The 472,828-nt window shown below is 42.2% G+C and overlaps 5 protein-coding genes across 22 annotated transcripts; all 5 read right to left on the bottom strand.

Annotated features, from left to right (window-relative positions):
- Positions 1-18,300: 18,300 nt before the first annotated feature.
- On the bottom strand, positions 18,301-76,482 carry CCDC138 (coiled-coil domain containing 138). Of its 6 annotated transcripts, XM_054010678.1 has the most exons (16): positions 76,333-76,347; positions 72,475-72,535; positions 71,701-71,794; positions 70,245-70,383; positions 67,696-67,820; positions 66,661-66,845; positions 65,308-65,466; positions 62,745-62,864; positions 59,710-59,787; positions 59,520-59,630; positions 57,680-57,832; positions 56,761-56,877; positions 54,569-54,761; positions 42,760-42,936; positions 21,127-21,265; positions 18,301-19,941 (listed from the first exon to the last, which is right to left on the bottom strand). In XM_054010678.1, the coding sequence occupies exons 4-16, from the start codon at positions 70,349-70,351 to the stop codon at positions 19,770-19,772; spliced, it is 1,836 nt and encodes a 611-aa protein (XP_053866653.1). In that variant the 5' UTR covers positions 70,352-70,383; positions 71,701-71,794; positions 72,475-72,535; positions 76,333-76,347; the 3' UTR covers positions 18,301-19,769. The 6 variants fall into 6 exon arrangements, with proteins under 6 accessions (XP_053866653.1, XP_053866642.1, XP_053866664.1 ...); XM_054010667.1 differs by lacking the exon at positions 71,701-71,794 and having other exon boundaries at positions 76,333-76,482; XM_054010689.1 differs by lacking the exon at positions 76,333-76,347 and having other exon boundaries at positions 72,475-76,217.
- An 8,917-nt stretch (positions 76,483-85,399) lies between these two features.
- On the bottom strand, positions 85,400-150,361 carry RGPD4 (RANBP2 like and GRIP domain containing 4). 2 transcript variants are annotated; one of them, XM_054010653.1, is made up of 30 exons: positions 150,198-150,361; positions 145,737-145,804; positions 145,066-145,177; positions 143,570-143,722; positions 139,419-139,649; positions 138,823-138,968; positions 136,870-137,062; positions 136,056-136,146; positions 134,901-135,110; positions 129,235-129,413; positions 128,977-129,152; positions 127,640-127,763; positions 127,024-127,185; positions 122,951-123,088; positions 122,730-122,876; positions 121,664-121,846; positions 121,499-121,582; positions 120,115-120,253; positions 119,805-119,902; positions 114,152-119,243; positions 104,196-104,360; positions 102,747-102,839; positions 97,955-98,157; positions 96,528-96,581; positions 96,338-96,497; positions 95,669-95,764; positions 91,069-91,214; positions 88,861-89,134; positions 88,399-88,733; positions 85,400-86,725 (listed from the first exon to the last, which is right to left on the bottom strand). In XM_054010653.1, exons 1-30 carry the CDS (start codon positions 150,267-150,269, stop codon positions 86,423-86,425), a joined length of 9,627 nt encoding a protein of 3,208 aa, XP_053866628.1. In that variant the 5' UTR covers positions 150,270-150,361; the 3' UTR covers positions 85,400-86,422. The 2 variants fall into 2 exon arrangements, with proteins under 2 accessions (XP_053866628.1, XP_053866618.1); XM_054010643.1 differs by having other exon boundaries at positions 96,338-96,581.
- A 3,956-nt stretch (positions 150,362-154,317) lies between these two features.
- LIMS1 (LIM zinc finger domain containing 1) lies at positions 154,318-297,839 on the bottom strand. Of its 8 annotated transcripts, XM_054010586.1 has the most exons (12): positions 231,941-232,154; positions 226,582-226,665; positions 211,007-211,166; positions 184,117-184,183; positions 176,185-176,305; positions 174,185-174,334; positions 171,395-171,545; positions 168,605-168,697; positions 167,197-167,245; positions 163,038-163,113; positions 162,562-162,754; positions 155,867-155,955 (listed from the first exon to the last, which is right to left on the bottom strand). In XM_054010586.1, exons 1-11 carry the CDS (start codon positions 232,045-232,047, stop codon positions 162,607-162,609), a joined length of 1,206 nt encoding a protein of 401 aa, XP_053866561.1. In that variant the 5' UTR covers positions 232,048-232,154; the 3' UTR covers positions 155,867-155,955; positions 162,562-162,606. The 8 variants fall into 8 exon arrangements, with proteins under 8 accessions (XP_053866587.1, XP_053866570.1, XP_053866561.1 ...); XM_054010622.1 differs by lacking the exons at positions 226,582-226,665; positions 231,941-232,154 and adding an exon at positions 297,638-297,839; XM_054010604.1 differs by lacking the exon at positions 226,582-226,665 and having other exon boundaries at positions 231,941-232,153.
- A 10,304-nt stretch (positions 297,840-308,143) lies between these two features.
- GCC2 (GRIP and coiled-coil domain containing 2) lies at positions 308,144-352,301 on the bottom strand. Of its 2 annotated transcripts, none has more exons than XM_054010554.1 (23): positions 352,222-352,301; positions 348,879-348,941; positions 348,061-348,145; positions 345,797-345,861; positions 344,814-344,918; positions 339,458-341,956; positions 338,668-338,737; positions 337,213-337,313; positions 337,030-337,128; positions 335,438-335,557; positions 333,898-334,062; positions 333,358-333,462; positions 332,646-332,808; positions 331,923-332,023; positions 331,718-331,795; positions 329,702-329,839; positions 325,332-325,453; positions 321,727-321,903; positions 320,640-320,857; positions 318,570-318,764; positions 316,218-316,357; positions 314,697-314,898; positions 308,144-312,501 (listed from the first exon to the last, which is right to left on the bottom strand). In XM_054010554.1, exons 1-23 carry the CDS (start codon positions 352,225-352,227, stop codon positions 312,431-312,433), a joined length of 5,088 nt encoding a protein of 1,695 aa, XP_053866529.1. In that variant the 5' UTR covers positions 352,228-352,301; the 3' UTR covers positions 308,144-312,430. The 2 variants fall into 2 exon arrangements, with proteins under 2 accessions (XP_053866529.1, XP_053866538.1); XM_054010563.1 differs by having other exon boundaries at positions 318,570-318,680.
- Positions 352,302-371,808: 19,507 nt separating this feature from the next.
- On the bottom strand, positions 371,809-380,684 carry SULT1C4 (sulfotransferase family 1C member 4). Of its 4 annotated transcripts, XM_054016544.1 has the most exons (7): positions 380,513-380,684; positions 378,472-378,609; positions 376,475-376,572; positions 376,024-376,150; positions 374,192-374,286; positions 373,784-373,964; positions 371,809-373,034 (listed from the first exon to the last, which is right to left on the bottom strand). In XM_054016544.1, the coding sequence occupies exons 1-7, from the start codon at positions 380,682-380,684 to the stop codon at positions 372,922-372,924; spliced, it is 924 nt and encodes a 307-aa protein (XP_053872519.1). In that variant the 3' UTR covers positions 371,809-372,921. The 4 variants fall into 4 exon arrangements, with proteins under 4 accessions (XP_053872519.1, XP_053872520.1, XP_053872521.1 ...); XM_054016545.1 differs by lacking the exon at positions 380,513-380,684 and having other exon boundaries at positions 376,475-376,560; positions 378,466-378,595; XM_054016546.1 differs by lacking the exon at positions 380,513-380,684 and having other exon boundaries at positions 376,475-376,560; positions 378,472-378,595.
- Positions 380,685-472,828: the final 92,144 nt, after the last annotated feature.

Here is a 472,828-nt window from a genome sequence, read left to right as displayed (position 1 = left end):
GAAACAGTCAAATGAAACAGAGTCCCATTCAATTACATCATGTAATGAGAGACAGCTAAAAAGTGGCAAGTTTTTAAAGTGCTTATACTAGAAGTCTAAATAATAAGATGGGTGAACTAGAGTGCCCCGTATTAAATGAGGATATTGATATAATAGGGAATGGCATCACAGAAACTTGGTGGAATGAGGCTAATCAATGGGACACAGTAATACCAGGGTACAAAATATATTGGAAGGACAGAATAGGTCATGCTGGTGGGGGAGTGGCACTGTATGTGAAAGAAAGCACAGAATCAAATGAAGCAAAAATCTTAAATGAACCAAACTGTACCATAGAATCTTTATGGATAGTAATTCCATGGTCGAATAATAAGAATATAGCAGTAGGGATATATTACCGACCACCTGACCAGGATGGTGATAGTGACTGTGAAATGCTCAGGGATATTAGAGAGGCCATTAAAATAAAAAACTCAGTAATAATGAGGGATTTCAACTATCCCCATATTGACTGGGTACATGTCACCTCAGGACGGGATACAGAGATAGAAGTTTCTTGACACCTCAAATGACTGCTTTTTTTAATAGATTCATAGATTCTAGGACTGGAAGGGACCTCGAGAGATCATCGAGTCCAGTCCCCTGCCCGCATGACAGGACCAAATACTGTCTAGACCATCCCTGATAGACATTTATCTAACCTACTCTTAAATATCTCCAGAGATGGAGATTCCACAACCTCCCTAGGCAATTTATTCCAGTGTTTAACCACCCTGACAGTTAGGAACTTTTTCCTAATGTCCAACCTAGACCTCCCTTGCTGCAGTTTAAGCCCATTGCTTCTTGTTCTATCCTTAGAGGCTAAGGTGAACAAGTTTTCTCCCTCCTCCTTATGGCACCCTTTTAGATACCTGAAAACTGCTATCATGTCCCCTCTCAGTCTTCTCTTTTCCAAACTAAACAAACCCAATTCTTTCAGCCTTCCTTCATAGGTCATGTTCTCAAGACCTTTAATCATTCTTGTTGCTCTTCTCTGGACTCTCTCCAATTTCTCCACATCTTTCTTGAAATGCGGTGCCCAGAACTGGACACAATACTCCAGCTGAGGCCTAACCAGCGCAGCTGGTCCTGGAACCCACAAGAGGAGAGGGAATTCTTGATTTAGTCCTAAGTGGAGCACAGGATCTGCGCCAAGAGGTGAATATAGCTGGACTGCTTGGTAATAGTTACCATAATATAATTAAATTTAGCATCACTGTGGTGGGGAAAACACCACAGCAGCCCAACACTGTAGCATTTAATTTCAGAAAGGGGAACTACACAAAAATGAGGAGATTAGTTAAACAGCAATTAAAAGGTACAGCACCAAAAGTAAAATCCCAACAAGCTGCATGGAAACTTTGTAAAGACACCATAATAGAGGCTCAACTTAAATGTATATCCCAAATTAAAAAACATAGTAAGAGAACCAAAAAAGAGCCACTGTGGCTAAACAACAAAGTAAGCAGTGAGAGGCAAAAAGGCATCCTTTAAAAAGTGGAAGTTAAATCCCAGTGAGGAAAATAGAAAGGAGCACAAACTCTGGTAAATGAAGTGTAAAAATATAATTAGGAAGGCAACAAAAGAATTTGAGAACAGCTAGCCAAAGACTAATAGCAAAAAACATTTTAAGTACATAAGAAGCAGGAAGCCTGCTAAACAACCAGTGGGGCACTGGACTATGCTAAAGGAGCACTCAAGGACGGTAAGGCCAATGCAGAGAAACTAAGTGAATTTTTGCATCGGTCTTCAGAGTTGAGGATGTGAGGGAGATTCCCAAACCTGAGCCATTTTTTTTTTAGGTGACAAATCTGAGGAATTGTCCCAGATTGAGGTGTCACTACAGGAGGTTTTGAAACAAATTGATACTCTAAGGCCTGGTCCACACTAACCCCCCACTTCGGACTAAGGTATGCAAATTCAGCTATGTTAATAACGTAGCTGAATTCGAAGTACCTTAGTCCGAACTTACCGCGGGTCCAGACGTGGCAGGCAGACTCCCCTGTCGATGCCGCGTACTCCTCTCGCTGAGCTAGAGTACCAGCGTCGACGGCGAGCACTTCCGGGATCAATTTTATCGCGTCTTGTCTAGACACGATAAATCGATCCCAGAAGATCGATCGCTTACATCCGGACCAGGAAGTAAGTATAGACGTACCCTTTACAGTAATAAATCACCAGGACCAGATGGTATTCACCCAAGATTTCTGAAGGAACTCAAATATGAAACTGCAGGACTACTGTCATCTGTAACCTATCATTTAAATCAGCTTCTGCACCAAATGACTGGAGAATAGCTAATGTGACGTCAATTTTTAAAAAGGACTCCAGAGGTGACCCCGGCAATTACAGGCTGGTAAGCCTGACTTCAGTATTCGGCAAACTGGTTGAAACTATAGTAAAGAACAAAATTGTCAGACACATAGAGGAACATAATTTGTTGGAGAATAGTCAACATGGTTTTTGTAAAGGGAAATCATGCCTCACCACTCTACTAGAATTCTTTGAGGGGGTCCAGTCTGTACTTAGATTTTCAGAAAGCCTTTGACAAGGTCCCTCACCAAAGGTTCTTAAGCAAAGTAAGCTGCCATGGGATAAGAGGGAAGGTCCTCTCATGGATTGGTAACTGGTTAAAAGGGTAGAAATAAATGGCCAGTTTTCAGAATGGAGAGAGGTAAATTGTCCCCCCAGGGTCTGTACTGGGCCCAGTCCTATTCAACATATTCATAAATGGTCTGGAAAAAGGGGTAGACAGTGAGGTGGCACAATTTGCAGATAATACAAAACTACTCAAGATAGTTAAGTCCCAGGCAGACTGCAAAGAGATACAAAAGGATCTCTCAAAACTGGGTGACTGGGCAACAAAATGGCACATTAAATTCAATGTTGATAAATGCAAAGTAATGCACATTGGAGAACATAATCCCAACTATACATATAAATTAGCTGTTACCACTCAAGAAAGAGATCTTGGAGTCATTGTGGATAGTACTCTGAAAATATCCACTCAATGTGCAGTGGCAGTCAAAAAAGTGAACAGAATGTTAGGAATCATTAAGAAAGGGATAGATAATAAGACAGCAAATATCATATTGCCTCTATATAAATCTGTGGTACGCCCACATCTTTAATACTGCATGCAGAGGTGGTCGCCCCATCTCAAAAAAGATATACTGGAATTTGAAAAGGTTCAGAAAAGGGCAACAAAAATTATTAGGGGTATGGAACGGCTGCCGTATGAGGAGAGATTAATAAGACTGGGACTTTTCAGCTTGGAAAAGAGATGACTAAGGGGGTATGTGATAGAGGTCTATAAAATCATGACTGGTGTGGAGAAAGTAAATAAGGAAGTGTTATTTATCCCTTCTCATAACACAAGAACTAGGGGCCACCAAATGAAATTAATAGGCAGCTAGTTTAAAACAAACAAAAGGAAGTATTTTGTCACACAATGCACAGTCAAACTGTGGAACTCCTTGCCAGAAGATGTTGTGAAGGCCAAGACTATAACAGGGTTCAAAAAAGAACTAGATAAATTAATGGAGAATGGGTCCATCAATGGCTATTAGCCAGGATGGGCAGGGATGGTGTCCCTAGCCTCTGTTTGCCAGAAGCTGGGAATGGGTGACAGGGGATGAATCACTTGATGATTACCTGTTCTGTTCGTTCCCTCTGGGGAACCTGGCATTAGCCACTGTCAGAAGACAGGATACTGGGCTAGATGGACCTTTGGTCTGACCCAGTATGGACCTTCTTATGTTCTTATGAATCAACCATAGCTTACTTTGAATAACTTACATATAATTCCTTGAATCTCATCTATAGTTCATTAAAGTAATGGGTTCTCTCCCATGCCCACCTGGTTATTATTTTGACCCACAGAAATTGGGGTCAGAACTTCTCATAAAAGCTAAATGCAAAATTCAGGAGCATCCATTCAGCAAAGGGAGCTACAAGTCTAACAATAAGTAGCTTTGTCCAAAGTTACCTCTCCTATGAGTCATGAGATAATCATAGTCATGCACAGTATTTCCTCTCCATGTTTCCTCTGTGGAACACTATCAGCCTCATAAAAAGGAATATACTCTTATAATTGGGCACAAGACTGTGGATTGAAGACCTGTACCAAAGCAAGTTGTCTTGGGCTGCACTGTTAGAGACACCATACTTCACATGAGAAGACACCTTTCCCATCAATGGCAGTTGTCCAGGTAGAAGTTAAAGATCATATGATACATTTTAGAAAGGGAAGAGACAACACTGATGTGCCGGCCTACTTCTCCATTCTTAATAATAATTGTAGAAAGTTATAGAAATGTGTGAGCATTAAACTCTTGCTGAGAAAATAATGGCTCCCACAGTTACTGCACTATCATAGCCCAACTTCTGGCCACCAAGAAATAGGAGATCAAATTATTTGACAAACCACTGAGCTTTCAGAAGCTACCAATCTGGGCCAGATTTGAATGGGTTATCTAGACCTAAAAGGCTCTGTATCAGATTATCAATCCCTCAAGCCTTTCAGTTCTATGGAAGAAAAACCTCAGCCTATAATTATAGGATGCAATGTCACAGCTGTGAATTATGAATTTTGCTCACAGCTCTTTTTTAATTTGATGTGATAAATTAAACTATACATAGTAGACACTGATGCTTATTGTGAATGAAAGCTCTTAAGGAAAAAATATTGCTATAGGCATATCTTTTAGCTTTCAGTTTAATTTATCTGCTTAAAAAAATCTTTTTCTTTTAATTTATTGTTAAATCCATTTATTTAAAACTTAAAAATAGAAAACTGACTCATATACAGTGAAGTTGGTAGGTAACTATGAATTACCATTATGAAAGGGAGACATTTGATTGGCTGGCAACGGTTAAAACTATGTAGGTATACGATACAATTGTTCAGGCCAGGACTTGTTAGCCTATTTATTTCCCTGAATCCACTGTGTTTATGAAGAAGCAACAACCCCCATGCATCCCAAACAGCAGCAACATCTCTTTAAAATGTTCACTTACTTTGTTTATATTTTTTATCAAAGTTTGTAGCTCAAACACAAAATATCTATTTGCCCACTTCTTAATGGGAAGTGGGAAGCTTTTCATGGTGAGCATGGTGTAGTAAGACATGAAATTCTGCAAAAAGTAACACATTTTTTAAACAAAGTTTCTAGCCTTTGTTGTGAAGTAAACTTTCCAAGTTACCAAATGCAGTGCCTCTTCTGACATGGCCTCTGTAGTGGCTCACAGCTTCACCAAACAGCAGCAGAGTGAAATTAATCCAACCGTGGTCAGTTTCACAGCTTCCAAATCTGGTGGGTGCCACAAAAGAGACAGGAAACTTACCAGCTTCATGCTAGCGATGCTGATAGCTCACAACACTATGAGGTGCAGCCAAGGCAGGCTAGTGGTGAGCTATTCACAGAGGACAAACAAAAACAAATCACAGGAGGAGGAGGAGGGAGGCTAGAGCTGCAGCCACCTCTTTTCAACCCCTTCTTGCTGCAGACAGAGTGATGTGGGCGAAGGGTAGAATAGTAGAAACTCTCCCGCTTTCTCACAGCACTCAACATGCTGTGGAACGAACTGAGAGAGGAAGCTCCCTCTCCCCTCCAGCAGCTAGAAGTCAATGGAGATTTAAGCTTAAGGGTATCTTGAAGGTAGGACAAGGCAGGTACCCTAGTGCCATTTATCTATTCCTGACCTGACACTAGTTTCCTCTCGGACATGGGATGTATCTCAACGTGTGCTGCCATTACCCCATCTGTAACGTGGGCTCAATAATTAAAGCTGTTTGAAAATTTGTCAGAATGATTTTCCAATTAAAAAAATGCCCTTTTTGCAAAAGCCAAAATTTTTCACAAGATTTTTCCCCCCCAGTTTTGTCCACCTGGAAGGCTTGTCTCTGTTTCACTGTCTGCCAGTCTCCCTCACAGCTCTGGGAGACAAAGGAGCACAGCGCCCAGGTGCTCAGCCTGCCCTGCAACTCCAGGAGCCCCAGGGGCAGAGCGCCCCAGTGCTCTGCCTCCCCACCTCTCGGAGCCTAAGAGCCAGCCAGCCAAGGCGCTTTACCTCCCTGCCTCCCTCTCAGCTCGGGAACTGTGTGTGCCGACTGCCGTCAGGCCCATAAACCTCGGTCTTCTGGGGTCTGCAGCTCTAGGCCTCCCTGCTGTGGAACTAGGAGCTTGAAAGCCCTAGGATCCTTGGCTCTGTGGGAGGGAGCCTGGAAGCTGGGTCTCTCAGGGCTTCCACACTCCCTGCCACAGAGCTGGAAAGTCCTGGGACAGATTTCCAGGATCCGATGCAGTCTGCATGGGGGGGCTGTCGGCAGCTACCCAGTGAAACTGACAAGAATGTGAATTTGATTTAACAGCAATGGGTCCTAGGGAGCAGATTTTGTTTTGGAAACAATATGTGTCAGTGTTTCCTAAACTAATTTTGGGGGATTTCCAGTTTGCATGACATTTAAAAAACTGGTTTCATTCCAATTCGGAAAAGCAACAATCGCCAAACCAAATTTTGAAACAGCAAAATTCCTTCTGAACCAGAAATCCCAAGTTTCAGCCAGCTTTACTGATACTTTCTTACCTGCCCCCCAAAGGCTGCTATGAAATTAGCTGATGTGTGTGAAGCACTTTAAAGATGAAAAAGTAGGTATTATGCTGGCTCACATTTCCATAGAAACAGATATCAAAAATTGAAAACGGGAGTGAAAGACTTAAAAACAATCAAAATGGTTAATATTTTAACAGCATCTTACTCTGTTTTCAGTGACATAGCATCCATAACTAGATAAAAAGGAATAACACATAGCTATTGAAAACAAATCTAATTATACTTCAAATAATTCCCTTTTTGTCTTGAATTTGACTGCAGTGTGTTTTCCTTCTTTTCTTAATATATTTTTAATTTGAAATTTCTATAAAGGAAAATAAGACCATTGTCTCAGCCCTTTCCCCTCCTCTTCTCCCTCCCCCCCGGACAGCCAAATTCCCAAGGTTTAACCATTTTGTTTTGAGATATTTTGTTCTTATTAATTCTAATTTCTTCCATATGCTGGCTAATTCTATACATTGTTCTTTGTTTACTCCTGTCAATTTACAGCATTCACTTACGGAAACTAGTAAATGCATGTAATGAAGTGTCCACCCCACACAGGACAGGAAGGGGTTAAGATGTCCAGGTGGGTCAATTAACTCCACAGGCTGCGGGTGGAGGATGAGCCAGGGAGCAGACAATTGATTCCAAACAGGTTCAGCTGTGCAGGAATAGGGGGGGGCTATAAAACCAGGAAGCTAACCACAGATGAGGGTGACTGCCGGGAAGGAGGAGTGTTTGTAGGCTGCAGTCACTCACTGGGAAGAGGGTTTGGAGCTTGTACACCCAGAGCATGGAGGGGAACCAGTTGTGGGAAGCAGTCCAGGGAAGGAGCAGGAAGGGCTGGGAGAGGAAAGCCCAGAAGTGCTGGACTGGAACCCAGAGTACACGGCAGGCCCGGTTACCCCTACTAGCTACTGAAGGAGTGGCACCTGAGGCAGTGAATGGGAAGATGGGCTAGGACTGCTGAAGGAAAGGCTTTGATATACCTGGAAGGGAGGAACACAGTGACCTGGTCAGAGGGCTGAGTCAGGAAGAAGACACTGCAGTTCCTGGAGTGAAAGAGGAGCTGCAGATCAGAGAGATGGAGTGACAGCATGCAATCACAGGAATGGGCATTGCCCTGATAAACTAATCCCCAGAGTGGCCAGGAGGAGGTGCCAGACAAGTGGTGAGTGGTGTGCCCGGTCACAATGCAATATAAGAGTTTTATTGGAGAAGTGTATATTTATATACACTGATAGAATCTCGCCTTTCTTGCTCATTTTTTATATTGTGCTCTTACCCATGTTCCCTGTTAAACAGAGAAGATGATGCCTCTGTTATTGTAAATCATCTTTAGTGGAACTTTGGTCCTCCCTGAATAAAATATTGAAATGTGTATATGTATTGTAGATGAACAGTTAAGACTGTCTTACACTTTCCTCTATAAATCTCTGTTTCAGATAGTTAAAATACTGACAAATCTTACCCATTTGGGCATGCTACATGCTTACTATCTGTCTCAGATTTAAAGTTTTGGAAAGCTTGAGCAATAATAGTGTGTCAAGAATGAGGCTAGTGAAAAAGAGTATCAGCACTGTAAAAAAAATCCTATATTATTTTTGAACTGCTCTAGTGCCTAAGGGTTTTCTACTAGAAACTTGAGGCTTGGCAGCAGGAAAGTACATAGGTCAGAGAAGTGTCTTTCAAAAACTTTTCGGCTTTGACAGAGTTACAAGATGTGGGGGGGGGGGGGGGAATCACCATTTGTACATGCTCTGTAGAAGTTGCTAGGTGCCTGCTTTTAATTTTCGGAATGTTCCAACTCCACTGAGCATGCTCTTAGTCCCTAATGAGCCTCTATAGTGTTTTCAAACAAACCGCTCTAGGCTGGATATAAGCAAAACATATAATCCTGCTCCTTCTCACCTCCATTAAGCTAGCATTTGGCATAGGGTGGGGGAAATCAGGCACAAAGCACAAGCAAAAAGATCAGGATGATAAACACATGATGCTGCTTACATATTTGATTCCCCTCTCATCCTCTCTCCACCATTAAATCTGCACACAGCAATCCTCTGCTTCAATTGCAGCATTCTTTTGCCTCTCCCTTCCAACAACGATGCCTTTCCTCAGGGAAAAATAAGCAGTACACTCAATTTTTTTAAAAAAAGACCCATAATTTAAGAACCTAAATGACTTTGGAACCCAAGTCTCATTTTCAAAAGTGATTTAGCATTTAAGTTCCTAAATCCCATTGATTTAGTGTTTCAACTCTACATATGCTCTCCCTGCTGGCTCATCTGGCTGCTGTACTGGAGGGTCTCATGTGCTCTTGGCTTGCTGGTGATGGGCAGCACTTGCCTTCTGGCTGTACCTCAAGGCACATACTTCAGGGGCAGATCCAGTTTCTGATACCCCTCTTGGCACTGAAGATCTCACAGTCCAATTACCTGGGCCCTGAAACTAGTGCCGGCTTGCCCAAGCCTCCTTGGTAGCTGCTGCACACTCCCAGAGTTGCACCGAAGCCGGGGTCCTCTGGTTTAGTTTCCCTTTTCAAGGGCTGTGACTGTGTAAGCAAGTAACATACAGACTCTGCAAATGAATTTCGAAACACCCCCCCACCCCTTTAGTCACAAAGAAAGCACAAGAGGCATACCGATCTATAGAAAAATAAACCCCTGCACACAAGACCCAGACTCAGTTTCCTCATCCATCCTGACCCCATCCTCTGGGTCTTAATCAGCATCTTCCAGAGCATCTAGAATTCTTCTTCACCCCCACTTCCCAAACAGTCTCATCTTCTGGTTCTGATCTCTCTCTGTTTGAACAAGCACATAGAAGCCCTCCCACTTATACACAGTTTTTGATCATGAGTCCCAGCTTAAGACCTCATGCCCTAGCCTTGCTGCATTCATATGCATTACCCCCTTAGTCACAGAGAAGGTGGTAGAGCTGATGGGACACATTAGCAAATTAACATGGTTCTTTCAGAGAGTTCCTATTGTCCTGTTAGGGCAAGTTTATTCAGTGGTTGATGGTCTTTAAGCTGTGTGATTAAGGAGCAGACCCCTAGCTGCCAACCCCATCCATTCAACACACAAGAGCTATGATGCTGTGTAGTGGTTTAGCGGTTGGTTCCTCCACTCTGGCTCAGTGGGAGGCTCCTCTGCCTCACTACGTCACGAGGCCACCGACAATCAGGGAATTAGCAGGAGAATAAATAGTCTGTGGCTCTAGCCCTTAGTTGGGGCAGAACAAATAGTTAGGGGAATAGCAGTCTAGGAACCCCTTGGACCTTAGGCAGAGCTGGGCACCAACAGTTGAGGGGGCTCTGGCCTACAGTTAGGGCAGTTGTCAGCCTAGGCCTCAGGCAGGAGGGGGAGTACTACCACCCCAGGAGTTGGATGGCAGGAGTTGGGGGATACAGGCCCACGCAACTCCACTGGGTCCCAGCCCAAGGCCACCCCGCCATTGAGTCAGCAGGGATTGTGACCGCAACATGCTAACCTAGTCTCTGGCATGCGCTGCAGCCAGACTGGAGTCGGCTGCCCCGAGACACTTCCTCCCCTCTCCTGGGGGTGTACCTGACTCTGTGGAGTCCTCTGACTCCTTGGGGTAGATATCTGGCAACAGCCCCAGCCACTCTTCCATGCACAGGTCCGTTGGCAACAGCAGCAACTCTGGCCAATCTTCGGCCAGGGTTCTCCTCAGGCTCTAACTTCCGGAGCAGACGGGAGGCATCGGTCTCCTCCAGCCACTTGGCATCAACTGAGCTAGTATAAGTATAGTATAGTAAAGGTTCAGCCTTTATACTTCCTGTCCCGACCATTGACTTCTAGGGGGCGGGGTGAGACTAGTTTGGCTCTGCCCACCCTGGGTTAGCAGTTGGCTCCTCCTCCTCTGGCTCAGTGGGAGGCCACTCTGCCTCATCACATGAAGGAAGACAGTAAAAGACAACCACAAGGGTATAAACATACACACATTCATAAAATCAAACTAAAATTCATGTTCAGACAGATTTCCAAATTGTCACACTTAGTCTGTATCCGCAAAAAGAACAGGAGTACTTGTGGCACCTTAGAGACTAACAAATTTATTAGAGCATAAGCTTTTGTGGGCTACTGCCCACTTCTTCATCCGAACTATCCCTTTCTGTAGCTGCGGTACCACCAGTGTGTTGCGGGGCAGGTGGGAGAAAAAAAATTCAACTTCCTTGATGAGGATATAATAGCACCTCTTGACACTTTTAGGTGTGGGGATGCAGGATGCTGGAGTGTGCCAGACCAAGCTAGCCTGCTCCAGGATGGCCTCATTAACTGGAAGCACCACCTTACTTGGGCCTACAGGTTGCAAAATATTTAAGAGCTAGTGGTGTGGGTCCTGCACCTCCTCCAGTGTTATCTGGAGGTTACTAGCAATCCTGTACAATAGCTCCTGATACTGCCTCTGATTGTCCAGCGGGGAGAGAAAAGAAGGAGTGACTGCTTTGTCGCAAGACAAGGATGAGATTTCCCATCGGTATCAGAGGATCTGAGTCAACATCCTCCTCCTCATACTCCAACGGATCTGGTTGGTGCCAAGACGACATGTTTAAATTTCTGGACAGGTCCTTGGCATCTGCCATAGGGATCCCCTGGGCCCCAATAAGGCCAAAAAAAGGTGCTATCGGGTACCAGCCATCCCTGGAGAAGTCCTATTTGGTGGGGGTAGCATCCAGATCTCCTTGACTAACTGCTGTTCAGTGCTCAGCTCACTCTGAGGAGGTGGCACAGAGGTCAGAACATGACTCATCCAAGTCTGAAAACTGCTCCCTTTCCAATGGTGGGACCGTCCGTTCTGGGACACTTCTAACCGATGGTCAGAGATGAGACACTGAAGTAGTTTCATTCTCTGGTATAGTAATGTCCCTTAGGAGGGCCAGACCAGAGAGTATGGGAGACTGCAGATAAGGGAGGAAGACATTCACCGGTATTGTATATGTCCCCATATATCCTAATGTCCAAAGAGTTCTGACACATCTCAGGAGGTAGACAAGCAAGTTGATACAGATGACAAGTCTGGATCTGCACTCTTAGATGGAATCAGTAGATGATGGTCCTTGTATTTTGGAGTTGGAGTCACTAACAGACCTGGCAGATCTTTCCTCTTGCACGCTTTACCCTCCAGCCCAGGGAGTTTCAGTGGTGCTGTTGTCCTTTAGGATCTGCATGCGAAAGTTCACCCAACCTCAATGGTCTCGAGGAGAGATTGCATCTCTTGTGAAAAGTACTGGACTGGAATCTGTCCTTTCAACCATGAGACTGCACCCTACTTGTATGCAAAGCTCTGAGGAAGAATCCTTGGGCTTAGGAGCTGCAAACTCGGCTACGAAATTTGTGCTTGGAGAGGCATCACTTGCATGTTGGGGTTGATGTACAGGGTGATCTCTCTGGCCCAAATCAGAGTGGGGCCTCAGCCTTCTACATAAGGTGTTTCCTTAGATGAAGCTCACAAGCTTCATGAGTTCTTAGTGGAAACGAGTGAAATACTGCACTTCGCAGAGATCTGCAACTCATCCAAGCAGTAGAGGCAGCATTGGTGATTGTCACTCACGGAGAAGGAGTAAGGGCAGAAGACACAATTTTTGAACTCTGGGCATAGTCCCCATATGGGGAAAAAACAATCCATAGTAACTATACTAATATGAAATCTATGAAATATAAAAACTATTTACACATCTATTTACAGTTCTATCAAGAGAAAAAAAGCTGGAGAAATCGGTGAATACAGGGATTCTGACTCAGGCCATGCAGCAGTAAGAAGGAACTGAAGAGACATTAGCCTATATTGATTCTTATGCCCTCTTTAGGGAGCACAAGATCTACCTGACATTTTAAGATGTAGCAAATACTCTAAATAAACAGACTAGATATTAAGGATCTCTATTACTGATTATCCATAATAAAAAGCCTTTCTATTCATATGCACAACATCTACATGTGGATCCTTTCCCTGCATTAATCAAGACATTTTGTACTTCTGAAGAAAAGACTGCCTAAGAGTCTCAAAGTCCTATTGTCCATGCCGTTAGATGAAGCAACTGAGGATCTGAGTGATATGCTTTCCCTTCCTGTTGTGACAAGTCAAGTCTACATATCCCCTTGGACAGATGAATCCAGTCCAGATACCACTGCTGCCTGGGTCAACCTGGTATTATCAAAATCATTTTGGCTTTGTTCTGTTTCATCATGCTCTGAACGAGAGGGACGGGTGGAAATGCATATTGGAGATCCTGTTCTCAGTCCACCAGAAATGCATCCAAAATAGATTCCTTGTTTCCTCCTGCCCTTACATAAAGCTTTCAACACTTCATGTTATATTTGAATGCAAAGAGGTCTATTTTTGGTCAATCCCACAATTTGAAGATTTCATTTGCCATAGGAGCCTTCAAGAACCACTTATGTATACGTGATTTTTTTTTTTTTTTGCATAAGTAATCCATGAGATTGTTGCTTTCTCCAGCTACCTGAATGGTCACTGGGTAAATTTCTTGTTCTATACATCATCCCCAAAGATGGATTGCTTCCCTGCACAACTGAGGGGACTATGCACTCTTCTTATTTGTTCAGAAAGTATATTACTATTGTATTGTCAGTCGCTACCTGAACAACCTTGTGACTGATTTGAGAAAATAATGATTTAAAAGCCCATTGGATAGTTCTCAATTCCAGTATAGTGATGTGCATCTTCCTTTCTGCTGAGGACCAATCACCTTAGTGTCACAATGTTGTTAAAATGAGTCCCCTAGCCTAGAATGGAAGTAAAAAGTAACGAATATTGATGGTATTAGAGAACTGAAGGGAATCCCTTTCATGACACTCAAATCCTGTGCCCACATTAGTGATACATTCTAGGAGACCATCAATTTTTGATGCATGCATGGTTTGTAACTGCTGCAAAGCAACATTGTAAGCTTGTCATTCAAAGACGAGCACATGGGGTCACAACCATGGTTGACATTATGAGACTCATCAGTTTGAAGAATGGTTTCAGAGTAGCAGCCGTGTTAGTCTGTATCCGCAAAAAGAAGAACAGGAGTACTTGTGGCACCTTAGAGACTAACAAATTTATTAGAGCATAAGCTTTCGTGGACTGCAGCCCACTTCTTCGGATGCATATCAATATATGTTCCATTCTATATGCATCCGAAGAAGTGGGCTGTAGTCCACGAAAGCTTATGCTCTAATAAATTTGTTAGTCTCTAAGGTGCCACAAGTACTCCTGTTCTTCTTTTTGCAGTTTGAAGAAATTTTCTGCTCCAGAGAATGTAGAAGCAGGGCTCTCTCTCATTTTATCTTTGGATTACTTTCTTCTGGGAAACAAGCTCTGCCAACCAGTGCCCAGTGCAGTCCCTGTGAAAAGAATCTTCTGAGCAGGCTTATAAGTGACTTCGCTCAATTTACTCACAATTTCAGATTGGCAAAAAGGAAACAAATCTGCATTATATCCAACTTCTCTCTTTGACAAGCCAATTGTCTAGGTAAAGATAGAGAAAAATCCCTTGCTTCCTGAGATATATAGCCACTATGGAATTGCACTTTGTAACGACCATTGGGCAATGGAAAGGCCAAAGGGAAGACCTTGCACTAGCAGTGGTCCCTTCCTACTATAAAACATTGATATTCCTGATGAGATGGTCAGACTGAAATGTGAAAATAAACCTCCTTTATAGCAAGAATCATACAAATGTAGGGCTGGAAGGGACCTCAAGAGATCATCTAGTCTAGTCCACTGTGCTTAAGCAGGCTCAAGTAAACTAGATCATCTCCGACAGGTGTTTGTATGACCTGATACCTCCTGTCAAATGCATTAAGCTTCCCAAGATCTAAAATGGGTTGAAGGCTCTCACCCATTTTTGGATATAGGAAGCATCTTGAATAAAAACTCTTTCCCCTGTACTATTGTGATACCTCTTGTATACTCCAGCTCTGTTCACAACAGGGTCTCATGAGATAGGTCCCTGAAGAGGACTGGGGGGGAGGAGGAGGAGGAGGCTTGGAAGGAGGAAGGGTTTAGAACTGGTTAGCTGAGCCACTGAGAATAATCTCTAGAATCCATCGGTCTGATGTTATAGACTGCCAATGTTTGTGGAATTGTGACAGGCAGTTCCCCAAATAGGGTAGGAAAGGTATTGGATAGGACTGGTTTAGTTCTTCTGTCCTCATGTCAAACTTGACGTTGAAGCTGAATCCCAAAGGAAGATGTAGCTGATAGTACGAGGCTTAAACAGTTCCCTACTCTGTTGCTGAGGACACTTCTGGTGTTGATAACACTGGTCTACAATTTTTGAGAAGTCGCCTGCTTCAGAGATAAAATGTGCTATTTATTATGTATTTTGATGTGCTGAATTCAAATATGACAATTAAAACAACTGATTGGCTACTGTTTCTAAGATATTTAAGTTTTTACATTTTATGTCTATGTATATTGTGTAGATAGAGTTTTAATCATAAATTGTAAACCTAGGTCTTTTCATGTGTTTATGGTTGCTTTATGTGATATTTCACCTGTCCTGTTTATGTAACACTTTAAAAATCAGCAAAAGGGTTATATAAATAAAATTTATAATGAAACAAAAGGCAAAAAACTATTATGTACATAGTTTAGTCCTATTCAGCGTCCACTCGGCGCTTCTTGGCTTGTCTCTTGTATTCATTAAATGGAGCATCTCTTGTCACTGTCCAGCAATAGTCTGCAAGCATTGATGGGCTCCATTTGCCCTGATAGCGTTTCTCCATTGTTGCAATGTCCTGGTGAAATCGCTCGCTGTGCTCGTCGCTCACTGCTCCGCAGTTCGGTGGAAAAAAATCAAGATGAGTGCAAAAAATGTATCTTTAGTGACATGTTCCAACCAAGGCTTTTGTATGCCTTGAGGAGGTTTTCCACCAACAACCTGTAGTTGTCTGCCTTGTTGTTTCCGAGAAAATTTATTGCCACTAACTGGAAGGCTTTCCATGCCGTCTTTTCCTTGCCACGCAGTGCATGGTCAAATGCATCATCTCGAAGAAGTTCACGAAATCTGAGGACCAACAAAGACACCTTTCTTTATCTTAGCTTCACTTAACCTTGGAAATTTTCCACGGAGGTACTTGAAAGCTGCTTGTGTTTTGTCAATGGCCTTGACAAAGTTCTTCATCGGAACCAGCTTGATGTGTAAGGGTGGTAACAAAATCTTCCTTGATTCAACAAGTGGATGCTGAACACTTTTCCTCCCACGCTCCAATGACTGTCGGAGTGGCCAATCTTTCTTGATGTAGTGGGAATCTCTTGCACGACTATCCCATTCGCAGAGAAAACAGCAGTACTTTGTGTATCCAGTCTGCAGACCAAGCAAGAGAGCAACAACCTTCAAATCGCCACAAAGTTGCCACTGATGTTGGTCATAGTTTATGCACCTCAAAAGTTGTTTCATGTTGTCATAGGTTTCCTTCATATGGACTGCATGACCAACTGGAATTGATGGCAAAACATTGCCATTATGCAGTAAAACAGCTTTAAGACTCGTCTTTGATGAATCAATGAACAGTCTCCACTCATCTGGATCGTGAACGATGTTGAGGGCTGCCATCACACCATCGATGTTGTTGCAGGCTACAAGCTCTCCTTCCATGAAGAAGAATGGGACAAGATCCTTTTGACGGTCACGGAACATGGAAACCCTAACATCACCTGCCAGGAGATTCCACTGCTGTAGTCTGGAGCCCAACAGCTCTGCCTTACTCTTGGGTAGTTCCAAATCCCTGACAAGGTCATTCAGTTCACCTTGTGTTATGAGGTGTGGTTCAGAGGAGGAGGATGGGAGAAAATGTGGGTCCTGTGACATTGATGGTTCAGGACCAGAAGTTTCATCCTCTTCCTCGTCTGACTCAAGTGAGAAGGATTCTGGTGCATCAGGAACCGGCAGTGCTTCTCTGTGGGGTACTGGGCGTATAGCTGATGGAATGTTTGAATAATGCACAGTCCACTTTTTCTTCTTTGACACACCTTTCCCAACTGGAGGCACCATGCAGAAGTAACAATTGCTGGTATGATCTGTTGGCTCTCTCCAAATCATTGGCACTGCAAAAGGCATAGATTTTCTTTTCCTGTTCAACCACTGGCGAAGATTTGTTGCACAAGTGTTGCAGCATATGTGTGGGGTTCACCTCTTGTCCTGATCTCCAATTTTGCAGCCAAACTAAAGGTGATAGGCTTTCTTAACCATAGTGGTTATACTGCGCTTTTGTGATGCAAAAGTCACTTCACCACAAACATAGCAGAAGTTATCTGAACTGTTCACACAAGTACAAGGCATCTCTGCTCACTTTGGCTAAACAGAAATGTGTCCCTTTGCAAAATCAAACACTGACAAATAAGAGAGCACGACACTGTATGATTTCTAGAGCTGATATAGGGCAATTTGTTCAGCAGAGTAATGTAAGCTTTGTTATGATTGCATCATCCATGACTACTAGGAATTACATGATGCAATTCATATCATGTATGACGCAATACCAGCTTCAGATTGCATCATTCATTGTTTTGCCAAAAAGCATGTACTGTCCAAACCCAGTCATAGATTTATTCATAGATCCAGTCAAAGATGTATTTTAGTCATTTCTGGTTTAAATTGAGATCCCTTCCCTTTATAACTCACTTATCCTCCGCCATTCCCAAGTCAAGGGTCGTATATACTGACCCAATAACATATCTTGAAAACTAGAGCCAAACAAAAATTTTAAGCATCATTTTCGTTCTCAGTGACCCAGAATTAGTAAAATTTGACTACATTTATTTCAGAAGCATTTTGGCTGTAGAGTAGTGTAATTCCTCCTTTGATAAAAACTGGACAAAGATTATCACAGAGGGTACCTAAACAAAGATACAGTAGAGCTCCTCATCAGCTGGAAGACCCCTAAGGATCTGGCCATCGATTTAATAATCAAGAGTTAGTACAGATCCATCTCCTTGAGCTGGGAATCACTACCCTCGCTCAAAGTGTAGATATAGCCTTATTCTTCTTGGAGCTAGCTGACTGAGTATGTGCTCAGGCAGCTAGCCCAAGCTTCCACCATGGCCCATGCTACTCCCAGCTACACTTTTCAGAGCCATTTTCAGAGCACTACCTCTAGCAGAGCTAGCATAGCTGTCTACCCATGCTGGGAAGTACACTCACAGCTGCATGTAGACATACCCTTAGTAGCATATGCCCTCTTCTCCACCCACAGGCACATCCCCTTAACATTACTGTAACTACAATACACCATAGACCAGGCATGGCAACCTTAGTTCAGTCCTTCTCAATCCCCCCTTCTGCAAACACCTCTTTATGAAACTATAACCTACTGCTATTAGTAGTTTTGGATGTTTAGTGCAGTACTTGTTTGTATTGGGAGGGAGTAGTAGCTTAGTAAATGGAGTGATGGAAGGCCGACAACCCTGCAGGAGCAGAATTAACAATGAGGTGTGTGTAGCAACTGTAACATCTTCACAAATCAATTTTTTGTACATTAATTTCTGAGCATTTTTAATGCTTAAGCAGGAGTAGAAGATTATGTTGGGCAGGGTGGAACAGATCATGAGTAGAAGAAATGCGGCTGCTAACAGAAAATTGGCACGTAAAACCTTCTCTGTTGTGAAATAAAATTTGACAAAAATATATCTGCTGCGGGAGAAGTTTTTATTCGAAGATTTAATCCATCAGCAATCATTGGCACAAACTTTCAGCTATGATGAATAATAGCTAAAAGCTATCTGAAATCTCCCCTCCCCCCCTTTTTTTTTTTAAATTATACGTTGCACTAGATACACTCAGGATTTCCCGTCTACCATATTTGGTGTAGAATGATGTCTTAAAAAAACATTAACAAAAGGTCAGACTGCAATGGACATATTTCTGTCAGAGCCCTAATTCAAAGACTTTGTAGTAAGAAACCAAACAAAACCTGCACAGAAAACTCAAAGGGCATTAAAGCTAATCTTGTATGAAGTTTCACATGGACTGGTCACAAAGTTAATCAAACACAGACTTATTATAAAGCAGGTTCTTAAATTATAATCACAGCTTCAATTATATAATTACAAGGAGTTGCGAAGAATACATCTTGTAGTTCTACAGAATGGCATAATCAAACACAAACATTAGAAATGAAAGACTTGTTGGGCCAAGTGACTCATATTGTTTACATATGCATTTTTTTTGAGTACTGATACCTATGCATATAAATGACAAAATTAATTGACTGTTAGTGTTTGAAAAGTACGTATGGAAAAGTGCGTGCATAAGTAGGAGACTGGACTACGGCCCTTTTGGACATTAATAAAATAGAAAATAGATTCATTTTATTAAAAGATTATGGCTTTTAACTGAAGTAATATTATTCCAAAAAATTTAATACTTTATATTTTCAGAAATATTACAATCAAAATCCATAAAAAATACAAAACCAGTATCATGAGTTAATAAAGCACAGCGATGTACCGCAAATACATATAAGTAAAGAGATAACAGTGAACAGCGATTCCTGTAAATACTGGATATTGCAGACCAGAGAAAATTTCTCATTCAACATATACCTAATATACATCAAGTTCAATTGCATCACAATTTGACTTCAGTACATTAAAACAATCATTTTCCTGAAATACATTTGCAAAAAGACTAATGTTTCCATGTTATGTGCCACCTGTACAACAAAAAAAATAATAATAAATGTTGGTAAAACACTGAAGAATTTTAATTTTTAATATTTTTAAGGTTAACTCATATTTCACAACTTTGTGAGGAAAGTAGGTACTAGTGGTGTGTCTAGCAAGCAGGTGCCAGTTGTGTTGAACAGGTCAGTTTTCTAGAACAGCACAGCACTATCCCTGTAGTATATTTCAGCTACATTTAAAATTTAAAAACAAAGAAGGCCTCTTGAAGATTGTGCAATTTTCCACCTTCTCTTTCAACGAATACACTGATTGTAAGGGAGGGTAACATGACAAATTCTAACCCATGCTGTAATAAATGAGCTATTGATGTTCTTGTTAGCGAGTTTGCACTATCTTTTGCTAGTTTTTATAAATAAATATAATCTTGTTTGTACAAATTATACAGAACATAAACCATAATAAAATACCATTTGTTAGTGACTTGTGCTTAGACTGGAGATAAGAGAGTTGGTCTTTGTTAAGCCCAAATTAAAGAGAATTGAATTGAGGTTAATACAGAGAAAAGCATGATTTGGATGTGTTGTCCTCTGCAGCTCTTGGATCATTAGATGAATAGTAAACAATTCAAACATCTTCTTATTACTTCTGCAAAAGATTTTCATATAAAATTAGTCAGTGACAAAAATTCATTGGATTACTTTCAAGTATGGGAAGAGAATTTCAAAATCACTATTCTGGAGAGACTGACTTTTTTATGGAACCAAAATTTGTGTTGTATTTTATATTCCATGAATGTGATTCTTTACATTGTCAGTGATAATGGCAATCTCTCTAAACTGCTATGGTTTTGCTGCAGTGTGACAAAAAAAAAAACAACATGGCCCCAGGCAGAAGTATCCTTTCCCACAGATAAATGGCTTTTAAATGTAGCCCAAGGAAACCTTAAGGAAGAGATGAAGCAAGTTTTCATAGCTGTGAAAGAGGGATAGGGTAGTAGACTAAGTGGTGGGGGGAGTGCAGGGGGAGAGAGACAGCCCTGGAAATACAGACAGAAAGAAACGATACTTAAAAATATTGTAGACAGATCCAACACTGGAAGATCCAACAGCTGATAGGGATGTGAGGGTTTTCTTTTTTTCAGTCTACAAATTTTTAAGCAATTTTGTTTGAAAAAAAATCACAATTTATTAAATTCTAACTTATCTCCAATGAAAAATAGTTTTTTTCTTTCAACTTAGAAACTTATCTTGTTTTCCCCACCTAGAGTTATAGGGTTTGTTTGTTTGTTTTTTATCCTCAAGAAGATCAAAACTAATCTATATATCCCTAATTTTCTGGGGGAAAAAAGTGTCCAGTACCTAATGTGAATAAAATACTTTAATTTAGGTCTCTGTTGTTTTATAAGAGAAGTAATCAAATCAAATAATCCACTGGCATAATTCAGTACAATGTGTGATATCATTAGGCAGGTGAGAATTTCTGTTGCAATAAATTTGTAAAGCAACAAGCACAGAGAAAGATCCTTAGAAAGGGTCAAATTTAAGAGTCTAAATTCCCTTTTCAAAAATGACTTCTGGGCACTTAGAAGCTTAACTGTCACAGCAAGTGGATAAGACTTAAGGCTTCTAAGTGCCTAAATCACTTTTGAATATAGGATCTAGATTCCTATGTCACATCGGCCCTTTTGTAAATTTCAACCCAGAAAAACTGTTACAAAGTAACTCAGCAAAACTTAGGGTCAAGGAGAGAAAATGAAGTCAGAAAGCTTATGAGGAGGAATACAAAACAGCAATTTTTGATAACTAGGACTACAAAATAAAAAATATTTACTTGATTCTGGAGAGTTTTTGCAGTATAATGCTGAGTTTTTCCACTATCAGTAGATCGAGTTTAGGATTTCGAAGCAACACAGAACAAGTACGGAAAAAGGTCTCATTGCTGCAGGCTTCTAGGAAAGGCTGCAAAAAACCTGTAAAGTAATAATGTAATGTTCTCATCAATTAATTTGGTAGAAAAAATCCAATACTATAGTTAATAAAAGAAGAAGTGCACTTTATACTTGCAATGTAACAAGACAAACGACATAACTTTTTGGCTTCTACTGCACTTTTGACATAAAACTCTGTCAGAATCAGAAACTACAGAACCTGAGCTACAATGCTGTGCTGACATTACCAATAACACTTGAATATAAAACAAGGTAGTAAACACAGTAAAAGAATTTTGCTTTCTCAACAATAAAAAATGGCAGGAGGGAGGGAGGGCTACTTTTAACTAAAGTGATAATTCTGCATCTTTGACACACCTATCTGAAACTCACATATCAGCAGTGCACATCATGTGATCAGCAGGCAGAAGCACTAAGCAGTGTCAAAGGTGGTTCACCAAGGAGTATTGCTTTAAGAAGCTGCAAAAGTACATGTCAGCAGATGATACTGAAACACTTATAGAAGCTAATGTGAAACTAAGAAATCTGTCATCAAAATGTTTGTTTAGTAGTACTCAGCTTCGAGACAGGTGCAATAAAAACTGAGCAAAAAAAAGATTGATCCATATAAATATTAATATAACTCCCCTAATGCTGCATACCTAAAGCTTTTGGTCAAGTCATGCTGCATTTCTATTCACTTTTGTTCTCTTCTCCACAATCTTATTGCTCATATATACACAATGAAATCTGTCCACATTTCATCACATTTTCGTACCTAACAAATTAGTTTATAATTACAAACCATCAAATTCTGTGTTTAAGAGTTCAAAAAACTAATAAGAACACCAAGGGTGAACAATTCATTTTTTTGGCCTGACAGGGCAAAGAGAATACAAATACACCACTACCTCGATATAACGCGACCCGATATAACACGAATTCGGATATAACGCGGTAAAGCAGTGCTCTGGGGTGGCGGGACTGCGCATTCCAGTGGATCAAAGCAAGTTCAATATAACGCGGTTTCACCTATAACGCGGTATGCTTTTTTGGCTCCCGAGGACAGCGTTATATCGAGGTAGAGGTGTACAAATACATGCATCATATTGCTAAGTCCCCCCCCCCCCTTGTGAAATGGGCATGAACGTGCATTTGTTCCACCCAAAGGTAGATGATGTTTTTTAAAAATTAAAAACTCAGTTTAGTTTTTATTTAAGTCAATTTTTATTTAAATTAAATATTTTTCTTTTTTAAAATAAACCTACTTCAAATTACATTTGAAATTATGTCAATTTACATTAAGACCTAAGCCTACTTTAGTCCATTAAAATAATTTAAATAAAAAAAAAATACAGCAGCATCAATAAGCCCTCCTCAAATTACAACGAGATAAAGTGTGCCTATTTTTAAATTGTATAACTGGGGTAAATAGCTGACTTTTTAGGTCAACTCAAGGTTTATAAATTATCAAAATGTTGTGTACTACATTAAGTAGCCTTTTTTTTTCCCCATTCTTTACAAGGGAGCAAATATTGGTATTTACATTTTTCCAAATGTAAGTACTATAGTTTCTGTTCTGCATTTTTAGGGCTTTGTCTATATGGTGGGGTAAGGTGCTCTACAGAGGTATGGCTTCTAAAGTGCACTAGCGCGTTGTGCATTAATTGGTCAATGTAGACCCGGCTGATGCACACTAAAGGTTCCCCAATGAGCTTTAACATCGTGCTGTTTCTAACATGTGCTGTTTCTAACAGCACTACATTAAAGTGCACCAGCAGGGTCTACATGGATCAAGTAATGTGCAACATGTTAGTGCGCTTTAGAAATCACCCCATCTCCCACCCACCCACCGTAGAATACATTACCCACCCCACCATGTAGACAAGCCCTTAAGCACCTAAATACTTTAAAATATCTGTCAATTCACTAACTCCAGGTAATACTTCCTTTGTTTAATAAATTTTAAATGCAAAATATTCTCTGATAAACTTGTTTTCTTTCTTATGTTTCTTGCATATATAAGGTAACTTTATGCATCTAATAAAAAACAAATGTAAAATGTTGCTTTTGTACACTTTTAATTCCAATTTCCATCTAAATGCAGCTTGGCACAAATCCTGGGTAAAAAAATATCAAATGTTTACCAGTCACCATTTTCTAACATAAAAAAATGTTAAAATTGAGAATTCAAATAAATGTAGGTTAACCTATATAATTGTTTAAATACATATGTAATATACAGTATATTCTTCCAGTTAGCAAAAGGAAGTACCAAATTGAGCGTAAAGGCTATATTTGGTTGCAAATCAACATGTTCCAATGGTTATAACAGCCAATGAGAATGAACTTTTCTTTAGGACAATAACCAAAAAGTACAAATGCAAAACCAGACTAAAACCAATTATTTAAATCAAGGTTTCCTGCTTGTTGATTTAAACCATGATTAAAATAAGTGCGGCTCCGGTGTGGGTGGGCATCCCAAGCAAGGTCCTTTACCCAGTGGCCCTTGATCCGGCTTGCTCAGTGCCGGGTCCCTCTTCTTAGGCACCAGCGAAGGGGACCAATGCCGGTAGGAGCCCGGTGCACTGCGCAGAGGCCGAAGTGCTTGGCATTACATCAGGCCGGGCTGGCTCCGAGGCTGGATAAAGAGCGGCCTCCATAAGGAGGGCCCTCAAGCAAATGTCTCATTCTTTCTGTGTCCTGGGACGAAAGAGCTTACAGATATGACACTTCTCTTTAACGTGGGATTCCCCAAGGCATTTCAAACAGCTACCATGCGAGTCACTAACAGTCATAGAGGCCTGTTGCAATCAAAGCAGGGCTTTAAACCCAGAGACCAGGGCATGCCTCGCTTGGGGCAAAGTCCACACAGTCACCCTAACTGACTAACTACAGGACTTAACAGCTACTAACTAATCTATTACAAACAAAACTATTTACAGCTGGCACACAAGGTTCGGGAGTAGGAGAAAACTGCTGACCACCGAGAAGCAAGGGAAAGAGGCACTCCGACCAACCACCACAGGTGGTAAGAAGGAACTGAGAGGGCGTAGGGCCAGCGGTGCCTGATATACCGACGCATGAGCGTGGCACTCAAGGGGGCACCACAGCCGATACTACAGATACCACCAAGGCAAGTCTCCAACAATTGTGCATGTGGGCGCACGCACACCTAGAATGGAATCGATGTGCACAAGCACTCAAAGAAGAAAGTGTATTTCTTTTGAAAGTTCCTTTGCATGTGTGTTGAGCAAAGTACTTTATAAATGAAATGTCAAGGTGCTGCTATCAATTTAGTGAAGATGCATCTTTGTTTAAAAAAACAAGGACATATATATTTTTATTAGTCATAATAGATAGCCTGGGAGTGAATACAAGATTGTAATTTATTTCAGGAGCTTTACTGAACCCAGTATAAACTAATCCCAGAAAGCACAACTCAAGCAACCTAACACCATTTCGAACAATGGCTGAAAAAAATCTACTTGGCAGTGACAAGTGGGAGTCTTTCCCTTGTCAGCATGAAGGTCTAACTCATCAATTTCTGCAGAATTTAAGCTTTCGTTTATTTATAGTTTCTAGCCCATATGATTGTGAAGATACCCTTCCAAAAGTAACCTCTATGCAAAGCAATGCAATGTTGCCTTCCTGCGTATGCAAACATATGACTCCAGTGCCTTTTTCTGCTTCCTATAGCTTTATTTAACAGCACCAAGTGAAATTAACAAGATTTGTCAGTTTCATGCTGCTACTCTGTGGACAGTAGTGATACTAACAAGGACTGTCAGTTTCATGCTGTTGGATGAGAATGCTGAGGAATAGCAAAAGCACAGACCATGGAGTTACTCATGATAGAAGGCTGACAAAACATAGGCTAATAGAGTGGAAGAGTAACAGAAACCCTCCTCGTTTACAGGCCCCATGAAGAGGTAGATGAAAGGATTAATTCTTGTAATTCTGCTTTGAAAGTATCATTTCACTGGATTCCTACCCTTGGGCTTCCCTACAGTGAAACAGGCTGACATCCTTTAGCTGTCAATGAATTTTGGCTCTTTAAGACTCCTTGATGAACCTGACACAGAGAAGTTCCTAAATTGCAAAAGTAATGTGTACAAATATTTATGATCGGATCATCAGAAAAAAATCAACAATTGAAAGGACAGTGAAAAGGTGAGTAGAAATCAAAGGTATCTTCAGAGAAGCAAAATTACAAGTGGGTAATTCTCTCTCTCTCTCAAGTTACCATTATTATGTTATGGTAGTGCTTAGGGTCCCCAGTCAAGAATCAGGGCCCTAGTGATTGAGACATTGCACAAAGTTCCCCTGCCTCAGAGAGCTCACAATCTAGGTTTGTGACAAGACATAACAGAAGAATAAAACAGGCAAATGTGGAGCAGAGGAATAGGGCTGGGTTTCTACTAAAGAGTAGACAAACTCTCAGATTCTCCAATCACACAGGGGGAAAAAATACTGTCTGAGGCAGGTTCACATCCCAGGAGAATCATGGAGTCATCCAAAATTCCCATCCACAACAGGAGATGGGAGGACTAGAGGGGAATTTTGAATAGGAGATGATCAGAGGTAAGAATGTATATTCCTCTATATGAAGATAATATGGTTTGTAATACAAGGCAAATTTAAAAAAAAGGAAATTCAGGCTCTGGAACATACACTTGTAAAGCGTCTGAAGACTTTACTATACCGGACATCATAACAAGACAGCAGAAAGCCAGTTTCATAAAGATCTACAAAAACATCCTCCTGGAGGAAAATATATAGTTCAGGAAAGGAATATCATTCCAGCACACAATTCAACACCCAACACAATCTGACAAAGGGAACTTAGGTTCCAACGTGAAAACAATTTTCATTTTCTAAGGTAATTGTGTCCAGAGAGGAACAGCTATAGACCATTTCTGTCAGCTATCGAGCAATGTCACTATCCATCTGATTCTGTCCTTAATGTGACTGTCCAGGTCGACCATATACCCAAAGTGTACCTCTGGTCTTTCTACAGGTACTTTACTTTTGAGACAATAGGGATCATTGTGGAAAAAAAATTGAAATCAAGATCTCAGGGCCATGTAATTTGAGGCAGACAGATCCTGAGTAGATCTACGCAGGAAATTCTTTTTCCATCCTGCTAAAGTGTTCACAATTTTAAAAAGTTTTCCTATTGAGCACTGAGACAAAACCAAAACAATGTGCATTTTCTGAAAAAACAGAGGAAGAGAACCCCAGAACAATCAGCAGCCTAGAGGTTAGCGCTCTCATCTCAAGTGGGAGACACAAGTCCCAGCTCTGAATCTCCCATATCCTAGCTGAGTACCCTGAGCACCAGAAGGTTGGCTATTCTGGGGTCTCAGTTTCTCCTGTTAGAAGTGTTCCACTTTGAATAAATAATTAAATATCCATTTGGCCAGAGAGAGAAATTGACTCTACAGCCTGTGGGTTATGGCACTCGCCTGGGATGTGGGAGAGCCAGGTTCAAGTCCCTAACCACCAGCTATTAGCTATTCTGGGATGGGGGGGAAAGCGTGTCTCTTTGACCAGAAATTTCATCCTGGATCTCATAAACCCTTCCTGCTGAAAGTTCAGTTGAAACTGTTACAGTCCCATGAAAAATTTTGATTCTAACAAATTGGCACTTTTCAACAAAAATATTCTGTCAAAAAATTCATAAACAGCTCTATTCCTGAGGACTGCTCAGGGATGTATATGCTACTCTTAAAATGAGTAATATGGGATTACAGAGACAAGGTGGGTGAAGTAATATCTTATATTTGGACCAACTTCTGTTGGTGAGAGAGAGACAAGCTTTCAAGCTACAGAGGGAGCTCTGTGGGACCGACAATAGCTACAACACTGAATATAATATGGAACTGACATATAGAATTATACCAAAGGTCCTTTATCTAGCCAAGAAAAATATTTAGTTGAAACATTGCAGTTGTTACAGAGATATGGCAAAATATTAAATCTGGAAAGAAAGATCATCTATCCCAGAAATCCTAGTAACACTGTAAAGATCATGGCTAAGGTGAGTCTAACTTGTTAAATTCTTAAAGATAGGCCCCAAGACTACAGATGTAGCCTCAGTCTCAGACAGATGTGTGCAATCAATGTACACTGCTAGCATATTTGCAAGGAGCTTAAAGTGAGCAAAGGAAAGGGAAGCTCACCTAGCATACTGAAAGAACTGATCTCCCAGAGAATTTCAGTTCAACTTCTGTACTCTTGTCACATAAGCCACTTCTAGGAATTTTGACCTAGAAAGGTACTAACTTTTCTCTTGAGCAAAAATGCTTAACAGATTGTGTTAGTTACTAGGCAGCAATTGAAGCAAGACCGATTGAAATTCTTATAGTGTCCCAGGGACGCAAGAAATGAGTACACATTTCCAAGTTATGATAAGGACAGCAGCCCTCCCAGTCTACGTTACAACAATGAAGAAGTGATGTGAATTATTTCATAATAATGGGAAGCTGAAGAATACCTTGTTTACCAAGGGAGTTACTCCTAAGAACAGGTAACAGGAAGGTGCGGCAGGAAAGCTAGTGAAAACACAGTAAGTATTATCAAATATAGATGAATAAGACTACTAGCATCCACAAACTAATTTATAAACAAAGTTTGTTTAAATAAATATGTCTTCAGACAAGAGAAAATTAAGTGAGTATAAAGACATTCGTGACATGACATATGCCTTCAAGCTCAGACTGAATGCATTTTGTGCAGATGATGGTGGCAAGCTCTCCCCACTGACTTGAAGATCGGAGTCACCTCTAAATACATTATTATTATTAGTAGTAGTAGTAGTAGTATTGCTGTAGCACCAAAAAGCCCTAGTTACGGATTAGAGCCCTATTGTGCTAGGCGCCATACAGAAAGATATTCCTTGCCTCAAACTGCTTACAAACAAAAATAATTGATCCCTAATTTGAGACACCAAGGAAGCACACCTCTGCAGACACACACAGTACCCTACTTAACCGGCTCTGTACTCACAGGATATAAAGCCAGGGAAATCTTCTTACGACCTCCCTATGTTATTCCTTTTGAAATAAAATTTAATTTTAAAGAAAAAAAAAGAGTTAATATTTTGATAAAGTTTATAACACAGAATATAAGGCATAAGTTAAAAATACTATAGAAAAGATTGACTACTTTAATAAAATAGAACCACCATCAAAGTGGAAAGAATTGCTCGGTTTCACAGAATATAATTAGCTGGAAGTAGAGCAATCAAAAATAGTTTATGTATTTTAAGAGAATTTTTTTATAAACTAAATTTACAAAATCTCTTAGTAACTTCTTCTGGAAGGATATTACTGAAAATTGTTAGAAAGCCCATGTTAATGTAATACATTTAAATGCACATTTATGTGAAAAATAATTGTGAAGGTGAACAAGTGCTTCTAAAACATATTTGAAAAATTTCTATTTTGGTGGTCTGTGGTTGTAGTAATTATATTTAATTTTTCTTGTAAATTTTTGGTGATTATGAAGTGTATATCTGTCATGTCAGGAATTTTGTACAAGTTATAATATTCTGTACAAGCCTGCACAGGTATCCTTAGACATTTGTACCAACTTGCAGTAGTAGTTCAGTTTCAAAAGTACACTGCAATAGACAATAAGCAATTAATTATTGTGATCAGTCACCAACAGTCATAAAATCTCACAGGCTGTTATTGTCTTTAAAAAAACTCCCTTCTAAACTTAGATATACATCATTTTCGAAAATGAACACAGACAGAAAGCATATTTGTGAGAGTCTCATGCTGAATAATTAAACAGTAGGGGTTTTGCCTCCACTTCATGTGGAGATGTAACGTTTACTAGCATCAGTGGCTAATGTACATACACACCAATGGGAGGGAGAAGAGATGGCAGCAATGCAAGTGAGTGAGAGTACTGACAACATGACTGACCGTTTGGAGAAGTCCCTCACTATGATTATGAAACAGCAAAGAACTTAGGAGGAAATGAAATTGTTTCCCTGTTGCATACAGTCACCTGCAGTAATTTATTTATAAAAGAGAGGGGAACAACTTGCTAAGTTAAGTTCCTGTATCTTATTGATGAATGACAACAGTTGTTTGGAACCAGTATTTAAAATGTATCTGATGTAGTATTGCTTAATTATTATTTTTATTGTTGTAGTGCCCAAACTTTGCTAGGTGGTTTCCACACCTGAGAAAGGTAGTTCCTGCATGATAGAGCAAACAATCAAAAAAGCCAGAGACAGATGCAAGGCAGAAGAATGGGAAAGAAACAAAATGATCACAGCAATTAGAGGCACACATCTTGGTAGCTACAAATTTCTTTAGGATATATCTATTTATTTTAAGTTACAGACTAAATTCTCTTTCCTGCATCATCCTTCCATCATTCAATCCCCAGCTGCAATTTCAGTGTTCTTATGGCTATCACAAAATCTGACGCCCAATTCATCACAAAGTATAACAAGGAAAGATTTGCTTTTGATGTTTATCTGTTAAAGGAAAACTGAACCCATTTAGTTAAGTTCAGCCATTTGAAAATTCATAAAGCAAGAGGATGTTTTGAGTGAAGTATTTGGACAAGCTACTTAGAATTTCCTTTTCTGAAGCTGCCACTGTAAGCAACCATTATGGCTTGAAGAAAAAAAAAAATCACCTAGAAATTATAGTTTGTTATTTAAAAATGTCAAAGCATAATATTTAAACAAAGCACAGTATTTATACTTATTTCTCTTTATTTGCATTTTTTAAAAAGTTTTCTATAGTAAGGTCAGTTGGAGACTTGTTTACAACTGCTTGCATAGGGTTCTCACACTCAGTGAGTAACATGATTTTAATTTTCAGCAAGATGGTCAATGCCAATGTAAGAGTCTAAACTATTTGTGCAAACCTCTAGTGTAGATAGCGTAGTACAGCTAACACCAGAGAGCAGGTAAGGATTAATTTTTTCTCTTTTCTAATTTTCATCCTATTACTTGTAATTATGTCAGAATATAATTAGCATAATAAATGTTTCTGTGTGTTTATTTGCAGTATTGTAGATTGTTATGCCCTAAATAGACATCTAAGCAACGTATATTAGACAGACAAGGTAGGTGAGGTAATATTTTTATTGGACCAACTTCTGTTGATAAGACAGACAAGCTTTCGAACTACACACAGCTCTTTCTCAATGTAGCTCAAAAGCTTGTCTTTCTGACCAAAAGAAGTTGGTCCAATCAAAGATATTCCATCACCCACCTTGTCTGTCTAATATCCTGGGACTTTGACACAGCTAAAACAACACTGCATATGCAAGGTATATATATTTCTCTCTTAATTCTTCGATATAAATCCATCTTTATAATCTCCATCCATTTTTGTTGCTCTTTTCTTCACTCCCTCCAAATATGTCAATACCATTCAGGTAATAAGCTGCCCAGAATGGAACACAATATTTCAAATGCCCTCAAACCACAATCATACAGAAAAGACCTATTACCTCCCCATGTTCTATGACAAAATGTCCTTACATATTCAACCCAAAACTCAACTGGTGTTTTATGCTGCCACATCACATTGCAAATGTATCTCTAAATGCAATTATGAGAATGCATAGATGCCATTCAAGACCATATAAATGATCCAGAATGGCCTTCAGTAAAATAACCATAGCAAATATATTGGCGTCCTTTTAGAGTATGATTTGTTCAATTGCAGAATTGCACTAAATTCTTTTATTGTGGTTATAAGGTACGAAGGAGAATAATTCTAAAAATTCTGCTAACTTCTGCTTAAAAGTTCTGCCTAATATGAGAATAAAAATAAACTTAAAAAAAAACCACCACACACTGGTGACTGTTTCCAATGGTATTTACAAACTTGACAGTTTATTCTTTCAGTAATGCATACTGAATATATCCATTTGAACTTTTATGTTCCCATCCTGCAAATAGTTACACATGAGACATTTCGTTGACTTTAATGGGGCTACTCACATAGGAGAAGTGAAGCACATATGCAACTATTTGCAGAATTGGGACCTTAAGTAGAAAAAATGTTCAAAAACTATCAACGTTTATAAACTAAAAAAATTAACTTTATATTTATCTGTTTACAGAGACCAAGTATGTTTGTACCTAAATTCTGCAGGCCTTCTATTCTTGAAAAATATCAAAATCTCACGATTCAAGAAAAGTCAGATATAAACAAAAAAGGGTTAGTGCAAAATGGAGGAAATAAAAAAAGTTACTCATCTGTAACTGGACTTCCAGATGACAAAATAATTCCTCACCTTTTCAAAACTGTTGTTCTTCAAGATGTGCTGCATATGTCTATTATATTGTAGATGTGTGCGCATCTCATGCGCCAGCATTGGAGAGTTTTCCCTAGCTCCTTGTGCTCTGTACCGAGTGTTTGAAGGGTGAAGCCATCCTGCCCCTCCTTCAGTTCCTTTGCATCAGAACGCTGATGTGTAGGGGAAAGAGAGTGGGCTGGCTAATGGACATATGCCACACATCTCAAAGAACTACAGTTATGAGAAGGTGGCTAATCATTTTTTCTTCAAGTACTTGCATATGTCCATTACACTATAGGTGACTCCCAAGGTGTTATTAAAGTTGGTGGAGTTTGGAGAAAAGGGACTGCAAGATTGCTTTTTCCACCTTCACATGCTTTCTTGATGGAGTGGTAAGAGCATAATGACTGGTAAATGTATGGACAGAAGACCATGTCACTGCTCTGCCTATGTCTGCAATAGAGACCTGCCCCACGAACACTGCCAAGGCTGCATGCACTCTGGTAGCGTGTACTGTCAACTTCTCAGATGGCATCCTGTCCATAGTAGCATAAAACATAGTGATGAAACTGGTAATCCATTTTGAGAGTCTGAGTCATAACCTTTTATATGTTCTGTGTAGGACATGAATAACTGGGTAGAGACCTGCAAAGATTTCGTCCTGTCCAGATAAAAAGCCAAAGCTCAACGCACATCAAAGGTGTGCAGCTTTTGTTCACCCTTGTGAGCATACAGCTTTGGGAAAATAACAGGAAAGTACATAGGCTGACCAAGATGGAAATCAGAAACCATCTTTGACAAAAATATAGGATGAATCCTAAGCTAAAATTATTTTTTATAAAAAAACAGTGTATGGTGGCTCTGTGGCAAGCACCTACAATTCCCCCACTCTCCTGGCTGAGGTGATGGCCATCAGGTAGGCTATCTTCAAGGACAGACACAGGAGCTCTGGGCCTGAATGGGGGACTCAGAACAGCAGGCAATACTAAATTTAACTCTCACATAGGCATTGGGCCTCAAAACAGGAGGGAACAATCTATACAGACCTTTGAAGAATCTGGTCATGACAGGATTAGTACACAGTTTTAACATTGATTTTAGGATGAAATGTTTAAATTGTGGCCCCATGATTCCTAAGGGAGCTGTGGGATACATTAGATTGCTTGAGGTGCAGGAGATAGTCCACAGTTTCTTGAATCCATGTGTGTTGGCGGCAGATTTTGGGAAACTGCCCAGATAAAGAAACATTTCCACTAATTCAGGTGAGTAGCTACTGTAGTAGAAGGCTTCCTGCTTTAAGTAGGACAACCCCGTCTGCCACTGAGCAATGAACTTCTGCATCTAACCACTGATGAACCACACTGTGAGGGGCAGCACATGCCCATGGTTCTATGTGATTAAGTATTTGATTAATGGCAGAAGCAGAGGCTTCTGGTGAACAGCTGGCTGAGTTCTGAATACCAGGGTTGTCTCAACCAAGCTAGAGCTATCAGTATCATTCTGCCCCCATCTTGCTTCAGTCTGAGGATGAGAATTAGGAAGACTGGCGAGTAAGCATATGGCAAGACAGTCCCAGGGAAGGAAGAATGTATCCAAGACTGACCTTAGGCTGTGACCTCCCCAGAGCAAAACTGGGGACATTTCCTGTCTATTAGGTTGCAAACAGGTCCATCTTTGGGGGAAAAAAACTCTATAGGAGATACCTCAGACAGGATGTCTGAGTTGAGAGACCATTTGTGGTTTGGGTGAAAGACTGGATCAAATGGTCCGCCAGTGTGTTCTGAACTCCTGGTAAGTGTGACGCCCTGAGAGGTAGGAGTTCTGAATGCAGAAATTCCATAACTTGAAAATCTTTTGGCACAGTCTGTTTGACCTGGTACCCCCTTGTTTGTTGTCATAAAACACCGCTGTGATGTTGTCAATGAATACCTAGAGAATCTTGCCCCAAACATGAGATAGAAAATGTTGGCATGCAGCAAAAAATCACTTGCTGCTCAAGGACAATTATATGTAACCTGGCTTCTTGGGGGGGACCAAAGCCCCTGGGCTTGGAGGCAATCTAGATACTCTCCCCACCCCATGGTTGACGTAGCCTTACTAGAGTAATGGATGGAGTAAGGGGAGCAAATAGGACTTCATGGTTCATCCACCAGTCCAGTGAGGACAGCACCTTGATCAGGATGCTTATTGTTTGTGCAAATGGTGAACTGCACAAATCGATCACTGAACTGCACTAAGCCCAGTCTGCATTGCTCTGAGGTGCTGTCTGGCATGGGGCAGATGGGATCACATATGTACATATGACTCAGAAGTCTAAGGCAATTCCTTGCAATAATTCTTGAGTGATCCTTGAGGGACACAAATAGAGATCCTGAATAGCATGGAACCTGGGAAGGTGTAGAAGACCTCTGGAGATGGTGGAATCCAGAATAACTCCAATGAACTCCACCCTCTGTATGGGAGATAATATCAACCTTTCCTTGATTATTTTCAGGCCTAAAAAACTGAACAATTGGAGAATTCAATGTAAAACAATCTCTACCTGTTTAAATGACCTCAAATCAACCAATCATCCATGTAAGAATACACCTAGACATCCCTGTGCTGAAGGTAAGCCACTACCACGGACTTACAGTTGGTAAAAACCCCTTGTGCCAATAATAGACCAAAAGGCAGAACAGTGAATTGGTAGTGATCTTGACCTATCACAAACCTTAGCGATGGATTGCCATATGGAAACAGGCATCCCTGAAAGTCGAGGGTAGCATAACAGTCTCCTGGAGCTACGGTAGGAATAACAGCAGTGACATACACTATACTGAACTTTAACTTCTTGATGTATTTGTTTAAGTTCCGAAGGTCTGGGATGGGTTTAAGACCTCATCTGGCCTCGGGTCTTAGGCAATATTGAGAACAGAACCCTCTTCCCTTAATGAGGCTGGGGCACTTCTTTCACAGCTCCCAAAGTATGTAGAGTCTGCACTTATAGTCTTAGGGCAGACCTCGGAGAAGGTTCCCTAAAGAGGGTCAGGGAAGGTGGGATAGAAAGAAATTGCAGGGTATAATCAGATTCCACCATGCTTAGCACCAACTTGTCCAAATTAATAGCCTGCCATACATGTAGGAAGTAGGAAAACCTGCCCAGGAAGGAAAAGGCCAGTAGAATCCAGGCTGCTGAGTACACTGTCCTCGATATAGCAGTCAAGCCAGCTGCTTTGAGGCCTGGGTATGCCTATTTGATGAAAACAAAGAAGCAGGAGCTCGAAACCTCCATCTTTGTGATCTTTGCCTCCTCTTAGATTAGTCTGGCTGTCAAAAAAAGAAATACTACCGCTTGGTTGTGCATGATATTTGGTCCTTCTTGTAGATAGTGCATAGAGAGCCCTAAGAATTTCAGAACAGCTCTAGAATCCTGTGAGGTGTAAAGTGCTTTATCTATCCTGTATGATAATAAATCAGGTACCTCAAAAGTGAGGTCTTCATTTGTTTGTTGTACTGTACCTCCAGAGACCTGCCGCCAAGAAGAACAGTTCATGGCGACAGCTGTCACCATGGATCTGGCTGCCAAATCTGCCACATCCAGTGATGTCTGCAGTGCTGAACAAGCAACCAATTGGTGGTCTATAACCAAGGCTCAGAACTGCTCTTTAGAGCTCCCCAGAAGTTTGTCTGTAAACTAAGAGATTGCCCACCAGTTAATATAGTTGTATCTGGACAGTAAGACCCGATAGTTAGCTGTGAAGTTGTAATCCTAATGTGAAAAAACTCTTCCTCCCAAACAGATACAGTTTCTTTGCATGTTTTCCTTTGGAGGTGGCTTTAGACTGTCCCTGGAGACCCCTCTCATTCACAGTGCCTCTACCTGTGACCCTAGAATGGGACACATATAGAAATGTTCAACCCTCCCCCAGACAGAACTTGGTATTTCTCTTCAATGAGTTTGGCCACTGGTGGAATGGATGAGGGGGTCTGGCACGGAGTCTTAATAGGCTGCATGATATCCATGTCCATCAACAATGCTATCTTTCCTGTTGTAGCAAGGTGGAGAATATCAATAACCTTATGGCTGCTCTCTCCTACAAGCTTAACTTGTTTTTCAAGCGAAGCTGCCATCCATCTAAGGAGCTTTTGGTATACTCTGAAATCATCCAGTACCAGGGATGACATCTCCAGTAGCAGGGCCTCATGCAGTGATGAGGACAAAGCATTAAGAGGGGGCACTGGAGAGACTTTCTAAGGCTGATCCTGCACTGAGACAGCGTGCTGTTCCACGAACTGTTGGGGTAGCCTTGGTGATGCCAATCTCGAAGGTCGGTCAGTACCCCCACCACCTGTCTCTAGATATCAGTGGGCGAGACTTTCCTCCTGGCTTTTGTGACTTTACAAGGGGGTGGAGAAGGTGACCTGGAAGCTAGAGATGTCCCTCATGGCATCCAATATGACCACTGAGGGGGAGAGAATGGCACTGGACCCCAAGAATGCCAGGTCCAAGTCTCCCAGTTCTGTGCTCTGCCCCTGTCTGAGATCACTTGCAGAACTGAAAGCATGATCTAGAGGATGCCCCACTGTGTCTGTAACATGTAATCAGCAAGCCATCTTTAGACTCCAAGACAGACCTGGGGTAGTCTGAAGCCCACAGCAGTGTGGTACTGGGGGTTGTCTTTGAAGACTGGGATCTGGATCATTGCATCAAAGGAAGCATGGATGACTTCCTGACTGCTGGTACCGTACAACAAATCAGCATCAGCACTGGTGCTGAGGTCAAGTGTGATATAGAGTTGGACAGTGGTGGAGCCACTGTGAAATGTACCATAGCTAAGACATGTAGTACCTGTGGTGGTGCCAAATGAGAGTCCTTGCCCTGAACAAGAGGTGACAAACCGTGTTACTGAGAGATTCTAAAGGTCTCTGCTGCAGCATAAGCTTCTAGTGTTGTCAGTAAAGAGAGACACGGTTGTTCCACCAAGATCAGAGAAGACTGACCCAATGTCTCTGCTAGAGCAAGAGCTAGTCTCGATGGCCCCTGAAAGGACACCAGAGTCAACAGCTCAACATCAAGAAACACAGCATGAGCTAGTATTTGAGAACAGTAAACTGAAGAGCGCACTTTACTGTCGGTACCGGAGGAGCTTTCTGAGGAGGAATGTCTCCTTTGAGACTCTGACTAATCTGATACTGACTTCTTATGCTTCTGAAGCTGAGAAAGCTCAGAAGCTCTTAGCCTCCCAAAAGGCAGCTCTGGCAACAATGAACTCCTGCATCCATCAATGCGTAAAGCAGGGGAAGTACTTCTGGAAAAAGTCTGAGACAAGGCCCCTTTTGAAGAATTAGGGCAGCCTCCATGAGAAAATACCAGGATCATTCGTCTATAAAGGAGAAGGAGAGTGCGTCGTGAAATGGACAAGTGCAACATCTCGAAGGTCAGTAACTTTTTTTTCTTCTCTGAGTGATTGCACATGCCCATTCTACTTCAAGTGACTCGCAAGCAGTCTGGGGGTGGATTTTCTAATCTACTCGAAGAGTGACTGAAGGACTACTCATCCGAACTTGGCATCATCTCTGGAATGCTGAGGTATAGCATAAATTGTAAAAGTATGTACCGACAATCAAACTGCTGCTCTACAAATACCTGTTATAGGTACTTAAGGCAGAAGCTTAAGGAAGCTGCTTGAGATCTTGTAGTGTGCCCTACTACTCTACCCGGAGGGGTTACATTAGCAATGTCATAGCACAGATACATTTAGGAGGAAATCCAGGATGAGATTCTCTGAGTCAAGACAAGAACGCTTTGCACCCTGTCTGCAATTGCCATGAATGGCTGGGAGGATGACAAACAAACAATCTAGTTCTGTTCAAATAAAAAGTTCAAAATAAAAAGTTACTGCTCTTCTAACATCCACGGTATAAAGTCTCCTTCCTTATGAGAATGGGGCTTAGGAAAAAGTTGATAAGTACACCACTTGATTGAGGTGGAATCCCAACACTACTTTAGTCAAAAAAATTTGATGCAGATGTAAGTACTTTGTCTTTATAAAAGATTGTGTAGGGAGCATGAGCTACCAATGCTCATAATTCTGCCTCTCTTTCTTGCAAAAGAAATAGCTACCAAAAAATGCTACTTTCACGAGTCGATGGAGTCAAGAGCAGGTAGCCATCAGTTTAAAGAGTGGACCCATCAAACTTTGTTAGCAGTTTCCGCCCTTTTTTCTAGGGTGGTCAGACTGCCTAAGCATGAAATGCAGGTATCGTTGGTACGACTGAGGGCAGAATTGTTTCTTTTTACGGAATAGAGTGTAAAATCCCAGTGTTTTCAATGTAGCCTTCAAGTCTTTTGAGACTGTGAAACTTCTCATCAGTCTGCTGAGAGAATAGGGTTGAACCTTCCCAGGGGAAATCCTGAATAGTCTGCTGGACCTCCCATGGAAGACTCAAGGCTTGACTCATGAACAACTACACATCATTACTGCAGCTCTGGTTGCTGAATCTACCTCATCGAATGCATCTTGGGGGACGGGGGGGACAGAGAGAGAGGTCCTACCCATGAGTTTGCGCTCTTCCAAGATGGCCCAGAATGCTTTCCTGGCATCCTCTGGTAACTTGTCAATGAACTTGAAAACACTGCCCTACAGAGAAAAATCATATCTGACCAGCAAGGCCTGCTGATCAGATATATGAAACTGCAGGCTAGCAGTAGAATATATCTTACCAAAAAGGTTGAGTCTTTTTGCATCTTTATCCTTTGGGGTAGACGATGGCCGTCCCTGACGTGCTCTTTCATTTACTGTCGAATCAACCAAAGAACCTGGCAAGGGATGAGTGTAGAAAGGTTCAAAGCCCTGAGAAGGGGCATGGTACCTGAACTTAGTTCTCGTGGCTGTCAGCAGCAGAGACAATGGCATTTGCCACAGTAATCTTGTGGGCTCTGGTATGACTTCATTTATAGGTAGAGTCACACTGGAAGGTCTTGCTGACCCCAGTATGTCTCCCAATTTGTGAGAACTCTCTTGAACTACCTCAACCTGGATGTCAAGCTCATTAGGAGCTCTTGGTAGGCCTGGTAGTCATCCTGAAGAGAGGAGGACTTCCGAGACATCACTACCTCATCGATCAGGTGATGAGGAGGAGGTGTGCAAAGAAGGTTGAGCAGGAGCTTTCTGTACCTCCCCAGATGGAAATTGTGGTATGTAATGTTCCTGCTTGCTACTGGCATTGGGTACCACAGGTAACCTTGAAATTCCACATGTGAACTATCCTGACGTCTGCTTGGGGATCTGGAGGGCAGAGGAACTGGGGAGGATCTGGTGGTGGGGAGGAACCCCAATTGTTTCAATACGGCCATTGGTAGGATACAGGACCCCAATCTCTATCAGCCCAAGGATGTGTGTCCCTGGACCACCACGGGAGCTCTTCTGGATACCAGGAGTGGAATCTTCACAATGAAGTTGAATGATGCCTTCTATCCTGGGAGCGAGAGCCAAAGGAACCTACATCAGGCACCAAAGAAGAGTCACATAGCCAGGGAGATGTGGTACCATGTGGTATCGTGGACAGGTGCCATGCCTCTGGAGACACTGATACCAGGGACAACATACTGAGTTTACATCTGGATGGCACCAGGCAAGGCACCAAGGATTGGACCTTACTGATAGGTAAGCCAGATGAAGTCTGAAGATCAATCAGTACAGGATGGGGTATCTTGCATATAGCATGGTAGGTCCTCCAGGAGAGTCACATTGGGGACCACTGTCAAATCTGCAGGGACTTCAAGCCCCAGACAGGACAGAATCATACAACTATAGGACTGGAAGGGACCTCATGAAGTCCTCAAATACAGCTCTGAGGAAGGACCAGTAAACCTAGAACATCCCTGACAGGTGTTTTGTCTAACCTGTTCTTAAAAATCTCCAATGACGGGCACTCTACATCCTCCATTTGAAGCCTATTCCGGAGCTTAACTACCCTTATCGTTAGAATAACGATTTTCCTCATATCTAACCTAAATCTCCCTTGCTGCAGATTAAGTCCCCCCGTTACTACTTGTCCTACATTCAGTGGAGTTCAATGGAGAACAATTGATCACTTTCCTCTTTATAACAGCCCTTAACATATATGAAGTCTTATCAGTTCCCCCCAGTTTTCTTTTCTCAAGACTAAACATGCCCAATTTTTTTAATCTTTCCTCATTGGTCAGGTTTTCTAAACCTTTTACCACTTTTGTTGCTCTCCTCTGGACTCTTCAATTTGCTCATATCTTTTCTAAGGGCTGGTCTACATGGGCGGGGGGGAAGGAGGAAGAGGGGAATCGATCTAAGATACGCAACTTCAGCTACGTGAATAGCGTAGTTGAAGTCGAAGTATCTTAGATCATTTACCTCAGGTCCTCACAGCGCGGGATCGATGGCCACGGCTCCCCCGTTGACTCTGCTACCACCTCTCACTCTGGTGGAGTTCCGGAGTCGAGGGGAAGCGCGTTTGGGGATCGATTTATTGCGTCTAAGATGAAACGTGATAGATTGATTACTACCCACCGATCCGGCGGGTAGTGAAGACATACCCTAAAGGTTGGTGCCCACAATTGGGCACAGCACTCCAGCTGAGACCTCTCCAGTGGTGAGTGAGTGAGACAGTTACCTCCTGTGTCTTACATTTGTGTTAATATATCCCAGATTGATATTATCCTTTTTTCCAACTGCACCACATTGTTGACTCTGATTCAATTTGTGATCCACTATAACTTCTAGATTCTTTTCCCAGAAAGGTGGAAACCAACACTCTAAATAAAAATTAAGTAAAATGACAAATTAAATTTACTCCAAAATTCTAACTAACTATAGACAAGTACACTAACTACATAAAAAAAAAAAAAAAAATAGATTTTCTGAAAGGGAGAACACTTGCAGAGCAAAGCAACATGCTCTGACTACCAGTCACGAGCAGTAAGAAGCAACTGAGGGAGGCTGAGGATGGGTCATGCAACAGCACGAGACAGCAAACGGTGCATGCGCTGCCATGACAGATATCATTATGGGAAATATCTCTGGCTCTGGTGCACTGGGCATATACATACCTGAAATGTGCAATCACTCAAAGAAGAACCTTAACTCTTCCCCCACAAACACTACCAGCTGTCAAAATCTTTAACCATTATTCTGAATACAACTCCTTATCAAACTATCCTCTCCCAACACAACCAACAACTACTTCACCGAACAGCTACAACTATTAGTGTCAGGGAAAATAATGTAGTAAAGGGTGTAGGCCTTACTGGAGCCCTAGGCCTGGTTAAAAGTATGAACCAAGGCTGTGAGCCAATGTAGGCCTTATCAGAACAGCAAGGCTAGGTATCAGCTAATCAAGTACATTCCTAAAGGGATGATACAGGAAGTCACAGATCCCTTGTGAGATAAGGAGGGAATGACAGGATAATGGAGGAGGATGCTTTGTTCAAACTATCAGATACAAGGTACAAGAATGGTAGCTAACAACATCTAGAGTGTAATAAGTAACTTGTTTGTACCAATGTATAAAAGAAAAAGTCATAAGAGGGGCAGTTTTGTATTGGCCTAGCAAACAATATTATGTTGATTGAGCCAATACCTTGTCACAGACATACATATGTTAGTGAACCTGCTTGGTATGAGGGGCCCTAGTACCGTGCTTTGAAGACAATAAACCTGGCCAATCCTTTGTCACTGAACGAAGCTTGTGGTCTTTCTTTATGAGTAATGTCAAGGTCTGCTGAATCAACATTAGCTGCAAGCTATACTGGTGCAGCAAACACCGTAGCTTCAGAAATAACACTGCAACACTAGCAGCACAGGGGTGTGTGAAGAAGGGAAGGATGGGAGGGTTGAAGAGAGAGGGGTAGAGTTAAAATCAGGTAAACACATGTGACATTCATCTCATTATGCTATTTGATGCTGTTCAGCCTTCCACCAGTAATATTTTTAAGAGTATCTTTTTTAAGGCAGAGCAAACAGTCCCGTTTCCACCAGCACAGACAAAGATACAATGGGGAGTTTGGTTTGAAATTTAAGTTCTTGGAGAAACCAAAACAGTATGTATGTAAAAATGCCCAGCTGACTACCTTCAATATTTAAAACCCAGTGGCATTCCCCTCTTGGTCTAAAAACCCAGACATTTTTACAAATCAAAAAAGGTTTATGTACCAGGGATCCCCCAATACAGCATCTGACCCATCCCCTGCCTCCTTCCTGAACCCACCAATAACTGCACATAAGCTCTCGTTTGTTGAAAAACACCCTTTCTTGGGGTCAGTTTTATTAAAATAATATCACAGTTCAATGTCAACTTAAATTAAAAACAGACTTTCTCCAACTATACATTTCCTTAGTCCCTTGTTCAATAGTTCTTTTCCAAAACCCAGGTCCTGCTGTTTGGTGCTTCCTAAAGCCTCTTCCACTTAAGGGTTCTGCCCTTGTCCCACACATGCCTGGCACAGAAGGCCTCTTTCTCCAGGTCCTCTCTAACCCTTGGTCTCCTGCAGAAGCCTTCCTGCAGGTTTCTCATCCTCCGAGTAACCTTTCATATAGGGAAGCAGTGCCTCTTACCTGAGCATCAGGGGACCATCTGATCGCTAACCTCAACACCAATCACTTGGGGATGCAGTTTAAAAGTGGCACAGGTAAGGCTGAGCCCCACCCCCCCCTTAAAGGGCCAGGTCATCCAGTAACAGTAAACAAAAACAAAATGTCACCAAACCATCTAGAAAAGTCACTTTTACTTATTAGAAATGGAAAAACTGAGCAGCATCAGCTACTCACTCAAATTATAAAGAGAGTTCATACAAGAGCCTGGCTATTTTCATGTCTCCACCTGATGGCAGAAGGACTTGCATCCAATGTCTGTTCTAGCATAGACTGACTTCAGAGAAACTAGAAATGTGCCCATCACCTACAGGAGCAATGGAAAAACCTTAAAATGAGTTGCAAAATGTAACAGGGATAAATCAGAAAACAGATCTGACAATATGCTGCATATATTTAAGAAATAAAAAAAAATCCCAAAAGAATTGACTTATACATAAAGAATGAGAAACAGCTAACTCATGCAGCTAGGGAACAGCTTCACAACTGCTGTATTTATATGACAAAAAGATACGTACTACTTGCTACTACATATTACATCAGAAAGAAAGTACGTATTGTTTTTCACTTGGGATTTAAGTTTCATCGCATTTGTTTTTCATTTAATAATCCTATATTTTTATTTTTAAAATTAAGCGAATTTACCAGATTCCATTGTCATCTGAAGTAAACCATCAATGGCATTGGAAAGCAGACCTCTACTGGATATTCTTAAGTGACTTAATATAACAGGCACAGATTGGTACTCCAAAAACAAGGCCTTCCCTTCATCTGTCTTCAAGTCCACGCAAAGGGAATCAAATGCCTGAGCCAGATAATCAGCTGAAAGAGACATTAAAATGCAAACAATTTTATAATCACAGTTCTAATGTCTGATCTATAAAGTTTAGTATAAATAGTTACTTTGAGATTAATAATTATACAGCTATAAAAAATGTAACAAAATTAGAAGATTAAATGGATCAAGATATTAAGGTTTAAATTGTTAGACCTTTATTTTAATATTTCCTATATTTCTAATTGACGATTTACTGTGCCTTGGTTTAAAGTAGGGAACAGGGAAGTTGGGGGCAGCCCACATTTTTAAAAGTATGACTTATAAAGGTTAGATTTAAGTATTTTGCTAAAGAGATGAAGTGAGCCCTCTCCTGCACTCAATAAAGATTTATAATCCAGGTTAAAATTAACAGAAATGCTTATTTCTATACTGCATGAATGATGAATGTAGAAATTCAATTTTATTCTCAATATCATTATTCCCAATATTAACAATAAACAGATCTACAGAATCAGTGAAATCCCAATCCCTATTGCTATGAACATTATTTTTTTTCACATCACCGAATACTTCAAAGTGTAACACTGTTTGCTTTATGGCTTTGAAACAGAAACATGCTGCACTGGTTTTGAATTCTGAGTTAGTCTATCGCCCCAGCTTTGTTTCCTCTCCTCCTCCAAGTTTCTCAGCAAGTGCTACATAAATTCCAATAAATACAAATTTTAACTAGTTTCATGATCCAACTTTAATTTTTTTTTATACAAATTAAACCATGAAAGGGAAGGACAAGGCTAGGATAACTTTAAAGCCTGCTTATGTACAAATCTATTGTTTACTTTTCTTCAAATTTTACATAAAATATTTAAGACATACTGCGCCAATTTCCTAAAAATACACATGAATGTTGAAGATAAAAATAGTCAGAAAGTGACACAAATGTGACTTTTGTTCTTGTATTGTATTCTTGTTCCAGCAGTAATTAAATGGACAACCTGAACTTCTCTCATACCTATTAGGGCCTTTATTCAGGACAATACTTATGCACACGCAACTTTAATACACAAAGTAGTCCACTGACTTCAAAGGGATTACTTATGTGCTTGAAGTTAGTCACATGCTTTTGTATCTTACTAAATTAGGGCTGTAGATACATTAGAGGGTTTTTTCTTCTGAAATGTGGTATAATGAATAAATCTGCCTAGCTTGAGACTATGTGTTCCTCAACATTTGGGAGACATCTACTAATGTGCTCAGAGATGAAGGAGAAGAATACTGGATAAAGACAAAGATCACAACTACTCCATTCCCATTTACTTTCACGAGGATTTGCTCGGAGGAGAAGTTTAATCTTTCAGTTTATATGCTGATTACCCCTCTACAGTATATTAAAATATACAGGGACTTGAGACTCACAGTTAAATAATGAACTCATCTAAGTGCCTTAAATAACCACAGGTCCTATATTTCAGATCTCCCTATTTCAAATTCCTATTTAGGACTAAAAACACACTACTCAGTTACAGGATGAAATAATTAAATATAATGGAGCCATTCTGTAGTAAGAAAAGTTTAGTTACAGTGCCACCTCCTGGATTTACGACACTTTAGAAGAAAAAAGTAATCTTACTGAAGCTCTTGCATTATGAATAGAAGAAAATCAGTGCTTTACTTTCAATGTGTGATCAAAATTAGTATACAGTAATTTCACGAATGTGCTTTTTATTACTGCAGATCATACTTAACCATAGCATATAAACTAACAGTAAAAATCAATAATGAGAAGTTAAAAAGTTTTACCATTGTAAGTATTGGCTTTAGCTGTTTAGCTTGATTAATGACAACTTAGTATGGCAACTATTCATGTTGGGGTTTGTTTTTTAATATCAGGAGGGACCTCTTATCAATGTGATTCTCATTTTAAGAATATATTTCACATTAGTTTATTAGATAGAATAACATTCTTCTAATTATTAGAACCTGTATCTGTTTTAAAAACTTCAAAAACCAAACCTAAGACACACCTTTATCAGGAATTTTAGTCTTAAAACAAATATAGCACAAACAGTGACAGAGTAAACTTTCACATAATGTCACACTAATGTGATTCCTACCTAGTCTGGAGAGATTGCATCTGTAAATATGAAAGCACAGTTCAATCTCCAGAGTTATTTAATCCTTAGCCTCCCTGATTAGTAGTTTTGTGATGTGGACATCTGCCTACTGAGAACTGGCCTGAAATCACTAACACATTTCACGGAAGCCACTGAATAGCCACCCAATAGATCTCAGGATAGATGGTTAACAAAAGTTGACATTGGGGATGGATTTATATTGGCAGCTGAAAGGTGAAAATCTCTATAGCGCATTACCAGTTCTCCAAAATACATAGTCCCCCTGTCCCTCTATTCTCTATAACAGATGTTTTAAAATTTGGAAACATTCTACAAAACAAAGAATGGGTTTTATTTGCACAATCCACATTTAAAATCAGGAGTCAAAGAATAGGTGGTAGTACTCTCTCAAGCTCTATCAACTAATTCTTTTCTCCAGATGCTCAGATAATAATGAACACTACCTCAACGCATAGATGAAACAGAACAAGGATAAATTTAAACAATTAGCAATTTAACAGTAAATTAAATTACCCCAATGGTGTAAACCTGCAAGGGATGTCAATAGCAGAAACATGGCATACCCTCCATCTAGGGACGAATGTCCCCATAGGGGACCACAAATTCACTGAACTGGGTGTCTAAGATTCAAGTGCTCTGTCTCTCTCTCTCTTGCCCCAATACTGGATACGCTGGGAGGCTCAGGTCCCCTTGTGTGGAAGGGCAGGAGGAAGGAAGGTGTATTAATTTAGATGGAATATATAGGCCAAAAGTGTTAACATTACCCAGTGATTGTCCAACATTAAACAGTGTTAAACAAGGTTTGGGGTTTGGTGTACAGAGATCTCAGCTTGCTTAGTACCATGGCAAACACACCATTAAAAATCCTTTTAACATTTTAACAAAGATACAGAAAAAGAAAGAAAAACAATTAAAGCATTTTAAATGTAAAATATTAAATTAGGTTTTCATTATAACAACATCCCTTGTTCCCCCCTTAGCTGAAGAGAATTTTTAGGAGGAAAAATCCTCATTTGACAGTCTCTTAGATGGTATCAAAGATGGTAATACTTTCTTTTCCCCAAAAAAGACAGTTAAGTTAGTTGAGATGAGCTGGAGTGAAGCCACATGCAAAAAGCAGGGAGAAAAGAACAGCAGAGATTGAAATTCAGGTTCGGTCTCTGATATTGACTCTCACTTAGAATCTCACTACTGCAAAAACACAGTCTTATTAGCCACTCCGAGACCAACTTAAACCAGCATTGGGGTGTTTAGGGCATTGCTTTTAGTTACCTCTTTCTGGTCAGAGGCTTACAGAGCTGTAGTAATGAATACAGTCTTGGCTGGCTAAACCAGATTCCTAGTAAAGAGAAGGAAAAAGTCGAGGGATAGGAAAGGTAAGAAATAAGGTAGGGAAGGAAAAGGATGCACGGGGAATGGGGAGGTCACAAAGTCTCACATCCCATGGTGTTTGGGATTCAGCTGGAGCCAGCAGAGGTGCCAATGTCATCTGGGTCCCGCTCTCTGGCCCAGTCTGGTCAGGACATCTCTCAGGATTAGGACAAAGAAGGTCTGTGGTCCCAGGAAATGGTGGGGGTGGCAGCCATGATGGTGAAGCTCCCTCCGATAGAGACTTTCGGAGAAAAATGGGCTTTAAGGACCCTACAAACGAGTGGTGGGTGGAACAGGGTAAATTTGTAGGCCCAGTTATCACAACATGGGGTGTGTGTCCTGCCCAGAGTAGATTATCCTTTCCTTGGCTGTTGCGAGGGTTATGTTGATCCCGGACAGGATTCTCCCTTCCATGAGCAGCGGCTCCTTCTTCCTGGTCACAGAGGGCATTGTGGTGCTCCAGAGCAGCTACAGGAAGGTAGCAACCACTCTCAATACTTCCTCCTAATGATATATGCCTGGAAACTCCTCTGGCTTCCCACTTAGAGGAAAAGGACTCTGGCAATGGCTCCTCCTCCGGCTCTCTTTCAATAGTGGTGCTGCTCCCCCTGCTAACAGCTGCTTGAAAGTACAGTTACTTAACCTATAGTAATTGGTTCTTCAAGATGTGTGGTCCACAGAGATTCCACTCTTAGCACTCATGCAACCCATGCACATGAGATTGGATTCTTGTTGGCTACGAGTGTTCATTGGAGCTGTGCCCTAAGCTGCCAGAGCTCTAGTAGAATAAGCTCTCTTGTGGCTAGAAAGATCTCTTCTAACTAACTCATAAGTTCTTGTGTGGTCAGAAACCCACCTGGATAGCCTCTGAGTGGATACAGGTTGGCTCCTGACCCTGTAAACAAAAGTCATGAATAGCCTAGGTGTTCTCCTGGATGATTTTTTTCTATCTAAATAAACTGAATTCTGATACCACCTTAGGCAGGAATTTAGGGGAAAATCTAAGAGTAACCCTGTACTTCTGAAACGCTAGAGGGTGCCAGATACGAGAGCCATGAATCTCTTCTACCCTCCTAGCTGACAAAATGGCCACCAGGAAATGAATTTTCATGGACAGGTGGCAAAGGGAACAAGATGTTATGGTCTCAAAGGGGGAACCTGTCGACACTGCTTATACTATACTCGGGTTCCAAGAGTGGGCTTCTGAAAGGGGGGGGGGGAGGGGAAGAGGGAGATGAGATGAGACCCTTCAGGAAATGTATTACTGTTTGGTGGAAATAGGAGTTTAATTCACATATTGCTGCCAGATGGACTCTTATGTTGATGGAAAACCCAGATTGCTTCAGGGCTAACAAAAAGTCCAGTATTGATTAAACTGGTACTATCAGGGAGAAATTGGGTGCTGAGATGCCAAAATAGAAAAGCTCTTCCATTTAGCTCTATAAGTCAGTCTGGTTGAATGTTTCTTTATCCAGCGTAGAATGTTCTGAACCTCTGCGGATGTCATCCAGCCCACACCCAAGCCGTCAGGTGTAAAGTTTTTGGACCAGATAGAGGAGCTGACCACTGTTCTGAGAGACTGTGTCAGGCAAATGGGTAAGATGGCTATGTTGGTAGGTTTAGAAGATCTGAATACCAGAACTGCCATGTCCATGCGGGGGCTACCATGCTCATTTGCTCAATATCTTGCTTCAGTTTCCTTGAGACGCTAGGAATCTGAGGATCAATGGAAACATGAACATCAAACACACAGTCCAAAGGATGAGGAAGATGTCTATTAGTGAGCTGAGCTTGTGCTCCTCTTGGAGCAGAATGTCTGATACTTGTTGTAGTTTGCTGTGAGCAAGTCTAAATTTGGGAACCCCCATTTGAAGAAAATATTCTGTACGACTGTGTCTTTGAGAGACTACTTGTGGTTTTCAAAAGTCTCTTCTGAAATGATATCCCAGTATGTTCTGTAGGACTATTGGTGTGACAATGTAGAATGCACCACTCCTATAGATGTATGGCCTTCTGACAGAGGTAGTGATGACCTTGCTTCTCCCCTTGCCTATTGATATAGTGCACTGCTGTGGTGTGGTCTGCCAGGACCTGAATTATTGTTCCCAAAGAGTAGACCAAAAGCCTTGCATGCCAGGTGGATGGCTCTGAGCTCTAAAATATGCATGTGTGTGCGCGGACCATCATACCTGAATAGTCAAATGATCCGGATGAGATCCCTACCCAAGTAGGGGCATCTGTTATCACAATCTTTACAGGAGGGGTATGGAAAAGGGAACTAACTCTGCTGCACAGATGAAGTGGTCTCTACATGAGTTTAACAAGGAGAGGACTTTTTGCAGTTTTTGCTATCATCATGGATTCACAGAAATGTAGAGCTGGAGAGGTCATCTAGTTTAACCCCCTGTGCTGAGTCATGACCAAGTATGCCTAGACCATCCTTGACAGGTGTTTGTCTAACCTGATCTTAAACACCTCCAATGGATGAAGATTCTACAAATTTTCTTGGTAACTTAGTCCAATGCTTAACTATCTCTATAGTTAGAAAGCTTTTACTAGTATTCAACCTAAATCTCCCTTGCTGCAGATTAAGGCCATTATTTCTTGCCCTACTTTCAGTGGACATGGAGAGCAACGGATTACCGTCTTCTTTGTAACAGCCCTTAACATATCTGCAGACTTATCAGGTCCCCACTCAGTCTTATTTTCTCAAGACTAAACATGCCCATTTTGTATTTGTTCATTTGATTTTTCCTTCCTAAATGTAGTACTTTATATCTGGCTTTACTGTTGATTTAAGACCAATACTCCTATTTATCAAGGTAATTTTAATTTCTAATCCTATGCTCCAAAGTGCTTACCACTTCTTCCAGCATGGTGTTATCCACATATTTTATAAGCTCCACTTCATTATCCCAGTCATTAATGAAAATTCTGACTAGTGCCGGATGCAGGACAGATCCCTGCAGAACTTCACTGATATGTCTTCCCAATTTGATAGCAAACCATTGATAGCTACTCTGAATAGTTTTTCAATCGTTTGTGCACCAACCTTACAATACTTACAGCTAGACCACATTTCTCGAGTTTGCTTATAAGAATGTCATGTGGAACTGTGTCAAAAACCTTACTAAAATCAGGTCCACTGCTTCCCTCATCCACTAGGCCAAATACATGCACTGTCTGCTGGGTCGATACACTAATCTCCATCATCTTTGCATGGATCAAAGGTGAAGTCTGTCATGCTGTGTGACAAACACACATGACTACGTATCCTAGAAGTCTGAGACACGTTCTTGGGTGGGGCTGAAGTTGACTGATGAGGTCCAATATTGCCTGAAACCTTCTCTGTGGAAAGCTCGAGCTGTTTTGGAGTCTGAACATTACTCCTAATAACTCTATTTTCTGCTTCAAAAATCAGTGTGGATTTTGTCTCTGTTGACCTTGAGACCTAACGAGATGAAGAGTTTTAGGATTGTCTGTACTGGGTTGGTCGCCTGTTGTGGTGATCTTCCTCACATTAGCCAGACATCGAAGGTACCTGGATTCCTTTTGTTTTTAGGTGAGTTTTCACTACCAACAGATACTTGGTGAAAATCCTTGGAGCTGTACAAAAGCTAAAGGGCTGGGACTCTGTACCAGTAGTGTGATGTTCCTACCAGATATCTCAGGTATTTCCAGTGGAGATGTGAAAATAGACATCTTGTGGGTCAAGAGCCATGGACCAGTCCATAGGATCTAATGAAGGGATTAAAGAACCTAGGGTTACCATTCTGAACTTAAAACAATGGATGAAAGTGTTGAGACATCAAATATCAAGGAGGGGTCTCCAGCACCCTTTCTTCTTTGGAATTAAGGAGTGGGAGCAAAAGCCCTGGTGCCTGAACTCCAAGGACACAAGTAGGAACAATAGAAGTTGTAAAAGGGACTCCACCTCCTGCTTCAATTGTCTCTCATGAGAAGGGTCTCTGAAAAGGAATGGGAAATGGGAGAGGGGATTGAAAGGAATTGTGAGGCAAATGTGCCGCCAGATCAGGCATGCTGCAGCAACTCACCTGCAATGACTCATCCCTCCAACAGAGCCTGCAGTGATTCAGCCCTCAGGCATGCTGCAGCAACCTATCCCTGAGCAGGGCGTGGGTCACATGACCCCTAGGTACAGGTATTTCACTGACCCCGTCAGAGCTGCAAGTTAGTAGTACTGTTGCACAGACCCAGCCTGGAAACCTCCTCCTGCCTCACAGTGTAGCAGACTCCCTAGGCTTCCAGCCTGCGCTTGATGCAGTTCCTGTTCCTGTCCCAGCCTGCCCAAGCCTTACTCTAGCTCTGTTACTGACCTGCTCCAGCCCTGCATCCACCTCCTGACCCCCGGACTCACAACTAGGCTTCAACCCTTGGCCTGCACCTCGACTCCAACTACAATACTAATTTGGCTTGTCTATGGACTCTGACCTCAGCTCTGACCCATGGCCTCTCCCTACACCCCGGTTTCACCATTGCTCTTGGCCTGGCAGCCAACTTCGACCATCTCTCTTAACCACCAGCCTGACTGCCCGGAACTAGAGCCTGATAGGGACTGAAAGTGAATGGGATACCCGTTGGTCACAATCTCAAGAACCCACCAGATTGAGGTAATGCCAAAGATGTTGGGGGGGAGAGAGAGACTAGAGCAGAAAAGATCCTGTAGAAGTCCAAGCAGACTACTGACATTCGTGTCAAACCTGCTGCCCATTTGAAACACCTTACTATGGGCAGCCAAGGACAAAAGAAAGGGTAACCTCCGGTGAAGTCTCTGCCTCTTCTTCAGTGGCTCAGAAGACCTTGCTGGATGAACATCGTCTTGTGTCAAGTAGTGCTGCCTGAAACATGTTTGGTGTCATGGTTGCTTCCCTTTCTGAGTTGGGATACAAAATCCCAAGCAGCATAGGATAGTTCTGGAATCTTTTAAAGTATGGATGGCTTCATCAGTTCCCCTACTGAAGAAGTCAATTCCCTCAAAATGGGAGGTCCTAAATTGTCACCTTGCCTCCCTAGAAATACTGAATGATTGGGGAGCCATGGCAACCTTCTCATGGGTATTGCAGAGGCCACTGTTCGCACCAGTCAGACATGTTCAACAGTCTGTAGTGCTGTCCAAGCTGTCAGTTGGCTCTCTGACATAAGAGATTTAAGCTCTGCTTGGTGCTCCTATCAACAAAACTAGATTTGTCCTATTTTAAGAAATCCTACCTTGAGCGCGTGCACAGTAATATGCTAGCCTCATTTGCACTTCTGAATGAGTAGACCTTCCAGCCAAAAAGATTCAATGTTTTTGTTCCTTTTCAGTGGGGACAGATTTCAGAGGACTTTGCTGCTTTGTCCTCTCCCGTTTACAGCTTGCACAAGTAGAGAGACAGGTGCAGGATGTCAGGAAAAAAAAATATTCCAATCCTTTTGCAGGGACTTGAAGTCTTCTGTCTCTTCTCAGAACCAGGCTAAGACAGAAGCAGGCAAATGACAGATGGAAATGACAAGCTCCTGCAGGGCATCAATTATTGCCATGGTTAACCACCCTGGTATTGCAAAGCATAATATGTTCAAGAACTTGTGCTGTTTCTCTAGCATAATCTTAAGGGGAATATCGTCATGCATTTTATTAAGTCTTAGAGAACCCTGAATACACCTAGAGAGGCCAGTGTAGGTGGGATCATGGCCTCACTGGGAGGAGGAGGAAAATTCAGCCCGAACTTGATGCTCTTCCTCTAGAGAATTTTTTTTTTATGTTCTCCTCCTCTGGTCTTTTCAGCAGCTGTGGTTGGAGCAACAGAGTTGCCAAAGGGAGACCTAGCCCTGTACACAGTGGAGGAGGCAGGTTTCCTGAAACAGTGTTGAACATCTGAAGGGGGTGGTCCAGTATGGTCAGGAAATGAATTAATATGGGTAGGATTAGTGCAGTGGAGGGCACATGGGGGGGGGGGGGGGGATACCTAATTGGGTGACCCCTCTGAGATCCTGACCTCTTTCTAGCTCCTTTGAAATTCTTCCCTGGAATCTGTCTCAGATTCTCACTGAGCTATCCTGGGGGAAGATAAAAGGCAAGCGGATGATGATTCTCTGCTGTGCTCAACAGTAGAGGAGAAAAAAAGGGTTTGCCTCTTCTAGGAGAAAGGCAGTCCTATCAGGTATAACCTGTATATAGATTATGTTGGTATACGGGATACCTCTCCAGCCAAGCATGGTGGCTGTACTTCAGGGAGCTATGTACTGACCTTCCTAAGTATTTCCAGCAAAGTTGTTCTCCTATCAACACTGAGAGGTTGCTTACTACCATCTGTTGTTTTGGTGCTAAGGTAGTCGGGACCAATGTATCAGGTACTGTAGAGTTAGTCAATACTAAGAAATGGAAAACTGCTACTTCTGAGGATGTACTTAGTGCAGAGGAACTAGATATCAAGGTGCTCTGTACCATATTTGGTACCATAGGCAGCTCTGCCCTTAGATTTAGATGGTATCATATAAGCTGCCTTAGAAATTGGTATTGGAATGGGCCCTCTTGCTCTTATGACCCTTTGCCAACTGAGCCCAGGCAAGTCATAGTGACTTTTCCGCCTCTTGCTAAGTGCCAGGAAAGTTGACCTAGGCTCATCTTTGCAGTGGTGCTCCTTACTGCACATGAAAGATGTCAACGCTAACGTACCAGCAGATGAAGGAGGCCTCTACAAGGAAGCCACCCAAAATCAAGTCGCAGCTCATGGAGGTCAGAGATGGACTGACAGTGACATTGAGGATTCTCTGAAGATCTCCTTGAGTCTGAGGAGACCTGCATCGACTTCTCCAGCAGGAATAATTTCAGCCTGACCTCCATTGCTCTCTCTGTGCTTGGAGAAAGAGCAACACAAGGAACAATGTTCCAAAATGTGTCCTTCACCAAGACATATCGAGCATTGAGCGTGACCATCGTTGATGGGTATCACAGTGTCACATGAAAGACAGGTCTTAAACCTTAGTGACTTAACTTCTGCCATGATCCTAGTACTCCTGTATGTGGGTGTTGGGCTAGAAACTTACTGATTGACTATGCTAAATATAATACAGTCTTGTTTTTTAATAGACCAACAGACAAAAGAAAACAATTACTCTAACACGAATACTAAAACAATCTAAACTAGCTAAGCTAATTCTCACAGTGTGCAAGAGAAGCAGACATTGCCACGGGTTCCATCCTGCAATCATGGAGATAAAAAACTGGAAAGGGCCCACTCTGCCCTTTATGCCCTCAGATGGGGATTGTGATGCAAGGGTACTTAATGTGGAATATGTGGATGATCACTTGAAGAACTGATGCTTTCCTGCCCCAGCCTCAGGCAGTATGGTTCTGACTGGCCTTTGGCAGTGGAGAGAGGATGGGAGTAAAGCAAGATAGCAGGCAGCTAAGATAAGGGCTGCATGGTGTACGGGTGTGTACCAGCCCCAATTTCAGCACAGCTAAAAATGACCTAGCAATTTAGAACATATCTTCTGCCCCAATTCTATTTCACTATCATTTGTCCTTCAGTTAGGGAAGTCACCTACAAAATTACCACCATGCCTACTTAATAGATATGTCATCAACAAGGACAATGCAGCTCACCATCCACTCAGAGGACACGCAAATGACTACCAGAGCATGCTTGATACTACTAGCCTGAACATGAAACATGTGGTCTCCTTAAAAAGCAGTGCAAAAACAACTGCTTATTTATTTCAGCTATAAAAAATCCCCAGCTATCTGAATCAACCATAACATCCCCCAAAAAACAAAATTCAACTGTTGAACTTTGAATAAAACTTCATTTATTCCTGTATCATTTTTATCCTTTTGAATAGCTAAACATGTGAAATATACAACCACCAACATGTCTATTTTCCACTTCCCTTTTTGCTGTGGATCCACCTTGACAATGTCAATTTATATCATACTCTACATATGAACATCTTAATATAATTCAAACTATAACTTTAGAAAGCCTTCTGTTTGCTGCAGCATACTTTGTTTCTTAATAACGTAAAACTTCAAGAACATATTCCTCACTTTACAATTACAAGGGACTTCAGACACAGATACAATACAATCCATTTGATGGACTTTGTGTATTTGGTTTTTGCCCAGACAAAGGCTATTTACTAAATGCAATAAAAACATTTAAGAACTTACCTTGTGTTACTGTTTTGAGTACAATTAAAGTTGATACAAATCTCAAAGGTAAAATGGAACTCTTAAAGAAAGCTGCTATCTTTGGTTTACTTTCAGCAGATTGCTCAGAAGAGCCATGTTGGTTTCCCTTAGTTACTATGCCTTTGAATATGTCTTCACCAAGCCTCCTCATAGTCGATATCATAGTTGAATGCTGTTGTAAACATTGTATCCATTTTATAAGAGTAGTAAATGTAATCACACAACTTAAAGCAGTCTATTTTAAAATACTATATTTATAGAACTGTACATTCTGAGGGATGTTATATAAACAGGTGGCAGTAAATTAAAAATATTACAATTAAACTTAGCCAGTATTAAAACAGCATTGAGAGACAAATAAATCTAGTAAACCCAGACTGTAACAGAATCAACCTTTAAATTATCCTGTTTTGCCTAGATACTATGGGATAGCAACCTAAAAGCAGTTACTGTTCTGTTAAATCTAGTAGAATACAATATTTGCAATGTACCCATAAAGACAATTTAAAGACACAATTTAAATAAAAAAAAATTAAATTACTAAACTATCAATCTGCACTTACTCTCCCACATTGAGTGACAACATAAAATTAGTAGAGAAGGAAGCACTGAATACGAGATTAATTTCTTTACGAACATTGTAAATGATGTCAATTTCAAGATTCAGACATTCACATGTCAATTTTCTGTAACGAACCAGGCCATGTGAGATTGAAGTAAATTAGGTAATGAATGCAAAAAGAGTGATGTAGTTTAAGATCATTTATTGGTGAAAAGTAAAATTATAAATGAAAACAAAAAGAAAAAAATTGGCTGTGGGATGACATTCTATACCCAATGTTTCAGCACAATAACATTTAAAAGTGACAAGCGAATTCTCTTTTCATCCACAGCTATCAAATATATTCCCATATGGAAAATGTTCAAAATTAAAGCTAAGCTTAAAGGAGAGGATTTTCAAAGTTGCCTAAGGCAATTAGATGCTCAAGTCCTATTGAAACTCAATAGCAGTAGACACCAAAATTCTTTTAAGAGCCTTTGAAAATCCCAACCAAAAGCGGGATGGATTTTGGAAACACTAAACTACTTAATTATGGTATAGTGTTGCAATAAAATGCCTCCAAAGTTTAAGGAAATGATCACTCATGTATATAATGCTATGTTACTCTTTTGCTAGGGGACACTCTTAAAACCCTAGTAGCCTTTATAACAGTTCATATTCATTTTTTTTTCTAGGACTAACCCACTATATGTTTCTGTATTAAAGAAAATCAATATATTAAGTAATTACAATTATGTAAAATTAAATAAGGAGAATTTATGCATAATACACTGGCATATTATACAAGTGTTCACCAGCAAAGGAAAAAGTATTTTATTATTGGAGTTCATGTCACTGAATTGGAAAGGTAAAACTGGGGGGCAGAATATATTCTTCACACTGTTAATGTAATGCATCTTTAATGTGATCCAAATTAAAAAAAATACAGATGCTCATGTAAAAACAATCTGCTTTGTAACTTCAGCATCATTTATTAGAATCTAAGGCTCCAGTCCTGCAAAGATTTAGACACCTGCCTAGCTTTGCAATCAAAGAGACTACTCAGAGTATACAAGTTAGGCATGTGCATAAAATTTTGCAGGATTGGATCTTAAGGTATGACACCATTTATGCTGCTACAGTACGGTTCTGTAAGAACTTCCATTACATACTGGATGAAAACATTTACTTCAGGATTAAACAATACAAGTTTTCACTTAGGTAGCATCTTTTGTTTAACATCCATAAAAATGGGGATTTCCTTCTCTAGCTAAGAAGGATGTTGTGAAGATAAATTCAAGGTTTGTGAGGTTCTCAGATGATATTACAATGGGGGCTACATAAGCATGGATCAGATCTATAATATAAAACTAAATACAGAGTTGATAAAAACAGTTGTGACATAAAGCAGTTTTAAATTACTATCTTAATTTTTTTCCCTTTGCCTCATATCTGCAGAAATTATTTGAATTTGAATGTTGTGAAGGCTGATGGGTTTTTTAAAACTATACTCAGTACATTGAAAAGCATCTATTTATCTTATATAATAGTATCTGAGCATCTTCTGAGAATGAGCATTCTGAACATGAAATATTAAAGAATTATTCTGTAAGTAGAATACATGTTTTACCTGTTTCCCACAGTCTAGCTGCCTTATAGCCCAGTAAGTAAATTTAATTACAGGCATATGTAGTTTAGGGTTCACAAGTGGCATCCACTGGAGTTGTTCAGCAACAATAGGTAAAAGCTGGAAAAATGTACAGTGGTATAGTTTTATACAGCATCTGTCACTGAGTAAACAATTTAAATTCCTGGATGATAATGGATTGCACATGCAAATACTTATCTGGCAGATCCAGTGCATTGAATACATTTAGGACACGCACAGCAAGTACATAAAAATTACATAATTATAGGTTAATAGCATGTAACTCAGATTATTATTTTTAAAAAGGCTGACTTCTCAAATTGACTCAAAATGGGGCATAAATTCCTGTTTTTCTCAAAAAGTATGCGCCCAATCCATGTGAAATTTCACACAGGGTTAGGATTTATGCCCTATGAATTCTCCGTGTAGTTTGTTTGATTTCTCTTTGTAAAATGCACTGACACCTTAACTCTGCCTCCAAAGGAAAAAAATGGTTACTGATCTCTATGGTAAATGTTGTTCGTCAAGATGTATTGTGCACATATACATTCCACTGTATGTGTGCATGTGCACCCAGTGCACTTGAATCAAAGACTTTTGCCAGCAGTACTTGGACGTCTTTGTGCATGCAGCTGAGTGTATAAAAGGCGGAGTCATCCTGATTCCCTCTCAGCTCCTTTGCAGCAGAAAAACAATGACACTTCCAAATTACAATAAAGGAAGGCCTGTATTTTTGGAGCTATAAGTGTCAAAACGCTCACTAAATATTACTGTCTGAATGAATACTGAACTGTTAACTATGCACAATTATTTCTGTTTTGAGAATAGTATTCAAACTATATAAATAAAACTGGCACACACTAGCCACAAGGTTTAAAAAACCCAATCCAAACCCGTTTACCTTTGCACACTTTTCTTGTGTGTAATTTTTGTGGGAGTACGTTTGTGTTTGATTGTCTCTTCCTTCTTCCTCTATTTTCGTTTTGAGGAATTGATCTGAGATCCAATCCATAAGAACAGTTAAAAGCTCATAAACATGTGAATTAAGTGGTACCTGTAACAACCATAACATTAAATAAGATTATGAAGCTTTTCCAAAACATATGGTATAGTATTAGAGCCACTCAAAGAAAACAGATTGGTATGTCAGAATATGAAAACAGTTTTAACATTATATGTACACCTCTAACTCAATATAACTCTGTCCTCGGGAGCCAAAAAAATCTTACTGCGTTATAGGTGAAACCGTGTTATATCGAACTTGCTTTGATCTACCAGAGTGCGCAGCCCTGCCACCCCGGAGCACTGCTTTACCGCATTATATCCAAATTTGTGTTATATTGGGTCGCGTTATATCGGGGTAGAGGTATATTTGGAGTAGGATGTCGGAATGCCTGAGAAAAATTAGGAGTTTAGACCATTATTTGTGGTGATTATTGGTTGGCAGAAAACATACAGGTACGAAATTTATATAAAGTCCTAGAAAAACATCTTCTAGAAAAACCCAAAGAATGAGTCCGTTTTATCAAGTTTGGTCGTAAGAATGTGAGAACGTGAAAGACAACTGCATAGTTCACAGGTATTATCAACATGTGGTAATTTTTATGTGGGAAATGTTAGATGCACTAAACAATTCATGTCACTGTCTTGTATGTAGCCCACTGCTTTTAAAATTTACCTCATTAACTACAACTGAATAATGTTCATTCCAATAATGAATAAATTAAAAGAATTAAGAACAAGACTTCAGAAGAACAACCCTGCCCCCACATCTCCTAATTTGCCTTCTCCAATACATTAACTAAGAATCCCAAAGTGGACCAAATTTTTTTAGGCTTGTCAGAAAAAAAAAAAAAAAAAAAAAGCAGATGCATTCAAGGAAGTTTCTAGGGTAAGCCCTCAGAGGGAAAAATCTAGTTCCCTTAAAGCAAAGAGAAAGTTGTGTATAATATTTCAAACAATATTCCAAGTAATTTTATTGTTAGATGTCATAATTACCAGAAGGGATATAATGGTAGAAAACTGACAGAAGGCACACTATTAAATAGGACAAAACTGCAATAAGAAATATTATTTACAAAAGCAAAAGAGAATGCTTCAAGACAGAAGGAAGGAAGGAAGGTGACCATATTGCAATCATGTATGAAACATGTCAGCATTTACTCAGTTTTTGCCTCACTAGAGGCTTTTTCTACTATAAGCACTAAAAGCATAATTACCTACGGCTTACAAGCTAATCTTCCTATATCTGACATCACTTACCAGTTTTTCTTTTCAGTTAACTATAGAAAGCTATACATAGAGATATTATTTACATTGTGGAGTAATCAAAATGTGCTAAGAACTTTCCAAACAGTGGAAGAAACAGACATACAATTTAAAAAGATGGACAGATTAAAAGAGGGGTGATGAGATGCAACATAAAAGCAAAGTGATCAGGATGACAATAAGTGCACTTCTTTTTAGTGACATATTCAAATGTAATTCTTTTTCCAGTTAAACACACTAAATTTTCCCCAATGCAATCCCACTGCTTACAATTCCACTGTTCTTATTCCCTGAACACTTTAAGCCCTTTCCTAGTATAACTGAGTAGTTCACTCATAAATAAATGACATGAGTAAATGACTTCACTAGTTTCCTGAAGGCATAGGAAAAGTGGGTCTTCTAGAAAGATATTCCAATATCTAATATTCTTTAATTAAGACAGAAGTTTCCTTTCCTCCTTGCTTATGCCTTACCTTACAAATTTTTGATGTTGCTGCCATTTTTTCCTGCTTCACAGATTTAATTTCTTGCATTGCTTGAGAAACATCTTTAGATTTCTGTATTGTTAAAAATTCATGCTTCCTCTGCAACAGGATATATTAAATAAATTAGATTTGACTTATTTCTTACAAGGGAAGAAGTAATAAGGAAAATAAGTCTCACTTGTAAATTCTCTAAACGTGCTTGTACTTTTCTTGCTTGAACTTCCATCTTCTTGTTCTGCTCACTTACATCACTTAACTAAAAGAATTGGAAAATATGTTTAAAATATTTGTGGATTCAAAACAGGTTTAAACTCATTCTTTACTTCATATAAAGGTTGTTCAAAAATCATTAGTTATAGGCAGCTAGATTTATTAAAGTGCAAGTTTATCTGCTCGTCGTGTGAACAAAGCAATGATCATTCACCTCTTTATAAAGAGAGTCAGCTAGTAAGAGCTCTGCTAACTGTTCAGCGTAATGTATAATAAGCTATGTCCTGTGAATTGAAAATTCAACTTGCAAGCCAAACACTGGGCTCACATTACATACAGACACACCCAAATTCAGAAACCACACCTTTAAGAGTGAGATTTTCTGAAGAAGACATATACAATTAATTTGAAATTATCTGTGTGCATAGCTCTATGCATTATATTAATGAGTGTACAGTGACAGTTATAGGTATCTTTACGGCTTCAGAGCACTATCTGCATAACTAATTTCTCTAGAGCAGTCTCTCTGGACAAGCGTCTATATGGTGGAATAAAGTCAGACTGCAGTGACTATGTAGAATTACAGAAGTGTACACTACACACAAACTTACACTGGTGCTCTGAAATGCAACTGAGAATTCCATTTTCAGATGCTTGACTGGTTGGTTCTTGCTCATGCTCAGAGTCTAACTGATCACCATATGTGGAGTCTGGAAGGCATTTTCCCCTCATACCAGACCGGCAGAGAGCTTGGGGTTTTTTGCCTTCCTCTGCAGCATGGAGCACAAATCACTTGCTAGGATCCTCAGGGTCTCTCTCATTTAATCAATCCCCTGCTATGGCAGGGACTTCAGGCATGGTCTCACATTGATCCCTCCTGTTCTCTATCTAAGGGCTTGGCTACACTTGTGAGTTACAGCGCAATAAAGGAGCCCCGGGCACACTAGCTCACTACCCATCCAGACTGGCAAGGCACGTAGAGCGCTCTGACTCCGCGGCTACAACGCTGCTGGTACTCCACCTCGGCAAGTGGAATAACGTTTGCTGCGCCCCCGCTGGAGCGCCGCGGCACCAGTGTGAACAGGGTGTTGCATTACTGCGCTCTGATCAGCCTCTGGAAACGTCCCATAATCCCCTTAAGTCAAGTGGCATTCTTGTCTGTTTTGAATCACAGCAGGAATGCGGATATGCCCTTTGAAAGCTCTGTTTCTGACAGCCAACTGCTTATCTGCCCCAAGACAAAGCAATCATTAGCGTGGAATGCTGTGAGTGAGAGAGAGGTGGGGGCGGGGGAGATAGGGGGTCTGCTGCTATCTGAACTTACAAGACAGCATGCTAACATGATCTCAGCCCCCCCAAAAACCCACTCTCTGCCCCCACATACACACAACACACTCCACCCCACCCCACTCCCCCATTTGAAAAGCACGTTGCAGTCACTTGCATGCTGGGATAGCTGCCCATAATGCACCGCTCCCAATGCCGCTGCAAATGCCATAAATGTGGCCATGCCAGTGCACTTGAAGCTGTCAGTGTGGACAGACTGCATCGCTTTCCCTACTGCGCTCTATGAAGGCTGGTTTAACTCAGAGCGCTCTACATCTGCAAGTGTAGCCATGCCCTAAGACACACAACAGTTTAGTCTTCTGAGGGCAGTAATATTTTTGTTAATTCTGGTTTTTGGGTTTAGCTAGCAGTCGCTAGGGTGTTTTAGTGGCCTGTGATATACAGGAGATAGACTAGATGATCTGGTAGTCCCTTCTGGCCTTAAACTTTAAAAATTTGACTAACATTTTGTCAACTGCCTTAACTTTTTCTCACCACACTGGCATAAAGGAGAAGGACATCACAAAAATGCTATTTTACCTTTTCACCTTTTCATGACTGATTATGGAGCATATGTACTCTCGCTTTCCCTCCCCAGAGGCTGAAATAATTCACTATAAATCATTCGTAGCAAAGCCAGCCTGAGGTAACTAATTGAATCTCCCACTTGGTAACTATCACTGCCTCTATCATTTTGTATTTCAGGATAAACTGAACCTAAATTCTGCAGCAAGGTCACTAGATTTTTCTTCAGCACACCGGTACAACAAATTGAAAATTGTGCATCATCTCCAATTAAACTTTACAAAAATGATTTAACTGAATCTGAAAATGAGCAATATAAATCAGTATGGTACCCCTTGGGTTATTTAATTTTATCCTGCCCCCACATTTTGAATATGCCACAGATTTTTGTACTGCAAACATATACAACTGCATTGCAGAAGCTGTCCTAAGGAAAAACAAAGGATTTGGCAGTTGGGAAGGAAACAGATTTTTAGCACCTGATGAGCATGAGAGGTAGTTTAAGATTATGGGGTAAACATGTTACTGGAAGATCCACAGTGAAATATAGTTTAGAGATGACAATTATAACAACATTTTAGGCTTGAAAATTAACAGCTCAGTGAGATGAACAGAACATTTGACACTATTCTGAATAGTTGTTTCCGGTTGTCTTTCTGGGTCTAAAGACAACACTATTATTGTTTACACTTGGCTTATATTTTCAAAGTTATATTTACAATTATATATTGTATTTAAAAGCTTAAATTCAGTAGCACAATTCAGCAGCAAAGAATAGATTCCACAACATTATGGAATACACAAAGATTTGCCCATGCTATTAACTAGATCAGGGCTGCATTCTGAATTTTAGAAGGCTATCTATCCTTGCCGTCTCAACTTCCTTGGCAGGATATTGAAATGTTTCTTTTCTTATGAGTGACCTGTTGCTGGCTATTTAGAAGAGTAATTCAAACTTTACCAGTATTTGAGATTATAAAAAAAAAAAAAAGACACCAACCAGTTAAAAGAAAAACCAAGTTGTAGGAAAGGAACAAGAGTCATTTCTTGTTTAACAGGACTGCAAATACAATCAGTCAACTTGCCAAAAATAATTTAAATTGATTTTAATATTTACAATTTTTCTTGAATAGGTATGAAAATGGATCTTGCCTGTTTTTTTAAAGAGTCATTCATTTCCTTCAAGGTGTCAAATGATGATTTGAGCCTCTTGCTTTCTTTAGTCTTCTCTCTCAAGGTTTCTGACAGCTGTTTAACTTCTGCCTCGTGTTGCTATAGAAAAATATGATTAATGATATACCAACTAGAAACAACTTCTGCAATCAGTATATTAAAACACAAGGTCTAATTTTCAGAGTGTCAGGTGTGCAATTTTGCATGCCCAAGTGTGCCTGCACTTTTTGCCCATGATCTTTTGAAAATCAAGACTGTGACAAATGTGAGTAGGAGAGAGAAGGGAAAATTTGCCTTAATCTGAGAATTACCATCTTTTGTACTAGTCTTCAAATAGCATTCAAGTGTTTGGTAAAATTTGAGTAAGTGTCTACTAAATTTTTCTAGCCCTGCTTTCATGCTCCTATAAAGCCAAGCTGAAAAATGTGTCTTACAAGCATCTTAAAAGCTAAAATCTCTGAATGTAACCTATAGGCATAGAAAACAAACACGAGCGCCAAAAGCCTTTAGCAGGAATGTTCTGGCATACCCTCAGAAGTTCAATCCTGGAGACAGTATAAAAAAAAAGAATTCCAACTGATCATAACAGCAAAGAGCTAGTCTCAAAAAATATAACTCACCTTCTTAACTGAAAAGGAACCAGTTGCCTGCAAGACACTGTTAAGTAGAGTAGCCATGCTGGCAGGGAACCATAGAACTTCAAAGAAAATCATGAACTTCTCCAAGCTACTATGTTTTACAGGTTGGCTAGACCATATAACATACTAAGAAAATTTACTAGGAGGTTTTAGTTTTGTGACATGCCTGCCAGAACTTCTCAGGAAACCAGACTTCAAAAGAGAAATGCTAAATCCTTAAAAATATTTCCTCCTTCTTGGCTCTACAGCACTTCAGAGGCAGTCAAAAAAGCTGTGGAAATGCTGAATTTTAGAGTTTTGTTGTTTTTTTTAAAAAAAATGTATTTCAAAAGATAGATCAAGAGCTTATTAAATCACTGCTGAAAGTATATCTGGGTTCAGGGGGACAGGAAAAAGTTTAAGAGTCCAGGAATCTTAGGAAAGTAGTTTAAAAATAAGTTTAAACAACATAAATTATTTTTCCTGACTATTTTCTCTCATCCTTACACTGCAAAATTATTTTTATAGTAAAAAGATATATTGCATATAATAATAAACAAAAGAAGTCATACTAAAAATTACTGCAGGAAATGAATTTTAAATGGCATATTTTAAAATAAAATAGCATTAAAACACTCCAGACTGTTGTTTCATGCTTCATTAATACATGTCTCAAATGGCTGAAGATATATTACCTCGCTACCTTCAGCTTTCTGTCTCACAATCAATGTTCTCATCTCTTTTCCTTAAATACAGAATTACTACCTAAGGTTAAGTTTAAACTGTTTGAGAGCAGTTTTTCCTAATTCCATTCCATCCTGCTCTTACCCTATCCCATTCCTCATTAGAAGGCTTCATCCAAAGCCCATTGAAGCCATTGAAAAGACTCTAGTGGACTTCAATGAGCTTTGGATCAGGCTCTCAGGGCACATCTTCACTACCCGCCGAATAGGCGGGTAGCAATCGATCTACTGAGGATCGACTTATTGCGTCTAGTCGAGACACGATAAAATCAATCCCCGATGGCTCTTCCGTCGACTCCGGAAATCCACCGCGGCAAGAGGTGGAAGTGGAGTCGACGGCGGCGCGGCAGCGGTTGACTCGCCGCCGTCCTCACAGCCAGGTAAGTCGACCTAAAAAACGCCACTTCAGCTACGCTATTCACGTAGCTGAAGTTGCATATCTTAGGTCGACCCCCCCGTAGGGTAGACCTAGCCTCAGTCTCTTTCTTCATTCACTTATTATTACAGCTGGTCAGGGGACAATTCTGTTTTGAAGAAACTTTCAAGGTTTCAAAATTTCAGAGCAGAGTTTTTCATCCCAGATCTCTCTGAAACAGGCAGAGCAGGAACTCGAACCTAGGTCTCCCATAACTCAGGCCACAGAGCGTGTGTCTCTTTCTTTCTCCCCTCACCCTAGACCCCCAACCTTCTGACGTTTTTGTCAAAATCAATATAGCGCCACAAAATATTTCGGCTTCGGTGAATCATATTAACAAAATTTCATTTAGTTGAAAATGTTCTGACCAACTATTTCCTAATGTATCACAAAATTTTAGACGAGTTATCTCCAACCATTCTTTCTGATATACAGAACAAAGTCACACACATGGTTACATTTAATTATTCTTTTAGAAATGGATAATATTGTTCTCCAAATTATAACAGCAAAAGGCAACCCTTGAACCAGACTGTTAGTTGCTTTCTCAGAAAGATGAGTTTACTAATAACCAAAATACATAGCAATATTACTTTACCCTTGTATATCAACGTTTCATCTGAGGATCTCAAAGCTCTTTACAAAAATGAGAATTACCTCCATTGTGACATCCAGGTGACGAAATTGAGGGACTGAAGAAATAAGTGAAATGGCTTGCCCCAGATAACGCTTGCCCAAGAAAATAATTCTAATACAAATTACTGTACCTCCTTTATAATTTGAAATTTTGCATGAACTTCCTCTTCCACACCTCTTATCTTAGTCAAAGCAGCTTCATGTTTGAAAAGCAATGCTTCTCTTTCAGCTAAAAAATGTTCTCGTTTCTGAAGTTGCAGAGCATACTCCTGCTGTGCTGAATTTTCTTGCTGTGTCAGAAAAAAAGGAGAATTTTAAAAAGGTATAAAAATGAAAGTATTATAACTTATATTTAAATACAGTCATTTTATCAGGGATACTTTCAGTTTTATGGAAATGTATATAACAGATCGCATGTATGGTTCACTGAGTATAAGCACCACCTTGGTGTACTGGGACACAATGCTGAAAGCAGACTACTTTCAGCACCTCAACACAGTGATCCAACTGACTCCCATCAGGGATGGGATTGTTTGGCCTCTGAAAATCAGGCCACTTCTACTTAGGTAACCAGGGTTCAGAACTGGGGTAGGCAACCTATGACACGCGTGCCAAAGGCGGCATGCGAGCTAATTTTCAGTGGCACTCACACTGCCTGGGTCCTGGCCACCGGTCCGGGAGCATGGGGGGAGAGAAGGTGGCTCTACATTTTAATTTAATTTTAAATGACCCTTTTTAAACATTTTAAAAACCTTATTTACATACAATAATAGTTTAGCTATATATTATAGACTTATAGAAAGAGGTCTTCTAAAAACGTTAAAATGTATTACTGGCACGTGACACCTTAAATTAGAGTGAATAAATCAGTGTTTCTCAAACTGGGGTCGCCGCTTGCATAGGGAAAGCCCCTGGCGGGCCGGGCCGGTTTTTTTTACCTGCCCCGTCCGATCGCGGCTCCCACTGGCCGTGGTTCGCCGCTGCAGGCAATGGGAGCTGCTGGAAGCGGCGGCCAGTAAGTCCCTCGGCCTGCGCCACTTCCAGCAGCCCCCATTGCCTGCAGCGGCGAACCGCGGCCAGTGGGAGCCGCGATCGGCCGGACCTGCGGATGGGGCAGGTAAACAAACCGGCCCGGCCCGCCAGGGGCTTTCCCTACGCAAGCGGCGACCCCAGTTTGAGAAACACTGGAATAAATGAAGACTCGGCACACCACTTCTGAAAGGTTGCCAACCCCTGGTTTAGAAACTTGACTTTAGGCACCTAGATCTGAAATTTTTGGTTAATACTAGTTATTGTAATACATTGCCTTTTATCTGAAGATTTCAAGCCCCCTCCTTTATCCATAAGAGAGCACTGCCTCATTAGACAAGTTGTTAAAGCCTCTTGCAATACAACAGCTTACATTATGCTGTAGAATGATACGAAGAGCAGCTTTAAAAAAAAAAAAATACTCTAAATATTCTAAAGTCATTTCCAGTTCCTACCTGCAGTTTCTGATGTATGACATATAGCTCATCATAAATCTGGTTGATGTGAGATGGTATTAATCTTTGACCACTCAATACCTGAGTTTCAGGCTTGCTCACGATCTTCCTAACCAGACCACTACTGATATCATGGTCACTACATGTTACTGTGTTTGCAGCCAAATTGGATGGTAGGGTGACATCTAAGAAATGAAAAGAACACGTTTTATAAAAATTATTCTTGCAGTTTAGATTAATAAATCAGATGACCAGTTATTGTTACATAAAAGTAGAAACACGTTAGGCTTTTGTGATTAAATAGCAGTATACCAGGTACTAAAGTGAAAAGTTAGTCTGAGTATCTCCTGAGATACTATGAGTATTTGTTCAAAACCTTTATCATCTATTTCCTGTGATTCATTTTGGACTATTATTATTATTAGTTTTCTGATCAGTGCAGTTTAATACATAAATTATATCCTAAGCCTACACGCAGAAGTCCAACAGACATCACTAGAAGATCTGTGCGCAGACTGAAAGCAAAATATAGCTATTAAGCAGTAACTATTTCTCAGTGTTTTGACTGGTTCTTTTGGTGATGGTGGGAGAACATGAAGGAACATTATGAGAGATGTTTTTATGTGGAAGTCAAATAATGTCTTGGAACAGTGCTATTTAATCAGACCACCTATTCTTAACATTGAAAATGTTTCATTTTATAAACTGAAAATACTGTGTTAATAATGGCTGGCTTTTTCTTTTTCTCTATTTCTTGATCCATAACATACAATAATCAGAACTGCATTGCCTGAGTCTTAAAAAGGCCAATCTTTTAGAAAAGAATTTGTCTTGTTTATATATAATACAATTATGACTAGATCTACTAAAACATTACATCTCAAAACTAAAATATAGTTTACTCACTCAATTAATTTTATTAATTGGATTATGAAAAAGATTCAGTTGAAACCTGAATAAAGGTTTTATTTTTCATACATATAAGTCAAAAGTTATGTGATAAATTGAAGGTGAATTTAATATTTTTCTGATTACCTGTTTCTGTATATGTGTACGTGACTGTATTTGGAATTGCATCAGTTGCAGAGACATTTACAATGACCTCTTCCTCTAGTTCTAGCTGACTTGAATCATAGAGCGAATCCAGCTCATCATCAAAGCTAAAAAATACAAATGGATGTCATGAATCTGAAATTATTCAGTGCCATTCTAAAATGTTATGCATGTAAAGAAGATTTGCATATTAATACAACTGTTTCTCATTCCAGCATATTTACATTTGACTGAATGCAAAGAGACAACACTAAGTAATTTGAAAAGCACTTTGAGATCCCTTCAGAATGAAAAGCACTCATAAAATAAGATATTAACTACAGTCAAACAATGAAATTGATGACTTCGCAAAACCCGTGGAACAAGTAAGCGATCTAATTTTCATAAATTACATGCATGCAACAACTAAACCACTTTTATAACAGATCAAAGCACAACTTTTTTTCTTCCAAACAGGATATCCAGAGAAGAAAATAAAAGGTGCGATGTATGTTCTCTTTCAGGTTGGTGCATTGGAGCATTAAGATTATCTCTCTGGAGTCTTCTAAATAGATTTAAGACTATCTTGTCAACTCTGGCTGTCTCCCTTTCTCCTCACTTGTTTAGTCCCTTATACGTCTTAATCCCTGCATCCCACAAGCTGAGCCCTGTACATATAGTTATCTCAAGTAAGTGGATGAACTGCCCTACCCAAAATCAGTGTTCACATTTAAGGCTGCCGATTAATTGCAATTAACTCACGCGATTAACTCAAAAAATTTAATCGCTATTAAAAAATTTAATCGTGATGAATTGCACTGTTAAACAATAGAATACCAATTGAAATTTACTAAATATTTTTGGATTTTTTTTTCTAAATTTTCAAATATATTGATTTCTATTACAACATAGAATACAAAGTGTACAGTGCTCACTTTCTATTATTTTTTATTACAAATATTTACACTGTAAAAATTATAAACAAAAGAAATAGTATTTTTCAGTTCACCTCACACAAGTGCTGTAGTGCAATCTCTTTATCCTGGAAGTGTAACTTACAAATGTAGATTTTTTTTTGTTACATAACTGCACTCAGAAACAAAACAATGTAAAACTTTAGTGCCTTCAAGTCTGCTCAGTCCTACTTCTTGTTCAGCCAATTGCTAAAACAAACAAGTTTGTTTACATTTATGGGAAATACTGCTGCCTACTTCTTATTTATAATGTCACCTGAAAGTGAGAACAGGCATTCGCATGGCACTTTTGTAGCCGGTGTTGCAAGGTATTTACGTGCCAGATATGCTAAACATTTGAATGCCCCTTCATGCTTTGGCCACCATTCCAGAGAACATGCTTCCATGCTGACGATGCTCATTAAAAAATAATGCGTTAATTACATTTGTGACTGAACTCCTTGGGGGAGAACTATATGCCTTTGGCTCTTTTTTATCCAGATTCTGCCATATATTTCATGTTATAGCAGTCTCAGATGATGACCCAGCACATGTTCATTTTAAGAACACTTTATCTACAGATTTGACAAAACGCAAAGAAGGTACCAATGTGAGATTTTTAAAAATAGTATTGGCACTAGACCCAAGGTTTAAGAATCTGAAGTGCCGTCCAAAAATCTGAAAGGGACAAGGTATGAGCATACTTTCAGAAGTCTTAAACAAGCAACACTCAAATGCGGAAACTACAGAACCCAAACCACCAAAAAAAAAAAAAATAATAATAATAATAATAATAAATCAACCTTCTGACTCAGATGATGAAAATGAACATGCGTTGGTCCACACTGCTTTGGATTGTTATTGAGCAGAACACATCATCAGCAAGGACGCATGTCCTCTGGAATGGTGGTTGAAACATCAAGGGACATGTGAATCTTTAGTGTATCTGGCACGTAAATATCGTGCCATGCGAATGCCGGTTCTCACTTTCAGCTGACTGGCTGAAGTAGGACTGAGTGGACTTGTAGGCTCTAAAGTTTTACATTGTTTTATTTTGAATGCAGTTACATTTTGTATACAATTCTAGATTTGTAAGTTCAACTTTCATGATAAAGAAAATCATGCACTACAGTACTGTATTAGGTGAATTGAAAAATACTTTTTTTTTTTAATTGAAAAATGTTAGTGCTAATATTTGTAATACAAAATAAATAATAAGTAAGCACTGTATTTTGTATTCTTGTTGTAATTGAAATCAATATATTTGAAAATGTAGAAAACATCCAAAAATATTTTTTAAAATGTTATTCTATTATTGTTTAACACCACGATTATTTTTTTAATCGCTTGACAGCCCTATTCACATTATTACATTAGTCAGACAGAAGCTGATCCTTACTGACCACGAAAGTATGAGTATACAAAAACTGTGAAAGCTATGCCTTGCACATGGCAACCTGCTACTGGATCCGTCTGAAAATCCTACATAATGTATTAAGGGTTAACTCATGATTTGTTTAGATTTTGGGTTTAAGGGGAGGATGGGAGGAAGAAAAAGGGGTCTATGGACATATGAGGGAATGAGGGTTCATCTCTTACCAATCCAAGTTTTTGAAACTCTTGAACAAGTCACTAAGAGGTTTGCTATAGTGCTTTCTTCCATTGTGGGTCCTTTTTGATTGTGAAAAATTTATGGACAAAGGCATAATTGTATTATCTGATGAACTGTCCAAGTTACCTATAAAATAATTCAAATATTAAATATTTCATTTTGCAGTTGAAAAGCACACATTAAAAAAATCCAGAATGATTTAATTAATATATTTTGTACTCTGTAAGGGTTATTGCTTAAGAGAACAAAACTCAGAATCAGAACATATTAGAAGGAGCTCTGACAAGTTAGGAATTAAATTTAGAGAAATACAAAATACTAGCTAAATTGTATTTTAATAATAATTTAAAACTGAAAAGTTTTATAGATGACTAAAAAAATTAAGTCCTAAAAAAGTCCTAACAAAATTAAACCTGAAGAACAGTTCTATGTAAGCTCAAAAGTTTGTCTCTCTCACCAACAAAAGTTGTTCCAATAGAAGATATTACCTTACCACCTTGCATTTCTAAAACCATTAAGTCAATTTTAAAGAACATTCAAACTTATTACATTTTTGAGAATCTTTTTAAAAGCTTAGTTCTGTTACTAAAAACATTTTAGAAACCTCAACTTTGTTTTCAAGTCACATCTGTCTTCCTGAAGTTTTACAATTTGCATGCATATGTTAATTGCTATGCAAATTTGAAGTTTGAACAACATAGCCTGTTACTTGCTTATCATGAGCATCAGCATGGGAACATGCATTTCTCTGGAACCCCACCTGCATTAAGTTCATATCTGTACATTTAAAAAGTGAATGTATATAAAAGTCTTAGATTATATAACCTAAAACTTTTTAAAAGATTTTAAGTTTCCTGTTTTAATTTTATTTTTTATAATTTGCGTCATGCGATGTTTAACTGCGTCCCCTCCAGTTAGCAATCCTAGGCACCTGCATGTACTGTACACGCAAGGCCAACCTTAGGGAAACTGGTGCCCTAGAGGAACTTGTATTTTGGCACTCTGGCCCCCATGGGTGTCCCCCCCCATTGTCCCTGTCCCCCGTGGGTGCCCCCTTGTAACCCAGCCCCTAACACCTGCAATCCCTCCTGCACCCACATGGGGAAGCTGCCACACGGAGCGTCCTTGACCACCGGGCACCCTGGGCGGCTGCCCGGGTGATCCACCCCTAAGGACAGCCCTGTGCACATGGCTATAAAAGCAACATATTGCCACATAGGGAGCTACCCAATACCACCCACCTCAAAGAATTTCCCACAAACCGACCCCCTCTCAACAAGACACTTACTCCATCCCACGCAATCCAACTGATGGCAGCCAGTTCTCATATATGTGCCAATGATAACCAAATGCTTCTCTCTGCCACATCCCAATAGCAGCCAATCCTCACCTTCTCAAACATATAGAATAAGATGGTCATACATATACTAGAACCTTACTTACCGTGAGTGGGGTGTGCATGTAGCTGATTTTCATTCTATGGATGAAAGTAAGGGTACGTCTCCACTAGCCATGTTACAACACGGCCGCAGCAGCACTGTGACGTGGGCAGTGTAGACACGCGTTATCGCCAGGGGAGAAATCGCCCGGTGATAAACACCCCAAACAAGCAGTGTAGCTTTATCGCCCCGAGATAAAGCACTGTCTATACTGGCGCTTTTCAGCGCTAAAACTTTTATCACTTGGGGGGGGGGGTTTCACACCCCTGAACAACAAAAGTTTTAGCACTGAAAGTGGCAGTGTAGACACAGCCTAAGACTCTATTGCAGTACTGGGCCATTATAGTCACCTTCCCCCGCCCCCAAAAGGTTATTGGTACTAGTTTTCGCTTTAATGCCCAGCTAGTGGAGCTTTCTTTTTAGACACTGTGGGAGCAATACTCTTTTTTACCCATATCTTCCTTACCAGCAGCCCTCCTTCTCACAGGGAAGATACATAAGCATTAGCAATTCCTCTCCTGCCAACCCACCCGCAACTGCAACGCAAGGAGATTTCCTAGAGTACTCCTGTAGAATCCATACATATGTATACACTTCCAGGCTGGTGCCCAAGTTTCACAAACACAAACCAATGTCTGCCTACTTAAAATACACTTGGAGAAAATATAAAACTACTCCCCCAAAGCACAGGAATTCTTAAGATAAATTTAAAGAATAGTGAATTTGAACTGATGTTCCTTTTAACAAAGATATCCAAAACATCCTTTTTGTGTATTACCTGTGTATGTTAGGGAGTTTCCTTTTTTACATTTGGTCTGTAATGAACCTGAAAGACAATCCTAAGAGAAAACAGAAAAAAAGTCCCTACTATTTTTAATTCCATTATAATGTACGTTACAATGTATCTGTTTACAGTTTATAGTGCCTTTACTAAGGAATTGCTGTTAAAAGATGTTTGCTTTGAGCAGAGGATGATTTTTCCTAAACAAAAATGTAAGTGAAACCTCACACGAACATAAGCGAAGAAACAAAAAAACACTATAAACTAATCAAGCTACTTCCCCATAAGCTACAAATGAAAGATTGCTAACATTATTTCTATTTTTGAAAACTTGAGAGACCCTCAAATACCTCAGTGATAAGGGCCATTCAAGTAAATAGGTGTAAGTAGATTAGGTAGCCATAGAAACAGCTCCATCCAGTCCTACATTTCAGCCTATTACTCCAACATTTCCTACCTTATGTCTTGCCATCAACCTATAACTATACACTTTAAAAAAATTACATTAAAGTATTATTAGGTTGCAAATTCAAGCACTTGAATGTTAAGAAATGCTAGATTTAAGGTGGCTCCTGCAACCCTCATTCTACCCTACTGTGCATCCAGTCTGTGCTCTTGTGGAAAAAAATAGTACGTGATCATGTAATAAAAGACTGTATCATAACTACAGATACGATTCTGCCACAGAGGTCACAGATTCCATGACTTTCCGGGACTTCTTCTGGAGAAGGAGCTACCAGCTGCGGGGCTGTAAGAGCAGAGGCCCCCATCCCACTGGAGCAGTGGCTTGGGCTGGGTCAGCCCCTCTGTCTACCCCTGCCCTGCCCCAGGGTATTTTTAGTAAGAGTCAGGAACAAGTCACGAGCTTCCATGAATTTTTGTTTATTGCCCACGACCTGTCCGTGACTTTTACTAAAAATACCCGTGACAGAATCTTAATCATAACACATATGCACAAAGGGGCAGAACTGAGGTTTCACAGACAACTGTAAATCTAGCATTTCCCAACTTCAATAATGTTCTTTTAAGGTAATTTTTGCATGCAGCTCCGTGTGTTATTTTTTAAGGAAAAAAAGTAAAAACGAATTATATTATGTGCAACTGTAACATTTCCCCCCTTTCCAACAGGCATCATCAACAGAGGTTGAACTCTGAACCTTCAACATTGCAGTATGGATTGGTACTACTTGAGCTACAGAACTACCTCACCAGGCAGCAGAAGGTTGTTATCCCAGAGGGAGGATGGACTAGTACAATCAGGAGATTGGCTCCCCACTGACAAACTCTGGGAGTTGGAAGGGCTCCAGTCCCATGTAGTACCCCAGGGGCTGGGGAGGGAGACCGGGGAAGTGGATCCAGGTGGATTTATGGGATGGAGAAACCCAGACTGATTACTGCCCCCCTCTGATGCTCCAAGGAGGCAGAATAGGCCACTGGGGCCATCCATTTGTCTTTAGTCTGGAGAGCCCTCCTCTCCACCTGTCCCATCCACTCTGGCTGCTCCCAGCTAGTACAGCTTACTATTGTCGCTTTGGCATGATCTTGGACTTAGAATGTACGTGTGTTCAATTACTTGGGCACACTGCCAATGTTTTTCCTGGGCCATGCAAGTGAGAGAAGGGATGTCAATCTTTAATAGTTCATATCTTGGCAAAAGATGAACTGAATTTCATGGGACAAAGAAAAGGTAAATGGGTAGCCTGAAGGTGTTCTCTCAGTCAAATATCAAAGGCTTTTGGCAAACACTAAAGGTGTGTGAGCTCCTCAAAGAAAAGGTCCCAAGAATGGAAAGCATTAAGCATTCTTAATATAGGGATCACTAACAGCTCTCCCCACCTCTATAATATGGCCCTAGCTCAACAGCAACCCTTTCCACTGCCCCTTTATTGTCAACTGTTGATAACATCACTATCCTTTCCATCAATTAGGCTTGGTCTACACTACCCCCCCCAATTCGAACTAAGGTACGCAACTTCAGCTACGTGAATAACGTAGCTGAAGTCGAAGTACCTTAGTTCGAACTTACCTTGGTCCACACGCGGCAGGCAGGCTCCCCCGTCGACTCCGCGGTACTCCTCTCGCCGAGCTGGAGTACCGCAGTCGACGGCGAGCACTTCCGGGTTCGACTTATCGCGTCCAGACTAGACGCGATAAGTCGAACCCAGAACTTCGATTTCCAGCCGTCGAACTACCTGGTAAGTGTAGCCAAGGCCTTAGACTTTTAACTTCACAGACATCTTCAACTCTTCCTGCTCTCTTGCTCCCAGGTTCTCTCCAAATTGTCAGTTTCTTACATGTCATTTCTAATATCTGACCTTTCTTTCTGTCCAGATAACTAGGACTCTCATCCAGGCCCTAATCTCTTCTCTTGATTACTGCAGTTTCCTCCTCTCTGGCCTTTCTGACAACCATATCTTTCCACCTCACCCTCAATCAATACAAACTGCAGCTGCTATAATCATCTATTACTGCCCATTACTCTAGCCCACACTGTCCATCTCTTTCAATCTCTCCATCACACCTATTCCATGATACAGCCATGCTGGAGGAGCTGCCAGCACGGGGCACTAGCTCCTGGGAGCAGCAGCCCACCAGGCTGCTGCTTTCATTGCTGCGGTTCCCGTTAGAGCTCTGCAGCTCTGTGGATACCGATTTGCATCCGCGGATATAAGTGTACAGGGCTCTATCCATAATATCAAGTTCTTGTTCTAATCTTCTAGGCCCTTCATTATTCTGCGCTCTCATCCTTATCCATGTTCTTCCTACCACTTTCCACCCCCCACCCAGCCACCACATATGTTCTTTTGCTTTCTTCAACACTGTCCTTATGCATGAAATGACCTGCCTGAACTGATCCTCCTCCAAATCCCTCCCCAAAACCCACTTATGTTGCTGTGTCACAAGTCAACCAACTAGCGGTCACTTCCCATTTTATTGTTACACAGGTTTGAATATTTATTTAGTAAGTCCTTAGGTAATATGATGATAGGTGCTACAGAGTACCCTAAAATAGACTAATATAGAATGCGCCTCATGTCCCACAGCCATTAGGGCTCACTCATTGCCCAAAGTGTTTAGCAGATTCTGGCGCTCCATACACTCCCTCACAAGCTATTATTTTAACCGGCTGCCTGTAAAGAGGGAAAGAAAACACAAAGGGGTGCACATTTCCAATGCCACACCACTCCATCATGCCAAAGCCTGAAGGTGAGACACAACACGTGACAAAAACCTAAAAGGAGGATAACACAAAACCTCCACAGGATTAATTCCCTTCATGTGAATGGCCCCCCATAGCCCCCACATCGCGATTCTTTCTTTCTGAAGTAACTAATGTTCAGCAGTAAGAGACGGAGGACGCTCCCTCCCGGTGCAACGCTGATAACTTTGGGGTAACTCCCCTCCCCACAGGGGGCACCAGGGAGCCTGCCCAATGCCACAGGCTGGGGGCGGGACCCCTCCTCATGCCCCACAGATAGGGTGACCAGATGTCCCGATTTTAGAGGGACAGTCCCGATTTTGGGTCTTTTTCTTATATAGGCTCCTATTGCCCCCCACCCCCATCCTGACTGTTCACACTTGCTGTCTGGGCGCCCTACCCACAGATGAGGCTGGTACATTGGGGGCTATTACAGAGCCCCTCACCAAGGAGACCAGGAGCCTCCGCCTGGGGGGCAGGGAACACGCTGCTGCCAGGGAGCCTGGATCTTCAGAGGGGCCCAAGCACCGACCCAGCAGCTCACGACCTGACCCCACGTTTTCCTACACGCGCCCCCCACCCGGGCGGCCCCCACCACTCCTGCTGCCCGCTCCATCCACGCCCCCTCCTGCCCTGGCCGCCTCAGCGCCTCTCACCCCCGCGGGCCTCGGCTCCCCGCGCAGGTAGCGCCGCTTCAGACGCTCCACGGAGCTGCTCAGAGCCGGGCTCGCCATGAGCCGCCCCGCTCGCGCCTCCGCCACTGGCCACAAGCGCCCCGCGCTAAGCCGCTGCGGCGCGGCAGTTGGCCGCCGAGGCGGCACTGAGCATGCGCTGGCTGACGGAGCCAGCTCCGTGACGCCTGCTGACGCCGCTGCCCGTAGTGGAGGGGCGGGCGCGCGGGGGGGCAGCGCGCCCCCTGCTGGCCGCGGGCTCACAGGGCGCAGCTCGGCGGGCGGAACGCTCCGGGTGTGGGGGCAACCAGCTGGCGCCAGGGGGAAGAGCGGAGCCAAAATCAGGGCCGGGGGTAGGAGCCGGGCTTGAGGCGCTGCTAGATGGTGGCAGAAGCGGGGAACAGTTACCCTAGGCGGGGTCAGCTGCCTGCAGCGGGGGGAGGAAAGAGGAGCTCCCCCGCCCCTTGCAGGACGGGGCATCTCAGCACCCGCTTCCCAGGGCTGCGCTCTTATGCCCAAGGCTGCAAGGGAGCGTTGCCCTGTCTGAAGCCAGGTCCCGAGCTGCTAACGGAGACTTGGATCAGTGAAATAGTTTATAAACACCCCCCCCCCCCAATAATAATGCAGTGTTTAAAAGAAGCCCGGGTCAGTTTGTATAAAGCCCCACAAATGTATCTTCTCGGCTGTTCGCATTGCCTGAACTGGCCTGACTTTTCCTTGCTAGCCACTGTAAATAGCACTGCCTGTCTGTACATTACTGACTTTTTAAAATGTTATTTTTGTTACTTTTGGCACTTCATCATTCACCTTCCTTAACACTGTGCAGGTGGATGGCACTGTGCTATGTAATTGATGTATTAATAGCAATAATCATTTAAAATAGTAATAGCTGCTGGCAGGGACGGCTCTGGCTTTTTTGCCGCCCCACGCAAAAAAGCCTTCGGCCGCCTCCCCCCCCCCCGCCAGCGCGGCAGGGGAGGGCGGCCAGAGCGCCAGGGGGAGAGCGGCGAGCCCCGGCCGGGGCTCCGCTCTCCCCGGCAGCGAGTCCCAGTCGGGGCTCCGCTGTCCCCGGTGGCCAGAGCGCCGAGGGGAGGGCGGCGAGCCCGCCCGGGGCTCCGCTCTCCCCGGCGGCCGGAGCCGGAGCACCGCACCGCCTCCCTCCAGGTGCCGCCCCAAGCACAAGCTTGGTGGGCTGGTGCCTGGAGCCGGCCCTGGCTGCTAGTAGCTTCAGCAGTCACATCTCAGTGTTTCAAATATAGCACATCCTGTTTGTATTACAACACTCGTTTTTAATTCTAAATTTTTCTTTTTTTCATACACAAATTTATTCTTTGGGATCATATGATATCAAGACTGACTGACTTTCCCGGTTGATGTCAAATCTTCAGTTTCCTTTAATCTGACCATCTGGGCTAATAGCCATAGATAGACCTATCCTCTATGAACTTATCTAGGCCTAGGTCTCTACAAAGTTTGGATCAGATCACCTGTGAGGAAGTAAAAAGAAGAACAGGAGTACTTGTGGCACCTTAGAGACTAACAAATTTATTAGAGCATAAGCTTTCGTGGACTACAGCCCACTTCTTCGGATGCATCCGAAGAAGTGGGCTGTAGTCCACGAAAGCTTATGCTCTAATAAATTTGTTAGTCTCTAAGGTGCCACAAGTACTCCTGTTCTTCTTTTTGCGGATACAGACTAACACGGCTGTTACTCTGAAACTTGTGAGGAAGTAGAACACCTTGCAAGAATGCTAGCATCTGCCATACGGCTCTGGGAGCAGGAGGACGTATTGGAAGTCAGGGCACAGGAATGCTATCACACTGCTACTTTCTGCCCCACTCTCTTAGTTTCTTATCTGTGGTGATGCTGCCTGTTACTATGCGCAGCTGAAAAGCAGCAGCTTCTTTGTGAGCCTAGTGCGGCCTGCAGACTGCTGGCATACAGCAGAGTGAATAACTGCACTATTCCTATCAGTTCTCTTCGTCAGAAGAGGATCTAGACTACTCTAATATGTGGTAACTCCCTCAAGTTACAGATAAGGAGCATCTGTTTGTGAACCAAGTGGCCTGATGAAGAGCTCACCTGATATTTTGCAAAACAGAGCAACTGTATACAAGAGGAACTTGTTGTATTTACATTCCCATCACGTTAACCATCCCACATCTCTCAGAATTTGGCCCCACCACAAATGATGAAAAGAGAGAAGATGTGATGAATATTCAAGCCACCCTCTGTAGAATAGGAAAATCAAGGTTTCCTTTAAAGAAATTAACCTGTCAGCCTCCCTGAAAAATGTAACAATCCACCTGATCCTCAAAAAGCCAACACTTGATGCAGAATACATTTTCTCCATCTCTAACCTTTCATTCCTAGGCTAAATAATTGCAAAATAGTGACAAAAAAACTGTAACATGGGACATCTGCCAGCATCCTCGATGCCTTACCAGTGGACTTCATTTTGGGACACAACATGAGACAAACCTTAGTGGGGCTAAGAGATCACCTCCCCGTGGCAATATCAAAGGAGAGCAGTACCTGGTGAAGAACTTAAAATCAACCTGGGCAAGATTAAAGTGATACTTCAGGGAGGCAGAAATGCTTTGAAAAATAGCTACATCACTGCCCTCCCCTTCCATCACAGAGATTTCCTACTGTTCATCAAAGTAGCATGAAACCTCAAGGCTGTCGTCAACTCAATATTTAGCCTACTAGATCAGGTTCTCCCATCACCAGCTTGCAAAGAAACTTCACCTCTTCCTCCCAGATGAGGATCCTGTCGGTCACATCTATCCATGGATTTGTAACCTCCAGCCAGGATTACTGTTACTCACCATATCTGGGTTTGCAGGTAGCAGCAATGTGGAGGCTCCCACTTGTGCAGAATGTGGCACCCTGCCTGCTCAACAGAAAGATATGCCAAAAGCCTGTTACTTCTGTTCCAATCCCTCTGCTGATTTCCAGACTACTTCTGTGACCAGTTCAAAGCCAAGAACCATCTACTGTAATGACTTATGACCTGTCAAATCAGTGACACTGGGACAAGGCAGCTCACGAAACTTAGGACAAAGTAGGAGAGCCAGAGATAAATAATTCTGGTGAAAGGATGTCAGCTGTGCAACAAACATCATGATCAGATGAAACCAGAGTCTAATGACTTTTCAGGCTGTTCTGCCAAACTCTCTTCATGGATAAGAGTTTCCCAACATAATGAAATTAAACTTTTGAATGTTCACAAAAAGCAAACACAGAAGGGGGCAAATACATTCAAATCAACATTTGCTTTTGAATTTGATAATTTGCGTGCATTTTTTCCATTATTCACTTCACTCTAGTCATAATGTACTAGCACATTTATATTAGTGTAGCCTTACCACTACTGATGATTTTTTTTAACAATGTGAAGTCCTTTGGATAGGGCCTGCCTTTCCCCCCCCATACATGGGAACATAGTCATGCACATTTACTTACTTCACTAGGTAGTATTTACGGCGGTCTCTCCTCATTTCTACTGAGATGTTTTAGAAATCAACACAGGAAATGTTCCATAAATCAAGTGACTTAATTGACAAAGCAAAAGCCTACATGTGGGGCTAGTATAAAAGCAAACAAACAGAAACGCTGTAATGGACATTGCAGTGCTACAGCAGGTAGATATGTTGATTCATGTTCTTTGGAGACCAAAACATACAAATGGAATTTTTAAAAATGAAGATAAGGTTCATTTAAAGTAATGTATGTATTTATCTCAGTCTACATTTTTAATTCTTCCAAAACTTTTTTAAAATGGAGAATTTTTTCATCAGTTATGTCGAATACTAAAATGACTTCATTTGGAAGTGTAAACAGTACATTCCCTGCCTTGAGTTTGGTACTTTGAGTAGGGAGAGTGCAGGTGCTGTATCCACTTTCTTAAAACTTCAAGGCCGCAGCCTGTTTGATAAGTGCATGTTCCATGTGCTAGTAAAGGGGGAAAGGAGAGAGGAGTTGGAGCAGGGTGCCAGGGGCCTCATTACACAAAATAGTAAAGATTTAGTTTTTCTAAATCAAGATGCTAAGTGTATAATAAACTTTTGAGCATGTCAAAAGCACTGTTTTATATGTATTCTATGCATTGATTATACATCTACAAAGAATACAAATTAACCAATTCAGAATTTTTGTACAAGATGGAATAAATGCAGTTTATTAGTCACAGTGCATCTGGCAAACTCTGCTCATACAGGAAATGAGAATTTCTCTTATTTTGCTAATGCTGATTTCCACCGCCCCTAAATTCTGTACAAAACCAAATTTATGAATCGCCTCCAGTGGAGTAAACCATCCATAATTATGGCATGGGCAGTAATTTCAGGAATGTTCCAGCATGAGAAGTGCAGTCCTTTGGTGGTAGTTTCATGGCATTAGGGGTAAAAATTAGAGGTGGTCAGGAATTTTTCAACTAAACTTTATGGGAAAAGGCCAATTCATCAAAACCAAAATTCTTCACAATAACCTATCACTTTTGATTAAACTTCAGTGATTAGAGATTTCTCAGGTCCAGAATAGCATTTCTTGTCAAGATGAGAGAAAGACCCCCGCCCCTTCCCCCCAGAACAGCCCAGGATTCAGATGTGAAAGACCCAACTTCAAGTACCTACTCTGCCATTTGCTCACATCCTAGGTGAATGGCTTAACCACCAGCCTATTAGCTAGTCTAGAATGGGTTTCGCAATTTCTCCTGTTGGAGCGGTTCCACTTTAATTGGAGCAGGGACTGGAATGTAGGTCTCCCACTTTTCAAGTGAGTGTCCTGGCCACCGGGCTATGCAAGGGTGGGGCTCGAGCTTTTTGCAAATGACATCAGAAGGTTCACAGTTCATCCTGATGCAGGAAAACTGTTCCCTGCCTCCAGGGCCGGCTCCAGGGACCAGCTTCTCAAGCAGGTTCTTGGGGCGGCCGCTCTGGAGAGGGGCGGCAGGTCCAGGTATTCGGCGGCAATTCGGCGGACGGTCCCTCACTCCACCTGGGAGCGAAGGACCTCCCGCCGAATTGCCGCCGCTTTTGTTTGTTTGTTTGTTTGTTTTGGCTGCTTGGGGCAGCCAAAACCCTGGAGCCGGCCCTGCTTGCCTCGCTCTAGTTGCTACTTCAGTTTCATGCTCCAGTATTCCCAGGGCCTCAAACATGCAAATTGGGGTTGATCATTTTCAGCTATGAGTGTATGCAGTAGTTGCAAGTGCTGAGGGTTAGTTTTGTTCGCACATGCTCACCTTCATTCTCATTCCCGTATCGTATGCTTCAGATTTTTATCTATGTCCAGAGTCCATATGTACATCATATTACGGAGGAATGTTGCAGGTTCTGTGGAACTTAAGTTTAAACGATCAGTAGGGGGCCCCTGCTGTTCTTGCACCTCTCCAAACTACTTACACTCCATGTTCTGACAGCTTTTCAGTGGTGAGAGACTAATGAAAAAAAGTTACATTGCACTTTGGAAGTCTCATCACATGATTGTTAGAGTAATAACTTGCTTAAATAAAGAATGCTACTTATATCCAGCCAATGCTGACCTTGAAAATATACATAAAATATCTTCTCATTGCCCTTGTATTACCAGGCTTAATGCTTCAAAGCTGGGCATAGTGGCCAGTTGTTCAGCTGATCAGCTTTGAGCCTGCTGATAAGGAATTCCTCAAAACAGACTGAAGTCTTTAAATAGATTGCTTGTAGTAGGTTACTGAATTGCTTGTTACCATGCCCCACTTGTCATGCTTGACTACAACCATGTAGGATGCAGAATCAAGCTAAAAACTTGCAGAAAACTAAACTGTAACTGAGGGCTGGTCTACACTGGGGGGCGAGGGGGAAATCGATCCAAGATACACAACTTCAGCTACGCGAATAGCATAGCTGAAGTCGAAGTATCTTGGATTGAATTACCTGGGGTCCACACGGCGTGGGATCGACGGCTGTGGCTCCCCTGTCGACTGTGCTACTGCCGCTCGCTCTGGTGGAGTTCCGGAGTCGACGGTGAGCGCGTTCGTGGATCGATATAGCGCGTCTTAACGAGACGCACTATATCGATCCCAGATAAATCGATTGCTACCCACCGATACGGCGGGTAGTGAAGACATAGCCTGAGTTTGAGAAAGACTGTCTAAATAACTGAATAAATGCAAATTAGGACATTCTCCAGCCAAAATGAGTGCAAAAAGGTTTATGGATAGTTACCGTGCCATTGATACCTTTTTCAGTTCCAGTCTGCTCCACTCTAACTAAACCAAAGATAAGCAAAAAAGGAGAATACGAATCAGGGGTTGAAGGAACATAGCATTAGCTGAAGTATTTTCAATTCTTTACAGGGCTAGCCCCAGCCCCACTGGGATCAGAAGTATGCTAGCAACAACTGTGTTTAAAAGATGGTTGCTGGTAGTAGGGTTGCAGCATAGTTTCCATGACTAGTACAGATGGGATTTTTTTGTTTTTGCCTGTATACTCCTATTGACTAGCAGAGAGAGACATACGATAACAGACCTTCAGTGGATTGTTTTGGTACTCTGCAAAGCTGAAGTGGCATATGTACAGCCAATTAGTAGACAGTATAGCTTTGTTTTTATTCCAGAAATCAGAAAAAGCCACCACCTCCTGATCAGATTTTGTTAATTTTTGTAAAGTGAAATATAAGACAAGATGTTTAATTTCAGCAGTTTCCTCATACGATTTTATAAACTAAATCTATTGATAAGTTATAAACCATGTTCATAACTCCTGCTGCTAATATAGTTATTTCATAAATGTGTATAGATTGAATATTTGGCCAGACCACTTTATTTAAGCTCTCATGTTTTAAGTGACGATACCATGGCAGCAGAGCCGGTGGAAGGATGTTTCGTGCCCTAGGCGAAACTTCCACCTTGTGCCCCCCATCCCCAAACCCCTGCCCTGAGGCACCCCCCACAGCAGCTCCCGCCCTGAGGCGCCGCCTCCCCCGGGGCAGCTCCCCACCCCCCACTCTGAGGTACCCCCCTCACCCCAGTTCACGCCTGCTCTGCCTCCTCCCTGAGCATGCCATAGCTGCTTCACGTCTTCCGCCTCCCAGGCTTGCAGTGCCAATCAGCTTAGGTGCCGCAAGCCTGGGAGGCGGGAGACGTGAAGCAGCCACCACGTGCTCGGAAAGGAGGCGGGGTAGGGGTGAACTGGGGCGGGGAGTTCCCCTGCATGCCGCCCCCACTCCCCCTTGCTGCAGGCGGCCCTCCCTGCGCTCCACTGCCCCAGCTCCCTCCGCCTAAATGCTGGCGGCAACCAGGGTGGCCGAAGATCCGGCTGCTGCTGAAGAAAATGGCGCCCCCCTAGGTCGCCTAAACCGCCTAGGTCGCCTAAATGGTTGCACCGGCCCTGCATGGCAGCCATACCCTTCTTAGTTTACTTTTAACCATCGCAAAGGAAGATTGAGATATCAAACATTTGTGCAACAGCACAACTTGATTCATACTGTAAAAGTGGTGATTTTGCCAAACTGATGTTTTAAGAACTAAAAAAAGCTTTGCAAAAGTGACAATTTGCTTTTCAGGTATTTAAGATTATCTACTTAGTTCACAGCAAGTTTAATGATTAAACTATTAATTTTATTATACACAGAGAGAGCAATTGCATGTGGACAATACAAGCAATGAAAGGTTTCGGGAAAATAGCCTTGAGTCAGCTAGATGTCTACACAGCAATTAAAAGCCCACAGCTGGCCTGTGCCACCTGACTCAAGATCATGGGGTTGTTTATTGCAGTGTAGACATTTGGGCTTGGGCTGAAGCCACAGCTATGAGACCCTCCCACCTTGCAGCTCCTAGAGCTTGGCTCCAGCATGAGTCTGAATGTCTACAGTACAATTAAACAGCCCCACAGCCTGTGCACCATGAGCCTGAGGCAGCAGACATGGTCCATCTGCCAGTTTTTAATTGCAGTTTCTTGGCTGCATTCTGATGCCAGATGGTTGGTTAAAGAAAATTGGCTAGGGCTGATAACCAAACCAGTTTTGTTGGTTGCAGGGCGCTTGTAATAATTCTCTTGGTGTGAGTAAGTATGTCCAGTAGTCGAGAGTGGGCAAAGTTTAACCAAACTGGGGCACTGTGTTCCCACTGAGCAGCAGAGAAGGAGCCCTGAACAACGCCCTGTTTGCACACGGGCTCTCAATGCGGACACTACCAGTTTGTTCATCAGAGTGTTTCTGCTCTTTATCTTTTGAAGTACTTTAGTGAAATGGTATTTGTATGCAAGTGTGATATCTAGATCAGTAGTTCTCAACCTTTATGGGATCAGGACCCATTTGTAAATGTTTATGACCTCTCATGAACCAGTAAATAGGCTGAGGGTGGAGACTCTGGGATAGTTTTAGTCAGGTCTTGCCTGGCACTCACCCCGCCGTGGAGGTTCTTGTGCTGTGGAGCTGGCAGGGCTTAGCTGTCAGCCCTAGGCATTGCAACCTCCCAGGTTACAGCACTGCTTTACCCCACCCCTGACTGGAACAAATTTGTGAGAGTGAAGTTGTGACCTGGCTCATGGGACTGCAGTGCCACCACTCAAATTTGGCTGACGTGGACTCCTGTCATCATGATGGCTGGGCCAAACCTGAGTGGTTCTGGGACCCTGGACCAGGGAGGCAAGCCCAGTCAGCCCTATGGGACAGAAGCAAGAGGAGCTGCCATGTGATCCTTTGAAAAATTCTGGCGGCCTAATTTTAGGTCCATTCCCCATATTGAGAAACCCTGATCTAGGGGGACCTTTAGATATCCTGGCTTTGAATTGTGTGCCCATCACTGAAAATACTATATGCAGTGTTGTAACTATGCTGGTCTCAGGATATTAGAGAGAGAAGATAGGTGAGGTAATACCTTTTCTTAGACCAACTTCTGTTAGTGCGAGACAAGTTTTCAAGCCTACACAGAGCTCTTCAGCTTAAAAGCCTGTCTCTCTCACCAACAGACGTTGGTCCAGTGAAAGATTGCTTTTCTCACCTTACCACTCAAAATACTGTTAAGCTTGCATTGGATCTGAACATAATATTGCTATTTATAAGACATGCTTTAAGTTCGCAGAATTCTATTTAATATAGTGAAATGTAGTTACTCAGTTCTGAATTTAGCAGACATTTACCAGAGCTGAAAAAACAGGATATCATAAAAAGCAACAAAAAACTAACAGCATTTGGACCAAAAAGGTCACTAACAGTAGATGCAAAAACACGTTATTTTTCATTTAAGATCCAGAGTTTACCAGTTTTTTTTCCCCACCCAATAAGCTTTACAAGTTCTTTATTTATCCAATTGCCCTTACAAATATTTTTGCAATCACTCTCCTATATACAAAGCACCGATACAAGCAGCGGCTCTCAAAGCATATTAATTTATACCACAGGAAGATCACAAGTTCTCAGTCGGATTTTTACAAGAACTTATGTTAAGATAGTATACAGGCAATAGTTCAATAACTTCAGGGTTCAGGTACCCAAAGACTGTTTCACAAACAAGCCACCCAGTAGAAAACACACGTTTTCTTCAACTTAGGACAGATAACTTCCATCTAGAGAGAAAGATGGTAACTTATATTTGCAGCTGAATGCTCTTAAGAAGGGTAAGGAGAATGAATTGCCACTTTGCTTTTTGTTCTTCTGTACATCAGTGGGAAGAGGAGGAAATAGTTCTCACATAGAGCTACTTTAGTTTGGAAGCATGATCGCTAATTCTGTATTCAAAATACTGATACATCAGAGTAGCAAATCAAAATAACTGAAAATAGATTATGCATGTAATAGTCCTTGTACAAACCAAAGTGAAGAAAAGACAATTGCTTTAACAAGACTAGGATTTAATTTTAAATTTTTCACATTTAAAACAAATGTCAGGATAACATATGCCAGTGTTTGAACTTTTATTTCACAACATGCAAAGTCAATTAACACATAAAAAAGTACTTTTCTATAAGTTGTAATTTTACATTTATACATCAGAAATGTCAATTTTAAAAAAGCTGAACATAATTAGTCTACAACAGCCCAACTTTGATTTATGCTGTTAGTGCACATATCTGTAGAATCCCTACTTAGACATTATATTTGCCCACAGTCTGTGATGACAATTCTATTCACCAACCCTTTGGGAGAACCAAAAGATTCAATTTTTTTCACAACATCCATGCCATCCTTCACAAACCCAAATACCACATGTTTAAAGTCCAGGTGTTCTGCTTTTTTAAGAGTGATGAAAAACTGAGAATTATTGGTGTCCCGGCCACGATTTGCCATCGACAGTAATCCAGGACCAGTGTGTTTCACTTCAAAGTTCTCATCCTCAAATGCATCTCCATAAATGGACCGTCCACCTGTTCCATCATGCCTAGTAATATCTCCTCCCTGAAAATATTAATCATTTATAGAATTAACTCATTACTAACCCATAAATATCTACCAAGTAGAAAGCTTGCTGTATGTTTTCCTCTAAGAATAACTGAATTAGAAAAACATTAAGAGCTCAGATGTCTGGATATTGACAAAATAAGACCGAATGGTCTCTCATTCTTAGTTTTAGCCATAAATGTGATCATCTAACAAGCGAACAGAAAACTGAAAATATTAATCGCTCATGGCAAGGATAAAGTTTTCATATGTGCTAATTTGTGGCCTAACTGTGAAAGGTACAGAGTGTCCTCTGAGAATTACTGGTGTCCTTTCTGTTTTCTAGTTGAATCTACTCAACTTTGAGGTCGGCACCTTACAAAATTGGGCAGGTAAGAAGTTCTTTGGGCTTATCACAGGGACATCCAGGAAAATTAATCCCACTTAACTAGAGGTGTGAATCTGAAGTGAACCCCACTAAATCCCTGTGTGGATACAGCTTTTGAAATTCAAGTGGCCTTAGTTCAGTTTAGAGTGAATTAAACTAAGCCAAATTAAAGGCTACTTCAGTTCTGAATGAGGGTGTTCACACTAGGGTTTAATATGATTAAACTAATCCACTTCAAATTCACAACTTTAGTCAATTTGGATTAACCTTCCGGGATGTCTATGTAGACAAGCCATTCATATGTTGGCCATGTGTTCTTAACAAGCAAACAAAAATGAAAATATTTACTGCTAAGGGCACCCTGCAGCTAATACGAGCCACTCTAATGCCCTTCAGAATCAGGCAACTAGTTTTTCTAGTCCACAGCTATACTAGCCTGGGCCAGTGTTTGGGTATTAACAAGCAAATGGGTCATTACTAGCCCTACGGAGCATACCAGTTGAGATCACCACATACAGGAGTAAAACCAAAGTGAAACGAATTCAAATAAAAATCAGTGTAAAGAATGGAATTAACAAGTACATATTTTAGTCAAGTATGAAGTATATGGAGACTTCAAGCATGCTTATTAAACTGGGAAATGGAAGCGCCATACTCCAATGCAATAGGATCGGTTGACAACTTGAATTCTTTGACTCAGTGTTATACAAAGGTAGCCTCTACCCGCCAGTTTAGGTTCTCAGTCAGAGAACTGAAGTAGCTGTACTAATTACCAACCACCACATTGGCTGGGCATCCAGATAAAAAACAGTACTCATTAGTATACTGTCACTGTTTGCCAAAGATTGAATCTGCAGAAGTTGGTGCATCAAGTCTGCACGGATGAGAAAAGAGTGCAAATCAGTTTGAGAAAAGTGAAATTATCCATGGCAAGTGGCAATTGCCTTGATGCATCTGGCCTAGAGAATCTTTATTACTGGCGATACACTGAGCCAGAAAGAACACAGCCTGAGTTTTAGATGCAGGTTATATTTGAAGACCTAGTATTTAGAGAAAAAAAATACTTATAAATGAGCAAATTTGATATGGAAATCATTGAGGTACAATAAGAGGAATCCTACAACTTTTTAAAATAAAACAACAACCACTTTTCAGACAAGAAGTACACTCAAACTAGGGAGTAAGTCAGTCCACTGAATCAAAATCTTTGGTAACCTCCTCACTCCATGTAACAAATGGTCTTTGCTGTAAGAAATGAAAATAGGTTTTATTCTAAGAAAAAAAATCTTCAACTTGCACTTACCTGACACACAAAGTCAGGAACTATTCTGTGAAATATAGAGTTCTTGAATCCAAATCCTTTTTCCCCTGTGCACAGGGCCCTGAAATTTTCAGCAGTTCGAGGAACAATATTTGAAAATAGTTCCATGGTTATGTGTCCTAAAGGTTCGTCGTCAGCAGAAACCTCAAAATACACTACAGGGTTGGTTTCCTTTGACAGTTCTGCTGCCAAGGATACATGTGCTCTCTGAAGTTCTGACAAATTTTGTTGGCATTCTTCAAATCTCCTCTTGAAGGAATCAGCCATTTCTTGGCTTTTAAATCGAACTGCAAGTTGTTCTACTTTTGCTTCGCCATCTGAAATTAAATTCCCAAAGAGATTATCATAGCCTATTCAGCATCAGTTACAGTTTTATTTGTCATATACATGAAGAAAAAAATTTTCAAGCAACCTACACAAAACACGGTATCTTTTCAAACTCACCAGCATAATCTGTGGCAGTCCATACTAACGCATTGTTTGATGTATTCAAGGGCTTTAAATTCATTGTTTTTGTGATTACATGATTTGCACACACTTTGAGAACTTGGTCCCTTCTCATTAAAATTCTGTAATATTTCTTCTGTGTATGGAAGAGAATTTTTATCTCTCCAACTCCACGCTCTTTCCACTGATTGACTTCTCTGTCCCATCGATAGAGTTTTGCCCTCTCTTTGAAGAGAATTTCTTCATCCTCTTCTCCAGATTTCACTTCCACCTAGAAAGCAGCAAAAACAGCATATTCATGCATTTCCTAGACAGTCACAGTCACCAGGAATCTACTAATGCATTAGAGAGAATGGGTAATAGCTTTCTATTATCTTGATTTTACACCCTTCTCTCCCTTTAAAAACTTCCTCCAAAACACACTTTCTATTTGAAATTCTGCATGGGCAGGTCTGTAGCCAGAGGAGATATATTCCCAACTTTGTGGTGAGGTAAGTTTTTGAGATAGGGAGCTGAAAAGTGAGGTTTATTTCACAGTTTAGAAAGTTAACTTTTTATAAAGTCAGCTCTCAAATACTGCTTCACCTAGAAAATTTAAATTTGCTCTAAGAGTCCTTGACATGTTCTGGGGATAGTTTCTGGCACAGAAGTTCTTTTCTACATGTTTGCTGAATGCTTTGGAAGTGGTCCCACCCAAATGTATAAGCTTTGCTAGGATACAAGTGTGCTGGAGGAGTTTGCATTATTTTGTATACAGCATTACATAGCGCTGTGTGTTATTTTTAGTAGTGTGCTATGCTTTCTGCAGACAAGAGAATGATCTCAAAGTACTTGCTTTCTATAACTAGACCACAAACAAGTAGAAGGTGCAGGATTAGTCATGTGCATGAAGGATATGTATTTGCTTTATTTGGCTGTGCATATTTCAAGTTTCTGATCTCTTTACAAATGTTAAAAATGACAATTGTTAGAGTTCTCTTTTGGAACAAATGAAAGCTTGAGAAGATCAGGCAGTATAAACAAGCGAGATGGTGAATGGAGGAAAGGTTGTTTGTGGGAGGACATGTTTAAAAAAAGGAAGGGGAAATAGAAGGGGCAAGGGAGATTAAAAGGAGACACAAGGTGAAAGATGAGTGAGGCTGTGCAGGATTTTAGAGAAATGTTACCATGGATACTGTTACACCATGTCTATAATTAAAGCAAAATCAAGTTTGTCTTTAGAAAAGATTTTAAATACAACCCAAATAGACACCTTATTAACATTTCTAATATGGTTTAAACATCACCAGTTACCAGACTACATTCAGTGTAGATTAAAAAATTGGTGCTAGAATAATCTGAATAATAGTTTTCTCCACTATTCTACCCACCTTCCACTATAGGACTACTACGTCCTGCCAACTCTTGAACATCTTTCATTTGCCTACTGTGCTATTCATCTTCAGATTAATTTAGCTCTGATTGTGCTATTAATTCCTTATTGCTCAGTGGTCCTGTCAAGTTTTCACCCAGATTTAGAGGGGGGAGAACAGAATACATGGTGTAGTATAACAGTTTTATTATTAGCAAGAGTTTTGGATGGCTGCATCACTAATAAGTGGTAAAGCCATAAGCGAGTTCTACAGGTCAAAGCAGCACTCTAACAAGTGTATTCCAATCATTTATTTTGAATACGCCACATATTTCACAGAATAATCTTGAACCATCTGAGCTCTTAAAAGAGTTACTGGTAGTATTGTGCATTTTTGCACACAAACTCTAGGTCCCTTGTATAAGTCAAGCTGTACAGGCTTCAAAGTAGTTAAAGTAATTTCAGAAGCTTTAAAAATATATGCCTAAGGCAGCTTTTCCATACAATGTTGCAATTTGAACAGGGTTATTAGAATCATGTGTTTCACCCTAGTGAAAACCAGGGAGACTCCCTAAAAATGTTTAGCTCTGAGAGTATCTAATACCGTGTAGCCTATTTTTTCCTCTGGTGGTGAATTGATATTTGTGCATCTGGGGCTTCAGAAAAGCAAAAATTATTATTTTTTAGAAGCAGCAGATGTTGACATCCAAGTTGAATGAAATGCAAAGCCTGCTAAAGTGGGGCTAATTTAGAGTTATAGAATACTTTCAGTTTTACTAATCAAAATGTGGTGTTAGTTTCATGGACATGCCTGTTTTAACAGAGTCTCTAAACGATGATCAAAAACATCTCACCTCTGGTAAGGACACTATAGGTTCGAAGTGGATATCATCACTATGTACAACTTCTTCATCACTACCATCTTCATCTTCATCTCCTTTACTGGCTGGCTGTACTCCAAATACAGCTGCTCCTGTATTTTCCCATTTGAAGTTTTTATCTAGTTTTGAAAAGAGTTTAAAGTTTCAGATATCTTTCCAGACACTCCAATAAACACTTTTGTATTATATACAAAGTTTCTTAATTTTCATAAACAATACCATTTCTAGAAAGAGACATTTCGTTTACATGCATCTGTTGCTTACAATTTAGTACCTTATGAACTAGGGTGACCAGATTGCAAGAGTGAAATGTCAGGACACATTGGGCGAGCGCGTGGTGGGGGGTGGGGGAAGAGGAGGAGGAGAGAGAGAGGACGACGACAGACACAGGTACACAGAGCCATGAGAGGGGGCCCTAGGAAGCTGCGAGAGGGGTTGTACGGCCCCTGCTGCAGTCCGCACCACAAGCCACAGGGCAAGGACACCTATTGAATTCAATGAGAATTTTGCATGTGAATTGATGTACCTAGTTCTGAGATTATAAAGCCAGAAGGGATCTGGGGATCACCTGGTCTCACCGCCTGTATAGCACAGACATAGAACTTTCCCAAAATAATTCCTAGAGGATAGCTTTTAGAAAAAGCTTTTAGAAAAACACCATGACCCTTAGTATATTGTTAATTACTCTCACCATTGAAAAGGTATGCCTTATATCCAGTCTGAATTTGTCTAGCTGCAACTTCCAATTGTTGGTTCATGCTCTACCTTTCTCTGCTAGACTGAAGTGCCCATTATTAACTATTTGTTCCCCATGTAGATACTTACAGTCTATAACCAAGTCACTTCTTAACCTTCTTTTTGTTAAGCTAAATAGATTGAGGTCCTTGAGTCGATCACTATAAGGCATGTTTTATAATCCGTTAATCAGTCTTGTGACTCTTCTCTGAACACTCTCCAATTTATCAATATCCTTCTTAAATTGTGCACACCAGAACTGGACATAATATTCCAGCAGTAGTTGCACCAGTGCCAAATAGAGAGATAAAATAACCTCTCTACTCCTGCTTGAGATTCCACTATTTAGGCATCTGGTCACCCTATTTCTGTATGCATTTCCCTAGGTTTTTTGTAAAAATCAAAACTGAACTGCCCCAGAAATTCTGTCATGTGGAATCATCGTGAAACTCACATGGCTCCAACCCTGCCGATGAACCTTTAGATCCACTGCACAGACTTCTGCCATTTGAGCTAATGGAGTAAATGATGGCAGAGGCAGTAGGTTGTCATCCTATATGTGATAGATCAGTTCTATGGGGGATGCGATACTTTTTTTGCCACTGGGTTTCACAGATATCTGCTGACAGAAGAGGAACTGTGAAACTCAGGAATCCTGGGTCTATTCCAGGCTCCTGAACAGAGTGGTCTCTAGTAGTCAAAGACCCTTCTTCCCCATCCCCTCCAGTCTATGTCTATCCTATTGCTGTCTAACTCGCTCCAGCTCCTCATCTGATTTCAACTGCCCCCCACTTCCGCTCTGGATTCCTTGTCCCAGTTTCCTGGTCCTGTCTCACTCTCCTCTCTCCCTGCCCCCATCCCTCAGATGGGATGTTCGTTCCGGACTGGCAAAATTATAAGGCTTCCCAACATTTCAACACTTCCCAGTCTAAATTTTCGGTTGCTTAACTGTAGGCTAGCTCTGCCTACAACAAAGCATATTCAGAACCTCTGATTAAAAGGGATAATAAGTGTAGCAACCTCCATCATAGCTAGTCACCAAAGATTGAACCCGAGCCATCCAGACTTAAAAGCATGAGCTTCTACTACTTGAGTTCAAGATATAACTCCCTTAGCTGGTAGCTATACAGTTATCCTCTAAAAATCCACCAGAGGAGGGCACAAAACACATGTTGGACAGTGAATTACAAAAGTGCCAAATATTATTAGACTGGCAATACTTTTCACAATGAACATCAGCGGGGGATAAACTGGGAGTTTAAGAATATTTGGAAAACAATTTTAGAATAACATTCAGTGTTGTGGTTTAAAAGAAAAAAAAACCTGTTAGAACTCATAACTTAATAGCATTCAGTGTTTGGAGAAAAAAAAAAAAAAAAAAACTTCTAGGAGCTATGGGATACAAGTTAAGAATGTTGAAACAGGAAGATGTTATGCTTAGTTACCACTTGGGCCAGGCGGCGTGCTATGTAATACTTGCAAGATTTCACTGTAATATTTTACAATATATAGCAGCGCAATGCTGATATTGTTGAGCAATTCATGCTGATTTTATTTCAGCCCACATCTTAATAGTTTTGAATACTGTAGATCACAATTTTCAGCTCAGTTGGTCTGAACATGCAGAGCTTTAAAATTGTTATGCTCTAAACTACAATTTTATAAACCTGCATGTCAGAGAACTGTGTGCCACTACTACTAGACAGTGGCACAAGGCAATTCAGTGTGAATCACAGAAATATAGGACCGGAAGGGACATCAACAGGTCATCTAGTCAAACCCCTGCACTGAGGCAGGACTGAGTAATAACAACTAGACCATCCTTGACAGGTATTTGTCTAACCTCTTAAAAAACTCCAATGACTGCTATTCCATAACCTCTCTAGGTAATTTGTCCAGTGCTTAACTTCCTTTACAGTTAGGAAGTTTTTCCTAATGTCTAACCTAAATCTCCCTTGCTACAATTTAAGCCCATTGCTTCTTTTTCCTGCATGTCCTGAGTGGGACGGGGGTGAGTCTAGGCAGTGCGATTGGGGGGAGGGAGGTCGAGGGAGTCGGTGGGTGTGTGGGGATGGACCGGGGGAAGTAGGGTGGACGAACTGAGGGGGACAGGACTGGGGGAGTTGGGGTGGGGCTGAGGGGAGCATGAATGGGACAGGTAGAGAGAGATGTGTAGAGTGGGGCGGGGGAGACAATGGGGCTGAGTTGGGGAGGGTCAGGGGGTTGGGAAGAGGGACAGGGTCTGGAGGGGATGAGAGAGAGGGGAACAGGACTGGAATGGGGGGGAAGTTGAGGGGGTGGGACAGTAGGGGGAGCGATAGGGGTGGGATGACGGGGGAGGCTGAAGAAGAGATTTGGGGTAGGACAAGGCTGAGGGCAGTGGGTTGGGGGAAGCAGGGGGACTGTGGGGAAGGCTGTTGGAATGGGGGCAGGGACTGAGGGCAGTGGGTTTGGGGTGGGAGGTACAGGGGGGGACTGCGGGAGAGGCTGAGGGAACAGGGTCAGGGTGGGGGCTGAGGGCAGTGGGTCGGGTCTACACTGGCACCTCTCAGCATTGCTGTGCTGGGCGGCAGACCTGCACCAGCGCTACCCTGGCGATGGAAGAGTCCTCAGTTGAAATGCAGACTTCATGACACAGACCCTCCTCATCACTTCAAACCTGGCGCTGCTCTGGTCAGTCGCTAGGCTCTTGTCACTTTCAAACCCATGCAGGGTATCTGGCACTTTTTCAGTTCTCAGGTTAAGAAAAGCCTCTGCATTTTGTGAGGGTTTCAGCATTCACTTTCCTACTTGACAAACTGTCTGCCTGACACATTGCTCCCAGGGCATTCATCTTTATTCGTTATCGGCAGGTCCATTAGATTAACGAGCAACATAGGGGGAAGCAACACAATGGTGTCATGGATTTTTAATTTTTCAAACCACTTTGGCCTCAACAGGGATAACAGCAAATCTGGACAGAGCAGATGGGTGTCAGGATGGGTTAGGGTATTTATTTATTTATTTTTAAGTGAAAATGTTTGGGTCTGAGCAAAGGCTGCAAACTTCCCTTTGGAAACCTCTACTGATCTTTTGCCCCAGGGGCTAACAACAGCCTGGAATCCGGGACAGATTTCCACATCCATGCAGGGTGAGATGGTTGGGGGGGGGGGGGGGGGGGAAGAGAGGGACTGTGGAGGAGGCAGAGGGAACAGGGTCAGGGGGGGCTGAGGGCAGTGGATTGAGGGTGGGGGGCACAGGGGGCACACTGCGGGGGAGGCTGAGGGAACAGGGTCAGGGTGGGGGCTGAGGGCAGTGGGTCTGAGGGGAGGGGTTATCTGGAGCGGCTCCCAGGAAGCATCCAGCACGCAGGTCCCTCCCAGTTTCTCTGGCTCCTTCCTAGGGTAGGGTTGGGTCGAGGGGAGGGGGCTCTCTGCCCAGCCCCCACTGCCTGTTGCCGGAGTCTACAAGCCCCGCCCCGCTGCAGCACACAGGGGAGTGAGACCTCCTCGCTGCCTCTCTGTGTGCCCGGTGTAGGGGCAGGGCTGTACTCTGCAGGCTCCTGCCGGCCGGGCGGCAGGCCCCATGGGCTGGTGCCGCCGCGCCGGGAGCTGCGCGCTGCCCCAGGGAGGAACGGTGAGTGGCGCCGGCAGTGCCGGCTTGCCGCGGTCCCCCTCATATAGGGTGACCAGACGTCCCGATCAATGTAACGTCAGGACGCAGGACAAGTCCCCTAATATCGGGACATCTGGTCACCCTATTATGAACTAGTAGAGATTCAATGCACATAAATACTTGGCATAAAGTTACATCAAAAGTAATTCCAGTGTGAGTTTATCATCAAAAGTTTGTATCTGACCTTTAGAACCAAAAGCAAAATCCCCAGAATTTGAAGCCAGATCTGCAAATGACAAGCCAGAAGTAGTGTCAAATCCAAATGCGACTGTTCTGCTTCCTATCACAATGAGAGAAAGGTGTAAGAGAAAAGAGCATGGCAAGGATGACTTTCCCCACTGCATACTCATAACTTTATAACTGTACATAACACCAAGATCCAGAAAGTGGCTAATATAGCTATAAATCCAGGGATTACAGCAAATGTATATCTCCTCTTCTTTTTCACATGAATGCCAATGTATAGGGACACTCCAAAGTGACAAGTGGCTCCTTAAACATTTATCCTAATAAAAGAATAATATATTGGTTCTTTTGGGCCCCCATAGAACAATTTACGTGACAAATTACCACCCTTTCTTTGCAAAACTGCAGAGCCTTAATTACTACTAACTTTGCCACACCCCCTAATTTGTACACAATGGACAATTAGTCAATGTTTAATAGCAGCATGCAGTAGTGTTGGCTCTCATAATAGTAGAATTACCTTTGATGCACATGTTCATTTTTCATTTATTCCTTTGATCAGTACAATGATTACAAGTAGCTAAGCAGAATTAGTACCATTCTAAATCAATCTTGTTTACATACACTTCGCAGAGAGATGTGACTTTAAGCCCCAAAAGTACATTACCTTGGTTTGTGGACTCTGTTAAATTTGGATCATTTTCTTTTTTAGTTGACAAATCAACAGGTTTGTCATCAGTTCCTAACAAAGTCTGTGATGTGGGGGTGGATTCTGTGGTCGAGTCTGGTTCTTCACATTTAGTGGTTGATGGAAGAGATACTTCAGCCTCACTGGTTGATGGAAGAGATACTTCAGCCTCACTGGTACAGACTATATCAGTTGAACTGGTAACTTCATTTTCCAAAAACTCCTAAAAAAGAAAACGTGTTTCCAATAAATGCCTTAAAAGAGCGAAGTATTCAGAACATTTAGAAAACACCTGCTTAAATGCTTTTGAAAGCTGCCAGAATAGCAGCATTAGATAATGGATTCTCCTCTCCCCTACCCCCGAACAGGAACACTGCAGAAAGGTGGGAGTGTCAGAAAACTATATAAAAGCTAGCACACTGATTTTCAAAGCTAAAGCACCTATAGCTCCTACTGACCTCAATGGGGTTTGTGGGTAATCAACATCTTTGGGAAAAAATAAGGCCATAAATGCTCATGGGATTAGAAGGAAGAGGGGCAAGGAACAAGATTGCAACCCAACATCTCTGCTGCTTATAAAATGTTTATTTTCCCCCCCAAGTCGAAAAGTTTTTGGGATCCAGGGCCCACCCTTTGACACTAACAAATATACCAAGTAACAATATTAATAACAATTAATAGCCAAGGTGTTTGAACAAGGTTACAGACTTCTAAAGATTTCAGAAATAATTTTTTGTTAATGTAATGAACTTAACATTTAAATCACTTAACACTACTGATTAACTTGGCAAAGTGTCCTTATGTTCACATTCTTAAAAAAATACTGTTAGATCATTTACTTTTTCTGAATCTTTGAAATTAGTTCTTGCACACTCAAAAGGTATGAAGTGCTTAGGATTTGACCCTATTGTGGACAGAGAATGGGGAAAAAAGTAGTCTGGACAGAAGAATGAACATGAGGCTAGGAGACACAAGGTCTAAGTTCTAGTTCCAGGTCTGCCATGGACAAATCAAACAGTTCTTCCTGTGAAATCCTCAGTTCTATAAAATGTCAACCACACTAAGTTTACAGGGAGTTTGAGGATTAGTGATTTTGTGACTTTGAAAATATGAAGTGGTAGAGTGCTTAGAAATCCTCTCTCTCTCACACACACACACACACTTTATTTTAAATACATCTTATTGTGCACAAATTAATTTTTTAATTCTGCAATTTAAGCTTTTTAAAAAATGGTCTCTACAAACAGCTTCAAAAATTTTGTCTGAGATTAGATTTGTTATTTGCTTTAAAAAAAAATCTCAAGGGAAACCTGAGGATACTAACCCACTGGGACTGAAATGGAAAGGAAATGTTTCATAAATGATCCCAAAATTTCAGATGGCTCTACCACAGATTTGATTGGCACCCTACTTAGCTTATTTCAGTACAGGGGAAACTATTTTGCTCTTACTTCTTAGCGTACACCAGACATTTGATTGTAAAAAGCTAAAATTACTTCAATAAATGTACAGGGTATTCATAATGCTATTTCAGTGTTAAGAGTTAGTGCCACCAAAATGAATTAGAAAAGTCATGCTTTGAGTTTTAGTTCCTACTTTGGCTTCTTGAACTTTTTTAAGTTCTGTCTGAAAGTCTTCCAGATTGTCATTGTCCTCATCAGTATCACTACCAACACCACAGAAAAACGTAGAAGGAAGCTTTAGAGTCTCTGCTTTAGCCTTTTCTTCAGGAGTTGGTTTCTTTTCCCAAACAATAACACACTCTCTCTCATTCTCTGGTTCAGTTTCTCCCATGATACCTAGAGAGACAGCACATCAGAAGTTACTGAAAAGTAGCAAACAGAGCCGAGTTCTGAAGCAAAGTTTCTGGGACACAGAGTATGAGTAATCAGTCAATTCCTACTTTAAGTATCACAAAAAGGAGGTTTGGATAAATAATTTTTTTATTTCTATTTTAACTTTTACAAATTGCACATCAGATTTTCTTGCTTTATTTAACTCTAGTAACTTGAGCCAATTGGAAATAATACTCCACCGATTTTAGAGCCCTCATTTGGTAGTAGAAGCTTTTCATTTAATTGGAACATAAAAGATGGTAAATTTGCAATTACTTTGCCAGCAGCCAATTTGAGTAGTTTGGCTCGGGAAGAATCTTCACAAAAAGGCTTGTCTGATATACCCTCTCTTCCTAATGCCCAAACCCCTTCCACCTCCTACCTCAAGAAAAAAACCTCATACACCTAGATGTTATAATGGGTTTTAAAAACAAGTTTCCAAATTATACTGCCAGAACCAAGTAATAAGCAGGGCAAAATAAATCCAAACAAGATGCGTGCCAATTGGATGCTGAAGTTTTCTACAAAAATGACATTTCTTGCCCTTACTTTTGGTACCACTAACTTTCAGATCATTAATTTACACACTCATTTGTGCCTACAGATCAAGTCTATTAATGAAAGGTGCCATATAATTTTGGAACTGAAGCTATTAACTTCAAGGCTATGATTTCTCTGTTCTGATTGAATCCCTCAAAGTTCGGTTATAAAAATTTGGTGGAGAGATGGAAGCCTCGAGATGGGAAGGAACATGATGGTATGTCCTGTCAGCTTGTTTTGATATAGCTGAAATGGATGCTGGTGTGTGCCTCAGGTCCTTCGTGAGTTCCAGTTGTCCATTATTTAGTGATGGGGGGCCTGCAGTGTGTGGAAGGGTGTAAGGTGTCCAGGAGTTTGTGGTTTCTCCTTTTACCGCTTTCTGTGGTATGTCCTGGATCATCTTTGCCATTCACCTAATGATATCTTAGAACACTTTGAAGTCATCCACCAAGGCAGGCAAAGGGGAGTCACTGCCTCATCAAGGGAGAATGAGATCATCACACCAAGGACCAGTTCTTCAGCAGGCAGCTGATGCTCTTCTTCACTTTCCTCCTCTTGCCTCTCCTGTAACTGAGTCTGCACTAGCTGGTTTTACTAAGATGCCCTACAGTCTCTCTTTGGGTAAGGGGATTTGGCCCCAGAAACAGTAGAGGATGTAGACTTTCTAGAGTATAGCTGCACACCCCAGGGTGTCCAGTAGGGTCATTAATATTGAGATGGGGGACACATGAGGGTCAGGGGGAAAGTTCCAGGAGGGGTATTCTATACGAGTCCCAAGTATCTTCCCGCTACCTCTCATGGTGTTTTGTCTAGAATCCCTATCCAAGGAGAGGAAGGTGGAAGTGTGCATGATGAGTTGCTGCTGTGTTTACATGATGACAAAAAGGAATATGATTCCTCTAATGGAGGGCTCATTCTATCCAGAGTGCCCTGCCTTTGAAGGGGGAGAGGTGGGTACTGGGTATACCTCTTTAATCTGATGTAATGATAACTCTGGAGAGGTGCTTGGATATCACCATCCTCAAGGAGAGGCGACTTGGTACCAGACCCACAGATCAGTCACTTGGTAGTACAGTGATTGCTTTGGGTATCAACTTAGCTGGTATTGAGGAAAATTGTTCAGAGGTGCCTCTCAGAAGTGGCTGGAACAAGTCTTCAGGAACTGAGGCATTGGGTACCGACATACCCAGTGCTGAGAGAAATGCGGTCCACCGACTTAGTGGATAAAAACTGCTCTCCTGTTACAGAGGCACCTGAAGAGGGCTTGTCAGGTTTTTGACCTGTAGGAAGTTGAGTTCAAAATGTCATAAGTTTGGTGGCTCTTGTGTATTAGCTTATTAGGCATCAGAGAAGGTAATTTGTGCCTTGTTCCTCACTGGAGCAGCACTCCTTTCTGCCCATTAGTGATGTCAATGCCAGAATGGTGGCAATTGACTGGAGCCTCTTAGATGAGGCCAAAGAGCTAGGGGTGGAATCTCTGCTCACAGGAAATCGAGAGGGACAGACTAGATGAATAGTTCTCAACCTTTTAGGGCTCAGGACCATCTGTAAACCTTGATGGCCTGTCATGACCCACAGGAGTCCATCGGGGAGGGGGAGGACATGCAGGATGCTCAGAGCGAAGATTCCAGATGCTCTAGCCAGATATGGACAGGTGTGGAACACCGTCTTCTCCCCCCCACCCCGCACCAGCAGCTGGGGGAGGGACGTGAGCGGAGACATCCTCCAAAAATACACAGCCATGCCAGGAGGCAGAAGGTAAAGTGTGGAGGGGATCAGGGGCCTGGAGACAAGATGGGGAGATTACGGAACCAGAGGGGGTAGTGAGGAAGGAGATGGGGATTCAGGGAGGAGGCAGGGGAAAGAATTGGGGGCACAGGAGCCTGGGGGAGGGGTAGCAAACCAATAGATCCCAAAATATCACAACCCACCCCCATGTCCTGGGGCGGGGGGGGAGGGAAGGAGAGGGAAGAGGGTAAAGGGGATTTGAAATTCTGCGGGCAAAATGAGGAGTCTGGGGAACAGAATGGCCTAGAGGTGCAGTGGGGAAACATCTGGGGACCAGGACTGATGGGGGAGTACCTGGCTGTGGGGTGGGGAATTGATGTCTGGGAGGGGGTTCCTTAGAGAATATGACACCAACTACATCCTCTTGGCTTCTGTCCTGCGGGGCAGGCTGGGCTCACCTCCCACTGAGGTTGCAATACTCAGTGACGGTTGCATCTCAGTGGCTCACCAGACCAAATTTGAGAGAGTTGTTGCTGCAACGTGATGCATGGGGATACTGCGTGACTCACTCAAATGTTGCCCAGCTGGCCCCCCCATTGTCATGGTGGAAGGGTAGCTGGGTCAAACTTGAGCAGCACTATGACTCAGTGCATCATTGCAGCACCTAGAATGGGGAGCTGAGCCCAGCCAGCATTGTGGCCCTTTGATGCATTCTGGCAACCCAATTTTGGGTCGCGATCCACAGGTTGAGAAACTCTGGACTAGATATGGAGATATACCTATCTAATAGAACTGAAAGGGACCCTGAAAGGTCATCTAGTTCAGCCCCCTGCCTTCACTAGACGGACCAAGTACTGATTTTGCCCCAGATCCCTAAATGGCCTCAAGGATTGAGCTCACAACCTTGGGTTTAGCAGGCCAATGCTCAAACCACTGAGCTATCCCTCCCCCGCCACTGGTCTAGTGCCCTCTATTAGAGTGTCCTCTCCAAGAAAGCTTGCATTGAGCTCTCATGGAGGAAGAGCTTCAGATGGTCTTCTCTAGATTTCTGAGTGCACCTGGAGAATGAGCGACCACTTAGGAATGTGTCCTTCTAGTCTGAGTAGACATCAGGAGTCGCCATCCTCAACAGGTGTCACACCTTCACATGAAGAACGGGTCTTGAATTTCAAATTTAGCTTCTGCTATGGTGCTAGGGCCCTGTATAGGGGAGGAAGACTGTCTATTGTAACAAACTTAAGTGCAAATTATTTTGGGGGGCTTTTCTGCCAGTGGGCAGATACTAACGAACCCCAAACCAACTAATTAGGTAACAGTAGCACAGTGTGCAAAGAAGAAGGTTGCCACTGCAGGGGTTCCATCCCACTGCCACAGATGTTAAGGAATGGATAGCTAGTTGGACCTGCTTCAACCTTTACGTCCTCAGGTGGCGCTGGGGTAGGGCAAGAAGACATCTAGGGCACAGGTGCAGCCCAAATACACACCGCTGGCCACACGAAGAATGGAATCCATGTGAACAGTCACTGGAAGACTAGGGAGAATTTACTTCCTTAGAAGCTTACCTTCCTTACTTTGTAACCCTAAGGATGAAAATATTACTGCTGAGATTGCAAAGTTTAAAATTTATTCAGAGAAGTTATTGAGATTTACAGGAAGAAACTTCTGCTGGTTTCTGACAGATAGTACCGTTAAGACAACCTGGAGAAAAAAATGCTCCACCAGCTTTATAGTGTGTAGTTCTAAAGCCTCAAGGGCTTAGTGTTCATTTTTATTATATTCCAGAGAACAGCTGTTTCTATTAGAAACCGGAAGCCTATGCAATTCTAAATAGAATAACTTCTTTAATGTTTCAATCATTATGGAATTTTGAGTATGTCAGTGTATTCCATTCTGCCATAAATTTAGTAAGTACAATGTAGGTCCTGATAAGTTATTCCTGTGTACAAATTTGCCTAAATATACATATACATATCAATTACATACCATAGTTTGCATAAAAAGTTCAATACCAGGATAATTAAAGAAACTGCTATAACTTGTGCCCAATTTTAGGTTGCTCTTCTAGACTTCGTATCTTAAATTATTTTTGGAAGTGAAGTGCGTGTTGTATCTATCTATCACCTTCCACAAAGGTGCAACACTGATGGAATACAAGGTATGGCAGCTTTTAAGATTTGATTACTCTAATATTTAGACATGAAAAAGCAGTGTTAAGAGGTTGTAAGTTAAGCAGCAGTTTAGAGTTACACTTTCAAATCAGAGGGTGTAGCTGAAAATTCTGTTACCTTGCACAGGATCTTTTGATGTTTTATGCTCTTTAGGATCATCAGGATATAGCTTTCCATTAAGTTTCTTAACAGCCATTTCATAATCTTCATCTTAAAGATACAAAATTGAAGAGTCAGTGATTTCACACCACTTACCCTCTGGGAACCATCAATTCTAGTTACCCTATCCAGACTTGCAAGTCACTCAGGTTAGGGAATCATGAGCTGCGTATTCACGTTAGCTTCTAATTTTTAGGAAGGGAACAGCCAAACAGGAAAAATTTAATCTAAATATTTCTTGTTGTGTACATATTTGTTGATGTAGTTAAATGTTGAAACCCTCCTTCAATATAGACAGTTCTGATTTTGGGGCAAATTCAGTCTATGTTTCATGATGCCCAAAATAATTTCATATCAAGTAGCTTCACAGCAGGATTAAGAGATGAACAAGGAAAAAATTACACATACACAGCTGTTAATTAGCAAAATTGGATAAGGAATCAGAAAGGAAATGGATATTTAAATGTGTTGATTTATAAATATGCTACAAAGTCTTTATGAAGTATGTATTTCTCAGGGCAAACTTTTGTTAAGTTAGACAATCACAGTCCTCAACAGCAACCAGATTAATAAATGTACTGAAACATTTAGCATCTTAACATTCGGATTTTCAGAAAATTAGTTATTTTTAAAAAGCCATTTACTTTAAGAGGATGTTGGAGGACCCCTTCTGTTACTTTTCCATAACATTTTTTTTAAAGTTTTGGGATACAAAAGGCATGTGTTCATAATTTCATGTTTTCCCAGAACTGCCTCCCAAATAGGGAGGTCAGAAGAAGAGCAGAAGACATTTAATTTGTGGTTCCATTAGTCTATCCAGCCAATTGAGATTCAGCAAGATAGGGGCCATTCTTGGTGCTTCTGGTGTCAGACCCATGAGGTCCTGAGAATACTCCACTGAATCCCCTTTTATCGTTCCAAGAGTTAGATTAATTGTATGGCTGAGTTGAGCTACACTACAGTAATGTGACGATCTCATTACACAATCTCTGGCCACAAGAGATGGGAGCACTGTCTTCAGAACAGGGCAGTGTTTCTCAAACAGTGGTTCGCCGCTGCAAGCCAATGGGAGCTGCTGGAAGCAGCGCGGGCCGAGGGACGTACTGGCCGCCGCTTCCAGCGGCTCCCATTGGCCTGCAGCAGCGAACCGCGCCAGTGGGAGCCGTGATCAGCTGGACCTGTGGACGGGACAGGTAAACAAACCGGCCCGGCCTGCCAGGGGCTTTCCCTACACAAGCGGTGACCCTAGGGTGAGAAACACTGGAATAGGGATAATGCTTCCTCAGAGCACAAGAGACCTGCCCTGCCCCCACCCCCAAAAGGTAAATTTCTATTAGTCGGGCCCAAGTATACTACTGTTGCTCCACAGTTAACCCAGAGTGGATGAACAAATTTCCAGCCCCTTACCATCATCCTCTTCACTTAAATAGCCAGGCTTATTCTTGTAGCAGAAGAATGTTGAAGGTAGTTTAAGAGAGTCAGCAAGAGCTCTTTGTCCAGGGGTAGGTGTTAGCTCATAAACAATGAGTACATCAGAGGGAAGTTCTACATCGGTTTCCTTTTTCCTCTCAACTGTTACAAAACCAAAAAGATTAACAGGATCAAAATGAAGATGCTTGAGAACAAATCTGAAAATAGCCTCTACAGCTAAAGTCATTCTGAAGACAAAGTTAGACAACACATGTAAGCTGCAAATATACATAGCCACAAGAAACTAAGCATTAAAATTATGACAGAACACTAAGAGAAAGGGATTTAGTATGAAGAAAGAAATGTGTCCTTCCAACATCAACACACACTAGTAAATACTTAGGTGTCACACCATGCTTTTCACTAGGCATAAAGCTAGGGTTGCCAACTTTCTAACAGCAGAAAACCAAACAACCTTGCCCCGTCCGCTGCCCATTCTCCAAGGTCCCACCCCCCCTCACTTCATCCCCCCTCCCTCCCTCGCTCTCCCCCCACCCTCACTCACTAGCTCATTTTCACTGGGCCGGTGAAGGAAGATGGGGTGCAGGAGGGGATGAGGGGTTAGGCTGGGGTGTAAGCTCTGGGGTTCGGCCAGGGATGAGGGGTTTGGGGTGCAGGAGGGGGCTCCAGGCCAGAGGTGTGGGAGGAGGTATAGGCTCTGGGCTGGGGGTATGGGCTCTGGGCCTGGATGAGGAGTTTGTAGTTCAGGATGGGGCTCCAGGCTGGGACCGAAGGATTTGGAGTACGTAAGGGCCTCTGGGCTGGGGTGCGGGAGGGAGCACAAGCTCCAGCTGGGGGTGCAGGCTCTGGGCTGGGGGGTTCAGAGTGCAGGAGGAGGCTCCAGACTGGGGCAGGGGGTTGAGGTGTGGTAGGGGGTGCGGGCTCCAGGAGAGAGTTCAGTTGCGGAAAGGGGCTCAGGGCTGGGGTGCGGGCTCCGGGAGGGAGTTTGGGTGCGGAAGGGGGCTCACGGTTGGGGCAGAGGGTTGGGGTGCGGGCTCCGGGAGGGAGTTCGGGTGCGGGAGGGGGCTGGGGTGCAGGAGGGAGCTCAGGGCACTTACCTTGGGTGGCTCCCCAGAAGCTCCCTCTGACTCCTAGATGGAGGCGTGGCCAGGCCAATGGGAGCTGCGGGGACAGTGCGCCGAGCCCCCATGGCCACCCCTAGGCCTAGGAGCCGAACATGCCGGCAGCTTCCCAAGAGCTGCACAGAGCTGGGTAGGGAGCCTGCCTGCGTTACCAACTGGACTTAACAGCAGTGCTGACCAGAGCCACCAAGGTCCCTTTTCGAGTGGGTGTTCCAGTCGAAAACTGGACACCTGGCAAGCCTTTATAAAGCATGCTTCAGTCTTCAGAGTCCTTACTTCTGTTTATTTTCATCACACAACTTAAGTTAGACCCAACTGCTGCATGCATTTTAATTTTTAAATTCAGAAAGTTATTTAAATAGTAAAGTGTAGGTACTTTTGGCAAAATGAGTACTATGAATTAGAGCAGGGGTCGGCAATGTCTGGCACCCTGGCAGGCCGGGCCAGTTTTATTTACCTGCTGACGCGGCAGGTTCGGCCGATCGCGGCCCCCACTGGCTTTGGTTCGCCGTCCCGGGCCAATGGGGGCGGCGAGAAGCCGCGGCCAGCACATCGCTCGCCCGCACCGCTTCTCGCCGCCCCCATTGGCCCGGGACGGCGAACCGCGGCCAGTGGGGGCCGCGATCGGCCGAACCTGCCGTGTCAGCAGGTAAATAAAACTGGCCCGGCCCGCCAGGGTGATTACCCCGGCGAGCCGCGTGCCGAACGTTGCCGACCCCTGAATTAGAGCAATGGAGCATAATTTTATTAAAATTTACTTTTAAAGATGCAATGTAGAGACTGAGAACTAAATTGAATGCCAAATTTTATCTACTATTCTCTTGCACTTTTGCAAGTGTAACTACCCAACTGATTTTTCTCTTGTGCCAGAAGCACATTAAAGTAACAATCCTGCAACCGGAATTGCACAGGTGGCCCACAGGCACATTCAGAGCCCCACCAGATTCCGTCCACACAGATCCAATTATATGATTGAGACCTAAATTTACTGACAAAAACTTGAACTTGTCTACAAGGAAGTGTTGCCAGATGAATTAAAAGTCTCTCCAAATGGGATTTAATTCCTGAAAAACCTCAAGCAGGAGCTCAATATTTTACATATTAGACTTTCTATATTAAAAAACTAGGCTTCTTGTTAGCTACTCCATCGATAGATTTGATGGAGTAATAAGGCGGGCTATGCAACCAATACGTGCAAATTTCAAGTTAAAATTATTCTTATTCCCCTTCTCTGTTTGGAAGAACAGGATCATATTAAGCATACAACTTTAATAAGTACTGATTTTCAGCCCATTTTAATTAACTATTTTCTCCAGCTACAATGACTGCCACATCTACCTTCGTCCACCCCCATCTTTTCTGGGCATCCCTTTGATTTTACTTCTACCCCCTCCCCAACATTTGTACTACCAAACCTGCCCATTCTGCTTTTACTAAGAAAGCACTGGTTAAGAGAATGTGGCAGCTGACTGTTAGCTATTCATTGTTGCAACTTTTATTGCTTTAGGAATCAGAAAATCAGAAAATCTGCTACCATGCTACAACAGAGACAAACTTGAATCAAGATTGTTGGCAGTGAATACTTTCCGTAAGAAAGGGTTTAAGCCCAGCTTGTGTGTACTTTTGCCTAGGTAAATAAAAATGGCTAAAACCCAGGCCTGAAGTAAGTAAGTGGGAGTTCTGATGTTGACCTGAGAGCCAGGATTTCATCTAACATCTTTAAAGAAGTTTAGAAGCTTCTTCCTGGTCCTTTAACTTTTAGAATTACGTTTTTCACCAATTCTTCTTTTCCTGCTTGTGTAGTTTAAGGTCTACTGTTCACAAAAGAAATTGGGTCACATTGGGAAATACATCTAAGTCTGTATAATGTGCCACACCCATGGCTTTTGGCCCCTTGATATGTATGTTGAAGCAACACCGAATTAGTAAGTAAAGCTCCACTAGTACATTGAAATAGAACAATGTCAAATTCATAGAAGTAAACAGATTGAGCCAGCCAAGCTTTATTGGACTTCCAAAAATCTATTTAAACCTTAAAACCAAAACCACAAAACAAGCAGTCAGCAAAAATCTCATTAAAAAACACTCCCTTGTTCTCAATCACAATTATACCCTTTCAGGCTTTTAGATGCTACAGAGATGATGACACCTCAATCCTGAACTGCAACAGTCATTGCTCATCACTGGGACTTGGGCATCCGAGGAATTATCCTGTTTGTCCAGATCTTACTTTACTTCCACTATACTATTAGCACTAGTTTAACACAGCTTCCGAAGAGCAGTGCAGATGAAATCTAAAGAGTAGCTGCTGCTAGACAGTTAAGTTTCCATGTGCTTTATGTGTTCTAAAAAAGGAGAACAGTTTGCATAGCACATCTTTTGAAGATTCCGCCCCCTCCCCCCAAAAAAGAGTAATTAGTTCAAGAATTAAACATCCAGGCTGGGTTTAAAGCCATAGCTGTTGAGATCCAAGTACCAAAAACATCCTACTTTTTAGTTCATGCTCCAACTACTCAAATAGAGCTACACCAAGTTTCATACTTGACATGAAAGTTTCCTCTGAGCAAGCTCACCTCAGGATGTTTCAGCACAAGTGCTCATCAGTCATATCTGGTTAAAACCATGGTTTGTTGTAGGGTTATATTGAGATTAACTCTCAAAAGAGAGAATAGAGAATTTGGTACATATAGCCTTAGAGGTGTGTCCTCAGGAACAAAGCTGAGGTAGAGTGGGAAAGTTCATGCTGCTACTGGCCATGCTGCACCTATTCAATGGCTAGCTATAGGATTTTAGTTCCAATGTTGCCAATCCAGCATCTTTCATGAGCACCAAGCTTCCAGTAAACCATCATTAAATCTAACATGCAGAAAACATACATTACTTCCATGCAATAAAGCAAGTAATGAAATAAGTTCAAGGTACACAGTAGTGTACTAAACAGAAAAGTCTATTCAGATTAAGCAAGGTGGTGGCCAAAATCATCCAAGAATGAGTCTAATATTTGTTTGACATCATTGCATCATTAGTATTCCAATCCCCACTTCACAAAATGCATGGTTCAAAAGACAAGTTACAAAACGGGTACACCTCTACCCCGATAGAACGCTGTCCTCGGGAGCCAAAAAAATCTTACCGTGCTATAGGTGAAACCGCGTTATATCGAACTTTCTTTGATCTGCCAGAGTGCGCAGCCCCTGGAACACTGCTTTACCACGTTATAACACAAATTCGGATCGCGTTATATCAAGGTAGAGGTGTATTGCAGACAACTGACCTAAAATCTAGCCAGATTTGGTTGTTTTAGAAGAGTCAATTTGTCCTTGTTTCATGTTTTGCTATTAACATTCCAAAATCTGATTTTCCCATTAATTATATGAATAGACATGGCTGAGCTATTTATAACATTTCCAACATAGCTATAAAACAAATGAGAGAAATTTTATACGCCAATGTTTAATTAACTACCACAAAACCACAGTTAGATTCTGCAGACTGAGCAGATACAAGGAAAATAATTATGATCCATCAATAATGTTCATTCCATAACATTAGAAAAGAGGCATTACTCATCCAAAGCAGCTCTCCATTGCTGTCCTAGCATTTTGCTTTTCTTTTACTTACTGATGTCAAGACTAGTTAGAACTAAGTATCTGCTGGTGTGGACTGCTAGTGTTTGATAGCTGTGAACTGATTTTTGTTCAATGATACTAAAGATTTTGTAGACCTGAAGATTATTTATAAAGAAAACTTAATTACTTTGATATCATTAGGACACGTTACTGAAAGACTCAGAGGCTGGTTTCCAGAGGGCTTATATTAACAAATATCCCTGCTTTGCTCTAAGGGTGATCATTTTGGCAGGGGGGTTAGAACTACTATATTCTGTTAATAGTTAAATTTTTCTAGAGGGTTGCCTTTTTCTGAGGCTGGAAGGAAAGAGCTAGACTTTCTAACTTGTTTCTAAAAAGAAATATCACCATCAGTAATCCTTGACTACATTTTTAATGGGTTGGATTTGAAAGGCAGATTTTAGACGTGTCCTCTATTAATCTTCCCCCCACCCCATCACATCAGTACATCCGAAGGCTCAGCTGTAGTCAAATGTGGATTTTGATATTTTGTATCATCAATTTTTAAAAAAGAATAAAATTCACACCATATTTCCAAGGTCTGTAATGCAGAAGATTGAACTAGATCTTGTAGAGTGGTATAGTCTCTAGCTGTGGAAGTTAAGAACAGTTTGAAACTTCCAAAAATATATGGGTTCTTTGTGTTTTCCATGTAACAATACACCTTAATGGAGCATCACAAAAGTAAATTTTGAGGTAGAAGCTTCATTTTAAGATCAGAGAATATTTTGTGCAACTTAATCCTGTGAATGTGAAATCAGAAAGTATCAGAGGGGTAGCCGTGTTAGTCTGAATCTGTAAAAAGCAACAGAGGGTCCTGTGGCACCTTTGAGACTAACAGAAGTACTGGGAGCATAAGCTTTCGTGGGTAAGAACCTCACTTCTTCAGATGCAAGTCATCTGAAGAAGTGAGGTTCTTACCCACGAAAGCTTATGCTCCCAGTACTTCTGTTAGTCTCAAAGGTGCCACAGGACCCTCTGTTGCTTAAATCAGAAAGTGTTTTCTATTTTAGTTTTTCCTCTTTTACAAACTAATCATATCAAGTTATGGGTACTCAACATTTTAAAATATCAACTGCACTATATATTCATCACTTTTTCCTCTGTAACGGAAGAAGATTAAGATAAAGAACAAATTTAGCCTTAGCCAGGGGAAAGAATCAAGGATATTTACTTTATTTCACAAACAAATGAGACTAACTGAAGGTTTTATATTTAGAATCTGATTAAATTTGGAAGTAGCAATATTGTTCTTTTAACAAATAAAGAGTTAGTATTGGTGGAAGCACGTAATATACCTTTTCAGATTATAATGATGGAAAACACTTTTTGGATGCTATAGGAACTAATATTGTTTGAACAATGAGCAGTATTTGTTTTATGGAGAGAACATTTGACCAAGTTATTCTTAATCTAGGTAGAACTGCATGTATTTAGGTTATACCATGCGTTTGTTGTAAGATCTGGTTATATATATTTCGTACTGAGGACTGTTGCAGCACTCAAGTAATAGACATTCTGTGTATCTTTGTATTTTCTTTTTTTTTAAAAACTTGGACAATGTATACAGATTATCATCTATAGTTATATTATTATTTTAAAGGAAAAAAAAATAAAGGTTCCAAAAGTTCTCACCAACTTGGTTTATTCAGCAAGTAGTCAGCCACCCAACAAAAGCCTATTTTTAAAAGAAATTAGGTGCAGAGCAACTCCTTATGCAGCCACACACTGGGTGAGTAGAGAGCACTGGCCCCCCAATCTGAGAATGTGACTTAATTATGAAAAGGGCAAGAAGTAAAAAATTAGGGGAGTAGTGAGTGAACTTTTGAACAATTCCAGTAGCAGACAGGTGGATTCAATTCAGACACTAGCTGGAAAAACTCAAGAGTTCAGGAGATCTGTTTCTGCCCTCCATTTCACAGATGCTTATTTTTAAGGATATACAGTTCTTACTGGTTAGACCAGAGGTGGGCAAACTACGGCCCGGGACCGTCCTGCCTGGCCCTTGAGCTCCCGGCTGGGGAGGCTTGCCCCCACCCCCTCCCCTGCTGACCCCCCCGCCCCCGCAGCCTCAGCGCAACGGGATGCCAGCGTGGGAGGGGGCTGCAGTGCAGGGGCAGGGGAGAGCAGGAAGGGAGGCTCACCTGCAGGCTCAGGGAAGCTGGTGGGTGGATGGCGTGAGCAAGGCCGGAGGACTCAGGAGGAGCACCGGGCGGCTGCACAGCCAGCCAGAGAGAAGCGGTGGTTTGAAGGGGAATCCGCCGCTTCTCTCTGGCTGCGCGGCTGCCCTGCTCCTCCTGCATCATCCGCCCATGTTCGCAGGGCCGCATTCTGAAAGGGGCTGGGGGGGTTGGATAGGCGGTGGGGTTCCAGGGGGGCTGTCAGGGGGCAAGGGTGTGGATAGGGGTCATAGCAGTCAGGGAGCGGGGGGGAGTCCCAGGTGGGGGCGGTCAGGGGACAAGGAGCAGGGAGGGTTGGATGGGTCAGGGGTTCCGAGGGGGGCCGGAAGTGGGACGGGGCGGATAGGGTTAGGGTTTGGGGAGGCACAGCCTTCCCTACCCGGCCCTCTATACAGTTTTGGAACCCTGATGTGGCCCTCAGGCCAAAAAAAGTTTGCCCACCCCTGAGTTAAGACACTGGGAATGGAACTGAGCCAGTCTGAAACCCTCTTCATAAGGAATTCCAACATCCTGAGCATACTCAGTGAAATTTCTCATACTTCTCCTCATCTTCCTAGGGAAGATTATAGCAAGCAGATCTGGAGTCCCTATGGTAAATCTGAAGCAGTACAAAAACCAAAAGTCTACAAAGTTGAGCACGCCAAGACCACCAGTTGTGTGAATTAAAAAAAACCTAAACTAACAGAGGGCAGGGAGACATTCTTTTGCTATGAGAGGTACAAAGTACTAATTCTAACTACTGCTCTTCAGCATGCATATTAAATTTGTTTAAATTTTCATACCATTATATAGCCAACTGCTTTGCCACAACTGGGCAATTGTCAGTACCAGCTAAAAAGTGATTTCATCACACATTCAGTGCAGTGTGTAAATACCTTTACTATCAGGTTGGAAGGAAGGTGTGCTGGTCCAAAAGGCCATTGGATTAGATTTAAAAAGACTAAAATTAAATCCTAGAAAATAAATTGTGGGTTTAAGTGTTTATTTGGACTTTTAGAGGGGCATAAACATATCTATGTTCTTAGGTGTATGTCTCCAATATCTAGAGATCACAATCAGCTAATAAATATTTGCATTGCCTGCTGTACCTGTTTATCAATCTATCCAATAGATGTAAACAAGCACCAGCTATCAAGTTTTTCCTACCAGAATTCTTTACTACATAGATCAGCATACTTTTCATAATTCTGAAATCCACTTTTAGTCCAAAATTCTGCATTGTCCAATTTTGACTGCAATTTAGTCAAAGTATTTCTATTTAACAAAACTGATTTGACTGCCCCCCCATTCCTTTTTTAAATGCCAATACAATCATATGCTTCATATAGTATGTAGGGCCCTACCAAATTCATGGCCATGAAAACCGCGTCACGGACCGTGAAATCTGGTCTTTTGAGTGCTTTTACCCTATACTATACAGATTTCACAGGGAAGACCAGCGTTTCTCAAATTGGGGGTCCTGACCCAAAAGGGAGTTGCAGGGGGAATCACAAGGTTATTTTAGGGGGGGGGGGGGAGGTCACGGTATTGCCACCCTTACTTCTGCACTGCCTTCAGAGCTGGGCAGCCAGTGAGTGGTGGCTGTTGGCCAGGTGCCCAGCTCTGAAGACAGCGCCCTGCCAGCAGCAGCACAGAAGTAAGGGTGGCAATACCATACCATGCCACCCTTATTTCTGCACTGCTGCTGGCAGGAGATCTGCCTTCAGAGCTGGGTTCCTGACTAGCAGCCACTGCTCTCCAGTTGCCCAGCCCTGAAGGCAGCACCACCACTAGCAGTAGCGCAGAAGTAAGAGTAGCAGTACTGCAAAACCCGCTCCCCCCCCCCCCCCCTCAACAATCTTGCAACTACCCCACAACTCCGGTTTGGGTCAGGATCCCTAAAATTAGAACACTGTGAAATTTCAGATTTAAATAGCTGAAATCATGAAATTTATTATTTTTAAAATCTGATGACTGTGAAATTGACCAAAATGGACCGTGAATTTGATAAGGCCCTAATATGTTAAACATTACTAGCTATATAATACAATGAAATATTCAGTTTCTACTGTAAAGTTGTAGGTGGCTATTTAAAGGTGAAGCTCAAGAGTTTTCCCAGCAGAAGATACAAATAAATCACAAAGTTACATCATTCATTCTCTGTCTGCTAAGACAACAGACCAATATCAGGATTTGTGCAGCCTCTTCAAGCCAGACCTCTGAAGTGACTGGCTGTAGGCTGCAGTTTGATCTCACAAGAAACTGGAGTCCAATTTCATCTACCATACAATTGTCTTCAAGCAAGATATTTCCCTGACTTAAATATTTCACTCTGCTGCTGAAAAATGTAGGAATCAGATAAGAAAAAGCAGTAAGACAAAAATCTAGTTTACACCATTCTACTAATACCACCTCATCAAAATACATCAGCAGCACTCAAGTTCTTATGTTATGGCAGGTTTCAGCTAAACCACTGTGCCTCTTCATAAAGAAATGGAAACCAAAGTTTTCAAACATGATTGTCTAAAGACAGGTCCCTGTATCTGTACTCAAGTACCAAAATAAAAGCCATAATTTCAGAAGTGTTGACAAGACTACCTACTTAGGTACAAGTCCAACTTATGGATTCCAGTTCCAAGACTTTAGGCAACCACATTTGAAAATTTTGGCCCGAATGCATAGGTAATTACTAGCTTGTCTGATTTCCGAGATATGGGCAGAGTTATGCTGACATATCACAGTAGTTCAGACATCCCTTGCCCCCTCACCATGCACAAAGAGAACAATTGTAAGCGAAGGACAAAACCATAAGATTTTAAGCTAAAGAGGTATTTGCAAGAATCATGAAGTTTGCATTCAACTACTGAAGAGAACAGTTTACTCTTATTACTGGGACACAATATACAGTATTTTCATTGAATTGCAACAAAAAGCCACTAACTGCCTTCCATGACAAATTTTTCAATAATCTTCTCAAAGTAAAATACTTAGTATAAATAGTTGCCAATTCAGACAATGCTTACCTTTTTCTAGTGTTTTAAATGTGTAATTTGAGGATCCTGCTGCTGATGTAACCAAGTAATTTTCTCCCTTGCTGTCTGTAGGCTTCTGATTGGCAGTGTAGCTTTCCTGAGGCTCAGTTACTGTAAGCTCTAGTTCTCTCTGCATTATGGTTTGAGACACTGAACTATCCTCTTCACTTCTGCTTTTTGAAGGAGAGTTAAAGCTGAAACCGAATAGAGATCCTGTAGCTGAAGTATTTCCAAATGTGAATGGCTTTGACTTTTCACTACTGAAAATGCTCTTGACCGATTCTGAACCAAATACAAACTTCGGAGGAGAAACCACTGTTTTTGTTGGCGTTTCAGAAGTGCTCGACACCTCTGAAACGTCTACAGTCACATCAGAGGTATCGCCATCCTGGTTCAGATCAGTTCTCTCCCTGGTAGTTTCCTCCAGTACAGCTACAGCAATTCTGCCACATGGAGACTCTCTTGGTGTACTGGCACGTGAAGAAAGAGGTGTAATCAAGGTGTCTTTTTCTTGGGCATGCTTTGCTTCATCAAAAATTTGCTTAAATGACTCTGCAACATCTTGTAGTTTAAATCGCACAGCTAAGAGCTCTACTTTTCTTTCCCCATCCGCAAAGTCACATGCAGTCCATACCCAGGCTCTTTCAGTTCCTTTCATCTGTTGCATGTTCATGTCTGGTGTTATTCTATGATTGGCACAGAGTTTTAATACCTGGTCTCTTCTCATTACGATACGAACTTGTTTATTGTCATAATTCTGCAAGATCTTTATATCCCCAATGCCCCTTTCTTTCCATTGATTGGCATCTTTATCATATCTGTAGAGTTTAGCTCTATGACTGAAGACAACTTGCTCATTTTCTTCACCACTTGCCACTTCTACAAGGTCAGGTAAAGGTACCACAGGTTCAAAGTACTGTCCATCTCTTTCTTCTTCTTGAGTAAGATCAGACTCTTCATCTGTTCCCACAGACAACCTGCTCTGATTCTGTTTGGCAGGAGATTTTGATGGGCTCAAGGCAGATTTGAAACTAAAATTAAATCCTGTTGTAGACTCCCCAAATCTAAATAGGTTTTTTCTCACAGGGCTACTTGCCAGAGGTGAGGCATACACAGAGCTACTTACACTATCATCCAAGGCTTCTTCACGTAAATCATAGTTATCCCACTCCAGAGTAGGCCCAGTGCTTTCAGCATGTGGCTTTATAATTAAATCAGAGGTACTACTGGCTGAAGCTGAGTTTTTATTCTCTTCTTCTGTCAATTTAGTTTTATCATCTGTCAAGAAGGTTTTGAGATCTTTCAACCCACTTTTCATTTCTTCTGCTTTCTGTATGAGTTGAGCTGTTCTACCAGTATCCACAAGTTTATGTGGGGTCTGCAGTGGTATATCCAACAGCAGCCTCTGACATTCTTCAAACTTCTGTTTGAATTCCTCAGCCTGCTCCGTCGTCTTGAATTTAGCTGCCAGCTGCTCCAATTTTGCATCTCCATCAGAAAAGTCACTGGCTAACCACATCCATGCTTTGTCTGAACCAGACAGAGATTTCAAGTTCATGGTAGTTGTTATCCAATGGTTTGCACATACTTTCAGTACCTGTTCACGTCGCATTAACATTCTTAGTTTCCCATTAACTTCATTTTTAAGAATTTTCAAGTTGCCAACACCACGTTCTTTCCACTGGCTTGTTTCTGGATCAAACCTAAATAGTTTTATTCTTTGTGAATAGAGCACTGTCTCATCCTCTTCCCCTGTCACTAGTTCCACTTTTTCAGGCATCTGGACTACAGGTTCAAAATGGATATCATCATTGTCCTCTGTCTTATATGCATCATCCTCCTTCTCAAGATCAACAGAAGTATTAGCCTTGTGAGCCACTTTAGAACTCTGTGAGGAAAATAACTTTTCGCCTGCACCTGAAAAACCCTTGAAGTTTGGATCTTTTTTACCAAACTGAAATTCTTCTTCAGAAGTAGTTTTTGCAAGGTCAGCAAAAGTGAAAGTGCTGCTATTCTGGCCAAAAACTAAATCACTGTTCTGTTTGTTAGAGACGTTATGAAACTGGATACCAGTTACACCCTTTGAGGAATTCTCCTTTTTCTCTTTTTCATCACCACTGTTTAAGAAGCCATTGGTACTTTCTTTGGGTGGCTCATCCTTTTTTGTGATATTTTTACTAGGCTCCTGTATGCCAAATTTAAATCCACCCGCAGGAACAGGCATTGAAAAGCTAAATCCTTCTTTTGCAGATTTAACTTCAGTATCTGAAGGAATCTGAAAGGTGAAGGAAGAAGGTGCTTTTCCTTGTTCTGTATGGCCAAATTTAAAACCTTTTTCAGAAAAGTCACACTTAAAACCTGTTCCCAGTTGTCCTACAGCCGGTTCAGATAATTTGCTTTTAAGGCCAAATGTAAGAGTTGATGGGGCGTCAACAACAGGCTTATTACATGGATTTGGTGCTTGACAAGCTGCACAGGTTACTGAAGAGCCTTCATTTCGTACCAAGCAAACACTGCAATCCCATTGCCCTTCCTTTCTAGTGAAAAGTCCCTCAAATCCACTTTTCTGGGGTTTACTTGCATCAGTGGCAGAACCAAATCTGGGAGCAGGAGATGCCTGAATAGTAGATGTAGACATATTAGGCTGACTTGGTGACTTGGGATTCTGACAAGCAACACAATTTACAGCTCTTGCTTCATTTCTGACTAGGCACACACTGCAATCCCACTGACCTTCTTTTTTAGAGAACGCAGCTCCAAAATCATTTTGTGTAGCCTTCAGGATGTCTCCTTGGCCAATTTTAAATGTAGCTTGCTGATCAAATACTGGCATGTTAGTTCTATTTGGATTCTGGCAGGCAGCACATTTAGATGCAGTGGGCTCATTTCGTACTAAGCAAACATTGCAATCCCACTGCCCTTCCTTTCTAGTGAAGAGTCCCTCAAATCCACTTTTCTGGGGTTTACTTGCATCAGTGGTAGAACCAACTCCAGGAGTAGGAGATGCTTGACTAGTAGATTCAGACATATCAGGCTGACTTGGTGAATTGGGATTCTGACAAGCAACACAATTTACAGCTCTTGCTTCATTTCTGACTAGGCACACACTGCAATCCCACTGACCTTCTTTTTTAGAGAACGCAGCTCCAAAATCGTTTTGTGTAGCCTTCGGAACATCTCCTTGGCCAATTTTAAATGAAGCTTGCTGACCAAATACTGGCATGTTAGTTCTATTTGGATTCTGGCAGGCAACACATTTAGATGCAGTGGGCTCGTTTCTTACTAAGCATACATTGCAATCCCAGTGACCTCCTTTTTTAGCAAAAAATGATCCAAATTTCTCCTGTGTGTCATCAGTGTTGGGTTTGAAAGCTGCAAAAGTTTCAGGTAATGGTACAGCATGCATTTCCTTGTTTCTTGGATTCGGACTTTGGCATGCTGAGCAGTTCTTATCAGTAGCTTCATTTCGAACCAGACACACATTACAAGCCCACTGATCTTTCTTCAACATAAACTGTTCCCCAAATCCACTAGTAGTACAGGTGGATGGGATTTCCCTACCAAAGGAAAAGGATATTGGTGTAGATGCAGCTGATGTAACTGTAAAATTGCTTTTGCCATCAGGTCCCTTTACAGAACTGCTTGTATTTTGGATGGGAGCCTGGCAAGCACTACAATGGGAAGCAGTTAAACTGTTTTTCACTAAGCAGACATTACACTGCCACATCTCCTCTTTCTTAAATTGAAATCCAAAATTCAGAGTTCCAGGAGTAGTTTTGCAAGGCTCCTTGCTATCCTGATTTGCTATTTCTCTTGTAGTCCCAACACTCTGCATGGCTGATGTACCAACATTTGATCCTGAGGTTCTCAAAATATTCTGCACCTCTTCAAACTTATGCTTGAAAAGCATTGCTTCCTCTAGTGTTTTGAATCTAATGGCAAGCTGCTCAGGTTTTGGAAACTCATCTGCATAATCTAAAGCATGCCATACAAATGACTTTTCTGAACCTGCATTTAGTTGCAGTTTCATATCTGTATTTATATAGTGATTTGCACAGATTTTCAAAATCTGCTCCCGCCTCATAAGGAGCCGAATCTTCCCAGATATTTTATGCCTCAATATTTTCACATTCCCAATGCCCCTTTCTTTCCATTCTTTAGATTCTGTGTCAAAACGGAACAGCTTTGCTCTGTTGCAAAAGAATTCCTCTTCATCTTCCTCGCCTGTCTTTACTTCAACCTTGTCAGGGAGTGGCACTACAGGCTCAAAGTGTGGACCATCGTCATCATCATCAGCACCATGGATGCTTCCTCCATCAGTTTCATGACTTCTATTGGCCAGATCTGAACTTGGGGTTCCAAACACTGGTTTTCCAGGATCTTGGAAATTGAACATGTCACCCTTGCCAAAACCTGAGGTTTTAGGTTGGTTTTGTCCCATGTTTTCTGTAAATGAAATGCCTGAAATATTTTTGTTACCAAAATTGAAAGCATTTCTCTGGCCAGTTGTATGATCATGAACTGTTTTTTGCCCCATGTATCGATCATCTTGCAAAGGTTTATCTGATGTTAGAAGACCCAAGAGGCTTTCACTGCTATTAAAAGCTGCACTGGGGGGCTGGGCTACAATCTGAGGTGATGAAAATGTGAAGTCTCCATCATTAGATTTGAAATTAGAGTTAAATTTAAAAGTGGTTGGTTGAGTTGATTGCGCAGGCGTTGTGAAAGAGGATTTTGTTCCTTCTGCTGGTACAGGCTGCCCAAAGGTAGATTTCCCAAATTCTATCACCTTTGATTCTGCAGACTTTGGAATCAGAGGACCAATTGAAGGTTTTGTGAAATAGCCTGGCTCAGGCAATGGTGGATTTGTGCTTGCTTGTGGAACACTGTAATTGTAATACTCATCACCAGCACGTGGAGACAGAATTCCAGTAGCAGGAGAATCAAAACGCAAAGGAGCACCATACATTTCTTGGGAAAATATGCAGGCAGAGGTGTTCTGCAGTGGTGGTGTATGCATTGGCTGTTGATAAGCATATATATGTTGCTGAGGTGTAAGCCTGTTCATACCATAGACAGGAGCCTAAAAACAGAAAGATTATTATTTTCTATTTGTACTATGATAATGCCTGTACAAACATAAGACAATCCCTGCCCTGAAAAGTTTGTTGATGTTTTCGTTTTTATATCTTAAAGATGTATAGACCTTAATATTAAGTGAAGCAGAACAGCTACAAAGATTTCCTTTTTATAGAAACACCTAGCTGCTTGAGAAGATACTGCTTGTTTCTTCTCTATTCCTTCCTACTACTCCCAAAACTTCTTCCCATCCTACAGAGAAACGGATCTTAGATTTGTCAAAGCTTTTCTCAATAGAAGATAACTTATAGTGAGCATGTATACTTCAAATATGAATGTAAGAGGTTGCTCTTGATGGTTCTCTCCCCTCCCGCACCATCAGAATCTGAGACAACTCACTCAGTATGTCATCCACATTTGGGCATTGAGCATAATCCACATAAGTGTGAATATCACACAAAGTTATCCCTAAAAGTCTTCATTGGAAGATTCAGTTTCACATATAGAAGCTGAAAATTGTTAAAGACTATAGTTCAAAGCAGTAAATTAACAGATCTCTCCTCACCTTTGTTGGCGTTACATTGGTTGCAGCTGTTCTGAGAAGATACTGAGAGTTATATGCAGGCGATTGACTGTAGTAAACTGATGGGCCAGTGGTAGCAACTAAAAGAACACAAAAAAGAGTGTAATTCTATTTTGCCATTACCCAAAAGAGAACCATCTTCAAAAGGTAATGCTTTTCAACAGAAAGGTATTTTTAAACTCATTTGCACTGTTTAAACCTTAAATGCCTAATTTATAGCAATTTTAAAAGCTGACCAAGGTCTTCTGAAAACAAGATACAGTAACTTATTAAACTCTCAACACCAGTTTACCGGTTAGTGGAGCTCCATGAAAGTTCTGTGTTCCCTGATAGCCATCTGACATTGTATCTGTGCCATAGCCTTCAGCAGGCCACCGATGAGATGACAAGTTGGAGTTGGAATTATTGAGTTTCATTTCATGCATCTCATTCTATCAGGAGAGAGTATTTATATAGTGTTACATTAAAATTAAAGACAGGTATTGTTGCATATTAAAGCAGATGTTTACTTTGAGGTAAGTACTATCTATGCAAAGCCTTAAAAATTCTCAGTTTTACTTTGGTATTTAACAAACTCTGATTTTTATCCAGATACCCTTGACACCCAAGCCTCAGTTTTGAAGGAAGAGATTACTATAGCTGGTTTTGTTCATCATATACAGCAATTTATACTGAAGAGGTCTCTTTGTATGAATTAATATAGTCTACTACCGAGTCAGTACACAAAACCAATTATGTAAGATAAAAAAAAAGTACTAGCAAAAAATGAACTGAACACATCCGAAGTGCCATATTCAACATTATATAAATATCTAGAGATGGCAATAAAAAGACAGCGAGACAATCTGAAAGACTGTGTCCTATTTTAACAAAGGCCCTTTAAAAGGGAGAAACAATTGCTTGTCTGGCAAGTGTAATTTTACAAGGCTAACATAGGAAATAGGGAATGAATAAGAATTTTCTATCAGGTCAGCAGCAGTGCGATTGTTAGGAAAATTATTAAAATATGGAGAAAGGTCAGTGATAATTTAATCACCATTAACTATATTTCAAACAACAAAAATTAATTTCTTGTTTTTACTTTTGGACTTTCATAACTTTACTGCTTATGTGCAAGATAAAATAAACTGGTAAAAGAACCAATCTGGCACAGAATAGGCTGAACAAATTAAACCCATTTTTAGATGTCAGTACTAGCTACCCCATTCAATGTTAAGTACATTTGAAACTAATACCTTACATAGTGCTTCTGTCCTGCCTCTATAACCATCCAACAAAAGCCATCTTTCTCTTATCATTTTTGGCTTGAGCGGTGCAAGAAGAAAAGTCTTGTTTTAGAAATACAAGAGTCTTCTCTTAAGTCAACAGAATTCACATGCTCAGTGTATGGTCCCACAGAAGGATGCCTTTATCTGCTTATGCACTAATTTCATAGATTCTGAAATTAAATTTCTATACAGTGACACTTGTCCCCATACTCTTCAAATTATACAGAGATTTAACCACTTTAATTCCATTGATATAACTGGAAATCTCATCACACACTGGAAGTTTAACTTGAATTTTTAACAGCCTGAGCTTTGTAATCTAATGTTAACTTTAGTACCAAATCCAATGTTAGAAGTACTCTTCACTACATATTTGTTGATACAATAACTCAATTAGGATTTATTTACCTTAATGGCTTCTACTTGCTGACAGATCATCTGAAGTAAAGATTTCTGATCCTCTGCCCAACGAGGGGGAGTTTTGGGAGAGAACTGAAAGAACAATGATTGACTCTTATCACATTAATTAAAAACAATACATTTCAGAAGAATTTTGTGTGTTATTTGATATACCTTGTAGCTTTTACTTGGTGATAAAGAAAATTTTGTTGGTGATGGAGTGGAGTGTTTAAATTCTGAATCTACAGTTCGGGATAGGCCATTCTTGAAGACAGGACTTCCTTCTTCGCCATAATCCCCAAGTTCTTGAATTACTGTATCCAGCATCTCCTTAACAGTTTCTATTGACACTGGTAACTGGGAGAGAATTACAGTGCACAAAGAGGTTTAGGGATATACTCTCATTTTGAGTTCAAGTGCAACTGGAGTAATAAAGCACTATTAGCAAAACAGAATTTCATGTAAAAATACCACGTATCAAGATGACCATTTCTCTATCTGAACAAATAGATTCCAAATATTTTTACTAACGCAAAACCTGAACATCCTAGCTTTTAATATGCTAATCTTTCTTGTCAGTTTCCCACAACTTTTGCCATTGTCAACTACTATTGTTTACATGACATATGACTTATTGTCTCTTCCAAAACTCAATGCCCACTCTGGATGTATGTCATTACTATATATAGGACAAAAATATTAAATGATATAATTCTGCATGAACTTCTGTAGAAAGAGTCATCTAACCAGAAGTAGTATATAAATGTGGCTTTTCCTGATTCCTCAGCCCCACCTGAGTATTTGTAAGCAATGACTGATTAGGATTAAGTCAAAGATATAGAGTTAAATGCAGTCAGATATTTAATCTCCACTCTAACCTTGGCCTAATGTTTGTCCAAAAATAAAAGTTCCTTTTATTTTAGTTCAATTTCAGAATCTTGACTACAGTATTGATTCACAATTGTTTTAAATAAAGCTTTTTAAAAAGTGCGCATAACAAAATATTTCCAAAATAGAAAAGAACTGTTGCCACCTGCATTTTAGGAACAAACTACACAGAGTCCTTTTGAATGCACAGTTCATTCTTAAATACTGAATTTGGTTTGTAAAGAAAAACACTTCACCGAAGAAAATGTTAATGCCCTATCAAATTTTGAAAGGATAATTTAAAACATGAGATTTCCTGCTGACGCAAAGGATTCCATCAGTAATGAACGATAAAGCAAACCAAATTACATACCTTCTCAATTACTGAAGTGTCTGTAAAACTTTCATCAATGATCTTTAATAGATAGTCTTTGCTCTTCTGCAAGTGACTTTTGCACTCTTCTTGTTCTTGTGGTGAGAGTACATCGGTCTCAATTTCTTCAGCCTTTCTCTGGAAAATCTATCCAACAAAGTAGTGATTTTTACCATACAGTATTAAGAATATAAAAATTAAAATAAAAGAGTTACACCTACTAGTGCAAGATTCCAATAAGAAACAACGTTTTTAATAGCTTCAAGTGCTAGCAAAGCATCCTCGGTTTTTCCATCAACTGCATCCAACATAGCAAATGCTATATATGCCTCCTCTTCGTATTCTGCAACCTGAGAAACCTACAAAGAGAAGTTTTGTCAAAAACTAAAAGTAAAGCTTACATCCTCTAGGCAACTGCTTGATACAAAGTACATTTAACCTCACGCTCTTGGAAGTGCTTTAAAAAAGCATTCCTACTGGAAGTTTATTTCCCCTTACTTAAAAAAAAAAAAAAAAACAACAGATGCCAATGTGTCCTTTTTGTATTTTTGAGAGCAGTTTGATAGTCACAATAATATTTCTAAAACATTTATTGCTGCACAGGGAATATAAAAAAAAAAAAAAAAAAAAACCCACCACAACCCACACACGTTTGAGTCACATGAAATTAGCTGGAAAAAAGTTAAGAATGGAAATCCAATTGAATTGTCCCCACTGTGTAACATTTTGAAAAGATGTTATCAACTTTAAAAATATCTAAACATTTAAGCTTTCCATTGGACTATTACCATTTAAGATTACTGAAACTGAAAGAAAACTTGTTTGACTTGTTTACTTTGTGCAGCTGACAGCAATTTGAGTCTACTCAATTTCAGTTTCTATATGAATCTGGGGATAAAAGTTATAAGGGGAGCTGGTAGCACTACCAATAACTAAGGAGAATGTCAGGCAACCATAAGACCCTGTTTTCAGTTGCTTATAAATTTTGCCAAACTAATTGTTGAGGCTGAAATTTTACATGCTCGTGTCTACCTCCAGCGGAATTTTTTGGAAAATTTCAACACAAATGTTCCAGCCATTTCCAAGAACAAGGTTAGGAAACGTACATTGTTTTGCCCATGATAAAAAATTCCTTACAACTTTTTAATCCAACACTTCTACTGCCTCCATGCTTTTGAGCAGAAACTTGAAATTTGGCAGACTGTTGGCCTGTGTGTCAGAGATGTGCTTTTTTAAGATACCGGTGAAAAACAGCCCAAATTTGGCCAAATTACAAGCCATTAAGAACAGTAGTTTGCATGTATTAAGAATATAAAAAGCTCAATGGAGACTTGCTGCGACTTTGCTGCCACAGTTCTTGACGATTCCACCTGTTCTGAACAAGCTGAGGTTCAGTGCCACAGGAGCTAAGCAGAATTTACCTTGCAGTTTGCCTTTTTAAAAGCTAGGAAATTACATACACAACCCTACATTAAAAACATTAAGGTTGCAAATTCAGGCACTAAATTTAGGAAATGCCTTTGCAACCTTAGTTCAGCCCCGCCCCTTAAGCATATGTATTAGGACAGTCTTTATTTTCATGACCACAATATTTTTTCCACACAATCCCTGTCTTGTTCTGTGCTCAGGATGAACACTGCACAATGAATGAGTAGCTATTCCACATTGTTTTTTCCTTATACCTTCTTTACTAGACACACTACTCAAACTCTGCACTTAATATGGAATTATTTCTTCATGGGCTTTTCCATACCCACCATAGTATGAGAGTGCTTCACAAACACTAAAGAATTTATTTTCACAACATCCCAGTGATGAGGGGGGCTTTATCCCTATTTTACAGATTACTGAATCAAAAGGGTTTTCCTCCCACACCTAGATGCTATTCAGGTTCTCATATCATGGCATCTCTATACCAGACTGTAAGAGAGTCGATGCCCTAAACGGTTTTAAGGCAATAGCTTAACCTCTGGCAAACTGACTTCACATCTCACTGAGTTTTACTAGCAGAGAATTTGGCCCAAGTGTTGAATTGCTGACACTTGGGAGCTCACATGAAGTTACTTACATGCTCTAGAAAGGGGAGAATTAAGAATATTCCTTGCAAAGAGTTGGCTGAACTCTGTATGCCATAAATTCAAGCAACAATGTATCCAGGAGCCTTATGTCATCCAACACAATACAGTACAGAAATGGAAGACAAGAAAATAAGGAAAGAAAGAGGGGAAAAGCCTAATAACAGAGTTATATGGAACAAAATCTAGAGTATTGAGAAATTATAAACATGACAAACAGTGAGGATTCAGTACTCATACTACAGTGATGGGCAGCAGCATAAATCCTTAAGGTACATCTATCTACTACTTTTCCCTAAGGCCTGAAGGTCTCTAATAAGAACAATGATGTAATCATTTATTTTTACAAAGCCTTTGGAAGACTAACTAGACTGCTGTAAGCTCTGGGCTTTTCAGTAAAAAAAAATGGATTAAACTAGAATCCAAACAAAAACAAAAAAAGTCACAAAGATAATAGATTATGCCTTATGCATAGGGCCCTACAAAATTCATGGTCCATTTTGGTCAATTTCATGGTCATAGGATTTTAAAAATCATAAACCTCATGATTTCAATGATATAAATCTTGAAATTTCACAGTGTTGTAATTGTAGGAGTCCTGACACAAAGAGGAGTTGGGGGAGGGGGGGGGGTCTCGCTAGGTTATTGTAGGGAGGTTGCGGTACTGCTACCCTTACTTCTGCGAGGCTGCTGGCGGAGACGCCACCTTCATAGCTGGGCGCCCAACCAACAGCTGCCGCTCTCTGGCCACCCAGCTCTGAAGGCAGTGCAGAAGTAAGGCTGGCAATACCCCTAAAATAACCTTGTGACACCCTCCCCCCCCCGCTTCCTTTAACTCCCTTTTGGGTCAGGGACCCCAATTTAAGAAATACTGGTCTCCTCGGTGAAATTTGTATAGTATAGGATAAAAGCACACGAGAGACCAGATTTCATGGTCTGTGACGCATTTTTCATGGCCGTGAATTTGGTAGGGCCCCACTCATGCAACATGAAGATCAAATTATTTTACTTATCACAAGAGAGGACACAGTATAAAGGCATAAAAATTTGTAATTTTTCAAAAATAAAGAAAGGAAGGTACTACTCTAATAGCACAGTTTATGTACACAAGACAATGAGCAACAGCTTGACATTGGAAGATCAAGCTTAAACGAGGCATTAGGAAAAATTTATGACAAGGTTATTAAAGCTGCTAAGAAATTAAGGCAGTAACCAAGTCATGGAAATGTACAAAACTCTACCAGAAATCAGAACTCTGCACTCATTTGAAGCATTAGAGTAAAGCTGGGTCAAGTTTTTCAATCAAAAAAATTTTTTTAGCTGAAAAAGGCAGATTCAAGTTGAGGGAAACATTTTGTGAATTTGTGTCTATTTCAACTAATTGTTTCAGTCAAAAAACAGTTTTCGAAGTGGGGGAGGTAATATCTTTTATTAGACCAAGTTCTGTTGGTGTGAGAGACAAGCTTTTGAGCTTACACAGGTCTTGAACTCTGGGTGAACTAGAAAGCTTGTCTCTCTCACCAACAGAGAAAGCTTGTCTCTCTCACTAATAAAAGATATTACCTGACCCACCCTCTCTAATATCCTGGAACCAATCTGGCTACAGCTACACTGCATACATAGTTTTGTAAGTGTCAAGCTAGAGTCACAAAACCCCTTTTACTCAACAGCCCAGGGGTTAGGGCACTCACCCAGGATGTGGGAGACCCAGATCCCTATTGTAGCTGTTCTACTTAGTATAAATCAATAGTCACTAAACCAAAGAGACACTGAGAATGACACTATGGCCTGATGGTTACGGCACTGGCCCAGGAGGGAGAACACCTGGGTTCCAATCCCCACTCTGGGGAGGTGATTCAAATCTGGGTCTCCCACATCCCAGGTGAGTACCTAACCATTAGGCTATTAGGTAAATGTGGCCACCAGTACTACTTCCTCTGGGATTTTATGAATCTAGCCCAAAATTTCATTTCCTTTTATTTAAAAGTTAACGGTGCCCAAAATCAAAACAAAACATTTTGGTTGACCCAAAATGAAGTCCCTTCCAACTTTAGTTCACAAAATATTGTGCTTTGGATTGACACAAAACAAGATTTCAGAACTGCCAGTGAATCACCTCTCTCCCTTCCTCAACAACAGTTATTTACACAGCTCTACAACAGAGTAGGTTTCAGGTTGCTTCCAGCCCCTCAATCTAATCCAGCTAGTTATGTTAGTACCTGAATATCTGCACTATGGAAGTGTTTGAACAAAGGATCAATAGGTTCAGGAACACTATTCTTCTTTTTGATGATTTCCAGCATAGGCAAAACTTTTTTCCAATAATAAACACTTCGTCCAATGTATTCCCTTTGGTCATAGAAAGAATTTAGACTACTGCCCTGTGAAGGAAGCACAATAGAAGAGTGTTTATTTTAAGGAATTTCAGCTATTACTAGATATTATTCAAACTGTTAACTTGCTTCAACTACAGACAGTCTTCAAAAGCTCTGGTTTTGTCTTATGCACCTCTGACTCCTCAGGTGAGTCTCATCCAGTCTCTGTACAAGCCTACATAACGCATGCAATACATGTAGCTAGAAAAAAAAGTGAGATTTTAAAAGGATACCAAATGACTATTGGAAAAAGGAATGCAAAAAGTTATTTCGTTTGGCATAACATGATCAAGTGAATATTTACTACATTTTCAGTTTATTTCTACTAATTGCTAAATTGTAAAATATTTTATCATTCTTAGCACAACACGCCAAACAGAAATATGTAAGTTATAAAGATTAAGTTACAGCGTTAATTATTTAAGTTATAATAAAGGTAAAAATATTTTTGGCAACTTACTGTTTTATGAAGACATTTTGCCCAGTGAACAATTAGGGCAGGTTGAAGTCCATGTTTCCCCAGTGCTCTGAGAGTGTTTATTTCATGCTGGACTAGAAGTCTTAATTTTGCTGCTGTTCCTGGTCTGAAAAGTAATGGACACATTGCCTAATTAGCCTGCTCTGTTTTATGGAAAACTTTTGCTTGTCAATCCATTACAATAATGCAGATAAATTATTATCATGCAGATTATTGGTTTTAATCCCTTTTTTGCCTCCCATTTGCCATATATCTGCAGAACTATCCTGATCAAGGTGTGCACCCCACACAGGCCCTGAAGGATTTAGATAGGCCTGTGAGGCCAATTAACATACTGGTAGTACCTGACAGAAAGAGAAAGCCAGGTATAATTGATAATGAAGCCCTATAGGAGCGGGACTGGGTGGTAATTATAAAGCCAGTAAGTTTGCAGCAGAAAAGGGCTTCAGGGAAAGAGTCTGCAAGCACTGTCTGGGGAATAAAAGATGTAGGAAGCAGTCCAGGGAGGCAGGAAGGAGTCTGAGGGAGTAGACCTTGGTTGCCAGCTACAGGGTCTGTAGAGGATGGGTCTGGGTTCCTCTACCAGCCACAGAGGAAGGTGAAGTGAAACCTCCTGAGGTAAGGGGTGTAAGAACAGAGCCCAGTGACAGATGGAAGATCTGCTATAACGTCATCGGACTCTTACACAGGAAGGGATGGACTAAAATGTAACCTGGTTGAAGGGCTAAGTTGCGGGAAGAGAGACCACTGAAGCGACAATGGGCAGGGGTCACCACACAGGGAGTCAGCTGCTATGCCACGCCCAGCCACAAGGAGATGCTCCTGCATTGAGTGAATCCCTTTACATACACCAATCCATTTCTAAAGGTATGTTGCCACTGCAACTACAGCTGTGATTGTACCACAGGTAGGTATACTGTACTAGCTTTAATCATGCGTAACAACAATTGTGAAGAGGCATGGACTTGTATTTGGGCTAGCTGCCCAAGTGTTACTTGTGTTACTATCCTGCGCTGGAGTCCGTGACACCACATTTTCAGTACTATTGTTACCCTTACTGGTTAGTTTAAAGATAGCCTACCCATGGTACAACGACACCTTCACTTGCAGCATAGAAATACCATAGAAGTCTCTTTCAAAACTCTCAGAAATGTTTACTATCAAAATTCGAGTGTCTAAGATTGAAGGTGTTGAAATAATGAAGTACATGCTACAAGAGTCTACAGTCATCTGATTAGTAGTACTAAGATTCTCATGCTGGAAGTGACTTAGATTTAGTAAAATGTTAAAAAAAATAAATAAATAAGAACACCACTTACATTGTTTTTTTGTGAATAAGGTTATTAACAGCATCCCACCAGGATCTCTGCCTTTCACTACAGAGCTGTTTGCTCACTGGCAGAGGTAAAAATTGAGGCTGATGTGAACTGTAGTGAGTATTAAATGTCTCTTGTAATTGTAAGTGGCTAGTAAATATCACTCCAAGTAGAAATACCTGTTTTCATAAAATAAATACATGTTATACTGTGCAATTCTCCATAGCGTAGTAAATTTCAGTGCTTAAACTGTTTCCTTACTTCAAGGTCCAATATACAGATTGTTTCAGGAGCATTGGTCTCAAGTCTTGATGTTTCCTGGGGCAAGTGGAAAAGTTGTTTTAACCATTTGCGTATTTCAGGTAAGATTGACATGGAGTTCCACTGTAAACCAAGCCACGTAAGGTGCTGGAGACAACCATTGTGCACTCGAATTGCGCCTAAACAGAAACAAATGATTGTTTACTTCTAAAGTCTGTATCAGCAGTATCCGCGCAAACAGTAATCTTATCAAAACTGCATTTTATTCCATTAAAAAATTATTAAGTTATGAAATCTTTAAAAAATGATAATCCAGCCAAACATTTTGGTTTCCTGCCTTTGAATCTACTTCTCTTTCTATGACTAAGCCCCCAAGTCCATTCCTCAGAGGCAAATAGATCCCATGTGTTATCTCTGGAGAATAATTTTATTTTAAATATAAAAATGCCATCACCATCTTATCTATGCAGTATTGTTGTAGCCGTGTCGGTCCCAGGTTATGAGAGAGACAAGGTAAGTGAAGTAATATCTTTTATTGGACCAACTTTCTGTTAGGCCTTGGCTACACTCGGGAATTCACAGCGCTGCCGCGGCAGCGCTGCCGCAGCAGCAATATGAAGTGCAAGTGTAGTCGCGCCGCCAGCGCTGTGAGAACTCTCGCAGCGCTGTATGTACTCCACCTCTCCGAGGGGAGTAGCTTGCAGCGCTGCAGGCTCTGATCACACTGGTGCTTTACAGCGCTGCACTCGGGGGTGGGGGGGGACACACACAGTGTTTTCACATCCCTGAGCGCAACAAGTTGCAGTGCTGTACAGCGCCAGTGTAGACAAGGCCTTAGTGAGACACACAAGCTTTTGAGCTCACATAGAGTTCTTCTTCAGGTCTGGGAAATGTACTCAGAGCATCACAGCTAAATACAAGGTGGAACAGATTGCTTAGCATAAGTAGTTAACATATTTCCAGGGACCATTCAAGGTAAAGTGGCCCATTAATATCCCTCCAGTCATAGGGGAGAAAGGAAGGAGGGGGAAGCAGCTGCGGACATTGCTAGTGGGTTACAGGATGGGTGAATGCTTTTCATAAAGCAATCACTCTATATTTGACCTATCAATCCCCATCTGCAAAGGAAACGTGCACAACACTTTCAAAAGACGAGACTGGGAGTGTAAATTCATAACTTTGTTAGACACTAAAAATCACAGACTGAACTGAGACTCACTTTATGGTTTACAACCCCCCAAGCTGCTCCCCCCGCCCTGTGACTGGAGGGGTGTTAACAGGCCACTTCACCTTGAAAGGGGTTAACTACTTATGCCAAACAAACAATCTGTTCTACCTTGTATTTAGCTGTAACACTCTGGGTAAGTCTACACTGCAATTAAACACAAGTGGCTGGCCCGTACCACCTCACTCGGGTTTGCGGGGCTCAGGCTGCAGGACTGTTTCACTGCAGTATAGATTCCCAGGCATGGGCTGGAACCTGGGCTCTAGGATCCAGCAAGGTGGAAGGATCCCAGAGCTTGGGCTCCAGCCTAAGCCTGAAAGTCTGCACTTCGGTGAAACAGCCCCATAGCACTGGTCTACAATTTTTGAGAAGTCGTCTGCTTCAGAGATAAAACGTGCTACTATGTATTTTGATGTGCTGAATTCAAATATGACAATTAAAACAACTGATTGGCTACTGTTTCTAAGATATTTAAGTTTTTACATTTTATGTTTATGTATATTATGTAGATAGTAGAGTTTTAATCATAAATTGTAAACCTAGGTCTTTTCATGTGTTTATGGTTGCTTTATGTGATAATATTTCACCTGTCCTGTTTATGTAACACTTTAAAAATCAGCAAAAGGGTTATATAAATAAAATTTATTATGAAACAAAAGGCAAAATACTATTATGTACATAGTTTAGTCCTATTCAGTGTCTACTCGGCGCTTCTTGGCTTGTCTCTTGTATTCATTAAATGGAGCATCTCTTGTCACTGTCCAGCAATAGTCTGCAAGCATTGATGGGCTCCATTTGCTCTGATAGCGTTTCTCCATTGTTGCAATGTCCTGGTGAAATCGCTCGCCGTGCTCGTCGTTCACTGCTCTGCAGTTCGGTGGAAAAAAATCTGTGAGATGAGAGTGCAAAAAATGTATCTTTAGTGACATGTTGCAACCAAGGCTTTTGTATGCCTTGACGAGGTTTTCCACCAACAACCTGTAGTTGTCTGCCTTGTTGTTTCCGAGAAAATTTATTGCCACTAACTGGAAGGCTTTCCATGCCATCTTTTCCTTGCCACGCAGTACATGGTCAAATGCATCATCTTGAAGAAGTTCACGAATCTGAGGACCAACGAAGACACCTTCCTTTATCTTAGCTTCACTTAACCTTGGAAATTTTCCACGGAGGTACTTGAAAGCTGCTTGTGTTTTGTCAATGGCCTTGACAAAGTTCTTCATCAGACCCATCTTGACCTGTAAGGGTGGTAATAAAATCTTCCTTGATTCAACAAGTGGTGGATGCTGAACACTTTTCCTCCCAGGCTCCAATGACTGTCGGAGTGGCCAATCTTTCTTGATGTAGTGGGAATCTCTTGCACGACTATCCCATTCACAGAGAAAACAGCAGTACTTTGTGTATCCAGTCTGCAGACCAAGCAAGAGAGCAACAACCTTCAAATCGCCACAAAGCTGCCACTGATGTTGGTCATAGTTTATGCACCTCGAAAGTTGTTTCATGTTGTCATAGGTTTCCTTCATATGGACTGCATGACCAACTGGAATTGATGGCAAAACATTGCCATTATGCAGTAAAACAGCTTTAAGACTCGTCTTTGATGACTCAATGAACAGTCTCCACTCATCTGGATCGTGAACGATGTTGAGGGCTGCCATCACACCATCGATGTTGTTGCAGGCTACAAGATCACCTTCCATGAAGAAGAATGGGACAAGATCCTTTTGACGGTCACGGAACATGGAAACCCTAACATCACCTGCCAGGAGATTCCACTGCTGTAGTCTGGAGCCCAACAGCTCTGCCTTACTCTTGGGTAGTTCCAAATCCCTGACAAGGTCATTCAGTTCACCTGGTGTTATGAGGTGTGGTTCAGAGGAGGAGGATGGGAGAAAATGTGGGTCCTGTGACATTGATGGTTCAGGACCAGAAGTTTCATCCTCTTCCTCGTCTGACTCAAGTGAGAATGATTCTGGTGCATCAGGAACCGGCAGTCCTTCTCCGTGGGGTACTGGTCGTATAGCTGATGGAATGTTTGGATAATGCACAGTCCACTTTTTCTTCTTTGACACACCTTTCCCAACTGGAAGCACCATGCAGAAGTAACAATTGCTGGTATGATCTGTTGGCTCTCTCCAAATCATTGGCACTGCAAAAGGCATAGATTTCCTTTTCCTGTTCAACCACTGGTGAAGATCTGTTGCACAAGTGTTGCAGCATATGTGTGGGGCCCGCCTCTTGTCCTGATCTCCAATTTTGCAGCCAAAATAAAGGTGATAGGCTTTCTTAACCATAGTGGTTATACTGTGCTTTTGTGATGCAAAAGTCACTTCACCACAAACATAGCAGAAGTTATTTGCACTGTTCACACAAGTACAAGGCATCTCTGCTCACTTGGCTAAACAGAAATGTGTCCCTTTGCAAAATCAAACACTGACAAATAAGAGAGCACGACACTGTATGATTTCTAGAGCTGATCTAGGGCAATTTGTTCAGCAGAATGATGTAAGCTTCGTTATGATTGCATCATCCATGACTTCTAGGAATAACATGATGCAATTCATATCATGTATGACGCAATACCAGCTTCAGATTGCATCATTCATTGTTTTGCCTAAAAAGGAAGTACTGTCCAAACCCAGTCAGATTTATTCATATATCCAGTCAAAGATGTATTTTAGTCATTTCTGGTTTAAATTGAGATCCCTTCCCTTTATAACACACTTATCCTCTGCCATTCCCAAGTCAAGGGTCATATATACTGACCCAATAGCATATCTTGAAAACTAGAGCCAATCAACAATTTTAAGCATCATTTTCGTTCTCAGTGACCCAGAATTAGTAAAGTTTGACTACATTTATTTCAGAGGCATTCTGGCTGTAGAGCAGTGTAGCCCGAGCCCCATAAGCCCAAGTCATGTCACGGGAGTTTAACGGCAGTGTAGACATTCACTCAGATTACATTTCCCAGACCTGAAGCAGAGCTCTAAGTAAGCTCGAAAGCTTGCCTCTCTCACCAACAGAAGTTGGTCCAATCAAAGATCTTACCCACCTTGTCTCTCTATTCAGTATCTTAATCGATTCTGTCTATGTTTGCATTTCTAAGCACTCAAAAAATTATCTATGCTTTGAGGAAAGTAAGTTTGGCAGAAGGGGGCCATGAGCAGGTGACAGAGCATGAAAACTCCAAGCTACACTGCAAATGAAGTCTTATTACCTCCATGATTTTGCTCTAAAAGTTCTGATATTGTAGAATTAGATGGAGTGTTTCAGACGTCACTTCAGGCATCGTAAGTGTACATGCTGCATCAGCCTTAGAGGTTAACAACAGTCACTTGGCAGCATCCTAACATTTATTTCGTTTTAACCACCCCACATTCCCAATCGCCACTTTTTTGCACTATATAAAATGAATGTAAAAAGAGTAAGTGTGCTTATTTTAGCTATCAGGTGAATAATGTATGTTTATACTGGGGCAAATAAGTTTATAGTTTAAGACCAACAGCTGCATTATACATTTCATAAATAGACTAAATGTGAGCTAGCTGGAAGCTGTCAAAGCAGTTTAATCAATTGAATTGGGTTTTTGGTTTTTGTTTTGTTTTTTTTTAATTAAGACAGTGCTTGAATACAGACAGGTATAAAGGATTTACCTAAATCACCAAATTTTCCGAAGCTAGACAGACTCCACAAGCAGAAGTGTTGGTTTGTAGCTAACAGTGCTATCTTAACTGTAAGTTTTTAATTTAGAAGCAAACAATTAAAATATATCTATTTAGATGAGCTTTTTATTTCTTCAATTCCCTTTTTTGAAGCAAGATATGTGTAAGTACGTATTCTGGTAGAATAAAGCTGCTTGACCAACTCTCCGAAGTAACTACCATTTCAAACTGACCATCCAGCGAGGACAGGCCAGTAAGTCTGCACAACACACGGTTAAGATGAAAGTAGGGATGCTAGAGAATGGTATTTAGAACTGTAAACTCACTTGCCTATGGAATACCTTTCCTCTAGATCTAGGTGTCATTTCTGTAATACTGCATACATTACCACCATCAGAAGTTCCTGAGTTAGCAGTCCTTTATTTTAACAAAGGGGTTGCTAATAGATTATCCTCTTCAAAGAGCTATGGCTCTTGAACTTACTTCCTCTCTTTTTTGTCTCACAGCCAGGTTTAATGATCTTCTACAGATACTTCAAGGCTAATATATTTCCCCTCTGACATTTCTGTGAGAAATGGGTTGCTTGCCTGAGGCATCTGTTTTAATATTTGATAAAGTCTATGTTATAGCCATGTTGTAGATTGTCAAAGCTGCTATTTGTATAAAGGCCATTTATACTTGGTTGCAGTCTATTATCTGCAGGATTTTTCTTCAAATCAGAAGAAACATCACACCAAGATATAGAAAGTAAGTGTAAAGTGTTCTTAAGCGATGCTTCTTACCAATATCATATCTGCCTAGCTCCACACGGTCTGGTCCCTGTATACAGACATTTCTGATATTATCAGTGCCAAGGAAAGTTCTCTCTCTGGGAGCTCCATTCTCAAAGAGTGCATCAAATAAAGTAGATTGCCCACTTTCGTTTGCGAAAGACTCCACAATCTCTTTGTAGAAGTCTTGCTTGCCATGGCTTAAGTTTAGCAGCATGTGACCTGTAAAGCAAAACATATTCACACAGAATTATTTTAAATACGAGTAGTGCAATTAAGATTGTTTAGTAGCAAGCATGTCTCAGAGCATTAATCCAACATGTCAAGAATTAAAGATTATGGGTGAAATCCATGCCCCAATGAAGTCCATGGAAAAACTCCAACAGACATCAATTGGGCCAGGATTTAAGCCCCACACGTTTTCAAGTCTTTTTCATGCTACCCTTTGTGAGGCAGTCAGACCAAAGAATTCTTAAATTCAATCATCTAAACATAAAGATATGGAAATCTTTGTAGGACTAGTATAGCAAATAGGAAAGCCATAATTCTTGGTATTCCAGGGGCCCTGGAATTACCTTCAATATGAATAGCTATGGCTTAAGTAGAATGGTCCCTTCCATAGCAAGGAAATTTCTGAAAAGCACCCCATCCTAAAGTCGTTTAACCACAACGCATTCCTACAGCACAGTCCCTAGCCTAGAATTCACAACTTAAATTAATGACAAAGAAAAAGGTGGCTCAGAAACAACAGATGTTGTGGTGGGGAAGGAAGACATGGTAATAATAATAGGAGCAGGGCATAACAGGTAGTGTCTGTAGGGGCTACGGCAGAAAGGATTTTAAGGTGACTGAGGTAGCAACTTCAAAAGTTTTATAATCTATTCAAAAATGTGAAGAACAGTTTCTGTAGTTTAAGAATGTTGAAACAGTTAAAAAATGAGTGCTAAGTTAAGAGGAAGATATGGGAACTTAAGTGTATCATGATCAGACTTGCTTTTTATACAAACCTACTTGAAGCTTTGAACATTTTTCATGAATTTAAACAGCAAAATGTTTAATTATGTATCAATTTCAAATCACTAAAAAACCCATCTCTTGTATATACCATTTGGGAAAGAACATATTACTAGTTTTGTTTTAAACAGTTGAAATTAATATTCTTGTTACCAGACTGGCTCTGTCGATCACAGGCTAACATTTCCAGCATATCTTGTCCAGCTTGATCTGCCTTTATTAGTTTTGTCTTTGGTCTAGGGACCTGGTGGGAATTACACAAGAGTCAGGAACCAAGAAGTTACTGCTTCAAAAGTTAAACTCCCCTCTAGCTTTTTGTTAGTAAAATAAAAAAATCCAAAATTTATAATTTATTGAACATGAAGGAAGTTTAATATCATCATGGCAAGTTACTATTTTTCAGTTACCAGACACCACTTTCCGGCCCCCCAAAAAGTTCTTCTTAATTAACGTTTAAGTCTGTCTTTTTGCTAGACATCTCTGGGAAGTGTAAATTAATAGCAAGATTAAGCTGGCATGAATACAGACTATTCCCAGATTACAGGTGCCAAGGTGGAAGGAGATATTTTGATTTAATAAGGTGAAGGATTGAGCCCAAATTCTCTGCTGTGTCCACAACACACTGGGTGTGGGGCAAACACATAAAAGGATCTGTACCTCCTCAAGGCTGGGGCCAATTTTACACTGGCAGGTACATGGTGTAGTTGTAGTCAGAGCAAAGGTGATACATCCAAGGTGATAAAAATGCTAACCCATTACAGCCTTACTTCTGATAAGAGCAAGAGCTAAAACGTGCACTCACCTACCCCAGATTTTCTACAACAAACTGAAAGGTCGTAAAATATTGTTTAACAGCTGTAAGACATGTACATAGAAGTGCTGCTCATCTGAGAACTACAGTTCAAAATAAAATAAAAATGAGTTCTATATCAACTAATGCATAATACAAAAACTGAAAACAGCTTACTTGAAAAGCTATAAGGTAACACAAAGCTGCCAGTTCAGATACAGCTCTCCATTGCTTCTCACTGTGCTGGGCCATTTTCAACAAGAGAGTTCCAGCATACATGTAAAAGTGACCTCTCATTTCCAAGAATGTAATAGACAGCTCATCATTCCCATTCACATATGGTTTCACAGACTGAAGAGCGTGATCAAAACTATAGTACAAACAAAAAGTCATTAAAACTAGGGACAACTGTATACTAGTGGTTTGAGACTTGTCGTTATGTCAGTAAGATTATTGAATTAGTATGTTTGCATGATAGTGAATCAAATGGCTCGATGCACCAGAATCTCAAGTTTTCAATGCTCTAAAGTTGTTTTTTTAAGTACATTCTACTCCCATTAGTAAATCTTATGCTTTGATATCTTGTCCCTCCACTCTCAAAACCACTTCTTTAGCAAGAACACAATCCCTCAATGCATTCCTTGAGTCAGTTCTCCCATTGGCATTGCCTCAAAAATAAAAGGAATTCTTCAAGAGACATGGCTGCACCTCGTAAGCGGGTGTTGAGATGGAGAGAGAGGAGTGAATCATTTGGGGCAAGATTAGAATGAAACAAACAGTAAGTGGTGGTAAAAGGGACATACAGAAGGTGATTGGAACCAAGTGAGCATATGATCCGAATTAACCAAAGCCATGGTCAATTTCATGATATCAGATATTTACATCTGAAATTTCATGGTGTTGTAACTGTGGGGGTCCTGATTCAAGCGGGGGGGGGGGGGGGGAGACACACAAGCTGTTGTAGGGGGGTTGCAGGATTGCCATAGTCACTTCTATGCTGCCTTCAGAGCCCAGCTCTGAAGATAGCAGCTGCGTAGTTTCCTGAAGCTGGAGGAGGCTCCTGGAGGAGGAGGTAGGTCCAATCTTCCAGTGCTGCTGGGAGTGCCCCAATCAGGGGCTCCTAGCTGCTAGTCAGGCCCAGTGGTGGATTAACGCGTGGGATCATGGGGCCCATGCCCAGGGGCCCTGGACATTTTGAAAAATGGGTACCCCAGCCCTGGCAGCCCCAAGTCCAGGTGCCCGGAGCCGGGGAGGGGGCAGAAGCCCCGGAGCTCAAGCATCCGGAGCCTGGGCAGAAGCCGGGGGTGGAGGGAAGGGAGCAGAAGCCCCAGAGATGGAGTGTGGCCTGGGTAGGAGCTGGAGCTGCAGCTGCAAGGGATGGCAGTCCCGAGCCCCAGCTGGAGCCCATGCATCCCCCAGCCCTGGCAAGACTTGCGGGTGGGAGGGAGTGAGAGAGAGAGAGAGAACGAACAGCAGCCCAGAGCTGCGGCAGGAGCCCAGCAACAGCCGTGGGAGCGGCAGCCCAGAGCCCAACTCTGGGGCTGCTGCAGCGTAGAAGCGAGGATGGTACACCCTCTTCTGCTCTGCCTATGGAGGTGGGTCTGATCTCCCTCCGATAACAGCCGTGCAGGGGAAGGACAAGTCCTGTTCCTCCCCAGCCTGCCTGATTTCGTGGAGATCAGATTTCACAGGGAAAGGCCTATTTCACAGCCGTGAAATTGGTAGGGCCCTACCTATGCTGCTTGAGCAATATGAAGACACACATTGGTTACTGTACGGTTATGAAGTGTTCTTTCTTACTAGATAAGAGACAAGCAAGGGACCATGTATAAGCTTATGGGAAAAATATTGCTCTGGGTCTTCAAGCCTAGATTAAAGTGAAGAGATACTCATCAGTTCCAGCCTAGCAGCCAGCATCCTGAAGGCAGATGCACAGCATCAGTCAGGATCACACAGGACAGAAGTACCAGCCTCAGTGACTACTACAGAATTGTTTTTAAAGTTAGTCGTTTCCCTCAACCACCTGTACACTGAAAGAAGTCTGTTTGATGCTCCATGGCACAGAATGACACCCCTTGACAAGAGATTACTCAGAAGTCTTTTACAGTAGGAATGTGATGAAGATAGTACCTTGCAAGTGATTCTCTGCTTTCTTGAACATCTCTAGTAGAAAGTGTCATTATCACAAGGTTGGAGTAGGCCAACAGCAGATCTCTGTTGGTGTTTCTCCAAATACTTTTTTCAGACTCGGAGTCCTGTGCAAATTCCAGATATTCCTAGAAAAGATGTATTAGAAGACATAATTTAGTCACCTTTCTTGAGGTGGTAATAGTACCACCCCTAGAGCATGTTAGTTACATTCACAGAATATTCCAATTTGCAAGGTGGGACCTTAACATCCAGTTCTCCCCCAGATTCTCCAGCAACAAAGCCTCTCTACAAAGATTGAAGTGCTACGCCAAATCTGTTCAAGAGACAAACCCAACAGTCTTATGTATAAACATTAAGAACAAATGTAATAAAGTATGGAGAGTAAACTGAAGTGTGTTGTACCTCCTTTTGTTTTGGTGGAGTTTAGTTTAAAAAAAAGAGAACTCTTCCATAGACCCTGTGCTGTCCCTTAGTCCCCAACTACTTGGAGGATAGACACTAGTTCCACTAAAGAACCAGCCTAGTATAGAAAACACAAGAGATTTTCCCAAAACCACAGTACGGATTTAACAAACCTTAAGTGTCTGTACAACACACGAACACCACTGCAAGCTTGATCGCCTAGTAATCTTCTTTTCTGCCTCTCGACAGTGAGCCACAGCATCCTTCAATCTTTTATTTGAACGGTAGAGCTCTACTAGCCTGATGTTTACATAGACATCATCTGGTCTTGCATAGAGTTCCGATTGTATCAGGTCAAAAAGCTGATTCCATCCATCTTCACCTTTACAATCCAATAACTGTTCCTATTAAAAACAAAGGCAGTGTGTTTTTAGTATCTCCTTTTCCATTTAAACTTTTTTTTTTTAATCACTGACCATATGACAGGACAGTTTCCTTTGTTATCCCTATTCTTAGCAACCTGATTATGCATAGACCAAGTGGTTGAGAGTATGTCAGGTTTTATTTATATTGACATTTATATAGCAAATTATACAAACACTCATTTGATAAGACTTAATAGCATTATTTGAGATATTTTAAAAATATTTTTAAAATGTTTCTTTATTGAAGTAAGTGCACAAGGAGTCTCAGAGAATCCAGTCAGATCTAGTAGGATTTTGGTTTTACAGAATATTCTTTTCATTATATTCCTATTCTATACCACTGTATCTAGTCAAGGATTCATTTTTGTTAAAAAAGCAGTTAACTTTTTAAAAAGACGGACAATTTGAACTATGTTATTGCTGGCATACATTAGAAAACTAATGCATTCATACACCAGTCAGGCCACAGATGCTTAGTTACCTGAAAAGAGCAAACTTCATTACTCTCATTCATAAGAATGGGAGTGAAGATACAGACTCCATGTTGGAAAGGAAAAGCAGCAACAATTTTTTTTTTTTTAAAGCAAATATTTATCCAAGTGTTTATTCAAGAGTACAGAAAGTAGGAAACTAGCCCAATGCCATCAAAAAAGCTGCTGCACACTAATCCCTCAGATAGGAAAAGCTACACAAAAAAGTCAGTGTCTGTTATGGACTTCTGTGATGGACTTCAGACATTTAAGTGAAAACAATATTTTTATAGATCTATAATCAATACAGAATTAGGGATTCTAACGAATTGAGATGTCCATAATTGTTCCCAGAAAACTCAAAAACAAATAAGCAAAGCGTGAGACTTACTGAGGTTGGGCCTGGTACTTGCTAGGTAGTCAGCCATAAACCCAGATCAGAAAATATATCACTAGACAAAGAAACCAGTAACAGTTTAAAGGTCTGCTACTTGTCAGAACTAGAAGTGCTGTCATGGACCAGGAAGTTCTCCCTACATCAAGTTCTGAAGTAACTCAAATATGAAATTGCAGAACTACTAACTGTGGTATGTAACCTATAATTTAAAGCAACTTCTGAACCAGATGACTGGAGGATAGCTAATGTGATGCCTATTTTTTAAAAAAGCTCCAGAGGCGATCCCAGCAATTACAGGCTAATAAGCCTAACTTCAATACCAGGCAAATTGAAACTATAGTAAAGACTAGAATTACCAGACACAAGTGAACACAGTATGTTGGGGAAGAGTCAACATGGCTTTTATAAAGAGAAATCATGCCTCACCAATCTATTAGAATTCTTTGAGGGGGTCAATATACATTTGGACAAAGGCAATCCAGTGGATATAGTGTACTTAAACTTTCAGAAAGCCTTTGACGAGGTTCCTCACCAAAGGCTCTTAAGCAAGGTAAGCAGTCATGAGATACGAGGGAAGTTCCACTCATGAATCAGTAACTGGTTAAAAGATAGGAAACAAAGGGTAGGAATAAAAAGTCAGTTTTCAGAATAGAGAGAGGTAAATAGTGGTGTCCACCAGAGGCCTGTACTGCAACCAGTGCTGTTTAACATTCATAAATGATCTGGAAAAAGTGGTAACGTGAGATGGCAAAATTTGCAGACGATACAAAATTACTCAAGATAGTTAACTCCAGAGTGGACTGCGAAGAGTTACAAAGGGATCTCACTAAACTGGGCGACTGGGCAACAAAATGGCAGATGAAATTCAATGTTGATAAATGCAAAGTAATGCATATTGGATGACCGTTATGTTCTTATCTGCAACATTACCACCACCACAATACTAGGAATAGAACTGGGACAACTTTTCCAGCAGTTTCAAAAATCTGTCAAATATTTAGACTGAACAGGAAGGAAGGAAAAAAAAATGAAACGCTTCAGTAATGTTGAAATAAACTTGTTTCAACCCAACCGAAAAAATTTCACGTCAATTTCAGGCATTTTGACAAAAGGATAGCAGACTAAATTTACAAAAAAAGAGGGGTGCCTCCCTTATAAGCTTTATCCCAATAGTTAGAGTACTCACCTGAGATGTGGGACATCCCCCCCACCCGACAGCCTGACATAGAGGAGGGATTGGAACTTGGATTTCTCACATTGCAGGAGTGTGCCCTTGCCACTGGGCTATGGGATATTCTGGTATGGGGCTCTCAATCTCTCCTGTTGAAGCTATTCCACTTTCTATAACGACATATTAATGGGGACTTGAACTTGTGTCTCCCACGTCCTATGTGACTGCTTCAACAGGAGAGATTGAGCGTGCCTAAAAGGGAGGAAGCTCACCCCCAGACCTCCTGCCCTTTTGTGAATCGAGCTCTTTCTTTTTATCAAAATGTCTGAAATCTACATGAAATGTTTTGAGTTAGGTCAAAACAAAATATTCTGAACCAACATTTCTGACTTTTCAAAAAAAAAAAAAATCCCCAAAATTTTTGAATAAATTTGTTTTCTGTTCAACCCAAAACAAAAATTTTTGGAACTGTCAATGAACTAAAAAAATCCATCATTTGCACAGCTCTACCTAGGAACCTAGACATGGCCTAGAATATCACCGGGAGAGGTGTTGTGCAGATACAGAAAGTAAAGATGGTCCATGCCACGATAGTAATACTGAAGATCAACCTCAACACATCACAAAGACTTCAAAATTTGCGGATCTTCAGTGATCAAAGAATATGAAGAGAGAATCTCAGATTACAGAAGAACAAATCTCAGATTACAGAAGAACAAGAGTAAGACTCAAGATATGTGATGACTCCTAAACTACTTAGACCATGGTTTCTCAACCTGTGGGTCATGACCCAAAACTGGGTCACCAGAATGCATGAAAGGGTCACGATCCTGGCTGGGCTCAGCTCCCCATTCTGGGTGCTGTGACACAGTGCACTGAGTCACAGTGCTGCTCAGGTTTGACCCAGCCGCCCCTCCACCATGACGACGGGGCCAGCTGGGCAAAATTTGAGTGGCACAGTGATCCCATGCACCAGGCTGCAGCAACAACTCAGACAAATTTGGCCCAGCTGAAGTTGCAATACCTGGTGATGGGAGGCGAGCCCAGCCAGCCTCACAGGACAGGAGCCGGGAGGATGTGGTTGATGTCACGTTCTCAGTTAAGTACCCCACTCCCCAATACCCTGCCCCACAGCCAACTGAACCCCTCTCCCCCCGGTCATAACATCCATCCTGGTCCCCAGATGTTTCCCCACTGCACCCATAGGCCCTTGTCCTCCAAACTCCCCACTTTGCCCCAGGACTCCAAATCACCTCACCACTTTACCCTCTGCCCACCAAGGGGCATGTATGGGGGCTGTGGTATTTTGGGAACTATCAGCTTGCTGCCCTTCCCCATGGCTCCTATGCCCCCATATCCTTCCCCCAACCCTCCCACTGCTGCCCCCCCGCTTTCCCCACTCCACTCCCAGACCTCCTAATCTCCCCACCTCACCTCCAGGCCCCCTGATCCCCTCCACACTTTAACTTCCACGCCCCCCTGCCCCCAGGCCATGTGAGAGGGCTGTGTGTTTCTGGAGGATGGCTCAATTCACTTGCCCTCCCCCAGGTGCCAGTGGGGTGTTCCCCATCTATTCACATCTGGCTGGAGTATCTGGAATCTTAGCTCCACGAATTCTGCCCCCATCCCCTGATGGACCCCTGTGGGAAAGAGAAGCATTGGCCTGTCATGAGCCACTGATCCATCAAGGTATACAAATGGGTTCCTGAGCCACAAAGATTAAGAACCACTGATTTAGACTAACCAAAAAAGCTAGAGGTGAGATGGAATGGACAGGCCAATCTGTCTTGGTCCTAGCTTAAAATAACTGCATGCAAGTTAGAACTTAGTGATTATAGCACACCTCAAAATTTCAGTTTACCTTCAGTCTGTAAACAGCAGGGCTTCCGGGGAAGAGTTTAGAAGCTCTCTCAACCCAGTATTTTGTTCTTCCATCTGTAACATCGTTGTCACACAATAATTCCGCAATCTTCAGTACAAGATCTTTTTGTGTTGGGTTCAACTCCACTGAACGCTAATATTTCACCACCACCACAAAAAAACCAAACAGCTGTTATTTTTTGTAGTTAGTATGAAATAGGAATATTTCAGCATATAACTAGATAAACAGAAAAAACTACTCAGATTACTCAGCAATACTCATCAGCACATACTTTTACAGTTTTAAGTGTTCAATGAAAGCAGCTTCAAAAATCTGTTATAGTACTACACTACGCAAGATGTTTTGGACATGTTTGTAATAAGCTTATTTTTCAAAAAGTTATTAGGTGAAGAAACGTATGCTGGTAGTTTTACACTTTTATATGCTTATGGAACAAGTCAGACCAACAAGTTTTGGTCCTGATTCTGCAATGCAGTTTACTAGCAATTGGAATCCACACCATAAAGTTATAGGGAACCCTGTTAGGGAATCCCAGGGCAAACTTGATGCCTTATTTTAAAAAGTATTCTACCAGCCTAAACTCCCTATTAATCAATTTTCAGTGTGGGAAGAAGTTAATGGTAGGGTTTCTTAAACATCAGCTCTAGGACAGATACAGTATACAGTTACTTCTGTTTGAATTTTCTTTACACTTATAGCTATTGCATCAATAGTAAGATCAGGTGACGAATTTCCTCGATTTCTTTCAATGTTTTTAATTTGTGCATTTGACAGTACTGACCATAGTCAATTTTGTTTTCCCAGGGATAGCAAGTTAGTTTCCTTCTTTGGTTTTGCTGGTCTTTAACACAGCACCAGGGAAGAGAATACACATTTTGAGAGAGAGAAAGAGAGGAAAATATAACAAGAATCACAAAAAGCTGTCTCACAAACTCAGTGCTGCAAGAAACTGAGCTAAAAGTCTTATTACAATTCATTAAAGGGCTAGATATTTATATGAATATCCAGTTACATTAGATAGGATAAAGTTCATAAGGACTAAATCCTCATGCTTTAGAACATAAGCCAGTCAATCACCCAAGGTTAGAAGTAAATATTCCCCCATAGGCATGTTACTTCTTAACTGTTCATTTGAAGGAGGGTGAGCAGAGAGTTATACCTGTCCCTGAAATAATAGCCATTGTCCAGAACCAGAGCTATCACTGGTATGATTCGTCACAGTTATTTTTATAATGCACATTAGGTGAACTAATGTCAGACCTAAGTCTGCTTTTCTACAGATATGCCAGAATGTTTTCCAATTCGTAGAAGATTTTTTTCAGAGTTAACTTAGCATATGCTTAGGTTCATGGGTTATAAAATTGAGGCTATCTAGTAACTTAAGCTGGGAAAGAGAAATAAGAAGTGACACAAAACCCTTCTGGGATTTGTCCATAATTCAAGAATCACTTGATTTGATCACTTTTACTTCCTACCTTATAGCAACCCACAGCTTTTTCTATGTTATCTTCAGCTTCATAGAGCTGGCCTAGAAATTTGTGTGCCTTGGGATCTCTCTCTTGAACATTAAGATAAGTAGATATGTACCTGTAAGAAAGCAGTTACCATGTCAGTATGTAATGAATAATTCTGAAACAAAACCTGAAACAGACGGTCAAACAACGTAACATAGTTCACTGGTGCTCTGCACTACGAGGATAAAGAGCAAGCAGAGTGTTTAGTTCCAGGTATCTGTTCTGGGGCCTCAAAAAATAAAAATAAAAAAATTAACCAACATTATTCTGATATGGGCCATCATTACCTGTTTGCCAGCAAATGTGTGTCTAAAATACTGGAGACTTATGTCTGTGAATCACTTAGAAACAGTAACTTACGGAAACTAAAAGATAAAGTTCCGCTATGCTGTTTGAATGACAGCTGTCTGAATAAAGAACACTTTTCAGTCCCCCATTTCCAATTTTTCTTCAGGTTTCCCCATTAGCGATTCAATGGATCTGTATCAAGTAAGTGCTATCAGCACTGTCTGGAAATAACAGTTTTGATCATTCAGTAGTAGGTATCAGAAATTGCTTTGTAACAATTCCAGTATCCATTTAATTTCTATAGCAGTAAAGCTCTTTGGAAAACAGAACAACACATACTTTACCTTTTAGCAAGTTCATACTCTTTCGCTTCATAATAGAGTTTAGCAAAAAAGAATCCTTTCATTGATTTCTGGAGGGGAAAAAACATTGTTATGATAAATATGCTTAAAATATATAATACGTCTATATTTTTGACACAAAATGGCTTAGACAATGTTCCCAGTTAACATATACTGTACTAACTGACTAAACTTCAGACACATTAGTTATCAACCCTAGTCCAGTTTTTCATTATGGTCTGTAATATTCTCCCCCATAACATCTTTGTAGAGAAAGACCTAATACCATACAGATGGCATACAGTTGGGAAATTAAGGCTACCTAGTGAACCAGAGAAATCCACTGCTTGGTTGTAATAGGAGCACCACAATATAATACCCTTGCTGCCAGAAAAGCTTGTTATGCATCCATCCACCAGTAGGGAGATGATTAATTTTTTTAATTATACACTGCAACAGGTCTGTCATCAAACACTGATGTTTAAATATGGCATAGGAATCCCATAGTATTCCCAAACTACACTACTCTTGATTACCCCCTGATAGTTCTCCCCAAAGGGAAAATTTCTGCTTGTGCCACAAAGACATAGTTGTGAGCTGATATTAATACAGATGTTCTGCAAGGGAAGGGAGAAGCAACCAAAAGTACTTTCTCTCCATTCTACCACCCACTGTATCTCTAACAGTGGAAGATCATCCTTGTGCCTCAGTTGCTCCTATACAGTATTGCTGGAGCAGGAACATGAGTGAAACTGACTAGCTCCTGTCATGGCTCCTGTGCAACAGAGAAACAGGCACTTCTTGACAAAAGAAAGAAGAAAACAGAGATGAAGGGTAACAAAAAGGATGAGAGATGAGAAAAAGCAGATCCTTTCTCCCTGGACCAATAGAGGTGACATGCACCTGCAGATACTACAAAAACAGGCATGAAGGGGAATGAGGGAGCACCTTATCATTTCTGTAGCAACTCATTTTGGTTAAGTGGAGGATCAACACCGATGGGATAATGAAAAAAAATCCACCTCCAGACCTTCTAGGTGAGAGAAAGTATCACTTCAAAAAAAGGGTTGTTGGTAAATGAACAAGATAAAAAGATAAAATGGAAGTCTTTGAAAAGTCTCAAAGAAAAAAGTAAAACCAGAAGAGGTGAAAGATGCAGAGAAGCAAGGAGGAAATAAATAAATGACACTAGTGAAATCATTCCAAAAAGAAGGGGGTAAAAAAATGACAACATAAATGAATTGCTAAGTTTGAATTTTTGTATTTTTTGCTACAAACTTAATTTTACTTGGAACTGTAGCAAAACAAACAAACCAAACATACACCCTTTTCATCTGTAAGACCCTGCAGGAGAATGGTTCAGAACATACAGCCAGAAGCAGCAGATGGGGCCAAAGTCACAGCGAAAATCCACAATAGATACCAATCTCTGTTTAAAAGGATATTTAGTACAAAAGCTTATCCCCTCTTAAGTTTGCCCTGGGATTTATTTTGTCTTTGTTTGACTGTAAGCTCCTTGGAGCACAGACCAAAAAAATCTGTGTGCTCAAACAACAATGTGTCTATAGGGTATGGAAACAACTGATAATTGCTCTTTTTTTCAGCCAACAGTAATTTCTACTCCTCTATCAAGGAAGACAGAAGTAGAAATAAATGTTTTAGATATAATGAAGTTCTGGACTTTTACATGCAAATTGGGTCCAGCCATCAGCTACTGGCAAGCCTCTAATATGCACCAACTGGAAAGGGCCAAGTATTTCTCCTTCCAAAAGCATATCCATCAATGCTAACAAAACCAAGCTATCATATTTCTACTGGAAGTCCAAGTAACTTATTTCTGAAATACTGGTATCAGCTCTGGAATCTTTACATTTTCGCAAATGTTTTAATAGTTCACAAAAAGATTGTATTATGGATCACTTCCCATATTCACAATTGGGAAACATCCCTGTGTCAGCTACAGAAATTGCTTACGAGAGAGTGCGACACTAGAAAGATTCAATGTATTTTTAAATTTTCTTTAATGCAATTTAGGAACTGGAAACAAGGAGAGTCAAAAATCACGTGACCAGCCAGATCTCTGCAAGCCACCAGCAAATGCTCTGAGGAACACTGGTGGTCCACAGACCACAGCTCGAGAACCACTGCATTTGTAGCAAATAAAGACAACCCAAAAATTATCTATAAAGCATGTAGGGACAAGGTTTTATTGGACACGGAGTGCTTCTGTGAAAAGTGGATGAACTATGGAGGCAGAACATAAGAACGGCCATACTGGGTCAGATCAAAGGTCCATCCAGCCCAGTATCCTGTCTACCCGACAGTGGCTAATGCCTGGTGCCCCAGAGGAAGTGAACCTAACAGGTAATGATCAAATTAAGAACGGTCAGAATTTCTTGGTTTGTTTGTATTAAGTTCTCAACCACAATTTTTTTATTTTTTTTAAGAAAGAAAAAACACAACTTTAATCACATTTAAGATCTGGGGCAAATGTAAGATGACCCATTACATTCTAAGCACTACAGCAGACCCTAGCTAGAACACGCGCCTATATAGCGCAAATTCTTTTAGAATGCAGTCGCAGCCATGGCTCCCAAATGTAATTATTTACATTGGTAGTCATGGTAACGCGGTCCCCACGTTACTGCGCATGGATCCTGAATCCTGCGTTCTAGCGGGGGTCCGGTGTATTTCCAATCCCTCAACTCTCTCAAATCACACACTAGATATTAAGTTTCTCTCTTGGTGTTTCAGCACAAAGATTATTTATTTTTGAACAAAAGCATGCATTTTATTTTTTTTTACCCTTTAATAAGACACGTTTAGTTTTTAATCTTCTCCATAAATACTATGTTATTGGACAAATATGTTTGATAAGTTTGAAAAGGTCTGGTGAGTCACATTTCTTTACAATTTCAAGGGATAGTTAATTTCAGTCCCTTCTTAATTTTACAATACAGAAGATCAGGACAAAGGAAGAATGAGAAGTATCTATTTTCCATTATTTACTTTGTGTACACACTGTACAATCAGCTACAACGTTACCCACGTAAAGTCAGCATTCCCTGTTTATGTGTGGGTCTTTCATACAGCGAACAGGAGCAAACATTTAAAAAAGTGTGATGTAACAACAAATAGGTGGTAGGTGTAACTTTTAAATTGAGTAGATTTGTTGACATTGTCTCGGTTGTAAAAGGCATCTGAATCCTATGACTTCCACGATCAACAAAATCTCTGCATGTGTATTTCAATGAGATAGTACCTATGTTTTGTGCACAAATCCTGCCTAAAAAGCTTATTATATATTAAACGCACAGATATGGCTATGAAGCAGTATATAACACTGTTAAATTTCCTGCCACAGAAACATAGAGCAATTACTGATCAGACTAAAACTATAGAACAAATGTTAACAGTTAGGTTTTAAGCATTAGACTGACCTCTGGCTCTCCAGAATTAAATGCCTATGTTAAACTATATCAGTTTAGACCACTGGTGATCTGGAGAGCATCTTCTGGGGTCTGCAGAGAGATAACTGGTGACATAGAACTAGCTATAATTTTCATTTCCAAAGTGCATTACCAGATAAGAATGTAATGCATTCTTAGCTAATTCCATGTAAACAATTGTGGTAGTAGCAATGGGGATGTTACAAGCCCATGATCAAGCAGGGAGATAAGTCAGCCACTTTTTATTAAAATGTGATCCAAGTTTTGTGAAAAAAGTTTGGGCCCTTGAATTACTGCCCTACAAATTAATAACCCTGAAAGCTAAATTGCATGTTTTTTTCCTTGATAGCAATACCAGTGTTTATCAGACAAATCAAATCTGCAGCATTGCATTAGCGACTTAAATCCTTTACTTAGCAGAAGCAGCAGGACGAGATTCCCTGCACGATCCCATCGCTCTCCCTCAACTCAACTCAACCCAACCGCGGAGGGAAGGTCTAAGGGCTGAAGGAAAAGCGCCCACATCCAAGAGGATGGCTCAGACCCGTCTCCGTTAGAGTCAGGGGACCCGGCTGCTACGCTCGTCTCCCAGCCCCGCCCCCACAGCCAGGGGCCCGGCGTTTGCAACCGGCCCGCACAGGGAGAGAGGCAGGCGGGCCCCTCCCACACCGAATGAGGCCAGGCCGGGGCAGCGGCGTTGAACGCCGGGCTCCTGTCAGACACGGCCCGTGACTCGCTGCCCCTCCAGCCTCCCTGGCGCGGGCGGGGCCTGCTCCGTGGGGCCCCGCCGGTGCCAGATCGGGGCAGCCACCCTGCCCCGGCCGCCCCTCGCAGGCACCAAGTCCCTTCAGCCCCCTCCATCGCCAAGGGGCGCCAGTAGTAGAACGCGCCCAGCAGCGACCCAGGCACCCGATGGACTCGCCCCGTTCCGCGGCCCTCACTACTGGAGAACAAGCCGCCACCCCAGCCCCGGCATCACCCGGGCGGCAGGCGGGGACACCGGCGGGCCGCTCACCTCTTTGGGGGAGGGGGCCGCGGCCTGCACCGAGGCGATGTACCGCTCCACCTCGGCCTTGCTGCGCCTCATGGTCGTGGCGCGCGCTGGGCTCCGCGCGCCGCTCACTCACTGAGCGAAACCGAAACGCCGCCTCGAACCCCCTGCTCGCCAGCTTCGCTCGCGCTGCGCCTACAGGCGTAAGATGGGGGGGGGGCGGACGGCTCGCGCGCGGCGCGCTACGTATGTGTGCGTCGTCACCGCTTGCGGAAGCGGAAATTACGTATGTCAGCTTGCGCGCCCCTCCTTTCCTGTCCTGTCTCGTCTCTGGCCCTTCCCCTTCGCCTGTCCTGGCGGCGGCGCCCTCCCGGCGCGTTCTTTGTCTAGTCACAGTCACCGGGAGCCAATCGCAGCGAGCGTTGGGGGGGGGGGGCGGAAGAGTGGGTGCGCGTGCCCAGAACCCACCTGTACAACTGCCAACCACCATTGCTACTGGACATCTTCAGGGATAACGGCGTGGGGGAGGGGAAGGCCAAGGCCTGTCACCTCTGGCTGCAGGGCCGGCTTTAGGCCAATTCAACCGATTCCCCTGAATCCGGCCCTGCGCCTAAGAGGGCCCCGCGCCCAAGCCCCGGTACAGTGTACCAGGGTGTCCAAGTTTCCCCAGGGGGCTGTTTAAAGGGCTTGGGGCTCCCAGCTGCCTCTGCTGCACCCCCCTGCCTTGCCTGCAGCCAGCCCCTGTCTCCAGCCAGCCCTGCCCCCTCTGCCCGCTGCCAGCCTCTGCTGCACCCCTCAGCCTGCCTACACCAGCCCTGCAACCCCTGTCCTGCCCGCACCAGCCCCGTCCCCTCCTGCCCTGCCGGCAGCCAGCCCTGCACCCCCTGCCCACAGCCAACCCTTGCCGCACCCTCTGCCCGAGGCCGGCCAGCCCCCCCCACACCCCTGCCCGTGCCAGCTCTGCACCCCCTGCCCAGTCTCCAGCCATCCCCTGCCGCACCCCCCCCCAACCTGGCCTGAAGCCAGCCAGTCCCGCACTCCTCTGTCTCCAGCCTTGCCCCACGCTCCTGTGGCCCTGCCTGAAGCCAGCCAGCCCGCCCCACACACCCCTGTCTCCAGCCAGCCCCGCACCCCTTGCCCTGCCTGCAGCCAGCCCTTACCTCCAGTCAGCCCCTGCCCTGCCTCCAGCCAGCCCCATGTCCACTGGTGCCCTGCAGTTCCCAGGGCAGTAACCCTGCCCACCTGCTTCAATGAGGGAGTCTGGGAGCAGCTAGGACCCACACATGTGCACACACACCCCCCCAGGGAGTGGCGGGGACCCACACATGTGAAACAGAGCTCATTAATAACCGATCAACAGCATATATGATGCAATGTACATAATATATAATTTTATTTATATAGTTATGGAAAGTAAATAATACATAAAAAGAAGAACAGGAGTACTTGTGGCACCTTAGAAACTAACAAATTTATTAGAGCATAAGCTTTCGTGGACTACAACCCATTTCTTCGGATGGAAGTGGGCTGTAGTCCACGAAAGCTTATGCTCTAATAAATTTGTTAGTCTCTAAGGTGCCACAAGTACTCCTGTTCTTCTTTTTGCGGATACAAACTAACATGGCTGCTACTCTGAAACCTGTAAATAATACATGGAAGAAATTAAAAGTTTTTTTTTTTTTTTTTTTAAGTCATCCCTGCCAGGACCCCGCCAAAAATGTTCAAATTGGGCCCCGCACTTCCTAAAGCTGGCCCTGGCTGGCTGGCCTGTAAATCGTGGGGTGGGGGCTAGTACGAAGAGGAGGGTTATCAGTTGTCCATGGCCACTGGTGGCAGGACAAGAAGTAACGGGGGCTTAATCTGCAGCGGGGGTGAGGGAGGGGGTTAGGTTAGATCTAAGATAAAACTTTTTTTAACGTTAAGGGAAGTTGAACTGTGCAACAGGCGTCCAAGGGCGGTCCTGGTGTCCCTGCCATTGGAGGTTTTTAAGACCAGGTTGCACAAGCACCTGTCAGGGGTGGCCTAGGCTAACTCAGTCCTGCCTCAGCGTTAAGGAGCTGGACTTGAGGACGTCTCAAGGTCCCCTAAAGCCCTGCATTTCCATGATACAAAAGGGATGACGAGAGGCTGGGTAGGGCTCATGTGAACTCTGTGTCACAGAACTGTGTTTGTCCATGAGATCAGCATGGTAGAGGTTTATGTCTGTGACATCAATTGTTTTCCACTATGGCCATCTTCATCTTCAATTAATATTCTTCTGAGATTAGAATTTATACAGAATAGGATTAATCCTCAGACCAAGCCTGTGACTGACTACCTGGAGCCATTATGATGTGTTTATCATGAGTCCAAGTTACTTCAACAACTGTATAACTCTGTTTCCTTCAGCTCTCTCTGTACAGACCCTGACCAGCAAAATTATCCAGGAAGAAAGCGGAGTCAATTTCCTTCTTCCTTAAAGCCATTGAGACAACTCAGGACAACTGCTGACTTTGCCTCAGCACCTTGGATTTGTTCAAGCTATGACTTGCAAAGTGGTATTCTCTTTCATACTGCAGAGGCTGTTTCAACTTGCCAAATGACCTGCATTCCTTTCTATAGCATCTGGCAGGAGCCAGGATTGTACATCTGGTTTTGTGATGATTCTGAATAGCTCCACTTTCCATAAAGTTTCCCACTGTAGCGCTAAGACAGTTTAGGAACTGATTTGCCTGAGTTGTCTGATCTCAGTAACTAGACCCTGTATATCTGCATTAAAGAGATAGGACCCCATATATTTTTCAGGGAGAAGCTGTTTGGCTATGGGATTTTTTAAATTGTAGACGACCTTGTGTTACTGTCCACCCATGTTAGCAATTCTTGTGACTGCACATTGTGTGTCAAATAACATTTAATACTTCTATTTGTTTTTATTGATTGTCATTATTGCAGGGCTCATGCTGGCAGATTTCATACTCAGGGGAGGGAGATGAGGTGACACCTGCTTCAATGTGGCTGCCTGTAAAAGGCCTGTTTAGTGAAGAAGCCACTCTTTCAGGTAAAAAAGAAAATCCTGTTTGAAACACTGAGTCCCTCACAACCAGGGAAGATAGCCATGTTTATCTTTAGTCGTGACACCGCTGGGGCAGCAGATAAAACCAGAAGGAACTTCAAGGAGAGCCAGTGACAGACAGGTCAGGTTCTGCCGCCAAGCTGCCCCCCATGCTAAAATACCTGTTGTAATTGATCTGTGGATCTTAGCATGATAAAGAGGAGTGACTAGGACTAAATGGCAGGTCAAGGTATGCTACCAATTATGTACATATATTATAACATTTACACAGTATTGCTGCCACACAATGATGTCCTCAGTGATGCCCAGGTCTTTTTCCTGAATTGTTACAGTTAACTTAGAACACAATAAGTGTATGGATTTAACTTACTTTTCAATGTTTATTACTTTGCATTTGTCATCAGTGAATTTCATATGGGATCATGCATCCGACGAAGTGGGTATTCACCCACGAAAGCTTATGCTCCAATACGTCTGTTAGTCCATAAGGTGCCACAGGACTCTTCGTCGCATTTTACAGATTCAGACGAACATGGTTACCCCCTGATATGGGATCATGTTAGCCACTCACTAGCTAGAGTTGGGCCCTCTGAAGTTCCTTGGTCTTTTCTAGTTTTGATTATAATGAGTAAGATAAATTTATCTATTCTGCATAGTTGTTAAATATCAAATGTGACCCGTGTGCTAATGTGAAAATGTGTGGTGGCGGATTGTCTGTGTTGGATGGGGATGGGCGACGTTTGGGGTAAATTTCAAAACTAGCCTATTTAAATTATTTTATTCTAGGAAAAGTTAGCAACTATTTTATGCGAAACATTTCCTAGACAATTCAACTATCCACTGAGCGGTATTTGAAATTTAAAAGCTAAATTTAATTTATTAAAGTGGGAAATAGACAGACTGTAGTTCTGCTTTAAGGGAAAAGTACAGTAAGGGAAATACAGCCTTAACTATGGAGCCACTTCTGACAGTTCAATAATACAACAGAAACTGGGCTGTATTCCGTGTAGCACTAATAAGGCTAATTAGAGAACATATACGGGGTCTCTCACCTTCACCACCAAACATCCCTTTAAGAAAAAGTCAGACAAGTTATATTCTATAGCCTTTATTAATCACACTGGGAAGCTTAGCATTTAAACCAACTAGGGATATTTTTTCTTCAAGATATGAAAAGAGACTTTAGTTGATAGAATATAATCCTATACAATCTGTTTAGGTTGCTATAGTAAAGGAAAAAAAAAGATTTATTAATTTTGTTAAACAAGTTTGCCATACTACTGCACTTTTATAAAGGAAGGGAAAAAAAACCCTAGATTCTTTATGAATACAAATGAATAGCATAAGACTTAAAAGTATGTTATAGGGAATTCTGATCAGTTTGGACCCAGTCCTTCAAGGCTGACATGGAAGCTGAAGGTGCTCAGCACCTTCTGGGATAGACCATTTATATATCCACTCACTGGTGTAAAAGTAACATTCAGAGATGAAAGAGAATTATTTCATGTACTATTAAAAAATTAATTCAGCCTAGAAGCAACATGATGTATTTTTTAAAATTCAGGTGTTCTCAATATTTGAAAAACAAACAAACAAACAAACAAACTTCATACGTCCTATAGAGTTGAAGTAGTTAAAGCATATTATCTCTTACAATACCTGGTATACATTTTCTGCATAAAAATATAAAATAAAAATAAAACTGTATATATATTTAATGCATCAATTTTTTTGAATACTATTGTGAAAGATACAGAAGAATAAGGCACAAAAAGTAAGTAAAATACAAAAACACTCATGAATGTTATTGGATTATTTTAAACGGAACATAGCAAAATTCAGGTAGCTCTGAATATGCATATTTCTTGCAACAGGAATATGTTTTCTATATTTCTATTACAACTTTTAAGTCTGATATACAAAGATTAATTATGTAAGAATTATCTATTAAAGGCACTACACTTTTGCAGTGGTTGTACTTAGAAGTTTGACTTTCTTCAGAGACATTTAAAATAAGGCTTCATAATGACTACTTGGATCTGAATCTAAAAATGAATAGTTCCATAAAAAGTGATGCTACAGTCATTTAAAGACTTACAAACATGCTTAATTCTGTGCACGAGTATTACCATTAACTTCAACGGCACTATTTGTGTACAGAAAGCTAGGCTTGTCTGTTAAGTCCTTGCAGGATATGCACAAGCAGATCTTATGTCTGCACAGAATCCCACTGATATCAGTGGGCACAAGGCAGATCCAACTGCAGTACCAGAGCCATAAGAGTTTAACATGAATTTGTATCTACAATTTACTATGCAAGTACAATCTACATATCAACAAATATGTATACATGTAAATATCAAATACAGAATTGAAGATATATTTTGTTTTTGCTAGTAATGAGGTTTATATAAAATGCAGAGGGTTTTTAGATGCATGTTTTGCGGGAGATAAGAGGAAAGTACTTTAGTATGAAGCTAGTCATGCATCAAGGAAACTCATTTTCTTTGCTTATGTATTGCTGATTGCAGCCTCAAAGAAAAATAAAATAAAAGTCAAGTAACATCTGTAATATTTTCTCTTTTTGCACAGGAAGATGAGATTAGAAGGAGGCTTTACTTCCTCCCTAAAGTTTCAGCTAGTTTCTTCAATCTTTTCTTCAGCTCCAAAGGAAACTTCTCATAGCATTTCTTGCAGACAGGCTTCATATCAAATTCAACAAATTTGTTCCTACAAATGATATAAAAGGAAAAATATCTTTAGTGAAAGAGATTTCAAAGAGTATTTGAAGCATGCCATATTGACATAGTACAGGCAGCAAAATAATGCTTTTTCAGTATTTTGCTCAATATATACATGGAGCTAAGATTATAAATGATATAGCAAGACAGCAAATGTAGATGTATACTTGAATCTATTTTTTTAGGATACATACAATTATATTTGTTATTAGCAGTACCCAGCTTTGTTACTGGGTGCCAACATTCAGGAAGGAAAACCCAAATTCAGGAGAGACTTTTTATTTTTTTAACCGTGGCAGGTTAAGTACAGGTGAATTTGCTAAAGGTGACAGATTTGAGTTTTGAAAGATTGAGATGGCCAGTCATTGCACATATAGTCAATATTTATGCGAAAGAGACATGAAAGTAAATAGCGGAAGTGAAAGAAACAACTGTACAGGAAAACAGAAACAAAAACAGAGAACTTTTGGATACTGAGGAAAATTGTTTTATGCAATACTGTATGTTGTGCAACCACTGAATTGTAAACCTAACAGTAAAGATACACTCTATATTTTCAGAAGTCTGTAGACACCAGCGTTATGGACCTACAGATATCTGATGTGGGTGTAGGCAAGGACTTTTATTTAGAAGATGCTATGAATTTCCATACTGGATCAGAGCAGTGGCCATATATAATTATCCTGTCTCTGACAGTTGCAAGTACTAGCTGCTTCAGAGGAAAATGGAAAAAACCCTTACAGACAGCAGTTATGAGCCAGTTTGCCCATGAGACAGGAAGTGCCACTGTATCCACAAAACACAAATTGCTATCAAATGCACAATAAACAAACAAAAACCAGAAAAATAAAATGCCATTTAATTTCTTTCAATTGTAGTAATCTCGAGTTACTTAAAACAATACATACTAAATTTTCAGATGGAAATATAATTTTCAAGTTGACGGTGTCTGATATTTTAACAAGTCTTTTCAATAACTAAACAATAAAAAACTCTTCTGTTTATCAATCCATATTGGACATGATTTTCTGATCTCCAATGGGATTCCTTGAGCTGTTAATTTAAATGTCACTTTGCAGCAATATGATGGATTATAACAGGAGACTCAGTCCAATGTGAATTATAAAATTTATTTAAAAAAAATCAAAAACCTTCTCACTATAAAGAACTTTTGGAGAACTCCAAAAAACAAAATATAAACTCTTTATAAACTGTAAGAAACAAGTCAATTACTATTCAAAGGGCATCTTGACAGAGTTTGCAAAAAACGGTTACCCACCTTTTTGTAACAGTTGTTCTTCGAGATGTGTTGCTCATGTCCATTCCATTATAGGTGTGTACACGCACACGTGTGCAGCCATCGGAAACTTTTGCTTTAGTGGTACCCGTAGGGCCGGCTGCGACACCCTCTGGAGTGCCGCACTCATGGCATGGTGTATCAGGCGCCGTCGGTTCCTTCTTGCCGACAACTCCAACAGAGGGGCAGGAGGGCGGGTAATGGAATGGACATGAGCAACACATCTTGAAGAACAACCGTTACAAAAAGGTGGGGGTAACCATTTTTTCTTTGTTGAGTGCTTGCTCATGTCGATTCCATTGTAGGTGACTTATAGGCAGAATCCCAGGAGGTGGGCTTGAAGTTCACAATCTTGCAGATTGTAGTACTGCTCTGCCAAAACGAGCATCAGCCTGAGCCTGCTGGATCGGCGCATAGTGCGAGGCAAATGTGTGGACGGACGACCAGGTTGCGGCATGGCAAATTTCCTGGTTCGGCACCGGAGTGAGGAAGGCCGCCGCCCGAGTGGAGTGGACCATCACAATCGGTGGCGGAGGCACATTCACCAGCTCATAGCAGTAGCAGATACAAGCTGTGATCCAGGACAAGATCCTTTGGGTGGACACTGGAAAACCCTTCATTTGGTCTGTGACAGCAACAAACAGCTGCGGAGACTTACGGAATCGCTTCATTCTATGTTGAAGGCCAGAGCTCCCCTAATGTCCAAGGTGTGCAGCCTGCGTTCCTCATCCCTCGCATGAGGCTTAGGGCAAAGGACTGGAAGATATATGTCCTGACTCGCGTGGAACTGAGAGACGACCTTGGGCAGAAAGGCCAGGTGCAGACGCAGCTGGACTTGTCCTTATAGAAGATCGTATATGTAGAAGCTTGGACATGAGCGCCCTGATCTCAGACACCCTACGGGATGAAGTTATAGCGACCAAAAAGGAGACATTCCAGGATAACAGCAGAAGGGAGCAGGAAGCCAGGAGCTCAAAGGGGGGCCCTGTGAGCCTGGAGAACACAAGGTTCGGGTCCCAAGGAGGGACCGGGTCTCGGACATGCGGGTAAAGGCACTCCAGACCTTTCAGAAACCGGGCTGTCATGGGATGGGCAAAGACCGACCTGCCTTGAAACGGAGGGTGGAAAGTCGAAATGGCCGCCAGGTGCACCTTGATCGAGGACAGCAACAGGTCCTGGAGCTTCAGGTGTAGTAAATAGTCCAGGACATCCTGCAGGTGGGCCTCTTCCAACCCAGATATGGCAATCCGTGGCTCAACACGTGAACTGATTCCATTTCAATACATAGGTAGCCCTAGTGGGGGGCTTCCTGCTACTCAGCAAGACTTGCTGGACACTGGCAGAACACTGCCGCTCCTCCCTGCAGAAACCACGCCGTCAGGTGCAGGACCACCATGTTCGGGTGTAGCAGATTGCCATGGTTGTGGGACAGTAGATCTGGCCGAAGAGGCAGCTGTAATAAGGTGGCTGCTGAAAGGCTCAGGAGCATGGCAAACCAGTGCTGAGAGGTCATGCCGGGGCTATGAGGATGACTGAAGCTTTGTCTTGCTTCACCTTGAGCAGGACCTTGTGGATCAGCGGCACCGGCAGAAAGGCGTACATGAGTGCTCCCGACCATGGGATCAGGAAGGCGTCTGACAGGAAGCCCTTGTCCCTGCCCGGCAGAGAACAGAACTGTGGCACTTCCTGTTCTGTCTGGACGTGAAAAGATGCAGGTGGGGCGTCCCCCACCGTCGGAAGATCAGGTTGACCACCTCCGAATTGAGCGGCCATTCATTGTGAGACAAGAAACTCCTGCTTAGGCGATCCGCCAGGATGTTCTTGGTACCGGGCAGGTGGGCGGCCACCAAGTGAACGTCCTGCTGCTCACAAAAGTCCCAAAGGCTGAGCGCTTCCTGAAAGAGGGCCGAAGACCTGGCACCACTCTGCCTGTTCATGTAGTACATTGCGGCAGTATTGTCTGTCAGGACCTGCACCACCTTGCCTTCCAGGTGGGGCAGGAAAGCTTGGCATGCCAGGTGAACCGCTCGGAGTTCCCTGACATTGATATGAAGGGCTAGGTTGTGTTGCAGCCAACAGCCCCCCAGACCAGGTCTGACGCAACTGAGACCACGGTGAGCAAGTGTGACGGCGTTACGAAAGGGACTCCCCGCAGCGCCAACTTGGGATCCTGCCACCAGTTGAGCCGTGAGAGGACATGACTCAGCACTGTGACCACTCGGTCCAGGGGGTGCCTGCTGGGAATGTAGATTGAGGCCAGCTACATTTGTAGGGGCCTCAGATGAAGCCAGGCGTGGCTTACGACGTAGGTGCATGTGGCCCATCAGTTGCAGGCACGTGTGGGTCGTGGTGAGCGGTTGGCTCTGTATGTGGGTGATCAGGTTTGACATGGCTTGAAAACGCGCTTCTGGCAGGAATGCCCTGGCCCGCCTGGAGTCGAGAACTGCACAGATGAACTCTATGCGTTGAACCAGTGCTAATGTGGATTTTTCTGTGTTTATTAGGAGACCCAAGTTGCTGCAGATGGAGCACACAAGATCGAGGCTCCTCTGGACCTCCTCTGAAGACCTGCGCTTGTTGAGCCGGTTGTCGAGATATGGGACGATCTGAACCCCTTGACACCTCAGGTAAGCCACCACCAACGCCATGCATTTCGTGAAGACCCTGGTGGCTGAGGACAGGCCAAAGCGCAGCGCCATAAACTGGAAGTGGCGCCCTGCCACTATAAAGGGCAGGAAACGTCTGTGCCCCGGGAAGATAGAGACATGAAAGTAAGCGTCTTGTAAGTCGAGAGCAGCGTACCAGACCCCCGGACCCAGAGAAGGGATGATGGAAGCCAGGGATACCATGTGGAACTTCAACAAAGACATGTTAAGGCCCCGTAGGTCCAGGATGGCTCTGAGCCTCCCATTTGCCTTTGGGATTAGGAAGTAGCGGGAGTAGAATCCTCTTCCTTGCATATCCCGAGGAAGCTCCTCCACAGCCCCCAGGCGTAGGAGGTTCTCAACCTCCTGAATAAGGAGCTTGTGTGTGTGTGTGTACGTGTGTACACGCAGAACATGGGGTGGCCAAAAATTGCAGGGTGTAGCCCCAAGCCACTATGTCCAGGACCCAACGGTCTGAGATAACCCGCAACCAGGCCGGTCAGAGAAAAGGCGGTCAAGGAAAGGGCAGGAAGGATCCGGGCAGTTGGCTAGTGCGTCGCTCCCAAGCACACTGGTGTTTTGCCAGACCAGGCTGCGCAGGAGATCGGGATTATGAAGGACAGCGGCGGTTGAACCCAGTGTCCCTTTTCCTTCTAGGTCCCTGCTGAGGCTGCCACTGCCTAGGAGGTGGGGAGGCCGGAATGGCTGCCTAGACGACTGAGGCGTGTGCATCCCCAGGAGTGGAGGGTCGCCTTTGTGTCCTGTAAGTCATGCAGACGCGCATCTGTTTGATCAGAAAACAGGCTGACACCGTCAAATGGAAGGTCCTGGAGCTGCGCGCATGATCACCGCTGAGGTGACCACTCGGGCAGCTGAATCGGCAGCATCCTAGGCCATCTGGAGAGAGGACCGAGCAGCCGCGGTCCCTTCCTCGACCAGGGTGGCAAATTCCTGGGCCGCTTCCTTGGACATGAACTTTAGGAGAGAGCCCCACAAGTTAAAATTGTAGCGGCCCAAGAGGGCATGGTGATTTGCCACCCGAAACTGGAGCCTAGCCATAGAAAAAAATCTTTCGGCCAAGTAAGTCCAGTCTTTTCGCCTCTTTATTCTTAGGGGTAGAACTGGAGTCGGAGGCGGGTCCTTTCTGGGGGAGGAACCCCCCCATGGCCGAACCCTTCAACGGGTCTGGAGTGGGCGTAAGGTGCGAAAAGAGTCCCTTGCCCGGAGTGGGCGTAAGGTGCGAAAAGAGTCCCTTGCCCGGTCTTGGCTGGTGCCGTCTTCTTAGGCTTCTTTTTTGGCACTGGTGACGGGGATCGGTGCTGGGAGGACCCCGGTGCCGGAGGTGTGCTACACACCGAAGTTGAAGCGCTAGATGCCAGTTCGGGTCACAGCAGCTCCGAAGCTGGACGCAGGGCACCCTGCATCTGGAGGGCCCTGAGGCAGATGTCGTTCTCCTTCTGAGTCTGTGGATGAAAGTACTGGCACATATGATAATATATGGGTTTCCCAGAGGCACTGTAAACAGCTCTTCTGTGGGTCACTAACAGGCATAGGCCTGTTACAGGATGAGCAGGGCTTGAAACATGGAGATCGGGGCATGCCCTCCGCAGGTGAAGTTCCCGCTTGGACACTATCTAACTAAACACTTAACGGGTACTTAACTACTAACTAACAATGCTTAAAACTATTTACAGAGAAGCACAAGGCTAAACAGATGAAGAAAAACCACTGACCACTTGCGAAGCAAGGGACAGAGGCACTCCGATTAACCACCATGGGCGGTAAGAAGGAACTGAGAAGGCGCAGGGCTGGCGGCACTCCAGAGGGCACCACAGCTGGCCCTACAGGTACCGCTAAGGCAAAAGTCTCCAACGGCTGCGCACACGGGCGCGCGCACACCTACCATGGAATGGACATTAGCAAGCACTCAAAGAAGAATATGTGGATTTGCATACACCCATCGCTGCTACTGAATTATGGTTATATGTCTAATTGAGTGCTGTTGTGATAAGTAATTTAAAAATGGAGCAAAATGTTAATGTCAGTGAAAAACTAACTAACTAATGTTAATGTTAGTAAAACAAGAAAATGTACTCTGCATACAATATTGTTTTCAGGGACTGACATTTTATATTAGCTTAAAAACTATTTTGTGGGATGTTAAAATGGAAGCACAAGGCATTTACTAAAAGTGGAATTTCAAAACTATCAGGTTTTCACAGCTAGCTTCTAAATCTGCATTCCCCAAGTTTTCTAAGCATAATCCTGCATCTGAGCATGCAGATAGGCAGGTGGACAGCTAACTATTCAGCCTGCATGCACACAAATGCCTACTGGCATATGTAATTAACTATATGCACAAAATATATGAAATTTGGGAATCTGGAATGAAATCAGAGCTATACGGTAGTCTAAAACAGTCTGTTCAGCAAGGTACGGATTTTTCTCCGAGAAGTCCAAAATTTATGAATTTTGCTGTTTAAGAAACCTTGCAAGCTCAATTTCAGAGCACAATGGCCTAAACTTAACATATTAAAATGTAGTGTTCAAAATTTCAAATCATAGATATGTGGAAATTAATAGTTGTTCTATCTTTGATTATCACAAACACATGCAGAAAACCCAAAGAAAAATACATGTCCTAAACACTGACCAAAGAAGAAAGGAGCAGAGATGGTGATAGGAGGAAAAGAAAAGTTTACAAACAGACTGGCTTTTTCTTTTTCAGCTTGTCTTTATCCTTTGCGTCTCGCTCCCGTTTGGCAAGTCGACGTTTAAATTCTTCTGGCATTTTCTCATAACAGTGTTTGCAGACAGGTTTTAGATCAATTTCAACAAACTTATCCCTTTAGATAAGACACAGAGGAAACAGTGGAAAGAACAGGAAAAGATTTAAGAATAAGTCATAGCTGAAAGAAGAATTGAACACAAAGCAAAAATAGATTTTAAAGTAGTAAATGGAGCAACAGGAACGAATACCTATATCATTTACAAGAAGTTGTCTATAAAGGTTATATACCATTACAGTTAAACTATGACTATAACAGCTGTGCTTGAAAGGTGACTATTGATCTGTTCTGAAGAGATCACAACTGTTTTCCATCTTCTTAAACTATCTGATAAACTTACTTGAGAGTTAACTTAGTGTTGCAAGTGGAACAAGCGAAACAGTTCACACACCATGCCTTATTCAGAGCAGAGACAACTAGGGGGAGGGGGAAAAAGACAATATTAGCAGTGTAATAAACAAAGGCATTTGTTAAAAACTTCTGAAATTTACACATTCATAAGACGTACAGGAAAAGGTGATTATTTTTAAACCTATTTTTCAATTAGGGATAAAATTAGGCTCCATAATAATGAAAATGAAGTGAGGGTAAGGAGACACACATACACATATACTGTAGGTAAGTGCTGTGTAGGAGGCATAGATGCCTCTAAATTACTTCAGTGTTTAAGCTGATGCTTAACATTTAGTTCTACTCTTTGTTTTGCGATAGCTCTGCTCTGGAAGAGCTCCATTTTGATCTTGAATCAAAGTTGCCTTTCTTTCCCCCTTTGTTTATGTCAATCTCTACTTCCTCTTCCTTTGTATCTCTTCCCATCCTGCTTTCTTTACATAGGGTTGCTGAGAATTAAGAAAGCATGCTTTATTAGGAAAAAACGAAACTAAACTTAGAGAAATGAAACATAGAGCCTTTGTTAGCAAGGAATGATTCATGGGAGGAGAAGTTCCTCTAACATTTGCAGATATGATAGAGATGAGTGAAATATTGTGAGGGAAGTCCTTCAAGTCCTGGGGCATTTGCCAGCAAACTGGTCAAGCACTGTTCTAACCAGTTTTGACAAAGGTGAATACCTAAAACTCAGTGATGTCAGATATGTAGGCCTGTTTATTGTAAGATATAAAAGAGGGAAGGGAATAGGTGGGACTACGTGCTAGTGCCTGCTTGTTTAGCTGAAGCCAGCCAATATGGGTTTGAGCATCCCGGGCCTAATCCTGTTGTAAGTATCCGATCAATACTTATGATTGATAGCTATTATACGGATACATGCTTAAAGTAACCATATAAAAGCCAATTTGGTCTTTGGATTAATAAAGAAATCTTTGGCTGAAATCTGGTGTTGGTCCATTTGAACATTCAAATAAAGATCTCAACACTTTCTACCTCTTCCCTTGCCAAAAAATGGTCTATTTCCTCTTCTTAGTTCAGGTCAACACGTGCAGCTCCACTATAAAAGTGCACCCAAGGTTGCCTACTAGGATTGCCAACTGTTTAATCACACAAACCCCAACACCTTTGCCCCGCCCCTTTCTCGAGGCCCCTCCCCACTCACTCCATTCCCCCCCTCCCTCTTTCGCTTGCTCTCCCCCACCTCACTCACTTTCACTGGACTGGGGCAAGGGGTTGAGGTATGGACTCTGGGCTGGGGCAGAGGGCTTTGGCTAAGCCTGGGGCTGAGGTGTAGGAGGGAGTGCGGGCTCTGGGAGGGAGTTTGGGTGCAGGAGGGGGGTCGGGGCTGGGGTGCAGGAGGGGGTGAGGGGAGCAGGCTCTGGCCAGGCAGCACAGCGGGGCTAAGGCAGGCTCCCTGTCTGCCCTTGCCCTGTGCTGCTCCCAGAAGCAGCCGGCACGTCCCCTGCAGCCGTGGGGGAGGGAGGCAGAGAGCTCCAAGTGCTGCCCGTGCCAGCAAATGCCACCCCCACAGCTCCCATTGGCCGCAGTTCTCAGCCAATGGGAGCTGCAGAGTCAGCGCTCGGGGAGGAGACAGCGCAGAGAGGCCCCAGGGCCCTCCCCCCCTTAGGGGTCGCAGGAACATGATGGCCACTTTTAGGAGCGATGCAGGGCCAGGGCAGGCAGGGAGCCCGCCTTAGCCCCACTGCGCCGCTGGACTTTTAGCGCCAAAATCTCCCAGTTTGGCTGCAGTAGCCTCTGGGAGATAGCGTCTAATTCCAGGAGACTCCCGGTGAAACCGGGAGGGTTGGCAACCCAACTGCCTACTATGAATGAAACGGACTATTGCCAGACAGCTGCAGTCATGTTCAATTATAGTAGCTGTCACCCTTGGTCAAGCACTTCTCTCCAACTTCTGGGTGCTAGTTGTTCAATAAGTGTCATTTTGGAGAAAGGTACTCTGCTGTTTGTCAGAACCATCCTAATCAGATAGATAATTGATGTATTGCTCCATAGATCAGGGGTTCTCGCAACAAATTTTTTGATGGCCTCAGAGTGCGGCCACTAACTCTTGCTGGTGGCCGCACTGACACTTTTTCCTAAAATTATTTATTTTTCCTAAAGTTAATAAAGTAATATGCACATATATACATCCAAATCGTAATTTATTTATGTAAGGTTTTGGGGTTTTTTTGCAGACTCAATAATAAAAATCATGCACAGTTATCTCTATTCTTTACTGGACCTAACAGAATAAAAACACAAATAATGTGCTTTGCACATTCTTGTCTTTTTTATTATTTCTTTTGCTTTTCTGGTAAAAGTGGCTGTCTGTATAACAATTCTGAAGTAAATTTAAAAATGCTTTGACATAATAGAAGTCCAAATAACAATGAAAAACACATCTGGGTGGCTTGGGTCTGGGGAGGGGAGGCACGGCTGTGGCTGGAAGCCGGGGCTCCTCCGGGCAGGTGGGGGGGCTCGGGGCTTCAGCCAGCCAGGGGCTCCTCCAGGAAAGTGTGTGTGTGTGTGTGTGGTGGGGGGGAGGGGAGGGAAGAAGGTCTTAGGGCCTCCCCTCCCACCCACCTCCTCACCCTGCTGCTGGCTCACCGCTCGCCTCCTCACTCCTCTGCCAGGTCCCCCCCGCCTGCTCGCCTCACCACTCACCTTCTCACCCCCTCCTTGCTGCCACATCTTGCTCCTTATGCGTTGTGTCCCACCTGTGTCTCCAGAAAGGCAGTGCATGCAGGAGCAGCAGGGACAAAGGGGAGGGGCTGATGCTTCCCCCCACTGTCCAGGAAACTGCTGTGGCTGCAGGGAAACCCCCTGGTGGCCGCATTTGAGAAACAATGCCACAGATGATCCCTCTGAGGCAGACAACCATATAGATCCTGCTATGGTTAACTGGCTGCCTGACATGTTCACCCCCCCTCTCTCTCTTTGGTAGAATAATGCTGGACACACTCATTATTTGTGACTGCAATGTTTTGTTTGAATGTGTATGGAGGAATGAAAGAATAAATTTAAAACAATTATTAAAAATTACATCAAGGGCAATGAAATGGCATACTACAATTTGCTCAGTTTGGCGACCAGAACATACAGTATGAGGCAGCCAGATTACATGTACCTAGTTATCATACAAAGCTGAAGTTACCTGTTTCACTAGATTTTTATTTGGTTTTGGAGGATTTTAATGCAGGTGAGCAGAATATTTCCTTCAAGAAGACTCCTAAATTGTAGTTTTATAGGTAGAGTGTAGTCTTGAAACTATATGGAAAGCACATCATTTGAATCTAGAACTCATCCTTTAGTGTCATGATTATAATCCATGATGTCCTTTTGAAGTGTCTGGGCCTTATGCCACTTGATTACTGGTTTTGGTTTAGCTGGTGCTATTACTGGTACAGGGTATTGGTTCAGATAGGTGTTGTAAGGTAGGTATAACTTTTGTGTTGCCTCATATTAAATTATCTGCTTTCTCTACCATCCTGTCCCACTTGGTTGTCAACAGCCATACTCCAGATTAATGGTCACCTGGATTGTCTTTATAGATGCATTGTTTTGCTGAATGCTAATCCTTTGGCAGTGTTTGTGACAGCCTCACTTCTACAGACTTAAGGCCAGATTTTTTTTTAATAAGATATGTAGGTGCCTAGAGATGCAGATAGCAACCTAGTGGGATTTCAAAGCTCCTAGCTGCCTAATTTGCATTAAAATCATGGAAATTAGGTGTCTATGAGTTTTTAAAAATCCCACTAGGCACCTGCCTCTTTAGGCACCTAAATATCTTTAAAATCAGGCCCTTAGGCCCTAATTCTGTAATGAGGTGCATGCATGTGGATTATTGCACTTGCATTGAGGTCTATTAAAGTCAGTAGGGTTCCACACAGGTAAAGGAAGCTGCCTGTGTAAAACTCACTAAGGGATTGGGGCCTTGCCATTTTACACTCTTATTTCACTCACAGAAACTCTGAAGAATTTAGAAAAAGGCATTATGGGAATCAGCATTTCAAAAGGGATTCAACACCAGTCTTCCCTTTCCCTGGTGCCTCTTTTAGTAAGTGCTTCCTACTGAAGTGACATAAAAAAAATGCAATTTAAGAAATGCTTACCATCTCCTTCAATCACACGATTACAGTGGAAACAAACGTCACCAAACAGCTGTGGTTAGGGGGAAAATACAAATTTTTAACTTTAAAAATTTATCGTGGATAGAATTTTAGAAACAAAATAATTGCAGCTCAGCATATGGACATAGCAACTTTTCTAACAAACTCAGTAAGATTAAAGGAATGCATACTGTCAAATTACTTAATTCTTTTTTTTAAAGTCACCTTTCCATTCCCATTACAAATAAGACCCTTCATTATTAAAGATGAAAAATAATGTTTAATTTTTTTTCTCTACTAATTATGTTTTGTTTCCTTTTTGCATTTCTTTCATCTTGGAAAATTAAGCTAGACAGTTTCACTTTTGTATATCACTTGTTTCTAGTCAATCTGAACTTTCAGGTTCTAGAACAATGCCTTGCTGTTTCTGTTGCATAGTTTCAATTTTTATGTACACACCCATCCACCCTCCCATTCTACTTTTGGCCCAAATTTTACCTAACATCTGTAGTGCTTTGGCATTTATCATTTACAGCTGTACTATCAATATTTCAAACATCAAACCTTCAAAACTGAATATTCAGGAATCTGTAATTAATACATGCCATAGAACTATGGAGCTTATTACCCACTTTTTATGTGCCAAAAGGTGTGTGCATGTGATACTTTGCAGTTTGCTCATGTTTAAAATAGTTGCAACAAGTTTATTTTAACAGTTAACAGAATACACACACAAAAATCTTTTGTTTATTCATTCATCCAGATGTTTCAACTATACTCCTCACTGTGGTATCTGAGTGACTATAAAAAAGGGATCTGTAGGGAAAAGGAACATTGACTATAATCCATGTATGAAAATAAAAGTAGTCACTAGGTGGTGTTCTCTGACAAATGCATTTGGTGTTTGTAGTCTTAGATGGAGAAAAAGTGAGTCAAGCTGGGTTACACAGTCTATCTTCATGTAAAGTCCTATTATCATGCGGTAGCAGCTGTAAGGAAAGCCACTCTATTAACTAAGGCCTAGTGTTAAACCCTAGACAGTGAGTGACAAATTTTCCTTAGATTCTTGGAAAAGTTGGGTGTCATTAGTAGCATTGAACAGGTGCACTGACCTTGCAGTTCACAGCCAATAGTCCTACAGTCATTAGTAATTATGGATTTGAAGTCAGAGTATATACTGAATGTTTTGTTAAGTCCTTAACAGTTTTCTATTGAAATACTTGAACCATTTGCAGAAAAATGTTAAAATGTTTAAGGAATTACAATACTTCAGACACTACTTTTCAAGACATAGATGGTTGTCAGAAGGCAAAACTAGTTCCTTAGTGTTAATATTTTTCTCTCTGACAAATATAAGTGAGTTGATGAATCATGAATTTATTAATGGCTAAGATACAAAATTCAACCTTACCTGATTGTAATGGGTTTCACAATATGCCAAGCCCTTCCTCTCATAGTGACGATGACCAAGAAATGGCTTTTCACACTTTGCACAAACAAAATGCTGCAAAGAAAATGATATGAATTGTCTCTGGATTGGTTGAGTTAATGGCATTTCTTTGGAAACAGATACACAAACCTCAGGACTGAGCATTATTGAAGGATAGTCTGCTTGTAATTAAAATTAAAAACAACACTTTTATTATTTTTAGATTTAAAACATAAAAAAACAAAATATTGCTCATTTTAAAGTCTTATATTTTAAAGAAAATAGACTAAAGAAAAAAATAAACTGAAGAAAAGGTTTTGGATTCATTATTAGTTGATAAATTGCATTGATATCGTGGAAAATTCTTAAACTAACTTAAAGAAACTTTATTGTTATGCTTCTTGTTTGACAGTCACAATAACCTGGTCAATGGTGGTGTGTTTTTTATTTATTTATTTAAAGATATCTGAGGAGGAAGGATAATCTTGTGATTAAGGGAGCGAGACTAAGCAGGTTTGGATTCCATTTATAACCCTGCGCCTTTGGGAGTCACTTAATTTCTTTTTGCCTCAATTCTCCCATCCATAAGATGGGCATAATAATACTTGCCTGCCTCACCGGAATGTGGTGTAAGGATAAATTTATTGATTGAGATTTTCAAAGCAGTTTAAAGGATTTAGCTACATATATTCCATTAAATTTAATGAAAGATGTATGGCTAAATCTCCTGCACTTCTTTGAAACGCTCAACAGTTGTTTGTGAAATGCTTTATGATTTTCAAATAGAAGGTGTCATAAATGGCAAAGTAGTATTATGGAACTCTGTAACAGAATCATAGAAATGTAGGACTGGAAGGGACCTCAACAGGTCATCTGGTCTAGTCCCTTGCACTAAGACAGAACTAATTATCTTTAGACCATCTCTAACAGGTGTTTGTCTAATCTGTTCTTAAAAACCTTCAATGATAGAGATTCCACAACCTCCCTAGGTAATTTGTTCCAGTGCTTAACTACTCTTACAATTAAGAAGATGTTCCTAATGTCTAAACCAATGGTCTTCAACCTTTTTTCATTTGCAGACCCCTAAAAAATTTCAAATGACAGTGCGGCCCCCTTTCGAAATACAACCTGTTGTCTGCAGACCCCTACCAAAGAAGTCTTAGACTGAAAACTGACTGAACAGAATTCAAATATAAACGTTGCATGTGCTCAGCACAGCATTTGATGCAGCGTGAGAAAGGGTTTGCTAAACTGTGGGTTTCTATGGTAATGACAATACTTCTGGGTTTTGACCTGTAGGTGGGGGTAGTCACATATTTTTGATTGATGAGAAAAATTGAATGCTTTTTCTGGGATCTAAAACTTTATTTTCATAGTCCTTTCACGGACCCTTTAGACCAGGGGGTTCACCAACTGGGGGTCATGATGCCTCAGTGGGTTGCAAGGTTATTATGTGGGGTCACAAGCTGTCAGCCTCCACCCCCATATCCCACTTCGCCTCCAGCATTTATAATAGTGTTAAATATATAAAAGGTTTTTAATTTATAAGGGGAGGTCACACCCAGAGGGATCACCAAAACAAAAGGTTGAGAACCACTGCCTTACATGTAGTGGGTGGACACACAGGGGAAAATCACTGAGCTAACCTAAATCTCCCTTGCTGTAATTTAAGCCCATTACTTCTTGTCCTGTCCTCAGTGGATAAGGAGAAAAAATTATCCCCCCTCCCCCTCCCACACACTTTACAGCAACCTTTTATGTACTTGAAGACTTATCACGTTGCCTCTCAGTCGTCTCTTTTCTAGACTAAACCAACCCAATTTTTTCGATCTTTCCTCATAGGTCATAGTTTCTAGATCTTTAATCGTTTTTGTTGCTCTCCTCTGGACTTGCCCCAATCTATCCACATCTTTCCTGAAGTGTGGTTTCCTGAAGTTTCCAGAACTGGACCCAGTACTTCTACTGAGGCCTTATCAGTAGAGTGAAATAATTATTTCTCATGTCTTGCTTACAACATTCTTGCTAATACATCCCAGAATGCTGTTTGCTTTTTTGCAGCAGTATTACATTGTTGACTCATATTTAGTTTGTGATCTACTATAACCCCAGATCCTTTTCTGGGGTACTCCTTCGTAGGCAGTCATTTCCCATTTTGTAATTGTACAATTGATTATTCCTTCCTATGTGTAGTCATTACTGAATTTCATCCTATTTATTTCAAACCAATTCTCCAGTTTGTAATGAATAGTATTTATGCAAAATATTACTACATTTCTGTATAATACTTTGCGCTTCTTTAGCGCTTTCCAAGGATCTCAAAACACCTTTTTGAACAGTGAACTTAACTTCATACACAGCCTGTAAAGTAGGCAATGTCATTATTATCCCCATTTTACAGATGGCTATGCAGACACAGAGAGATTAAATAATTTGCCCAAGACCACACAGGAAATTTGTGGCAGCTAAACCATACTTTCATGTCAGTGTCCTAGTGTATATAGACATTTAAAAAGTTTCTGTTGACTTAAGAGATATTTTGAGTTCTACAACTATTTCTCATCTGAAATATAGGGAATCTCTCTCAAAATGCAGAATTTTTCAAAATGGAATAAACTGTGTGTGTGATTACAACTGAAGACATGCTCTACAATTTACTTTACCAACCATTTCTGTAGAATTTTCTAATCCTTTCTATTGAAACTGACTCAAAATTCCAGACCTAGTATATTCATGCCAATATTTATAAAATATAATACACTCTTTGACATTTACCTCCACATGCCACTGTTTCCCCATAGCATTCACCACTCGTCCTTCAATTGGTCTCCTACATGCACCACAAATGGGGACACCCATTTTATCATGGCATGGTAAACAATATAATTCTCCCTTCAACTCACGAGCATCAGCAGTAAGTTCCTTCCTGTTCAAAAATTAATGAATCAAACATGAACACACAGAATCTGAGAATACAGAGAATGATTTTAGTTAATGGGACGTTTTGAAGGCATGACTTTATTGTTATGAATTTATTTCAAAAGTTTTATTTACACTCCATTATGCGATTTGTATACTAGTGTTCAAAATAGCCTGGTTCAGTGGATTTTATCTTGAAGATTGAATGTTTGCATTGTATAATGCATGAAGTTTTTTACTTTCTCTAAATATCTGATTTACAATAGTTTCATCATTTTCTTACATGCCATTGACAATGAACACAAAGTCATTTGTAAGATCTAGGGCTTGTCTTCACTATGGGCTAAATCGGTGCTGCTACGATCGATACAGAGGCATTGATTTAGCGAGTCTGGTAAAGACGCGGATACATTGATGGGAGAGTGCCTCTCGCCAACATAGCATGGTGTAGACACCGCTGTAAATCGATCTAAGCTACCTTGATTTCAGCTACATAACTTACGTAACTTAGATTGACTAACCTCGTTAGTGTAGACAAGGTCCTAGATACACTGGGCTAACTTCTGTTCTCAGTGACACTAGTATAATCCACTATAGTCATATGATTTCCTCCGGATTAACATCAGTATAACTGATACTGGAATTTAGTGCTCTAGGGCCAAGTCAATCATGCATGCCTTTATAGGGTTCAGGGATAAAGAAAAATATGCACCTATATGTGACAGTCATGTATATTCTTACTATCTCAGAATCTCTGTACGCTACTTTGTTTTAACCACTAAATTGGATGATCTGAATCCAATCTGAATAATTATGTTATTAAGAACAGTTAAATGACATTGTCAGAATTAAGCTTTAAAATGGACTACAGGTTGAACCTCTCTAGTCCAGCACCCTACAAACCTGACCGGTGCCAAACCAGAGAATTTGCTGAACCACGGGAGGTCCATATTGTAGCGAGCGGGTCTCTTTTTATTTTTATCTTGCCGAGGTGAATAATGGAACAACGCTTGCAATGCTGCCTAGCCAAGACTTACCGGCTCTCTTCATAACAAAGTGTTAGTATTGTTACACAATATTACTGTATTGGCACAAGTAAATAAGTAAATAAAGCATAAAAAACATAAAATAAAATCATGCTGGGTCATGGATGTTGCCGGACCAGAGAGTGCCGGACTAGAGAGGTTCAACCTGTATAATCAATGGTGGTCTCATTTGGTTGCTCTTGCTTTAGGATTACAGATTCTTTTTAAACTGATCTTTGCTGTAGCACTAAATATCTAAAGTGAAAACTTCCCTACTGTTGTAGCTGGATGGTCAGCTACAAACTAGTGCACCTGTGTTATCTCCCATAATACCTCCAATCCAGCATCTCTGTGCAGGACATGGAAATTGGGGGAAAATCTGTGTTTACCCACTGCTAATATCCATGCAAGCTTTAGTCCCTCCAGGGGATGGGAAATTGCCTTTTCCAGCTGCTGCAGAGGCCACTTTGAAAATCCACAGATTCTCTGCAGAGCTGTTTGAAGCAGAAATACTCTCTCCTCAGAATTGCCCCAAGAGCTATAGGGTTTCTGCTGTATAGTGTTGACACAGCTGCCATTGCAGCCTGTAAAAATTGGGGAAGTGGCTCAGTCCTGAAGACAAGGACCAGCTGCCACAGTTGAAGACACATTGTTTCAAAGAAAAAGGAGGGAAGAATTTACAATTTCCTTTTAAAAACCAGAGGAGGCAGAGGAATAAGTTAAGCAGCAAAAGATGGAAGCAAGTGGGAGGGGTGAAGGGGCTGCACTTTTTATTTTTTTTAAACAAGTGAAGAAAAATAGAAAAGTCACTGGGATTTCTTAGTTTATCATTAAGATTACTGCTAAGTAGCAGTTCATTCAGCCTACGGTTTGGGGCATTTTGACTTTTTTATTCCTTCAGGCCACAGTGCTTATAATCTTAAATCCTAGTTAATATTATGTGCCACACAAACTTGAGTGTCTTTTAATCAGATCACTGATAAGTCTGATAACATTTCAAGTGAACCAGAAACTACCACTGTTCCAGTGGTTTATTACCCTCACTGTTACAAATGGTTCGATTATTTTAAAGGATTGCATGGGGTGAGGTTCTGTCCAGTCTCACATCTTCTATCACCATTTCAAACTCAATCTCTTTCCAAATGAAATTCTCATCTTTCATCTTAATTCCTCTTCACTTCATCCTCTATCTCTTTTGTCACTTGTAACTGGACTATCCTCCAAGGAATGCAACCTTAGTGTCATCTTCAACTCCTGTTCTCCCCTGCATCCAATCTCTCAGTAGGTCACTTCTGAAACCCTCATCTGTGCCCAGAGCTAGAATTGGGGGTACACACAGTGATACTACAACCTCTCCGAAGATACCATCTTGTTCTACAGAACCTCAGCTTTCATTTAAGCTTGTCTGAGAGAGGACTGCACCCCAGATTTCTGTAATCTATGAGCCCAGAGGTAATGGCGGACTCAAACCTCCATACATGGTCTAGCTATTAGAGGGGACAAAGAATCACACTCTGATAACATGGATTACATCAATACAGCTGACTTTAAATTTAAACAGACAAAACAAATGAAAATCAGCATTTTCTTAAAGTTTTTTTCTTCTATAAAATACAATTACCCGCAGTTGGCACAGTTGAAATGATCAGGATGATAGGGATCATTCTTGAATATAAGCGGTTGTTCATCAATAATGGCATGGCACTTCTGGCAGATGTATTTTCCCAGACCCCTTGCTTTCTCCCGGTTGTGACAAGGACGGCAAAGATGCCTAAAAACAGAGAAAAAAGAAAAACAGTAACAGTAATAAATACTTTTTGGAATCTTACCACACAATAAAAACACAAACAAAATCTATTAGGATCTCAATTCAATCTGTTACTTGAATAAATCATATGAGCAGTACCCTTAAGGGAAACCCAAGCTCAAGAGAAGGGAAAAAATAGTCAATTTACTTCCATCCAGCCCAGGGGCTCATTCTTCTGTTCTCTTGCATTTAATGTACGTGTAAAAGTAAAAAAGGAATTAGAATTTTCTATAGATTTTTGTTTCCAAGTGTTTTACTCTGTGAATCTCAGAAGTTTAGATGGGAAGCTAAATGCTCACTTAGGCCCTGATTCTGCAAATACTTATGCATGAACGTCACTTTTACCATGTGAAGTCACATGCTTAAAGTTAAGCATGTATCTGTTTGCAAGATAGTGGCCATAGGGCTGTAGTACCTTTACTCACATTGAAAAATATTTTACTCTAGGAATAGTCCCACTGAAGTTAAGGGGACTAACTCCAGGAGTAAGGTGCTGCTAATAAGTCAGAGTAAGTCCACAATGGCCTCGAAAGAGCTTGCAAATGAGAGGAACATTTTTATGTATGAACCAAACTACTACTTTTTCCAGGCTCCCTAATATAAAATCATCTCAGTCAGGTAAAATCCACACACAAAAAAGGATTAAAAACAGAAAATAAAAAGCACTGACTGTAGCAATGCACTTTATTCTAGAGAAGTGCCATCAGAATTCCAAAGGTGCCACAAGTACTCCTGTTCTTCTTTTATCAGAATTCCAAAGTGGTGCAAGGTAGGTGTGTGCACTTTTATCTAAATTTTTAGTACCTCAGCACCACTGGTTGTGATGCATGAATTGCTGGAATCACACCAGAAAAAAATCTGATATTTCATGTGAAAGAATTAATGGGGTACATTTATCTACCTCTGATACACTACTTTCAAAATGTTCTCCCTCTATCATATCTCAAAGCACCACTGCCACTGAGCCATATAAGGTAACAGATATACCCAGAAGATGACCCTGATGGAAAGTATGAAGGTATAGTGGAACATTCGTTAAATGCTTTTGTAAGTATTAAAAAAAAATCATTATTTAATGTTTACATTTCATTTTTGAGCTGTGTTCTCTGCAGATGAGAGACTTGCTTGAACCCTGCCCCATAAAGGTACCTTACATGTAAACAGAGATACTTCAGGTTTCAGAGTGGTAGCCGTGTTAGTCTGTAGCAGCAAAAACAACGAGCAGTCCTTGTGGCATCTTTGAGACTAACAAATTTATTTGGGCATAAGCTTTCATGGGCTAAAACCCACTTCATCAGATGCATGGAGTGAAAAATACAGTAAAAGGAATACATATTCTAGCACATGAAAAGATGGGAGTTGCCTTACGAAGGGGGGGGGGGGTCAGTGCTAACGAGCCAATTCAATTAAGGTGGAAGTGGCCTATTCTCAATAGTTGACAAGAAGGGGTGAATACCAAGGGAGGGAAAATTACTTTTGTAGTGCTAATGAGGACAATGCAATCAAGGTGGCCCATTTCCAACAGTTGACAAGAAGTTGTCACTTCAACCTTAACTGAATTGTATTTTTCACTCCGTGCATCTGATGAAGTGGGTTTTAGCCCACAAAAGCTTATGCCCAAATAAATTTATTAGTCTCTAAGGAGCCACAAGGACTCCTCGTTTTTTTGAGAGATACTTCAGTTACTCCTTTAACTGTGTTTTATTAAAAAGGTTACCTCATGTCAGCTAAAGATTTTTAGAAGCCTTAATAAACTGTAAACCCCAACATAACCACTTTGCTTACGATCAATACAGAAGGGGGTGAAGATCTACCTGCCAGCGTTCTTGACAAATCCAATATCTGCCAGTACTTGTTGGCAGAGGTCACAACAGAAGCATTCTGGATGCCAGCTATTATTCATAGCTTTAATAACACGACCGATAATGAATTCACCTATAGGTAAATAAAATATCTGGATGTTAAAAAATAAAATAAAGTTGTTTTAAATACCAAAGTGATTTAAGTAACACTGTATCAGACAAAGTAAAATAAACCCAAAACTCCAAGCTTGTGGGTTCAGGTATATGGCTCCTGGGGCTCTGGTTCTCAACCTTATTCTTGGTTACAAATCCAAAGCAAATTTCCTTACTAACAAAGCACTTCCCCTTCTAGCTAACACTTTATTTACTCACCCTCCTTCATACACTTCATTTTCTGTATATCTGTGTTTTTCTTTTACCATCCCTCACCTTTTCCAGTCATCTGATCTCTTATGCTGTTTTGGTATTCATGCAGTTCTTTATTCTGCATGACTTTTTCCTAATTACTTTCTCCTTTCTGCTTTGAGTAAACCAGCAGATTACCAGGATTTTTGTTTTTATTTATACTCTAGTAGTTCCCAAAAGGCTCAAGGCACTTTACAAATGTGGAGAAAGACTCAGTCCCAGCTCTGAAGAGCATACCATCTACTGAAGGATGGGGGAATGGGATACAACACAAATCAGGTGATGATAGATGCAATTTTTGCTGGCCAAGCAAAATGAGGCTTCACACTCAACTTGATGTCATTTCTCTATTGATCTGTCTAACATGGTAACTTTTGAAGACCATATCCAATTTTGCTGACACTTAGAAAAACTGGAAAAAAGAAAGTTACTTATATTTAGTAACTGGAGGTTCTTCAAGATGTGTGGTCTCTATCTGTAGTCCACTGTGGGGTATGCATGTGCTCCTTGTGCCCAGAGCTGGAAAATTTTGAAAGCAGTGTCTGTAGGTCTTCACGTGCACCCAGGCTCACCTTCTGCCTCCAACCGAGGAGCTCAAGGGCAGGACCACCTCTCCAGTTCCTTCTCCACGGCAAATCAGAGAAGATCTAAAGCAGAGGGGAAGGAGGGCAGGTAGTGGAATATAGATAGGGACCACACATCTCAAAGAACCTCCAGTTACTATAAGGTAAGTAACTTTCTGTTCTGAGCGCTGGTTCCTATGTGTATTCCACTGTGGGTAATTGACAAGAAGTACTCAAATAGGAGAGTGAGAGGTTGTAGATGGCAGAGCCGAACAAAGGACTGCTGTTCCAAAAGATGCATCAGCAGAGGAGTCCCGTACCACGGCATAGTACAATAATACTACAATAATTGTACCACACGTCTAATAAACCTGTGGACTGAGCGCCATATACCTGCCTTACAACTATCAAGTAGAGGCACCTACTGAAAAGAAGCCATAGATGTTGCTTGCGTTCTTGCAGAATGAGCTCTTACCCCATGAGGAGGGGGAAGATTTGCTCTGATATCAGTTGTCTAAGTACAGGCCAACATCCAATTTGAGATTCTTTGAGAGAATATAACCTGATCCTTGGCCCTGTCCATTATGGTGACAAATAGTCTGTTTGAAAACAGACTCCAAAGAGAGACTGCAGAGCTAGAATTGATATGCAAACTAGACACAATCAACTCCGGTTTGAATAAGGACTGGGAATGGCTGAGCCATTACAAATGTTGACTATCTCCCCTTGTAAGTACTCTCACACTTCTTATCACACTGTCTGTACTCGGCTAGCTTGATTATCACTTCAAAAGTTTTTTTTTTTTTTTTTTTTTTTTTTCTCTTAATTAATTGGCCTCTCAGAGTTGGTAAGACAACTCCCACCTGTTTATGCTCTCTGTATGTGTGTATATATATCTCCTCATTATATGTTCCATTCTATATGCATCCGAAAAAGTGGGCTGTAGTCCACGAAAGCTTATGCTCTAATAAATTAGTTAGTCTCTAAGGTGCCACAAGTATGATTGCTATCTTTAAATATATCAGAGGGGTTAATACAAGGGAGGGAGAGGAATTATTCCAGTTTAGTACTAATGTGGACACGAGAACGAATGGATACAAACTGGCCGGGGGGAAGTTTAGGCTAGAAATTAGACGAAGGTTTCTGACCGTCAGAGGGGTGAAATATTGGAACGGCCTTCCGAGGGAAACGGTGGGGGCGACGGACCTGTCTGGTTTTAAGATTAAGTTGGATAAGTTTATGGAGGGAATGGTTTAATGATAAAACATAGTAGCCAAGGAAAACCAAGCAATGGTACATGAACAACATAATGGCCAACAAGGGTCAGGCTAGAGACTCTTGCCTATATGCTCGGGGTATTACTGATCGCCATATTTGGGGTCGGGAAGGAATTTTCCTCCAGGGTAGATTGGCTGAGCCTCTGGAGGTTTTTCGCCTTCCTCCGCAGCATGGGGCAGGGATCACTAGCAGGAGGGTCTCAGCCGATTGAAGTCACTAAAACACAGGACTGGGGACTTCAACGGTAGAGTACAGGGAAGGGTCTTGCGGCCTGCAGCATGCAGGGGGTCAGACCAGATGATCATAATGGTCCCTTCTGACCTTAATGTCTATGAGTCTATGAGTCTAAGTACTCCTGTTCTTCTTTTTGCGGATACAGACTAACACGGCTGTTACTCTGAAACTTGCTCTTAGGGGTTGCTCATAAGGTCTCAGGTGGAAGAACTGTTGAGCCATCAATCTAAACTTGTATTACTGAAGGTGGAATTTTCTCTTCAGGGTATGTGCATATATTCCTAAGGAGCAGAGGATGCCCCTGGAGTCCTTTAAAGTGTGTAAGGATTCATCCATCCTCTGATTAAACAGACGAGTCTCACCGAAGGGAAGATCCTCTGTGGTGTACTGGACTTCCCTGGGATGCGCTAAAGTATGGAACCATGACTCCCTGTGCATCACAATGATAGTAGCCATTGCCCTGGAAGATGTATCAGGTCTATCTACTGCTGATTGGAGAGTGGTCATGGCAACCATTTAAGAGCCTGGAAATGAGCTATGTCCTGCTGTGGGAGACTGTCAAAGTCTGCAAATTTTGAATAGTTCAGGAAGACGTACTTAGCCAGTAGTGGTTGGTAGTTGGCTATCCTGAACTGGAGACTAGAAGAAGAAAAGATCTTCCTTCCCAATAAGTTGAAACACTTGTTGTCCTTTTAAGTCAGGGTCGATCTGGGGTGTTGCAGCCTACATTTCTCTGCAGTGGCTTGGACCACTACAGAATTGGGAGCAGGGTGAGAGAACAGAAATTTCGCACCTTTGGCTGAGACATAGTACCATTTCTCTGCCCTCTTAGGGGTAGGGGTGCAGGTAGCTTGGGTATGCCAGACTACTCTAGCTGACTCCAGGCTTTGTTAACCAAGAGCACTATTCTACTGGAGCTGGAGGACTGAAGGATGTCCAGGAGCTTGTGTTGAAGATCCTGAGCCTCCTCAAGAGGAATCTTCAGCTCCCGTGCAATTCTGCAAAGGAGTTCCTGGAACAGCTTATAGTCTTTGGGGAGCAGGGTGGGGCAGGATGGAGACATCAGAGTCAGCACCTCATCTGGCAATAAAAACACCAATCTTATCAGATCCACTGGAACCACCGGATCCGGAGCATACTCTTCCGCAGCAGGATCTGAGGACAGCTCCTGTTGTCTCCTCAAAGAGAAGGAAAGGGGTGACTCCCTAGCAGACTGGGCCAACTACAAGAGTATGGCCAATAGGATGGATTGAACAGGGGATTGAGGTGGTCCCCATGGCATGGGGTACCAACAATTCTGAGGCGGATGAGGAGGCAGAGGTTGGTCCCAAGCTGGGGCAAGTCTTCTGACTGGGAAGGTGTGTCTTGGAGGAAGAAGGCATAGTGGGTCAGTGTGATTCAGAATCTCCCGATGAGAAGAAAGCCAATTCCAGTTCCAACGGTGGTACCGACAGTGCCACTGGAGGAAAATCACAGCCTGAAGATGGAATAGGAGACAGATTCCTCCCAAAGCCAGCTCCTCTGGTGGAGTTATAACCTTTCTCAAAACAGGGGGAGCCGATGGAGTGAGAGACTCCGGGTCTGGCAGAGCGAATCTGTCCTCAGGTCTTGGTTCTTCCTGGAGAGAGAGGTGTCCTGTCCACCCAAACCCCGAGAGCTGCAATAGAGACAGTCTGTGCCAAAGCCACTGAAGGCAGAGATGGTACCATGAGTAACTGATGCTCTTGGCAACTCGTATTTGTCAGTGCTGGCAGATCCCGGGATTTGTGCTTGGGAGGTACTGGAGGGCCCAGTATATCATGCCTCTGAGACTTAGGACATACTAAGTTCTCTTGGGCTGAGCTAGTGGTCAGTTTAGGCAGGACTGAATTAAACTTTTTCGAAGTGGATTTGGAGGAAGACTCAGACTCATGCTTATGCTCCCTTCTTCCCTGACAAGATCCTGACAAGGGATTTTGGGGGTAAACTTCTTTGCTCCTGAGTTGGACCGCATGGCAGGGGGTGTGCTCCTTGCTATATCAGTTCAATGTACAGGGAGGGGTACCTGGCCTGGGTCCAATTGCAGCTTTGTGGCCTTTTCTATTAGATGCTTCCTGCATACGGCTGGGGAACAAACAGCAGATACTGCACCTTACTGTGATGGGGGCTTCCCTGAAGCAGTATAAGCACTGTTGGTGGTCATCACTGACTGAAAAGGATTGCAGGCAGGAAGCAGAAATTTTGAAGCCCGAAGTCCTGGGCATAGTCCAGTACCCAAATGGGGGTATTGGCATGGGGGCATGCTCCCCAGGTCAGGGAAGACTAACTATAAAACGCTAAAACTGTCAGATAAAAACTGGAATATAAAAAAGCTGTTTACAGATATCTAAATATATTTTCACAGATAAAGAAGCTAGCGCTTCGGATACTGAAGGTTCCAATCTGGACCAAGAGGCAGTGAGAAGGAACTGGAGAGGCAATTGGTCAGCCCCACCCTTTATTTCCTAAGTGGGAGGCACAAGGTGAGCCAGGATGCATGAGTGGACCAACAGATGCTGCTTTCACAATTCTCTGGTTCTGGATGCATGGAGTGCATGCAAACCCACAGTGGAATACAGACAGGGACCAGCACTCGAAGAAGCAGCCTGAGTTGCACACAATGCCCATACAGTGCTCCAGGCAGAGAAGCGTTGTGAGATTAGAGGTAACTCAGCCAGTCATTACTCGCTCTGTCCATTGCATTTTCATACTTCAATCCGGGGCTTAAATTCAGCCGGAGCCATCCAGAGTGGAGCTCCAGTAAATATTTTAAAACCTGCAGAAGCCCCGGGTGTGCCCTGTGGGGCAGAGCCACGCGCCCTGCGGGGCAGAAGCCCCATGCCCAGTGCCTCCCGTGGGGCTGAAGTTCAAGGCTCCAGGAAATACTGGGAAGGAATTTAAGCCTTGCTTCAATTCCATTGGTGAAATGAATCAGCAAATGGAACTGTTGGTCAGGACTGAGGTGCTTTGCTAGACTGCTGGGGGCGTGAAGGTTTAGGACCGGAAGAGTGGGGGCTCCTTCAGATCAGTAGCTATACTGGGTGAATAGGAGTGAGTTTCGAGAGTTGCACTGTGGTTCCGTCCACACTGTGCCTAGCTCAGGCAAGATCATTTACCTTTGCCCAGTCACAAGTGTTTTAGTTCATCTAAACGGTATCCATTTGATATCCGGCAGAGAGATTTGTCAAGGGGAGAGATGACCAAGAAGGCAGCAGAATTAGGGCAGGGGGACAGCACACCAGGCACTTGTGGGGAGAATGGAGGAATGCACTGAGCCCCTCATCTGTGCAATGTGCTTGGCCTACAGAAACATTGAACTACATCGTCCGTCTAGTTAGTCATATGTTTGTGTTTTTGTTTGAGTTATACACACTAAACTCCTTCCCGCATCTTCCCTCCACCATTCAACCCACTATGCCCACAGTAATCCCTAGCTTTAGATCTAGTGTCCATAAGCCCCTCTCTGCCAGCATTCAACCTCTTCCCTTCATACAAATAAGCAGTTCACACATAAGATAAATAAGTGAAATAAGTAGCTTCCTGTGGATGTCAAGGAAACAATGGGGCTTCAGGAGAGATTTAAATGAGGGGAGGGGAGTGACTTTTCAGACCAGTTCAGGAAAGGCATTCCATGCACAGGACAGGGTTGAAGAAAGCTGAAAAATGATTATGGGAGGAGCAGGTAATAAGGGTGTGATGTGTCATTCCATATTCTTTATGAAAATATGCTTGATATGAATATGACATAACTGAGATATACTTTATGCAAGATGGCTCGTGAAATATCATTGGAAAGGTTATATTTACTGAATGTGATTATCCTATTTATATGCATGTATCATTTCTGTATCTGAAATTAGGAATATTGACTATGCATTTGTATTTCAACTAGGCTACTTTGGGTGACGCCCACTGCCAACACTTCAGGTACAACAATGGAAAAGCCAGACAGGGCGGATGGCCCATCAACAAGAACAATGGACTGTAAAAAAGCTTAGTCTTCCTGTGAACATGTGGGTCAGCCTGTGAAGAATGACTACAGGGGCCCCACAGAATCAGGCGGTCTTGTCACCTGATACTAAAACATTACCTGGGACTTCTTTGTCACTTTCCACTGTAAAGGAAGAGGTGGTCAAACTAGGAAACAAAGGACTCCCACCTTATGCAAATCCTATTTAAGGGTAGGGAGTGAGGTAATCTGGGTCCTCAGTTCTCCCCTGCTACTCCACCCAAGATGACTGCTGGGAACAACTAAGACTGAACTGGGGGAAAGAACCCAGGCTGGAAGGGCTTCTGGCCTGTGAAGAAGATTATTAGAACCGTATTTAGGGTGACAACTTACATGTAACAAGTTTCTTTAGTGTATTAAGCTTAGTTTGCGTGCTGTTTTATTTTCTTAGTAATCTACCCTGTTCTGTCTGCTACCTCCTTAACTACTTAAAATACACCTGTTATAGTGGTTTATAAGATAACCCAGTTTATATGATTTGTAACTGGAGGGTGCGAGAAGTTGTGTACACCCTCCTCCACAGTGAGAAAAGAGGCGAATTTCATATAATTTTGGGTTTGTACTCCGCCGGGGGAGGGGGGGGGGAGAAAGGGACATCTGGGTGCTATACTGGGTGAATAGTCCCCTAAGCTGAGCCTTCCCAGAGCGGATCTCTGGCTCTCTGTGCAGCTGGGTGTGGTCCTGCCTGTGTGCTTGGCTGGAAAAGGCTGGGGAGCCTAGCCCAGCAAGGCCAGGTAAAGGGGACTCAGGCTGACAGAATAGTCTGACTCAGTGGTGCCCCAACACACCAGGTGCTATCCCAGGGGTTCAACCCGTCACAAAGGGTATTTTCATTGAAATGGAGATGAAACAAATGCACTGGGTGAGTCAGTGCTACGTAAGGCCTTAGAAGTGGCTTGAAGCTTAAAAGGGTTGAATTTGATGCAGTAGAGAAGGGGGACCCAGTGTTTTCATGAGATTGGCAAGGAAGATTATCTTACTTTGTACAGATTGGAGTAGGACAATGTAGGTCTTGAGGAGACAAATTATGAAGTGGTTACAGTAATTGAAACAGGAGCTGATGGGAGCTTGTCTGAAAGTTTTAGCTGCACGAGAACTTTTTTTCTTTTTTGTTACATCATATCAAAAGCTCATGAAGGCCTTAAAGTGTTAACTGAATCAAATGCTAAATCACTAATCATCTGAATTAATTCATCCATCTTTTAAGCCCTACTGCCTGCTTCTCTTTATTTGAATAAATCCTTTGGTTATTTCCAAAATGTTCTGAAGTCTATTTCACTCTGGATTTTCACTCTGGATTATCATGTGCCCAATTGCATGAGGCTGCATACCTACCATCACAGGGAATGTTCACAAGAATTACATTCTTTACAAGGTTATATGTTGAATTTACACTGGATGATCAGTATGAAATACTACCCCTGCAATAAAACTTACCACACTGATGACAGCAAGGGGCAAAAAGCATCTGAAAATCATGTTCACAATACTTCCTTCCTTCGAACTATAAATGGGAAACAAATTGGAAGTTAGAGGAATAAAAAGTGTACTTCACATTTCACAACAATAATATACATACCATCACAATACTGTATTATTCCCAGATGCAATTAAATTGTAAAAGATGACTCGGCTATAACAAAGATGAGACCTTACTGTAACAGGGTGCTGGCCAAAAGGCACTGACTCAGTCCCCGTTAGCTCTAAGCTTGCTAGCTCAGCATCCAGTAAGGGGAAGAGATTGGAGCTGACAGGCTGTGGCTGATTAAAGCCCTAAAGGAGAGACACCTGTGAGCTTGATGGAGGAGGCCTATTAAACTAGCAGGAAGGAAGTAGGAGGAGAGGAACAGGAAAGTGAGGACCTGTTGCTCCCAGCTAGCTGTAAGAGCAAGCTGTTCCCCAAGGGGCTACCTGCCTGATAGCGAACTGTATAAAGCTGTATATATGTGGTGGTGGGAAAATACGAGGAAATAAAAGGTCACTGGTGTTTGAAAGAGTAGTCTCCCGCTCTAAGGATCAGAGAATTTTTATCTTTGTGAATCATTATAGAGCAGGGTGAGTCACACTGAACTGTCTAGCAGGGTGGCGGTTTTATGATGCAGATTGCTCTCCGCTATCAACATGAGATCCCAAGCTTAGTTCTCATGCTGAACTTCACTGGGGTCACTAGGAATGGAAAGCCAGTGTTCTACAGTGAATCGTCCAATCTGTCTGATGTTAGCACAAATCAAATGTGCCAGACACTCTGTAATGACATACAAAGTAATGCTATAAAACAGATTACATATAAGAGTTGGAAAGGATTTGGACATGAACATATGAGAGTATGAAATCTGAACGCTTCCTGTTTTGTGTTATTGAGTGATACAATGGAGCTCTATCTATACACGTTAACTCTGTTTGGGAATCAGTGCCACTGCACGCAAATCTATGTAGGCTGAACTGGTTTTCCTTCTCTTTTGATTGTGTCAAGCAGGCATGTTGTTTGTTTTAATCTATTTTTAGCCCACTTCTGCGGTACCCTGTGGCTGATTCTACTGTTTACCTAGCAGCGAAAACCCTCAATCCCTGGTAACTAATCCCACAATACACATTTTTAAGACATATACAGGAGTTCCAAGAATCACAAGTTTCCAGGTAGAAAATCTTATCTCAAAATAATCACTAACTAGTTGCAAATCTCCAGGTCTTTAATAATTTACTAAAAAGATATACAGTAAAAAGTCTTCCTTCAAGGACCCTCTCCTTAAGACTGTTTCTGCTAAACACCACCCATACTGAGAGAGGCCTCCAGGTACTACTCTAATATAAATAATAATTAAGTTTGTAATGTTAATTGCAGCAGCATCCTCTGGCCCTGCCACAGGCTGCTAAATATTAAAAAAAAAAAAAACAAAAAAAAAAAAACCCACACATCAGAAGCAAAACTCTCCAACGCTTGTGCCTGATTTAGCAAAATCATAAATTGTTATCCAAGCAACATTCATAATCTTCTTAAAATGCAGGCCCTCCTCCTTGAGCACCTACGAGGGATTTTTTTCTACTTCTTCTGCAGGGGGACAGAACTTCCATATGTCCTTTCCTCACAACTCCGCCCTATCTGTACTAGCCCCATGTCCTACAGGAGCAGACATGAAAAGGAGCCATGTGAGAAAATAGTTTTTCTGATTATAGTGTTACCACACTAAAGGGAAGAGTAATGACTGACGTGACAGGCATTACTAAGCATGTGTCAGAGTAGCAGCCGTGTTAGTCTGTATCCGCAAAAAGAACAGGAGTACTTGTGGCACCTTAGAGACTAACAAATTTATTAGAGCATAAGCTTTCGTGGACTACGAAAGCTTATGTTCTAATAAATTTGTTAGTCTCTAAGGTGCCACAAGTACTCCTGTTCTTTAAGCATGTGTGTTCATGTTCACTTGAAGTTACTGAATAAAGACTGGGAGTGGTTGGGTCATTAGAAAACCTAAACTTAATTTCCCCAATACTAATTTCTCCCTACTCACATCTTCTTGTCAACTGTCTGTAATGGGCCTCTCTTACCACTTCAAAAGTTATTTTTCCTCCCTTGGTATCCTGCTGTTAATTGATTTATCTCATTAGACTGACCTCACACTTGGTAAAGCAACCCCCATCTTTTCATGTATTTCTACCTGCTCCAGTATTTTTCACTTTATGCATCTGATGAAGTGGGTTTTAGCCCACGAAAGCTTATGCCCAAATAAATTTGTTAGTCTCTAAGGTGCCACAAGGACTCCTCATTATTTTTGCTGATACAGACTAACACGGCTACCACTCTCAATTCTGCAGATTGATATCAGTGTTTTAGGGTTATGTTTCATTGTCCTTTGGTTATATTGGCACCAAAACTCTTAGTATAGGTTGATTGTTATGATGTTATTAGTACATGGCTATGCATTGATACATGCTATAAAACTCCTTGCAGTGTGTATACAGAACATACTGTTGTCAGATTATGGTATAAAACTGGAGGTGCACTGGAACTGCAAAGTGTAGATCAGAATCCAAAGCAAAAAATGTCTGGATCTGGGGTTTCCATTTGGACTAATTTTTATTCAGATTAGTTAGATCAGGAAAATTGCTAAGCTGATGGAAAACAAGTGTATCAAGTACTCCTGTGGGAATTCTGTGCCAAAAAATTAAAAATTCTACAAATTGTATTTGTCAAAACAACACTATATAATCACACCGGTTTCAATTATTTTGATAATTTATTTCAAAATACTTGTCAGCAAGTATGTCTGTAACAAGATAGACACACACAAAAATTCCCCCAGGAGTGGAGAGCTAAAGAAACCCCTATAACAACCCAGTTCTTGTTTCTCTGCCCCCTCCTCCCCAGAGCTCAGCCGGGAGGGCAGGGACTCACACTCCTCTCCCCCAGAGCCCACCCATGCCCCTCCCCCCCCCAAGCCAGACACTCACACCCCCTAACCCTTCAGAGCCCAGCCACGCCCACCCCCACCCCAGATGATGTATTCTTGGAATCTGGATTGGGTAAGAATCTTTGCTCCTGTACTTTGCAGGAGTTGCTGTAATCTTACAGAAAATGTGAATAAACCTGGGGAAAATGCTTTGGAAGGCCTTTTTTGTACAGGATTTTTTGCATTGGTAGCGCTAACCAATACTGCAACACCGGTGTAAACATCCAGTTGTAAGAGTGCTACATTGGTGTAGTACAGGGTGTGCACCAGTGTGTCTCATCCTGGATTCAAGCCAGGGTGAGCTGCACCCACACAAGCCCCACACACACCAGTGAAATGCATCCACCTACTCTGGTTTGCCCAAGTGTAGCTATATCAGTACATGCAGTGCCTAAGAATCTATCTCCTGAGCATATAAATGTATTGATAAGCATCCTGGTGACAAGTTGAGAAAACTGCAGTCTGAGGCCAAGAGAGGCAGAGGTGGGAGACTTCTCAACTGTTAGTAATTGGAGACATTCCACGAGAACTCCCATTCATAATCATAAAAATGTAGGTCTAGAAGGGACCTCAATAGACCATCTAGTCCAGTCCCCTGCACTGAGACAGGACTAAGTATCATCTGGACACCTGACAGGGGTTTGTCTAACCTGTTCTTAAAAACCTCCAATGATGAAGATTCCAAAACCCCCCTTGGTAATTTGCTCCAGTACTTAACTACCCTGACAGTTAGGAAGTTTTTCCTAATATCAAACCTAAATTTCCCTTGTTGCAATTTAAGCCCATTAATACTTGTCCTGTCCTCAGCAGATAAGGAGAACAATTTATCACCCTCCTCTTTATAAGAACCTTTTACATACTTGAAGACTGTTATCCTGTTCCCTCTCAGTCTTCTCTTCTCCATTCTAAACCAACCCATTTCTTTCAATCTTTCCTAGACCTTTAATCATTTTTTGTTGCTTTCTTCTGAACTTTCTCCAATTTTGCCACATCTTTTCTAAAGTGTGGAGTCCAGAACTGGACCTAGTACTCCAGGTGAGGCCTTATCAGTGCTGAGTAGAGTGGAAGACTTACTTCTTGTGTCATGCTTACAACATTCCTGCTAATACATCCCAGAATAATGTTCACTTTTTTTGCAACAGCATTGCACTGTTGATTCATATTTAGTTTATAATCCATTATAACCTCCAGAGCCATTTCTTATCTAGGCAGTCATTTTCCATTTTGTAGTTCTACAGTTGATTATTCCTTCTTAAGTGGAGTACTTTACATATGTCCTTTTATTTCAGATCATTTCTCCAGTTTGTCCAGATCATTTTGAATTCTAATCCTCTCCTCCAAGCTCTGGAGGATAGAGGTAGCACTTGCAACCCTTCCCAGCTTGGTATCGTCCGCAAATTTTGTAAGTGTACTCTCTAGGCCATTATCCAAATCACTTATGAAGACACTGAATAGAACCAGATCCAGGACAGATCCCTAAGGAATCCTACTCGATATGCTCTTCCAGCTTGACTGTAAACCTTTGATAACTACTCTCTGATGATGGTTTTCCAACTAGTTGGGCACACACCTCACAATAGGTTTGTCTAGGCTATATATCCCTAATTTTCTTATGAGAAGGTCATGTGAGACAGTATCAAAAGTCTTACTAAAGTTGAGATCTATCACCTCTACTGCCTCCCCCGATCCGCCAGGCTTGTTACCCTGTCAAAGAAGCATATTAGGTTGGTTTGACATGATTCATTCTTGACAAATCCATGTTGGCTGTCACTTATCACCTTATCGTCTAGTTCCTTACAAACTGATTGATTGATTATTTGCTACATTATCTTTCCAGGCACCAAAGGTAAGCTAACTGGTCTGTAATTCCCTGGGATGTCCTTATTCTTCTTTTTATAGATAGGTACTGTGACGTTGTGCAGTCTATATGGTTTTATAAAAAACTTGATAATAAGTCAATATAATGTAACTGAGATAGTTTTAGAGAAAATACGGTAATAAGTGAATGTAAGTAACTGGGATATGCCTCATGCAAAAGGTCTCTTGTAAGGTATCATTCCAAAGCTTATAATCTACTGAATGTGATCATCTGATTTGTATAAATGTACCACTCTTGTATCTAAAACTAGAAATATAAAATGTAACTCTGAGGGCCTATTGTAATTGTGTAAAGTGTGGACCATTAATGATGGTTTGGAATCTTGATGACTCCCATTGTCTGCAGATGGCTGTATTTACCTGTGAGTCTTCCTGTATATGTGTGTGCTGGCAAGTGAGTAATGAAGTCTTGCAGTGACATGTGATCATGTCACCTGAACTGGAATCCATCTTTAACCTGGTGCTTTTCCAGTGAGGGGGGGTGGAAACCCAGAGAGACAAAGAGTTCCCGCCTTATGCAAAAGATATATAAAGGGGGGAAGAGAAGAGAGAGAGGAAGAGGAGAGAAGCCATCATGAAGAATCCCCTAGCTACCACCTGAGCTGCAACAAGAGCTGTACCAGGGGAAAGAATTGTGCCCAGGCCTGGAAGGTGTCCAGTCTGAGAAAAACTTACTGAAACATCTCTGAGGGTGAGATTATCTGTATTTAGTTTGATTAGGCATAGATTTGCGCATTTTATTTTATTTTGCTTGGTGACTTACTTTGTTCTGTCTGTTACTACTTTGAACCACTTAAATCCTACTGTCTGTATTTAATAAAATCACTTTTTATTTAGTAATTTACTCAGAGTATGTATTAATACCTGGGGGAGCAAACAACTGTGCATATCTCTCTATCAGTGTTATAGAGGGCGAACAATTTATGAGTTTGCCCTGCATAAGCTTTATGCAGGGTAAAACGGATTTATCTGGGTTTAGACCCCATTGGGAGTTGGGCATCTGAGTGCTAAAGACAAGCACGCTACTGCGAGCTGTTTTCAGGTAAACTTGCAGCTTTGGGACAAGTGATTCAGACCCTGGGTCTGTGTTGGAGCCAGACAGGAGTGTCTGGCTCAGCAAGACAGGGTGCTGGAGTCCTGAGCTGGCAGGGAAAACAGAAGCAGGGGTAGTCTTTGCACATCGGGTGGCAGCTCCCAAGGGGGTTTCTGTGATCCAACCCGTCACAGGTACTATATTCGCCCTTCCCCAGTCCTCTGGGATTTTTCCCATCCTTCACAAATTCTCAAGGATAATCACTAATGGCTCAGAGATCTCTTCATCCAGTTCTGTAAGTTTTCTGGAAAGTATTTCATTAGGCCCTGCTGACTTGAAGACATCTAAGTTGTCTAAGGGCTTGTCTACACTTAAAATGCTGCAGTGTTCAGCACAGACACTATCTACGCCAATGGGAGGGATTGTTCTGTTAGCATAGGTAATCTGCCCCCCTGAGAGGCAGTAGCTAGGAGGGAAGAATTCTTCTATCAACCTAGCGCTGTCTATTCAGGGACTTAGGTCAGCTTAACTATGCTGCTCAGATGTGGATTTTTCACACCCCTGACTGACAGTTACACTGACCTAATTTTCTAGTGTAGACCAGGATCGAGTAATTTTTAATTTGTTGTTTCCTTATTTTAGCCTCAGATCCTACCCTATTTACCCTGATGTTCACTAAGGCTATGTCTACACTACACAGCTTTTAGTGACATGGCTGTCTTGCCACAGTCATGCCGCTAAAAGTCATGCAGTGTAGCTGCTGTTTGTCAGCAAAAATATTCTACCCCCAACGAGCAGCGTTTGCGTTCTCAGCAGGAGAGCGCTCCTGCTGACAACACGCTGTTCACGCTGGCGCTTGTTGCAGCAAAACTTTTGTCGGGGGGCAGGGGAGGGAGTGGGGTTTAACACCTCTGAAAGACAAGTTTTGTCGTTCAATTGCCAGTCTAGACATAGCCTACGTTAGACATCTGATCGCCACTAACCTTACTGGTGAAAACTGGAGGGGAAAAAAGGCATTTAACACTTTGGCCATTGCTGTGTTTTCTTTTATTGTCTTTCCCTCCTCATTGAGCACTGGGCCTACTCAGTCCTTGGTCTTTCTCTTGATTATAATGTATTTGTAAAATGTTCCCCTTACCTTTTCTGTCCCTCACTAATTTAATCTCATTTTGTGCCTTGGCCTTTCTAATTTTGTCCCTACATGCTTGTGTTGTTTTTTTTATATTCATCCTTTGTAATTTCATCTGGCTTCCACTTTTTGAATGACTCTTTATTCCACTCTCCTGAACTCTGTTTCCCCGTTTAGTTAAACATCAATGCAGAAAATGAGCAAAAACTAATGCAAAGCCCCCAGCAATATCACCATAGGTGAGAGACAAACCAGTTCAGAAAAATAAAATGTCCCATTTCTCAAACTGAATTTTTTTGAAAGATGGGGTAATTCAGATAAGAGGTAGATGAGGGAGGAACAATCCATTCCTTCACCTTCTCCAATCACTTTCATTGCTTTGATGTGGCAGAACATCTTGGGAGAGGCAAGGCGTTTTACAGGGGACAGCTATGAATGGCTGGCTGTGCTTTTCCTGCCACAGAGCTGTGCAGCCCCTCTTCGGGGGGAAGGTCAGTGAAGACAGGGTGGCTGGTGGGGCAGAAAGGAGAATAGGGGAAGTACAGGGACATTCCCAATGTTTGGAATCTCTTTCCTGGGATTCCCCAGGTCCTAGAATCCGAACATTAAGGGGTGGGCAAGCAACCCCACTAGCACTCTGCAGGCAATGGAGAGGTGTGGGATGGGCGACAGGCAGCATCCTGCAGAGTGTGGATTTTCCTAGCAGGCAGAATATTACAGCTCAAACACCGTTGAGCCAACTCAGAGACAGTAATAGGGACAGGGTCCAAAGGCCATCAAGAGAGAACCACTGTGGGGGATGGAGGGGCAGCATGTGGTATGGTGAACACCTCTGCACATAACAGCAACTGGGGAAACTGAGGCACAAACTGACAATACTTGTGGCCTATACACCAGCTGTAATTAATTAGTAACCAAAATGGGGAAAGTGAGGCATATGCTTAGGCTTGCTGAGGTCAAGATAGCAGCCAAAATCAGGGACCTCCTTTGGGGAAACTGAGGCATGGCTCAGGATGGTGGGGGTCCCAGCAACAGGATGGGTGGAACCAAGTTTGGGCTTGTGTGGAAATGAGTAAGGAAAGGATGATGAACCTGCCCTGTACAATTTATTGACAGATACTCCCAGATATTTTAGGTGAATAAAGTTGCAGCCTAATTAAACTGGGTGCAAGCAAACAATGTGTGTTTTAATATGTCCAAATGTAAATGTATACTTCTCGGAACAAAGAACATAGGCCATACTTATAGAATGGGGGACGCTAACCTGGGAAGCAATGACTCTGAAAAAGATTTGGGGTCATAGTGGATAATGAGCTGAACACGAGCTCCCAGTGTGATGCTGTGGCCAAAAGAGCTAACGTGATCCTGGGAGGCATAAACAAAGAAGTCTCAAGTAGGAGTAGAGAGGTTATTTTACTTCTTCATTTGGCACTGGTGTAACCACTGCTGGAATACTGTGTCCAGTTCTGGTGCCCAAAATTCAGGAAGGATGTTGATAAATTTGAGAGGGGTCAGAGAAGAGCTATGAGAATGATTAAAGAATTAGAAAAAACAGTTACCTACCTTTCGTAACTGTTGTTCTTCGAGATGTGTTGCTCAACTCCATTCCATCCCATAGAGCCGCGCTCATGCCACAGTATATCAGGTGATGCCAGCCCACACCCTCTCAATTCCTTCTTGCTGACAACTCCGAGAGTGGGGCAGGAGGAGGGGTAATGGAATGGCCATGAGCAACACATCTCGAAGAACAGTTACGAAAGGTATGTAACCATTTTTTCTTCTTCGAGTGCTTTTTCATGTCAATTCCATTCTAGGTGACTCACAAGCAGTATCAATGGAGATGGGCTCGGAGTTCACCATCGTGCAGCTTGTAGTACAGCTCTGCAAAAGGGGGGAGGGATAGCTCAGTGGTTTGAGCATTGGCCTGCTAAACCCAGGGTTGTGAGTTCAATCCTTGAGGGGGCCACTTAGGGATCTAGGGCAAAAATAAGTACTTGGTCCTGCTAGCGAAGGCAGGGGGCTGGACTCGATGACCTTTCAGGGTCCCTTCCAGCTCCGTATATTTTTTTTTTTATTAAAAGCCAGCGTCGTCTCGTGCCTGTTGAGTCAGTGCGTAGTGTGACATGAAAATATGAACGGATGACCAGGAGGCAGCCAGACAGATCTCTTAGATTGGCACCTGCGCCAGGAAGGCTGCTGAAGACACCTGCACGCTAGCGGAATGAGCCATCACAATCGCTGGCAGGTGCACTTTCGCCAGGTCATAGCAGTAGTGGATGCACGCCGTGATCCAAGATGAAATTCTCCGGGCTGACACCGGGCAGCCCTTGATCCTGACCGTGACAGCAACAAACTGTGTTGACTTACGGAACAGCCATGTTCTATCCACGTAGAAGGCCAGTGCCCGTCTGACGTCCATTGCATGCAACCTGTGCTCCTCATCTGATGCGTGCGGCTTTGGACAGAGGACGGGCAAGTAAATGTCCTGGCCTGTGTGGAACCGGGAAACAACCTTGGGCAGAAAAGCTGGATGCGGATGTAGCCGGACCATGTCCTTGTAGAAAACCGTATAGGGCGGCTCCGACATGAGTGCCCTGATCTCGGGCACCCGCCATGCCAATGTCATAGCGACCAAGGAGGACACCTTCCAGGAAAGGAGCAGGAAGCTAGGGGTTCAAAAGGAGGGCCAATGAGCTTCAAGAGCACCAGATTCAGGTCCCATGAGGGAACCGGGTCTCGGACATGCAGGTACAGGCACTCTAGACCTTTCAGGAATCGCACCATCATGGGATGGCCGAAGACAGACCTACCCTGAAGCAGAAGGTGGAATGCAGAAATGGCCGCCAGGTGCGCCTTGACCAAAGACAGCGACAAGCCCTAGAGTTTTAGATGCAGCAAATAGTCCAGGATGTTCTGCAACGAGGCCACCTCAGGATGAACGCGTTTGTCGAAGGTCCAACATGCGAAGCGCTTCCACTTTGCCACATAGGTAGTCCTGGTGGAAAGCTTCCTGCTGCACAGCAGGACTGTTGGACCGCGGTGGAGTACTCTCGCTTGTCTGTGCTTCACCACAGAGCAGCCACACTGTCAGGTGCAGTGACACCAGGTTCAGGTGCAGCAGATTGCCGTGGTCCTGGGATAGCAGATCCGGACGGGGAAGTAACTGCAACGGGTCAGCCACCAAAAGACTCAGCAGCGTGCCGAACCAGTGCTGGTGAGGCCATGCCAGGGCAATGAGAATGACCCACATTCTGTCTTGCTTCACCTTTAGCAGGACTCTGTGGATAAGCAGCACCGGCAGAAAGGCGTACATCAGCGCTCCCGACCATGGGATCAGGAAGGCATCCGACAGGGAACCCTTGTCCCCGCCATATAGGGAGCACAATACGTGGCACTTCCTGTTCTGCCTGGACACAAACAGGTCCACCTTGGGAATCCTCCACCATCGGAAGATCAGGTTGACCACCTCCGGATGGAGGGACCACTCATGGCGAGAGGAGACGGTCCTGCTGAGGCGATCTGCCAGGATGTTCCTGGTTCCAAGTAAGTGAGCGGCCACCAGGTGGATGGCGTTCTGCACACAAAGGTCCCAGAGGCTGAGCGTCTCTTGACACAGGGCCGAGGACCTGATGCCGCCCTGCCTGTTGATGTAATAACATCGCGGCCGTGTTGTCCGTGAGGATCTGCACCACCTTGCCTTTCAGGTGAGACAAAAATGCCTGACAGGCCAGGCACACCGCTTTGAGGTCCCTGACGTTGGTACAAAGAGCTAAGTCGTGCTGCATCCAGCGACCTTGGGTGCTGAGCTCGCCCAGGTGGGCTCCCCAGCCCAGATCTGACGCATCCAAGACCAGGGTGAGCGATGGTGATGGGGATACAAAGGGAACGCTCTGCAGCACTGACTTGGGGTCTAGCCACCAGTTTAAGGACGAGAGGACCGTTGCTAGCCACGTCTGCAGGGGTCGCAGATGAAGCCGGGAGTGACTGACCATGTGCGTGCATGCTGCCATGTGGCCCAGCCACCACAGGAATGTGTGTGTCCTGGTGATCGGATATCTCCTCACGTGGGCAATGAGATCCACCATGGCCTGAAAGCGTGCTTCCGGAAGGAAGGCCCTGGCCTGCATGGAATCGAGAACTGCTATGATAAACTCTATGCGCTGGACAGGCATTAATGTGGACTTTTCTGTATTTATTAACGGACCCAGGTCATTGCAGGTGGAGCGTACCAGATTGAGGCTTCTCCACACCTGTTCCAGAGACCTGCCCTTGATGAGCCAGTCGTCGAGGTATGGAAAGATCAGGACCCCCCGATGTCTGAGGTAAGCCTCTATTGGCACCACACATTTCGTGAACACCCTGGAGGCTAGAAAAGGCCAAAGGATGGTACCATGAACTGGAAGTGGCACCCTGCCACTATGAAATGCAGGAACTGTCTATGTCCTGGGAATATGGAGACATGGAAGTAAGTTGTTTGGGTATGTAAGGGTTAAGTAAAGACCTGGATAACCGCTAGCATGGTATTAGGGAGGAAGGCGTGGGCAGGCACCATCTCTTCCCTTGATAGATGAAGTGCTACCCCTCTCCCCTCCCTTCTCCTTGTTAAGGATTGATAAGCCTTGCAGCTGCATAAGGAAGGTGGGGATCTAAAGGATACCTTTTTGTGTAAAGCAGTGTTATCTCCCACTCCCTTCCTTTCCCAGATCCACAAACGAGCTCAGGGTCATGGCCCCTTCCTCCCTTCCCTGTGAATTGCTGATCAAGGGAATTTGTGGCTGCAATTATAGCAAATAAATGTATCTTCAAAGTAAAAATTGTCTGTAGAATATGCTAATACTGTAAGCAGTAATCAGGGGCAGGGATAATTATATTCAGTGTATAGCTATTAATATTCATTGTATGGGCGTTCATATTACTCAATAAGGGTTTTTGTAGTAAATGTGGGTATTTACATACTAACTTAGATGAAAGAGTGTGAGGTAATTAACTCAGTGCTTACTCGACCATTGGGTCAAGGGGAACAAGTATCGCAATAAAGAAGCCCATCTACTCAAATCCACCTCTGGGTCAGCCTGTTCTCTTCTAACATAAGCGTCCTTCAAGTCAAGAGCAGCGTACCAGTTCCCCAGATCCAGGGAGGGGATAATGGAAGCCAGGGAGACCATGCAGAATTTCAACCTGAGAGGCTTGTTGAGGCCATGCAGGTCCAGGATGGGTCTGAGGCCTCCCTTGGCCTTTGGAATTAGGAAGTATTGAGAGTAGAATCCTCTTCCTTCCATGTTCCGAGGAACCGCCTCCACCACCCCCAAATGCAGGAGCTTGTTGACCTCCTGAACCAGGAGTTGCTCGTGAGAGGGGTCCTTGATGAGGGACAGGGAAGCAGGGGGGCGGGAAGGAGGGATATCCACAAACTGCAAGGTGTAGCCCTGGGCTACTATGTCCAGGACCAGCTTTCTGGCAGACTGAGGGACATGCATGCTCAACGAGCGAAGGGTAGCCTTAGTGTCCTTCTACCCGTGTAGCCTGGTGTCTGTTTGATCGGAGAAGAGTCCAACTCCATCCAAGGGGAGATCCTGAATTGAGGCCTGCATCTTCTGGGAGAGGCCCACCGTTTGGAGCCAAGAGCTGTGTCACATAACCACCGCCGACGCGATCAGCCTCGCTGCTGAATCCCATGCCATTTGCAGGGAGCATCTGGCTGCCACAGTCCCTTCCTCTACCAGGGTGCCAAACTCCTGAGTCTGACCCTGAGGAAGGGAGTCCTGGAACTTCTGGAGGCTGTCCCAGGGGTTAAAATTGTATCAGCCCAACAGGGCTTGATGGTTCGCCACCTGGAATTGTAAGCTGGCTGTTGAAAACATTTTTCTGCCAAACAAATCAAGTTTCTTGGCTTCTTTGTTCTTGGGGGTAGAGGCGGAGAGGACCTGCTTGTCCTTTTCGCTGGCCACCAACACCACTAGTGAGCCTGGGGGAGGGTGGGTATACAAGTACTCAAAACCTTTGGCTGGCCCAAAGTACTTTTTCTCGGCCCATTTAGAGGTGGGTGGTCTGCCACAGAGCCTTAGCAATCTTGAGGACCTCACTGTGTACAGGTAGAGCGATCCAGGCAGACGTGGAGGCCGAGAGGACATTGAAAAGGGTGTCCTCCAGCTCCGCCATCTCCTGCACTTCCAGCTCCAAGTTCTCGGCCACCCGCCTGACAGGGGCTTGGTGTTCTTTAAAGTCATCTGGGGGGCTGACCCTGGAAGGTCCCGCAACCTCCTTGTCCAGGGAAGAGGAGGCAGCCCTGGCCGCCAGTGGAGACTCTGAGGGCTCGGCAGATACTGGAGAGGGAGGTTTGGGGGTGGGCACCAGATCCTCCCCCCTGACCTCAGAGCAAGCTTCCAGTACCGGGTGCAGTTTTGTCGATCTCTGCTCCGACGTGGCCACTGAAGCACTCTGCAAAGGGGGCATCGTCATCACCGGAACGCCCCATGCTCCCCAATACGGCCACTGTGTTGGCCACTGGCCTTGCTGCCACTGCAGTGCTGTGGAGTTGTGGTAAAGCAGTTTCCGGTGCCCAATCCCATCGCAGAGACCAGGGCAATGGGCTGAACTGGGCCTCCATGCCAGAGGAACCACTTTCCGCGACAAGGAAGGAGCCGTCGACGCCTGGGTCTGTTTGCTGGTCGTGGCTACCGGTGAGCGCTGACCAGGTGTAAGCGACCGATGGTTATAACGGGGAGAATGGTCCAGGTGCTGGGGAGATCAGCATCACGGGGAACGGTACCACAGACACCGGTAACACGAGGGGGAGCGGTCCCATGGTGCCAGCGACTAAGACCAACATCTAGACACAGATCGGCGAGAGGGCGAACAGCGTCAGTCATAATATGGGGAGCATCAACCCCGCACTGGGAAATAACATCTTGGCGACTGGGGGGAGAGTCTGGGCGATCGGCAGCGCACCTGTGACCTGCCACGGGATTGCTTGCCCTCTCGGGGAGCCTTAGCCTGGTCCTGCGGCACCAGAGATGTTATAGGAGCAGGTGGAGACCTATGCTCTCTCTCTGTGCCTGGGCTTGGGATGATGACAGTGCAGGCAGGGTTGTGGATCCCATACTGCTCACCAGAGTCAGTGACAGACCTTTAAGAGGGCTAAGAGCCCCAGCCACAGAGGCACACTCGTGCTGCTCCGGAGAAGGCTGGCGGACAGGCACGGTCCCTTTACCAGATGACCATTGGGCCTTCTTGCTTGGTGCTGGTGAGCGTTTCTTTGCCTCCTTCTTCGGCACCGGCGACGGGAGGAGTCGGGTGCTGGTGGCACACTGCACACAGAGGCCGAAGTACTTGGTGTGGCCTGCGTAGAGGGCTCGGAAGCCGGATGGCAAGCAGACTCAGTCAGGAGAGCCCTGTGGTGAATGACCCTTTCCTTCTGGGTGCAAGGCCGAAGTTCTTACAGATCTGGCAACTCTCCTTGATGTGTGATTCCCCCAAGCACTTAAGACAGCTGTCTTGAGGGCATAGGCGACTAGTAACTTGCTGATAGTAAAGGGGCACAATTTAAAGGTTATGGTGGTACTGCATTGCCCCATACATGGTGCTTGCAGCATGGCCCAAATTTAGCCCTAACAGACCTTACAGGGACACTGTGAAACTGACTATACACAAATACAATATATATTCAGTACATAAAATAAACAAACTGAAAAAAAAGTAGAGGAGACTCTTCCCCCCACCACACACACCCTAATCTCTTTTGGTTTTCTTAATCTTACTTGTTGTAGTAAGAGGAGGCCCTGAGACATAAACCCTTGTATCAGAGGCCTGATATGAGGCCTAAGGCCTGAACTAAAGCAATGGTCAAGACTTTGCTAACATAAAGCAAAGTTAAGCTGTGAGCCAGGGGCAGGCCCTGCTCACAGACGCTGGCAAGGAAAGGGCTGATGCTGCAAAAAGAGACATACCTAAAAGGTACTGGACACTAGATATCAGAACATTCAGATACTTGCACATTCCACACAGATAACAAGGAACAGGCTGACCCATCCCACTGACAGGGCCAAAAGGGTAATATGATGGATAGAGTTGTTTTGTTCAAACCAACATGTACAAGGTGAAAGGCGGCACCTTACTACGTAAAAGGGTTGTACCTTGCTACGTAGAGGGGTTGCACCTCAATATGTCAGGAGTGATGTGTAATCTGTTTGTACCTGTGTATAAGAATGCATCCCTGAGTGGATATCTTTGTCCAGCCTAGGGGGCAGTGGAAAGTCCTGCCACTGACTGAGCTGAGTCCATTGTCAAGGGAGCACATATGTACTGGCTAGCTGCACCCTAGCAGCACCCTGGACTTCGTTTGCCACGGAAAGCTGGAGACTGTGTATCTCTAAAGGCAATAAACCTGGCCGACGTGCCTTCGTACCTTACTAGAGTCTGTGGTCACTGGGGGTTCTTTTGGAATCTGCTGTGTCAGCTATCTGCGCAGAGCTGGGGCAGCACACAGAGGGAACACACGCACACAGCCAATTGATATCAACATTGAACAGAGCAGAGCACCACACCGGGATCATCTGACAACACTTGTTAGCTTGTCACTATAGTAGGTACAAAGTTTTCAGACACAAATGTGATTTTCAAGTTGACATTGTGCCTTTAGCAGTGATCCTACATTTCTGCCCACCTGGAGAGGAATGCAGGACTCCTAGACCGGTAGGGAATTCCAGACTGACTGTCACAGGCCTGGTGTAAAGCAGAACTTGGATGGTGGGCATCTTAATAAAAAATGTAAGCACTTTTGCAACCCTGCTTTCAGGAAATATTACTCTACAGCCAACCTTAGCTCTTTCAAATATACTGGAAACTTGACAAAGTATTATCGATCAAGCAGTTTGTGCTCCAGAAAGACCTCAAGAGAAAGTATGTTTCCAGAATCACTGCAAGTGTCCATACACAAACCGGGGACACAAAAGTAATTTATTCCTGTCTCTCCCTATTTGAGAAATTGTGTTCTCCCTCAGATATAGAAACACCTAAAAAGAGCATCTGGTGGAAAAATGTCTGCAGAGATACTCCCTGCTGTTAATAGGAGGAGGAATTTGTATGGTTTATTTTTAAGTTGGACCAATTACCACATATTTGTACCCTATAACAGATGCTTTGACAAGAGCAAAATAAAGCTGACAGGCATTCATGGACCACCACCCTGGACTGGAAAATTATTCTTTAGAGCTCCTGAGATCAAACAAGACACTCAGAGGTTCTGTTGAGCTCAGGCCTGAAGGAACTCTCATGTTCAGTCTATCCTCCTCTTAATTGGAAGGGATAGCTAGATGCACAAGGGAACTCAAGTGCATGGAACTGTTCCGTGTAGCCTAAGGAAGCTCAATGGCTCTATCATACACTGAACACAAGAGTGCATCAAACCATAGTTAAACATTATAGGGCTTCTATTTCTTCACACTGGTGGGGTGAGTCTATAATAATGAGGTTGAGGACCCATACCTTAAAAGGCTCAAAGTCAGCAACACACTTGAACTATATAGAAAGATGTAGCCTGCTGTTAACCAGGAATATCCCATTAACTCCTAAGTTTTTGACTTGTAATAAAAGGAATATTTCATTTGCAGAAAAAGTAAAAATAAACTGAATAATGAGGCAGCTGGTAACATGCAATTAAATGCAGCACTGTAGTGCACTATTAGTAATCCACAAAATAAAGGCATATTTACCCACCTTTTCTGACCCTGCATCCAGCATTCAGTAATATAAACTGTGCAACTCAGGATGTATTGTGAAGATGGCAGTTTAACAAGATGAACAACAGATGCTGCTTAGTTTACTAAGATTTTTATTTTTATTTTGTTTTGCTTTATTTGTAATACATAATTTGGTTAGAGAATTCATATTGCATAGGGTTAATTTAATGGCTATTTTAATGGTTATATATAACTGAACATCCTCAATTTTAAATCTAGATGAATAAAAAAATCTGTCATACTTGTTTCTAATAACAGGAACACCAAGATATAGGAATTGCCAAATTACGAGACTGGATCAGACTAGCGGTCAACCTAGTCCAGTATTCTGTCATCAACAGGAACCAGTACCAGATGCTTCAGAACAAGGTTCAAGAAACCCTGCAGTAGTTAGCTATGGTCTAAGGTGCGCCAGGGAAAGTTTACTCCTATTCCCCAATAGTAGAAGTTAGTTTATGCCCTACAGCATGTTAAGGGCTTATATCCCTTCCAAAATTCCTCAGGGTATTTCTTTTACCGTATAATTACTATTATAACTTGGATATTCTTAAAAAACAACAAGGAGTCTGGTGGCACCTTAAAGACTAACAGATTTATTTGGGCATAAGCTTTCGTGAGTAAAAACTTACTTCTTCGGATGCATCCGAAGAAGTGAGGTTTTTACTCACGAAAGCTTATGCCCAAATAAATCTGTTAGACTTTAAGGTGCCACCAGACTCCTTGTTGTTTTTGTAGATACAGACTAACACGGCTACCCCCTGATACTTGGATATTCTTACTATCCATAAATGTCTAATCGTTTTTGGACTCCTTCTCAGCTTCTGGCCTCAATGAGATTGCAGTGAGTTCCACACGCTAGTTTTGCATTGTGTGAAAATATAATTCCCTTTACAAGATTTGAACTTGCCTTTCTATTTAATTTAATATCCCCTTGTTCTCACAATATGAGACAGGGTCAACAGAAGTTCCCAATCTATCTTCTCTGTACCAGTCATTGTTTTCTACACATTTATCGGTCCTCTCTCATTCATCTCAGCTAGGATTTTCAAAGGAGCCTAGGAAAGTTAGACACTGAAATCCCATTGAAATTCAATGGGAGTTGGGCACCTAACTCCTGGGGCTCTTCTGAAAATCCTAGCACGTCTCTCTGGTAAACATGCCAGTCTTTTCAGTATCTTTACATATGACAGCTTATCCATGCCTCGGATCAATCTCAGCACCCATGCCTGAACTCCCTCTATTTCTGCTTTATCCTCCGATCCGATCTGCGCATAGTATTCCAGATGAGCGTGTACCATTGGTTTATACATTGGCATTATTTTACTCTCCAGTTAGTCTCCATTCCATATGTATCCTAACATTTTGTTTGCTTTTTAACCCATGTGGCTGCACAGTGCGTGGAGGTCTTCCTTGAGCTAGCTGCAGTAATGTTCTGCTCTTTTTCCTGTTGATACAGGATACACTTAGGTATATGACTAGATGAAATTACTTCATGAATTATTAAAAAAAATCTTTGGTATAAAGCTTGGTTAAAATATGGGTGTTTAAATACATATTAGATCAAAATGTGATAGTTAGTGTACCTACTTTATACAATTTAATTGAGTTGTGGTAAGAGCACTTAAGTGTAGTTATGAACTAGCAGGCAAAGCAGCTACTTCTCTCAGGAGAAACCTTGGTGTGCCGCAGTGAAAGAGGAAGACAGCAGTCTTCTTCATGACTTCTCCTAAAGATTTTACTCATAAGAACTTAAGAACGGCCATACTGGGTCAGACCAAAGGTCCATCAAGCCCAGTATCCTGTCCTCTGACAGTGGCCAATGGCAGGTGAACCAAAGGGAATGAACAGACAGGTTATCATCAAGTGATCCATCTCTTGTCACCCAATCCCAGCTTCTGGCAAACAGAGGCTAGGACACCATTCCTGCCCATCCTGGCTAATAGCCATTGATGGACCTACCTTCCTTGAATCCATCTAGTTCCCTTTTAAACCCCGTTATAGTATTGGCCTTCACACCACCGTCTGGCAAGGAGTTCCAGAGGTTTGACAGTGCGTTGCGTGAAAAAATATTTTCTTGTGTTTGTTTTAAACCTGCTACCTATTAATTTCATTTGGTGGACCCTTGTTCTTGTATTATGAGAAGGAGTAAAAAACACTTCCTTATTTACTTTCTCAATACCACTCATGATTTTATAGACCTCTGTCATATCCACCCTTAGTCGCCTCTTTTCAAGCTGAAAAGTCCCAGTCTTATTAATCTCTCCTCATACGGAAGCCATTCTATACCCCTAATAATTTTTGTTGCCCTTTTCTAATTCCGATATATCTTTTTTGAGATGAGGCGACCACATCTGCACACAGTGTTCAAGGTGGGCGTACCATGGATTTATACAGAGGCAATATGATATTTTCTGTCTTATTATCTATCCCTTTCTTGATGATTCCCAACATTCTGTTTGCTTTTTTGACTGCCGCTGCACATTGAGTGGATGATTTCAGAGAACTATCCAAAATGACTCCAAGATCTCTCTCTTGAGTGGTAACAGCTAATTTAGACCCCATCATTGTATATGTATAGTTAGAATTATATTTTCCAACGTGCATTACTTTGCATTTTTCAACATTAAAATTTCTTCTGCCATTTTGTTGCCCAGTCACCCAGTTTTGTGAGATCCTTTTGTAGCTCTTCGCAGTCTGCCTGGGACTTAACTATCTTGAGTAGTTTTATATCATCTGCAAATTTTGCAACCTCACTGTTTAACAAATTCATAAACGATCTGGAAAAAGGAGTAAATAGGACTGGGTCCAGTACAGATCCCTGGGGGACACCTCTATTTACCTCTCTCCATTCTGAAAACTGACCATTTATTCCTATTCTTTGCTTCCTATCTTTTAACCAGTTACCAATCCATGAGAGAACCTTCCCTCTTATCCCATGACTGCTTATTTTGCTTAAGAGCCTTTGGTGAGGGACCTTGTCAAAGGCTTTCTGAAAATCTAAATACACTATACCCACTGGATCTCCCTTGTCTGCATGCTTGTTGACCCCCTCAAAAAATTCTAGTAGATTGGTGAGGCATGTCTTCCCTTTACAAACACCATGCTGACTATTTCCCAACAAATTATGTTTATCTATGTGTCTGACAGTTTTGTTCTCAACGACAGTTTCAACCAATTTGTCCGGTACTGAAGTGAGGCTTACTGGCCTGTAGTTGCCAGGGTCACCTCTGGAGCCCTTTTTAAAAATTGGCATCACATTAGCTATCCTCCAGTCATTTGGTACAGAAGCTGATTTAAATGATAGGCTACAGATGACAGTTATTAGTCCTGCAATTTCACGTTTGAGTTCCTTTAGAACTCTTGGGTGAATACCATCAGGTCATGGAGACTTACTATTGTTTAGTTTAGCAATTTGTTCCAAAAACTCCTCTAATGACACCTCAATTTGGGACAGTTCCTTAGATCTGTCACCCAAAAAGAATGGCTCAGGTTTGGGAATCTCCCTCACATCCTCAACAGTGAAGACAGATGCAAAGAATTCATTTAGTTTCTCTGCAGTGGCCTTATCATCTTTGAGTGCTCCTTTAGCATCTCGATCGTCCAGTGGTCCCACTGGTTGTTTAGCAGGCTTTCTGCTTCTGATATATTTTTAAAAAAATTTGCTATTACTTTTGGAGTCTTTGGCTAGTTGTTCTTCAAATTCTTTTTTGGTCTTTCTAATTATATTTTTACACTTCATTTGCCAGAGTTTATGTTCTTTTCTATTTTCCTCATTTTGGTTTAGGTGGAGCACATCCTTCCTGTATAGGCTCCCCCTCTCCCAAAAGCTTCCCCAGTTCCTAATAAATCTAAACCCCTCCTCCCTACACCATCGTCTCATCCACGCATTGAGACCCTGCAGTTCTGCCTGTCTAATCTACTCCTCCATTACGTGCAGAATTGGGTCCTCTGATTGAAACCATATTGTACAAACACTGCAAATAGTATTCACACAAGTAATCAATGTACCAACAATAGCTGCATTCCACATCACTACTCTACACTGCTACCTCGATAAAATACGACCCAATAGAACACGAATTCGGATATAATGCGGTAAAGCAGTGCTCTGGGGGGGGGGGAGGCTGCGCACTCCGGTGGATCAAAGCAAGTTCAATATAACGCGGTTTCACCTATAACGTGGTAAGATTTTTTGGCTCCTGAGGACAGCATTATATCGAGGTAGAGGTGTACTTGATTTAAATAAGACTACTTGTGTAAATAACATTGCACCTTTGTGGAAATGTTTGAAGGATTGGGCCCTAATCTGCTAATTTGGGGAGTGCCGCATTATCAGTCACAAAACTCTGGAACTGCTAACTTAATCAGCACTCATTCCTGAAGCATTTCCCATAGTCTGACTTGATTCTGCTTTGCAAAACTCCACACCTGCATGGTAAATAAATTTTGGGGGGGAAACAAGCAAGTAAAATATTGCTTTCGTTAAAATATTGTAAATTTAGGTTAGTAGAATTTGTGTCTCCGCTGGTAAATTTTCATAACAATTTTGCAAGGATGACTCAGATGCAAAATGTATTCATAGTCAAGGAAGAATGAGTAACTTGCACCAAGTTATCTTGATATCACTGAGATGTCAGTTACTCAGTTCCATACCCTTGCATGACAATTGCTCCTAAATGTTCTACAAGTGTTGGTTGCAGATTTTTTTTAAATGCCCGAAGAGCAATAATTGTTGCCTCAAAAAAGGCAATAACCTCCAGACACACAGACCAAGACTTTATTTTCCCTTTAAATATGTGCCCCAGTTAGGCTCCGAAATACGTGACCCAATTTTTCAAAAATGAAACTGATGGGTGCTTTGAAAAACTGGGCCACTTACTCCGGAACCTCAATTTAGGGCTTTGATCCTATTCCCATAGAGATCAACGGCAATAGTATCCTTGAGTTCAGCGATGCAAGACAATGCCAAATGTGCCTGACTTAAGCACCCATTCTTCAAAGTCTCATCCCTAATATTTTAATAAATACTTTGTCCTCCTATAGCACATTCTTACAAAGTTTCACAGACAAGTTCATCATCACATGCCCTTCCTAGCTAAGAATTATCCCCATTTTACAGATAGGGAAACTAAGGCAGAGAGAAATTAAGTGACTTGAATAAAGGAAGTCTGTGGCAAAATTATAATATTTAGGTCTTATAAAGAGAAGTCAGTGTTTTAACCATAAGACCATCCTCACCCTCCTTTGAATTTCATATCAACACACAACAAACATTTGGAGGATGTACTGTTTAAAGTGCTCACCAGCTACTAGTAGGCTGGCCCAGATCATATGAGAAGTTTGGTTTTCTTTCATGAAATCTGAGTCTGATTCTGCACTCATGCAATATTTTGAACTCAGGCCGGGACGTATTTAAAGTAAAATACCTGCTTCCTACCCTTCTGGCTTTAAAGGAATCCTGTGCATTGCTAAAAGCACATCAGGGATTTCCGTCTAGCTTACTGTGTGGCCGGAGGAACCCAGGCCAAGAAACCTCTCTCCCACAGAAATCCCCCATGGGTTTTGCAGTCCCCAAACTCGCCTCCCCCATGGCTAGCCCTGGCCCTGCTGCTCCCTCTCCCAGATGCCCATCCAGGCCAGCCACATGGCTCCTTCCTTGCCCCTCCCCCGCACCAGACTCCCAGCCCTGGCCTATGCTGCCTCCCCATCCCCCCCCCCCCCCCGTGATCATCCCCAGTGTCCCCGGCGGCCCCCTGTTCCTCCCCTGAGCCCTCCCATTTTGCCCCGTCACTGCAAGAAAGAAGCTCCCCTGCTTCTCTGCTCACCGGGTAGGCAGCGGCAGGCACATCGACTCCAGCAAGCTCAGACAGGCAGGCTACTCTGGTCCAGGCACGTACCGGAGCACAGCTGGTGGGCAGGACAGGACAGGGACAGCTTCCCCCCTCTGGAATGTGCCCTCCCCAGGCGGCTGGAGAGGGGCATGCGACCATTCATGCCCCTCCCTAGCGTTGCCCTTGCATGGGGGTCACTCACAGGCATAGGCCTACCACAAACCAAGCAGGGCTTAAACCCGGGAACTCAGGGCATGCCCCACTTGGAGGGGGTAAGTCCCCACTGGGACCTTAACTATCACAACTATGCACTTAATAACTACTTAACACTAACCAACAAAGGCCCAAAGGCACGAAGTCCAATGGAAGAATCTGCTTACTCTTGACAAGCAAGAGAGGCACTCCGACTGATCACCAGGGGCGTTGAGGAACTGAGAGCGTGGGCCAGCAGCACCTGATATACCATGGCAAACGTTTTGGCCTAAGGGCCGCATCGTGTTTCGTAAATTGTATGGAGGGTCGGTTAGGGGAGGGGGTCGTGGCCCGGCCCCCACCTCCTACCTGCCCCCTGCCCGGGACTCCTGCCTCATCCAACCCCCGCCCTTCTCTGATGGCCCCTCTGAGACCCCTGCCCCATCCACACACCCCCGCTCCCTGTCCCCTGACTGTCCCCGGGCCCCCGCCACCCCATCTAACCCCTCCTCTCATTCCTGATGGCCCCCCGGTACCCCTGCCCCATCCAACCACCCCTTCTCCCTGTCCCCTGACTGCCCCCTTCCGCCCCATCAACCCCCCCCTCCTTCCTGACTGCCCCTCAGGACCCCTGCCCCCATTCAACTCCCTGTCCCGTCTCCCCACCCTGACTGCCCTGCCCCCTGACCACCACCCCGAACTCCTCTGCCCTCTATCCAACTCCCCCCCTCCCGCCCGGTCCCTGCCCCCTTACCGCACTGCCTGGAGCACCAGCGGCTGGTGGCGCTACAGCCATGCTGCCCGGCTGGAGCTGGGCCATGCTACCGCCGCCACAATGCAGCACAGAGACCAGATCAGGCCAGGCTCTGCAGCTGCGCTGCCCGAAGAGCTCACAGCCCTGCCGCCCAGAGCATTGTGCCGCCGGCAAAGCGAGCGAGCTGAGGCTTTGGGGGAGGGGCGACAGCAGGGGAGGGGCCAGGGGCTAGCCTCCCGGGCCAGGGGCTTGGGGGCTGGGCCGGGCCGTGGGCCAGATGTGGCCCTTGGGCCGTAGTTTGCCCACCCCTGCTCTAGAGGGAGCTACAGCCAGCCCTACGGGTACTGCTAAGGCAAAAATCTCCAACGGCCACGCATATGGGCACACGCACACCTAGAATGGAATCAACATGAGCATGCCTTATAGTGACAGACTCAAAGAGCTCAATCTACTTAGCTTAACAAAGAGAAACTTAAGAGGTTACTTGATTACAGTCTGTAAGTATCTAAAAAGGGAACAAAAACAGCAAGGATGCATCCGAAGAAGTGAGGTTTTTACCCATGAAAGCTTATGCCCAAATAAATCTGTTAGTCTTTAAGGTGCCACCAGACTCCTTGTTGTTTTTGTAGATACAGACTAACACGGCTACCCCCTGATACTTGACACCATACAAAGGGAACAAATATTCAATAATGGGCTCTTCAAACTAGCAGAGAAAGGTATAACACGATCAAATGGCAGGAAGTTGAAGCTAGATAAATTCAGATTGGAAATGAGGTATACATTTTTGACAGTGAGGGACATTAACCACTGGAACAATTTACCAAGGTTTATGGTGGGTTCTCCATCACTGACAAGTTTTAAATCAAGCTCAGATGTTTTTCTAAAAGTTCAGGTCTAGGAATTATTTTGGGGAAGTTCTATGGCCTGTGTTATACAGAAGGTCAGACTAGATGATCAGAATTGTCCCTTCTGGTCTTGGAATCCGTGAATAAACCACATCCATTGGCTCCTGTCTTTCTTCCAGCTTGGCCGGACAATAGGTGCTTTCACACCATAGACAAGAATGTTAAGGGAGACATTAAATAGATAATGGGGAAGGGGAGAGACATTTGCTTCATTGTTGATGTAAAGAGCCTAGATACATCCAAACAACACAGGGGCACTTGCTTATGCTCTTTGAGACTATTCACATATGGCTGTGTGTGAGCACTAAAGGGATTTTAATCTTTTTGGGTTAGGTGCGAAAATAGGCTGAGCTGTGATTTAAGCCCTTCCTTCAACTGTGCCACTACAATGGTACCCAAGAACTGCTCCAACATCTGAGGATTTGCAGAATTCCTGCAGGACTGGGATCCTCAAGCCAATCAAAGAATAGCAAATTCTCAGCAAGCTCACAGCAATCAGCCTGCCCCAGTCTCCTCTCCTACCAGCAGTATGCTACACACTCTCCTTCCAGATGTCTTCTGGCACCCACTACAGCAGTGTTTCTCAAACTGGGGTCATCACTTGTGTAGGGAAATCCCCTGGCGGGCCGGGCCGGTTTGTTTACCGACCCCGTCCGTAGGTCCAGCCAATCGCGGCTCCCACTGGCCGCGGTTCGCTGCTCCAGGCCAACGGGAGCTGCTGGAAGTGGCGCGGGCCGCGGGACTTACTGGCCACTGCTTCCAGCAGCCCCCATTGGCCTGCAGCGGCGAACCGCGGCCAGTGGGAGTCGCGATCGACCGGACCTGCGGACAGGGAGGTAAACAAACCGGCTCGGCCCACCAGGGGCTTTCCCTACACAAGCAGCGACCCCAGTTTGAGAAACACTGCACTACAGCATGTCCCAGATATAGATCTCCTCCTGATCAGGTCCCAGTTAATAGCTTCTACCCAACTGCCTCTTCAAACCTATCCTTCTTCCCTTCTCCCAGTAGCCTTGCCTCACCCTGTTATTTATTTCTCTGTGCTTGACTGTCTCTTCCCCACTACTCCTCTCCCACCCACTTCTCCACCTCTGTCCAGGCTTACCCCTCCCTACCTCTGCTTTTGCAGCCCTGCAGTTCTCAGTACTCTTTCCCCCCCTCACAGCCAGGCATCCTCCTGCTTCTGGATGCTCTTCCCCTCCTTACCCAGCTGTTTGCACTGCTCTGAAACCAAGCTCCTGCTCCCAAACTAAGCTCCTGCTTCCACTACCCCACCTCTAGTTGTATCTCCTTCATTCCTGAATTAGAAATAGCACCACATGAAAATAAAGACACAAGAGATGCATTTGGTGGAGAGAAAGTCCGAAGATTCTGACTGTACAGGAAAATAGGAAGGGCCTGGGGACTTGGCAAGAGTATTAACTGAAATAATAATACTGCTTCTTTTCACACTGCATTGTGCCTGAAGCACCTTAGAAGCCTAGACAATGTGAATAGGTTAGTAAGAGCTGGTTTACTCCATTCTGAGATTGTAATGTAACATAAATCTTTCCATGGACAATACCTGCCTATCTCAGAGGCTTTAGTCTGTCCTATACAAATCACTCAATATTTTATAGACTGGTCAAAAGCTCTCTCTAAGGTCACTTTGTACTAGGTGAAAATAGCCCACCCACAGCCTGAATCCCCATGAAAGAGAAAAGAGGGGGGAAAAACTGGATTAAAATTAAAATACATATTTGACCTGAGAGAACACAAATTTTAGAAAAATATGCTAAAGGGCCCGTAAATTCAATGTTTAACAATTGATTTAGAATATCCCCAGATTGCTAAGCCAAGGAACTGCACAACAAAAGTGATACAAGTTCTGACAGAATAATACAATGGAGTGAGCAAAGCATTAACTCAGAATTGTTTCAGTTTGTTTAAAATGCTAAACCTTACTAGAGATGGTCCTGAAGTAGAATACCTGATCCAAATCCCATCATACTCTGGGTACATTCAAATCTGTAAACATCACATCATGGGCTCATCTCTAATAGAAACACTCTGGGTGAAATCCTGGTCAGAGCAAAGTCAGTGGGGTCAGGATTTCACTCTCTACGTTACATTTCATTTTAGTAGCTGTGTTTTCTGAGTGCTTCAGTACAACGTACATAACGTGTCTTTATAGGCAAAGCTACTGCACTCCCACATTATGTAGACATGTCATAGAAATGTCCAATAATGTGTCTTTAAAGGCAAAACTAGAAATGTCTCTACTTCCTTCTGTCTCTGCTGGATATTTCTTTTCAAAGAATGCTCCTGACATTCTGTGATAATATTTTATAAACAAATGCACTGTCAGTATTTATCATTTGTACATTATAAACAATAAAAGCCAAGGAACTCAGGGGAGAAAAACATCTTAACCAACTTACCTCGTAAAAGAGCCCTTCAGGGAACTGCTGAAAGCACTGGGCACACACAAAACACTGTTCATGGTACAGTTCACCATTGCTGTTAACAATCTTCTCAGCAGGTGCAAAGCCTCCTTTGCAGCGCTCACATATGGCATTTGCAAGAGCATTTGCCATATTACTGTAACAAAAAACAAACCAAAAAGAGATTGTTGATCTTCTCTAAAATGAGGGGATAAAGAAAAAGGAAACACTCAATTCCACTGATTTTATTTCATTTCTCTTTTGAAAAGCCAACTGTCCCAATCAAACTCCCACTGAAGTCATGGAAATCTTTCCACTGACTATAATGGGAGTTGCAGAAGTCCCTTAATGAGGAAAAAGTTGTGAGATATTTCCATTTTTTTTTTTTTGGTCAAAGCAGCACCCTATTCTAAGAACTTTTGGTCAAAAATGTATGTTCAGGCTTGTATGAAGGGAAAAAAACAGGTTATATTTTCATTCAATCAAGCACTACAAGAAAGAAAAGGAAATAAACAATTACAATGATTATGGAAGACAAGAGCCAATTTCATCAGTAATTAAAGATGTTTCCCCATCTGAGATCAAAGCAAGAATATTGTTCTGAAAGTGAATATCAATTCAAAACCAATTCAAAAGATCTGAGGCATCAATAAAAAGGACAAAACATATTTAACAAGTTCTATGGCAGAAATAATCAAGAGGTAAGGAATGGTAAATGGTAAAAAGTGTTCTTTAGATTTTTCAATTTTGCAAAATGACTTGAAGATACATGGAATTTGAATCAGAGATTAGGAAAACTTCCAAATAACAATGCTTGGGTGTGCTTCTTAAAGGCATGTAGTAATAACATTATAATGCAATATTTGCAAATATCAGAGGGACTAAACTCTATCTTTAAGGACAAATCCTCATCTGCAATAAATCAACACAGCTCCTTTGCAATCAAATGAGGAACTGCTCTAAAATTTCAAAGTCTACGCTTGATTTTTCACACTGCAAGAGGCTTTCTTGCTTAAATCTAAATTCACAAAACTTAAGTCTTTGAAACTAAGTTTTCTATTAAATACTTATCTGTAACATGGAGAATGCACAGGACAACTCTTAATTTTCACAACATCTGACAAATGTTAGCAGAACATGTTCTAGAGTGTATACAAGAACAATTTCAGGTATTTGAATTTGTTGGTAATCTGATTTGATCCAAACATTTAATCAGAAGTTTATAAACAATCTGTTTTATTCTTCAAAAATAAACAGATTTTATTGTTCAGAAAAAATTATGCTGTATCTATAGATATAAAAGGCTCAATCCCACACAAGGTGCTGAGTGCCTGTGACTCCCATTGATTTCAATAGGAGTTGTAGGATGCTCAGCACCTTGTGCAGGAACAATCTCATACAAAGTACTAGCAAGAATACATTTTATTAAATACATCGCTACCTCGATATAACGCGACCCGATATAACACGAATTCGGATATAACGCGGTAAAGCAGCGCTCCGGGGGGGGGGGGGGGGGGCTGCACACTCCGGTGGATCAAAGCAAGTTCAATATAACCCGGTTTCACCTATAACACGGTAAGATTTTTTTGGCTCCCGAGGACAGCATTATATCGAGGTAGAGGTGTAGTTGAAAGCTGGTCTATTCCTTATCCTGTTGTACCACATAAAAAGGCTAACCCCTGGTTAAAGAAACTCTTGACTGGTTATTATTAATCTGCTGCTTTTTTCTATTCTACAGCATTTTACAGAAAAAGGTGTCTTCCAGAGATACCTTCATGAGCAAAATCCCTGACAAAGAGTATCAGACCAAGAACATTTTATTCCACAGAGGTTTCAGTCAAACACATACAAAAAGAAACGTAAGTGCCAACAGTTGTGTTTAAGCTCTATAGCTAACTGCCTTTCTCCACAATCTATTTCCATCAAAACTATTGTGCTTTATGGAAGAGAACTGAATCGCTTCATTTGTCATACCCAATAACAGAATAAACTGGATGTGACGCCAATATTGATCACAATATAAATTGTGACCTTTCTTTAGAGCTCAACAGCTCTTGAATACTAAGAATGATAAACGAAGACTATAGCTTAGAATTCAACTTTCAGCATTAATTTAGGCAACCGCATAAAATAAAGAAACTTGGAAAATGACAGCTTCTAGCAAAACAAAGCCTTATAACCCTCCTTTCTCCCAAAAATGCAAATATTTCTTCACTTTTCTTTGAGAAATAGGTATTACTATAGCACTACTGATGAATATTGAATGTAGAATGGTTTTCTTTTGTTACCAATGGGATAGTTTACACATTTCCCCCATAATTTACAGAACCTAATATCAGAAGTCTCACAGAGCACATAGTCTATTCAACAAATCCAATCTAATACATGTAATTGAAATAAAACCTACTGAAATTAAAGTCTGGTTTTGTTTACAGCAACTGTTGCAAGTTTTAGAAGAAATCAAAACTAGAAATTTATCATAGGAATAGTAAGCTTTATGTTAGAGAGTGATTCAAACACATTCTACATGAAATTTAATTGGAAAAAAACAACTGCAGATTTTAAAATGATTTTACCACAGTAACATCCCAACTTGAAAAAGTGAACTTACAATCTTGCATAAAAGTCACAAAATTCTTTGTATACTTTTATGTCACTGTGCCTACGTTGTAATTTTGACACTGCTTTCTCGCCTTCATTTCCATTGGTATTATGCAGATCATGAATATCCCTGTGTGGAACTTCTTCATTCTCTGGAATCATATAGGAGTGAGCTCTGCTTTGGAATTCCGTATTTTCCATAATTGGAAATTCAATTAATTTAATCCTTATTTTTAAAAAATCAACCGCTATTGTGCAAAGAAGCTGCAGACAATAAAGTTGGGAGACACAATATGCAGGACTTCCCCTTGTTCCCAGCAAAGTGATTTACTTCCACAGTTTCACATCAGTTAGAAGGCTTGCCGAGCCCTCTGCTAGAGTTTCAAGTTAAAAGTTCACCAGCAGAGGAGTTAGAATGACATGCTGTGATTTGCTAAGATCCACTGGAACACATTCCATTACAAGGTTGTAATACAAACTTGGGCAGTACATACAGTCTTCACTATCTATTGCTGTTAATAAGAATTCCATTCAGACACAGAAGAGCTATTTTATGATAAGCATATATGACAACATATTCACTGTCAAACTCATTAATAGTTACTATTTACTGGGGAAAATGATTCCAATAATTCTGTATCATGAACACACCAAGAAAAGTATTCTATATCATTAGATACAGATTGCTTTAAAGTTCTGTTAGCCTAGATTGTAAAATTAGATTTTACAATGTGTGCTCCTTATGTATCTTCTCAGTCAAATGTGCTGAGTTTATTGGTAAATATTTTTCTTTCTGCCAGCATTGCAAAGAAGATATAGCTACAAGTGGATCGGTTATTTTCTATTTTGTCTCACACATCATTAGCTGAACTGCCAAATAAGTTCTAGTTGCTGATGTAAGAAGCAGAAACAAATAATCTTGATTTTAAGTTACTAGGTTGTGTTTACAGCACTGCACTGACAGATAAATCCCATATAGATCTGAAAGCTGAATGAATTTAATATGGCTATTAGGGAAAGGGGGGCAGCAGACGATAGGACAATTGACATCCTTATCACAATGATGATGACTTCTGATGCTGACTATATACCATTTGTTCATATGGGTTTTATTATACAGTAATTATTTTAATGCAACATTCAATTTGATACAAGTCCCCGCACTCCAACTGCAGATTTCTTAGTAGTAGAAGTTGTCCTATCCCAGGAGATTAAGTACCTTTACTCTTTCTGGAAGGAAAAAAAGTCACATTTTAGTCAGCTACGATAGGCCCAGTCTCTGACAGCTTAGGACTTCAAACCAAAATGGATTTTTGAAAGTTCTTTCAAGTAACTGACACCTCACGTTCAACTCAGTCTTAGTAGTAACTGATTACAAAAATGAATAGTAAACCATATGTATTTTGCCTTTTCTGCAAGAGGGTTTCGGTATCCAGAGAATTTGCTTGTTAGAGGGAAGTCTGAGAAAGTGAGGAAGGAGAATAGGGGGAAGGAAGTGCGAACAAATATACAGTTTAGGAACAGCAAGCAACACTGGGATCTTACAAAAACCCCTGCCAAAAATCAAGGGAATTCCATTCAAATCTTTCATTTTTAATAAACGCCAGTGTCTTTGAAAAGAAAAAGAAGAATCCATTCCAAAGGACCTGTTTGCATTACAATTTTTAAACAAATTTGAAAGTGTTTTCTGGCATGGTTGGCTCTAAACATGATTTGAATCCACACACAATATGATTAAAAAGTCCGTCACCCTTGGCGGAGGCCTAGGTTAGCACATTGTACCCAGTTCAGCAGGTTACGCTATTTTGCAGATTTGCACAGAAAACTCTCTTAGCACATGGTTAGGTAGCATGGGAGGTTCAGATGCACAAACATAGCTATGATATCAGAGAAGATGCTGTGTGGACACAAACTGAATCATGTCATTTGTACCCGGTTAATCTGACTGTGCGTCTAACCAATCACAAAAATCACACGTAAAAATGTAGTGTTTACAGGGCTATTGTCCCATCACCTTAAATTTTGTTTACTGATATTTGACAAACAAACATTTTTTCCTCCTTTTTTTCACTGTAACTTTGAAGTAGAATATGTAGCATGTGTATGAGAGGAGATAAAATTTGTAATTGTCTCTTTGGAGCTATTGTGATATAAAAGAATACTTAAAAAACATGTTTTAGAGTCATGGTACTCTGGTTCAACTAACAGTGCTGCTATCACAGTAATATTAATGTGTTCAGTATCCCTCCTACCCTGATACTGGTGCTCAGTGCTAGTATCGGAGGCTGCGTACATACTAGAATACGATGTACCCGCTGACAGCAATGTTGTGTCTGTCACAGTGAACGTTCTAGCATAGATAGGGCTGCGGCTGTAGCACTATGCCCTGACACCCCTGGTCAGAGGATATATTCAGAACATGGTGCTGGAAAAATTGGGAGCCCTGACTACGTAGCACTTGCACTGCTCCTGCGTAATCTCTATCACTGGAGATTTTTAACAGCAGGTTAGACAAACACCTGTCTGGGATGGTCTAGAGAATACTAGTCCTGCCATGAGTGCAGTGGACTGGACAAGATGACCTCTCAAGGTCTCTTCCAATCCTATGATTCTACTGCTGCTGCACCAGTGATGAACAGGCACTGTAGGTATAGCAGTGGAGATGTAGCCACTGTGATGTTCCTTGTCCTCTTCCATATTAGCTCTATTGGAAATGCAGGATCAAAATGAATACAGTTCTATAATAATATTACAAGAGCAGTTTACATAGAGAGGTGATTGGATTCTCACTTGGGACTCTTTTCTTAGTTTAAGGTTTATATTTTAGATTGGCGGAGTTAAAAAGCATAAATGCAACCTCCTTTAAAAAAATGTTTCCCTAAAACCTTAAAACAAAAACCTGTCTGAATTTGAAACGCGCTCTCTACATGTAATGTGCTGCTGCTCTCTACCCTAGTATCAGTATTCTTTTATTAATCTTCTCCCATATACCTGTGAGCATTCTTCTCAAGGTGGAATTGTCATGTGACTTCCCAATGGCACCTTAGTTGACCCAAAAAAGGTCAATGTAAACTCAAAAATAGATACATATGTCCAATGTTCAGCTAGTGCAGCACCTTCTGTTTAAATGATTTAAACGTTGCTCCAATTTAGAGAAATGTATTTAGGAGTTTCGATAGATGTATTAATTACTATTTTGTAAAAACACAAAATACTTTTTTGTATTCTAGATGCTTTTACAGTTCCTGTCCTCTTCATTCAATGACAGAGTGCTGTTTTGGCATTTAAAAACTGAGTGTTGATGGTTGTCAAAGCTCTAGCCCCATAGCTGCAGTCTAATCATGTCAATTCATCCAGCTGCTGCAGGATGAACTAAGGAGCTCAAGAGGAGCACTAAGTCAACATGCCAAAAATCCTAATGAAACAATAAAGTTACCACACACGTTTGATGGCCAATTTTTGAGTCTTAATATCTCAGTAAGTCATTATTTTGAAAGCAGCAAAAAAAAGAAAAATGACAGGCTGTTGTGGATTAATCACTTGCCAGAACAGTTCAGTGGTTTGAGCATTGGCCTGCTAAACCCAGGGTGGTGAGTTCAATCCTTGAGGGAGCTATTTAGGGATATGGGGCAAAAATCTGTTGGATGATTTAATTGTGGATTGGTCCTGCTTTGAGTGGGGGGTTGGACTAGATGATCTCCGAGGTCCCTTCCAACCCTGATATTCTATGAACTAGTTTTTGTGTCTTAAATAGGCAAAACCTCTTGGGCCAAATTCTGTTCTTACATATACCAGTGTCACTCTATTTCAATGCAACTCCCCTGTACATCTATGCTCTCATTTCCCTGCTCCCCCTCCTGATGCCTAAGCTTTTCCCAATCTTTTTACCTTACTGTTTCCTTCATCCCTTTCCCCAGTCTTAGATTTGTGACTTCTAATTTGCTCCACCCAAGCCTCCTCCTCTTGCACGTCCTTCTTCAAAAATACCACTTCCGGGGGGGGGGGGGGGGGGGGGGGGAAATTATCAACTCTTTACCCATTTTCTTCAGTTGTCCTGTGTATTCTTATTTGTCTTTTCTTGTTTAGATAGCTAGCAGTGCCAAGCATCCTGTAGGTTGCTCTCAGGGGGCTGCCATAAATTGAGGACCCCAGAGGCTCCTCTAATTTATGCTGTGGCACTTTTCAGCTCCTGCAGCAGTCTAGAATCCCAAGAGAGCAAAGGTGGATTTCTCGCCTTTTGTGCTGTGCCAAGAGGCGCAGTACAGAATCTCAACCCGCCTCTTCTTATCTGTGGTGTAAAACACTGTGCAAACTTCTGATGCCACAGAAACATTTTGTAATAATAATGAAAGGGCACCCTGAGTTACATATCAAAAGTTTTCATGGCACGTTAGCCATGTGGCTCCTGTTGTCCTCATTAGGAGTGGTATAGCTATAAAAAGTTGTGTTTACCTCAAGATCTGAGTCCACAAAGGCTGTTTTAATCTTGTTGGCTGGTTTGAGGGCCAGATTCCTTAAAGTGACATGACTACAAATGTTAAATAAATACAAGGAGCCTGATTCTGAACTTCTACCAGTTTACACTGCTATGAGTCAGAAGTGACACTGGTTACAATGGAGTTAGACTGATATAAGTAAGAATCTTACTTGGGAATCTGGCCCCAAAAGATTTTGACCATTTACAAAGATTTTTGTGCTTTTAAAACACAAACGCTGGCAAAGGATTAATCCACAACAGATGAGGGACCTGCATTCGATATGGCACGAGACAGGACCCCAATTAAGGGATTCTAAGATGAACCTTCTGAAAAATCAGATTCATAATGAGGATAGAGATACAACCCCAACTGTAATGTCACATAAGGTGGATGATACCATATAAGATGTTTTAATTAACAGAAGTTGTAATGTTTGTCTTTTGTCTAGTGAGTATTAAACCAGGCTGAATATTTTGGGTATCTGTCTTAGATCAAAGGGGGGGACTTTTATAGAGAAAGTTCAGCAGGACTTGCTGCTCATAGAACATTTTACTTCATTCCACAAATAGATGTGCAGAACAGTCACAACTCCAAACTAGGTACTTGGCAATAACAGCTGCCATTGGGGACTTAATTGTACTACAGTGAAATAATGTTGTCTGCCTCATCTGAAAGGCTGCTGTGTCACTGCTGACCTCCTGAAAGCAAAGCAGCTACATTCCCTGTACAAGGTCAAGTTATTGCAGAGCAGGATAAAAACTCACAGCACAATCCTCCCCCTCCATAACCGCAACACACAAAAGGATGATTTAATTTTAAATAACTTAATCAGCAGCCTTTGTGCAAGGTTACACAACAGCAGCCTTTGTGCAATGGAACACACACAAATATACAGTCAATAGTTAGAAAAAGTCGTTCAATTTCCTCTTGCTATTAAATATACATGGCTTTCCAGGACCCTGCATAAAATTCAACACTGACTTTTTTTAAAGTGCTGAATTGGCTCCTCCTCCTCCTCCTCACTAAGCTTAAAATGTAATATGGTCTTAAGTGACCAAAATATTAGTTTTTGTAATTGTTGGGCAAGTGTTCCCTAAATCAAATGGTTCTTATAAATAAATTTGAAGAAAGGAGTAATTCTTCTTTTTCTAGTTTTTTAATTGTAAATTATGGATGGGATTTTCAAAAGTCCTCAACACTGGCCTAATTCTGCTCCCATTTAAGATGATGAGAAAATACCCACTGACTTCAACATGATCAGAATTAGGTCAAAGTTGAGTGTTTCTGAAAACTGTAGTGATGTTTTCACATAGAATTATCTATAGGGTAGATGACAGACAGCCTTTATAACATAATTCGGTATAAACTTATGCCAGTGTAAACAAATGTGCTTGATATCTGCTACTACAGAGAATTCATTTGCCATTTCTTTACTGGAAAGCGAATATTACAGGAATTTGATAAGAGGCATCTTCCCACAAGGATCTTTATAGATCATAATAATCAATGAAAGTAATCTTAAAGTAGAATTTGTGGGAGAGAAAAGAGATATTTCAACATTACTTTTTTGGAAGATGTTTCAGAAAGTGTTGTATTTTCTTTTGCTGATGAAGAAAGTTTTCTAGCGAATCCCTGCTTTGTGTGAAATATATAGAACTTGGGTAATTTTTCTCTTTACACCCTTCTTTAAGTTACCTTCGATTACATTCCTTTTCCTCCCACCACTGCTCCCCATCCAGCTATTCCTGAATACCTTTAGGCCAGCACTCCAAAAATATACCACAACATAATAGAAGTACTTTAACACCTTTGCAGTGAGACATTGCATGAAATAGCTTATCCATAAAATAGGCACCCTACACTTACTTGGCTGTACTGCAAGAACTCATGCTATATTCAACTCTTGTATGTCAGTAAATTTTTAAGCAGTTATATATACACTAGTGCTTTTTATAGAAAAACATTAGAATCCATTTGTAATTTAATTTTACAGTGTGAACTATAAAAAGTGTCAGGTATTGGACACCTATTGCTAGACACATACGTATTATTGACTCAGAGAAGAAGCGAGTTCCTACAGTTGACTGGATAGCATTTTCTCTTTGTGTGTGCCTATTTGTAACAACGTTTGAGCACCGCATCTAATCAAAACCAAAATTTCAGGAAACGCTCAAGGCAATAATAGGCAGATCCCTATTGATTTTGGGTAAAAGTGGAAAACTGGAAGCAGGAAATGGGAAACATATAGGGTAAGTCTACAATTAAAAACCCGGGACTGGCCAGTGCCAGCTGATTTGGGCTCACAGGGCTCGGGCTAAGGGGCTGTTTAACTGAGGTGTAGATATTCTGGCTCAGGCTAGACCTGGGCTCTAAGAGCCTGCAAGGTGAGCCCCAGAGCTGAGGCTGCAGACCAAGCCTGAGCATCTACACCACAATTAAACAGCCCCATAGCCTGTCAGCTGACACAGGCCAGCTGTGGGTGTCTAACTGCAGTGTAGACATAGCCCTAGGGCTCCCTGCATCTAATTAGCAGACTCGGCAGTATGTTTACACAGCAAATAAAAACCCACGGCTGGCCGTCCATGCCAGCCAACTCAGGCTCATGGGGCTCAGGCTGTGGGGCTGTTTCACAGCTGTGTAGACATCCAGACTTGGGCTGGAGGTGCCCGAGCTCCCACCTCACTGGGTCCTAGAGCCTGGACTCCAGCCCAAGCCCCATGAACCCAAGTTAGCTGACATGGACCAGCCCAGTTGCATGTAGACACACCCTAATTGTCTATAGATTAAAGAACTGGTTGATGTCAGCCATTAACGTTTTTCAGCCCAATTCCTCCCATCTCAGTTCTGCCCATCCTCCCAAGAAGAGCTCTGTGTAGCTCAAAAGCTCGAATGCCTGTCCTCTCCCTCGCCAACAGAAGTTGGTCCAGTAAAAGATATTACCTCACCCACCTTGTCTCTCAAATATCCTGGAATTGACATGGTTACAAGTACATTGCACACCTCCCCCCAGGATTTTAACATGTTGACATCATGAATGACTTATCTCCCAGACAGAAAAAAAAGCAGTAAGAATTGGAGGGCATGGGGAAGATGGGCACACACAGAGCCCCTGGCATGGGGGGCAGAATGAGAGCCTCGAATGAAAAGAGTGGAGAAGTCGGGGGGCACGCAGGCCCTGACATGACGGAAGGGGTGGAAGGATTGCAGTGAGTCCCCAAAATAGAGGGCGATGGGAGTGTGCCACACAGGGAGCTTGTGCGGAGAATGGAGGGATGTAAGGAGCTCCTCATGTGTGTAATGAGCTCCGTCTGCAGAAGCTACAAAGCATTTGACCCCACCAGAAAATAATATTTTGATCATCATTTCTCATAATTATAAACTCAAATCTTCAATATTGATCTTTATATTTTCTATGAAACTTCATGTCCTAGCGAAATTTGGTAATGCTGGATTACAGTACTTCTCTTTGAAAATAGCAGTTTCCTTTCCCAATACCAGGTATTTAATAAATATAATCTATCATTACATATTGTCACAGATGCTGTTCCAAACAATAAGCTTGTAAATTTAAAGGAGAAATTATATTAAATGTTAGTCCTGCATTAACCATCTTCTTACAGTAGCTACAACTGATGTTTTTATAAGCTGAATGCCATGACCTGAACAGTTCATCCAGCAGCTATAATTAATATCTTGACTAAATTGAACACCCGGCCTTCCATGAAAGCCTTCTTGTATGTCCATGTAGTTCCTTATATGGTTGGGATAACTGTCAACACCAGACGTTCTGGCTCTAAACTACATTCTTATTATAGCAACAACTCCATTGGAGACTCCACACTGAAGGACTGACCTTCAGCTACGGTGGTGGAGGAGAGTGTTTATTTCTTTACTGAGACACATGTCAGTCTTATATAGAGCTCTTCTTAAGTAAACAAAGATATTAGCACTGATAGGATAATCAACTTTATTTCACCTTTCACCTTACTGTAAGCTTTTCTTTTCTAAAATATTCTATAACTTCTGTTAGTGACTTTAGAAGTCTGTTAAGTTTTTAGCAGTTTGAACTAAACAAGCTGTGTTGGGGAGAGAAGGAAGATGAGCTTGATGAAGAAAGCCGATCTATTAACACAACACTGTTTTTTCCTCCCATAAAGATTAAGTCACATCCGTTAACCACTTTGGTTTTAAGCATTGCATTTAATTTCTCAAATGTTCATCACTGCATTATCAAGTTCCAACATCAGAAAGGAGAGAATGGAAAATAGCTATACAACCTGTATTTAGCTTCTTCCCCCTTAAATATTCTGGTTAACACATTCGAACAGCCAGCAACAGAGTAAGTATTAATTGTAATTGGACCATGAGACAAACGTCAATAATATACACCTCTACCCCGATATAACGTGACCCAATATAACACGAATTCAGACATAACGTGGTAAAGCAGTGCTCCGGGCGGGGGGAGGGGAGGGGCAGGGCTGCGCACCTCAGTGGATCAAAGCAAGTTCGATATAACGCGGTTTCACCTACAACGCGGTAAGATTTTTTGGCTCCTGAGGACAGTGTTATATCGAGGTAGAGGTGTACTAGCAAAAAAAGCTAGCACAAAATGTCTGCTTTCATAGATTTTAAGATCCAAAAAGACCATTATGATCACCTAGTCTGATCTCTTCTATAACACAGGCCAAAACCCCTCACTTTATACTGTGTATTTAGGGCTTACTCCCTAAGAAACAAGTATGTGAATTTCAGTACCACCAACTGTAAAATAAGAGATGCCAAACACTTTCTAAACCCAGGGCTATGGGTTTGTGGTTGTTTTTTTTAGACTTTTCTAAAGTGACAGGCACCAGGGTAAATCCCCATTGTCTAATGTTAAATGAATAGAGTATGAATGAACAATTGAAATACATACTCGAGAACAATAGGGACAGATTGGGTGAGGAAAGATGAGGAAGGAAAGATGAAGAAAGTGGTTACAATTTGAGAGTTAGTTTAAACAAAGAATTCAGTTTAATCCTAATGACTGTTTTGCATACTTCAGTCAAAATTCATCACAACCAACATGGCAATTTACTTAGCTGTCCCAAGGCGACAATGCTAGCATTTGCTATTTAAAAAAGCAAACTTAGCCCAGCATAACGTGCACACACTTCCTTGTGAACTGAATGTATGCTGTTAGAGGTTAGTACAGAGCCCCCAAAACATTGATTTTGCTACTGGTTTAATAATCAAAGTCTTCAAAAGGAGAAACGTACATAAACATTTCTCATTGAAAATGCCTAAATAAAGTAAAGTCAACAGCAGGAAAATACAAACACTGTTTACTAAAACAAAAGCAAACAGACCAGCTCAGGTAATTTGATTCTTATCCACAGCATGGATGATAACAGTTTTCAATAGCTGCCTAGGCCAGGGAACATGGAGTAACCAGATTTACTAAACAAACTTTCTGCCAAGGACATTATCAATCATTACGAGTGTGACATGCACAGGTTTAATATACAGAAATACAAAATTACATTTCACACTTTCTTCACCTTCATTCATTCTTTTTTTGGTACAAAAGCCTTTTGAACCTTTTATAAAAGCATAGTTGGAAAAAACAGGGGGAGGGACAATTGTAGCAGGGTTGGATATAGATAGAAAAAGCAGAACAGTTTAACAATCTGGAGATTTAAGGTATAGCAAGAAGCATGCAACAAAGCTCTAAGGAATGCACACTTAAAAAAAAAAGTTAAAAGCAGTTTATTTTAGAAACAAATTGCCAATACAAACATTTTTGTTACAGTGTGCAAAACTCTTCAGTTTTGGTTCAGAGGTTTATGATAATTTTTATTTTATGTATTCATTTTATTTTACAACTTCTGTCTGTATGAGTTCACAGCTGTGATTTTTGCTGTGTGTGTCAGGTTCCTCCCAAAACAAAAACCTCAGCCAAAATTACCAAGCTTTGCCTAGCTGATACCTAAAAGCAGAAAAGGAACAGGCTTGCAGAAAGAACTGCAAACCTTTTGCCAAACGTGGGCAGTTTCCCCTCATTAATAAACCCCAAAACATTATGAAAAGCTCATGAAGCTTTTCTAATGAAATGACTGGTTCACGCGAGTACTTTAAAGAAAAATCTAACTGCTACTAAGTTGACAGCTCTGAATATAAAAAGAAGGAATTTGAATTCCTAAGTCCCACAACTCATGAATTCTTATGGAAGAGACCAAGCGAAACGAAGGGGCCTCATAAAACCACGTGCATTAAGACATCAGATGGCATGCATGACCATTCAGAGTGTTACTTAGGTTTGGGACGTACATTAAAATAATCACAATCTGGCATCCCCCACTCAGTTCATGGTACTCAAGAGAACACTGCGTGGGCTAGAATCACATTTTAAAACACAACTTATTATATACAGGGACAGAAAAATCATGAACCCAGACCTCCTCTACTATCTAAAAGACTGGGGTTCACCGTTCTTTCCTGCCGTCTGTGAATCAGTGGGTTTTAACCAAGACTAAGTCTCTGCTACAGAGTATTTCTGTGTGGAAATTAATCATTTTATGGCAAATATTGTATTCAAAATCTAGTTTAAAATACTCACACATACATTAAAAATTAAAAGGTATTACATTAAATGTTATTTATAGAATGCTTTTGATGCAGGTGTTATTTAATTGTTAGACACACTAAGTCCGCATATCAAAAACAGGTTTTAAAATACGATCTATTTATGAAATGTAACCGACTAGCATTGAAAGAAATAATTCTCACTCCTCTATCTATTTGTCGATATCTACTATAACCATTGTATTTACCACCATTTTATAAAACCAACAGACACAAAATTTTATGCTTGGATCATTACAGTAATTTAAGAGGAATGATTGCTCAATTTTCATCTACACAAGTACTGTTTATCACCACTTAGTCATTTGGACTCAAAGCATATTGTCGGATGGTGATTCAATCAAAATAAATTGTTTAGGAATGATTATGCCACATAAAAAAGCAGGAGGGTGAGAACAAGAGAGAGGGTGTTCTCATCAAGAATCAGGGGGTAGCTGTGTTAGTGTGTATCTACAAAAACAACAAGGAGTCTGGTGGCACCTTAAAGACTAACAGACCTGTTAGTCTTTAAGGTGCCACCAGATTCCTTGTTGTTCTCATCAAGAGTTACTTTTCATTGCTTAGGGTTAAAGTAAGTGTGAATATATGCTGTGTGCCTCTAATCCTTTGGAAGTGTCAAACTCTCTGGAATTTGCCATAAGAGGTGTCAATATTTCCTCTAATGGTGAGCATACATTGATGAACCCTCTCTTCACTTAAAACCTCAAACAGGCCAAGGATCAAAAATGTTTCTGATTCAGGGCAAAAGTTTTCTGGTCCAAAATACAGATTGCTCTGGCAGTATTTCTAGTCATAGCCGTGTACAAAATGTTGGACTTTAAACTTATTTCAATATTTTTATTATTGAATATTTACTGTGTAAAACCTCAATATCTGTACTTCTGCTTTGGTACTGATTGCTGTTGCCACTGCTGTTGAGCCTCTACTGATATTTGCACCTTAAAGAAGCTGACTGGAGACCTTGTGGAGCTGAAGAAACTATGTATAAATATTAACTTTATTTTAAGTTTTGTGAGACAATTGTGAAATGTTACACATTAATATTCAACAGCCAAAGTTTAGGAATTCTGCAAATTAACCTTGCTTCCTCTGCCTTCTCTCCGCTCTCAGTATCCTGCAGAGTTCAGAAGCTCTGCAGGGTCCCTATTGTCTCATCTCACTCCTCCAAGTCAGCTCCTCACTGTTTCTCCTATGAGCACTAATAGGTCTGCAGGGAGGCAATGTCCATAGGCATCTTATGAGAGCTATCTAGGGTCTGTCTGATGAGAGCTTTTTAGATTTTACATTGGTGACGCTTGGGACCCTGCATAACTTTTAAATGCTAAGGGACACTGAGAAATGGATTGCCCAGGACACAGCTGAACTGCTTCAGGCTTTACAAACTAGGGCTCCAATTCGGCAAAGCATTTAAACACATGCTTAACTTTAAGCATATGCTTACATCCCAAATCCCTTAAGTATGTGCTTAACTGGAGCCTAAAGCAATTTGTCTGCAAAACGGCTTAGTACTTCAGTGCAGGAAATTAAGAGTTGGCGTTCACCGGCGAATACAAAACTGATCCAGTAGTTTTCAGCTGTCAATGTCTCTCAATACGGAGAAAGCTTTATAAGATATCTTCTGTGACAAGAGAATAGAGTGACAAACTACTCGAATAACTCATGAAAACTAAATGAAGAATGCTAGTACCTCATAATTTTGCTAAGCAGCAGCATAGTGAAATTAACAAGACTCCTGTCAGTTTGCTTATGATATTCATAACTTTGCAGAGAGCAGTGAGACTACCAGGAATCATGTCACTTTCACACTGATGCTCATTCCTTGAAAAGCTAGAAGCAGAAACAGAAAACATGGGAGTTACTCACCTAGGGCTTGATTCAGTGCACAATGGCCAAACTCTCACTGACTCCAGTTGTGCAGGATTGGGTCTTTGACCAAAAAAACAAGTGCTGTGGAGAAGTAGTGAATGAGAGAGAGAGAGAAACTCTCTGGATTGCATTTACAGAACTCTGCACCAACAAAGAATTTTAAAACATTTAACTACCACCAATTGGTAACTCCTAGAGCTGGGGAAACTGAGGCACTGAGTGCTTAAGTGATTCATCCAACATCATATAGACTGGTTTCAGAGTAGCAGCCGTGTTAGTCTGTATCCGCAAAAAGAACAGGAGTACTTGTGGCACCTTAGAGACTAAAAAATTTATATATAGACTGTGGCAGATACCGAAACTGAAGGCAAATTTTCCAATTCACAGTATTCTACTGCAGACTGAGAATGACAAATTTTAGAATTTAATTGTCAAACCCTGCGGTAGGTGGAAAAAAATGCTTCTGGGCTGATTCATTGGAAATTGCACAGCAAAATTATAAACCTCTGGAAGACAATGATGGAAATAGACTATACCAGCATTAATGGGTACAGCTTCAAAAGTTAAAGATCTGTTTCCTGTTATGGACCCTCAAAACCGGCAGTGGATGATCTCTCTCGAAAGTTATGTTAACACAGGAAATTACTCTATTTTCCTACTCTACTTCACATATCTTTAAGGGACTTTTTTTTTTTAGGGAAAGTCAATGGTATTTTCTTACTTTGTAAACCTTTAGGAATTTAAACGTACATACATATTCTGAATATATTGTTCAATGGTGTAATGCAGCATTACAATGTCCTAATTATTAATTATTTGTATTTTAATACTTCAGATTAAGTCACATTACACTTCATTTCAAATTAAAAGTTAAAAACAAAGAAACAAAAATTCAGCAGCAAATATCCATTTAAAGCTCTTTGGCACCAGCAATATTGATGCTTCTGCAGCAGTCTGTGAAGACTGTGCCAGAAAAATGTGATTTCCAGAAGATGAGGATTAAAACAGGTATTTGGTTTTGCAGAATATATGGAATTATACATACATCTGAGTTCAAGACAGAAGTTATTATCATACTGGGGTTCTCATACTTTGTGTTCCCGTGGTGCTACTCAGTTTTAACACTGATCCATAAAGTAAATTAAATCCAAACTGGGCTCAAGTCCAAGCTCCCACTGTGATCACTAAAGCATTCTATAACGGTCCCTCTCTCAGGAAAATCCCAGCAGTTAACACTAGAAAGAACCTTTGCTGCACCCACTCACCCAACAAACCAGCTACATGCAGAAACTCAGGGAAGAATATATGCTAGATACATTCTATCAAGATGATGTTCATCACTCCACCTAACAGCCAATAACTGAGCTGTAAGAGAGAGAGCGTGTGTGTGTGTCTCTCTCTCTCTCTCAGGGATATTAAATCAATTCCCTTACCAAGGTCAATGAGTGGGGTAACTGCTATTCCCTATACAAACACATATGATTACCCTGTGCTTGCTCCCCAAAAAAATAATAATGTATGAAGACAAGTAACAAAAGAAGGGTAAGGGAGAGGAACACTATAAGGGAGAGAGGCAACAAAGTGCTGGAAAAAGGAGAACTGGTAGAGGACATTTACCTGGGCTTCATCTAAGGCTTCTTCAGAATGCCCCATAAGAGGCCACTAAGGGTACATCTCCACTGCAAAAAAACCCAAACAAACAAAAAACCACCCCCACTGCAGTGAGTCTCAGAACCTGCGTGAACTGATTCAAGCTCATGCTATGGGGAAAAAAATATCACTATACATGTTCCCACTCAGTTGGAAGCCCGGGCTCTCAGACCCACCCCACCTTGCCAGGTTTTAGAGCCCAGGCTCCAGCTCAAGTGGGAACATCTATACTGCTAGCTTTAGTCTCATAGCACAAGCCCTGCGAGCCCCAGTCAGTTGACCTGGCTCTGAGACTCGCTGCCGTGGTGGGTTTTTTGGGTGTGTGGCCAAGCCCTAAGAAAATTAAGTAGTCATACACAAATTTTGGTGCTGGATTAGAAAACAAAGAGCAGGGATGAATGGCCAGTTTCTAATATGGCAAAAGGTTTACAGTGAATTGACCCAAGTACTGGTACTATTTAATATTTAATTAAATAACTATGGAAAAGAGGGGTTAGCCACAACTATGAAAAATTAATGAAGTGGAGAACTTCAGGGGGATGTTACAAAGCTATACAATAGGGCAACATGATAATGGCATATTAAATTTAGTATACACAAGTAATGCACACCGCAAAGAACATTTTATCCTATTGATAGAGTCTAAAGTAAATGTAACCACTAAGGACAGATCCTAAGGTGTAACTGTGGAGAACTCAATGAAAACAAAGAATGTTCTGCAATGGTCCATTTAATATTCATGAAAATTAAGGGCTTCCTCCTCCTGAGTCCTCATTCTTCTTCATCTCATAGTTAAGTCATAATCCTATATTTATAACATTGCTATCTTTTGCCATAGAAATGATTGCAAAATCACAAATAGGGCAGCATGGCAACTACAGGATGAAATAAAAAAATGGGTTAGGAAGGAGCAAAATCCAGTTTAAGCAGAAATAACTTCAACAATTAGCAAATCTGATAAGAACAATTATGAAAAGAGCAAAAGGACTGAATTTATGTTATAATTTTCATCTATTTAAAACATTTTTTTAAACATAATCAAGTCCCCTCTTAGACAGTGGCCCTTCCCTAGTGATCCACTTTTGATATAGGTTGCCTACTGTTTACCTGCTTGCCCTTTTGTCCCATGAACATCTTTGGACTTTCTTCCATTTCACCTCTTACGCTTGGAACGCCTTCCATTAAATTAACCGAAAGGCTACTTACTGACCTCTCCTTCAAATTATTTCTCAGGAGCCACTTCTGCCTCACATGTTGCTTATCTTCATAAATTGTAAGCTACTGAGGGCAGGAATCACGTGCACCTTTATGAAGTGGGTTCTAGCCCACAAAAGCTTATGTCCAAATAAATTTGTTAGTCTCTAAGGTGCCACCAGGACTCCTCGTTGTTTTTGATACAGACTAACACGGCTACCACTCTGAAACCTGTCTTTATGCTTTTGTAGCATCCCACACAATCCAAATCAGGACTGCTAGGAGCTACCAAGATATCCATGTTAAACAAGAATAATGACAATATTACAGCTATAAAGTATGAATCTCATTTATTTGCTTCCAACAGATCTATTTGCAGGTTCTGTTTATGAAAGCAGATTCTGATCCCATAAGGATTTTGACACATTATTTAAAAGTAGTAAAAAGAGACAAAAAGTAGATAAAGTGCATTGAATATATTAAAAACAATATATACAAAGGAAAGGAAATCTTGAGTGGAGAATGAACCTCTGAACATACACCATTCGACTGAGCTTAATTACTAAGTGATTTTTCAGTCTATACATATGTATACTGAAGGTATACTGAGGGCTGGTGTACACTAGGAAGTTACATCGGCACAGCGACATCTCTGAGGGGTGTGAAAAAGCCACACCCATGAGAAATGTAGCTATGCCAACCTAACCTCCAGTGTGGACAGCACTAGGCTGATGAAAGAATTCTTCTGTTGACCTAGCTATCGCCTCTTGGGGAAGTGGATTACTTATGCCAGTGGGAAAACCCCTCCTGTTGGCATAGGTAGTGTCTACACTGAAGTGCAACTGTGGTGAAACTACAGCGTGGCAACTGTGTCACTGTAGTGTTTAAATTATAGACAAGCGTTTAGTGTAACTGTTTGTTTTTGTGTACATAAAGCACTACAGTAAAGAACATTCAACTGGTTATGAGGAAAACAAGGACATTTGCCGTTAAGAATGACGTGATATAAGACACGCTCTCCAACATTAATGCACAATGGAGTGCTTAAAGGAGCAGATAAAGAGGTATCCCGAATGAGTATAGGTTTTTAAAGAAAAATGCATCTTTTCATTCCACTTAACTTCTTTGCTGCTATTGGTTTGTTAAAACATTAACATTCTGTTAATGACTTTGGATTGAAAAAAATATGTATTATATATTATACAGATACATAAATGCCCTCAAAAATCTACATAGGCAGAGATTTTAGAATAGAATTTAAGTATACATAGCAGGTTCATTATATGGTTTAAGTAAATCTGATTATTAATTGTCATGATAATTAAAAATAATCTCAGTAAATTATTCTAATATTTAGTAAAAAAAATTTAAGATGAAATTAAGTTCTTAATCTTAACACAAAGGGGCATCTTAAAAATGTAAACTTCCATTCTTCTGAAATCAAGTAACACAAATAACAAAACCGCAATTAAAGAAGTAAACGTCTATGAAAAGTTTCAGCACAAAGTGAATTCTGATGGCCTGAAAAAGCAGAGTTTATAAGAAAAAAAAGGATGGCATTATAACCCCCATATGAAACAGAAGTACAAAATTGTATGAAGCATTCCAATTATGGAGTTGAAACACTCAAATCAAAACACAGTTTAAAAATAAAAGCAAAGTAAAAGTAATTAGGGGATAGGAAGTACTTCCTCTCCATTGATGCTTTTGTCAGCATTTACACAAGAATCCATTACTGAATAACATGAAATGTGAACAGACTGTTTCCCTATCTAGGAGATAAAAAGTTAGCATTTTCACTGGTCTGAATCTGCATTTACTGAGGCTACAAACTATTATTCTTTCATGTTCTAAATGTAGGCCACTGAAAAATCATGTAAGATTTTAAAAGGAACTTCATATCGGGAAAATAACCTTAGTCGTTAAATGGCTTTCAGATTTTTGGTCACCCTTCCTTCATAAGGTCATGTCAAGTGGTTCTACTGCATTCTTTTGTCTAAAGCCATTTCACAGAGAATCCCTATGAAAAGAAGCATGATCCAACAAGCTGCACTAGACCATCTTAAACAAAGAAAAGCCCTACAGAATGACACCAGGAAGATCCCAGAGAAACCAGGCAACTTTCCTTGGTTTCAATTAGAGTGCTTTGGTGATTAACATTGTATTTTAATCTACACTGCAATAACGTGTACGGGGAAGTTATTTACTAGTAAATTACCAGCTGTCAAAAGTATACTAGAAAGTTATAGACAGATTGCATTTGCCAAATTTAGGAAACGATTCATGCCATTGCCAAAAACTACACTATGATTGGTGCAAACACAGGACATCTGCTTCTTATTAAGTCCCTCCTAGATTTATTCTGATATTTTGGGGCTACTTTTAAACTACACGTTTTACAATGACATTATTAGAACCTCGGTTTGTATTTAGTTTGCTGTAATCATTTAAACAAACGCCTGTTAACTAAAAAGGTACCCTGAGCCTTTGTTAACCATTAATTTGCACTCACCTTAGCTTCTCTTCATGTAACCCATGAAGTCCCAAACTATCAGGGCGATCCCGTCTCCTCCTGTACAGACCAGAATATGATAACTCTTTCAGCTGCAATGCAGTCATATTTCTCTACCCACAGGGTTTTTTTAAGTTTCTGTTGAGTAGTGCGGCTGCCAAGATGCCTGGAGAGAATATGCTCAGCAGCGGGTCTGCACACCTGCACTCGTCAGAGTTACAAATCTCTCAGCACAGGCAGTTGCTGTACTGCTTCCTGTTTCTCATAGGTACACACCCTTCAGAAGGGCACTACATTTCCTTTATCACACCTAAGGGATGCCTGTGGCAAGCCTACCAGGTTCCATGAAGGTTTGTTGGAAATTAAAGCTTAAGTGCCCAGTCATCATGAACAAATTTACAATTTATTATGCAAACTAGTCAACTGTCCTTATGCCTCTTGGAATTAGCTAAAAATCTCATGAGCAATTATCTCTTCCATACCAGGAATTAGCTAAAAATCTCATGAACAATTATCTCTTCCATACCATTATTTATAACAAAAGGAGACCCATTAGCACTATAAAATCCAAAGTTACTCAAGCATGTAAGCAAACCAAAAAATTGAAGGTTAATCCAATAAACTGAGCGGCAAGAGGACCTACAAGAACTTCCACATCCAGCATTCAAACGTTCTCTTACAAACCTAGGTGACTAATGCTACCAATACAAAAACACTTTTCCTCCAAAATTCTAAAAATTAAAACAATATTCATCAATAATTTTCTGCTCTTAACTATCAAAAGGACTGCCACTCTGGCATTTGTCTATTTTTCAATGGTGCAAGGTCCTGTGGAGACTATAAAACATGAATGATAAAGTTAAAAGTTTCCTGTAACACAGGAAGGTGACAATCGTGGTTTTCCAAGCTGCATGTCTTGTTTGAACTGGTAATCAAAACTATACACTTGAATTTTAAAATAGGTTTAAACAGAACTGATGTTTTTCAAAAATTGATTTTAATCTTGGCACATGTATACAGACTCTTATCCAGGTTTATTTCTAGGGAGAAATTATACATGAACCTAGTTCAGTTTTTATTTTGTTAAATGTAAGTTTGATAAAATGAAATGAGGAAGCTAAAAAACCCAAACCTCATTTGATTACTTGCAAGAAATTTGTAAGACACTCTTTGACCTAGACAGGAAACACATGTCTATGTGGTATGAATTATACATTCAACTATCAGAGTGTTTGATTTGTAGTGGAACACACATAAAGGTTAAGTTCAAATTCCTACAATAATGAAATGTGCAAAGAATGCAAATTTTGGTTTTAAATATGTAGTATTGGATCGGTAGCGTCATACTAGTGAATTCTGTCAAGTTTATTAGATTATAAAGAAACATGGGAGCTTTATACAAGAATATTCTAAGAACAATTCAGTATAGAATGCCATCTGGAGGATTTTTAAGAAAGGCATTATATGATAGACCTAAAAAAAATTAACATTTTCTTAGCAACCACACCACATAAACTTTAGTATATCCTGTAAGACTGAAAAAATCACGTATAAAACAAAATTATACATATTTGATTTTAAAGGACTGTACTGATTTAAAGATAGAAAAAGGCTGTACATCTCCACTCACCTAGAAATCACACCTGGAAAAATAAGAAAAGGAAAACAGTTTATGGTATTTGCCTAAACATGCTGCATTCCAGTTTCAAGTGCAATATTCAAGTAAACCCCCAATGCACAGCAGGATAAACTTAAACAGAATTAAGCAACACCTCCCTAAAGTCAGACATTGGTAGTTTCTAATGACTAGTTAATGCTCTTACAAATACCTGTTAAGTATGGTGATGACTGATACCCATAGAAGGATAGTTTTTATAAACCGTCACCAACTTCTTATAGCCTTTTAATTATTAAAGGACATCATCAGTATATGTCCAAACAAACAACTACAATGTACAAAGTGAACCGACGGATAGATATTATGTTATATAAAAACCTGTTTTGAATTAATAGGAATAAACTGAGCTATGGTAGTGACTGGAGAAGTAAGTAACAGAGGTTTTTTCAAAATACAGTAGTATCTGTTCAATTTAACCTTGCATTTTTCTTTTAAATGAGTGGCTCAAAATTTCATGGAGAAAATGCCATGCCCCTTTTTGTTACATATGGTTTCTATTTAATTATGAAGAAAGACTGCTCCAAAACGCATAATGTCAACTCATGATTGTTTGCATAACAACTGCCAAGCAGTGTGAGCTTGCCAGGCAACAACTCAAGCCACAATGTTACGTGCCCACATCTGCCCCAAAGTGAAGTGGTTCCAAGATCAAATTGGTCACAGGACAGCACGAATAACAATTTAACAGATCCACACATGAACTTCGGAGAGATCATTCTTTTAATAAAGATTCTCTCATCACTGAAGGTAATCCACTGTTGGAATTATTAATAAAATTTTAAATTATTAAGAACATAAGAACAGCCACACTGGGTCAGAGCAAAGGTCCATCTAGCCCAGTATCCTGTCTTCCAACAGTGGCCAATGCCAGGTGCCCCAGAGGGAATGAACGGAACAGGTATTCATCAAGTGATCCATCCCCTATTGTCCATTCCCCAGCTTCTGACAAATAGAGGCTAGGGACGTCATCCCTGCCCATCCTGGCTAATAGCCAATTAATATTAATATGGGAAATCACCAAACACCATACATTCCTTTATTAAATCCAAATACCAAATGGAATTTATACAATTGCTCTAAACATGCCTAAAAAGCCTAATAAGCAATTTACTACATTCAAACAGTAACAAAACATTTTAAAGCATTTGATCAAGATACTTACAAACAGGTTAAACCTAGACATGCTTAGACCCAGGAAGGTATTAGCAATGAACCCTTTAAGAGTTTACTTTTTATACCCTTTAACAAATAAGTGATGTCACTGCCATTTATTGACTTCAGCTAAAAAACAATTGGAGACAGTTCACCCTTATTTCCAGTCTTAATCCAGATAAGATTTACAACCTCCTTTCTCCCCAAGGCCTTTCCTCCTCTCCTTGCTGTCCAACTGTTTTCCTGTTGCACCTGAGTTCACACAGGCTTTAACACTGGTGTGTGGGTTGGGGAAGGGCTATGTTGCCTCATTTTAAGACAGATTTTTGTGTGTGATTTCAAACCATCTGCAGTCAGCCCTTTCAGTCAGAGGCCTTCTTTTTAGAAAACTTCCCCTTATTTCATTATTCTTTGCACCAGACATCCTCTCTACTTCATTTCTTTTGGCATATAACATTATTTCCAAGGCCTTCCTTCTACTTGCTAGTCAGGGCCTTTCTTCACAACACACATATATTTCCTTAACCAAACAAACTAATTTAGTTCTTTAATTTTATACTAATTCTACATGCACCTCCCCAGAAGGCAGTAGAAAGGCTGATGGAAGAATTCTTCCATCTACCTAGCACTGTCTACACCTGGGGATTTAGGTCGTCTTAACTATGCTGCTCAGGGATATGGATTTTTAACACCCCTGACCGACTTAGTTAAACCAACCTAATTTTCTAGTGTAGACCAGGCCCAGGATACTTCTTGTTTGGTACGGTTCTTGAAATCACTTCCACCCCATCAGATTGTTTACTGGCTTCTTTAAGCACCTGAACTTGGGGTAGATCTAAGCCAGGGGTCGGCAACCTTCAGCGCGCAGCCCATCAGAGTAATCCACTGGCAGGCCGTGAGACGTTTTGTTTATGTTGACTGTCCGCAGGCACAGCCCCCCGCAGTTCCCCTGATCTAAGTTGATCTGATTTCAATGGGAAAAGACATTTCATTAATAGAGTATATTTGGGGATGTGCCAGAAACTTTCTAAACAGAAATCTGAAACAAATTTCTTCCTTTTCTCCTAACACCTGGTTTAAGATCATATAAAAGTTGGGTGGTTCAATTTGAAATTTGCTCATCATACCACTGGATCTGTGCTATGTACAACTCAAAAACTGAAACACTGCAGATAACATCAGAAGTTTCAGAGTAACAGCCGTGTTAGTCTGTATCCGCAAAAAGAAGAACAGGAGTACTTGTGGCACCTTAGAGACTAACAAATTTATTAGAGCATAAGCTTTCGTGGACTACAGCCCACGAAAGCTTATGCTCTAATAAATTTGTTAGTCTCTAAGGTGCCACAAGTACTCCTGTTCTTCTTTTTGCAGATAACATGTGGAACAGTACCTTGCAGGAGGCACTACAGGAAATGCAGACACTCCTCTCATGAGTTGTGCAGATGTTTCCAGACATTCCTCTAGATCTGTAGGAGACTCAATATGCTCACTTGGTACTACCCAGCCTCATTTTAATGTCTAGTTTCCATAGCTATTGTTTGTTTTACTCTTTTCTAAATAGGTTACCATTCTCTTTGCACTGGATTGAGCTACTTAGATTTTTCACATTCCATGAGAATTTGTCAGGATCAGACAACAGCCACTGTTGCTTGTCTTGTTACCATTCTCCGCTCTCTATGAGCTGAGGGGTGAAAACTTTAACCTACCTTTAATCCCTTAGAATTTAGACTCCTCCTTCAGCCTTCAATGCATTTCTCCCTAACCACAAAAAATAATAAGCACTGGTACTACAGCTGGACTGACCATCATAACAGTCTTAATATTGTCAACATATATGAGATCAAAATATTCAACTGAGCCTTTACTAACAGAAAATTGAACCCTAATGATTCAGAAAAGAGAACCTATGCAATCCTTTATTTAGTCCCAAATCAAAATCCATTACAACTATATTACAAGATATAAAGACCATATTAGACAACTCATGAGCTAAAAGTTCAGCACACAATTAAGTATTTACAGGATCGGTGGCCTGTCTCAACTAATGCTGTAACAATTCTATATATTTTGCAAGACATAGGTTGTTTCTAAAAAAGGGGATAAGAAACACTTTCAGTATGCTTAAAGGAGTTTGAGTTGCAGTAAAAGAAGCTAAAAGAGCTGAAAGAGCTGAAATTTAACTCAGGTTGAGAGTTAGGAATACTTAAAACCCTAAATATTCGTAGATTTAAAGTTTTCCATGAGTTCTAATTTATGGTGAACAAGTATGTCATCATTGATAAGAGCTACAGCTAAAGCTTTGGTGCTATCATTCTGCACAGAGAAAACTCTTAATCTTATCAGTCGCGCTATTTTTCCTTCTACTCATATACAGGGCCGGCTTTAGCAAGAGCAGGGCCTGATTCCTGGGGGCGGGGCTTGCTGCAAGCCCCGCCCCCAGGAATCGAGCCGCGCTCCCGCCGCGCGCGGGGGGGGGGGGGGGGAAACAGACCCGAGCTGCGCCGCGGGGGGGGGGGGGAGCCGAGCCGAGCCGCGGCGGGGGGGGGGGGGGGGACCCGAGCCGAGCCGCGGGGGGGACGGGGGGGGGAACCCGAGCCGAGCTGCGGGGGGGACCCCAGCCGCGCCGCGGGGGCCGGGCCGGAGCCAAGCCAGGCCAGAGCCGCTGGGGCCTGCGGAATGGGCCGCACCTCCCCGGAGCCCTTCTCCCGCCCCCACCACCCCAGCTTACCTTGTGCTGCCGTCCCGTCCCTCTTCTTTTCAGACTTCCCGCAGGGGAGGGGCGGAGCGTGCAGGGGAGGGGAGGAGGGGCCGGGGAAGTGAGCTGGGGGCGGGGTTGATAGCTGCAGCGCGGGGTCCTCTTGGCGCGGGGCCCAATTCAGCCGAATCGGCTGAATCGGCCTAAAGCCGTCCCTGCTCACATAGCACATTTAAATAAAATTATAAATTTAGAGCAAACAGTCTATTCTGTTTGAAGATTATTTTTTACCATCCCCAATGAGACATTAAGAGTGGAATGTGTTGAAGAATCAGAATCACATTACTGCCTTTTATCAGAGGGGTAGCCGTGTTAGTCTGAATCTGTAAAAAGCAACAGAGGGTCCTGTGGCACCTTTAAGACTAACAGAAGTATTGGCAGCATAAGCTTTCGTGGGTAAGGACCTCACTTCTTCAGATGCAAGTAATGGAAATCTCCAGAGGCAGGTATAAATCATTTATACCTGCCTCTGGAGATTTCCATTACTTGCATCTGAAGAAGTGAGGTCCTTACCCACGAAAGCTTATGCTGCCAATACTTCTGTTAGTCTTAAAGGTGCCACAGGACCCTCTGTTGCTTATTACTGCCTTTATCATTCAACTGCTTCTAAAGGAGATAAAGCTAAAGGTGATAATGGAGGGAACAAAGGAAAATAACATAACCTCAGCTTGCTTGCAGTCCTGATCAGTGCATGGAGAGAAACTTTACCCTCTCTTCCCTTTCAGACCCTTCTTTAAAGGGGTGGGGGGGAGTACGCAGGGAGACGGAAGGCTTTCCTTAAAGCCAAGAAAATTACAAAATTAGAGCCAATTAATCTCTCTCAAAAAAGAGAAGCACTTATCTAGAAAATGGTAATCATGGCACAAGGTTCTGAAAGAATAACAAGAGAAATCTCTACAACTGAAAAATCAAAAAGTGGGAAAGATACAACTCCCCTCCAAAATTATATATATATATATAGTTCAAACTCTGCTGCCCTTCACCCAGGTAAACAAGCATCTGCCCCTTCCTCTTTAAAGGCCCAGGAATTTTTGACATTCCAGTTCCTGTTTGCTCAGTGTGGATATCTCACATCGCATCTTTCCAGCTGACCATGATGGCTCCACCTGGCAAATGCTCTCCTGCTTGGACCACTGCAGTGCTGTTGGATCTGCTGAGTATATGGGGAGAGGAGTCTGTCCAGGCTCAGCTTCACTCCAGCCATAGGAACTTCGATACTCACGGGCAGATTTCTCTTGCTTTGTGTGATAAGGGCTATGAATGAGACATGGTGCAGGTGCAGGTGCAGAGCGAAGATAAAGGAGCTGAGGCAGGCATACCAGAAGGCCAGGGAGGCAAACTGTCGCTCAAGCACTGCACCCAAAAGCTGCTGCTTCTATAAGGAGCTGGACGCCATCCTTGATGGTGACCCCACCTCCACTGCCAAGAGCCCCACGGATACCTCAGCAGGGCTGGAGGCAGCGGACTTAACCCCAAGGACAAAGTCATGGACAGGGAGGTGCCCTGGTGCACAATGCATCCTTATGGCTTAACCCCTTCCTGTCTGTGCTGTAGCTGGGGGACAGGAGGCAGCTCGGTTATGTTGGTGGCCAGCAGCAGCCTGGAGGTATTAGCTGCATTTTGGCACTGTGTGGGCAGGAAGGGACAAGCTGTTTCCAGCCACAGGAGAGTGGGCAGGCGGGGGGACGGGGGGAGGAAAGAGATGAGCTCTGCAAAGACACGGGCCAAGTCATCCATCTCCACCCACTCCTCTGCGGCTGGAAGCAGCTCCCATCCCTTTCCTCCCACACAGTGTCAAAAGGCTGCTGCTGGCCACATTCTGGTGTGAACCCTGGCATAAACGGGGGGGGGGGGGGGGCAGATGTGACCCTGCGTGTGTGTGTCCCCCCCGTGTGTTGCCTTGGGAAGATGTGGCACCAGGTACCAGGAGAGGTGGGTCCATCCCAGGAGCCCAGCCAGGCATGGAAGGTGGAGAGCGCCAGGCGGGATGGTTGGTCGGTCAGTCCCTCCCACCCCTGTGTGAGAGATGTGTACCAGAGTATGTGTGTGTGTCACCTCTCCCTGTGTGTGTGTGGAGGGAGGTGGGGGGCCATCACCCCTCCCCGTGTGAACCCTAAAGCCTTAAAGATAAGAAGGTAAATAAAAATAATCCAATTACACAATATTTCTTTTTAACGGGGGCTCAATCAACTTGATGTTAATTTGAACATTTGTACTGCATAGTTCTGATTGACTGCTGTTGAACTTGCTTGAATACAAGTAACTTTACCAGATGTCCCGTATTCAGCATAGGGAAATATAGTCACCCTACATATTGGTATACTTAACATGGGCTTTACAGCATCTCCCCCTACTGGCTAAGTATCACCTTGGTTCTCCTTCACCATTTCTTATTACACACCCGAGTTGAATAAAGTTCAACTCATATTTTTACAATTCAGAAGATGCTGATATTCACCCTCTTCCCCCATGCAAAGACGGAGTCTGTGAGAATATAATTTGCTTTCAGGGCGTAGATGGGGACAAAAGACAGAGAGGCAGGGAAGGGTAAACCAGTGGTTAAACATCCAGGGTGGGGCCTGACTAAAGGGTAACAATGGTAGTCAGTCAATGAAAAATGTCTAGTAGATGAACAAAATCTGTGTGATAAGTGGAAAAGTGCCACATGCCATGGAATTAGTCAGTTTTATCCTGCCATTTATAATGAGATTTCTTATGAAGGTAATTTGCCCAGAAAACCAAGACTAGAAAGTCTTTGTAGGTGACAGTTATGCAGAGTGGCCGCTCTTACCCCGACCAGGATTTTAATTATAAGTATTGTAGCATTTGCTGTAAATATTCTGTCAAACTCCATCCTCACATCCCTGAGCAGGGCAAGTACTAGCAATACTGGAAAGGCCTCATCAAGCAAGTATTTTTTTAATTTGAATAATACAATATTTCCCATGGGGAGTTTTAGGATGTGCCTATTCTCTCCTAGTAATCATTGGTTTTAATGTTGTTTTTACTATTATATTCCATTGTTCCTGGTTTGTTTGTGTAAGGAGGTCCGCCCTCCCCCTTTTTTTTTGTTATGTCTTTCTTTTTGAGCAGCCAATTCAAGACCTGGTCACTATATTTTTGCATTTTTTGGTTGCACTTGTCTTGGTAACCTTTGAATATTTTAGCACACATTTTTTATTCCAAATAAAAAGCCCCTCGCACTTGGAAGGTACCGTACCATCTTTGACTTTTTTGGCTCCTCGGAAACACGTTTTACCCTAGTTCATATTAGGGTCTCTTTCAGTTGCTCAACTTTTACACTGTTGACCCTTCTGATTTTATTTCACTAATCCCCCGGCCTCTTGGGGTACTGATACTATGGTAAAACAAGTAGAAAAAGAAGAGACCTGAAGAAGAGCTCTGTGTAAGCTCAAAAGCTTGTCTCTTTCCCCAGTAAAAGTTGGTCCAATAAAACATATTATTTCCGCCACTTGGTATCTAGAAAAAGAAAAACCTTTTAGGCCTTCTTTAATCCGTAAATCAAAGAAAAAGAAAAAAAGGGAAATAAGCCTAATTACATTTTTCCTTTCCAGATCACCTTTAAAAAGTATGAAATTTATAGTTTAAGGCTTCTTGAATTTGGAAAAGCCAGTGTACTGTCTATTGAAGATTATGCACAGCGTAATGTGCACACAGCACTTTCTTTTTATTTTGCTACATGTTAATTTTCAGTCACTCAACATTTCGTAATTTGTTTTTTAAATTCAAACTTAACAAAAGCGGTAATACTAATTGAAAACAATATACATGACAAACTAGAAGTTTTAGAAATGAGCTATCATATGTTCTTTTTCTGCAATAACTGGATAATTAACAAACAAAAAACCCCAGATTTTTAGGCAACTATGTAAAAGAAGTCACCTTAGGAGTAAGAACAAACAAAAATGTTATCAAAATTCTTCCTGAGGTGACATATTTCAAGCACCTGAAAAATAGATTACTAAAAACAATGGAACAGAATGGCCATCTCAATGGTAAAAAAAACATCCTTTTCTAAAGATTCATCTGCACTAGGGAAATGACCCATTTTGAACAATGACTGTCAGCAACTGGCTTTCAAATCATGTTGAAATGCTTCTACAACAAGGGGGACAAAACCCTTGTCAGTCCCACAGAAATTATGATTCCAGGTCTCAGTTATGCTTTCTGGAATGGTTCTAAAAACGCCCCTCTTCCCCCTATGCCCAACCTACACTAGCAGTTACACCATTCTTATACCAGTTAAGAAGGAATCATTGTCAGTAACAGGTCATTTTCCTTGGTGTATGTGAATCCTTAGTTCCACAAGACAGAACAAAGACAAAATATTTCTCCTAAAAACACTTACACAAAATAGCAGCAACGAGAACACAGGGACCATCACATCAATTTTAAGATGACTGAAAATGGAATAAATGACTAAATTCAAAGCTATATGATCTGTGCCATTAGGTTTTAAGCACAGTAAAAGCCAGGAAGCTGACATTAAATTTTTCAATTCCAAAATCCCCATAGCAATGTTTATGTTAGTTCCCATATATGGTTGCTGTTTATAAGAAACACTTAAACTGACTATAAGACAGTATATCTGTATAAGGTATCAAGCTTGTAGCCTTGAAGATAATTTAACGCATATGGATACAGAAGCCAAAGCCAGCCCCTGAAGGATCAAAGCCTGAAGAAGCTAGTACTTACAGTGTGTAGACTTGCCAACAGAAGAATTGCCCAAGTAATCTTTCCCATATATAGCTTTACCCTGAACATTCAGCATTTGCGTATTTCTCTCGTGGTTATTACTGGTGGTAGTGATAAAAAACAATGTGACTTAGCAAACCACTTCCTACTTTTGGCCATTAAAGCATCTCACACAGCAAACCAATAGAAGGAGTTCATTAAACTCCACACTCCAGCTCCTGCCATGGCAAACCACAACCCTAAGGCCATCAGGGCAGAGCAGAAAGAAAAAACTTGCCCCCTCAGAAAAGGGGACTAAATTCAAGTGCCCTCCCAATATTTAAAACAATGTAAGCAAAAAGGCCTGCACTTGGAAGAGGAATTATACAATAAAGGGAGGGAATGAAGAGCAGAAAAATAGATGCTAAGTGTTGTGTGTCAGCCAAACACTATACACTTAAATATATACATTTATTTTAACACAATTACATGACATGAAAGATTAACTGCTTTAGTCACCATAAGTAATAAACAACAACGAGCAGGCACCCAAACTTTGGCAGCTAACAGGCCTGGTGAATACAGAGCTTCCCCTCCTTATCCATGTGCCAGAGCTAGGAAGCCCCTTTACACTGTTCTCCTGGTTGTTGACCAAGGAAGCAGCAGATCCTTTACCTTACCTTAATGGAGGGAGTCAGCTTCACTTTTCTGCCCCATCTCCTAGAAAACTGCCCCTTTTGCTGGCAAAACTGCCCCCCTTGCTGGCAGCCTCATCAGAGACAAAGAATACAGTGGGTCCAGAGACTGAACTACCTTCTAATTCCTGGGCAGGAAGGAAGGGTATTGGCAGGACATCGTGGGGGATCTGGCACGAAAAAGGGTTGTGCTGCACCTGTTCTATGGACAAACAGGGCACTAAATTTGCCTTTTTGATAGATGTCTGAAAATGCGGCATGTGACTTCAAAGTGATTGAGCAGTTCTCTATTAACAAGCGAAAGAACTAATACTCTCTCTCAGGATTCAGAACATTTGCTTGCCTTTAGCATGCAATCAAAGTAGCACTGCTCTCCTTAGCAGCATTGGAGCAGTGTACTCTTCGACTAAGTCTACTTTGCACACCTCTTGTGGCAGCGTGTAGAGTACGTGTAGCTACATGCTGCACTGCAAAGCAGGCTGCATCCACACTGCAATGTGGAGCTACACAGGTCAGTGACAAGTATCAGGGGGTAGCCGTGTTAGTCTGTATCTACAAAAACAACAAGGAGTCTGGTGGCACCTTAAAGACTAACAGATTTATTTGGGCATAAGCTTTCGTGAGTAAAAACCTCACTTCTTCGGATGCAACCGAAGAAGTGAGGTTTTTACTCACGAAAGCTTATGCACAGGTCAGTGAAAGGCTCTGGCATGGGGGAGAAGCAGTGGGGAAAAGTTTGGAACTTGCCAGAACTTTTCCCCACTTCCAGATCCTTTCCCCGCAGTAGGGAAAAAGACTCCAGTAGCAGGGAGGCAGAATACACTACATGCTAAAAACAGCAATGTAAATGGGGAGGCATGGCATGGGCAGATAGAGAGCTCTGTAGAGTACATACCCACAGGGTTCAGGGGTGTCTTTAACTCTACTCATGTGACCCTAAGGGGCTCAGGGGTGCAGGCTCTGGGCGGCACTTACCTCAAGCAGCTCCTGGAAGCAGTGGTATGTCCTCCCTCCAGCTCCTACGCGGAGGCACGGCCAGGTGGTTCTGCGCACTGCCCTGGCCACAGGCACCCGCCCCCACAGTTCCCATTGGCCACGGTTCCCAGCCAATGGGAGCTGCAGGGGCGGCACTTGGGGTGGGGGCCGCGTGTGGAGCCCCTGGCTGCCCTTATGTGTCGGAGCCAGAGGGGGAACTTCCCAGGAACCATGTGGTGTGGAGGCTAGCAGGGAGCCTGTCTTAGCCCCGCTGCACAGCGCCACCAACCGGACAGTCAATGGCCCAGTCAGCAGTGCTGACCGGAGCCACAAGGATCCCTTTTCGACCAGGTATTCTGGTTGAAAGCCGGTCTGTCTGTCTCTCACACCCACACACAATATATATATATATATATGTTTTAAAGTCTGTCATCAGCCAAAGAAAAAAACAGGTTTCTTCCAGACAGGAAATAAGATGTGTATCTCTACTGAAATATAAAGAGAGCATTGTAAGCCCAATCAGTGGAAGCCCCATTAGCATACTGGGTCACCAAAGAAGGAACACATGGGAGAATGAACCACAGGAGTGTCCCTGTCTCTAGGGAGAGGCAATGAACTTTGGGGCATATTAGGAAAGGCAAGAAGATACTAGGGACGTAAGCAGCGCTTGAAAACAGTAAATATTTCAACAGTTAAAATTGTACTGGTTAAACGTTTAGCCATTAGGCTCTGCTGCTGCCCCGCTCCCCCGGGGTCCCGGCTGCTGCTGCATGACCAGGGCTCTGCTGCTACCCCATGCAGAGCCCTGGGCACGGGGCCAGCAGCCGGGATCCTGGGGGCAGGGCCGGCAGCGAGCAGAGTCCCCTGCGTTGGAGGCCGACAACCAGGACCCCAGGGGTGGGGGGCCAGTAGCCAGAACCCATGGTGTGGGGCCTGCAGCGGATTTTAAACGTTAACCTGAATACCTTACCGATAAGACTGATGCTTATGGGTTAACCAGTAAACATTTTACATCCCTAGAAGAAACCCCTTTATCCTGTACCTGTGAAAGTAAAAGGGCTGTGTGATTACATTCATGAAAACAGGATCCCAACCTGGTTGGAAGCATTATAAAGGACATTTGGGTGAGAGAGACTTCCTTAGACTGGTTAGTCTGTTAAGTTTAATCTCTAGAAAGCCTGTTATGATTTTGTTTTATATGCAACCCTTCTGTTTCCATTATCCTTTCTCACTAGCTCTTAAATCTTAATCTTTAATAATAAACATATGATTGTTTTCATTATAAATATAACTCAGTGCTGTGGTGTTCTAAAAGAACAAATCCTGGATTGAACTATTCAAGTTGGTGTGTATGCTGTTCCTTTGGGGACAGCAAAGCTGGTATAACTGTGAGCATTCAGTGGAGAAGGGGCTGGACACTACAGGGAAACGCTTCAAAGGGGTTTGGGATGCATCTATTGTTAAACTGCAAGGCAAAGTAAGGGCTGGCATAGCTCAGAGGAGATTGCTTGGGTGGCTAACAGGCTGGTGGTGTCAGGGCGCTGACAACCAATTAAGCATAAGCAATTCTCACTCTAGCTGGAGACAGAGGGATAACAAGGCGACTCTCAGTCTTGAGCACCCCAATAACTGTCACAACTCGCCTAAGCAGTGCCTCCCTGTTTACACTGCCATTCGCACCTGTGCTGGGGGCTAGCTATGTATGTACTCCACACACTACCAAAAGGAGTGTGCAGGTACACCCTTAGGCTACATCAGGGGTCAGCAACCTCTGGCACGCGGCTTGCCAGGGTAAGCACCCTGGCGGGCCGGGCTGGTTTGTTTACCTGCGGCATACGCAGGTTCGGCCGATCGCGGCTCCCACTGGCCGTGGTTCACCATTCCAGGCCAATGGGGGCAGCAGGAAGCAGCGCGGGCCGAGAGATGTGCTGGCCGCAGCTTCCAACCGCCCCCATTGGCCTGGAGCAGTGAACCGCGGCCAGTAGGAGCTGCGATCGGCCGAACCTGCGGATGCGGCAGGTATCCAAACTGGCCTGGCCCGCCAGGGGGCTTACTCTGGCGGGCCACAGGCCAGAGGTTGCCGACCCCTGAGCTACATCTACACTTACAGCAGTGTGTAGAATACGGACGCTGGAAGCCAAGACATGTCAGGACCTTAGGGTATGTATCCTACCTCATGGCTCTTTGTACACCAAAGCAGTGCCTATTTTTAACAGTGTAGTGCCCCGCTGTCTTCCTGCTGCTGGAGCCTGTTACTGCCACATGTATATGACCCTACCAAATTCACAGTGCAGTTTGGTCAATTTCAGTGTCATAGAATTTTTAAAAACATAAATTTAATGGTTTCAGATATTTAAATCTGAAATTTCACAGTGTTGTAACTGTAGGAGTCCTGATGCAAAGGGGGTAGTGGCAGGGAGGGGAGGTTGCCAGGTTATTGTAGGAGGGGTTGCGGTATTGCCACCCTTACTTCTGCACTGCTGCTGGTGGTAGCGCTGCCTTCAGAGCTGGGCCCTCAGCAAGCAGCTGCCACTCTGACCACCTGTGAAGGTAGTGCAGAAGTAAGGGTGGCAATACCACGATCCCCCTATGTGATGGGGTGTCTGCCCCTCACTGGTATGTAAGGGGTTAAAACCACTCTGGTGACGTGCAGGAGGCAGCCAATAAGGAAAAGGATTGTAGTGCCAGCCAATTAGGGGAAGGTTCATTGGAAGAGCCAATCAGGGCCAGGCTGGCCCATATAAGAAGGGGCTGCTGAGGAAAGCAAGAGGACAGAGGAGTCACTACCTGGAGTTCAAAGGAGGAGGACTAGGGGCTTAGAGGGCTGGAGCCCCATGGACAGAGCAGTGCTGGGCAGGGTCAGCAGAATATGAGAACGCTCCAAGCTGACGGCTGCCAAACTGAGGCCCTGATACAAGGCAGAGGAGGTGCTGGGGCTGCGGGGAAGTTTAAATAATGGAGATGTCCTCTCTCCTAGAACTGGAAGGGACCTTGAAAGATCATTGAGTCCAGCCCCCTGCCTTCACTAGCAGGACCAAGTACTGATTTTGCCCCAGATCCCTAAGTGGCCCCCTCAAGGATTGAACTCACAACCCTGAGTTTAGCAGGCCAATGCTCAAACCACTGAGCTATCCCTCCCCCCTGACCCAGTGACCCAGGGAAGTTGAGTTGGAGGAGGGGTAGTGTGTGGCTGCCAGCTATAGGGTTCCTGGGTGGGGGCCCAGAGTAGTGGGCGGGCCTGGGCTGCCCCCACTGGTCACTGAGGGAAGTGACCAGTACATGGGCTGCAGTCTGTCACTCAGACAAGTGGCTATAACCTGGACAGCAGATTGCCATTGAGGCAAGTGGTTGGACTGAGGACTGTCGGTCCCCCCGGAAGTGGGGAAAAGAACCAAGTGGGGCACAGCTGGAGGGCTGTGTCCAGAAGAGGACGACGCGATCCGGGGAGTGACGCAGTTCCTGGACGCGGAGACAGGAGACACCACCTGAGGAGGGCGCACTAGCAACCCCAAACTAATTCCCAAGACGGCCAGCAGGAGGCACCGCAGGGGGTGAGTCACACTCCGTCACACCCTACAATAACCTTGCAACCCCCTTTTGGGTCGGGGCCCCCAGTTTGAGAAACGCTGGTCTCTGTATAGTATAGGGTAAAAGTACACAAAAGACCAGATTTCACAACAGAGACAAGATTTCACGGTCCGTGATGTGTTTTTCACAACTGTAATATGGTAGGGCCCTGCACATGTAGCTGTACACTGCAGTGTGGATGCAGTCTGCTTTTCACTACAGTGTGTAGCTACAGGTACACTATGCACAGCCACAAATGTAGACAAGGCCTTATTTTTGGGAATGGCTACAATTAGCAGATCAGGGTGAAAGCCATGGAGTTGTGGAGGTGAAAGGCTCTTAGGGATACTGGGCCAAATTCTGCCCTGACTTCCACAAGGTTGCACAGGGTGTAAATCAGGGCAGAATCTGGTTCCCAGCTCAGATTTTAATGGTAAGAGTATGGCTAAAATCCATGCAACTCTGCAAATATCCCCAATAATACATCTTACTGGAAGCCTTTAAAAACAAGATTTTTATCTGTGGCTTTGCCAAAGAAATGAGGAACCAGATACCGTTTTCACATTGCAGACCTTACAGCAGCACAGTTTTACCACTTCAGCTACGCTGCTGTAAATTCTCCCATGTAGTCGCTCTGTGCTGTCGCCAGCATAATTAAACCACCCTCAACAAGCAGCAGTAGCTATGTCGGAAGGAGAGCATCTCTTTGCCAACATAGCTCTGTCCACACCAGCACTTTTGTTGGTGAAACGTATGCCAGTCGGGGGGGGGGAGGGGGAGGGGGGGTGTTCTTTTTCACACCCCTGACCAACAAAAGTTTTGCCGACAAAAGTGCTAGGGTAGACAAAGCCTTAGTTGTGAATATTCAACTCCCATTAATGTTCATTAACTCTCCAAAGCAATGAGGTAGTAAAAAACTCTGTAGAGTTTTTAAAAGAATCAGGAAGCTGCTTTTTTTTTTTTTAATCTGATAGTGCTTTGAAAATACTGAGTAACACACCAGCTTGCAATCCTACATTAGATTTTCCGAATTATTTTAAAGCCTTTTATAAGTACCCATTATAACATAACTAGTTTGATCAATTAAAAAAAGAAGTTTAAAGGTAAGATTTTTTTTCCTGGAACACTTTTAATGACAACTTTGAATTTTCAAGATACCTTCTGAGTAATCTATTTATGGAAAAATGACTAACAATCTGCCTCTCTACTTTATTAGAGGGGAAACAGCTTTCCTAAAAGGAAGTTTTCTTTCTGCTAGGGAAAGAACATCTACAAAGTTCATGAACACGGTATTTATAGGGCCAAATTTAGATCAGCCAAAACAGACAGACTTTAATGAGACACTGCCAAAGAGTGACATTCAGTTCTGTGCAGAGGACCATCCAGGGCCTATGGCAACACTTCAGTCCCATTCAGCCCTGTTTTGAGGCACAGGCCTTGGGCTGGCCCCCTGCACAGAGTTGAATTTCACCCTGAAATATCACAAAAGGCACTGCTAGGCTGACATTTAACAAACAAACCTATTAAGCAATAACAGAAATTTTGTATTTATAGGATCGATGATACTCCCTCTGTGAGTAAGGGATTCAGTCAAGCCTATTACACAACTCTGTGTACCTCAAGGGCTTCCTTACAAAAGATTTTCAGTACAAAATGCATGCCCCACTCTTCATATTTATATCTTGATTACTTTAATCACGCATTCCAATGCTTAATGTTAACGAACTCTTACTTTAGGTACTTGACATATTTTGCTCTCTCCTCCCCAGTCTCGCCATATCACGTACAGGACTGTTTCCTCAGTATCTCTGTTTCTGTCTTCATGCCACTTTAATTCACATATCAGTGCCATTTTATTATGGACAAGTTAACCATATAATTATCTTTACAAGCTGCTGCTTCCGCTACTGCACAATACTTCCTCATATGAACTTTTTATCTCTTGCCTGCAACTATACTTTAATTCTATCTAAGCTTGTGAAATAGTCAAATGAAGTTTACCCAGATGACAAAATATGTTATAGCTTTACTTCTCAGAAGGATCATGACTACATCCAAGAAAGAAGTGTTTTTTCTGATCATGGAGAAAGCAAATTCCTATAATCAAGATACAGGTTAAAAGACAAGAGGCATTTAGAATTTTGATGTGTTTAAATTTCACATATTGGCAGCACTCCAGTGGTTTCAACATATATAGGAAGTCAAATATAGTTTGTTGATTCATGGGGACAGTAAAAGTTTTGTCATTTCAAGGAAAACACAAATAAATTGCCATTAAAAAGGAATTAAGACACCAAACATTAGCCTTTAAATTAGCCCCATCTGAATAAACGTAGACCCACTTAGTTATATAGAATTTGACACTGGCAAACCAATATAACTGCATTTGGTAGTTTTGTCTGCATCAACACCTTCTCCAGAGATTTGTGCCAAAACTAAAACAATTGAGAAATGCAATGAAGAGGAAGAGCAATGACATCAGGGCCTTTTGGTCAGTATATATTAATTGATTAAATCCCTTCAGCCTGAGGCCTTGTGCATTGCTATCCCTTTCTTACAGAGCCCTCTCCATTTCTCTTTCCCTCATCCCACTCCCAACATCAGGAGTGGGGATGTGCTAGGCTTTCCACAAGAAAATAGAAGCATCTTCCCAAGAAGGTGTCACATCCTAAGTCTTCCATTGAGTGACTGTGCTCACTGTCAGATACAGGAAGAAATTCTGAATATGATTTTTCTTTTTCTACCTCCAACCTGTTACTCTTTATCTTACAGTCTGACTACCTGAATAACAACATCCATTTGCATAAGTAGTGCAGACTAGGGTTCAGATTTTCAAAGATATGTAAGGGAGACAGGTGCCAAATTCCCATTGAAAATACCAGCCCAGGTATAGTTCATATATTGTATATTATCGTTTAATCATCTTAGCAGCTCTCCTTTCGACTCACTCCTGTTTATTAATATCATTTGGATCTTCAGAATAGAACAATTTCCTAGCTGAAGCATTACCAAGACTGGGTAAAGAACTAGCATCTATTACAAAGAGAAACCTTGGTAAAAGCACTTTAAATTGGCATGGCTCTTTTCTTAACTCATCAGTGACCATTTATATACTGTCTCTGCCAGTCTACCTACCCCTGCTAGTTCTCAGTATGAACTCGGAGAAGTGGGCTAGTCATTCTGTGTAAGGGTACATCTACACTACAGGGGGGAGTCGATTTAAGATACGCAAATTCAGCTACGTGAATAGCGTAGCTGAATTCGACGTATCGCAGCCGACTTACCCCGTTGTGAGGACGGCGGCAAAATCGACTTCTGCGGCTTTCTGTCGGCGGCGCTTACTACCACCTCCGCTGGTGGAGTAAGAGCGCCGATTCGGGGATCGATTGTCGCATCCCAACGGGATGCGATAAATCGATCCCCGAGAGGTCGATTTCTACCCGCCGATTCAGGCGGGTAGTATAGACCAAGCCTAAGAGACCCAATCTCCTAGAATGTTTCCTAGAGCCAGAACTCTTAGCCTCGCTACTTCCTCCACCACCACTTATTCCCAAGCCAACATTTACTTTGTGAGCTAGCCAATCCTTTAGGTGATGAATACCTTAGGATTGGTCAAAATCCTAAGAAGGAAAGCAGAGAAAACTGTTTAGTAGTGTTGCTAGCACAGAATGGCTGCCATGTTCCACCGCAGAAGAAAATGCATTTCTATTACAGGTGAAGTGATATTTTGTCACTACACTTTGCTATGGAAGATGTTAAGATTATCTATCCACCATCACTCTGATTAATACTCAAGGAGACTTGGGCTCCTAAGTGCAGTCACTTTTGAAAACCAGACTTAGGCACTTGAGGAATTTTAGCCATCATAATTTCAGGATCTTTTGATCCTAGTCATCTGCAGGAATTTAGTATTGTGTTTCTCAGCAAATACAGGTTATTTAAAATCCACACTGAGTAACAAATCATGAGACTCTGACAGTGGGATTTCTTCATTTTGTTGCCAGGGTCTGCAGTAGATCCCAACCATAATTTCCCTGCCTTGATTTGTGTCTTTTAAAAAAATTAAACAAACTCTAACTTTCATCCTTTCCTTCAGCATCTGTACACATCAGCTTGTGTAAATCACAGAACATGAGATTTAAGGCATTTAAGGGCACCTTAAACCCTCCATTCGTAGTGACCAGAGCTCTGGTCAGTCTAGTTTTAAAATCTGAAGTGATTGAACTTGCACCATTTTCCAGGGAAGACTGCAGCACAGCTTAACTGGCATCTTATTGTCTGAATTTCTTCCCAGTTTCCAAATGAAATTCTTCTTTTCCCAATTATATTTCTACTAGCCCCAGTTATATCCCCTGGTGCTACCCTAAATAAGTATTCCTCCTCCTTTGCACCAGCACTCTCAAAATACTTGCAGTTGGCTGAGATAGCCACCAATACTGCTGAGGCAAGTTATGCACACAGTTTTAAAAATTACTCCTGTCAAGTTAATCCTGTCAACCCAATTACAATAATTTTCAATTCTCTGCTCTGAACTCTCTCCAACAGGTTACCTTATCTCTGGCCTGTAGGTACTCAAAACTCAATTATCTAACAGTGATGTCACAAAAGAGAGAGAGAGAGAGAGAGAGAGAGAGAGACTATAACCTCCCTAATCCATGCCAAGAATAGGGTGACCAGACAGCAAGTGTGAAAAATCGGGACAGGGGATGGGGGGTAATAGGAGCCTATATAAGAAAAAGACCCAAAAATCGGGACTGTGCCTATAAAATTGGGATATTTGGTCACCCTATCCAAGAATGACGCAGACAGAGAAAAACCGGAAGTATACAAGACTTGAATTCTCTCCGCTTGCTGCTAAGTACTCAGACTTCCTTTTTCTTTACAAAAATTCCTCTTCACATCCAACTTCCTTATGAAAGAAGCTGTACCTCACTGCAAATTGTATCTCCTCCTTGGCCTGGTCTACACTATGAGTTTATCTTGAATTTAGCAGCGTTAAACCGAATTAACCCTGCATCCCTACACACAATGAAGCCCTTTATTTCGGATATAAAGGGCTCTTAATATTGATATCTGTACTCCTCCCTGACAAGGGGAGTAGCGCTGAAATCGGTATTGCCATTTCGAATTAGGTTTAGTGTGGCCGCAATTCGACGGTATTGGCCTCCGGGACCTACCCCACAGTGCACCATTGTGACTGCTCTGGACAGCGATCTGAACTCGGATGCACTGGCCAGGTAGACAGGAAAAGCTCCGCGAACTTTTGAATTACATTTCCTGTTTGCCCAGTGTGGAGAGCTGATCAGTGATCATGCAGAGCTCATCAGTGCAGGTAACCATAACCACGCAGTCTGAGAATCGAAAAAGAGCACTAGCATGGACTGTATGGGAGGTACTGGATCTGATCGCTATATGGGGAGAGGATTCAGTGCTAGCAGAACTACGTTCCAAAAAACGAAATGCCAAAACATTTGAAAAAATCTCCAAGGGCATGATGGAAAGAGGCCACAATAGGGACTCACTACAGTGCTGCGTGAAAGTTAAGGAGCTCAGACAAGCCTAACAGAAAACCAAAGAAGCAAACGGAAGGTCCAGGGCAGGGCTGCAGACATGCCGCTTCTACACTGAGCTGCATGCAATTCTAGGGGGGCCGCCACCACTACCCCACTCCTGACCGTGGATTCCAAGGTGGGGGTAATCTCAGCCATGCCTGAGGATTCTGCGGACGGGGAAGATGAGGAGGAGGAGGAGGAGCTTGTGGAGAGCACACAGCACTCCGTTCTCCCCAACAGCCAGGATCTTTTTCTCAGCCTGACTGAAGCACCCTCCCAACCCCCAGACCATGAAGCCATGGAAGGGACATCTGGTGAGTGTACCCTTGTAAATATAAAACATGGTTTAAAAGCAAGCGTTTTTTAATGATTAATTTGCCCTGAGGACTTGGGATGCATTCGCGGCCAGTATGACTACTGGAAAAGTCTGTTAACGTGTCTGGGGATGGAGCGGAAATCCTCCAGGGACATCTCCATGAAGCTCTCCTGGAGGTACTCCAAAGGCCTTTGCAGAAGGTTTCTGGGCAGAGCAGCCTTATTCTGTCCTCCATGGTAGGATACTTGACCATGCCATGCTAGTAGCAAGTAATCTGGTATCACTGCATGACAAAGCCTGGCAGCGTATGGTCCCGGTGTTTGCTGGCATTCAAGCAACATCCGTTCTTTATCTCGCTGTGTTATCCTCAGGAGAGTGATATCGTTCATTGTAACCTGGTTGAAATACAGGAATTTAATTAAGGGGACAGAGGTGGCCATTCCTACTGGGCTGTTTGCCTGTGGCTGAAAAGAAATCCTTCCCTGCAGTTAGCCAAGCCGGGGGGAGAGGGGGATCATTGGCGCTGAGCTTTTCATGGAATCAACCCACAATGAAAGAGCTCATCTGAATGGGTGGAAGGTCACCGTATCCCAGTACAGGAAAACTGCCAGTGAACGTGAGACCATGAGGGACGAACGTGAGGAGAGGAGAGACGCTCAAGATGAGAGGTGGTGGGATGCAACGCTGGAGCTGCTGCGTGATCAAACTGACATGCTCCGGCGTCTGGTGGAGCTTCAGGAACGGCAGCAGGATCATAGAGTGCCACTACAGCCCCTGTATAACCACCCTCCCCCCTCACCATATTCCATAGCCTCCTCACCCAGACGTGTAAGAACGCGGGGGGGAGGCTCCGTGCACCCTCCCACTCCACTCCAGTGGACAGCCCAACCAAAAGGCTGAAATTACTTTGAACTTTTTTAGTGGCCTTTTCCTTCCCTCCTATCCTCCTCCCAAACCCCACCCGGGCTACCTTGTCACTTCTCTCCCTCTTTTTATAATCAATTAATAAAGAATAAATGATTTTTAAACAATAGTGACTTTATTTCCTTAGAAAGCAAGCTGTGATCGAAGGGGGAGGGTGGGTTGCTTACAGGGAATGAGTCAATCAAGGGGGCGGGTTTTCATCAAGGAGAAACAAACAGAACTTTCACACTGTAGCCTGGCCAGTCATGAAACTGGTTTTCAAAGCTTCTTTGATGCGCAGTGCTTCCTGGTGTGCTCTTCTAATCACCCTGGTGTCTGGCTGCGCGTAATCACCAGCCAGGCGATTTGCCTCAGCCTCGCACCCCGCCATAAAGGTCTCCCCCTTACTCTCTCAGAAATTGTGGAGCACACAGCAAGCAGAAATAACAATGGATATATTGGTTTGGCTGAGGTCTGAGCGAGTCAGTAACGTGCGCCAACGTCCCTTTAAATGTCCAAATGTACATTCTACCACCATTCTGCACTTGCTCAGCCTGAAGTTGAACAGCTCCTGACTACTGTCCAGGCTGCCTGTGTATGGCTTCATGAGCCATGGCATTAAGGGGTAGGCTGGGTCCCCAAGAATAACTATTGGCATTTCAACATCCCAAACGGTTATTTTCTGGTCCGGGAAGTAAATCCCTTGCTGCAGCCGTTTAAACAGAGTAGTGTTCCTGAGGACGCAAGCGTCATGAACCCTTCCCGGCCAGCCCACGTTGATGTTGGTGAAACGTCCCTTGTGATCCACAAGTGCTTGCAGCACCATTGAAAAGTACCCCTTGAGGTTTATGTACTGGCAGCCCTGGTGCTCCGGTGCCAAGATAGGGATACGGGTTTCATCTAGCGCCCCACCACAGTTAGGGAATCCCATTGCAGCAAAGCCATCCACTATGACCTGCACATTTCCCAGAGTCACTACCTTTGGTAGCAGCAGCTCAGTGATTGCTTTGGCTACTTGCAACACAGCAACCCCCACAGTAGATTTGCCCACTCCAAATTGATTCCTGACTGACCGGTAGCTGTCTGGCATTGCAAGCTTACACAGGGCTATCGCCACTCGCTTGTGAACTGTTAGGGCTGCTCTCATCTTGGTATTCTGGCATGTCAGGGCAGGGGAAAGCAAGTCACAAAGTTCCGTGAAAGTGCCCTTATGTGTGCAAAAGTTTCGCAACCACTGGGAATCATCCCAACCTGCAACACTATGCGGTCCCACCAGCCTGTGCTTGTTTCCTGGGCCCAAAATCAGCGTTCCACGGCTGAAACCTGCCCCATTAACAGCACAATCCCCAAACCGCCGGGGCCGTGGTTTGAGAGAATTCTTTGTCCATGCTCTCATTGCTGCACTGCCGTAGCCGCCTCCTCCTCGCCTGGTTTTCCAGGTCCTGGTTCAGCATAAACTGCACGATAATGCGCGAGGTGTTGACAATGTTCATGACTGCTGTCTTGAGCTGAGTGGGCTCCATGCTTGCTGTGGTATGGTGTCTGCACGGTTCACCCAGGAAAAAAGGCGCGAAACGGTTGTCTGCCGTTGTTTTCACGGAGGGAGGGGGAGGATGTACCCAGAACCACCAGCGACAATGTTTTTTCCCCATCAGGCACTGGGATCTCAACCCAGAATTCCAATGGGCAGGGGAGACTGTGGGAACTATGGGATAGCTATGGGATGCAACGCTCCGGAAATCAATGCTAGCCTTGGTACATGGATGCACATCGCCTAATTAATGTGCTTAGTGTGGCCGCATGCACTCGACTTTATACAATCTGTTTCCAAAAACTGGTTTCTGCAAAATCAGAATAATCCCATAGTGTAGACATACCCCTTCACTTGCTATTGCAAAGCCCTCCTCACAAGCCTGGCCTAGCAACATTTTGTGTTTCAGCATGCTAGCAGGAATCTTTTTGTCCAGCAGATGGAGCCAGAGATCTATCAGATTTGAAAATAAAAATGCCCTCTCACTTCCAATAGTACATGAAAAAGGAAGTGAAAATATTTTCCATTTGCAAATTGTAACGTGGGCTGGATCTTCAAAACAAGTGTCTGCATTCCCTGAGATGATGTCGTTAATAGAAAATACCAATTTAAATAACTATTTGTTCTACTCAGTTTTTAGCTACTATCTCTTCACACATATAAACGAGCTTGCCCCTAATTATTCCCAAAGGAAGTTCCATTATCACAGATACACACCTCCCTGGCCCCTTTGAAAATCCATTTCCATCCTTGTTCTTTAGCTATCAGTCATATTCAAGATTTTGTACAAATTCCTCTCTTCAATCCCACTGCAACACTGTTCTTTCCTTTTACAAAACCAACTCATGTTCGCTGCTTGCTTGGCAAGCAGCGGAGAATTCTACAGAAAGATGTAGCTTCTTTTCTTTCTCTACCAACACAGGAAAATTAAGCTCAAAGTTTGCCTAGGGAGGTGACCTTTCAGTCTTTAATTTAACTCTGCATGGCTTTTAACCCATCCTGGAACATCTGTTCAAGCCAACTGCCACCCAGTGTCAAACCTCCCATTCCTGAGTAAGCTCACAGAGAAGTTAGCCAAAGGCAAACTTCAAGCTCACCTGATTTAAACTAATATCTTAGACTGAGCACAATTTGGATTCAGGTCAGGACATGGAACACAAAGAATCATTTTAGTGGCACGGATGGACAATCTCCTCATATCAATGGATAGAGGACAGGCATGCATTTTCATCCTCCTGGACTAGGATTAGGGAGGTTATAGTCTCTTTTATGTGATATTGCAACATTTAACACAGTTGACCATAAGAGAGGCCCTTGCTGGAGGGATGTATCCAATCAGTAATGCTGAGAAACAGCACCTCCACAACTAAATAAATTTTAATTGACTCAATCCACGTCGCTAGGTGTATGTGTATATATAGGGCTGGGGGTTTGTTTGTTTTTTAAGAGGTGTCACACCCCCTTATTAGCCATTTACCTAGTTCTTTATCAGTTAAACTGCTTACCTTTTGAACCATTCTGTTTGTTACTGTCACACCAGTGGCATTGCCAGGACTACGTCAGTAAGGAAAAATGCAAACATGGTGAATATTTCTCTCATCAACAGTACTACTATATTTACTATATTTTCAGCCTGGCAAGTCTTCATCCTTTTAAGGCTTCAGGAACTTCATCTTACAGATTAGTTAACTCAAGCTTGGAGATAGGCTGGAAAATTCTTTAATTAGCAAGAGCCAATGATGGTTAACTTGAAAAATACAACTACCCACTTATTTCTGTACTCAGGGTTTTTTGAAAGGGGGGAGGGGGAGAGACAGATGGGGAAAGTGAAGCACAAAGCTTAAGGCCCAGATTTGTAAACGTATTTAGGCGTTGCTGAGCTCAGTGTTGCAATGCCTGGCTGATTTAGGAGCAGTACTATGCTATAGTCTCTACTGTGCGCACTCCACATTGGTGGCATGAATGTTACCCAGGATAACTTACAGTTCACCATGAATTCATGTAATAGAAGAAGTCATTCTTTTACACACGTTCTTTTACATTCCAGAAGTGGTGGGAATGAGACTCACATGCTGCATTAGACAAATATGCTGATCTCAAAAGAAGGAAGACATAATTTCTAAATCCTCCACTTGCTGGAGGCATGAGAAACTGTCTACCTTGAAAGTCAAATTTCAGTTGTTCATATGTTTTATAGTGTTTCCACCTTGGGTAAACTGCGACAGCAAAATAAAAACTGATTTAAGCTCATAAGTGCATACTAAATGCCTCCACTAACCAGAATGTGGTACACAAATAAAGGTATAATAATGTCACAGAATAAGAAAATGTAAATGTGCTTCCATGAAAACTTTCCTTCAATTAGTAAGTTCCACAAGTCTGTTACAATGGGTACATCAGTCTGCTAGCATCTTGGAGGCAGAACCAGTACCCGCCAGTTACTGGCTGCAGGGGAATGCCCTACTTCCTGAAGTTCCTTCCAATTAAGACAACTTCCCTATACAAATATAATTCAATTCTACTTTCCTACATTACTGATTGGTTTATACTCTGAGGAAAATGCACTGTAATTTCTCCCAATGTAGAGCATGGGAAACACCCCATAATGAAAAAAAAAACAAATCTTTGGATGTCAATTTCCATCTCTATTCTGAATGATCTGCTTTCACCCAGGGTGGGCCAGGTCTTATTCCTCAAAGAAAGGATATTGTCAGGTAAGCATGGATACATTTTACTATTCCTCATTGTGCTGAGGTCCACAAATCCATTACAATGGGATTTTCACAGCAGTGTGCCTCCTGGGCTGGAAAAAGGATCATCCTTTAAATATGGACATTCAAAACAGGATATATTTTATATACTTCATCTTCCCCAGGCAGTAAGGCATACAGAAAGCTTCTGCCAAAAACAAAAAAACAAAAAGACACTGGTGAAACACTGTATGAACAATAAGCAGAACAAGCAGAATTCTTTGACCATGCTGCCTTCTAGCAGATCTCAGTACAGAAGAAATCATTTCTCTGTCCTGATAGTGTCAGTGCTCCTAACGTCTGGACTTTGATGCTTAACTGAAGGAGGAATGCCACAACAGTGAGGACTATTTGTCAAAGAACAATCCTGGGTGGTCTCATAAGAGAAAACTCCCAACTTCAAAAACTCTTCGGACTGGAGATGGTAGCTATCGGAAGATCTACTTTAAATCGATAAGCAGCACACCACCACCTCCTGCAAGGGTTCACTCTAGGCTAGTTCTCTAAGGAGGTTCCCAGGTCTTGCTCTATGACCCTGTGGGGCTGGAAAAAGGGTTGCTTCCCTCAGGAAAGTTAAATCCCAACATGAAATATTAAGTGTGCTTAAAATTATGCACGTGCTTAAGTGTTTTGCTGAATGGGAATGGACCACCGAACTGGTGCATAAAAATGTACACAAAAAGGAATTAACCCCTCTTCCCTCCTCTCCCCATATCTGCCATAAAATGTGAGCAGACTGCTTCAAGAGTTCTGTGATCAAGTCCCAGACAAAAAGCAGTATTTACTGGAAAATATGTTTCATTGAAAGGCTTGTTTTCAACGACAGTTACAAGACAGAATGAATTCTATGTATATGGTAGTAGCACTGAAGGAGGAAAAAACAAGTTGTTACACATCAAGCTGGGATAGATGAGCTCAGTAAAAGAGTTTAATTGTTTGGAAGAAAAAAATGCAGTGACTCATACTTAAGTGTCTTGTTAAAGATTTATCAAGAATTTCTACTACAGGATCCAGAAACACTTTAAAGGGTTTGGAAAGAGAAGTATGTAAGCTACTTGTGTAAGTTACCCACTTGCCTGATGTTCTTTCCACCCTGATAATAGCTATACTAGCACAGCATGGTGCATGCTGGAAGGACGCTGCAGAGCAGAGCAACCAGGACTTTGGAAATGAAACCTTTTTTGTAGCTTAAAAAAAATAAGTATTTTTGAGTTTGGGGCCTCATTCAAACTATACGATATTAAATTTCTGAGTTTATATAGTTCTTGCAATTCAGTATGAAAAATGCCTTGAAGTTTTTGCATTCTAAGCAATATACATCAGCTTTTACCCATCAAACATTTATAGGCTGGTAGAATTGTTAGTCTAATCTTCGTCTCTCCCATGGCTCTCTGCTGTTGCCTTCTGAGAAGTGAGCTTGTGACATCAAAGATAAATTCCCCTCCCTTTTAATTCCATCTCTACTCCCTCTTCTCCTAAAGTGAAGTGCTGAGATTGACACCAGAATTCCTCCTCCCACAAAGTACTGAACACCTACTATTCCAATCTTCCAAACATTCCCCAGCATGGAGCTGGTGAGACTCTTTCTAACAATTTGGAAAAGCATGAAACTACGCTCTGGACAGGACAAAATAGTTCCTGAATAATACTCTCTCCGCGACCCTCTCCACACACACAAATGGGAAAACCCTTTCTGACCCACAAATGTTTTTAGGAATACAATATAAATGAGGGGTTGTGAGCTGAACATCTCAAATGGCAAAAGCAGAGAGATGGCAAGTCAGCTAGTCAGCAGAGGAGACTGGAAAAATACTGTTTTTTATTAATATTAATTATCGCTACCGTCTTCCCTGTCACCTTACATGCACAGCTCTGTGATATACTGCCTACCAGAAAACCCGACTGAAGCAAAGTGCTAGTCTACAAGAGGGCAGGTAAGTGTGTGTTGGTTTTTATAATGTGTGGGGTAGTGTTTTGTTTAAAAGATTTTATGTTATGCCATAGAGGGTTAAAAAAAAAATCACTTTCCACATACTAGGAAAAAAAACCACTTGCCTGATGTTCTTTCCACCCTGATAATAGCTATACTAGCACAGCATGGTGCATGCTGGAAGGACGCTGCAGAGCAGAGCAACCAGGACTTTGGAAATGAAACCTTTTTTGTGGCTTAGCTTCCCCAGTCACTCATCTGCTCAGAGCATGAACACCCATTCTATTGGAGGATGCCAATATGCAACTTTACGTTCACTTTTATTGTCTTTAAATATTTGTTGATCACCTTGAACAACTGACTCGGCTCTGAAGTAATCATGGTTGATTGCCTCCTTATGTCTTTTGGCTGGCTGTAATTTTTTTAAATTAAAAGTATTGAATAGGGAACAAAAATGTACTGATCTAAAAAATGTGCTATTTACGAAGCAGTTCCCATATCAAGTATCTTATCACTGATGATTTGTTACTCACTGAACAACAAATAAGGATGAATTAATTTGGTGCCAATATGAACACCATACTTTACACCCGGGGTTCTCAACTTTGTTTCTTTCTGAGGCCCCCCGCAATACACTATAAAAACCTCCACGGCCCACCTGTGCCACAACAACTTTTTTCTGCATATAAAAGGCAGGGGCAACACTAGGGGGTAGCAAGCAGGGCAACTGCCTGAGGGCCCTACACCACAGGGGCCCCGCAAAGCCAAGTTGCTCAGGCTTTGGCTTCAGTCCCGGATGGTGGGGCTCAGGATCACATGTATCAGCTCCATACACTGGGGCTTCAGCTTCCTGCCGTGGGTGAGTCTAATGCCAGTGCTGCTTGGTAGCCCCACCCTGAAACCTGCTCTCAGCCCCCCAGAGCGCCCCAAACCCCTGGTTTAGAACTGCTGTTTTATGCAATTCCACTATATTTTTAAATATATTGTAGCCCTAGACCAAACTGCAATAAGAACTCATTTCTGATTCCACTAATATTGGGCAGAGAGACAGAAAAAAAAAAAAGCAAAATAAATTCTCCAGCTTGTTAACCCTCTTTACATTTATCTATCATTTTTAGCACATTAGAAATTAGGGACTCAACAATTTAAGTTTATTTTTCAATTTATTTAAACAACAGATACTAGTTGTTGGTATCTGTCAGTTACTGAATAAAGATACAAACTCAAGACCTCACTACCACTATGTCATTACTGAACTATTTCATCATAATTTGAGAAAGTGAAGAGATTTTATTCCATTAGAAAAGTAGAAATTCTAGAGTAATGAAAGCAGCACCACAGGTATGTGTGGAGTTCATAAAATGTTTAAGTGGGCAGCAATGAAACTGACCAGTGTCTTCTCAGTTTTATTGTGGATGCTGCTTGGGAAGACTGTTTCTCCTGGGGGAATTCTGTGCCACTACGCATGTGCAGAATTCATGTCCCCTCCAGATTTTCCCCCTGCAGAATAATACATTCTGCTGGGGAGGCACTGCAATTACACCTTTTGCCCATCAGAGGCTGCTGAGGCGCAAGGAGAGAGGGTGGCTGGCTGGCTCAGGGCCAGAGCAACCAGCCGCGGAGAGGGAAGGGGAAAGGCTGCCTTCTTCACAGCACCCTGCCCACCGGGTGTGGAGGTGAGGAGGCACAGGATATGGTGGGACAGAAAGAGTGGAGCCCACCGGGCTGCTGGGGAGTCACACAGACTGAGGTTCAGAAGGGCTAATAGGGGGGACAGACTGGGGCAGAGGCACAGGAGCTAGTAGGGTAACAGAGAGGAGGGGTGGCTGAGTGGGGGTGCAGGGATACATGGGGACAGGGGAAGGGAGTAGCTGAGTGGGGTGCTTGGAGACATAGGGATGGGGGAAAGGGGGTGCAGGGGCACATGGGGACAGGGGCAGATGTGCCTGACTGAATGGGAGAGTACAGGGGTCAGTCAAGGTCTGCATGGGGGAGGCTTCCCAACTCCCTAACAATCCCTCGCTCCCCCCCAAAAGAACCCTGTTCCATACTTCTCATTTAAACTACAATACAGAAACTTATTTCCCGCACTCCTCAGAAGCAGTGCAAAGGCTTGGGGGAGCCAGGGGTAACAGAGGAGCTGAGAGAGAGGGAAGTAATTGCTGGGCGGGGCTCCCGCCCAGCAATTACTTCCCTCTCCCTCAGCTCCTCTGTTATCCCTGACTCCCCCAAGCCTTTGCACTGCTTCCGAGGGGAGTGAAAAATACATTTGTATTGTAATTTAAATGAATTATTACTCAGAGTTCTGTATTAATACGCCTAGTAAGGAATCTATTGGTTAAAAAACATTTCCTGAATCTTTTTTGTTGTCTGTGTTGTTGCAGACATACTTGCTGACAGGTATTTTGAAATAAATCACCAAAATAATTGAAAGTGATATGATTTTGTAGTGTTATTTTGACAAATAAAATTTGCAGAATTTTGCAGAATTTTATAATGTGCGTAGAATTTTTATTTTTTTGGCACAGAATGCCCCCAGGAGTAATTCCATAATCTTCACATTCTTATTAGAAATCAACCAACAATTTAACTGGGCTGCTCAGCAATGTTCCCTCCAATTTTTTACCTCCATGTGTGGAATGAATTTTATGTGCACCAATATGAAGTTGATGTGTGGCAGGGCTCAGGGGTTCGGAGTGTGGGAGGGAGCTCAGGACTGGGGCACAGGGCTGGGGTGCGGGGGGGAGGTGAGGGCTCTGGCTGGGGGTGCGAGCTCTGGGGTGGGGCTGGAAATGAGGGTTTTGGGGTGCATGCTGTCCTGGGGCTGCAGCAGGGAGAGAGGACTCTCCCCATCCCTCTCTCGCCGCAGCAGCCCAGGGCACGGGAGAGGCGCCTCTCCCTGGCCACGGCAGCTCCGAGGCTGGGGCCGGGGGAGAGGCACCTCTCCCCGCCTGCGTGGCCCTTGATAGCCTGCTGAGTGGCCGTGCAGCTTACAGTGAACTTACCTGCTCAGTATTGTCAACTCGGGGCTAATGTTACTAATCTAAAGGAACTATCACCATAGTATCTGAGAGCCTCAACCACCTGTAAGGTAGGGAAGTACTATTATCCCCATTTTACAGATGGAGAACAGAGGTATGGAGAGGTTAAATGATGTGCCCAAGATCACATAGGAAATCTGTCAAAGTAGAGAATTGAGCCCACATCTCCCAAAATTAGGCTAGTGCCCTAACCTCTGGACCATCCTTCCACAGAAACATGTTTTCTGGATTAAAAGTAAAACAGCAAGACTGTCAGGTTTAAAAGCAGCTTTGTTGAAGAGGAAAAGAAGGATTTAAAAAATCAAAACCTCCATGTGACCTCAAAGCCCTCAGAAAAGCACTGATTATTTGTACAGACTAACTTCACCTTAACTTAGACTTTATTTTTCTGACCGTCCATCATACATCCTATGTTTTTATGGCACAAAGATTCTCACCTTGGCTGCAATACAAGACAGTGTGATGCTTCGCAGTCATATCATGCTTCTTATAAAGATCTGTACTAACATTAACTAATTAAGATATCAAGGACACTGCAATGACCTGCCAGACTTTCTTACAACAGCACAGTGCTCGGCTTTCTTTCAAGCCACTAGACTGAGGTAGGCAATCCATGGCACGCGTGCCAAAGGCGGCACGCGAGCTGATTTTCAGTGGAACTTACACTGCCTGGGTCCTGCCCACCAGTCCAGGGGGCTCTGCAATTTTAATTTAATTTTAAATGAAGCTTCTTAAACATTTTTAAAACCTTATTTACTTTCCATACGACAAAAGTTTAGTTATATATTATAGACTTATAGAAAGAGACCTTCTAAAAACATTAAAATGTATTACTGGCACGCGAAATCAGAGTGAATAAATGAAGACTTGGCACACCACTTCTGAAAGGTTTCCGACCCCTGCACTAGACCCTGCCTAAACAAGTCTGTGGAGTCCAGGGGAGGAGATTTACTTCTAGAGCAGGGGTTGGCAACCTCTGGCAAGCGACTTGCCAGGGTAAGCCGCCTGGCGGGCTGGGCCAGTTTGTTTACCTGCCGCGTCAGCAGGTCCGGCCGATCGGGCTCCCACTGGCCGCGGTTCGCCATCCCAGGCCAATGGGGTCGGGCGTGCCAGAGGTTGCCGACCCCTGCTCTAGAGTGTGTACGATTTTTTTTTTTAAGCAAGAGAACACAAATGTTTTTCAAAGAGAAAAAAGAAGAGGTACAGGAAGAATCAAGAATAGTTTCTGACCCCAAGGAAAAGAAATGCAGAATTTTGATTGTGTAAATGTATGTTTGGTATATGAGTCAATTACCCTCCAAGGCTTGCATTTGTTGTTCTCCTTCTCCTACCCCACCCTTTCTTGCCTTTCAAAATCAAGCCTGATGACTTTTTTTATGGACGTTAGCCCAGTCTTAGTCAATCCACTCCCTTGGGCTACACTATTTCATCCATAAGCACATCCTTTCCCTCTCAAGTTTCTATAAATGAAACCTAGCACCAGAAAATACAGATTTTACTTTATGAAAGATAACAGGTGACAAACTCACTGTTGATGCTGGAAAAGAATCAATTTCCTTTAAAGTCAATATCAACTGTGTGTGTGTGTGCGTGTGCGTGTGTGTGAGAGAGAGAGAGAGAGAGAGAGAGAGAATGCATTTTAACTAATTACAAGGAAGAGACAGGCTACAAAACATTCACGTCTTTTAGTCAGATTAATTTTGTTAGCTAATTCCTTCTCTTGCGGAAGCAATATCCAGTTGAATTACCTGTGGTGTTTTTTTCATTAGATGCTATCTGCAAGCAGGGGCAAGTCTCTATTTGAACGAGCTGAGATTAGCAGAATCACAATTAGGCAGAGAGTGGAAAGTGAAAATTCATTTTCATATTTACTGTCACTTGGACAACAAATGACAGTATGATAGAAACAGGATGTTCTTTGGCATTTAGAGGGAGACTAGACTGTCTGCTTTCACTCATGAGGCTAGCTTTATGTTAATTAAAGATAATTATAGAAAAAAATTATGAAGCAGATCAGAATTTAAAATTGAAGCAGAGTCATGGGAACCCACATTACACACTCCAATTCTCTCTATTTTTTTATATTCTCCTGTATAATTCTCCAATAGGGAAAGATCATGCCTATGCTGCTCCTCCACAAGATGCTTTTCTAGGGCCCAGTGAAGCTTAGAGTGAAACAGAGAAGAGTCATGTCAGGTTTTACTTGGCTGCTGCTCCTGATAATGCCACTTGACTAGTGTTATTTGCAGGATTCACAACATAGATGTGACATGTGGAAAAGGACAAACAAAAGGCAGGGAGAAGAGATAGAGGGCTCATCTAAACAAGAACCTTCCACTGGTTTAACTTAAGGTGTGATTTTAAATCAATTTAGTTAAACCAGTGCAAACCCCTGTTTTGGTTTAAACCAGGCTTATTTCTGTTATTGAAGTCAATTAGGAATAGACTTAACCTAAATCAAAATTAGCCACTCTGACTGAAACAAGAATGTCCACAGAGGGGCTCACACTAGTTTCATTAAATTGGTTTAAAAGATGTTTTAAGTTAAACCAGTGAAATGTTTGCACATAGACAAGGCCAGAGAGCATGAATGGGGTAGAGAGAGGGGGGGACAAACAATTGGGAGGGAGCAGAGCGAGAGTACAGAATGGAAGTGTGGGATGAGACAGTCACAGAAGGGGCAAGGCCATTCCAATGATCTAGTGGCTTTGTATTTTAGCTCAGGATTTGTGCCAACCAGTGCTAGAAGTGCAGTAGGTGTGAGGCGGCCCACACAACCTCTGGGAAGGGTGTGTGTTGTGTAGCTCTCTGGCAACAAGATTGGCAACCTTGGCAACAGCCATTGCCAAGCTTCTCAACCAGGAATCTGTAGCCTTTGACTAAGAGTGGGTGAAGGAAAATGACTTCAAAAAGTAAGGAAAAGACAGCGTTGAGAAAAGACACAGAGTATGGCAAAGTTGGATTTATCTGTTGGGAAAGTTGCACTGGTTTAATTTAAGCTTTGATTTTAAACCAATTTAGTTAAAAATCTTTCAGTGTAAAAGAAGCCTTTTCAGTTTATCTGCACCCAGTTCCTAATCAACTTAAGTTAAACTGAAATAAACCTGGTTTAAACAGAATTAAGAGTGGCCACACAGTCTTTTGCATTGGTTTATCACACCTTACATTAAACTGATGCAACTCTCTTGTGTAGACAAGTCCTCAGAAAGGCCAAGAGTGGGAAGGAAAGAAGAGACCAAAAAAAAAAAGAGGTGAAACCAAGCATAGTTTTGGAATTAAAAGTAAAAAATCTGAGAAATACTACACCCTATTTACATATGGATAGTATTTTACATGTCCAATTTACCACAGCAGGTAAGCATGTGTTTACTTTGATGCTATTCAAAGTGGTGTATAAATATTAACTAATTAATCCTAACCACCATGAGGCTGTTAAGCAAGCTTTATACACATTTTATTGATGGGAAAACTAAGAAAAATATAGAAGAGTCATATCAGACCACTGAATTTTCTGATTTCCAATTCTATGGTTATATTCCATAACATACAGCCCTCCATTAACTAGTGGTTATTAGTATTATTATTGTTATTCTTTTTCACCATAAAAGGAAGACACATAGTAACCATTACACACAGAAGGAAATGTGGCCGAACCTGGACTAACTTCAACTCTTAGAATTCATACCTTCTGGAATACTGCATCTATTGTCACCACAGAGCTTGCCAAAAAATAGGTACATTTTCAAAATAATTCACAGTGTATTAATATGAACATAGGAAATATCAGAAAATCCCAAAATCACATACTTGCCACATGACATAAAAACATAAGAAGTTCTGAATTAAGCATTCAACAAAAACAAGAAAGTTACTTCCAAAACTTACTCTGTCATGTCCAAGTATTGCAAATCTCCAAGAATGAAGCAGTATTTCGGATACAGCACACAATGGAATTAATTTAGAAGAGTCTAAGTCGCAGATCTACATTTCTTTATTTTACTGTCATCTTCTGATCATGACAGTACCAACAGCACATATTTAATCTAGTGTGGGTGCTCACGTTTCCTTTTGCTAACATTTAACAAGGGCATAAGATTTTTTTTTTTTTTTTTTTTTTTTTTAAGTGTTACTCTGTTTGTCCAGCAGAAACTTTTTCAAACAGTAGCTGTGATATAATTTTAAAAAATACTGAAAAAGGCACCAGCCCAAAGTAAAGACTCAGTGCAGGCAAAATGTTTTTTTAAATAAAGTTGGACATTTTTCCATAACGTTATGACAAAGCCAAAACCTTTTGCATATGTAACTACACATGGGAAAGTAGTTTAACTTCTCTCATCTCAATTTTAGACAAAAAATGCAGAGGAAATTAACCAAAAACAGAACAGATCAAGAGAGAGAGTTTTGTCATGGAAGTAAATGTCTTTACAGGAGTTCCCATGAGGAGTGCTCAATGGTGGGCTCACAAAAGCCCCTTGTACTCAGAAGCACTAATTATGTTACAGCTGCTGATGCAAGTACCACACTGGTTAGCATTAGAATGATCAGAGGGTAGCCCACTGAAGTCAGTGAGTGGAGTTTTAGATGCATAAGGAAGGCGGAACTGGGCTCCTAAACCTCAGGTTTAACCCAGATCTGTTTATTCCTGGAATCAATACACGGGATAAGCTTTTTAAACACAGATTTAATCCAATACCCCTTTACACTGATTGGAAAAAAGTAACTCATAAACCAGAGGTTCTCACTTCCTGTACCTCCATTTCAAACATGACTTTAAGAACTCAAAATTACATCCCACTCTAACATGCTGTAAACAGATCAACAAAAAGTTTCTTTAACATCTGGGATCTCCATATCCTGACCTTCAACACACAGGCCTAACAAGAAATCAGCAAAATGCTTGAAACCTTTTGCTTTTACCACCAGGTGTCACTAATAATGAATGAGCAATTAGACACTGGGACTGAAAGAAACGCGCAAAGAAAAATTGAGGGGAAAAAAGCAAAATCTCCTGCTTCATCATGGTCAAATCACCTTCCCCTCTCAGCTATGCAATTTGTACCATCTCAGCTCTTGTGATGTCATATTATTACTTTACCAGTCAAATTAGATCCTTCCAACCTAGACAGGATCTGAATTTCTAATGCAAAAAATCCACAAAAAACTGCTTCAGAAACAATCATTAAAAATCATAAAGAAGGCACAAGGGTTTCCAGCTGAACTATTTTTAATTGTGAAGAGCCACACTAATATACCTATTTGAACCCCTCTGACAGTTTCGTCACCATTATGCATTATGTTTGCTTAAAGAACAGGAGTACTTGTGGCACCTTAGAGACTAACAAATTTATTAGAACATAAGCTTTCGTGGACTACAGCCCACTTCTTCAGATGCATATAGAGTGGAATAAATATTGAGGAGATATATATACACACATACAGAGAGCACGAACAGGTGGGAGTTGTCTTACCAACTCTGAGAGGCCTATTACGCTCTAATAAATGTTAGTCTCTAAGGTGCCACAAGTACTCCTGTTCTTTTTGCGGATACAGACTAACACGGCTGCTACTCTGAAACCTATGTTTGCTTAGATTAAGCACAGTAGCAATTATTTTTTAAAAATCTTGATTAATGTAGATTTGGCTGTAACTGCAGCCTTGGCTTTAAACAAAGCCTAATAGTGTGTACCTACCCCAAGGAGACATTATACAACATAACTGACTTAGAAGAAAATTGTATGCATATAGTTTCATTGCAACATCAGTTATTTCTGAATGAAGGTGGCTAAAGAGGTCTTTACAATCAGGTCACGATTATTATATTGTTTAGATTGCTGTAGCACTCACCATGTGCTAGGCACTTTCCCAAACACAGAGAAAGACCAGTCCATGCTCCAAACAACCTGCAACCAAGTAGACACACACACACAAAAGATTGGAGTAACGGCTACAACCTACTAACAGACTTTTACCAAGCCAAGGGCTATTGCTTTAAAACTTGATTTGACCACTGTCTCACCATTGAGGACCATGCCAGCAAACAACTCAGAAAACTAACTGAAACATGAAGGAAGGACCTGGAGTCTACTCCTGACTCTGTCATAGACTTGCTGTTTAACCGTGGGCAAGTCACTTAAGGTTACATTCACAAAGGGACTTAGGCAGTGCGACACTGAGTGTCTTGGTACCTAGAAAATCACAGGAACAAGATTAAGAGTATGTCTTCACTACCCGCCGGATCGGCGGGCAGCGATCGATCCAGCAGGGATTGATTTATCACGTCTAGTCTAGTCTAGACGTGATAAATCAACCCCCGAGCGCTCTCCCGTCGACTCCTGTACTCCAGATCGGCGAGAGGCACAGGCAGAGTCGATGGGGAAGCGGCAGCAGTCGACTCACTGCGGTGAAGACACCACAGTAAGTCGATCTAAGTACGTCGATTTCAGCTACATTATTCACGTAGCTGAAGTTGCGTAACTTAGATAGATCCCCCCCAGTGTAGACCAGGGCTGAGATCCACAAATCCAAATCAAGCACTAAGTTAGAAGATAGGGTGCCTCAGAATGGGATTCACAAAAACCAGCACAGTAGGCCAGGAGTCACTTAAGAAAGTTAACTGGAGATGCTGATGAGAGGGGTGTCCTAAGCCCTGCCCCTTTCACAGAGAGAGGTACAAAAGCCCGGGCTGCAGGGAGGTCGCTAGATCTCTGCTAGCGATTCACAGCCAAGAACCCCTCTTATATAGAGTCAGGCAGCTTAGGCGCCTGAGGTGTTTCTTGTGAGAATGACTTAGGCAGGTGCCTGCCTCCACACAAAATGGAGGGCAGAGAAGGAAGGAGTGGGGGTGATACCCCCCTTATAACTTTTCATCTGGGATGTGGGAGACCCAGGTTCAATTCCCCCGTCCAACCTGCTGCCCGAGAGGGATAAAGGAACTGAAGAAGGGTCTTCCAACTCTTAGAAGAGTGCTCTAACCTCTGAGCTCTCGGGTATTCTGGTATGGTGCTCCCTCAGTCTCTCCAGCTGATTCTGTTCCACTGTGTATACATACTTATGGAGAGAGAAAGTGAGACCAACTGTTGCCCAGTGGCTCAGGAACCCACCTGGGAGATGGGAGATCAGGGTCCAGTCCCCCTGCTCCAACTCATAGGCACCAACTCCGTGGGTGCTCCAGGGCTGCTTAGCACCGGCAGCCAGCTCCCCGGCTCCCAGCACCTTCCACCTGCTGGCGCCCCGCCGATCAACTCCTCCCTCTCCCTCCCAGCACCTCTCATCCGTCATAATCAGTTGTTCCATAGTGTGCAGGAAGTGCTGGGAAGGGGAGGGGGGAGAAGAGGAGCAGAGGGGGAGCACTCAAGGGAGGCAGGGTGGGTATGGGGTTTGAGGGAAAGGGTCAGGTGGGGGCAGGGCCTGGGAAAGAGCGTGGGGTTCAGCACCCCCGGGGCCCAGATGAAGCTGGCACCTTTGCTCCAACTACTCTTTCATTACTATTTTGGAAAGATATTAACTCAACCCTTAGTACCAGGGTAGACTTTCAAAATGATGTACAAAGGAGAAAAAACCTGGGGCTTGTGCACTTCTTTATGATTTATAATGATTGTATCTGAAGCAGTTTTTTGTGGCTTTTTGTATTAGCAATTCAGATCCTGTCTAGATTGAAAGGCTCTAATTTGACTGGCAAACTAGTAATATAACATCATCACAGGAGCTGAGACAGTAAAAGTTGCACTGCTGAGATAGGAAGCTATTTTTTCTCTCAACTGTTAAAACTTTCAGGGCTAGTCTGCTCACAGTGTTGCAACAAAAGTGTTTACATCTGCACAGCTTGTTCCCGTAAGTTTAAAAGTGCAGTCTAAACACATAAAAATAACATCTTCAGTGGTATATGTACAACTGTGTGTGTAAATCAGGCCTTAGCTTTGTCAAGGATTAATTAACATTTTGGATAAAGGAAACTTTGATATTAAACATTTAAGACATTCACCTCTTCAACTAAGCTGTCAAGAGTTCACAGCAAACATCCCCAAGGCATTCCAGGGGAGAGCAAATTCCTCACCTTGCTAAAGTAAAAACAACAACAAAAACAAGCAGGGGAAAACAGTCATAAATCCAAATTCACCAATCAGGCCTGTATACATCAGCATGAAGAATCAAAAACAAAGATCTTTGTAAGTATTTTTTTAAATGACTTTGCCATGCTTCCGCATGCCGCTCCACCCCACCTGGTCTCTGCCACATGGGTATCAGTAAATTCACGGGGAGAGGTTTATTATTCATTAAAATTCTGTCCTTAACTGTCTGCCCTGGTTATCTGAATCACTATGAACACTGGGATATAAGTGTTTCAATTTTAATTTTGGGGGTAATTTTATCTAATAAGTTCTCTTGCAGGAAATGTAGTCCTAACTTACTAGAAAGAACTTGAGCAGTGTTGGTCTATATTTCCATTAAGTTCCCAAACTCACATTCCAGACTACATTCACTGCAGATTTACCCAAGGTGTTGTCTGCCCCTACCCTCCTTCAATCCACACAAAAAAGCGTCTAACTCAGGCTTGAGGGTTCATTAAGTCCAGGGTAGGAGACACAGCCAAAGGTATAGAGGCTTGAGCTCAGATGTCACTTCAGTGTGGACTGGCAACCTACATACTTTGCAGTCAGGATGCAGGCTAATCAAGCCCAGGTGCTATTACTCCTCCTACGCTATTCCACAATTCTTCCTGACCTATATTTCCCGTCTATCTCCTCCTTTAAATCATACACACTGACCCAGCATTTTAACCCTGCACTTGATTGTTTCATTTCTGGTGTGATTCCATTGCATTTGAACAGAGACACCATCCAAGAAATCCTCCTATAATGCTGCCAGTTGATCAAAAACTAATGCCAGCTTTCTGGTAAAGCTGTGGTGCGAGATCAGTAAGCCCCATCAATTGGGGGAGCATGCCCCAAATGACAATTGTATGGGTGGTGGACAGAAAGAAACGCGGAGGCAGAAAATTCAGCCTAGTTCACCACGAATCACTTGGTGGTTTGTCATTATGGAATTCAGCCTGCATTCTCGTTAGAAGCCCTTGCTGCCAAGTGCTGTTCACTTTCTTCTTCAGTGCTGTCTGCATTAATAATGAATAGTTCCACTTGGAAGTTATTTACATAAAGTACTATTCTCGTGTCACTACTGCCAGACAGCAGCTCCATGCTAGGCGAGAGAGAAAGAAGGGAGAGAACATCCTGCAAATGACTTCATAGAGCAGCCCAGTTTAATGCACCACTAAGAACCATGGGATAGCCTGCCAGAAACCCATCCGAGCATATATGAGCTAGTACCACAGCATTGCAGCCACATGGGTCTGACATGGATAGGGCTGTGCAGTGGGGATGCTCCACCTTGGTGAGACAAGTCCAGGCTAACTCTGCAGTGAAGATTTACCGGCAAAGGTGTGACTGAGAAAGGGGGTCCACAGAATGAACTCAACTAAGGAGCAAGCAGTGGCATGCTGTTCAGCTTACTGGAAATGATCCTCAGTTAGGTTGTTTAAAACCAATGAGTGAACAAAAGCTACTTGGTTTCAAATACTATTTTATGCTTTTTTCCCTCATATATATTTCTATTTTAAGGCCACTAGTTAACAGTGTGGCCTGTATACTAGAGCCTGTATTTTCAAAAGGAAAAATAGCAAATGCTTTTGTTTAGAAAAAAGTTATTTATTAGAGATGTGCCTGTTAAAACATACATATGTTTGTTAGCAAAGATAGCGCAAAAAATGGCTGGACAGACTTGAGCCATTAGAGAATATCTGCTTTTAGGGAATAGAATAAACCATGTAATACTCTGTGATAAACTTCTCTTCATTTTGTAAGAAAAAGCTTTATCTTTAGATATAAAAAGTTGATTGAGGGCAGAAAATATACAGCAGATCATGAAATTTCAATCTTAATTCATGCATACGTGGTACTCTTTTTGCTACAAAGCACAGAATATCAGCTTATATTTTGAACTTCCTAGATTTGATTAGTGTGCATCACAAATTTATTGTTATTTAAACATGGGTGGAAGGACTTTTGCATTTCAATTTGAAGAAGATACCATGGAAGTGCCTAGCAGAGGGAGTTTTGAGTTCAGAAAACACAGCTATAGTTTCTAGACAGCACTTAACTAGAAGCAGTTTTCAATTTTTCAGCCCAGAATTATAGTGCCACAAAGCTTCTATTACAGTGATGGGAAGATCCATCCTGCCAACTGGCAGCCATAATTTTCAACCATTAAAATAATTATGCTAGCAACAGCAATGTACTTTAAAGCCAGCAGCCACATATAATCTCTGCATGTTTCAAAAATTGTAACATTGCTTTAGAAAGATCAGTTTCCTTATTATAGAACAAAAAATTATGTAAAGATTGTGACACAGAGGCTTTTTGGCAAATGGTCCCCTATTCTTTGCAAGTGACTTCTCAGACTTGACAAACTCACTACACCAAACATGTCTTGCAGGTTATTTACCCATAAAAAGTAGCATATAAGGAATCTACAGAAAGGTCATAATTTGTCAAGATTCCTAATCATTGCAAGAGATATGTATGGGTTATATTTAAGGAATAATGTAATTAAATTGAAAATATGCTTGTTAAGTATGGAGTAAAAGTCAGTCAACAGGGGATAACGTCTCAGGGCTTGTCTACACATCCACCGATGCAGCTGCGCTGCTGTAGTGCTTAGTGAAGATGCGATCTATTCCGATAGGAGAGCTGCTCCCTGTGACGTTGCAGTCTATATGATTTTATAAAAATATGATAATGAGTGAATATAATGTAACTGTAATGTGCTTCATGCAAAAGGTCTCTTGTAAGGTACACCTCTACCTCGATATAATGCTGTCCTCGGGAGCCAAAAAATCTTACCACGTTATAAGTGAAACCGCGTTATATTGAACTTGCTTTGATCCACTGGAGTGCGCAGCCCCGCCCCCGGAGCACTGCTTTACCGCATTATATCTGAATTTGTGTTATATCGGGTGGCATTATATCAAGGTAGAGGTGTATCATTACAAAGCTTATAATCTACTGAGTGTGTTCATCCTATTTCTATAAATGTATCACTCTTGTATCTAAAACTAGAAATATAATTCTGAGGGCCCACTGTAATTATGCAAAGTGTGGGCAATTAATGGTGGTTTGGAATCTTGATGGCTCCCATCAACCAGGACAACTGACTGTGGATGGCTCTGTTTGGAGGCAAGCCTTCCTGTGAGTCAGGCTGGGAGGAATGAAGGCTTGGGGTCTTACAGTGACATGTGATCATGTCACCTGAACTGGAATCCATCTTTAACCTGATGTTTTTCCAGTGAGGCGGGGTGGGAACCCAGAGGGATAAAGAATTCCCACCTTATGCAAAAGATATATAAGTGGGTGGAACAGAACAAAGGGGCAGCCATCATGAGGAATCCCCTAGCTACCACCTGAGCTGGAACAAGAGCTGTACCAGGGGAAAAGATTGTGCCCAGACTAGGAAAGTGTCCAGTCTGAGAAAAGAAACTTATTGAAACATCTCTAACGGTGAGATTTTACCTGTATTCAGTTGTATTACGGTCTTAGGTTTAGATCTGCATGTTTTGTTTTATTTTACTTGGTAATTCACTTTGTTCTGTCTGTTACTACCTGGAATCACTTAAATCCTACTTTCTGTATTTAATAAAATCACTTTTTACTTATTAATTAACCCAGAGTATGTATTAATACTGGGGGGAGGCAAACAGCTGTGCATACCTCTCTATCAGTGTTATAGAGGGCGAACAATTCATGAGTTTACCCTGTATAAGCTTTATACAGGGTAAAACGGATTTATTTGAGTTTAGACCCCATTGGGAGTTGGGCATCTGAGTGTTAAAGAAAAGAACACTTCTGTAATCTGCTTTCAGTTAAGCCTGCAGCTGTTTGGGGCAAGAAATTCAGACCTTGGGTCTGCGTTGGAGCAGACGGGCATGTCTGGCTCAGCAAGACCGGGTGCTGGGGTCCCAAGCTGGCAGGGAAAGCAGGGGCAGAAGTAGTCTTGGCACATCAGGTGGCAGCTCCCAGGGGGTTTTCTGTGATTTAACCCATCAAACTCCCATCGGCGTAGAAACTCCACCTCCTCCAGAGGTGGCAGCTGTATCAACGGGAGAAGTTGTCCCATCGACAAAGTGCTGTTTACATTAGCAGTTCAGTCAGTATAACTGCACCGCTCAGGGATGTGGAATTTCCACACCTCTGAGCAACATAGTTATATCAACATAACAAGTCTGTAGTGTGACTAAGCCTTAGTGATGGCCCATTCAAGCAAGAGGGAGTTTTCAGCACACTCTGGTTAGCCGGTGATGTAATGCAAGACTCAGTGGTCTAGCCGTGATCCATCCCTAGACTTTAAATTAGAAACTATCAGATACAACTGCAAACAACTGAAACCACGTGGAGGTAAAAAAGGAACATTACAACAGACTGTAACCTTGCCTATGAATAAAGACAAAGGACTGTTTCAGTATATCACAGGCTGGGGAAAGACACACAGTTTCTTTTTAATGAGAAGACATCTTGAGGAGCGAGTGCTCTCATGAAAATTGGATCCTGGCTCCTGTGAAGCCAGCCAGCTCTGCAATAGACTGACCTTTGAAGGGAGTAAGGGGAGAAACATACTTTATTAGAAAGGAAAGGCAACTATTGATAAGTGTAGACCCAGGGTCGCATTTTATGATTTTGTTTTATGTAGTAACCATTCGTTTCCATCACTCTCTTTTCTTTCTAGTAGAATCTCTCCCCTTTCTTACTTAAACCTTCTTTTGTTTTATCATCAGTGCTGTGTGTTATACCCAAGCGGTGGTTTAAGGTAAAACTGGTAAACTGGGGAACACTGCTCCTTTGGGGGCAGAGGATCTGGGATTTCTTTGAGTAGTGAATATCACGGGTTGGATATCATAGGGGAATGTTTCAAAGGGACTTGGGGACTGGGGTACATCTATTGTTAACTTGCTAGGCAAAGACATGGCTGATGTAGCTCAGAGGAGAGTGGTTGAGTGGCTGAAAGGCTACACAGAACTTGAGACATCCCAAAATGTAGCTGTTTTATAACACCACAGTTTAGGACTTTTACTTAAAATATTCAAGTGATAGGATTCTTGAGTTAGCATCCTGTTTCCATGTTATGCAGAAGCATTCATTTTTAACAGGATGAACTATAAAATATTTTTGTAACAAGTAAATCATCAATATAGCAAGTAACTTCCCCACAATGTTTATTGGAAAATCTTTTTAATTAAAACTATGGCCCTGATCCTGCAAACATTTACATATGCAAGTAGTCCTGCTGGTACAATTTAGGTGAATAAAAGTGATTGGTGATGTAGGGAGAGGTCTGGATTCTGCAAGTTTTATAGCTAGACTTTCTCCCAACTCTGAAATTTAAGTAAATAACTACTGCAAGCTGACAAACTTACTATGGAAAAGTAAATGGCCTTATTTCTCAGCCGTATAGTGTTTAGATGAAAAAATGCTTGTCCCACACAGACCTGAAACCATTTCCCCTCTTAATACCATTACACCAAATGGATTCTGTGTCAGCTGTATCAGACTGCTAGACAGCTGATACCTGAACTTAATAAAAAGTTTAATAAATAAAATACTAACCACTCAGGAAGTAGGTAGTTTATTAGAGTACAGTAGCCTTGCAAATACTCATGAGTGTTCCTGTTTTGTGTTTCAGGAGAGAAGACCTGAAGAAGCAAAAGAGTGCAGCAAGGATAACACTGCTACTTACTTAGGTAGTCTGAGAGCAAGTGCTGCTAACTCCTGGACACTGGAGACTTGAGAGAAGACCAACTCACTATGCGCCTGACCAAGGGAAGAATGCCCTGCTACTGGGACTGTGGAACACACTATAACTGCCTTCCAAGGACCCCTTCCCAAGCTCTGTGTTGGGGTCTCAGCACATAGTGCTACACAGATTTCAGACAGCACTTTAGCCTATAGGGCAGGCCAATGGATCTGCCATAACTGAGGCCCCAGAGCTGTCTAAGTTATTCTGGGGACCTCCCCAGCTCCCAGAACAGCCCAAGATAAGGAGCAAAAATGGCTTATAACCTCCTTAGGCTCCTCCTCCTCTGGCTGCAAGTTTGGGTTGCATTTCTTGGCGAGAACACAGCATCTCATCCATAATCTTTTTCTTTCCAGTCTTCCTCGTCTTCTTCAATTCTTGGGACTGATACGTCAATATATATTTTGAAAAATTACAATTAAGAATATTCAGCAAATCTGCTATAAAAACTAAACCAGAATGCAGCTACTAAGTAATGATACAATGTATACCAGTACCAAAATCCATTAAATAAAAATGCTCAAATCTACATAATTTGATAGAATACAACGAAGTCATGGCATCACAATGCTGCAACAGAGCCAATGTTGCATACTTTAAAAATAAATGTCTCAGCTTTGCTTCAGCATTTACAGTGGCTAGCAATAAGAAACCACTATCATGCAATAATGTTCTATTCCCTTGAAAGTATCCCTTAAATAAATGTACAGCAAACCCGGTTTAAAATAAAAGCTGTTTATAAAGTTTCCTTGTGAAAATAGGGTACTGCTGTTCCTGGATCCTCTCTCATTTTAAGAGTCCACCAGCGTTATAAAAATTATCCCACAAGTACCACAAAACATCAAAGATTGTCTGATTTATACAGTTTACCAATCGTCTGTATGGTAATGATAAAAATATTGATTTCTTCAATGCACTTTTGTAACTGAGATTCAATTACACCAGAGTCTTAAGGAACTGAAATTATTTCCTTTTATATTGGATTAACTACAGAGTCTTTTTAAAATGCAAACATCAAATCCTTCACCAGTATTAAATAACAGGGGTGCAATTAGTAACTTTAATACATAACAACTTTCTTCTTCCAGATGTTTTATAAACTAAGGCCCTAGTCCAGTGATCAGATCTATGCAGGCCAACCCCCAAATCGGTGCAAAGAGTTTCGTGACTACAATGGGGCTCTGCCTGAATAAAATGTTTGTCTGTATAGCTCTGAAGGCAAGATTGGGGCTTAGGATACATCGCCACTGTGTTTTAAAACCAAGTCTCAGAGCCCAGGTCTACAGACTCAGGCTCTTCCTAGGGCGCTAAAACCAGTAGTGTAGATGTTGTGGCCTGGGCTGGAGTTCAGGTTCTGAAGCTCAGGGAGGTGGGTGTGCTTCAGAGCCTGAGCTCCAACCCAAGCTGCAATGCCTACATAGCTATATTTAGTGCCATAGTGCAAACCCAAGTCTGTAGTGTAGACGATTTAATGTAGATGTACCCTAAGAGGCCTGGTCCAGCAGATACTATTTAGTGTAGTGCTCATCACTGAGGGCTTGGCTACACTTGCACTTTATAGTGCAATAAAGCCTCCCAGAGTGCTCTACCTTACTCCCCGTCCACACTGGCAAGGCACAGAGAGCGCTCCGACTCCCTGGCTAGAGCGATCTTGGTACTCCACCTGCCCGAGAGGATTAACAGCTGTTGCGTATTGGGGGAGATGCTGCACCTCCAGTGTAAACAAGGAGTGACATCATTACGCACTGATTGACCTCCGGAAACGCCCCATAATCCTCTGAACTGAAGTGGTCTCTCTTGTCTTTGTTGTGAACTCGGGACGCGGAAATGCCGTTTCAAAACTCCAGTTCTGAGAGCGGCTGCTTATCTGGTCCGAGAAAAAAAACCAAACAGCTACTGTTTGCTTTGAGTGAGTGAGAGAGAGGTGGGGGAGGGAGAGGGGTCTGAACTTACAAGAACTGACACTCTCAGCACCCCAAAAACCCACTCTCTCTCCCCCCACACTCCCTGTCACACTCCACCCCCCCCTTTTGAAAAGCACGTTGCAGCCTCTTGAATGCTGGGATAGCTGCCCATAATGCACCGCTCCCAATGCAGCTGTAAGTGCTACAAATGTGGCCACGCCAGTGCACTTTCAGCTCTCAGTGTGGACAGACTGCAGCGCTTTCCCTTCCACGCTCTACGAAGGCTGGTTTAACTTAAAGCGCTCTACAGCTGCAAATGTAGCCATACCCTGAGAGTAGTGTAAGTGACTTCAACCAGATTATTCACAGCAGTACTCACTGACTATTCTTCACAACTGTCAGCTATGATACAGAAGTTCCTAAACTCCCAGATCATGTGCTTGAGCCACTTACTTAGGCTATGGCTACACTGGCACCTTACAGCACTGCAACTTTCTCACTCAGGGATGTGAAAAAACACCCCCGAGTGCAGCAAGTTACAGCTCTGTAAAATGCCACTGTAAACAGTGCCCCAGCGCTGGGAGCTGCGCTCCCAGTGCTGTAAACTAATCCCCTCGTGGAGGTGGAGTACCTGCAGCGCTGGGAGAACTCTCTCCCAGCGCTGGCGCACGACAACACTCGCACTTCAAAGCGCTGCTGTGGGAGCGCTCCCGCGGCAGCACTTTGGAGTTTCAAATGTAGCCACAGCCTTAGGCACAAATACCCTATTAGTAACCCATCTATAAAATGAGGATAGAAGTACTTCCCTATCTCACAGATTATAAACGATGAGGTGCTCACATAATGCAGCAGTGAGGACCATATAAATACCCAGACAGCAGTACACCTACCAAAAGCAGTCCAGATCTCTCCCTCAGAAGCCTTCTCCTCCTCAGCAGCAATGGCTATAGTCATATAGCCAAAGGGTTCAAAGAACCCTTTGAAGAATTTCCCTGTTTTATTCATCAGCCATTTCCAATGATTATTTCCCCCTCTCATCAGTAGAGGTTTCCTCATTTGCTGATCCCACCCATTTTCAATGGATCTATACTGAATAACCACTGTATGCATATGGGCAGGAATTTTTCTGCTTAAAAATAAGAAGAGTTTAGCTCAACGGAGGAACACAAAGAATTTTATTTTTCTTTTAAGTCTTAAGTCTTTTTCTTTTAAGTCTCACGATCCCAATATGACCCTAGTACAAAGACAGAGGACTGTCTCTGCACAGTTTGAAGTGTTGCTATATCCTTGATACTCACTTTAAAAAAACACACACACACACACACACACACCAGCCCACCAACTGAGGCTGACAAACAAAAGTGCAATTATTTTAATGTTTTTTGTGTCTTTTCTTTTTAAGGTGAGGAAGGAGTCACCAGAAACTTTCCCTTCCCCCCTTTTAAAATTATTCCTATCCTGCACAAACACAGACTTTGACCTTGACTACTGTTTAATTCAGGGGTAGGCAACCTTTCAGAAGTGGTGTGTCGAGTCTTCATTTATTCACTCCAATTTAAGGTTTTGCGTGCCGGTAATACATTTTAACGTTTTTAGAAGGTCTGTTTCTATAAGTCTATATTATATAACTAAACTATTGTATGTAAACTAAACAAGGTTTTCAAAATGTTTAAGAAGCGTCATTTAAAAATTAAATTAAAATGCTGATCTTACGCCACCAGCCTGCTCAGCTCGCTGCCAGCCTGGGGTTCTGTTCACCTAGGCCGGCACTGGGCTGAGCAGGGCCTATGGCCAGGACCCCAGACCTGAGGTGTGTGTGGGGGGGGGTGTTTCAGGGGTCAGGGCAGAGGGCTGGGGAGTGTGTGTGGGGGTTCAGGGATCAGGGTAGAGGACTGGGGGTGTGGGAGGGGTGCAAGGCAGAAGGCTGTGGGGGGGGTTCAAGGGTCAGGGCAGAGGGCTGGGGGCTGTGGGGGGTGCAGGGCAGAAGGCTGGGAGTGTGGGGGCATTTAGGGCAGAGGGATGGGGCTGTGGGGGTGCAGGGCAGAGGACTGAGTGTGTGTGTGGGTTCAAGGGTCAGGTTAGAGGGCTGGGGGGTGCAGGGCAGAAGGCTGGGTGTGTGTTGGGGTGGGGGGTTTCAGGGCAGAGGTCTGGGGTGCTCGGCTCGTGGGGGTGCTCCCAGCCCCCTGCCCTGAGCGGCTCATGGCAGGGGACTGGAAGGGATATGCCCTGTTCCACCCCCTCCCCCCAGGCTCCATCCCTACCTCTCTCTGCATCCTCTATGGAGCTGTGTGCACGCTGCCGCTCTTCCCCCTCCCCCTCGCTAGGACCATCAGATGATTGGCGCAGGGAGGGAGAGGAGGCGGGGCAGGAAAACACCACGCTGGGGGAAGAAGCAGGGGAGGAGGGACACTTGGCTGCCGCAGAACCAAGCTTCTGCCTCCTGCCCCCGCAGGGGAGAGCGGTGGGCGGGGGGGCTGAGTGGGGCTGGGGGCCGGGACCGCAGGAGGGAGGTGCGTGCCACTCAGAATCGGCTCGCGTGCCATGTTTGGCACGCGTGCCGTAGGTTGCCGACCCCAGGCTTAATTGAAGGCAACTGCCTATAAACAGCTTGGATACATTACAGTTTCAGCAAAATTTGAATGACCAGAAGTCTATTTTTAAAAGATTTTTTAAAATGCATGATATGAATTATACTGTGGAAAAGCACTTCCACCGCCTCACTGGGCTCAACATTTCCCCCTCTAGCAGTGGGGGGGTCCTGGAATAAAGTAGTTCCACTCCTGATAGTTTTTATTCCTCATTCGGGTTTTATTTTTCAGTATTTTACAAGGTGGGTGTGATAAATGAAGGGGTGGAGGAGCTTACTTTTATGGACACCCAGCCAGCCAATCAGCTACAAAATCCCTGTTAGTAGCTGTTCTCTACTTGCTTTACCTGTAAAGGGTTAAAAAAGCCCATAGGTAAAAGGAAGGGAGTCGGCACCTGACTAAAAGAGCCAATGGGAGGGTTAAAACTTTTTAAAATTGTGAAAAAAAATTCCCTTCGTCTGTCTGTTGTTCTCCCGAGAGAGGGGGCGGAGCAGAAACAGGGCTGGAGCTATGCTGTAAAAAAGCTGTGGGCCAGGTATGAAAAAATCACCAGATCATACCTAGAAACTACTCATTTGAAACCCCCAGATATGTAAGTAGATCAGGAAATGTCTAGCAAGACGCGATTAGGTTTATCTCTTTATGGGTTGTGGTCTCCTTTGTGCTAACCCCAGGTGCTTTTGTTTTTTTCTTGTAACCTTCAAGCTGGACCTCAAGAGAGCTATCTTGATTCTTAATTTTGTAATTTTTTTTTTAATCTAGCAAAAAGCCTAAATTCCAGATGTATTTCCTTTCTTTTTGTTTTTAATAAAACTTACCTTTTTTTAAGAACAGTATTGGATTTTTGTGTCCTAAGAGATTTGTGCATATGTTGTTTAATTAGTTGGTGGCAACAGCTGATTTCCTTTGTTTTCTTTCTCAGCTCTTCCCCAGAGAGGGGGTGAAAGGGCTTGAGGGTACCCCACAGAAAGGAATTCCCAAGTCTGCCTTCCTGGGTCCCAAAAAGGGTTTTTTTTGCAGTTGGGTGGTAGCAGCATCTACCCATCCAAGGTCAGAGAGAAGTTGTAACCTTGGGAGTTTAATACCAGCCTGGAGTGGCCAGTATTAATTTTTAGAATCAAAGTGCCAGAGTGGGGAATCAGTCTTGACAGTGAGCCTCTGGGCAGGCCCAAGCAGTATTGAACCAAGATCATAATACAAAAAGGGAATATTTTTCCCTGCCCCCCCTCTGGGATGCTGCCTTGTTATGTGGGCTCTAGGTTGACAGTCCTTCCCCAAACAGGAAGTTAGCTTGTTGCTTCCCCTAAGGAGAGCAGCTTTTCACCCTGCTATAGCTTAGCTCTCCCTCCCTCCATCTCACCAGAAGAGAGGTTTTAAAAGGTCACAAGCAGCCCTTAATTGGACTCAGGTGTCCCTAGTTGACCTGAGTTAATCTTTTTTCAGCTAATGGGAGAAAAGAACCTTTACCATTCTAGGGCTGACATACCTGCCTTCCCCCATTCTCTTACATCTGTCCAGTCTGACTTTGTCACAATACTTATACGTTAGCAGTTCATCATCTTGTTTTCCTACAGTTTTTGAAATGTAATGTCTGTCTCATCTTATGCGCGGGTTCCGTTCCACGGTTAGCACGTAAAACGAAAACCGCATATAGCCAAAATTCCATTGAGTTCAATGGTGGGCGAAATCGCCCACACTACAGGTATAGTATTAAAATTGTTATTTTTTTGTTGTTGTTGTTGTTGTTGTTTTTTGCCGACCGCATAAAGTTGAAATCGCGCATGTTAAATGCGCGTAAGATGCGACAGACCTGTATACATCTCCCCATAGCCACAGAAACATAGGGACATTTGCAAATATCTTACAATATGCGAACACTCAGAACTTAAACATCCAGTTACAAAGCAAACAACCCTTTGAAACAAACCTCTCCAGATGATTCATCATATATAAATATCTGACTAAAATAAGGCAAGCCAAAAGTGGGCTAACAAAAAGGAAAAAACGTGAATGCAGTAGCAAAGATTTTTGAATGGCAGCTTTGACATTATCCCATTCAATCCACTTTTAACATAATTATAATACTGGCTGTACCTTGTAATAGAAAATAAACTCAATATACTTGTAAATATACAATATTTTTTTAAAAGTCTGAGTTCAATCACGTTTCAGGAATGTTTTCACAGCTGAAAATGTGTCTCTCTCTACATACTCTCTGAAATATTTAAAAGTAGCACAGGAACTCATCATAAATATATTCACTTGACAGATTACTCCAGCTCCCATGAGGTCTATTGCAAACCCCCGTTACAATATCCTTTGCTACAATACTGTCTGCATTTCTGAAGTTCAGCATTTCACAAGAGCAAGAAAGACAGCACAAATGTATTTTCCTAGAATGTAGTAACCCACCACCCAGTTTTTCCATATGTGGTTTAACTTGCACCGGGATCTTACCATCAATAATGCACCATACACAATGCCACAAAAATAAACAATATGCTAATATGAATAGCTTTTGATTCCTCAATGTAATGTAAAAATGTGAAGCCACTGAATGAAGATACATAAACTAACATATATTTAAACATACATTGATCTGTTTCTGTTTTCAGTGCCCCTTCTAATTATAAGCCATTTATGATGATGACAAATGAGGCTCTCCTTCCCTTGGATCCTGCAACGAAGTCATAAGGCTGAATTTGTTAAAATTATTTCTATGGCAAGAGTGATTAAATCCATACAGGAGTAACTTCACTGCAAGACCAGGCAGAAGGAGAAGCTGGAATGGGATGGAGAAAGATCGAATTCAAACATATCTTTAAAAAAGCAAGCACAATATACAAACAAATCTCTAGGCTTACAAAAATGCTTTGTGTGTAGGTGTTCTTATTGCAAATTCACCATAGCACAAAAGCATACTTGTGTGTACAATTCTGCTCTTCTAGTAACCTGCATCTTTTCAGATGTCATAAGGAAGACCTCTCTCCCACCAGAAACGACACGCTTATTCCACATATTTCCTCTATAAAAAAAAATTAAGAAACGTATAGCTTTAATCTGTCAGGTTTCATACGTTGCATACATGCAGCTATTTATAAAATGTTCTCCTGCAACAGGATATTTACCACAATTATAGGATTTTGTAAGCAGTGGTTGCTTTGCTCAATCAGTACTGAACTTGCAAAAAGGCAAGTCTTTCCTTACAGTATGCATAATAATCAGTCTATCTCACACAGCTCACGGGTGCCCAAAGTTTGTCCATTAGCTTATCATAGCAATCCCCACACCCAAGATGCCTTGAAAAGCATCAGGACCATTGCTATGGAACTGCTGTGATAGGTGTGGGAACTAGGGGTGCAGGGGGTGCTGCAGCACCCCGTTTTACATGGGGCCGGCAGCCAGAACCCCGAGTGCGGGGCCAGCAGCTGGGACCTGCGTAAAACATGGGGGTGCTGCAGCACCCCCCGCACCCATAGTTCCCATGCCTATGTTGTGAACTCATTAACAGTTAAATGTTTAACTGATACAATTTTAATAGTTTAAACAGTTACTTTTTTAAAACGCTATTTACATCTCTATTTTGCACTACTGTTTTTCTGTCTGCCCACTACTTGATTATCTGCTATTTTGCATTGCCCAATCTGCACCATTGCCCCACACCATTACCCAGAGTTTCTTTCCTGCTGCTTGCAGCATTTGCTTCCTGAATCTGTCCTCAAGCTTCCACTGAGGCTATTTCCCCTTCCATATGTTCCTCACCACACTTTTCCTTGGGTGAACTATAGCACCCTCTGTCCTCTTATCATACTGGCACTGGAGCCTCCTTCTCTCTCATTCTCACAAACCTTCTGTGACAGATTTGACAATAGCCTGCAATATCCCTGACTAGGGTGACCAGATGTCCCGATTTTATAGGGACGGTCCCGATATTTGGGGCTTTTTCTTATATAGGCACCTATTACCCCCACCCCTGTCCCGATTTTTTTACACTTGCTTTCTGGTCACCCTATCCCTGACAAACTTTATGGAATTAAGAGACACTTTACTGAATTAACAAAAACAATGAGGAGTCCTTGTGGCACCTTAGAGACTAACAAATTTATTTGGGCATAAGCTTTCCTTGGCCAAAACCCACTTCATCAGATGCATGGAGTGAAAAATACAGTAAGCAGTATAAATATACAGCACATGAAAAGATGGGAGTTGCCTTACCAAGTTGGGGTCAATGCTAACGAAGCCAATTCAGTTAAGGTGGAAGTGGCCTATTCTCAACAGTTGACAAGAAGGGGTGAATATCAAGAGAGGGGAAATTATTTTTGTAGTGCTAACGAGGCCAATGCAATCAAGGTGGACCTCAGCCATTTCCAACAGTTGGCAAGAAGGTGTGAGTATCAGCAAGTTAAACTTCCTCACTTAGGTTTTGGATGCTTGTTCTAAGCTGAAGCTGTGAGGAACTTGAAACCATAAAGAAAGCTTTTGGGTGGGATTTTGAAGGACTACTCCTGCCAGAGCCTGCATTAGGGATGGGATGATGACTACTAAGCTTATTAGCATGTGAGTAGGTTCTTTTACTATTTTTAGTATGTTTTCTCTGTAATGTTTTTATCTTAAGAATAAACCAGGTTTGCATAGGAAGTGCAGTATGGTACCTTGTGACTGTGGGAAATTATTATTAGTCTGTGAAAAGAAAGTAAGCAGGCCTGCTCAGCCAGAGTTTCTTGCTAGGATCTCACAGTATAGTCAGGGGACTATGCAGCCTGGAAAGACCCCAGTCAGAAGGGAGTGAGACGTGGGTCTCCACTCAAGGGAGGTGACAGCCCAGGGAGCTGAAGCCTAGAGTGGGTGCCCTGGCTGGACCACAGAGGGGAAATACACGTGCAGTTGTCCTGAACTGTGACACCTTCATCTCCACCATTTCCTCTACAACAAATTTCTCCCTGCCTCTGGCAAAAAGTATTCCAACTCAGGTCTTCACTTCTGCACACTTTGTTCCGGTCTTCACCCCCAGCTCACGGGCTCCACCCAATACTACTAACTGTCACAGTTACTGGGTGAATTGTACCCTGATCCCTCCTGGTTTCTCAAGTGCACCCACCTTGAGTCTCAGACCTCAAGCTGTCACCTGCCTCCTGGTAGAATCAGATGATTCTCCGACTCTCAGACAAGGCCTTGGACTGCAGTCCCCTGTGTATCAACCATGACTACCTCAGCAGGAGTGAGTTCTCTTCAGTGCTTGCAGTTCTGTTCTCTCTAGGAGCAAACAGCAGTATCCAGTAGCCACACAGCCTTCTTAAAGCAAAATATAATTAATTTAGAACAGGATTTCAGAGAAAACAGACCTTATAAAGACAGCAGTCCATACATATGCCATCCTCCACAGATCCCCTCTCCCTCTGTCAGCCAGTCCTCCTGACAGCCCAGGACAACTGACCTCCCCTCCTCTCTTGAGAAGGGTTTTTAACTGTTTAGTGTTCTTTGGATCTCTTTCTTCCCAGCACTGATTGAACAGCTGTGTCACTATGACCTGGGCCTGGAATTATGCCATTGTCTTGTAACTCCCCCCCCAATGTTTGCTGAGAATAACTACATCTCTACCCTGATATAACACAACCCGATATAACACGAATTCTGATATAACGTGGTAAAGCAATGCTCCGGGGGGGAACTGCACACTCTGGTGGATCAAAGCAAGTTCGATATAACGTGGTTTCACCTATAACGCGGTAAGATTTTTTTGGCTCCCGAGGACAGCGTTATATCGAGGTAGAGGTGTACTGTGTTTTTCTTTCCTTTGCGCTCCCCTTCTCCCCCAAACATCTTATTAAGCTAGAGCAATCACATGCAAACAGGGGAGTCTTATAGCCCAACATACAATGACTTCTCCTTCCTGGCCAGGTCACATGTAGTGTTCATAAAATTACTACATCTCCTCAAAGTTCTCAGATTATTACACAGCAACTCCCCATCCATTGCACCAACCATGAACACCATCCTCAGTGTCCCAGGGCATTCCCCCACTGCTCTAGGAAGCAGCCTCTGGAACTCCTGGAATTGAGGAGACTCGCAGGGGGGCGGGGGAAGGGGAACAGCCCACTCGTCATTCAGGCCTGTGTGCGCAGTACTTAAAAACTTACAGTTCTAACATGGAAAAAAAGTTAAAATGACCCTAAATCCAACATTTAAATAAAACACAACCTGCCCATTGTACCAGATCTACTTAGGACCCACCTCCCTACCTAGTTTTTTTTTTTTTTTTTTTTTTTTTTTTTTTTAAATCGACAGTCAATGTTTATTTAAGAGATATCAGTCAACGATGAAAAGCAGGAATTCCATGGACAAATTTCAGCCACCCAAATTCCAAGATTTCCTATTAAAAATTAATAAAGAGAAACCAAACATTTGACACTGAAAATGCAAAGAACATAAAATCTAACCCTGTGTAACATTTTACCAGAAACAAAAAGGAATTTACGCCACGATTTAAGCCCATTTTAGAACGATGGAGCTGTTATCAGGCACTTCTATAATGCTCAAATACACAGCATTTAAACATGTGTTAATGACACACCAAATTTCTGTTCTGAGACTACAGAAAGGATGGTCACTCTGGGCTAGTCTACACTGGCAATGCTTAAGTGCTGCCGCGGCTGCGCTTTAACATGCCTTGTGTGGTCGCGGCACAGCGCTCTTAAAAAAACCCATCTCCACGAGGGACGTGGCTCCCAGCGCTGGTGCACTGTCTACACTGGCGCTTTACAGCGCTGTAACTTGCTGCGCTCAGGGGGTGTTTTTCACACCCCTGACAGAGAAAGTTGCAGCGCTGTAAATTGCCAGCATAGACAAGACCTTTGTTTCAAAACATTTTGTCACTGCACAGGCGATCATTTGTCTGGTATCATTTATCTCCCAATGTTCTCCAGCTGATGAAAAAAAATGAAGTAACTGTGGTGCGTAACAGGCTCTAGAGTTAACTAAGACCAGCTGGACAATCTCTTCATGGAGAGTCTTGTACAGCCAATTAAAAATTGCACAGTATTTTCAAGATGTTTCAAACCTTTGGCTAGCAGTGGAGCTGAATTGGAGGATTAATTTTCTGATTATATGCAGAAAACACATTAATGGCAATGCGTGTTATGCACAGGCATTGAGGGCAGAATACATCCATGAAGAAACTCCAAATGAGAAACGGTTATTGCCAACTCTTGTGGTTTTGCCATGATAAGTGTTACAATATTTGGTGTTTTTCCTGCCCAGCTTCTGGAATAAATTATTGCATGAGAATCTCAGCTTTCAGTTAAAAAGGGAGTTACTAGCCTACGTGGCTGTGAAAAAAGACATGAAAACTTGACGCAAATACACTGTAAAGACTCCAAAACAAGGAGGCAAATAAAAAGAATCCGAAGTGTATTTAAAAAAATAATCCTGTTATTGTTAAACTAAACTCATAATTGCTTTCGTGTCAGCAATACTGGAAAGCAACTCCCTATGTCTCCCAGGTTTTCAGTGCTCTTGCCAGACAGCAAAAATATCTGATTTTAAAATGGCAGAAACTTCTAAAACAAAGTGAAGTTAGTAGTTTACCTTCCTGCACTCTTAAGTCTAGAAACATGAGAAATGCTACACCAGATCAAATCAATGGTAAATCGAATAGTCTAGTGCCTGGTCACTGAAAGAGCTTCAGAGAAAAGAACAAGAAACTCCATAAACAGACAATGATAATCTCTCCATAGTAAAAGTTGCTGCTTAATCTCAGGCTTGTTTTATGCCTTGAATTTTAAAAGTTATATGCCATATATTAGGGTTACCATTCGTCCGGATTTACCCGGACATGTCCTCCTTTTCGCGCTAAAAATAGCGTCTGGGGGGAATTTGTAAAGCACTCACAATGTCTGGGATTTCCCCCTCCCCTGGCAGAGTGAGTGGCTGGGAGGGCTGCAGAAAAATCCCAGGCTGGACTCCGGAGCAGCTGTAGAGGAGCTGGAGCCGCCCTGCATTCTGAGTTGGCCTCTCCTGCAACCCGGTCCAGCAGCACTGTGCAGGGCCAGGGACCGGGTTTTGTTGTGCAGGGCCAGGGACCGGGTTTTGTTGTGCTGGGAAGCACAGCCACGTGTCGGGCTCGGCTGGCACAGAGCCCAACACCCTGTTCTGAGCAGCAGGGTAAGGGGGACCGGGGGCAGGAAGGTTCTGGAGGGGGCAGTCAAGAAACGGGGGGGGGGGCGGAGAAAGTTTTGGGCAGTCAGGGTACAGGTAGGGGGTAGGGTCCTGGGGGGCAGTTGGGGGGGGGTCTTAGGAGGGGGCAGTTAGGGGACAAGGAACAGGGAGGCTTAGGGGTGGGGTTCTGGAGGGCAGTTAGGAGCAGGGGTCCCAGGAAGGGGCAGTCAGGGGACAAGGAGCAGGGGGGTGGGGAGCTGGGAGTTCTGGGGGGGGGCTGTCAGGGGGCAGGAGTGGGGAGAGGGATCGGAGCAGTCAGGGGACAGGGAGCAGAGAGGTTTAGATGGGTTGGGAGTTCTGGGGGGGGGCTGTCAGGGGGCAGGAGTGGGGAGAGGGATCGGAGCAGTCAGGGGACAGGGAGCAGAGAGGTTTAGATGGGTTGGGAGTTCTGGGGGGGGCTGTCAAGGGGGCAGGAGTGGGGAGAGGGATCGGAGCAGTCAGGGGACAGGGAGCAGAGAGGTTTAGATGGGTTGGGAGTTCTGGGGGGGGCTGTCAGGGGGCAGGAGTGCGGAGAGGGATCGGAGCAGTCAGGGGACAGGGAGCAGAGGGGTTTAGATGGGTTGGGAGTTCGGGGGGGGGCTGTCAGGGGGTGGGGAGTGGTTGGATGGGGCGTGGGAGTCCCAGGGGTCTGTCTGGGGGTGGGGGTGTGGATAAGGGTTGGGGCAGTCAGGGGACAAGAGGCAGGGAGGCTTAGATAGGGAGTGGAGTCCTGGGGGGCAGTTAGGGGCAGGGGTCCCAGGAGGGGGCAGTCAGGGGACAAGGAACGGGGGGAGGGTTGGGGGTTCTGGGGGGGCGGGAAGTGGGAGGGGCAGGGGCGGGGCTAGGGCGGGGCTCCTCCCGTCCTCTTTTTTGCTTGCTGAAATATGGTAACCCTACCATATATATATAGTGTCAGTTGTCTGATTCTTCAATCTCTAGATTGTGTATGTAATAACAGATAGTAGATAATGTTTTTACCACTCAGCTCATAGAGAGCTGCTCTTAACAAAACATAACAGATCAGAGCCTTCTTTTGATTTGGCCTTTCATCAGAACTTGTCATGGTGGACAGGCCCTAAAGATGAACCACTTCCTCCACTAAGAAAAGCCCTGTTTTTAACTTTGACAATATTAACAGTATTTAACATATCCTGGTATGGACAAAGAATAATGCAGGCTGCATTACAGTGGGTGGGGAGTCTTAAAATGATAATTTGGAACAGAACAAAAATGCAGAGGAATCAGAATTTCCAGAATGACACACACAGCGTGAAACCACAACAGAAAACACTAAAAAGCTTGCCTTAAGTGCTTCGCCATAAATATTTTACTACAACTTGGAAAAAAAAAAAATTTGTTAACCATTCAAGCTTTGCAGAGTATATTGTGTGTCTTTAAATGATTATCTGCAGTAAGCATTTGGAGACAGTTCTGAGAAAAAAGAATCTGTGGGTTACAGTATGATTTCATTCCAGTACTATATACAGCTTCTGATTTACGGAGGCCCTAAACACTGCATGCACAATAGTCACTAATGCTATAAGAGCCCAGAAGTCTGCAGCTTTATCATCCACTCTAATATACAGAATAAAAGTTAAAAAGGCAGTGGTCTAGACTGATTTTTCAAACTTATTAAAATGCTCTGGATATAGATCCATTTTCTTTGCTCAATATTTTACTTGTATGTTTGCCTGTAAATATCACTGAGAAAAAATTTTTTGAATTGGGCACTATAAGCACAAGGTAAATTGACTGAAAAATCATATTTTCAGTAAGCAGTTGTGAAATGCTAGCTTGCAATTTACTGCAATAGTCCCAGCAGAAACTCCTACTCTGCCAATAACAGTACACCAGGATGACTATTTTTAATTTTACATAAGCATAAGAACACCTTTGTCAAAAATCTGTACAAAATCAGTTACCTAGTTCTTTCTACAGACACACGACTTAGCTCTCCATCTGAAGTGCTGGCATAAAATTCAAGGTTCTTTTGATCCAGATTATATATAATACAAGTACATTTAAAAAACAAAAAAAGCACTACTGTACTTTGATTTGTGACCACCACAAGCAAGAAATGGCCACTATTAACCTAGAATGAAAATCACTACAGTATTGTCGCGGTTACCAAGCGAACAGCACCTCTGACCCCTCTTTGAGTTGGTCTCTTTGGCATAGAATCCTGTGACTCTTCCACTCTCAAAGTGAGCCCTGGGTTGCAGTCCCCTGTGTATCGACCACAGTTTACTTCAGCAAGTCTGACATATGTCCATACCCTGCAATTCTGTTCCCTCCAGGATAATGTCGGGGTAATCAGTGACTAAACAGTTTCCTTAAAGCACAGTATCATTTATTTAGAACATTTCAGAGAAAATAGATCTTAAAAGCAATAAAACACCTGATAAGCAGACATGCATGTAGGTTGTCTAACCATCTTCCACATGGACACCCTGGAAGGACTAATTCCCTATATACTCTTTGTTAGAGCCTAACTGTCGGCCTGTCAGAGTTCACTGACACACTCTTGGCAACTTATGGAAATTCCCTCCCCACACATACATTTTCCCAAGGAATAAATACAAGTTTAACTGTGTATAACCCTTTGATCTAGCAACTCCGCACTCTGGCAAAACAGTTTACAACAGGAGACAGGGTCTTTGAAGCCTGCTCCATTGTTTTTCAAGCATATACCTAGATTATTTTTCTGGGAAGTCACTGTGCCGCTTCCCTGTTTGTTCTTCTCACTGCCCCTATCAAATTAGATCAAATACTTTCATAAAGGAAATCCTGATAACCCTCCACAGTTAGACAGAAACTTTTCCTTACTGACCAGATCACTTACAATATTCACACCATTACAACATATCATTTTCATAGATTGGTATGTGGCAGCTCCACAACCCTCACAGTTACTGATGCCAGAAAGACATCCTCTCAAAATGCTACTGTAGCAGATAATGGTTTCTTCTTTTCAATATTCTACTTTTAAGGGGAGAAAGCCACAAACAAGGGGACAATTCAGGTGATCAGTCACTTCTGGATTACTGGTTCATAGTCAAAGCATGTTAGTAGTGACTATGGGTATGTCTTCACTAGCGCTGCCATGTGGCTATGTGGTGCGGCACCAGCACTGGGAGAGAGCTTTCCCAGCACTGTAAAGAAAACCACCTCCACAAGGGGAATAGCTCCCAGTGCTGGTACACTGTCTACATTGCCACTTTACAGTGCTGAAACTTGCAGCGCTCGGGGGCAGCGGGGTTTCCACACCCCTGAGCGAGACAGTTGCAGCGTTGTAAAGTGGCAGTGTAGACAAGGCCTAAGTGCCAGATTCAGACGCTCTCCTTCAGTTACAGGAGGGATTCACTCCAAGGAAGGGCAGGCCTGGCAATTTCTACCAGTGAAGAACTGCTAGAGTTGCAGTCAGTGCCCTACAGGAGCCCTGCTAGGAGAAGCTGCCATGGGGATGTACTAAATCAGCACATCCCCTGGCCACACCACCTTTTTGCCCACCACCATCCACTTCTTGTGCTGCACCAGCTACCCATATATCCCAGAGGGACACAATTTGTTTGTTTTGCACTGCAGAAATTTCCTCCCAGATGACTTATGAGATGCCAAGAATTGCGGACTTCTACAGGAGCATTTTATCTAGTTCATTTCAGCAAGTTTCTGCAAGTGCGGACTCCAAGCTGAGTTTGCCTCAAAATTCATTACTGCTCTCTGGGTGTTTGGCAACCTAGTTGATTGTCTCAGTACATCTCCCGATTAATGTGTCAGAGCAGCATTTAGTGGCTGTCTCAGCAGAAAAGATGCCAAGGACTTAATTGTTCTATGACCTGAAGAGGCAGTCCCTCCACATCAGAGCTAAGGCACATTAGCAGGACACAGCAGTGTGCATTCCTACTGCCTGCGCTTGTATCTATTTTGTGTATAAAGAGAGAACCTCCATTTCAAGTACTGTCAGTCTGGCATCTTTCAGAAACAATCACTGGCTAGAATGCTCTTGTACCCCATTAAATTAAAATTTTATTTTTGTTTGTTATAAATAAAAGTTAACACTAGTGAAGTCAAACAACTGAGCCAAAGTACGTCTTTGTTTTCTTAGAGACAAGGTTTGGTAATCAATAGCTGAGGACGAAGTAGTGGGATTGGGAGAAGGAAAAAAAAAAAAAAAGACAGGATAGCCTTTAGTTGGTTTACAGTTTTCAAGTTAGCTGTTCTAAACATTTCCAGCATCCATTAAATTGCCGGCATTCTAGGTCTCAGCGAACTGGGGACTACATACTGTATTCGTTATTTCTGTCTGCCACAGAAAGATTGTGACATATTAGCATAAGACTTATAAAATTCTTTAATTTGGAACATATATGTTTCCAAGAAACATTTACAGCGGGTGAAGCTTTACAATGCTGTGTAATTAGTGAAACAGTTCATTATTCTTTATTAGTTTTTCATACTCCTCCACATTAACTCTTACTCAATGCATGACTCTACACTAATTGCAAAATCTACACAGAAAATCATAGTCCCATAACATGAACCTCCACCTGGGGTTGTTTAATTATTGTCCTGTATCATTAAAATTATAAGCTCCTTGGGGCAGAGAGAAATGTCTTCTGTTATATACAGCATTGACACATTCCCATGCTCAACAAATGATGATCATTTTCTTTGACATTTACTGTTTGTCAAACAGTCATGCTCCTGTTTCTTGTGTGAATTAAGTCATAAAGTAGGGTTGAGCATTTGACCGGTCCAAAAATCATAGGTCAACTGACTGGTCAAATAGCATCAAATAAAATGTCAAAAATGGTCAAATATTTTAAAGCACTAAATTTATTAGAACAATTACAACAGTAACAAAAAAAAGTAAGAATCTGTGGGCTCCGAAAGGCTTAGATATTTGTACCTAATTATAAAGAACAAGTTACATAACTGAGTTATTTTAACTCAGAAAAATGCAAAACACAATGAAATGAAGAAAGAAAGACCATAATGCAATTTAAAAAGTTGGCCACCGCCTCATAAAGAGCATTCTTGCTGGAATATGTGACAATGTCGGACTGTGGTTAAATAATAGCCTGTCAATTGACCAGTTTGCCAAGCCTAGTCATAACATTAAATCCCTTATATCCGAAGCAAGGAACATCTATGCTGTTACACTAGTTATTTTAGGTCCTCACTACAATTCTAGATACCACAGTACAGAGAAGCTGCATGGTGAAAGACAAAAAGTCTATCTAAAAATTAAATGCTCAAGCAAAGGGAGAAGGAATTAAAATGACAAAGCACACTTTTTTTTTTTTTTTGGTAGAATGGTCTCTAAGTTCACCTCAATGTGGACACCCCGCTCACCATACAAAGGTATTTAACTAGATGTAAAATGTGACATTTTAACTGCAGGGTTCAAATGATAAACAGTTCTTCTATGTTCTCCTTCCACACATTTACTAGTTTTATTTTAGTAAGAATTAACTGTGCTCTCTCAATTTCTGCTCTGAGCATCATTACATGTGTCTGTTGTCACAGGCAGTGCAAGTCACAATTGTGAAGATGTACGCAAAGGATAGAAACACTTTTGAATCACTCAAATGTTTACATAAAATGTTATTCTGCTTACATCAATTGTTTAGACTGCGTTAGCATTTAAATACATGAAAGAACTTGAGGAAAAAATACAATGCTTTAAAAAATAATCACCAAAACCAAAATCCCTGTACTAAGAGCTTTAACTGTAAATAAAATGAAACATACAGCCTCATTATCCCTTCCTCCAGATGAGCAGAGTGGACAAGAACCTGGTGCATCTGGGTCAGGGAGTGCAAAAGCACCAAATGCTACCTTCTTGGCTTCATTCTGTCCTTTCAAGCCAGCTGGAGGTGTCATGCTGGATTTGGTCATTAGTGAGTTGGAGGAGGCTTGGGGAAAAGTGCATTTACTCACCTTTCCCCTCCCTCCCAACCACCCAATATTTCCACACAGTCTAAATTTCCCCACCACCACTAATCTAAACTAGCCTGATGGTGGTTTCCAGGAGCAGCTGCTCTAGAAGAGTCCCTGGCAAGATGAACTTTGCAGAAGTCAAGCTGTTCAGGAGTGTGAGGCTGGGAGCTAGTACTGATACACAGGACCTTTGGATCTCAAGGGCCAAACTTTCTGCTTCTTTCACGAGGAACGGCTTGTTTCACTGCAGTGTTAACTCAAGGTACAATTTGAGTGTTACCCCTAACAAAGCTCCTGTCTACACACAAAAATGTATAGCTTGAGTTCTTTAAACTTGAGATAACCAGCCTGTCAGGAGCATTGGTGCTGCCAACGCTTGAGCTAGTAATGCAGTGGGGGTGCAGCTACAGACTAGAAACTTGAGTTAGCATAACTTATCAGCCACTAATCCAGTCCCTCTGTGCAGCTTCAGTACTGCTTTGCAGGGTAGCTGCTCTCATTTGAGGTAGGCTAACTCAAACAGAGTAAGGCTATGTGCACCCTATGGACTTCTGCTGGCACAGCTACATCTGTCAGGGGGGTATAGATCCCTGACCAACATAGCTGGGCTGGCCCAAGTCCCTAGTGCAGATGCAGTGCTTTTGCCACTAGTGGGGGGTGGCTTTAGTTTAGTAGATGGGTACAAAACACAGCTTTACTGATATTGCTGCATCCAGCATGCTTTGCCAGTATTTCTATGCTGCTGAAGCATTCCTGGGGCAGACACAGGAGTTTCAATGGAGACACGTCCTTGGTGTATGATTGGGGGGTGGGGAGGAGAGAACGGGGGATACCACACCCACTGCCCCAACACAAAAAATTCCTAGAAAACTCTACAAGTACAAGCTGGAAGGAAATTCCTGCTAGCCCCTGGTGAGCGCCGGATCACTGTGAAAGCATGAATGAGAACTGCAGGTGCTGTTACCTCAGAACGGGAGCCTGGGAGGGACTACTGACAAAAAACTAACCCACGCCTGGGTGTGGCTGCAAAAACCCGCAGGCTTTGTAAACCGCAGATCACACCCTGCAGCAGGAGGAACACCCCGAGCGGGTCACACGCTGCATCTGGGAATCTGAGTCACACCCCACCCCTGCCTAAAATCTTCTAACCCGGGCCCCGCTGAACAGGGATGCAGAAGCAGCCCCCAGCGTTCAACAGCCGGCGCTTTGTCACTCCCACTTTACTAACAAGCCCCCAGAAGCAGCCACCTGGTAGTGACCCCACTGCTCTGCCTAATAATCAAGGTCTCTGCAGTCCGCCCAGAACTAGCTACTTCCTTCCCTGCCCCGTTCCGCCGGGGTGCGCGGCCCCTGCCCGCATGACCCAGCTGGGGGAGCGCCGCTCTCCTCCCAAAGACCCCCATAAACGCGCACACGCCCCAGCCTGGCCGCCGCCGGCTGCGGAGCGGTGAAGCGCATCCCCAGGGCTTGGGGTGCCACTGCAGCACCTCCCGCACCCAGGGAGGTTGCGGGGAAGTTTCAGGGCGGGCTCCTACTCAGCGCCCTGACCGCACACGCAAGCCCCGGGAGGACAGGGGAGGCCGGGGACCGAGCACCGCCCTGCAAGGAGGGGGAGCTGCAGAGCCCCCGGCGCAGCCCGGCCCGGGAGGGATGAATGGGGCCGGGTGGGCTGGCGCTGCTGACGGGCTCTTACCTGTTGGTCATTCCCGCCGCGACCCCCAACATCCCGGCAGCCGGGAGCTGCCTCCCGCCAGACAACTTCGCGCCCTGCTCCGGGCAAGTTCCGCGCCGCAGCGAGGAGGCGCCGCAGGAGGAGCAGGAAGGCGGAGCGGGGCTCGGACAGGCAGCAATGGCGCGGCGCGTCCCGGCCAGCTGCCTGCAGCGCTGCTGCTCCGCCGCTAGGGAGGGGAGCGCGGCCGCGCCGCCCCCTCCCACTTTCCCCGCCCGGCCAAGCTGAGCCGCTGCCGGGCTTGCTGCTGGCCGGGGCGCTCTCCCGCCTTAGCAGCGGGGTGGGTGTTGCAGCCCGGCCACGGGCGGCTGCTGCTGTCCCCTGGGTACATGATTACACGCGGCTCGCCTTGCTCCAGCCGGACACCGCCTCCCTGGCCCCGCGAGCCGCTGACACCTCCCCCGGCCGCGGGGCGCGCACACTGCGGGGCTGGCCCCAGGGCTTTAGGCGCGCTAGCTACTTGCGCTGGGGTAGCGGCTGGCGGCAGCTCGCAGCGGCCCATTGGGGTAGGTGCTGTGCGAAGGCGAGACAGAGATGGGCCCTTTCCCGCGGCGCTGAACCAGCCCTTACTTTGGCTGGCCTCGGGGCTGGAGCAAAGCAGCATTTGCCACCCTCCTTCCTGTCCCCCTCCCTGCCACGCTCAGCCCGCCCGCAGGAGCCTTTTGAAGACAGGCTTGACTGACACGCGGTGAGCTGGCAGCGCCGAACTCACGCGGAGTTTTGGCACTGCTGTAAATGGCAGTAGGCGCAGCCACCTTAGCCTGTTGTAGGGCTGGTCTTTGCTTAAACTTCTCCAAACTTTTAAATGGTCCGTGCAAGGGACGGAACAGAAAAGAGAATGAGACTGGAAGAAGATGGGAGAAAGCCATCATGTTCCCTACTTTGGCAGATGACATAGTTTCCACTGAAATCATCTCCTGAGGGCTGTTTTTAAAAGCCACACTAGTCTGCTATTCAGTTAATACATGTTCTCACTGAATTTAAGAGCATACTTGAGTAAAGGTTCAATGGTTGCAGTTTATTTTCCTGACTCATGAGTGTTTTTCCAAGAGACAGCGATGGCCTGCAGCTTCCACGGGATGTTAAGTACAGAGGCTGCCTGTGCCCCAAACCCAGTCAAAAATGATTAGACCCTTTCCCCTCTTTTAGAAGGGCCACAGTTTTTTTTCTACTCAAAGAAACAAATTCCCTGTAAAGTTTTCAAGACCCACATCTGGAATGCCCATATGAATTCTTTCAAAGGAAATGTAGTCAATGCACAATCATGTAATTAGATTATCCACATATTTTATGTTTCTATAGAGAAACACAACCAGAGGAAATGGTTTCATTAAGAAAGCCAAGAGGAGTTAAATGAAGTAGACAGTAGACCAGCTGTTCTCAACTCAGGGACCAAGTAGTACACAGTTGCGGGCCAAGTGTGTGCTAAAGGTCATCGGATTGTATGGGGTCCGGGTTCCCAGGTGCCTGGTAGCCTGGTGGGGTCAGAGTCGCTAGCCAGCCCCATGTGGTGGTGGTCCGGGGCTGCTGCACGGCCCTTCAGAGTCCAGGTTCCCAGCTGCCTGGACGCCCAGCATGGCAGGGTTGGGGTTGCTAGCTGGCCAACTGGAGTCCGGGGCTGCCACCTGGCCCCACAGAGTCTGGGATCCCTGCTGCCTAGCCCCCCGCCCAGGCCTCTGTTCCCAGCCCCACTCTGTGGAGGGGTATGTGAGGGGGAGGTGCTGGGCATAGGGGTCTGTGGGGAGGCTTGGGGGGTGGGAGGGAGAGGAGGTGCTGCACGCGGCCCAGGTAACACATTGGGGGCCGTATATGCAGCCCACAATGATAAATAGGTTGAGAACCACTATGTTAGACAATGCCCATGAGTGAACAGGACTATTTTCTCAGAACTGTACATTGAAATCAAAATAACATTTCATTCTAATTCTTCTTCCAGTATATGTTCTATACTGAATTTATGCAGCTTTGAAACTCAGTAACTTCACTGGCAGATCTGCTCTCTCTCTTTCCCCCAAGTAAGAGTGACTCAACACTTGGTTATTCCTTAGGTGCTTATCTCAACACTTTCTACTCTACCAGTGCCAAATTTTATTTTAACAGCTTTATTTTCAAATCCAGCTATGCTATTTACCAGTCCTCTTGTAGGGGAAGGTAATGCCAGTGCCAAACTAAGATGTCTTTATTTACAGATGAGATTCCTCTGTCATCAAAATAGCCAACAATATGAGCAAAACAAAGAAGAAAAAACACTAGGACATCAAGATGTAGAAAAAATATGGGCAGAGTATAAGGCTTTATTATTGTCACAGTCAGTATCCTGGTCAACAATTCAACAGAAAAACAAAGCCTTTCTAATATTTCTTTAAAGCAGCATGGCTTTTTAAAGAGAAGGTTGGGCTTTTCTTGCAATACATGTTGGAAAGTATTCAGAATGAATAAAGAACAATCTGTGGCTATAGTTTTTCCAATAGGCTTAATTCTTCAAAAGAGGGAAAGATGGTAACCATGAGATCAGAGGTAAAATTCTGTCATTAATTAAAATCTGGTTCAGTGATAGGAAGCAAAAGTAGGAACGTATAGCCAATAATCAATACAGACAAAGGCCAGATCAAACTACTGCACAGGCTGCATAGGTAGTCACCATGTCTAGTTGGCAGCCGGTATCAAGCAGACTGCCCCAAATGTTGGTCCTGGAGCTGGTTTTGTTCAATATCTTTATTAATGATCTAGATGAGGGCGCGGACTGTACCCTCAGCAAGTTTGCAGATGACCCTAAACTGGGGGGAGTGGTAGATACACTGGAGGGTAGGCAGGGCCGGCTCCAGGCACTAGCGAAGGAAGCAGGTGCTTAGGGTGGCCAATGGAAAGGGGCGGCATGTCCGGCTCTTCGGCGGCGGATCCCTCAGTCCCTCTCTTCCTCTTTGAGCTGCCGCCGAAGAGGAAGAGAGGGAACGAAGGACCCGCCACCAAATTGCCGCCGAAGAATTAAGTGGCGTGATTGAGCTGCTGCCGAAGTGCCGCCGATTGGCTTTATCTTTTTTCTTTTTTTTCCCCACTTTGCTGCTTGGGGCGGCAAAAAAGCTGGAGCCAGCCCTGAGGGTAGGGATAGGATACTGAGGGATCAAGACAAATTAGAGGATTGGGCCAAAAGAAATCTGATGAGGTTCAACAAGGACAAGTGCAGAGTCCTGCACTTAGGATGGAAGAATCCCATGCACTGCTACAGACTAGGGACCAAATGGCTAGGCATCAGTTCTGCAGAAAAGGACTAGGGGTTACAGTGGACGAGAAGTTGGATATGAGTCAACAGTGTGCCCTTGTTGCCAAGAAGGCTAACGGCATTTTGGGCTGTATAAGTAAGGGCATTGCTAGCAGATCGAGGGAAGTGATCATTCCCTCTATTCAGCATTGGTGAGGCCTCATCTGGAGTACTGTGTCAGTTTTGGGCTCCACACTACAAGGATGTGGAAAAATTGGAGAGAGTCCAGCGGAGGGCAACAAAAATGATTAGGGGATAGAACACATGACTTATGAGGAGAGGCTGAGGGAACTGGGATTGTTTAGTCTGCGGAAGAGAAGAATGAGGGGGGATTTGATAGCTGCTTTCAACTACTTGAAAGGGGGTTCCAAATAGGATGGATCTAGACTGTTCTCAGTGATACCAGATGACAGAACAAGGAGTAATGGACTCAAGTTGCAGTGGGGGAGGTTTAGGTTGGATATTAGGAAAACCTTTTTCGCTAGGAGGGTGGTGAAGCACTGGAATGGGTTACCTAGGGAGGTGGTGGAGGAATCTCCTTAGAGGTTTTTAAGGTAAGGCTTGACAAAGTGCTGTCTGGGATGATTTAGTTGGGGATTGGTCCTGCTTTGAGCAGGGGGGTGGACTAGATGACCTCCTGAGGTCCCTCCCAACCCTGATATTCTATAATTATATGATTCTATGAAAAGCCAGCAATCTATTGATTGTATGGCTGAGTTTGGAAAACTAGTCATTTTCCAGTTTGCCAGGGAACAAATACCTGAGAACAATTACTGACAGAGTTGGATAGCAGCATACCCCATAAATCTGTGTTAAGAATGGTGTTAATATATATATATTATATATATATACACACACACACACACACACAAAAGCCACAATATTAAAAATAATATCAAGGTTGCAAAGTCAAGCATACAAAAATTGGTAAATGGAAGAATTAAGGTAGCCTGTGCAACTTCAGTTCAGCCCCCTTGTGTGTTTGCATTAATTACATGATCCCATATTCCTCCACCTCCCCCCCGCCCCCCGATCTTCAAAACCTTTTACACTTTATCTGGAAATCAACTGATATCTGTGATTACTGGTGTGCATTGGTTATCATGTGCTTCCTAAAGGAAACAACATTTAATAAGATGGCAGATGTGTTCTGCACTACATGCAGTTTTTGCATGACTTTAGTACAGCCGCATATAAAGCATAATGCACTAATAATCTAATATTAAAGTGATGAAGGCACTGGTAATCATGGAGACGACTGTATCCAACAGGTGTACAAATTTAGCTCAAATATAAAAAAGCACTTTTTGCAAACGCTGATATAAGAAAATCTGGAAGTTAATGGTTTCCAATACCTGCCCCTCCCTAGGGTGGTGGTTACCATCTCACTCGGTGCTGATTTAATCTCCGTTGTCTTTTTTCTGCTCGTTGGTAGTACACAATATCATAGACTCAGACAATATTCCACTACAATATGTGTACTCTAATGAAGCTGTGAAATTCACTGTCACTAAACTATTTTCCTCAAAAATATCCTGAAAGATGCAAAAAATGATTAACCCATTTGGGTGCTATATACATTTAGACTTTGACTATTTCCTTCTAATGCAGTATCCACTCATTTCAACCACTATTTACATAACATACTTATATGGCCCCCATTAGTATTTGAGGTCTCACAATCTTTAACGTACCCATCTTCACAACACCACCGTGATGTAGGGAAGAGCTACTAGCCCCATTTTACAAGTGAGGAAACAGACAAATTGACTTGCTCAAGATCTGTGACAAAGCATGAAACAACACAGGGCTCCCAAGTCCTAGGTTAGCACTCTAACCACTTGACAAATCCTTCCTCCTTTTGCTTTTGGCACCTCCATGCTAGACGATGACAAATAAGCTTTAGTTAGGGCTATGCTTTTGGCCTTGTATACAAAGATCTTTCTTTCAAAATCTCCCACTATTGTTGAAGTGCCAGTGCAACATGGCTAGGGTTAGTAGTGTGGCAATCATAGTGTAGGCTGGTCACTTGCTCTGAGCAGGCCTAGATGACCAAAAGTGCTGGCACCAGTGATAAAACTATTATTGCAGTGCTGGCGGGAGCGTTTCAGCAACAATTGTCTGTAGATACAGCTATAAAACCAAGCTGGTGAAAAATACAATTATCTGCCTTCTGACTGCTTCCTTACTATGTCTTTCTACCCAAAGTTCAAGTTCTTCATGGGACAGAAACTTTTAATATGTCCTATCTTCCCACATAAAAAAAAATCCTACCCTTAGGGACTTGCCCTCTCCCCTTTTCAAGGGTCAAACCCTTCTGTGCCCCACCTTTCCACACCAAAAGCACACCAGGGCATTTCTTCCTGACCAGTAGTGGGGTACTTCCTGCACTGCAGCTTATGTCAGTCCTCCAAAATCTACCAAAGGATTGCCAGCATCTGCCTTTGCTGCACTGCTAGCAGGTGTTGCATGTCTTCCACTCTTTTCCCTTTTGTTAGGAGGGGTACACCAGCCTGGGAAGGTGGATGTTCCTCAATCAAAGGCATCTATACTTCTGTCCCCTAATCCCTCCTTGATTAGAGAGGTGGGGGAGTCTCATGATCCCATTTCTTGTACCACATTGTCATATGCATGTCTGCCCCTTTGCACACCCTGCTGGCTGCACATGGCACTGCAGGTGCTCTCTACCTCAGTTTCCTCCTCCATAGTGGGTCCCTCAGCCTTCCCCATACAAGTAGGAGTTGGTGCCATACCGTAGCCTTCCAGCCAAGTCAATAACGAAAACTTAACCCATTCTGGGATAACAAGTGTCCTTTTCTGCAACCACAGAAAACCAAAAGCACTTCCACCCCACTTTGGGCTCCTCTTTGGCCTTCCTTCCAGCTTCCCTTTATGTCCCACTAATTTGGGATAGAGGCCTGACCATCCAGGATGCTCCCCTGGAGTCCTTCCAGACCCTACTTCAGGGCCTTCCACAGGTACCCAACTTGCTGCTCCCTGCGATTCCTTCCCCAAACTGAGCTTCTCTGCCTTTTTCTCAGGTCCTGGTACTTAACAGGCTGTCACCTGACTCTAATTAGTCCTGTACCTTAGACTGGCAGGTGGCTAATTATGGCACAAGTGGGGGAACTGAACAGTGCTAGCTAACCCCATGGTGCCTGGCCCTTAAGGAGCAGGCCACCCTGTTACAAAAGCCCTGAATAAGTTGGGATCCAGTTATCTGACAATCACATATCCCTTTATACTCTCCACTGTCTTAACTGGCACAGTGAAGCTCTTGCTGTCAGTTCCTAGGCTAAAAGTCCCTGGGGGTGCACTGAAGGGCTTTCTTAGCTGAGGGTTCCAGCCATTGGAAGTTGCTGCCCTTGAGAGATTGCCAGTGTCTACAACCTTCAGGGCACATTGTTAGACTGTAGCATTTAACTTTTGCTACTTCTCAGACCTTTATGGAACTGCAGATGCTATTTGTATTCATGCTTTGTTATTGATTTTGAGTGCCTGTTAGCACAGGAGTTACATGCTGAGTTGCAGATTATATTGCATGGATTATATTAAGATAAAAAGGGTTTATTTTATACTCTAAGCCGTAAACTTAAATACAGAGTAGGAGGAAGTACTAGTACTGCAGCATTAGGTACATTTTATTTTTGGATGTCTTAAATAGCATTTTAAAACTTTCAGCATGGGAAATTTTTGGATACAGGATATCCAACTAAAAATTCCTAGTAAAACTTCTAACGAATCAGCAGTTAACACATGGGTTGGGCTGTCCATTCTATTATTTCCACTCAGTATCGATAATCTTTCATAATTCATGTGTAGAGAAACATGAATCTATTCAGTCCAACCACTGTTTCTGCTGTACTTAGTTTTTACAAAACCATTTGTAGAGAACAAAGCTTTATCTTCCTCTACAGCTTAAAAATAGGGCATGATTATATTAAGTATATTGACAGACTTATGTTACTGATCAGTTTGACTTCCTCTTTGGTTCAATGCCAAGTTTCCATCTGATCCTGAGACATGCCTAATGTATTAGATTTCAGTTTTCTTGGAAAACAAAAAGGGATCGTGCAGCAAGACCATAAGGGATACAGTTCAGTACATTAGTCTCCAATTCTGAAAAACTGGTACAATAAAACAAAATTCCAGCATTTACCAACAGAATAGCAGTTCTGTGAGTAGGTCAGTAATTGGATGTGTATTTATATTGTTTCCAGCTGTGATAGCAAAAATCTGAAACAGTGAAACAAGTACTTTTAACATTGGCTTAGTGACTTTTAGTCAAAGATGTTAGATTAACTAACATCTTTTTGTTATCTGAGCATGTACTCTACATTTACATACAATACAGTCAACTTCCTGAATTCTAATGTGAAAACTTATTGCGCCATTGATATTATTTTGAAAATATAGGGCATGTATTTTAAGTGCCTATTCATTAAGACATACAAAAATATATAAAAAAAAGGTACATAAAATTTAGTACATACTTACAAATCTTTTTAAAACTACTCTCATTTCTCCCAGTAGAGCACTCATGTACTCCACACAACATAAAATAACCACCTCTTTCAACCATCCCAAATTCCTAACCCTCCCAACAGAATAGATGAGCTTCGCAGAGTGCTGTAAGGTCACCAATCCAGGCTCTGCTGAACCAAACTGGGAAGGGAGTTCCAATGTAGGATCCACCTCAGAAAGTTGCTAGCTTGAGTAGAACTAGTCAGAAATTTTTCGATTGAATGTTTTTTTATCTGATTTATCAAAGGAAACATTTTGTGCAAATTTCTTGTTTTTGTCAAATCTTCCAATAGAAACCAGACCTGGTTTCCTGCCAGTTTGCCCACTGCAGACCCAGCGCTCTCAGGGCTTCTAGGTTACCTCCCATAGAGCCAGGAGCTAGGCAACCCTGGCTCACGCTTGGGCAGCTGGGCTCCTGGTTTCTTGGAAGCCACGTGGACAGCTGGAACACCAGGCAGTTCTGGGAAGCTTGTCAATTTCATTCTGAAAAAAGTCAAATAAAAAATGTTGGGAAATCCTGAAATTGCCGGGTTTTGGTCTGATGCTGATCCCTCTCCCCTCCCCTCCCCCCTGCCCAATTTCAAAATTTCCCATGGAACAGAAATTCTAAGCTTGTGCCCCTACTTATTACAACGGTAGCAGTATCATAATTACAAAGAAGCAGTCTGTCAGGTACACCCACTCCATTCCAAAACATTTAGGGTTAAGGTAAAAAAAGATCTTACGCTCCACCCAGAAGCTGTTACCATTTAAATATACTAGTCTTTGGGAATCTTAATGGCAAGTTTTTCATATCAGTACACTTTCACCCGAGACATTTTCCTAATAAATTTAAATACTTCTTATATGACTTGAAATAAGTAGAGGACAGTTTAACTAATGGCTGGATTTTAAGATTATCTCCAATACTGAAGAGTTGGAAAGCTGTAATATCAGAAGATATTATGTATCTTTTTTCTTGGTCTGAATTAAAAACAAGAATTGAAATTTACCTACCAGAATAGAGACCTTCACTGGAGAAGCACTTGGCCAAGGCTCAGGGGGCATCATAACAGAATGGATGGTGGGGCCAAACACTGTTTGCAATGAGGTAGATAGGACAGTGTTTAACAGTTTTAATTAAGTACCTTACCTTTACTTGGTTTCTAGCCTAGTAGAGACAGAGCATAAATCAATGAAAATATTCGTCAGCTGTGGATATAAGGTCTATCAGGTTCTAAAAAACAAACAAACAGACCACTGCTATCATGGGAGGCCTTCAAAGTAACTAGACTACTCTATCTGGGATATTAGATGCTGAAAATCAAAATGACACTTTTAGATATGTAAATTTCTGGGGCTTGGACAATGCAAAGGGTAAAGGAGAATGGCAATGAAACTGCATTTTTTTTTTTTTTATTTTGGTGGTGGTGAAAGAGAGGACTTTATTTTCTATGAATTTTGTTTTCTAGTACCTAGTCCATTCCAAAGTGCAAGGTGGATGTAAACAGCAGCATATCAGAAACCTCCACTTAGAATGGTTGCATTTTTACACTCATTCTTGTACACAGGTATGAATGAGTATGCAAGGTACAAGGCAATGGAGAATCGTATTTATTCTAGTCCATTATGCTACTAGTTAGCTATGATTTTGCATCTTTTCATTTAGGGAAAAATCTGTGTTACCATAATGGAAGCATCTTTATGTTTAATCTTAAAACACACAAACCTTAAACTTGGTCTACACTTGAAAGTTATATTGGAATAGTTACCTCAGTCAGGGTGTGAAAAAACACACCCCTGACCAACATTGCTATGCTGACATAGCCTTCAGTGTAGGCACAGCTATGTTGACTGAAGAATGCTTACTTCGGGGATTTGGTATTCCTACACAGATGGAAAAACCCCTTTCTGTCAGTGTAGACTGGAGCTACCCTATGGGGTTATGCCAGCATAGCCATGCTAGTATAGTCTCTGGTGTGCAGACATACCTTCAGTCTTTCCTAGATTTTCAAGAGCTTGGGCGTGGGCTTCCAGAAGAAATGAGAATTGATTTAGAAGCAAAACCTGACACTCAGATTCAGAATATTCTTGCCAAAATTATGAGGATGTGGTCTGAAATTTCAAGCTGGTGGTTCCTACTGGCACATTTCTTTCTTCTCTCCTGCATTTTCACAACAAGCTTCCCAAAAACTTGATTCACAACAAAGAAGATGATCAAGGCCAAAGCAGATTTAATTAGCAAAGGAACAACTCAGACTCATAGACTTTAAGGTCAGGAGGGACCATTATGATCATCTGGTCTGACCCCCTGCATGCTGCAGGCCACAAAACTGTCCCTACACTTTCCTTGATGGATCCTTCAGTTTTATTCCCTCACCCTTCCTCTCTTACCAGGATGAGTTCACAGTCACTGTATATATTTATCTAAGGAAAACAGACTGGGGGAATTGGACAAGAGGCACATATGTTTGAGTTTAAATGATTCTTGGACATAAGAAATTGGATGCTATTTGTATGAAGAGTCCAATCTTGTGAAAGTGTTAGTTTCAGGTTAGAGTGGCTGGTGTGTAAATTAAACCAGACAATCTCTGAAGCAGCTCCCCCATCCCTAACACCACACATACGGCATTTTTTAATCAGTCTCAGCTACATGTCAGCCATTTTCTGTCTAGTAGCATATGCCAGACAAATAATGAAAGCAGGAATCTTTTTTAAAGTTCATTTATATTTTTCCTAATAAGATATACTAAGACAGTTATTTTACATTACATTTCTAAAATTATGTTTCTCCCAACACACATTTTCACATTCATTTTCAACATGGTGATGCTATCCCCAAGTCAGGATTGTGCCAGTATTTCTATAGTAAACCCATAACTCACGTTATGCAACTTTTTACTATCATAAACACTTTTACTTTTGTACTGCAGGACAAATCCATAACAGGAAGTACCTGAATAACATTTACTCAATTTATCAAAGAAAATAGGCATTCAGAACAAAGGCACACACTCAGGTGAATATGCATTTTATCAAAATGTACAACAGAACATTAGGAGACCATCAATTAAAGTCACATTTCCAACAAACATTTTTATCTACTTTTGTTACAAGTAACCCCTACGATTACTACAACAGAAAGAGAAGTTCTCTTCCATTTGTTCACTTTGCACCTCTGACAACGTGTACACCCAGTTTCACTGTTTTGCGGATGCTGCCTGCCTTTCCCAGGCTCTGCAAAAAGGTGTTTAATGGTCATAGCAGCAGCAGAGCTAGTACAAAAAGGTTGGGAGGTAGATGTGCGGAGAGAAAGGAAAAGGGAGAGAAAGGATGGACCTGAGCATGCTCAGTGGTGTTGCCTTCAGGACCACTCAAAATTTCCTTGTGAATAAACAAAGGAGCAGTTACACTTTAAGTGTGTGTTTGTTTCATTTCTTTACAAAAGAAATCAGGATATGTTTTAAAGCATGCTCCTCAGAAAGAGGTTTTAATAGTGAATTTTAAAAAAGTATTGAATGTGACTTGCTCTCTGGACAGCTGTGCCTCTGCAGGTGAAAAGAGAAGCACAAGCCAAATGGTGGCACCTGCAGGAACAACACCTTTGTAAGGCAATAAAAGGGAGTGGGCTGCAGACTTGTGCAAGTGTAGGTAGCAGTTGCTGAACTACAGTCCAACAGATATGCAGGGGGTGGGGCCATGGCCCTAACCAAACACTCTCTCTCTGCAATTCCTAGCACTAGCTTCAGAACGGGCAGGCTCTTTTGAAGTCCCCAGCATCTGTAATCAAACTGTGGCCAAGGGTGGAAAGTAGGGTTATGTCATCTTACTCCTCACACCCTCTTCCTCCTAATGCTAGGGAGCCCCTAATTTGGCCCTAAGTATGTAAACTCCGTGGGGCAGGGGTCATGTCTTCTTACAAGTCTGTAAACAACTCAGGATAATATGGTACTGCAAAATAGTAAACAGAACAAAGAATCAAAGTGAAGCCAACATATACTCTTTAAAAATGAGCAGCACGGTGTCAAGGTGAGCAAAGTGCCAGCTTTAATTTTCAATTTAAATTGCCTTTTGGAATTTGAGTCACAACTAGGGTGCTTTATTAGCAGACTAAAATGGAAGTAAATGAAATATATATTTACCATTCAAAATAATTCTGCTTCCAGTCCACATGTCCTGTCTATCCTGTTTACTGTAACTATGTATTTAAAAACCCAGGCACTTACTTACAGCTGAAGTTTCGTCCACAGCCTGGAAAGATATTTGTTCTGTTTTGAAAGCACTGACAATTGTATCACACACATTATACAAATATGTTTAGTTGTAATAATTAAAATATTCTCGACAACACTCTTTCAAGGCCTCAGTAATGTTCCTTTGTAGCAGAAGCATATGCAAGAAGTGTATATTACATTCAGGAGCACAATATTTGAGTTTCACTAAAATAGTGGATATACAAGTCAAAAGTCTGAAAACAAATCAAAAAGCCATTGCTATTTAATACAGTCCATGTTAAAGTATGCAAGCAGCATAAAATGTTATTCACAGTTTGCAAAATTAAATAAAAATCTTAGGATTTGAAATACACATTTTAAAAGAGAAAAATTCACTTGTCACAGCCTCTTTATAACAAAGACAGTTGAGTAGATATTGTGCAGAAGACTGAAGGAGAAAAGAATCATGACAGCAGCAAATGTTCAGTTGAACTAGTTTTGAAATCAACATAAGAAACAGTGCAGACATTTTCCTGCTGTGATTTAAAAATGTACGAGCATATGAGTGAAATATTATGAACTGAAATCTTTTACCACCAACTTTGTCCTGGCATTGTTTTAATTAGACTAATCACAGCTGACTGTGAAAAAGAAAAATTAGGATTAACATCTAGTGATTTAGAACAAATCAATGATGCGGAAGGGGGGCTTATAGTCCAAAAATGACTGTAAGAACACCACAGTGGCATCTTCAATTGTTCAAAAGATGTCTTTCTAATTGTGAGGCCTGCAATCCTAGATAGGAAAGTCAAACTGGATGCTTTCTGACTCATCTATGACCCAGGACAATTCTGCAAGTAGAATTTAAGAAGTGAGTTGGTAATTGATTTGTGCCAAAAAGGATTTACTCTATAGTAACTATGCTGGCTTTGCAGTGCTAACAGCAAATAGCAATTAAAAAAAAATGTTTTTCCCCCTCAATATAGTAAGTCACAGGAAGTAGAGATGACTAAGAAGTCATTTACATATAGTCACTTTCATATCAATAACTACTCATTATAGACATTCTGTTCTCATAGCAAGATAATCTCTACTGCTGTTCTTGCGGCCAAATTAACCACAGTCCTGATTAATACTATGTTATTCAGGGAGTGGACACCAGAATCTCAGGACTGCTTTTCCCTAACCCTGGTATTGCTGATTAGTTTTGTAAAGTGTGGTCTGGCAGTAGTATCTGTAGTGGAGAAAGATGTGCTGGTGGATCTAAGTGTGCATCTTCCCTCTCCTCTGTGTTCAGAAGTGTAGTTTTAGGACTGAATAAGAGCATATTGGAGAAGAGGAGACAAATGCCTGAAAAAGTCTTGGATGGTAGGTGAGAAGAATGCATATGTATATATAATAAATTTACACACAAGTAATGGAGTAATTAAGGGAACAGAACTGGAATATGTAGAGGAAAAAGACAGCATGGGTTAGGAGGAAAAAAGTAAAACAAAACATAGAAGTTGGGGGGGGGGAAAATGAGCGCACTGTTTACTATAGAATTATACTTATTCTTACAGATGGAAGTACTGTTTCCAGAAAAGCCATGAAGTAGCAGAATCTAAAGTGAAGCACAAACCACTTGACCAAAAGGCAGAGACAGAGGGAGGAGTGAAAAGAGAAAGAAGTGAGTAATTTCTTTACATTAGAATGCCTGCAAACTGCATCTGCTATAAAAGTTGTCCAAGAAAACACACTTCCTTCTTTCCTGGCAGTTTTATTTAGGATGTGTAAACGTCAGCAAATTCCTTCCTTCCTTGTTCCTACCGTCATTCTTTATAACAAAGTCCCTTTATTTCAGTCTAGCATGATAGTGTAAGTGCCTGCTTACAGCTTTTTGCCTAGTCTTTGTTACTCATCCCTCAAGTTGCCTATGCAGATTCCAACCTCAGACAAAGATACCTTAGTTTAAGCCCTCTCTCCTAGAATTTCAGCCCACATGTGCCAGATTCTTGAAAATGTCTGTCCTGGGCCTTCCCTGAACGCTCTCTAGCCTCTGATCCAATGTCAGGCCTTGAATATCCATCCAACGTATTAATATCCTAAACACAGGAAAACTTTTAGGGGTCACTAATCTATTTGGCCCTAGGCCTTATATTCTGAATCTGTTTTTGATGCAAAGTTCACTGAGAATTTAGCCAAAGTCAAAACAGAAAATGCCATGTGTCTCCAAATTCTCTTAAGAGCCATGCAATATTTTATAAAGATCATCATGCAGTGGAAACAGTTTTATTTGACTTTGATATTATAATATATGGACAATAGATCTATAATAATACAAATTATTTGTTTTCTTCATTGAGTGAAAATAGCATCCTGAAAATGTATTTTTGAAGTACTTTACTAAGAATTTTTACCTATTGTTCTAGTTATTAAATTGTGACATTTTAAATAAAAATAAAATATGTGACCAGTTTGCCAAATAACGTTCTCAAGTAATCAGTAACTTTTCACTCCTTTCATTTTACTCCTGAGTACCAACTTGCTTAATCTAAAAATGTTTACAAGAAACAATGAAATAGTTTGGTGCAGTCAGAACCCGGAGACAGAAAGTAATAGAGCACATTCTTTAGAAACCCTCTATTCCCATTTTTAGGCTAAGATGCATTGCTTAAGGTAATTTGCAAAATCAGAAAAATAAAACTGTCAATGCTACACATGTAAGGTTCATTTTTCTATAGTAAAAGTTCTCTATTAGTGCAATTGTGGAATGTAAATGTCTAAAAGATTTCCGTTGTCTCATCGAAGTCCTGACCAACTGTGAAGGTACGAAGCCCAGCCAGAGGGCCGTGATGCACTTTCTTCCTCACCTGAAGGGAGGAAAAATATGCTTATAATCTTCACCAGCACTGAACAACAACTATGCACAAGTGAACTGAATGATGCAGTCTTATTCACGAAAGACAGAAAAAATTTACTGCTATCAGTTTTCCTACATTCAAATCCCATCCTTATGTTCACCAGTTATCTTTTTTGAAGAGATATCTTTTAAAATACACTCTGGAAAACTGCTACCACATGACAGATTTTGTCATCATGAAACACCACTGTCCAGTGTACACTTTGTTTAGAGTAGTGGTCTCCAACCTTTTTACACACAAGATCACTTTTTGAATTTAAGTGCAACCCAGGATCTACCCTGCCCCTTCCCTGAGGCCCCACTCTGCTCACTCCATCCCCCCCTCCCTCAGTCACTCGCTCTCCCCGATCCTCACTCACTTTCAGCGGGCTCTGGGCTGGGGCCGAGGGGTTTGGAATATGGGAGGGGGCTCCGGGCTGAGCCTGGGGCAGGGGGTGCAAGAGTGGGTGAGAGGTGCAAGCTCTGGCAGGGAATTTGGGTGCAGGAGGGGGCTCCGGGCTGGGGCAGTGTGTTGGGGTGCAGGAGGGGGTACGGGCTCTGGGAGGAAGTTTGGGTGCAGGAGGGGGTACAGGGTGCTAGATCTGGGAGGAGGCTCAGGGCTGGGGCAGGGATTTGGGGTGCTGGCTCCGGGAGAGGGCTCAGGGCTGGGTTGCAGGTTCCCGCCAGGCTGCACTTACTTCAGGCTGCTTCCGGTCAGCAGAGCGGCAAGGCTAAGGCAGGCTCCCTGCCTGTCCCAACCCCACCCCGCTCCCGGAAGCGGCCAGCATGCCCCTGCAGCCCCTGGGGGAGAAGAGGGTGGGGTCATGTGGCTCTGTGCGCTGCCACTCTCTGCAGGCACTGCCCCCACAGCTCCCATTGGCCGCAGCTCCCCATTCCCGGCCAATGGGTGCTGCGGGGGCGGTGCTTGCAGGCAGGAGCAGTGCACGAAGACCCCTGCCCTGCTCCAGAGGTCATGGGGACATGCTGGCTGCTTCTGGGAGTGATGTGGGGCCGGTGCAGGCAGGGAACCTGCCTAGCTCCGCTACACCGCTGGACTTTTAGCATCCGGAGATTGTGATCGACTGGCCGAGGCTTCAAGATCGACCAGTCGATCGCGATCTACGGGTTGGTGACCACTGGGTTAGAGTATTTCAGGAAGCATGTCTGCATTTGGCAAAGAGATGAAAGGCCTGTTTCATCTCCTTTATTGACTTCACCTTGAAGATCCCATGTTAATGGTAAGCTCTATTCCCTAGGGACTGCCAGAACAGCAGTATTCAATGCTAGGAACCTTTTCTGCCTTGCCATTCCAATTATAAATCCTCCCACTTAGTGCATTAGTGTCTCTACACATTTCACTGTCATGCTCACTTCTCCTTACTTTATGTTCAGGAGTAACTGACTTATTCCTTATTTAAAAAATGATCTGGAAAGTGCACAAACTGCAGCTGACAATCGAAAATGTTTAACTAATTACAATTTCCCTAAATAGGAAAAATGACAATAAATCCCCAATAAAAATGTTTTGAATGGGATAATACAAAAAGCCTATTGCAAATTGTAGAGTGAATTATGTTTGACAAGTACTCTTAACACTTACCATAAGAGGGAGCGGTCTACTTACAAAATTCTTGCAGAGGCCTGAATTTTCCTAGATCCTTGTACTTATGGGATATTTGTTGGAGAGTATTTTCAGAAGGAGACATTAGCCACTAAAAAGTTAGTTTTATAATATGGCCTTTATTAATTAAAATTAGACTATAACTTCTAGTTTCTTGGGAGAGCATCTGCCACGGGAGCTACTTCACAGTACCTTTTTTCCCCATATCACTTTGAATGAGATCTTCAGAAAAGTAACTATGTCTGCTATGAGGTTTAACAAGAAAGGAAGTTATATCTAACTGTTTCTTAAAGGTTGTATTTTTACGTCAGATAATTTTATTTTTAACTTTTGGCTAACAGTCTTGTTTTATTACAGTTATGAATATCTTAACTCCCTCCTAAATGACTAGAATAGTTCTATTCCCTGTCTGTTTACACCAAGTTCTTGATCTTTATTGTTCTGGAAGATCGGCACAGAAGGAAGTCAACCAGGTTTCATTTTTCTTTTCTACTTTCATATTCTGTTTCTGCAGCTTTTTGATAATACAGAAATACCTCTCATACCGTGGGCAATTGCAACAAGTTTTCCCTTTTCTTCAGGGCTGAGCTGCAACATGGTATCCATTACTGGAAGAAGACTCTCTCTTTCACTGCCTGACTTCAGAAATATAAATTGCAGCAGAACATTTTTCAAGTATTCCAGATTAGCAACAGACTTCTCTCGCTCTTGGTTCCTTTCCAGTCGTCTTACTTCACTCTTAAGAAGCTGCAGGCAGAAAGAAACCATTAAATATTACATTTTCTTATTGATCTTTATAAAATGAACGACTGAATACAAACTAATCTGGGAACACAGCACATGTATATTAGACATGCAATAAGGTATTGAAAGTGTTCAGTAGTTTACATAAGTTGTGTTCTGGGCAAAGATTCCATGAGGCCTGAATGTACAGCTGGCCTCCAGATAACATTATTGGTTCAGAATTCACTTAACCTATTTATAATCTTAAACACCTTTTTGGATAAATTTTGCAATATTAGTTACAACTAAATTACTTTTAAAGAAAGTATGGGGGAACAAGGTACAGACACTGCAATTCTGGTGATCAGGAGTAAAATTCAAAGGGTTGAGTAGATACGGTACTTGGGTTATGTTTTGGCAAACTATTCACTCATCTAATTAGGAAATATTTATATAGCAAAACAAGCAATACGCACCCACATTTTGATATTAATAGACTGTGCACCTCACAAGAATGCTGTTTTGAAGACTGGCTTCAAAAAGCTGTTACCTTCAGCTGTAGAAAATGCAAATTGGCTTTATTAACTAAAGAGGTAAAAACACAGTCTTTGAAAACAGCACCTTTGAATCCACCAATACTGATCAAATTGAGTAGCTTCTAAAATAAAATTAGATAAGTAACAGTCATCTGATGCTATATCAGCTCAGTATTCGAGCATCCAAGGAATCTTAAGCTCAACCTACATTTACATCCATTGAGTAAAGGTGGGGGGGAAGGAAAATTAGTTACATGGGAAGAATAATTTAACCTAAACTGTTGAGCTTTTTCTGAGAAGAAATGTCATCTCTTTTTGCATGTGAGAACTGACTTTTATCTTACCAAGTACACCTCTAGCCAGATATAACGCTGTCTCCGGGAGCCAAAAAAATCTTACCGCGTTATAGGTGAAACCGTGTTATAGCAAACTTGCTTTGATCCGCAGGAATGCGTATCCCTGCCCCCCGCAACTCCCCGAGCACTGCTTTACTGTGTTATATCCGAATTCGTGTTATATCGGGTCATGTTATATTGGGGTAGAGGTGTACTGTGTGTATTTTGTCAATGTTATGTACATACAGTAGGTGGAATTTGAAAAAATTCTAGGTAGTTAAATTTTGCATCTCACCAAATTTCAAACATTCCAGTTTGAATAATAAGTTCTGTGAAACAACTAAATTTGGTATTAAGGTACAAAAGGATTTGCTTTGGAACACACACATACATACAGTAAACAAAACAAACAAACAAACAACCCCCCCTAAAGAGCCATATCTAAAATGTCAGTGAGTGCATGACTACTAACCTTAATTTGTTCCATTAATATTGCATTGGTTGCTTCCGATTCATGAAGCAATCCATTCAAATGATCAGCACTTTTTGTTGTTGTGTTTAGCTTCTGGACCAGCTCTTCTTTGGTGAGTTCTGTTTGCCATTGAGGTGGCTCTGCAATGTTATATTTCAAAAACAGATTACTTTGGAGTTTACTTTACATAGTACTTTACATTTGGACTGATGGTTTATCAGGGTCATTTTTCAGAATTACACTGGTGTCATGGTGGCAACACTAAATCACAGAAATGAAAAACTCTGAAAAGTCAGATTTTACATCACCACCCATTTCTATTCTTGCTGCCAAATTTTTGGTTTGTGATTTTTTTTGTATATACACAAAATTAAAAAAAAGTACTAAAAAGAGTTTGTAGCAACCAAACTATTTTTGTAGAATCTGACTTCAGTGTTTCTTTAAAAGTTTGGGGGAGGGACTCCTGGGTTGTTTTTCCTTTCAGAGGAATTAAATATTTTCTCAAAATTGTTTTTGGACTTGCTTGTCATCTCTGTACAATTAGCTGGTTGTCCTGCATTTCCCTGCTCTACTTTTTTGCGACTTCAAAAGCAAATCCATGCACTTTGGCACAAGTTCCCGCTGATTTTATGTTCTCCAGTGGCCCAATCCAGCTCACATTAAAGCCAGTGGAAGTTGTGTGTCTGATTTTAATAGGAGTTGGATGAAAACTTAATAGCTTTCTATGCAGTATTTTCAGCTGTTCTCTTCACACTCACAGTTCCTACAGTTTACCTACTCATGCAACCATCTGCTCTCTTTCCCATGTAAGTTCCAAAATATATATATATATATATATATATATTATATATATATTTTACAAATTTTAAGAAGTCTTGGAATCCATGAATAAAAACTGTAACAAACATAACCCTTAATCCCTATTCAAGGACAAAGCTTATACAAAAATTAATAATGTCAACGTACACGCAGTGCTAACAATGCATAGGGGTCTAGTGTCTGCAATAGGAAGGAATCAAAGTTCAGATTTCTAACCCCTAAGAGATGCTAAATTACTCTCACAAGCCTCAGCCAACTCCTCAGGGAGCAATGTTTGTGGTAGCAGCAGTGTCCAATGCTCTATTACAAGGGGGGGGATTCTTAAGGCGCAGCTTAGGCTGAGCATTACAGCACCTAACTTTTAGATGACCTGCTGCCAAGTGGAATTCACAACCCCGAGTTAGGAGCCCAGGCTTTTTATACAATGCCTGAGGAGAGTCAGGTACCTAAAAAGGGGGATTTACAGAAACCAACATGTTGAGCGGGGAGCCTATCTAGCCATCTAAGCTAGCCAGTAGGAAATGCTCAGGAGAGGGGTGTGGCCTAAGTCCTGCCCCTCAAAATGAGTTAGGTGCGTATCTCCATTCAGATGTCACAGCCACAAACCATCTCCTGGGGATAGGTGCCTAATCCAAGTCACTCATTTTTGTGTGTGTACACGTACGTACGTACACACGCGCATGCACACAGACACTTTCAGCCCATAGCCCAGTGGTTAAACACTCCCCCAGGATGTGGGAGAACTGGGTTTGAATCCCCACTCTGCCTGATGTAAAGCAAGGACTTGAACCCAGCTCTCCCACATCCCACTGAGCTAAGGGGTATTCCTGGGTGAGACTCTCAATCTCTTCTGTTGAAACTGTTCCACTTATACAAAATATATTTAAAAATAATCATTACATCAGAGAGAGAGAGAGAGAGAGAGAGAGAGAGCAAGCGAGCGCAGAGAGAGTGTGTTAGGGCACTCCCCTGGGATGTGGGAGACCCATATTCAAGTTCCTGCTCCACATCAGGTAAGGGGGACTTGAACCTGGGCCTCCCACATCCTACGTGAGTGCTCTAACCATGAGGCAACTGGGTAAAAGGTCATCACCACCACATTCTCCTCCATTTTATGCATGGCCCAGTCCAGGGGATGTGATCTATGCTGGCCTGTGAGCACATCTACTGTATGGGGCCTAGCAAGTGAGATCTTTGGCAGAAATTTAGGCATGTAGGGGACCTTACCAGTGGAAATTTAGGTGCCTATAGGGTTAGGCGGCAGCTGAACAGGGGTTTTGAGGATCTAGATTTTGGACTTAGGCATCTGAAGTGGCTGTCAGGTGCTTAAGTCTCCCTTGAAAATCCCACCCAAGGTTCCTGCAACACCAGGGGGGAAAAGTTATGGTAGAAAAGTTGGAGAAAGAATAAGAAGTATCTCAATGCTCTAAGGGACAACTTTCTATGGTGCCCAAAAAAGTACCAAGTAATATTGATTCTATAACTCAAATTAGTTAAGTACTTAAACATCTATTTAAAAAAGGTTTTACTTGCCAAATTTTGCTTCAGGAGAATTAAGAAGTTGTTCCAATGATGGCATATAGGTACTGGCAGAAGACACAGACTCTGTGTCAGTTGTTTCCATTCCTTCTCCCTCTTCCCTAGCTACAGTGTGCACATCAAGAAGAGGAAGGTCAGTGTTTCTCCGTTCTCGCAAGTTCTTCACTGGCAGGTTTGAAACAGATGGACCTGAAAAAGAATTTCTTTCGGATGGCATACATTAATAAATAACACGGCTGTATGCTGGGAATGATCACCCAGAAGCCACTCGACCGGATATGAAGGAGAATGTGAGAACTAAAGACGCTGAATACATCTTTTAGCATCTTAAAGGAGATGTACACAAGCAGGAGATGTACACAAGCAGTAAAGTGAAATAAAGCATCATGTGAGAAGTTCAGTCATCCTTAAAGAATGAATAAAGCATATTTCACAATATAAAACACAGCCTTTCACTTTGAAGACACCACTATAACTAGAGCAGAGATTACCAGTGATTTAAAGCGTCTTTTAAATGGCCTATGTGAAACAAGTCATTGGTGTAACCATCTTAAATTTGGGTGGTGGGGGCAGTGAGAAGTAAGACCAGAGATGAGGCTGCATTAATCCTACAGCCACAGTGAAAGGGAAAGAAGGAGTGAAAAGCTGGACAGTTACCCCCTAAGAGATTGCACCTATGAACCAAATGGGTTGTCCCAGTCCAGTTTCTGGTCCGTGCCCACTCACCCACACAAATCCCAGCAGAAAACATTCTGGATCATCATATCTTTTTTCAGTACATATGCTAAAAATATGAAAGGATGGTGCTGGTTTTACCTTTAGAAAGGTACGGACTAAGGGTTAGTTTTTTACTCTTTTGGAAGGGTAAGCATTTCACAGCACATCTGTTCATTTAACTATAATTAGTATATGGTTCAGTAACAGTGGTGAGGGATTTTTTTTTTTTAAATAATATTGTAGATTGTTTCAATTTAGAAACTAAACCTCAAGGGATTTTAGTGCTTTTGAAAGTTACATGTTGACGGATGTGGAGAAAGAGACAGAGACACATCCACAGAAGAAATAAAGTACAAGCAGAAGCAGCATAAACACAAGCCCCTTCTTTCCCTGCGCGCCCCTCCCCCATCTACAATGTGCCTAGATCCTGAACTGGGGAGACCCCTTCTAAAAGTGACTTTAGCTCAGCTTCCAGAATCAGTCTTCAACTTATTTTTTGAGACTGCCAACAAGGGTGCCAATTTGGATGGTAATCTTTATAATACAGACTGACCCATTAGGAAATGAGCTGAGACCACCAATTCACTCTATACATGTCACTGTGTAGCCAAATAGCATTTGGGGACTACCATCTTAGGTTAGGTTTCAACCCATGACCATGAGTTCAAAGGCTCTATTTCCTATTATCAATACCCTGGAACCATTCAATACCCTGGCTTCTCAGTAAATTTTTAAATAATAAAAAACAAGACAACACTCATCTCTATCAGACACATATACCACTGATCTATATATGGCTAAAAAGGGGTTTTATAACTGCTTGGTACAACATTTAAGAATGTATTACAAATACAGTTTACTACACACTATCACATTCTATTGCTCTTTTGCTAACCCAAGATCTAAGCTACACAGCTGTCTGTTGCGATGAGAAGTTGTAGCTTCTTCTATATGCACCGAATCAGTAGCTTTACTCCTTATCTTGGAAGCAGATGTCCAATGGGCTCTCCAAAACCTGACACAAATGGACAGGCAGAGCAATAATGACTCTTAATAATTTCTAGAATGACTCTTCCTCCCTCTGTCAGTAAGGAGACAGAATCCCAGATGTCACAGAGGAAATAAAGTGACGTAATTGACATAAGTACTGTATCAATAGTTGAGACCAATATCAGTGCTTACCATTTTATATGTAAAACACAGTTGGTAAATGGGTACACCATATGTTTTTGGAGACGTTTGTATGATTATTGACTACAGAGAAGAGATGAATCAGTCTGCCACTTAGCTAAACATGAATAATCAACAAAAAGGGAGTTTTTGGGCTGCATGACTGTACGAACTTACCTCTTGTGCTAGGTTCACTCTTAAGTTGGAAGAATTGGGCTTCTACCTTGGATAGCTGCTGTTGCAAGGTCTCTACAGTCTTCCTATGCTCTTCTTGCAAATGCCTCACTTGATCTCTAAAACTGTTCCGAAGAGCTTCGTTCTGGGTCGTCAGCTGACTCACAGTCTGTGCATGCTCTGACTTCAACACCATGTTCTCAGACTGTATAGTACAGACTCTGAAAGGTGAAAGTTTACCTTATAGATGATTCCCAATTGTGTTATTTTTTCCTACTAATTATGCCAACCTAAGGAAAAAATGTGTGCCTCATGCTTCACTGCTAATAAAAAGACCCAGGTTCAAGTATCAGGTTTGGTCTTTGTTTCTATGGCCAACAGGAGCTGAAAGTATCTTTTGTTACTTTCCACCCATACCAAATGTCAACAGTTCCAAAGACTATTCCATCCCACTCTCTGTGACAAGAAAGAAGTTTGACAGTACTACACAGGGAAGCAGGAAGAGATGAGGGGAATGATGGAGTTTGTTGAAGTGCCCTGAAGCAGAAACATTTAAGACACCCATAATACTGTCTGAAAAATTAAAAAAAGTCACAGATGCTCACTGTGACTAAAATAGTGAAATGGGGATTGTGGGAAGGAGATATTTAACAATGTTACCTTTCCACAAGGGCACTAATTGGACTTTAACTGGCAATGATGGGATTCCCACCATTCTGTCTGTACTGCAATTTAGAGATTTGAACTCTTTTCCTAGTTAGAAGTGGACATTTGCAGCAGATTACTTCACTAGATTAAATTTTTCAACACAATGGGAGTTTTGTACATGGTACTTAGAAGTAGCAAGCAGCACTCAATCAGCTGCAAAAATGTAATCTTTGAAAGTAGACAGTTAAACAGAAAAAAGGTTTAGGGAAATTTGAGTAGGAAGATGTTGACAGCAAGAAATTAACAGGCCTTATGGAAATCCCGCTAACTTTCTGCACACAATTATACCCTTTCCATGAATGTAGAGAGTTCAAACAAACAAAGGCTTGGCACCAACTGCACACACAATAATACAACATATTTCGTCATCAGAGAACCATACTTTTCTCGGAGTTCTGCCTCTTTCGTCACCGTCTCCTGCAGCATCTTATTGTGCCGTTCCAGCAGGGTGTCATGTTCAGACTGCAATGCTTGAAGTTCAGTTCCATTGATTTGTAAGTTATGCTGGGCATCTTGTAACTTTACTTTTAGTTGGTCTATCACCATTTCCATGTGTTCTCTAAGGAAAAAAAGAATACATATTTTAAAGAGAGTTATCCCATTTCAGAACCGCCAAATGTATCATTAATATGTTGGGTAATCTATTCTATTAGATCTGAATTACCTTTTCATTACACTAAATGATTTGAATGATTCAGTGTTATGATGGAAATCTTTCTAGAATCTAACCCTAGCTGAAATGACAACAAAATAGCTGATTTCGGGATTGTCCCAGGAACACATGGCTTGCTTGTCCCCCATTGTTCCTGGAACAGCTTGAAGCATTGCCTGATTAAAGGGGGGTGGGGGAAGAGGAGTGAAAGAGTGTTATCTAATGCTGAAAGGATTATTAACAAGTTATGGGGGACAAAGCTAGAGAAGCTGTGGGTGGGAAGGAAAATAGATAATGGGTGGGGTGCAGGTTTAGGTAAGAAATGTCTCTTGGGCGTTTTTTGTATTTGTTTGTTTTGTGCCAGCCGGGCAGGGGTGAACACAAGCTACAGGAAAGAAACTGGAGATGGTTGTAAAAAATTGGGTTGGGGGGAAGGTGGCAACCCACAAAAATTAATACCAGAAAAACCAGTCAGTGTGCTATAGTCAGATAAACTGATTCAGGCAAGAGAAACTAGAGGAAAAAGGCCAACTCACCTGTCCCAATTTTGAGAAAAATACAACTTTAAGAACCTGCAAGCTTATTCAAGCTCTTAGTCCTTACTGATGTGAATAATTCTATTGACTTCAAAAATGAACTATTTGTATGGTTAAGAGTTGTAAAAATAACCCTTTAATTCGGGGAGTAATCCTTCCTTTGAAATTTTATCCTGTATTATTCAACTGTTGATCAAACTGTCTGACTTACCAATTTCTGAAATTAACCCTTCCCCAACAACCTATGTCCAGTAGTAACAGAACACTGCTTCCCATCTGAATTCCTCTGCTGGCAAAAGGGGACGATAAGTAAATGAGACTCCCTTGCAACGATCTCGTTTCAAAGAAACTCATGCTCTGACTAGCTAGAATCTGATGAAGAATTCCTCCGAATTCTCAGTATTTTTTTTTTTTTTTTAAATAGGCAACAGCTCAGATGCTATTTAATAGTTTCTATCAGGGATTCCCCCCCCCCAACGAATCATAGGACTCCCTCTGCTGGATCTGCAGCAGTATTTCCAGACCTGTGCCAAAGATCAGTTAACCAAGGCTAAGACTAAGATTCTGTCATGCATATTTTTAGTAAAAGTCACGGACAGGTCATGGGCAATAAAGAAAAAAAGAAAAAAAAAAAAAAAACCACAGAAGCCTGTGACCTATCTGTGACTTTTACTAAAAATAGGCATGACAAAATGCCTGCAGCTCCCCACATCAACCAAGGGGCCTGGCTCAAAGGTGCAAGGTCCCCCCACCACCTGTGGTGGCTCCGAACTCCGGGGCGCCCGCGGCAGCTCCGAGCCCCAGGGTGCCCCTGGAACTCTGGAGCTGCAGGGCACCCCTGCTGCCCCTGGTGGCTGGGACTTCCTGGGAGCCCTGCTGCCCGCAGTGGTGGGGAGTTTGGGGTCTCCTCACTGCCTCGGTGCTCCGGGCACCCCTGCCTCCATCCCGGCTGGGAGCTCAGGCCCCCACAGTTCCCAGCCACCAGGGGCGTCAGGGGCCCCTACAGCTCCCAGGCACTGGGGTCTCAAGTCACAGAGGTCTCTGGAAGTCATGGATTCTGTGACTTCCGTGACAAAATTGTACCCCTAACCATGGCTTATGCACAATAACTGTCATTTTAGGACACTGACCACTTTTTGACTATGACCATCAGGAATGGTCACCCTGAAACAGGTAACTGCTAGCGTAGATCCCACGTGGAATTAAGTCTAAGACTTTCTGAAACTGCATTGAATTTGTCTGGCCTATACTTGCATTTAAAAGTTTTCAGTACTAGTTCAGTTCACCTTTTCACCATGTTTATGCCAGGAAAAGTTTACAAAAGAAAGGGTAACAATGGGTAAAACTGTTGTGTATGCAAGTTTTCTGGGACTGGAACGGTTTAGGTTTTTTGTTTTTTTTTAAACCGCCATGTCAGTTAACCTTGCTGAAAGCAAGTCTAATTGACGTGCTGGTAAGAACTGGACTAGCCCCTGGAGCATTGCCTACACTCACCCTTCGCTGAGGCTAACAATGGTTCAATTGAGCTGGTGTGAACAGCAGCTTTTTTGTAAGGAAGGTTGTAGCTGAAAACTATTTTCAGCAGTACATTTTCATGCCACAAATCAGGCTTACACGGAAACTGTTGACCAAAAGGCAGACGTTCATTTCAGCTTCATTCTGAACCTCAAGGGTCCATCCCCCCCATCCAAGCGGGGACAAGAGAAAACAGATAATCCATGCAGGAAAAAAAAGTGTTTCAAGTTTTGGTGAGGGAGAAGGTGGAGAAAGGGAGTGTAAACATACATTCATTCAGGAATAAAGGTTACCTGTTTTCTTTTAAATCCAGAAAATAAAGCCTTACTCTAAGATATCTGTGTTATATAACTATATAAAAACAAAATGTAAATGTATCAAACTCAAAGTGTTTTGCCAACAGCCATTATGTTCAAACTAGCAGTCCCAGCACTAGTTACTGAAAAAGGGGTATGGTCAACTTGGAAATCAAGTGATTTATATATGGAGATATACCTATCTCATAGAGCTGGAAGGGACCCCGAAAGGTCATCGAGTCCAGCCCCCTACCTTCACTATCAGGATCAAGTACCGATTTTTGCCCCAGACCCCTAAGTGGCCCCCTCAAGGATTGAACTCCCAACCCTGGGTTTTGCAGGCCAATGCTCAAACCACTGAACTGTCCCTTCCCCCATTTCTAATAATGAGTTAAAATTAGATTCAGGTTTTAAATCTGTGCTTGAGTTTTCCTGCCAGTTTTTTGGGTTTGACAGTCACAACACTATTCCCTCACCCACCAGTATTTTTTTTTTCATGTGGAAGACCCCACAGAAACAGGAGAAATTGGCTGACTATATATTATTTATTTGTATTACTGTAGTACCTAGTAGCCCTTGGGGAAATAGTGAAATTTTTTTATTTTTCAGAGTAATATCAAATGCAGATCATAATCTTAGTGAAAAATAGGGATTTTAAAAATCTTTTAGCTATAGTAACAGATATGTGAAAAAATTTTAGACTGAAATGTGATTTATAAGTTGATGGCATCCTTTTCAAGTGTTCTGTCTGGGTATTTCAGTAATCCTCAGTTATAAAATATGAATGCCAAAAATTAGATGTGAACCAAGAATCATCACATAGATGAACATTTCTGACACATTACTGCAGTTTGTTAGCCAAAAAGACTACTGAAGTGGATTTCTCATCTCCCTGCCCCTTTATTTAAATAGGTATACAATAGCAAAAAAAGTCTTGCTTATTGTTGGCTTCATTAGGCTTTGACTACCGAGCACTTATAATTTTTACCTTTCTTGCTTGGCTCCCTCAGTTTCAGTCTGAGAAGCAGATTTATTCTTTTGTTGTTTTAAAACATTATGAACACGGACTTTGTAGCTTTCAAATTCAGAGGTAACAGCAACTTGTTCTGCCTATAATGTGAAAAAAGAAAACCCTGAATTATATATGCCACTTATTTATATAAAACCAAATAGTTTCAGTTTTACTTTGTGATCCACGTGCGTATTACATTGTTTAAAGATCAAGAAATATGAACAGTTGCATTTCCTTTTTTGTTGTGTTGAATGGATGATTAAAATGGTTAATATATCATCTAAGAGAGCCAGTTCATTTAAAATGCAATATTCCATGATTGGTAGGTAAACTTCTTTTGGTATAGGGAGAACATTAGTGTTAATCACATCTGTCTTTCAGACAGTTTACAAATACAATATATTATATAAAATTGTGTAACATACAAATAGTACTATAAAACATTACAAAGTCCTTAAAAATAAAAACTACTACCAACAAAATATTATAAATAGCAACTCCAAAACAAGATGGCGATAGAAACAACACAGACAATCATTTCCTCTGTCAACACACAGGCTTTGTCATAGTCAGTCACTGTTACAGTCATAATCAGACATCTATTTGTACTAAGACTGGATTTCTGAGTCATTCTGGTATTTTTGTTCAAGAAAACAAGATGGAAAAATTCCACACTTTGTTTTTAAAAAAGTATATACTGTTTATTTTCTGGTTTTTCACTATGCTTATACTAAAATCACTTAACATGTAAATTAAAGTTATATTAATGTAAATTTCCTGCCATTAAAAAAAAAAAGTCAGGTAGCTTCATCTTTGACCACGATTCTTACAGCCAGAAGAATGTGTATTAATCACACTGACTTGACAAGCACTGCTCATCCAGTACTCAATGTTTTGTGCTCCCCTTCTCTAAAAATACCATCTGTGCATGATTTTCTCTCCTGAATCTCAGCAAGTGGCTGGTGGAATTCCCATAGCTTGTGATTTTTTTTTTTTTTTTTTTAAACATTGAGGACAACACATGTCATGCCCTCTACTGGATGTAATACACTACCCCCTGCTAAATATAAATACGTCTCTCTGAATGTTCCAGTCGTTTCTTAACTGTGGTTGGTGAAGGGGCTTCCATGGGGAGACTGTACTTCAACAGCCATTGCTACAGCTCTTCTGGCTCCAGTGATGTTCGTCAATATAATTTTTTTTTAGAACAAGTCCTTCACTTTTCCTTTCATTCAGGCACTTGAGTTAAAGTAATCCACCCCCAAAATATTTGATAAGCAGCCTTTGTTGTATTTGATGCATCTTCACTTGCTCTGCTGTTTTTGCACCTAATTTCTTAGTTGTGACTTGGCAACTATCTTGATGCTCACCTTTTCATTGGTCACGTGCTCCTCTGAGGTGTCAGTACTCTTTTTCTTTTGCAGATGTAGTATCCAAGAAAGAGGGCTGGCCACACAACAGCTTCATACCATGTCAGTGTGGCAGAACTACATCCAGGATGGATGCTTTGCATTGCTCATGAAGGAAGCAGCCACGATGTGTGGAAATGCCCAATGAGTCTACAAAGGTTGCCCTGGATAGCTAAGAAATTTGGTGAGTTGAGTGCCCCCAAACTTTCCTTGAGGCAAACGAGACACACACACTCCTATAGGTCTGACTCCAAGAAACTCTCCCCCTTACAGCTTGGCTTCTGACAGATTAGAGGTTTGTAGGTATGGTGTGTTCAAGCAGCTGATTCAGAAGCCATCTACTAAATAGGACCTAGGGCTTCCCGTGGGAAAGGTTTGTAAGTGTAGTACAATAAGGCCCACATGGACTCCTTTACTTGTGCTACAAAAACTGCTTGACTACTTTCCTCGCCTGTCTCAGTCTATTGTATAGACTAACTCCTTCCAGAAATATCTTTTTTGGCTTATCATGAACCAGTCTCAGGTAGAAGTGTGTCTCTGCAACCCTTTGTCATTTCATGCTAGGCTCAACACTTCTGAAACCTCCAATTAAAAAAAACACCAACTCTGCAGAGAAATGCAAATGTGGTCCTGATGAAAGCGCCTTTAAAACACTAATTCCTATGAACTAATGTTTCTTACACTGAGGCTTGGTCCACACTGGGGCGGGGGATCGATGTAGGAAACGCAACTTCAGCTAGCTACGAGAATAGCGTAGCTGAAGTCGACGATTCCTAGATCGAACTAAGTTTACTTACTGCGGGTCCACGCGGCGCAGGCAAGCTCCCCCATCGACAGCGCTTCCTCCTCTCAGCAAGCAGGAGTTCCGCAGTCGACGGGGGAGCGCTTCTGGGATCGATTTATCACGTCCAGATGAGACGCGATAAATCGATCCCAGAAGATCGATCTCTACCCGCCAAATCAGGCGGGTAGTGTGGACCTAGCCTGACAGTCATTTTCCTGGTGCTAGTGAATGGATGCACCTTATACCAGATTCATTTTTACAAGGATAAGGTGGTAACGTGGATTCACTTGAGATTCCCATCCGAAGTTATGTTAGTGTTCCACCATCAGTGTCAGAAATCCTTGGGAGTCTATTTGGAGCAGACTAACTCCACCCAATTTTATTTGATTAAGAAACCAAATTTGCTGAGCAATGCTGTCACAAAGAGAACTATGTCCCAAAGGCATTTCACATTGCTATTATCTGGAAGCCATGTCAAGGCCTATTTGATTAGATGGATGTATCCACCACAGAGAATTGCACAGCCGCTATCTGGTCCTCTCTCCAGACGTTTACAAAGTATTACTCCTTGTATTCAGTTTCCACAAGACGCTCTGTGCTCCAGAACTTTTCCAAGATGGGGGATTCCAGACGTTTGCCTCCCGTAAGAAGAATTTTATGTTACGATGTCCTTTATTTTCAGCATGGAATTCTCTCAAATTGCGATTTCTTCCCACAGACTTGAATGTTGTTACACCTCTTACTGTTTATGCTAAATATTAACAAAAACCTCTACCTCTTCACACAGTTGGCACTAGCTTTGCTATTGCTGGTCATTGCACATCTACTCATGTTCATTTGGGATGTGAGAATCCTGCAAAAATAATATCTTCCAAAGAGAAAATTACTTATTTTTGAACTCTGCTTTTCAGACAATGTTGTCTTTAGGACACTCCCTTACCCGCCTCCCTCACGGAGTTTGTAGTTTCTGGTTTGTGAGGTTATTTTCTTTTTTCCTCCAAGGCACACATATGTTGATCATCTTGAGGCAGCTTCTTTTTCTGGGAGCTGTTGTATATTAATTTAAATGGAATAAATGGGCCAAAGGTGTTAACATAACCCAGTCACTGCCTATCATTAAACAGAGTTAAACGAGGTTTGGTATACATAGACCTCAGTTGACTTAGGACTATGGTAAACACATGAAAAATCTTTTTAACAATTTATTAAAGTTACAGAAAAGGAAACATAGTTAAAGCATTTGAAATGTATTTTAACAGCATTTTTTGTTCCTTTTTCCTTTAGCTGGAGAGAAGTTTAAATGAAAAATCCCCTAGTTTGATCATTTCTCAGATGGTAATAACTGTCCTCTTGGGAAAAAGAGATGTTAGCTGAGATGGGCTGGAGCTGTTGTTGCTGCTGTTAAAGTCTGATCCTATTTTATCTCTAGTGGTATTTGGGATTCAGATGGCTAGTAGGAGTGGCGATCTCATCTGGATCCCTCTTCTCTGGCCTGGTCTGGTCAGGACATTACTCAGGATTTGTATGATGGAAGGCTGCCAGGAGATGGTGGCGCGGGCAGCTATGATAGTGAAGCTTGCTTCAGTAGCCTCTGTCTGTCTTCTCCTATTTTTCCCCTAAGTTTTTTTCTTTAAAGGACCCACAAAAGGAACGATGGGTGGAATACCCCATCCCCTCATTATTTTGCCTCTTCCACCAACAAATGTTGGTCCAATAACAGATATTACCTCACCCAGCTGGTCTCTTTACTTTCCATCAACATTTGTTATTGTATCATCTTACAAACTTTTACATACTTTTTACAATTGAGCTCACTATTACAGTACATTTGTCAGCCCAATTATCACAATAGAGACTCAGCTCTGGTGCAGTCAAAGAAACTGACTATAGTGTTTGGATGGCAGCATTTATATTCCACAGAGGACGGTGCAAAACAAGTAGTAAAAGGCCTAACTTGTGCTCTATGCTGCTATTGCTGAAAAGGTCAAAAACCATTACAAGTTACGAGAATTCCTTCCAGTCATCTGCCAAGGAGCTAAGATCCAGGAGTAAGAATCCTGCAAGACGATAGCTTTAGAGAAGCAAAAGTGCAAGTTCAGTAACTTTGTCTTTTAACAGTCTAAAGAGCTATTACTTATTTTATGAAAAAGTACCTTTGCTGTGTTGCATTCTTCTTGTAGGGTTGCAATTTTCTGCTGGTAAGCATTCAGAGTGCGCTGGTGTTGCTCCAAAGAGGTCCGCAGATGTTCTTGAATCTTGTGTTTTTCTGACGTTAGTTCAGCCAGTTGAATCTGAAAATGAGCACACACTTCAACAAAACTAGAATGTAGTCTTTAGAATTGACTCTTCTTTTCATTAGGTGAACAGAGAATGAAACAAAGCATCTAGATATTCTGGTGATGGGAAACCTAGAAATGACTAGATACAATAAAATTAAAATCTGGTTTTAAATAATATTAATGTGAAGAAGGCATATGTTGGAATGTATCTGAGCAGTACCACACGCATCATTTATCATTTGAATCTTACTTAAAATAATGGGAAGAAGTGTGCAGACAAATTTTTCTAGGGAATTATTTCATTTTTTCCTCAATCGCTTTTTTTCCCTTTATTTTAAAGCACAATCCCTATTTTCTGTAAATCAACAAATGTGTCATTTGGCAGCAAGGCAGATGCCTGTTACTAGCTATCAAAATTCACACTGATGAAAATTAACCTTATATTAAGGATTTTTGCTGGCAATGTGTTTTAAATAAAACACTTTTTTTAAAAAGCAAAGTTTAATTAATTATGGCCAAAGGTAGATTAAAAAAAATATCCTTGTCATAGGACTTGGATTCCCTAATTCTCTATTGAGAGATTAAAAATAAAAGGGAGAAAGCAGCAAGCCAACTGAATATCTGAACTGACGTGCATCAATTCTGAAACATAACAGCAGCAGCACTTACACTTTACAGGGCTTTAAACTTGAAACATCATAAAAAAGATGCAGAAGGACAGTCAGATATAGTTTTTACATTTATGGAAAAAGTATATATAGAAATTGTACTATTTACTCCAATTTCACCACTCATGCCATCACATAAACCCTAAACAATGATTTCAGCAATGTTAAAGCAGATTAAATTCTCAAACGAATGGACTGCGAGTCAGATATGCCTCATATGAAAGTAACAGATCAGCACATCTGACAGTATGACAGATGAACTGATCTGTAAATATAAGAGCATATGAGGTTTAAGCACAGGGCTAGAAGACAGGTGATCCTGAGTTCTAATCCTGCCTCTGTCACGGATTTGCTGTGTAGCTTTGGCCAAGTCACTTCATCTCCCTGCCTCAGTCTCCCTGCTGTGAAACGGGGATAATAATACACACAACTACCTACCTTGCAGGGCTATTGTAAGGACTAACTAGGGTCTGTGAAGTACTTTGTAAATTTAAAATGCTGGAGCATGTGTAGGTATATGAGGTTGTGTGTGACTGCATAAGTGATGAAGTTGGGGGTACATATTGCTTTTCAACATCCGTTGGAGATGAAAGTGAAAATCTTAAGAGCGGGTCACTGATAATGTTGTAAACAATATGAAGGTGGCAAGGATGGTAGAAGACTTCTTACGTACATGCTTTTAAGGTTCTGACTGGATGGAAAATGTCCTGGAGCAACCTTAAGTGTCACTAAATGTAATTTTTGTTTATTTAAAAAAAAAAAAAAAAAAAAAAAACTAGGAAATTATTATTTCTACACCTTTGGTTACACACAAGTCAGGGAGGAAAGAGAGGAGTTGGATGGGCCTGGGCATCAGAGAGAGAAACTGCACTGCTGGACCCACTCCTGGCAGTGTCCACACTCTGAAGGAAGTGAAAGGCTATGATGTAGCTCAGGAGAATCATCATCAGATTTTCCTCTTGGTATCAGAATCACCGCGGATCATTCCTGTGCCTTAGCACAAGCACAAAATAATTACAAGAAATTGAAAGACTTAGGGTACTATATTAAATGAAACACTTGAGGACAATTGAGAGAACTGATTAAAAACAAAATCAGTGATACAGCTTTTGTAACAACCTGCTTACATTCTGTAGCACTCAGCGTATATTACCCCATAGCATTCTCTCTAGTTTCGTATGTCAGAAAGTTTGTGCTAACAACAAAGAATGAAGTTTCTTGCCTTATAGACTTCCACTTGCTGCTGACTTGCCTCTAGCTCTCCTTTTAATGATGCTTGAAGTATTAGATGGTCATTTTCCTGCAGGATAAAGATATCTTGGTTAATTTAAAACATTAAATAATTTTTTTAATTTCAAAATCCAAACCTGAAATTAAATTATAAGCATTTGGTATAAAAAAGCATGTGCAGTAAAATAAGCACTTACAGCTTGCCTTGAATCTGCCAGTTCTTTTTTGGTTTTCACTAGCAGTTGTTTTATTTGGGAGTTCCTTTCCTCATACTGTAGCACAGAAGATTGAAGGGATTCTAATGCAGAGATAATTTTTGATGAGCAAAGGAAAAAAATCGTATAGGGTGCTTTCATAAAAGTGTTGTAAATGTAACTGAAAACGAATGTTGCAAACTAGCAATTCACCAGGAGTTCAACTTCAAATTTCCTGGTATCATACTGGTTTTCTAACAAAAAGTATCCTCAAGCAAATTGGGGTTATGCTTAAAAGGATGGCAAAAAAATGCAATATTTAACACACCATTATTTGATAATGTTTTTAAGTAGAGTGTTATAACTCTATTAGGGGTTTTCAGTCACTCAGCTCTGTAAAAAGATTCTGAAGTGTCATTAGCTCACTAGCTCTCGGATTAACAGACATCTTACTGGACAAATTGCATTTCTCACATATCTGACTATTAGTTTACTGCTTAGTAAACAAGTGATAGATGAACTACAATAATTCATTTAACATATAAGAAAGGGATTTTTACAAGTCTTCTTTCAACTTCTTTCTTGGCAGCCCTTCTTGTCTCCTGAGCTGAGAATGTTAAGATATACATACATGATGTTCCCAAGCTGTTTGCCTCCCCACCACATTGGATATAAGAAGTCCCATTGCAGACAATGAGAAATTTAAAAAATTAATATTTTACTCACTTATTTCTTCTTGTAGTGTTTCTTGTTTTTGTTTTTGAATTCTGATCTCTTGCTCAAGATCTTCAATTTTGCAGTTTTTATCTGTAATCTTCTGATTAAGTTCTTTCACTAAACGCTCATAATCAGCCATTTCCATATCCATTAGTGTGCTCTTCTGGGCATCCTGTAGATTACATATTTTGTAGTCCCAGTTTAAAATTGCTTGGGCTGATCTGAAGGATTTTTGTTTTGATTACTCTGTACTGCAAAACTGTTCCTCACCATTCTGATTTTTGTTAAAGTCTATAGCCACATACTCATCAGCATTCTAAATCTCATTTGCTTGTATCAGAATCAAAACAAAGAAACAAGTTACAATATTAAAATGTTGGTTAGCATGTTCTGATAAGCATTCTAAAGGAATCTGGCTCTGGAAAAGCAAAGATAGTCTTGTAATTAAGGCACTGGAGTGGGACTTAGGAGATCTGGATTCAATTTCCACTTCCATTCAGTCTTTTGTGTGATCTGGGCTAGTAACAGTTTCTCTATGCCTCAGTTCCCCATCTATAAAATGGGATAAGACTTCCTGTCTCCCACCCTTTGTCATACTTGGATTTTAAATTCTGGGGGCAGGGATGTTCTATCATGTGTTATGTACAGCACATAACACAGTGGGGGCTAGAACCTTATTTGGGTCCTCCAAGCACTACTGTAACAGAAACAATTACCCTACCCGCCGGGCCAGCTCTAGTTCCTGCATAGTTTTCTGAAGATGTTTCTTTTCCTTCTGAAGCTGAAGCTGAAGGTCTTCAAGTTCTCTTACAGCACTGCTGTGGTCCTGAAAATTAGTTTAAATGCTTTTCAGTTACATAATTTGAGTTCATGAATGTTTGTTCATAATGTGTACGTCACAAAATTTATGTAGGTAAGAATGACAGGTTTTTGAAAAAAAGCTTCCTACCCTCCAAATTAAATCCCAGATGGATTATAAAATTAATAGCAATTTTATGACTGTATGTTAAACTAAGGCCCCATTCTATTCTCACTACGGACTATGACAAAACTGTCAATGGGGGCAAGACTGAAAGGGTCAGCCAGGCAACAGAATACAATGCTTTATCTGATCTATAAAGGCAACAGAACCAAACTAGTTAAAATATTTTAAAGATTCCACTCTGACCATTTACTACACTTTCAGGAAGTCTTCCCTTCAATTAATTCAGGGAATAGCCTGTGCTTTATTTTTTTTATGGACCCACAACATTGCTTTTACCTTTATCTTTTGCTCTTTTAGAAATTTTTCAGCTTCCAGTTCTTTGTCGACTTTTGCTTTGGCTCTTTGCGTTTCTAATATCTGGGCTTCTAGCAGTTTAACATTAGACTGTAGAGTTTCAAGACGAGCCATAAGGTCTTCATTGGCAGAGTTTAGTTGCTCTTGCTAGAATATTAGTAACAAGATGAAAGTGGCAGTTAATATTCTTGAAATTCTTACAGGCAGAGATGCTGACTGTGGTTTTTTGTTGTTGTTGTTTAGAAAATACACAACGATTTCCACCCAACACCCTTTGTAAACTATTCCTGCAGATGCTTGAACATGACAGGACAAAACCCTGTCCATACCAACAGTTTAAAACCAGAATAGCAAATAGTCTGGTTTAAAAATGGGTGGCACAATTTGGACACTCCCACAACACAATTTTGAAACTATATTACAACCCTGTTGCAGTTTATTTAAGGGGTTGAGGGAGAACAGTGGGTAAGCTTGGAAAACTATTCACTAGCTCTTCAGGAACAGCATGCCAACCTCTGCTCAAATACAGCTGCCATAGTTCTGAGCAGATGTTAATGACACCAACCCCTACACCAAAGAAGTTACTTCAATACCACAAAATGTTGCCAATTTATCTGTTTTAAATAAGATAAAGCTAAGGCACAGGTAAGAAATCTGTCCCTATCTGGTTTTGAACCATCAGCATTTTCACCATATGATCTCACTGTCCTTCCCCTTGTTATGTGAATCCAGAATTAAGGATGAATACACGGAAAAAAAAATTAAACAGTAAAATTATTGGCCATATTTTGTTCATGAAATATTTCATATCATCAATTTGAAAAAATTCACCTGCTGAATAACCAGTAGAATGTATTCAAGAGTGAGACTGGGGGCAAAAAAGGAGATTTTAAAGTCTCATGAGAGTATTTCAGCTAATCAATAATTAGATTTAGGCCATCTTAGAACCCACTCATTTTTCAGATGTTTTGGGTGTTGACTGGACACATTTTGCCTTCTCAGTCCTTACTAATGGCTGCTGTATTTTGTGTCAAGTAGACAGAAGGGATAGTATCAATAAAGGGTAGATAAAGCTCTGTACTACCCATTAGATATAAAGGACTTAAAATCTGCATGACCACTGTCAGTGTTGTGCAGCTGCTCTTTTCTGAGAGCCAGCTCAAGCTCATGTACTACAGGTGTTGACAAATCGGCTTAATTTCGGATTTGGGCCCTGATTCTATAACTCCAAACAGGCCCCTATGTTCTTGCAGTTCAGAGAGAAATTTAGATATTTTTATAATGTCCCTATTTTCATTTTTTTTTCCAGATCCAAATATTCCAAACACTGGGATTCCTACCTTGTCAGAACACAAATATTAGTTTATTTTGATTGTATCTATTCAAAAATACAGAAGGAATTATGAAAATATTTACAGGGATAATTTACGTAAGTATGTGTTTATCAAACTGAAATGGGACTTAAGATCAATTACTTCATATTTGTCATAAAAATTGTTTGCTCAGTCACAAAATAAGCTACCTGCTGAGTTGAAGTCTGTAGCTGTCTTGTAAGGCCATCCATCTGATGTTCAAGATTAGTTGCTCGGTCCTTTTCCAAATCCAGCTGTTCTGCTTGCTTGTCATATTCCAGCAAAAGATTCTTGAAACACGCACAAAGCACTTTAATTTTTGTTAAATACATGGAAGCTGTGGTGTGCTTATAGGAAATAAATGGGTGTTTGCACATTCTTATTATTGTTCAGTACTTGATGTTTCTTATTGTGACATCAGAAGTACCATAGGTGAATTAAAGTTGCAGTTCCATTCTAGGTTCTAGTGAAAACAGCTCTGTCAAATTTTCCTCTCTAGATTTAAGTCATTCACTGAAGAGCTCTAAGTCACCACAGATGTTTAAAAAAAGGGTGTATTAGTAAAGAAATGACTGATTTTTTTTGAAATGGGGGCTGTTGGAACCTTATTTATGTTTCTTGATTTGGCAATTTAACTGCATTAACAAGGGTTATTTCCCATTATATTTTTCTTTGTCCAAACTTAACATTAGCATTCAAATGGTCCTAATTAAACTTTGAAATTCACACTTCAATGGAAGTAATGGGGTGAGGAGAAGGGAATCCCCAAGTTTGCTGCTGGTATTGATTGGTGGGATACAGTTTTTACACAACTCTGGTTTCACAAGGCCGCAGCATTTTCTATTGATTTATATTCTGATAGTTGCGGTCTTTCGACCAGAAAAAGAATTTATTTAAAACTGAAAGAACTGAAGAATGTCAGAAGTTTGCTGAAAAACTTAAATATTGCATCCATGGTTTTCTCTTGTCTCTGATAGTAAAGGTAACTTTTGGGAGCACTTTGTTGTGCATGTTTTAAGGAGACAGTTTTCTTCTTCACGAAAGCATTCTCAATATCACTGGTGTCCTTGTGTGACCATCTGGTCACTCCAGCCAGATAGAATGGATCAATGGCAGTAAGCATATTAACAAAAATCTACTTCTGAACATGCTACCTTACAACCTCACAACTCCACTGAGGCATAGGCCCATATTTAAAAGTATGGTTAGATTTATTTATGTATTTTTAAACCAAATATACATGCAAAGGTGAATTGCTTATAATACAGAAAAGTTAAGCAAACTTTAAGGGCAGGTACTGAGCATGGAATATTTCCATATACAAGGATGAATGTTTCTGAAAGTTGAGTCCATAAAAACAGGGATTATTATGGAAACTCTTGCAATTTTAATTATAAACATAATTGTCATTGTTCTAGTGCCCCACCACACACACACTTCATGTGAATAACAAATTTAATAAAATAAGTGTAATATATGCTACTAAATGCCAAGTATAAATGCAGGGATCACTTCATCCACCACTGAAACCTCTGAGGTGAGATATGGCAATTGTTGAACAACACACAGCAACACTGTACAATAGTTTAGGACAGGAAGCAAAGAACCCTGTAGCTACAGAGGGAAATTAGGTAGGCTGATTGTAATTACGCAGTAGTGAGTCATGGACACATCAAACTGGAATCAGGCTAGGAAATGCCATCTCTAAATAATATTTTCTGATAAATAAAACATTTTTGAAGATATAGTTAGTACCTCTTACCTTATAGCTTTCTGCTCCTTGGATGATGTCCCTCATAGAAGTAGACAACTGATCTTTCTCTGATAGTACCAACTCTAATTCTTCTCTCAAAGACTGCACCTTATTTCAAAGCAATACGTAACAGTTTACAACAGAACCTTACAATGCCAGAAAGCTCTTCAATATGCCGTCTAAATAAGTTACCTCTTTTCTACTGGAATCTAGTTCTTTCCTTGCTTTCACAGCAATGGCTTTAACTTTATTTAACTTCTCTTCTCTCTCTGCAGATTGCTTTTCCAGACATACTAACACAAAAAACAGAAACGAATTCATCTACGCAACGGAATAAGTAAAATACAAAACTAGTATCTACGTGATTTTGAAAACATTAGCAAAACAAAAAAGTATATGCATCCATTACTACTGAAAAACAGGAAGACATTTAAAACACTTCATTCACTTAAGCTCTTGGAGGCCTGGTTTGAAGGCTAAGATTCCCAGCAACAAAAATAGCTATAATAGTGAACACTTCCACTGTTCCAGAGACTTTCATTAGCAAACTTTGGTTTGTTAGGATTTTAAAACTCAAAAAACATGTCTCCAGCTACTCCTGTGACAAATACAGTTGTTTCAGTTTGCCGTTACTTCCTCCCTAACATAACATTTTAAAGTAACTGCATTGGTCATTACATGTTGTAGGAATGCACGGGTGAGGTGTTTGTCTGAGAGGCGGGAGATTTTATTTCCTCCCTCTTCTCATGAGGCAGCTCTGAAGAGTTGTCCCAGCCACACAACTATTTTCCCTTAAATAAAAAAAAATATATATATATATATATCCCCAAAACACTTTGCTATTATTTTTCTATACACGTAAGTGGGCAAGACTATCTCTGTAACAAGTCATTACCACTATTCCTTATTTGACTGCATGGGTTTTATAGGGAGCAAAACTGGGAGAGCAATCAAACTCAGGGCTATGGTGCAGAACAACATCTTCTAAGTCACAAAGCCATCCACTAACATTTACTAGTTTTTAATGCTTTGGGCTATCCTCATATGTGAAAGTGACTAGCTTTCTAATATAATTAAGCTAGCCACTAATCTGCACTCTTGTTTGTTTTTTAAATGAAAAAGACACTGAACTATAAAGAACAGCTGACAAGTACATTTCTGAGAAAACAGGTTAGACTCTAAAATAGTCCATGAGGAGCCTATTGTTTTATTACATTACCGATCCTCTTGGTGAAACTCAATGGTTTTGCTTCCAGCTAGTGCTAATTTTCTTTTGAAAGCCAACCGGAATGCTCAGAGGGCTTAGCTTTCTCTCTCAAAGTAGCTATATTGTTCAGTGGCATCTTAACCGTTACCCATTTAAAATATTTAAGTTTATTAGTTCTTCCCCTCCATCTGACACAGTTATTATTAATTGGGGTCAATTGTACAGAGCCAGTGATACACAGATGTCTACCTTAAAATAAAAGTATTAACTGTTAGGGTAACAGACCACAGGCATATTTTGAAACCTTATTGGACATCAGGAAGTCATTTGCTTATTTTAAGTATTTCTCATAAACTAGGGTTAAAGAATGAAAGATGAAGTATGTTAAATAATGGATTAAAAGTCACAACTAATTAAATGTAAAGAAGTAAGAAAAGCACCAATTTTTTCTTGTAGTTCTGCTACTGAAGATTGTTGGTCATTTTTTACAGACGACTTCTCCAGGAAATCCTGTGATATAAAACAAAGATAATGAAATATTACAAACATTTTTGGTATTTGCTAATTCCTTGCATGTCACAATCAGAAACTGATTCATATATATTAAACTTAAGCCCAGAATCTTGGCTATTTCTATATGAACGAGACATAAATATTACGATTTATGTACAATTTTATGTTTTCTTGATAATTTACAAAGATACTTAAAATGTAAGGGCAGGGAAATCATCCTCATAGGAACTGCTTTCCATCCTACCCAGTCAAGAACAAGAAAGAACAGACCATGTAGTTCTGGCCAGCTATTTCTCAGTCATTATCGGGCACTAACAATGCTCTGATGTAAGGAAGTTCCAGCAAACTTACCACAAACAGGGCAGGGCAGATAACTGATCTAACACCAACTTTAAGTTGTGCTTATTTAAGTTGTAGATTTATAACATTTAAGAGACATTATTAAGTCATTTAGGCCATCCTTCTGTAAATGAAAGATCATTTGTGAGGTACTGGTGGGAAAGGGGGAAGGTTATATTTTGCTCAAGCAAGCTTTTAATGCTAAAGTAACTTTTAGTGTTGCCTTTTTGGTGAGGCACTCTTCATTAGAAATACTTATTGAAAAAAACAGATCAGTTGATTGGGGGCAGGGGGCCATGAAATAATGTGAAAATACTTTTGAACCTTCATTAAGTGTTAGAAGTTTAGTCTGTATACTGAAATAACAAAAAGCATAACCTTTAGAGAGGTCAGTTCAGCTTTCACATTTCTAAGTTCAGCCTCTCTTTGTTCTAGACTGAGTTTTAGGTTTTCTTGCTCTTCTGTAGAAGATTCCTTCTGTTGCTCTTGTATTTGGCTTTCATAACATGCAAGTTTTTGAGAGATCTCTTCAATACAAGCTAGAAGATCTTGTTTTTCAATCCTTGCTTTCTCATTGGCACTCTTCATCTCTTGGATGTCTAGCTGCAAGGCTGCTTTTTCTGACAAAGCTCCTTCTAATTTTTCTGCTAAAAGAGACTTTTCTTTTTCAAAGTTTTCCAGCAAAGATCTGAGCTCTGCACACTGAACTACATTTTCTTCCTGAAGTCTCTCAACCTTCTGCTGTAAATGAAGAACTTTTTCATCATTCTGCAAAGTAAGGCTCTGTTTTTCTTCTTTCATTTTTGCCAAGGATTCATTTGCAATCTGCAGTAAATTAATAGCATCATGTTCCTCATCATCATCTGAAAGTCTGGACCCTATTTGCTCAAGCAAACTGTACAGCTGAGTTTTGACAAGTAATGCATGTGCTTGTTTGTTTTCAAGTAGCATAGTTAAATGGTCTTTTTCTTCAACAGCAATTTGTAATTTCTTTTCTAAACTTTCAGCTTGTTCTTTAAACACTAGCCAATCCTCCTTTTCAGAGGCAACCTTTTCCAGATTACTACTTATTTTGTCTTTTTCCTTATTGATTTTCTCATTTTCCTTATGAAGAGTATATGCTTGAGATAACAGACTCTTTCTATCAAGTGAGAGAGCTTCCATTTGTTCCTCTAATTGCACTAACTTTTGGTTATTCTCATCCTTCTCTTTTAAAGCTTCTTTTAGTGTCTCTGTTAAATCCTCTACATTTTTTTTCAGTTCACTGTTGCACTGGTTAACAAATTCTGCTTGTTGCTGAAGTTCCAGGACCTTTTCTTGTTCTTTTTTACACATTTCTTGGAGATTTTCTACTTCTTCACCTGAACATTTCAGTTCACTTAAAATACCATCTTTTTGAGAGGCAAGACTAGTCACCTTTTCCTCCAGTTCTTTTATTGTGATCTCTTTTTGATCAAGAGAGATCACCATTGCCTCAGTCGCCTCCTGAAAGCTGACTATTTTATGCTTAAGTTCTTCCGCCTCAGCTTGTTTAGATGATAATTTTTCTGCTTCTTCCTGAAGACGACTCACTGTTTCAAGAAGAACATCCTTTTCATTGAAAGCAGCTCTGAGTTTCTGCTGTAGCTCACTGACATCAGAAGCTTGCTGCTGCTTCATTGATTCAAACTCCTGACTGATCTTTCCAGCTGATTCCCCCAATTCAGTTTGTAGAGTTTCCAGGGTTTCCCTCAAACTCTCATAATTGAACACTGCTTCTTCCTTCTCCTGTATGAGCTTTTGATACTGTTCCTTAAGATCCTGTATTTCAAAAACCAATACCATATTTTCTTTTTCTGAATTTGACAATAAAGTCTGATGTAATTCCGAAATCTCTCTCTCTTGTTGTTCTCTCAGACTTTGAACTTCTAGGTTACGCTCTTTTTCAGTGATTTCATATTGGTGTCTTGCTGCTTGGAGCTCTGATTTTAGTTTTTCAATTACACAACAATGATCTTCTTTAGCAAGTTGCAGTTCATTAATTTTAAACTCCAAGTCTTCCCGCTCATGAAAATACTCATCCTTTGTGTGCTGGATTTCCTCCTCCAGTTTTAACTTAACATTATTCATATAGGTTAGTTCATCTTTTAATATACTGTGTTGAGATTCCAGTTCTTTTAAAATATGTTCTAAGTGTTCGACCTTTTCTTCCATTTTTGTGTCCCCATAAGTGTCTCTTTGTACATCTGTTACATCTGTCTCATTTTCTTGATTTTTATTTATAGCTTCTCTTAGTTGTTCCAATTCATGTTCATATTTCTCATTACTAGCATATAATTCACCCTTCATGCTTTCTTCTTTTACCAAGTGCTGCTCTGTTAAGTCCGGCTTTTGCTGATTTATCTGGTTTCTCTCCTCTTCATATTCTTTAGAAGTGGCTTCAAGCTGACACATCAATTCTGAAACCTCTTGTTGGTGTGCACCCTTTAGTTGTAAAAGCTCTTCATGCAGATTATTGATTTCACTACAGTAATGTTGAGAATTATTTTTGATAACTTCTTGCAGATTTTCAATGTTTTTGTTTTTATCCTCACTGATAGCTTCCAACTGTTTATTCAGACATAAAATCTGTTCCTCATATGCATGCTTAATTTGCTGGACCTCTTCTTGTAGTCTTTTAGTTTCCTGTTGTTGATTACTATGAAGTTCAAGCTGTTCTGCAAGCCCCATTTGTTTCTTCACTTCTTCCTGCAGTTCTTTCTGCAGTTTGGCTAAGTCTTCATTGTATTTGGACTGTGCTCTTACTACTTCATTCTTAAGGCCTTCAATATCTTTCAAGTGGTCAATGCTTGATTGTTCCAACTGCTTCTGCAGTTCTTCTGTCTTAGTTACAGCAACCTAAAACAAACATATATGTCAATAATTACGTAGAAACAAACAGACAAACTAAAACCAAAAATAGATGAAAACCCAGTATATGACTTCCCCAACTGAAAAATCAGTGACAAAGTAATTCATCTGCATAATAAATGCCATTTGAACTCATGCTATTGTGGAAGTTAGATATTAGTAATTAAACTGGTTAAATTTTACAACCTAATAATTTATCAAGTAATTCAGATACCTGCAAACTTGGATATTGTGATCTCTGAATTGCAAAGGTCTCTGTCTTATGGATGACCAAGGAAATCGAGAAAGAGTTTGGAATAAACGAGTCCTTGATATTGATTAGTGTACCAGAGATGGAAGTCATATTAAGTTTTGTGGCCTAAGAAGAAATACCTTAAAATCCTAAATTATTTGGAACAAGGAAATGACATTTGAGGACTTAATTTAGAATGGGAGAAAAAATGTACAAGCAAATTAGGTGAGATAAAGGGCACACGAGGAACAGCAAACTCACTGCAGGATGGGTGGTCAAAAGACAAGTGACCCACGCTCCATGATCAGAGGAAGACGACCCCCACTTCCCCCCAGATCTCTGCTAATCTGGCCCAGGGGGAAATTCTTTCCAGAGCCCAAATATGGTGGTCAGTTGGACTCTGAGCATTTCAGCAAGTTCCACCAACCAGACACCTGGGAAAGAATTCTCTGTAGTAACTCAGAGAACCTCCCCACCTAGTGCCCCATCACTGGCCATTAGATATATTTTCTGCTAGCAGTCAGAGACTGGCTACATGCCACTGTAAGCAGTCACATCAGACTATCCCCTCCATAAACTTATCAAGCTCAGTCTTGAAGCCAGTTAGGTTTTTTTGCCCCCACTACTCCCTTTGGAAAGCTGTTCTAGAACTTGGCTCATCTGTGGATTAGAAACGTTCGCCTAATTTCAAGCCTAAACTTGTTGATGGTCCCCAGGCTTTGACTGAATACTGACAACTACCTAGCTGGAATCAGTCTGGTTCACCTGTATGTTAGTATTGTTACAATAGGTATTGGGATTCCAACGTGTTTAGTGTGGAAACTTTATTGAATGCTTGTGAGTTGCTGAAAGCATTACTCTCACTTATAACATCTGTATCCCATATGGTAAGGTAATATTTGAGGATTTGCACTGTAAGCCTTTTTAACTGTGTAAATCACTAGACAGGAGAAAGACCTTAACTAGAGTGAAATGCTGGTCTCCAACAGAAGGTATTATGTCCCTCCCAACAAGGAAGGAGCATCAACACCAGACAGATTGGAGTGGAATATTAAAGAGGACAAAAGATTTTGTTGTTTACTCTCTCCCACTCCCCGTGAAGATGAGTTTTGGAAATGAATTCCTCCCATCTGTGAGTTTGCAGCTCAAAGCAGAAGAGGGGAAGGGAATTAAAAACCCCTACCAAGGAGGAACTGTATCTCATTGCTGCTTGGATTTTGGAGGCAGGGTTTCTGGACATAAGCAAGGAATCCCCAGCTGCTTAGCCTGGGTTAGCTCTAAAGGTCATTGAAGCTTCTATAATAAGCAAGTTCTATATTACCTTTTGAAACTTAAGATTGTAACTCATTTGTGTATGTATGTTTAACTGTTTTAACCTTGTGAATAACTCTTTTTTCCCTTTTCCTATTCATAAATCTGTATGTAGTTTGTTATAGGATTGGCTACAAGTGTGGTCTTTTGTGTGAGATCTAAGGAGCAATTGACCTGGGGTAAGTGACTAGTCCTTTGAGACTGGAAGTAACCTGACTGCTGTTGTGATTCGTGGTATAAAGGACCATCTATCACAAGGGAAGGCTTGCCTAAGTGATGAGATAGATTGGAGTGCCCAAGGAGTCTGTCTGTGACTCCATATTTAAGCTGTTATAGTGCCCGAGGAGTTTACATTTGAAAATTGATTGGTGAAATCTAACTACAAAACCCACAGCCAATTTGGAGTTTGTGCCCTGGTTCTTAATAGTCTGCCCTGAGGTTGGTACTCACCAATGCTCCCTCTACTATTTTACATCCATGTGTAGAATGAATTTTGTTATGTACACCAATATGGAGGTGATAATTGGTGGGGGTTAGGCCAAGGGGTTCGGAGTATGGGTGGGGCTCAGGGCTGGGGATTAGGGTGCGGGGTGTGTGTGTGTGAGGACTCTGGCTGGGAGTGTGGGCTCTGAGGTGGGGGTCGGAGATGAGGGGTTTGGGGTGCAGGAGGGGGATCAGGGCTGGGGCAGAGGGTTAGGTTGTGGGGAGTGAGGGTTCTGGGGAGGGGCTGGGGATGGTGGGTTTGGGGGGAGGGGGAGGTGTTGAGGTCTCCGGCTGGGGATGTGGGCTCTGTGATGGGGCCAGAGCTGAGGGGTTTGGAGTGCAGGCTGCCCCGGGGCTGCAATGGGGAACGAGAACTCCCCACCAGCCCTCTCTTGCCACAGCAGCCTAGGGCTGGGGGAGATGCACCTCTCTCCTCCCCAGTCCAGGCCCTTGTGGCGGCACGCCTGCATTGCCCTTGATAGCCTGGTATGCAGACATGCAGCTTAGAGGCAACTTAGGTACCCACGCTCCTGAGTCAGGGCAGGACAACTTGACACTGACCATTTAGTCTGTGCATAACCCATTTGTTTTAAGACTTGCAAACAGGTATTGTAATAATTTTGGGAAAGTATTTACATTGGTGATTATAATTAAAAATATACAAACTATGAGTATTATTAACTAACAATGAACAAAAGAGAATGAGGAAAAAAGGGATTAAAAAGTGAACCATACAATCATAATTATTAAACTAGAAAACAAAAATACTATGGACTAGAAAGGTTTATAGCAGAAACAGGTTATTGCTCATTTCATTACCTCTGCTTCTTGTTTCCTTTTAGCATTTTCTTTTTTGAGGGCTAGGCACTGCTGCTGGATCTCTGCTTTTTCCAGAAGAACAGCATCCAGCCTTTCTGAGAGCGCCTAATTTGGAGAGAGAGCGAGAAGACCGTTGGAAAAAAAATGTGAAAATGCAGAGTCTCAGCAACCTGTGTGAGGCAATGCTACAGAGCTCAGACATTGGCCATGAGATTTTCTGCACATTGTGCAACAGAAAACCAAGCCCATTACAATAATTACCTTCATTCCAAAGAGAGAAGACAGAGTATAGTGACAGCTATACTGCTAACAAAACACCTCTCACAGTTAATCTACTAAGCAGAATGAACTTGCTACATTGGAAAACTGGTTTCCCATTTTATTATTTATACCTCCAGAAAAAAAGCTGTGTGTAAATAATTGTTTTAACCATTAAACTAATATTTAAACAATCAGAATCTTGTTTCAGTAGTTTACAGGTTCTTACACTAACTTTTCATCTGAGTAGTTACATAAGTTACTACACTTTCAGCAAGATAGATGCTTTCACTACTAAACTCAAAGTGCCAGTTCAAATCTAAAAATAGTTGAAAAGTATTTATTGTGATAAATTCACAAAATAAAAAGCACTTTAACTGTTGGACTGAGTAAAACTGCTGCCCCATTTCTTTATAGTGGCAGTGCAAATGTTCATCAGGAGCTGGACTACTCTCCTATAGAAGAAGAAACTTAAGAAAAGAAGATTAACATTTTACTAGTAATTTTTCATAAACTGACACAAAAATTAATATTTCCATATATGATGCAAGACTCATAAGACACTTGGTGGAGGATGATAAAGAAAGTGTCTTAAGTGCATGAGAAGGACTGGTCCCAGATAGTCTGAGTAAAATAGTTTGCTATTCAGTAAACACCACCAGTGGAAAGATTTCCAGGGGTCATTTATTATGTATAGTACTTCAAAAACAATTATATAGTCCCACCTGAATAATATCATCAGCTTCTCCAGCAGCTGGTTTTGATTTGAGTTCAATCTCTTTTTCCAATTCTAAAACAAAAAAATTTATATATAAAAAAAATTCACCATAAGGTTGTTTCACATTTCAAAGAGCAGCTTCTAACTCAGAAGAGAATCTGTAACTTTATGAGATTATAAATATAATTAATGTATTACAATAGTATAGTAATGACATCAAATTTTAAAAATTTCAAAACACCAACTCAATGTAAGTTACGAATTTCCTGGCATATTCAAAAGTCACACAGTCATCAAAATGTACATGAGGCTGAAACTTAGTATATAAAAATGTAGTATTTACCTTAAATAGATGGGTTAAAATTTGTGAAGCACTACATCAGTGAAAGGAAAAAGCAAAACATTTAATTCTATCTCCACCTGTGACCCTCTGAGGCCCCTGCTGGAGGCCTTGTGGCCCTGCCACACCCCACCCCAGAAAAGGGCAGTGGAAAAAGTCATCCAAGCTGTCAAATTGGCTGCTCCCTGCTGCCCCTATCAGGGCCCAACAGACTAGTATAAGAAGAGCTGCAGGGCCAGCATGAGATCAACTCCTTGCTGGAACTGGAGGAGTGTGGCTAGCTGAGGGAGTGACAGGACCTCGGCCAGAGCAGAGCTGGCAGAAATGGGGGTGAGGGAAGAGCAAGGAGCTCTGGGTTGGCTGTTGGGACTCCATCAGGACAAGGCCCTGAGATAAGGGTGAAGAAGGTGCAGGGCTGTGGGGAAGTGGCCCATGGAATCAGAGCAGTGGCATAGCTTAGATAAAGGGACATGGCAGATGGCTGCTATCTACAGAATCCCTGGGCTGGGACCTGGAGTAGTGGGTGGGTCTGGGTCCCCAACCCATTAGGCACTGAGGGAAGTGGCCTGGACTTTGAGGTGCCCCAGAAGGGGAACTGAACTCTTTAGAGACCCAGCAGGAGAGCTGGGGCCTGAAACACCCAGAGAGGGCAAAGACATTGCCTCCAGGGGGAAACCCTGAGTGCAGCTCAATACAAGGGCTGAGATCACTGATAGGTTCTTAATTAGTCCCGTAGTCTAAGCCCAAGGAGGCCTTCAGCACGAGTTCTCAAACTGGAGGTCGTGACCCCCTCAGGAAGTTGTGAGGTTTTGGGGGGGGGGGGGGTGTTTGCAAGCTGTCAGCCTCCACCCCAAACTCTGCTTCACCTCCAGCATTTATAATAGTGTTAAATATTAAAAAAAGCGGTTTTTAATTTATAGGGGGGGGGTCACACTCAGAGGCTTGCTGTATGAAAGTGATCACCAATACAAAAGTTTGAGAACCACTGGGCTACAGGGAGAGAAAGTGCAGGCCTGCACACACTCAACCAGGGGCACTTGCGAGAGGTGAGTGAACCCCTCTACACTACCATCCTCACGCTTTTTACTAAACCAGATAAGCTTTCCCATAATTAACCCAAAATGGTGTCTGCAATCTTTTATTATTTCTTTTCAAAAGAAGCAACATTGAGTAATTACACAATAGCTAACTTACTTAAAAATATTATTGTACCCCCAAGACAGGGTTGCATGATAATGATTTGTGTTTAATATGTAAAATCAATTATTTGGCTTGGAGTTTCCACCCTCCCTCCCCCAACATCAAAACTTGCTACTGTATGCCATGACACGAAAAAGCAAACACTCTAGCAAGTATGGGGAGCAGACACTCAATGAAAGGCCCCACTTCAAGATACAGTTCAGTTATTCTCTTAAGCAAGTTGTTTTCTCCCATCACACTCCTCCTTGCTTGGTTACTAAAATTTACTATAAGATCAATGCAATGCCTCTTCTTCCCTCCACTCTGGGATTTCTACCTCTATCCTCTCACAGAAATAGGGAAAATGGAACGAAACGGGTTGCTGGAAAATCTAAATTTTTCCCCTGGGACTCAAATCCAGAGGTCAAACACTGTAACAGAGAACACTACCATTAAGTCAATACAGCAGTCCCTTCCCTCTACACCCACTTTTTTTTTTTTTTTTTTAAAAGCACACCTCTACCCCAATATAATGCGACCCGCTATAACACGAATTCGGATATAACGCGGTAAAGCAGTGCTCCGGGGGGGCGGGGCTGCACACTCCGGTGGATCAAAGCAAGTTCGATATAACGCGGTTTCACCTATAACGTGGTAAGATTTTTTGGCTCCCGAGAATGGCGTTATATCGAGGTAGAGGTGTAATACAAAAATCTTGGAACAGCCAAATAAATCCCTTTTCTGTATGGTACCTGTGCATCTTGACTTCACTTTCTGCATAAGCATCATTTGCTTCTTCGCAAATTTGATGAGATCTTCTTTGGACAGTGTATCCAGCTGTAGAATGTGATAGGGAAAGCATGTTTTGTAATCTATGCCTGATGACTATAACACTGAAAACAAGGAATATTAAATGTCTGACTTTCAAGATATTAAAATTTAGGGAATGAAACACGTCTTATCATATGTCTGTAAGCACAATTTAAATGTATAATGCAATATAAGTGATCCACTAATTCTACATTAACTCTTACAAGTTTACTCCACAGGGCTTAAGTAGGCAATATCAATGTGAAAGTAAGACTCAGTTGTGAAGGGTTAGCATTCAGAGATGGATTAAAAATCTTCAAACAAGTAAAAAAAGATAAGGCCTGCCAAATTGAAAAAGCTAAGGAGGCATTTGAGAATAATGTAAATTGCTGAATGTTTTTAACATGGCATGCTGTCTTAACATTGCTGTACAAGTGAGAAGTAAATTTAAATGAAGAAATCTATACACTAAAGAAATGAAAAGTCCATTGTTTGAACTGGATGCTGCCAAGTGTTTTCTAAAGGGTTAGTACATTTGTTTCCAGTAATAACTGCCAATAGCATTAACAAGATTTTTCTTTAGCATTCTCCAAAGTTTAACAGGGCTCTCTAGGTTTAACAACCACAATTTAATTTTGGCAAATAGAGAAGTCAACGTTTACTTTTTAAAATTAATCTCTCTTGACTATTCCCCCAGTAGCAGCTAGTGTAGCAGGTTGTAAATCTGTCCAAATCAGTTATATTTGTAAAGAAAGTTTACCTTCGATTTACCACTTCCTGGTGTGGCATAGGAAGCCACCATATCTTGTCCAGCATCTTGTACCTGAAAAACAAAAAGCACAGCATGTCAGAACTGAACTCTTCATTAGACTACTAATGGAACTGGTTAAGAGACTGTGGTACCCTGACAGTAAATAACAGCTCTAGTAGAACTTGGAACTCAAGAAAATTAAGATTTAAAAAGAAGAAGAATGGAAGAAATGAGTTCAGACATCCATCACAGATAACTGGATCAGGATAGATGCATCACAGCATGATGTCGTGAGCCAATATATTCTTAGAAATCTGTCTTTTAGATAAGGAATTTCTATCCAAAGAGCTGGTATACATAGGCTGGGCAAAATCTACTTATTTTGTTTACAACTGGTCCGGAAAGTATGGCTTGATAACCTAGCAAAAGGCCTGCCTTAAAGATGTGGACAAATGGAGGAGCAGCATTTAAATGAACAGTGATTTTATGATAGGATCTCCCAAACTACATTCAAAGAGGTTTACGTCATCATCTTGGTCTGGGTTTGGAAGGTGATTTAATGTTCATGTATATTTGGGAAGATAGAATAATAGTAATGCAGGGCTGGAAGGAATCTTAAAAAGTTATCAAGTTCAGCTCCTGGCGCTAAGTAGACCTAGACCACCCCTGACAGGTATTTGTGCAACCTATTCTTTAAAACCTCCCTTGGAAGCCTATTCCAGAACTTAACTAACATTATTGTTGGAAAATTTTTGCCCAATATCTAACCTAAATTTCCCTTGCTGCAGATTAAGCCCATTACTTCTTGTCCTATTATCAGTAGAGACAGATCAATTAGTCACTATCCTCTTTATAACAGCCCTTAACTTGTTATCATCAGTCTTCTTTTCCCAGTTTTTCAGCCTCTCCTCATAGGTCAGATTTTCTAAACCTTTAATAATTGTTGTTGCTCTCCTCTGGACTCTCTCCAATTTATCTATCTTTTCTGAAGTGTTTTGACCAGAACTGGACATGGTGCTCCAGCTGAGACCTCCGCCATTGCTGAGTAGAGCAGGACAATCACCTCCCATGTCTTGCATGAAACACTTCTGTTAATGTACACCAGAATAATATTAACCTTTTTTTACAACTGCATCACATTGTTTACTCATGTTCAATTTGTGGTCCACTATAATGCCCCGATCCTTTTTGACAGTACCATCTAGCCAGTTATTCCCCCATTTTGTAGCTATGCATTTGATTTTTCCATCCTAAGTGACTTTGCAGTTGTCTTCATTGAATTTCATCTTGTTCATTTCACACCAATTCTCCAATTTAAGGTCATTTTGAATTCTACACCTGTCCTCCAAAGTTCTTGCAATCCCTCCCAGCTTGGTATTATTAACAAATTTTATAAGCATACTCACCACTCCATTACCCAAGTCATTCATGAAAATATTTAACTGAACCAGCCCCAGGACTGACCCCCACTAGATATACCCTCCCAGTTTGACAAACATTGAAAACTACTTTTCAAGAACAGTCTTTCACTTTATAGTAATTAATCTAAATCACATTTCTCTAAGTGGAGGACCTACACTTTCCGTCATCTTTCTCTTGCTCCTAATGTATTTAAAGAACCTCTTCTTATTGCCTTTTATGTCCCTTGCTAGGCGTAACTCATTTTATGCCTTAGCCTTTCTGTAAATGCTTGTGCTCTTCTGTACTCTTCCTTAGCAGTTTGTCTGTTTCCACTTTTTGTAGGATTCCTTTTTGATTTTCAGGTCATTGGAGAGCTCTGAACATGAAGAGACACTGCTAGTATAAGCTCAACGTTCAAGCAAGGGCATATGAAAAAGGGATTGGGACTCCACACACAGACCTTACAGCAACTCTGAACAGACAGGATGAGAGACAGAGTAAGCTGTGTAGCAACACAAGACTTTTCTGCCATGCTGTAGATAGTATTTCCATAATATACAAATTGTATACCTGATTCACCATTCTTTTCACACTATCAGACCAGATGAATTTACTTTCATGTTTATTTTATGTGAGTAAAATTTTGATAGTCTATTTTAATAATTTGCAATTAAATTGGCTTCTAGTTAGGCTGGTACAATGCAAACAGATTACACAGAAGTACCAATCCTAAACTACAGTTTTGTAGAAAATATACCAATTCTAGAAATCTTTAAACCAATCATACCAAACTATGCCACGTTCTGAGATGTGATCACATTCCTGATACATAACTGTTAAGTTAAGTCCAGGGATCACACTGGATTTTTCAGTTTATTCCACATGGCAAATACAAATGACTTAAAACTTCCTTTGGAAGTATCTTTGTTTCTCTTTGTAACTGCAAAAAAGTTACATGAAATATAAGTGCTTGTGTGTGATAGAAATTACTTGACACTTGCCATTATATTTATGTAGTCACTGGTTATTTCATTTGACCTGCAGAACTGAGGAAATCTATTCATTTAGCATATTTCTAAAATATTGTCAAGGTCCCGCAGAGCTCTTGAGTGCTCTTATTAGACTTTATAAAACTTCTAAGTCAGTATTGATCTAGTCACCCCAACTGTGGTCAGGATGGAATTTTACCTCCCAAGGTGACACTGACTAACCCAGCAGGTGCATCAGTATTTTCACTTTCCTCTGAAGCATGAGATTGGCTCTATTCCCACAAGGAAGATACCAGACTGGAAAAGTGCATGAGGTCTGGTTTACTGGGGCAATCATCATCGCCCTGCTGTTACCATAAAACAGTCACAAGCAGTGTGAAGTGCGAGGATGTAGACAGCTCTCCTCCTGCCAACACAGAAACACCTCTGACGGGCAGTTTTCCAGCGGACTCTCGGTGACCCCTCTCTGCTAGTGGTGGCTTCCCAAGAAGAGTTGCCACAGGGGCCGGGCTCCAGGCAGAAATGAGGCTGAACTCTCGTTTTATAAACAGACTCAATGTAAAGCCGGGGGTGACATTACGGCTTCCCTATAGCCCCTCACAACAGCCAGGGGCGGGGCGGGGGTCGCACACTGTGGGGTCCCCCCGAGAAGGACGCGGGGGGGGGGGAGCTGTTGCATGTGGGGGGGGGACCTGTTGCACATGGGGGGAGGGGTCACCCACGCTCTCCTCCGCCCCGCCGAGGAGAAGGGGGCCGGTGGCGCGCGGGGAGGGGGAGCGAGCGAGGGGGACCACGCGCCCAAGGTCCCACCCAGCGAGATGCTGCCGCGGCCCCAGTCCCGCCGCGTGCGGGGTGGGGGCGCCCGCCAGTGACGGATTAACCCCCCCCCCGGCCCGCTTAGGGAGAGCAGCGGCCGCCGGCCCCTCCCCAGCGCATCTGCCCGGCGGCGCCTCCCCCGGTACCTCCATGGCGGGGCCGCTCCCGGCGCGGCGCTCGGGGGGGTTTCAGTACCGCTGCATCCTGCTCCCCGCTTCCGCCTTCGTCACCCCCGCGCGCCTTCTACGTCAGCACCCACGTCAGGCCCGAGGTCGCAGTTTCGGGCCCTCCCGGCTGTTTCTATGGTAACCAGTGACCATGAGGGTGGTTAGCCCGGGCCCGCCCACCTCCTGAACCCAGGCCCCACCCCCACCGGGCTGCCGCCGCGACGTGCCCGGCCCGGCCCTGCCCACAAGCCCTGGGGCAGCGGCGGCTCCAGGCGGCCACGTCCGTTCCGTGACTCCGCATCGTCCATCGAGCCCCCGCGCACCGCAGCTCGCTGGGCGAACCCCAGGCGGGTTAGCGGGTCCCGTGCCACGCCGCTTCCCCCTGGGCAAGGGGGGGATAGTCGCACACAGGGGCTCCACCTGCAGGGCCCTAGCGTCTGGGCTGAAGCCTGAGCGTCTATACAGCAATTAAACAGCCCCGAGCTCCCTGAGCCAGAGCCAGAGCCAGGCGGCGGGGCCAGCCAGGGGTTAAGTGCAGTGTAGACAGACCCCTATGTGGATAACTCAAGCTTTGGGCCTTCCAGTGATTTTCTGGGCTCAGTTGTGGATCCAGGCAGTGGTTTATAGTGGTAGGATCCGTGAAACTGGGTTAGTCACTCTGAAAGGCAGGGTGAGGCAGCAGATAAGTTTTATGGTTTGTCATATTAGTGACCAGGTTCTGGGCCTGGAGTGAGCTTGCATGAGTTCTGTACTAATTTATTTAAATAATGGGGGAGGGAGTGTTTATCAGTGATTCCCTGTTTTCTAAGTTGGGTGTCATGATTGTAGTTAATAATAAGAGTGCTGAATTGCATGAGAATTTAAACAGCCTGTAGCAAGAAGTGAGAGTTGAACTCCTGGATTCCTTTTTCCAAGGACAAGGAACTTTCTCCCGAGATTTATGGCCAAATGATAATTGTGGGGGTTTGCTTTGGCGTTTTCACTAGGACTAAAAATTTATAAAATGGTTTAGAAGAAAACATTGTAAGTGTAGAACTGATATTCTAGAAATCAGCACATAATGAACAATAATGTTGCCCAGGGTCAGATCTCACGGTGTTTTAAATTTCTTGCAAATGGAGTAACAGGAAAAGTGAGACAATCCAGTGAAAAAGTCACCACAAGGGGTGATAGTTGAACTCTTATTCTTTCTGTTTCAATTCATCTTTCATCATCATTACAAAAAATTCAAAATATTCTGTTTTGTTATTGCCATTTTACCAAGTTTTTTTTTTTTAACAAAATAAAGGTTTAAAACTGCACTCTGTAACATAACCTTAACCAGTGCACCATAATATACTACCCTCCACCCAAAGTGGATCTCCTAATTACATCAAAGATGGTACAAAGATGATAGACTCTGCCCTCTAGCATGGGCATAGTTTGGGGGGCCAGGAAGGGCATTGCCCCCCCAAACTGCAAGCCTTGGACAGGTCTGGAATTTGCCCTCCACTCACCGCCTCATTGGCTTGTCTGGAGCAGCCCCCTGACATATAGAAGTCAAATTATGCCTATGCTTTTATGTAATAACCAAATATTTAATGCCAGATTTTCTGATACGTTAAGGCCGTTTTGTGCTGCTCTGGCAGTGAAAGCAGCCATAAAAGAGCTTTGAACAACTGCTTCAGAATTTCCTTATTTTAGGGAAACATAATGGTGACATAGAGCCGCTGAAATAACTCCTGAGCTATATATTCACCGCATAAGAAACATGGCAGAAGAAAAAAGTGTATGGCCCAGTCTCCTTTACAACTCAGTGATCCCCAGCTACCAGACTGGCTCAGTGGGGACAAGGGCAGCTGGAATAAAACACAGAACCATGGAGGTTTGGGGTAACATAAGTATAGAATTATAGAATATCATTGTTGAAAGGGACCGACCTCAGGAGGTCATCTAGTCCAACCCCCTGCTCAAAGCAGGACCAATCCCCAACTAAATCATCCCAGCCAGGGCTTTGTCAAGCCTGACCTTAAAAACCTCTAAGGAAGGAGATTCCACCACCTCCCTAGGTAACCCATTCCAGTGCTTCACCACCCTCCTAGTGAAAAAGTTTTTCCTAGTATCCAACCTAAACCTCCCTCACTGCAACTTGAGACCATTACTCCTTGTTCTGTCATCTGCTACCACTGAGAACAGTCTAGATCTATCCTCTTTGGAACCCTCTTTCAGGTAGTTGAAAGCAGCTATCAAATCCCCCCCTCATTCTTCTCTTCTACAGACTAAACAATCCCAGTTCCCTCAGCCTCTCCACATAAGTCATGTACTCCAGACCCCTAATCATTTTTGTGCCCTCCGCTGGACTCTTTCCAATTTTTCCACATCCTTCTTGTAGTGTGGGGCCCAAAACTGAACACACTACTCCAGATGAGGCCTCACCAATGCCGAATAGAGGGGAATGATCACGTCCCTTGATCTGCTGGCAATGCCCAATCTTATACAGCCCAAAATGCCGTTAGCCTTCTTGGCAACAAGGGCACACTATCGACTCATATCCAGCTTCTCGTCCACTGTAACCCCTGGGTGCTTTTCTGCAGAACTGCTGCCTAGCCATTTGGTCCCTAGTCTGTAGCAGTGCATGGGATTCTTCCGTCCTAAGTGCAGGATTCTACACTTGTCCTTGTTGAACCTCATCAGATTTCTTTTGGCCCAATCCTTTAATTTGTCTAGATCCCTCTGTATCCTATCCCTACCCTCCAGTGTATCTACCACTCCTCCCAGTTTAGTGTCATCTGCAAACTTGCTGAGAGTGGAGTCCACGCCATGCTCTATATCATTAATGGAGATATTGAACAAAACTGGCCCTAGACTGACCCTTGGGGCATTCTGTTTGATACCGGCTGCCAGCTAGACATGGAGCCATTGAGCATTACCCATTGAGCCCGACGATCTAGCCAGCTTTCTATCCACCTTATAGTCCATTCATCCAGCCCTTACTTCTTTAACTTGCCGGCATTAGGACACATTAGGGTGTCCTAATTATCATATCTGCCCCAAGCTCCACCATAGGGTTTGTTTACCCTTAAAACTGCAGCAGCTATAGCACTTTAGTAAAGATGCTACCTACACCAAGGGGGGAGCTTTTCCTGTTGTCATAGATAATTCATCTATCCAAGAGGCGGTTGTTAGGTCCACATCGACCTAGACTACACTGGGGGTTTGGTTGGTTTAACTGAGTTTCTTAGGGTATGGATTTTTCACATGCCTGAGTGATGAAGTTATACCAACCAAATTTCCTAGTGTAGATCAGGCTTCATGGAGAGAATGAGGATAACAGGAATTATATGCTCAGCACTTTGGAAAACCAGGTGGGTACCAAAATATGGATTTAGGATCCTATTTTTGAATATCTCAAATGAGGCACAGAGAGAATAAGTGATTTGTTGGAAGTCGTACAGATTTTCGGTATCAGAACCAGTGACAGAGGCTGGACATTGTGGCTCTCAATCCTGTGCTTCAGTTAAGGGACATCCTTTCACTCCCAGGGAAGACCCACCACATACTTTTAAAATGTGTGTGTTTTGATTCCAGCTCTGGCTGCACTTTCAACATGATGATAGTGCTTGATATGTTTGACATTTCACTATAAGTAGTTAATTTTTGATGAGAAATTGTTTGGGAGAAACATTTTAGTCATATTCTATTTACAATTAACAGGATTAAAACTGAATATCAGTGAATTAATTAAAGGAGAATGGCTATTAATGAAAAATGTTATGTTAGTCAAAACATTCTGCTGTCTTCAGGGAGCAATAATTTGCATTTTTCCAACTCTGCCTATTGTCACTGATATTTTTAAATTTAAATAGCAAGCACTGAAAGAAGATAGAATTGTTATTCATGCCAAGCACAAAAGTTGATTTTCATAACTTTTTATTTCAGTGTATTCACTATATATAGATTCAAACCCCCTTAATTTCTTCTGAGTTGAGTTCTTTATTAATTCATTATTGTAAGCACTTATTTTAGTTCAGTCAAATTTTGCTTCGATGTAATAGTTGAAATAATTTTCCATTGCATACTGGAAAATTCCTTCTAGTAAATAGGAAGAAAAGATCATGGTGACCCCTACAGAAATATACAAGATTCCTAAAACATAAAGTAAGTGTAATTTTAAAGTAAATACTGTACTTATCAAAGACAGGAAATGAGTAATAGAATATTCTTTCATCAAAGCCAACTCTAATGTCATGAATAATATAGAGAGACAAATTCTGTGCAATGAAACCGCATTTGTACTCACAGGGCAGAATTTGACAGATAATGTCACATGCTGGTTTTGATTTGTACTAAGAATACCTCTGTTAGATTTTTTTCTTGTCTTGTTCTTGCAATATAATATATTGTATCTAATCTTGCCAATATATATGATGTGCTTCATTTAAGCCACTCACATGGTTACAGTTACTTGAGTGGGACTCCTTGTGTGCTTAAAGTTAAGCACATCCATAAGTGTTTGAAGATCAGGCCCTTAGTATGAAAGGAGACTCAAAGAGCTTGGCTTATTTAGCCTAACCACACAAAGGCCTGGTCTACACTATGACTTTAATTCAGATTTAGCAGCGTTAAATCAAATTAACCCTGCACCCGTCCACACAACGAAGCCATTTATTTCGAAATAAAGGGCTCTTAAAATTGATTTCTGTACTCCACCCCTACGAGCGGAGTAGCGCCAAAATCGATATTGTCATTTCGAGTTAGGGTTAGTATGGCCGCCATTCGATGGTATTGGCCTCCGGGAGCTATCCCACAGTGCACCATTGTGACCGCTCTGGACAGCAATCTGAACTCAGCTGCACTGGCCAGGTAGACAGGAAAAGCCCCGCGAACATTTGAATTTTATTTCCTGTTTGCCCAGTGTGGAGAGCACAGGTGACAGATAGCTCATCAGCACAGGTAACCATGCAGGCCAATAATCGAAAAAGAGCACCAGCATGGACCGTACGGGAGGTACTGGATCTGATCGCTATATGGGGAGAGGATTCAGTGCTAGCAGAACTTTGTTCGAAAAGACAAAATGCCAAAACTTTTGAAAAAATCTCCAAGGGCATGATGGAGAGAGGCCACAGTAGGAACTCAGATCAGTGCCGCGTGAAAGTCGAGGAGCTCAGACAAGCCTATCAAAAAACAAAGGAGGCAAACGGTCGCTCCAGGTCAGAGCCGCGGACATGCCGCTTCTACGCCGAGCTGCATGTAGTTCTAGGGGGGGCCGCCACCACTACCCCACCTCTGACCGTGGATTCCGAGGCGGGGATAATCTCATCAGCTACACCTGAGGATTCTGCGGACGGGGAAGAGGAGGAGGAGGAGGATGAGCTTGCGGAGAGCACCCAGCACTCCGTTCTCCCCAACAGCCAGGATCTTTTTCTCAGCCTGACTGAAGTACCCTCCCAACCCTCCCAAGCCAGTATCCAAGACCACGACCCCATGGAAGGGGCCTCAGGTGAGTTTACCTTTTAAAATATAAAACTTGTTTTAAAAGCAAGCGTTTTTTAATGATTACTTTGCCCTGAGGACTTGGGATGCATTTGCGGCCAGTACAGCTACTGGAAAAGTCTGTTAACGTGTCTGGGGATGGAGCGGAAATCCTCCAGAGACATCTCCGTGAAGCTTTCCTGGAGGTACTCCAAAAGCCTTGCCACAAGGTTTCTGGGCAGTGCAGCCTTATTCCGTCCTCCATGGTAGGACACTTGACTGCGCCATGCTTGCAGCAAGTAATCTGGTATCATTGCCTGACAAAGCCTGGCAGCGTATGGTCCCGGTGTTTGCTGGCATTCAAGCAACATCCGTTCTTTATCTCGCTGTGTAATCCTCAGGAGAGTGATATCGCTCATGGTAACCTGGTTGAAATACGGGAATTTAATTAAGGGGACAGAGGTGGCCGTTCCTACTGGGCTGTTTGCCTGTGGCTGAAAAGAAATCCTTCCCTGCAGTTAGCCAAGCGCAGGGGGTGGGGGGGAATTGGCCCTGAGCTTTTCGCATTTAGCTAGCAGGGATCTTCCCTGATACCAGCCACGCGGTGGGGGGAGGCGTAAAGCGATCATCCCAGAGAATTCATGGCGGGGTGGGAGGTGTTAGTTTGGTTCCTGCAGGGATCTTCCCTGATAGCCACGCGGTGGGGGGAGGGATAAAACGATCATCCAGAGAATTGGATGGGGGGTGTTAGTTTGTTTTCTGCTGCTGAAGGTTAACAGGAAAACCGCAGCACTCAACGGGCTTTGCTTGGTATGTGGGAAAGGAGGGCACAGAAGCCGAAAGACAATGGCTTACCATGGCCGCATGCAAGCCGAATTCTGTTGCCCAAACTGCGTCTGTGATCTCTAGCAGCAAAGCCACAGGCACTCAATATTAAGAGGCAAAATGCGACCTTGCACAGAAATCACATGTGCTATGTAATGTGAATAGTGTTGGTCACCGTGAAAGAGTATAAGCATTGTTCTGCAAAATGTATCTTTTTAAAAAATTCTCTCCTTTTTTCCCTCCCTCCAGCAGTTGCAAATTCTTCAAGCCTCCCTCCTCAATCCCGAAGGCTATCTCAGATAAGGCGTCGGAAAAAGAAGACATGAGACGAGATGTTCGCAGAAATCTATGGAATCCACCCGCAGTGAAAGAGCTCATCTGAATAAGTGGAAGGACACGGTTTCAAAGTATAGGAAAGAAGCCAGTGAACGTGAGGACAGGAGGGACCAACGTGAGGACAGGAGGGACCAACGTGAGGAGAGGAGAGACGCTCGAGATGAGAGGTGGCGGCAGGAAGATCAGAGGAGGCAGGATGCAACGCTGGGGCTGCTGTGTGAGCAAACAGACATGCTCCGGTGTCTGGTGGAGCTTCAGGAACGGCAGCAGGATAACAGAGTGCCGCTACAGCCCCTGTATAACCCCTCACCCCCCTCACCATGTTCCATAGCCTCCTCACCCAGACGTGTAAGAACGCGGGGAGGGGGGAGGCTCCGTACACCCTCCCATTCCACCCCAGTGGACAGCCCAAGCAAAAGGTTGTCATTTTTTTAACCTTTTTTTCCCACCGATCCTCCTCCCAAACTCCACCCGGGGTCTCTCCCTCTTTTTATAATCAATTAATAAAGAATAAATGATTTTTAAACAATAGTGACTTTATTTCCTTTGAAAGCAAGCTGGGGGAAGGGGTAGGGTGGGTTCCTTACAGAGAATGAGTCAATAAAGGGGGTGGGTTTTCATGAAGGAGAAACAAACAGAAATTTCACACTGTAGCCTGGCCAGTCATGAAACTGGTTTTCAAAGCTTCTCTGATGCACAGCGCTTCCTGGTGTGCTCTTCTAATCCCCCTGGTGTCTGGCTGCGCGTAATCAGCAGCCAAGCGATTTGCCTCAGCCTCCCACCCCGCCATAAAGGTCTCCCCCTTACTTTCACAGAGATTGTGGAGCACACAGCAAGCAGAAATAACAATGGGGATATTGGTTTGGCTGAGGTCTGAGCAAGTCAGTAACGATCGCCAGCGACCTTTTAAATGGCCAAATGCACATTCTACCACCATTCTGCACTTGCTTAGCCTGTAGTTGAACAGCTCCTGACTCCTGTCCAGGCTGCCTGTGTATGGTTTCATGAGCCATGGCATTAAGGGGTAGGCTGGGTCCCCAAGAATAACTATTGGCATTTCAACATCCCCAACGGTTATTTTCTGGTCCGGGAAGTAAGTCCCTTGCTGCAGCCCTTTAAACAGAGTAGTGTTCCTGAAGACGCGAGCATCATGAACCCGTCCCGGCCAGCCCACATTGATGTTGGTGAAACATCCCTTGTGATCCACAAGTGCTTGCAGCACCATTGAAAATTACCCCTTGCGGTTTATGTACTGGGTACCCTGGTGCTCCGGTGCCAAGATAGGGATATGGGTTCCATCTATCGCCCCACCACAGTTAGAATCCCATTGCAGCAAAGCCATCCACTATGACCTGCACATTTCCCAGAGTCACTACCTTTCGTAGCAGCACCTCAGTGATTGCTTTGGCTACTTGCATCACAGCAGCCCCCACAGTAGATTTGCCCACTCCAAATTGCTGTCTGGCATTGCAAGTTTCCACAGGGCTATCGCCACTTGCTTCTCAACTGTGAGGGCTGCTCTCATCTTGGTATTCTGGCGTTTCAGGGCAGGGGACGGCAAGTCACAAAGTTCCATGAAAGTGCCCTTACGCATGCGAAAGTTTCGCAGCCACTGGGAATCATCCCACACCTGCAACACTATGCGGTCCCACCAGTTTGTGCTTGTTTCCCGGGCCCAGAATCGGCGTTCCACGGATAGAACCTGCCCCATTAACAACATGATCTCCAAAGCACCGGGGCCCGCGGTTTGAGAGAATTCTGTGTCCATGTCCATGTCCTCATCACGCTTGTCACTGCGCTGTCATTACCGCTGCCTCCTCGTCTTGTTTTTCTGGTCCTGGCTCAGCATAAACTGCACGAGAACACGCGAGGTGTTTACAATGTTCATGACTGCTGTCTTGAGCTGAGCGGGCTCCATGCTTGCCGTGGTATGGAGTCTGCAGTGTTCACCCAGGAAAAAAAGGCGCAAAATGGTTGTCTGCCGTTGCTTTCATGGAGGGAGAGGTGAGGCTGTACCCAGAACCACCTGCAACAATGTTTTTTGCCCCATCAGGCACTGGGATCTCAACCCAGAATTCCAATGGGCAGGGGAGACTGCGGGAACTATGGGATAGCTACCCACAGTGCAACGCTCCGGAAATCGATGCTAGCCCCGGTACATGGACGCACACCGCCGAATTAATGTGCTTAGTGTGGCCGTATACATTCGACTTTATACAATCTGTTTCCAAAATTCGAATTATATAAATTTGGATTAATCCCGTAGTGTAGACATATCCAAAGGCTGAAGGGAAGATATGATTGCTCTCCATAAATATACCAGAGGGATGAATACCAGGGAGGGAGAGGAATTATTTAAGTTAAGTGCTAATGTTGACATAAGAACAAATAGATATAAACTGGCCAACAAGTTTAGGCTTGAAATTAGATGAAGGTTTCTAACCATCAGAGGAGTGAACTTCTGGAAGAGCCTTCCAAGAGGAGCAGTGGGGGCAAAAAACTTAACTGGTTTCAAGCTTGAGCTTGATATGTTTATGGTCTGATGAGATCGCCTACAATGTCATGTAGCTGATCTGTGATTGCTAACAGGAAATATCCCCAACAGCCCATGATGGGAAACTAGATGGCAAGGGATCTGAGTTACTACAGAGAATTCTTTTGCAGGTGTCTGGCTGGTTTGACTTGCCAAAATGATCACCATATTTGTGGTCAAGAAGGAATTTCTCCCCAGGTCAGACTGGCAGAGACCATGGGTTTTTTTTTTTTTTTTGTCTTCCTCTGCAATGTGAGGCATGGGTCACTTTCAGGTTTAAATGCCTGAGTATAACAAATGCCTGAGACATAGGAGTGTGATATTGCCCACTACTGTGTGTTGGCCAAAGCAATTTAGTTGTACTTTGCAGAAGAAAAGTTGAAAATAAATAATCCAGTCTAATCTGGGTTGAATTGGAATTGGAGATTTTAAGAGAAAAGGTATGTCCTATTACTGATCCTTATTTTACAGTCCTCTTCAAAAAATCTACTTTAACTTAAAATAAAGAAACTGACATTTTGTATGAGCAGGAAGGGTACAGTCTAGGTGACAGTTATTTTCCTACTATTAATTGTATATAAGAATACTTATATCATTACATGAAAGTAATAATTTATGATATAGATTTATGATACACCAAGCACTGGCCTAAGGACCCGATTTCAAAATATCCTCTAAATTTAAGTGCCTGAGTTTCTGGGTGCCCACTTTAAGACACCTGGATATCCTGAAATTAGTGGACATGTTTAAGAATTTTGGTCTAAATGCATGAAGTTTTCCTTGCATTAATATAATGACTTATATAACTGACAAAAGTCATCTGATTCCTTTACAACTTGATGAAGAGAAAAGAAGGATAAAAAACCCTAGTGTGTGTCTCTGACCTAGTTCCTAACTGGCTAAATAATAACTTTCAATCCAAGCATGAGGCAGATCACACACTGTGAAATCAGTGGAATGAATCTGATGTTTGCTCTCATATTGAATGCTAGTTAAGAAAACAGGAAAAAGAGAACCTCTGACAGCCTCTTTGCTCCATTTATGGTTCTCAGAGCTCCATTCAAGTAGCAGAGAAGTCCCAGCCATCATCTTCCTGAAGTCTTTTTCAAATGTTCTATACACAACATACCTGACACAAAACCACAAGAGTAAGGAAATGTACAATTTAGGCATCTAACAGAACATATACTCCTCGACTCAGAGAGGGACACTGAAGCGCTCGCACAGCCACCAGACAAAGCACAGCACCCTTAACTCAGCCCAGTGGGGATGACAGAGTTCCAGCTCCTTCTTTGGCAAATGCTCTACCATGACAAACAGACCAGACTTTCTCAGTATTGCCCATTCTGCACAGCTCTGGAAAAATTACACTCATATTTGGGGAAGGGAATTCTGGAAGACTTGTCCCTTTCCTGTCTTTTTGCCCACACCTGCTGTGCGATAGGTAGAGATAAGTAAATCATAAGGCCTGGCTTTGAAGTTTCACATTCAGTCCCACGTGTTACAAATCTCTGTCGGCAGAGGAATTCTCTTTGTGCCAAACAATTCAGGCCATCTCACCCTCTCTGCAGTCAAGTCTTTCAGTTTTTCCATGGCACTTGGGTACCTCAAGGTGGACAATAGACTGAGGAATATCAAGCAATATTTAAAAGAAATGTAAGAATCTTATTTAGTAGCTTAAACAGATTATTCCTACAGCAGCACCTCAGAAATTGAAGCCATGTCACCGTGACCTAGGGGTCTGAGCCCCTCAGATTGAACAACCTAAGCACAGTAGTGCATGGTCAGCATTTGTATGGGAGGCCTCTCAGGAAAACCAGGGTAAGGTAGCTAGTACCCGGTGTTTGACTCAATACAGAATCTAGAGGAAAGGTATTAGGGTGATCTCATGGTGCTGAAGTTGTTGACTTCAGGATGAGATGCAAAACTGAGGCTTTAGCCACCTGTCAAAGACTCTTAAAATGTTAATTTAAAGCATATGGAAAACAGTGTAGAACTTAGAAACTTTAGAAACACTATGTTGGCCCTGTCATTAAAGCAAGCCATAAAGTATGCTGTTTCTATTTCCCATGCAAAGCTGAGCTTAAAGCAAGGGTCGGCAACGTTCGGCACGCGGCTCGCCAGGGTAAGAACCCTGGCGGGCCGGGCCAGTTTTATTTACCTGCTGACGCGGCAGGTTCGGGCGATCGCGGTGTGCTGGCCACGGCTTCTCGCCGACCTCATTGGCCTGGGACGGCGAACCGCGGCCAGTGGGGGCCACGATCGGCTGAACCTGCCACGTCAGCAGGTAAATAAAACTGGCCCGGCCCGCCAGGGTGCTTACCCTGGCGAGCCGCGTGCCAAACGTTGCCGACCCCTGGCTTAAAGTATGGCTCTGCTCTGGAGAGTGACTCTGTAATCATGAAGATCAGTGTTTATTGTAGCTCAGTTATGCCAATCAAGCGTGTTCTTCTCACAAGAGGTTTTTTCCCTGACCTACAGCTCCACATACATTACTTGTGCTTGTAAGAAAAAAAGCTAGTTTCTTTCTATCACATGCATTCTCACCAGTAAAAGATTCTGAAGGTTAAATGAGTCTTTCAGTAACACCTACACAGCTCATTGTCACCCATGGGTTCATACAAGTGTAACTGATTGGAATTTAGTAAATGCTATTATTCATACACAAGAAGGGACAGAATCCACACTTTAAACTCATATAGATGTGTTGGCTTCTCAGTAGTAAAGGGAGTAAATAAGCAGTAAAAACCCCAAACCCTTATTTTGTCGCTCAGGTCAGCAAACCTGTCTTGGAATATACACAGGAAAGGGATCTGTTGAATAAGATGTTAGCATTTTTACATAGTCCCTTTTCAGAGTAGAACTACACTTTACCATTTCTCTGAGGTGTGCAGTCATATGATTTTTATAAACATCTCAGGTGCTGGAAGCACTTGGCTCTCATGTGCCTCTCAGTAGCACTGGTGTATCTGTTGGTCTTTCTCCAGGCATGGGCACACCAACCTGTGTTACTCCTTTACCTACTGTTCATGACAACTGAATGCTAGTGTAGTGCATATTTGATCAATTCATAGATTTTAATGCCAGAGGGGGCCATTAAATCATCTAGTCTCGCCTGTGTAACACAAGCCATAAAATGTCACCCTGTTATCCCTGTATTGAGTCCAATATCTTGTGTCTGACTAAAGCACAGCTACTTGCTGGTTGCTCTCAGCCAACAGTATATATAAGTAATATAGCAGGAGCATTAGACATTATTCTTTTTGGTTGTGTAAGCTGGTAAAGTGATTCAGGAGAATGACAGACAGTCACAGCCAGCAAGGGCTTTTCCTCGAGGGATAATACCTATAACAAGAAAGCAAAATAAAAAAAAAAGGTACCACTTAACATATTCAGAAAAGGAAACACAACTCCTCAGGCTGCTGCTCAGTCCAGTCCTCTGACCCTGGGGCATAGCCTGACCTCCACTGCAGGCAGTCTTGTCTCCTGAGACATACTGTACCATATATAGGCAAGACTCTCCATAGACACCTAGAGCCATTCAATATGTGCATTTACACATGTGCTGTAGCTATATCCCTTCATTTGTCTTTAAATATGTATTTCTCCACATGTGACATAGGGATGTGATGTTGCCTTTTGCATGTATCTCTCTGTACTCTGCATTTGCTGTGGACATTTGTTCTGACTGAGCAGCAGGGAACTCTTTATGAAATAAATCTAAGTATAAACTAGTCCCAAGATGGGAAGATTCTTTCCTTTGGTCTTTTTAGATTCAGATTGTCTCTGGTTGTTGAATGGATATACACAAAGGGGAAAGGTTCCAGGAATCATCTCACTCATCCCCACGTGCCTTATGCTAGGAATCATCACAGTCTGTCGGTGACCAGGCCTAGAGCAGGAATCAGGCTTAGCAATCAGAGCAGGAATCAGAAGCCAGATGCTAGAACCAAGGATCACAGCTGGAGTCAGAGGCCAGAGCCAAGGACCAGAGCCAAAGTCAGAGTTTAGAAATCAGCGCCAAGGTCAGAACAGGGTTACCTGAAGTGAGGCAAGGGAGAGGCAAGACTGGAAATAAACAATCACAGGCACTATCACAACCACATGCAAATACTTGAGCACAAAGCAGTGCTGCTGCTGGGCTTAAGAGCTGGTTTGCAGAGCCTTCCAACCATTCAGGCAGTGTAGCTAATCAGGGAGCCTAATAGAGTCTAGCTGTACTCATTAGATTGCCTGGAGACGGGCTCTGCTGCATTCTCTGATTCTGGCACAGTCCCTCAGTTTGGGGCAACACAAGGACAACTCTTTGTCCCCCTGCCGGTGTATCAAGGAACAGAGCAGGCTCATAGTGGGATTCAAAGAATACTTTCAAGATAACACTGAACAGCACACTGATACACAGATACCCTCCCACCAACAGCACAAGAAGAAGAACTCCACATGGACTCCTCCTGAGGGTCTAAATGACAGTCTGGACCTATATATAGAATGCTTCCGCCAACGTGCACAGGCAGAAATTGTGGAAAAACAACATCGCTTGCCTCATAACCTAAGTCATGCAGAACGCAATGCCATCCACAGCCTCAGAAACCACCTTGACATTATCATCAAAGAGGCTGATAAAGGAGGTGCTGTTGTCATCATGAACAGGTCTGACTACCAAAAGGAGGCTGCCAGACAACTCTCCAATACCAAATTCTACAGGCCACTTCCCTCAGATCCCACTGAGGAATAAACTAAGGGCACATCTTCACTACCCGCCGGATCGGCGGGTAGCAATCAATCTATTGGGGATCTAGTGAAGACACGATAAAATCGATCCCCGATGGCTCTGCCATCGACTCCGGAAATCCACTGCGGCAAGAGGCGGAAGCGGAGTCGACGGCGGCGCGGCAGTGGTCGACTCGCCGCCGTCCTCACAGCCAGGTAAGTCGACCTAAAATATGCAACTTCAGCTACGCTATTCATGTAGCTGAAGTTGCGTATCTTAGGTCGAACCCCCCCCCCCCCCGCCCCGTAGTGGTAGACCTAGCCTAAGAAACTGCACCATCTACTCAGGACACTCCGTACACTAACACAGGAACAAATCAACATACCCTTAGAGCCCCGACCGGGGTTATTCTATCTACTACCCAAGATCCACAAACCCGGAAATCCTGGACGCCCCACCATCTCGGGCATTGGCACTCTCACTGAAGGACTGTCTGGATATGTGGACTCCCTACTCAGACCCTACACCACCAGCACTCCCAGCTCTCTCCGTGACACCACTGATTTCCTGAGAAAACTACAATGCATTGGTGACCTTCCAGAAAACACCATCCTAGCAACCATGGATGTAGAGACTCTCTACACAAACATCCCACACACAGATGGAATACAAGCTGTCAGGAACAGTATACCTGATGATGCCACAGCGCAACTGGTTGCTGAACTTTGTGACTTTATCCTCACACACAACTGTTTCAAATTTGATGACAATATATACCTCCAGACCAGTGGCACCGCTATGGGCACCCACATGGCCCCACAATATGCCAACATTTTTATGGCTGACCTGGAACAACGCTTCCTCAGCTCTCGTCCACTCATGCCCCTTCTCTATCTATGCTACATTGATGACATCTCCATCATCTGGACCCCTGGGAAGGAGACTCTGGAAAAATTTCACCAGGATTTCAACAGCTTCCACCCTACCATCAACCTCAGCCTGGACCAATCTACATGGAAGGTCCACTTCCTAGACACCATGGTGCAAATAAGTGACGGTCATTTTAACACCACCCTATACTGAAAACCCACCGACCACTATGCCTACCTTCATGCCTCCAGTTTCCATCCTGGACACACCACACAATCCATTTTCTACAGCCAAACACTGAGATACAACCGTATCTGCTCCAACCCCTCAGACAGAGACCAACACCTACAAAATCTTCACCAAGCATTCTCAAAACTACGATACTCGCATGAGGAAATAAGGAAACAGATCAACAGAGCCAGACGTGTACCCAGAAGCCTCCTACTTCAAGACAAGCCCAAGAAAGAAACCAACAGAACTCCACTGGCCATCACATACAGTCCCCAGCTAAAACCTCTCCAACGTATCATCAGTGATCTACAACCCATCCTGGACAATGATCCCTCACTTTCACAGGCCTTGGGTGGCAGGCTAGTCCTTGCCCACAGACAACCCGCCAACCTGAAGTATATTCTCACCAGTAACTACACACCGCACCATAGTAACTCTAACTCAGGAACCAATCCATGCAACAAACCTCGATGCCAACTCTGCCCACATATCTACACCGGCGACACCATCACAGGACCTAACCAGATCAGCCACACCATCACCGGTTCATTCACCTGCACGTCCACCATTGTAATATATGCCATCATATGCCAGCAATGCCACTCTGCTATGTACATCGGCCAAACTGGACAGTCCCTACGTAAAAGGATAAATGGACACAAATCAGATATTAGGAATGGCAATATACAAAAACCTATAGGAGAATACTTCAACCTCCCTGGACACACAATAGCAGATTTAAAGGTAGCCATCTTGCAGCAAAAAAACTTCAGGACCAGACTTCAAAGAGAAACTGCTGAGCTTCAGTTCATCTGCAAATTTGACACCATCAGCTCAGGATTAAACAAAGACTGTGAATGGCTAGCCAATTACAAAAGTTTCTCCATCCTTGGTGTTCACACCTCAACTGCTGGAAGAGGACCTCATCCTCCCTGATTGAACTAATCTTGTTATCTCTAGCCTGACTCACTCTTGCTTGCATATTTATACCTGCCTCTGGAAATTTCCACTACATGCATCCGAAGAAGTGGGTATTCACCCACGAAAGCTCATTCTCCAATACGTCTGTTAGTCTATAAGGTGCCACAGGACTCTTTGCTGCTTTTACAGATCCAGACTAACACGGCTACCCCTTTGATAGTGGGATGGGAAGGCTGCACTATCCTAAAGAATATTTTCTAGTGCACTGGTGACCTCAGGTACTATCCCTGATTGAGCTCCCAGTGGGGTGAGGTGGCCCCGTATTCTACCCTACTCAGAGATGTGCCTTACAGGCATTATGTAGCCTTTAGTGTTGAAAGATTTTCCTCAATTATTGTTATATATGTGCCCGTGTGGGTCACTTGTGTCCATGGAGAGTCCTGGCCCTGTCCTTTGACAGTGCTTACAGCTCTGTGAGGGGAAAGCCACGGGGAAGGCAACTGCAAGAGGGTGTGGCCTGCTTATTGCCCAGGGCAATTGTCATGGAGCAAGACTTATTATATTTTTCAGTCTCTCTTGGGTTCCTGGAGACACCCAACTGGTCATGAGATGGGGATACATTTTTTAAATGTAAATAATTGATAGCCTCTGGTAATACCCACCACAGTGTAGAAGAAAACAATAGATAGACTGTAGTTTAGCAGTGACTCTGCTTGCTAGATCTTTGGCAACCTCTACTGGCCCAAAAGAGAAATTGCACCAACAAGCATTTCTTGTACTTTTTCTGTTAATTGTTAGCCAAGACAAAGGGTCTTTCCAGTGGTGCAGCTGCTGTGCTTCAGCAAAGACATTACCTACACTGATGGGAGACGGGCTTCTCCCGTTGGCATAGGTAATCCACCTCCTTGATGACTTGTCTACACGCACAGCGCTGCAGCTACGCTGCTGTAGCCCTTAGTGAAGATGCTACCTATGCTGAAGGGAGAGCTTCTCCCATCAGCAGAGATACTCCACTTCCCCAACAAGTGGTAGTTATGTCGACAGGAGAAGCCCTCACCCCTGGGCGACATAGTTATACCGACATAAGTTCGTAGTGTAGACCATGTCCGAGAGGCATTAGGTAGGTCGATGGGATAATTCTCCTGTCGACCTAGAGCTGTTTACACTGGGGGTTAGGTAAGTTTAAATGTATTGTTCAGGGGTGTGGATTATTCACACACCTGAATGATGTACTCATTTCCTAGAATAGACCAGGCCTTAGCTAATATCTTTCTCCAAGTATCCCAGTATGTCTTATCTTCCCTCTCTGTCGTTTGACATTTAAGCTCTGTGTGGCAAGGGCTATTTTTGAGGTGAAGTGTCAAGCATAATGTTAGCACTTAAATGACAAAATGGGATTGACAACAGCAACAACTTGTTTAGGTTTTTACTTTTTAGAATTAAGTCAGCTATAAATTGTGTTGCTTCATTTTCTACAAACCCCCAAATCCCCCCCCCCCCCAAAGAAAGAAAAAATGGCTACTGTATTGGTAATAGTACTATACCGGCAACTAGCTTTAAGTGGACAATACTGGTGTACTCCTATTGCTACTAATTTCCTTATTTGATGGTTCATTTGATGGTTACCAATGAAAGGATGAAGAAAAGGAGGAGGGGTAAGGAGACAACAGAGAGGAATGGCAAAAGCCCAGAGTTAGCAACATGACACATCTGAAGAACCCTTCAGAAGAGGCAAAGTGCACGGACAAAGTGAGAGGAACAGGACAACTACTCTTGGGGCACAGTGACAGAGAGGTATGAGAGCCGTGAGAGGGAAACATCAGTCCAGATACTCAGGCAGAGAGAAAGAGAGTAGTATTTTTATTCTGACTGGAGTGTAGATTTCTTTGCTTACTTGCTGACTTTCTTTACATGTTGATTGTACTAAAGAAAACTAGCAAAAATATTAGGTGCGTTCAAGAGTTCTTTTTATTTTCCTTCCTCCATTTCCTAATTTAAGAAAGCCACATAAAAGAATACAGTGACAATACTATGGAAATAATATAGTTCATTTGAATGCTGGCACAAAGAGAATCATAGAATATCTGGGTTGGAAGGGACCTCAGGAGGTCATCTAGTCCAACCCCCTGCTCAAAGCAGGACCAATCCCCAACTAAATCATCCCAGCCAGGGCTTTGTCAAGCCTGACCTTAAAAACCTTTAAGGAAGGAGATTCCACCACCTCCCTAGGTAACCCATTCCAGTGCTTCACCACCCTCCTAGTGAAAAAGTTTTTCCTAATATCCAACCTAAACCTCCCCCACTGCAACTTGATACCATTACTCCTTGTTCTGTCATCTGCTACCACTGAGAACAGTCTAGATCTATCCTCTTTGGAACCCTCTTTCAGGTAGTTGAAAGCAGCTATCAAATCCCCCCTCATTCTTCTCTTCTACAGACTAAACAATCCCAGTTCCCTCAGCCTCTCCTCATAAGTCATGTGCTTCAGCCCCCTAATCATTTTTGTTGCCCTCCGCTGGATTCTTTCCAATTTTTCCACATCCTTCTTGTAATGTGGGCCCCAACACAGTGATGAGGCCTCACCAATGTCGAATAGAGGAGAATGATCACGTCCCTCGATCTGCTGGCAATGCCTCTACTTATACAGCCCAAAATGCTGTTAGCCTTCTTGGCAACAAAGGCACACTGTTGACTCATATCCAACTTCTCGTCCATTGTAACCCCTAGGTCCTTTTCTGCAGAACTGCTGCCTAGCCACTCGGTCCTTACTGTGTAGAACTGCTGCCTAGCCACTCGGTCCTTACTCTGTAGCAGTGCATGGGATTCTTCCATCCTATGTGCAGGACTCTGCACTTGTCCTTGTTGAACCTCATCAGATTTCTTTTGGCCCAATCCTCTACAGGTCCCTCTGTATCCTATCCCTACCCTCCAGCGTATCTACCACTCCTCCCAGTTTAGTGTCATCTGCAAACTTGCTGAGGGTGCAGTCCATGCCATCCTGTAGATCATTAATGAAGATATTGAACAAAACCGGCCCCAGGACTGACCCTTGCGGCACTCTGCTTGATACCTTCACTTTATCACCTGGCTAGTCTGAGCCTTTTCTGGTGCTGTAATGTCCACACAGCTACTTTTAGTGTGCTACAGTGAGTCTGTCTAGGTGGGCTGCAGGCCTCGCTCCCAGCTGCAGAGTAGACAGACATTAAGTTCTGAAGATTCTTTTTGTCATCTCTCAAAAATGGCTTGGCCTAGAAACTTCATATTTATATAATTCTAATGTTCTTTATCAGATCTACTCCATAGGACTCTATAAGGCAGAAGTTGAAGTGCTTGTTTTGGCGTTATTTGCCTCTGAAATAGAAACATCAGAGTGCTCTCATGGCCTGGTAGAATTTAGGAGGTTCCTCGCAAATGACAAGTCTTTGAAAAGGATGTGAATGACTTTGTGAAACCTGTACACCTTGTGTCCATGTGCTCTCTCTTGTTCACTCATGCAATTCATTTTGCACCCACAAATGTATGTTTTGCACCCCCTACCCCATAGATGTACCAGAGGCAGTGTAGTCTTGTGAAGTGAGGTGAGAATTGGGAACAAAGTTGCTCTTGAGTTCTACTCCCATCTGTTCCCTACAATATGGTCTTCATATTACTTGCAATTACATAATACCTTCATTCAAGGCTCTCAAAGTGCTTTTACAACACAAATCATGCTTCACAACCACTTTGAGGGGTACATTTATTTCATTATCCCCATTTTGTAAATAGGAAAATTGAGGCTCAGAAAGGTTATGTTTAATGACAAATTTTTCAAACATGGGTGCCTAAAGTTCAGTACATCAGGCCCAGATCCTCAAAAGGTATTCAGGCGCCTTAGCTTCTGTTAAGTTATGAGCCTAAATACCTTTGAAGATCCAGGTCTAACTCTATAGTTGGCACTTAGCTAAGCAGTCTGATTTTCAAAAGTGCTGAGACATCCCAGTATCTGGCTGCCTTCAAAGTATGGATTTAGGTGCCTAGCTTTAGTGGCCAACTGGTTTGAGGCCTGGAGAGCAGGTCAGTCCTAGAGGTGGAACGAGTATAGTTTTCTGATTCATAGTCCCATAAACTAATTTGTTAGACCAAACTGCTGCCAATGCAAGTCATTTAGGGCTAGATCTTATATAGCATGCAGTATGTGTGGGAGGAGAGGGGGAATAAGTAACTTCAAATTCTTGCATGACACCATTTCACCATCTGCACAGTGTAGCTAATAGTACTTACTTACTGCACTAGTGGAATGGGAGGATGGATTACAGTTTGCCCAGCACATTGAAAACATACAAACAACAACAACATGTTGCACTTCAATAGTGCCTTCTAGTTCAGGGTTTTTACTTGCTGCTGGGAATGGTTTTAAAAATATTGGATATTACCGTCTAAAATTTTACAAATGCAAAAAAAGCAAATGAACAAGACCTCACAGCCCTGCTCTTCAGAAGAATTTTATGAACACCAAGAATAAGAGTTAGGGATGAGGGGATAAATTTCATCAGGGAAATCACCCCAGCCACCTCTTCAATTTGGGGCTGGGATTTTGAGGGACTCCTGCAAATTCTCTACAGTACATTGCTGCTTGACTCTAGTTTAACTAAGATGTTTGTCTCAAAATTAGGTTTACACAGAGGAAGAGGATGCTCAGCCCTGTGAAGTCAGTGGTGTGGGAAACTTGGAGCATTGTAATTTTAGATTTCACGGGTATTTTGTGAGGCTTTTATAGGGAAAGTGCTAGTAGATTATAGAGAATAATCCATATGGCCCCTTCTCAGAGCTCCATGCGGAAGGTCAGAGTGGTTCTAGACATCTTCTTCCTATAATCTTCATCAAATTTCTCATTCTGTGCCATTGTGAAATGGTTCTTCCAGTCTCCAACAGTCCCTACAATACAGGAAAGCCAAAGAGATATTCAATCATCATTAGGAATAATTCTTCCACATCATCCCAAATCCTGAAATCCATTATCACTAACTCAAAAGATATTAACAGTTCAAATGAAGTGCTAATTCAAAACATAGCAGGAAGGAAGATGAGGGAATACTAAAAATATAAAACAGCAGCACTGTAACAGGTTGACTCACCCCTTAAGGGCTGGGGCTGGCTCAGATTGTACTATAGAATGAGCCATAGCTGGGAGAGATCAGGGTGACTGTCCTATAAAATGCAAAAGGAGGCTGCAATCAATTAGGAAGATCAGGAAAATGAGAGACACTGTTGGGAGCATGAAGGGCTTCTGCAGGGAAGAACTTGAGACTAAAGGGAGCTGGAAGCTTCTGTGGAGAAACCCAGAGAGCATTTGGGCCTAGAAGTTTATGGGCCTGTAGGCCAGGGAGCTAAGCTCCAGCTAGGAAGAGCTGGGAGGATAGACTAGGAGGGAATTGCTCTGACTGAGATAGACACCAGAGCAAAGTATGGACTGTTGTGTGGTGATGGACTTTATTTTGGAACCCTGAGGATTGTTAAGAACTGTTTGTTATTAAACCAGCCCCAGGTGTGGTGTGTGTGTGTTCTTATCCACGTATGCAGTTCTTAAGGGTCCTGCCAGAGGGGGATTAAAAGGGCAGGGTACCTACAAAGCATTCCCTTGCCACAAGAGGGCACTCTGTAAATGGCCACACTGCTACAAGCACCTTTTCTCATGAATGGTGAGATTGAGTGGTCCATTACTGCAGGAGGCTGAAAAGTGTAGTTTGCCATGGGGTTGTCCTTCATTATCTCAAATGTTGTGTGGTGGATGATTTTATCTAGAACCTCATTCTCCAAGTCCTTCTCCAGGAACTGTAACACCTTTTGGATTTCACGCTTTGGATCCTGTGGAAGGAGTGAAATTGGATAAGAAACCGACCCAGGAAGAGGAAATAAATCAGATAGGGAAAATTTGTGAGGAAGTTTTAAATGTGGGAATCATATCTATCACTGGGATGTGAATCAGCTGGAGACCCAGCTGGTATTAACAGAAAATTGCTGTGGGGAGCTCATACCTGCTGGAACCCTGAATGGCAACAACAGAGCACTATGAACCCTGACTCACCCCTCACCTCCTTTAGGTCTTCATAGAAGAGGTAGAGAATACAGTGGTTTTCTTTTGCATCCCACCATCCTTTTACATGATCATACCAGCAACCCCAAAGCACTGAAAGCAAGAGAGTAAGTAGTAGTCAGCAAGTAGCAATGTCTGATCTATTGAGATATAGCCCCAATAAGTGGAGCATCTGAGCACTTAATCTTTAATGTATTGATCCTCACAATGCCCCAGAAAAATAGGGGTATTTTATAGATGGGGAGCTGGAGTGGGGTGGTCCTTTACATTGCAAAAAACCCCTAACAAAACAAAAAACCCCACCACTAAAAACCAGCATAATCTAATCTCAGAGTCTGGATCTACAGACTCAGGGTGTGAGGCTTACATTACAGTGCTAAAAATAGCCATGTAGATGTTCCTGCTCGGATTCTGGAAACCTGGTGTGTGTGTAGACAAACACTGAGGCACAGAGAGACTGAGCACTTCTCTGCACAGCAAGTTACAGCACAGCAAGTTAAGGTGTCACTCTACAGCACATCAGCTTGCCATATGGTAATGTCCCTTGTGGGCACTGCTAGTAGCAAGCTAGGCTGTAATCTGGGACTATTGGGGTGCTGTAGCAATGTCACGTTTACATGGGTTGTTACTGTGTGACAAGCTGGTGTGGTGTAGATTCACACTTTGGCTTGCTGTGCAGAAACTTGGCCAAGGTTCCACAGTAAGTCTGCATAGGAAACAACATTTTCCTAGGGTTACCATATCTAATAAATTAAAAAAAGAGGACCCTCCACGGGCCCTGGCCCCGCCCATTTCCCCACCCCTAGCCCCACCCTAACTCCGCCCCTCCTCCCTCCCACTCCCAGCCACCGGGAAAGGGCTGCCCCAGCGCTACCGGCTTCAGGGTTTGCCAGGCAGCCCCCAGACCCTGCGCCCCCAGCTGGCGCTTCCCCAGCGCAGCTGGAGCCCGGGAGGGGAAGCGCCCAGCCAGGGGCGCAGGGTCTGGAGGCTGCCCGGCAAACTGTGAAGCTGGTAGCGCTCGGGCTTTGGGCAGCCCCTATGCCTCCAGACCCTGCGCCCCCAGCCGGGCACTTCCCCTCCCGGGCTCCAGCGGCGCAGGTTCCGGAGGCAAGGGGGGCTGCCCGAAGCCGGTAGCGCTCGGGCAGCCCAGTTCTTAAACAGAGCTGAAGAGGAGCAGAGCCTCCAGCCGTGGCGGCTCTGCTCCTCCGACTCTTCGGCTCTGTTTAAGAGCCGGGCTGCCCGAGCGCTACCGGCTTTGGGCAGCCCCCGTGCCTCCAGACCCTGCACCGCCGGAGCCCGGGAGGGGAAGTGCCTGGCTGGGGGCATAGGGGCTGCCTGAAGCCGGTAGCGCTCGGGCAGCCTGGCTCTTAAACTGAGCCGAAGAGTCGGGGAGGAGCAGAGCCGCCGTTTTCCCGGACATGTTCGGCTTTTTGGCAATTCCCCCCGGATGGGGGTTTGACTGCCGAAAAGCCGGACATCTCCGGGAAAAAGAGGACGTATGGTAACCCTAATTTTCCAGAGCGTCAGACTATCATTCCTCTCCAGCTGACTGCTGAGCAATATGCCTTTAACCTCAAAAGGTTTAGAAAAAAAAAATTAAGCTTTAAAACAAGGAATTTGTGGGTATTAGGGACCATGGAGGAGAAGGAGAGTGGGGGAAGAAAGAGAGAGGAGTTCCCTGGAGTGAGAGGATGGAGAAAGGAAATGTTTTTTGAGTACTGGTAAAAACACCAGGATGGAATGGAGTTCCTGCTGAAGTGTTTGGACGGGGGCTTAATATAAATAGCATTAAAAAAAGGAATAGGATGTTGCACAATTGGTTCCATTCACCTTGTCCAGCCATGAATTTCTCCAAAAACTCCTCCCAGGTTCCTGGCGCAGGCATATTTTTATTCATTCTGTGAAAATGGTAGTAGGACACCAGGTTGTCTTTGGCATTTCTTGCCACATAGATTATCTGGATTGGGTATGGAAGAAAATGAGAGAAAGGAAGAAATTAAATAATGCATATTTAACATTATAGATTTAGACATGTACAGAGGATGCAGAGTGTCCTGCTGTGTTCTCTCTCAAAAGATGATCACCAAAGCCATAAAAGTTTTCTGCTTGGGAGCTGCCATTTCCTGAAACTAATTTGTGATTGAAGTTCCTTCACTTTCCTACAGAAGCTATATATTGCAGGGAAGATGGGCCTCTAGATTTCAGAAGGAGTCTGGAAACCAGCCTCACTCCTATTTAGTTTCAGTTCATTTCCAAATAAGCCCCACCTTCCCCTCATTACCTTACACTCTTGCTCCCAAAAGGATGGAGGCACCAGTTGTACAGGGAGATGAGTTTTCAGTGTTCGTGGGGAGGGCATTGCTTCAGCTAGTTCCAGGCCTGCAAAATATTTTGTAGGCATTCTCCAGTGTCCTTGTATCCAAACTCCTCTATGTCTTAGTCACCATCATGTGTGGGATTTTGACTCAGACTTTCCAGGGAAATGCCAGTTTGTATCAGTTTATACATATGCAACTCTACCTCATTGCAACCCTCCACAGAAAACATTGCATAACAACATGCATCAACCATCAGTGTCCTTGAGACTTTGCCTGCATTCTCGAGGAGGAATGGTGAATGTTGATTCATACACAGATTTGCTTTTTTGGGATACTGTCTGAATCCCTCTAGGGCAGGGGTCGCCAACCTGAGCCTGAGAAGGAGCCGGAATTTACCAATGTACATTGCCAAAGAGCCACAGTAATACATCAGCAGCCCCCCCCCGCTCCCAGCACCTCCTGCCTACTGGCAGCCCTGCCAATCAGCGCCAGCGCCTCCCCGTCCCTCCCTGCACCTCCCAATCAGCTGTTTCACAGCATGAAGGAGGATTGTTGGAGGGAGGGCACGACAGGCTCAGGGTAGGAAGGGATGGAGTGGGGGGCAGGGCCTGTAGCAGAGCCAGGGGTTGAGCAGTGAGCACCCGCCCCCAGCACATTGGAAAGTTGGCGCCTGTAGCTCCAGCCCTGGAGGCGGTGTCTATACAAAGAGCAGCATATTAAACTTCTGAAGAGCCGCATGTGGCTCTGGAGCCACAGGTTGGCCACCCCTGCTCTAGGGCAATGCTGAATATTGATTCATCTACTTGGATGGACCTTTTCCCATTACAGCACTCAAAGAATTTTCATTTTACTTGTAGAAGATTTTTCTAGGTCAAGAGAGCCATAGATAGGGTGACCAGATTGTCAAAGTGAAAAAAATAGGACATCTGTCATGGAATGGGAGGCAGTGAGGGTTTTTTATTTAAATGAGGATTCAGGATGTGTGAATGAGACAGACACGATGGAACCAAAAAAAAAAAAAAGTATATATATATATATATTTTTTTTTCCCCCCCAACTTCCCTCATCTAAACAACCATGTTCTCCTGTCTCCCTGCTCTGTCCCCTTTAAGAGTAAAATGAGTACATTGGAACAAATATGGTGGAAGAAAAGAGTATTTACCTTTACTATTTTCTTCCAGTCCCAACTTAATGACAGTATTTTCAATCCTATACCTCCACAGTAGCATCTTTAACAAAAATTCTTCCATTTGTCCTGTCATTATACTCTCCTCCTTCTGGGGTTTCTGGTTTTAGATTAGTTTCTATACTTCTGTCATTGTCTCCCCTTGCTGCCACTTCCTCTTGCTTGGTCCTTCCTCTTCTCTCCCCCAGAAACAGGTGCCTCTTTTGTCCCTCTATGCCCTGATAGAGTCAGGTGTGGGGGAGGTGAGGAGAAGTACAGTTGCTAATCCACTCAGAGAATTTCTTTGACTATATGCTAGGGAGGGTTGGCTTGAGGGCTCACTCACTGGCAGACCTCATTGAAGAGCTCCTGCTCATAGACCTGAATAAGCCTAATGACCTGTGTAGAACTCTCTCCAGATAGCATGACAAATGGAACAGAGATTTTCTTGGGAAAAAAAAAACTCATCTACAATGGGTACTCTTTTAGTGGATAACATTTTCCATTATTTAGAAAAAAAATTGATTCCATGATTTTGGACAAAAAAAAAAAAAAACGAGCCCTGTTTGTTTTACAGGGGTTCTTAAACTGGGGGCTGAGACCCCTCTGGGGGTTGTGAGGTTATTACATAGGAGGTTGCGAGCTGTCAGCCTCCACCCCAAACCCCGCTTTGCATCCAGCATTTATAATGGTGTTAAGTGTTTAATTTATAAGGGGCAGGGGTTGCACTCAGAGGCTTGCTATGTGAAAGGGGTCACCAGTACAAAAGTTTGAGAACCACTGTGTTACATTTACCATTTGTATCAGAGCTGAAAGGTCCAGGCAGAACCCACTCAATGAAAGGGTGTCGCAGATAAGTGGTGGCACGTTTGCACTTCTCAATGTCTCCATCATGTTGGATCATATCCACAATCTCCTGTATCCATGTTGTACCTGAAAATATTAGAATTTTACATATTTCCCCAATGTGGTGCAGAGATACTTTTCTAAAAGAGAAATGGAAGCTTTTTAAAAAATACTGGCTGGATGGTGACCACAATCAAGGAAGACTGGGGAAGTCACAAGGCCATTGCTACAAGATGACAATAAGCATGGGGGTTAGAAAGTGAATCAGGGAGAAAATGCAATGGTAGGAAGGGAAGTTGAAACTTTTAGTACCCCCTGAGGAAAAGCCTCTAGGCTTGCATTTAGGACTGTGACCTTGTGTGTGGTAGAAATGAATGAATAAAAGCATTGAGTTCAATTGGCTATGAATTGTGGGATTGTTTATTTGTAGAGCTGAGTTAATGTCATAATTTCCATCTCGAGGGAAATTCCGATAGACAGTTTTTCATCCTGAACTAGGACAAAAAGTGAAAAAATCAAAGGTTTCAATAAATGAAAAATTCAGAAATTTTTCAGTTTGAAAACAAAAATGTTCAACATTTCTGAATTGAAACATTGTTTTGAGTTGGTTTGACCTTAAACTGAATTTGGCTGAGTTGCTGGGGTGCCTCCTAAGAGTTGTAGTTTGGGTGCTTCATATACCAATTCTCCCCCATGGGCTGGGCTCCGTGACTTGACTACAAATCCCATGATGCACTGTGATGGTTCATTCAGGGGAGACTACATCCCCTGTAATGCATCATAATCTGGCCAAGGAGTCCAGCCTATAGGAGAGAATGGGGGCATGGGAAAGGGAACTACAAGTTCCCTAATGCACTACAGCAGATCAGACAGATGCAGTTTAGTGTTTCACTGATCCAAAACTAAACATTTCAATTCCATACAACAAACTGAAATGTTTTGATTTAGGATGATCTCACACAATATTTTGTTTCAATTTTCCTTAAGCAGCCATATTTTCTGTTAAAAACATTTTTACCACCTAATTATTTGAGTATTTGGATGACCACCAGGCATTCAAGAATGTTCTTTAATCCTAAAGTTTTACATATTTTTGTTCATCCAAAATTAGTACCTGAAGTTTGTTGTTCATTATTCCCTTATTTGAAAGGTGTAAATAATCTACCACATGACATAAGTGGCCAACCACAGGACACAAAAAATAAATACTAGCTAGTGAAGACAGACTGAACAACCTGTAAGCTGAAGATTCATCCAAACCTCTTGGCAAATACTAATAATTAAGGCTATGTTTACACTTAAAACATTAGTGTAGCCCTACATGTGTGCCACTGTAGCACTTCAGTGTAGACACTACAGTGACACAAAGGGTTCTTCCATCGCTGTAGTTAATCCATCTCCCCAAGAGGCAGTAGCTAAGTCAAGGGAAGAATTCTTTGTTGACCTAGTGCTGTCAACACCAGGGGTTAGGATGGCAGAGCTAAATCTCTGAAGGGTATGGTTTTTAAACACCCCTGAGAGACATAGCTATTCCAATGTAAGTTTTCAGCATAGACCAGCCCTAACTAATAAACTTGTTAAATTCAGGAATGGCTCATACCTGAGTCACTAACAAAACAAAAAACCTCCCCCCCAAAAAACTCATAAGCCCTAAATTCATAATAGTTCAACCAATTCCCTTTGCTTCATTGTAAACTGAACAAAACCCTAGTTAAAATCAAATTAATACAAATTGCGTGTCACTGATTATACATTTACACAAACTGAACTAAAGATTTAATAATATGATATTAGACTATTTGCATTTTGTAAGTGATTGGTTATTTTTTCTGACAAGGAAGCTAGAAGTCACTGGTGCTCTGATGAAAGGCCTATGCTAGGTTTTACATAAATCTCAAATCACAAGTCTTGATAAAAGTATTGCAAAGCATGAGTTTCAGTGCAGGCAGATAGTTCTGTCTCAACCCATTTCCACTCTCTTCCCACACACCTGCTTTTGCATAGGTTGCGATGAGCAGATCATCAGGTCTGGCTCTGAAGTTCCAAATTTGATCCCACCTGTCACACACTCTTTTTGGAAGGAGAACTCCACCCACTTCATCTGTTTCAGAGCGTGTCATGGAGCTCTCTAGGCTCAGATCTTTCATCTTACCCAGGGCCATTGTGTACTGCATGGAGAAGAAACAGATTGCCAATAAACAGGTCTGCTCTAAAGAAATATATGCATTTACTATTCAATTCTCAGTCAGGGACTCAATGCACTTAGTATGGTAAAAGTGTCCACAATTCTCTGACTCAGTTGCTTAAAGTTAAACATATCTAAATCCACATTTAGGCACTGCAAACTGTACCCTAATTTTCACAGGTGCTATGCACCTTGCAGCTCCCACTGACTTCAATGACAGCATCTTTGAAAATCATGCCATTTACTTAGGTACCCATATTTGAACATTTTAGCCTTTGCATACATTACTTAATGTAAATTAGTGACATGCACAGGCAAATTACAAACTACATAACTTGGAGCATGATCCTCAGAGGGGTCAAGCATCCACAGTTTTCACTGAAGTCAACTGAAGACACCTCACAGAACCAGGTCCTTCTTTACTAAAGAAAACAAATGGAAAAAGCTTAGTAATGTTAATGCTCCTACTCGTGCTACTGAAAACTAAACCACATTGATCCTTTGTAATTATTCCAGTTCTGGACTTTTATCTTCTGGAATACTGTTGCATTTTACAGCTCTCTGTATCGCCTCAGTCACCTTTTTCAGTGCTTTTTTGAGCAATGGTAACATATCTGGAAAATTCTGAGATAGCTGAAGTTAAAACTGGCTCATTGTGCCTGCTTGTCACAGTCCTCCCACAGAACACCATGATTAGAAATAGCATGCCTGCTACAATGCAATACTCACAAAACAGACCGAAGAGGGGTTTTCTGGAAGGTGCAGGGCTTGGAACCACAAAACAGAGAAACTTGAAGCTGGAGAGTTACACACACTTGGATGCTTCCTCTCCCTGATGTTGCAGTTCCAGCATGAAGAGCGTATGCTCTCTGGGGGCTGTTCTATTTCTAATCCTAGCCACACCTTCTTTAATATAGGTGCTGTCAACAAAGAAATAGTGTAGGAAATTGGGCAGAGCTTAAAAAAAGTCTCCTGCAGAAATAAGAGAAGGAGGCGGCATAGTAACCGGTAATGGCTAGAGAGTTTCTCTGCCTTGCAATGTATGCTCCTTTTTAATATCTGGAGGGATATTTTAATCATATTGTAAAAAAATAAAATAAAAATGTTTACTTACCTATGACATTATTAACACTTGAGATTATTAAAAGAAAAATAGCTCCAGAGAGGGTGATTTGTTTGTACCACAGTTTAAACTGTCTCAGAATAAGAAAATTTCCCCCAATATTTAACCTAATCTGTACATATAGTAGCTTAAAGGGAAAATAAGTCTCTTTATCTGTGTTACCATTAGCATCGGAGCAAATATTGAGTGAATTAAAAAAACCCAAAACCAAAAAAAACCTTGTTTTGTTTTCACCACTTACTGTAAACTGCTTGTTTCCTTTTTTCCTTTTATTCAATTTGGACAAGGAGAACCGATTCCATGGTCACTAATTTTTGTTTAAAGTCTGTTTCTAGTCAATTTCACTTTCTGATTGTCAGTCATTAGCATGATGTGCAATATTTTAATCTAAAGGTCTATTTAAGAGTTTAAACAATGAATTGTTTTCAGTAACATCATGAGAACATTTCCATTAGATTTTGTCAAATGGTCACTCAACAGGCTGAATTGGGGACTTAAAAGATTACTTCCAATTATTTTAAGTCCATTATTGCCCCACACAGCTGAGCTGCTGATTTTTCCATCAAGGAGTTATCTAATAGAGGAAACTTTCAAAGCCACCACTGATCCTATGGAGTAATGATAGCAGAGGTTCCTCCTACCATAGCTCCTGAAACCTGCTTCACATGAGTTTTCACCATATGGAGAAGAAGTGCCTCATCTAACTTAAGTGGCTTTTCTCCACCATATTAGAGAATGCATGATACTGCTGGACAGTGGCCAATTCTACCACTTCCTCGACTTGCAGATAGGCTAGGTAAATGGGTAAATAAGTGCCAGAAAGATGTCAATACCCTCCTGATTGCCATTTTTGGCATTGGGAAGGAATTTTCCCCCAGGTCAGACTGGGGAGACCCTGGAGTTTTTCCACTTTGCTCTGCAGTGTGGGTCACTTGCTGGTTTGAAGTAGAATAAATGGTGGATTCTCTGTAACGTGAAGTCTTTAAATCAAAATCTGAGGACTTCAGTAACTCAGCCAGAGGTTATGAGCCTACTACAGGAGTTGGGTTGGGTGAGGTTCTGTGGCCTGCAACATGCAGGAGGTGAGACTAGGTGATCATGATGGTCCCTTCTGGTCTTAAAGTCTGAGCTCCTTCTTCCTACACATACAGCAGGTTCCACTGGCTTTTCATCCCTCCTGCCTGATAAGTCTTGATCAAGGACACCAATATTGTTTAGATAATTGAAGTTGTAATCCAGAGTACTGAGGCAAACAGTCTTAAAATTATGATACAAAAACTCTGCCCAAGTTGACACTGATGCCCTTATAAAAAAGGCATCTAAGATGGTTACCCACTAGGCTGGAGGAAAGGGACAGGTACATGAAGGAAGAGAGACCAGTGGCTGACTCTTCTGAAGTACCCTGGACATTTGTACCAGTAAGAAATGAAAAACAGCTAAGATATAATACCTTAAACAGAAGTTATGGGTGGGATGCAGAAATTACTGGTTCTGTGTTATGCAAGAGGTCAGACTATATGCTCTTAACAGTCCCTTCTGGTCTTTAAAAAAAAAGTGAGTGGAGAATTTTTACTGTGGCCTGACAAAGTGCTAGGGGTTCATTTTTGTTTGTGTTTCATCCCACAGTTCAAATAAATTGTTGAGTTGTCAGTTTTCACAAGTAATATGATATTAGGCATATTATGTGTCTTGGACTGAATCCTGATTTACTCATGATTTCAAGAGAAAGATGGGTCTGTCTCATGTTTTTTGCCATTAGTAAAATGGCTATCATCGCCCATTGTTTTCAGTCTGATGGAAACTACAGGCTGCCCTCTGCCCAAATGCATGCCATTTCCTTGATCCTTTACAGGTGGAAGTAAAGCTTCCCCCAACCTATCCTTAGCTAAGATAACTGGCCTATTGATCACATGTGGCATTTATAGATTATAGTACTGGAAGGGACCTCGAGAGGTCATCGAGTCCAGTCCCCTGCCCGCATGGCAGGACCAAATACTGTCTAGACCATCCCTGATAGACATTTATCTAACCTACTCTTAAATATCTCCAGAGACGGAGATTCCACAACCTCCCTAGGCAATTTGTTCCAGTGTTTAACCACCCTGACAGTTAGGAACTTTTTCCTAATGTCCAACCTAGACCTCCCTTGCTGCAGTTTAAACCCATTGTTTCTGGTTCTATCCTTAGAGGCTAAGGTGAACAAGTTCTCTCCCTCCTCCTTATGATACCCTTCTAGATACCTGAAAACTGCTATCATGTCCCCTCTCAGTCTTCTCTTTTCCAAACTAAACAAACCCAGTTCTTTCAGCCTTCCTTCATAGGTCATGTTCTCAAGACCTTTAATCATTCTTGTTGCTCTTCTTTGGACCCTTTCCAATTTCTCCACATCTTTTTTAAAATGCGGCGCCCAGAACTGGACACAATACTCCAGCTGAGGCCTAACCAGAGCAGAGTAGAGCGGAAGAATGACTTCTCGTGTCTTGCTCACAACACACCTGTTAATGCATCCCAGAATCATGTTTGCTTTTTTTGCAACAGCATCACACTGTTGACTCATATTTAGCTTGTGGTCCACTATAACCCCTAGATCCCTTTCTGCCGTACTCCTTCCTAGACAGTCTCTTCCCATTCTGTATGTGTGAAATTGATTTTTCCTTCCTAAGTGGAGCACTTTGCATTTGTCTTTGTTAAACTTCATCCTGTTTAACTCAGACCATTTCTCCAATTTGTCCAGATCATTTTGAATTATGACCCTGTCCTCCAAAGTAGTTGCAATCCCTCCCAGTTTGGTATCATCCGCAAACTTAATAAGCGTACTTTCTATGCCAATATCTAAGTCGTTGATGAAGATATTGAACAGAGCCGGTCCCAAAACAGACCCTTGCGGTACCCCACTCGTTACGCCTTTCCAGCAGGATTGGGAACCATTAATAACAACTCTCTGAGTACGGTTATCCAGCACCCACCTTATAGTAGCCCCATCTAATTTGTATTTGCCTAGTTTATCGATAAGAATATCATGCGAGACCGTATCAAATGCCTTACTAAAGTCTAGGTATACCACATCCACCGCTTCACCCTTATCCACAAGGCTCGTTATCCTATCAAAGAAAGCTATCAGATTGGTTTGACATGATTTGTTCTTCACAAATCCATGCTGGCTGTTCCCTATCACCTTACCACCTTCCAAGTGTTTGCAGATGATTTCCTTAATTACTTGCTCCATTATCTTCCCTGGCACAGAAGTTAAACTAACTGGTCTGTAGTTACCTGGGTTGTTTTTATTTCCCTTTTTATAGATGGGCACTATATTTGCCCTTTTCCAGTCTTCTGGAATCTCTCCCGTCTCCCATGACTTTCCAAAGATAATAGCTAGAGGCTCAGATACCTCCTCTATTAGCTCCTTGAGTTTTCTCGGATGCATTTCATCAGGCCCGGGTGACTTGCAGGCATCTAACTTTTCTAAGTGATTTTTAACTTGTTCTTTTTTTATTTTATCCGCTAAACCTACCCCCTTCCCATTAGTATTCACTATGTTAGGCATTCCTTCAGACTTCTCGGTGAAGACCGAAACAAAGAAGTCATTAAGCATCTCTGCCATTTCCAAGTTTCCTGTTACTGTTTCTCCCTCTTCACTAAGCAGTGGGCCTACCCTGTCTTTGGTCTTCCTCTTGCTTCTAATGTATTGATAAAAAGTCTTCTTGTTTCCTTTTATTCCCGTAGCTAGTTTGAGCTCATTTTGTGCCTTTGCCTTTCTAATCTTGCCCCTGCATTCCTGTGTTGTTTGCCTATATTCATCCTTTGTAATCTGTCCTAGTTTCCATTTTTTATATGACTCCTTTTTATTTTTTAGATCGTGCAAGATCTCGTGGTTAAGCCAAGGTGGTCTTTTGCCACATTTTCTATCTTTCCTAACCAGCGGAATAGCTTGCTTTTGGGCCCTTAATAGTGTCCCTTTGAAAAATTGCCAACTCTCCTCAGTTGTTTTTCCCCTCAGTCTTGATTCCCATGGGACCTTACCTATCAGCTCTCTGAGCTTCCCAAAATCTGCCTTCCTGAAATCCATTGTCTCTATTTTGCTGTTCTCCCTTCTACCCTTCCTTAGAATTGCAAACTCTATGATTTCATGATCACTTTCACCCAGGCTGCCTTCTACTTTCACATTCTCAACGAGTTCCTCCCTATTTGTTAAAATCAAGTCTAGAACAGCTTCCCCCCTAGTAGCTTTTTCAACCTTCTGAAATAAAAAGTTGTCTCCAATGCAGTCCAAGAATTTGTTGGATAGTCTGTGCCCCGCTGTGTTATTTTCCCAACATATATCCGGATAGTTGAAGTCCCCCATCACCACTAAATCTTGGGCTTTGGATGATTTTGTTAGTTGCTTGAAAAAAGCCTCATCCACCTCTTCCACCTGGTTAGGTGGCCTGTAGTAGACTCCTAGCATGACATCTCCCTTGTTTTTTGCCCCTTTAAGCCTAACCCAGAGACTCTCAACACTTCCGTCTCCTATGTCCATCTCTACCTCAGTCCAAGTGTGTACATTTTTAATATATAAGGCAACACCTCCTCCCTTTTTCCCCTGTCTATCCTTCCTGAGCAAGCTGTACCCATCCACACAAACATTCCAATCATGTGTATTATCCCACCAAGTTTCAGTGATGCCAACAATGTCATAGTTGTATTTATTTATTAGCACTTCCAGTTCTTCCTGCTTATTCCCCATACTTCTCGCATTTGTATATAGGCATCTAAGATACTGGTTTGATCTTTCCTCCCAGTTTTGTCCTGACTCTCCTTTCTCTCTGCCAATATAGCCCACACTCCCTCTTGGTTCCGACCCATCTCCCCGGTCTCCATGTTCCCCACTTACCTGTGGGCTTTGCTCACCTGTCCCCGTTGAACCTAGTTTAAAGCCCTCCTCACTAGGTTAGCCAGTCTGTGTCCGAATAGGGTCTTTCCTCTCCTCGAAAGGTGAACGCCATCTCTGCCTAGCAGTCCTTCCTCGAATAGCATCCCGTGGTCTAGGAAGCCAAAGCCCTCCTGGCGACACCATCTTCGCAGCCAGGCATTCACCTCCATGATGCATCTGTCTCTGCCCGGGCCCCTACCTTTGACAGGAAGAATCGAAGAGAATACCACCTGCGCTCCAAACTCCTTCACCCGTACTCCCAGAGCCCTGTAGTCACTCTTGATCCGCTCAGTGTCACACCGCGCAGTATCATTTGTGCCCACATGGATGAGTAGCATACAGGAGACAGTGTGCAGATGGGGGAATGAGACAGGTCAAGGAGTGAGACTGGTGGAGGCAGAGAAGGGGACAAGTGAATAAAGAGGGCTTAGGAGGGAGAATGAGTGGGGAAGGGAAAATGTGGGAGAAACATGGAATGGGGACTGGAGTACCTCACAATCAGGATTCAGTCCAAGACAGCACAGAGATGGCTATTGTGGTACTAAAGGACAATCTTCTTGTGGCCATGGACAGAGGTAAGATCACCACAACTGTAGTATTGGACCTTTCTGCAGCCTTTGACATGGTGGACCACAAGGTACTACTAACCTGGCTACATGAGGTATCTCCAGTAGATGGTCCAGCAGTACAGTGGTTCTAATTGTTCCTGTCTAGCAGAATATAGATTGGTGATGAGTAACTGGTTTTTCCCTCTGAAGGCTCTAGCCTGCAGGGTCTCACAGGGATTCACGCTATCTCCTTTTCTCTTCAAAATCTACATTGAGACTACTAGGAGAGACAGCGAGATAGGATAGGATTAGCTGCCAGCCGTGTGCCCATGACACTCCCCTTTATATATCATTCTCAATTGATGCAACCATTGCTGCATCTATCCAAAATGTCACAATGACTACAGGAAATTAGTTCTTGGGTTAAGAGCAGCTGGCTCAAGCTGAACCTACAAAAGACTACAGTCATGCTGTCTGGAAAGAGGAAATGCTTTGAAGAAAAAGCCAAGACATTGTCTCTACTTTCCATTGAAGACATACAGTCAGGGCCGACTCTGGCTTTTTTGCCAAGGGCGGCAAGGGAGGGTGCTGAGCCTGGCCGCGGGCCCGCAATCCCCGACCGGCCGGAGCGCCGGGGGGAGGGCGGCGAGCCCTGCCGGGGCCCCGCTCTCCCCGACCGGCCGGAGCGCCCTGCCGCGCCAGTCCCCTCCAGGCGCCGCACCAAGCACATGCTTGGTGGGCTGGTGCCTGGAGCCGGCCCTACATACAGTCCCCATTCATTAGAGTGGTGTGAAGTCTTGGGGTCCCGTTTGACTCTTTAATAAGTCTGGATGACCAATTAGCACCAGTTTCTAAAAAAAATGCCTATCACTTCGAGCTGGCTTGGAAACTTCATCTCTTCCCCTGGATGAGGGCCTGGCCATAGTGATCCTGGCATTAGTCACCTCCAGGCTCGATTACTGTAATTGACTGTATCTGAAGCTGAATATGAAGACAATGCACATGATTCAGCTGGTGCAGAATGTGTCTGCCTATCTTTTCTATTGCTCAGGCTGCCATGAGCACATCAGGCCTTTGATAAAGTCCCTCCACTGCTTCTATAATGGGATGGCACCCACCTATTGCAAGCACCCCCTTCTTCAGGTGTGCGTCTGCACCTCTTTCAGTCTGTGGTGACCCATTCTGGCAGTTTCTAGTGACTCGGCCCTCCATCCAAGTCACATGCAGTCTGTATGGAACACAACTCCAACATTTTGCCCACTCTGGTCTGTTCTGGCTCCAGGTCTCCAGTGGGGCCTCTTAACAGTTCAGATCCCCCTTCTGGAAGTTTCTGACTGTCCAGTTGTAGGCCACTTACCCAGTGGCTTATGAGGGGGGAACTCCGGCCCACCCACTACTCTGGGTCCCAGCCCATATGCCACTCTGTTCCTTTACCCAAACTACTTTCAGTTACCTAGCCATTTCCCCACCTTCCAGCCTTCACCAATGTTTCACCCTTACCCCATGGCTTTTCTATGTTCAGGCCCAGCAGCCAGCCTGGAGCTCTTTCTTGCTCCCCCAGTCTCTACCAGCACTGAGCTGTCCATGGTGCTGCTAGCCTTCAGGCTGCTACAAGCACCAGCTTCACTCCTCAGGCTCCAAGCAGCAACTGCCTGACTCTAGGGCTGCAGCTCCTTTTATATGGCTCCCCTGGGCCCTGGTTGGCTGCTCCCTGCAGCCTCTCTGATTGGCTGCTTCCCTGAAGCCATTCTAGGCCACTTGGAGGATTTCTCTACTGCTCTTTTCCTGGGATGGGTGAGCCAGGATCCTGAGGCCTCCAACAGGGGGCCTTCTGGGCCTAGTCCACCCAGTCATAGGCTCCCATTCAGCTTATGATACCAGTTTAAGGCTTTGGTCCTTATTTTCAAAGCAATGGATGGTTCAAGCCACAGCTACATTAAAGACTGAATTTGGCTCTAAGAACCACTGTGACACCTGTGCTCCTCTGAGGCAGCACAGATCACAAAGCTCCAGACAAAGTACATGAGAGCTGGGGACAAAGCATTCTCTGTCAAGAGATCTGTCTGTAAAACAAATTTCTAGAGGAGATCAGGTGAATCCAGAGTCTGCCTGTCTTTAGGAAATGCTGCAAAACCTTCCTCTTCCTCTTTCTATCGCACAACACTGACAGTGCCTTCTAGCCAATAAATCTCAAGTCTAAGAAATCAAAGACAAAAAACTTTGCCCCAAGCAGAGTTCTTCCCCCAAAAAGGAAGAAGTCCCAAGAATCCACAAAATCCACTAAGGACTTCATTATTGCTACTGATTTTATGTGAAAGACACTCAGATACTATGAGCAGCAGTATAAAACCACTAGACAGACAGATAAGAAACTGGGAAATCAGAGAGTGAAATGGGGGTAGGACAGGACAAGAGAGTGAGATGGAGGCAAAAGATTGAGGGGACAAGGAAGAGAAGGTGTGGGCAAGAGATTGTGACTGGATGGGCTGGGATGATCTGGAGGGAGCAAGATAGTGATAGAAAAAAGGAATGGAGAGGCAGAGAATTGTAACTTCCCCATCTCAGAAGTTGATAGAGGGGTAGAGGGGATCCCTCTTCAAGCTGCTATGAGGGGAGGGCTGTATGTTAGTGCTGTTTCAGATTGAAATGGTCACACAGAGTTTCAGGGTAAAAAATAAAGTAAAAAAAACTCAGGAGCCAGAAAAAACTCCCAAACAGTTAAAAATATCACTTGATATTTAAGCCAATATTTATTTTTGGGGCTCTGACTCCTAGAATTGGCAATCTTGGAACAGATTGTTCACAAGCAAACAAGCAAAGAACACAAGAAACTCAAGCAGCAATAGCTTTCTTTTAGTTTCCCTTGTTCCAATTTACAGTGTAACGTAATCTATGTACAACAATTATGTGACATTACCACAGACCCTGTATATTCTATTAATAGGGGATCTGATGTTCTCTTGTTTATGGCAGCCATATTGGATTTTGTTTGTCCTTCACATGCCTGCACCTGGTGGTTTGTTTCCTGGCCTCCACCCCTTCTAGTTACACAACCTGTATGATAATGCCATTAATCCATTGGATAAATTAACTAAAAAGTGAGTGAACAAAGAAAAGTTATGAAGTTGTTTAGTGTTTGTTTCTCTTTTTTCACTATTGTGAATCTGAGTAGCCTGTGAACAGAGCAGTGCACCAGGTGTCCTGGAGAGAGGTTAGAAAACCCCACCCACAGCTTTAATCCTGCTTTCAGTTTGTGCACTGAATGAGAGATTTCTTCCCATTACTTTTAATTAAATATATTGATTATCAGTTTTTTAACTTGACAGAATGCAGTAAGGAATATATTGAATGTATTGACATATTTCTGAATACTAAATTTAGCTTTTTATTCATTTAAATCAATACTGGTAGTAATGTTCTAACTAACAATTCTATTAATATATTTTGGACAGATTTCCATTTTATTAAGTTACAGGAAACATTGATATTTTACCAGTAGACCTCATTACTCTCTTCTTACAAAAAGAGGATTGCAGGGATCATGTGGAGAGAGAAAGAGAGTATGCACTGTAAAGGAATGCAGCTAGGTTGCTATGAATACAGCAGAAACCCTTTTGGAATTTGGAATTACGCACTTCCTTTTTGACAAGCATGTCATAGAAATGTGGATCAAGGTATAATTTAATTGTATTAATAAATATGAACAATACTAAATTACCACATTTTTAATGAATAGGAAATAGTTTGCTTTTGTTTTAATTTTGTGTTAGATTTAAACATCTCTACAAATAAAGTCATAATAATTGAGAGTCTTGGTAGGGATGTGAAGTAGGGATTAGAAAAAGTGTATTTCTGTTGTTATTTATATAGGACCAAATGATGGGGATTGTAAATTATTCTCAAGACAATAGCAAGCACTAAAGTTTAGTATTAAGTCAGATTTGTAGGAAATTTTGCCTACATCTAGATGTCAGAATGAGCAAGGGAACAACATTTGGCTTAAAATCTGTAGTCAATACATTGAAGTCTTAAAATCACCTCTCAACAGTTTATATTTGTATTACATTAATGCAAACCATAGTCTCCCTCTGGTGGCCAAAACACCATCTTTAAGTTCCCATGTATGTTAGCAAACGTATGTTAACATACTCAACATTAGAATTCAAAGGTTTTTAAATTCAGATCCTGTGGGGTTTATAATATACATTCTCTCTCTCTCTCTCTCTCTCTCTCAGGCATATGGATAACTACATTTAAAAGCCTGTCTTTGGGAAATATACAAACTCTGTTGGAGAAAGAAAACATAATTTGTAGGCTTAGGCTAAATTTCCAAACTGGGGTTTCTAAAGACAGGCTCCTAAATCCATTTTTAACCACCTAAATAAAAGTGATGTGACTGTCACTGAGGTACTGAGTAAGCCCAGCTCCACCGAGGTCAATGGAAGTTTAGATGCAATGGGGCAGAAGTAAAGTCAACCCTCCCCCATTATTTAAAATGAAAATGTTTTCAAAAATATTTTATATTTTTTATTAAAATTGTTTCCACACAAATTTTCTAGCCAGTTGTAAGGGCTGCTATCACACACTCCTCTTCTAAAGCACCCGTACAGGGAAGGCATGATTTGCCCTAATTAAAACCACTGAATACTTGAAATTCACATTCCATTCTTAAACTGGGCCAAGGTATTACAGTGTATATATTACCAAAGAACACTCACTCTGTTATCTGCTAAAGGGGGGCATTAATTCTGACCTTCATATTAGTGCGGTGAGGCATAATTAATTAATGTGTGGGAGGTGCCTAGAAACTGATGGTAAGTACCATGGAAATGTCTATAAATAAGCAAAATAAATAATACTCAGTAAAATGGTAAGTGTTATGGATGGAGTGATAGGTCTTAGAGCTCTTCCATTCAACAATGCATTTAAGCACATGCTTGAATCCATTCCTATTCAGTAAATCACTTAAGCACGCACTTTACTTTAAGTCTCATTGACTTCAGCTGCAGAGATGTCCTCATCTTACGCCTTCTCTCTCCTGTACATTTTCCTATTGGAGGAGGAGATGGAGCCAGCCATTTATAATAAATCTGTCCAAGCACAGCATGTGTTGGAGACACAGCTACATTAATATACGAGGTTGTTACTGTCAGCATGAATAATCAGGTGATAAAGTTTAATTGGACTCCTACAAGCTTTTCCAAATACCTTTTGTCAAGAAAATATGCCCATGAAATGCTGCGGTGTCACTCCTTCAATAGCAGGACATGGTTTTAGCATTATTTCCAGAAATTACTCAGTACAATTGAAAGGTCAGGTGTACAGTAGGCAGGGTAACACATTTCCATTAATAAATGAGATTTGGTTTAGACCCACAGGGCACAAAACAAACTTTGTAATAAACATTTACAAAATTTATAAAGTGAAATTATGGAATTTACTTAAAATAGCTAAACTTGCCATTAGTGGTTCCCTGGGCTAACAGGTACATGGTGGGATGTAACAGGGAAAAAATGTCACCAGTATACATAATTATAGAAGTTATTTACTTTGTACAGCTGAGGATATTAAAAATTGAAGAGTCCAGTCGTTAAACATTCAGAGGCTATCTGCAACTAAAAATCTACAGAATATTGAATATACAGGTAGGATCACAGAGAGGTTCATCAATATAAGAGGGAATCCACATCCTTCAGTGGACAATAGGATTGAGCCTTAAGTCCATGGCAAATATTCAATTGACACTAATGAGAACAGGATCAGGCCCTAACTGGATATCTTGGAGGAATGGTATAACTAGAATTGCAGATTTATACTGAAAAGGAGAGACAGTACTTATGAAGTCACAATGAATGGGTTTTCTGTTACAAACTACCCTCTGAAATGCTCAGTAGCGAGCCTTTTAACCCCTGGTCCATATCTAAAGGATAATGTGGACATGGTCCCCCTCACTCATGTACTTTTCTATACACAGCTTCATAAAAATAGTGGAACAGCTTTTTTTTGAGAAGGCTCTAGAAACAATATGGTAATGGAAGGTTAGCTACAGCCATAAATTTAATGAATGGCTTGTAAGAAACAATTTTAAATAGCAACATGAACTCGGCTTTACAAGAAGGGATGGTTTGCTGTGAACTTGCTTTTCATGATCTGCATTTCAAGCAGTGTCACTTGCTTAACACCAGGCATCATGTGCTGATACAGGAAATGTTGATGGCCTTTAGTGTTTCAAAATATTGTTCATGCAGAAGGTGGGCAAATAATAACAGGGAATGAAGATAAATTGATCCTGGACTCTGACATGTACTAACGATGGCCCCAGTCCTCCAAAGGGCCACAAAGTCCTTCAAAGTCCCCTGCAGACCCTTACACCTGGATACAGTACCAGTAATCTCTTTGGCACTCTGTACAAGGTCTGTGCAGATGGATGTCTTGCAGCTGGCATCTCCTAGTGCTTCTCATTAACTGAGGTCTCACTGCCACCATACTTTTTTTTTCACATGGGCCTGGATTCTACACTGCATCCACGCTGTGCTTGGAGGTAGTGGAGAGTAGCTGCCGCAGGGAGACAGCCGTTTCTTGGCCACCCAGCCAAGCAGAAGACATACTCTAACTTTCCTCACTGGTGTAAGGTCCTTTAGGGACCTCTCCCTGGGTGTGGGTTCACTCTCACCTTCTTCCCCACAGAAACTGCATGGACTCCAGAGGTTGTGCCTTCACTGAACTCTTTTATTTTAAGTTCCCTCCACCATATCCACAACAATCCCCTTGCAACAATCAATTTAAAGCACCACCATGCCTTTTAGCTCTCTCCCCAAGACCTGAGGGGAACAGATATCTCCCTCTCCTCAGGCCGCCGTGTAACAAAGCTCAACATGCCCTAGTCCTCTTTCCCCCTTGCACTTCCTTCCTGACTCTTTATCAGCCTTGGGCTGATGGGCTCATTAGCCCCTTAGTCCATTCATCCATCCAGCCTGATTGTCTAATTACCTCCATCAGCTTTCTCAAGGGGAACCAATTAATAGCTGAGTGATCAGAATGCTGGCTCACCTGTTCACCCCCTGCACTCTGTAATAGGACATCACACCAGTGCATAATCAGACATAGTGGAGTTCTGCTCCACCACACACCCTCACACATAAGGTCTATCCCCCAAATGCTCCCGCCACACTGTCTCCTTCTCACTGCCCCCCCCGCCCCTCCAATGCTGTGTGGGTGTGGGGACATGTGGCCCAGGAAATAGAAGAGCTGCCTCCACCACCGGAGAGTTTCCCTATGCAAGGAGGAATTTCCACCAGCTATCTCCAGCCTTTCCAGGTCACTTTGAACTGTTTTTGAATGGCCTTCGCAGACCAGAGAAACTGGCACATAACCTTTAGAATATATGCTTCCCACCCCCAATATTATGTATCTTTGTGTTATCACTAGTAATGGAGGTACCTCCTACAGAGACACAGTAGGTAGATCTGGCTAATGCATGAGGTTGTGTGTCATGTCACTAAGAGGCAGGGCCGGCTCTGGCTTTTTTGCCACCCCAGGCAAAAAGGCCTCCCGCCGCCCCTCCGCCCCCCCGGCGGGGAGCGAGGCAGGGGAGGGTGCCGAGCCTGGCCGCGACCCCGCTCTCCCCGGCCAGCCGGAGCGCCGGGGGGAGGGCGGCGAGCCCAGCCGTGGCCCCGCTCTCCCCGGGTGAGAGCCGCCCCCCCTCCAGGTGCCGCCCCAAGCACATGCTTGGAGGGCTGGTGCCTGGAGCCGGCCCTGCTAAGAGGCCATAGTGTGGGGGCCAGGATGTGTGCACAAACCTCCAGCCAGATAGTTTATGGTTCCTACCAGCAAGTACTAGCTGAGCATGTACAATACTCCCACTCTGAGCAGTGATAAACAACATTGTTGTCATGGCCGCCGTAGCCCTCCCTGGCAACGTGTTCTGCAAATGCCAGGCCCGCACCACTTCCTATCTCCCTCCTGGCTATCTCAGGTAAAGGCAGGATTTTGAAATGAAGATCCATTGTGAATAATGTAAAATATTCCCTTCTCCTTATTGAGTTATACCAGTATAAAAGAATAGGCCTCAGATCTGAGTGCATAATTTTAATTCTTTTTCTAAAAAGAGTAAGAATTATTTTTCTGTCATATGGCTTCATCCATTGATTCATAGCTAGGAACATTCATGATGAGCTTCATGCTACAATCATGATGGTTTGTTTTAGCAACTATTTTAAGTTCTTACAAAGCAGTGCTTCATTTGGGTCAAGCATTTGTGTTGTGTATACCTGGCTACTTGTGACTGTCTCTACATATTTTAGATTAAATGACTTGGGTTATCCAACAGGCTAATTGCATACTAAAGTCAGGGTATCCCCTCTTAATGGGGTTTGAGTACTGACATTTTATATCTATCCTCTTTCCGCTGACTTTTGTACTGTGGCTCAGATTCTCTAGAGCAGTGGTCCACAAACTTAGAACACAAGAACATAAACTTCTTGTGCCATGCCCCCTTTACCCATAATTTAATCTGTCCATGCCCCGCCTGGGGGCCAGGAGTGGGACCGAAACCAGGGTTGGATCTGCGACTCTGGGACTGCAGCCAGGAGCAGAGCTGTGGCTGTCGCTGTGAACTGCGGCTGGAAGCAAGGCTGGGCCTGGAAGCAGGAGCCGTGGCTGGGAGTGGGACCCGAAGCCGGGCTGTAGTTGGGGGCTGAGGCTTGGGCCAGGCTGTGGTTGGGGCTGGGAGTTAAAGCTGGGGACAGGGCTGGGGCTGGAGCTGGGGGCAGAGAAAGGCTGGGTGGAGCTCCTTTCCCAGCTCCAGGAGGGGCTGGTCTGGGCTCCACCATGCCCTCCCCCAAAAAATGTTTCTCCCCCACAGTTTGGGGACCACTGCTCTAGAGTGTAAGAGTCACATTGAGCTGTGCTGGTGGAACGATACAGCCTGAAAGCAGAGGTCACAGATGTGTCACCTCAGTGTAAGGGATCTTCTGGTGACATGGAACTGCTTTAACAGCTCCTGTACTACCCCTTCCTGCCGCTGGCATAGCAGCTGTGGTTGAGAAAAAGGGGCTTCCCTGTGCCTTGGTGATTCCCTGGAGCCATTGGCAATCAGAGCAAAATTTGATCACCCCCTAAGGTATGCTAACTTATCCTGAGAACAGAGCAAGATCAGGGGAGTGGAAAGGTGCCTTAAACCCATTTTGACACCTCCTTCTTGAGTTGCACTGCTCACTCCTCAGCAGCAGCTGAAGACTGGAGTTGGAGAGTTTAATCCTTGACTTTTCTGGTACTCTAGACTAGAGAGATCAAATTCTGCCACCTTGCCACTAAAGAAACATCTTGACCTTTCATCTGGAACAGTGAAGTGAAGTTTTGTTAAAGTGACACATCTGTTGTTCAAGCTGGGACACCACTCTGTGAAGGCTCCAGTCCTCGGTAAAAAAGACATTTGCTTAGCCAACCAAAGAATAAAGTCTCGTTTTCTTTTTGCAACATCTGTTTGGAGCTATGAAATCCCTGATGATGTCAAGAATCAAAGAGCAATTTCAGAAATTTCCAGCCAACATAGAATGTGTGATCATAGGTCAAATTCTACTCATCCCTCTGAAATCACATTTTGATTCTGATCCTGCTGGGAAAATAGACGTGAGAAACCTTATGTGAATACTATTTTTTTTTTTAAATAAATACCCAGGTGCTATACATTGGCAGAGATTCAGGAATGTATGTTCTTTGTGGGGGAGGGGTTTGGAGAACAATACGTTTGTCACAATCCATGTTAGGTAACAGAAGGACCTATTTGAGCACTAAGGAAACACTTCCTAATGAGGTTAATAAAGGCTGATCTTTTGGCAGCGACTCTTTATGTATGTCATAAAAACCTTGCTCCGTTAAATACATTGCTATGAGGGAAAGCAGGGCTGTAAAGATTTTAGGAGGTTTTCTTGCAAGTATAAAAATTCATTTATCACCACCATCTTTTTCAGGAATTTTCATTAAAGCTATGGAGTTCAATTCCCACCCTGGGGAACATGAGTGGTATTTCCTCAGACCTGGCTATTCTGCCATGGGAGGGCAGTTTTAACTTACAGCCATGGTTCCATAGTACATCCCCCAAGCACCCTAGCTACACCTGCTTCCATCTGGCCCTGACCACTTCCTGAGCTGCATTGATCAACCTGGGGCCTTGGCAGCATTGTGGGCACCTTGCATCATTACGAGGGCCCCACCCAGGCAGTCTTTCCACCGCTAGTGGAAATTTGTGTGTGTGTGTGAATAGAGCCTATAATCTGTGTGTCCATCAATAATATATTCTAAACCAGTCCCATATATCCATTTGTAGTCTGACATCTCAAGGGTAGGATGCGGTAATTGGTACATGTCTGCCCACATCTGTAGGAAAATCAGGGTCCTGCTTCTGACGTATGGAAAAATAAAGATTTTTTAAAAGTTAAAGAAAATATTCCCCTTTTCTCAGCCAGCTCTAGTCAGACTATGGTGGGCCTGATTCTCATCTCCCCCAGGTGAGAATTCAGGAATAATGCCATTCAAGGCAGTAAAACTATATCAGTATAAAACTAGTGTAGGGCCCAGAAAGTCTGTTGATGTTGTCTCAATTTTCAATGCATATTAGTTTGTTTCCTTCAGGCAGTAAAATAAAAGCAGTTAGTAGTTTCTATTTCTATTTTCCATAGAACTAGCATCATTTTTAAATGGCACAATCTTTGTTTCAGTATTACCTGGATAGACTCAAGATTGTGCTATTGGCTGTGAGAAGTTGTAAACGTTAAGACCTTAGAAATCCCAGGAAGTTGATCTAATACATTGGGTTTAATGTTTCTGTTACCTTTTCCCCTAAGATACAACAGGAGAAACTAAGGCCAAGGTGTGAAAGAAAATATGTATGTGGCAGGTCGAATGGCCTCTAGAGTGCTTAAATCACGCAACACATAGCTGTAGGTCTCTTGTCCCTGTAGGACTCTTGTACTGTTGGAAGATAAGAGAGAGCTATTCTGAACAGTCATTTTGGATGGGTCAAGCCTGACAGATCTCTCTCACATTAGCGTACTACTACTAAATAATGCTTATATGGTCATTGTTCTCTCTACAAGATAGAAGTCATTCTGCAGCAGTTCCAGTATTGTGATTAAATACTGTAAAAGATTTGGGACCTGATCCTACAAATACTTATCCATGTGAGGAGGTCCATTGATGTAGTCAGAGACTACTCATATACATGACGTGACTCCTACAATTTAGTGCTTGCAAGATCAGGAACTTAAAGTGTTTGCCAAAGAAATGTGTCCAGATGAATAAATTTATCCAACCCCCGAATTCACGTATAATGAAACCTGGATATGAGCCATATTCAAAACTCAAACCCAGATTCCTTAGCCTTGCCTTTAGTTTCCAACAAAATGTTGAATATGTGTCTTTTGAAAAAAACAGACTAGCTGTGCTAAAGAACCAATGCTACTCCCATTAAAGTCAATAGCAATACTCCTGTTGAGTTCAGTGACAATAGAATTAGGTTATAAAGGTGAAATTTTCAAGAGTGTCTAAGGATGTTAGGCACTTAACTCTGTTACATACATTTGAAAATCTTGCCTTAAATTGCTATTGTTCTGATATGTTTAACGCTGTCCCCACCAGAATAGAGATCCTTTTGTCTAAAGATGGTACCAGAGGTATATGAAGTTCTGGTTCTCCGTGTATTTTGTAAAAAGAACAGGAATACTTGTGGCACCTTAGAGACTAACAAATTTATTAGAGCATAAGCTTTCGTGGATTACAGCCCACTTCTTTGGATGCATATATAGTTTGTGTCATATTGTCTGCTGTTATAGCCCCACTCTGGCTCCTTTGATCCTGATATACAATATTGTACATGTCATTTGAAAGACAAGAGGATAGGCTCTTGCTGTCAACTTTTCCTCAACAGAAGAAGTAGATTGCAAGGCTGAGAACGGATGTAATGTTGGGAAAAACCGCACAGGATTTTTTTTTTTCTAAAAAAGCACCCATCAAAACAAGATACTGCAGTCTAAACTGGATGGGTGATAAAAAATTGCCAGCTTAGAATTTTCAAATCATTCAAACTTACTTTTTAGGAAAAAAAAATCATTCTTTGCTATGCTAAAAATAGTCTGAAAATAGTCTCTTGGTAAGTTATTAGTAACCATTACCTCCTGGGGAGACGTGCTTTACTTTCCCTGGTGCCTTTAGCCTTGCAGGATAAGATCTCTAATTCTCCAACCACATTGGACAGGTAGTGTTATATCTTTGTACTTTCATTAGTTCTCTAGTGTCAGATCCAACTTCTGTTGAAGACGATGGAAAGTCTCCTATTGAATTCAGTGGGAGTTGCATTGGGTCCTTAGACTGCAAATTGACCAAAGTTTTAAAAATTGTGAAGACTTCAGCAATATTTTACCAGTCCATCTTTTTATACTTGGTCATGTAAAATGCTATGAAAACAAAGGGGATACTTAATTAAAGACTGGAAAATAAATTAAAAGGAAATATTATTTTATACAGACACTTTATTCATTGCCAAGAGAGATAATCAAGACAAATACTGTAGCTGAATTTAGAAGGACTAGATAATTATGAACATTAATAAACGTATTTTATTATGCATGCTAATATAATTTTCCCATAGCACAGTATAGGCCAGAAGTAGAGCCGTCAGAAATAATTTTTGTTGAAACAGATTTTCATTGGAAAAGCTATTTTGTAAAAACTGAATTTTTTGCAAAACCATATTGATTTCAAAGAAAATTCCCACAGAAACACACTTTGAAGCAAAAATAATTTCATTTATAAAAAGAGATTTATTTTTGAAATTTCAAAATTTGATTCAGAATTTTATTTTATTTTTTTTTAGTTTTTCATTTCATGACATGCCATGGTCATATCGAGAAATGTAAAAATAACAAAAATATATAAACAAAAAAATTTGAAATGCAAATTTTCTGAAATCAACACTTCAGAATTCCCATTTTGTGGGACGTGTCTAAAATAATTGTTTTTGTTCCAATTCCAAACAAAACCAAAAATTTGAAATGCCAGAATTTCCCATAAAATGGAAATTCTGAGTTTCTACCTGCTGAAGCCAGACCTCAGATACGGTTTTAACCTACTGAGTATTGTAAGACTTCAAAAACTTTTCCAGTTAATGCATCTTGTATATCACTGTCATAAAAACATGAGCAACCCTTCTATACCAACTGGGTGGACAACTTCAGCTACTGACCATTATAAACAGAGCACTTCATTTCCCTCTTATACCAAGAAGACAGCTGTTTCTTTTGTAGACTATGAAAGAGAGGTGACTATATAAGACAGATGTGTGTTTTATTTAAGAATATGAAATAGTAGCATTTTTAAATGTCAAAGAAACACCCTGGATAACTTTGTCTACATTCATCAAAAATACTTTTGTATGCATTGAATATGGGATCTGTCAAAAGCTTTTAAAGTCTGACAGATCTTTTTGAGCAGAGCATTTTTTTTTTTGACAGAACAGTTTGGTTTCTCAGTCCCGCATCCCTGCTTCACTGAGCAAGGGGTCCTGTTATGTGTGGCTTAGTTCATTTTGAAGTCTCCAGTGGTCATAACCTATAAAACTGAGTGACAAAGAGCCATCAATCAACACAAGATGAGGCTTGGGCTCAAGATTTGAATGCTTGAGTCTCTCCGTGGGTCTGACATCCACAATGCAATTTATGGAATATCAATCATTTTTATACTGTTGACAATGGATGTCTGAGATCAAGTTCACAAAGAATTTTTGTTGATGTCCAGCAGGTCCTAAATGTTTAACTAATGAATGCCCTATTTGACTGCATAGTTTCTTCAAGCATGGCATTTCATATAAGAAGATGATCCTAAACATTTTGGGGTTATACTTTCATGTTATATGTTATTTAATCAATAAGTCATGCCCATTAATGGGGTTTGGTTGCAGAAATTCAGCCTTTTAGAATAGAGGCTCTCAACCTTTCCCGACTACTGTACCCCTTTCAGGAGTCTGGTTTGTCTTGTATATCCCCAAATTTTACCTCATTTAAAGACTATTTGCTTACAAAATCAGACATAAAAATACAAAAGAGTCACAGCACATTATTAGCGATAAATTGCTTACATTCTCATTTTTACGATATAACTATAAAATAAATCAATTGGAATATAAATATTGTACTCACATTTCAGTGTGTAGTATATAGAGCAGTATAAACAAGTCATTGTCTGTATGAAATTTTAGTTTGTACTGACTTTGCCAGTGCATTTTATGTAGCCTGTTGTAAAACTAGGCAAATATCTAGATGACTTAATGTACCCCCTGGAAGACTTCTATGTATTCCCAGGGGTACGTGTATCCCTGTTTGAGAACCACTGTTTTATAAGATTGTTTTTTTCCCCAGAGTAGCTCATTTTCTGTTTAAAACAAATGTTTGTATTCTTTCTTTTTTAACGCTGATTAACAGTGAATGGGTAAACACTGTCATGGACACCATTCCTAAAATCCAACAAATTAAAACTGTGATATAATCTGCTGGAAATGTATCAATGGGTATTTCAAGGTTCTCTCATTAGGAAGCTAAAAAGAAAAGAAAAGAACCACTGTTAATGAAAGACCTATAAGATTTTGCTCAGTTGCTATAGTCCTAGCAGAGGGCATACAAGTGAACTAATAGAAAACTGCACCTATTCCACTCTGTCCCACAACAGGAAAATGAACAGGGTAAGAACCAATTCTCAGTCCTAAGTCTAGTTCTGGAGTTTGCCACCTTGCTGCCACATATTATTCAAGCAGATTGGAAAGTGATTACAGTCCCTTCCATCGGGCTCTCAGGTTAGTATAATGACAAATTATATACATTTTCAACAAGATGTCTGCCTCCAGCACTGTGCTTAGAAATACCAACTGCAACTTAAAAAAAGTAATTTCACATTTTATTTAGGGTAAAATTTCCCTTTGAAATTTCATAGTGCTGGGAAGAAGAAAATGGGTGCCGTTTTCTTCTAACAAATCTAGTTTTCACAATCAGGCTGGCACCGCTGATGCTTCTAAACAAAACAAAACAAAACAAAACAAAACAAAACAGAAAACCAAAAAAAAAGAAAGAAAAGAAAACAAAACATGGCCATGCTAATAAATGAAAAGGGACCAAAATTTTTTGAGGAACCTTGTTTTCACAATTTTGGCCATTATTCAGTAAAACAGTTAAGCATATGCTTACATTTAAGCATGTGTTAAAGTCTTACTTATTTTAAGTCAATAATACATATGCACAAATGGGCTGAATTAAGGTTACACAGGCAACCTCAATTCTAGCATTTCATAACTTTGGAGGGCTTGACTTTGCGACCGTAACATTATTTTAACTTTGTTTTATTGGATGTAATATCTACTTATACTGTGTAACAGAGAGAAGATTTTTATTATTTTATTTAAAAAGGGTCAGGAATGGATCCCTTGTTGAGGTTACAAGGATTAATTCTGTAACATTTGTAAAGCACTTTAAATGTATAAAGTGCTTTAACGATGCTGAATATTACTTAGCCATATAGCTGAAAATTCATAATTTTCATTTTCTAAAATTCACAATTCAGGCAATGAAATGATTTTACTATGTAAAGTTCCCCTGTATAAGGGCCATAAACTTGGTTTGGATATAAAGCTCAAAGACTTATATGGGAGCTACACATACAAATCTGAAGCTAGAATATGTTCCTAAGCATCTTGGATAAATAAGAAACAGATATATTTTAGCCAAATTTCTAAGAATGTAGTTTTCTCTTATGTTTTCCTGCACACCGAGGCATCAGAGAAATATGAGTATTTGCATCTACTTCACTGAAATGACTCAGTTCCTTAAAATTAAGTATATGCTTAAGTGCTTTGTTGGATTGGGGTCTAAGTAGGTGCATTGGGAAGTATTAATTAAAATGCTGCAGTTCCCTTCTCTCAATGCTGTCCCCCACACCACCCCAAAAAAACTAAACACTGTGTTGAACAATTTGACTGTAAGCAAACAAATATACATTTCACATAGCATTTGGATGAAATGTAAAGATATTAATAAACACTCTGGTCTCCATCAATCACTTCTTCAGTTCTGAAATTGTATCCCAGTGTCCAACTATGCAGTTAAGCTAAGAGCAAACAAGAATCAAACACACTGAACAGACTGCTATTGAAATTGTAACTCCTCTATTATGTTATGCGGGCTTTGCAATGTCAGAACCAGTAGATGGCACTATTTTGAATAATTGCTCTATGGCTTTGGGGGAACTCCATTGGAGAACTTCTTTGGCAGGCTGGTGTAAATTCTGTTGCATTCTTTTACTTTACGTAAACACTTGGAGCCAGATGCCTAGCTGGTGTAAATCAGCTTCACTCAGCGATGCTAATGGAATTGACCTTTAATGTCGCAGAAAAATCCAAATATTACATGCCTTCAACCTTTCTGACCCTCACAATAGAAAGTGATTGCATTCTCCTTTATTAAATATGAATGAGCCTTGGAGTTTTCACCATGTTTTGTTAAAGTAATCAAGAATTTGTTGCTACCAAGGAAAAATAATTGGTACCCTGTTGTGTGATTGTACATGTAATTTTCCATCTGCTGCTTTTATTCCGTTGCTCCACTTCATAGCAGCCCTTCTCTCTCCCCCTCCGCCCCCAGCATGATTGTCAGAAGATTGAGGGAACTGTTCATTTAAAATGTCACAGAAAAATCTGCTGCTAGTGATAAGAAGTATCCTTTCCCGGTATCTTGTGAGGTACTTGGGAGAAAGACAGCATAACAATGTGTCCCTGTGAGGCACAGACTACTGGAGCTCTGCTAATAGAGGCATTTACCCCATACGTGCGTTTGTGTGTATTCGCTGATTTTCTTCCACGGTACACTACAGAAACTGGAGCCATCTCCATGAATGATCCTAACTCACGCTGGGCATGACTGTTAGAGCAGAGCACCTGCAATTTCCACTGATTTCAATGGGAGTTCTGGGCGCTCAGAACCCCTCAAGATTTAGTCCATACTGTCTAATCTATGGGGTGGGGCAAATATGCGTGTTTATTGGGTAGCAACAAAATGGTGTCATGTAGTCTTCCCCCTTTTTAATGAACAAGGATGCAGGATTCTTTTGATCATTTGTTACAACAGGTGCTTGAGCACCGTTGACGCCCCAAATTTAAGGAAGGTGACAGTAGTATTCTGGGCCTGCTAGGGTATCCTCAGGAGTCAGGTCAGCAAGGGAAAGGAACAAGAAAATAAAGACTTGGCATATAGATGGGTGAGAGAGAGAACGGGGGACTGGGAAATACAATAGATGACAAAAGAGTAGCATGTTCTAATGGTTAATTACCATTGCTGTTTCAAAAGAAAATTGCACCTTATTTCTAGCCTGAATGTGTCTAGCTTCAGCTTCTAGTTATTAATATTCACATAATATATTTAACGTGACTGTGTCACTGTACATTTATTAGCAATGACATCGCTGAAGGCAATACAGAATTCTACTATATTGCTCCTGTGATAATTTGTGGCAACAACAGAGCACACACTGAATGCTGTGTGAGAAGTAAAGTTGGGAGTGTGCATGTAGCCATTCAGAGCAGTATAGGAGCAGGAAAACAAACAGCTTGTGCATGTGGACAGGAAATAGAACCAGTAACAGGCAGGTGAGATGCAAACACTGGAAAATCGTTATTTTATTATTATTAATATTAATCATGCTTACTGCAGTAGTGCCTAAGGGTCATCCGAGAATGGGGCCCTGTTGTGCTTGGCACTGTGCAAACACAGAATAATAGATGGTCCCTGCCCCAAAGAACTTGCAACCTCAATAGACCCAGACAGACACATGGTGAGGAAATGGGTGTAACACACAAGTGCAGTAAACAATGGGATGCCATCATGTTAGTTCCATCCATGATTTTTTTTTGTAGTGGGTTTACTTAGAAGGGGGATCAGCTAAATGTGGTTTTACATATGGTGTCTGGCACAAGCTTGTGGCCTAAATTTGGGGTGGCAAATCTACTTCCATAGGCTTTAGTAGAGAAAGTTTAGCAAATGGAGTTCCCAGGTTCCTTCTTTCCCAATTGCTAGCACACATTCTAACTACTTAGTGCCCTAATTCAGCACTCGTCTCAGTCAAAACTCCCACTTACACTACTTACAATGGGCGTTTTACCTGAATACGGCGTGCTGAATGGGAACCTCATAGAATTACCACACCTTCTGGCTCTCTACATTGTATGTGGTTAAAATCAAAAAGCAAGGAACCAGAAAATACTGCTATGTCTTTCTGTGATAAGTAGTTTAAGGTCAACTTTTTTTTTGTGTGTAATGCATTGCTTAAAATACAAACACCCTTTGTTTGTGCTGTTAATGTCTGCACCACTGAATGCTTTCAAGGATCCTGGCTACTGTAAAGGATGGCTTAGAAATCTAGTGTAAAAAGGCAGCCAATGCCACTGGGGAATAGAGTACTCTACAAATGACTTGTGGCTTCCATTTACCAGGTTCACAATGTAATGCTCTTTCTACAATGTATATAATTCAGGGTTGAACTTTATGGAACTTAAAGGGATAAAACATTTTTTTCAATTCCTTTTAGTTATTGTTAGAAATTTAGCACTATAACTTAATTACACGTGAGTTTCTTTAATTTGCACAGTTCGAGAATATTTTGCTTAAAAAACAAAAAACAGAGGCATTTCTTGACATCTTGGTTCTCATTCTTCTTCCCACACATGAAAATTATAACATTATAAAGTATGTGGGCATGTTAGTTCTTCCATTACTTACATGAAGAGGGTGGTATATGTAAAACGACCCCTACACTGCATCTCCAGAGTCCAGGAGCTGCCGAGCACTCCCCTCCCGTCTTTGTTCTCCCTATTCCTTGTCCTTTGGAGAACTGACCTCAATGACAGGTGAAACCATAAAGATTTGTCTAGACTAGATTCTAGGGTCCTGTTTAATTGATTGTCACTTGACTTGAGTTAACTAACATGATTATAATGCTAGTCTAGACACACCACAAAGCTTTGTTGCCGAGTTCTAGAGTAAACCACAAATGTCTGTGTCCTGAAACAATTATTTGTGGAGTGCCTAGATTGGTATTTACAACTGTTTGTTACTGAATTGATTAGGAGAATCCTCCATTTTCAGGCCTTGAGCTGAGGTGGAGGTCAGTCAAAATAATGTTCAGGGAAGGTATCCGGCCACCTGTTGCACATAAAGAGTGCTGAATAGGACCCTAGTTAAGGTCAAGGACTAACCTTTTTTGGAGTCAGTAGTGCCATTAGAGGGGCAGGTTGTTGTTTCAGAAGAAGTTGATAGTTCTAAAAGTGCTAATTGCCTGACAAATCATATTATATATTAAGGGGCAGAGGTAAACCTTTGAGAAGCTAAGCCAAACACAAGAGCTGTGACATTCGCTCACCATGGGTTTTCTGGGCCACCTGAAGCTAATCAGAAGCCCCAGAGAAGTAATAGGACAGGAATCCTATCATCCATCAATAGAAGCCTACATACTTTCATTGAACAAGGTCTCCAATCTGAATTTATTGCACAGGCATTGCTTGCAGACTCTTTTTTGAAGAAGTGGAACTCATTAAGATCCTTGTTAGGCTCTCATAGTAAATTTTCTATTTGTGGCATCAGGATCCATCCCACAAGGCATCCATCCTGTTATAGTACAATAATATTTTGGTTATCTCCTTTGTATTTTTCCCCATGCATATTCAGTGGGGTCCAAGATTTGGGTGTGTGTTTGGGGTTTTTTGGGGTGTGTGTGAGAATGGACTCATTCCCTTGTTTGGCTGAGGCTCACATACCATCTTTAACTGGAGTTGTTTTAGGTCATCAGTTACAATATTTATCTGTATTTTTTCCTTAATTCAGTTTCACATGCACATAATACATGTAAGAACATAAGAATGGCATGCTGGGTCAGACCAATGCTCCATCTAGCCCAGTATCTTGTCTTCCAACTGTGGCTAGTGCAAAATGCTTCAGAGGGAGTGAACAGAACAGGGCAATTTATTGAGTGATCCATCCCCTTTGCTCCATTTAGCCATGGTGGCACTTTTTTTTAATCCTCTTTCTTTTTTTTTATTTGGGCTATACATATAGTTTGAGCCTCGATTATGATGTGTTTTAAAAAAAATTCCATGCAGCTTGCAGGCATTTCACTCTTGTGACTGTTCCTTTTAATTTCTGTTTTCTCATTTTTGTGTTTTGAACTTAAATGCTACTGTATAGTGGTTTCTTTGGTATTCACCCCCCCACAAGGATGTTTAAATTTAATTATATTATGGTGGCTATTACTGAATGGTTCAGCTATATTCACCTCTTGGACTAGATCCTGTGCTCCACTGAGGACTAAATCAAGAATTGTCTCTCCCCTTGTGGGATCCATGACTAACTGCTCCAAGAGGCAGTCATTAATGGTGTCTAGAAATTGTGTCTCTGCATCCTGTCCTGAGGTGAAATGCTTCCATACGGGGATAGTTGAAATCCCCCATTATTATTGGGGATTATTATTATTTCTGTTTTTGTAGCCTCTTTAATCGACTTGAGTATTTCACAGTCACCATCACCATCCTGGTGATGTGATAGTTGATAGTATATTCCTACTGCTATACTCTTATTATTGAAGCATGGAATTGCTATCCATTGAGATTCTATGGTACTGTTGATTCATTTAAGACTTTTATTAGATTTGATTCTATGCTTTCTTTCACATATAGTGCTCCCCCTCTCCCCAACATGACCTACTCTGTCATTCCTCTTTATTTTGTACCGTGGTATTATTATGTCTCACTGATTATCATCATTCCCCCAAGTTTCTGTGATGTCTATTATATCAATACCATTTAATATCATGCACTCAATCTCACCTCTCTTAGTATTTAGACTTCTAGCATTTGTATACAAACACTTATAAAATTGGTCAGTATTTAGTTGTCTGCACTTTATGTGACGCCATTGAATGGGACTCTTTTGTTCGACTGTTTCTCTTCAGTTCCTACCTGTACTTTATCAACTTCTATCCTCTCCTCTTACTAGGATATAGAGTATCCCTTTAATAAATCCACCCCTCAGGGATGTGTCTGTCCAAACTGTGCACTCCTCCATATTTGTCGGCTTTTCCCCAGCTCTTGGTTTAAAAACGCCTCTATGAACTTTTTAATTTTACATGCCAGCAATCTGTTTCTGTTTCTATTTAGGTGGAGCCCATCCTTCCTGTATAGGCTTCTCCTTTCCCAAAAGGTTTCCCGGTTCCTAATAAACCTAAATCCCTCCTCTCAACACCATTGTCTCATCCACACCTTGAGACTCTGCAGTTCTGCCTGACTAAATGGCCCTGCGCATGGAGCTGGAAGCATTTCAGAGAATGCTGCCATGGAGGTCCTGGACTTTAATCTCTTACCTAGCAGCCTAAATTTGGCATCCAGGACCTCTTATCTACCTTTCCCTGTGTCATTGGGACGTACATGTACCACGACCACCAGTTCCTCCTCAGCACTACACCTATGGCAGTCTAGCTGTCTCAATGCATGCATGCAGTACATTCAGAAGGACTGATCCTTTTACCAGCAGTCATGAAGAGCACCAAAACAATTCAATGCATTTCAAGCAGATGTTGAAGGAAGCCGAAGACTAGAATGACAAGAGCGTTGCCCCTCAGAAATGAGATGCACAGGACAGAGAGCTGGGTAGATGCCTGAGCAAAGTTTCCACAAATGTCAACTCTAATATAATAATAAAATCACTTCACCCATGTTCATGTCCTGTTTGTGTTTGTTCTGTAAATGTCTAGTAAATGAGTTCACTGGCAGCAATGTTTGTGCAAGCCAATGTTTTCAAGTAAATATTAGGGAATATTCACAGAATGCTAATTTTGAGCAGATAAATGTATTTGAATCTAACCCCCAACTGTAAGAATTACATTCTGTCAGGGAAAAATTCCTCAGTCCAGGGATTGCCAGGGAGCCCAACCAACAGGGCAATGAGACTGACTGAGCTGAAGTTAGTTACTGAAGAACTAGAATCAAGACTAATCAAGCAAACACTGAATTTCAGATTTTGGATGTTGAATGTTTACCAGCAGTTTGTTGAGAGCATGCAGTAGGTTAAGGGTTAATCACTCAAATTATTTGGTGAATAATTTTGAATAACCCAAGAAAGTTCAACTCCCACTGAAGTCAGAGAGTCTTTCCCACTGACTTTAATTCAGACCCTCAGAATCATACATTGTTTGTTTGTTGAGTTGCCTCCCAGCAAACAAACAAACAAAAAAAAACCCCAAAACAAAACAAGGTTAAATGAGTCATATAAGTTATTTCTTCAGCTCTTGAAACAGGCACAGCTGTTTGTTTTCATAGCCAAGTATAATAGTTGCATATTGCACATTTCATATGGAGACGATTTAGTTAAAATGAGGAATTTCAGCAATAAGGACAGAAAAGAGTTGTTTTTTTATTTACGCAGGGAAAGTATTTGGAGGTTAGTATTTTATTCTCCTTTATAGAAATCCACCCATTTAACTGAGTGAACTACTCCAAAATATACTGGTGGTAGAAGAAGTTTCCCTTTTCACAGTAAATCAATGCACTTTTGCACTCTGCTGAATAGTGCCTTCTGAAATGGAATATGTATACAGCTAACAGCAGATCACCTCCAGAAAGAAATATTCAATTTTTCTGTTTAAAAGAAACAGAGTTTACAAAATTTGGAATCAACCATTTCATCACAAACATGCAGAGGAGCAAAGGCAGATAACCTAAAGCCCACCCAGAGGTACATTTTAAAAGCAATTACCAGGGGTTTTGAAAGCTATGCTCACTCAGCTTTGTGCCAGGGTCACAGAGGGACTTAGGTGCTGAAGTAGCAGATTTAGACTCCACTGGCATTCACAAAACCCTGCCCAGGTGGTGCCTAATCCTGCAAGGGCCTACACTTTTGCAGTGAAAGTTTTACAGGTGCCTAAGTTTCTGCCCCTGGACATGCACATTTCCTAGCTTAGCTGCTGCAGGGCCTGATCCTAGAAGAAGTCAGCAATAAGCTACCATCTGTCAGGGAACAACTGTGGGAGCATAGCAAGCAGGGAGTTGTGGTTACCTGAGCCACATTTCCTTCCCTGAGATGCTTCTCCTTGCAACTAAATATCTGCTCTTCAGTGTTCAATATTCTAAGGAGAAGTTGTGATCAGAAAAGTGCACATATTGCAAGGTTTTGATTTTGTGTCATATCATATTGTGTTTAATAAAATAATTGAACTGACAATGCCAAAACCTAGAGTTTTAATACATTTGGCACAGAAACCTTCAGCACAGATCATACCAGACAGAAAACCAAGTATCTGCAGCTTCCTGGATATATAAAAATACAAACTGAGTTTACTGGCAACCTAAAGGCTATTGACTGTAAAAACAAAACAAACAAACAAAAATATATACACAAAGAGTCTGTATGCTTACAGAAATGAAAGCTGTTCTGCTAGCAGCAAATATCTCCAATGGCTGGAGATGAGACACTAGATGTCAAAGGCGTCGAGTTACTATAGAGAATTCTTTCCCAGGTGTCTGGCTTGTGAGTCTTGCCCATATGCTCAGGGTCTAACTGATCACCGTATTTGACGTCGCAAAAGAATTTTCCTCTGGGTCAGATTGGCAGAGACCAAATGGGCGTTTTTTGCCTTCCTCTGCAGCATGGGGAACAGGTCACTTGCAGATGTAAACTAGTGTAAATGGTTGATTCTCTGTAACTTGAAGTCTTTAAACCATGATTTGAGGACTTCAGTAACTCAGCCAGAGGTTAGGGGTCTGTTACAGGAGTGGGTGGGTGAGGTTCTGTGGCCTGCAGGACATCAGATTAGATGATCATGATGGTCCTTCTGACTTTAAAATCTATGAGTAAATCTATGGCAAGGGGCACTAGACATCAGCCTAATTTGGCTGTCATTCACTGCAGCTTTACATCAGAGTCAGTGCATTAACTTTAAGGAGTTACTGTATGCCAGGCCAAAGTCTCTCCCAGAGCCACAGGTTGTGGAGCAGATAACTGACACAAGAGATCTTTATGCTGCTTTAGACAGCAGGGAAGAATTAAAAAAAAAAAAAAGACTGAGATGATAAATAAAACATGGCTCAACATGATTCAGTTCAGCAAGGAAAGAGGTAGAATAATTAAAATCCTCTACACATGAGAGTTTTATACACCAGTAGGAACTCTCAATCACATTTGTATATAAGCTGAAATCTATGGTGTTGTGGTGAAAAATAAGGCGCCTAGCAAGTAACTGATTAAAATATAAAATAAATTGTTCTTGTTGGAGGAACAAAGCAAAAAGCAGCCAAGCACACACATTAGGTAGGCTTGGTATCTGTGGGAGATATTCACTAGGAAAACTGCAAATGTTTTTAGATTGGTTATTGTATTTTTTTCTTCCCCCAAAGATTATCGGGGAACCAAGATTGTGACAAGGAATATCATGGCATTGCTCTTTATTGATCACATAGCATGTCTTTGTGCAGTGTTTGTAGAGATTAAAAGTATGTTAAAATGAATGGTATCCGTAAAGATTTAACATAGCTACTGTAGCAGCATTAGAAGAAAAGATAGAAGGGTATGTTTCAGTCATATATTCAGCAGGTTTCATGTAACTCCCAATATGTCAACAAGAGCTATGTTTAATCTGTTATGCACCTTCTGCTTGCAGTGCGATTGCCTTCCTTAGAACGTTTAGGTAGCTATCAGCAGCAAGTACTATTTCTTCTAGGTATGCAGGGTCCACACAGCAATGTCTTTTCACCTCTGTTTTTAATGTGACAGCCGACGTTAACTGAAGTACTGGCATAAAAAATGCTGTTTTCCAGGACAATGGGATGTTAGTTGTTAACTTATCCAACAGCTGCCAGAATTGCTCTGCAATTTATTTAAAAAAAAAAATCAACTGTAGCACTATATTGGCACAGTAACCAAGCTAAGCGGAGCTGTCAGCACATATTTAAAATTACAGATGGGCCCAAATGACCAAATTTGGATGCACATTCAAGCAAGCCAGAAGTTATGGTGTTTGGACTGGGGCTTTGTGGGGGAGGTGGAGGGGGAAGGAATAGGAGCCCCTTTCTATGTAAAACTTGTTCATTCTCTTTTTAAATGTGAAATTTCAAATTTTCTGAACATTACTTGTAACTTGACTATTAGAGACATTCAGTATGTATGTTAAATAGTTGAGTGTCATGAGCCCTCCCCAGAGCAAACCTTACATGCACAGAAGCGACTCACCAACTGACCCTCCTTGTGGCTGGGTATGGACATACTGGTTCTTCCTCTTGGTTATCTCCTGCAGTCGGTCACCTCCATCTGGATCTTCTCTGGCCTCGCCATTCAGCCAGGTCACTTAAGAGTTCAGTCCCCTCCTAGGGTATTTAAGACCAGCTGTAATTACACAGGCCCCAAGCTGGCTTCTCCCAGGTGGCCTTGTCAAAGTCCCTTCACCTGGCTCCCTCCTGGGCTAGCAGTGAGGTCCTTCCAAATCAAACAATACTTAATAGAATCACATTCTTCTTTCATAGAGTAGCTTCTCCCTGGGCTCCTCAAAATTAAACACCACCAAAGCATCTCTCTTGCCCCTCATCCCTCTTGGGCTCCTCTGCAGCTCCTTGTTCCTCTTGTGGAGGAAAATCTTTCATCCTACGTGTCTCCCTGGAGCGTGGCCCTTTGTTCCAGGCGTCTGCCACTGGAGTTAGCTCAATTCCTGTGGCTTGTATCGCCAGCCCCAGCCAGCTCAATTGCTCTCCTCCATAGCCAGCCCCTGAGCTGCTGGGCTTCCTTCCTTTTAAGTCCTACACCCAGCACAGGCCTGGCAGAGCATAGCTTATTAAACAGGATTGGCTAGTCCTAGGCCTCTTACTCTTAAAGGGCAAGTCACCCTGTTGCACTGAGGTAATTTGTAAACATTGCTGGTGGTCACTGTGTATTGGTGTGTATATTTATTAATTTAATTAATCTAGACTAATAACTCTATGATACAAGAGCATCTATCCAATGCTCTGGGCAGTCTTTTAAAATACACTAATAATTAGACACATCAGTGACTCCCCCACCTCAAATAAAATGTCAACAATATAGATATAGCAAAATTAAATGAATGCCACTATGACCCATCCCAACCCATCACCACTCATCTCCTTATAGGAGAAAGAAAAGATGTCCCCAGAGAGTGCACATCCATTGGTTGGTAAGGATTGGATTAAATGGGGACAGCAACATTGACCTCAGCTGCCCACTGCAACCCCCAGTACCCCTTGGCCTACTACCAGGCCGCAGCTATCCAGGCTGGAGCTCCCCAGCTCCTCAGCCTTTCCCCAGCCCTGCTCTACTACAGGTATCCTGTCTAGCTCCCTGCAGCCAGGCCCTTCTCTCTCTGAAGGCAGAGAGAGACTCTTGGGCTCCTGGCTCCCAGCCTCTTTATACCGGCCATCTGGGTATACTGATCCAACTGAAGTTTATGTTCTGCCAGGAAGTCATGAAGATTACTGACACTCAGTTTGATTGTTTTCCAAACAACTTCCCCAGAACTGCAACTTCTTTATCAGGGATTCAACTCGCTCTTGCACATTGAAAACTGTTATATTGAGGCCTTGAAGAGATAAACTTAGGTCATTAATTTTTGAGAAAATATCTGCTAAATAAGCTAGGCTCTGGAGCCAGACATTATTTTCCATACAGCTGGCAAGGTGGAAAGGGTGGCTGTTGGAAAAAAAAACACTAGGATTTCCGTTCTAACCTCAAACAAGTGCGCAAGGATTTTACCCCGAGAGACATCTAACTTCAGTATGGGTCAACACACAGACGTGTATACTACCCATTTTGTCACAAAGTATGTGAAATATTCTGGAATTTGTTGGCCATGATTTTATAAAATTCACCATTTTCACTACATTGTCCAGCACTTCCTTCAGTCCCTCTGGCATGCGTTTTGTTGCAAGGGCTTGTCTATGGATGCTGCAATGAGTCCAAGAGACTTTTGATGCAACCTTTTTTGTTCGAGCTACAAATCCAGTATACTTCCCCATCATTGATGTGGCCCCATCAGTGCAAATGCCTAGGCAACGAGACCAATCTATTTCTTTTTCTTGAAAATATGCATTAGTCAGATTGAACATATCTTCTCCAGTTGTACGTTCTTCCAATGGTCGGCAAAACAACAAGTCTTCTTTAACCATACCTTCATTCACATAACGTACAAACAGTAGCAAAATAGCTAGATTAGCTACATCAGTTGATTCATCCAACTGTATAGCATAATATGGACTATTTTTCACTCTCTGTACAATTGTGGTCTCTACATTATTTGACATGTCATTAATTCTTCGTGACAACGTATTATTGGACAAAGGTAACATGTCAGCCTTTTCTCCGAGTATGCAATGAACTACGTCTTTTATACATGGACCAATCAAGCTCTCTGCTATGGTATGGGCTTCTGATGCTTTTGCTACTCGGTAGCTCACGCGGTATGACGCTTTAAGTGCATTTTCATTATCAGTACTTGCTTTGGATATAAAACTGGTAATGTCACTTTTCTTTTCAGCTAATTTTCGCTTGAAAAAATCAACTGGTTTGTCGAGTTGTGCAGGATGCCTAGTTTCTAAATGGCGCCGAAGTAGAGAAGGTTTGAGGCTGCTGTTTGCTAGAACATCACCACAAATCACACACAGTGGTTTTGGATGTTCTTGATCACCAATACATGTAAAGCCATATTTTATATAATCATCGTCATATTTTCTTTTCTTTGTAAGTGACTTTCCAGGACCATCATGATCATTAGACTTAGATTTTCCACAGTGTGGACTTGAGGAAACACTAGCTGATTCGAGTGTCTTTACACTTTCTTTTTTCAGCCACTTATCCATTGAACTTGTGTACAAAAGTTCTAATAAAAATAACAGAGAGAGAGACTGCTAACAACCTAGAAACTGAGAAGATTCACTCAATGAAGCAAATCAGCACTCCAGAGAGAAGGACAATTACTGAGACACCTTAACACTCCTACACTGGCTACAACGTGCTTCTGGCTGGTTTGGCTCGCAAACAGCTTTTCTTCCGCCGAGGAAGGTGCCCTGGGAGGGACAAATTAGCTTGGACCACCCCCCACGTTCAGCGTGGCCCCCTGCTGACTGCCCTGGATGCAAACTTCCCCTGCCTGACAAGGACAGGGATCCGAGCTGCCACCTGCACCCCGCATGGAGTGCTGGAGTTTGGGGCTGCTGGCTCCCCCGCTGACAGGGGAGGGCTGGGGCTGCCAGCTCAAAGTGCCCAGCCCTGCTCACCATGAGGCTCGGGCTGCCGGTTCCCTGGCTGACAGGGGAGGGGCTTGGGCTGCCAGCTCAAACTGCCCGGCCCCGCTCTCCCTGGGGCTCGGGCTGCCGGCTCCCCCGCTGACAGGGGAAGGCTGGGGCTGCCGACTCAAACTGCCCGCTCTCCCCAAGACTCGGGCTGCCGGCTCCCTGGCTGACAGGGGAGGGCTCGGGCTGCTGGATCAAACTGCCCGGCCCCGATCTCCCTGGGGCTCGGGCTGCTGGCTCCCCCGCTGACAGGAGAGGGGCTCGGGCTGCCGGCTCAAACTGCCCACTCTCCACGAGGCTCGGGCTGCCGGCTCGCTGGCTGACAGGAGAGGGCTTGGGCTGCCCGCTCAAACTGCCCGGCCCCGCTCTCCCTAAGGCTCAGGCTGTCTGCCCTGCAACTGGGTCCCAGCAGAGTCCTCTGGCCGCCATTAATGAAATTTTTCTTGCGAACCCCCTGAAACGTTCTGCGAACCCCACTTTGGGAACCACTGGTTTAAAGTCACCTTTGTCCCCCTCGCCTCCTGGTGACTCAGTACAGATTATAGACAGCCAATATAAACTGGGGATAGAAAGGGTCTGCATTCAGTGCTGCTTGTTTTCATTGCACTATGATGAGACTTATGGGAGAGAGTTTCTGCCAGGAGCTGAGAAAAATAATTGTTAATCCACAAATATATAACAAAATACTGGCCTTTATTGGTATTGCTATGTGTTTGTTTATTGGTATGACTATAATAGAGTGACACCCTTTTACACCTGCTGAGGATCTGGCCACAGAGCCTATCTGGAGACTGGCTCAGCTGTGGAAGCTAGAGAGGAAGGAAAAAGAAATAGATCGTAAATCAGTGTAACAAGGTGGCTGAAGAAGGGAGAGTCAGGAGTACAGTCACTCACTTCAGCAGTATGTGTGAATGCTCTCCTGGAGGGCTGTCACAGTCAGAGAGAAACAGAAAACTGCCTACCACGCTGTGATTTTTATTTAACGGATTTTATTCTGGCAAACAGCAGAGAGAACCTGCCTGTGCAAAGAGAGAGTTGACTCTAAGAAAGAAAAGCAGAGTGAAAATAGAAAAACACTAAACCAGTGAGAACAAAATTATAAAAATCCAACCCCCCAGAGATGCCACTAATTCATGGCTGTTGCCTCTTGTGAGAAGCTATTTTCTGTAGAGTTTAATCTTTTTTTCTCTGCGGATGTCCCACAATGTGACTGCCCCATCCCCATAAATAAAAGATGTAATAATGAGTCACACTTTCATTGCAATCATCACATCAATGATAGAACATTAACCGTCTGACTATTCCCAGACAAAAATTATGTTAACACGGAGCTAAGGTTGAAAGTACATATGAGTATTTTAGAGTAAAAAACAATACAGGGATGTTGCAATTATTCTAAAACAAGCACTGTAAACCCAGGAAAATCAGAGTTAAGGTTAAATTTAAAAGAAATCTAAATATTTTAAAGTATGGAAAATGCCAGTTAAGGCACCCAAACCTTAACTCTGCCCTGCAATGACACAATACACTAACCATTAATGTCTTTAGACGTAATTTTTTTCCTTCCTGGTGTCATGTAAGCTTCAAAAGAAGAATTTAGTGATTCAGACAGCTAATACATGTAAATCCCACATGTTAGAAAGCCAGGAGCTCTGCATACATCATCTCAAACCATCAGCAAATGCACAGCTGGAACTTCAAGTAATGCTACTGATACTGGTTCTGAGCTCCTCCTTTTGAGTACTTGACTTTGCAACATTAACATTCTTTTCAAATTTTTAAAAATATAAATAGAAAGCGTGTTGCCTGTCTCCATGAAGAAGAGTATGATTAAGTATTCTTTGCAGTTTTTCTTTATCGTGGTGGTATTTCTGTATGAATAGCTAATATGGAAGATTCTTAGCCTCTTTTTTGTCTCATCAACTTTATGGGAGTAGTATCACCTCCTCTGATTTTTAATACTTGGAATCATAGCAATCTAGTAGTATTGTTTTAAAAATTCTCCATGAACAAAAGATATATTCTGTTTGGATTAATTAGAACTTCAGTAACATTCTAAAGTGTGTTCTGTAATGATGTACCAGAATAAGGCTTGGTCTACACTAGAAAACTAGGTCAGCATAACTACGTCGCTCAGGGGTATGAAAAATCCAAATCCAAGCAATGTAGTTTAAATTGACCTAAGTCCCTATGTAGACAGTGCTAGGTGGATGGAAGAATTCTCTTGTCCACCTAGCTGTCAACTCTTGGGGAAGTATGCTGATGGGTGGGATTCTCCCATCAGCATAGGTAGTGTCTACACTGACGTGCTACAGCAGCGCAGCTGTGCCGTGGTAGCATTTTAAGTGTAGACAAGCCCTAAGACATTTCAGTTAGAAATTTAATGTAACCAGTTAGGCCTTCATTTACAAATTTGGAGGAATCAGATGTCTCATCAAAACTAAAGTGAACTAAGAGATTTTTTTAAAAATGCTCCTCCTCTAATTAGTGTTTTGACATTTGAGTCTTAAATTGCCATTTCTCAGCTGATAGAAAAATACATGAGTGAAAACTTTTACCCCATGGATATATTAAAAATGATTTATGCCATTTTTGCCTGCGAGTCACATAGCGAAGAGCCTACTACTGCTATTTATTTTATTTATGCAGTTTTACCTCTGAGAGGAGAAGAATAACATGCATTAGTCAGGATTCCTTATTTAAGTTCTTGACAGATGACATAGCATTTGAAAAAAACTAGGCAGAAAGAGACAAACATTTCATTACTGTAACTTCAACAATTTCATGTTTTGATTTTTTCACCTGTAGATATTCTATTATAACACTGTTGGACAAACATTATCAACTCTGGGTGCTTAAACTTAGGCACCTAAAAATTTGGCCTGATTATTAGAGGTACAGAGCATTGACAGATTTCTTTGTCTTTTGATGAGAGCTGTGGGTGAGTAGCATCTCTGAAAAATTAAATCAGGCTATTTAGATAACTTTAGGTGCTCAGGATGAAAATTTTTGGCCCTAGTTTTCAAGTATGCATTAATTTGATGCTGAAAGAGGTAATATAAGAGCTAATATAACTTCTCAGAGAAGTATCCAGGTAGCATATAAGCAATGTGGTACCTGCAAACATGCGGGTAGTTTGCTTTTCATTCACTATATCTATATCATCTATATGAATAATGTTCAGCAGAGTCTGAGCAAATGTATCTATAAGTTTAGAATGACTTTTTGCAAGTATGTTACAGAGCCGATAGCAGACTATATTCTGCATGTTCACGAAGGCACTGAACATGGTGCTGATCCTACAAATATGCACACACACATTTAAATTTACATATGTTAAGTTACTGGGGATATTCAGACACATAAATTTAAAAACGCTTACATGAATTTTTAGGACCAAGGCTTATGTTTGAAAAGCAAGTTGCAAAGGTTTTACAAACAAATTGCAAAACTCCCCAAGTAAGGAAATGGATTGCACACTGATGGATAGCTATGGCTGGACCTCCAAGCTATTGCTTTCTGTATATTCTTATCCACATGAAATTTGGTATAATACTGCTATAGAGGCAGGGCCGGCTCTAGGATTTTTGCTGCCCAAAGCAAAAACAATTTTGGCCGCCTCCCCCGTTCTTTAATTACTCCACCCCTGGCCCCGCCTCAACTCCGCCCCTCCCCCAAATCCCCAGCCCTGCCTCCTCCCCCCAGGCTCTCAAGCCTAGGAGGGAGGGAGGGGGAGAAGTGGCGCCCATGCCGCGGCCACTCGGAGTCTCCCCCTCCCTCCCAGGTTTGAGAGCCTGGGAGGGAGGGGGAGACCCCGAGCTGCCGCGGCGCGCGAAACAGCTGATTCGCGCGCCACTGCTCCCCCTCCCTCCCTGGTTTGAGAGCCTGGGAGGGAGGGAGAGACTCCGAGTGGCCCCCTCCCTCCCAGGCTCTCAAGTCTGGAAGGGAGGGGGAGCAGCGGCACGCGAAACGGTTGTTTCGCGCCCTGCAGCCGCTCGGGATCTCCCCCTCCCTCCCAGGTTTGAGAGCCTGGGAGGGAGGGGGAGAAGCGGCGCCCGCGCCGCGGCCACTTGGCGTCTCCCCCTCCCTCCCAGGCTCTCAAACCTGGGAGGGAGGGGGAGACTCCGAGAGGCTGCAGTGCGGGCGCCGCTTCTCCCCCTCCCTCCCAGGCTCCCGCGGCGCGTGAAACAGCTGATTCATGCGCCGCTGCTCCCCCTCCCTCCCCTCCCTCCCAGGCTTGAGAGCCTGGGAGGGAGGGCGGGTAGCGGCGTGTGAATCAGCTGTTTCGCGTGCCCTGGCAGCAGCAGCGGAGGAGAGCTAGGGTGGCCGGGGCACATTTCCAGGGGTGGCATTCTGGCGCCGGCCATGCCGCCCCTAAAAATGTGCCGCCCCAAGCACCAGCTTGTTTTGCTGGTGCCTAGAGCCGGCCCTGTAGGAAGACGCCCTAGGCTATTCACTTCCTTACTCCTTCCCCAGAGCAGGTAAGCAGGGAATATGTGAACCTATGGCTCCATCGCAGACTCTCTAAGCCAACACAAGAAGTGGAATAGTAATTTCCTGTTATAGGCTAGCAATAAATTACTGCCCCTTGGGATTAGGGTGATCAGATGTCCCGATTTTATTGGGACAGTCACGATTTTTGGTTTTTTTTTTCTTATATAGGCTCCTATTACCCCCCCAACCCCCTGTCCCAATTTTTCATATTTGCTGTCTGGTCATCCTACATGGGATCAAGATGGAAGAAGGGGAGACATTGTGACTCCAAGATGAGTCACAATGCCTTCAGAGGCTACTACTAGTCTGGTATGGCTTGTGTACCATCCCTAGTTTACAGCTGTGCCTAAATCAAAATCTAGCCCAGTTTAGATAATTAAACTAAACTGGTCACTTTCATGCTGTTTCTAGTCCCTACCATTGTATAGTTTTTGTGCACCTGCACAATGCAGATCTGGTTAGGGTTCCATTTCTGGTGTGGAACATTTATTTAAATGTAAAACAATAGCCCTGTTTTCATTTATATAAAAACAAATAATCACAACATTTTTATTTACACTAGGCTTTATAAACCCACCCCTCTGTTTAGTTTTACAACAGTAACATTGTGGGCATCAATTAATTGACATGTTCCTAGGACATTTTGTTCCCTTAGATGTGAGTAAAATTCCTGGGATGAAATCCTGGCCCCACGGAAGTCAATGGGAGTTTTGTCATTGACTTTAATGAAGCTACGATTTCACCCTCTAGTTTACGATAACAAAATTTCACCAAGTTTGAAGTACAATAATTAGAATGTGTCAAATTTACTTAGATCTGTGCAAATTGTCAAATTCACTGTCTCTCAGAATTCTGAGGAATATTTTTACTACTTCTGGGCAGGGCTGACTCTACCAAGCAAAAAAAACCAAAAACAAAAAGCCGTTCGGACTGCCGCCCAAACAGCCAAAGCAAAAAAAGGCTAGCACAACTGATCCTGATTGGGGCCACTAAGCTGTGCTGTACTAATACAAACATTCAATAATAATGGTAACTTCTAGATTGTAGGTCAGCAAATACAAGAAAGGAGCCCATTGGGTTACTCTTACTGCTCCCCAAAGAACTGGAAATGAGAATGGGCCACCAGAGAAGGGGGAAGGAGACCTCTCCTTAACTCCTTCTACTCAGGGTCAGGAGACACCAATCTCTAGGAAAAGGGGATGATCCCTACCAAAAGGGGTGCTGGAACAATTTGTACAGTGGGGGTGCAGAGAGCCATTGAACCAAACTGTAAACCCTGTACATAATGGAATCCCCTCCAAGCCAAGGGGTGCGGCAGCACCTCCAGCACCCCTAGTTTAAGCACCTATGCCTACTAACATGCTTTTTTAAAAAGAACCCAGACAACTGTTCTTTATCTTCACCTGCTGTGGTTGAACAAAGGAGTTATCTAGTCTTGCAACCTCTTTGGCTGTGAGAGGCAGAAAATAGAGAGCTGTGGCATGCTGGACTGGGAACTTCATTTTCATCAACTCTTCACAACTTTCAGGAACGCAGAGGGGTGTTTTACCCTCATGTGGAAGGCCAGTCTTTCTCCCGAGGAAGTCATGAGACCTATATCCACAGCCTACAGCAACCTGCCTGGGTCAGCAGCTCCTGGATACAATGTATTGCATAAGCCCTTCAGTGCTGTGGATGAAAACATCAAAGAGGGAAAAATAACTGTAATCAGTAGATTGCTCATTAGGTCTCTTGCTTCCTGCAGAACCTAGTGTAACTGTTACACTGCCCCTCGTGCTTATAAGCAGGACAAAAACAGAATGGAGAATTTTACCTACACATGTTGTTAACTCAATATTCCTTCTCTTCCGGCCAAAATGATGCCAACTTGCAAAGTAAATAGTGCAAAAAATAAAACACAAAGCACTGACAGCATAGCTACATAAAAAATATTGTGACTTGCCTCTGACACATACGACTGAAAGAATTATTCTGAAGTGCTCCTGAGCCTGTCTTTGTCACAGTCTTCTATTTCAGTCCTTGTCATGCACTCTGCCTATCATTCATTATAGTTGATGGGTCTAGGGCAGAAAGGCGTCTCTCTTTTTGTTCCCTAGCGGATTTCATCTTGGCTGGCTCACCTTCAATCACGCTAATAGCTCTCTTGGCACAAATTCAGAAAGGCCCTGATAAGACATTTCACACATTCAGTTCTATTTTTTTAATTTCTAGTTTTAAAACTGGACACACTGGAGCAGGCCAAAATGAAGGTTTCCAGAAAACAATTTTGTTGTAATGAAAGCATTTAATTAAACTATTTTTTTTTTAGTCTATAAACCCTTCCAGTGTCCTTGCTAACTTTTCTCCTATGTACTGGCTTAGGAATTTGATTGTTCATTGATTAAGCAATGAAAACTTAGTTCCTGAATTTATTATATCTTGGTTTATGGCAAGTTTTACACTGAGCTGAGGATATGTTAGAACAAAGATATGTTGGATCACAATTACAATATCTAATTCTTAAATTAATGTCTAACTTCCCCTTAGCTGCTTTGCTTTTTCTCCCATGGCAGGGTTCAGCTGCAGATCTGACATCCTGACGTACCCCACAACTAGGCAGAAGAAAAGTGAGCACTGTACATGTTGTATTCTGTGTTGTAATTGAAATCAATATATATGAAAATGTAGAAAATATCCAAAAATATTTAAATAAATTGATTACAAATATTTGCACTGTAAGTGCTATAGCAGCGCAGCTGTGCCGTGGTAGCATTTTAAGTGTAGACAAGCCCTAAGACATTTCAGTTAGAAATTGAATTTCTTTTGTTTTTTTACAGTGCAAATATTTGAATGTAACCAGTTATTACAAAATATTTGTATTTTTCAATTCCCCCATTACAAGTACTGTAGTGCAATCTCTTTATCATGAAAGTTGAACTTACAAATGTAGAATTATGTACAAAAAATAAATTGTATTCTATTATTGTTTAACAGTGAGATTAATTGCGATTAATTTTTTTAATTGCTTGACAGCCCTAAATAAAGGAAAAGACACATAAATGCAATAGGTTTTACAATGGGTTTTACAATCAAGCTTTTCAAAAATAGATTTAGACTAAAAAAAAATTGATTCCAGCATTTAAAAGTAAAAACAAACTAAAATCATGTCCTTTTAAAAATATGCTCATTCTTATAGAATAAGGATTGCACTAAAAATCTCCCAGCCATTGTATTTTCTGCATTCGTCACTGGAACATTGTGTAATCAGCCCTGTTCTGGACTATAACAGAGTTTCATTCAGTTTACCTGAGTTCCTTGATTCATTTACTTTTAGTGTATAGCTAAGGATGAGAGTCATCTGCCAGTTTAGCAGTTAAAAGATAATAAAATAGGTATGAGACTTTGTTATTCCTGCTTTTAGTGAGTTACAGTAAGGTGAATGTCATTCCCAGACATGTATTTTGCATTCTAGCCTGATGTCTGACACTTATCGGAATACACTCATAATAGCTCTAGGAGAGAGAACAAGCAATTTTAAATCTTAAATTATTCATTTTCTTAATTAAAACCTGTCACTGCCTACAGTTTAGGATACATCATACCTTCCTCCCCCTCCCCAAACTGCATGTCATATGTTGTCAAGTCCCATTCAAATAGAAGTGGGCTGGGAAAGACGGAGCAGCAGAATGTGCAGTAAACTGTGACACTGAAAAGGTTAAAAAATTAAAGAGTCACCCTGTGAACCTCCGGTATGATGGGTTCTGGGTCCCAAGCAGGAAGAACGCACTCTTCCAACTCACTGCCAAGGTCCCTGCTCCTGCCCAGCTGCTCCTCTCAATGTGTGACTCTCCTCCTGAGCTTGTTCCAGGCCATTGGGCTGCACCTGAGCTCTATTCCTGCAAAGACTGTGCACATCCTTCCCACGGGGCTGTGCTCACAATCCCCCTGAAAAACTGCTCAAATAAGCCCTTGCCCACTTCTGAGGCCACCACACTCAGTGCCTCCATTAGGGTGGGGCTGGGTCCCTCCTGTGCGTGCAGAAGGGCATCCCTACTCCTATGCACCAGCTCCTGCTGCCTTGCCCCGAGGGAGGGGAGGGAAGGGACTGTGCATCCAGCCTGGCTCCTTCCGAGCAGTTCCTGAGGCAGCTGGCCGTACCTTTGGCTGAAATCTCATGAGCACTTCTCCTCCCTGGAAGTAAGGGGGTGCACCTGGACACAAGCTAGGGTGTCCAGAGATCAAGAGTGAAATATTGGGACACCTTTTTTGGGGGGCATAGTTCCATATCTAAGACAAAGCCCCTAATATCGGGAAGGTGCTGAAAATATCAGGACAGCTGGTCACCCTAACACAAGCCGCAGTGTGCTCTCATATGCAGGGGAGGGGTGGGGGCTGAAGTAGCAGACTTGGCTCTGTCAGGGCCACCTGGGACACAACCCCTCTCCCCCCCCAGCTGCAGTTGCAGCACCATGTGGCCCCAGTCCTCCTTCCCTTGAATAGTGGGAGAGGTGGGGGCTGTGGCAACAAACCCGGCTCCAGCAGAGCCATTCTCACTTGCCCTTGCAGCACCATGTGGCCCCCAGGCTCCTCCCCACCCCCCATGAGCAGGGAGGAGTCAGCATGGAATCCCTCCCTTAGGGGACTCCTGCTCTGATAACCGGCAGCACCCCTATGCTGGGGGGTGGGGCAGAGATACGATCCCTGCGGTGGGTCAGAGTACCCCCCACATCAGGGCAGACCCTCTGCCCCAGGGGAAAGGGGCCCCAAAATCCTTACCAGCCTCCCTCTGCATTGTGAGGACTGCCACTGCTGTAAGAGGCTCCACATGGCCCCTGCGCTGGGCTAAATCCTGGGAGCTGGGGAATGGTGGCCAATGAGCACCTCTCTCCCCCAGGTGGCCAATGGGTGCCAGTGACTCCCATGGAGTAGTGACCTACTGTCCTTGGCAAGGGTCCCCCTTTCACTGCCAGACCCATCAATTTCTCCCACCCTTTGATGTGGGTGGTGACCTGGTGGCATACTACAGTTAACATTCCATTACAGGGGAATTTGACCCAGTCTCCTGCTCCCCAGGTGGGTGTCCTAATCACCGGGCTACAAAATCATTGTCATTCCCGCTCTCTCTGGCCCAATCACTCTTTATACACAGTGGAAGCGTTTCAACAGGAGAGACTGAGAAAGCTGCACATCAGATTATCCCATAGGTCAGTGTTGAGAGCACTCTGGTGGGAAAATCTAGTTCCAATCCTTTTCTTGAAGCCAGAGTTTGAGTTTCCATTTTACATATGCTATCTAAGTGTTTTGAAAAACTTCATATCTTTGAAATAATGAGGTCACAACATGCCACTGAAATTGAGGCCAAACTCCCCCTTGATGTCAATCTAGCCCATGATTTGGTCTGCACTTTAAATCTGAATGTTACTATTTTTTCCACAATAACAAATTGTAGTCTTGCAAAAACTGGAGTGAAGGATGGAGGGAAAGCACTGGAGCGGGACTTGGCAGAACTGAGCGCCCTTCCTGGCTCTGCCACAGACTTCCTTTGTTAGCTTGGGCAAGTCAATCTCTGTGTGTCTCATTGCCCTTGTGTGAAACAGGGATAATACTACTTCCCTACCTACCAGGGGTTCCGGGAGGATGAATGTTGTGTGGGTACATGGCTATTATAGTGAGGGAGCCTGTATAAATACTTCAATAGGTATAACAAATATACACAGTTTCCAGAGCACAATTTAAAATTCAATCTTGATTGAAGAAGATACATTTAGGAAAACATTAATATCGAAAGATGATTTTGCAGATGGCTGCAATTGTTTCTTTAATGCCAATCACTGTTCATTCTTTATTATCTTTTCGTACAGCTATTTCATTCTGAATGGGGTTTACATTCCGTATGCCGAGGCCTTTTGAATGTCTGATTGAAGTGTTACCGTTTCGTGCTTCACATTTTTTCCTGGCTATACAAGATTTGATCCCAAACGAATCCTAAATAGGGTATTTTTATGCTAGACTTGATGAAATCATTGTCGGCAACTGTCAAAACAAAAATGACTTGAAGACAGAGCATCTTGTTATAGGAGACTTGCTTCAGTAATCTGGAACTTACAACCAATTTAGTTATGTCAAGGCACTAAGTCCCATTTACAGTGAAGACATGATGTAATAAATATAAATTAAATTTGTCTTAGCTGATTTAATGATCACACCATTCTAATTAATTTTGGAAACAAATGGTTTAGGGAACACGTTAACTATGATAGGTACTTTTTTTTTGCAGATTTATCACTGATGAAAATATTAATTGGAAAATAATGACAACTAAGGACCAAAGGAATGAGATAATGGTGCTGGTAATCTAAGGGTTGAAAGGCAGATTCAAAGTCACAAGAGAAAATGAGTATGATGGGCTCATACTAGTTCTCAATGGACAAGTGATGACTGACACCTTAGGCAGGTTTAGCTCAGGACTTGTCTAACGCACGGGTGTTGTAGGTCAGAGGGAGCCCATTGACTTCAATGGGCTTTGGTTCAGACCTATGTAGAGCTAGCTTGTAGATTGCTTGTTCACAGGATGCTCGATTCCAGCCAAATATCCGTAACAAGCCCTAAACAGTGAGAATCCAGTGGCCCATCCCAATGCTCCCCTTCATGCTGGTGGATTTGGAGCTGGGGCAGAGTTCCCTACAAAGTTTGTAGGGGATTAAGCAGGTCATGTGGGTGGTTGCTCTGCCTGTACCTTCCCAAGCGTGGCTACTGGTTAGATTTCACCCACATGTAACATGTATATATGGGATTCTCTTGCCTAATTTTTTTGTGGGGATATGTAGAATGAAATATACCTTTAGGCTCACTAGATTCACAAGGGCCCAAAATACAGATTTAATGATGCAGAAGTATACAGATTCTTTACCCTAATTATCTGGACTGCAGTATACATACTAACGTCACAAGGGCTCTCTCATCAACCTTTCACTCTCTGAAACACAGTGCCATTTTTACTGTACTGCCCAAATGCACAAGTTCTCCAAAACATCTCCATAAATGCAAGGTTGCTGTTCTGAGTATCTGTGTTCTTAATAGGATACGTCTGAATTTCTTGCTTATGCTTATATGAGTAAAGCTCCCTCTCCTTTGAGTCCAGCCAGTACAGAAAACAGTCTGGTCTTTGATTAATGCAGCAAAACTTGTGTTCCGTCTGTATGAATAATGAAAAGTGTTGTCTGAGTCTGTATTCACCCAGACCTATCAGTCATGATCAGGAAAATTTCTATATCCTGTCATAGGCACGCATCAGGAAGAATTTCATCCAGAGTTGCTCAGGCAGAGGTCACATGCTGCTGCTGTCTCTACACCATGACTTTCAATATGTTCCCACTCCCCAAATGCATTAATGGTAGACTGACCATTCTGACTTACATAACCTTATATTATCTTTACAGTCACTGCAAAGCATTAAAAGGGTGGCCATAAACAGTGCTGCTGCAAGACAAAAAGTGTACTTTCAAGCAAGGACATAGCTGTCCGCTACTCTGATTCTAAAGACAGGCCAGGGCTTGAAATATGCTATTCTGGGCCTTTTCCATTAAGTCGTTCTCCACTTAGTACCATAATGTAATTAACATTGTGGGTCTCATGGCTCTTTTTAAAGGAATTAGACACCATGACTCACTTGGGCATTATCTGAACAAACTCTGCCACTGCAGCATGACTCAATCACTAAGATTGCTGTCTGGCAACAGTCCGAGATATCAAGAACTAAGAGCTAGCTCTTAATCTGATTTAGGGTCGTCTTTAATATTTTTCAAACACCACAGAATGCTATTCTGAAAAAAAGTTATGAGTTATTTTAGGTACACACTGAACCCTGAGCTGTCTTTCAGCATTACTGATCCTTTTAAAGCAATTGCATTTAATTTTGAAACCTACCGCAAAAGGCCAGAGGAAGAAATAGAGCATTCAAAGCAGGGCAAAGTGCACGCAACCAATGGGACACAGAGTTTGAGAGAGGATTGTGAATTATGTGCAACCCCGATTGATTTCTCCCTTCTTCCTCTCTTTGCCTTCTCCCAGGGGATGGTAATGTTCAATCTAGACCAGTGATACTCAGACCTCAGTGGTTCAGGAGCCAAATTAGCAATCAACATTACCCAAAATAGCCACAGTAGTGTGAATTCATTGTTTCATTTCGTATAGTACTCACTCTTCATATTTAAACAGTATGAGAGGGGAAATATTTAGTATATTAGTCTCGCAGCAAAATGACTGACCAAATATTATTATTTTATCAGCTACAATTGGTTACTAACATAGTAAAAACATCCTGATTGGTTAATAATTAAATCACACCGTGTTTAATATCATGTGCTGCAAAGAGCCGCAGGAGGCACATTAAAGAACCACTTGCAGCTCACGAGCGTCAGTCTGAGCATCACTGATAGACCCTGGCTGGAGGGCAAGTGATGAAGATATCTTGCAAGGTGCAGAAAATTGGGAAGGCAGGGGGTGCTTACACATGATTTTCGCTGTTTTGATAAATTGTCAGGCAAAATGGTGGACACTGGAGTTTGGAATGGTAAGTTTCATAGTGGCATGCCTGTTTCATAGATTCAAAAGCCAGAAGGGACTATCTAGTCTGGCTTACTGTGTAACACATGCCACACAACTTCCCCAAAATAATTCCTAGACCATATCTTTTAGCAAAACATCCAATCTTCATTTAAAAATTGTCCATGGTGGAGAACTGCAGGAACACTAAAGGATTTTCCATAGGGCTGACTCCCACTGAAAGGAAAAAGTCTCTGTTCCTATAGGCTGTGTACCAAAACAATAACTTACATTCACCATTTGGCCTATGGAGCTGTCAGTTTAGAACCACTCATCCTTCATCGTGACCCCTTTGGTGCCAGCCCATCTCAGTGACAGCTAAAGCCTACAAGACTGGTAGAGATGAGGCAAGAAGGGGGAAGGAAAAGACTCCTCTCAAAACACCCAGAAATCTCTTTTAAAAGCAAGGGACAACAAAGGTGGTACGCACCTTCATCTCCCTCTCTGCTTCACTGGCTTTTTTGGATGTTCTGCACTTCTGAAAAATCAGGCATCTTGGATTTAGATGCCTAAGTCTGGATTTAGGAGCCTAACTTTAGGACCTGGGTTTGAAAATTCTGGCTAAGAGTTGTGTGTGTTTTTACTTTTTTGAATTATTGCTCTGATTGAATCTATTTCTGCACTGACTACCAGAGAAAAAGCAGATATTTTCTCCTGGAAAAAGGGGCAGGGAATCATTAATAATTGAATTAGCACAGTGACTCATTATCTAAAGGGTTACTATCAGGTCTAAAATGTCTCATTGAGATAATTGCAAAGCAAACTCATCCCTTTATATATCTGTTCCAGCCTGACAGAGACAACCCCACCTTCCTCTAAGATAAAGCCCAAAACAGAACCAATTCTTAAGATCAAAGTAATGACATTTCAATGTGTTTGAAATTCACATTGTGGGACAAAAGGGAATGAAAAAGAGCTGGATTGATTTCTTGCTTTTAAAAATATATGATAATAACCATAGGAGTCTTTAGTGAACAAATTAGTTTTCAAAATTTCAATTTCAAAATTGTATCAAGGGAGATGTTATACACATGTGGTGATGCTTTGTTGAGAAGCTACTTTTTGAGGCTTTGGATGAACGGTATCTGAATGTGATCCCAACCTCGTCCGGTCCTGATTCACTGGCATACGCCTCACTGAAGTCATACTTAAAGACATACTTAACTGCTACAATGAAAATGGAGGGAGGGATTCAAGTAGAGCCAGATTTAGGGGCAAATGACTCAGGCGATCGCCTGGGATGCCGGGCTCGCAGATTTAGCATGCAAATTTATCATCTTATCTGACGTGGCAAATCATGCATGCAAATCATGCATCAAAGTAATGAAATGGGCTACAAATGTGGTAAAAAATAAGGTATTCAAAAGTTTAACAAATGGAGGGGGGCCCCCCCAAAGATGCTCCTTGCCTGGGGTGCCATTTGGTCTAGGGCCAGCCTTGGATTCAAGCACTAGCCTCTAGCTCAACAAGTACTTTGACATGTGCTTAACTCACAGCATGTGCGTATTCTCGTTGATTCAGGGGACAATACTCACATGCTTAAATGTCAGGCGAACTACTTTGCTGAATCAGTGCCAAAATGATATGTGAGGCTAATAGTCCTATATGGAGTAAGTGGGGAGAAAACAAAAAATAATCATTATAAAACTTTGCTTTTATATAGGGCCTGAGCCAAAGCCCGCTAAAGTCAATATGTGAAATCCTGGCTTCAATGGGAGTTTTGCTATTAACTTCAGTAGGGGCAGGATTTCATCCAGCAGGCCCATAGTGTCAAAAGTGTTTTATAACTAGTGAAACCAAGGCAGAGAGGTTAAAGGCATACATAACTGAATCTCAGTGGCTCAGTCTCACACTATCCCTTTTCCCTAAAAAGTTAATCAAATATGAGAAGTGTTGGGTATAGAGAAGATTACACATATAAGGCAAAACATATATACAGAATATTTAGAAATGGTTTCCTTCCATTGAGTTTACAGAAAGAACAATTTACCTAACAAGTAGCCTGTCTGACCTCTTTTTTCCCCCTTTAAGAATATGTAAAATACATGGATAATCATAGAAACTATCGAGTCATGTGATTTCATTTCTTTCAATAAATTGGTTATTTGAGTGTATAGCAAGATTGCATAGAACAAGGTTTAGGTGATTAGAAATATATTTGTATCTTTGCAACTTCTTTGTGAATGAGCTGTATTTATTTTTGCATTTGATTCCCATTTTGGCTGTACTGTTAAATATAGTAGTTGGAAAGCCTGGAATAATAAAGAGAATACAAAGTAGTTTACGGAAATATTGAATTTTTAAGGGTAGGTATTTTCTGATGGGATACATATTTCTGGAGTTAATATAATGAGGGGTAGGTAGGAACAGGCTATAATGCAGTTGTGCAGGTGACTTAGACTCCTCCACATCCCTGTGTGGCTCTGTTTGGGCTGCTTGCATCGGGGCTCAGTTGTGGGGAGTGGGCGGTCCAGGAGAGGCTATGTTGCTAATACTGTCCCTTAGCAAGCGAGAGGGTGGGGTGGAGGTAAAGAGTGGATGGAGCAATGGTTTCATTCCACCCATATGCTTGTCTGCAGCAATGGCCAGGCAAGAGGGGTGAAGCAAGCTGCATTCTGAAAGCCAATGAAATATCTTACTTTCCTCCCAGAACAGGATAGCATGAGCAGAGCAGCCACTCTGAGGCCTGGTCTACACCTAAAGCTCGACCTAGCTACATCATTCAGGGCTGTGAAAAATTTCACACCTTGTGTTATACAGTGAGGTTGATATAACCCACTGTAGATGCTGCTAGGAAGAACTCATCCATGGACCTAGCTGCCACCTCTCAGAGAGATGGATTACTTACACAGGTGGAGGAACTTCAATGTAGGAAGCGGCTATACCACAGCAGCACAGCGCTGTAGCGCATACATGTGCTTTGACACAGTTTCTTCCCTGGGCTGCTCCTGCTACAGCACAGCTACACACCACTCCCCTGTCAGGGCTGATCCTGGTGGATCAGTCTAGCCTAACATTAGCTCTTTGTTGTCTGGAAAGCAATACAAAGCCAAGGAAAATATGATGTATTTTAAAGTAATTAAAAAAACCTTGACATAATCACCAAGCATTAGAAAACATCCACATTAGTTATCAGGGTCAATTCATTAAAAAAAAACAAAAACATAAAAATAAAATAAACACCCCCACAACCCTTTTTTCAAGAAGCAGAAACTCCCACATGTATACTCTAGCTTTGCACCTTCTGAAACATTACAGATCCATAATTTCCGTTCTGTGTTTCTCTTCACTGCTGAAGAAATTATTCCGGTGCCTCTGCAACAGTAAATGAAAGAAGAATTGAGCTTTTCTTATCTGAACAATGGACGTTCAATCCACCAGAGATACCATTCCTGCTTTATTGAATTACTTAATGACATTGACAGAAAGCTCTAAATGTGAATCTTAATCTGAAGGAGCCCTGATCCCAATTTGTACAATAGTTTCTACTAGATGGCTAATCTCTTTTCTCTTTGCTAAAGAGTAAAGAAAACAGAAAAGCTGCTTCTCTGTGCAAACTAGAATGTGCACAACAAAAACCAAAATCAATAAAAGCAGCAGAAAATCCACTGCTTTCATCTAGCTATTTATCCCAGTTAGTGAAGGCATTTTTATAACTAGGTTAGCTAGCTTCCAGAACAAGCATTATTTTGTACCTGATTCTTTCTGTGAGGAAGGCTTTTTTCATTGTAGAAACCACAGTCTTGTTTTATTTTTGTTCTTACCTTACTAGAACAAAGATTTAACAAATTTACAAAGGAATAACTTGATGTGGCTTATTTTAGTTCCTCCAAAAAGAGCAAGCGTGCTTCTATTGAAACAGGTATTTTATAGATCTTGGTGAGACAGGAAATATGTCTGTGTCTATGGGTATGTCCATATACATTTTACAGCAGGACATTCACACATGGGAGTTTGTGCATAGGAGAGGTTTTGCAGTATAACCTAAGGTGTGAATTTAAACCAAAGGTAGTTATATGGGTGTAACACACCCTTCTTCTCCCCTCATGTGGACACTCCTATTCCAGTATGACTGTCCTTTTTTGGTGTAGCTTACATTGTGTGGAAAGGAGTTTAAGCTATACTGAAAAATGCCGTTATTGTACTGGAATAAGAGTGTCTACGCAGAGAGCTATACAGGTGTAACCATATCTGGTATTTCTGGTACCATGTAACCGGTAGCATTTTCCCATGTAAACAAGCCCTGAGAAACAATTTGATGACCACTACTGAAATGAGACAACCTTCTGAGTTATGTATTTACTGGGAGACAAATCCTGAGGTAGAATCCAGAAAAAAACTAGTCTCGATGCCTGTCTAAATAGCAGTCTCTGGATGAAGAACTTCTCGCTGGAACTGAAACTAACCAAGACTGAAATTATGCTTGTATAAAGAGGGAAGAACTACAGAGAATTTGCCTCCTCTATAACACTCCCTACTATTAAGCCTTGGGGTCCTTTTAGACCAGGGGTGGGCAAGCTACGGGCCGGGGGGCTGCATCTGGCCCTTCAGACATTTTAATCCGGCCCTCGAGCTTCCACGAGGGAGCGGGGTCCTGGGCTTGCCCTGCTTCAACGCTCCAGCTGGGGAGCAGTGTCGAGGGTTTGCCCCACTCCACACAGCTCACACAAGCAGCAGCATGTTCCCCCTCCAGCTCCTACGCGTAGGGGCAGCCAGGGGGCTCCGCCCGCTGCCCCTGCAGCTCCCATGGGCCAGGAACTTTTAGTAAACACGATTTTGTCATCTTGTGCCATTGCTAATTTAATTTAAGTCAGCATGTATTTTCCTTTTTCTTTTTAACCTTGAGATAGTGGTTCAGCATCACAAGTTGGCTAAGAAAGATACGGTATGTGCTTGTATCATATACACAGATATGGATTTTTGCTTGACTTTTCGTGATACAAATTACATTAGTGAATGGCCTCATCATTTATTTTATCACATTTGTCATCCTGAGCTCACATGAGCAATTTAAAGGATTAAGTTGGAGGGATAGAGAAACTGAGAAATCCATTTAGTGCTCTCAAAAATTTAGCTTTTTATATATGAGGATAAATTTGTGCCAAATGCACAAAGAATTCTTCCGATTCCCTCTTTAGTTATTCACTGCATGTTCATTAGTGTGGCCTGTGACATAGTTTTGGAGCAATATTTTTCAGACTCTCTCTTCTCCATTAATCTCTCCATATAGGGTCAAATTGCACTTTGCTTACTCAGTCCTCACTAAAACAAAACTTCGGTTGACATCAATCTAAATATAGATTTGACCGACAGTGTGCAAGGTGAGAAAGCGCAGAAGGGAAGGTTAGGTGGGTAAGAGATGCTGTATACAAGAAAGCATTTCCTCCATGTCCACAAATGATGGTATTATTTGCTATATATTGCAGTTTCAGAAAGAAAAATCCCTGTCATTGTAAAACCGAACATGGAATTTGCAAGGAGGCTATATTATGCTACTACAGTTTGAACCATAGGTAACTTACTTTTGTTGTTTTTCCATTGTGAGCATGATCAAGGGATTAATAACCAGGTCAGTTAATACAAACTTACCCACTAGACATGTGAGGTTTTTTGGTGCTGAAATGCAATTTGTAATGTATAAGACAACATCTGATGAAGTCAGTAGAAACAAGATATCATCAAATTACAAGGCAACAAACCTCATGTAAAAGGACTTTGTTACTATTACATGCATAAAACAAAGCAATAATCACAGTCTTGAAAGCATTTCTTGTCAGGAAGATACTGCTGTCCAACTGAATCCCCCAGTTAGACAGTTTTATTTTCTGATTGATTAATACAGTAACTGGGGACTGTTACCCTATTTTGCTGTTTGAAAGGTCCTGGCTGTGAATTTAGTTAAGAGCTAAGATTTTCTCCATCTCATTTATCATGTGCTCTGGATTATTGTGTTAGATCATATCATTTAGAGTAGTCACAATACAAGCAGACGGCCCAAAGTTCTCGGACTTTGTAGCGAGAAGGTGTGGCCTCCCTCAGAGGCGGATGCAGAGGGAACACTGCAAACCTCCTCGTTGGTGGAGCCAGGAGGGCCATGCCCGGGACGCTGGAAGCAGAGGGGTGGGACAGGAAGGGGAAATATAAAAGGCCGGCCCAGCAGCTCAGTTGGGAGGAAGCCGCTGCTGCTGGAGTGGAGCACCAAGGAGAACTGCTGTTGCACCAGGGACCAGCATGAGCTTCCAGGGAGCCCTGATGCTCTTGATGTGGAGGAAATGCTACCGCTACCCTTGGCAATGTGCCCTGGGGGGTTGAGGACAACCCCTGGATCCAGGTACGCCTGATTGGGAGAAAAAGAAGCAACCCAGGGGAACTAGGCTTAGGTCAGCTTGTTGCGGGCGGATCCCTGCTGACCCAGTGCAGGACTGCTCCACCACCGTTAGGGCCCTGGATTCCTGCTGCGTTCCCCCTGCCGCGTTCCCCCTGCCACCCACTCCTGGGGTGGCAGTATTTCCCCTCCATAGGCTAGGAGGCCTGTGATCCTCGGCTCACCCCAAACCTGAGCCCGATAGACTGTGGGTGGTGCTCACCCCAAACCCCATATACTGCATGTGGCGCTCACCCCAAACCTGAGCGCCACAGACTGAACTGCGGCTTCAGCTCTGCCTGATTGCAGGCCAGAGCCCTGACTGCTTGTTGCTTTGACCTGCTTAAAGGCTGGGTGAATAGACTGCTGCAGCTCTGCCTGGGTGCAGACCAGACCCTGGCCTGTTGGCTACCCCACCCTGCTTAACAGCTAGGCAGATAGACCGCTACCGCTCTCCCTGGTTACAGGCCAGAGCCCAGACTGTGTGTGGCGTGCCCTGCTTGAAGGACGGGCCCCTTGAGAACCACTAATTTCCCCCTTTTCCCTGCTTGGAGAAGGCTTTAGCAGACCCAAATTGTGAGGAGGTGTGGCCTCCCTCAGACACGGACACAGAGGGACGGCCCCGCCAGCTTACAACTTTTATTGTGCTGGATTCACCGCTCTGCCTGTGTAACTCCCCTCGAGTAAAAATGGAGTGATACTGTAGTGAATCAGTTCTAGTCTCTTTCTCATCCTCTCATTCTTTTTCTACTCACAGTCTTTCTCCCACAGTCCCCTAGCAATAGCAGCTCACCTCCCCATCTGCACAGTAGCCAGAGAATTTACATGTACTTGTAAAAAGCGTCCTTAGTGTCATTTCATTATGATGCACAACTGTGCTGTGAAGGTTATGTGCTTACGTCAGAGTTGCTGCTTTACCTGATGATCCCTTTGATTTGAGTGATACAAATTACATTAGAGAATGATACTCAATTGACTGACTTTTTAAATCATCATCTGGACATAGGGATTTCTATACGTATTAAAGACCATGCCCTTCCTAAGATTTCACCTCTCAGTTATTTTCTCACTGCCAGAGAATAAGCTTCAAGAAGATCCCATTCATCTTTTACTTAAAGCTGACAGAGTGCTGCACGCTGCTGTACTTGTTTGGATTTACAGGGCCACATTGTGCCATTGCTTTTTACGTAGAACTCCCCATTGACTTCAGTGGGTTGCTCTGAGTAATAGTTGATGGCATCCATAGGGCCCTTACTAATGGACAGGAGCTGGCTCATTCTTTTTCAGATTCAGCATTACCCAGTTAGACTCATTCAGGATTTTACTGTCTGTGATATCAAACAGCTTGGTTAGGTATCCTTAGTTGGTTAACACTTGAAGGGAAGGATCTGAGAAACCTGACATCACAATGTGTATTAGATTGTATAGCACTGGTTTCATTGATAACAGACTAATGAACTGGCATGTTATATTATTATCCTTTTCCTGCACCAGTTCAAGCACTGGCCACTGGAAATCATCACCAGTACAGCACCCCGGTGACAGAAACCCACGATAGCCTATGGACAGCCTCACTCTGAGAGAAGATCAGAAACAGATATGCCCTAAATCTGAGCAAGTAGGCTGACAATTCAGGCAGGATGAGATTCACGCATTGTATGGGGAGCCACTGCAAGGTCCTTTGTATTATTTAAGCCTTGCATTGAAGCCCTGCAGGGAAAATGAGTCAGGAGTGTTGTCTCCATGCTGGCCCCACCCATATAAGACTTTAATGAAAACTGGCCAGTGGTGGGCTGAAACCAACCATTGAAGCCATATTTATGAGGATCTGGTCTCCCAACAACATTGGGCCATCACTCCAGCTGTTAGGACCAAGGCCCCAGGTTGGAGGTGGTGAATTCCACCTCCTTCCTTCCTCCCTCCCTCCCATACACAAAGCCCATGTTTTGGGAATAGATTTCACCCTAACGAACTGAAGACAAGAGTGGTCACACATCAGAAGAAACAAGAACTACAAGACCAAAAAACCTCCCTCTCTCTCACACACAAAACCCCTTCTCATTTACAAAATATAGCTCTCTATATTAAGTGGTCAAAAGAGTAAGTAAACGCAATAAGGATGGTGCGGAAAATTTGCATTAATACCATCTGTCCTCAAGACAGAGGATTTTAATTCCCAGTGCTGTCAGCTGTGCACCGGCAAAAGCACTACATTCTGAAGTCAGAGTAACTCCTAATCTGTTCTTGGTAGTTTAAACTTGCACTATGTTTTCCAGTTTCCTGACAGCTTGTTGCAAGAGGTGCCTGATAATTTTACAGGTCAGTTAATTCACAAGATGGCAATTAGTGTGGCAAGCTGCCACTTAGACTGACAAATCAGAACAAAACACAAGGGGAAAGGAGTGCTATGTCATTATGTGGACAACAAAGAGAACAAAAGGATAATCTTTTAAATACACACTGGCTATAGAAAGTTAATGATGTCATGTCTATCATAAGGCCTAATGAAGGAACAATCAATAGAGAAAAATGCATCATTCCATCCACTTGATTTTGAAAAGTAGAACATCTCTTTGGGATAAAAGTATCATTTTCCCCCAGAGCCACACGCACAAGATAAGTCCCAATACTGTTAATGGAAGTCATAAGACATTTAGATTAACATGTTTGACTTGAACATCTATGTAAAAGCAATGACAAAACAAAACAAAACAAAAAAAAAATACAACCTGCAAAAAAACTCCAAACCTCAGATGGAGAAAAAATGCCCATAGTACCAAATTATTTTGTGTCTCGTGCTTTTGGGAAATATACTTCAATTTGTATTTCAGTACTACTTCTGACTGGCGTGGTGTGAACGCACACACTCTACTATTTCTGAAAATTCTACAGAGTTACCGACTGCTCCAATGGACGCATTCATATCACTGGGTATCTAAACGAATACTAATGCTTTTGGGGAGACTGGAATATAAACTGAAATTGCAAATAAAGACCATTCTGATCTAAATTATATTACATCAAAAATACTGAGCCAATCAATCTCAGTTGCTCCAAGGTAAGTGGGAGTAGAATTTGGGCCACTAACACTGCGTTGTGGTTCTGGGACCTTAATTTCTGTTCCTATTATTTGTGAGGTCACCAGAATTCCTTGGTGAAATTTTGTCTTGGCAGAGTTTAGATATTATGTATAGTATATCTATAGCTATAACTATTGAAGAATCATGTAATAAACCATCTTGGGCCTAATTCTCTTCTCAATTACTTTGAATAAATCAGGAATAACTCCATTGGATGTACATCAGTTTCAAACTGGTGAGAGTCCAAATCAAGCCTCTTATTTTTACAAATGAGCTGAGAAAGTTTAACGAGCAATAGTATAGCAACAAATGAGTTATCCCATCTCTTCTTATGAGAGAGTGTCATGACAGGTCATCACTCATGTCTGTTGGGCACTTCCTTTCTCCCACACTTCTTCTGGAATGAAACTGATTTAGATGCCTGCCAAGAATGTAAGAAATATTCTAAACACTCTTAACTACAGAGATAATGAATCCTGTTAAATTTTAATAATTTACAAGATATGTTATTCATGAAACTTTATAGGGCCTTACTCTGCAAGCCTAACAGCCACAGATTAACTTCACTGAAGTCAATGGGATTAAGTGCTACTCAGGATTAGTAAAGGTTGCTGGATTGGATTAATGTTACATATGGCTCTATAATAAAAATACAAGGAAATATTTCCAAAATATTACTTCTGTTATGTATTACGTGGTACATGTGTCTGAATATACATACAAACATCATATAGGCTAATAAAAACCTTAATATCACATCATTGCATATTATAATAATAGTGGTAGGACTATTTTTATCAGCATGAGTTTGGGATGGGTGGAATGGTTGAGGAATGGTGAAACAATTTCACAGGTTGTCCCCAGAGAGTTTGATTAAAATCTTAAAAACAAATCATACCATTATATATTCTGTATGTTAAAGAAATACTTTAAAACTATGACATTTCTGTGGGAGAAAAAGTGACTATGCTGCAGAAATCCATCTGCAAGAGTTTCCTCTGTCCCCCAGATGGAGAATGTGGACCTCTAAAATTAAACTTTCCTGAGACCCAACACAAACAAGATTCTAGAACAGTGACAGCTTTTCTGCACATTGTATAAATGGCTTTTAGCAGCATGTCTTACAGTGGACTCAATGCACTATGGAAAGTTTAATGTATCAGTTAATCCTTCAGCATGCTTTATTCCCTTCAATACAAACCTGATTTTATCCCTCCTCTTTTGGAAGTTTTCATTCACTATTCACTTTAATTAAAAAAAAAATCCTGTAATGTTCCACACTTTTCTCATTCCAAATGTGAATATTTGTGCAAAATTTGGGGAAAAAATTGGTTTGGATGTTTTCAAGTTAGAAGAGTAAGAATAAAATACATATCATGTGGCATTCTAATGGCTTGACAGAGTTCAGTGGTAATGCTATTCTAGCTGTACAGTGGAACGTATATCCTTTCTGGCAGATAGATGGTCCCGGCTGCATGGACCATTTACTGCTCTCTTTCTCATGTCCTCGTTTTAGTGAATTGTGATGTACGGTTGTGCAGTTCCAGGAAAGAAGAGCAGCTTATTTGGTTTATACATTTTGTGTCTGTTTTCATCCAGTGAAAAAGGACAGAGTATCTACACAACTGTGCCTGTGTCATTGTCATGTTTATAATGGGCATTCCTGGATAAGATTGCTACATCCATGACAAAACAGTCCTTTCAATGGAGGGCATCTGAACTGCTCAAATGTGTTTCCTAGTCCTTACATGCGGACTGAATAAAATGAAAGAGACAGATAAACCGACCTTAAAAGTTATCCATATGTTCCCTACCTCAGCTGCCTGAAGGTATCAGCAACATGCAAGTTAACGCATCCGCACTAGTGAGGTGAAAATTCAGCAGCAATATACCTAGAGAAGTAGAGCAAGGCATGGTGCAAATTATATCAAACGGGACAGCTAGAAGATTTCACCTCTTTCTATTGAATTCAGACCTGGCCACACTGATGATCTCTGGGCTTGATTATTGCTGGTCTTATCCAGGAGTGAAGCCACATGCCTTGAAAAAGCCCCCGCTGGTATAAAACAAAGCAGTGCATCTCCTTAGCAACACATCCTACTGCTGCTTCACACTCTGCACAGGCTCCCCATTAAATATATAGGCCAATTCAAGCTCTCAGTCCCAATATTCATAGGTCTCCACTGATTGGCCTCAGCTACCTCAGAGATCAGCTTGCCTGCTGCAACCACGACTAAGGCTAAGATTTTTGTCATGGATATTTTTAGTAAGTCAGGGACAGGTCATGGTCTTCCATTATATTTTTCTTTACTGCCCATAACCTGTCCCTGACTTTTACTAAAAATATCCATGATAAAATGGAAAGGGATTAGGCAGCTGCGGGGTGGCTGGGAGCTCGGGGGCCCCCACCACCAGAGCTTCAGTAGGGAGCTGCTGGGATCCCCCTGGCCCCTGTGGTGTCTAGGGATCCGAGGGTCCCCTTGATCCCCTGTGACAGAGGGGAGCTGCAGGTCCCCCTGCCCCCTCCCCAGCAGCAGGGAGCTGTGGGAATCTCCCTGCCACTGTCATGGTGGGGAGCTGTGGGGGCCACCTGCCCCCCATCGTGGCTGGGGGCTGTAGGGGTCCTCCTGCCCCACCACAGCTGGTGGGGAGCTGTGAGGATCCCTTTGCCACTGTGGCTGGTGAGGAGCTGTGGGGGTTGCCCTGTCCCCTGCAGTACCACCCTTGCCTGCGGTGGCTGGGAGCTGCGGGGTACCTCCACTGCCCATGGTGGTTGGGAGCTTGGGGGCCCTCTGCCTCAGGCGGTAGGGGTACCTCATAGCTCCCTGCTGCTGTGGGAGGCTGCAGCTCCGAGCTGCTGGGGCTGAAGTCACAGATTTCCACAACCTCCGTGACAAAATCATAGCGTTAACCATGACCTTTCATGACAGCTACATGCTCCTGGAACAATAAAATTGTTAACCAATAGGGGGAGCCTCACAAGTGCCAGAGATAGAAATTTCTTAGGCGCTGGAGTTACTCTCACAAAAGGTAACTGCACCACAGCCTAAGGACAACCACAGGGCTCAGTGTTCAGCTCTACGAAACATCTCTTTGACTGGACTTTTCCCAGTAAAGCCTTCATAACTTACAAAATAAGTTCTCCTACAGGTTGGAAGGAAAGGGAGAGATGCACTGTTATATCTAGGTCCCTACCAAATTCATGGCCGTGAAAAACACATCACAGACTGTGATATCTGGTCTTCCCTGTAAATCTGGCTATTGTAGGGGGGCAGAGGAATAGCCACTCTTACTTCTACACTGCCTTCAGAGCTGCGCAGCCAGAGAGTGGTAGCTTTTGGCCAGGCACCTAGTCCAGAAAGCAGAGCCACCCGCAGCAGTGCAGAAGTAAGGGTAGCAATACCATACCATGCCACCCTTACTTCTGCGCTGATGCTGGTGTCGGCACTGCCTTCCTGGCCAGCAGCTGCCACTCTCTGGCCACTCAGCTCTGAAGGCAGTGCAGAAGTAAGAGTGGCAATACCACAACCCCCACTACAATAGCTTTGTGACCCCACTCCTTGTGACCCTCTTTTGGGTTGACCGCCACGGTTATAATACCTGAAATTTAAGATTTAAATGTCTGAAACCATGAAATTAAAGATTTTTAAAATGCTACGACCATGAAATTTACCAAAATGAACCAGGAATTTGGTAGGGCCCTAGTTATATCTATTTTAATTATTCTGTAAGTGCTCAGATGCCTAAATACCTCAGTGCTTAGATGGCAGATCCTTCCTGACAGGCTTACATGTGCAATACCTCTGCTTGAGCTGATCTCTCAGAGTAACTTCCAACTATATTCCTCATTAACAGACCTAAGATCACTTATGTGTTTCAGTCATTGGACTCGGTATCAAAAGCCAGTTTTCATTATTAAAAATGGGGAGGGATTTTAAGATTCTGGGGCACCCCCTGAAAATTCCTGAGCAGGCTCTTTGAAATGAGCAAGGAATTAACTGGCACTAATAGTATCTTTCCCAAGTTTGACTGAGTCTAGTGCATATTGGAACAGGTCTTCTGGAACTTAGTCAATGATGTGTGACTGTGCAGACATGATAAAAAAGCTCCAGGTTAAGTAGATCTTGAGTCTCAATGTCTAGATTCAAGGAACTCTCCAGTTACCCACGACATAGCAATTACACTTTTATCCAGAAACTTATCCGTACAAGATAACTTGATTTTAATACTGTGCATTGCAGTGGTCTCCTTTGGCAATGAGTCGTTATTTGTGATGGAAATACTGACCTACATTGTGACTCATAAGAGCATATGGAAAACTGCACAAAATCTCAGCGGGATCATAAATACTCCATGTCACCAGGGCTCAATATTTTTAGCAGCAAAAAGGTTTTGTATATCATCATACACTTGGAAAATGCTGGAAGAGTTTCTTTTCATGTGAGTGTTGACATTTGTTAGCCAGGTTCCTGTTTAAACACGTGGAGCATCTGGATGGAGACAACCTTCTGAGCAAAGCTGTAGCTGACACAGAGCATCTTTATACATGTAATCCAAAGCTTTTAAAAACCTCATTCATCTCTCTGGGGTTTCCCTCTTGTAGTTAATGCAGTTTTGTGGCTGAGTTGACTCCAGTACTCTCAGTGGAGCTGTGTGTGCACTTTATTCTGCAAATTGAAACCTTGGAGGAATGGATAACTCTTCCTAAGTCTCTCACATGCTGGATGAGAAGAAAAATAAATTCCACAGAAAAGTGTTAACACCACCAAAGCTTGTTGTAACAAATAAAGCCTTTTAGAGATCATAGCATTACTCAAGAACACAATATCAACTTTCAAAAATAAATTACATAGCAGTGAATGAAGAATCAACATTACTTGGTTCCAAATGTAAAGGAAGTATATTCATCTACATGAAGATTGGCTAGACATTAATTAAAGCAAGTGCTTTTTTGTTTTATTTTCAGATGCCAAGATTTAGTGTACAACTGCACAGCTGTCCATCGATATCAGTAACGTAAATCAATGCACCATCAGTAATATACTAAAATTCCATTACTGAACTATATGGATTTTGAATTTCATTATTGTATTCTTGAAGCAGAAGATGCTAGCTTTCAAGAAGAGTTAATACTAGCCTATGGACTAGTCCTAGACAGAAAATAAGACACTAGCATTAGGGTTGAAAGTGCTTATCACAGATATCAGAACACCCTTCCAAGAACATCATAGTTATCAAAAAGCAATGGAGTGACTTGTGATTTTTACTGATGTAACTGAGCTCAGACTATGGTCTACAATGTTTACTTGTATCTGGCTTTACCTGGCTGAACTTCATGGGGGAAAACAAATTGACTCTCCAAAACTCAAAATAAATGCAACAATGTTTAAAAAAAAGTGTATTAAACTTGTTAGCTAGTAAAGTTTCTTGGTGACCTTCTATAGTCTTGTTTAATGGTGATTATTAGATCTAAATTGTTAGGGCCAAAGAGCCTGTGAGTAAACCGGTGCAATTCCAATGAATCACACCCATTTACATCTGGACTGAAGTGAACTCCTTCATTTAGGTACCTAAATGGGAGGGGTGCCCTTTGGAAAAAAACTGGCCCTTTGTGGGTTTGAGCACTTCTGAAATCTGGCCTTACTGTGCACATTAATATTCTAATTCAATCTTGTTACTCTTTTGGGAAGTGCCAAAGAATTGTAGTCTTTAGTGCATACAAGACTTCTGTGCATAAGATCTTATTAAATTACCTCTGCTTCTCTCTTTCTTCTTGTGTTCTGCACTGTTTCCATCAAGAATACAACTGCTATTGAAGGCGACAGGACTGGAGGTTGCCCTTCAGTGAATACTTCTGTTTCAGCACCAGCAATTATATACTTATAATGGAGATATCCCATCTCCTAGAACTGGAAGGGACCTTGAAAGGTCATCGAGTCCAGCCCCCTGCCTTCACTAGCAGGACCAAGTACTGATTTTGCCCCAGATTCCCAAGTGGCCCCCTCAAGGATTGAACTCACAACCCTGAGTTTAGCAGGCTAATGCTCAAACCACTGAGCTATCCCTCCCCCCCTAGCTATCCCTCCCCCCCTAATCTGCCCTTCTGTTTTCCTATTGCCCCAAGCTACTAGTTTAAAAAAAAAAAGTGTAATGTGCAGTACATGGCATTGAAAGCTGTTAAATAAGGAACAGCTCCTGCCCTTAACAGGTAACAGAAAGACTAAAATCACCTAGGGTTTGGCAAGCATGCATCATCCTTACAAGACAGTACAAAGGGTAGTACAGAAAATTGTAGGGATTTGGCTCCATGCATTAGCAATAACTATTGGCCCCAGTCATGCCAACACTTAGGACTGTACATGTGACTAGTCCTTTGACTTCTGTGGGAGTATTCAGAAGTAAAACATCATGCATGTGCTCACGTGTTTGCATGATTGATGCCTTAATCACTAACTCTAGTTACAGCCACCAAATTAAGTAAAAAGCCAGGGAGAAACACTGAATCACAAAAAATCCTGGAAAGCATCTGGCCCATTCTTTCAGAGTCTCCATAGCTAAGGTTGAGACTTGCCTTCCATTATAAACATTTGGCCCTCCCTTTAATTTCTCAAAACTGTAATATCTTATTTCAATTTTGCATATGTGTTCTGTGGTCAGCAGCCAATTTTCTGCTCATATATGAGGTGATACAGACAAGTGGTTTTCAAGATATGGGAACCAGGCAAAAATAGAGGTTAACCATGATTGTAAATTTTAGTACTATTTTTTCATGTCTCATCTACAGAACGGTTGTCCTAGAAACTTCAAATGAAACGTGACTGATCTTGGTGCATTTCTAATATCCAGGATCAATTATGGTATTGGAAAGGCCTAATGATTGTTCGCGGCCAAATTAGGAACCTCAGCATGGCCGATTGGCCTCTAATGTTGAAAGGTCTGGGGGGAACCCGGGCCTGCCCTCTACTCCGGGTTCCAGCCCAGGGCCCTGTGGACTGCAGCTGTCTATAGTGCCTCCTGTAACAGCTGCATGACAGCTACAACTCCCTGGGCTACTTCCCCATGGCCTCCTCCAAACACCTTCCTTATTCTCACCACAGGACCTTCCTCCTGACATCTGATAACACTTGTGCTCCTCGGTCATCCAGCAACACACCCTCATCCTCTCACTCTCAGCTCCTTGCACCTCTTGCTCTCAGCTCCTCACACTCACACCACAAACTGAAGTGAGCTCCTTTTTAAAGCCCAGGTGCCCGGATTAGTCTGCCTTAATTGATTCTAGCAGCTTCTTCTTAATTGGATCCAGGTGTTCTAATTAGCCTGCCTGCCTTAACTGGTTCTAGCAGGTTCCTGATTACTCTAGTGCAGCCCCTGCTCTGGTCACTCAGGGAACAGAAAACCAGTCATCCAGTCACCAGCCCTCTACCAGACTCCTGTACCACACTGGTCTGGGTCTGTCACAATATCTAGAGCACACTCACTCACAAAACATCTCACATTTGAATGTTTTAAAAATATAGACATGGCTAGGTTCGTAAACACAAATGAAAATGGAATTCTCTTTTCCTTTAGAAAATCCACAGAAGCAACATAAGGAGCGTCATCGTAGAACATGGCAATACCCTGCCAGACAGAAAAGTGAGATGACTATGTCATTGCATGTTTCTCTAAATAAAAAGTGTATGGTAATGATTTTAAACTTGTTAAAACTTCCTAAATGAACACTTCTTAAATAAATACAACCCACTCACTATTCTGACCAAGTTAAAAAAAAATGTGAAATTACTTATCTTTTCCCTTCTCCAGAAATCACACAGAATGGGCACGGTGCTGAACTTCTGTTGTGCTTGCTTCCTCTTGGAAAGATTTGCTTGTTTGTTTAGGGTCTGAAAATGATACCAGGTTGTTTTTTCTCCAGAAACTTTAAATGTAGAAGTCTTATTTAACACCTTAATTATATCAGGTTGTGCTCAGTTAGCTTTATAAGCCTCAGGAGAATCACGAGCATCCCCTCCATACAATTCTGCATTTTTCTTGTTGTTAATTTAATGCTTATGTAGAGCCCATAAAATTTGTATTGATTTTTTTTCCCTTACAGGTTTCAGCCCCATTAGTATAAAGCACAGATGGGAGTCTTCAACTCATTACAGGGAGCTACTTTAATACTGACCCCATCAATCTGTTCTGTTTTCATTTCAGAGACAGAAGAGTTGCTACAGAGAGTTTATCTATATGCATCTGCTGTTGTGCATGTACCTAGATGACAAGTTCTGAAGTTAGTGAGGCAGAACAAAGGGAAATGGAAACATTATAATATGGATGAATAGGGGACATTTTGGCACGCTACCAAGCAGCCAGTATAGCTAGATTGAATTTATAACCCTGTTGCAGTTACTTAAGAAAACACACCACCATACATACACAGATCAATATTCTTGAGAGTTCGACCTGTTTATGTTTAAAAAAAAAAAACTTAACTAGGCTGATGCATTGACCACCTCTTCGAAATTTAATCACACTGGGACAATTAGAGTAATTTCATGTTTTCTACTTTAGCACTCCTCTGAAACGACCGCATCTGGATAACTTTAATTACTGATTTGACTCAGTAAAACAGAAAAGAAAAATGGCTACTTACATGATTAACAACTTCTGTTCTTCATCGGAAGTTTTTTTCTTTTTTAAAAAGGGTTTTTCCCTAACAAAATAATCCTTTAGCCAACATAAAACTCAAGCTGAGGAAGCCTACGTGGGATAAAGACCACTATTACAACTTCATATTAAAATGTTTGCAATTCCAAAACTAATACCTTATCGATTGTTTTAAAACAAATATTTTGCTTAGAAAATGTTTGCATCTATTTCTCCTTACACCTCCTCTATTTTATTGCATGAAAACAATCTTTGCTTAATAAGAATGTCTGATCCTGCTGTTGAGGTGCAAGTGAAACATAAAAGAGTAGGAATTTCAAACAATGTGGTGTTCATTCATTAAAGAGAACCATTTCCTGTAACTCCAATTTCATGATTCAGTAGCTCTGTTGATAGTAATTAGCAACAATGTGTAAAGATACCAGGATTTAGACAGGGTAAATTTGGCATCAGAAAAGGAGAGACATTTCTTGGAGACATGGATAGAGGGATGGTGATTGCATAAACTGATAGAACTATTGTATTTTGTAGCAAATTTGAGGTCATAGGTTCTGAACCTGCAAACAGTCAAAAGCACATTCTTAACTTTATTCAGATGACTAGTCCCATTAGTACCAATGGGACTACTCAGAAGTAAAATTAAACTTGTGCTTAACCGTTTGAGGATCATGTCCAGAAATTCTTATGCTATATGCTATGATGTAAAAGCACTTTTAAAGTATAATTTAAAAATCATATGTATAACAGCCAGTGTCAATAAAAAAAAACCTCCCAACAACTTAGAAAGTCATTCAGCTGAGCAGCAATAATTATTTCAGCCTGGACAATAACTTTTTATATATTTTCTTCACTTGTTCTTTATTGCTAATGAAGACAGGATCTTTACTTCTTAGGAGTTCATCTCCTCCAGCTTATTGTTCTATAATGTGACATCACAATCATTTCTGTAGCAACCAATTGTCACCTCACAGTTGGAGGATTATTTTTCAAAGAAAAGCAATTAATTCACTTCAAGTAACTAATTATCGCCTCTCACCCTACCCCTCCAAACATTCATTCTTTTTTACTTTCACCAACCCAAAAAATTCCCTGTTATATACAAGTTGCTTCACTAGGAATGATCTTTCAAAGAGGAAAAACAAACCCACATCAAAACACAGAGGATTATGACTTGAGGTGGGGGGAAAAAACCCAGCAGGACCAGACAAATTCTTATTAAGCAAAGATCCTGTTTTCATGTAATAAAGGAGTAAAGAGAAATAGAGAAAAATCATATTGAGATAGATGCAAACATTTTCTAAGCAGAATGTTTATTTAAAAATATTATAAGGCATTAGCTTCAGGTTTGCAAGCTTTTTGATATGAAGTTGTAATAGAGCACAAGTGGGCATCCTAAATGACTTAGCTGTAGCTTATGATTTTATTAGTGGCACATTTGTTTTAGTTACTGGTTTTCATTAGATATGACAAGTAGAGGAAAACCATTTAAGCATTAATATTTAAGCAGTCAGTTTTTTTTTTTAAATGGCCCATTTCAAATTCTACATTGCTGTCCTCATGGAAAAAAAACAAAGAAAACAGTGACTGCACATGGCCTGGTCATTCTAGTCCAGGTTCTTTTCGTAGCGATGACTGAATAGAATGAGATATTGGCAAAATGTATTGATTACAACATTAAGGATTTCTGGTCTTATGTTTGCAAAGAAAGAATGCAACTAACAGTGACATAAGAAAATTACAGATTAAAAACAGTCAATCCAGACATTGTCACACACACTTAAAAAAAAAAAAAAGGTAAGGCAAAATTACAATAAAATGTTAACATGCTACATCAAACATTGCTTGTACAGGATCAGGTTAATATTCAAAGAACCTGGCTAAAGTTTTGCTTGCCAGCTGGGAAGCACTCCTCCTCGGAGTGTGCTGGAAAGGGTGACCACATTTCTAAATGCCTCTCCTCTTTTTGGCAAGTGTTGGGCCCTATTTTAACTGAACTGGTTCAGGACATATTGCAGGGGAATGAGATTTCAGATTTGTGGTTACGCACTTTTTAAAAAAAACAATAGAAACAACCGAACAAACCCCTACAACGTGGGCCCTAATCCTGCAGACAGCTGCACTAGTACAGACCATGTACCTATGCAGAGTCCAGCTGGAATCAGTGGGCACAGAGTCCATGTTTGTGGCCAAGCCCAGATATGGGATACTACAATAGGTCAAAAGAATCAAAGGAAATAAAACTAGCGTGTCTTTTCACTGCTAAATATTTTCTTTTAAATCAACATAGTCCCCAGTTTGTGGTGGACCCTGGCAAATGAGCTAAGCTCAGGTTAATAATAACCAGATATGGGTCAGAGACAAAGCTCCAACTTCCAAATACCCCTAAGCTTTGGGGTGATCAAAATTAGAGTCTCATATGTCATTTGTAGGTGGAGCCAATCACTGTTAACTTCGTATCTAAGGTACTTATATAGCCCCTCATCACCAGAGTGTCTGAGCCAAGACCTATGCCCCTCAGATTCTTTAACGTCTTTATTCTCACAATACCCCTGTAAGATAGAGAAGTGCTATTAGCCCCATTTTACAGATGGGGGAATGGAGGCACAATGGTACTTAGGTGCCTAAGTCCCAGTTTTAGGCTCCATTGTGATGCACAAAACCCCACTCTGCCACCACCACTGAATTCTGTAGGCACCTAAACACATTCAGTGCCTATGTTTTCAGGGTAGAAGCTCCCTAGGACCTATATTTCTGCCTCTGAGCATGCACACTGCTGCTTAACTCTGGGAGTCTAGTCTTCTATGTAAATCCCAGAGCGAGCCACAAATTGGGGAAGACAGGAGGAGATGGTGGTGCTGCCATTGCCAGCCACTTTATATCTTCTAGCCCAGCAGTTAAAGACTGGGATGTGGGAGACTCAGGTTCAATTCCCCCATCTGCCTGAGGGGGAGAAAGGATTTGAATAGGGGTCTCTGACTTCTCAGGACTGTGCTCTCACCACTGAGCCATGGGATAGTCTGATGGGGTGGGAGTGCTCTCTCAATCTCTCCTGTTGAAGCTATTCCACTTTGGATAAATATTTAGAGTCACTGGGCTAGCAAGACCCTCTATAGCCTGGTGGTTATGGCATCCACGTGGGAGCCCCAGGGTCCAGTCCCCCGGCTTTAGTTATACACAGTGGAGAGATGGAGGAGGACAGTCCCACTACAAAATATCCCATAGCTCAGTGATAAGAAGTGGGAGACCCAAGCCTCAAATCCCTTTTCCCTATCAGCTAGAGAGGGGGAGTTGATCCCAAGTCTCCCATATCCAGAGTACACTCCCCACTGGGCTAACAGTTATAAGGGATAGGACACCCCCTTCTCCTTTATTTTAGGTGGGCATAGATGTGCTCAGAGCACACCTATTGCCTCAGGCTCCAAAGGGAAGGTAGGAAAAAGATTGCCTACCTGGTGAATCCCACTGAGACTTAGGCAGAAGACAGGTGCTGAGGGGTGTCAGGACTGAGGCAGCCGTGTGCACGTTCAGCCACTGAAATTTAGATGCCTTAGGGACATTACTAGTAGAAACATAGGCACCAGCTGGCAGTGGTTTTGTCAATGCCATTTGGTGCCCATATCCAACATTTAGGCACCTAAAGTGGCAGGTAGGCATCAGAGTCCCTTTGTGAACCTAGGCCTAAGTGACTTGCCCAAGGACATTCAGAGAGTCTGTGGCAGAACAAGGAAATTGAACTAGGCTCTCCTACAGCTTAAGCTAGTATTTTCCCCACTAGGCCATCCTCCATACAATCATTCACCCCGGTCTCTGGAATATCAAAGAGAATGCACCAGAAAACAATAAAAGTTACCAGGAGAGTTTCATTTCTATTTTAGTCACAGTAGCTGTGATCACATTGGACCATAGAATCATCGAAGATTAGGATTGGAAGAGACCTCAGGAAGTCATCTAATCCAACCCCCTGCTCAAAGCAGGACCAACCCCAACTAAATCATCCCAGCCAGGGCTTTGTCAAACCGGGCTTAAAAACCTCTAAGGATGGAGATTCCACCACCTTCCTAAGTACCCATTCCAGTGCTTCACCACCCTCCTAGTGAAACAGTTTTTCCTAATATCCAACTTAGACCTCTCCCACTGCAACTTGAGACCATTGCTCCTTGTTCTGTCATGTGCCACCACTGAGAACAGCCGAGCTCCATCCTCTTTGGAACCTCCCATTCAGGTAGTTGAAGGCTGCTATCAAATCCCCCCCTCACTCTTCTCTTCTGCAAACTAAACAAGCCCAGTTCCCTCAGCCTCTCCTCGTAAGTCATGTGTCCCAGCCCCCTGATAATTTTTGTTGTGCTCTGTTGGACTCTCTCCAATTTGTCCACATCCTTTCTGCAGTGGAGTGCCCAAAACTGGATGCAATACTCCAGATGTGGCCTCACCAGAGTTGAATAGAGGGGAATAATTACTTCCCTCTATCTGCTAGCAATGCTCCTACTAATGCAGCCCAATATGCCATTAGCCTTCTTGGCAACAGGGGCATACTGCTGACTCATATCCAGCTTCTCATCCACTGTAATCCTCAGGTCCTTTTCTGCAGAATTGCTGCTTAGCCCATCAGTCCCCAGCCTGTAGTGATGCATGGGATTCTTCTGTCCTAAGTACAGAACTCTGCATTTGTCCTGGTTGAACCTCATAAGATTTCTTTTGGCCTAATCCTCCAATTTGTCTAGGTCACTTAGAACCTTAATCTACCCTCCAACGTATCAACCTCTCCCCCTCAGCTTAGTGTCATCCGCGAACTTGCTGAGGGTGCAATCCATCCCATCATACAGATCATTAATAAAGATTTTGAACAAAACCGGCCCCAGGACCAACCCCTTGGGCACTCCACTTGATATTGGCTGCCAACTAGACATCAAGCCATTGATCACTACCCGTTGAGCCTGACAATCTAGCCAGCTTTCTAACCACCTTATGGTCCATTCAGCCAATCCATACTTCTTTAACTTGCTGGCAAGAATACTGTAGGAGACAGTATCAAAAGCTTTGCTAAAGTCCAGATATATCACATCCACTGCTTTCCCCATATCCACAGAGCCAGTTATCTCATCATAGAAGGCAATCAGGTTGGTCAGGCATGACATGCCGTTGGTGAATCCAAGTTGACTGCTCCTGATCACCTTCCTCTCCTCCAAGTGCTTCAAAATGGTTTCCTTGAGGACCTGCTCCATGATTTTTCCAGGGACTGAGGTGAGGCTGAACGGTCTGTAGTTCCCTGGGTTCTCCTTCTTCCCTTTTTTAAAGATGGGCACTATATTTGCCTTTTTCCAATTGTCCCGGACTCCCCCAAATATAACCATTCCTCGGACAAAAATTACTTCAAAGAAATGGGATTTTCACCTATGGAAGGATTACAGGATTTGACCCATTAGGAGAAATCTTGGCCCCACTGAAGTCAATGGCAAAACGCCCATAGACTGCAATGGGGCCAAGATTCCACTCTCAGTCTTTTCTATGCTTAAGATTCTAAATTAGAGTTATCATTCCTTTGAGTGAATATAGACTAGTATGTGTCTACACAGTGCCTGTTTGTTGAGTGTCGTTCACCTGTCATTCTTATTAATACACCTCTACCCTGATATAATGCTGTCCTCGGGAGCCAAAAAATCTTATCGTGTTATAGGTGAAACCACGTTATATCGAACTTGCTTTGATCCACCGGAGTGCACAGCCCTCCCCTGAGCGCTGCTTTACCGTGTTATATTCAAATTCGTGTTTCACAGATTCATAGATTCATAGATTCTAGGACTGGAAGGGACCTCGAGAGGTCATCGAGTCCAGTCCCCTGCCCGCATGGCAGGACCAAATACTGTCTAGACCATCCCTGATAGACCGTGTTATATCGGGTCGCGTTATATCGGGGTAGAGGTGTATTATATTAGTCCCTAATGGGGTCCTGATCCTAACAGGAGCCTTTGTGTTGGGCACTGAACAAACCTAGCCACGGTCCCTGCCTTGAACAGTTTATAATCTAAGGAGAAGACAAATTACATTCCTATAACAATAGGAATATAAAGTGGGGGAATGGAGATGAGGGTAATATAAGCTTATCTTGGGGCAACTTGAAGGTTCCTAATTTAAAAACACTTTTTCCATTATTTTAAAATGTGCCTTCAGATGATAATTCCAAATCCTCCCTTAATGTGGTGTCCAAATCCTGGCATCAAGGGATCTGGTGTGCGCATACATGTGCATCGGGCTATTTGCTATCCTGTATTAGCTTACATTAGTGATCGTGCTTGGATACCCCTCTCCCCCCACATTTGTGTAGTACCTGCTTGAAGTCTATATAGTCCAGTGATACCATGCTAATTATAAGGTCTTCATTAAGAATTCTCTCTTAAGGCTGTTAGCTGATTATACCTCTGTAGATTATGTTGATTGAAACTCTAGGCCAAGATTTTACAGTTTAGGAGCCAAGAATCCCATTTGACTTGCTTGCGTCAGCTACATGCAAATTGCATTTAAGAGAAGACCTTGTGCTTGCGTTGCCCAGACAGCGTATGTTTAATGAGGCTCAAAAGCTACTAAGTTCTCTTGCAGAACTAAAATAGAAAGGAAAATAAAATATGGCACAATTAGATTGGCAGTGTTTCAAACAGCCTCTGAAATTGCTTATAAATACAAAAGTGACCCAATGAGGCAGAAAAGTCAGAGACTACTCACAGGGGAGACTTTAGGGGAGTAGATGGCTCAGGATATTGGAAATGGGAAACAGAGTCTTCTACCTCCGGGTTTCTGTTTTAAAACTAGTCCATGTTGGTAAAAAGTGAAACACGGCTGTCTGGTCCCGATGGGAAACCAGCTGTGATCACAGTTTAATTCCCAGTCTACAAGTCCACATAACAAAAGCTACCACTTACTCCAAGTCTGAAGCAGTATAACTTGTAAATGAAACTCAAATTTAATATGAACTCCCACAATACCTTCCCCAGAGCACTCTCACTTCATACAGGAGCCCTCCCCCAATAGGCTCAGATTCCCACATTAACTAGTATTGTTTTGTGAGGTGAGGCCCACTGTATTTCTTTGTAATACTTTTGGGAACTCCAGGGGAGAGCTGGTTGACTTTCTTCTCTCTCCCAGAGATTCTTTTTTCCCCAGGGATCATTCCTTCAGGGACTGGCTTGTTTCCCTCCTAAGCTATTCTCAGGCTCTACCTGCTCCCATTTCTTCTGACACAATTTTCCTTCTGAGCCTAAGCCCTTCAAAATTTTCATGAAATAAAGAGTGCTTGGGCACAACACCTACTAATTAGGAGATGCCCGAGAGAGGACTGTGTGTGGATGTTATCCAGCAAGTCAGGCACCCTAATAAATAGAATAGAGGACCTCAAGACTGGAGCACCTTGAAGAATGAGGAAGAGCAGAAGTTTGCCAGGCCTATCTTGTAAGGCAGTGGTTCCCAAACTTTAACAGCCCACTAATCCCTTTCACTAAATTGTGAAATCTCATGAACCCCCTCCTAAAAATGAATATTTTCAGGGGTTAAAGTTTAAATTTGCTCAGTGTGATGGATGCCCCAACTGCCCGGCCCTACTCTTCCTGGGGCTTGGGCTGGGGTTCGGGCTGCCGGCTCCCCCACTGATGGGGGCGGGGCTCAGGCTGCCAGCCCCAACTGCCCGGCCCTGGTTTCCCTGGGACTCGGGGTGTCTGTCCTGCAACCAGGTCCCACCTGCTGTCTCCAATGCCCGGGGCCCGCTGTCTGCCATTAGTGAAATTTTTCTGGCGACCCCCCTGTAACATTCTGTGAACCCCCAGGGGTTCGCAAACCCCAGTTTGGGAACCACTGTTCTAAGGGTATGCTTATACAGCAAAAGCAGTGCAGAGGCTAGCAAACCAGAGCTAGCTTGAATGCAGCTAGTATGGGTAACAATAGCAATGAAAAAAGAAGAACAGGAGTACTTGTGGCACAAGTACTCCTGTTCTTCTTTTTGCGGATACAGACTAACACGGCTGCTACTCTGAAACCTGTTATTATGCAAGGCACTGCATTTAGCCGTATGGAGTGGAAATCCATCAACCTCAAGTGCCACAAGTACTCCTGTTCTTTTTGCGGATACAGACTAACACGGCTGCTACTCTGAAAATAGCAATGAAGACAGCACCAGTAGAACAAGCCTGGCACTCTGGGCCTGTACTTAGCTTGCTAGCCTGCTGTGAAGCCTATGCTATGCTCTCTTCACTGCTACTGCTAGCTACATGTGCTAGCTGGATTCATGCTAGCTTGGGTTGGCTATGCACAGCTTTTGCTGTGTAGACATACCCAAAACAATTCCAAATGAAGAGGGGGGGTCCAAGTGGGAAGGGATGCAGGGCTTGTGACAAGATGACCAGGGGCAAAAAAAGACTGTCTGGATTGCTCCCATTTCTCACTGTACGGGATATAGAAAGTATTTTGGTATTTGACACTTCTAGTTTCTGGGTATCCAGAAAGTGGAGGTGCCATAGCCTTTTGGAGAAGGCTTAAGGAAGTTTTAATACAGGTTTGTGGTTTGGGAGGATGCTTGATGGATGATTGAGTTAAACTATCCCCTGGGCTCTAAAACTGATCCTTTCAGAGAAGGGTTGCACCTGGCTATGTGCAATGTGGGGAAATGTTTATTGCTGGTGTCTGGGCTGTCCTTGCTCTATGGATAAATACTTCAACTGCGCAGGCTGTCAGTCCAGCACCTTTCACAAGCAATCGCTAATTTTTATTTGTTGATTGATTTTAAAATCTAGCTTTTAGATATAGGCTAGAACCAAGTTCCCTTAAGGCTAAGACAAAGACGTCCTTATACACAATGCATCTAAAACCCTAATTATTTGTTAATCCCTCTGCTGTAACTTTTACACAACTTGCCTTATTGCATTTGCTGACTTTGGTAGTTCTATTTATTGAACTAAGCCTCCATGCAATACCACCACCATGTCAAAGGAAACAAAACGAAACAAAACAACAACCTCTCAAATGGCTTTTAGGATGAGCTTACATTAAAATAAAACTACAGCCTTTCTATTGCTGCATTAGTCATTAGCTCAGGAAACATGACTGCATCAATCCCTTTCTTTCCTTTAAGAGATTAAAAGTCTTTGAGAGTCTCTTAAATCTTTGTTGTAGAATACAATGCTTGGCAAGTATGACTAACTTTTCTTAAAACTAATACTTAAAATAACTGGCTGTCCGTTCCAAATTCTACAGGGTTCTTTAATACAGAGACCAAAATTTAGAGACAGTAAATCCATTACTCAGTAGTACCTGCACCTACCCCCTAGACACTCTGGCCCAGATCCTCAAAGGTACATAGGTCCCTAAGGCCCTCTGACTTCTTGCATGAATAGCAGCAGCAAAACTGACAATGTCAGTTTCACATTTCGTTTCAGAAATGCCATGTTTCAGTGTTTCCAAAAAGAATTTTTCCAGTTTGCAGAGAAATTTCAGCAAATTTGCTTTTGCTTCAATGAAGAACAAATCCATAACAAAAACCCAACCGATAAATTTCTCATGAACTGAAAAACATCAGTGTCAATTCACTCTAGTTTTAGCCCACGTTATCTGGTAGAGTTAAAACCTAGGTCCTCTGCCCTGAGGGTTTACTTTGTACACCTTTAATTTTCCTAGTGATACATGGCTTAAGTCTTCCAGGTGAGAGCTGAGAATCTCTCTGTAAGAGGTGAGGAAAGAGATTAATGACTCTGAGGGTGAGTAAACAAAAATAAAATACAATGTGTATATTGAGGTACAAGTACTACTAACAAATGTATTACTTGTTGACTGTCATGATCCAGAGAACTCAGCAGGCAAATTTGGGGTGAAAGTTTTTCAATTTTCTAAGCATTCTGGAAAAACTAAATCGATGGAATATATTTGAACAACATCTGTCAATTAAACCCACTCTTATGTCCATAACCAATTACAATTCTTAATTGATAAGTGGCAGAAATCAAAGCCATGCGATCAGTTTGCATTAGAGGGGACACTAATGACAGAGGAGTGTCATTCGAGCAGTTAAGAAACTACAGCCATCATAAAACATTTGCAGGTAATTAAAATGAACCACTTCTCAGAGGTAATAATTGATCTGTGCTTCTTGTTAGCTACCAGAAATTCAGATGGAATGCTTGCTCAGACACCAGATAAAGTTATTAGAGTTTTGGCTTAAATAAAGTTAGAGGTATCCGGAATACAGAGGACTGACAAAATAAAAATACCTGTCAGAGAAATTCTTATTGAAAATGTTTTCTGAAATTAAACAGCAAAACTTCAAATATTTTCAGGTAAAGACTGTGAGCCACATTCTTAGCGAGTTTAAATCAGCATAGCGATGTTGTCATCCATGAGCTATGCTGATTTATACCAGGTGAGAATCAGGCCTGGTATTTTAAGGGTTAACTCCCTGAGAAACCAATTTAAAGGCTATTTTCCCCACACAGCTGACATTTTCACTGGGTTGTTGAATATGTTGTTTCACCACTAGCTAATCAGAATCTCGCTTAAGTGTTTACAGAGTGCCAGTCATTGTAGTATCTAGCCAGGAGAGTGGCTGGAATTTTCTATGTTGGCTGTAAACCAGCATATTAATAAAGGTCAAGCCATCGAGGATCCGTTACCACCACCACAATAGAGCAGCTGTAGCCAGGAACTCCCGGGGCATACACACCTGTTTTAAAAAAGGTACTTTAGCTGAAGCACTCTGAGAAATACAAAGTGAAGATTATGCCTAACTTGGCCTCTACACCCCTCTTCCATGTTTCCTGGTCTTCTCCTCGCTCTCTGTGCACCACCCCTCACCCATAACTGTCCCAGTCCCCACATCTTTCCTCCATACCCCTCTTCTATGGCTCCTTTTCTATATCCTTCTTACAGCCCCCACAGATACCCTGTTCTCCTTTCAGTGCCCGTTCTCTTTGCTCCCTCATCCCTGCCCTCCTCTCCATTCCTCCTTCCATGCCCTGGCAATCTTCTGCATCCCTTCTTGTGCTCACTCCTCCTGCCTCCCCCCAGAACTCCACCATCCCTGCACCCTCCTATCGCTCTCGAGTCATGTCACAGGTTCTGCTCTACACACTGCTTGCCAGCACCTCCTCGGGGCTCATCTGGGGAATTAGCTTGCAACTGTCCATGCCCTGTCTGCCAGTCACTCAGCTCATGGTCCCAGTCACTCACTCTGCGGCTACTCTTCCACCAGTCCAGAGCTGCTGTGGCTCTCCTTCATGGCTTAGTCCTCTGGCCAAGTTACCATCATCCGCCCCTTCTGGGATATTATCAAGGTCACCTTCCTTGGAGCCACAGGCAGTGTCCATCTTCAATGCACTGACAGTACCACTCCCACAACGGCTGGTAGGGAAACCCAGGCCCACCCTCTACACCAGGTACCAATCCAAGGATCCTCAAACGATCAGTTCTGGTCTCTCTCTCTCTCTCTCAGACCTTACTGTTCCTTCCCAGGACTAATTCCTACCCTTCCTTTCTCAGGCTCCTACTTTCCTCTTTGTATCAGTGTGACTGTAGGTTCGTCTTGCTACAACCTAGGGTGACCATATTTCCCTATGCTGAATACAAGACACCTGGTAAAACTACTCATATTCAAGCAAGTTCAATGGCAATCAATTAGAACTATGTAGTACAAACATTCAAATTAACATCAAGTTGACTGAGCCCCTGTTAATAAAGAAATACTGTATAGTTGGATTTTTTTTTACCTTCTTATCTTTAATGCTTTAGGATTCACACAGCGAGAGGTGACACCCCCCTACATGGGGAGAGGTGACTCACAGGGGGGTGACTGACTGACCTGACCCTCCCTGCCCGATGCTCTCCACCATCCATGCTGGCTTGGCCTCTGGGATGAACCCACCTCTCCTGGTACCGCATCTTCCTGAGGCAACACGTGTGTGGGGGGATTCAGGGTCACATGCCCCCCCCCACCGATTTGTTAGCATTCACGCCAGAATGTGGCCAACAGCAGCCTTTCAGCACTGTGTGGGAGGGAAGGGACAGGAGCTGCTTCCAGCCACAGAGGAAGGGGGAAGGGATGACCTGGCCGCGTCTTTGCAGAGCTCATCTCTTCCCCCTCCCCCCACCCCCATGACTGGAAGCAGCTTGTCCCTTCCTTTGAGTATGCCTAACTGTGTAACTCCTTTCTTTGATATCCTGTTGCTTTTCTGTTTGAGTTTATTGACTTAACTGAATAAGCTATTTAGAGCATGCGTTCCCGAAAGGCATGCAGTTTCATGTTAAATAAAAGAGAAATATTAAAAGAAGTTGACATTATAATTAAATTAACATTTATCCAGGATTTGGGATTTTTGCTCATCATACCAGCAAACGAGGCTCTGACCCTATCCTTATGGATCCTGCCTGAGATTGTTAATAATGCATTTGATGGAGCTACTACGACCATACAAAGAGCAGAGTTCCATTGTAGGAATGTCTCTTGAACAGTATAATTGACACATATGGATCATTTAAATTGATTTACTATTTGGTAACATGCTGTGGACACACAGATATATGAAAACAGAGGAGGAAGCTTAGGTATAAACTACGTTACTGGGATTTCTCCAGAGAAAATTGGTTTATCTTTCACTTGCCTATAAATTCAATTTGCTTCTTTGACTTCCTGTATTGATACAAATGGAGTAAATCAGAGGATGGCTTAAATAGACATGTCTAGGTAAGCATTTTTCATTCCCTTTTCTCAATTAAATGAGCTGCAATTGCATTACAGACGACTCTGCTCCTGAAGCTCATAAATATGCCTAATGCATCCTGTCTAGCTCAACCTAGAGTGACGCAGTCAGCTGCCCCACTGAACCTTTCTTTCCATTTCTTGACGTGCTTGGAGAGCTACATTTTTACTGGGAGTTATTGCTAGTTGAGATGTAGAACTATTCAGAGTTCTTTGTATGCCTTCATCCCCCCCCCCCCTCAGATGGATACAGATTGTCCGATTGTCAGATACCCATTAGACATCAGATTGTAGCTGGAAGCAGAATTTTATAGCAGAGGCTAGTTTTTAAAAGCCATTTAGGAGAAGCTTCAAAACTAACTTTCAAAACATTTTATAGGCCCTTTTTTAGTCCTAGAGAAGAATACAGTTGGAGAAAAGACGTGCAAATGCATTTTTTTGGTGGTTTTGAAAAAAATATCTATTGAATAGCTATTTTTTCAGACACCCAACACACTCATCAAAAATTAATGATGACTGAACAGGAAAGACCAAAAATGAGTACCAATAATTTCTAAGAGCTGCTTTATTAAGACCTTTTGGGGTTATTCAAAACACATGAACTCGTTGTTCACTGGATTTATAAGCAAAGCAAAACCTTGACTCGGTTGCACTGTTTTTCCAATGCAGTGGTTGAGAGTTTGGAGAATTTGTTGCATCTTTCTTTAAAAAAGAAAAAAGGAAATAAAAATCACAGATCCTGGACTGGTGATTTGCTCCATAATATGGATAGAACAGAAATGACGATAAACATATTGAAATAAGGAGGGGCTGTACTGGGATATAAAAAGTGGCAGAGGCAAGTTGGTGAACAGAGCTAGAAGGGGAAACTCAGGAAACTGTAGGAAGTGAGAGAGGCTCTTGCAGGAAAAGAAAACCCCTGATGGCAGGGGGATTTGGGGGCCCAAGTCCAGTGAGCAGGAGGCTCCTGGGGGAAACCCTGACTGGGTTTGGTCCTAGAGGCCAGTGCCAGAAGGCTGACCTCTGGCTAGGAAGAGCAGGAAGGATGGGCTGTGAGAACAGAGTGGGACGGAAGAAGAGCTCTAGTTGCGAGAGAAGACATCAGAGCTAAGTGTGGACTTGTGTGTGGTGATTTTGGGGACCCTGAGGACCATCAAAATCTATTTCTGTTATCAAACCAGACCTGGGCAGGGGTGGTGGTGCCTGTGTACACTTTGTAAGGGGCAGTAAAGAGGGGGAGAAACAGAGGCAGACCTCCACCTATGAGGGGGTGCTCAAGAGGCAGCCAACACTGTTGCAGGACATTAATCCCTGCTCAGGGCCTGTATATGCTACTGTAATACTAATAATATTCATCCTTGTCCCAAAACCAGATTCTATGCACAGGCCCAGTTAGTATACCAGGAATTATTGGAAGCTAAGCAGCTATGTTAAAACGGCAACAGTATATTCACTGCCAGTTTAGAATGAACCTTGGTCTCTGCTCATGCCATAGCTATCAAATCCAAGAGGTCAGGTTTTAATTGCCAGGTAAATCACTTCATTGTACCAGATAATCTCATAGAATAGGATGAATTAAATAGAAATATTCATGTCCCTGGTAGAGATTGCCTACTGGTAACAAACAAGTCCCTGGCTTTTACTGTGCATGTTTTCAAAATGGGACTAATTAAATCATGACTGGACCTTGCTGTAAAAGAATTCAGACCCAGATCTCCATAATCTAGAAAAACTGCATGTCTTAGCTAAATGAAGATATAAAGCCCCACTATTATGGGGGACTTACAAGCGTGTGATAGTTGCCAGGAAGAAGCATACATCAGAGAGGAGAGGGAAATACCTTCCAGATAAAATATACAGGGAAGCAAATCCAACCTCTGGTGAAGTAAGACCAAGGAAAATCTGGATCAGTAATAAATCCATACCCCCATCATAATAAAAAGGCATTGTGTAGTTGGAATGGTGTTAGCCTTTGGATGACACGTGAAGCTGGGGGCTAGATCACTCAAGGTCATTTCAAGACCTCTGGATAATATCCCTACTCTTTAAAACACAAAACAAAACAAAAAAACCCCTAACTTCCATGTTCTGCGCAGGTTTCAGCTCTGGTAATTGCACTCTACATGCCTAAGTTCCTCTTGCTGTTTCAATTAAGTCTGTTCTGCCCCATCCCCCACAAAAGTATCATATAGCATTGCTTGTATAAAGCATCTGCCACCTTCTATTCCAGATTTGATAGCATTTCTGTGGTGGGCCATATGATTCTTCCACATATAGCTTGCGCATCATTTTGGGGTCCATCAAGATGAAAGATGTTGTGTAAGTTTGAGATGGACCTGAACCCCAAATCCAAAGATATTCAAATTCTGAAGAGGGGATGTCAAAACCTGGACACAAGCATAGATCACAATTCCGGGCATAGGTCCTTTTCTAATATGAATGCAAGCTGTTAGAGGCCAAGTTCTGGCCAGCCTTTGTACGAACACACAAGGGAGGAGTTAGAAGGGAGCAAAGAATTTCATTCACCTACTGCTGGAGCCCCTGTGCAGGAACTATCTAGAACCCAAATAGGAAAGTGCTAGGTACTTGTTCCCTTTCGCCCCCCACACCAGCCCTCCCACGTGTCTCTACGGTGCTAGATGTCTAAGAGTAGGCAGAGAGTGTGAGGGTGGGACTATGCATCCCCTCTGCAGCCAGCTAAGTAGCCGGGCACACAGGGAAGATACATTCTATTTAAGCATTGTGTGTACTGCCTACTAGAATGCAATCTGGCCATTTCAACTGACTACACTGTTGCATGGGAGATAGTATTAGATTTTTGCACTAATACTATAATTTATATGAAGCCATATTTTAAGTTTTTAATGAAATAATTAAATAATAAAGTTGCAGATACTTATTTAAATAAGTGCAGCTCAAGCATGGGAGGTGAGTGAGAAATTAAACATGGTATTTATAAAATGCCAATCGGTTTTTATTATTTATTTATATATGCTGTGAGAAATATGGATACATTGGACAGGTTTTTGGAGACTAGTTCACATCACTGCTGGTATTGAAATGTAAGAGTAAGAAATTCAAAGCTTCTCTTGAAGGGGTAATACCGGATTCATTTTCCTACTTTAAAGAATATTCTTGTTTTACTTTTCAGACAGTAGTCCTGTAACATGATCAGTTGCCTCTTGAGCACCGCCTCGTGGTGAAAGGTCACTTTGCAACACCTTCCCCCTGTTCAACATTCTCCCTTAAGAACTCTACACAGTCTCTCAAATCAATCACAGCCTTGCTTGGGGCCTGTTTTTTTAATTATTATTATTAACCAAGAGTTCTAAAGAACAAACACAAAAAGCTTCCACTCAGCATTAAGCTGGGCATAACCTCTTCTCCCAAAGGCACTGTCCCTTCCTGTTTGAAAGGGCAGTTGGGGCACATGCAAAATTAGGCCTGGCCTGGTCTTGTCTGGTCTGCCTTCCTTGCTTTCTCCCAAAAGAAAAACAAAGCTTTCAGCCAGCTCTTCTTGCCCAACTCCCTTCCTCAAGAACCAGTGCAAAAGACCATCTAACTCCACAGCTTTACTCTGCAGTCCCCCTTCCAACTCTACCCTTACTGGCCCCCTCTCACCTTTTATAGCCCAGGTGCAGCTCTGCCTCCGCAATTGACTCAGCTGGGAGTACCTGCTCTGGCAAAGGGGAGTTGGACCTATTTTAATCGCAGGGACCAGCTTCCTTGAGAAGGTCCCATTGTGCTGGGTGAGGAGACATGAAGCAAATAAGACAAACAGTCCTTGCCCCTAAGTTTACAAACTTATGCTGCAGACGGGCTGAGTAAAGAATATTGCAATTCTTGGTGCTGGCAAATTACGGCTGCAAAAAGCCCAGGCTTTAACAAGCTGAACCATCATATACAGAAAAGCCTGGCAGGGAAAAATATGGGATCTTCTTCTTCTTTTGCAAGGAGGAGCTAAAAAGGGGGAAAGGGACATTGACTGTGGCATAGTGGAACTTGGTAGAGTCTTGGCTCTAAATTCTTGAGCCATCTGAGGCTTTAACCTGACATAAGTTTGGAAGAGGCCAATATTTCTGCTGCGGTGCCAGGGTAGTAAAAGCACATCTCAGCACCAAAGAGCTAGTCTGTAGCATCAGGGCCTTTAAAAACAGCATTTTTAACCTCTGATCATCCTGGTTCAGTGATGCTGAAAAGCTACAGTATAACTTGTGTGCTAGATCCTTGCTTCAAGTGATTCCTGCTGAGTTTAGAATCACAGCTGCCACATGCAGGCTAGTTGAAGAATACCAGAAAGGAAAGGAAATACTGATATCAGAGAAAGCAAAATAAAGCCTGGAGACAGACTGTGATTCGGCTGCCCATAATGAAGGCACCCTTGGAAACGTAATGTTTCTGCTACTGGGAAAAGATCTTAGCTGACTCTGAGCCTCCAGTAACTTCAAACACTGCTGAGAAGAGCGGGCATCCTACATCTTACTGCGCTTACTCTGTGCCAGGAGACCCCACGGAGTGGTGGTTGTTAATCCTGTTAGATAGCCGGGTCTTTGTGATGGGGCAGTGTCATATCTTGGAGTCTCACCCAGCAGGATTCTAGGAGAGACACTGTTTTTAATCTGTGCTGAAAAAATGTCTGACACGTGATGTCATTTACTCTCTGAAAATGCAGAGGCGACTCTTCAGGAGATGCAGTCTACCTGACACCATTTGCAAATGCAATGCTCCTGGCAAGTACTTGTGTCTGCTAGCACAGAGATCTATTGACCAGTGGTTTTCTGCAGAGTGCTTGCTGGAGTCAATGAAGACATGGTAGGACTCTTGATGCCATCTCTTTGTTTGCAGTTGCTAAATCATATGTTAAAAAAAATCTAAAAATACATAATGCATTTCTCTAATGTTTGTGTATGCATTTGCTTTAGGGACCACAGATGTTCTGCAGTGGTGCATGGGAGAAATGGTGGCCTGCAGGATTGCCTGTGGGCTGTCCAATCGAGAAAAGGAATGGAGGAGGGCTCTGAGCTAATCTCACTTTTGAGATATGGTCTGTGAAAGAATTTGAGGATGGTCTAGATCAGGGATCAGCAACCTTTGGCACATGGCTTGCCGGTTTGTTTACCTGCTGCGTCCACAGGTTTGACTGATCGTGGCTCCCACTGGCCGCGGTTCACCGCTCCAAGCCAATGGGGGCTGCGGGAAGGGAGGCCAGCACATCCCTCGGCCTGCGCCGCTTCCCACAGCCCCCATTGGCCTGGTACGGTGAACCGCAGCCAGTGGGAGCTGCAATCGGCCGAACCCGCAGATGCTGCAGGTAAACAAACCGACCCAGCCCACCAGGGGGCTGTGTGCCAAAGGTTGACGATCCCTGGTCTAGATAATATTTAGTCCTGCCATGAGTGCAGGGGACTGGACTAGATGACCTCTCAAGGTACCTTCCAGTCCTACACTTCTATGACCTCCTGTCCTAAAAGTATTTAGTTCAGATGAAATGTGCTGACTGAACTGGTTCAAAAAACCACTACCTTCTCCTCATTTAAATCTCTCCTGAAGGCCCACTCTTTTTGTGATGCCAACAAGAAACTAAGCTATCTATGTATGTGTTTCATTCATATACCTAAAAAGAGGGAACTGCTCGTTTATATGGAGGGAGGGAGCTGAATGTTGGGAAGTAGGGGCATAAAGATGCTGGGACTAAAGTTGGGGAAATGAGAGGGTTAAAACTAGAGAGTAAGGATAAGGGAGGGAGACTTAAGGGGGAGGAGACAGTCTTTAATTTAAAAAGAAAAGAGAAATTTGCAACAACCAACCATGTAACTAAGAAGTTGTGTCTCTGTCATCACCCTGAGCATTTGACTCTGTGTTATAACTCTTTTCTCCTGTAAGTTTAGGGTGGGAAATCTTTTGGGCAAGACCTGTGGCTTGTGTTTAGAAAACACCTAACACATTATGGGTGCAACCAAATAATCAACGATTACTTTTACTGTAATACATACTTATTCATAGAACGATTAGAGCCATTCTTTATTATTGTGCATCTCTGTAAAATAAAAATTTAGATTGAACAATATTTATCAAGCACGTCCCAAAACATTACTTTATTTTATGTTAACTCACTGCTTTCTAGTACTAACTAATCTATTGTTTAGATAACTGTTTTATTGTATATTTTTGTATTAATGTTTTGCATTTAAAAACTCAGTATATTAAAGAAATGTATGAACTACAGACGGTCTCATGGATAAGTAATGACGTAAAATGGTATTTTCTATGTCACATGTTTAAATAACGAGGAGTCCGGTGGCTACCTTCTGATACTTGACATTTTTAAATAAAACATGTGAGTGTCTGATTACTCGCATCCCTAGTTAATATCAGCGCTGATCTTAGCACAATTTGCAAACACTGGGCCTGATTCTGAACGAGCGAGAGAGACAAACTTTTAACACCAAAGGGAATCGTGGCTGCTCAGCACCTCCCGGAGTCAGAACGGCGGCATTTGCCCTGAAGATTTTTCCAGTCTCCTATTTCTGTACAAGAAAAACAATAATAAAACAAAACAAAACAAAACACTTACAGTGATGAGACAAACTGCTTAAGAGCAGAGCATGAGTTATGCTGCTGTGACAAGTAGCATAAAACTGCATGAAGTCTCTTCAGAAACTCTTTCCCCCCAGGGCACAGGAAAAGCTTACTTTGACCATTTTCAACTAGTAAACAACCATCTTTATAAAGCTGATGTGGCTTCTGTAATCTTCTCATGACATCAAGAAGTGACACTGACAATTCCCTCTCTGGAGTTTTCATGTTCTTGTCAGTTTCCAACAGACAGTAAATACTCCTAACTGGACTGTCTGGCTTAAAGCAAAACTCATGGTAATTCTGAGAGACAGTGAGAACTCAGGGCATTTTTAAACCCTTTGTGTAAATCATCACACTATTTATTACACTGTGGAGCTTTATAAAATATTCTTAGTAATGAGAATGTATCTATCACATACTGACACTTGTTTTATTCTTTACAGTGTAGACTAGTACACAACAGTTGACTGGATTTTCTAACTGAGCAAAAACACCCCAAACCAGGTGGTTTAGGGTTGGGAAGTGCTACATATCAAATACTGGTTGTTGGCACCTGGTTGTATGACCTCTTTGGTTGTAGCCAAGGGCTTTCATGCACTTTTGCTCTCTTCCTATCCTGTGGCTGCTGTTCAGTGGGTTGGTCCCCAGTGTAAGCCAGGGTTGAGCTAATTTCCACCTATTATGTGTGAGCCCCCTTCCTCTACCCACACTTCTCATGATGGCAGCGGGGATAGGGATTGGCTGAGGAGCTTCTATGTCCACTCTGCCACCTAAAGATCTGCCTACACTGGGGTGATCCTTTTACAGCCAACTACATCATCTTTAAGGCTGCTTTGTGCTGGTGGAACAATATAAAGTGGCCCTAATACAGTTAAGGATTGATATCATGGTATTTACATGATATGGTTGTGTTGTCTCTATAATGTCGTCGTATGGTACAAGTTTCCAAAGTATTGGCAGAGTAGGACTGCGTAGGAGTTCAGATTTGTCTGCCAGGAATTTGTGTCAACCAGAGTGCCCCAAACTGTATTAATATACATGAATGAGAACCCAAGCTTCTATAAATGATACCCCAATGCCTATACTCTGGATTCTCAAATCGCCTGCTCATAGTGATGGTGCTTAGTGCTCTCACAAAACGGCTATCAAAGGGGCACAGCTCAGTGCCCCAGTGACTTGTAATAGATTAACCAAGAGAGCACAAAGCACAGAAGGGCTAGAAAGGACCTCAAGAGGTCATGTGGTCCAGCTCCCTAGGATGAGGCAGGACCAAGTTAACCAAGACCCTATCCTCCCTGACAAGTGTTTGTCCAACCTATTCTTAAAAGCCTCCAGTGATGTGGATTCTACAACCTCCCTTGGAAACCTATTCCAGTGCTTAACTATCCTTATAGTTGGAAAGTTTTTCCTCGAGATCTAACCTAAATCTCCCTTGCTGCAGATTAAGCCTGTTACTTCTTGTCCTACCTTGAGAGGAGAACAATTGATCACAGTCCTCTTTGTAACAGCCATTAATGTATGTGAAGATTGTTATCGGATCTCCCTTCAGACTTTTTTCTCAAGACTAAATATGCCCAGTTTTTTTAACCTTTCCTCATGGGTCAAATTTTCTAAATCTTTTTTCCCCATTTTTGTTGCTCTCCTCTGGACTCTGTCCAGTTTGTCCACATCTTTCTTGAAGTGTGGCACCCAAAACTGGACACACTACTCCAGCTGAGGCCTCACCAGTGCTGAATGGAGTAGGACAATTAAACTTTCATGTCTTTCATCCAATATTCCTGTTAATACACCCCAGGATGATATTAACTTTTACTGCAACTGCACCACATTGTTGGGTCATAGTCAATATGTAAACCACTAAAAGCTGCAGATTCTTTTCAGCAGTATTACTGCCTAGCCTGTTGTTCCCCATATTGTACATGTGCATTTTTTCTTCCTAAGTGTAGTACTCAGGTACCCATTATCTTCAAATACCCACAACCCTTTATTCTGGGGGGAAAGAAGGCATCATTCTCTCCTTATCACTTCCCCTTCTAAATGATTACAAATCACCTGTCTGGGAAAGTCAACAAGTGGCTTCTCTTCTCCTTTGATACTAATAGAATGGCTGACAGAAGACACTTGGACAGCAAGAAACTGTAGAGCCCCAAAGTGTTATCTCCACCTTACATCTGATCTCCACCAGCCCAGTCAGTGAAAGATCCAAGAATTTGTCTTTCAGACTATAGAGACTTTCATTCAGTCAGTGTCATTTTGTTTGTTTATATAATTGATGTGTGGCATTTTTAATGCCTTTGTCACCATATCTTACCCTCTTACGCTCTCTGGCTGCCCAGCTCTGAAGGCAGAGCAGCCAACAGCCACAATGTCACCCTTACTTCTGCACTGCTGCTGGCTGGGGCGTTCATGTTGTCTGCGGCGCAGGAGGACTATTTTTTTAATCCTGTTCCTGTCCTGCAATCCCCATTCCCATTCCCACCTGCTCCTGCATTCTTTATTAATTTTTTTATCCTGTTCCTGCTATTATATCAGTGAGATCCCAGTTCCACTGCAGGATAGAGTCCTTGCAAAACAAACAAACAAACAAATCCAGTGTCAAATTACAAGTAATAGAGGAGAGGCGTGACAAATTCCATGAATGATAAGGGAGGTGCGATTGGAAAAGTTTGTGCACCAGTGGTGTAAAATATTGTCATTCTGAGGGCCTGTTTATAAAGCCGAATGTCAAATAACAGCTGACCTCTATTTCATTTAATATGCTTATGCATGAATTAATTACGTTAGTCATACAATATTTAAGCATGGCTGCAAACATTTAAAAAAAAAAAAGCATTAACAAGAACCAAACAGAATGGCCACAAAATTAAACAGCTTTTAACCAAGGACAACAAAACATTCATTTTAGGCCTACATGACATTCAGCAGTTGTTTTGATTAACATCCCCCTCTCCGTTGTCTTATTTGCAAAATGTGTTCATACCAGATGCAGATGATTACTCCACCAATAATATCTCTGCATATTTGACTGCAAAAGGCCTTAATAAAAGAAAAAGTACTCTATGAATTTGATTCATTTAGGAACCATACAAGTTCTCAGAGGTTCTGTAGAATTTATTAATTAGAAGTGTTGAATGCTTGACTATTATTATAGCTTCCGTGTTCAAGAATCAGCCAAGCCATAAAATCTAGAAATGTATTGGCAACATTGCATAAATTGAATCCATCTAAGCAAACTGTAACTTGCATACCCTATTTCCACAATTTTTACTCGTTTTTACTGTAGTATTTATTCAAGATGGCAAGTTACTGTAGATAGTCATTTATCACCCATTTCTAGCTTGCTATGAAATAAAAGACTATGGGTCCAATCTTGCTTCACTGAAAGAACAGAGTTTTGACATTGGCTTCAGCAGAATCAGGCCCTACAGTCTCAAAGAAAAACCACTCCACTCCACTGTATTTCTATCATAAAATAAGCAAACTTTTCCTTGAACATAAGAATGGCCATACTGGTTCAGACCAAAGGTCCATCCAGCCCAGTATTCTGTCTGCCGACAGTGGCCAATGCCAGGTGCCCCAGAGGGAGTGAACCTAACAGGTAATGATCAAATGATCTCTCTCCTGCCATCCATCTCCACCCTCTGACAAACAGAGGCCAGGGACACCATTCCTTACCCATCCTGGCTAATGGACTTAACCTCCATGAAGTTATCTAGTTCTCTTTTAAACCCTGTTATAGTCCTAGCCTTCACAACAGTTCCACAGGTTGACTGTGCGCTGTGTGAAGAAGAACTTCCTTTTATTTGTTTTAAACCTGCTGCCCATTAATTTAATTTGGTGGCCCCTAGTTCTTATATTATGGGAACAAGTAAATAACTTTTCCTTATTCATTTTCTTCACACCACTCATGATTTTATATACCTCTATCATATCCCCCCTTAGTCTCCTATTTTCCAAGCTGAAAAGTCCTAGCCTCTTTAATCTCTCCTCATATGGGACCTGTTCCAAACCCCTAATCATTTTAGTTGCCTTTCTCTGAACCTTTTCTAATGCCAGTATATCTTTTTTGAGATGAGGAGACCACATCTGTATGCATTATTCAAGATGTGGGCGTACCATGGATTTATATAAGGGCAGGTTACAAACCATAGTTAATAGTTCCGCAATTTCCCATTTGAGTTCTTTCAGAACTCTTGGGTGAATGCCTTCTGGTCCCAGTGATAAACATAACAGTAACAAGTCAATTAATTCCAAAACCTCCTCTAGTGACACTTCAATCTGTTACAATTCCTCAGATTTGTCACCTACAAAGGATGGCTCAGGTTTGAAAATCTCCCTAACATCCTCAGCCGTGAAGACTGAAGCAAAAGATTCATTTAGTTTCTCCGCAATGACTTGATCGTCTTTAAGTGCTCCTTTTGTATCTCGATCGTCCAAGGGCCCCACTGGTTGTTTAGCAGGCTTCCTGCTTCTGATGTACTTAAAAAACATTTTGTTATTACCTTTTGAGTTTTTGGCTAGTTGTTCTTCAAACTCCTTTTTGGCATTTCTTATTACATTTTTACATTTAATTTGGCAGTGTTTATGCTCCTTTCTATTTACGTCACTAGGATTTGACTTTCACTTTTTAAAAGATGCCTTTTTATCTCTCACTGCTTCTTTTACATAGTTGTTAAGCCACGGTGGCTCTTTTTTAGTTCTTTTACTGTGTTTTTTAATTTGGGGTATACATTTAAGTTGGGTCTTTGAAAAAAGTGTCCATGCAGCTCACAGGGATTTCACTCTAGTGACTGTACCTTTTAATTTCTGTTTAACTAACCTCCTCATTTTTGCATAGTTCCCCTTTCTGAAATTAAATGCCACGGTGTTGGGCTGCTGAGGTGTTCTTCCCACCACAGGAATGTTAAATGGTCACTGTTTCCAAGCGGTCCTGTTATAGTTACCTCTTGGACCAGATCCTGCGCTCCACTCAGGAGCTTGCCTGAGATTTGAGATTGCCTCTCCCCTTGTGGGTTCCTGTACCAGCTGCTCCAAGAAGCAGTCATTTAAAGTATTGAGAAATTTTGTCTCTGCATTTCGTCCTGAGGTGACAGGTACCCAGTCAATATGGGGATAATTGAAATCCCCCACTATTATTGAGTTCTTTATTTTGATAGCCTCTAATCTCCCTTAGCATTTCATCATCACTATCACTGTTCTGGTCAGGTGGTTGATAATAGATCCCTACTGTTATATTTTTATTAGAGCATGGAATTACTATCCATAGAGATTCTGTGGAACATGTGGATTCATTTAAGATTTTTACTTCATTTGATTCTACATTTTCTTTCTCATACCATGCCACTCCCCCCTCCCCCTGCATGACCTGTTCTGTCCTTCCGATATATTTTGTACCCCAGAATGATTGTGTCCCATTGTCCTCACTCCACCAGGTTTCTGTGATGCCAATTATATCAATATCCTCCTTTAACACGAGACACTCTAGTTCGCCCATCTTATTATTTAGACTTCTAGCATTTGTGTACAAGCACTTTAAAAACTTGTCACTGTTTATTTGTCTGCCCTTTTCTGATGTGTCCGATTCTTTTTTATGTGAATGTTTCTCACCTGATCTGGCCCATACTTTATCCTCTTCCATCCTCTCCTCCTGACTAAAACCTAGAGAATCTCTATCAATAGACTCTCCTCTAAGGGAAGTCTCTGTCTGATCCATGTGCTCCTCTGCAGCAATCGGCTTTCCCCATTCTCTTACATTAAAAAAGGTTGCAGAGCAGTTTTTAAATTAAGTGCCAGCAGTCTGGATCCACTTTGGTTTAAGTGGAGCCCATCCTTCCTGTATAGTCTCCCCCTAGCCCAAAAGTTTCCCCAGTTTCTAAACCCCTAAATCTAAATCTAAACCCCTCCTCCCTACACCATCGTCTCATCCATGCATTGAGACTCTGAAGCTCTGCCTGCCTACCTGGCCCTGCGCGTGGAACTGGAAGCATTTCTGAGAATGCCACCATAGAGGTCCTGGATTTCAGTCTCTTTCCTAGCAGCCTAAATTTGGCCTCCAGGACGTCTCTCCTATCCTTCTCTATGTCATTGGTACCTACATGTACCACGACCATCGGCTCCTCCCCAGGACTACACATAAGTCTATTTAGATGCCTCAAGAGATCTGCAACCTTCGCAAGTCACCATACGGTTCTCCCAGTCATCACAAACCCAGTTATCTATGTTTCTAATGATCAATTCTCCCATTACTAACACCTGCCTTTTCCTAATTACTGGAGTTCCCTCCCCTGGAGAGGTAACCTCAGTGCGAGAAGATACCCCAACATCATCTGGAAGGAGGGTTCCAACTATGGGAAGGTTTCCCTCTGCTCTTGTTGACTGCTCTCCTTCCCTGAGCCTTTCATCCTCCTTAAAAGCGCAGGGGCTGTCTGACCAGAGGTGGGACAAATCTACGGTGTCCCGGAGAGCCTCATCAGCATACCTCTCTCTGTCTTCCTTAGCTCCTCCAGTTCCACAACCCTGGCCTCTAAAGTCCATACATGGTCTCTGAGGGCCAGGAGCTCCTTGCACCGAGTGCACACATATGCCACCCGCCTACAGGGCAGGTAATCATACCTGCTACACTGAGCGCAATAAACAGGATAGCCCCCACTCTGCTGCTGGGTTTCTGCCTGCATTCTCTCCTACAGTTACCTAGATTCATGA

The sequence above is a fragment of the Malaclemys terrapin genome, chromosome 1, assembly GCF_027887155.1.
Source record: "Malaclemys terrapin pileata isolate rMalTer1 chromosome 1, rMalTer1.hap1, whole genome shotgun sequence".
In the NCBI taxonomy this organism is placed as follows: domain Eukaryota; kingdom Metazoa; phylum Chordata; order Testudines; family Emydidae; genus Malaclemys; species Malaclemys terrapin.
The sequence above is the reverse complement of the archived record's forward strand: the minus strand, read 5'-3'. Positions and strand labels throughout refer to the sequence as shown.

What these genes read in the sequence shown, in the direction of transcription:
- SULT1C4 (XM_054016544.1), bottom strand. Translation starts at nt 380,684, where the DNA reads ATGGCCCTGGGTAAGATGAAAGATCTGAGCCTAGAGAGCTCCATGACA. An exon ending in GAAATTCATGGCTGGACAAG is followed by an intron (nt 374,287 to 376,023) that starts GTGAATGGAACC and finishes TCTTGCTTTCAG; the next exon opens with TGCTTTGGGGTTGCTGGTAT. An exon ending in TCTATGAAGACCTAAAGGAG is followed by an intron (nt 373,965 to 374,191) that starts GTGAGGGGTGAG and finishes CTCCTTCCACAG; the next exon opens with GATCCAAAGCGTGAAATCCA.
- CCDC138 (XM_054010667.1), bottom strand. Translation starts at nt 76,410, where the DNA reads ATGGCGAGCCCGGCTCTGAGCAGCTCCGTGGAGCGTCTGAAGCGGCGC. An exon ending in GGGAGCCGAGGCCCGCGGGG is followed by an intron (nt 72,536 to 76,332) that starts GTGAGAGGCGCT and finishes GTTTTCTCTTAG; the next exon opens with GATTGTCTTTCAGGTTCATT. An exon ending in ACTCAAAACAGTAACACAAG is followed by an intron (nt 42,937 to 54,568) that starts GTAAGTTCTTAA and finishes TGTCTCTTTCAG; the next exon opens with CTGATTATCTGGCTCAGGCA.
- GCC2 (XM_054010554.1), bottom strand. An exon ending in CTGAACTGACCTCTCTAAAG is followed by an intron (nt 338,738 to 339,457) that starts GTTATGCTTTTT and finishes TTTATATCACAG; the next exon opens with GATTTCCTGGAGAAGTCGTC. An exon ending in GAGTGAACCTAGCACAAGAG is followed by an intron (nt 318,765 to 320,639) that starts GTAAGTTCGTAC and finishes ATTCTTTTTCAG; the next exon opens with GTCCATCTGTTTCAAACCTG.
- LIMS1 (XM_054010586.1), bottom strand. Translation starts at nt 232,047, where the DNA reads ATGACTGCATTGCAGCTGAAAGAGTTATCATATTCTGGTCTGTACAGG. An exon ending in TGCACTGAATCAAGCCCTAG is followed by an intron (nt 211,167 to 226,581) that starts GTGAGTAACTCC and finishes TTTTTGTTACAG; the next exon opens with TAATATGGCAAATGCTCTTG. An exon ending in TTCAACTGTGCCAACTGCGG is followed by an intron (nt 171,546 to 174,184) that starts GTAATTGTATTT and finishes ATTTTTGAACAG; the next exon opens with GAAGGAACTTACTGCTGATG.
- RGPD4 (XM_054010643.1), bottom strand. Translation starts at nt 150,269, where the DNA reads ATGAGGCGCAGCAAGGCCGAGGTGGAGCGGTACATCGCCTCGGTGCAG. An exon ending in CCAATGTAACGCCAACAAAG is followed by an intron (nt 119,244 to 119,804) that starts GTGAGGAGAGAT and finishes TTCTGTTTTTAG; the next exon opens with GCTCCTGTCTATGGTATGAA. An exon ending in GACTGCCACAGATTATGCTG is followed by an intron (nt 88,734 to 88,860) that starts GTGAGTTTGAAA and finishes ATTTAATTTCAG; the next exon opens with ATGGCGAAGCAAAAGTAGAA.